General features: G+C 46.4%; 2 protein-coding genes and 1 long non-coding RNA gene across 6 annotated transcripts; all 3 read left to right on the forward strand.

The window, feature by feature from the left end:
- The first annotated feature begins 58,190 nt into the window (after positions 1–58,190).
- GRK3 (G protein-coupled receptor kinase 3) lies at positions 58,191–177,524 on the forward strand. Its single transcript, XM_045534349.1, has 21 exons — positions 58,191–58,470; positions 83,378–83,454; positions 111,386–111,459; positions 122,701–122,802; positions 124,505–124,579; positions 128,352–128,413; positions 132,088–132,139; positions 132,991–133,082; positions 136,042–136,141; positions 144,267–144,345; positions 146,031–146,161; positions 148,356–148,450; positions 152,666–152,773; positions 159,717–159,783; positions 160,668–160,768; positions 164,724–164,790; positions 166,044–166,139; positions 169,489–169,651; positions 172,246–172,382; positions 175,068–175,181; positions 175,992–177,524. The coding sequence occupies exons 1-21, from the start codon at positions 58,358–58,360 to the stop codon at positions 176,151–176,153; spliced, it is 2,067 nt and encodes a 688-aa protein (XP_045390305.1). The 5' UTR covers positions 58,191–58,357; the 3' UTR covers positions 176,154–177,524.
- A 7,970-nt stretch (positions 177,525–185,494) lies between these two features.
- MYO18B (myosin XVIIIB) lies at positions 185,495–430,572 on the forward strand. 4 transcript variants are annotated; one of them, XM_045534350.1, is made up of 44 exons: positions 185,495–185,636; positions 198,344–198,492; positions 200,158–200,316; positions 204,805–206,001; positions 206,513–206,579; positions 207,356–207,468; positions 208,814–208,990; positions 213,050–213,248; positions 215,130–215,272; positions 216,081–216,181; positions 218,990–219,053; positions 228,889–229,033; positions 247,733–247,906; positions 250,910–251,000; positions 253,203–253,395; positions 256,655–256,735; positions 258,786–258,930; positions 265,336–265,495; positions 267,393–267,576; positions 268,360–268,582; positions 271,314–271,423; positions 284,837–284,902; positions 289,875–290,003; positions 291,747–291,890; positions 292,711–292,800; positions 307,525–307,644; positions 307,863–307,971; positions 311,688–311,812; positions 314,831–314,985; positions 321,379–321,502; positions 322,251–322,451; positions 326,391–326,501; positions 329,050–329,154; positions 339,144–339,296; positions 358,902–359,015; positions 360,348–360,464; positions 362,771–362,854; positions 364,263–364,400; positions 366,837–367,022; positions 397,289–397,419; positions 406,603–406,647; positions 408,258–408,416; positions 427,263–428,511; positions 430,362–430,572. In XM_045534350.1, exons 2-43 carry the CDS (start codon positions 198,454–198,456, stop codon positions 428,497–428,499), a joined length of 7,608 nt encoding a protein of 2,535 aa, XP_045390306.1. In that variant the 5' UTR covers positions 185,495–185,636; positions 198,344–198,453; the 3' UTR covers positions 428,500–428,511; positions 430,362–430,572. The 4 variants fall into 4 exon arrangements, with proteins under 4 accessions (XP_045390306.1, XP_045390308.1, XP_045390307.1 ...); XM_045534352.1 differs by having other exon boundaries at positions 408,279–408,416; XM_045534351.1 differs by having other exon boundaries at positions 311,691–311,812.
- A 10,938-nt stretch (positions 430,573–441,510) lies between these two features.
- LOC123625783 lies at positions 441,511–442,767 on the forward strand. The gene is made up of 3 exons (XR_006730653.1): positions 441,511–441,529; positions 442,160–442,213; positions 442,681–442,767. It is a non-coding gene; the product is annotated as an uncharacterized LOC123625783 (long non-coding RNA).
- The last annotated feature ends 133,949 nt before the right edge of the window (positions 442,768–576,716 follow it).

Consider the following 576,716-nt stretch of genomic DNA (forward strand, 5'->3'; position numbering starts at 1 on the left):
TCTCCCCCAGAGAACCGGCACAGTCCCAACAATTTTCCAAGATGAGGGGACCAAAAATACTTGTGGGAAATTGTAGTCGTTAAGAAACATCTGTTCTTGAGCTGCCCAAATCGGGCAGTTCTCAAAGGGATTAAAAACGTATCAGAGGACAGGGATGGCTGAGCGGGGACCGATGCCAACTGCTCGGCGGATTCAGCTGGTTATTTGGGTTCCTCCTCCGAGCTGAGGCCGGGAGAAGAATCCAGACGAAGATGTAATGGGGTAGATTAGAAAGAGCTTCCTACAGCAAGGCACTGTGGGCTGCGTCCAGCTGCAGGGGCAGCTCTCACGCTTACTGCACCTCTACCGTGTGCGGGTGCAGGGTGGGCACTGAGAACCCTGCATGTGAGTTCCAAGGGCTGGGGTGTTGGAAGGCTTTGGCTCTAGGCAAGGACTGAGGGGTGAGAGGCAGTATGGAGAAGTGGTTAAGGACCCGTGGACAGACCTGGGTTTGAATCCTGGCATCAACGCTTGCTCTCTCTGAGGCTTGTATGTGGCCAGTCACCTAAACATGTTGGGCCAGTTCCCTCACCTGCAAAATGGGCATAGTAACATTGCCTACTTGACCTGTCACTGTTGTCCTCTCTGCCTTGCTTTGAAGGACTCTTGCTCCACCCCATGTTGGCACATCCAGACCATGGTGACTGGTTCGGGAATAGACACATGACCTAAGTGAGGCCAATCAGATGTTCTTTCCTTCTCAAAGTGCTACGTTCAGAAGGGCACAAGCCAGGCTTGCTAGTGTCAACCATCATGTGTACCATGTGATGAAATCTTGTCTAAGACCTGGCAGGAGATGACAAAGCCTCATGACCATGACATTAGTTTAAAGGTCCTGGATCCAGCCATTCCTGAAGCAGATTCATAATTTGTCCTGGATGTCTGTATTAGTTCAGGTTCTCCCAAGAATATGTCTGGGCATAGCTTGGAGATATTGCAGGTTCAGTTCTCGACCCCCACAATAAAGCCAGTCACTCAAATTTTTTGGTTTCACAGCCAATATAAAAGTTATGTCTACACTATCCTGTAGTCTATTAAGTGTACAATAGCATTATGTATAAAAGTGTACATATGTTAATTAAAAATACTTTATTGCTACAAAATGCTAACAATCATTTGAGCCTTCCGTGAGCCCTATCTTTTCACTGGTGAAGTGTCTTGCCCTGATGTTGCTGACGGATAAAGGTGCTGGCTGCCGAAGGCTGGGGTGACCGCGGGCATTTCTTAAAACACGACAACAGCGAAGTTCGCCACATCCCTTCACTCCTCCTTTCATGAAAGTTTTCTCTGTCGCTTGTGATGCTGTTTGATAGCATTTTACGCACAGTGGAGCTTCTTTCAAAATTAGAATCCGTCCTCTCAAACCCTGCCACCGCTGTATCAACTGAAGTTTCTGTAATATTCAAAATCCTGTGTTGTTGTTGCAACAGTGTTGGTGGCATCTTCTTCAGGAGTAGATTCCATCCCCACGTTTTCTGCTCGGCCATAAGAAGCAACTTCTCATCGGTTCCAGTTTATCATGAGATTGCAGCAATCCAAAAGCCAGCAGCCTCGAAAAAAGTTAATGTTTCCGTTAGAGCTGGAAGGCAGAAGACCGATGTCCCAGCTCGGAGCCACCAGGCCAGGGTTCCCTCTTACAGCGAAAGACTCAGCCTTTTTGTTCTACTCGGGCCTGTGACTGATTGGATGGGCCCATGCACATGAGGAAAGGCAACCTGTGCTCAGTCCACCGATTCCAATGTTGGTCTCATCCCAAGTCACCCTCATGGACACACCCAGAATAACATCTGACCACATATCTGGGCACCCCGTGGCTCAGTCAAGTTGGCGCATAAAATTAACCATCACGGCATCTGAGTTACATGATCTGATACCTCCCACGTTTGTTTCAAACACATTTGAGTGGATGGAACTTGCTTGCACTCGAGAGTCCTGATTCACAGAAATGCTTATTTCACAGGAAACGGAAACAGTGAGTAAGCTCTTTCATAGCACGGTGCCTGGGACGTAGCAAATGCTCAAAAATAATAATCGCTGAGGTGCGTTGTAGAGAAGTATCACGGGGGCAGGGTTTCCTCATTTTGTTCCCTCTTCTCCCTGCAATCCTTAAGTCAGAAAATGCACGACATTTCTCCTACTTCCACGATGTCACGTCCTCTCTTTGTCAGAGCATGGGCCGGATGATTCTAGGCAGGTGAGACCGACCCTCTATATTCTATGATGCTGGCACAGTTATTGCTAAGCTAAACGGTGAGGAAGCTGGAGGATTCTTCCCCCAGGCTGTGGTCTGGTACATAATCTCCTTTCGGATGTCCAGAGCTGAACATCCCCTCTGCCTTTCTCTTTGCATTTTCTGTAATAAATTCTAATCGTCCCCAGACTAATGGATGCCTGGGGCGCTACAGATCAGAAGCTGTCCTCGGCAAAGCAAAGGGAAGAGCACATTAGGATGTCCTAAACTAGTTATCCCTGCAACATGTCTGTCTGAGCATGGGGCACGGACGGGTTTGGGCGACCAGCGTCCCCCACCCCCCAGAGCTGTTAATCTCTGTCCTCCGCCTTCCTTGTCGCAGCCGAGGGCCCATGTCCAGGCTAAGCCAATCCTAACACCCGTGTTTGTGTCTTCTTAGACCCAGCGATTGGTCCTAAGGTGCACGTGTGATCCCAGCAGAGCCAATCAAAATCCTTCTTTGGGTTCCTATACAGCTGCTGAGAGGAAGAATGAGAGAGAAAGAGAAAGAGAGAGAAGCGACCCTTTTGGATTACAAACCATAGGGACGAGGCTTGGGACTGCCTGTAACCGTCCCTCCTGCCCTGTAGAGAGAGCAACACACAGAAGGAAGAAGAGAGATGCAGAGAGAATTAAATGCCAGCCACATGGCGGGGGTGGGGGGTGGGGGGTGGGTATCACATGAGCTCCTGGATCTAGCTATACCTGAAGGAGGCTAGAATTTCCCTATTTTGCTTACATTCCTTTGAATTGAAACAATGATCTGTGGCTGTTTCTCACTCCTTAAACTCACTTGAAAAATGGTTAAGAAAACTACAGACACGTTTGTGCCAAGGAGTCTCAGCTTGGGCCAGGTTAGGCTGAGCTTCCAGATGCCAAACGGCTGAGATTCCAGCTACCCTTTTATGGTCTGGAAGTCTACTCTGGGGCTCCAAGGTACAGATTTTGGATTGAGAGGATTGGGAGGTGAACCCCAAAGCGTGACTCTCCAAGCCTCAGTTTCCTTCTCTGTCAGCTGTAGGTAACAGTCTCTACCTCCTAGGACAGGAAGAGAGTTAAGTAAGACTGCGGCTGTCGAATGTGCAGCTCGGGGCCTGGCACAGAGGAGAGCCCCCATCAGCAGGAGCTGCCTAGCCTCAGTCTCCAAGGATCTCAGCCTGCTGCTCCCTCTCCTGCCTGACCCAGTTTTTTTTTTTTTTTAATCTAAATTTGGCCATAGGCCCAGGCTCTGGCCTATTTTAGGTACACCTCTTTTTGTTGCAGGAAAAAGAGACCCAGACAAGTTACCTTAAAACAAGCGGTTTATTGTGGGGATGAATGAGGACAGGCGCAGGAGGGGGTAGAGGCAGGGAAACCCTCAGGAATGGGGCTTGTTTTTTTTTTTTTCTCTCTCCTTTAGAAGGAAATCATTCTACTTGTCCTTGCAGAAAGGGTCCCTTCCCAGGCCTGGGTATAAACAACCCCCAGGGAGGTACGGAGAGTATAGTTGTGGAAGGCTAAACCTCCCCTGCATTTGTAGGGAGAAAATGGAATTGTTTTTTTTTTTTTTTGGTGGCTAATAATTTGGGTTCAAGTTTTACCAACTCTCAGGACCACCAGGGCTACTGAAAAAAGAATGTTGGAATGTAGGAGTGTGTGGAGGAACTGTAGTCTCTCATCCAAAGCAGGACACATTGAGGATGACAGAGCCACTGTGAAGAATTACACAGGGATGAGAGACATACACCAAGACGGTCTCCAAAACACGTGGTCACCCTAAGAGTTTGGAGGTCTGGGAAGGAAGGGCTGAGGGAACGGGGGGTCCCAGACTGGAAAGAGGTCTGAGAGTATGGCTGCTGCCCAGGAATTGCCAGGGCCACGAGCCAAGGGCAATGTCTACTCTGTAGGTGGCAGACCTTCAGGTATGGCTTGATCCAGAGGCTCAAAGGATGTCACCAGGACCCTGTTTCTCTGTGTGCTCTTGGAACTTTGCTCCATCTGCAACAAAGGCCCTCGGCAGCCCGCAGATCACCCAGAGGGAGACCCAGGCCCTTCCATGGATCTAAGAACCCCACCCTTGGGTGTCTGAAACCCATAGGAGACCCCTGGACACCAGCAGTTAATGGAGAGAAACCCCCACTCCGATACTTGGAGGGGGGAAGGTGGTTTGAGCATGGGCACCCCGGCCCCAGCCTGGGTCATTGTGGGCACTCTCCCTGGGACACGTGAAGCCCTTGGTATCATATCTGTGTTCTCAGAACTCGGTGCCTGCTAGGAGCTTTCCCTGACTTCCCCCACTTCCTCCAGCTCTCTGCTCCCAGCGCCTGCACCTCTCCCTGACTCTGCCCTTTGTCTTCCTGGCCAACTCCTCGCCCTGACCCTTGACAACGATATCACCCCTTGTCTCAAAGCCTAGCAATCTTGAGATAGCTTTTTTTTTTTTTTTTTTTTTTTTGAGACAGAGTCTCACTTTGTTGCCCGGGCTAGAGTGAGTGCCATGGCATCAGCCTAGCTCACAGCAACCTCAAACTCCTGGGCTTAAGCGATCCTCCTGCCTCAGCCTCCCAAGTAGCTGGAACTACAGGCATGCGCCACCATGCCCGGCTAATTTTTTCTATATAGATTTTTAGTTGTCCAGCTAATTTCTTTCTATTTTTAGTAGAGACGGGGGTCTCGCTCTTGCTCAGGCTGGTCTCGAACTGCTGACCTCGAGCGATCCACCCGCCTCGGCCTCCCAGAGGGCTAGGATTACAGGTGTGAGCCACTGCGCCTGGCTGAGACAGCTTTTTTCACTCCTGAGGAAGGCCCTGGAATGCTCTCACCTGCAGGGGATTTTGGGTCCCTGCATGTGGTGAACAGGTGTGATTCTTCTCATTCAGCTTAATACCTCCCCCTTTTATGTGGCAACAGTGCCCCAGCAGGATGGGGACCCCCTCACTCACATGCATTCTCCCTGCTTTCAAAGAAGCCGTTGCCACCCTCTGGATGCGAGTAGAACAAATCACCTAAGCTAAGCCAGTCAGCACATCCTGTCTCTCTCACCATTGATTGGTCAAGGTATGGTATGGGCCAGTCAGAGTTTGTGCATGGCTTGAGGTCCCTAGAAGAGCCTGGGCTTATTTTCGGAGGCTCTTGGAGGGATGAAGATGGAACGCAGAGCTGCCAACGCCATCTCCGATACGGGATCTACACATGGAACCAACTCCAGGGAAGTCAACCTGAGACGTGGAGAGAGAGAGAGAGAAACGGGATCCCAGAGACATCATTTGAGCTTCTGGATCAAGCCATACCTGAAGGTCTGCCCCTGGGCTCTTCAAACACGAGAGCCAATAAATTCCTTTTTCTTGGGGCAGGTTCTCTGCTACCTGCGATTGATGGTGCTCTAACTGAATATCAGGGCCCACGGCCAAGCGGATGTTCAAACCAACCATAAAGGGATAAACAAATTACACAATTGCTCGCACAAGGTGAGCACTCTGGGCCTCGCCCTCTCACAGTGTGAATTTCCAGGTTCCAGTTAAAGCCATTGACCCATGTCCTCCTATCCACCAACCCATGCTGTCTCACAGAACCCATGCCTGGCAGCATTAGGAAGTAGTTCAAGTTTGGTTCTGAAGCTCCCATGGCCCACCTGACCCCCCTCTGTGCAGCCCCCAGCCCAACAGGTGGGTCTCCAGAGCCCGTTTCATGAATATCTGGGCCCCCTGGATCTCAAGGCGTCCCCGTCTCCCTCTGCTCAAGGTCTCAAATCCCACCGTTGTCTCCAAGGCCCTGCATAATCCAGTCCCTGGCCTCCCTTCACTTGTCCCGAACCACACCCCCCCCCACTCCAGGTGCCAGCCACAGTGGTGGCTTTCTAGATCCTTGACTCCAACAAGCCTTGTCCCACATCAGGGCCTTTGCAGACGCTGGTCCCTCTGCCTGGGATTCCCTTTTCCGTATCTTTCCCTAGTTCTCTTCTTATCATCCTCCAAGCCTCAGACGAAGTGTCCCTTCCCCAGGGAGTCTTGGCAGCCTTTAATCTAGGTCGGGCTGACCTGTTTCACATCTGCGGAGCACCTTGTGCCTTTTCTCCTCTCACCATAGCTCCAGGCTTGCTCCCACCCCAGGGCCTGTCACAGAACCCGGCACACAGCAGGTTCTCAGAATCATCTGGATGAGCGAGCGCAGCAGGCACAAGCCCCACTGGCAGGCAGCGCAGACGGAAACGAAGATCAGGAAAGAGGTGATGACTTGCCCAGGGTCGCACGGCATCTGTGACAGTGTGGGCACCTGAAACCGGGCTCTCATTGGACACCGATGGCTGCCCCTCCCTTTGTCTCTGTTCACATCCCGAAGGTCTGTTCTGCAGCTCTGCGGCTGCCCTGCTCATGCCCACGGAGAGCCCGAGCTGGGGGCAGAGACATGCGCCCAGCAGGAGGTGTGGCTGCCGTGAGGCCTGGCGGAGATGAGCTGGGTTAATGTTTATCCCATTCCCAGATACTTGAGTCATCAGACTAAGAGCAGGTGCAAAGAGAGTGACCGTGTGGCTGAGATCCCATGTGCCACTGTCCCTGACGTTACTACAAAGCCCAGAACAAAGGAGGCAGAAGGCCCCAAATGCAGCAATCTCTCCTCCTCACGGTCTACCTTGACTGGCAAGTACACATGGGCTCTGCCACTTGCCAGCTGTGTGGCCTTAGGCGAGTCTCCCTTATCTGAGTCTCTGCTTGTCCCTCTGTGAAAAACAGGATTATTAATAGTAACAGCCTCATAAGGTAGTAATGATTGGAAGATAACTTGTGCTCATAGCATCGCCTGACCCGGAAAAGTTGCTCAAATTGCATCCCCTGGGCAGTGCCTTAATGTGCCTACCCAAAAAGCAAGTCTTACATTTACTGCTCTGTTTACTTTCCTATTGACTGAACCCCCCCCCTCCCCAGGCTGTAAACTTCATGAGGACAGCTTCCTGGTGAGTTCTGTTCAGCAGTGAATTCTTGCCATAGTGCCAGGCACGTAGAAGGCACTCAGTAAACACTGATTAGATGGATGGATGGATGAGTAGGTGGGTGGGTGGATGGATGGGTGGATAGATGGGTAGATGAATGAGTGGATGGGTGAGTGGGTGGATGGAAGGATGCAAGGATAAATGGATGCATAGATGCATGGATGAATGAGTGGAAGGATGGGTGGATGGATGGATGGATGTGTGGATGGATAAATGGGTGGATGGGTGGAGGGGTAGATGATGGATGAATGGATGGATGGATGGATGGATGGATAGGTGGATGGATGGATGGATAGATGGATGGATGGATGGATAGGTGTATGGATGAATGGATGGATGGATGGATGGATGGATGGTTGGATGGATGGATAGGTGGAAGGATGGATGGATAGATGGATGGATGGATGGTTGGATGGATGGATAGGTGGATGGATGGATGGACAGATGGATGGATGGATGGATAGGTGTATGGATGAATGGATGGATGGATGGATGGATGGATGGATGGTTGGATGGATGGATAGGTGGAAGGATGGATGGATAGATGGATGGATGGATGGTTGGATGGATGGATAGGTGGATGGATGGATGGATAGATGGATGGATAGATGGATGGTTGGATGGATGGATAGGTGGATGGATGGATGGATGGATGGATGGTTGGATGGATGGATAGGTGGATGGTTGGATGGATGGATAGGTGGATGGATGGTTGGATGGATGGATAGGTGGATGGATGGATGGATGGATAGGTAGATGGATGGATGGATGGATGGTTGGATAGTGGGTAGATGAGTCGAGGGGTGGGCAGGTGAATGGGATGGGATGAGTGGATAGATTTGTAGAAGGAATGTGAGCTTTGGTTTCTGAAGACCTAGATCTCAAGCCTTGCCCTCACGCGCACATCTCACATTCTCTTCCCTGTGTCATCTCAGCGTGGGTGGCACAGGTGGCTGTGAGTGTAAGAGAACAATGGGAGAAACATACAACACTCTCCCTATGGGGTTTATTTTTAGTTTCCAGGCTGCAGAGGTCAGAGTGTCAAACAACAAAGAAAAAGCTTTTCTTTTCTCTCTCAAGAAAAGAGTCGGTCACATCTGCGTGGGCAGCAGTCGAGGTGGGTGTCAGTTTGTTTGGTTTCACAGCTATTTGACTCAGAACCCCCTGCCAGCAGGAGCGGATGACCTTTCCTCTGAGCCCCGGGCACCAAGCCAAGCCTCGGAGGGCAGTTCCCTTTGCTCATGAGCTTGGTTAATGTGGCCGTGTCCTGCTGAGATTCGATTCCCACTGACTTCCCTATTGCCACCCGACGTGTGCATACGAGGGCTCTGCAGAACCAAGAGTCACATGGGGCTGGGGAACAAGAGCAGGAGGGGGGTGAAAAAAATGCCAGTCATAACACACCCTGTTCCATTAACTCCTTGTGGTCGGCCCAGATAATAGCCCCCCAAAGACTCTGTCTCTTTGCAAAGTGCATGTGTCGATTTTCCCTTCTCGAATCTGTGACTTGCTTTGACGGGCAGGATGTGCCACAGGCGATGCTGGGTGCTTTCCAAGGCTAGGACGTAGGGGCGTTGCAGTTTCTCTTGCTCTTTTGGAACTTTGAACCCACCGGGCTGCGTAGAAGCTCAGTTTCACCTACGTGGGTGAGAGGCCACATGGAGGAAATCAGAGATGGCCCCGTAGACAGCCAGCACCAAATGCCAGACACCGGCAGGCGGACCCTCTAGCCCAGCCAGCCCTCCGACTGAACGTGGCCGTGTGAACCAGCCCAGACAAAACTGGCAGAGGAACTGCAAAAGCAACCCAAGCAATCGTGAGACACAAGATGATGTTGTCTTAAGGCACATTTCTGGGGTGGTTTGCAATCCAGCAAAGGCTAATGAAGTGCTTCTGTAACAAGTAGCCCCCAAACTCAATGGCTCAAGCAGTGAAGGTTTATTTCTCACTCCCAGTCTTGTGTGGGTGGCGGCTTCTCCTTGTAGTCATTGAGGAACCAATGAGAGTAATTTTGTCTTCTCTTTCTTTTTCTGGTCTATAATGCAGATGTGAGTGCTGGTGCTGCAGCAGCCATCATGGACTATGAGATCAGATGCTAAGAATCATAGAACAGAAAGACATGAGGAACCTGGGTCAGGCACAGTGGCTCATGCCACTAATCCCAGCACTCTGGGAGGCCTAGGCAGGAGAATTGCTTGAGGCCAGGAGTTTGAGACCAGCCTGAGCAACATAATGAGACCCTGTCTCTATAAAAAAAGAAAAAGAAAAATTAGCTGGGCATGGTGGCATTATGCTAAGTGAAAGAATTCAGTTACAAAAGGCGTGTGATTCCATTCATAGTAAATGTCCAGAATAGGCAAATCCATAGAGACAGAAAGTAAATTAATGGTTGCCAGGGGCTGGGCAGAAGGAGAGAATGGTGAGAGACTGCTAATGGGTACAAGGTTTCTTTTCAGGGTTATCAAATGTTCTAAAATTTGATTGTGGTGATGATTGCACAACTTTGCTAGATATATTAAAATATATTGCAAATATTTTAAAAACCATTGAGTTGTACAGTTTAAAAGGATGAATGTTAAGGCATGTGAATTATATCTTTTTTTAATTTTTTTATTATTTAATTTTTTTTTTTTTGAGACAGAGTCTTACTCTGTTGCCTGGGCTAGAGTGCCGTGGTGTCAGCCTTGCTCACAGCAACCTCAGACTCCTGGGCTCAAGCAATCCTCCTGCCTCAGCCTCCCGAGTAGCTGGGACTACAGGCATGTGCCACCATGCCCAGCTAATTTTTCTCTATATATATTTTTAGCTGTCTTTATAATTTTCTTTCTATGTTTAGTAGAGATGGGGTCTCGCTCTTGCTCAGGCTGGAATATCTTAATAAATCTGTTTAACAGAAAATCACCTCCTCAGAGAGGCCTTCCGTGATTCCTCTCTCTGAAGGTGATTCCTTGACGTTCTTTGATTCAGGCCATGATTGATTCTGTCCCTTGTCCCATTCATCACCACTGATCACTGATGATAATTTTGTATACCGATGTGTACACTGTGTGTGTGCACCCATGCGTGTGTGTGGTCCTCAATTCTAGGAGAAGCCTCGACAAGAGCAGAGGCTATGTCTGCCTTGTCAGAGCTGTATCCCCAGCACCTGGTTTAGGGATGGTTGTTGATTGAATATTTGTTGGTTGATCCTGGCGCACTGTAGCTGGAAGGAAACTGGGTGCTCATCCAATCCTTCCTGGTAACAGATGCTGAGGCTAAAGGCTCAGAAGGGCAGGAACCTGCTCGAAGTCTCAGCTTCCAGTGGCTGTTTAGCTACTTTAATTGTATTCTCCCTTAGCTGTGTCTGAAAGATTCAGGAACCACAGCCCAAGTGGAGCGGACAAACTGTTCTGGATTTAGTGGTTAAGTGACAAAGATAAATGAGGCTGGGGGTCCCTGCTGAGTTAATAGAGGCACACTCCGTTCTGTGACAATAGATGATGTGTGGCCTTAATGTCTGTAAATGCCACTCGTGTATCCGCAAGGACCCTGCCGCTACCAAGCTGGTGGCAGATGCTACCGCAGGGAATCGGGGGCTTCGGCCAACTGGGGCCCTGCCGTGGGAGCCGGTCACCGGAGCCCAGTGGCCGGGCCGTGCCCCATCATGGCAAATTGCTCCTCAGCGAGCCAGCTGGCTCCCGGCCTGCGGAACAGGAGGGTCCTTTGTGCCTTGAGGTAATTAATGATGCCATATGGCAAGGAAACACAGCAAGATTTACAGCGGAGTCAGCGACAGATGGCCCCGAGAGAAAAACACAGGTCTGCACAGAGACGTGGAGACGGCAGCGTCCCAGGCCACGGGAGACGGTGTGTGCGTGTGCTGGGAGGGGGTGGAGGGAAAGGACACTTGGCCGAGAGCCCACGATTTGTCACTTCTTTGAGACTGGCAGAAAGCATGCATGCATAGCCTTTCTTCCCCCTGTGGAATTTTTTTAAATTTCCCCACTCCCAGTGTAGGGAAAGGCTCTGGCGTGCAGGGCGTCCGCGTGGGAGGAGAGAGAAATGCCAATCGAGAGATGCAGGCAAGAGTGAGAAAATCCTGGAGGGGACCGAATGCGTGTTCCAGGAGCCCACGGGCTCCCTGCCCTGCGAGCAGCTTCCGGCTCCAGCGCTCGCAGCCTCCTGCGTTCTGCTTTCCCGAGGGATCTGCCCCCGCCGCCACCACTGCGCCCGGCCACATCTCACACGCAGCATATCCAAAGCAGAAGTGTCCCTTCCCTCTGCTCCTCTCATCCCCTCCTCATCCCCTCACTTAATACCCTCTCCCAGGGTGCTGTACAAACCCACCCACAAGGTCTGTCTCCCAGCATCTCCCCCTGGCTCCCACCTACGCCACGCCTGCAGTTTTCTGAACTCAGCATCCTATTTCATGTCTCTGTGCCTTCGCAGATGTTGTTCCTGCCACCTGGAATGCCTTTCCTTGCGCTGCTTGCCCAGAAAATCCTCAATCCTCTCAACTCACAGAGAGCTTCTTCCCAGGCCCCTTTTCTTACATGCTTGAGCAGAGTTAATCCTATTAACCTTTGTGCTGCCACCAAAACTTGGGCGTTGCTCACTCACGGTGCTTACCACTTGCTTTTTTTTTTTTTTTTTTTTTTTGAGACAGAGTCTCACTTTGTTGCCCGAGCTAGAGTGAGTGCCGTGGCGTCAGCCTAGCTCACAGCAACCTCAAACTCCTGGGCTCAAGTGATCCTCCTGCCTCAGCCTCCCCAGTAGCTGGGACTACAGGCATGTGCCACCATGCCCAGCTAATTTTTTTTTTCTATATATATGTTTAGCTGTCCAGATAATTTCTTTCTATTTTTAGTAGAGACGGGGTCTCGCTCTTGCTCAGGCTGGTCTCAAACTCCTGACCTCGAGCGATCCACCCGCCTGGGCCTCCCAGAGGGCTAGGATTACAGGCGTGAGCCACCGCGCCCGGCCACCACTTGCTTTTTACCCACCTGATATCCCCACCAGCTTTGCCGGCTGGGGCTTTTCTTATTATTTCTTATCTCTGAGCATAATGCAATGCACAGTGCATAGTAGGGACCCTTGGGCTTTCGTCCTGCCAGGCTGAGGGTTCTGCCTAACAAGTGCATGCGTGCAAGAAAAAGAGTAGAAGGGGTTCCATCTCTGAGGCCCCAGGTGGGAGTCAAAGGATGAACATGATGGAATTTCTTCATCAGTGTTTGCTGTCCATTGATTCTGTGAGTTGATCCCAATTTGTGGCCTCCCTCTATCCCTACTCTTTGCAGGGAGACTTTGAAGCACCTCCCATTGTGAAATGGAGCTTATTTCCCCACTGTGATTCTGAGTTGATCTTGTGATTCACTTTGAACAGTGGAATGTGGCGGGCATGATGGCACACAAGTCCCAAACCTTCCCATCTTTCTCTCACTCGCTTGGAACCCTGCCCAGCTGCCATGTGAACAAGCCCACGCAGGTTTGCTGGAGGATGGGAGACACGTGGCTCGAGATGCGCTGTCTCAGCTGAAGCCTTTCTAGACCAGCCCGAGCTAGTGGATCTGCAACCCAGGCGTGGCCAATCACATCCCAGAGACACAGAACCATCGGGCAGACCCCAGACTTGTGAGCTGAGTAAATCGTTGTCATTCTGAGTCATTGCTTTTTAGGGGGGGTTCATTATGCAGCAATAACTAACTAATATATTATTCGACATGAGCAGACACATTATGCTGTTACTTGCTAGTGAACCGTGACCCTTGCTTGGAAAGAAGGGCAGAGTGGCACAGTAGGTCTGGGGCTTTTAATTTTCTTTCCGGTGCAATGGCAAGGAGAGAGGGAGAGCAGGAGAACACAAAGCCCCTGTGTTCAAGGTCTTGTTCATCCCACCGTGTTATGCATCTGACGGCTTAGCTAGAACTCGAAGCACCATGTTGTCTGGTGTTTCTCAAACTGTGTTTCACAGGGTGTTAGTTCTAAAGGATATTAGTTGAGGTTACTGGGAGAAGAAAGGAAGATATTTTGGTCAAATAAGTTTGGAAAACACTGGCTTAATGAGAGTGACACAAGCTGTTTGACTGAGTGACTTGTTTGTGACTTTAATACACCCCTTGTGTGTTGGAAGTCTGAAAAGCGGGACTTTAGTGTCCTGAGCATATTTGACATCTTTTTAACCAGAGTTCTATGGGACACACTTTAGGGAGAGCTGAATTGGCATAAGCATCCTTCTGGTGTGCTGTGACATTCTTGAAAAGTGGTCAGCCAGCCTTGACCTAGAGCCGAGACCTGTCTATTTAGACAACTGGTAGGACCTCCATTCTTGTACTACTATTAATAGCTGGGCCCCCAAGCTCACATCCTTTGGTCCTATCAGAACTTGCAAGTATTTAATCTTTTCTTACAAGTATCAGCCTTCCTGGGACCTAAAGATAATTATTGTATCTCCCTGCTCTCCAGGCTTTAACCTTCTCTTCTTTAAGCAAAGCATTTCAACTTTCTCCAACCACATCTCACGAGGTTAGTCACAAGCTCCCTTCATCTACCTAGATGCACTCCTTTATAATTGAGGAGGACCAGAACAAAATTTAGTATTACAAGAATAGCATCATCACCTCCTTCATGCGTACCTTAGACCTCTGTTAATGTGGCCTAAAAAGGCTTTCGGTTTTGTGTTTATGTCAATGCACTCTCGACTTGCATTGAGCTTTCTCTGAATGAAAACCCATTTATTTTACTCATAGGAGCATTTGCAAAATCCATCTTGCACTTGTGCCATTTTTAGGACCTAAGTGTAAAGCTTTATATTTTACCCCATGTAAATGTCACCTTCTAAGATTTGCCTCTTAACTTCTATTTGGATCTTGATTCTGAAACCCATCATGTTTGCAGTCTGTTATAGAACTCTGCCTACAGCACAGCTTAGCATATGACCTTTGTAGTGGATATGTGATATTCCTGCCACCCAGAAACTCTTCTAGTAACAGCACCATGATTTTTCCCTTGTAAATTTCCTTCCCGACTCTCTCAGAAGACTTTCAGGGGGGTTGACTTCACCTCCTTTCCAGGATGGGCATGTGACCACGTTCTGGCCAATCAGAGTGTGGCACGCCCGCATCTCTGATTGGCTTATGGATGGGCATGTGATAAACATCAGTGAGAGCTAATCCCTCATGTTAGCCTGGAGGGACTGGAAAAGGGAAAGAAATGCCTCATTTTCCACCAGGCTTGGTGCAGCAAGGATGAAAACCCGCAGCTGCTGCCAGCTGCCAGGCTGTCACACACAGGGGGCCTGTCTGAGGGCAGAGGCAGCACAGAGCGGGGCTTGGGAGAGGGCGGAAAACAGGGAGACAGCCAGGACTTTATGACATCCCTCGGCCAGCCAGTGCTCAGTGAAGGCAGCGCGACCACCTAGGAGGAGCTTGGAAAGTTGTCAAGTGTTTTTGGCTGTCTCAGAGATGTGGCCTGGCTGGAACTCTTTGCAAACCAGCTTGGCATTTTCTATTAAAGCTGAACACATACACCTACCATGTGATCCAGCAATTCCACTCCCAGGTATATACCCAACAGAAATGCATGCGTGTGTTCACCAAAGATCTGCACAAGAATGTTTGCAGCAGCTTTGTGTGTGTGTGTGTGTGTGTGTGTGTGTATACATATATATATAATAGCCCCCCAAAAGGGAGAGAAGCAAAGCATATGTCCTTCAGTGATAGAACGGGTCATAAAATTGTGGTGTTTTCATACAATTGAATACCAAGCAAAAATAAAAATGAGTGAACAATTGCTTCACATTACAACATGCGTGAACCTCACAAACATAATGTTGAGTGAAAGAAGCCAGCCACAAAAGAGAATATCTGAAAAATTCTAAGCATATAAAAGTCAATAACAAGCAAACCTACCTGTGATGCTGGAAGTCACAACAGAGGTTACTTCCAGTGGGGGAGGGATATGACTACCGAGGACACAGGGAGGCATCTGAGAGGTAGGGCGGGAGAATGTGCCGTCCCTAGTTCTTGGCTCTAGTTACAGGGATGTGAAAATTCAGCGAAGCATCCACTTATGATTTGTGTACCTTTCTGTATGTATATTCGACTTTAACAAGCCTTTGCTTACAAAGGTGATTGGGGACGCATTCAGACATTTCCGAGTGGGACCAGTAATGCCAGGCACACTGCACAATGAACTGTCCTACAGCTCAGGTGACTTGAAAACGCCCCAGCAGACACTGAGTTTGGTGAGACACCAGTTTGCAATTATTTGAGCCAGGAGCTGAATTCCATTTTTTCCCCTTGTTCTAAATCTACACTGAATTTTTTGGAAAGGAAACGCTGGTTCAAATCGAAGGAGGATTGTATTTTATTTCATCCTGAATGTCTGCTGTTTGGAAAACCACATCACCAACAGCCACACCACAGGTGGTGGGTCATGGGCACAGCATACCTGGGTTAGCCTGCATTTGGAACTTTCACGTTCATGGAGGATGAAGCATCTCCTTTTTACTGCCAGTAATCCATTCTTTTTAAAAAGGCATAACTCATATTCAGTAAGGTGCACAAATATTAAGTGTACATCTTGACAGTTTATATATACAAGGGCTGTCCGGAAACTATCCAGCCCATGCAATATGAAAATTACATATTAACAGGGGCTGAATACTTTCCAACCCTTATGTATAGACACCTGCATAACCACCTCCTAGATCAACATACAGAAAATTTCCATTTCTCCAGCAGCAAGTTCCTTCATGCCCCTTCATTTTGGGGGTCAACATACTCACCAAGGCAACTGCCATTCTCAATTCTATCACCATAGATTAGCTTTGCTTGTTCTAGAATTTCAACTAAGTGGAATCCTACAATATGTACTTGTTTGTCGTTGGTTTCCTTCGCTTAACATTATATCTATGAGGTTTCTCCATGTTTGGGGGGTGTAGTGGTAGTTTTTCTTTTGCAATGTTGTACAGTCCTCTAGTGCGTCAATATGTCACAACTCAGTAATCATTCTTAAAAATCAGATGTTCTGTACTAAAATGCCATCCATGATTGAAGTATAGAAGCTTCACCTCCCTTTATGTTCCCTTGCCTTCTCTCATTTATAATTGTCTTGATTATTTCTTCTACATAGTAATACATTTAGAAGTGTTTTAACTTTTGCTTCAATCACTAAACAACTTGGGAAACTTAAAAAGTGAAAGATTTTTTTGTTGACTTCTAGTTTTGCCTAATGTGTTCTTTCTTCCTTCTCAAAGTTCCAAAGTTCCTCCTTTTACTATCTTTTTCTGGTTAGAAAACTTTCTATACTCATTATTTAGGGTGGGTCTTCTGGAAACAAATTTCCTAGTTTCCCTTTGCCTAAGAATGTCTTGATTTCCCCCTCATTCCTGAAGGATATTTTTGCTGAGTATAGGATTCTGGGTTGACAGTTCTTCTCTTTCAGTACTTGAAAAAAACGTCGTGCCTTTTTCTCCTGGCCTCCACAGTTTCTGAAGAGAAATCTGCTGTCATTCGAATTGCTTTTTCCCTGTAGTTAAGTTGCCATTTCCTCTGGCTTCTTTCAAAATTTCTTCTTTGTCTTTAGCTTTCAGATGTTTAATTATCATGTGTCTCTGGTTTGCTCAGCTTCTTGAATTGATATAGTTATGTCTCTTGACAAATTTGGGATGTTTTTAGCCATGATTTCTTTGAATACTTTTCCAGCCTCTCGTTTTTTCCTCCTCTCCCCCAAGACTCTGATGACACAAATGTTAGATTTTTTTTCCTGTAGTCTCATAGGTACCTGAGTCTCCATTTTTTTCATTCTATTTTCTCTCTGTTGTTCTGATTGAGTCATTTCTATTGTGCTATATTCCAGTTCACTGATTTTTTTTCCTCTGTCCCCTCCATTCTGCTGTGGGCTGATCCAGTGAGCTTTGTACTTCAGTTATTGTATTTTTCAGTTCTAAAATTTCCATCCTTTCCTTCTTTACATCTTCTCTCTTTTTTTCTGAGCTGTCTTATTTCTTTGCTGAGGATTTCTGTTTTCTCATTTGTTTCAAGCATGTTTGTAATTGCTTGTTAAAGTATTTTTATGATGGTTTCCTTAAAACCATCATAAGAGAATTCTCACATTTCTGCCATCTTGGTGCTGGCATCTATTAATTGTCTTTTTTCATTCAGTTTGACGTCGTCCTGGTTTGTGGTGTGATAAGTGATTATCTATTTATACCTGGATGATTTCGTATTATGTTATGAGACTCTGGATCTGTTTGAACCTTCTGTTTTAGCTGGCTGTCTCTGACACTGCTCTGGCAGGACAGGTGGACAGGGTGCCTGCCACCTACTCACTGCCAGGAGGTAGAAGACCACATTTCCCATTATTCACGCCCAAGGCGGGGTGGGCTTCTTGTTATTCCTGGGTTGGATCAGGAGCCCAGCTCCCCTTGTGTCTCTGTGGCCTCATTACCCCTGGACAGTGGTGAAAATCCTGCCTCTTTGCTAGACCTCCTCTGACACCCAGCAGGGGTGTTGGGGTACCTCATTCCTGCCTCCTGAAGGTGGAAGTCTACGCTCCCCACTTGGTCTTTGCTAGTGTGGGTGTCACTGGGCCTGCAGGCATTTCTGTGTCTGGATGTGATAGAGCAGTTATTGTCTAAAAGTCTCCTCCCTCGCTAGGTAGCCTCTTTCCTGGGCCTTTGCCTAGAAAGAGCAGGCTTTTGTTGAAGCCTTTTTTGGTCAGCACTCCTTGGTGCTTCTGGACTGCCAGCAACTTCAGCTTCAGCCCTGGGATAGATGAAGCCAAGAGAAACCTCCAAGAACTCACTCAGGACTGTGTTGTTCTTCAAGTCCTGGGGTGTCTAGCTGGTCTTCCTTCTTCTCTCCACCTTTCAACTTCTTCTTATATCTGTTTTACATATAATGTCCAGGGAGGGGTTTTAGTTGTATTTAGTGGGAGGAACAGGGAAAAGTACATCTACTTCACCTTCCCCAAAGCCGAAGTCTTAGTTTCCATTATTTTAAAATAGGAAAATGACAGTGCATTACATTGTTAACTCCAAATCCCCAACCAACTTCCTAAAATGTAATTAACACACAGTCATATTGATATATATAGGTGATAAACTCTTATTTAGGATGTAAAATGCCTAAAACATCACCACAGGATCAACATCATTGTTAGTAAACAGTTGCTTTGGTTCGGTGCCTGCCTGGGGCTGGGCGTGGAAGGAAGGTTGGATTGCAAAGGGGCACAGAGACACGTGGGGGTGATGGCTGTGTTCTTTTGCCAGGGATTCCCCAGATTTATCCATCTGTCAGAACACACTGAATTGCATCCTTTAATTGGATGTGAGTTTTTATATGTAAATTATATTTCAATAAAGGTGACAGAAAAGAAAATAAACAGTGGTTTTGTTCATAGCAACGTGGCTTGTCTTAGAAGCAGTGACAGGAAATCCACATACCTTTTGTTGACATTGGGTGTGCCTTTCAAACCATGATCCCGATGTTTCACCGGTTGCATTTAGACTGTAGCATCAAAGTTGTTCTGCACAGCATTTTGTTTACAATGTTGTACTGAATTTTGAAGATGCAAATATAATTTTTTCCTCTATAAATATCACCATACATAGAGAGATACCCATGTTCCACGATATTTGGGAATGAAAATCCAAGAAGCATTCCCCTGGGAAATGCTAATTAGGAAGATTTTCTGAGGGATATGGTCGTAGGTATGAATATACCTATGTAGCTATTATTCTAATTTGTTAAATATAAAGTAAAACTGTTGACAATATTAAGCTAAATATTGCATCACATCTCTTTAAGATGCAAGCTTTTGATTACATCATTACATCTTCTAGAGTTTTATGTGAACATTCATATGTTGAACTATGTATTTTTATTATAATTCCACTCTGTTTTTCTCCTTTTTATAACAGGACATTATATTAATTTTCTATTAAACTATGTTATAGGTAGATTATATTATCTGTGAACTTCATTTCAGAATTATAAATGAGGCATGAGGAATCATGTGTTATAGACAGATGTTAGGCCTAACAGTGTTGATACCCCCTGATCAAACTAGATCTGATGTACCTGTCCTTAGTTCTTAACTAGGATACTGACCTGAGCCTCTTAGACTGTTTAAAATTTTAAATAAACTCTTCCATTTTATGGGTCAATAAATGATTTTTTTTTTGAGACAGGGTCTCTCTCTGTCACCCAGGCTAGGGTACAGTGGCGTCATCACAGCTCACGGCAACCTCAAACTCCTGGGCTCCAAAGATCCCCCTGCCTCAACCTCCCGAGTAGCCGGGACTACTAGCATGTGCCACCATGCCTGGCTAATTTTTCTATTCTTTTGTAGTGGCAGGGTCTCACTCTTGCTCCAGGCTGGCAGAAGAAAATTTTTAAGCTAATTTGAGTTGGTATTTCTTTCTCAACCGGGTGCATCCTGAGTCATACAATTATATATTATTGTATTATAGATTATTATATTACCATTATACCATTATTGATTGCTTTCTGTTTCCATGAGCTTTCTTCTTTCACAGTCAAGGTTGTGAGTGCTTTGAAAGCAAAAATTGCATTTCCTCCTGTTCATGCCTCTCCCTTAGTGGAGCCAGGAGAGTGGCTGTGGTAAGGATTTGAGTTTATCGATCATCTCTTATGTGTTCAAGGTCTGGGCCACATTCATTTTTAATAACATCTGTTGTGCACCCACCTGAGCCAGGAATGGTGCTAGGTGCTTTGCAGATGTGATCTCCCTGGATACTCACAACAACCCTGCCCTGTACGTATTACTGTCCTGGCCTTGCAGACGTGGGAAGGGAGTTCTGAGGACACACTGGTCCAGCTTGTTCTAGGCAAAGAGCAAAGTCAAGTTCAACCTGGGTCTGTCCAAGCCCACGGCCCATGGTAGGCAGCTAGTGTCTCTCCCTGTTTGGCAAACAGTGCTGAGTACAGTCATCAGGAGGGTGGGCAAGTCATTCCACCTCCCTGAGCCTCGGTTTCTCCAGCATCCTCCAGATGGGGCAGTGACAGTAGCTTTGCCGTGGAGTGGCCGCGAGGAGGATTCGGTGGGATGTGTGTCAATCCCTTTGCACAATGCTTGTGTCTAACAGGCCAGAAATAAATGTTGGTTTCTTCCCTTTTCCTTCCCAGTGGGAACTTTTACTCAACTGTGGTTCAGCAAATGGCCTTGGATGATGTCACTTGTCATTTAGACTGAGGTGTATCGCATCATCCTAAAGTCAAAATCATATTAAAAAAACAAATGAACACTCAAACTATGAGCCTCTCTCCATCAACGTGTGTGACGAAAACCCCTCCTGGGTGCAGCACTGAGGCTTAAATTCTGGTCTCTGTGTGAATGTTGTTTCCTGGTGTTTTTTTTTTTTCTCTCTAAAGTTCTTTAGGTTGTTGCAATCAGACACCAAGGTTCACTTCTAAAATAGTCCATGACAGACCACGGGGGAGAGAAGATCTTGGTCCCTGAGAAGGAAAGGTAATGGCCCCTGGCCACCAGCCACTTGGCTCTGTCCTGGCCTGACTCTGGTCATCAAAAGACACGGTGGCCACTATTCGTCTATAGCTGCCTCTTCCCCGCCCCCTCGCGTGTGATGAAACATGCTGGAATGATCTCAACAATTTTGTGGACCAGCTGGGCATGGTGGCGGGCACTTGTACTCCCAGCTACTTGGGAGGCTGAGGTGGGAGGATCACTCGAGCCCAGGAGTTCAAGACCAGCCTGGACAATACAGTGAGACCCTATCTCAAAAAAAAAAAAATCTCACTGGCAAATTGATGTCTCATAATTATAGTTGTCCACGGAGCGGCCTTATCAGTGTCTTTTCATGGAGAGGGTTGGAGAGAGGTAAATTCTTATTTAAGGAGATTGTTTGCCCCCAGAAAGAATCCCGAAGCCCTGTCATGCATCCAGACCACAAGGGTCAAGCAACTGCCCACTTTGCAACTCTCATGCTGTAAACTGGGTACCTAAAGAAGTGAATAAATATCATCGGACCCTCAGCCTCTCTAAAAGTGGGACTGAGGGATGTGATGATCAGAGGAGAGGCAGGGATCGTGTGTCTCCAGGCCAGCGGGTCCCAGGCCCGGCTGAGTGTCAGACTCCCCTGGGGAGCGTTGAACAATCATTGCCAAGGCTGCACCTGGCTCACTAGGGCGCATGTTTGGGTTGGGCCCGGGCAGCAGGGTTGTCGGTCTCTTTGGGAGATTCCAATGGGCCGTAAAGGTCAAGAACCATTGCCTTTGAATGAGCGGGTGGCTGGGATACTCGTGGAGAATCTTCCTGGCATTTGGAAAAGTCATATGAAAAAACATCACAACCTACCTGGAATCTCGACTCTCTTCTCCCCACCCTAGACCACGTTGGTTTGTCTGGGTACTTATTCAAATATTTGCAAAGTATATATTGAGTGTCCGCTGGACTGCAGGGACCGTGCCAGGCACCAGGGATGCAGCAGGGAGGATTGCAGACAGCACCCCTGAGCGCGTGGATCTGGCCTTGTGGCAAGGGCCAAGATGGAAAGCAATTGGTGTGAATCGACTCTTGTGAAAAAGTGGTGGCGTGGTGCAAGGAGGGATAAGGTAACGGGGGCGGCTCTGTGGCTTGGGTTGAGGGTGTGTGATCGGGGAAGGCTTCTCAGAGACAGAGACTCTAACCTGGATCTGAAAGGTGGAAGGTGGAGGCCAAGGGGTGGGGTGAGGCATTCTGGGCAGAGGAAGCCAGGTTTTAGGTGGTTCTGTCCTCTCCTTCCCCCATCATCTCACCGCTTGAAACTGGCAACCGAGCCATCCTCCCGACACATCCCAATCCCATCTCACAGCCCGTGTGTGTGAACCTTAGCCCACATACTCATCACACATCATCAAGGTCATATCCTACATCCTCAGCTGGAGTGCTGGCATCAGCCCAGCTCATTGAATTCTCCCAGTTGCTGTCCATGGATGCTGTGAACTGTCCTTTTTTTGTGTCTTGGCTTCCTGCATTTCTGACTGTTGTCCTTGAGCCCTGATATCTCCCTACATCTGGTTCTTCTTTTTGGCTTCCCGATCTTATCCATTCAGCCATCCATGTATATTAATATATACATGTATGCACGTATACACACACACAAACTCATTCTCTCTCCTTCTGTCATCCACCAGTCTACTCATGCATCCACCCATGCATGCATCCATCCATTCACCCTCTCATCCATCCATTCCCTCATCCATGTATCCATCCATCCACCCATCCATCCATCCATCCATACAAATATACATACACACATACATACATCTTCCCATCCACCAATCTATCCATCCCCCATCCATCCATCCATACATACATCTTTTCCTTCCTTCTACAAATATTTATTGCAAACTTACAATGTACTAACCCTAAGCCAGAATAAGAACAGGGTCTTGCGGTGCTCTCCTTCAAGCTAGACAAGCTGGTCCCCTCACTGTCCATACCTCCACCCTTCTGTTCACTTGGCCCAGCACCTGGGTCATCCTACACACCCCCTCCGCTTATCTCCTGGCCCCACCCTCTAGACAGGTCCAGTGTAAGTCTGTTGAGCCAAACGCACCTGAGCAAAGTCTTCTGAGTCACTGAAGGTGAGCCTGCAGGAGGATGCACAGACCTTGTCCATGTGTATCCCATGAGCTTAGGTGAGTGTGGCAAGAGACAGGTGTCTAAGGAAGAGCAGAGAGCCCAGGGTCAGGCTGTTACCTTCACTCCGATGGGTCGGAGAAAGGTTTGCAGACGCAAAGACATGAGGGCTGGGGCCTGGGGAGCCAGAGGGCACTCCCCAAATGGACAGGATGCAGTAGTCACTCTGGGCAGAAGGAACAGCATTGCGAAGGCACACAGCCATGCAGCACTGCCTTCTGGGTCAGCGTGCATGCCCACAGAATCGGAGTTTTAGAGGGACAGCCCAGAGACCATGCAGTCCAACCCTCCACTGTATAGATGTGGAAACTAAGGCTCAGAGGAGAGTCGTCACTTATCCAAGGATACACAGGACATTTCTGGAAGGGATGACCTACTACTCCCTTTCCCTCTGCAGAATCCCCTGGGGAAGCTTAGTAAACCTTTAAGGTCCTAGGGTTAGGCCCAGTGGTACTGACTGTATTAGCTCATCAGGACAAGCCTCCAAGCTAAGAACTATTGTTCATTTTACATAAGAGGAAACTGAATCAGAGAGGTTAAGTAACTTGCCCTAGGCTACATAGCAAGGGAGTGGTGGAGCTGGGATTCAAACCCAGCCAAAGGCTCTAGCACCCATATTCTTAACCACTGCACTGTGCTGCCCATCTTACCAGTTCATTTCACTTTTGAGGCATATTGTCCCCATTTTGCAGTGATATTACAGAAGCACAGAGAGGTTAAGCAACTTGCTCAATGCTGCACAGCCAATAAGTGATGGAGCTCGTATTCAAACCCAGACTGTCTGACTGCATTGACAAACCAAAGGTACACCAAAACCCAAAAGGACAAACAGCATAGCCATTGTCAGTGGCCAGGGAGGCCCCAATCCCTTCTAATTCCTCCCAGACTACCCAAGAAATTCCTGCTCCAATCCCAGCGTAGCCCTGGGTTACCGTGTGCAATTTCACGCACCCTTTTTCATTCCCCTCCCCTCACTTCATTAATCACCATTTGAATTCTGCTCTCCTTGAAAGCAGCTGGTCATCTTGGCAATGAAAACTCTTGCCAGCTGGACACGGTTCAAGTTCAGTTGCGTCTCTCTGCCCGGACAGAACCCATTGGTGTTGAAATGCTCGGCCTTTCACAGCCGAGGGGATGAGGCCAGCGCAGGAAAATGGATTGCCAACAGACCGATTTGCTCGGCCTCCGCTCGGGGTAATACATGGGCAGTGACGTAAAACAAACAGCCCTGGCGAGGTCGGTTCACGTCCTGCCGGGGGGACCTTGGGGCTTCTGCCCTGGGTCCTTGGAGCTGGTACTTTGCAACCTACGGGCCAAAAAAAGTAAACTGTGGATTTGCAAGTTCCTAAAAATATTACCCAATGGTCTTGAAAAAAACTAATGTCCTGTGACATGTTAGCGTAATTTTTATGATTGAGGTGTTGAATATAGATTCTGCATATATTTGTTTATACAGAAATCCATCCAGACTGGGGCATAATATTTTTAATTTTCCATGTCTCTGACAAAACACTGGCTGAGTTGCTTTTATTTATTTCGCAGAGGTAGAAATTTCTTTCCACTGGAGAGAGAAATGGGTGAGTTATAAGGAACAAGAGGAAGCGAATCTTATAAAGATGGCTCCTTGTAATTTAATAATTTCTCCTTCCATTTCCTTTCGCTTTGTATCTTGTGATAATTTCAAGTCCAAGGGTTTGAGAATGGGCCCTACGACCATCACTCAGGTCTCCTTTTCAGAACTCCTGTAGTGTATCCAGTCTGGACCCCTTAGAGTTTCAGGCTTAAATTAACACTTGCATTCTAAGAGGCAGGGAGGGACAGTGAAAACTTCTTCAGTTCAAGTCGTGGAACCTGAGGTTCCCCTGGGAAAAAGAGAATTTTAAAGTAGATCTGTGGCTATTAATATTTTTTTTTTCGGGGGGTGGTCCTGGTCTCTTGAGAATTTGCTAGAAGGTATATGTTCTCTCTTTCCAGAAAAGCGGACCCACGATATAAAAACAGACATGCAATATGGGGTATAAAATTTTAGGTGTATTAGCTATTGCTGCAACTGTGCCACATAACAAATCATCCCTAAACTCAATCGCTGACAACAAGCATTTATTTTTCTTGCTCATGCATATATGGGTTGGCTTGGGTGTGTTTCTGTCTGGGATTGTGTGTTCTCTGTGCTTGTGTCTAGGCTTCCCGACAGTTCAACTCTGCTCCGTGTGTCTGATTCCGGAGCCCAGGCTGAAGGGGCAGCTGGTATGTGAGGCATGTTCTTTCTGTGGTGTTGGCAGAAGTTTGAGAGAAGAACCACACTACACCAATGTGGCTCAAGGTTCTATCACACCCATCTGCTCACATTCCATTGGCCAAAGTATGGTCTAGTTCAAAGTCACTGGGGCAGAAAAGACTATACTTCCCCAAAGGGGAGAGAAAAGAGAGAGCGTGTTGAGTGATACTCCAACTTATTATCAGTAGGTCATGAACCCTTCGACGGCTGCCTGAGGAGCACAGTTGAAGAACCGGATTGGAGGCTGAGTCTCATATGGTGGTTCTCAAACCTCGGCAAACATAGACATTATCTAGGGAATCCAGTTTAAAATGCGGATCTGAGACTTTTCTTCTGCAGACATTCTGATTCGGTGGATTTGGGTGGGGCCCAGGAATCTGCATTTGATTTTATGTAAAAAAATATATATATATTTTTGGAGACAGGGTCTTGCTCTGTTGCCCAGGCTGGAGTGCAGTGGCATGATCTTAGCTCGCTGGAGCCTTGAACTCCTGGGCTCAAGCAATCCTCCTGGGTTGGCCTCCCGAAGTGCTGGGACTACAAGCGTGAGCCACCGCTGCATCTGCGTTTTACACAGCCGCTCCCTGGGGTGATTCTGTTGCTACTGGCCCGGGGTCCATACTTAGTCACTGGCTCAGTGGTTCTGAGCTTGTGCTGAGGGCTCAGAGAGAGGAGTTCAAACTTCAGCCCCACCAAGCTTTGACCTTGGTAAGTGGCTTTACTTTGGCGAGCAGTTTTCTCCTCTGGAAAATGGAGATAACCCTCATACCTCTTTTTAGGATGGGGAGGATTCAGAGGTGATGCTGGTAAAACAACTAACAGAGTGCCTGGAACATATTAAACCAATAAATGGTAGTTTGGAGCTGCCTCATCCCATATCATCATCATCCTCATCATCATCACCATCATCATCTTCATTTGGTTTCTTCCAGCTCTGACAGTCTGTGATTCCACACCACCTTAACTGTCCGTTGACTATAAACCTAATTTCCTCAGGCTATTGGCCTCTTTTATTCTTTTCTTGAATGTTCACGGTAGAAAGTGTGCTGCTCATGGCACGGTTCTACATCCAAGTTCAACTTCACCCACCTCGTCAGGCAATGTGTTTTTCATTCCCAACGGCAAGTCAGAGATGATTTCCCCCGCTCAGAGCCAAGTAGGCTGCAAGTTAACGATTCAGAGTGGTTTAAGAGCTGGGAGCAATGGCTGACCCACATTGCAAAGAGCAACAAGGAAAGGAAATTATTTACTCCGAAGCTGGCGGCTGAAACTTCAGTTGTATCTTTGTATCCCTCCCCCTTACTAACCTCTCTCACCCTCCTTCCTTCTCTGTTTCCATATCTCTGTGTACGGAGCTGTGCTGCTTGTTTTTCTGTCCCTCCACGTGTGTTTTTCTCTCTCTTTCTCCTTTCCTTTTCTCCCTTCTCTATACCTTTCTCATTTTCCCGTGTGCCCTGCCCTCCCGATCAGCCTCTGTTCCACCCCCTTCCACATCCCCGGTGTGTCTGATGCCTGATACCAAGTGAATGTCTGGCAAATGCATCAGGGGAAGAATGAGCACATGAAAGAAAAGCCCTCCCGCATCTGCAATCCAGTTTATTTCTTCAAACTCCAGTAGGTTTCGTTGCTGGGCTCCTTCTCCTGGTGAATCAAGTATCGATTAGCTCAATGAACAGCGAGAACATCCCCTTCGATATCAGCCCAGGATCTGAGCCAACCTCTTGCCTTTTAGAAATGCCCAGAATAACTGCCCTGCAGCTTGCTCTTCCTTCACATCTGAAGTTTTCTTGCCCGAGCTAAGTCTTTGATCAAATTATGAACCCCTTTTCTTTTCGTCTGCCCATCTCTCAGGGATGCCACCGCCGACCTCCCGGACCCTGCTAAAGCCCATACGTTCCTTCCTGTCTCTGTTGCTTTCCACTGGTTCCTCGCTGCCGCCTGGATCCTTTGCATCTCCGGTCCAGGGGTCAGCAAACTTTCCGTACAATAGTTCAGGCTTAGTGGGCTACCTCGTCTATCTTGTAACTACTCAATTCTGCAATGTAGCACCAAAGCAGAACATACATGAACGAGTGTGGCTGTGTTTTGTAAATGAAACTTTATTTACAAAAACAGGAAGTGGGCTCCATTTGGCCCACCGGATATAGGTTGCCAATTCCTACTCTAGTCCATAGCATAGTTTAGACTTGAGGTTAAATCCCAGCTCCACCACTTCCTTGCTATGCGACCTTGACCCAACCAATCATATGTAGAACATCAGGTTCATCACCTGCAAGATGGGGTCGGGCAGATTAATGAATGAATGCCTGTAGGTCCTTAACGCGGAGTTCGGCACAGAACTGCTCAGCAAATGCTGCTAAGCACCTAAAATTTGACTCCTATTTATCTGAGCAAACTTTACTGAGCACCTGCTATATGCAGACTCTGCATTCCTTAGCTAGGGTTGGAAGGATTTTCGTGATTACCCAGTGCAGAGGTTGAAAACCAGCAATGTATTCCCAATTTTACCCTCAGAGTTCTTTTTCATTATCAGCTGTGCAACTCGGGGCCAGTTACTGAACATCTCTGTGCCTCAGTTTTCTTATTTGTAAAATGGGGATGGGACTTACATTATAAGGGTGTTATGAGAAACACATGGGCTAATACATGTTCAGGGTGCCTGGAATAATCAGTGTTCAATTGTGTTCACTATTCTTGCTATTGTTTGTATTACATGATCCTCACCAATATTGCCAACAGTTTTCTCTTAGGTGGCACAGGTCCTTCCTGGTTTCCCTAAATTCTCAGTCCAGCTCTCTGAACTCATTTACTTTACCCACCCGGCCTCTGAAAGCACTTGATTTTTCCACTCCTGTTTAAGCCCAACTCCCATATTTTACGGACAGGAAATCTGAGACGCAGCTCAGAGTGAGAGTGACTTAGCTAAACTCCCATAGCGAGTCAAGAACAAGACCCACTTGGAGCCCTCGGATTTACTTTCTTACTGTGTGGTTCACACAGCTCTTCTCAGCCACAAGCCACACACCTTGCAAGCTGAAATCCGCCCCCTCGAATATTTATTTCCACACTTGGTTACCAAGGAGTCAGAGATTGCTTCGCTTTAAAACACTCTAACTCAATGGCTAAGTGCCGCAAATGGGCGTCCAGCCACACTGGCTGGGGGACAATCTGGGTGATATGGATTGCTACCTGTATGTACTTAATTGGGCTCGCTGAGCTTAATGGAATATAATTTAAGGAGTGAGAAGTCCGGCTATAAGGAAAATCTATATTGCTTAATTGCATTCCTAGTAAGGGTCCAGAGAGACATTTCCAGAAAGAGTCTCACTTATTACTAAACCATTTCTGCCACGAAGTCATTGGATGTCTGCCACAGATTAAAAGTCAGTCGTGCATAGAGTGAGAAGGGCATCGTGTGGTCGCAGGAAACCAATAAGCTCACCTTGATTCAATCTTGAATAAGTGGCAGATGCATGGGCTGCCTTAAAATTACAGAGACCATTAAAAAATAAATCACTGTTCTGGGCACTCAATTTATCTCAATAAGGGCATGTTGCTTTTATTCAAACATCTTTGATAATGGACCTCATCATTTGTCTCTGCAGGGTTGCTATCAAAGACTCTCCTTTTGGTGAAGGAGTAAGAGGTAGGTCTTTGGGAGGCAAGCCATTAACGAGCGCCGGGGGCAGTGTGCTTGCAGGAAATTGCATCTGTACCCCCTGAATTCGCTTGTACGAAACCTCTTATCAATAGCAGTGTCCACGATGGGAACCACATGCTTGACCTACGGTCAAAGAGCACGGAAATGCCCTCCGAATGGCTCGTGATACACACATCTAATAGCTTTGCACACTGGTAAATTTATGATGTTTCTGACCTTCAATACCCAAATTAACCTCCCAAAATTGACGCTTGCCACAAGCTCCAACTAATCTGGCTGCGAGTTCATGTAATGCAGACCACTGTGAGGGTGGAATGGAAAAAGCAGAGGCTAATTCTGCATTGAGAGCATGAACTGGAAAATCTTCAGGACGATGGAGAATACCACAGGATTTTTGTTGCACAGAGAAACAATATATGACCCAACATCCCTCTACTCCCAGGTACCTTTCAGGGGTGTGATCCAGCTGTATTTGTGGCTTCTTGACTATATTTGTCTTTCCAAATTCAGAAAGGCAAGTGTGGTGGTGGGAAAAGATCACGGATTTTGGATTTAGCCAATCCTGGGTTGGAACATCAGCCTCATCTAATCACCGGGTGGCATTGGGCACATTACTGAATCTCTTTGAGTCTCACAAAATTTGTCGTGCGGTTGTGAGGACTAGAAGAGATTGTGTACATGAAGTACGTGACATGCATAGGCTAGGTCTTCGATAAACTATGGCCCCTTCCAGTGGTGTGCTGGTAAATGTTTAACAATGGGCTCTCAAGAAAAAAAAACAAAAAACCCAAAAAGCTCTGATTTAGCATTTGCCAATTTCTGTGGTGTAAATACTTTCATTGTGGCCAATTCCAAGCCATTGATGCGATGTCACAGAATCTGGAGTTGGGAAGTGACAAGCACAGGTGGCTCTCAGGGCCTGGCACAGGCCGGCTGCTTTAGCACACACTGCTCCCTCCTTCCTTCTCAGTCTCTCTCTTTCCCCCTCTCAAACCCAAATCCTAAATAGAATCACAGACTCCAAGTCCCTGAGGAAGTCATTTGTGCTCAATACTGTTAGGCAGATGGGGGAGTCTGCTTCCCGGTATAAACCCCAAAGGAATTGAACGCAGGGTCTCAAAGAGATACTCGAACACCAATGTCAACAGCAGCATTTTTCACCATAGCCGAAATGTGGAAACACCCAAGTGTCCAGCAATGAATGGATGAACAAAATGTGGTATCTACATACAACGGAAGACATTCAGCGTTACAAAGGAAGGGGATTCTGACACATGCTACGACATGCGGGAACCTTGAGGACGCAATACCAAGTGAAATAAGCCAATCACACAGAGGCAAATACTGTACGAGTCCACGTATATGAGGGACCTAGAAGCAGCAAATTCATAAAGACAGAAAGTAGAATGGTGGTTGCCAGGGGCTGGGGGAGGAGGGAACTGGGAGTTATTGTGTAATGGGTACAGAGTTTCATGCTTGCAAGATGAAGATTTCTTGAGCTAGGTGGTGCTTATGGTTGTACAATAACGTGAATGTACTAAAACTGCTGAACTGTGCACTTAAACATCGTTAAGATGGCAAATTATATACTATGGGGTTTTTTTTAACCACAATTAAAATAGACAATAAGAGGGGGCAGAGCTCTAAAATGAGAAGGGAGCAAGCAGGTTAAGGACACTAATGCAGCACCAGGGTTTCAAGGGTGGGCCAGACCCCTGCGTTCCTAGCCCAACCCCGTCACTTGCTTGCTGAGCAACCTTGGGCAAGTTGCTCGATCTCTCTAAGCTTCCTCATCTGTAAAGTACAGACAATAATAGTATCTACACCCCAGGGTTGTTGTGGGAATGAAATGACATCATCCCTGAAAAATGCTTAGCACAGAGCCTGGCATATTCATTTTTCATTCAACAAGTATTTATTGAGCTCCTACTATGTGCCAGTGGTATTCCAAATGCTGGAGATGCAACGGTGACCCAAACAGACAGAAGTCCCCGCCTTCATGGAGTTTATACATCCGTGTGCATTAGTGCGGGTTTCCCAGAAAGCAGAACGTGGTGCAGAAGCCTCCAAGCTACTTCTTTACAAGGGGCTGTGCAGTCCCAGGGAAGGCTGAGTGAAGGAACAGAGGAATGACAGGGAAGAAAGGAGAGTCTATCCAAGGACGTGCTGCTAGCCGGACACCTGTTGGCATCAAGAACTGCTGGTTGCCCCTCTTGTGGGACCATCTTCTGTGAGGCTACTGTATTTTCAGACCGTTTAACTGGGAGGAGGAAGGGGGAAGAATTGATGCGTCGACTCCTGACTGGGATGGGTCAGAGATTCACTGCAAAGGGCAATAATGAAAAATCCAAGGTGCTGATGAACGGCTGCTGAGTTAGCTCTGCTGCTCCTGAGGCTTGGTTTGCACCGCGGGGTGGACAAGGGCTGCAGGGCTTTCCCCGTGTGAAGGTGGTCACAGCCCACGCACGGTCCATCAGCCCAGGGTGGCTACAGTGGAACCAGCAGTCAAGTGTCCCGAAGACAACAGAGGCCAGAGGTCCACGGTGGTGCCCAAGAGGTGTCAGATGCAATGTATGTAATGCATGTGCCTATTCCCACACGTGCCCAGGTACACGTTACAATTAAAACTCCGATGTTTCCGGCATCGACAGCCAAGAACACCTTCAGACAAATAGGGTAGGATGATCAGAAAAGAAATTAAGACCTTCACTATCAGAGCCAGAGCCAGAAAAATATTGATAGAACGAAGCTTTCCTTTACAAAATGCAAAGCATGTAAACAATTCCAACACAGGAACACATTCAGGGAGCTTTTTAATCTGCGAGTTTTAGCGAAGAGAAAATATTTTACTTCCAATCGGCCAGCGATGATCTCTGATGACATGACGTGGCCTGAAACTTAATTTTTTGGTTGACGGGTGATCTGAGCTTGTGGCAGATTTTAGCTGGCTCCGGTTCTTCTGGTTTCACACGCCCACACTCGCACGCTCACACACACTCGCACGCTGTCTTAGTCAGCGCGGGCTGCCTAACAAAATATCACAGACTGGGTGGTTTAAATAACAAGAATGTATTTGTCACAGTCTGGAGGCTGAGAAGTCCAAGGTCAAGGTACTGGCAGATCCAGTTCCCTGGTGAGGGCTCTTCCTGGCTTGGGGACAGCCACAGGCTTGCTGTGTCCCATGGGAGAGAGGGAGGGAGGGGGAGGGAGAGACGGAGGGAGGGAGAGACAGAGGGGGAGAGAGAGAGAAAGAGAGATGGGAGAGAGAGGGAGAGAGCATGCGCAGACATGCTTTGGTCTCTTCATCTTCCCGGAAGGACACTGACCCCATCATGGGGCCTTGCTCTCTGTGGCCTCATCTAAACCCAATTACCTCTCCAAGGTTCCCATCTCCAAATGCCATCACATTGGGAGTCGGAGTTTCAACATATGAATTTTGGGGAGAAATATTCAGTCCATAACCCGTGCCCTGTAGTACCCACCTATAAAATAAATACATTGAGTGGTGCACGCCTTCAAGTGGAAGGGGCAGATGCTCTGGGCTCCCAGACCAGGTTCTCGAATGATCCACGCTAGACCTGCCTCCGCGTTGGCCAAGAAGCTGGCACCAAACACAAACTGTCAAGCCCCACCCAGACATGCCACGTTGGAGTCTCTGGGCCTGGGCCCAGGAATCTGCATTTTTAACCAGTCTTTCTCTCCCCGACCTGCCTGCCCAGAGGGTGCTAGTAGCTCCCAAAGCTTGAGAATCGCTGCTCTAAGCCTTTGCGTCCTCTGAAGATTTCTGGAACCCGATGGAGCCCCTTAAATCAGATGTCTCCATAATGACCATGGAAAATAAAGCCATGGGCTGAGTGGGGTGTAGAAAGGGCCTTCTGACAACAGCAGGATTTGGGGCGTGGATTTAACGGACCATGGGGTGAGTGGAGAAAGGAGACTAAAGTAAACCATAATCCTAGGGGGCCAGGATGCTCAAGACTGGATTTCTGTTCGAAAGGATGGGGAGAAGGGGGCATTGCTTCCCTGAAAACTGCAGGTGGTTTTAAACCAGATAAGTGGCTCTCAGCGTCACGCTTGGTGACCACCATCCACTCCCTGCTCTGAATGGTGCTGCCTGTTTGTGAAACAGGGTTGATGCAACTCTTCTGAAAGGAACCCTTTAATAATTTAATATCTATACTATTCATTATTTCTATTAGTAATTCATTATTCATATTTTAATATCTCCAGTGCTACAATGACTTGTTCAACTATGTAGCCCCCATTTCGCTTTTTAAAATTTATTTTTCTAATACCAGTGTTCTGTAAATGCCAACTTCAGAGTCTGGTCTCCCTTAGGCTTAGGTGTTTGTCATTCTGCAAATTCTTGCCAAAGAGAAAATGTGTAGAATTTGAAACACTCAGATTTTGTTCTTTGAACTATGGAAAGTGTCACATTTTGTGGTGGCAGGCTCCATTTGGCTGGGGAGGACGAAGCACGAGCTAAGGCCAATTACTTGTCACCATCATCATCACATTTATGGAACATTTACTGTGCTCCAGGCACTGAGCCAAGCACCTCGCATCACCATAGCATTAGTCCTCATAGCAGCTCTATCAGCAGTGTGCTCATGTTATTCCCATTTTGCAGACGAGAAAACCAAGGCCCAGAAAGGTAAAGTAAATACTCAAGGTCCACCCACAGCCGGTGTGTGGCAGAACCAGTGTACAAAATCAGGCAGCCCAATTCCTGAGTCTGAATTCCTAACTCTTGTGCTACTAACTCTGCCTGACAAAAGGAGCAAAAGATGCAAAGTAAACAACTATACATTGTTAAATGTGTGGACAACACCGAGGTTGGTTATTTCTAAATAATGTTCAAATCCATGAACAGCTTTTTGACAGTGTTTGGAGTGTTTGGAGTGTTTGATAAAATATAACAAACAAAGAAAAGTTGTGGATGCATCCACGCTCCCTGGAGAAGTATCGTTTTGGAGAATCAAAGACCACCCAGAGTGAAAGACACTTTTTACATCCCAAAGGAACATCCCCACTCAGGGAGACATCAATGGCTCTATTAGCAGCATCCATTCACCTGCCCCCAAAGGTGTGATGTTTTGTGATTTTGAGAGTACTGGTTAACACCATGGCAGTCATGTCATATAGGGGATGGTGACTCCATTCCCAGTTCCAGAGGTGAACCTCACCCCAGCTGGCCTAAAGCAATCAGAGAATCCTCCTCTTAAACATGATGGTTTCCGACGTGGGCGCGGGACCCAAGGTGGCTCAATTAGAGTGAAACCTAGAATTTGGTAACGGAGATAAAGGAGATCTCTCTTTTCTTCAGGAAGATGTGACATGTGGAACTGCTCCAGACATTTTGTCACCGTGACCAAAGTGAAACTGAAAACCAGACCGTCGTGTGGAAGAAGGCAGAATTAAGAGAACTGCAGAGAAATGAAGTCAGTACCCTGATCAAGCTGTCCCCGAAACTAGATATTGACTCATTTTTATTGACACAAATCAACAGATTCCTGTTACAGTCCACTTTGTTTTAAGCCAGGGTTCTGTTTCTTGTAACTGAAATCATTCTAGCTGGTACGTTGAGTTTTGTTTTTGCATTTTAAATACAGGTGGGTCCTAACGGGGGTGTGAGGCCACCTTAACGCTGAGGCGGCCCTCAGGCTCAATCGCAAAACACACAAACCAAGGTCTAATCACACTCTGTGTTAATGAGAAATGGGTATTTTACCTAAACTGTTACGGAAACACTGGGGAGAGAATTTACGTAACACATAAAAAAGCAAAAACTTAGGAAGATTCTTCATCACCCATCCCCATAGGACCACTGGGATGACGCCTGTGTCACCTTTCCTTTTCCTCTTATCCCTGAAGCTTCTAACATCTCCTTAGTACGTCTAAGTAACATTTAAGTAACATTTCCACTCTCACCCTCCATCATTGTTTTACTCTATATAAAATGCACAAATAAAAAATAACAATTTAGAAATGGTCCTCTCCTGTCCCTCCAGCCTGTTCCCAACCTCAGCCTGAGGCTCTTCCTAAAGGGTAATTCAGATGCTGAATTTCCTCCATATTGTGTACTGTGTTCTAGAAATACTCAAGGCATATTGTGCTCTTGTGCTCCCCTCTCAGCTTTGCAGCCACTCCTGCAAGGAAAAGGACAAATCATTGCCTCGTTAACACTTGAGCTTTACCAACCTCCAGCTCACTCTCTTGGGGAGTTTGGAGGAGAGAAATCACAGCTCTTTCAGAATGTGATAGACTTACTTTCTGAATGATGTCAAGAATAACACATCTTTTTATAACCATCTAAAACCACCTTGGGATTTTAATTCTTTTAAGTTAGACAACCTCTTCCAGTTCAAACATGTCTTTCTTTAAAGCAGTCAGGAATAAAGAAGCATCTATTGCTTCTCACTGTGCGTCAGGCATCATGCTAGGTGCTAAGAGCCCGAAGGTGAATGAGACACAGGAATTCACATTGTATTAAAAGAAGTGGGCATATAATTTTCTTTTTTTGTGGTGTGTTTGACTGACTTTGATATAAGGGTAATGCTGATCTCATAGAATGAGTTACGAAGTATTCCCTCCTCTTCTATTTTTTAGAAGCGCTTGGGAAAGATTGGTGTTCATTCTTCTCTAAATGTCTGATAGAATTCACCAGTAACTGGGCTTTTCTGGGTTGAGAGATTTTTGATTACTGATTCAATCTCTTACCTTGTTATAGGTCTATTCACATTTTCTATTTCTTCTTGAGTCAGTTATGATAGTTTGGGTGTTTCTAGGAATTTGTCCATTTCATGTAGGTTATATAATTTGTTAGCATTCAATTGTTCACGGGAAGAGATGAGTACATGAACCTTTCCCTGCTATGGAAGATAAATACTAAAATACAGCCTGATAAGAGTGTAACAGGAGCATGAAAAAAGGGAGGCTTAGTCTGGGTTTGGGTGGGGAGAGATGAAAAAGATTCACAGGACAGGTGACACTCATTGAGTGTGGTAAGATGAGTAGGGGTTGGTTAGGTGAAGATGTGGAGGTCAGGCATTTCAGGTAGGGAAAGAGTATGAGCAAAGGCAGAAAGGAATAAAAATTCCAGGCATGTTCTGAGACCATGAGGGGGGAAGAACATAAAAGGGGTTTTGTGGACCAGCTACACATGAGACTGGGGCAAGATTATGAAAGATGTTTATGAAATCCATGATAAAGATTTTGGATTTTGTGCTTTCATCGATGACAAGTCATCAGCAGGACTTTAACTCTATGAGATTTGTGGATTTCAAGGACCATGCTTGGGTGGCTGTACTGAGAGTGGTTAGCGGGGAGGGAGTGATGGCAGGGAAGCCAGGCTGTTGCTGTCACCCAGCATGAAAAATACTGGTGTAGCAATGAGGCCAGGTAGGAAGGAGAGGGAGGCTGTGTCCCTGAGACTCTGAGTGGGAGAGTCAGCGGGGCACACACGACCGGAAGTGATGGAAGAAGGGAGAGGGAGAGAACTCAACGATGAGGTCAAGGCTTCCAGCCTGGGTCGTGCCAGTCCTGCAAGACCATGAGTAAGGTCAACCTCTGATGCTTCCATTTGTGTATCTATGGAAGGAAGTTACAGACATGACTGTGTTCGTGTTGTCACACTTATTATAAAAGCTTTAAGGAAAAAAAATCCCAAAAGGAATAAAGATTTTTCTGAAACGCATTCTTGTTTAAAGGAGGCTGCATGCAAATGGAAAAACCTTGACGTTTAATTGATTTCAGTAATCATAATGACATTGTGTTTTCATCCAGGCTACACAGTGGGGCTTTGAAACTATGGAAAATTGACAGGCCCTCGTTAGGGGGAAAAAATGGTTCCTAGTTTCAGGGATGAATATTTTTTTTTTCTTTTCATAGGAAAAAAAAATACTCCATCATTTCCAACAGTCTGAATGACACTTAGTCTTACTTCTTTTCATTAGTAGATGTAACCTAAGATTTTTCAGATAATAAAAAGAAGTTTGAGAGGTGTGGATGACACATTTAAAAATACTAATATCTGAAAATATCTTGTTTTTTGGATTTGACTCATGAATCATGTGAATTTCTTTTAAAATTATAAAAAGTCAAAACGAAAATGAGAAGCCATTCTTTAAAATCAAAAGCAAAATGGAACAAATGAAGCTGTGTTGGCTCAGCGACTTAACCACACACAAGTGACTTTCAACACAGCAATCTGACTGTATATCCTTAGCAGGAAATACCCTAAAGACAAAAAACTACAAAAACTATTTTAAAAAAAGAAAGAAAAAAAGATTCTCATTAATCATACTATCAGCAATACTATTGATACTGTTATTTCAAAACATAGGGTGTAAACATATTGTTAAATTAATGTGGTTAGCGACCAAAATTTTCAGCATAAGAGAAAAGATATGAAAATACAAAATCAACTAAGTGAATGAAGCCTTGTAACCCTACAATTGATGCAGGATTTCCCTGATCTATTTTTCCTGTTGAAAAGGAACAACAACAATGATGACAGCCATAATGTACAAAGTGTTTGCAATCTGTCACACGGTGTAGGTATGTGATCTCATGCAGATATCTCCACCATCCTATGAGGAAGAAACCATGATGATCACATTTTATAGATGAGGAAGATGAAATTCTGGAAAGTTAAGTTGACTTCCCCAGGCCCACACAACTAATAGCTGTAAGGCAAAGTTGGAATTCAAACCTGGCTTTCCCTGACGTCAAAGTCTACGCTTAAACTTCTTTTTTCATCTTCAAGGGATGGCTCTGGTTCCACTATTTCTTTTAATACACTTTTTATTTGATACTAGATTTAGATTTCAGACAAGTTGTGAAGGTAGTATGGAACATTCTAACATACCACCCGGTTTCCCCTGTTATTAACATTAATTATAAATTGAATTAGTAGGGTAAATTTGCCAGAAGTGATGCACCAATACTGACACATTATTGTAATATTAATGAAAGTCCAAACTACGAAGATTTCATTAATTTTCACTCAATGTCCTTCTTCGGTTCCAGGATCCCACGTTCAAATTACTCCTCCTGCTTCCTTTGGCTTCTCTTGGCTGTGACAATTTCAGACTCTCTTTGTTTTGGATGACCTTGGCTGTCCCCAGGAGCACTGGTCAGGTATTTTGTAGAACTAGCCCTCAACTGGGATTGGGCTCATGTTTTTCTCAAGGTGTGATTTTAGGAGGAGGGGGAACACAAAGATAAAGTGGCATAGTCATTGCATCAAGATTACATAACACAACATGACTTAACCGTGATCACCTGGCTGAGGTAGTGTTCCCAGGTAAAGTTCCTCTTCCTCCCTTCGCCCCGCCCTGCCTGCACCCCCTTGGGAGGGAATTCACTATGCATGGCCCACACTTAGGGAGTGGGGAGTTAAGCTCCACCTCCTTAAGGGTGGAATATATGCACATATTTTTTTTGAATTCTTCTGCATAGGAGACTTACCTATTCTATATTTATTTCACTTATTTATATCAGTATGGACTCATGAATATTTGTTTTATGCTTTGGGTTATAATCCAATACAACTTTATTTTCTTGCTCAAATTGTTCCAGCTTTGGCCTTTGAGAGCTCAAATAAGACAGCATCATTGTGTGTGTGTGTGTGTGTGTGTGTGTGTTGTTCTGTTTGAGCACTTCCTTGCTTTCTGGCACTGCAAAATCCTCCAGGCTCACCTTGCAGATTTCCTACCCCAGTCCTAGAATCAACCATTTCTCAGACATTCCTGGTTCCTTTTCTTGAAGAATGGCATTCAAAACTAAGCTCTGCGTGCTAGGTGCTGGCTCTAGTATTTTTGGTTATGGAAGGTGCCCCCTTTACACCTGGAAGTCAGAAATCTTCTTCCCAATTATTTTCATGTTTTCGGCATGGGGAGCTTTGGTCTGTAGTTCCTCCTTGCTCTCGGTGTCTGAACCTCTTCCAGCTCCATTTATGCCTGTCTTGGCTCCTCTGTGAGCAAAACAGCTCCGTGACTTGCAGGCACGACCGCTTTGTGGCCCTGGGCAGGGGAGGCTGCTTTCTGTCTCAGTCCCAGCACCTTCTGGCTGATGCTTGGTGCTTTGTCAACCGCCTTGTCCTAGGCAGCCCTGGATTCAGGCCATGGGTGGTGAAGTTAACCACGGCTCTGCAAGTCCGTCTCTGGGTCGTGGGCAATCACTCAGGGTATATTATTTTCAGCAAGTCTGGAGTTTTTCTAAACCATTTCTGCCACAAAGTCATTGGATGTCTGCCATAGATTAAAAGTCAGTCATGCATAGAGTGAGAAGGGCATCCGTGTGGTCGCAGGAAACCAATAAGCTCACCTTGATTCAATCTTGAATAAGTGGCAGATGCATGGGCTGCCTTAAAATTACAGAGACCATTAAAAAATAAATCACTGTTCTGAGCACTCAATTTATCTCAATAAGGGCATGTTGCTTTTATTTAAAACATCTCTGATAATGGACCTCATCATTTGTCTCTGCAGGGTTGCTATCAAAGACTCTCCTTTTGGTGAGGGAGTAAGAGGTAGGTCTTTGGGAGGCAAGCCATTAACGAGCGCCGGGGGCAGTGTGCTTGCAGGAAATTGCATCTGTACCCCCTGAATTCGCTTGTACAAAACCTCTTGTCAATAGCAATGTCCACGATGGGAACCACATGCTTGACCTATGGTCAAAGAGCACGGAAATGCCCTCCGAATGACTCGTGATACACACATCTAATAGCTTTGCATACTGGTAAATTTATGATGTTTCTGACCTTCAATACCCAGCATGCACCTGACACTTCAGTGCCTACTCACTGTAGTATCTTCCTACCCCACACAGTCTTCAGTGGAAAATAACCTGGGAAACATAGCATCCTTTGCAAGCTGGAGAAACCAACCCTGCCATGTTGGCTTATTGCTGCATGATCAACAACCGCATTTCAATGGCACAGCAATAGGTGCTCATTCAGCTCATGGTTTTGGGGTCGGTTGCGGTTGGCGGATCTAGGTGGGCTTGGCTGGTTGGCTCTGCTTTCTCACACGTCTGAGGGTTGGCCGTGAAGGCTGAGCAATGTAGGGAGGACTGGCTGGGGTGGCTCTGCTCCATGTATCTCTCATCCCTCCCCTGGTACCAACACACTGGCGTGTTCTTCCAGGGGCAATAACAGAAGCACAAAATGGCAAGTGAAAATGGCAAGGCCTTTTGGGGTCTAGGCTCAGAAGTAGCACTAGTGACCTCTGCCTCATTCTGGTGGCCAAGGCAAGTCACCTGGCCTAGCTCTTGGCATCGAGAAGTGGGGAAATAGACTGCTCAGAGCTTATTCCTGCCCCAGGGCCTTTGCACTTGCTATTAATATTTTCTTTGCCTAGACCACTGTTGTGCTGACTTCTTCTCCTTTGAGCATCTACCCAGACCTCAAGCTCTCCACAGAGAGAGCTTCCCTGACCACCTGACAAAAGGACATCTCCCTCTCTGACAGTCTTTACAAATCCCTCTTTACTTCCGTCACAGCCCTCTCCTGAGCAAACAGCATCTGGTTCATTTAGTCCCTTTGTGTCTCTGTCTCCTGTTAGAATACGAGTTCTCCCAGGGCAGGGCCCTTGCCCATTCTGGTGTCCCCAGTGTCTGTGGCACCTGGCGCAGTGCCTGATGCACAGCTGCACTGAGTAAGAATTGCCAGATCCCTGGGAGCAAACTGAAGGCAGTGGTGCTTTTTGGAGAGGGGAGAGGAATGGAAAGGACCCACGATGTCATGGCAGGGCAGACACTGGGAAGCTATGGGAGGGGAGCGATGTGACAAGGACTAGAGGGTCGGCTGCTGCTTGGGGATTGTCACCAGGTTTATTTTAAAGTATTTCTAAAAGGAAGGAGGGGTGTGTGTGTGCGTGAGTGAGAGAGAGAGAAGGAAACAGAGAGACAAAGAGACAGAGACAAAATAAGGGAAGATTCCTCATCCAAAGAAACACTAGAAGCAACATTAGAAACCTCATCACATGCTTCACTTCATTTCTGCCTAACTGCTGGTATTTCGGGGTCTGTGCTCTTTCCGAGCCTTTATTAGCCACAAGAGCCTCTCCTCCAAGTTGCAATCTGAGAACATCCACTTGGGGGAACAAAAGGACGCTCCGGGCCGTGCAGTTCAGCATTACCATTCCGTTTCACTTCCTTTTTATGAGATGGGAATAAAGATAGTTCCCTTAATTTCAGAAGAAATGAAAATGATTTTTCTTTGGGCTGTTGGGTGACTCCTCCCTTCCCTCCAGGCAATGCTGCTCACTGGGAGCCAGACACCCCCACAGGTTTTGGGAGGACCCTTCTCCATCAAATGTTGTTACTGAATGCAAATCTCAAAGCAGACATTCAAAAGAATGAAGCTCAAGGCAGCTGTATTTATTTATTTATTTTTTTAAAAGCCAGAATATGCAATCAAAACCCAACTTTTCTCTTCCCCATCCCTCATTTTTCTCATTGCTTAGCAGAGAAGGAAAAAAAAATGGAGGTGCTTCTTTTAGGACTTAATTTTCAGAGGGATAATGTCATATTGAGTTGGAGCCTCAGAGAGCTGCTCTGGAAATTGGCGTGCATGCAACAGCCTGTTCTCGATGAGCAGAAAGAAGCGTGAATGTGGAAACGGAGCTGAGATGGCCGTAGTCAGATGGAAACAGAGACTGCAATTTTTCCCCCCTTTTGAACATTTTCCTATCGTAGAGGAACAAACCTCCATGAACCTGGCACCTGGTACTGCGCAGTGAGGCTGTTTAATGCAGCCACTCTCGTCTGCCTTCTCGGTGTAACTTGTCCATCTTTTCTGGTTCATTTGGTTGAGCTGATCCACGTGGTCACTATTTGAGGAGTTCTTAAGTTCTGCTTTTTATGCTCCGTCCTGGATGTGAAAAGAGGTGACAGCCCCATTTCGTCGAGGAGCTGTGGTCCAGAAATAGTAAATATTTGCTCAACAAGTGATTTGTTACCTTTCACACCATGATTAAAGTTTAACTTTCATTGAACAATTGCTCCATCTATATAGGTGAAGATAAATACTTGGGGACATGTGTGACAGCCCTTGCACTGATCCCTTTGGCCCCCCCACTAACCCATTCTGTTCACAGCGGTGTTTTTGAAAACAAAGATACAGTCGTGCCCCAGCGGCTGCTTAACGCATTCAATGGCTCCCTATTGCCCTCGGGATTCAGTATACACTCCCTTTCTAAGCTTTAAGGTCAGACAAGGTCTAGTTCTTCCTTGACATCTCCATTCTGCTGTCTTTTGAGGCTGGGAGGCCAGAAACTGGGTGTGTCTGTGAGGGGTCAGTCGGGGAAGCAGAGCCACATGGTGGTGTGTTGTGGAATAAGAACTACGTTATAGGAATCAGAAGATAGACATTTGTGGGAGGAGCTACCGTCTCTGAATTCACAGCTAAGTGATGGGAGGTGGGCTTGGCATCGCTGCCAGTCAGTAGGGTCACGGGAGACGGTGCAACAGTGCAGGGAAGATCGAGGACAGACGGGAAGCTGACGGCCACTCTGCATCTGACAGCCACTCACAGCTTCTAACAATGGTGACCTTCAGAATGGAAAATCTGCTGTCTCCCTTGGGCCCCCTGGTCTTGCCCAGCTTCACCTGTGGGCAGCTTGAACCCAGAAGCACGCAAGGAAAGGGGGTCTGGGAAGTGTGGCTCCCAGCACAGCACAGCTGGCAGCAGGATAATCCAGCAGAGTGGGATGGCACGTGGAGAACAAGAGAGATGTAGTCTCTGTACACGAGGATCAGGGAGGAAGAGCAGAGAGGTCCAAAGAGGGTATCGGGGCAGGTTGCTGTGTGACGTCACCCCGTCCTCCTCCATCTGCCCGCCGCATCTTCAGTAAAACCCACAGCCCTTGGCCATACGGTTCAAGCTGGCTTTGCTTTTTCCATCTTCCTCCCTCTTTTCCTCCCTTCCCTTCTTCCTTACAGAAGTCCTGAGTCTCATCTGAAGTTGGCACAGGGAAGAACAAAGCCCACAAAAGTGGCCCAAGCACATAGGATTTGATTTGCATTTTATTAAAAGGGGACCTGAGTTTCCAGTGTTGAGAAATCATGATCTAGTCCAGCTCTATTTTTCTTTTTTTACGTTCACTTTGCCTCCTTAGCGTGAATCAAGCAGCACAGAAGTATAAAAAGAAAAAAAGCAAAGATTATGTCTCCCCTGTTCTCTCCTAGTCTCACTGACTCTTCGTTTCATGGTCGAAAAGTGGAAGTCTAAGGAGGTTAAGTGCTTTGCCCCAAATCACACAGCACTCATGTTTTGGCTTTTAAAGGAGCCTATTATGAGTGACCCATCTCTTAAAAGGCTGTGATCTCAAAGCCTGTTCTCTGAAGTGCTTAGCATCTACCCAAGAGGTCCCAGAAAGGCTTCACCTAAAACAATTTGCATTCATCATTGCGGCTGCAATTTCCATTTCTACGTGAGAATGGGCAGAGAGAGGCTACTTCTTAAACTGTCGCAGGCAGGGCTCTCTGCACGGAGTGGCTGTCTTGGTCTGAGCCACCGCGGATCAGGGACTGACCTTTGTTTTAGAAGCTGAATTCTATAGTTCACGTGGGTGAAGTCAGTTTATTAATTTACCTTTGCAGTGACCATTTGCTTGTGGGTACATTATCTGGCTCAGAGACACTCAAAATCTTCGATCATTGTGCATAGTAAGAAGAACATTTCACAAAGCAGCCCAGAAAACACACACACACACACACACACACACACACACACACACACACACACACCTCCACGAAGCAAATGTTTCACTGGACAATGCTTAAACCTTGCTAATGTGTATGATTCACTCTGATGATTTTTATTACACTCTATTTCACTTCACTATTTAAAAACGCTCATTGCATCCGTGTAGATGTATTTCATGACCTACCAATTGGCATCGAGTCCCGGTGTGAAAGGCTTCCTTTCTTGCAATCAAGGGGTCTCAGAAGGAAGCTTAACTTGAATTTAATCATCACGAAGTTGCTTGTTATACCCTGAGTCAGAGTGGCAGAGTGGTTGGAGGGCAAGCTTAGCAACAGTGCGGCAGGTCCGCACGGGTTATTTCTGCTCTACTGTGGGCTTGCTTCTCTAATGACTGCAATGCTCAGTCTGCTGAGGAGTGGTAATTGCTGAGTGTTTACAATGTTCTCAGCAATGGAGAGTAAAAGGGAAAATAAAAGAGGTCTAATACTATAGCAGAAACGAGCAGAGAGATGAGATTGAAGGAAAGCAGTCCTCTGCAAGGTCCCGCCAGAGACAAGTATCATGGAAACCAGCTCGTTGTGACACTGGCTGGCATGGAAGTAGCATGGAAGCAGGTGGAAGGAAACACCTGCCATTCACATTGTTGTGGTTGCAGAAGACGAGGTAGTTTGTACATTGTTGGAAAATGACCAGTAAGAGAGTTTGCGCTAAGAGGGGCTGCTCAGGTTCTAAACACGGGGGCTCAGGCCACCCAATCTACCCAGTGTTATCATCACGAAAGAATGAGAAGAACCAGATGTGCAGACTTCATGGGGCCCCACGTGGAACGCTGGGGCAGGATCTTGCACAGAGGGAAGAGAGAGAGAGCAGAGCAGAGCAACGCATCTGAGAACCCCAGGCAGGACGCAGGGCGTGCATCGCCATCTGCCTCTGATCAAGTTGGTGTAGATAATAGATCTCATAGCTGCACACCCATGTCGCCTCGCTGGTCAACACCACTGTGTGGAAGAGACCCCGGACTGGGAAAAGGTAGATGCCCCCTCTCCTAATGCCCGGGGTAGGACAATCAAGGCAGCCTGTGGCCTGAGAGCCAAGACAGGTTGGGGGTTGGAACGGAGTCTGGACACCCAGTATTTTGTTTTCATTTTCTTATTTAAAAATATATTTTGAGGTGTTACCCAATAAGTGCATAGCTCAATGATATGTATGTACCTATGTAACCACAACTAGCTCAAGATATAAGATATTTTCCAGTCCCAGGAGGCTCACCCCTCCCCCTTGAGGTCAATACCCACCTAAGTAACCACTATTCTGATCGCTCTCCGCACCGACTAGTTTGGCCCGTGTCGCACTTGCCTACAAGTGGTCCCGTACAGTAAGTACCGTTCTGTCTGGCTTCCTTGACAGGACGTCTGGGTGACCTGCCCGTGTCGCTGCACGCCGCGGTGGCTTGGGCTTTTTCACTGCTGTGTAGCATTGAGCTCCGTGAACGTGTCACAATTTCACCCTGCGATTGTTGAAGGATGTCTGGGTGGTCCCTGTTTTGGTTGAGAATAAAACTGCCTTGAACATTCATATACAGGTTTGTGTGTGTGTGCGTGCGTGTGCGTGTGTGTGTGTGTGTGTGTGTGTGTGTGTGTGTGTGTGATTTATGGTCTACATAAGTACTCATCTCTGTAGGATATATATCTGGGAGTTAAAACTCCTTGGCCACATGGCAAACACTTAGCGGACGCTGCCAGATAGTTTTCCAAAATGGTCAAACCGATTTACACTCAGACCAGGGGGGCACGAGAGCTCCCTTTGCTCTGCATCGTAGCCAATGTTGGTTTTATTCGTGTTTTTTATTTTAGCCATTACAGAGCACGGTTCTCTGCATTATGTCAGTAAATCCTTACAACAAATCTATTATTGCTCCTGTGTCTTGAATAAAGAATCAGAGAATATGGAAGGTCAGGCCACTTGTCTAAGCTCCCTCAGCCGCTGCATAGCAGAGATTCAAACTATGCACATAACACTGGGGTCCTGGTCCCCGCTGGGTACCACGTGTCATGTCCCATTCTCACTCTGTCACCAAGCAAGTCAGTGTTGAGGCTGGGGTACTCAAGGACACACTCCTCATGCATCTTACCCTCCTGCACGACCTTATTTCACTAGGTATCACCTTGGATTCTGGGGGTCCAACCTCCACCCTGACTGGATCTTACTTATACTTCCCTGTGCCCTGTGTTGATAGAGCTAATCCTTTATTCAGAGTATAAATTTAAACCAAACTGTATGCATTTCTATCTATCCGTAATACATATGTGCTATGGTTTGACTATATCCCTTCCAAAATTCAGGTGTTGAAATGCAATGGCCAACGTGGTGGTATTAAGAGGTGGAGCCTTTTTGATTAGGTCACGGGGACTCCTCCCCTCATGGATGGGATTAAGGCCCTTATAAAATAGGTCTCTCACGGTCTGGCCTGCCCTCTGCCCTCCGCCATGCCAGGGGAGGACACAGCCTTCCTCCCCTCCGGAGAATGAAGCGTTCGAGGCATCATCTGGGAAGCAGAGAGAAGCCCTCGCTGCACAACTGAACCTGCTAGTGCCTTGATCTTGGACTTTCCAGCCTCCAGAAATGTGAGACAATAAACTCCCATTGTTTATAAATTACCCAGTCTCACATATTCCATTATAGCAGCACAAACAGAATAAAGCTATATATAAAAGTATATGCATATACATTATACTTAAAAAAAAACAAATAGTAACTTATTTGAACCAGTGACTAATGATTTGTTCCCTTCTGTGGAGGTGAGATTTCCAAAGCAGTGGTGGGCAGATTGCAGGGTGGCCCCATGATCCCGCCTCTTGGTGTTCATGTCTTTGAGTGTATTGGTTAAAAGCCCTATGACTGGCTTTTAACCGGTACAATATGCAAATGGGGATGTGTAATACTATAATTCCCATCTTGAGATGCTTTGACGCGTAGGTGGCCATGCTTGGGAGGTCCACATGGCAAAAAGTTGCGTGCAGCTTCTAGGAGTTAAGGCAGCCTCTGGCCAGCAGTCAGCAAGAATCCAAGGCCCTAAATCCAACAGACCACAGGAAACTGAATTTGGGCAGCAGCCACATCCCCCTGGAAGCAGATCCTTCCCCAGTCAAGCCTCACATGAGACCACAACCCCGGCTGACACCAGATTCCAGCAGCCTTGTGAGACCCTCAGGAGAGGACCTTGGTAATTCATATCCAGACTCACGATGCACGGAAACTGCGAGATAATAAATGTGCGCTGTTTTAAGCTGCTAACCGTGTGGCCCTGTTGCTAACACAGCAACAACTAATACAGCAGCCTTGTCTCCGCATGTAGATGCAGAATCTAATTAAGAAATCTGATTTGATCAGCGAACAGAGATAGGAAAAACCCAAGTGCTTTTCCTACTCTCACGCACCACTCAGCACAGCACCTCTGACAGCAGAAGTGGGGGGCGGATTTCTCCCCACCGGCAACCGGTCAATTCTCCAGTGGGCACCAGATGGGTGTCCTCTGATTCAATTCATTCTGACGCTGTCTACCTGCAGAGAGCACCACATTCCACAGGTCGAGAGCTCAGTCCCACAAGGCTGTCCCCCGTTTCAGACGCCAGGCTCAAGTTCGGGCCTCCACAACTTCTGATCTACTGGCTATAAATTGGGATTCCCATGAATCCCCTCCCAAGGTGTGATTAATTTGCCCAAGCAGCTCACAGGACTCACGGAAGAACTCTGACTACATTTACTAGCTTATCATAAGGGATATTACAAAGGGTATAGATGAACAGCCAGTTGCAAGAGATGCACAGGGCGAGGTCTGTAGGAAGGGACGCACAGTCTCCATACTCTCTCTGGGTGTGGCATGCTCCAGGAACCTCCATGCATTCAGCTATCTGGAAGCTCTCTGGACCCAGGGTTTTGGGGATTTTTTTTTTTTATACGGTATCTCACTCTGTTGCCCCAGCTAGAGTGCAGCAGTGTCAGCCTAGCTCACAGCAACCTCAAACTCTTGGGCTCAAGCGATCCTCCTGCCTCAGCCTCCCGAGTAGCTGGGACTACAGGTGTGCACCACCATGCTGAGCTAATTTTTCTATTTTTTGTGTGTGGGGGGTCCCGCTGCTGCCCAGGCTGTTCTCAAACTCCTGACCTCAAGTGATCCTCCCCACTTAGCCTCCCAAAGTGCTGGGATTACAGGTGTGCACCATCACACCCGGCCTTTTTTAAATTATTATTTTTATGGAGGTTTCATTATGTAGCCATGACTGATTACATCATTGGCCATCGGTGGTGAACTCACCCTTCAGCCTCTCTCTTGTCCCTTGATGTTGGTGGGGGAGGTAAAAAATGCCAACCCTTTAATCATGTCTTGGTCTTGGGGGTAACCAACCCCCATCTTAAAGCTATCTAGTGGCCCCCAGGCACCAGTCACCTCATTATACACAAAAGACACTCTTGGGAGTTCTGTGCCAAATGGGATGAAGATCAAATACATGTATGTGTCTGGCCGGGCGCAGTGGCTCACGCCTGTAATCCTAGCACTCTGGGAGGCCGAGGCGGGTGGATCGCTCGAGGTCAGGAGTTTGAGACCAGCCTGAGCAAGAGCGAGACCCCGTCTCTACTAAAAATAGAAAGAAATTATCTGGACAGCTAAAAATATATATAGAAAAAGAATTAGCCGGGCATGGTGGCGCATGCCTGTAGTCCCAGCTACTCGGGAGGCTGAGGCAGGAGGATCGCTTGAGCCCAGGAGTTTGAGGTTGCTGTGAGCAAGGCTGACGCCACGGCACTCACTCTAGCCTGGGCAACAAAGCGAGACTGTGTCTCAAAAAAAAAGAAATATATATATATATATATATATGTATGTGTCTTATTATAATATTTAATATAATTGTGGTTTTTAATAATATAATAAAATATTTAATACAGCATGGTTTATATCATATTATATTGTAAACCACAATATCACATCAGATAACAGACCTTTCCCCGTTATGTGCTGGTGATAGACCACCACACCACTTCTAGATGGGAAAATACTCCCTGGGGAGCTGCCTAAGTTCTGTAACTCTGCGGTCCCCAACCACTGGGCTGTGGCCCAGTACCTGTCTGTGGCTCGTTAGGAAAACAGGGCTGGCTGTGTATGACCACCTCAGCTCCGCCTCCCCCCAACCCCCGGCCTCCCACAGCCCTCCCCCTGACCCTCGTCCGTGGAAAAACAGTCTTCCATGAAATTGATCCCTGGTGCCAGAAACGTTGGGGACCACTGCTATGTAACTCATGACCAGCACATGGGGGTTTGCTGAGCCAAACGTCCCAGACATCTGGATCGTAATCCCAGTCTTGGGAAATCACTTTCTCTCTTGCTTATATGCTGAGTTCTAAGGGTGATCAAAAGAGCCACAAAGACTCCCAAGTGGGTTGTTAGTGGCGGCAACCTTTCTTGAGCAAGGGTTCGGTTGGGGAAGCTTCCTGATCGCGCACTCGCTGTCCACGTGGATGGTGGCTGGGCTGATGCAGTAACGGAGATCAGCTAGTAGAGGGAGAGGTCAGATGCTGTCCAATGCACCCAGGCCCAGGGGGACCCCAGAACCTTTGTCCTTGACCAATCAGCCCAACAAGCTACCACGTGCACGTGGCGTCCATGTGCACAGCACACACTGGCCCCTGCACTTCCCAGGAGGAGAGAAAACAGACATTTCTTTTCAAGGCCTCAAGGGTAGAAACACTCTAGCCTCACGTTGCTGACTGTTCTTGTTTGTTTAGAAAAATTAAGGTCTGGATGGACAGAGCTATCATTTGTTTGCTTCCTCTTACTCCTATTTAAAGCAGTTTAAAGTCCTCCAGAAAAATCCCGCCTCCCCCCACCCCCACACATGCCATTTTTGGGACTGTGTTACAGGGAGGGGAAGGTCATTCTCTAGACAGCAGCTGAGTTCTCTTTGTCAAGGTCGATCGGGTCATGTCAGGTCCCTGCTGCCGAAAGCCCATCCACGGCTTCTCCCTGCTCTCAGGACCAAGACCCAGCTCTTTGGTGTGTCCTCCCCAAGGCCCTGCGGGGTCTGGCCTCTGCCTGGCTCAGGTGTCATTTCATAGGCCACCCCCTTGCTGTCCAGCTATGCTCCTTCCCTGCCACTCAGGGCCTTTGCAAGGCTGTATCATCCGCCTGGCATCTGTTTCCAACTTCTTTCTGTTCATCTTTCAGTTCTCAGCTTAAATGTCACCTCCTCAGAGAAGCCCTCCTGGACCTACACTTGGCCATAAGGTCTCCTGTTATAAGACATCTATATCCTTTTGGCCATAGCACAATTGTAACTATGAAATCCCACTGTTAGAATGTTGTTCTTTGAAGGTGGAGGGTATCTACCTGTCTCTCATTTTCATCCCTGGGCCTCACGTACATTAAGCCCCTAATAAACATTTGCTAAGTAAATGACTGATGGAGTAAAGAAATGTATGAATAAATGAATCAATGGAGATTAATGTAATTGTTTAATCTGAGCCCTTACTTGGCCCCTGGAGGGACTGGGAAGGGACTTTTCCTCATCCTTGGATAATTACCACTTTGCATTTGTGTTTGTGGTCGCTGGAGTGTGACTGCCTCCGGGGGACTGATGTCTGGTCAGGTTTGTTGATGTTGATGGCCCCCACGGAAGTTCGGTAAGGCCGGCAAGACAGAGGGTGACATTTGCTGGTTACAGGGACAGGAAGGAGGGTTTCAGGGCTGGAGCGGTTCCAATCCCCCAATTAAGTCCCAAGAATGTGCTTCTCTGGAGGAGAACATTCTAGACTTGAGAGTGGCCAGGATTCCAGGACTTTTTGTGGTCTCCTGCCAAATTCCATGCTCAGTTCTTTCCGGAAACAATTATGCGCAGTGGGGGCCCTAGGGAGTGCATGTGGGTGTCTCTGGGCCCAGGCACTGGGTCCATCAGGCCAGACTGCCGTGATGCAGACTTCACTCGCTGCAGTCCCACTGAGCCCTTAGAGTGTGCCTTATTATCTCATTTAATCCTCATGATAATCTTTACAATAGTTAATTATCCTCACATTACAAGGGAGACAACAGCGATCCTGAGGATCAGAGAGAAGTCACTTAGCCTAAGATCATACGAGATTCAAATTGAGGCCTTCCTTATTTTAATGTCCATGCTTTTCCAGCCACACCACAACCCCTGAAATCACTCTAACCTAATAAGGTCAGCCTGGATGATTTCTGGGGTTAAAGGGAAAACCTACTGCCCTTGACACATTACACACAAACACACACACACACAAGTCACAATCCTGTTTTATGAAATTCTTTTAAGAAAGACTCCTATTTTATAATAAAGTGTAGGGTTTAAAATTCAGACATTTCTGGGAAAGTTGACCGACTCAACAAATTCACACTAAAGTGTAAATGACCGATAGGGCATCTTTTGAAGAGAGCAGATTTTGATTGAGGGGGATAGGATGAAGGAGAAGAGGGGGCACTTGTGCATGACTAAAGAGGTAAGGGGAGGTGAGAGGAAGAAGAGAGGAAGAGAAAAAATGGCAAAGACAGGAGAAAAGGACCTAGGACATGGAGGAAGACCCCAAAGAGAATCTTTGACAGATGTGCATTATTGCTTAAAAGTGGCTAACTGGCTTCTCTCCCAGAAATGCCAGGGGTGCCATTTGAGCAGAGATATGAATGGTGATAAGCCAAGAAAAGCCCTTGAAGGAGGGTGTTCTAGGTAAAGGGAACAGAAGAACAGAACCCCCGAGGCTGGCATCAACTTGGCCAGTGTGACCTGGGCTTAGTGAGTGGATTTGGGAGCAGCAGGAGGTGACTTAGAGAATTTCGATGAGATTTTTTATTGCACACTTTAACATGTCCTGTGTCATCTTGTTTAATTGAGGAGCCCCATGACTTAGGGTACAAGGACATTCAGAGGACAAGGGTTAGGGGAGCCAGCCCGGGGCTCAGACTGCCTGGGTTCAAATCCTGTGAGTTGTTGCACTTGTTTCACAAGTGACTTGTGATTTTTTTTATGTCTACAATGAGACCAGCCACCTCCATTACAGGCATTTGAAGAAGATCTAATGAGACCGTCACACAAAGCGTTTAACATGATCCTTGGCATACAGTAAATCCTTAATAGGTGTTGCCTATTATTAGTTTTATTTTAAACAGCCAAACTGCTTCTTTGGAAGAGCATTTTAGAGGGGCTGTAAACCTCCTGGGATTGCTTTCTGTGTCTTGGCAGATGAGTGATTTCTTTTTGGTGCCTGCCACATTGTTCATACTCAATAAATATCTGTTGAATGAATGAAAGTGTGAGCTAACATGCCATGAGTCAGGCAGAATTAGAAGCAGAGGATAAAAGTGTGGGTGGAGAAGTTTAAGGATTGTTTGGTGGGTAATAGGGAGCTACTGAAGGTTTTTGAGCAGGGGCAGGGGAGTGTCAGATGGATCGAAGGAGGGAGGGTTGAGAAGCAGGAAAAGGAGTTGGCAAGGTGTGGGTACCTTCCAGGTGAGACTAAAGAGATCTGTTCAGAGGGTTCCAGGGAGAAGGGAAGGGAGGCTTTCCTTCTGTACTCACAGCTGCCTCAGAGGCCTGCAGATCCTCCTGTACCACATATGATGTCTGATCTGCCTACTGCAGCCACCCTCATCTGGGTCCCCTGGCCTGCCACCCTGGGTCCCGCTAAGCTCTCCCTTTCTTCACCTGTTCCCCAAGTCCAACTGGTCCTGTATCCCCAGCAAGAATCCCACAAGAAAGTCCATCTGATTTTGTCACTTCCCTCTTTGAAACCTTCCACTGGCTTCCCACTGCCCCAGGGACAGCTTCAATTCCCCACTGCGGCCCCGGGCGCCACATACTCTAGTCCTGCTGACCTCCCGAACCTGTCCCTCCCCCCTTTCGAACCTGTCCCTCCCCCCTTTCTCTCGTGGCTGCCTATTTGGGACCAGCTAATCTTACCCTTCTCCAATCTGGAACCCTCGGAAGTGAGACCTGCCTGAGCCACTTCCAGGCCCGGGGTTAGCCTAGGCATCTCGGTATAACGCAGGTTCCACTCCCGTAGGGCTGGGGTGGGGCCTAAGATGCCCGCATGTCTCCGGCTTGGGCACCATCTGAGGCTTGTGAGAAACACAGAATCCCACGCCCCGCCCTGGACCTCTGAATCTGAACCCGCACGTCGCCAATTTTGGCACATATGCATCTAGGAGTGATGCTCAAGCACCACATGGAGACCTTTTTGGGGACTTCTGGGGGTGTTCCTGGATCCCAGGCATCGCGGTCTTGTAACCGAGCCTGGCCTGTCTGAATCTATAGCCGTGAGCTCTGTCAGAATGAGACTGGTTTGGGAGCTGTGACTGCTGACCGGGAGAGAAGAAACAGAGCTCGCTGGGAAGGGGACAGATGAGCTCTGAGAATTGGGGGCGATAGATTCACTCAATGCCTGCTCCCCCTGGCCCACGTGGCATGCCCCCAAATCACTCGTGCTTGTAAAGGGTGACATGGAAGATCCATAGGACTTTTCTTAGCAGGCTAGGGGCCGTGGTGGCCTTTCTTGGGTTGGTTTTGACATAGTTTCCCAGCTGAATGGCATGTGTCCTTCCAGAACGGTGGAGGGAAGGCCTCCAGGCTGAGGGCCAGAGATGACTTTGCAATGCAAGAACGTTCTGGCCATTTGCGACTAACATATCCAGAGGTCATCATCTCGCTCCTTGGGAAGATGGCCTTTCCAAGCCCAAGGGAAGGCCAAGGCCTGCCTTGGGCGTCTGAGGGTCCCGGGAGCCCACTTTCCCGTCACCATGGCTGGTCCTGATTTCCTGCCTTTGTTGAGCATGGCTTCTCTCAGTCTTATAGATGTTCCTTTATCTCGGTCCTGGTACTGATCCCAGCCCTGACTCGCCACCTCTCCTGCAACTCGGCGTTAAAGAATCCACAGATACAAGCCGGGTAGTTGCAAGGGTCCCCGGAATGGCACGACACTGCTGCACAGAATGGCAGATTCGAATGGCGCAAAAGACAGAAGAGCAGATCTTTTCCTGAATGCTCTCCGAACCACCCCGCCTCTGGGGGTTTTCGCTGGTCACCCAGTGCCTGAGGCCTGGAGTGCCTGGCCTCAGACCATCTGCTTGCCGTCTCTGTGACTCCTTCCTTCAAGTCCCCTCCAAGTCCCCCTCCTGTTAGGCACAGGGATTGAGCTCTGAACGCCTTCAAGGGCGTAAACCTCCCAGGCTCACCTTTGCACAGCCCGAGCGCACCAGGCTTCTTAGCTACCGGGGAGGCCTCGTGGGTCACAAAAGCAGCACCAAGCACCAGCAGGGACCTTTAGCAGGATGCACCCCTGGAGTGGCACCTGTGGTTTTAAGTAACATTTTTTTTTTCTCCCTGCAGATTATTTTTCAAAAGAAGTCTTACTCTTTGCGGCAATCTACAATCTTTATGCCATCCATTCATTCACTTTGACACACATCTACTGATCACCGTCAGTGTGCTCAGAGTAGATGCTGTGCGGACAAATACAGACACGCTTGTTTCTAGAAACCAGCTAATGGATTGCTCCCCTCACCTGTGGACTGTGGGGTGGTGAGAACTGTCCGTGCCCTAGGTAGCGTCTGATACAGCAGTGTTATTAAGTTACGGTGTTAAGGGGTGTGAGTATCCTTCACCTTGCAAAAGGACTCCCTGTAGGATTAAATAAAGCCAGAGAATTTCAGAATTTGAAGGGACCTCGGGGGACTGGTTCATTCGATCCTCTCATTAGTGAGTGGTAGAAAGCGGGATTTAAAAAGCTTAAGTGACTTGCTTACAGTTCTTCAGCAATGCCAGAGCCAGCAGGTCCCAGCCAGCACTGCTTTTTGTTTGTTTGTTTAGTTTTGTTTTCATTTCCAGTACTGATCTCTTTCCATCAAGCTTTGCATGATGCAGAGATATTGTGATGCCGATGATGATAATGACGCCGATATTTATTGAGGTCTTTCCATGGGTCAGACACTGCTCTAACGGCTTCTTATAGGTGATGGCATTGTTCTGACAGCAATCCCATCAACGCCATTGAGAGAGCGCTGAGGCACAGAGCGATGACACCACTTGTCTAAGGTCACACAGCTCAGAAGGACTGGTATTGAGTTTCCCATCCAGGCCATGTGACGCCCAAGTCCATGCTCTGAACCACAACACTCCACGGCTTCTCATTAGAGTGACCCCCCTGACCAGCTGTCCCCATACACGGGACTGTTATATGTTTCCACGCACGTACTTAAAGGAAGGTACTTCTGTATTGAGCATAAGTTCAGTACTATTTAAACCAAAGCCTGGTATCATACCTTTTGGTAGATCTTTAAAAGTATTGAGTTGCTCTGTGTAGAGCTGCCATTAAAGTTTGTAAAGCTTTGCCGATGAAATTGGCATGGGAAGCAGTTCATCGGATGCATGTGACAACAAACAGAATTGTGTTTGATCTATTATTACAGGTGAAATGGGACAGTGGCCCCGGTGAGCCTGAAATCCCTGCAGAGATGTCACAGGGTGAGATGTTTGGAAATAAGACCATTCCAATGCCAACGTGTGTGGTTTTCTTGAGAAGCAACTATATTCAAGGGACTGCTTACACAAACCAAAGTCTCTCTTAGCAGGAACTGATTTAAATATTGTGATTTTAATGAATGAAGGCCAGGCAGGTTCTGCTGTTCTCAAAACTCTTCCAATTAGAGTCTTGAGTTGATTTCTTTTTCATTTGTGATTGATTAATTTCTCAGAACAACATTCTCCTCCCCACCATCCCCATTGTCCCCAGCTTTCATAGGGCTTCTAGGGGTAAGAAGTCCCAGTGAAGCCCAGAATCTAAAACAAATAAAACCAGACAGTACTCTAGTTAGCTTTTTTCCTTTGAAGCTGTTATTAAAATAAACTCTGGAAAGACTAAAGTTTAATGTACCCATCTCAGCAACATCTCCTCTAATGATGGAGAGTCACAGAAAAGAATGAAAAAAAACGAACATTATGAACCTTGTGGGAACTTTGGAGTCTTATCTATTATCACAAGCAGCGTGAGCCCAAGTCATTTCAATCCTTTGGGGGTGGGGGGGAAACATAATTATTTGCAAGGGAGCATTACTGGCTTAGTACAAACGGTTGCTATTTGTTTTCTCTGCTGGTTGTAATGATTACAGCCTGGCCATGGTGTTTAGCAACAGGATTTAGCAGGTCAGTTATGACAACTTCATCATTGTCATTAACGCCTTTTGTCTGCAGTGAACACAAAAAGCTGTTCGGTATTAAGAGAGTCAAGGCAAAGAAAAAGAGGACTGAGGGAGGGGAGAAAGTGTGACAGCAAAGGAGAAAGCCAGGGAACAGACGTTCACACACTATTAATACCAGAAAAAAAAAATGCCCCCGGGTAATTGAGTCAGCTGACTGAAATGGTGTAGCGGCCCCAGTTAGAGAACCGAATTTTGGACTCCTTGTTCTTTCTGCTAGAAGAGTGATTACTTGTGTTTATAAATGCCAATCGTTTTTTGCCATTTTGGTTCTTAGAAAAGCCCTAGGGAGATGTTATTTTTGGTAAGGGGTCTTCCTGCTTCAAGTGTAATGACCGCGAATAACCAGTTTCAGTATCTTCTCTAGCTGCCAGGGTAAAACGAAGCAAAATAAATAGAGGAAGTGCCCTGACCTTTGTCAAAGAGAGACTGGGTGCCAGGCAAGGTGCATTTTTAGGTGCGTTTTCTCCTCTGTCTTCTCAACAACGCTTGGGGAAATGGCCTCATTAGCACTTGACCTATGAGAACAAGAGAGGTAAAATGCTGCCCTAACATCACCCAGCTCTACCCAGAGCAGGGATTTGAATTCAGGTGTGTCTTGTTCCAAACTTACTACACCGTGCTGCTAAGGGAGGAAAAAAAGAACAAAAAAGTGTTCTTCATTCAAGTCAAAAAGGACCAAGAAAATGTAGGCAGAAGTCAGATCTTATCACGTGGAAGCCCAAGTGATAAAAAGACATATTGAAAGAAACTGTATTAATTAAATCATAAAAATGTATGCTTTTTTTAGGAACTTACTCCTCCTCCGGGGTGACCTTTGACAAGACATTCTGTGTTCCTGTTTTCAGGCAAAAAAAAAAAAAAAAGTGGGTGGAAGATGAAAGTTTGCTATTTGGCGTATGTGTTATCTTTGTCTTGTTAATATATTTTGTGCTTGGTCGACCACTCTGCTTTCTGCTGCCAGACCACGCTCCTTCCACTTGCGTTCCTACTTTTTACACCCCTCTTGTCCTTTTCTGGACAACTTTACCCATATGGTGACTTGGATCTTGAGAAACGTCCAGCAAACTGGCCAGTAGTGGTGGCAGGCACAGCAGGGAAACATTGAGGCAGAGTGGCCCCGCGGGAGACAAGACAAAAGAGGGCAGGGTTCTTTTGATGACAGAATCAAACTGCTTCTGCTACAGCTTTACATGAAACACCCCAAATTTGACCTTAACCACTTCTGGTGGGCCCTGTTAGCCCTGTAAGCTATTGATAGAACATTCATTCAAATTCAAAGTCTAGGCTCAGGGTGCAACGTGATCAATTGGGATGAATTAAAGGAATTTTTTTTGATTAATTAATTTCCAGCTCAGGTCTTCTTAAGACTGCCTGGGTGTTCCTTAACACCACTCCAGCCTGAATGCCACACGGGTTCTGAATGTGGGCTTGTGTGCACCGCTGCAGAAAAATAAGAAGCAACTGAAAGCCCCAGGCAGGGGTGGGGAGTGGGAAGGAGGGACGGAGCCCGAGGATCAGGAAGCTGGAAATTCCCTCCTGCCTGGGCAGTTTGGGCTCCAGCTCTCCCAGTTCCCTAAATCCCACCACGGTGGGTGTGTGCGCTCAGTCCTGCTCCCCAATTGTCTTTCGCATCAGTGGTCAAACCCAAGAGCCACAGCTCTCTAACCAGTTCTGTCCCCTCAACGACCATTTAAACTCCCAAACTCAAACTTCTCACCTGAGTGCAAGCGAGTGGCGACCTTCTTAAGCAGAGAGCCCTTCCAACAGCGCGTTCCCTAGGGGCAGCTCTGTTCCCGGGTGCGGGTGGGGAGCTCTCACCCCGCCTGGCCCTGCTTAGCGGGAGACAAGCAACTTTCTCCAGCGTTTACCCTTCGCTGAGTTCACAGGGGGATGTTCCAGGGCGGCTCGGACCACCAGGCTTCATTATCACCTGCGGGGGCAGGTGGGACACGTGCATTTCTGGGGCCACCCCACACCTCCCGGATGATGCCGATTGCCACTGTCCAGTTGGAGAACTACAGTGTCCAGGGCGCGGAGACCTCCCCGATGCCCCTAGGGTGGTGGGCGTCGTGCCCAGCGCTGCCCTGGGGGAGGTGACGGGCGTGAGAGCGCCTGGATCTCGGGGCGGGAGGTCGGGGCAGCGGGCGAAGAGGAGGAGGAGGAGGAGGAGGAGGAGGCGGAGGAGAGGAAGTCCCTCGTGGCCACCCCGAGGGGAGGGCGGGCCGGCGCCCGCAGGGACTGGGTCAGGAGGCGCGCGGCGGGCCGGGCCCCTGCGCGCGGGCACCGAGGGGCGCCAGGCGTCGGGCGCGCGCTCCCCGCGGACCCTCGCGGGAGGGGCGGGGGCCGTGCGCGTGCGCGGGGCCGCGGGCGGCGCGCGCGGGGGCGGGGCGGGCGCGCTCGGGCGGCGGCGGCGCGCGGGGCGCGGGTGGGGCGCGCGCTCGGGCGGCGGCGGCGCGCGGGAGGGGGGGGCTGCCCCGGGGCGGCCCCCCCACGTCGGGGCGCTGCGGGCGGCGGCGGCGGCGGCGGGAGCGCGTCCCGTCCGGGGCCCGAGGAGCCGCCGCCGCTCGCCAACATGGCGGACCTGGAGGCCGTGCTGGCCGATGTCAGCTACCTGATGGCCATGGAGAAGAGCAAGGCCACCCCGGCCGCCCGCGCCAGCAAGAGGATCGTCCTGCCCGAGCCCAGGTACCGGCTCCCGCCCGCGCCCCCCGCGCCGCCGCCGCCCCCGGGCCGCCAGCGACCCCCTGCGTCCGGGAGGGTCGGGCGCCCGGCTGCGCTGCCCCCGGCCGGTGACCAGCCTCGTCCTTCCGGTCCCTGAAATGGGGGCATCGCAGGGCTGTTGGGGGGACTCGAGGAGAGACGCTCCGAAGTGCCCCGCGCACAGCGAGCGCCCCAGCGAGGGGCTGGGTATGACTTGGTTGGACCAGCTCCATCCCTGTCCCCCTCTCCTCTGCTGTCACTGCCCGTCCTTCCAGCCCGATCCCCGTGGCTCTCCCTGCTCCACTGCTGCGGTCCTCTCCAGCCCCCTCCTTAAGGTCCCCTTCTGCCCCTTGCCTGTCGTTCCCTTGAGCTCCATCCTGCTCCTTCCTTCCCTGGTCCATCCCCTGCTCAGCCCCCTCTGGGCTCTTTGGCTGGGGCGTGCAGGCTTCTTGCCTTTCGTCGCAGGTACTTGAGCTGCTGTTTTCACGGCTTGCCTTCCTGGAAGGTCCATCGGTCCAGGCAGCCTCCTAGCATGTTTTCTCCTCTTGTGCCCCAGGCGGGATTTTGACCCACTCTGTTTTCTTTTTGGTGCTAAGTGTGTCACCTGAGCTGCCTTTCTCAACTTGCAGATCCCCTGGTGGCACTTTATTAAAAGGTTGAAATGGGATTCGCTTAAAAGGGCACATTGAATGGGTGCTTCCAGACTGGCATTGGTTGCTAATTTATCCAAGAAGGACCCCCGTTGAATTGGCCAGGGGCTTGGTGAAGTCCATACCAAGTTGCAGGTTTATTTCAAATGATTTATCATGGATGGACTAGTAAAAACATTTCACTAGTTCGTGTCATTAGCACTACCCCAGAAAAGATTGTTCATCAGGTTAGTAGTGAGTTTCAAATAATGTATCGAAGCATCAGTGTTGGATTTTTCCTCCAAGCTTCTTTCTTGATTAACACCATCGTGAGTTGTACAGCTAATGTGGTTCCTTGAAGCGAAATAGCTCTTGGTGGAATTGATGATAAAAGGAGTAATCTTCTTTATGATGAATTTGAAACCATGCAATTCTGTAAAATCTTGGAATTGAAACCATAACTATTCTCCATTTGAAATCATCGGTCCTTCAGGCATTATACAGCCAAGATTGCTTAAATGTTACCTTGACTTAGAAAAAAAAAATCTTTCTTTTGATGCTAAGTGATCATCAGATTATTTTTTTAAGTTCATTTACAAGCCCTATGATATACAATATATCAGTCCCTTTGAGTTATTTGTTGTGAAAAAGCCATTGTGCAAATGAAGACATGCTTGCTAGATGGTTTTGGTTTGCGTTCCCTCCTTAGCTCATGCCTCTTGTTCGTTTTTGTAGTGTGTGCTGTTGTGACAGACAATGCCAAGTAGTGGAAATCAGGGAAAAGTGCAGACCTTTCTGGAGTGCTGTGAATTTAACACTCTTTTCCCAGAGTTTAACATATCTGAAGCTAATTGAAATCAGTGCTGTTTAAAATTTCTGGCAAATGGGTAACTTACTTAGAGAACAAGAACCCCCAAATCAAACCTAAATTTCATTTGGAAAAAAAAAAAAACAAAACAACTCTGTACATTTCTATACATGTGGTATAAAAATCCTTAATTTTTTTTTCTCTTGCCTTTCCTACTCTCCCCAAAGGGTATGGAGTCCTAAATAAATAGGGTTTCTACATTTAAAATCAATAAATCTCAACTCATGGGCATTTTTTTTTGTATATTTTTTAGTAATATACTATTACTAAAATTAGGAACTTCTGTTCATTATTTTTTCTTGGTGTTGAACTTAATGTGACTTCTGCTTTTTCAGTACCCCTCTTAAGAATATACTCATGTGCTTAGGGTATTCACTTCCTTATATGAATGCCTTTGTTTTTCGGTGGTATTCTTTGGTGATGCTCTCTTTTAAGGCAGAATTAGTGACCATGAGCATGTTTCTTGTATTTTAGAAATGAGAAATATCCACAGGAGAGTAATTTTAGGAAACAGCCCTTTAGTAATTGTTATTCTGTTGCTATTTTTTGAATAGACTCTTGAATTAGGCCATTGTAATCTCTTCCAGAGATTCTAATTTGTTTTGTATTTATCTCAAGGGCTTTGGCTTTAGTTTTGTAATGTAACCATTTACATAGTAACAGTCACTCCTTGTGCTGGGTTAGGATTCTGTTACATTGAGATTATCAGGTAGAAAAACATCTTGCAGAATTTTCTCTATCACTGGATGGCAGTAGCTTACCCGCTTGGTTTGGGGATAGGGGTTTGGGTGGGTTCTAGATCCTGTAAGAAGGTTAATTTCATGTTAAAATGCCTCAGCATAATGACTCCAAAGGCTAGTATGACTTCACTCTGTTGGTAAAGGGATACTATTCAAATGTTTTCTGATAAGAGTTTCTATTTCATCTTCATTATGGGGTGAGCCATATGATCACCAGTTTTTGGTATTCTTGAAGAAGGTGTTTAGATTTGCGCTTTTAGCATCTGCATGAGATGCGTACATTTTAACTTGTCATTGGTCTATCACTAGTTATTTTTGATTTCCAGCTAATTATTTGGAGTCACTATAGTATTCTGTGTGCTTTTTTATTTTAGTTACTTTGCCTTTTTCACAGTTGTAAACAGAAAAGCATCAGAACTAAACAAGGTCTAGCTAATTTAAATGAAACACTAGGTCTGTATTCTCCTGCCCGTTACGGGAGAATCTAAGAAAATGAAACATTCTGCCCAGGGCAGATTTTGCTTTCTCTGAGATGGCAAGAGGCAAACATTTTGTTATGTTGACACATTATTCAATTAATGAACCAGTGAGTGCAAATCCTGTAAAAGCTGACTATTTGTTTGAGTTATATAGTTTACTTTAGTTTGCTGAAATGTTTGTTGAGCAAATGTAGCTGATAATGAGCCTATTGGGAATGGTAACCCATGACCCATGGGCTCACTGTGGAGGCCCAGTTAAAATAGGAGCGTTTAGATGTGTGTGCCAGTTGTTTGACACCATGTTAGAAAATAAGTATTTTTATTTAAGTAGGGTCTATTTCACAAGCAAAAGCCCACAAAGGGTCAACATCTTATGCCCTGGAGTGATTAAGACAGCTTCTGCCATAGGCTCTATTACTGTGTTAACCTTTTTCAAGCAGAATGAAATTCAATTGACTTGAAATGACACAGAGTTGAAAGAAGTTGAGTAACATGAACTTCATCTTTCCCCTGGAGTCTCATTTCTGTTTGTCTGGACATTGACAATTTTGGATCCTCTATTGCAAAGCTTGCCCTTTCAAAATAGTCATACACTGTGATGGAAAGATCTGAAAACAACACTTTAAAAATTCTTTATAACTTTCTAGGAGCACTCTGACCATCTTTCAGGACATTTTTATGGTACCGTTTATTATATTAATTCAGCACATAGTTGTAGAGTCATTTTTATGAGCCAGGCATGGAGATGCTATGATGAACTCTACCACAGCCCTTCCATCAAGGAACTTACAGTCTAGTGTGAAATACACAGAATTGGGTGTTTTAAGTGCGCCTGCTTGAAGATTCTATTTGACCATGGGCAAACAGCATTTGGATGACTTTTATTATTCTATATTCATAGACCATAGAATTAATGTAGAATGTGGAATAATTCATAGAACATGTTTGCTAAGTGTTTTACAATAATTCTTAAATGATTTCCTTTGAAAGAACTATCCAGACATAGTGTACACAGTAACGTAGTTTGTGTCTTTCTATTTGTAAAACCATCACATGTAATTATTGATCTTGAAAAGTGGCACAATTTTCTTCTCTTGTGGAAATGAAGTTTGTTCAGTAATTTCCTAACTCTAATCAATAAGTGATTGGTGGATAACTTCAAATATTCCTCTCTGTTTGGGTTGTAGAGTGTTCGACCTCTTCAGTCTCCTGTCCCCACAGCCTAACTTTGGACTGAAAAGTCAATGTTGAAAGGACGCATAGCCTGTAGGGAGAAAGCATTCTTTGCTATTGATAGGAATATTTCTATGTACGAAACAGTGGCAGTGTTCTTGCTTCTTTTCCACTAAGGTACAAACTCAGAAGGTAATTTGTTTTGACCTCTCAATTATTATTTCATTCTTGGTCAAAGTTAATTTGTGCCAGTGACTTGCAGATACAAGGGCAGGGTGTAGCAGCCAATTCTTGGAAATAAATGTTCCAGTGCAATCAATGTTGGACCTAGAATCTGCTTTGAATTGAGAGCCTCTTAGATCTCTTTGAGGTACAGGCAGCCCTGGCTTTTATAGGCAAGGTGTTCTTAGAGACAGTCTCTTAAAGTGCTGCCCCAGCGCACCGAACTTGGCTTTGCCAAACATCTGTTTGGATGAGGATGGAAACTATCAGAGGAAGGTGTCAAGGCTCTAGGAAGGGAAGAGCAGGTCTTTTTCAGTCCGTGGGTGGCCAGCAGAATAGTGAGATGCAAAGGGGTAGCTAGCAGGACTCCTGGGGTCCCTGTGGCTCTGACAAGGGAATGAGAAGTCTAACCTCTGCGAAGCAATAATATAATAACTGTCGTTAATTGTGAGCTTAGCCTCCGTCAGGCAGTTGGCATAATTAGTTCATTTCTTCCCAGAAATAGTTCTACCAGGTGAGGAGCATTGGCCCCATTTTCCAGAAGGAGCAGACACTCGGGGAAGGTAATGAACTCTGCCCAGGTAATACTTGACAGTGGCCCAGGCAGAAATCAAACCCAAGTTTGCCCCAGCCCAGGGTCTTCCCAGCTTGGGGAACGGCCTCCCCAAAAATGAATAGCAAAAACTCCCTGGCCTCTTATCTCGCAAGGAATGGTCGAAACTGTGATCCTTTTTATTCTGGGGAGAAATCATCTTGAGGACCGTCCCCATCAGCTGCTAGTCCTCAGAGACTGACAGAGAACAGCCTGTCCTCTGGGACCTGCGAAAACGGTAATTATGACTAAGTGAATAAGCAGCTCGCTCCTTATTTCCCAGGAGGAGTGTGAGGGTTAAATGACTGTTCTGTTTAACACAAGACACGCAATCTTGCTGGTGTTAATGAGAAACTGTATAATAGACTGTCTCGCTCCCCCGCGCCCTGTCCGCCCGGCCTCCAAACACGGTTTCTGCCATGTTTTTACTTAGAAAAAGGGGCAGCCTCAGCTGTCCCCTCCCCTGAAATGTTCATTTCTGGGAAAAGAGTAAAAGGGAAAAACAATACTTTTGGCTTTATTTGCAATAAAGATCAGTTTCTCGTTCCAGTAATCTTCTTTAATAAATTCCAGTTAATCATAGAATTACATACATGATTTTAATAAAATTATAATTAAATCTCTGATTTCAGTAAAATCATACTCGCAGACCACTGTAGGTGAAAGTGTGCTCTGTGTGCATGGCTCTTCGTCTCTCCTTGTCCTCTGGACATTGGCAACCGGGAAATGGAAATGATTGATTTGGCAACTTTTACTCTATCATTGTGAAATCATTTGTATGGTTAGTAATTTGCATGCTAATGGGGCTGGATACCCCCCCAATGAGCACCCCCCCAACTGCCTCTGCTTCTCCTCTTTCTCACTTCTTTATTCTTCTGTTTCTATTTTTGGCATTGATTAGAAGTTAGACTCCTCCTGCCCCCCCCCCCCCGGGCCTTTTTTGATTGTTCTATGGGTCTAAAATGCAGAAGAAGTAATAACTTGGCTCTTCATATCCTGTAAATGTTTCTTCTAATTTTGGAAGCCTTCTTTTGGGTCATCTGTGCTTCAGCTGGTGCATAAGCATATTTTAATACTTTCTATGTAGGACGTTACAGAAGGAGCCCACAGAGAATACAGTGAAAATGTGTTTGCAGTTCAGATATTTTATGATTGGTGGTTGGTACAGGGCAGCCTCGACCCCACCTTGGGCCTCCACTTTTGTCTGCTACCCCTTCCTCCTCCCAGGGTCTCAGGAGCAGGAAAGTGTGATTATATGAAAGTAGCCAGCCCAGACCTCCTTCCCTAGTGTGCTGGAAGGTCAGCTGTCATTGCTGGCCCCTCACTTTTCTGTACCACCCCCACTACCTGCCACACTGTAATAAAAGAAGGTTCCAGATTAGGAACCAGGACATGAGGATCTGATTCCACTGGCCACTTGCCACAGGACCTGGTTAGTCACTTGAATTCACTGTGTTCAGTTTCTCCATCTGTAAAATATAACACCTATTCTTTTCTGATCATGAAAGTCCCAGTAAAAATCTCTGTCTCATGAGAATTTTCTATCCATACATTTGTAAATAGCAGAAAACATTAAAAATGACTCATATTGAATTACAGATACAGATAACACAAGAAAAAAAGTTTCGAAGAGATATTAAAAGACATGATTTTTTTTTTTTTTAGTTTACACCGTAGGATTGTTGTTGGGATTATATTAATATATAGTATGAGATGTAAGTAAACCTTAAAAATGTACACAACAGTAGCAGATATAAGGCAGGTTTATAAGGAGACCCTGTGCTATGTACTCTGAGGAAGAGAGAGTAGGTTAGGGAGGTAAGACTTCTGAAAAATGTTGTTGGCCTGGATCAGAGAAGAGCAAACCTTGCTCCTTAGACCCATAAGTAGGTGAGTTGCCCAGATTTCTCAGTGCTCTTCCTCTAGCTGCTTGTTGTGGCACTTGTATGTCTAGAGCCTTTTGCACACGATGCTTCACTCAGTTCCTTTTTTCCCTCCCTCCTTCCCTCCCTTCCTTCTTTCCCTTCTGTTGTCCATCCATCTATCCATCCAGCAGGCCCTGGTATCAGTGCATCAGAGTTCATGAACATGCTGCTTAAATATGTATAACCAGGCAGTTAAGAGAGTCGACTCATTCTTTAGAGGTCTTTGCTTCGGTAAATTGAACCAACAATCCTAATCTAAAAGCAGCTGACTTCGGTGTATTGAGCATAAAGGTGATTCATTCTAGTCTTCCTTAGCCATTAACAGGTTGCATATTGATAACATGGAATTGTAGCATCTCATGTTCGAAAAGATCTTGGAAAGCATCCAATCTCATCATCCATCGGGCGACATCGATGGGTGACTTCCCTCTCTAATATCCAGCCAGGGCATCTTTGATGAGCATCTTTGGAAACTCTTCAGGGTTGGAAAGCTCTCTTGCAAAACATTCTGCGCATTGATCTCTTACTATCCCTTTGTGGTCATGCAAAACAAGTTCAGTTCCTCCCAAATGTGACAGATCTTGGAATGTTTGAAGGCAGCTCCCGTGGCCCGTGGTGACTCTTCTAGGAGGCTGTCCCCAGCTCCTTTAGTCAGTCCTCATTGTCTGCTAAACTGTGTGCCCGGCTCTGTGTAGTGTATGCTCCTCAGCCTGAATATCACCAAGCTGAGTAAGAGTGTCAGCATTTATGAAGACCAAAAAGATATCTGTAAAATTATCATAATTAGTTTCATAATGGTAAAAGTCGTAATGAATTCTATTTCAAGTGTATGGTTGAGTCCCTCTGAAGGTCCATTTTAGGGAGAAATGTTCTGGTTCCCTGAATGCCTTAAAATTCCTTACACCAGTGTGACTAGGGGATGACTGTTTCCGTTAGGATTTGTAAGCTGGGTGTGGGTGACATGTATTGTGACAATAGCTACCATTGCTGAGTGCTAAAGAAATACTCAGCACTGTATACATCTTAGAGAATTATGGGCTAAAATATTTTAGGAAGAAAGTGAGCTTTTAATTATGCTGAAAAAGTCATCTTCTGAGGATGTTAAGGGGGCAGGTTGCATATATTCAAAAACACCAAACCCCATTAGCTAGAGAAGACAGCAAGTTTCTTTAATGTCCACAATAAAACTTTCTTAAATAATATTCTCTTAGTATTTGTGCTCTGTGGGATTCATTAGTACCTTGATCTTTGATCTTTATTATCTAGATAATTATAAGTCTGGTTACATTTTCAGGTTATTTCTTCTCAATTTTCTGTATCTGTATTGCCTTTGATAAGGCTTTAAGTTAAAAATGAACTAAAAGCTACATGGAATGGCATTTACACAGCTGTTAAATATTGCAGACTTTCAGTTTTGCTTTGTGAATGTCTAAGACTATGATGGTATTTTGCATATAACTTTTTAAGAAAAAATATGAGGTGTTTGGTGGGGGTGGGGTGGGGGTGGTCTTTAGTCCACTTAAAGTGGAACTAATCCTAAGGGGTAAGGTCAAGGGACTTTAATGTACATCTTTAGCCTGTTCCTACTTTTTTCAACTAAATTTCTGTTTCTTTTCTTATGATACCCTGTGATAAATCTTGTCATGACAACAGTAAGTATAGAATAGAGTGTTAAGTTTTTGTGCTATCTTTTGTGTTCCATTTTGGACCTGCTTCTTTCTGTTTTGTTTCCAGTGGCAGTGGAGGGTTTTTGTGGACAGGGATTTCTTAGGGTTTAATCATTCAGTTGATTGGCTTTTTTTTATTGTTGTTGTTGTTCCAACGTGGAAAATTAGCTAGTAGCTCTGCATCTCTGTCCTTTAAATAAAAGTGATCTACTTGATACTGGATTGATGTTTTAAATTATTTAAAAAATTCAGGTTACTTGGCCAGGCACAGTGGCTCATGCCTGAAATCTTAGCACTTTGGGAGGCCAAGGCAAAAGGATTGCTTGAGGCCAGGAGTTTGAGACTAGCCTGAGCAACAGAGTGAGACCCCCATCTCTACAAAAAAAAAAAAAAAGAAAAATAGAAAAATTAGCTGGGCATGGTGGCATGCGCCTGTAGTCCCAGCTACCTGGGAGGCCGAAGAAGGAGGATCGCTTGAGCCCAAGAGTTGAGGTTGCTGTGAGCTAGGCTGACGCCACTGCACTCCAGCTGGGGCTGTAGAACGAGATTCTGTCTAAAAAAAAAAAAAAAAAAAATTCAGGTTACTCTACAAGAAAAGCTTATTTTGGTAGAAACTGCTTCCTATGAGATTTGTGTTTTAAGTGGAGCATTTTGGTTCTGACTGTCTTGTGACTATCTGGGGTAGCATATATGATGGCCGAACAGATAGAAAAAGCAAGACAAGTTTGAAGTGCCTCAGTGGTTCTAGCCTGTTAAAACCCTCTTTCCCTGATTCTCAGGAAAAACACTCTAGAACTGGTGTGTAAATTGGGTCAGTATTGAAATGATCTTGATGCGAGGCTGACTTGGCGGGCTTCTCATTTGGCTCTGTATGCGTACTTGTTAACCTGTTACGCCCAGGAATGACTGATGATAATTTAGTTCATGTTGGGGCCATAGACTTGAATTTAGGGTTTTAAAAAACCCCACCAATACTTGTATATAGTGCCTACTATAATAGTTTTACACATATTAACCTTTTTAAGGTTTTACGATTATCCTTTGTAGTAGGTAGAAATTCTAGAAAGAAAAACAAAATTACTCTCGATATGTCCATGTGGAGATGTGGAGAGGTCTATTTTATCGATTTGGGAAAAACTGGCTCCCTCCTTAGACATTAGCATCTTCGCTGTGGTCCAGGCAGGGAGTGGCTCTCAGCCTTGCAGATGCAGAAACAAGATTTTATCGCTATGGTGAGCATCTGTCTGTTGTGCAACTCACGCGACCAGCAAAGTCTGCCCGGCTAATCCATTCTCTTCTTACTCTTATTTTATTTTATTTTTTTTCTTTTCTTTTTGGTGGAGACAGGGTCTCACTCTTGCTCAGGTTGGTCTCGAACTCCTGAGCTCAAGCAATGCTCCCACCTCAGCCTCCCAGAGTGCTGGGATTACAGGCGTGAGCCGCCGAGTGAGGCTCCCACTCCCAAAAGTGCACCAACTCGCTTACATGGTAGATTTGAAAAGCCAAAGTACAGCTAGAATGTCAAGTTCGCTCCTTTACATTAAGCCCTAACTGTCGCAGGAGCCTAGGTGCCCAGCGTCTGTGTGGCTGGAGCTTTCTCCCCTGGGGTTGCCCTCATGGGACACAAAGTGACCATCCGAAGGTGGGGTAGTGAGCACAAGCCCATGGTCGAATGGTTACAGCATCCGACTCTGCAGCTCCAGTAGCTGGGACTGAGCCATCTCTTCGTAGGGGTGGCTTGTACTGGATGTAGAACACTTGAAATCTCTGGCAGTGGGTGGCTTCTGCGACAACTTCTCTTTCCATATTTCCGTGTTTCCTGTTCTAATTGGCTCTCTGTCCTAATTCCAGTCCTCCACTGCATTTGATAATACACCTTTGGCATTTCTCTGCCCTTTGTGTTCTGTATTGGTTTAAAGTTTTTATTCTCAGAGGACAAGCATTTTTCTTCATTGAGAGATTTTTAGAAATGGCTCCATAATACTCATCCTCCTGTTTTAGAAGGAGGAAGTTCAGGTTCAGGGAGAAGTTAATTGCTCAAGGTCATACTGATAACAAGTAACACAGCTGAGCCTCAAACCCAGGTCTTCTGATTCCAAATGTGGTGTACTGTAATAAAAGCTGCAGACGATATTTTGCCAGGTGTTTGGGTAGAGGAACATTGTCAATTTCGGACATTGGTAACACAGTTTGAAAATACGTTGTATTCATTCAATAAAGGTTGTCAACGGCAGGGATCTGAGGTGCCCCAGTGACATAATTTCCCTGGACACTGTGGCTTAATAATAAATATATCAATAATTCCTCAGAAGATGTCATAGATTTCATGTTAAATAATAGGATAATTAATAATGATGGCAGTGTTATGACTTGAGAAAAGCTACATGTCAAGAGTTTTTAATGTCTTCTTACCCCAAATATCTTTTTTTGTGTGTGATTTCAGATGCAACCTTATTTTAAAAAACAGAATTAAAATTCATCTCTATCCTTGTCAATAGATAAATGAGTACTCTGGACTTGAGCATGTGTGTCAGTTGTTCTAGATACATGTTAGTAGTCCATTCTGAATTGTGATAGAAAACTGATGAAACAGGTTGCATATTTAACCTTTACAGAGACAGGTTGTTGAAGTCGCACTGGGATGGAGTTCTGTTTGTCAGGAACACATTAGTGAGTCCGTTTAGACTTGCCTTCATCTGGTTATACATGATGAGCTTTTCCTTGTCAGTAATGCATGGCTCCGGCTCAGTCTTTTGGATTGCTGCAGGGTGTATCAGCGCTGTTACCTTCTTAACCCTGTGTTCATAATCACAAGTGCTATTGCAGTGAATATTCTTACATATGTATCTTTGAGCCTGTGTGTGAGCCTTTCTCTAGGATAGATACCTAGAACTAAGTAAGACTGGGGCATTTTCAGTTTTGCTAGCTGATGACAAATTGTCCTCTGTATTTTAAAAATAAATAGAGCTGCAAAGAACTTTTAAACTTTGTGCAGCAGTCTTACTGTTAGCAGTAATGTTATTGTTAGTTTGAAATTATTTCATATAAACAATTATTTTACATAGACTGTATAGATACAGTTGGGTAAAACAAAAAAGAATGATGTTATTGCTGGTAAGAACCAAGATTTTAATTGTAAATGACGAGATACATGCGTATAAGGTAAGAGTTAGGTAAAAACCCGGTCAGGTTAGATTTGAATTGGAAGGTCATTTGAAATCCATGATTTTTTTTCTTTTCAAACATACGTATTTATCAGCCCCAGCCATTGAAAAGTCCAAGAAACAATTGCAGTCCCATCACCCTGCACAACTGCACCTGACTCCAGATATGGACAGGGCCCGGGCGAGATGAGCCCGGAACCTCTGTTATCTGTTGTATCAGAAAACAAAGGAGCCATCCAAGAGCTGAGCTGGGTACCACGTCTAACGAACTCAGAGGCCAGAAGGAGGGGTTCCCACTGGCAAAGGTGGGACGCTCTGAGCATCAGAAGAATATGACTGCAATTGATTAAAATTCTCTGGACATATACAAACCCATGATGGTCGGCAGAATAATGGCCCCCTGAAATGTCCACATCTTAATTCCCAGAACTATGAATATGTTATGTTACATGGCAAGGGGGTATTAAGGCTGCAGATGAAATTAAGGCAGCTAATTAATGTGCCAAGTGGGTGGTAAAACGATTGTCTTGGATTATCTGGGGGGCCCACTGTTGTTGCCGGGGAGGCAGGAGAGACAGTGTCAGGGTGATTTATTGTGAGAACGAGTTGAGACCAGCCACTACTGGCTCTGAAGATGGGAGGATGGAGGAAGGGGCCGTGGACCAAGGAATGCAGGCAGCCTCTAGACTCTGGAAAAGGCAAGATAATGGTGCTCCCTTGGAACCACCATAAAGGCATGCAGCCCAGCTGACACACTGATCATAGCCCAGTGAGATCCATTTCAGACTTCTGACCTACAGATCTGTAAGATAATAAATTTCCATTGTTTTAAGCCACCACATTTGTGTTCATTTTTTATAGCAGCAATAACAAGCTAACATATTCATGCTATGCAAAAAGAGAGATTCCCCAAGCAAAACATAGCAAAACACCGTATTGATTACCACCGACAGTCAGACTTATTCCCCTGTCTCTGAGAAGCAACAGTTAAGAAGGGAAAGAATTAGGCATTTATCTTGGTTTCCTGTACCAACTACGGTTTAGGGTAATCAGAAGCCGTAGTCAACAGGAGAGATTCTTTACACAAGAATTGCAGCAAATGAACATGGAAGGAAGGGTGGGGTTTTAAAAAACATCAGCATTTTGCAGTTCTGAATGAAAGTAGTGATTTAGGCAAAGATCATCAACCATCAACGTATAACATCACTACATGGAAGGTTGATGGGGAATTTCAAATGGAGAAATCAAACGATCACCAACGGAATTTTCTGCGTGATTTTCCCATCACTAGGCTGAGTAACTATGTGCCCCCTTACGCGAGGTGACGTAAAGTCCCAAGACCACCTGGAAAGTGTCCCTGCCGCTTGGCGGCCTTGGATGTAATCATGTCCTCTGAGCTCACTTTCAGTTCGTAGGGAATACGGACATAGAGGACAAGCTAAATGGCCCCTCGAGGAGGCAAACAGACAAATCCGGAGTGGGGAAGTCCTCCAGGCCTGTTGCCTTGGTTTCCTCAGTAAGTCACTGAAGATAAAAGGTGGGGGTGGGGTGGGGAGAGTGGGGGGGCTCTAGATTACAACAGATTTAAGGGCTTCAACAATCAAATGAGTGTGTGGATCTTGATTAGGTCCTGACTCAAGCCCACCAGCTGTACAAAATCATGGAAATGTGACTCCAGACTGGGTATCGGATCTTCAGGAATTACTGCTATGTCCAGGGTGGCATCAGGAAGTGATCACAGAATGTGTTGTTATGAGGAATATGTCCATAATTTTTAGAAATGTAAACTGAAGTCGTAAGGGTAAAATGACAGGTGGTCTGAGATCAGCTTTAAAATGCTTTAAAAAATGAAGGCAGGGTGTGGTTAGAAGTAGCAGATGTCAGCCCTGATAACTGGTGCTCAGGGGCGGGTGATGGGTTATGGGGCTTAGTATACTGTACTCTTTCTCATAGTTGAAAATTTTTACGGTAATTTTTAAAAACAGTGGAGTAGGTGGCTAGGAGTGAAGACCACAGCTATGTTCCTGCAGGGCTACTGGAAACCTCAGTTGTCCCAATGTCATGTGTGAGAGCACCGGGGACTTCGGATGGACATTCACAGATAAGAAATGTACTGCATCTCAGGCAACTTGCACTGAAGGGAGGAGGATGTATTTTTTGGAAGCTGTGTTAGATGATTCAAAAAGAGGCTTCGTGAAAGTGATTACAGAGATGTGGGTAGAGTTTTAATAAGCTCATTTGCAACCAAAGAGTCCTGACTAATCCGAGTAGAGTGGACTGATTTACAACCTCTTGACCTGAAGACTTGCCATAGAAAAATGAGAAAGAAATGCAAAAAGGCCATTAAAGGGCAAAAGCATAGTAAGAAATGACATTTTAGAAGACTACACCCATTTTCTTCGTGAGTACAAAAGACTTCAATGAACTTCATTCAGATTATGAATATCTATTAAATCATAGCTCTGATGTTTAAACTTAGTAGGAAAAAACTAATAAGCCGTGCTATTTAAGATGATCTATCCTCTCAGCTTACTCACCATATGAGCCTAAGGAAACTTTGCAATGCAATTCTCTCTTATTAAAATTACTTTAACAGCTTTCTATTTTTAAATTACATGAATATTGATTTGTCAAAACATTTCAAAATAATTATTTTAAAATAAGTGTTTCCTAATGTGTTCCTCTAAGACAGGCCTTACTAAGTAATTACCAACAAGATTAGTATGGAGAAAACCAAAATTTTATTGAGAAGCAAAAGAGAATCTGAATATATGGAGAGCCATAACGTATTTCTAGATAGGAAGACTCAATATTGTGAAGATGTCGGTTCTCTTCAAATTGATCTATAAACTCCAGATCAGAATCGAAATGAGAATCCATCCAAATGAGAATTTTAAAGAACCTCACAAGCTGGCAGGAGGCTGGCTTGCTTGAGCCCAGGAATTCGAGGCTTCAGTGAGCTGTAATCACACCACTGCACTCCAGCCTGGGCAACAGAGCAAGACCCTGTTTCTAAGAAAGCAAAACAGGGCATGGTGGCTCACACCTGTAATCCTAGCAGTCTAGGAGGCGGAGGCGAGTGGATCGTTTGAGCTCAGGAGTTTGAGACCAGCCTGAGCAAGAGCAAGACCCCATCTCTACTAAAAAATAAAATAGAAAGAAATTAGCTGGGCAACTAAAAATACATAGAAAAAATTAGCCAGATATGGTGGCGCATGCCTGTAGTCCCAGCTACTCAGGAGGCTAAGGCAGGAGGATTGCTTGAGCCCAGGAGTCTGAGGTTGCTGTGAGCTAGGCTGATGCCATGGCACCCTAGCCCGGGCAACAGAGTGAGACTATCTCAAAAGAAAAAAAAAAAAAGCAAAACACAAAAACAAGCTTATCTTCATTCATCTAGAGGAGAAAATGGGCAAAAATAACCAAAAGACTTTTGAAAAAGTAAAACAATGGAGTTCTGCTCTTCCAAATAAAAAAAAAAACACGTTGCTTTAGTGTTTAAAATAGTGTAAATATTCATATATGCACGTATATGTTAGTACATATGAATTTCGTTTACTTTCATAAAGGTGGCATTTTGAGTTGAGGGGGAAGAGTGGTGTGTGATCGCTGGCTATCAAAGTTATAGTCCATCCACATTGTGCCCAAAGGTAAATCCCAGGTGTTTAATGAGATAAAAATATTAAAAACACAAGAAGGTAAGGGAATGCATTTTTATTACGCTCAATCACAGAGGGGTTTCCTAAGTAACCCCCAAACCCGGAAACCGTGAAGGAGGAGATTAACACAAATGAAAAGTCCTCAAGTGACAAAGGTGTCATATACCAAATCAAACGACAATGGAAAAATTATACTGAATGATCTCCCGTGGATCACATTTTAGTGTGTAAATCCATTTGCTTAGATAGCGCTGGTTTACTGCAATCCCAGCCTGGCTCACATTGTTCTAGGGAAGAAAGGGGTTAGGAGGTCTGGACCGTGTTTGGGTGTTCAGAAACTATGGCAATTTGCATCAAATGAGTTGGCATTTTTGCTAATCGCAATTTCATCTGTCAGTCATTGGGAAGGAAGCGTTTGCCTTTAAAAAGCCATGAAAAGCTGGACGTTAATTTCATGGGTGGTAATTTATGAATTCTTCTCACATAGTTACAAAAATAAGTGAGTCCAAAAGTGGAGGCTATTTGTGGCCTGGCATTTTTTTTATTTTTTTATTTCTGTAGTTGCTGTTGTCCTTTGTCCATTTTGTTTGATTATGTGGTGCAGGCTAACAGGACTTACAAGGTCCTTCCTGAGAGGTCCCCGTGCTTCTCCTCCCTCCACACCTGCCAGTTGTCCTTCAGATTCCGCAGTTCGGCGTATTGAACTGGGTTCTGGCGCCCTGCTGTTGCCCCTGCGGAAGCAGACCTGTCACACTGCACTGGGACTGCCTGTGTCCTCCACTGTCACCCCTTCTGGACACGAGCTCCTTGTAAGGCAGGATTCACTTTATTCAGGGATTCACTTTATTCCTAGAGTAAAGCACAGTGCCATGCTCATGGTAAGAATATTAATAGTACATACCTTTTGAATGAATGAATGGCCAAATGAACACATGAATGGTCTTTTCCTTTCCTTCCCAAAGAATATATGTATTTAATATCCTATATTAGATATAGCTAATATCCAAAATATTTCACTTTTTTCTTTCCTTTTTTGAGACAGAGTCTCACTCCGTTGCCTGGGCCAAAGTGCAGTGGCGTCATCATAGCTCACTGCAGCCTCAAACTCCTGGGCTCAAGCAATCCTCCTGGCTCAGCCTCCTGAGTAGCTAGGACTACAGGCGTGCACCAACCTGCCCTGCTCATTTTTTTAAAAAAAGTTTTGTGGCGATGGGGTCTTGCTATGTTGCTCAGGCTGGCAAAGTATTTAACTCTTTAGAGATAGCTCTGACAAAGATTTGATTCTTCAAGCGGTATGAGATCAAAAATTCTTGAATTCATTTGAATGTGCAAAAAATATTGTGTAGGTTGTAACATTATTTTTAATGCCAAATTTGGACAGATTTGGCATTATAAGTTTTTTAAAAACTATGAAAAATAGTTTTCTCTAAACAGTGTTAGGGTAGCTTATGGGAGAAAAATGCTAGCTGAGAAAAACTAATGATTTATTATTGAATAATGAAATATACAAATATGAAACTAGAATCAGCTGGGGGCAGAGGCAGGAAGGTGGTGAAAGCCTAAAATCTTTGGGAGAACTGCCTCTGAAGACTTGCGTTTGTTTGGAAAAATGGCTTTGAAATCTTTGCAGCTATACGCGGCTTCACTTTTCAGGGTTTGTTACCTGCGGTCAACCGAGGTCTGAAAATATTGAATGGAAAGTTTCAGAAATAAACAATTCATAAGATTTAATTGAGTTTTAAATGCTGTTCTGAATAGGGTGGTGAAATCTCACGCCATCCCTCCTGGGTGCGAATCTACACTGTAGGTGCTACCGGCTCGTGAGTCACTTAGCAGCTGGCTCGGTCATCACAGCAACTGTAACCCTGATTTCACCTAGTGATGGCCCCAAAGTGCAAGGGCAGTGATGCTGGCAGCTCGAATATGCCAGAGGGAAGCTGTAAAGCTCTTCCTTTACGTGAAAAGGTGAGAGTTCTCAATGTGAGGAAAGACCAAAAAAATAAATTAATAAATGAAAGCATGCTGACATTGCTAAAATCTATGGTAAGAGTGCATCTTCTATCCATGGAACTGTGAACGGTATTTGTTATAATTGTTCTATTTCTTATTAGTTCCTGTTGTTAATCTCTTACTGTGCCTAAATTATAAATTAAACTTTATCATGGGTATGTACGTAGAGGAGAAAACAGTGTATATAGGGTTTGGCACTCTCCGAAATTTCGGACTCTACTGGGGGTCTAGGAACAGATCCCAGTGAATGAGGGGCGCGCTGCAGAAGGCCAGATTTGCAGTCTGGTTTTTCTGGTCTCAAATTTCCTTTTTAGACCAAGATGGTTTGAGAAACATAGATAAAAGGAAACTCGGTGCCCTTTCCCTTGAATTGAAAAGCCATCTCTATTCGTTAGAGTATGGCCTGAGCCGGTGTCACAAAGAGACTCAAGACACAGTGGCGCAAAGCCCAGGCCACACCACAGACAAGTTACATCAGCATCTTGGTGGAGGGGGCTAAGCACCAATATTTTAGAATATCTTCCCAGGGGATCCTAGAGTATAGCCAAGCTTGAGAACCACTGGTCTAGAGAAATTCCGAGCTGACCAGGGAGGGACTTAGCTGTGCAAGGCAGGGCCATCCCCGGGCTTGGACGTTGGCTCTGCCACCCCCACTGCAGGGGTTCTGCCCCGCAGCCCAGACAGGTGTTTTGGTTACTGCCGTTTCTCCGTCAGGAGGAGGAAGTGAAGCTCAGCACTTGCCTTTGAGGAAGTGATGGGGAAGTTCTGTAGCACTGGTCACTTCTCTGCAGAGTCCACTGGTGGGGGTTGGGTCATGTGACTATCTAGCTGCAAGAGAGGTTGAGAAATGTGCTATTAATTTGGGTGGCCATCTGCCCGGCTCATTCTTGAGGCAGAACGGCTTCCATTACTGATAGGTAGAAGGATATGGTGGCTACCATGCCATCCATTAATTAAAACTGAATTTATTATCAGTTGTCAGTTACCAACGCTAAACCTCGCCACAGAGTTCAGTTGATCTCACATAAATAATTATGTGCATATGAGAGAGTTACATACACACATGTTCACACCATAGGCTAGATGTAAAGGCTTGGTGGAGGCTTGTAGTTTTTAGTTTATATTAATTTTAAAGTCCCTAACTGCTCTTTCTTTCATTGTCATTTATAAGAGCGTTGAAGAGTGAAAACACTGCTATTGGTTTTTTGTTTTTTGTTTTTCATTTATTTGGGCTCCCTTGATGCAAGCTGTTTAGAGGTGCAGAAAAGCAATTTCAGACAAGGCATATTCCAGTGATGTCAGTTGACACCCTGGTGATGTCATCACACCAAGGTTGTTAAAGGTTAAATAGAAATATCGTTTTGGTAGAGTCCCATTTTCGAGAGTCCCTCTATTCATTAGCTTGCTAGATACACCCTTAATTGTAGAACCAATTCTCGGGTACAAATTTAGTATTAATGAATGAGTCTAATTCATCTTTCCATATTCCTGTGACCGGAATACTTCCAGACCCATGGATCCTTAGCAAATGTTAACTGACTTGACTATGCTTATGTTATATCAGTGTGTGGAATTTATTTAGAAAAGTGGCATTTATTCATTCACTCCTTTGTGGACATTTCACAGGGACATGTTGAGTCCTTTGGGGTGCCGTGGTGTTGAAGGTGGGGGACTGAGTACCAGGGTGACGGCAGATGTCCCTCGGGAGTTCACAAGTGTAGAGGGCGACACAGAGATTCTAATCATTACAGTCCATTATGGGGAACGATATGACAGTGACAGTGACAATGGGAACAGAAGCCAGAGGGAGGGCTGACCTCTGAAGAGTCGAGGATCGGTCCGTAGTGTTGGTGACCCCTGAACTGGATGGATCACAGAGGATGAGTAGGAGGTTTTCATGTGAAAAAAAAAAAAAAAAAAAAAAGAAGGCATTAGAGGGAATGGCGTTTACAGAAGGACGGAGCAATGAAAGAGCCTGTTTCTTTTATGGAAAGTAACAAATCAAGCATGGCTGCAACACTAGAAAGACAACTGCAAGCCCTGGTGCTGCAGCCCCTTCGGAAGTGCCCCCTGCAGCGTGCTAAGGAGTTTAGACCCTGGGCAAAATGAGAGGCCGTTGGAATCTTTTAAATGAGATAATTACATGGTCAGATTTGTATTTTAGGAAAATGACTCTCAGAGACAAGGAACAGGCTGCTGCCCCTCCTACACAAGTGTCTCTGCGTCTGGTCTCTCTCTGCTAATGTTGCCTCGACACAGGCAACACCCCAGCCCTAGAACACAGCTGCTTCTGTATTGTCGCTAATTTTAAAGGATTTTGATAACAAGATGAATGGATTCTGAAATGACTGTTGTAACCAATTTAAAGAGATGGCTTGGATTATGAAATTTTAGTCTCTTTGATTAGGTAAACCAATAATCCCATAGATTTGTTCATCCTTCAAGTGGCGTCTGTTCGAGGATGACTTTTGTATATGACTGTTTTCTTGGGCCAGTGACATTCAAGTATATTTAATGTCACTTTAATATCCAGTTATATGTTGCAAAGAAAAAGGCATTAAAAGCAGAATGTAGATTGTCAAAATACTGTAGGAAAAACACGAAGGAACTTAAATTCACATTTAGCTTACTTGGATTGTGATCTTCTGAATGTAGTTTGTCCTGTGCTGCATTGCTTAATAATATGCAAATTATGTATGAGAGCTTTCTGCCAAAGATCTGGGGAACTGAGGAAACTTGGGAACAGTTGACATTAAACCATAAGAGATACTTTTACAGACTGCCTCAGAATCTATCTGGTGAGGTTTGGTGATTTTAAATCTAGCGGTAAACTTTTTACTGGGCCTTTGGATGGCATAGCTCTATTCTGGGTGCCCGATGAGTAGTTTGTAGAAAATATTTAGCAACTACATATAAAAAAAAGTAGTTTCTTTTGCGGGGAGTTGAATCTTGGTATGACTGCTCGGTCGTCTAATCTTAAAAAGAAATCTGCCTTTTGGGTTTTTTGATGGCCAATAATGGTAACAGCTCTCATTTGCATGCTGGTTACAGTTTAAACAGCACTCTCTCACCATCTTACTTGATCTTCACAACTACCTTGTTATGTGCTACTGGTCTTTTTAGGCAATATATTATGTACTATTTAAAATATTTGTTTAAATTCATTTTATTTTGGACATTAGAATAAAACACAAACCTCATATAGAAGAATATGGAGACTTTTAATAATGGGAGGTATCTAGCTTGTCATACATGCTGTAGTTTCTCTACTGCAGGTGTTGAAGTACAACCTAGTAGGGTTGGCGTATCTCCAACTAGTTGGTATTAAATTAAAAAAAAGTCTATTAGGCCTCCCACCAATATATATATATGGTATATATAGGCCTCATTTTCATGAGGAAGAATGTAAAAGTAGTGATCCTGGAGTCTGGACGCCAAAATTTGATTCTTCAAAGCTTTCTGTAATGAAAATTTCAAACATGTACAGGAGAGAATAACAGTATGAAACTGATGTATTAATAGCTGTCACTCAGCTTCATGAGTTATTAATACATAGCCAGTCTTGTTTCACCTATACCTGCTGTTTCACGTATACCTATATTATTCTGAAATATATCTAGACATGATATATCATTTCATCTATAAATATTTTTGTATGTATTCGTACAAGATAAGGACTCTTTTAAAATACAAAAGTGTCAGCACAATATGTTGCCACTGCTTAAAAAAAAAGGCTTCCTTGATATCATCAAATATTTAATCCATATTCACATTTCTCTAATTTTATAAAAATTTTTTTACTTAAATTTAGTTTCATATAAGGTCCACATATTATGCCTTATTGTTAATTCTTTTGAGTTTTATTTTTTGACCTACATGTTCCTCTGTCATGATTATTTTCCTCTTGGGATTTTTTGTTAAAGAAATTTGGTCATTTGCTGTGTAGTTTCCCACACCCGAGATTTTGCTGATTGCATCCCCATGGAGTAATTTTTTAAAAAAGCAAAGGTTTCTCAGATGTGACACCAAAAACACGATCTGTAAAAGAAAATATTTATATATTGGATTTAATTAAAAATTAGAAGCTGTTGCCCTTCACAGACAGCACTAAGCAAGTGCAAAGATAAATTATAGACTCTGAGAAATATTTGAAAATCACATGTATGACAAATAACTTGTATGCAGAATATGTAAAGAACTTTTACAATTGAATATTAAGACACCATTCCTCAGAACAGGCAAAACATTTGAATAGACATTTCGCCAACAAAGACAGATGAATGGCTAATAAGCACATGAAAAAAATGCTTAGTATCACTACTCATTAGTGAAATGGAAATTAAAACCACAATGAGATGCTACTTCGCATCCACTAGAATGGCTAAAATAAAAGTCAGAAAATGAGTGTGTTCAGGGACATGGAGAAATGAGAATTCTCATTTCTATATTGCTGATGGGAATGTGAAATGGCATAGCCAAAATGGAAAGTAGTTTGGTAGTTTCTTTAAAAAATGCTTTAAAACATATTTTCCATATGATCTAGGTGATTCACTTACATGTATCTACCTACGAGAAATATCTTCACACAGACTTATAGGTGGCTGTTCATAAAAGCATTATTTGTAATAGCTCCATGTAGGAAATAATCCAAATAGAAAAAGTAGACAGAAAATCAGTAAGGGTATAGAAAATCTAAGAAACACCATTAACCAACTTGACCCAACTGACATTTATAGATCAGTCCATTCCAATAGCAGCATATACATTCTGTTTAAGTGCACATAAAATAGTCAACAAGATATATCATTTTCTACACAGTAAAACAAATATCAACCAATCTTAACTGAATCATTCAAAGTATGTTCTCTGACCACCAAGGAATTAAACTAAAATTTAATAACAGAAAGATAATGGGAAATCTCCAAGTATTTATAAATGAAGCAATACAGTTCTAAATACCTCATAGGTCAAGTAAGGGATCTCAAGGGAAATTAGAAAATAATTAGAATTGAATGAAAATGAAAATAGAATGTATCGATATCATCTATGAGATGCAGTTCAATCAAGCCCTAGAGGGAATTTTATGACTTTAAATGGTTACATTAGAAATGTTTAAATTCATTGATCTAAATTCTTAAGTTAGAAAAGAAGCAACCAAGACAAGATAGTATTCATGTAAGGACAGACATATAGATCAATGCAATAGGATGGTCCAAAGATGGACCTATACATATTTAATATTGACTCAAAAAGGAGCCAGGATAACTCAGTGTTTCAACAGGTGGGACTAAAACAGGTGTTATAAGGAAAAAAAAGAACTTTGATACCTACCTTTTACTATACACAAAAATTAACCTGAAATGGATATTGGACTAACTAAGCACAAAAGCTAAAACTTTAACATTTCTAAAGGAAATATAGATTAAAATATTCCTGACCTTGGGATGTGAAAGATTTCTTAGGACAGACTGTTCATCAAAGAAATATCAATGAATTGGAACTCATCAGTTAAATACTTCTGGTCTTAGAAGGATTCCATGAAGGAAAAGAAGAGTCAAAGTGCCAACTGCGAGAAAATATTGTCATCACATAAATCTGATATAGGACTTATTTCCAGGCTAAAAAAAGGAGTTTTACAACTGAGTAATAAGACAAACAACTCGATTAAAATGTAGGCAAAAGATTTGTATGCATACCTCACAAAAGAAGATATGCAAATTCTAACACTCATTTACAAACATGCTCAACATGTTCATTAGGGAAATGCAAACTAAAATACAAATTAAAATAAAATACCACCACACACCCAAGGGAGTGGCTAAAATTTAAAAAGTCTTGCAAGTGTTAACAAGGATGTGGAGCAACTGGAACTATCATACATTGGTGGGAATGTAAAATGGTACAACCACTTTGGAATATAGTTCAGGAGTTTTTCATGTATGTTATAATTTACTTTATGACCAACAATTTCATTTCTTGGTATTTATCCATGAAAAATGAAAACACATGCCCATAAAAGACTAATACATAGATATTTATAGCTCTGTTATTCATAGTAGCTCCAAACTGGATGCACCCAAATGTCTATCCACAGATGGATGGGTAAACAAATTGTGGAATAGTCACACATGGTGTACTGTTTGGCAATAGAAACAAACTAAATTGTTATGCACATAGCAATATGGGTGAAGCTGTCTTATGTCAAGTGAAAAAAGCCAGACACAATAGACAACATATTGTATAATTTTATTTATGTAAAATTCTAGAACTGGGGCATGCAATCTCTGTTAACAAAAGCAGATCAATAGTTACTTGGATTCTAGAATATGGAGGGATTGACTGTAAAGGGGTACTTTTTGGGGTGATAGAAATATTCTATATTTTGATTAGGATAGTAGTTAATGGGTGCATACGTTGGTCAAAAACTCATTTAATGGTACACTTAAAATATGCATTTAGTTACGTATAAGTTATAACTAGTTTGTTTTAAAAAGTAAAAAAAAAACAACAAAATAATGCTAAATTGTTGTTCACTTTCACCATCAGTGGATAATAGTGATTAAATTTTCACTTTTTCCATTTAGATAATCACTTTTCGGGGTTCACTTATTGAATAATCCATCCTTCCCCATTTTTCTGACTTGCTACTTCTATTATATGTCAGAGTTCCGTCTGTGTGTGACTGTTTCCGTGCCATCCCATTTCCTTGTTAGGTTTGTTTATCCTGTCGTAACTATTTTAGCTTCATAATAAGCCCCAGTATCTTTGGTCTCTTTCTTCATAAGTGTTTTGGCTATTCTTGATCTGGTGGTGTATTGTATAAATCCTATTTTTATTTACTTATTTATCTATTTATTTATTTAGAGATAGGGTCTTGCCCTGTCACCCAGACTGGAGTGTAGTGGAATGAACATAGCTCACCGCAGCCTTGAACTGCTGGGCTCAAGCGATCCTCCTGCCTCAGCCTCCCGAGTAGCTGTGATTACAGGAGCGAGCCACCATGTCTGGCTGTTTTGTATAAATGTTAGAAAGAGCTTTTCTGTTTCCATGTTCTATGAAAAACTCTGTTGGGATATTGATGGGAATTATATTGATTTTATAGATAAATATGGGTAAACTTTCAATTTTTACAATATTAAATCTTGCTGTTTGTAACTGTGGTGTATCTTTCCATTTCTTTAAATCTTCTTAATGTCTCTCAGTACAATTTGTAGTTTTCCCCATAAAGTTCTTGCCCATAATTTGGAAGAATAATTTCAAGGTATTTAATGTTTTTTATTTTATTGCAAGTGAAGTCTTCCTTCTTATTATGTTTTCTCATTGCTTATTATAGGTGTAGAAATACAATTTTTTTTGAATATCAATCATGTATCTAGGAAACTTTTACCTTTGTTTTAGAAGGAGGCGTAATGATTGATTAGCAGAATTTGTCGCGTGTGTGGTGCTGTGTGTGGGGGGCATGCGGTGTGTGCATATTTGGGAGAATGTTTATATTGAAGGTCAGTTTTCAAAGTCCTTAATTTATTCTGTAGTCGAGTCTCTACATGTCGGGTTGGCTCCATGTTGCAGCAGGGCACAGTGCCTAACGCTGGTACATTTCCAACTGTTGGTCTAGTCCGCCGTTTCATGTAGTCACAGATGTCGGCAAGAGGATGTCCCTCGTGAAGTTAATATCCTTGAGTCAAGCATCTATAGCTCTTTCATTCTGGGGACAGTTAGTGGCGATGCAGGCTGTATTGTTAAACATGTGTCACTCTTCCCTTTCAGTATCCGGAGCGTGATGCAGAAATATCTTGAAGAGAGAAATGAAATAACCTTTGACAAGATTTTCAATCAGAAAATCGGTAAGTCCTGCTCGCACGTTTTGCGTGCTGTAATTTCGTAGTGAAATTGGGTGATACGACAGCAACATATAAATGCAGCCCCTAATGCTTTATGTCCTTTACAGCCACAGCTGGGAATGAAGGAAGTCTCATGTAATAATGAGGTTCTTAATGACGACTCATATTCCTAGTGAGATATCTTGTGAGTAATCTACTGGGAAACAGACTAGTGTGACTCTGAGTCTTACGGTGGTTTAGGGGGTTGCTGCGATGGAAGGATTGGGTACTTGGTAAGCAAACGCAGCTCTCTCCCCGCTTAATAGCTGATGTGTCCCCACTGCCCTCCTTCAGGACTTGAGCTTGTCTGAGAGCCTCAGCTTCCCAAACTGCCCTTGTGCCTCCCGTGGCCGTGGAGAGCTGGCATGTGCCTTCATAAACGTCACTCCACTCCGTGGTTGGCTATTTCCTTCCAAAGCGGGGGGGGGCTGGACCACTTGATCTCATCAGTTTTCACGGGTCTATGGGTTTTGTGTGCCGTTCTTTCTGGGCAGGACCACATGGATTACTCTTACTCCTGTAGCTCCAGGAATAACAGTGTCCACTCAGCAGGCCACAAGGACCCCCTGGCCCCATCACATGTGTACGTATGGGCCAGGGACCCATCTGTCACTGGCTGAGCCCCAACTCTGGCCACAGCTGGCAGATGTGTTGTTGTGTAGAAGTGATTTGGAGTTACCCAGCAGTTAGTGCCTGAAGAAATTAGAATTGCATAGGAACTGCCTTAGTTTCAAGGCCTGTGAAGACATAGGGTATGATATTGACATCTGCCTTCTGGAAAGCTGGCGGTTTGTTTAGAGGTGACGGTCAGCAGGGTTAGGTAAGAGCTATCCTCCCTCCCTCCCTCCCTCCCTTCCTTCCTTCTCTCCTTCCTCCCCTCCTTCCCTCCCTCCCTCCCTCCCTCTCCTCCCTCTCCTCCCTCTCCTCCCTCCCTCCCTCCCTTCCTTCCTTCCTTCTCTCCTTTCTCCCCTCCCTCTCTCCCTCCCTCCCTTCCATCCTTCCTTCCTTCCTTCCTTCCTTCCATCCATCTTTTCTTTCTTTACTTCTTTGCTCACAAAACAGTTCCCTCCCTCCCTTCCTTCCTTCCTTCTTTCCTTGTCTCCTTCCTCCGCCCCCTCCCTTCCTTCCTTCCTTCCTTCCTTCCTTCCTTCCTTCCTTCCTTCCTTCCTTCCTTCCTTCCTTCCTTCCTTCCTTCCTTCCTTATCTTTTCTTTCTTTACTTCTTTTCTCACAAAACAGTTCCTGCTCTCCAAAAATTCCTTAAATAATATTTTATTCTCAGCCAGTATAGGATTCATTATTTGGTCCGCCAGCCAGCCATGGTGTTAATCTGCCCATCGTGATGAGATAAACGGGTAATCCTCAGGTTTTTACATGAAATCAGCATCGCTGAATGTAGGAAAATAGGAGGCGTCTTTCCTTTCTTTGCGCCTTGTTTGCCTCCCACCGTTACGGCGATGGTTTGCTGGGGAGCTATGTGGCTCAGTTTTTAAATTATTTTATTGCTGGAGAAAATTACTTCATTCAAATTCCAAGAAATTACAGTCCCCTAGAAGTCTATTTGTGGGTGCAGTTGTTTCCGTGGTTATGCACGACTGATAGACCCCTTAGAGACGGAGTGTCCTGCCAGATGGTTCTAGGCTGCTCTCTCATTTGTGGACGAGGAGATGTAGACACGGGGAGGTGAAGTGACTTGTTTCGATTCCCAGTTCTCCTTCTCTGCTCTGATAGTGCTGCAAAGACTGCTGGAAAGGAAAGGGTGGGTGTAAAAGGTAGAGGGTCACCCAGTAAGACCCGGGGAGATTTTTAAAGAAAGAGTTAAGATGTTCTCTTTTATTCAGGTTAAGTAGAAACTGGTGCAAAGTCTATGTGTTTTTGTAAACCACTTCTATTATTTAATAGTTTACAAAAATTAGCCAGTCTATGAAGGCGGTCTTCTGTAGATGGAGCTTTCTTGGTGGCCATGAAGTACAGCGGGGGAAAGGGGACAGGAGTGATTTGGAGAAGCGGATGAGGTGTGGCCCGTAGGTGCTGCAGGAAAAGGTGTGGAAAGCTAACGGCCTTCCCCACGCAGAGCTATCTCACCCTGATCCTCAGGATTTGGTTGGGGAACAGATAACTTAAAAGGATTTGGCTTTCATTTCATTAGTTATGACTGCTTCTCATTATTTTCACGGTGTTTGTGGAACTCCCATCCACATAAATTGCTCTCTTTTGCTTTTGATTTTGTATGAAAACCCAGAAAACAAAACTCTCATGATACCAAGAGAGAGAAACTCCTTACCTTTAGAAGGGAAGGGAAAAAGGAATTATTTATCTATTTGTTTCATAGCGAAAACCTTTTAAATTTATTTTTTCACAGCTTTGTTGAGATATATTTCACATGGCATGAAATCCAGCCATTGAAAGTTAACAGTTGAGTGACTTTTAGTGTATTCACAGAGCTGTGCAACCATCTGCACAGGGTTTTAGAACACAGTTTAGAAAATGTTCTGGAACATTGTCATTACCCCCAAAAGAAACTCTGTACCCATTAGCTGTCACTCCCTGTTCCCCACTCCCCCAGTGCCTGGGAACCACTAATCGAATTTTTTCTCTATGGCTTTGCCAGTGTTGGACATTCCACATAAAGGGAATTGCATACTCAGTGGCCTTTTGGATTTGGCTTCTCTCAGCCCATCTTTAAGGTCCGAATCGGTTGTACCCTGGGTCAGAAATTCATCCCTTATTGTAGTTGAGTAACATTCCATTGCACGCGTAGACTGCATTTTGTTTATCCATTCGCCAGTTGATGGACATTTGGTTTGTTTCTGCTTTTTGGTTACTTTGAATAATGTGCTATGAAGGGAAGGGATTTTTTACCGTGATGTGAGTCAGTGGTTCCCTATGGTTAGTTAAGATGTAGCTGGGAGACTGTGATCAACCTGTCTTCCCCTCCAGCTCTCACTCCCATTTCTGAAATGCATCGATGATTCTTTCTTCCCTTATGTATTTTGTTGTTCCCTCTCCCTTCTGTAACTCCTTTCCTGTCTACCAGCCTGCCAAATACACGTACAGCGCCCCAAACGTGAGTTTTCCATCGTTTGGATTAAAGCCTTACCTAACCCCAGCTCTGGGGGCCTTTGACCCGAGCTCCTGCTGGGCTAACGAAGTAGGGTCAGCCTCCCCGGGCACTGATGGGCTTTGAAACTCATCTCAGTTAAGCTGGTAAAATTAAAAATTGTTTAAATAAATAATTTCTTCTTTCCTCCTCTTAATTTGTGAGCTTGGCGCTGGTCCGGAGAAGCTGAGTTCAAACTTGGAAGGTCATGGTCGCGGGAAAGAACAGCGACTGATGGGAGTGTAGGGAGCGAGCACAAGACACACGTCTGTCATTACGCTTTGGCAGAGCTATCTATTACTACAGCTAACGTGTCTGTGTTTGACCGTCTGGTCCCTCTTGTTTTCTCTGTGACCTTCTCACTTTTGCCTGGTATCAGGGATTGGGGAAGAGTGGAGGGTGGGCCGTGGTTGGAGTACATTTGTCTGACACTCTGGATCGGGTTCCAGCACATTCCTTCCCCTTTGTCGTCTGTTCCATCTGCGCCTCCCGTGACTCCTTGTGTTGGCACCTTGTTCTCTCCACTCGCTGTCCCCGCTTCCCTCTCCCCCTACTGCTTTTCAGTGGCTCTCTTGGTCCTCTTTCACCCTCTGTCCCCTGCCTGTCAACTCCTTTTCTCTCTTCTCGTACCTTACCAAGGTCCCCCCATGCACGGTTAGCACAGGGCTCGGGGACTGCCCTCCAATGTGTGCTGCAGCTAATCTGTAAAAATGTTTTGTGAAATGAAAAAATGTAGATGTCTTTCATTTACTTGGCCTCTGAAGCTTTGCTAACAGGTGATCGGCAGACCTGTTTGCTACACCCCAAAGGGGTGGTTATTTCATTGGTTTTCTTATCTATTAAGTGGGGATGCCAGTAGCACCTGCCCCTAGACTGTTGTGAAAACTCAGCCAGTAATGTACACGGAGCCCTTAACACAACCATCGGTTCTCAGCAGGTGCCCAGTGAATGAAAGCTCTTAAACAAAATTGTTTGTTTAAAAAGTTTTTTTGACATACACAAAAGTAGACTAGAATAATGAACCCCGATACGTGAGTGTGTGTGTGTATACACCCACCTACATTCTGTATTTTTCAACATTTTGCTATACTTGCTTTTTTTATCCCCTTTTTCTGATTGCTGAAATATTTTAAAGTATAATAATTAGCAAACCACTCATAGCATTTCATATGCATCTTTAAAAAATATGAATGGTTTCATATATAACCTCAATATCTTTATCCCAATCTATGAAATTTTTGATTATTCTCAGAATACTCTAATACTAAGTCTTTAGTCACGTTTTTCTGATTAACTTAAAAATGTCCTTTTACTTTTGGTTTGAATTAGGATCCAAATATTGTTCTTGTAATTGGTGATGATATCTCTTTTAATCTAAAACAGCTCCCGTCTTGCCTTCCACACACACACACACACACACACAGTTAATTATTGAAGAAACTGGGCCTGTTGTGTTATAGAATGTTCCACATTCTGGATTTTTCTGTTTGCTTCTAAATGGTGTCATTTAAATTGTACTTCTATTTCCTATATTTCCCGTAAACTGAAAGAAAGCTCTAATCAGATTGAGCTTCAACTTTTTGTGGCAAGAGTGCTTTGTGGTTGGTGCTGTGTACTTCATGGCAGGCACACATGTCACTTGGGGTCTCTGTAGTCACCTCTCTGAAGTGGGCTTGGATGGGCCCAGCTATCAAGTCCCTCCTTCAGCCGGCATCTGCTCTGTGTTTCTTTTTTCCCCCCTACAATCTTTGCCTAAATCAGTTATTTTATTAGGGATTTACAAAATGGTGAGTTTCCTAATTATGCTGTTCCTTCTGCATTTAGTACTTCTACCCATCAATGAGGGATATTCAGTTACCTTTAAATATGGTTCAATAAGAAAGGCAGATGTGGTAGGTATGACCCCTACGACCTTAGCCTTGTGGTGTTACTCCCAAGCATACGGTGGCCAAAAGAGATTTTGCAGATACAATGAAGGTTATTGTCTGGATGGGCTTAATCTACTCCAGTAAGAGCTTTAAAAGCAAGAGTTTGCTGGGGCTAGCAGCAGAGGAGGAAGAAGCTCAAGAAAGAGTCGACACAGTGTTGCAGGCTTTGCAGAGGGAGGGGGGACTGCATGGGGTGGCGTGTGGGTGCTCCCCAGGAGCCGAGGAAACAGCCACCTCAGTCCTACAACCACAAGGAACTGAATTCTGCCCACAACTGGAGTGAGTTTGGAGGCAGATTCCTAACCAGAGCCTCTAGACAAGAAGTCAGGCTGGCTGACACCTTAAATTTGGCCTAAGCAGAGAACTAGCAGAGCCCACCTGGACTTATGTCCTACACAGCTGTGAGATAACATGTGTGTGTGTTGTTTCTAAGCCACTAAGTGTTTGGTGACATGTGACACAGCAATAGAAAATGAATACAGCAGGATAAATGCTTCATTCTTTGTTTGCAATTGCCAATATACAGAATAAGGAGATTAAGTGACAGCCACTTTCATGCTCCTCTTCATCCTTTTATGGATATTATATGTCTTAACGGATATCAATTGATCTCTAGTTTGCTGTCAGTAAAACTTACATATTTAGACATTGACACAGTGTGTTTAGTTTTAAGGAGATACTGGTTATTGAATAGGCAGTAAAATCAATTCATCAGTTATAGTTAAGATTAGTCTGTTCCTATTTTTCTTCTGTAAGATATGCTGAAATTGTAATTTCATCATATGCAAGTGAGGCCCATGGGATTTGATAAATTCCATCCGTCTGTGGACAATCTACTTAGCCTCTCTGTCTGCGTATTCATTCCTATTAAAGGAGCATGTTTCAAATTATAAGGAGACTCTAAAATAGATACTTAATACATGAAGTATGCAAATGTTATTCTCATGTAGAAAGGACATGATGGTTAATGTAATATTGCACCACGTATTGCCATGGAAGGCATTTCATTTTATAGCAGTGACTTCAGAGCTTAATCCAGAGTTGGAATAGTAATCTTTTTGAATTTGGTGTATGACATAATTGACTCACTGTAAGTATATTATTTGATGATTTTATTTCTAGTGTATTTCTAGAGTTGTCCAACAACCACCCTGATCCGATTTGAAGACATTTCCATGCCCCGAAAAGACCCCTCCTGCCCATTTGTAGTCACTCCCTGTTCCCACCCTCAGCCCCAGGCAGCCACTCGTCCGCTTTCTGTCTCTCTGGATTTGCCTTTTCTAGACAGTTCATGAAACTGGAATCATACAGTATGAAGTCTGTAGTCTTCTTCATCTGGCTTCTTTTATTTTGATGTAAGGTTTTTGATGTTCATCCCTGCTTTTGTGTATCAGTACTTCTTTCCCTTTTGTTGCTGACGAGCATTCCATTAAGTGGATGTAGCAAACTTTCTTCATCCATTCACCAGCTGATGGGCATTTGGGTTATCGCCACTTTTTGTCCATGATGAACAATGCTGCTGTGAGCATTTGTGTACTAGTTTTTTGTGGACATATGTTTTTGTTTCTCTTGGGTATATACTCAGGAGCGGAATTGCTGGGTCATATGGTAAATTTATGTTTAACTTTTTAAGAAATTACCAAATTCCTTTCCAAAGTGGCTGTACCATTTGACATTCCCACCATCAATTTATGAGGGTTCCAGGTTTACCATATGGTCATCAATACTTGCTGTTATCTGTCTTTTTGATTATAGCCATTCTAATGAGCATGAAGTGGTATGTATCTAATTGTGGTTTTGATTTGCATTTCTCTAGCAGTTAATGATAATGAACACGTTCATGATAAAGGCATTTGTATATCTTTTTAGTAAAATGTCTGTTTAAATCTTTAGCCCATTTTAAAAATTGCATTGTCTTTATCTATGTTGTACATCATGTGTATGAGTTACAAATATTGTCTTCCAGTTGGTGGCTAGAATCTAATCTCTTTTTCACTTTCTTAATGTTGACTTTTGAATGACAGGAGGTTTTAATTTTGATGAAGTTCAACTTACACATTTTTTTCTTTTATGACTCATACTTTGGTGTCATATCTAAGAATGTTTTGCCTAACAAATTCACAGATTTTTTTTTTCTATTTTTCTTCTAAAAGTTTGATTGTTTTAGCTCTTACATTTAGGTCTCTGGTGATTTTGAGTAAATTTTTGTCTGTGATGTGAAGTCTAAATTTATCCTTTTTTGCGTGTGGATATCCAATTATCTGAAAATCATTTGTTGAAAAGACTTTCCTCACTGGATTGCCTTGGCACTTTGTTAAAAATTAATTAATGGTAAATGTAAGGACTTATTTCTGGGCTCTGGATTTAATTCCATTAATGTGTGTGTCTGTCCTGATGCCAGTACCACACTGTCTTAATTACTGTAGCCTCATGGTAAGTTTTGGAATTGGTAAATAAAAATCTGCTCTCTTTTTTTTCAAAGTTGTCTTTGGCTATTCTGGGTCCTTTGCATTTCCATATGAATTTTTAGCATTTTTCAATTTCTGCAAACCAAATCTTGCTGGGATTTTGATAGGGATTGTGTTGTATTTGTACATCAATTTGAGGAGAATTGCCATTTTAACAGTATTAACTCTTCCAACCCAGGAAAATGAAATGTCTCTACCGTCTTTTTAGGTCTTCTTTAATTTCTCTCAGCAGTGCTTTGTAGTTTTTAGTGTTGAACGTTTAAAATTTATTCCTAAGTATTTTAATCTTTTTTGATGCTATTGTGAATGGAATTGTTTTCTTAATTTCAATTTTGGTTGTTCATTGCTAGTACATGGAAATAGAATGGGTTTTTATATAATGATCTGGTATCCTGTAATCTTCCTGAACTAGTTTATTAGTAAGGGGTGTGTGTGTGTGTGTGTGTGTGTGTGTGTGTGTATTCTTTAGGGTTTTCTACGTATAGGACCCTGTCTGAATGAAAACAGTTTTACTTCTTTCTTTCCATTCTATGCCTTTTATTTCTTTCCAATTTTTACTTTTCACTTTAATTTCTTAAATACTTTTAATGTTGGTCTCAAACATACTGAGCATGATTTTTAAGGAACATTTACCTAGAAAGAATACATAAATCATATTTGACATTTGGGGCCAAGGTGTTAGGAATATACTTGCCATGGCTTTGAAAACAAAGGTATATGTTTCATTATAAAATGAATGTGTTGGTCAAACAGAAATTACTACCTTACAAAGTCCTTTTTTAAAAAGAAAAAATTTCTGAGCAGTCTCCATAGAAATAAAGATGGACACAGATATGTCATAGGTACTTATTCTAAAAACTTGGTAACTTTATAAAACCACAAAAGCACTAAAAATACAACAATAAACCTTGCAGGATTACATTTTTATCAGTTTCAATGAACAAAGTTGCCAATTTATTTTATGATTTATAAAATTATTGCTTGAAGTATTTTGTGCTTTAAAACATAATAGGTAGGTAGTTAAAATCTGAAAACATTTATAACTGTGCAGCTTTGGATTCAAAGGCTAGGGTTAAATTATAGCTCACTGAGCGCTTTTGCATATGGTTGTAGAGAGAGAAATCTTAACCTGGGAACCAGCTTCAACCTCTGTTTTCCCTTTTGTTTCTACCCTTGTTTGGAAGTGTTTGTTTCTGTCACCGTGAAGGGTCTCTCCCCTGACAGAGGTCCCTGATGGAGAGTGACAGAACCAGTTCCCTCCCTGTCTTATCCACAAACCTTTCTCCAGCTCAGAGCAACCACAGCCACAGAGAAGAAAAACTTGGGGTCCATTCAGTTCTGCATCAATGCCTTTGTCGAGACTTTTGGTGAGGGCAAGAGTTAAAGAGCCGTTTAAACTTTCAAACAGCAGAGACAAACACTTGACTAAGCACAGCTAATTGGATTTTCAGTTGAAAAGGCAACAGCTGGCTGCCAATGCTAAGGGGACTCTAGGTAAATTAAGGTCACAGATTCTGCACAGTTTCAACTTGGGTCTCCTGATAAAAATGCTGCCCAGAGAGGAAAGACACTAGCATAGAGGGAAAAGCTGTTGCTTAAAAACCTACCGGCAAGGCAGCTTTTCCAGCTAACTTCATCATCTATGTTGGATTAAACAGTTCTGGGGATCAGGTCCTGGTGTTGGAGTCGGCCCAGGCTGGGAGACACCACATGCCCCTGCAGTGCAGCCTCCACAGCTCTGAAAATTTGGGACATCTGAGAGATTTGGGCTAAAAAGGATAAAAAGAGGATAAAAAGGCTAAACCAGTTCTATGAGAAAATTTGATTGTCTCTTTTTTTTTTTTTGAACCAGGTTATTAGGGCTAGTTTTTCTTTTTAAAATTATCATTCGACTTCTGAGAGCAGCTGTAGTTATCACTTGCCCCCCAAATTTCAAAACTGCATATTACTGGAATAACATAATCCTTTAACATCTACTAATCACTGGAACTGTAGGAACGCTGATACATGAGCGCTGGACTCCTGATCGGCAGGCTGGCATGTCTGTTATCTTTTACATTTTTACCATTTAATTTTCCCCGAGCTCGTCTGATCCTGTGATTGGAATACTATGAGTCTATAATAGGAATTACTATTAACTGAAGACAGCGATGGCTACCTGTGTACTAGAAACTGCACTGAGTGTTTCTGTATATTGGTAAAATAACATGACTAAGTTTGCACAACTCTCAAGTGGCAGAGCCTTGATTGGAAGTAACGTGCTTTTTCTGCCTGTAACCAGGAAAAGTTACCGTGGAAATTAGCATGCATATCAAGTTCCTTTTTTTAAAAAAAAAATAACTTATCAACTGTAGGATTCCTATTCAATCTATAATGATACTGAAATCCAGAATTCTGTGGCAGTGCACAAAGATCTCTCTGTAGCTGGTCTACTTTCTGTGCTTTGCTGAATGAGACATTCACCATCAGATGTGTTTGGAGTGCTTCGCTGGGAAGGGCTCATCAAACAAAAAGGCACTTGAAGAAGACTAAGGCAGTATCAGGCCACAGAAGGCTCCCTTCGCCAACCAGCTCACCCTGCAAAAGATGGGTAGCAAAGCAAGTGTGTGAAACCCACGAACCTTTGGCGTTCTGGTACCGAACAGCTGTTAAGTGTGACTGCCAAGGAGCCCTGGGATTCATGGAAAGGGCTCATGGTCGTTTTTCTGAGGCATGAATTTAAATTGCCAGGCAAATGCGGAGAAGCGACTGTTTCGGCCAGGAGATGAGTCTTGCAAATCTCCCAGCATCTGCAGCTGAACTCAACTTTTGAGCTGCCAGGGTCCACATATTTTAGGAACAAAAGAAAATACATGCAGTAGCAATATTAGCAATGTGGGGTCTTGATCTGTCTTGCTAGAGATACCAAGGGCCTGTGAAGCCTCACCTCTCCTGCAAAAGTTATCCATGAGCTTTTTAAACTGACAGTGGGGGACGATGGGACCATTTTAAGATTTTAAGAACCCTCAGCTGGTTATGAAATTCAAGGTGGCAGTCTATTGTGGTAATATCCCCTGGTTTTAGCTTTTTCGTAAATACCTTTCCGGATGGTTTTATACCTTATTGTTGATTTATTTTACTATTTCTACTTCTAGTCAACGTCAAGACCAGGAAATATAGAGATATGCTATTAGGTGATTATTAGGCTTTGTTTGAAACTTATTGCTAAAACTTTAATCATTTGTTCAATAAATTTAACTATGTGCCACACATCCTGAAATCCACACCTTTATGGAGCTAACGTGCTATCGGGGGGAGACAGACTGACAAATATATACTGTCCACGGGGTGGGGGATGTTATGGAGAAGAGGTGTGCCGAGGAGAAAGGGGGGAGCGATGGTGTGCATGGTGGTTTCAAACAGGGCATTTGGAGAAGGTGCCACCTATAAAGGACAGTTGCAAAGTACTGGGCGACATGGGGGGCTGGGCCCCTTTGGATTTACCCGGGGGTTAGAGTGCCCAGGTGGAGTGTTCAGCAGGGCGAAGGCCTGGAGGCCGGAGCCACATGGTTGAGGGAAAGAAGGAGGCTGGGGGCTTGGGTGGAGTGGGAGTGAGAGGGACTGTGGGGCCCTGGAGGCCCGGGTTAGGGTTTCTGTGCTTAGGGGGGTGAGACAGGACATAGGACAGAGTGAGCACCAGGCTGGTGTGATCTGACAGCTCCAGGATCAGCCTGGCTGTTGGGGAGGCAGGGGCTGGGGAAGCCTCTCGGGAAGCTGGAGGCCGTGAGAGACGATGCTGCCTCCCGACCTGCGGGGTGGAGGTGGTGAGAAGTCATGGGATTCCAGATTTTGAAGCTAGAGCCAATGGGATTTGTAATGAATTGTATTGTGGTACCAAAGGGGGTGGTGGAGGATGGAGTGGGTGGAGTAGCTTGCCTGGGACACCATAGCCTCAGGTTCAGTTTGGACCGCAGGTGAAGGGAAGGTTCAGATAAGAGGTGGAGGCTACAGGGCGATGATTTTGTTTATGCCTTGTGGAATTAAGGTAACTTGATTTGCACAGTGGGCCGCTCAGTGGAGTGTTGTCACACCTCCTTTGCACTCTACTTGATCCTTTCTAAGAGCTTGGCTCTGACTTGGACAGCTTTCTGCTAGCGGATGAATGGGGAGGACTCTTACAGGTATGAGTCAGAGGAGAAATCCCAGCAAAGGCAGGGACAGAGAGTCCGGGAGACTATTTATAACATTGGAACACAGGGAGAGAAACCAGGACAACTTCTTAGAGAAGCAAATATCCTTACCTTGTATGATACACCTACTCTCTAAAGATATGTTTTTTTCAGTTGAAATCATTAATAGTCTTTAGAGTTTTTGCTCTTTAGGAATCCATTTCCTTATCTTATAATCTGTGACTATTTAAGGAGATCGAAATTTGTTTTGTTTTGTGGCTTCTACTTTTAAACCAACAAGTGAGTTCAGAATTGGTGATAGGAAAGACCTTGAAATAGAATGAATAGCTTAATGGGAGCATTGATTTTTGGCCCTTTTTTCCTTTGTTGTTTTTTAGTTTATTGTTTGCAGAATATGCCTGATTTCTTATTCATGAGATACCAACTATATAAGAATCCAGTTGTTATTTATTTTTTCCTTGTTTACTGATACATGTGCTCTGTGCTTGTGTTTTTACTTTTTAGAGCAATTTTATGGACATATTGTATAATATACATACAATAAAATGCATACAAATAAAACTCATTTTAAGAATAGAGTTTGAGTTTTGACAAATGTGTACACCCGTGTACCTACTACCATCCACACAGAGACCATTTTCATCATTAAAGTATATTCAGCTCACCCCAGCCCCAGACAGCCACTGATTTGCTCTCGGTCACCACAGATTACATTTACCTTTTCTAGAACTTCCTATAAATAGAATCAAACAATACCCTTTTGTGTCTGGCTTAGTGTCTGTAATAGTTTTGAAAGTCATCCACATTGTTGCTTGTCCTGGAATTTTGTTTCTTTTATTGCTGAATGATATTCCGTTATATGGACTTAACAGTTCACTTGTTTGTGGGCAGCAGAACTGTTTCCAGTTTGGGGCAATTATAAATAAAGCTGCTATGGACATTTGTACAGAAGTCTTGTAAATGTACACTGTCATTTCTCTTTGGTGAATACTTAGGAGAAGAATTACTGGATCCTCTATGATAGGTGCACATACAGTACCATCATTATGTCTTTTCTAGGAATTGACTCCTTTATCATTGTGAAATGTTCTTCTTTATCTATATTATCTTCTGATAATATATGGCTGACATCTACTTTGTCTCATACTGTCATAATCACCCCAGCTTTCTTGATATTAGTGTTTGCGTGGTACATCTATTCTCCATTCTTTTACTTTTCAAGAGTGTCTGTATTTATGTATTTAAAGCGTGTTTGTTACAGGCAGCATCTGGTTGAGACTAACAATCTCTGCCATTTAATCAGAATGTTTAGACCATTTACAGTTAGTTATCAAATAGTTGGATTTAAGTTTCAAATCCTCCTAATTGTTTTCTATTTGTTCTTTTTTTTTCTTCTTTTTCTGTCTTCTTTTGAATTGAATATATTTTGGTATGTTACGTTGTTGCCATCTCTAGCCTATTAGCTATACCTCTTTTATTTATTTTATTGTTTTGTGTGTCCAGGAAGCTTGGCTTCCCTGAATTCCTGGTGCTGTCACCTCAGCAAGACCACCTTGATCTGCTTGGGTCCCCCTCCTAGCATTTTGGTTCAGAAAGTACCTCCAGGCCAAGAGCTGGCCCAACCCGGGGACCTCCTAGTTTATTTCCCTTCTCTCAGGGACCACAGCCCTTCCATGGAAAGTTACTTTTCTGTCCAGTTTTCTAGTTGTTTATGGTGAGAAATCTCATATGGTAAGAAGTGCCGCTCTTATTAACTGTATGATTCCCTGAAGTGTAATTTTACTTTTGAAATAGAATATTTGGCTCTCGGTGGGAAAATGGGTTCAATATTTGGAACTAGGCCTCCCTGTGAAGTCCTAGACGTCTAGTGCCATTGTTGTAACTTGACAGAGCAGTGCAGAGATGACGGCTGGGTTCCAGGTTACCCATAGCAGCACAGGTACATCTAGGAAGCCTCGAAAAAGGCCATTTCCGTACGGATTGGGTGATGATAGCAGTTATTGAGCCCCTAGTGCTCAGTGCTCTACATACATGTGATCTCATTTAGTCTTCAGAATAGCCCCATGTGTGTGTGCGTGTCTGTGCATGTGTGTGTCACCATTGGCCCCGTTTTACAGGTGAGAAGCCCGGCCGGGCCTCACAGTGAAGGGACGTGTTTAGTGTCTCGCACAGTCATGAGCTGAGCTGCAGTCGGCCACACTCCAAAGCTCATGCTCTTAATCACTCTGCTAGGCTGACTAATTGGACTAATGAAGAAGTTCTTGAAGGGGTCCCTGTGACGGTGCAGGTGGAACGTCTTAGGGGGCAGCAGCAGAGTTCAGGTTCACTAGTGCCGGAGCTCCAGGAGGTGCTTGGTTTCTCCTGGAAGTGGCTACTTGGTGCCAGGACAAAGCTGCATGACCAATGTCCCACGAGAAGCAGCTCCCTCTCCCTGTCTTTCCGTCTTCTCTCCTCCCTTCACCTTTTTCCTTTTAATCTTCTTTTTCTTTCCTCCCCGACCTTCCCAAATAGCAGTAAGAACAGCAGCAGAAGAGAATGAAATAAAAACTGGCCCCAGTTTAATTCACAAAACCACAGAATGTTAGGGCCCACGTGCAACTTCAGATTTTATCTATTCCAGCCCCTGTATGTTGGTGATGAGGACACTAAGGAACATCGGCAGGAAGTGAGTTGACTAAAACCACACCACTTGTTGGACAGCAGGAGCTAGAATTTAGGGTGCACAAACACAGGTGGGTGTAGGGACCTGCTGACTCTGGGGTACTGGGGGTGCCAGGCCGGTTGAAGTGTGAGGAGACTGAGCAGGTGATTACTTAGATCCGTTGTTCAGGGGACGTTTCTTTAAGGGCATGACTTGAGCTGAATCCAGCAGCGCAGCTGTGCCCCCAGAGATGAGGAGGAAGAGAGCATCCTTGGCTGCAGGGGCAGCATGGTGGTTGGCTGGGGCAGGAGAGAGCTCGGTGTGTTTCAGAAGCAGCCAGAGGTGAGGCCAGCAGCACCCATTGGCTGGGGTGGGGGGCAGGGAGCGGGGAGGGGTCAGGAGCCAGGATTTTACCGTCAGTGTGGTGGGAAGCTCTGGTAGGTTTTGACCAGATGGGATTCATTTTAAGGTCATTCCAGCCTCTTTACGGAGAAGGAATTGTCAGGGTCGAGGTGGCAGAGTGGAAACAGGGAGAAGAATGCCGAAGCTCCTGCCCCGTCCAGGAAGGTGCAAACTGTGGCTACTATCAGAGTAAGAGCAGTGGAGGTGCAGGGGTGGCGTGGGTTTGGGATCTGTTCTGTTGGCTGATGAATGCCGGGCAGGGAAAAGACGACTCAAGGAGAACTTGAGTGCCATATTTAGCAGGGCAGGTACTCGCAGAGTTTCTAAAATTTAGGGAAATAAGTACAGTCTGTAAAGTATATTTCCTTATGTTATCTATGACTATAGAAGGAAAGGATCTAGCTAGTGTACTGAGAGATGGAACGACGAGACAAAGTGACACGGTGCTGTGATGGAGCCAAGCATGTTCTCGCCCCCCGCCCACGTGGGGCCTGGCCAGGTCTCAGCCTTCAGCTTGTCTTGCTCCTCTCTGTCCCCTGCATCCTTGTTGCTGCCTAACCCCTCCCACAAGTACCCTCCGCACCTGCGCGAGGCCACGGCTTCGTCTCCAGCCTCAGCGAGCTTCTGTCAGTTCTGTGGTTCATTTCCTAGTGAACGCTCATTAATAGGGTAACATGATGCCCTCGCCTCCACTAGAACAGACCCCAAACCTCACTGCTCACCTCCTCTCCTCACCAGAAAAACCCCAACTAAGAAACCAATGCACATGTGCACACATGCACACGCACATGCATGTACACACATGTGTACATACATGCACAGACATGCACATATGTATACACACACACACACACACATACCTGGCTCCCTTTCCCCCCTTTCTGTTGACCTTATGACACCACTGCCCTCCGTGGAGGATCCAAACTCTGAGGCTTCGTCGACACCGCCCTCCCCTTGCCACTCCTGCCCTGTGGTTTTCGAGCGCCACCCTTCCCACCTGAGCTTGTGCCATCGTGACCCTGACCCAGGTATTTTGGGACCTTCCCAACTAACTATCCTATTTTTATTTTGCTCTTTCTCCAGCCCTTTTCTGTTATGGGGCAGTCTCATCCCAGCGTGCTCTTGTCCTAAGCACCCCTGCAGGGTAGAGGCCACTTGTTACCGTCATTCAAGTCACCAGAGCTGGCCTCCGTCTTCTTTTCCTCACCTTTTAATTCCGGCACTCACCTCCACGGCCGTATCGCACGCTCCTGTCACCTCACACCTGCGCCTGCGTCTGTCCCCCTCCGTGCAACGCCACCTTCTTTGCTATGCTTTTCTCAAAGATCCACCAGTCAAGGATTAGCTTAAAACCCCTATTTCTGACTACAAATAATCTCTTTTTGGATGTTCCTGCTGCACTTATGGTCTTGTGGCATTGACTGGGCATGTACTGCGGAACAGGTAGCATCGCGAGCTGCCCTTTTAACATCGATTCCCTAACTGGACTGCAGATTCTTCGAGATCAAAGCTAATCCCTTGTGCTCTTTTCTCTTTGTGATTCTGAAGTCTCTACTAGTTCAGTATTTTCCACATCAGAGGAATTGACTTTTTTTTTTTTGGTTGACTTTCAGTTTCAGTATGAAACAATTTCAACTGCCATTAGTATAAAACTCTTCTTTGCAGCACCTAGCATAAAGAGTGTGTTTGTTGTATACTATATGGTTACTTTCTTAGTGTGGTGACAGTGTGTGATGTACTAGTCCACCCACGTGTTTTCTCTGTCATCTTCCTGTAGGACTCACAGGTACCTGTGCACTGTTGGGATGGGTGGTAGGGTCATTTCTAGTGTAATGTGTCACTCTTGCCCAGATTCATTTTAATTTTTAATCAACTGAATATAGTAATTTGTCAATTAAATGACAAATTTAACACAGAAACAGAGGGATCCTTTGGGCAGCGGTTTTGAGTAGACAGATCAGGGAATAACAGCTGTGTCACCTGTCCTTTCCTGGTACAGAAAGTGGAAGGGAGTGTTCACCAGCCAAGGCGACCCTGCTTCCCCAGGCGACATCCCCATTCCTGGGTGGTACTGCCTGCTCTTGCTATATGTGTTTACAACTTATGAGAGGACTTTTGAAAATACTTCTGTCATTTAATTGGCAAATTACTTTAGTCAGTTGGTTATAAGTTAAGATGAATGTGGGTGAGATAATTGCAGAAACCATCTCATGGCTGTAGTAAGTAGTCCTTTCATGTTTATTAAATTTCGCATTAAATGTGAAAAGCAGCTCCAACCACGAGTTGCTCGAGGTGGCACAGCACCAGGCTGCGGCGTGTGAAGGTCGGGGCACAGGCAGGGTTGGCAGTGGCAGCCGCACCACCTGGCATCCCGTCATTGTGGTTTTAGTCTTTTGAGTCTTGAAGGCTTTTGATAACATCTTCACATTCTAATAGAAATATTCAGGGGGTGGAGGTAGGCAGGGCCTGTTAGGATATAGGGACTTAGTGTCGACCTAGTACCTGTTTTGGGTGAGGTTAGGGAATGGAATGGAGATGCAGGGGCCATATGGGGATAGGCATCATGGCAGATGAGTGCCTTGGGGCAGATGACGGGGTACCAATTCATGATACAGCCTTTCAGCTTTGCTCAGGGCCTGCTGTGTTTAGGAGAAAGTCTCTAATTTAAAATGCTCAGATCTGGATTCAAGAGCTGAGTTTTTATTTTTATAAAACAATTGCACACTTATATTAAAAACTATTCCCCAGCAGGCTTTTTGGCAGAAAAGCTTTCAGCACACACTGAGTATTGTACAACTGATAAATACCGAGTGCTGGTGTTCTTGAGAACGAGGCCCGCAGCCTGCTGGCTGAAGGCCAACCCTCCCAGCACACCTGAGCCTCCCCTGCGCAATGAAACATACCTCCCACCCTTCCCTGTAGGAGCTTGCTCTGCCCAAATGGAATGCCCAAACCGAGGTCTCACTCTTTCCTCATCTCCAGTGAAATTTCCTGCCTCTGAGCACTTGTCCTTTCTTTCTTTTCTCTGGCTGTCTATAGCCCACGAACCTCTCGGGTCCAGCTGGCATGTCACTTCTTCCTGAAACCACATGTGCCTGTACCATAAGCCATACTGATCTTCCCCTTAGTGAATTTATCAGCTGTTTATGGAGCCGGTGAAGTGCTAGCCATTGTGCCCGGGATTAGAGAAAAATAAGCAAAAACAGACCACTTGCCTCATGTGGTCCATAGACTAGTCAGGGAGACAAATGAGAAAACAGCTGCTACTTACTGAACCAGGAAGAGGCGCAGCCTTACACGATACAGACTGTCTATTCCAAAGTTCACGGTTCATGGAAATGCTAGATTTATTTCCATCAATGCCAGGGATGTGACAAGGAACCAGAAATGGACACACAGGTGCCCTAAATGGGGCCAGAGGGTCCACCCAACCAAACGCCTGAGAGTTGTGGAGCCAGAAGTGTCCTTGAGCGGCAGTGTGGACACGTAAACCCCAATAACGAAAAGCGCTAGAAACTCCAAGCAAAAGACCCATAACCCAGGATAAAAATGGGCAAAGCCTACTGAAAAGTCATTAAAAAGGAAAAACAAATGGAGCTTAAACATAAGAGATTTCACCATTACTCAAAAATAAGAGAAAGGCAAATTAAAGTTGCTCTGAAATATTATCCTTTTAATCTTTCAAACTGACAAAGTCCAAAAGTTAAGTAACACACTTTTGGTGTGGCTGTAAGTTTCAACACAGGCCCTCTTACCGTTGCCAGGGGGAATATAAACAAGTGCTACTCCAGTGGAAGCTAATTCGGCCATGTCTATTAAAATAACACAGTGTGTGTATAACCTTTGACTCAGAAGTTTCACTCTGTGGAACGCTTGCTACAGGTATACTTGGATACGTGAGAAACGATACATGCAGAGGGTTATTTATTGCAGGAGTTTTATAAAAGCAAAATATTTGGAACAACGCAAATGTTCATCATTGGGGAACAAGTTATGTAAATTATGATGTTCCATATGACGGAATGTCATGCAACTGTACAAAGGAATTGAGCAGGTCTTCATGACCGTTTAGAAAGATCTAGTGTTACGGGAAACAGACTTGTGGACAGTGTTTATAGTATGGTGGAAAAGAAGAGTCCATTTTGGTGCCTGCCTTTATATCGCATGAGAAGGCAACACAAGCACCTCTAACAATGAAACCCGAAAACATCCGGGGCCATACACATAGAGTGTCTCCTTTGGTGACAGTGCAGGGCGGGTGTTTCAGGTCAGCACGAGTCTTCCCTCCACGAACTAAGTCCTTTCCATCTTGTGGTGCCGGTGTCCCTTAAGACTTGGAGTCCTCTGCTTCGAGCCAGGAGACACGACAGTGAAGTTGTCACACCGATTTGTTAACAGCCCTGGCCCAGAAGTGACATATACCACTTCCCTGAAAAGAAACAAGAAACTAGTGACAGCAGTTGCCTTGAGAGTAATGGTGGTGGTATGTGACTGGGAAGATTGGGACAGAAGTGAGAGAGAAAATCTTAACATATATTTTAAGCATTTTGGACCCTATTATCCATTCATAAAATGAAAATAAATAGTTGCAATGAGTCACTCCGCCTAGCCTGGGGGTGAGTGAGTGGGCTTTCAAAGTTTCCTGCTTTCTCTAAGACTGGAGTGAAGTCCTGCAGGTAAAGTGGCTGTCAGCCAGGTCAAGTCTGGAGGGGACGGGGCCAAGAGCAATGGAGTAGACAAGTGGATGGCAGAGAATTGCACCCAGGGTGGGTGCTGAGAGAGGAAGAGCCTGTGTGAAGATACAGACGTGGGGTGTATGGTCTACACAGCATGCTGAGGGGCAAGTGCTTGAACCTGGCTGGTGGGCAGGCCAGGTGCGGGGCAGAGCGCGGTGTACGTTGCCGTGCAAGGAAAGGAATCTGGGTCTCATCCGACATTCTCTGCAGCACCCATGAACAGTTTAAAAGCAGAGGACGGCATAGCAGATCACGGGCGGCAGCATGAAGGATGAATTGGAAGGGACAATGACAGGTGTCCGGGAGACAGTGAGGAGGCCGTTGCCATAATCTAAGGAAGTTTAACACTGTTTGAGTTTTAGCAATTCTCCCCTACAGAGCGAATTTGGCACTTAATTCAAGGCAGTTGAGTGTTATCATTTTATGTGTGTCTGTCAGTACCTCCAATCAGATCATAATTGCTTTGAGAACCGCTTCGTTGTACACTTACAGCATCATGCCATAAATACCTATTGGTTGATTCTCTTTTGTTTTCAATAAACTTTTATTGCAATAAAACATACATATAGAAAAGTGCTCAGATCATGATGAGGTCATGCATGGCCTCATGAATTATCACAAAGCAAACACACATGTATTAATTGGTTGGCTCTTATTCTGTTTCTTCCTTGTTAAAATTATGGATAGACCCAGCATGTCCACAACCCCCTCCCACCCCTCACCTCCTTTGTGTCCTGGCCACATATGATCTGTGTACACTTACACACTAATTTCCATAATACCAGTTTTAATAATTGTTCTTAGAGAACTCTTTGGGGAATATAAGTCGGATAGGTCATTTGAATAATATTTCTATTTCATTTTGAATTATTTTAAATCTCTTTAACTGTCAGTGTGTTTACTATCAGATGTGCACAAAGCTGTAATAAATGAAAAAAAATGACCACAATCTGGAAAGAGTATTAGCATGGGGGCACAGCCAGCAATTTTTACTTTTCTGTCATTACATAATAGAATGGTTTCAAAGGCTGAAAGTAATCCAAGTATGGGAAGGGTTTAGATAGAATTTTCTTGCCACTATATTCTCGCCTTTCACTTCCAGCTCCCTTTGTTCCCCTTTGAGTTAAGAGCCAATTGCTTGGAACAGTCCATGAATATTTCTTTGGCCACAGTCATCACCATTTGTGCTTTTGTCTACTGGACTCTTAATATTCAGAGCCCCAAAGCTCTCCATTATCTAAATGAATGATCCCATTAATTAATCCAAGAATATTTTATTGATACTTTGGAAGAACATGTATTTGCTGAATTTTAATTAAGGATAGGATGGATAACTTGGGTTTCAGAAGATCTATTTGCAATATTCCTAAATTATATTTCATTTATAATTGTATCCTTCTGTAAACTTGTAAGTCAAGAAATGAAAGCTCCAGTTTGATAAGTAGAGTTAAATAAAAATAAAAATATTGAAGATTTACCTGAGATAGATGACTATAATGAACTAAATACTCATTTTGATCTATGTTTATTTACTCCTATTGAAAATTGGAAGAAACGAAAGGGAGACATATTCGTTGGGAATATAGGTTAGTAATGCTCAGCCAGGAGGGACATGATATCTTATGGGAGTTTTCAGGTTTTATATCTGTTTGCTTTTTTTTATTTCTGAGTTTGCTTTTCTATTTATCACTTAAGATTTACTTTATTTTCACTTGTAAAGAATATTGTGTATCCTGGACATGTCAAAATACTTGTTTATGGCCGCTACATTAGAAAGAACCTCTGTAATGACTTATTTTAGTTCCATGCCTGTGTGTGTGAGTCATTTTATCTTCCATGCAAACCTGGGGTTTATGAAAACATCTGTAGACATTGAGAACTACGCAGTGATTAGACATTGGCTCCTAGACATTTTCAGATCCCAATTTGTGGCCTACGATAGCCACGATTTGGGAATGTCTTTTGAGCCTTATTCCTGGCTCAGCTGTATCTACCCAATCTTATTTTTCTTTCTTCTTTCAGGGTACTATTTTTGGGGGGAGGTGGGACAAGGGCAGGTTTATTGAGGTATAATTTAACTAAGGGTAAAATTCACCATTTAGATGCACAATTCTATGAGTTTAGACAAATGCATAAAGTGTGTAACCACCATCAAAATCAAGATACAGAGCAGTTCATCACCTGTCAAAGTTTCCTAGTGGCCCTCCCCTTCATAGCCAGCCCCTGGCACCCACTGGCAACCCGGCCCCTGGCAACCACTCATCTGTTTTCTGTTCCTATCGTTTCTCCTTTTCCAGAATGACTTACAAGTGGAATCATTCAGTTTGTAGCCTTTCTTTTCCTTTTTTAGCATAATACTTAGAGCCACGCATGTTGCACGTGTCAGTTGCTAAGTCTCCCATCCTATGGATGCATCACGGTTGTTTGTCCATTCACAAGGTGGAAAACACTGGGTTGTTTCTGGTTTTGGATATTGTATATAAAGCTACTGTAAATATCCGTGTTCAGTTTTTGTGTCATTATAAGAACATACGCTTTCATTTCTCTTGGTAAATACCCAGAAGTGGGATTTTGGAGGTCAAATAAACATATTTTTAACTTTAAAGAAACTGTTTTCCCAAGAGGCTGTATAAATTGCATTCCTACTAGCAGTCTATGAGAGTTTCCAATACTCCACATCTTTACCAGCTTTGGCCTTCCCTCCCCTCCTCTCCCCTCCCCTCCCCCCCTTCCCCCTCTCCTTCCCTCCTCCCCCTTCCTTTCCCCCTTCCTTTCCCCCTTCCTTTCCCCCTTCCTTTTTCCTTTCCTTTCCTTTCCTTTCCTTTCTTTCTTTCTTTTTTTTTGCTATTCTAATAAGTACTAGTGATGTCTGTCTCATTGTGATTTTAATTTGCATTATCCTAATAACTAATGATGTTGGATATCTTTTCGTGTGCTTATTTGATATTTATATATCTTCTTTGTTTGAAAGTTTGTTCAAGTCTTTTGCTCAAAAAATTTTTTTATATTGCATTTTTTGTGTTCTTACTGAGTTTTGAGAGTTCTTCATATATTTTGGATACAAGTCCTTTAGCAGATACATATTTTGAGATATTTTCTCCAAATATGTGGCTTGTCTGCATTTACTTAAGCGTGCCTTTAGAAAAGCAGAAGTTTTAAAGTGTAAAAAAATACAGTTTGTCAGTTTTCACTTTTATAGATCATGTTGGATCTTAGTGATCTTTGCTTAACACAAGGTTGCCAAAATTTTCTTGTATTTTTTTTCCTACAGATTTTATAGTTTGAAGATTTACATATTTACATATTGTGCTATAAAGTCAGTGTTACAGTCCTCATTTCTGTAACTGGTCACGTGGTTGTAGCTGGTATTTGTAACTACCTTCTTCTGCTACCCACTCCGCGTTCGCTTTGCCATCAGCAAGCACCTTTACCTGGTGGGGTGACCCGACCTTCCTGAGGGGTCTGGGCTGTTAGTAATCCTGCCTGCATTGGGTTATGGTTTTCCACTGACGTTAACCACAGGGGATGATAACAGTAAGAGAGACCTGGGTCTCTTGTATCCAGACCCCCTCTTCCTTACCTCCATTGTGGAGTCAAGGTTTAATTTCCCGTTGGTTGTCAGAATCGGTCACTCCAGCCAGCACAAGGATTCCCTTCTTTGCCTGTCGACTCAGAGGCATGCGGAGCCCAAAGCGTTGTCCCTTCTCAGCAGCGGGCGAGAGTTCTGGCTCCCCGGCATCCCTGGTGACGTTTGGTGTTGCCAGCCATTCTGGTGGCTGGGAAGTGGCATCTCAGAGTGGTTTAGTTTACATTTACATGATTACCAGTGATGCTGAGCGGCTTTCATGGGCTTACTGACCATTCATGTCTCTTTCTTTGTGGAGTGTCTAAACTTTGTGAAGTGTTCAGATTTCTTAGTCCTTCTTTCCCTGGGTTGTTTTTCTTTTAAAATTGATTTGAAAGAGTTTTTGTTTGTTTATTTCTTTGGATGTACATATATAAGGCCTTTTTCTGCTTTAGGTTTCATAATATTTTATCCCAGTCTGTGGCTGGTCTGTATTTTGTAACGGTGTCTATGGATGAGCAGAAGTTCTAAATTTTGATAATTTATCATTTTTTTCTTTTCCCTGCCTAACAAATCTTCTGTATAAAGATTTTCTGCGAAGATAGTCTATATATATTCTAGGGGCATTATAATTTTAGCCTTCACATTTAGTTCTATGATAATTCCTAATATAATTCTTTATAAGGTGTGAGGTAACAGTTCTTTCCATTTTTTCCCTACCATTTGGATATTAGTTTTTCCAGTATCATTTGTTAAAAAGACTTAAATTGACCACAATAAATGTGGGCATGCTTCTGGACCCTCTGTTCTGCTCCACTGATTTAGTCTTATGCCAATACCACACTGTATTGATTAATAAGGCTATATCATGAGTCTTGAAATTGGATAGCGTTAGATCCTTGAACTTTGTTCTTCTTTCTCAATATGTTTTGGGTATTCTAGACTTTTTAATATTTCCATATACATTTTAGAATCAGGCTGTCAGTTTCTTTAAAAAAGCCTGTTGGGGTTATGATTGTAATTGCATTGAATCTATAAATCAATTTGGGGAAAATTAACATCTAAGCAAAACTAAGTCTTCCAGTCCATGAGCTAAGTATTTATTTCCATGTATTTAGATCTTCTTTAATTTCTCTCCATAATACTTTATAGTTTTTAGCATAGTGGTCTTGTATGCTACTTACTTATTTATTCCTAAGTATTGATTGTTCATTGATGTTATTGCAAATGGACTTGTTTTTAAATTTTCATTTTAAAATTGTGTGCTATGAGTATAGAAGAATTTCATTGATTCTTATCTAATGACCTTATATCCTGTGGCCTTGCTAAATTTGCTCATATGTTCTAGTGGTTACTTTATAGAATCAGTCAATACTGGTAGGAAGTTTTAGCAGTTATGCAATCTGTTTTCCTTTCCAGAGTTTTAATTCCTTGGCAAAACCTAGGACAAGTATTATTTCTTGCAAGAAATTTTCAGATTTCTCTTCCCCCCTTTTTAATTTTTTAGAAGGTTAAATTTCAGAATTTTTCATAGAAACCACTTACATTTGATATTTCTAAAAAGCTCTTTAATCATTAGTATTTTATCAAAAGCAATACAATTCTTTCTACTAATTTTTGCAAGATATTGTGGTGGCAAATTGGGATAGTTTGCCTTTCCTGGGTGTTACATACACTAAAAAGTTAATCAGTATTCACACGCTTTGCAGTGATTCAAATATAGAAACAAGGTAAACACATTGTACAATTATCTAGAAAGCAGGTGTTAGGTCACTGTTTTTTATTCTTTAAAATCTGGAGCAATCTCAATGATGAAGTGAACTTATTAGGCAAAGTATTTTCTTATTTTTGCTCTTTAGTTTTTGCTCTAATCTGAGTAATACTTCATTTGCTTTTTATGTAATTTGAGGCTGATGAATGTAAATGGCTTTCATCCGGGAACGCAGTGATCTGGGATCCATCCAGAAGGCAAAATGTCTGTCTTCTTGCTGCTCTATTTTAACAGCTCAATTTGAACAGCTGGTGGAAAGTAAAGCTTCAATTTATGTGCAGACATGAGGGAAATACTGTTTTGTTTTCCCTGTAGTATGTTAAACTAATTCCTTGGCCTATTCGGCACATGGACAATGGAAATTGCATTAAAAGAAGTCAGTGAAAACATTTTAAGCTGGGTGTTCTTTCACTCCCTCCTCCCTTCATGCCCACTCTTTCTCTCCTCTTCTGTCCTCCCTTCCCTCCCTCCACCCACGTCTTCCTTCCCTTCCACCTTTCTCCCTTTGTCCTCTCTCCTGAGCTCTACGTCACGGTCAACGTCACGGTCAATGTTCTTATTGCTGCAAATGTAGTAGGGAATAAAACACACGCGCCCTGCTGATTTTTGGTAGCCACAGTGCTGTAGACAGAGCATGGTGTGTGTGTATGGTTGAGAGATGAGAGAGAGAGAGTGTGAGAATGAATGAGAATCGTGGATGTCCTTCCTTAAGGAAAGGGGTATTTGGACCGAGCTGTCAAGTCCAGAGGATCCAGGGAAAGGGTATTGGAGGAAGTGGGGACACAGCTGGAAAGAAGCCAGAGAAGGGAGTGAGGCTGGTGTTTGAGAAGCCACAGTACCGTGTGGCCTAAGTGACGTGAGCTCGAGGTGCAGTGCAAGATGCGGCTGAGGAAAATCTCGACTGGAGTCCAGAGGGCAGGACAGGCCATGGGGAAGAATTCCAGTTGATCCCAAGTGCATTCAAAAGCCAGTGGCCCACGTGTGGGGTTGTTTCATTTTGTCATTTAGACGTCTCAAAAAACATCCCTAGTTTGATCAAAACACCTAAGTTCAAATTCTCATTTTAACTTTCTCTTCTAAAAATAGAAAAAAGAAATACACAAAGCAAAAACTGACAAAACTGAAAAAAGATGAACAAATCTACAAGTGGAGATTCCAGTATTTTTCTGTTGATGATGGATAAGTAGACAGACATTAGTAAGGGTTCAGATGATAGTCTGGAACAACTGTATCGAGCCAGCTTGCTTTAATTGCCTTTTTATTCTTTTAAATGAAAATCTCCACCCTACAAGAGCAGAATACACAATTTTTTTCAAGTGCCATGGAGCATTCGCCTAGATGGACCAAATTTTGGGGAGCCCAAATCAAATTTCAACATATTTAAAAGCCTTAAAATCGTATCACGTGTGTTATCTAACCACATGGGCATGTTCTTTGACCACAACACAGTTAAATAGAAATCAATACCTGAAAAATACCTGGAAAAAGCCCCAAATTTTTGGAAATCAAACTACACATTTCTGAGTGACTCCTGGGTCAAAAAAGAAATGACAAGGGGAATAGGAATCATGTTGAAATGAATGAAAATGGAGACACACCCGTTACTCTTATTTAAAATGCGAATACTAACATGCAGATAGGTAGACGGTCTCCTTCCTTTGCGTTGGCTGCTTGCATTTCCTCCGTCCTCCTGTGCAGGTCCCTGTCACTGCAGTTCCCGCGCAGGAGGAGCTTGGCTGCCCCGGTGAGGTCTGGCCTTGCCTGTTTAATTACTAGTCTCAGTCACGTTCGTCTAGTTTGAATCAGTGGACATTTGCCATTTTCAAAGGTCGTGTTCCTCCCCAGATTCCTGGGGAACTTACGGAGGAGTAACCGACAAGTTCAAAATTCTCATACAAACATTAGTTAAAATCTGGTCAAAGCTTCTTCCTTTCCTCTCGGTCCTCCCTGGGGAATTCTGGTCATCATCGTCCTCCTCCTCCTCTCCCTCCTCCTCCTCTCCCTTTTCCTCCTCCTCCTCCTTCTCCCCCTCCTCCTCCTCCCCCCTCCCCCTTCTCCTCCTCCCCCTCCTCCTCCTCCTCCTCCCCCTCCTCCTCCTCTCCCTCCTCCCCCCCTCCTCCTCCTCCCTACATTTTAGACTTTTTGTGAGTCTTTCTTCAGTTCCCTTCCACGACTTCCTTTAATTGCTTTGACTTTTGGGGGTTTTATAATCAACAAGTATCTCTACCTTCATCCTGGTATCAGCTTGTTTTATTCAACTTCATTTGCTCATCTGGGCTTGACTATGGCAGGCATTAAACTGCGGACTAGGTTTTCAAATGGGGTGGGAGCCTTATAAATCATGAATTCAAATGTGGTAAATATTTTGACGGAGACACGTTGGAAATAAACAAGCGCTTTAACAAATGCTTATTGGCCTCCTGCTGTGTACCAGGCCCAGGCACTGTGAAATCGAATCTATCTCATTAGAGGGAACTTTAGAGCAAAGGCGGCTCTTGAATCCAGTTGGGAAGGTTATGTTAGGAGTTATTGAGGTGTAGGGAAGGGGGTGATAGTCCAGGCGTACGGCATTGATGGTTTAAGGGTGAGGCATGGAGTTGATGACCTGGGAATGGGGAATCTGCCCTGGCGCCAGGTATTGGTGGGGACTTGGAAGTAGTGAGTGAGTAGTGAAGAGAAAGGGCTAGGAAGGTTGTGAGAGTTCTGTCTTTTGGGGGAGTTTAGTCCTGTTTCTAAGGGCATAATATTTATTAGCTCCATGGTGACTCTTACCAACATTTCCATACTACCTGTACCTCTTACTTCTTTGGTTGCTATTTTGCTCACTGTAGTGACGCGTGTGCCAGTGGGGTGACCGCTGGCCCATGCCTTCTTAGGAGGTGGGAGGGGTGTGTGAGTGGAGAAGAAACCCCGAAGCCAGGAGGCAGGTATGTGCTGCTCTTTTACCTGGACTGGTTCCTTCTAGAGTATATTAATAATTAGCTTCTTGAAATCCATTTTTTTTAAAGGTAGGGGAGGAAGAGGTGTACAAATAAACACAATACTTTGAAAACACCGGGTGGGATAAAATTTCAATTTACTGCCCACCCTGAAATTTTTTCATTCTTTTCCTTTAGGTTTCTTGCTATTTAAAGATTTTTGTTTGAATGAAATTAATGAAGCTGTACCTCAGGTGAAGTTTTATGAAGAGGTAAGAAGTAACCGTTTTACTGATGCTTTTATCTCAAAAGCATATTTAAACTGTACTTTGGAAAATATTAAGACTTCTAAATGTCTTATAAGTATTTAGAAATTCATCGAAGGTAATCAGCAGCACAAAATACAGCATCGCGTTTATCAAAGATGCTAACAACGTCTACGGAAAGCTGAGCGTGTGATAAAAATCATACCCTCAAGTGCGTCAGAGTTGCCCTGAAGGACTGAGGGACAGCGGGACTAAAATCCCAGAGAAGGGGGAGTCACTGGGTGGCACGCTGGGGACTGCCAGCCGTTGTGTTTTCTGTGGACGCTGGAGGTGTGCGCTGAGGCAGGGGACGAGTGCTGGGTTTGAAAGGGAAACCAGCCAGGGTTTTCTGGTCACACTGGCATGACAGACTGGAGACTCAGGCACTGAAACACACGATTGATTTTCCCCACAAGGCATTTGGTGCAATCGGAGGTTGCAGTGGGGCCGAAGAGAGCCAGAAGCTTCTAGAAGGCACATTGAAATCTCCCACAGCCTCACAGTGCTAAGGAAACACAGACCCGTGCGGGCAGGAGACGAAAGCCCCGGAAGGCCCGGCCGGTGGCACTGCAGGCCCACAGCCACTCTCCACCCGGGGGCTGCTGGTTCCGGCTGCAGCAGGCGGAGGAGGACCCAGGCTTGGCTGCTTCTGGGAGACGGAAAAGACGGAAGAGGTTTCCGAGGCTGGAGTTAAAAAAAGAAACGAGGCCGGGCGTGGTGGCTCACGCCTGTAATCCCAACACTCTGGGAGGCCGAGGTGGGCGGATTGTTTGAGCTCAGGAGTTGGAGACCAGCCTGAGCAAGAGCGAGACCCCGTCTCTACTAAAAATAGAAAGAAATTATATGGACAGGTAAAAATATACATAGAAACAATTAGCCGGGCATGGTGGCGCATGCCTGTAGTCCCAGCTACCCGGGAGGCTGAGGCAGAAGGATTGCTTAAGCCCAGGAGTTTGAGGTTGCTGTGAGCTAGGCTGACACCACGGCACTCACTCTAGCCTGGGCAACAGAGTGAGACTCTGTCTCCAAAAAAATAAAAATAAAAAAAATAAAAAAAATAAAAGAAACGAGACTGGAGAAAGCCCCAGGGTGCTAGAGAGGTGCATCCTCTCGAGACATGTCAAGTTTGAAGCTGAGCAGGGCTGGAGGCCAAAGAGCTGAGCTGAAGACTTACTTCCTAAGGGCAGGGCTGACTCTGGCGCTGAGGGGACAAAGGTCTCTCGTTGAACTCCATGGAGGGCCAGGCCTCGGAAACAGGGTCGGGGCAGAGGCGGACTGGGCCTGCACAAACAGCAAACACGGCCAGCTCATTCCCTCTTTGGGTGAGGAGCCTCCTCCTCACCTACTTAGCTGAGTGGAGGGAGAGCCCTTTTCTGTCTTTTTCACGGGTAGAAGACGACATCATATAAAGACTCCAGTGTGTTCAGCGTGCAGTAAAGAATCATTAGACACGCTCAGAGGCAAGATGATGGGACTCAAAACAAGGCAGTAGGACCAGACCAGCAGATGGATCAGACGTTGGAATTAGCTTCCAGTTACTTTAAAATAACCATGAATAATATGTTCAAGAAAATAGAGCAAAATATGGACAAGATAGAGGGAGGGAGAGTTAGTTTCAGGATAATTTGAATTTATTATGAAGACTCAAATAGACCTTCTAGAACAGAAAGTACAATATTTGAAATTAGGACTTAATGGTTAGTTTCAGTAGCAGATTGCTTATAATCCAAGACAAAATAGGAAGGTAGGTTGGTAGATAATCTCAGCCTGAAGCACAGAGAAACAAGAATAGAAAAAAGAAATAGGTAGGAGCATTAAAGACATACAGGACATGCTTGAAAGGTCTAATACATGTGGAATTAGAGTCCCAGGAAGAGAAGAGAGAGGATAGGGTCAAAAGCAATATCTGAGGACATAGTATTAAGAATTTTACAAAGTGATGAAAGACATTTATTTACAGTTTCAAAACTTAGACAACCCTAAGCAAAATGAATACAAAGGAAACACATCTTTGCCCATCAGTATAAGACGATGGAAACTTATGACAAAGAAAAAAAAAATCTTGGCCGGGCGCGGTGGCTCACGCCTGTGATCCTAGCACTCTGGGAGGCCGAGGCAGGTGGATTGCTCAAGGTCAGGAGTTCGAGACCAGCCTGAGCAAGAGCGAGACCCTGTCTCTACTAAAAAAAAAAATAGAAAGAAATTATCTGGCCAACTAAAATACATATAGAAAAAATTAGCCGGGCATGGTGGCACATGCCTGTAGTCCCAGCTACCCGGGAGGCTGAGGCAGTAGGATCGCTTAAGCCCAGGAGTCTGAGGTTGCTGTGAGCTAGGCTGACGCCACGGCACTCACTCTAGCCCGGGCAGCAAAGCGAGACTCTGTCTCAAAAAAAAAAAAAAAATCTTAAAAACAGCCAGGGTGAGAGGTGGGGAAGACACATTACTTTTAAAGGAGCAACCATTTGGCTGACTGTGACATCTTAAGAGATATGATAAAAAAAAAAAAGTCAATGAAATGTCTATCTTTAAAGGAGAGAAAGATAAAAACTGCCAACCTAGAATTCCATTCCCAGCAAAAACTTCCTTCAAAAGTGAAAGTGAAATAAAGATAAATTCAGAAAACCAGAAATGAGGGAATTTATCAGTTGTGGACCTGCATGACCAGAAAAACTGAAGGGAGATACCGTAGGCAGGAAGAAAACGATCCGAGATGGAGATGCAGAAAGAATGAAGAGCATCATGAAGGGTAACTGTGTGTGTGAAAGATAAATGAATGTTGACAGTAATGTCATGTTTCTAGAGCTTAGAATGCATGTGGGATTAAAATGTATGTCAATAGCACAAAAAGCAGGAGAGGTGAAAAAAGTTAAAGTATCTTAAGGTTCTAGGATTATTGGGGGGAGTAGCATAAGTCATAGTTTGCACTGGATTGTAACGAGTGAAAAATGCATATTGTAAGAACAGTGTATACAGTCATGCGCTGAATAATGATGCTTTGGTCAACAATGGACCACTACAGGACAGAGCTTCCATAAGATTATAATACTGTCTTTTTACTGTACCTTTTCTATGTTTAGATATACAGACACTAACCATTGTGTTACAGTTGTCTACAGTATTCAGTAACATGCTGTACAGGTTTACAGCGTAGGAGCAACAGGCTACACCATACAGCATAGGTGTGTAGCAGGCGATCCTGTTTAGGTTTGTGTAAATACACTCTATGATGTTCACATAATGACAAAATTGCCTAATGGCATATTTCTCAGAATGTGTTCCCATGAAGTGATGCATGACTATATGTCCAACAAGCTGAAAGAGGGAAAAATTGAATAAAATAATATTTGATTAAGCAACAAAAAGGCAAAAAAGGAACAAAAGGCGGACATAAAATAGGTATGTCAAATTGAAAACAGAGTAAGATAGTAGCTATAAATCTATTTAAATAATTGCACTTACTATAAGTGAACTAAATACTCCAAGTGAAAGACAAAGTTTTTCAGACTGGATAAAGTGCCAAAACTCTACTATATACTGCTTTTAAGAGATATATTTTAAATAGAATGACGGAACAGCATATATAATAGAAACACTAACCAAAGCAAAGCTGGTGTAACTACACTAATATCCGATAAACTACACGGTAATGCCACTTTAAAATAAAGAGAGATATTTCCTAATGATAAAGGGTCAGTCCAACAGAAAAATATCACAACCTGAAATCTGTATGTTGCAAATAACATAACTTCAAACTATATAAAGCAAAAATTGACAAAAATAAATAAGACAAATCTATAATTCTAGTGGAAGATAATAACACACACCCTTCAAGAGCTTACAGAACAGACAAAATATTAGTAGGGATATAGGATATTGGGAGTGCTCCTAGTATATTCTCTGGCCACAATAGAATTAAGCTCAACTTTAATAACAGAGTTAACTAAGAAATTTTTAACTGTCTGGCAATGAATACACATATAAATAATTTATAGGTCGAAGAAGAAATTAAAATAGAAATTTGGAAATACTTTAAATTAAAATATATTTAAGGCTGGGCATGGTGGCTGACGTCTGTAATCCTGGCACTCTGGGAGGCTGAGGTGGGCGGATCGTTTGAGCTCAGGAGTTCGAGACCAGCCTGAGCAAGAGCGAGACCCCATCTCTACTAAAAAAATAGAAAGAAATTAGCTGGACAACTAAAAATATATATATATAAAAATTAGCCAGGCATGATGGCACATGCCTGTAGTCCCAGCTACTCGGGAGGCTGAGGCAGGAGGATCCTTGAGCCCAGGAGTTTGAGGTTGCTGTGAGCTAGGCTGATGCCATGGCACTCTAGCCTGGGCAACAGAGTGAAACTCTGTCTCAAAAAAAAAAAAAAAAAATATATATATATACATATATATATTTTTAAGAAATGATATATGCTATTATTATTAGTGTGATGTATCTGTAGGAGAAAGCATTTTAAATGGTCCAAGGGAAGCACACTAGTAATCTTTATGTACATTTGAAAACTGGGGAATATTCCTTTCTTACTGGTCTATGGTTGTATGTGAAAACTTGGTATTTTTCACACTTTCTTTCAAAAAGTGGTGGTAGCTGCTGCTGCTGCGTTTCTCCCTGAACTTCGGACATTGGTGTTTCTCTCTGTTGGCTTCCTCCCCAGCTCTTCTCTCTGCTCTTCCTGGCACAGGAGGAATCCGATGCCCCTGGAGGACGCTGCAAGCTCCTCTGCAGCCGTCCCTCCTAGGGCTCAAGTGCAGTTCCGTAAATCATTCTAGCCTGTAAACACTGAAGTAAGTCATCAGTAATTCTTCTGCAGTCCCTTGGTTTTGTCGTTCTAGCAGATTCTTCTTTAATTTCTGGTAGTTTTATGACCCCAATCCATAGAAAACCACGCTGTCAGCTCCTTGAATCGTACCCTTTGTACATTGTATTTCCACTTTTCCTGCGTCCCGAAACTTCTAACAGTTAGCCATTTCCTGTGTGTTAAAGCCCTAATGGCTTATCCTGGCATTCATGTATCTCTACTTTACTCACTACCTACCTTTCCCGCTTTGTCTCTCTCTACCTTCCATGTTGGTGAACCTCACTAACCAGCATCCCCCGGACCTACCACGCCTGTTCTTTTTTTTACTGAGTCCTTTTGCCAGCCTAGAATGCTGCCCCTGGGCTTGGCGAAAGCCTGACTTCTGTTTTCCCAAAGTGGAAAATCTCCGCATTTTCTAGCAAATCTGTTTGTGCAGCTGTCGCTGTCCCCTGTGACGGATTATTCCTCTGACTCGTACGCTGTTTGTGCCTGTTGTGCTCAGGCCACACTTGCCTTGTGCTTGCTGCTGACGCGTGTGTAATCAGGGTTTTACCTTGACCGTAACTGGACTCCTCCGCAGAAGGCCTCGCTGGGATCTAGGGCAGCTAGCTGTGCCTCTCCCTTGCAGTGGGACATGGGGCCAAGTCGTTCAGCAAAGCCTGAAGCATCTACCTTGTGTCACACCCTGAGTTTACAGATGCAGAGACACTGTCCCCGTACTGAGAAGCTCACAGTATGGGGACTTAATGTCTGAGCTTCAGTCACCTCACCGATACAGTGAGGTTAGTCATCATCTCGGGCTTACTTGACAGTCTAATTGTGAAGTCCAAACAGGATACTAGGTGAACAGTTACTTTCTAACCTATAATATCTATCCCGTGTTGTTCAGGTATGTAGGAAGGTATGTAACATAGCAGTAAGTTCCAGCTTTAAACTCAGACTGCCCAGGTGTAGATTTAGACTATACTACTTGTTAGCTTTGTAAACCTGGGCAAGCAATTTAACTTCTCTCTCCCTGGGTTTCCTCAGCTAAGAATTAGGGGGATGACAGTACCTGTCTCGTAGGGTGGTTGTGTATGTATGCAACACACTTACAACAGCGCCTAATGTGTAGTTTGCGCTCAATGTGTTGATTTATACACTTCTTGTTCCAGTTATATGTTAGGGCAGCTTATAAACATATGTATATTATACCTAGCTTTAGAAATAAATCATAGAAAGGAGAAAATAAATATAAGACCAGAGGTAAAGTTACTATATAGATTTTTTTTTCACTCATTCAACCAATATGTGTTAAAGGCCAATCTTGTGCAGGCATTGTTTGGATGAACAAAGTCCTTGCTCTCTTTGAACTGACATTCTGTTTGAGAGAAACAGACAAAGAACAAATAATAAGTCAAGAAACAGGAAATGTATCCAGAAGTAATAACTGTTATGCAATGACTCAAAACAGACTCAAAACTCAGTGTGATGTATTGTGACTTGGTGGCCACTTTAGATTGGTGGGTCAAAGACCATCTGAGGAGGTGGCATTTAAACAGAGACTTGAGTGTCAAGGAGGCAAGTCTTTTGAAGATGAGAGCAGAGGGAGGAGGAAGTAATTTTGGGCTGAAGTCACGGCTAAGACAGAGCCCCTAACATGGTGCGAAAGAACTTGGCATGTCTGAGAAACTGAAAGACGACCAGTGTGGCATAGTTGTCTTGGGGTGGGGTGGGGCAGGTATTGTGAGATACGATCAGGTTGAGGAGAGAAATGGGGTTTTGGGGGTGAGAGTAACAAATTTAGATTTTTGTCTAAAGCCCATGGGAAATTTAAAACAGGGAAGTGTCAGCTGTAGTGTTTTATAAATGTCAGTTAGGTCAAAGTGGTTGATGTGATAGGTCTTCTGTGTCTCTATTGATTTTATATCTGGTTGTTCTGGCAATTGCTGATGGAAAGGTATTAAAATCTTCAAATCTGATTGTAGAATGTACAAAGGAATATATACTTTTGTTCTGTCAATTTTCTCCATGTACTTTGAAGCTCTGTTATTAGGTGCATTTACATTTATGAGTGTTATGTCTTTCCGTACAAAATGTCCCTCTTTATCTCTGGTAATATTCTTAGTCTTGAAATCGGCTTCGCTGGATATTAATATAGATATAGCTACTTCAATTTCCTTATGCTTACTATTTTCATGATATATCTTTTTCCATCTTTCTACTATCAACCTCTGTTTTTAGGTATAAATCTTGTTTCTTTTAGACAGATACAAAAGTGTCCTGGCTATTGTTTTCCTCATTCTGACAATTTTTGCTCTTTAGTGGAGTAATTTTAGATATTGTATTTAGCCTTTATATGGTTTGCTGAGTTTCTTGAATCTGTAAATTTATATCTTTCACCAAATCTGGGAAAATTAGGGCCATTATTTTTTAAAGCATTTTTTTTTCCTATTTCAATCTTTCTTTCCTCTCTGGTTATATGCACATTTGATCTTTGGATAGTATCCTGTATATCTCAGATGCCCTGTTCAATTTTTCCCCCAACATTTTTTTCTTTCTCTTCTTCAGATTGGATAATTTCTATGAATCTGTCTTCCAGTTCATTGACTTTTTCTTTTGGCTTGTCTAGTCTGCCATTATGTTGATCCATTGAATGTTTTATTTAAGATGTTCTATGTTTTTTACTTCTAAAATTTCCATTTGGTTCTTTTCATAGTTATTATTTTTCTGCACTATTTCCTACCTTTGTATTCATTACATGAATATTTTCTGTTAATATCCTTTTTGTTATGTCCCGTTATGATAGCTGCTTTAAGATTCTTGTCTGATAGTTCCAGCCTCTGGATCATCTTGGATGGATTTTCACTGATGGTCTGTTTTCTTGCATATGGGTCACATTTTCCTGTTTCTTAATATGCAGAATAATTTTCAACTGTATATTGAATATTATGATTGATATAGTATAGGTACTCTAAACTCTTGTTATGCTCCTCCAAATGATATATATATTTTTTATTTTAGTAGGCAGTTAATTTGGCTCACTCAAACTTTAAGCTCTGTCTTCTCTGAACTGGGTAGCAGCTGAATCTTGTTCAGTTATTTAAGACTTAGCCAGGCTATGAGGGTCTGCCATGCTCATGTGTCATTATTGGGTCTACCAGGACTTTTGACAGAATTTATACATAGAATTTTGGAGCTCCCATTCTATGTCTCTTTATTTTCAGGAATATCCTCTCTTACAGCTTCTGTTTGATGCCTCTTCTCCGCTATCTGTGTGCTTTTGGTCCCTCTCCAGTGCCGATAGGTAGTTGTGTTTTATGTATGTGCAGAATTTATAGCTGTTATCTCAGGAGGATTGTTCTGTTAGGAGGTATTTGGCTCTTACCAGAAGCAGAGCTTGGGTTTGTGATATGTTTTAATGTAAAGCAAACATGATTTGCTGATGAATTGTATGTAGGGGGTGGTGGTGGCAGTGGTATGGGCAAAAGAGTGGAATCAATGATGATTATTCATTTTTTGACTTAAGAAACTGGGAGGATGTTTTTACTTGCTTTTGTGGTAGAGAAGATTGGGGTAGGAGCCTGTTTTGCTGGAGCACAGAGGGCATAGTTGAATATTTAGAATCTGGAGCTCAGGGGTAGAAAGTAAGTTTTAGAGGTCTAGATTCAGTCATCAGAATAGAGTTGGTATTTGAAAGTGCAGGACTGATTAGCTTTGCCTGAGGAGGACATAGCTTAGTGAAAAGGGGTACCCCAGCACCACGCTCTGAAGCAGGTCAAAATTTAGAAGTCAAGCAGAGGAGGAAGAACTACTAAAGGAGACTGAGAAAGAGGAGCTCGTGTGGCAAGCCCCTGGAGAGAGTGGATCACAGAAACCAGAGAAGAAAGTTTTAAAGAAGGCAGGAGTGGACAACTGAGTCGAGTGCCACTGAGAAGACAGAAGAGAGAGCCTTGGATTGCGCAAGGCAGAGACCATTACTGACTTGACTAGACCCTCTCAGTAGAATGGTGGCCGAACAAGCAGTGGGGGAGAAAGCAGAGACCGTGACAGCTGTGGACCAAAATGCTTGCTCTTAGGGGTCAGGTCGTTTAGGTGCATGTTCAGCTATGAGCTGTGTAACTAACTACCACAGCAGAAAGGCACTACAAGCTCAGTGAATGTTTATTACTGATGGCAGTAATTCCCTGTCCTGCGGTAGGCAAGACTTTTCACCTTGAACTTAGACCTTTCCCTGTTCAGGTTACCTGGACAACCGAACTGCCAGAATCAGAGGTGGCATTTGCTATGTATATGGCGCCATAAGGACATCGTGTTTAGAGCTAATTGACGAATAACTACTGTATACATGTTCTTTAATCAGTCTGACTGATGACAGAAAGTGAATTCTGAATACAGCCACAGATACTTTAGGCTATTCCTTTGCCTGGAGTTACCTTTTCTGTTGTTCAAGGTGGAGTTTATAAGGCTCGAGGTAAAGATAGCATTGTGGTTCAGAGTGTCATTCGTTCTGAGAATTGTCTGTATGGTCAGAATTCGACAGTTCATGGAAACTTCCCTAGAATGAACATTTGTTTAAGCAAGTGTCAATTTGCTTTATGTGCTTCCTGGAACGTAGACTTACATTTCATTACACTTGTTTTCAGGGATTCCGTGAAGACTCATTATTCCTTGAGGTTGTTTCCTGCAGAATAGCCAGCTGAGGCAGAAATTTTTGCCTCTGGTTTAGTAACAGTCCACCTTTTTGTCCTAGCATTCTGACATTAACCTTTGGATCTGCCTAAAACAAATCACAACAAAAGGACTCAACCAAGCCAAAACTCTTTTGTTTATTTTCTGAGTCTGCTTTGGATATTGGTGTCTGGCTTCTGTTACTTTGCAGAATTACATTTGCAGATAGATGCTGTATTTGCATCTAGCATGGTGTGTGGACTCTTTAGACTTGTTCTCCTGAGTTGACAGGATGCTTAAGCCCTGGCCCTTGGCTATGCCAACATTGCTGGGTTGATTCTTCACTGAGACCATCTTTTCCTCGTGAATGGAGTATCAGCCTACCCCAGTCTACCGTCTACCTGCTTTTATGGCAGGTTTTATTATCTGTTCGCAGAAGACTCCATTCTAAGCACTGGCAGGAACAGAAATGTGGACTGTAGCCATCACAATGTAACAGTGATGGTCTTTCAGGATAGTAAGATGTTCCAGTGATTTCTCAGTGTGACCCCCCTCGGTGTGACCAGCTGGCCCCCCTATTTCTCATGTGGGACCTCAGTGTTCCACCTACTCATCTCCCCCCCGACCCCCCAGTGGTGACCTTATCTTTATCAGGAATTCTTATAGGATTTGCTGGTTTAGCTTTCAAAACTGTCAAACCTGTACTATAAAGTAAAAAGGTAATTTTTATTTCTATTCAGTTTATATTCTCTTCCATAGAGGTAGTTTCTACCTTTTACTGTTCCAGGATAACATGTGCTCGGGTCTGATGACAGCCGATGCAGTGAGTGGCTAACTGTAGGAAACAGTTTTTCCCCAAAATCAATCATGTATAGCCGTCAGCCATTATATTGAAGCCCTTTGTGACTGTCTTCCTCCCGGCTTCATATCTTACTTATGTTCTCATTCTTTTCTCATCTTTTGGATTAAAAGTATTTCTGCAAATAAATGGGAACAAGTCTCTGATTCAGGACCTTCTGTTACCAGGATAGAGGAATCGGGACCATTTCCACAAAAGGCAAATGTTTCTAAAGCACATTTCATCATCTAGCTTATCTTAACCCGAGGCAGGTTACCTTAGATATACCTAAGCATAGCAAAATATATCATTCGAAGTCACCTTTCTGTTAATACTTGTATAGCGCAGGTGAGATTCCAACCTAAAAAGCCAAATGTTTTCATCTATGGATTAATTCCTTTCTGAAGTATTTATTTGCTTTAGTTGATTTTTAAAAATATCTTTGCAGGAATCCTGGCAATTTATTTTTTTTCTCCTGTTAGTTTTGGAACACTGTACTTGAGTGAGAACAATCCCTATGATAACTCTTAGAACTGAATTACAGCCAAATTGAAATTATTTGTGCTTTGGAGAAGAGAATTGGCAAGGACACATGGTCCACGACTTGTGCATTGTAAGATAATCGTAACCATGGCAGTATTTGTTTCCCAATATTATGTTTCTCCATTTAAGTGATGAGATTCATCCTAGGGAAAAACATCCATGTGTATGTTTCTAGTTGAATTTAAGTGATTCCAACTTCATCATGACAACATTAGAAGTAGTTGTTTCCTGTGGAATTGCCAGGCCAGTAATTTGCTTTATCTCACATGGTAGTGGTTTCTGTCTGGGCTAATAATATCTTTTAATAAGGTAAATTTCTGGGAAGATGTAACCTAACAATGATAACTTTTCAAACATCTAGATAAAAGAATACGAAAAGCTTGACAATGAGGAAGATCGCCTTTGTAGAAGTCGACAGATTTACGATGCCTATATCATGAAGGAGCTGCTTTCCTGTTCCCACGTGAGTATTTCTTCTCATCCGAGTGCTGTAGTGCTGATAAGTACAAGACCATGGTCAGTGTTTCTCAAATGAAAGCAAGATAGCAGACAGACGTTTAAAAATGTGAAAATGCATCTCCAGGACGGAACCCACTTCTTCTGTTTTGTCGTTTGTTTCCTGCTAATACTGACGCAATATCTGTAGCTTCGTGTGTACTTAGCATATTTCCAAAAGCTGATACTTCCATTGCAAAAATTGACAAAATAAAATAGCGAAGTTGGATCAATTGAAGAACAAGCTTAGTCTGAATTCTAGAGTTTCTAAAGAAAATTAAGTTTATTACTTTTATAATAATTTAGCTATACTTTAACAATTAGGCTAATCAAATATTGGGTAAATATAAATCTTAAAAGGTTTCTTTGAATTAGTAATGAGGATTGTAATTATGTTAATTTTGTTCATTAATAGTTAAATAATGGTTGAAATATATATTCTTTTTCTTGTAAATCAGTCTAATTCAGTCACTAGGATACGCTAGATTCCTAGAAAATTGTTCCACCAGGAGTAAGTGGAATAATTAGTAATGAAAATTTACCCGGTGATGTCGCTACATTAGGACCATTTTCCAAAGGAGTGGCCTAACAGTCTGGCCTGCTCTGCCATTACGGTAGCCACTGACCACATGTGGCTATTTAAATTTAAATTAATTGAAATCAAATGAGATTAAAAATTTCATTTCTCAGTTCCTCATGAGCCACATTTCCAGTGTTCAGGAGTCACATGTGGCTAGTGGCTTCTGCGTCAGATGGCACAGGTACACGAGATTCCCATCATCATGATCTGTTTTAGTGCTTCTGTGTTTATTGTGTTGTTTACAATTCTTTCCAACATTTGAATAACTGTGTCTAAAGATGACATCTTCCGAAGCATGCACTGCTTCATTGCTCTTTGGACCCACCTTGCTTGGGGAGGAAAGAATGTCTGAGCTAGAACTAGTCCTTGACACTCTATGCCTTGCTGGGGAGTAATGACCCCTTGGGGAATGCCAGCTGTTCAGTGGGACAGCCTCCGTAAACTTGGTTTTTATGCATTTCGGCAATTAAGAGGGTTTTTAGCCATGTGATGTGACTTTTAAGCCTTTCTTCTTGTTGTGTGTTATTAAAGAAGACAATTTGAAGTTTCGGTGGGGGTGGGGGAGGATACACTTTGTAATTTGTGTCAGTGGAAGCTCCATTCTTTTTGCCCCAGTTCCTGTCTGCTGTGGTTACAGCAAGACTTCCCTTACCCTAGAGCCCTTTGTAACTTGGCTTTGTAAGCCTGGCATTTAATTCTTAGGTGTATTTTCGTGTATTCGATTTCTCTTATAGAATAGAAATTTTACATTTTTGGAACCCCATTATCAACTAATTAAGGAGTGTATATATTTAATCAGGTGATAATAGGATTCTTTACACTGTGTCATCACAGTGTCCTTGAACTCTTGGGAACTACATGTGCAAATCTGGTGCCCCCTAGGTATGGTGTCTAAGAACTGTAGATGCCCAGAGAAACAAGTATTTGCTTGGATTGCCTATAAATATTCAATAGATTTTTAAAGAATGCTTGCTAATATAATTACCATAGGTTGCTGTTTAGTAATTGTTATATCATCTGTTGTGATCTTATATAATATACAGAGGTCTGTTACATTTTGTCATTAAAACATATATTTGATTTTTGAAAGCCTTTCTCAAAGCAAGCTGTAGAACACGTACAAAGTCATCTCTCCAAGAAACAAGTGACATCAACTCTTTTTCAGGTAAGATAAAATTATTTCAAAATAAATATATCTATTTTGCTTCACAGTTGACCTTGGTGACATTTCTTTTTCCATGTGCGAATGTACTAGAGGAATCGATTTGTAAGACGGTATTCTCATCTGGAGCTTTATCTGGAACACCTGAAGTTTAACACGGCTTGTCTTCTCATTGAAATGTGATTTTCTACCAACATGCTCCATAAGGGCTTTCCTGAAAAAGCCCACCAGAGCTTTCTAGTAACATTATGTTCTAGAAATCAATCAAGATAAGATATCAAAGAAGAAAATTTTTTTCCCATTTGACATTCTGATAACTGTAATGAGTAAGGACTTTACAAGATTTATTTTGTATTTTTATTGCCAGGGTGTTGATACTTGCAGTGATTATTCTTTGGACAAAATCAGATTTGTTTTCAAGAATCAAGAGTGAATGGTTGAATGACCTTACAGTCATGACTGAGGAATTGTATTTTACCTTGCCCATTTGTATCTTTATTTTTATTTATTTATTTTTTAAAAATTTTTAATTTTAATTATTATGGGTACTTAATAGCTATATAGACTCCTCGTATCTTGAACACAGTGCAGTCATATAGATTTCAATGACAAGACTTGAAAAACCAAATTCATAACTAATAGGCCTATGTGTTTTCTTTAGATTTAATGCTTTTATCTCCTCCCAAAAGCCTTTTCCATCCTTTCTTTTCCATAGAGGTGACAGTGATTTGCAAGGACAGTCAGATTCTCAAATAGATAATGTACTTTTTACATTTCTATGAATTATAAGGAATATGAAAGAATGGCATTGAGCAATATAAAGATTTTCCTACATGGCAATAATTAATTTATCCTTTTCTTGGATTATCCAGACGCTTACAGTGAGGTAATCTCACTTTTATAGTATTTATTTATGTAAAATGAATGTGATTATTCTACAGAGCAGATACTAATTTGGCTCTTAGAGTACTTGGATAATAACAAATAGGGCGTTACCTTTCTGCCAAAATAATTAGATGGCTTTTTTGTAAAGTGCAGGACCTGTCTGTATAGTCTGGTGGGTTATAAGCTTGGACTCTGAAATCCATTGACCTGAGCTGGGTTTAGATCTCAGAGCCATAGCTGGGGGACCCTGGACAAGCTTCTGCACCTTCTCACCTGTGAAGTGGAGGTGACAGTGGGGTGTCCCTCAAAGGAGGGTCCTGAGGGTTCAGTGAGAAAAATATGCTTGAGTGGCTCCGTGCTGGGTCTGCCTGTCACAGGGGTCCACAAATGCTAGCCACTGTCACAGATTCTGTTCGCATACTCAGAGAGTGCAATGTGAATGTCTGCTTTTTGTTGTCTCTATGATATCTTAGTGTCAGAATTTCAGTTTTCAACTGACTTTGCCATGGCACATAGCCTTGTAGTCAATTGCATTGAACATGGCTAAACTATACCTCGTAACACGTGGGTTTCTCATCTCTGATATTAGCTTTTCCTATAGCATAAATAACACTGAAGAAATTGTTCTAGGTGAGATACAAAAAAACACTAAGATTCTTTGATTTATTTCGAAGTTATTTCTTGAGTATGTCTTTTAAAAACACTTTACTGATTTGTTTTGTTCGCTGAAAAAATGAATGGAAATAGTATTCTCGTAAAATTGATATAGAATGGGTGGTGTTCTTATTTCAAAGGTGAAGAAAATAACTAAGTTCATTGTGTGTCAGTGCAATTCAGTGTAGCATTTATCATCCAAAGATAGTGACAATAGTATAAGTGAAAGTTATAAGTTTGGATGTCCTGTTTATAGAGGCACATTAGCCAGCAAAGTTGGTTGAAGTTTGTAGTGAAACAGAAATGCTCTGAAAGTAAATACAAAATGTTTTTTTATTACACTCATTGTGCTTGCAAGTCGCCTTTAGAAATAAGTAACTGATTAGGTCCATTGGGTGGGGGCTGGGGGGTTGGGTTGGAAGGGGCCCTGGCTGGTGTTTGGGTCCCTAAAACGTGCCAGATCCTGTGCTCAGCATTCAACATTCCTAATCTTATTTGATTCTTATGATGCCCTTGCAAATTAGATATGACTGCCCTCTTTTACAGATTAGGGGAACTGAGGATCAGAGAGGGGAAGTAGTTTGCTGCTGATCCCACTGTTGAACTCTGGGCTTTTGTACTGCTTACCGAGCATGTTCTGTGGTTCCCTGCGCTGCAGAGTGGCACTGTGGCACGTTATATGTAGCCTGAAGAATTCCCAGTGATTTTCATCTTTCACTTTATTAGCAGAAAGTCTGAGCTATTAGATAAAATATGAAAGAAAAATATTATTAAAATAATTAACATAATATTTTTTGTAAATAGAAAATCTGCAATACATAAATGTAGTCTTTTCTTTGTAAAGATCTTTAAACATATGAGCTGTTTTGTCTTCTGAAGTCTTTTGAACCTCTTGGGAGTCGTGGTTGGATCTTTCATACATCCTTGAGGTGTTGTGGAGTTTCAGAGCTGGAAAGAACTTCAGAGAGAGAGTTCAGCTTCTCCTATAGGGGAAGGAGGGAACAAAGTCCACGTGGCTTTAGCAACCAGTCCCCGTGCCCTCCGCAGCACGGGGATAGCCCCTCGAGGTGGCAGAGTTGGGCTCAGCCCCCTTGCTGGCTGTCAGGCCGGCGTGTTTTCTGCTGTGGGAAGTGTGGCTCCCGGAACAGCCGTGGCTGCCTCCCTGCCCGGGTTTGGTCACTGCGGCTTCTGCAGACTTCCCACTCTTGTCACTTGATCAGGACTGTTCCAGGATCTAGTCCTTTTCTATAAATTTTCAGGAGGATCTGTGAAGACCCAGAAAAACGTTACATTTGGGTCAGGCAACAAGTTTAGGGTATCAAGATATTTTCCAAAACTATGTAGTTGACTCTAAGCTCAACTGCAAAATATTGGCACTTCATATTTTTGTAGTTCTTGGTTTAAAGTTCCTCATGCAGAAAAGCGTATGGTATTTATTTGGTATTGTGTAAAGTGGCTTGAAAATTGAAGTAGGTTGTAGGTGTGTTCCATGAAGGGAAGAGCACAGTGTATGTGAGCCAGGAGGTCTCCCTTAGTGTCAGTTTAGCCAGGAACTTGCTCAGAGACCTTGGGAATGCACTTGCCGCCGTCCTATAGCCTCCTTATGTGCACGATGAAGAGTGGGATTAACTCTTCCTCCGTGGTTACCTTTAGCTCTCTGATGCTAAGAGATAGAAAATCAATCAATAAACTAGCTAATTAAAAAACAAATAACTCCATGAATCTATTAGCTTTGAGGCTTTAAAACTCAGTACTAACACACAGCTTTTAATAGTTTACAAGATGTGCTACGTAACTTACAGGGCCTAGAGCCAAATGAAAATCCAGGGTTCCGAGTTCAAACATTATTAAAAATTTCACGATGGTGACAGGAGAGCACTGGAGCCGGCACTGGGCTCTTCTAAGTCACACCTCCATGGAGCTAGCCCTGGTCATTTAAGAAGTGTCTGGGACTTGCCAGGAGCCGTGCCAGGCAAGAGGGATACGGTGGCAAACAGGCCTGACCTGTCCCTCTCTTCATGGAGTCTCGAGGTAGATAACTATGCAGTAAGTAATTGTGGTGACGCATCTGTTAGTGACAATTAGACAAGCACCGAGAACAGCAAGTACGAAGATTAAGACACCCTGGGTGTGTGTAATTGGGAACCTCGCCTAGTCTGAGTCTCACTGGTTTGTATTTTTCGCTTTCATAAGTTCCTATTTATACAATGCGGGATTTCTTTTCTATCCTTTCCAGCCATACATAGAAGAAATTTGTGACAGTCTTCGAGGTGACATTTTTCAAAAATTTCTGGAAAGGTATGAAACTTTATGCATGAATATACAATTTTGTATCATGTAGGCATACCTCATTTACTCAGTAAGTGCTGTCCTTAAAATGCATGTTAATTTATTCATTCAACAGGTATTTCTTGATTATATACTATGTGCCAATCTTTGTGTTAGACTCTTTCCTCAGTGTTTCACATTATAATTTTAGGGTTTGTAGATCTTGTATATCTTAAAATCTCTTTGACCTTCAGGTCTTTAGCTTAATTATGGTCTAAAACTTAAATAGACTAGGGAACCTTAATTTTGGAAAGGTATCTTACTGGGAGACCTGTGCTATAACATAAGCCTGCCTGTACCTCATCTGGCCCATTTGTTTAGATTTTGGAGTCAGATCTCCCAAAATGGGACCAGCCTGACCTTGATTCTCTATGTAGTAGAGAACGTAAGGGCGTAGGCCAGTGTGTGTCTGTGATCACATACATTGTTAACATACCTGATAAATATGTCCCTTTGGGTCACTCACGCTGTAGAGCATGTTTGTCATGTAATATTCTGAAGTTTTCCAATGACACCTATAAAAATGTTCAGCTTCTGGGGGACCCACTGCACTGGTCAATTCTTCAGCGTTTTGAGTATGCCCCTGTGATGACGCACCATCGGAACTGGACTTTTCTAGAACAACATCTGCCTTGACACTGATTGTACTTTCCTCTATCAACTCAGCTAATTTCTAGACAATCGGCATGATGATTGTGTCTCATCGCCGGAGCAGCGCGCAGCTGCCGGGTAATTGCACTTGAAGAACAAACGCCACTTTACTGCAGTTTTCTTCTCCACATATTCACAGAACTAAAGCAATTAAACAAAAAAAAAGTTGTGTTGTGATTCTACTGGAGTTCAAGAGATAATTTTATCCTGGAGTAGAGTCAAATACTTTGGGAAACTAATATTCGTGCAAATGATTGCACTATTCTGAATAGTTGCAGGCGCTGTGCCAAAAAGCAGCAGCATCAATCCCAAGGGGTCGGGTGGTGGCTCAGGGCTGAGCTGCAGCTGAGTCCTGGGTCACCTCCGTTGCCATGGGTTCTGACATCTGACCTTTCCCAGCCCCTGGGGCAGTCTAGCTTTACGTGATCCTTGAGGGAGAGGGGGGAGGTGGGGATGGCAATGAAAAGTGGGGAAGGGGGTCCTCCCTGCATGTTTTGTAACTCGGCATTTTCCCTCACTGTGTTAGTCATTTCATATCGTCACAGGAAATATGAGGGAAGCTGTTTGCACATTAGGCAAGCAAGGTTTCCTGAAGCCGTTATGATTTTACGTAAACAAATTATTTTTAAAGTTGATTTGTTAATTTTTATACCTTTGCAGCTCTTTTTATGTGAATGCATTCTCAAATTAGAAAAAAAACAATCATGTCAGGTTATGAGTTTGCAGTTTTGGTTTTGGAAAGCATGGGCCTTCTGTAAATATGCTCACGTAGCCTTTGACGTCATCGGGATGCAGCACACTAAGGGCCACGTGGTTAACGCAGTTTCTCTGTGGCCACCTTGCAGTAGGATAGCAAAGAGGAAGTTGTGTCAGGGGGCGTGTCTCCCAGCCCTCTGAGACCCAAGCAGGGACAGGGCTAAGTTCTAGGTGGGGCTGAATGTGGAGGAGGAGGGTTTCCCTCCCCTAGTCCAGGCAGTGAACTTCAGCTGCTCAGCAGGACAAAGACTGAGTCAGGAATCAGAGTTAGACACATTTATTCTACCCCACCTTGCTGCGTCCCAACCTCTCGTCTTCTCTGTGAGATCCTTTTAAGTTGTCTGCAAGGGCTCTGGCTCCCAAAGCCCGGTAACTGCCAAGGCTTTTGTCCTCTGTCCCAGTTCCTCTTCTGTCCAGAAGTGCCCCATTCACTCACCAGCTGTGGATTAGGAATAGTGCTCAAGGGACCCCCATGGAGGCCGTACTGCGTCTAGATGCTCAGTCCTGGGGCCATCTGTGCTTCCTAAAGAGGAACTTGTTACAGCAAATCCATACTTAGTGGCAAAACGGGTGGGCACTTCTCGCTTCCTGGTTTGCTAACCCTCCTCAGATGGTGTAAAACGTGTCAGATCTCCATCGCCATCTCTGAACCCCAGAATTTGAGAGAAAAGAGAGTGTGGGCCCAACCCAGCAAAGCAAGCACATTTCAAAGACCAGTCGTGGCTTTATAAATGCAGAGCGCACCTGTGTGGTTTTGCCTTTTGCACGCACCATGCTTTTGAAAACGGTTTGAAATAATTCTCAGAAACTCTCAAAATATACTTTTACCTTACCAACCTCATAGATGTTAGGTGGATCAGTGAAGCACTCTTTAAAAGTCATTTTAGATTATTGAAAAAAGATGCTGAGTAATTACAAAGAATCCTTCTGCTTTTGATTTTCAATTTGATTATTAGCCCCAGAAATATTTGTAAAAGATCTTTGTTTCTAAAAGCCCTCTTAAGTGAAGCCCCCAGAGAATTTTTATATTTGGCTGTCTTAAGGCATTCTATTATAAAGCTGATAAGTCCCTGTAACTTGCACTTCAAAAAAACTAACTCCTTCCCTCCCTCCCTGTCTTTGTTTCTTTTTTTCCTTCTCTCCTTCATTATAAGAATCCCAAATCCTATGTCTGTGTAAGGAATCATGCCACGGGATAAATGAGGTCCACCCATCACTAAGAATGTTCTCTGCTTTTAAGAAGTATTCAATCTAGAATGCATTTCCTTTGAAAATCTTTTTTTAAAATGAACACCTTACAGATATGTTACTCATTAATAAAAAAAAGTAATTAAAATAATGCTTTTATTAAGTAGAAATTGGGTAGATATTTTTCTTCATGGATGACGAAAATACCGGTCAAGCTGTTGAGCGAATTGTGGGAGCGTTGTCAGGGCAGTGTAACTTACCCATCTCGGGATTCTAGCCTGAGGGTTTCTCTTCTACCCTATTGCGCCTTTGGGAAGGAATACAAAATTTTGATTAAGAAGATGCTCTGGAGCCTGTTAGTCTGGGTTCAAATCCAGCTCCGCCCACTTTCTCACTGAGTGACCCAGGCCAAGCCTCTGAATATTGTGATGCCTTGGTTTTCACCACTGTAAAATGGGGATCAAAATAGTGCCTGGTCTTAGAGTTTTTAGGAAGAATAAATGAGTAGGGCCCGGCATATGGTAAGCACTATTTAAGTGTTTGCTACTCTTATAATTTTTTATAAACATTAATTTTTTTATCATTTAGAGCTGTGCTATCCAATAGGGTCATCACCAGCCACATACAGCTATCAAGCAGGTGAAATGTGACTAGTCTAAATTAAAATGTGCTTTAAGTGCAAAAGACACAAGAATTCAAAGATTTTGATTACATGTTGAAATAATAATTTTTTAATGTACTGGGTTACATAAAATATATTATTTAAATGATGTCTGTGGCTTCCGTTATCTTCCTATTGGACTATGCTGGTTCAGATAAAAGTGTTACCATAGCACACGACAATTGAAGGAAAAATGTTGAGCTCTTTCATTTGAATCATAAAATAAAGCCATGGATACTGGTGAATGCTTTGTGAAAAAACGTGTAAGCAAACTTCCTCTAGTTGAGAAGCATTATAAGTAGTGCAATTCTGTTTTATATTATAATGTTCTGTAAATCTAGTTAATTCGATATTTAACTTTTCAGTAATTATTTATATTCTTTTTTAGCGACAAGTTCACTAGATTTTGCCAGTGGAAAAATGTCGAATTAAACATCCATGTGAGTACCATCTTTTTGTTTTTTCTTTCTTTAAATAAAAACTTCCTCTGGCTTAACCTCGTGAGAAAATACTTTGTTCGGGAACAAACTCCCAAAGGGTGCAACTGCCTGAACAGATGTCTCTCCTACAGCTTGTGCACCCAACATTCCCCGCCCGTTCACAATGATAAATCACTGGAGTCTAGCTTCTTTGTAATATTCATAGAAGAATATGGTTAGTAAATGAAAAAGAATGTGCTTATTTATGTAATAAAGGCTATTTTAAGCGGTAATGGACCCTTTAGCGAAAATAGTAGTAAAAATACAAATCTTTTACGTAATATAATTCCCCTATGTCCTTATCTTCTGCTATTCTTGGAAAGTTCCATTTCTCCTTCCTATTATTACATGCAATAATAAAAATTGAGTATAATAATAAAAGTGATGACGTCTTTTACCAGACCAAGGTTTCATCTTCCTTTTTATTGGTGTGAAAATGATAAAAGCGATCTTCCAATACAGGCCACTTGCTAGCATATATCCTTAGCGTTTCATCCCCTTTGGCTTTCAGTGTGGGCAATTCCAGGGCGCAATCGCTGCTTTGCTTCCAGAATGTGCCTGTCTTAGTATAGCCTCTCTTCACTTTCACATCCTCCTTCCACCTAGCCTTGCAACTGGGCAAAAGAATGGACTGGTTTTTTTTTTTTTTTTCCTTAGATTTTACTTGAATGGTATTGTTGGAAGAATCAGTCGTGGAAGGGGGAGATCTGGATGTCACAATTACTTATTTTAATTACTGTCTGTGTTTTGCATGAAAAAAATCCTTATAACGACATAGTTGGAAGTTTTCATTTTGTGTTTTGATTTCACAGCTGACCATGAATGATTTCAGTGTGCACAGGATTATTGGACGAGGAGGATTTGGTGAAGTATATGGTTGCAGGAAAGCAGACACTGGAAAAATGTAAGCTTTCAGTGCTCATCTAGTTTACTGCAATTTTTAAGAAGACTTTATGTTTGCATCAAAAGACAGTCCCTATATAGAAATGTGGAAGCCTATGACCTTGCTTTTGAAGTGATTTACCTCAGAAAGAAATAGTCTGTATTTTGTTAAGCGTGGTGAATGAGAGCTGGAACCTCTCCTTCTTAGGTCTAAACGGGAAGTTAAATGATAACCCCATACTGCGTGTCCACCGTGGCTCAGGGCATGGGCGAGGAGCCCCAGGGATCCAGAGATGAGCAGGAAGTGATTCTTGGCAACCAGGGACATGTTACGTGCAGCCTCCCCATCAGATAGTACCAGAAAGAATTCTTTGCAAAAGAGAGACTTCTTTATTTCAGCAAAGATCCACCTATTATTTAGTAGAAGCAGTTTTGGGTGACAGTTTTTCGGGAGATGTCGATTCCCGAGACTGGTAGCCGGGGTGCCGGAGAGGGGGATGCTCTACTGGTGACCAGTGAGCATGGGCTCCTTCAGTCCCCTCAGTCACTCTCCTTATGGGAGCCAGTGGAGGAAATTAAGCACACCTGAGCCAGGTAGAAGGCTCTACTGGAAAGTGAACAGTAGAATTCTTAAGTGTGGGAATTTTTTTTTTTTTAGCCGAAACAGTTTAAGTGAACATATTTTTGAAAGCACAAGAGAATGGAAGAATATGATTTAATAGACCCAGAACTACAAGTCTGATTAAGTGGCAAACATGTTAGAACAAATTGCTCCATCCTAGCCTACAGGTCATGGCTCAGCCTCTGCTCAGATACTTCCTGGGGTTGGTGCTGATGGCTCTGCCAGGCAGTTCTCCCCGTTCTCAGGAAGGTCCGATAGTTGGCATTTTTTTTGGTATTTGGGGACTGCAATTTACCTAATCACCACTAATTTGTGCCCATCAGTCATCTCCCTGCTTTGGGCCTCCATATGGGGTGAATCTGATGCCTGGCGCTCAGGGGCTTGAAGTCTGGGGTCGTGCTGGGACAGTGTCGCCCAGTGATCTAGAGCCGGGGAGGGTCCTGGTGCCGTGCCAGCTATGTCAGGTTCAGCCTCCACACTCGGTGCCTCGGACAGAGTTGTCCGTGTCGTACTCTGTAACGTAGGTATAATCAAAGTAGCTTGTGGTGAGAATTAAATGAGATCATACTCTGTAAAGCATTTGGAAGGCTACCTATCCTGCAGTAAGCGCCGACAAGTAAGAGTGTGCTAAAACATGGAGGCCTCTACAACACTGGTCTCTTTCTCATGAAAAAGTCCTTTCCCATTCTGTTCGCACGGTGAACTTTTTTATGCAAAATGGTATGCGTGTTGCTTGGTACATTTCATTAAATTTTGTTTGTTTTGCTTCATCATTGCAGCTTGTTGAGGTATTTAGGATGTCTAGGCTGTCACATGAAGTAGAAGTAAATAATATCAATTTATCTCTTTGCACACATTTATTGTTTCACTTACCTCTCAGGAACAGCAAGTTGGTGGCAAATATTCTTCTATTTTATAGACTACGGGTAGACAGTTCTCAGGAGTCACACAGCTAGACAGTGGTCAGGCTGCAGCTCCTAGGAGTCCTCGCTGCTGCTCTTTCCTGTCTTGGGGCTGCCAGGTGCACGTGCACTGGCTCTGTGGCCCATCAGTGAGTCGCCCCTACACCTTCCAGATGGAGCCAAGAATGTACATGCTTACTCGGTGGCCCAGGGCCCGTCTCCGTCATCCACTCTCGTCTGCAATTTAAAGGTTTTACTAAAAACCATCTTGGTACAGAGTGGTGATAGCAATAGTGTGAAGCATTTTGAAAATTGTTTATCATAAAAACAAGATATTTAAAGAACACGTAGCTTCATACGTTCTCAATATTTGATCTCATAATTAAGCAAACTGTCAATTGACTCATTATAAGAACTGGAAAACTGGATAAAAATATCAAATTTGAAGAGTTCTCTCTGTTTTTATACAACTCAAACATGATATGTTGTGATCAATAAGAAATAGGTAGATTTTCTGTGTCCTACAATACTCAAACAACGGTCTATCTTGCATACCTGGGCTATGTAAAGTACTCCATCAACTGGGAATTTGTGTTAATAGTTACACACACAGAATTTTCAGCCCCTGAGACATGTATAAAAACACTTTTGCAAGAATTCCCTTTTAGCTTTCTCCTACTAGGAAAGCTTCCTGTTTTCTTTAATCTGTGCTTATAGAATATGCCGAAAAAATTTTCTATATTTTCTTAGTATGAGTTTGTTCTAAGTTTTCAAAAATCTTAAGTTGTCAATTGGTTCTTCTAAATTAACTTTAATGATAAATAGCAAAATCTTACTGATTCTTTTCATTATTTGAAACATAATAACTTAAATATCAAAATTAAAAGCTCCAACCCAGGCGGTGTAAATGCAATATATGTAACCTAAACGTTTGTACCCCCGTAAATTTTTGAAATCAAAAAAGATTGAGAACAAATCAGTAAAATAACATTTTAGAACATGCTCTTTTGAATGCATGCCTTCCCTTCCCATTTTGTTGATTGTCAATGTTTCAGAGTCTTGAACCCTATACGCTCTTATAAAAACTTGACCACTGGTGAATTCACAATTCCTACCGCTAAATATGATATGAATATCCCCCCATTACCAATATTAATAGGCAGCAGCATTATATAAAAAGTTTATCTCACTGAATTGATTTATATCCATCTACTTTCTACTTTATTTAACTGGAACTTCTATCCATATAATGATAGAAATATCTTAACTATTGCTTGATTTTTTTTTTAATATCACCATGTAAAAGAAAAATATTTCTTGCACAGCACTTGGGTGCCATTTTCTTTCTTTTAAACATTGCCTAAATATTTAGAAGCTTTCCCCAGTATGATGTGTATTGTTTAAATCAGTCTAGATATATCACAGTATGGATTTTTCAACCGTATTTATATTTCTAGGTATGCAATGAAATGCTTGGATAAGAAGAGAATCAAGATGAAACAAGGAGAAACATTAGCCTTAAATGAAAGGATTATGTTGTCTCTTGTCAGTACGGGAGTAAGTAGTCAATTTCCAGCGTTGCTTTTTAAAATTTGTTGTTTGTTTGTTTTATAGCAGGATGATTCATTATTATTTTTTTCTAGCTGATTACAGGCGTGTCCGGGTGGGCTAGAATTTGATATTATCTCTTACTTGATTTTATAAGTTAGAAGGACGCTAGCAGCCTCCATTATGCAATCCACGACTTCTCCTTTACTGCCTGCTGTTTGTCCTTGACTTCCTTCTTTGCAGAATATGGTAGCAGAGATGGCAAAAAATAATTATAGCAGAAAAAAATCACTTGAATATAGTCAAGAATTGACCATATGAGAAGAAAGACTAATCTGGAGAGAAAGAAGAGAAAAGTAGCTACTGCCCTTTAGAAGCAAATAGAGAGGAAGCAACTGGGTTAGTCAAATCTGAATTGTCATTTTGGGGTTGTCCCTGCTTAGTGTTTCATCTGAGGGTGACTTTATCTTCCCCTCAGCACGTACTTCTCTGTTTACTGGCCTTTCCGTTTCCAGCACTGTATTTCTACCTGTTGGACATTCTAAGCTATCATTTTTAGCTCAACATTTATGAAAACAAACTTTTACCCTGCACCTTCGTTCCTTGCAAAATAGCTGCCCATTCTGATTTCTTCTTCTGTTAATGGTGTTAACTGGCATCAAACTCTTGGCCCTTATTTATGTGCACAGATGCCAGTGTGTATGGAGATACGTCCAGGAAAACTTACTCTTCCAGAAACCTGTGCACACGTGTGTGCAGAGTAGGGATGCCAAAGGGCAGGCTCTGGATGGGCGTGCAGTTGCAAAACTCTTAGTGTGTAGCTCACATGTGAATTTAATGTTAAACACCCAAGCCAGGAAGGTGTATATGCAGTGAGAAATGTGGGGGACTTCTAAATATCACACTTGGATTCCAAGGTCATCTCCACCAAAAGGATTTGAAAGACTCAAATTTTAGTGGTTAATCAAAGAATGAATCCATTTCAACGAGTAAGCAAGGAACCTGAGACCCTAAGAGGTAAATTTCCTGGCCAGGACTCCTTTCTTATCGTCCCTTTACAGGCTATGTGTTTTTTATCACCTATATTTATTGTACTATGGTTTATATTATTCTAGCATTAGTTTTAAGTGCTTTTAGAAGGGCTCTTTGCCATTGAAGCAAAGAAATAGCATAAAAATATTTAGCTGAGCTGTAACAAATGGAAACTCTGAAGCCATAAATAATTTCCAATTATGTGCCTCTACCTCTCAGTGTATGGACATTAAGCATTTCAAATAAGAGTCACTCTGTGCGCGTGACCAAGTTTTTAACTGATTGGAACGGAAACTGAGCAGCGTGCACACTGTATTGGAGTCAGCGTGAATGGCATTGGCTTCTAATTTCTATTGGAAATGTCCATGTCTTAAATTTCAATATGGACGTGCTTGCGGGATGAAGATTTCAAGTGGTTATTAAAATATTAATTTTTAATGGGTCATCTCAAAGCCTTGGATAGTTATTCTCAAAGCCTATGGAAAAAATGTTTTGATGTTGGAAAAATCTAAGTACAGTTTTCATGTAGACTTTTTATGCTTATTTGATTCAGGGGAGGGGGAATGTGGTTAAATAGGTATGTAGTTTCACACTGGTGTAACCCTAAGAGAATAAATTAAAAATTGGGGTTATATTGGGGTACTACTCTGAATGAATGTAAAAGAATTATTCATATTTTTCATTCAAGTATCACAACTATATGGCATTTTTAAAAATTTATAATTTGGTTAAGATACATAATTTAACCGCAAGAATCATAGTAAGATTATTTGGGATTGGTTTTGCTAATCAAAGGGTACTTTTTTATAGGGTTTCAGTAATCCTTAGTTTAAACTTACCTCATTAGGTGACACTTTAGATCAGCCTGCATCAGCAGGATTTCCTTTGGCGGGAACTGCATTCATTTGCCATAGTTTTCTTTTTACTGGAAATCTGTTTTAATTTTTTTTTCAATCTCAGATTGAGTATTCCTACCCCCATCCCCCAAAGGGACTGTATGAAGTCCTGATCCTACTTTTCTTCTGTAATTCTCAGATGGTAAAAAGAGAAATATGTATGTTTGAGAACCGGCATGAGTATGTCCACAGCTAGGAAGAATGACCAGCAAGGTCATTCAAGTCATCTAGGTCTGTGGTCCCCAACCCCTGGCTGTGGCCCAATACTGGTCCATGACCTGTTAAGAAACAGGCCTTGTGCCAGGCGTGGTGGCTCACGCCTGTAATCCTAGCACTCTGGGGGGCTGAGGTGGGTAGATCGTTTGAGCTCAGGAGTTCGAAACCAGCCTGAGCAAGAGCAAGACTCCGTCTCTACTAAAAAATAGAAAGAAATTAGCTGGACAACTAAAAATATATGGAAAAAAATTAGCCGGGCATGGTGGCGCATGCCTGTAGTCCCAGCTACTTGGGAAGCTGAGGCAGGAGGATTGCTTGAGCCCAGGAGTTTGAGGTTGCTGTGAGCTAGGCTGACGCCACGGCACTCTAGCCAGGGTGACAGAGCGGGACTCTGCCTCAAAAAAAAAAAAGAAAGAAAGAAACAGGCCATGCATCACCGCCTAAGCTCCGCACCCCCTGTCCCATGACACCCCACCCCACCCCCATCCCTAGTCTGTGGGAAAATTGTCTTCCGTGAAACCAGTCCCTGGTGCCAGAAAGGTTGGGGACTGCTGATCTCGGTCCATTGGAAGTGTTACTCATTCTATGAATCACAGTTGAGTGTCTAGCTTGTGCAAGGCGCCCTGCTACCAGCTGGGGGTCCCAAAACCTGACTTCTGTCCTTGCTGTTATGGAGCTGCATAAAACAGGAAAAAGTGATACTATTCAAATAACTTCAGAAATGCGTAGACAACTGGAACATGTGGCGAGAGCTGTGAAAGCCAGGCACATGGTGCCTGGAAGGCACTTGGAGGTGGAGCTGTGGTCAATGCGTGCTCCCCTGAAGTCATGTGAAGTCATGGTGACCTGGGGAGTTGCCAGCACGTGTCTGGGCCACGGGCACGTGAGGTCTGAGGAATCAGACGAGGGCAGTAGGATCTGTGGCGGTTGGGGGAGTGGAGCAAGGCGAAGCTGCAGAGAGACACACAAAGGCCAGGTTTCCAACAATCTTACAGCAGTTGGAAACAAAATGGTTTTTTTTTTGAGACAAAGTCTCACTCTGTTGCCCGGGCTAGAGTGAGTGCCGTGGTGTCAGCCTAGCTCACAGCAACCTCAGACTCCTGGGCTCAAGTGATCCTACTGCCTCAGGCTCCCGAGTAGCTGGGACTACAGGCATGCGCCACCATGCCCGGCTAATTTTTCTATATATATTTTTAGCTGTCTATGTAGGAAACAAAGTGTTTTAACTAGGAAGATGCCACGATCACTCTTAGGGTTCGAAAAGATCGTGCTGACTGCAGTGTGGGGGATTTTCTTAAGGAAGTATTTCATGGTCCTGTTTTATCAGTTCTTTATAGAATTCCTGAAAAATCCAAGCTATTTTGCCCACTCTTGGTAGGACATCAAAGAAGACGGTTCGTTGCTGGGGAGCTTTACTGAAGGTTCTGCCTCTCAACATCCACTCTTACCCAGCTCTTATTGCCCACTGATTTGTAATCAGGGAGAAGAGCCCCCTCACCATCTTTACCTTTGGAACCGCATCCCACCGTTCACTGAATTGCTGTCTGTCTTTTCACACTGGCCAGTGTTCAGTGCTGTGTCCCGGACTCCATGTGCAAATCGTTGTGCTGTCTGCTGAGCACATTGGGAGATGGGGGACTGCAGTCAGCGACGTCTGTAGAGGTCACCAAATCTGATTCCTTTACCTGCACATTTATTTTACATTGTATCAAACGTAAATGCAGCCGGATATTAGTTAAAGCCATGAAAACAGATTTTATTAGGTAACTGCAGACAGGAGGGGAAACAGCTGAGCTCCATTCTGACTTGTGCAGAGGGGACTAGGTGTTTTAAAGGGAGAATGGGGCGGGGGTGCACTGCAGGGGCTTCAGCAGAGTCAGGGAAATGAAAAACAATAAAATGTGTGAATGGGGGCTCGGTCCAGGTGAGACCCTTCTGGGGTTGCTAACTCGTGCCTACCCAGAGGAGGCCCCTACCCTCCCATGGAGGCTGGGAGACAGCCGTCCTATCTTTGGGTGTTGGCTGGAATAAACGGTAAATTCTTCTGGCACTTGGAGCGGGGTTAGGGTCATCCCAGGAATGCAGTCTTGAGGTGTTAGAAACTATGTTAGCGTTTGGTCAAGTCTTCGTAGGTCAAGTTGAGGCCTAGTCGAAAAGAGGGCTCCGAGGAGCCTGGCTAGAGTTGGGTCAAGGCGGAATCTTGCCTTTGTAAGTAGCATAACACAGCAGGAAGAACTTGGAGAGGGTCAGGAGACTTGGAGTTTGACACTGTCTCAGACAAGTCATTTCCCTTTTGGGGGGGGCCTTAGTTTCCTTGTCTTTAAAATAGAGAAGTGAGGCCGGGCACGGTGGCTCACGCCTGTAATCCTAGCACTCTGGGAGGCCGAGGCGGGAGGATTACTCGAGTTCAGGAGCTCATGACCAGCCTGAGCAACAGCGAGACCCTGTCTCTGCAAAAAATAGAAAAAATAACCAGGCATGGTGGTGTACCTGTAGTTCCAGCGACTTAGGAGGCTGAGGCAGGACGATCTCTTCAGCGTGAGAGTTTGAGGGTACAGTGAGTTATGATGATGCCACTGCACTCTACCCTGGGTGACAGAGTGAGACTCTGTCTCAAAAAAGAAAAAAAGAGAAGTTAGACCAGGTGGGTTTTTTTTTTTTTTTTTTTTTTTTTAGAGCCCTTTCTACCCTGATAGCCTATAGTTATAAATCTAAAATTCACATTCCGTCTTAATAACGTAATCTTTTAAGGAGACTTAAGCCTTTTGCTGTTTTCTCAGGGCTCATGTTCAGAAATCCCGTTTGGAAGGGTCCACCTGTGCGGCCCCCCCGCCGCCCCGGTGACACAGGTGCAGTTGCTGACTCAAGCTGGGAACGAGCCAGGCTTTACCAAGTTCTAGGTTCACCCACTTCTCTGCTCTGCCGATAACTTGCTCATCAGATCAGGAACAAGAGCACGTGGGGAACCCCACTAGGGAAGGAATGTGGTATTTGGAGCAGAACGAGACAGCCGTCTTCAGAGGCTAATGGAAGGTTCTGGTGAAGTACAGATGGGTTCCAAGCAGGCAGTGCCCACTGGAAAGGCCACAGGGTTTTTCACAGGAAAAGGATGGCGCCTGCATTTTACCTATTTAAGGCAAAATAAATCTTGAAATCAGTAAATACTAACACCATCTCAGCAGAACTCTAAGAAAAACTAAATAGCCACAAAATGAATTTTGTAATTCTTTTATGGGAAATTTTTCTTTGAGAGATATATGGAAATTGAGTTCAAGTTCATGAATCTTAAGTATTCATGTATAGGAATGTGTCAACTCAAAATTATATGTTCTTAATAGAGAGGTTTGAACAATGCGAATTCTGTTTACAGATTATTCTGTTGAAATCTGGACATTTTCTTTGGAATTGAATAATTTTCCTCGTCTGTTAAGAAAGTGGATATAGATAGTCTACATCATTTTTAAAAATTTGAATCAGTTTGGTGATAGGTATGCACTGTATGCAAAGAATCTGAATGGATATGGTAGATAAATTAGATCTAAATATTATAGTTCTACTAGATGTAGCCTAGCACTGATGACGTTTCACAAGGGAACCCATGCATGTCTTCAGCACCCAGATCAAGAGACAGAAAGTTACCAGTATTCTAGAAGTCCCCTTGTGCCCCTCTCTGTCACTAGCCCCACACCCAAGCTGACCGCTATCCAGATTTCTAACACCGTAATTCATTAAGAGCTTTGCTAATTCTGTTTGAGCTTTGTATAAATGTGCTCTTCTGTGCCTGCCCTCTGCCACTCAGTGTCACTGGTGAGGTTTTGTCTGTGCTGCTGCACATAGCTCGTCCTTACGGCCACACAGCAGGGATCAGTAAGCTAGGTGTGTCCAGGGACCACATCTAGCCTGTGGCTTTATTTTGTACAGCCCATGAACTGAGAATGTTTTTTTTTTTTTTTAACATTTTTAAAGGATTGTAAAGAAAATAAACAAGGAAGGAGAGATGACAGAAACTGAATGTGGCCTACAAGTCCTCAAATACTTACTCTTTAGCCCTTTGCAGAAAAGGATTGCTGACCCCTGCTCAATAGTATCCTATTGTATAAACACACCGCACTTTATCCATTCTACTGTTGGTAGACATGTGGGTTATTTCCTGGTTGGGGCTATTTCGAACAGTGCTGTTTTGAACACTCTTGTGCAGGTCTCTTGGTGCACATCAGTACAGATTGCTGTAAGGTGTCTACCTCAGAGTGAAATTGCCGGGCAGGTGGTGCTCAGCCTTGGTAGATGCCACCAAGCAGGTTGCTAAAGTGGTCGTACCATTGTGCACTGCCAGCAGCCGTATGTGAAAGTTCCTTGCCTTCCTTATCTTTCTAACACTTCACTTTGTCAGTCTTTTTAATTTTAGGCATTCTCATGGGTTTTGGTGGTAGCATGTTGTAGTTTTAATCTGCGTAGAGACACCTGAGGTTGAGCATCTGTTCATAGGTTTGTGGGCCATTTAGAAATGTCTATTGGAAGTGCCTATTTAAATTTTTTTTTTTTTTTGCTATTTTTCTGTTATGTCGGTTGCCTTTTTATTGATAGGTAAGAGTTCTTTATATATTCTAGATATGAGTCCTTTGTGTATTTATGGATTACAAATATCTTCTCCCATTCTGTGGCTTATCCTTTTACTGTCTTAATGATGTCTTCTGATGAATAGATGTTCTTAATTTTATTTTAGTTCAATATATAAATGTTTTTATTGTTACTGCTTTTTGTGGCCTACAAAATGTTTACTTACCCTAAGATCACGAAGATACTCTCTTTTGTTTTCTCCTAGAAGTTTTATTGTTTTACATTTCACGTTTAGATCTACATCTACTGGAGGGGACTTTAGTATATGGTGTGAGGTAGGGGTCAAGGTTCACATTTTATTGTACAGATATCAGGTGCTCCAGCACCATTAACTGAAAGGGCCATACTTTTCCCATGCCCTGTTGTGTCACCTTTATCACAATCAAATGACCATTTATGTGTGGGTCTGTTTCTGGATTCTCTGTTCTGTTTCATTGGTCTGTTTGTCTGTCCTTGGGCTAATACCATGTTGTCTGAATTGTTGCTTTCTAGTAAGTCTTGATAACTGGCACTATAAGTTTTCCAGCTTTATTTATCTTCAAGAGTATCTCAACTTTTCTTGGCTGTTTACACGTCCATAGAGTTTAGAATCAGCTTCTCAGTTTTCATTTTAATTAAGATCACACGGAATCTATAGATTGATTAGGGGGAAATTGAAATCTTTACAATTGAGTTATTCAATCTCTGACCATGGTATAGTTTTCCACTTTCAAAAGCTCATTTAATTCCATTTGTATTCTCAGTGTTTCAAAACAATAACACAAATAACTTTCCTCCCCTGTGGTATGGTTCTTCCAACTTCAGAAGCAGAGATTGAAATGGATATTTTGGCTAGCCAGAGCCACAATGTTGACCGACAAAAAGACTAGCAAGACCATAATATTATTCTGTAGAATCTAGTCTTTCAAAGAGGATGTAATTAGAATAGATTCATGATTGAATCCAAGTGAGGGAGGACCTTCAAGTTCATCTGCTCCAAGTATTAATGTTGTGTTTCTGCATTTTATCATGTCACCGGATCCATTTTACTATGACTTTTAAAGTTACCATACCGGTGTCTGTGTTCAGTGCATGGGGCAGAGGCATGGATAAAAATCCATAGCATGTTTCGTATATTATAAAATAGCTACAAGAGAGGCTTTTGAAGGCTCTCACCACAAAGAAATGATAAATACATGAGCTGATGGATACAGTAACTACCATGATGGGATCATTCTACAATATAAATATGTATCGAAATATCAAATGGCCCTCCATAAATATGTATGATTACAATATTATAATAAAAAATAAACAAATGAATTAAAAGTCCTAGATATGCTTTCCAGGACAGCTTTTGCTTTCTGCATGAACTTGTTGTTGTTTTACTCTAGGACTGTCCTTTCATTGTTTGCATGACCTACGCCTTCCACACGCCAGACAAACTCTGCTTCATCCTGGACCTGATGAACGGTGAGCCCAGCCCGGGCAGCCCCAGCACCTCACTGGCTGTGCCCGGACGTCACATCTCAGCAAGCGTGAATCTGGGCAGACTGGCAGTCTGGGTCTTTGCAGATAATTAGAGTCCCCCTGAAATTTGAGGAAACCTTTTGCCCTTCGATTTTCCATTAAAATTCATTTTAAAATGTTTACTGCAATTTCTCTCTAGACCTCCCACTCTCTCCCTAGGAAATTGCATTTTCTAGAAAAGATCCTCATAAAATACTTAGAGTGAAACTTGATTTTTCTGGAATGCAGCTGGCCTAGGTCTGTAATTAGCTTATTTCCTGGCCCTCAACTTTTAGGAATGAAATACCTCCTAAGAATACAGGCCAAAGATAGAAATGTATTTAAAAATGCACTTTGAAGGGACTGATTTGGGGCCAAGTACAGACTGGAGCCCAATCTTCTGTTCCTTCTAAATTGATCTTTTAAACAGCAAATGATGACCTTGAGAATTCTGAAAAATATCCAGCTAGAAAAGTAGCTTTCTAAGACTAGAAAGTGGAAACAGAAAGGCATACAATTCAACAACTCAAATGCCTAGTTTTTTTTTTTTGAAGTTCACTTGAAGTTTTATTATGTTTTGAGGGTTTGATTTAAAACCACATCTACCCAAAAATGTGAAGGAATTTCACAGACATAATACTGAGCAAAAGAAGCCAGACGCAGTGGGATATGCTCTATGTGGTTCTATTTATGTGACGTTCAGAACAGGCAAAGCTAATCGATGGGGAGGGAGGGCAAAAGAGTCCCCTTTGCCTGACGGGGGTTGGGGACTGAGGTCCTCTCTGCAAAGGGTGTTGGGGGGGGCCTTTTGGGATGCTCTAAACTCTTTGCATCTTGACCTGGAGGGCATTACACAGGGGTCTCTGTGGGTGGAGAGAGAAGATGCTACTCAAAACAAGGACAATAAAGTTGAACGCACATTAATTTTTATAAACCAATGGAGGCTTTTTCCTGTGAGTTTATAAAAACATTCTGTTACCCCGTTGGCAGCATTCTCTGTCCCTGCAACTTGAGGCCATATGATTATTTCCTTCTTTTCACATTTTATTATGAAAAATTTCAAACCTACAGCAATGCTGAAAGAATTTTGCTAGGGATACCCAAACCCCCACCACCTGGATTTTATCGGTTAAAATTTTACGGTATTTGCTTTACCAAATATCTGTTTATATGATCGGTTTTTTATTTTTTATTTTTTTGTATACTGTTTAACACATTGGCTGCCGTGTGAGTTGTATTTAACTCCAGCTAATTTTGACCTCAGGGTGAAGCAAAACCCTGCAGTTGGTTGGTGAAAATCTTACTTGTTGATGTTCTTATCGTTGCAATTAATATTGACAATTTAATTCTAAAAACATGGTTTGTGTTGCATATAACTCACGCACAGAAAACAATAAACAGTAGTAAATTAGAAAGGATCATTCTGTTTTAATAAAACACCATGGCCCCAAGGAAAAAACAATTTTTTTTTTCTCGTGTGACAGTCAATGTGTTAAAGTGTTTTGCCAAACTATAGAAACCAAAGATAGGTATATAGACAGCAGAAGCATAGTTTACCTTTTTTTACTGTGTCCTGTATAGGATGACAATGATTTTTATTCCCTTTAAATTAACACGCTTTGAATTAAATTCTGAATCTCTGACACCAGGAGGTGACTTGCATTACCACCTCTCGCAGCACGGAGTGTTCTCAGAGAAGGAGATGCGGTTTTACGCCACGGAAATCATCCTGGGGCTGGAACACATGCACAATCGGTTTGTTGTTTACAGAGATTTGAAGGTGAGGACGGTCAACAGACTCACTCCGCATAGTAGATGTTGTGCCAACGGACCCCTGGAAGTCCCTGTCTCTTTCGTACAGCGCTGTCGTCTTCCTCATAGCCCTCATCCCAGCCCCGAGGAAGCCGTTGTCTGTGTGATGTGGGTCTCCCCTAGACCAGGCTCTGCAGGGACGGAATGCAGGGCCGTCCCTGGCATCTTTGCAGCCTCGGTGCCTGCTACGGTGCCTGGGGCAGCACGTGCACTGAGTAATCCATGTTAATTGATTCATTAATGAAAAGCAGGGTAGGAGTTTTTTTGGTGTCACCTATTTTATAATTAATTATATTAATAAATCAATTAATGTTCACTAAGCAACTGATGTTGCCCCAGCTCTGAGTCCAGAGATGAAAACATGAAGCACATTATTTTGTAGGGCTTATAAACTGGTGACCCGAGGCACAGAACGGCTGCATCCCAGCTCCTCCCAGGCAAGGCCCGTCAGTGAGGGGTGCGCTGCTGGTCAGCCGGCGGGATTTCTCTCAAAGGCTACTCTCAAGAGCTTTACGTTGTTTTGGGGGATTGCCTTAAAAATCACAAATAGATTTTTAGATCCCCAAACTATATAACCTCTGACTGCCGTGCCTGGGTTTTTGTTCTCGTCCTCTGCGAAAGCTCATTGGCCTGGAAGGTAACAAAATAGGAGCATTCTGAGTGTTTTCATCGCAGACCACGGTGCCGGGTCCCACACAAAGGAGGGAGTTGGGAGCTTGTGTAATGCGTCCATGGTGTCACTCACCTGGTTGTGATGGCCACCCGCCCGAAGACAGGGATGGAGCTAAAAGAGACCTTGACAAATTATAGAACTGATTGCAGAAATGATTGTATAAACATACAGATAATAATGGGAAGAAAAATGATACGAGTGACAATTTGCCAATAGGATGAGGTGACTCCAAGAGAATGTGTTTCCCTCTTATTTCGAATTCCTTCTTGGAACCCACGGAGTGGCCGACTGAAATGTACACATGATGTTCCTTTCTCTAAGGAGCTAAGATGTCCTCCTTGGCTTTTTGAGGTTACCTTCTGAAATATTATAAAAATCACATTTTATTTTTGAGCACATTAGTTTTTGTACAAAATACTTTGTAAATTTTAAAGCTTTCTGCAAGATTAAAGAATTATTCCCTTAGTTTTCCTTTGAGCATAAAGAAAAAGTGTATTTTTATTGAATCAGAAATCAGACATTGGTTGGCATATGACGTTTTATTTCCTCATGTGAGTATTGCAGAAAAATAAAATATATGCTGGGGGCTCATGAAATGCCATTATAATACATCCTAATTTAAATCTATAACCGGTTTCTAATCGTCTTTATGCTTTATTTTTACTTTCTAAGCTATTTAGTAGGCAGTGGTATTACTTAATTTCTATTCAAACTTAATTCTAGTCATTCATGGTTATTCATGCTTCAATTTTATAATAGCATGCCATTATCTTCGTTTCAAGCAAAAAATAGTTGATCTCCAGCAGAAAAATATTATTAAGACGACTATAATTCAGTGTATGTTAGAGAGAGGAGCTTTGTTTTCCATGGTTATGATGCCTAAATCTAATCTCAATGGGTACATTTCATCAGAGTTGTGGTCAAAATCATGTTTGGCCATTTGGTAAAGGCCCCGTGCTGCTGCTGCACTAATAAACAGCAATGACATTCATCGGGATTAGTGTGGCACTGTGGAGTATTGTGATTTCATAGATCAGTATTTATACATTCTTGAAAGATGCCTTTCTGTTCTGTGCCTCATGGCTTCGTTCTTACAAGTCCATGTGGTTCACGTAAGTGAAAAAGCTGGTGGACTCACTCCCCATTGCCAAGAGGCAAACTCATTCTGGCTACACTGCAGTTCTCGGCATGGGGTACGGGAAATGCTTTTAACTCTGACAAACTGTGGCCTTAACTCTCCCGCCTCACCTGCCTGTATTTCTTTCTCTAATGAGCAGAATCCCCCACCTCTGTCCTTGCCAGATTTCCTGCTGAAGTTAACATGAAAAATATTACTGTCAACCTCATGCCCTTCTTTGGCGTGATAGTGTAAAGCTAGAATTCATGTTTAGGAACAAGCTATGACAAAATACTAAGTCTATACTTTTAGTTCTGGAAGCCCCTGCGGCATCTGGGGGACTCTCGAAGACCATATTCTCTTTCTGTTTAGCCAGCAAATATCCTCTTGGATGAACACGGACACGTAAGAATATCAGATCTGGGTCTCGCCTGTGATTTCTCCAAAAAGAAGCCGCACGCGAGTGTGTAAGTAGCGCATCACCTCTGCTCACTCTCGCCTCTCTGATGCCACTCATTCACTCAGGCAGACACTGGCCTGGCCATTTGTTCCCTCTCTTTCCTCTTTCCAGGGGTGGTTTTTGATAGGGGATAATGCCAGGGCAGGGGAAGATCCAGTGTCACAGGTTGTGTGGGAGGAGGTAAGAGCGGTGTGCTTTCTGTCACTGTCTGTGGGGAGCACGAATTGACCCACGACGTGACTGCACCTGCTCAGGGGCCAGGGCTGTCTAGCAGGAAGAGTCAGGCCTCAGCAAGGAACCCAAATTCATGCTGCTCATGTGACCCTAAGTCAGTCAGTTAACCTGCCTGACCCTCAGTCTCTTCATCTATAAATAGAGGTAGTAGTAAATCCCTGAAAGTTGTCATAGGATAAATGAAAGACCCTGTGCCTAGGAAGGTGCAGAGGCAGCTGCATAGATCTCTCTGAGGGAGGTCCTCGGGGGCCAAGTGTTTCTCCTTCCATCTGCTTGCCCTGCTTTTTAAAAAAGGCTGTTCTTTTTCTTTTCTGTCTTTCTTTCTTTTTTTTTTGGATACGAAATCAGGAATCTCCCCACTTCCACCCCACCCCCTCGCTTTTTAAAACATTAAACAAATCATCCACTTGTAGTTCAGGCTTTCAATACGGGTCATATTGTTAGATTTGGGTGTTGCACCAGTCCTCTAACTGACCACCGGACATAACTCCTGAGACTACAGCCCCAGCCAGCGCTTGACACCTCAGGGGACCCTGAACTGCTTCCGGGGCTGGCTGTGCTTCACCATTGCATGGGGACCCTGGCCCGATGACTTCCCTCTGAACCTGGGGTTGTCAAAAAGATGCAGGACTATCAGACAGCTCTCCCAGGGCCCCGCAGACACAGAATGGAATACGCACAGGTTTTCATTTCTGTTTCTTTGGTATCAGATGATCTGGGTGGAAAATATGAACATGTGTGCAGATTGTGGAAAAGCAGGCAACTTTTACTTTATTTTATCTTTTTAAATGTCTCCTCCTTAGCACTGAGTCTTTTCAAATCACATTTTATTGTACATCTTGAGCTAACATTCATCTCTGTGTTGAATGGTCTTGAAGAAACTCCCAGGAGTCTCATTTCATGCCCTCCATGCAGAAAATAAACTGCAGATCCTTCTCTTTGTGTAACTAGAAGTAAAGTGGTTCTGAATTGCAATACGTTACGAGGGACTGCATTAAATCAAAACTGCCTTTTAAAGCTCTGATCAAACGTTAATAATGAATAGCACCGTTTCTGTAAACATAGTTCTCTTTTTCTACAGAATCTGGGATACTGTGATAAAAGCATTAGCATTTTGCTAGCACTTCCCAGTGATTAGGCCAGAACCTGTGGTTGACTAAGCTTCTCTCAGGGAGTTCTTCAGACATTTTTAAGAGAGTCATTTGAATTTTTAATGCCCCAGCTATTTGGTATGCTAATTTCTTCAATTTAGTATAGTCATAACTAAATATGAATCCAAGAGTTCCTAAGAGTTGATCTTCCAAAGGAATTAACTTCCAGATATGGGGTTATGTATCTCCTAATAGGGTCTAGCCCACTTTTGACTGTAATTCCCGTGTCAACTCTGAACGGTGGCTGTCCCTTTGGAAAGCACGGTGTCTGAAGAGCATCTATACAAGGGTAGGGATAGGAAAGTTGGTTTCCATGTTTAGATTATGATCGGGAGGCCACCACTTTAAAAAGATAAAGGCACAACGAAACACTACATTTTTAAATGAAGGAGGCATTAAGAGTGAAGGCTTTGCAGTCAACAGACCTAGATCTGAATCCCTCTTCCAAGTTGTGTAGGCCTCATTTTCCCCTTCTGTGAAGAGGAGGTAACAATGCTGTGTACCTCACGTGATAGGTGTGAGGGTTGAGTCAACTCATTAACTCGGCAAGACTGTTTAACATTTGCTGTCTGCCAAGTGCTGGTGATGCCACAGTGAGACAGAGCCCATCCCTGACCTCCTGGAACCTGCAGCCCAGAGCAATTTGTCCACTAAATGACCAGCGTACAGGCTGGTAGCTGTGCTGGCAGCATCCGCAGTGTTCCTGGCTAAATATCAGCTGTCCCAAGCACGCATAGCTAACTGCTTTGACTATGTTATCGTCACAGAAATTCCATAAATCACAGGTATTGTTATTCACTTTTTATGGCATGGAAATTGAGGTTCAGAGAAATTAAGTAACTTGAACCAGGTCACACAGCTGGTGCACTGTGGGGCTAGAATCATAATCCAATTCTGCCTGATTCTGGAGCCTGTGCTCTTTACGCCGTATGGATGAACTCCCTGAGGCTTTGAAATGATCTACTTAGGACTAAAGATTTTTGGCCAGCATTTCACCCTGAACTTGGCTTCTCAGATGTTTTCAGAGCTATAGATGTGATTCTTGGACTTCCTCTAGGAGCCAGCCCATCTACAAAGTAGTGTTATAGTTGAGGTTCCTGATTTGAGCTTATACGTACTCCATTTAATGACGGAATCACAAATTACTGTAAACCATGAAAAATCAAAGGGAAGACTTTTGGAGTTGAGCGAATTGTCGGTGACTCATTTGAATCCTAGCTTATTTTATCTAAGAACACAAAGCTGTGTCTCATGTCACGGTGTCTTAAAATGTTCGTGTTCACTCAGTATTAACAGTAGTATAAATTGTTATCAGAATGTTTCAGGAAGCATTGGTAGATGTCGCGTAGGCAGAACCAGAAAACCGCAGTGACAGGCAGTCCAGTGTCCAGCGTTATTTGTGTCCCGTGTAAGCTTGGACAGCCAATCTGCGTTCACTTATTTTATTTATCCTTGTAAATATCTTTCCTGTCCAGAACTGCGATTTGGTCCTGAGAATCGCGGGTTAAGAGGTCACCACAAAAGGCTTTGCAGGCAACACTGACATTGAACCTTCACGGGAAACGGTTCAGACGCCCCGTGTAGAAATCTCTCCTGCTCTCTCACAGTGCGGCCTGAGGACCTTACGCTGTCAAACTTTAAATTCTGGACGGTGGAGGTTTCCGGAGCGCCAGACCTGCCTTGATGGGCCAGTGCCCATTTTCACGGTTTGATAAAACTCCCCAAGGATACCTCTGAGACCCAGAGTACGGGTCCCGATGATGATCCAGGATCGTTTATTTTGAGTAGATTCGTACTGTTTCTGAGCATAAGTTAAAAATGATCACACTAAGAATAGAGATTAAAATCCCCTCCGTGGAGTTCTTCTTTTGTGCCAGCCCATGACATCTGTGCCGTCCTCGCAGCAGCCCTGAGAGGTAGAGGTGTTACCTTATTACCCATTGTGTGGATGAAGAAAATCAAAGAAGGATGAAGAGATGTAGCGTGTATAGATAATGGCTTTTGCGGGGCCCCTTCGAGCTGCCACTTTGAAAGTTCCCCATGAGCTGCCCTGGCTCTTCATGCCGGAACAGGCCTGCCCAGCTCTTTGGGGACAGCTGGAGAGCCCTGGAACGGGAGGGGCTTCAGAGCTGCGGAGGGTGCAGATTGTGTATACATGGTTCTCCACTCACATGGTGTTCTCAACTTCCTGAAAATCATCTTCACACGTGCTTAGTGCTGAGTCCTTTGAATTTCAGCAGCTTTTAAAACGTGATGCATGATTTCTCCATCTTCTACACTTGTGGGCCTGCACTGCCATTTCTTCTCCACCCCCCCGGGATCTGTCACCAATTGCAACCAGGCAGGTGGCCCCCACTCGTAGCACGCATGAGCTCAGGCACTTGGCGCGGGAGGTGGCACCGTGCAGGAGTGGGCGTCCCCAGGCCTTGAGGGCCCACAGCTGCAGTGGGGGTCGCCTGCCATCGTCCCCTCCCTCCTCCCTGTCCCCTGCCTCTCTCCACTCCATACCCCTCTACACGGGCTCTTAAAGGGGCAGAACTTCTCTTCATAGCCGGAATAGGGAGGGACTAATGAGATTCAGGTGTCACCTCCCAGACTACGGAACTCGCGTTTTTCCTACTTATTTCATGTGGTCACTTATTTATTTATGTCCATTCATATACTAGCAGAGGCAGAAAAGATTGTTTCCCCACTGGATGTTCAAGGACTCAAGTTTGCATGGCAGCAAACTGGCCCCTCTCCTGCGTTTGCGGTCGTTGCCACCTTGGGGATGACGCACAGTTGGTGTTGGTAAGGTGGGGCTGCTCTGATAACCACGTGTGCTCTCTCCTCCCTAGTGGCACCCATGGGTACATGGCCCCCGAGGTGCTGCAGAAGGGGACAGCCTACGACAGCAGTGCTGACTGGTTCTCCCTGGGCTGCATGCTCTTCAAGCTTCTGAGAGGGTGAGTGACTGCATCCGTTTGGTGCTATCAGCGAGGCACGTACTGGGATCAGAATGGAGAATATTCAGAAATGACGAGACCCCAGTGTTACCTGAAATCACACGGTGATCTTTAAGCCACACGAGACTCTTTCTGTCTCGTAAGAGTGAAAGCAGCTTTCCCATAAGCTGCCAGATACGAGCTTATGGCTCACTGGTTTTATTCCATATCATGTCAGAATCAGAACACTTTTAAACCTAAAATAAGACTGCTTTGAAATATTTTCATTGCTAAGCCATGTTCTGGGAGTAAGTATTATGTTAAAATGTGGATAACTGAAGAAGATAGGATAGTGGTTTTTTTTTTCCCTAGAAATTAATTACTCATGAGTCTCTTGTGAGCCTAAAGCATTTTGAGGGTTACAAACAAAACAAAGATAAAGGCCCAAAGTAAACCCATTTTAAAAGTTTTCATTTATTGATAAGCATGCTGAAATTAATTTATGTTTTTAAAGCTAATATTATGTTTGACCTTTGTTTTAAACGATGAAAGATGGTGAAATAGAGTGGAAAATATTACGAGAGGACAGCACTGTCAAAATATGTCCTTATGTTGGACACTTAACAATTATGTTAAGGTTTCCATTAATTTTAAGGCCTTTAGCTAACTTTAACAGAGTTTAATTTTTAAAAAGCTTTTTATTGTCCACTCATAAAGATACAAAAAGCACTTGACATTAAAATTTCCTAGTCAAGATTTTCCTTGTAATATTTTCCTATCAACACAGTCCTGATGGTTTGCTAAATTTTGCAAGTTTCCATCAGGAAGTCTAATCAAGCACCTCTGCATCTTCCGATTATATTTAGCACATTCTGAAGAGAGGCTGAGTTCCAGATTCCCCCAAAACCAGGTTCCACGCACCCTCTCTGTTTCCTCAGGACTCTGATAATCCAGTTGTTCTCTGCACACCATATTCACTTGGGATGTAAAATCGTATTATTGCTTAGAAAGTCGGGTTCTGTTACTCCGTAATTGAATTGTTGTACCTTTGGAGCCTGGATGGCCTTAATTCATGTCATCAGACTAGCTGACCTAATTAGAGAGTTTATGCTAAGTAACCGAGAAGGCCATTTCCCCTGCGAGACACGCTGTTCTCCCCAGTGGAGTCACTCGTGTGCAGAGTGAGCGCATGAAGACACCCCAGAGCGCTTGTGTTGGATCTCTGCAGGAGAGAGGGGTGGCGATGCAGAATCCGTACTTACAGAATTCGGAGATGATGAAACTCCCTGCAACAGCTAACCTTTCAGTGTGGAAATCAACAAGTGTAACAGGGAAGTCTGCAAGGCTTTGCATTTAGGGCTCGGCTTACTTCTTTGTTTTGTTGCTCTAGTTGTAAGGATGTCCATGCCTAAAGGCTGGGGAGGTTTTGACGTAACACTGTTTTTATTTTTTAAAAGATGTGGAGGGTTTTGTTGAATTACTAACTCTGTATGATCCAACAGTGTGGTTTGCGGCTACTAAAATGAATTCTGTCTCAGTTGCCATCATTCGTGTTTAGAGTTTCGAACTGGAAGGTATTAATTCCTTTATGAAGCCTTCGAGGGGCCTTGACTGAAGGTTCTGTTCAATGTGGCTCCTTTCGGGAAGCACTTTGGTGGCCGGGAGGACATGCAGACGCTGGTCAGGAGGACGGGGCGGATGGAGGAGTTGAGTCGAGGGTGGTGCAAGAAGAGCCGGAGAGTGTGGCCTGCAGGGAAGGACGGGGAGAGCTGGATATAGAACTTAGGGGAGCCACAGTGGTTGGCCCCAGCTACTGGGAGGCTGTGTTACTGAAGGGATCACGTTCATGCTGTACAGCGCCAGAGGGTTTGGCATTTTAAGGAGAAGAAAATGTCGCAGTTTGATACAAGAATGTCCATTCAAACATTTGAGCTGCCCAATGAAGGAGTGTCCTGCCTCACAAATAGCAAGCTCCCTGTCACTGTCTGGTGGCCATTTATTGAGCCTGAAATAGAAAGAATACTTCCAGTGCATCTAGATAAGATTAGATGAGTCTTCCCCCTAAGATTTATGGTCCTACATCATGCTTTCTAGTACTTGTTCAGTAGTCGTTCACGGACAGGATATAGCACTAAAACCAAAGAGCAGGAAGTATTTTTTGACTTAAGTGATTTAAATTAAACTTGATAAGCATTTACTGAATGCTTGTAATATACATGAGATGGTGCTTGATGCTGTTGGGGAAGGAAGGGAGGGAGGGTGGAGGGAAGGAAGAAGAAAAAGAGAGAGGGAAGGAAGGAGGGAGGGAGGGAGCGAGGGATGGAGGGAGAAGCCACAGTTAGTCCTTAGGGAAAGCCCAGCCCAGGGGAGTGGACAGAGAGGCACACACAGGATCGTGAGCGGGGTGGGCTGTGCCCGCTCACACGGCAGCGATGCTCCAGAGAAGCACACGTGGGAGAACCGTTCTCACTTGGCAGAGCAGGGCTGACTCCACGTTGGCGGTGGTGTGCCGTCTGGGAGTAGGCTTGGAAAGGTAGATGGATGGGATAACAACACAAAGACTAGGGCAGGGAATAGCCCTGTGATCCCTATTTCTCAAGAGGGGAATGGGCGCTGATGGAGAAGGCTGGGAAGCCTGGGTCGGGACCAGGGAGGACCTTGGATGCCGTGCCGTGGAGTTGGGCCTTTATCCTCGAGGCCCCAGAGACTGGACACTTTTAATCAAAGGAGCGATGTGGTTGGGAGTTTTTTCAGTGAGATGGCTCTGGCAGCAGCGTGGAGCATGGGGGCACAGAGGCAGGGGACAGGCCTGGGACCCTGGGTACAGCAGTGCCGAGCTGGACAGGAGCACGTGACACCACAGTGCTGCAGAGTTAGAGGCCATGGGCTCCAGGGATTTTGTGGGGTGGCTGGCTTTTTTGTTTGTTCCTGTTTTTTTTAGGTGCTTGGGTGTGGAAGGATAGGAGTTAAAGATGGTGCCAGTTCAGATTCAAGATAATTGGGGGAATTACAATATCATTGCCAAAATCAGTAATTGTGAAGTTTCAGTGGTTCAGATGAAACTGAGGTTTATGGGAGCCCTTTGAGGAGCAAAGCCCTGTGACCGGGTCAGCAGGAGCAACAGGAGACGGGACCACCCCTAGGAGGCTTCCCTCCTCGGCTGCAAGGAAGGAATAATGCCACCTGTTCTGCTTCCTCACAGAGTTGCACGTGGGAAAACCTCAGAAATGTGTCTGTCAGCGTCCTGTGCATTTGTCATATGCTGTGCAGAAGGGAGCCCTGGCAGGTGTCTTTTCTCAGGCACAGGGGCCTAAGTAACTGAAAGGAGTGGGGCAGGAGGTTAAGTGGGCAGTGGCCAAGCAGGGCCCCCTGGGTGCAGGCTCTGGGGGCAGCCTGTCCCCTCTGCATCCTGGCGCTCTCCTGGGGTGCCCAGCGGGCACTGGGCAATGCCTGGAGACGTTTGTCGTTGTCATAACTTGGGGAGGGGCTGCTGCTGGCATCTAATGGCTAGAGGCCAAGGGTGCTGCCCAGCATCCTGCAATGCACGGGAGAGCCCCCTGGCATCCCGACAAAGAATTGTCCAGCCCCAAATGTCAACAGCGGGGAGGTTGAGAAACTCTGCTCTAGGGCAAGTCCCTCCTCCTCCCCCCACACCTGTGCAGTGAGGTGGAACCAGTGGTCCCCAAGGGTCTCTTTTGCTTTCATTTTCTGTGATTTGATAATCCTTGCACCGACCAACGTGTCCCGCTCTTTCTGCCTAAGCACTTTTCTGCACCCCAAATTTTGTCTTGACGCCCTAGAAGAATAGCGCAGGGCGTTCATCTGGATGGGAGAAAGCTGTCAAGGCTTGAGAAGGTGTTTTCCGTTCCCGGATTCGCAGTGATGAACGGCGCCATTCATACACCACATTTTCTGGGTGCTGGCCACTACTTCCATTTCAGATGACCTTGTTAGATATTTAAGAGCGTCTGTGTATGAGGACATGTCCGTGTTGCAAATCTGTGAAATTGCTGTCATGACCCTCAGTCTGTAGCCTGTTAAGGAAAAGAATTGATGTGACAATAGCCTTGATCTCAAGCTTGTGACCATTTCTTGTCCCTCTGCGGAGGTGTCAGACCTAGCGGGAGAGCCTGGGTGGCGGCCTGGGGTCTTGAGTTTGTTCTATGTACGGAAAAACGGAAAGTTTATAAATATTTTGGCAGCTATTGGCTTAGGTTCAAAACGCATATTTAGTGCAACATGCAATCTTTCTGGTATTCTAAAATTAACTTGCGATGCGAGAGTTTTGAATCTCTTGTAATTACAGACACATTGTCTTTTTCAACTCATTGTCTCCCCGTGAATGTGACATAACTAACGTGGGCCATGCGTGCCCGTTGCCCTGTCATTTATGCTGTCTTAGAACCATGTCCCAGCGCACTGGGGAGACGTGTGCAGCCGTCTCGCTCTCTCTGGGGTTCGGAAAGCTACACTTGACCCCTGCACATGTGAATTCTTTTCCCGCCACTGTCCCCGACGTCGCCAGACTGCCTGTGGTGTTGGAGAGCGTGGCTGTGCCTCGGAGGCCGTCTGCAGGCCGCGGCCACCTCCTGTTTAAGGCAGATGGCGGCAGGGCACAGCTGCGCTGCCCCAGGCTCCGTGGGCCCCACATGCCTCCCTCAGAATGGAGATTATTCCTATTATCGTAAGTTTTCTTTAATATTTTCCAAAATAGAAACCGAGTCCTCTGGCTTTGTTCACAAAGAATAATCAAGAATACATTGGAAACAGATGTGCATCAAGATTTTTTTTAACCGGAGAGACCAAACTGGTCTCAACACCCCAGCACGGAATGACAAGCCTAAGAGCGTTTTCCGATGATTCCTTATGGAGCCGGACACGGGATCGTGGTGTCTATAAGGGAATTTGCAGCAGCAGGCACACGTGCTGGAGGTGTTTTTGGCGCCACCCCCCTCTAACTCCCGTCCCTGCACCAGCCTCCCTGTGGTCTCGTGAAAGACTTTTTATATTTAGCAGAGAGCGCTTGTGTCAGGACACAGCAGGCCTCCTCTGCAAGGTCAAGGCGCAGCCCTTTCCTTCCTGCATCAGACGCAAGGACACGGGGTCGAGCACAGGCGTGGGGTCCTCCGGCTCCGCACACGGGAGCCAAGTCTGACGGATTTGCCAGGACTCAAGGAGAGCTTCACTTAATCATTTTTTAGATGTTAAGGACAAGGCTGGGATGGAGACAGCTAAGTGTCAAGCGGAGAAGCTAAGGTTTTAATAAGATTTAATAAACTTGTGTTCCTTTTCTCTGGAACTGTAAACACATCAGTATTTCTGTGGATTTTGTATAAAAGAATCATATGGGTATATTTTTTGAAATCATAATGTCTTATAAATAACAAATAGATACTGTTTCTTTTTATAGCCTATCTGCTTTTTAAATATAGTAATTATACATTTTATCCTTTGGAAACAAGTTGAAAAGAATATTTCCAATCAAAACCTATTTGAAAGATGCTTGCTGGGTGCTAATTCACCTTTCTGTTTTTTTGTTTTTTTTTTTCAAATTAATGCTTTTAAGAGATGGAAATTACTTTTTATTTCAGTGCATGACATGGAAGAAAATAAGGCGTTAGAGTGCCCTCTCTTGTACAAAAAGAAAATTAAAAGTATTTAAGACAAATGCTCTGAAATGTAATAATCTCTTCAAGAGATGGTTCAGTGCATAACTTAATGAGTTCAGTAGGATGACCAGCTAGTAGCAGTAAGTAGCAGAACAAGGATAAGTGGAATTTTAATTCTTTTTTAGAATCCCGTTGATTCCTATGTTCAACAATCTAATCCATTTCATGGAATTAATATTAAAATATTTTACATAATATCTTGCCTCAGATTATGTTATATATACCTTATAAATAAATGTATAGGATTAGTCGCTTTACTGGCATGTCTTATCATGAGAAAACTCAATTATATCTATCCCTTTGTTAATTTTCAAATAAATAAATAAGACCATGGTATTCTACTTTGCATATTTAGTAAGTATTATTCAATGGTAAGATTTCCTTTAAAAGCCAGCTTCTCCGGAGTTTTAAAAACATGATAACAGAGAGTGAGAATAATTTGTTTTGTATAGTTTACCAAGTAGACATTCGTGTTATAAAGTAAGAGTCATCTTTACCAATTTCACCAGTGGTAACTATATTAGGCAGCTACTGTATACTGTATACTGTATACTGCCACTGTCTTGGCCACTCGCATCGATGTTATTTTAGTTTTTTCCCTTCACCACTTCTGTGAAGGACGTGGCATGATCCCCGTTTTACAGATGAAGAAATTGATCCTGGAGGCTTATGTCTGACTCACAGCCAGTAAACACCCAAGTCAGCACTGGAACCCCGCTTTTCCGGCTGCAGGCTGGGGCCCTGCACAAGGAAAGCATGAGTAAGCACTCAGAGCTCTGCAGGAGCTGCTGGGGCGTGATTAGTTTATCTTGGTTTCCATCAAAGGGATGTATTGCCTAAAATCACTGGTTTCCAGGGGTGAGTCATGTTCACCTTGGTTGTGTCGGGTTGTTGGAGGGGCCAGTGTCTATTGTGCTGAAATAAATGTATAAAAGGTATTGTTAGTTCCAACCCTCGTGTGACAAATGTTACATAAATGACTTTCATTTTTATGATTACCCATTGGCTAATTATATATTTTTTCGAATGATATTTCAATTGGAAAAGCATATTTTAGTGCCACGATTTCATTGACATAAGGGTCAGGCAGTTCAAGTGAAACATAGGAATTGCTCTTCCGGAACCTAGTATGTTTGTTCACTAGTTCTCTGGAAATGAAAATGTTTATGGCTTTTGTATCTCTGTAGTTTTGAATGGACAGTGGCAGGACATAATACTCTACCCAAATATTAGTCAGTGATATGTGCTGAGTTACCAGATGCTGTATTTTAATAGAACATTCTTTATTTCCACAGTCACAGTCCTTTCAGGCAACATAAAACCAAAGATAAGCACGAGATAGACCGAATGACACTCACCGTGGTAAGGGGATTAACAACTTTATTCTTATCTACACCACAATTTTCATGTTTCATTCCTTGAATAATAAAATTACTGTCATATAAATATATAAGATATGATATAAAATATAAAAATAATAAAAATTTGCTTTCTTTTTTTTTTTTTTTTTTTTTGAGACAGAGTCTCACTCTGTTGCCCCGGCTAGAGTGCTGTGGCGTCAGCCTAGCTCACAGCAACCTCAAACTCCTGGGCTCAAGAGATCCTCCTGCCTCGGCCTCCCGAGTAGCTGGGACTACAGACATGTGCCACCATGCCCGGCTAATTTTTTTCTATATATATTTTTAGCTGTCCAAATCATTTCTTTCTATTTTTAGTAGAGATGGGGGGCGGGTCTCACTCTTGCTCAGGCTGGTCTCGAACTCCTGACCTCGAGCGATCCACCCGCCTCGGCCTCCCAGAGTGCTAGGATCACAGGCATAAGCCACCGCGCCCGGCCTAAAATTTGCTTTCTTGAAACAAATAAATGAAGATACAATTTCTAGAAGAATTCCTAAAAGAAAAACTAATTTAAATAGATGCCAAGGTAAAAAATCAAGATTTGCTAATAAACAGTATAAGAAAGAGAAAATTGTGAACCAAACTAAAGAAATCCAATAAAAGGAGAAATTACTGAGATGCAGGAGAATGAGGAGGCCTTCTGGTTCTTCTGATCTGGCCGTAGCCTGTTGATTGATTTTACAACTGATCAGTGACCTTTTTATGTTTCTTTAGAGTAAATATTAATTCATAATGAATCTGCAGTTTTTAATACTGTTCTTATCCAAGAAGCAGCCTTTAAATCTAGCTGGTTGTGAGGGTGCTGTTCCGTGAGTGGGTTTTTGAAATCTTACTCTTCTTTTCACCAGAATGTGGAACTTCCAGAAACCTTCTCTCCCGAACTGAAGTCACTTTTGGAGGGCTTGCTCCAGAGAGACGTCAGTGTGCGGCTGGGCTGTCACGGAGGCGGGTAGGCCATCGCTTCTGCCTTGCGGTGTCTTCACCCTGGTAGTGAAAGAGTTAATTTTAATACTGTATATCAAAAATCACTCCTAGTCCTTAAAATCTTTCACTTTGACTTGAGGGGGAAAAATCACATGGGAGGTGTGTATGTATATATGTGTATATTGTCTTATGTGTTCTGTAATTAAGTAGCTGAAGAAGTCACTAACTTTGCAACTGAGAATTTGACTTTGTAGATGAAAAAACTGAATTCTGATATTTCATAGTTCGTCTGGTTAAGTTTTGTATTTGTAATTATGGCAGTTCAATATTCTGATCAGGTTCTCATATATTTTATTTCATGCATAACTGAGTAGCTGCTATCTTATACATGCTTTCTAATTCTCTTGCCTCCCCCCCAGAAAAAAACCCCAAACAGTGATATCTGGAAACTTATAGAAAAGGGCTTAAAACAGAACTTTCTCCTATTTCTCTCCCTCCCCAGGCTTGCCTCACATACGAAACAACTTTTAACTGTATGGCACATGTATGTATGGCTCATACATATGTGTGTATATATTTTTACAGTAGCATGTATGTATGCATACATATTATACCTATATACAGGTATAATACAGGTAGCTAAATTGTGTATTCAAATGCATATTTCCTTATTTATCAATTTAGAAATCACCTATTCCTGCTGTAACGGATGAAGATTTAGCTCATTCATTATTCTCTGTAGCCCTCCTTCTCCCCCGCCTCTGTTTTTGGTTCCTTTTCTGCTTACCTTTGAATCTTTAAATTATTCACTTGCCCAGTTGTGCCTTTTTCCACCAACTATGAACAGTATCTCTCGAGTCCCTACTTTATACAATGGGGATTTTGACATTCTTGCCTTCCGTTGTCTTCTCTCTCACTAATTTCTGCCATGTTCATTTTTATTTTTACATTGTCAACTTGATACTATTTACTCTCTATTTTGCTCAATCATAATTGATCATAATTGATCTTTGCACTTTGCTTATAGGTTGATTTCAAAAGTTGCAGATGAAATAGTATGAAATAGTATTTACTCTATCGTGGCAACATAAATGCTGTTTGCTGCATAGTTTCTATTTGGCCTGATAATAAATCTTAAGTTTATTTATGTACACACATACATAATATATGTAATATAGTATAATATGATATATAGCTTATAATATGATATATAGCTTAAAAGATAGTATCACAGTTATAGACTTTCATTTGTGCCTGGTTTCTCTTTCCTGGAGGACTCAGCCTGCAGCTCCACGAGGACTGAGGCTGTCTCTATTTCTGCTAATCATTATTGTCCCACTCAACAGTCCCCTTCTTGCTCTCCAGGTCTGACTCTGCCATTCACTCCGTCCCCTGCCCTTTTAGCTAGAGCCTGTCCTCAACTCCGCAGCAAGAAGCTGTGAGAGCTGGAATGTCCTCCTGTTGTCTTCAAACTTGACTGATAGTTAGGCTGGATATCGAATTCTAAATCAGTAATAATTTCCCCCCAGAACCTTGAAGACGCTGCTTTATTGTGGACAAGCGAACAGTCAGTGCTGGTCGCAGAGCTCAGTTATCACTCATGGCAGGCACTTAGAGTCCCTTTTGCTCGAAGACTAATGTTCCCCAGCTTGGAGAACACTCTTAACTTTATTTATTTGACATTTCTTCTCCATTTGTCTTAGAACTCTTATTAGATGGATGTTGGGATTTCTAGATTGGTCCTCTATGCTGCTGGTCTTATGTATTTTCTATGTCTTTGCTTTGATTTCCTTCGTTCCTTCTTTAGTTCGTTCCTTCCTTCCTTCCTTCCTCCCTCCCTCCCGCCCGCCCGCCCTCTGTTGTCCAGGCTGGAGTACAGTGGTGCAAGCATAGCTCACTGCAACCTTGAACTCCTGGGCTTAAATGATCCTCCCACCTCAGCCCCATGAGTAACTAGGACTACAGTTGCACATCACCACATCTGGCTAATTTTTTTTATCTTTTGTAGAGACTGGGTCTCACTGTATTCCCCAGGCTGGTCTTGAACTCCTGCCTGAGCCTCCCAAAATGCTGGAATTACAGGCATGAGCCACTGCACCTGGCCTTTTACTTTCCAGTAGTTTAAATTTCCAACCCTTTCTTTCATTGATATCTTTAAAAAAACTTTAGCAGGTTCAATTTCTTAAAAGTAGAGCATTTCAGGGGTCCCCCTCCATTAGAATAAACACCTAGCTGCAGGTGTTTGGGAATTTGGTATGGGGGAAGGCAGTATGGTGTGTATGGGTGTGCACATGTGTATGTGCATGTGTGTGCACACGTGTATGAATGTGTGCTGGTCAAGGTCAGAGGTTCCACGTGCAATAGCTCTGCCCATTTGCTGTCAGTTGCCGCCCCTCTGTGTGTCCCTGTCATGTCTGCTGATGGCTCTCTCCCCCTCCCTGTGGAGGACTGATATGTCCACGTTCCTCTCCTACCATCTCAGTGATTGCCGGGAAGGATCAAAGTTGCACACTTGTGCTCCATCACTGGCTTGAACCGGAAGCTTCTCTCTGGGGTAATTTTCGTTGCTTGGGCCTAGGCAAGCAAACTCCTTGTTTAGCTTTCCCCATCCAATGTGCAGATGACGATGGGCACAGAATGGAGCAGAACAGGAGAGTCAACTCAGTGTCTCTGCCGGAAATGCAAAGGGGCAGCTCTGACTTGAATTCCATTCCTTCGTCCCGTGAATGTCGGCTGGGCACACCGAGTGCCAGACGCTCCCTAAGTGTCGGGCTGAGCCAGTGCACGACGGAGGCGCGGCCATTCCAGGCTCAGGGGTTCACCAGCGTGGGCTCCGAGGCAGAATCAAGCCTGTCGGGGTCCAGAAGAGCCAGGTCTCCTGGGCGCGGGGCCTGGTTGTGAGTGACAAGGGAAGGCTTAGGAGAATTGAGCAGGGAGTGGTGAGCGCATTTAAGATTGTCTGTGCAGGACGTGGAGTGAGACGGGGCTGCAGACTGTGGCAGGCAGGAGTGGAGGTGGGGGCAGGTGGGAAGTAGTCAGGTCTGACACCAAGCCCGGGGTGGCCGTGGCGCGGGAGGGAAGAGAAGCTTGGGGGACGGTGAGAGAAGCGTCAGGGATGATGCTGGCCTCTAGAGCAGGTGCAGCTCTGAGGGTGCCGCTTCAAACCCTCCAACCTTGTCTGAGTGGGTAGTGAGCAAGCCCTTGGCTGGGGGACCGTCTGGAACACAGGACAAAGGTTGGTGATTGGGACATAGATTTGGGAGTCACGTAAAGGCAAATAAAGTCACTTGACACCCTGGGCTGAGCAAGATGCCCCAGGGGCCCTGAGAGCCAGTCAGGGGCTCTGCGGGCAGAGAGGACTCCGGGGTGTGTTGGGAGCTCCCGCTGCCCGACGTGGGCTTTGCCTCCGAGGATGCAGCTTCTGTTCTGTGTACACGGAGCTTTAATCGTGACCTTCAAGAAAACTAGTTCCATAAATTTACAAAGGAGCTTGGTATGCACTATATTATTAGATTTCTAGTTTGCTTCTAAGTAAATATGTGGTGCTTCAGATTCCTGTCATTTTCCTGTCATACCGTCTATCATGACTTGCAGACATTGGCTGTAAATTTCTGTCACGTGTCAATCTCCCATTTAATGCTTATTTCACTTACGTTCTCATAACTCTGGGATTATTGCGTGTGTGCGTGCATGTGTGTGTACATACATCTGTGAAAACTTCCAGGTCATCTTAAACTGAAATAAACATCCCAAATAAATGATCATATGGGATAATGTCCCTGGGTGTAACCGGAAGCATTTCGAAACATCACAGCGCTTCCTCTGTTGCTTTGAAGGGAGCCTATTTTACTTGCTTTCTTAAAGAACTAGAAATAGTTGTTCCTCTATGTTCTTAATAATAGGAGACAATTTTTGCAAAATATTTCTTCTATCTCCAGATGCACACTTACCATTGTTATGACTCTTTCTTTCCCCTCCAGTGCACAGGAAGTAAAACAGCACACCTTTTTCAAAGGCGTTGACTGGCAGCACGTCTACTTGCAAAAGGTATTCCCTGGCTGTGGTGCTCTGCTCTGGGCACCGCCGTCCCTGTGCTCTCGTGTCTGTCTGTCTGTCTGTCTGTCCCTCTCTCTGTCTCTCCACATACTGCTGGCTTCCCGGCTGTGTCCCACCAGGTCCCCATCCCAGCTTCCTGTGTCCACAGTGCTCTGGTCCCCAAGTGTTACCGCGTGGCCAACTCCCCATGGGGCAACTTCTCCCTCTTCATTTCCCTAGTGTAAAATTTTTTAAGATATCTTCTGTATAAATTAATAAAAGATAAAATGGAGCTGTTATCTAGCTCATTCAGATGTACATTTATTTGAGACTCTTTTTAGTTTTAGCTCATCTTCTTGAATTCTTATCTCAATGTGTGGCCGTATTTTTACACAGATCTATATAAAAATGTACAAGAAACTTCTGTCATAAACATATATATATTTTCTAACCTAGTGCTACATAATTTAAGAATTAGCATGATTTTATATCAGCATAATTCCCTTTTCTTATTTTAAGCTTTATTATATTCACATTGGTACACAAAACGCCACAAATTAATTTTTTTAAAGCTTTATAACGGTTTTTTATTTTTTTTACTCTTATTTCAGCATATTGTGGGGGTACAAAAGTTTAGGTTACGTATATTGCCCTTGCCCCCCCCAGCTGCCCCCCCCCCATGTGCACTGTCTAGGGGATGGACACGTTTGACATTAATTTTTTTTAAATGTTGATTATCAGCTTTGGGCTTGTTTTTGCATGAACTCAAGCTGCAGAGGAATGATGATTTTCTGTAGTGAAGAAAGATGACTCTCTCAGTCCTGCCTAATTAGAGTCTGAGTTCCAGGCCTTGTTCCGTTAGCCTTGACCTTGGGGTGCTTGCAGGTGTGCAGGGCTCTGTCCAGGCCCCTCGCGTGTTCTGGCTCCGGCAGCTCAAAAGCAGTGCCGCCTCCTCCAAGAGAACGCGCCTTCCTAGGCTGAGCTGGAGGGCTATGCAGTCTTGAGACTTTCTTATATTTAAAAATTATTTAAGACTTTGTCATGCATCCTTTTTTCCTTAACTTTGGGCTATGCAAAGCAAAGGCTTACGGGCTGTTCAGTACAAAGGCTCTCGTGTGAAACGTGTAATGTGATTTGTGTAAAGTTTGAACAAAATGCTGCACAGACTGTGCATGTCGACATCTTCCGCTGTGTTCTTTCTCTGGGCTGTTAGGCTGGGATGGGGCCCCAAAGGTCATCTGATAACCGCGCCATGCTTCTTCCAGTACCCGCCACCCCTGATTCCCCCCCGGGGAGAAGTCAACGCTGCTGACGCCTTTGACATAGGCTCATTTGATGAAGAGGATACCAAAGGCATTAAGGTACACATGTGCCAGTCTGTTTCTTTTTTTCGTTCTTTTTCTGAATGCAGAGAATTTCTGTTGGAAATCAGTTAAACATAAGGATTGTTTTAGGATTGGGCTGTTTGTGGAATGTAACTTACAAATGAATATCCACATGTTTGTAAAATGTGTAAGTTAAATGCAATGAAAACTTTCTTTGCACTAATAGTTTTATTTTTGATGAGCTGCAAAATGGTAAAATCCTTATTGCTTTGGGATATCTGTGATTGAAATACAACTTGAATTGTGTACGAAGCAGGAAAAAAACCACTGTGTGGTATCAAACATACTTAGCCTAGTGCAGAAGAGCCAGTCTTCTTAATGCTTCTAAGTCTTTAGCTCTCCCTGTGTTAGGATGAAAAGAGCAAACAGTGTAAATCATTTTGCATTTGTCAATCAGAGGGGGAATAATCACTGTTTTTTTTTATATAATCCTCTGCATTTTTCAAACCTTCGTTCATATCATTATTTCTCCAAGTAGAGACAAGACATAATTAGAGATGTGAGTCATGAGAGAAAATCATCCTCTTTAAGATGCTAAGTCAAAGCTATCACTACCCATCAAGCTGTCATCCTCCCCCACGCTGACGGCTTGCCCCGGGCTCTCCCGACTCCACCCCCCACCTCAGCTGCCTGCATTTATACCCGTCTGATGTGAGGCCCCCTTGTTTTCCCCACCAAGTCGCTTCCCCCTCCAGAAGGCTGCAGCACTGTTAAAACACACGCCTGTCAGGTGTAGATAAAAGAGTGACAAGTAAAATGCAAGGGTCTAGCAGGGGCTCTATCTAACTGGAGGCACCCAGGACTTGCACCAGCTGGGCTGTGGAGACAGACGTGGCTGGAGGAGGACGGGAGGATTGTTGGGGCTGAGAGCAGCTATTGGGAGCAGCATGCGGAGGCTGCGTGCATCAGGGAGCTGGGAGCCGAGCCGCAGCTGGGCAGAGCAGGTGGCACCAGGAGAGGAGGGGCTGAGTCATAAAGGTGATTGGGGTATTCACAGGCCAGCTTCCCAGGAGGTGGAGGTTAGGTGAGGGTGAAGTGCAGAGAGCCCAGGCCACGGGCTATGAGGATTGCTGACTGACGCAGAGACACCTGCTGTGGTCTGGAGCAGCGGCCGTCCTGGGAGCAGCAGCGAGACTGATGCCCAGGCCCGCGCAGCGCCAGGCGCCGTCTGTAGCCTGCACCGTCAGTAGCCGGCAGGTGTCTGAGTACCACTATGCACCAGTGCTTAGGGGAACAATCCACTTACGGTGCTATTTGGAAGGATTACTGCCGTCACAATAGAACCTTGTCGTCTGATGTACTACTCTCCATCAAAGGGTGCTAAAAATAAAACTGCTATTTTATGGGAGCGCCCGAAAATTTTTGATGCTAAAAGAGAGATTCTCACACTTTAGAATTTTGTGAACCAAAATCTGGGCTTTGGAGTGAGAGAGCCTGGGCTCAGATCCGCCACTTCTCAGCTGAGTGCATCTGGGCCATTCCGTCGCCTTTGAGTCCTGGTTTTCTCACCCGTAGAGTGGGTGGCTTCATTGCCTCGCTTTCTCTGAGGACAGACGACGTGACCTGCTGACGCCTGCTGGCGTATGTAGTCAATGCTGGACACACTGGCAGTTTCTACCGTGAGGGTTTGGGTTCTTCCTGAGCATGAGCTGAGAAAGTGCACACTTAGAACAAGAAGTCGTGAGTGGCTGGGACGCAGCCTCGAGCCAGTACCCAGGTCCTGGCCCCATCATGGCCAAGTCTAGCGGGGGTACTGCATTTTAAGAAATCATCTATGCTTTATCCTTAAAAATCAGCCCAGATAATATGTTGTTCTTTAAAACAAAAGAAAAGGTAGGGGGGTGGAGGTGGGGAAGCTCACCTCTTGTAAACACAAATTCTCTTCTTTTTTTTTATTATTCATTTTCAGCAGCCTGGGCTGAGTCATAAAGATCAAGGCTTTCTGAAACTATAGGCGTGGAACAGTTTGTCTGTAAAGCAGACTTGACCGTTTCAGAACAACACCCTGGGAAAGGAGTGTGTTTTGACTGTTGCTGCCTTCTCAGCACCTGTCCCAGCGCCCCAGGGTGCCTGACCATGGTGCTCATGGGGCCTTGGTCTTTAACACCCTATCGCTCACACTCACTTGCACACACATACACACACACACACACACACACACACACACGCCTCCAGTCGCATTCAGAACAACCAAGGACTTCAGCTCTGGGCTTAGATTGGACATCTGAAAAAAACAGAATGGGGGCAAGTGTCTATGAATCAAAGGGCTCTCAAAATCAACACATTATTACACGACATCAGTAAGACTAGCTGGCTAAGGCAGGCCCCAGCTTGGGATGTGAGATGCAATTTCTTCCAGTGTTCCCTTGATTTGCTAAAGGATTGTGGGCGAGGGGCCTTGGACTCCTTGCTCTTTCTTGTCCTTCTAAATACCTTGCCTGTGATGATATCCACCCTCACTTATCCCAGACGGAGGAGTGAGCAAATCCAGTCTCTAAAGAGGTTTGTGCCTCCAGCAAGACAAACGTGTTTCTATCAGAGGCACTGCTAGCATTTGCCATAAAACTGTAGCTGATCCATAAAACCATTTTCTTTTCTAATATTCGAAGTGCAGCTTCACCTAGAGGGCAGAATGAAGAATTTCGAGTAATTGTTTGATAGAAAAATGCCATTGTTAAGTGTAATCTTTATTACAGCAACTCTTAAAGGCTGTGCTGCCTAAACTGTCCATATATCTTGAGCTTTATACTTACACATGTGATTAAGCTGTTAAACTTTAAATAGTTGGAAGGTTCATGAAATTAGTAATAGTAAAGTTCAGCCCAGTTTGCCTTTTGTTTTTCTAACATTTCCGGTTCATCGAGGGGAGGTTAGAAAGCCCTCTCGGCTTCTCCCTTATCATTGTTCTAAAACTGTAAGGATCTGTTTTTCTACTTTTATAAGGAAAATATCCTCACCGTAATTGAAATTTTACTTTGTTGTCAGAATCTTTTCGTCCCTCAAGTGAAACCCTGCCTCTGTTAGTCTTCACTGGTAAAAAGGCCCTGAAGCTAGTGCAGGAGATTGGCCCACGCCTAACCGACCTTGGTCTGAAGGTGAAGTGCAACTCGGTTCTAGGTGTTTGTGGGTCCTGGTTGCTTGACTTGTCATTAGCAGAGGTTTAGGACAACTAATGAACTGTCTCTAAATGACCGTGTGCTGTCATCCAGTTGTCTTCCTGTACAGCATTGGGTATGACCCGGTTACCGTGGATGTGACGCTGCTGACTCTGTTGCCTTCGTCAGTACGTTAAATCCAAAATGTCTTGATTTCTTAAAATAATCAGCTGCTTGATTGCGACCAAGAGCTCTACAAGAACTTCCCTTTGGTAATCTCTGAACGCTGGCAGCAGGAAGTGGCGGAAACGGTTTACGAAGCAGTAAATGCAGACACAGATAAAATCGAGGCCAGGAAGAAGGCTAAAAATAAGCAACTTGGCCACGAAGAAGGTAAAATAGCAAACGTGTCTCAATACGTTTCTAATGCAATGAGTTTTCATCATTTCTTGTAAAGCTGAAAGAGGATTTGGGTCATAAAGCATTTTTCAGTAGAGAAGAAAGCACTACCATAAATCATTTTGGTTTTCTCTGCTCTGGAAGAGTTCAGTATAATATTTCAGTCTTCAGTCAACACGTAAATAAAAGTGTACGGAGACAGCAGTGTTTTCTTGTATGTCCTCTTATCTTGCAGTGTTTCGGGGCTAGTCTGGAAGATTTTTCCTTGAAGATTGAGTATTGCCATACTGGGAACAGGGCTGCTGTCATTGATGTGTGCCCGGTGCCGTCACCCAGGGCACCAGGCTTTGGTTTAATGCTCTGTAATGATTTTTGAACAAAGGGCCTGCATTTTCATTTTCCACTGGGCCCCAAGGTATATGGAGCCAGTCCTGGTGAGGAACTTGGCATGACATGAGAGATAAATATATAAATACATTTATATTACAAACTGCACTAAAGAATTGCCAGACTGTATTTTTATTTAAAAATAATCGAGCACCCTATTTGGATTTCCAAACTAGGAAACTACATCAAGAATTAATCAGTCGTTCTTGATTCACTAAATACTACTGCTCTGGATTTTTCTAAAATTTATGAATTTTGGATTTTTAAATTGTAGTTGATGATTATGGTAAGATATTTCATTTTACCTCTGAGCAAAGACTCTTAGGAGGTTAACTTTGTATAGTAAGAATGACCAGAGACATTTTTACTCTATTTGTAGGTTACTTTGGTGGAGGCGTCTTGGTATACAATTCATTGATTAGTCTTATCTGTCCATTTCCCTGTAGCCTTTAAAGTGTCCTCAGTCATGGATGACTTACCCCATACATGAAAGTTGCCAGAATGCACCAAGGGAGTAGTACTGTGCTTCTTTAAACTGCTCACCTCAATTCTGCAGGGACGTGGCCCTAATTTGTAAACTCTTCAGAGAGGACCAATCCATTGCCCTCACACTGGGCTGTGTTTGCCATAGCAGATTCTACACAGGACATTGTGTTCATGCTAATTTGCTCAAGGGAGAGCTATAATCTCACTATAATTCTGACAAATTGGATGTAAAAAAAAAATATGTGTCTTAATAACCTGTTGAAGTGCATCCTTTTATTTAGACAGAACACCTACCAAATTAATGAACTTATCTTCATGTTAGTAAGTAAATTATATATAACTATGGCTTGGTCAATGATCTCAGAAGTCGCCTTTACAGAAAAGTACAGTCTAAGCTTAGATCTCTGGAAAAAAAAATACAATACAACCTGCCCTCTTTTTCTATGAGTCTGCATCTTTGCATTCAATCAACTACGGATTGAGAATATTTGGGGAAAAAAAAACGATACAAAATAACAATACAACAATAAAAATAATGCAAATTAAAAACAATACAGTGTGATAGCTATTTACATAGCATTTACATTGTATTAGGTATTACAGATAATCTAGAGGTGATTTAAAGTATACGAAAGGATGTGCATAAGTTATATGCAAATACTATGTCATTTTATATTGGGGATTTGAGCAGCTGAGGATTTTGTATCTGTGGTGTGCTGGAACCAAGCCCCATGGGTACTGGAGGGATGACTGTACTCTTACTTTAAAAAGACTTTACAAGTTCAAGTACTATTTTGATTAAAATGGCAACTCCACAAACGTCGCCCCCATCACCACTGACTTCCACCCAGTCCTCTCCCTCTGTTCTGTCCCTGCTTGTCTCCAGACCATGTAATGTGGATTTTGGTTATTTATTTGTGATCCAAATCTCTCACTAGATTGTAAGCTCCCAGAGGAAGGGATTTTTGTCTCTTCTGTTCACTGCTGAATCCAGAATACCTAGAACATGTAAGGCACCTGGGCATCCACGTGATAGTTGTTAGGTGAATGAGTGGGTGAATGAATGATTTGGGCACAGTCACCAAAGCCATTAATGAAGGCTTTAGGATTCACCTTTTTTTAATTGAGACGGTACTTCACCATAAGCATATAAACAGGGCTCAACACGAGTGTGAATTGTCTCTGTATATAACCGTATGTTTGAGGCAGGAACCTAACCTTAAGCTGAGGAATGAACCATTTTTGATCCTTATGTTACCTTAGCTTACTTGGATAAGAAAATCCCACTCTATTATTGTTTGTAAGATAGAAAATAGAATAAAGAGGGACTCTCTATCCCACATAAAAGCAAAGGTATTTTGAGGATAGCTTGAATTTCAATACTCTCGGTTCTCTGATTCTCATTATATATTATGAAAAAGTAGTTTGGAAACTAACTTTTACCTTCTCAAAGGAATAAATAAACATCATGATTTCGGAGGATATTGAGAAGCAACCATTTAATATGTTAGAAGAGAGAAAGCAGAAGAAACCTCTGATCTTTGGATTCCCAGGACACATGTGTTCAAAACTAAAATGATTTCTGTAATGTGTTGCATTTATAGAAACTTGATTTTTCCAAAAAGTATGCCATTCTTTTTTTTCCCGAGAATAATGTCGCTAAGACAAGTTTGTCTCAGAGCCTATTTAACTTACAGTTATTTTACATTCCTCAGATTACGCTCTGGGAAAAGACTGCATCATGCACGGGTACATGTTGAAACTGGGAAACCCATTTCTGACTCAGTGGCAGCGTCGCTATTTTTACCTCTTTCCAAACAGACTTGAATGGAGAGGAGAGGGGGAATCTCGGGTAAGTGCACGGCAGCCTCACCCAGCACGTTGCTCAGTGCATTCGAGGTCAAAGGGTTATTCCACGTTGCTAGCATGTTTTATATTAATAAAACGCCCTCCTAAACTCTGTGTGTCTATTTTAACTTGTATACACAAGATTGTAATGTTGCAACTTTAACTTTTAAACTTCCAAGTCAAGTCCAAGTCGAGGAAGAACTGAGTGATATCTGGAAATAGAATGTGCCATTTGGTGAGGTCCAAAGCTCTGCATCATCAGATGAGTCTGAGGAAGGCTGGTAGATCAAAGAAGAAAAGAAAAACAAAGCTAAAGCTAGCACGCTGGAGTCAGACAGAGGTGTGCAGACCCGCTGCACAGCGTCTCTGGGACTCTGAGCTCATCGCATTGCCTCTCTGGGCTACAGTTTTCTCATCTGTGAAATGAGAGAAACAGAAATCATAGCAGCTACAGTCAGCCCTCCGCATCTGCAGGTTCCACATCCCCAGATTCGACCAACTGCGAATCAAACACATTTGGGGAAAAAACAGTAAAAAATAACAGTACAGCAATAAAAACTACAAATAAAACTAAAATGTAAAAAAAGTAAAAACTAAAAAGTACAAAAAAACACTACAAATAATAAAAATATAAATAAAGTAGTGTAGTATAACAACTATTTGCATAGCGTTTACATCGTATTAGGTATTTTAAGTTTTATAGATATTATAAGTAATCTAGCAATGATTTAAAGTATATGGGAGGATGTCCATAGGAGATGTGCAAACACTATGCCATTTTGTGTCAGGGGCTTGGGCTTCTGTGGATTTCAGGATCCTGGGTGGTCCTAGAACCAATCCCCCACAGATACCAAGGGATGACTGCACTATAATTTTTACATGTTTATCTGAGGCCAAGTGCTACTAAAAAAAAAAAAAAAAACACCTCAATCTGTTTAGTAACCTTTAAGGGTTCAACCCCCATTTTATAAAGAGGACACCAGGACTTAGGAAACGTCTGGTACCCGAGGACACAGCTGGCCAGTTCGGGGCTGAGAGGTGGTTCCGACCCAGCTCTCCCTGTGCTCTCAGTTTCTCCATTAAGCAGCCTCTCCTGGTTGGGTCAAATAAAATGTCATAAGGTGTGATACTTGGTGCAGAGGCGAGGCCACCAAATGGTATTTCTTTGTGTCTCTACCTTGTCGGAAATTTGTAGGTGGATCATACAACAGACAGGAAGATGTAGCTGCTCCTTAAGATTCTTGCGAGAGCTAATGTTTACAAACAAGACAAAATGAAATTTCTGATCCACACTGTACTTTTCAGCAAGCCAGGCAGCATTTATTAAGCCCTTACTGTGTGAGGAGGGGGTCACCATAGAAGGAGCCAGAGTGGTGGAGGGCGTGTCTTCGGCTCTTAGGGAAGGCCTGGTCAGTCACTGCAGATAGGACAATGGTCCCAAGTGTGAAAAACGTAGTTTATGTGTTGGATACATTGGAATCCCACCCATCGGTTCTCCAGTGGTCAGAAGAGCAGAAGGTAGTAGACCTAAATCTTTTATATTTGACTTTGGACTGTATTTTTTAATCCCTGTTGGTGAAGCTGCCATTTAATTAGGAACGATTATGATTGCATATTGCTACTCTCCTTTAAAAATAAACAGGGTCTTCTCACTGTTACTTGTGCCAGAGAAGTCATTTTTTAAAAATTGGAATCTAGGCTCTGAGTTGCAACTAATACGACTCTTTTTGGGGGCCCTGAATTGTAACTCAGGTGCTGGTAAGTATTAAAGCAACTCCCCAAAGCTCAGTCTATTTCCAGATAATGAGCAGGCCTGCGCATATTATGCGTTTATTATGCTATCTACTGGCAAGCCACTGTTGTGCACATTAAAAGGAAATGATCCTACTTTTCAAGATATTTGGAAACTAAAAAAAGTAAAAAAAAAAAAAAAAAAACCAAAAAAAAAAACTTCCTTTGTTTAACATTGGATGTAATAAATTATCTTGGTTTTAAAAGATTCAACATCTAGAGTTCTATTTTGAGAAGCTGCATAATATGCATGAGTGCATTTCTAAGTACAAATTAGGAAAAAGAAAACTGGAGAGTTTATGATGTGATTGTTTTCCATTTAGGATTCCTGGAATATTTATCCAAAAAACATAAAATGGTAAGGAATTCACCGCACTATAGCATTCAGCTTAAGCAATAAGGCTGTAGACCTAGTATGACAATCTTAAGGAGATTGCCTGTATTTATAACATCATTTTGATACTATCAAAATATTGTTAGCTTACAAGCTGGTATCGCCAAGCATTGATTGAGTTGCTGTGTTAAAACTGAACTACAAACCTTTTGCTCACGTAAATCGTACGTAGTGCTTAATTTTTCTCTCACAACTTTATTGATAGAATTTAGACGTGTGTATGATATGAAAGTATACTTGTGACTCATTCAAAATCAATCCTGTGTTGAGGGAACAGCTTTGCTATTTTTCCTGATTGAAATATGTCTTTCTCTGCAGTTTTCTTTGAAATGTTATAATTCAAACTTTTGTCTGTATTCCTTAGAGTACCAGCAAAGAAAGAAAAATACCCCTTTTTCTTTACTCGTTCTAATCTGATAGTTTTGGGTATTATTGCCTATTAATATAACTTAAGAAATCATGAAATACTTTGAAGTAATTTTTAATTTTTATTTTCCTGGTTAGCAAAATTTACTGACAATGGAACAGATTCTCTCTGTGGAAGAAACTCAGATTAAAGACAAAAAATGTATTTTGTTCAGAATAAAAGGAGGGAAGCAATTTGTCTTGCAATGTGAGGTGAGTTTTCATTTTTTCTTAGGTGAAATAACAGTTATATAAATATTCAGCAAAGATGCTGCCTGCTTATAAAACACTTTTCTTCCTCTGTGTTTTATCACTTACAGACTTAATAAGAGAGCCCCAAGATGCAAGGTTTTCAGCAAATTAACAGTGATATTTTAAAAAACAAATATTAAAAAATGGCAGGGGGAAAGTACATGAAGTAATTTCATTACCCTGTCTGGAAACTCTGTCCAATATTTAATGGGGTCTAGAATTTTATTTGTCCTATAACTTTCAAGATATTATCTTTCAGCATGTTTAAGATTGAGGTTTATATATTTAAATAAACATAAGATACCAAAGTGATTCTCCTGTGTGTGTGTGTGTGTGTGTGTGTGTGTGTGTGTCTTAAAGGAGTGTATTCAGAGAGATTAAAAAGATTAAACACATTTTTAATAACTTTATTACTACATTACACACAGGAAGGTCATTTTTAATGTGTCAAAACTGGCCCCCATGTATTATTTTGTCGACTTCAGTTGCTTTAGAAATCAGAGGTCACCTCTAGACAAATTGAAGGCAGCGATTCTCACAGCGGGTCGTGCTGGAATCACCTGAAGGGCTTTCATGTGGCCTTTTCCTTCTCTCTGCAAGAGATTCTGGAGGTGTCAGCACGGCCCACCGGGTGGCAACGCCACTGGGGCAGGCACACAGGGTGCGCTGCCATCGGGGCTTCCAAGGCCATCGGTAATTACTGGAGGGAGCCGCAGCTGTTGGCAGAACAGGTGACCCTGTCACAGCGTCTACCTTTGTGTTTCCATCCAGAGTGACCCGGAGTTTGTGCAGTGGAAGAAGGAGTTGACGGAAACCTTCACGGAGGCCCAGCGGTTACTGCGTCGGGCGCCAAAGTTCCTCAACAAACCTCGCTCCAACACAGTGGAGCTCTCAAAGCCACCCCTCTGCCACAGAAACAGCAACGGCCTCTAGCACCCAGCTGCACGGGAGGTCCCCGAGGGGTCCAGCCGGCGACCTTCAGCCCTTTGAACAGAGCCTCTGGCCAAGCGTGGGGACCCAGCGTCTGACGCGGTGGCCGCCGGGCCCTTCCGTGGTGGCAGCACACGGAGACGCTCCCATCGGGAGTCGGGACCCTTCTGGGACCCGGGGTCAGCCTGGTCCCCTGCCCGGTGGCATCCGCCCACGTGGGAAACTACTGAAGAAACGAAAGTCCTTTTCCTTTGCTAGACGCTTACTTTGGTATCTGTGAACCTAGAACTCGACATGATTCCTACTCACCACTTAAATTTTTATGTCTGATATCCAGCACTTCTTCAACTTTCCCAGGACGGCGTTTAACCGTCGTCAGTGTTGGGTGACAGATGGCCCTAAGCGTTGCCGTGTTTTATCTGGAAACAGCCACTGCTGGTTTTATATCTATCTTTGCTCCATGCTACTGGGGGTGTCTCTTTTGTGCACTTTACGACTGACTTCTGGTGGTCCTGGGGTTAAGGGCTGAAGGTGTTTTCTGAGGAGGTGGCACTCAGGGCCTCCTCCGTGAGTCACCCGGCCTGTGACCTGTCCATCGCGGGGTGCTCACAGCCAGGTGGGAGTGACGGGACCGTGCTCCCAAAGTGCGCGGGGCTACCCGTCCTGGAAGGCATTCGTCCATCGGGCCTGGGGAAGGTTTGCAGGGATTGTGAAGGGGAGGCAGTGGTGGTCTAGATTTCAGGGAGAATAGCAGTCTTCGAAAATCCTCAAGTCTGGCGCGCTCAGCACCTTTTCCGTGCCTGGTGTGCACACACGCTTGTGGGGGAGTCCGGCTCGGGGTCGGGGTCGGGGTGGGGGGTCTCAACAACCTGCAGTCGTGTGTGACAGTCATTCCGGTCCCTTCTGCCTGACCCCAGGAAAATATCAGTAATGGATGTGCAAAAAAAAAAAAAAGGTCTGTTTTACATTTTAGTATAATTTCAAATGAATTTTATTGAAAAAAGAAGGCTGAAGAATGAATGTGTGGCAGCGGGTTCACTGTGTGCATTGGCTTTCTGACTCACCTTGTCACTCGTCTGTCATTAACGAGTACTTTGCACCGGGCTGTCGCGGGACAGAGACGACCTTAGAGTGTAAGGGCTTTTCTGCCTAATCCTAGCAGCATCCCCTGCTGACGTCTGTTTTGCACACTGTCCCCCTGCCCTGCCGGTGCCCCAGATAGATGCTGGGTTATGAGAACCAGTGAAGTCCCCCATGTCATCAGACTACAAAAACAATAATTTTAAAAGTCCACATATTTGTCCTATTCCTGGTGTAGTTTTATTGTATGTCTTTAAATTGACTACTAACAATATAAATAACTTGACATCCTAATTATTTGTATCCTGTCCTTGATATTTTTAGCAGTTCCAAGTCCTTGTTTTTTATATGTGTGTGCTTCGTTCATTGGGAAAGTAGTTTTTAATGAAATTGCATTTTGTGAGTTTGGAAGATCATTTACTGAAAGGATCTATCACTTCATAGGAGTTACTTTGGAAGAGAAATTTTGAGGTTTGTTATCCATCTCAACTACTAGTTGGGGTTTAAATGAATGTACATGTTCTACTATCTGGTATTTCCAGTGTAGCAGGATGAATATACTATTTACATGCATTCCCCTTATTGAAAAGGGAAGAATAGTATTCACATCACACCTGTAATCCTTGCACTCTGGGAGGCTGAGGCAGGAGGATCGCTAGATGTCAGGAGTTGGAGACCAGCCCGAGCAAGAGCGAGACCCCGTCTCTACTAAAAATAGAAAAAATTAACCACATTGTGGTGTGTGCCTGTAGTCCCTGCTACTCGGGAGGCTGAGGCAGGAGGATCGCTTGAGCCCAGGAGTTTGAGGTTGCTGTGAGCTATGGTGACACCACTGCACTCTAGCCTGGGTGACAGAGTAAGACCCTATCTCAAAAAAAAAAAAAGAGAGAGAGAGAGAAAGATAAACACCATCAGAAACAGAGAAGCTGTTGTTCTTAAAGAGTATCTTCCCAGGCTTGGTTAGTTGTAGCGGGGCCTGTCGTACTTACCTTCTAGAACACAAGCTCATAGGCGCTCAGCGCTTGCAGTTGAGGAAGATCTGAGCCTCATCTATCGAGAAGGCTCAATGACTCCGTCAGGGTCTGGGCTTAGCGTCTTGTATCTCGTACCTGGGGTGTTCGCTATGCAGAAGCATTCAGAAAGATTATCAGACTTTCCCGTACTTGCCATAAAATTGAGCCAATCCACATCTCTTTCAAAAATACTGTGTTTTCTCTTGAGATTAAAATAAAGTTCATCTCTCTTTTGGAAAAGAAATATGAATTTTGTCCCAAAAGCCCTTTTGCCTCAAGCTTATTCCAAGTAAACTTTGACCTCTTCTCAACTCCCATTTGATTTATAATGATATGACTGAGAAGTACATCCAGATGTCATTTCTGTAAAGGTGCTTTGTGAGATTAGGACGGGCTGCCTGGGAGGGCAGTGGCAGTATTGGGGTCTGGGCTGATGGGCCTGGCGGGGCCAGTCTGCCAGAACGTCACGATGGGGATGTCTCTGTCACCAGACGAATCACCGCGGTGCCTGTACCTGGTGCCCACGTGTTCCGAGAAGTCGGCTGGGTTAGAAGGCTTGGTGTACTTGACTCTTTTAGGTGGTTTTCAGAGGTTACGTAATTCCTAGACGTTTGCCCTTCTCACATTTGGACCATTAAAAAGGACAAAATTCAGCCCACGTGTTGTCATCATTTTAGATTTCTGTGGTTGGGATAGTTTAACACCGTCAAGGAAAATAATTGAGGTTGATATTATTTTTATAAAATGTTGTTATGCTAAGTCTTGATTTCACGATTCAAAGGAGTCTATAAAGCAAGCCTCAAAATAATAGAATACTTTAAGCTGCTATGAAACATATTATGGACTAGATTAAAAACTTTTGTGAATCCAAGTTTATTCTTCTTAACCTGAAACATTCCCTTTAGTGCGTTTATCCCTTCATATCCTTGGGGCTCACCGATTTTCTTTCTTTGTCGTGTTTAAGTATGATTGTTCAACAAATTTCCCAGTCATCAGTTTACTGGTTCACCGCTAAGGCAGAGTAGTCATGCCGCTGATTGGTCAATTCACTGACATTGCGATTTCAAATTCTGTAGATATGAAAAAAAGCACCAAATGTCTAGCAAGGTGCACCGGGTAAAAGAAGCATGTGCTCAAGAGAGAAAGCGACAATAGCAAGCAGTGCTCCATTTGTGGACAAGCAAGATTTAGCTTGATCTGTGGTTGGAAACATGCCATGCAGATAGCAGAAACAATTGTTTTAAGGCCCCAGCGGCCATTAGAAAATACTGTTTACCAAATGACAATGCGATTTAATTAGATTAAGAAGATGAAATTTTTTTTCTGATGATTTTTTTTTATTTCACTCAGATTTTGTAGCTGGGATAATGAAATATATTTGACTTTTCAACAGAATTGATTTTTCAATAGATGTTTCAGAATTTTGACATTTCAAGAAGAAAACAAAATTCTCCAAGTTTGACTTTTTCTACACGGTGTAAGTCTGAAAAAAATGCTTTAGAAATGCGCTAGTACAAGGTAAGACTTACCTCGTATGATTTAATCACATGTCATTTTTTTTTTCCCCAGTTATGTTCAGGGAAACATTTCTGTGTCTTTCAGAGACATTTGGTGAATTAGTTCCTCCCCACCCTGCGTGAGGGGGTGACTTGTTGTTTGTGCCGGGTGACACTGGGGTCTGTGACAGGTGGTGAGGGGGCGGGTGAGTAGCACAGAGAACAATCATGGTAGAAATGGGGAAAAGGAAGAAAGCAGTTAATTTGGTTAAAACCATTCCCTTTGCACCATAAAGCACCAAGGAAATGACTGAGTTAAAGTTGGTGGGATTTTTTTTTTTTTTCTCTAGAACAGGGGAGAGTCTTTTTCCTTATCATTACAGTAATAGTTACTGTAAGACTTCGTCACTTTATGTTTGAATATGGAGCTGCTGAACTGAGCAAGAGGCCATTTGCTCTCTATCAAGACTGAGACAGCTGTTACTGCGCAGGTCCTCGGGCCCCCTCCTGGGAAGGCACAGGCCCAGCTAAATCAGCATCAGTCATCTGGAAACACCTTTGTCTGCAGCCTCAGGAGGCAGAGAGGTGATGTCTGGGTCACCATGAATGCATTGCCCGGTTGGGGACATTGTTATGAACCCGCTGGAGTTCTAGTAAAACCCCCAGAAGAACAGGCCCCTTGCCGTGCGTGCCATGCCCATTTCTATAGTGAGCTTAATAGTTTAAATTAAAAAAAAAAAATTCTTTTCCTTAAGATCTAACCGATTTTCCCTTCCCATGTAAGGTTTCCTGGCGAGGCTTGAATTAAGTACTTAAATTCATGTTCACGTGAATTTTTTTTTGATCCGGACCATATTTTAAAATTTTTTACTGTTGAACTCTAAAATGATATTCCTTGGTTTTTCTCAAGTCATAATGGACTTTCGATTTTCTTTGTCCTCAAAGACAAAGAGAGCTGTTCTCTTACAGCAGAGTGACAGGGATGTCCCCTGCTGTGGCCTCCCTCAGCCTGTCCCTGACCTGGTTGTGTTAGCATTGACTGATAAATGCAGGACCCTCCCCAAATTTTAAATCGCCTTTATTAAAAACAAACAAAAAACTACAGAAAATGGGTTAATGGCATATGCATTTCATATAAAACATATAGGGGGAAAGCACCTTCATTTTAGAGTTAAATAACTCTAATTCATACAGTAGAGTCTGCTCTACAATATCTAACAATCTCACGATCATCTCTGTACACTGGCGACCATGCTTCCTTTTTTAATTTTGTCCTAAATATGTCTTTGATGTCAGGGTAGAGAATGGAGAAATATTTCCAATTGTGTATGCGTATTACAAAGAACTTGAAATTGTTTCTTAGTTGATTATATTCTATGATGTATATATTATATGTGGTTTATAAGCTAAACACTGGCCATTTTTTTTTAGTTCTGTTAAATTGTATTTTTCTATGTTTTAACTAATTATAATAGATTCGGCTTTTTCTGGGTAACCTAAAAGATCACTGAACTACATATATATATAAAAAAATAAGAGTTCTATTTTAGCACGAAGGCATTTTATATTATTTATTGAATCCATAAGTTTGTTTTCATCAAAAACGTTCCATATCATTTCTGCTCCTTTTTATTTGTATAGTTTGTTATTTAAAGAAATGACAGTCCTTTCTGTTTGTCGTACAATAAAATTGAAATAATTGGCTATAGCAACGTGGGGCAGAATCTTCTTCTCACTGCCATGGACCGTTTTCAACAATCACTTGCCGTCTGGCCTGTGCCGAGAGGCACATACACGTTTTTGTAACATCTGACAGCAAACTTGCTCTGAAATACTGCTTTCATCTACCTCTTCCGAGGCCTCTTGCCTGTTGCAAAGTACCCCAGACGCTGTATTCTGCACTGCCTATAGCATAAAAGAATTTCTGGAAGACATTGCAGTGTAATTCTCTCATGACAGAGATCCGGTTTTAAAGCCACGGCGTCGTCCAGGGGCCGTTGTGAGCTAAGCAGGTAGATAACTCTTCTCTATAGCGATGCGTTAGGATTGGAGGTCCGACCGCAGAACGCCTCTTCGGATGCTTATTGTTCCAAATCCCCTCAACCAGTCTTCCCATTGCTTCACGGTTTGGTGGTTGCACCCGATTTCTCCACTTCTTAAATAGAAGGGCCGTCCTCACCCTTCTTTATAAATAACAAGCCATGTTTAAAAGCCCTGCTTTTAGGAGTAGCATATTGGAATGTGACCATCTCCCCCTTCGCTATCTCAAAACAGTTTGGAAAAGGAAGTCGTCAAGGCAAATGGCCTCATGTAAGGATTGAAAGTTTGCAAGAGGTCTTATTTTTGAACGGCCCCTAGATGGATGTGAAAATAGAAGGAAGACCTCTCCATGAGGGGGTACCTCCTCGCTTGCTGACATTTTCCTCTGCCTGTTTGCGTAGTTGCATAGCCATCCATATAGTGACACACTGACTATGTTCTCGGCAAAGCATACTACCCTTCAAGAGAGAAATCCATTTTCTATTGTGCATTGCTATACTAAGTCAAGCCAGTCAACTAGACATTGTAACCAGAAAAAAATATCATTTGTTTTATCTCTTTTTGTATTTGTTGTGCCAGTGAAGGTTTACGATCCCTTCTCGGTGTACGCTTACTAGTGCACGTTCGAAAACGTATCCCACATGAGACGCTGTTCCACGTCTAAGGTCACCTGCTCTGTGCGTGGCACAGCACTGACGTCAGTCACTGTCACCATCTTTCACAATTATTTTGGAGCAGCTGGGCTGGTTTTCTGTGTTGGTAAATTGCGCATATAAATCTCAATAAACAGGATCTGTGCAAAGATACCTACTTAGTGTGCTGTTCCCCACTCCCTCACCCCCACTGAGAGCCGCATTACTTTATCAGGCCGTTAAGAAATCAGGAGGTGACTCATTGCAAAGAATCCTTACTCTGGGGGAAGTTCATGCACAGGCTGGTTTTATAAAGAGGAAGGGGACTGCCAAAAGCATTTCTGCTGGCATCTCGGATTGCTGGAGCTCAGCCAATTTTACAGTTCCAGGGTTTGGGAGACGAGCTGCTTGTGCCTCCAGGGTGACACGTGCCAAGTCTGCAGTGCCCGGGCAGTGCGCAAACTCAGTGGGTCCATCTTGTCTCGAGTTTGTCTCAAGGCTATGCCATGCTGTCCAGCCCACCTCACCCGCTGTCCCTGCTCCCACGGAGATGTGCTGAGAGCCCCCTCCCCGTGCATGTCACTTTAAACCAGAAATCCAAGGAGGTGGTGGTCCCCAAAGCCGCAGCTGCCTGGGCAGACTGTCTGCTTGTGGATCCACAGGTCAGAGGCAAGCTGGGTATTTCCTGCACTTGAGCTCATACACACACACACGCGCGCGCGCACACACACACACACACACACACACGCACACACACACATAGTGGTCCCCCCTTATCCAAGGGAGACATGTTCCAAGACCCCCAGTGGATGCCTGAAATCACAGATAGCACCAAGCCCTGTATATACTATGTTTTTTTCCTATACATACACAACTATGATAAAGTTTTATTTATAAATTAGGCACAATACAAGATTGACAACAACAATAATAAAACAATTGTGACAATATACTTGTACTGTAATAAAAGTTGATGAATGTGGTCTCTCAATCTCTCTCTCTCTCTCTCTAAGCATCCTATGTGATGTACTCACCTGTTTTTGGACAGTAGTTGACCTCAGGCAACTGAAACCTCAGAAAGTGAAACCGAAGATGGTGGTGGTGGTGGTGGGGGGGTCTATGTATTCCCACGAGGCTGTCTGATGGCAGTGGGGATGAGAAGACCCCAAAATGATAGAGGCCAGGTAACAGTATGTCACCATGAGAAGCAGGTGGCAAGGGGGAGGGGCTTGCAGGAAGGGTGGAGGTGACAATAGAAGGTGATATTCCAAGGGGCACCCCAACCAAGGTCCTCTTGGTTTGTACCATCAAAAAAGTTAAGGATGGAGGGAGACAAGTCAACTGTGCCAATAAAATGTCACAATCCCTTGGCTATTTTGTGGACCCAGAACTCATTGACTGAAGGAGAGGCCAAGTCTCCAGGCGGAAGGGCAGGCAGCCCCACAGCAAAGGTGTAGAATAACGATTCCCCTGGTCTTTGCCCAAAAGGACCTGCAGCCACTGGAATGTTTGGCCTCCCAGTAACAGCACCATGATCGACTCTGTCCGTGACACCATGCTAATTGGTTGGGATAAGCCCAAAGTGACCCATTCTCTGGATGCCTTGGTAGGAATGGCTTTCCTCCCAGCTAGAGAACGCAGCCTGCCGGCTGGGGATAAATGCTCAGCTGGGTGACAAAATCTTGCTTACAAGGCTGTCCTCAATCAAAGTGGGTGGTCAGGGCTATACTTGATTGTCCTGGGTAGCAAAAATCCACCCCCCACGGATACCAGGCAAATAAAGCAAAGACATGCCTTGTTGACTCCCTCGGAATGGACGGACAGTTCTCTTCAAGTCAACAAACCCATGACTGCAGGTCACAGCTTACAGAGAGCCCTCAGCCCTGGGCCCGGAGAATCATTGCTTCATGTCACCACCATTTAAGACCAACAGCCATGGAAAGATAGAAGGGACAATCAAGTCCCAAGAGATGATGTTTCAGGACCTGGCACAAGGTGGGTGCATGTTTCAATGTCAAATGCTCTAGCACAGTATGGAGAACACAGCGCACTGGGACCTCTTGTCCCTCTTGTCTCCAACTTCTTCACCTGGTGCAGCCTAAACGTCCCGTGCCGCTCTCCGCTAGGGCCCCTGGGACTCCTCCTCAATGTCACCTTTATTGTATAGACTGCCGTTTCCAAATCGGGCTTCCCGTAGTGTGAAAGAAAGGAACTTCCCACTGAATGCTAATTCTCAAGGCCCAGACAGAAACCCGTGCTTTGGGAAAAGAAGAACAACGTGTAGGCACGGTTGAGAGTCTTACAGAGGCAGCGTGTCATGCTCCAATGATTGTGGTCTTTGGAACCAGGAAGACTCGGGTTAGCCCCTGACTAGCTGTGTAGACCTGCATGACTTACCTAATCTATTGAACTCCCTACTTTTCTCCTTTCAGATCGTGGACGAAGCGCTTTTTATAGCAATCCGTTCTGTCCGGGGCCAGCACTGCCTGGGTTTGAATCCTGTCTCTCCACACTGCCTCAGGCAAGTTGGTTAGCTCTTACGTGCCTCAGTTTTCCCATCTGTAAAATGGAAGTGGGGCAAAACCCTCATTCCTAGGGCTATAGGGAATGTTAAATGAGTTCATGAAAGCCCCCAGCTTGGTGACTGGCCTGTGATAACTGCCACCTACGATTTAGGCGCATTGACGTGAACTGACTGTTTACCAAGAGGCCCCAGCACCCGTCCAAGTTATTTTCTTGCTGGAATGCAGACAGCCGGCCGGCTCTCTTCTTTGACCCACTCCTGCGGCCTCGGGGTGTGTGCGGGGGCAGAGGTGGGCGTGTGGGTGTGCGGCCCCCGCCCTGGGATGGGGGGTGACGCGTGAGAATGTGCTTGCGTCCGGCGCTGTCCCCTCCCTGCTGCACGCCACCAAATATGTCCATGCTCTCCGCTGCCCGGTCAACGGCCACCCCAGGCTGTCTCCTGGCCAGACCTGGCGCTCACGGGCTAATTTTAGAAATGACTTGTCGACTCAGCTGCTGCCACCACATTGGTCACGTTGGCTCTGAAGGAGGGTGGGGGGAGGACGGGCGGGGAAGGGACGTGTGTGAGCGTGTGCGGAGGGGGCTCCTGACATTTCTCCTTCGCCCCTGCTGTCCCGGCTCGGTGAGGTCCCTTCGCTGCCACCCGGGGGACACCTCTTAGGCTGTCTCGGCTCCTGTGACCCGTGGCCTCTTGCGGAGAAGGTACCGTCGGGCTGGGTTTTACAACGGGCACCTCGCCAGCTGGTGGGCAAGTTGGAATTTTCTGGAATGTGCTTTCGGGGGCCGCGGCGCAGGCCTGTGGTCTCTTGGTCTATTTTGGGCCTTTCTGGGGTTGAGAGGTTCTGAGGCCTCATGGCTTTGTCGCTTGCCCGGGTCGCTCAACTTGGAAAACAAGGGTGTTTCGGAGGGTTTTAAACACATCGCCGGGGCGAGCGACACTTGGAAGGATCCCCCCTGCCAGGACACAGCCACTCGTTTTTAAAAAAACGTGTTTAGAGTCGTGAGTTCACCTCCACCGTGGAATCTTAGCCGGTGGACATCAGGGTTTATATTTTTTCTCAACTACCAGAAATTTCTGCTTAACTGGCTTCCAGTTTATGGTCAGGGAGCCAGACTCCTTCCCTTTCATGTTTCCAATGCTGTTAAGTATGAGCCTTTGTTTTAATGGGTTTTTTTTTTAATTTTTTTTTTTTTATTTCAAATGAAGCATGTGTGAGCGTGGGGGGAAGGGGAATGGTGGTTCATGGCCGGAGGTTTCAATTTCATGCATGGCTTACTCACTCGAGCTCCGTCTGAGAGGAGGGGTTTTCTGTGGTGCACCCCTTAGCAGGCGTTTCTCTGAACGAAGAAGAGCCACAGGCCTCAGTGGCCCCCGTGGCAGGGCAGGGAGGGGGGCTACGCTTTCACACAGAGCCCCCTCCCAGGGGTTGGGGAGACCTCGCCAGCTGCAGGCCAAGGGCTGCCACCTCCCTGCAACTTTCCCACAGAGGAGGCCGGGAGGGAAGAGCCCAGTTTGCCCCCAGTCAGCACCCAGTCGGCTCCAAGGTACCCAGTCTGGCCTTGACCTGCCCGCGTGCAGGGGGGCCTGGAACACTAGGCTGTGGCTCCCGTTCGGTGCACCAGCGCGTGGAGGCTGAGTGTCTCACTGGGGCTCCTAGTGTCCAACAGGATGGCGGTTCTCTTGGGCGCTGTCTTTGCTACTGACCTCAGTTGCGTTCTCCTGTGTCTGGGTGACATGTCCAGTGTGTACTGGGGCAGCAGACAGGAGAGGGACCATGTGGTCTTGGGCTATGAATGAGTTCTAGAAAATAACAACAGAGAGAGGGGGAAGGGGCAGAGAGAGAGAGAGAGAAAGGAGGAGGGGGAGGAGGAGGGGGAGGAGGGGGAGGAAGGAGAGGAGGAGGGGGAGGAAGGAGAGGAGGAGGGGGAGGAAGAGGAGGAGGGGGAGGAAGAGAAGGAGGAGGAGGAGGAGGAAGAGGAGGGGAGGGAATCTCCTGGTCTCCTGGCTTTTGAGGAGCTTCATGCATGTCACCAACCAACAAATATTTGATGCCACCTGCATACAGGCCTGCTCACCTTGAGTAGCCTGGTTTGGGCTCTGCCGACTCTGTGACCTTGGACAAGTCCCCTCCCCATTGGGAGCTGGTTTCTCCTTCTAAAACACGCGGGGGTTGAGCGAGACCATCTCCGAGATCTTTTCCAGGATTCAACATCCAGGGCGGTGTTTTTCCACGTGTGGGTGGTTGACTTCCTGCCCGTCAGACTCACCTGGGCTGGCGGGAGCTTTTAAAATGCAGATTCCTGAGCTCATCCCAGCCCTACTGGGCATTCCTGGGAAAGGGGGCCCAGAAATCCGCAGATTGAAAACCTCACGGTGGCTCTGGGGCCCACCCAAACTGGAGCACAGCGTTTCCACTGGTTCCAGCCAGCAAGACCACAGAGGGCTACTGCTCAACGCTTGTCTTGCCTCAACTCATGGAATCATTTCACAGACGTGGAAAACACGCACAGAGCTTTATAAGGGTCTGATTACTGCAAAGATCCTATTTGGCTGGCGTTGCCCCTGGGGAAGATCGGGCCCTTCTGTGGCATTTTGGGATGAGCACAGAGGACCCCAAAGCTGAAGAGAACCACCTCCAGCTGCCAAAAGACGGAACTCTGGGTGGGAGTCTGCAAGGCCATGGTCAGATGGCCCTGGTTTGCCTAGTCCTTGGCAGACAAAAACAACAGTCTGAATGGCCCTTTTTAAGCAGATGTTTGTTAGTTGCTCTGGTGTATGGCGTATTTTTAATATTTAAACTAAGTGAAATCAAATGATTTGAAACATGGAGGAAGTGGGTTTGAAACCAGTGGTGCTGCCACATCCAGCCCTTTGTTTACAGATGGGACAGCTGAGGCACAGAGAGGGGAAGCAACTTGCTCAGTGACACACAGCTCTGCAGTGACAGTGCTGGGCTTAGGTCAGCCCCCGCCATCAAGGCTGGTACTCAGGGAACCACCTGGAGCTCCCCGTGTTGGAAATCACAAGCCCTGTCTTTACCCCTGCCTCCAAAAGCTTTCCATCATCATCCTCGAAGCCTCGAAGGAAAGGGTTAAATTTCAGCTCTAGTTTCAACGGAGGCAACGAGAATGGGTTTTATTAAACAAACAAGGGCCTTGGACATCAAGGCAGATTTCTCTGTCTCCCCTCCTCCTCTTCCTCTCTCTGTCTCTGTCTCTCTCTGTCTCTCTCTGTCTCTCTCTCTCTCTCTCTCTCACACACACACACACACACACACACCCTCATTCAGTCTGAAGGATCCAAACACACCACCAGCTTCATCTGAATCACCTCCCTCCCAGGGCGTGACTCACCCAGCTTCCTAATGTTCCCTTTCTGCTCTACCTTTCTCTGTGCGTCTCCCTGGTGATTATTTACTTTAAGGAATCGTAGTTTCTGGCAGAGGAGGAAAGATCCCCAAGAACTGGCAAAGCGTGTTCACCAAATCCGTGGCCGGGACTCCTGCTCGGGGTAGCAGGAATTTCAGGGTTCAAGGCCCCAAGGGGAATTCATCTCTGTCCCACAAAAGACTAAGTGCATTTTCAGCTGTTCCTTGGGAACCAGCTGGGGTTTGAGTTTCGATTTCATGGAGGGCAGCTGGTTTAGCTGTTGAGTTGAGGGAGTGACGGTTGCCCAATGGGACTGAATGTCGGATTCGCACTAAACATTCCTGCGAGCTTGGGCGTGAGGTATTAGCCCCATTTTACAGATGAGGAAGTGAGATTTGGAGGCTTAAGTGGCCCAAGGTCGTGCAAGGTGAAATGAAACTGGGAACTCAGTGCCTTTCTGCTAGAGACTGGGAGAGTCAGTCTAATAAACAACCTTGGGTAAGTAATGAATTGTGTAACATTGTTTCACAGGGACGGAGAACCAACCCCGTTCACATTCATTACCTCATTTAATGCACCGATTATCAGGGGAAGGTGATGCTGTCCCAGTTTTGTAGAGGAGGAAATTGGGAATTGGAGAGGTTTAGTGACGTGCTTTTCCTCTTGTTTTCCTGTCAACATGGGTGGCCAAGCTTCTCAGTTCTTTCTCTGTTTCATCTTTGTATTGTTCAAAGCAAAGATTATGTTGCCCTTCTCTTCCCTTAACGTGCCTCCCAATTCGTCGTAATTCTTCTAGAGCAGGGGTCTAGACCAGCATCAGCCTTGGCACTAGTGACATTTTAGGCTGGATAATTCTTTGTCTGTCGTGGGGCTGCCATGGGCTTTGAAGGATGTTCAGCAGCATCCTTGGCCCACTAGATACCTACTGGTAGCAACTCCTCTCCAACCAAAAATGTTTCCAGGATGTTGCCAAAAATGTCCATTGGTGGGCACAATCGCCACTTGGTGACAACCACTGGTCCAGTCCAGTTCTGTCCAATAGAACTTTCTGTGATGATGGAAATCTTCTGTTATTTTTGCTGTCCAATATGGTAGCCACGAGCTACATGCAGCTATTGAGTGCCTGAAATGTGGCTCGTGCAACCAAGAAGCTAAATGTTTAATTTAATTGTATGATATTGAATTTAAATGTAACTAGCCATATGTGCTAGTGGCTACTGTGTTAGACAGCACAGCTCTAGGTAGCAACATGGCGGAGGATAGAAAATTAGCCCTTTGATGGAGCACTCGAACCCTAAAAGCATTCAGGGGAGCCTCCCAGAAAAAGTCTGATCAGCTTCTTGCTTTGCTGTGGCAGGGGAAACACTAGACTGGAAATGGAAAATACTTGGCATAGACGCCACCCCTGACCATTCCCATGCCAATGGCAGACATTGCTAGTCGATCACAGCACACTTTCCTATTGAGTCCAGGCATAGCTCAGGATCATTCTCAAAACAGCTCTCCAGGCAGCCCCAACTACATCTCTTGTGAGAGAAACTTTACTGGCCATCCCTGCACCATGCCACGAGGCCCATCTGTGAGGGCCAATGTCTCATCAGGATGTAAGGGTGGCTGGAGAGGGCAGAACCGATGGGCTGAAGGCACAGAGGTTTTTCTCTCTAATTTCTCTAAGAAACACCCACTGCGTGATTCAGGGATGGAGGTGAGGGTAGAGGAGTCCTGGCTTGTGAGCTGATGACATGAAAAGCATTTGGAGATTCTAATCCGCCTAGGGCTCAATTGGAGTCAACTGGAAACATGGCTGCTGCAAAAGGACATTATATATTAATAGTGATAATGTGAGCAATGGCTCACAGGCCCACGGGTGTCCAGTACTCACACCACCCCATGAAGTGGGCAAGACAGACTGTGCCCTCATTTGACAGATGGCGGAGTTGCAGTCCCAAGAGGTTCCACAGCAGGTATAGCGAGGCCCAGGCTTGGATCTGAGAATACCAGATCCGCCCTCTGAAGGGCAGGAAGCCCACTGCGTTTGCCCTGGCCAAACTCTTGCAGAGGGCTGTTTAGAAAACCCCCAGGGGACAGTGACCATTGTTCTGAAGGATTTGGGAGTTATGCCACCTGAGAAATGGTCGAAGGCTCCAGATGAGAAAATTGGGGGCAGATTCCATAAGTGTCATATGGAGAAGGGGTTAACCTGGTTGTCTGTTGCTCCAGAGGGCAGTACTGGGGCCAGCACATGGCTGTCCCAGTGAAGCAGCTCCCTGAGTAGGAGAAAAAGTGTCAGACCCTAGGGACTGAGAGATGAGGAGTCTGGTTCCACCACTGTTGGAGGCTGTGGGACCATGAAAGAGTCACTTCCCCTACCTGGTCCATGGATTCCAGGATAGAACTGGGTTTTTGGCCTCAGAGGATCTTTTGCAGTTCTGGTTCCAGAGAAGAAAAGCAATTAGTGCTAATCCCATATGTCTTACTTGGTAGTGAGCTCCCCGTCAATGGGCATGACCAAGAGGGAGCTCATTGACTCTCCTTCCAGGAAATTCCTTGTGAAGGGGGCTGGGGCTCTGGGGTCTTCCTACATTTGCATGCCCGTGGCTGTGATGGTGGGGGCATTCCAGGCTGCCCCCTCACCTACTGCTCTTTCTCCATTCTTCATCTCACCACCTCCTCTGCTCTGCTCTTCCTCCTCCCTTTCTCTTCAACTTCTTTTTCCCTCCAGCAACCTTCCTGCCCTTGCTTCTCATTCATTCCCTTCCCCTTTCTCCTCTTCTACGATCATGTGGGTTGTTGTGAGTGTGGCCTGAATCCGCAGCTAGCAGCAGGCTGTGGGCTGCCCTTGCCCTAATCAAGGGAAAGTATCTGCATGCTGGGCAAAGTCCCTTTATTTTCTAAAAAAAATAATTTATTGTATTTTTTTTTTTAGAGATGGGGTCTTGCTATATTGTCCAGGCTGGCCTCAAACTCTTAGGCTCAAGTGATCCTTCCACCTCCACCTCCCAAGTAGCTGGGGTTACAGGTGCACACCACAGTGCCTGGCCACAGTCTTTTTCTGTTACTGCCTGGTTCTTTGGCCACCGAGCCCAAGGCCCGTTTGCCCATCTAGCCTATGGATGGCAAATAGATAGCACTTATGCACCATTTCTTCATTCTATGCCCAGGGAAGACATTAGTAATCAATCAGAGCACTTTTTCCTCCATGCCCAGATAAAGGCTCAGAGTCCTTCCCATCTATCAGAATGGATTGTGAGCTGAACCCTACTTGCCTCCTGGCTACATCGGTCAAGGTCCCGCTAGAAAACAGCGTGGTCCACTGGTATCCTGGAGAGCCTTGTTAATGAAGAGATTCTCCCCAGAGATGTGCGTGGGGTCGAGGGAACCAACAAAGCCTGTTGAGGCCCTCAGGGACCAGCAGTGGTGGGAATTCCTTACTGGCCTTGGGCCTGGTGGGGCACGAGAGAGGAGGGGTGATGACTCAGGATCCGAGTGACAGCTGGAGTCGGTGGGGAGGACCACGCAGAGGGGGCTTTGGCTGTAGACAGAGACTCACAGTCTTTGCTGAAAGTAGGACCCGAGATGAAGGGATCAAGGTAGAGTGGGGACCAGACACTTGGCCTCTAGTTCCTGCTGCGCGCAGGTCACGTGGCCTTCCGTAGGTCACACTCACGGGGAATCCAGATAGCGAGAGAGCCAGGGGAAGGGGGGGCAATCCCCGGCGGTCAGCCCCCGGGCACAGAGCATCTTAGCCCGAGCGGCCCTTGGAGAGATTATGCCACGTGGAGGCCGGAGCCGCAGCCTCCATCCCGTCGTCCAACCCTCTCCCGGGCAGCTCTTCTCCTTCTCTGGGACAAGGTGGCTGGATGGTCAGGGCTCCGGCAGGACACGGGCACCTCACTCCAGCAGAACCATTCGATGAGAGCTCAGGAGAGGGACTAGTTCCCAAAGTGCGGGAAGGGAGCCCTGGAACCGTTAAGGTCGGGGTCAGCAAAGGACAGCCCACGGGCCAAATCCAACTCTCCCCCTGGTTTAAAAAATAAAGTTGTATTGAAGCAGCCACGCCCATTCATTGACACGCTGCGTGTGGCTGCTTTCAGGCTGCAGGGACGGAAGTGAGTAGTTGCGACACAGAGCTATGGCCCTCGATGCCCAGAAGGTTGACTATCTGGCCCTTTACAGGAATAGTCTGCTGACCCCTCCCCTAAGGGACGGTGCAGCACTCGGGGACTTAGCAAGGGTGGGAGCCGTTACTTCCTCTGGGCCTGAAGTGTCAGGGGAGGAAGTAGCAGCCAGAGCAGGAGCAGGGGAGAGTGGGGAGGGTGCCCCGGGTAGAGGGAGGCAGCCCACCCCCGCCGACCAGCGGGGAGAGAGCTGAGACACAGACACCCTCTGATCCCCCGCCATGGGTGCTTCCTATTCATGGAGCCCACCTGGACACTGCAAAACCAGGGAGCCCGCTGGAAGAGTCTACGCAGGTCAGCATCCGCAGGCACGGAGCAACGTAGAAGAGGCGGAGCACGAATCTGAAGGGGGGTGTCGTCAATTCTCTGGGCATCCTCTTTTCCCTGGGTGCCTGGTCTCTGATGTGACCAACCCTCAGAAGGACCAGGTGTCGGCATCTTAGCTCCACGCTGCCCTCCTCCAGGGACCTCCAGGGACCTCCCCCAGGGCCAGCTGGGCAATGCACACCAACACTCACAAGCCAAACTGTGGGCAAGACAGCGTTCGAAAGGAGGATCGAAATGCAAAAGGGACAAGTAGTGACCTAAGTCGTGTGGCCAGTGGAGCAGAGGGCAGGTGATGTGGGTGTTGGGGTGGAGGGGGCAGGAGGCTGTCAGAGTCCTGCGGAGAGACACGGGCGACACCCCAGGCACGGTGTCATGCAGGAGCTGCCCCGGCAGGCACGTGGTAGATGGTGACGTCAGTAAGAGCCAGGAAGGGGAAAGGGACGTGGCTTTTACTGAGAGGCTGCCACACGCCAGGCGCAGAGGCGCTTGATGCTGGGGGACCCATGTGCTGTAGTGCCCGTGAGCACAGCCTCGAAGTCAGACCACCTGGGTCCAAGAACCAGCCCCGCTGCCCACCGGCCAAGTGCAAGGCCATTGCCCTCCCTCTGCCCGAGTGCCCCGAGGTGGCGTTACTCAGAGAAATCTACTTCATAGGGTTGTCGGGAAAAGTAAGTGACGTGATGGGTTCAAATCTCAGCACAGAGCGATGCAGAAATCCCAGTGGTGCTATTATCAGTAGCCTTGATTTTGTTACGTCCCCTTCTTCAAGGCAGGGAGGGCAGAGGGCTCAGAGTGGAGCAGAAGGAACAGGGATTTAGGCACCTCGGATGTCCCCACTCTCTCCCGTGTGACCTTGATCCCATTTGACCTCCCTGCTCATGACTATGACGCACCCGGCACCATGACTAACACCAGACAGATGCGAAGTGAACATCAGACCCCGCTGAACACCAGCCGTCCCCCTGAGTGTACCCTCCTGAGCCAGCTCCCTGGAGTCCCACAGCTTGCCACTGGGACACAGGGCTCTTCTCTTATCATCACTGCTGCAGAACTGAGCATGCGTGTGTGGAGCCAGACACACCTGGGGCAGGTCTCGCCTCGGCCTTCTTGCTGGGTGACCTCAGGCCAGTGCCTTAACCTCTCTGAGTTTCTGTCTGCTCTGTGGGAGTAATGCCAACCACATAGTGCCGCTGTAGGAACAAAACGTGATATGTGATATGGATTTTAATATAATTACATTTCAGGCCCAGCAGGAATGAAAGGGTGCCAAGGGCAGGTTAAGTGTAAAGATCTATCTTGGTGCTTCTCCCTAAATGTCGGTGAGTCACCTCGTGCCGGGTGCTGGCCGGGGTCTCCAGGCCAGTTTTAACCACGGAGTCAAGTGGAAATGGAAATCAGATTGAGGGTAGTTACCAGGGATCAAGTCACCTGGTTAATATATTGCCATCTTCCTGTTGTACAGCTAAGAAAACCGAGGCCCAGGGAGCTCCCTGGATCCCACAGGAGGTGAACTCAGGCCATGACGACACTATGTGTGGATGTCGATGGCACAGAGGGACATCAGAGACCTCTGCCACAGACTTGCTGCTCTGTCCGTCCTCAGCCACACCCCTAGTCACTCACTCACACACTCACTCATTCATTTCACAACCATGTATTGAGAGCTAAGTACGTGCGAGGCTCTGGGACTAACAGATGAAAGTTCTGGCCCTCACAGGGCCACGTTCTGGTCAGGGAGTGGGGTGGGATTGAGAGCTATGCCGCAATTTATATAGGGGGCAAGTGCAGGCTCGTTGAGAAGATGACTCCAAGCAAAGACTTGAAGGAGATGAAGATGTGAGCCATGAAGGAAATGCATTTGACGCAGAGGGAACAGCATGTGCAAAGGCCCTGAGGTCAGGATGTCCCTGGAAGGGTGTATCCAGGAAGTCATTGTCACTGCATGAACTGAAAGAGAATATTTTTAGGGCAGGTGGTCATGAGGGGCCCTAGAGGCTGCCAGAAAGACTCGGGCTTTATTCGGAGACAGGTGACGTCACTGGAGGGCTGGCTGCCACGTCCGGACTAGACATTGTGGAGAAAGCAGAGGAAGACTCAATGGCCCCACAGGGCCACTCAGATCCAGCATGTCTCTGTGGAAAACTGTGACAAGCTGTCCCTGGCCTTGGGGCTTGCCTTTCTTTCCACCAGCCTCCCTCCCCGGGGAGACTTGAAACCTTACACTGTGAATTTGGGGTTTCTAGGGTCTCCTCATGGGCTGAAAACAGCAGCAGATGGGCAGGTGTGTGCGTCAGGCCTGGAAGGCAGAGTGGTGATAAGAACACTTGCTTAAATTAAGGCCTGACAAAGCCTCCCCAGCGGAATTGGCTCCTGGCCCTGGGTCAGTGGGGCTGGCCCGGGGCCTCTGAGGGGCAGGACATCGGGAGCGAGCTCCGTCTGTCGCCCCCTGTGCTGAGGGCCTCTGGGCGGGCTGGCAGCCCCGGGGCTAAGGACAGCCCCGAACGAGGCCAGGATTCCCCCTGGAACCTCGAAGCTGAGGGTGATTCTTGGGAAGCAGCCACTGACCTGGCCGGGCCTGGCCATGGGGGTGGGGACAGCCGCCGGGCAGACACCTCACGTCAGACCTATTCATAACCCGGGCTTCGCGCCTCAGGCGTGGAGCCTGTGGGTCGCTCGGGGGCCCCCTCCTGTGTCACCCAAGGGAAAGTGGGGGGCATCTTTCACCCCCTCCCTCCCCCAGCCCCTCTCCCCGGAGATGGGGGCTCATGCCCAGTGCCCAGCTGCCTGTGCCTTTGCAAGCTGGAGAAGCCACAGTGTGGGGGATTTTTTTTCTTAAGGCAAAGACTTGGCTGTTTGCGCTTGGACATGTTTCCAGGGTCTCCCCTTGGGCAGGTGACCTCATCCGAGCTGAAATGGCCCTTCTTGGATCTCTGGATCTTGAGTTTTCCTCCTTGCAAGGCTGTGGGGGAGTGCTGGGGTCTCGGCCAGGGGTGTGCCGAGGGATGTCTAAGGGCCAGCTTCCTGAATGAAAGCTACAAGTCGCAGTGTCTGCCGATTTCTGTGGTGTAAACGCTCCCGTGGCTGCCACCAGCTACTGACGGGGCGTCGCTGAATGCAGAGCGGGAAAGAGATGTTCACGGCGGGTGCTCGGGGGATGATGAATGCCAGCTCAGTGGGGCGAGGGGGCCCAGGCAGCTCTCTCCTGCTTCCAGGATGTGCAGCTGCCAGCGCTACCTTCTCATGGTCGAGTCCCCGAAGGCAGCTACTTCCAGGCCCACAAGTCCTTATAAATCTCCCGGTCGATGGCTGCTCTGACAGCCAGGGAGCGGGGGAGGCGTCACTCAGAAGGGGTCAGTGAAGGACGCTGCTCAGAGCCCAGGACATTTTGCCCAGGCTGGAGCTGGAAGCGAGAAAAGTCAAAGGAAGAAGAAAACACTTGTTCCTCCGCTCGAGACCACTTCTGCTGAGACCTGGGTGTGTTTCCTCCCACTTGACTTTCTACGTGAAGCGCTTTGTTATTTGTGCATTTCGGGCGGTTGGCGCGTGTGCAGGGCACGCTCTGCCTCCCTCACTTTGCAGGCTGAGACGGGCACCTCCCAGGGCTGCCGCCAGAGCGTCCCAGACAACCCTCCTGCCCCGCAGCGGGCGTGGAAAATGATGTCGCCACTTGGGCAAACAGCCTGGCAGTTTCTTAAAAAATCAGACATAAAGTAAGCACCACATGGACTCACCATCAAATTGGTTTTAGCTGATCAACACCTAAGTGCACATATAGGAATCACACTCATCGGGCGTGGGGCAGATGGGGGCGGGGAGGAGGGGATGGGTGTAGACATACATAATAAGTACGATGTGCACCGTCTGGGGGACGGACACGCTTGAAGCTCTGACTCAGGGGGTGGGGGGCAAGGGCAATACATAATCTGAACATTTGTACCCCCGTAATATGCTGAAATAAAAAAATAAATTAAAAAAAAAAGTTACTATGCAACCCAGCAATTTCACTGGTAGGAATCTACCTAAGAGGAATGAAAACATCTGTGCACCCGAAGACTTACGTGACTGTAGCAGTGTCATTCATAATGATCTCAGAGTGGAAACAATCCAGTGTCCATTAACCAGTGCATGATTTTTTTTTTTTTTTTAAAAAAAAGGTCTATCCCTGCAAGGGAATATTACTCGGCAACAAAAAGGAATGAGGTACTGACACACACAATAACATGCTGAACATCAAAAACATTTTGCAAAGTGAAGAAGCCAGATACAAAAGACTAAATGCCGTAAGATTCCATCTCCATCAAATGTCCAGAAAAGGCCAATCTATAGAGATAGAAAGGGGGGGGTGTTTGCCTGGCGCTGAGGGAGGGAACAGCTAGTGACTGTACGTGGACATAAGAGTCTTTCTGGGGTGATGAGGATGTTCTAAAGTTAGATCGTGGCAACAGTGACACAATTCTGCGAACGGATTAAAAATCATCGAATTGAACACTCTAATGGGTGAGTCTTACTGCACACAAATGACACCTCGATAAGCCTGTTTAAAAACAATGTTTCCTAAACATCCTTTTCAGTGGACTCAAACTGTTACTTCAAATTGGCTGTGCTCTTTTTTTATTTGACATTCTCTCGTTATTGGGACCCCGCGTCTGCTTTTCGGATGCTACAAGCAACACGGCGACGGAATTTTCTGGCTTAGGATTACTTCCTCAAATTTGGTTCCCAGCAGAGGGTTTTCTAGGTCAAAATTATGAAAGTTTGCTAAGCCTCTAGATATGGTGACATGCCATTTCCCCAAAGTGTGGGACCAGCTGCGAGCGGTGGCTTCCCACCCTCCCCTCGTTTGCATGGTCCAACCGTGAAACAAACCACTCCCTCAGAAGAGAAAACCCCGCTATTCCGTGGTGTTAGAAGTCGGAGCAGCGGTTGCTCTTGGGGGAAGAGTGACCAGAAGGGGGCAGGAGGGAGGTTCCATGGCTCCGTTTATTTTTTGAATTGAGATGTGATTCATATACAGTAAAACATTCAGTCTGAATTGTACATCGGGGTGGAATGTTGCATGTGACGCACTTGTGTAATCAACCTCAGATCAAGATACAGGACATCTGCAGCACCCCAGAAAGTTCCCTCATGCCTCTTCCCAGCCAAAAGCCAAGGGCTCCTCGAACCTCCAATACCGTCGATGAGATCTGCCTGTTTTTGAACTTCTTATAAATAAAATTACAATTTTTAAAAATCTTGATCAGGGTGCTAGTTTATATATAGGTGTGTTCTTTTTGTAAGAGCCACTGAACTATACACATATGATTGTGTATTTTTTTTTGACTGTGTGTTATACCCCAATAAAAGTTTAAAGTGTGGGGCCAAGAGAAAAACGATTTTAGGGCACTGCCAGTCCTCGCAGGGTCAGTGACAGCAGTGACACCTGACTGTGGCTGCCACACGGTCTTGGTTGATGGCCTCGGTGGGGGGCGGAGGGCTGTGCCCGTGAGCTAACCTGTCTCTCTCTTCTCCCCCCACCGTGTGTCCGTGCGTCAGTCCCGTGTCCGTCCACCCCATGTGCTGTGTGTGTCCATAAAGCCTCATTCCGTGCTGTCTGCGGGAAGCGCCACCTCGTCTCATCCTCACGGCCCGGGCACGGCCTCAGCATGGCCATCTCGTCTCGCCTCGCCCTGTGGGAGCAGAAGGAAAGTGTCGCTCGGGGCTGGGGCCGCAGCCGCGGGGGCCGACTCGACCCTCGGAAGCCAAGTCAGGGCCCGGGTGCTCCGGCCTGCGCTTGCCCACTTTGCCGTCCTTGTGTCATGCCTAGACCCCTCTTCCATCCTCTCCCAGCCAGCTCGCTCAGCCAGGGCCCCTCCAGCCCAGCTGGGCCTGGTGACCATGCCCTTGACCCCTCCCATCGCCGCCTGTCTTTCCTGCTCCTGGTGGCAGGGGGGAAGTGAGGGCAGACCACTGTCCCATCTAGGTCCTCGTGGTCCCTCCGCTGAGTCGCACGGGAGGAGGAACGTGGGGGCCGAGGCAGCGCTGTTGGCTGCCAGGTTGATGCCGCAGGGGCGGGTTGCTGTGGCCCCTGCCTCCAGTTACCATGGAGAACTGGAACCAGACCCTTCCCCCAACTTACTGCCTTCTCCCCCTTGGTATTTCTTATGAGACACCAAAGCTGCCTCTTTCGAGGGTGCCTGTTACCTCCTCTGCCCCTCGCCCCACCTTGTGCATGTGATTCGATGAGCGGGAGGTGTTACGGGTGGGGTGGGTGGGTGCCCTCGCCCCTCCCAGCCTGAGGGGGGGTGGCGGGGAGGTTAGTGTTGGGAGGGGCAGAGGTCCACCTGCCGCGTGTGCCTGACGACCCCGTCCCACTTACGGAGGGTGGCGTGGATGTGAGAGCAGCCGTGCACGCCCCTGCTTCTCTGCTCCCGGGCAGAGGTCTGCACCCGCCGGCTTCATCCCGTGGCCTCCGCCTTGCCTCCCAGCCTCTCCCCCCTCCCTCCAATTCCCCTGCATCAGCAGGGCTGCAGAGAGCGCGTCTTTACGGGACACGCAGAGCGTACCTTGATTAGGGGGCTATTTTAAGCCAGTGTCGAGCTCTTCCTTATAAAGCACTGGTGACTGGTTTTTTTTTTCTCACGAGCAGTCACAGCGATGCAGGTTAAAGACACACTCCAGTCGGCCACAGCCAGGACTGTGCCTCAGCCTCCAAGGTTGCCGTAGCCAACAAAAGGGTCTCAGCTGCAACCGAAGTCCAGCCAGCTTCAGCCTGGGCCACATTTCTGGGTGTAAAATGCCAGAACCCAGCCTGACTCGTTTAGGACCCAGTGTTAGGGAGCCCCTGGATGCCCAGGTCCTGGTTTAAGGACAATCAGGAAGCCACAGAGGTATGAGTGGGCTGGAGTCACAGGGTTGGATCCTTATACAAATCATGGCTGTAAGTCCTTCCCTATTTAACCACATTAATTAAGTGATTAACCTATTCTATTAACTACAAGCTGAGGTAGGCAGGAGAACGTGGATGCTGCCCTGGGATCCATCTCCTTCTGGAAACTGGACAAGCTGCTTTCAGAGCAGGTCCTCCCAGAGATGGGTCTGTCCCCACGGCCAGGAAGGGAACCAGCGGCCTTGATGGTCCAACTCCATACCACGAGGAGAATCGTCTAGGCAGAAATCAGCTCTCCATCTTCCATGCTGCCCCGCTGAGCCTCGCCTGCTTTGCTGTGGCCTCTCATACCTGGGCTTGGTCATGTGTGTCCTGTCCCTTCTTGGCCCCTCCCAGACTCCCACTGCAATGTTTTTGAAGGGCCACGTGCCCCTGCTGGTTCACTCACTGAGCTCTCTCCTTCCTTGCTTCTGCAAAACAGATTCGGGAAGAGGACAAGAGCCCCCCACCGTCCTCGCCCCCTCCCCTTTTCTCTGTCATCCCAGGGGGCTTCATTAAGCAACTGGTTCGGGAGACTGAGAAAGAAGCCAAGGAGGCAAGACAGAAGAAACAGGCAGCACTTGCCTCTCCGGAACGAGAGGTAAGTGGCTCCCATGAGCCTCCTCTGAGTCACTTGTCTTTGAGTCATTCTGCCTTTGCTCCTGCTGTCCTGGCTTTGAGGAATGTCCTTTCTTTGACTTGATCTATCGAACTCTTACACATCCTTCAAAACCCATCTCAAATAGCACATCTCTGGAAAGTCCTCCCATCGCCCTCCTTCCTCTGATTCCCTCCGCACTCTCTGTGCCTGTCTTAATAGTGGTCGGTGTAGTAATTATTTGATTATATGAGTTATTTGACTAGGCATTCCTTAAGAGCAACAACCGTCTCTCTCATTCAGCTCTGTATCGTGAGCAGCTCTTGTAGTGACTGTTCAACAAATGTTTGTAGAATGAATGAATGAATGAATGATATGAGTTGATGGATTATTGGTGAGGATCCTTTTCCCGCTATTTTTGCGGAAAAGGAAACCTAGATACATTAATTTAAGCAGAAAGGATATTCCACTGGTACTCATGGCATAGTTATACGGGTTGTTAAAATATTGAACACTTCCACAGCAAGTGACAGATGGCCATGATCCCAAGCCCCAGGTGCCCTCCAGCTGCCATGCTCACCCTGGCCCCTCTCCTGAGTCCCTTAGAATGGCCACAATCCAATAACTAAAGGGTCAATGCTTGGCACGGGCGGGAACCTCAGTACCTTCCTCCAGCTGGTGTCCCTTCTCATTGGCGGATGTCCACAAAAAACCCTTTACTCTTCTGAATAGCATTGCCGGATTGAAGCGATAGTTGAACACAATGCAGCCCCTGTGCTTTAAGGACTTGCGCACTTGTCCCTGGTGGTGGCAGTGCTCACTCCCTTCTTTCTTCCACCTCCTTAACCAGGGAACCCAGGCCGGGGGAGCAGGCTGGGAGCCAGCGCAGCCTGGGAGAATCGCTGGGTTAGGCAGAGAGGGCATCGCCTTGGGTCTCTCCAGCGCCCCCTTGGGGCAAGCTGAAGGCTGCACTGGTTGGGCCGAGAGGTCTAGTGGCCTCAGGGCCCGGTGTGAGTTGAGCCCAGTGGCCATCCTGGCTCCTCCCCCTACTTCAGCCTTGGTTGTCCCAGCCAGTCCCACTGACGCCTGCACCTGTCCCACTAACGACTCTGCTGCATCAGAGAAATCCTCCAGCGGCTGCTCAGCAGCTGTTGAAACATCCCAGCCAAGTCTTTACGGGGGAGGGTGACAGGGAGGACAGGCTCTGTCCCAACCCTTCCCTGACCTAAGGCATAAGTGGGGTCCAAAGGGGACCCCAGTAGGCTGTTATCAGGTCACGATGAAATGTTGCCATATGCTGCTCATCTCTAGACGATGCCTGCTTTTCTGTTCATGGGCTCATTTGATGCCCTGTACCTCAATGGGGGTAGATGGCATTCTACCCATTTATCAGAGGTGGAGACTGAGGCCCAGAGAGGTCAAGTGATTGGCCCGAGGTCAGGAGGCCAGACAGAGGCAGAGTTAGGGCAAGAGCTTGTGTGTTCTCTGCTCTTGAGCGCTGCCTGGGGACAGACCGTCTGGTGAGGGAGGTGGCTGGGGTGGTGCCACAGAGGCCCGGCTGGGCAAGGGGTTCCATGAGGCTGTGGGTGATGCCGGCATCATCGTGAACAAGTTAACAGGAAGAGCTGAGTGTAGGAACAAACTGTCACTGCTGGGCCTGGGATGGGGACTCAGGGGCAAGATGCAGGATGGACAGGCTGCAGCCCACAACAGGTGGCCGGAGCATGGGCCAGGATGTTCCCGGGCCTGGAGCAAGGAAGCCTCAGAACATGCTCCTGCGGGGCCACAAGCCCCGGCTGGTTCCTGCCAATTTAATTTTTCTGTCCCGATCAGTAAATACCTCCTTATTCTCTCTCCTCGTCCCAGCACATCCGCTCCATTTGCTCCTCATATAATCTTTGCAATGAGCCTTTGGAATCCATCCCATTTTGCAGGAAAGGAAAACAAGGCTTGGGGGGTGAGCTGATTTTCCTAAGGCCGGGAGAAGCTGGAATACCACTGGAGTAGAGAGCGACCCATCTGGAGTCTCAAGGAGACCTGGGTTCCAGCTCCGGCCCCACAACTTTCCGTGGTCCTGGCTAAATCCCTCCCCCTCTCTTGACCTCACTTTACTCATCTTTAAAATGGATTTGCCAAGAGTTTCCTCTCAGCCCCGGCGATTCTATAAGTGCTATTCCCTCTATCTGCTAGCAAGGGTGGAGGGCTTCGATGGAAGAGAATGGATGGATGGATGAGGAAGAGAATTCATGGGGCTGAGGGGAGGCTGGGGTTGGTTATCTTGTTTGGAACATCTTCATGCCACCGTCTCCTCTGGGGTAGTTGGTTTAAAATAAGGCACTGACTCACTTTTCAAAATGGTGTAGACAGTGGTAAGATTTGCCAAGTGCAATCAATCCCCTTCCAAGGCGACGTCCCACCTGGGCACAGAAGGTCAGACCGCACCACTCGGCCATGAACGCCAGAGCCATGGTTCTCAGCGCTGGTTGCCCATTGGAATCACCCGGGAGCCACAACCCAGACCAACTAAATCAGCCTCTCTGGGAGGAGGGTCAAGGCATCAGTGTTTGTTTTAAAGCTCCCCAGGAGATTCCAGTAAGCTCTAAACAGACAAGTAAAAGCGTGTAATATGCACCAGTTAACGGCACTGGCTTTGGAGTCAGAGAGGCCTGGCTTTATCTTGCAGGTCACCTCATATTTTTGCATCCGCCTCTTACTTGCAGAATGGGGAGAAGTTCAGATATTACCCCACTGGTCCCTATGAGGGTTCAATAGGCTATTGCATGATGGTGATGGAGGGCCCATTGCACGGGATCTAGAAATGAAAGCTGTTATTATATCATCATTATTACAAAGACGGAGATGGAGACCGTGTTATGGGATGGGCCACCTGCAACAGGAGAGACACCAGTGACAGCGAGAATGGAATGCACAACACAGTCATGCCGTGACTGGCATAGACCAGCGCAGGGCTCTGGGGCGTCTTGGGTGTGTGGATCAGTTTCTCACTGAGTCTTCAGGCAAAGATTTGTAGAGGGGTGACATCTGAGCTGGATATAGAAAGAGGAGTGGGACGTGGAGAGAGGACAGGGCACACCCGGCAGCAAGCTAAGCATACGCAAAAGCCTGGAAGCAGGGCAGGGTCGGGGTGGGGGGGGACCCCCAGTGCAGCCAGCACGTGGAAACCAACAGGGACGATGAGTCCTGCGGGGAGGCCAGGCGATCCTCGTTGAGGACGTCGAGTGTCCGATCGTGGTGTTGAAGGATTTTCCTGTAGGCTGCGGTCAGCTACCCAAATCTTCTGATCATGTTCAAAGTGATTGGCAGCCAGTTGAAGGGACACAACCAGTTCAGGGGCTGTGGCAATGGTCCAGGTGAGAGATAGTGGGCCTGGATTTGGGAAAGGAGCCCCAGATGTGAAGCTCTGCGGGGTGGAATTGAGTGCAGGAGGATGGGGGTCCCAGATCCCTGGGCATCCGTGTCTGCGAGGCTGTGTTAGCACCGTCCAAGATGGAAGAACCCAGACGAGGGTGGGTGATGGAGCCGGGCATCAGGGTAGACCTGCCCGCCAGGTCTCCTTCTGCAGGAGCAGAGACAAAGGCAACCTTGTGAGCTCCGCAGGCCACAGCCAGGCTGGTTTGAGGATGCAGGACCGAGCGGGGCTGACATCACCAGGCCGCCAAAGGGCCTGGGAGAGAAGCAGGAGTGGAAACCCCGTGGGCGCGCCGCGATGTCTAGGCCGGGCAAGCGTGGAGCACCGCAGCGCAGAAACCAGAGTGCTCAGCTGGTACCGGCAGCGGGGTAGGGGGACCAGGGCCGCGGTAGTAGCAGCAGCTCCGTTTCTTTCGTCTTCTGTGATTTCCAAAGTGATTTTCCACATCTCAGACCATAAAAGATCAGGACGGGCAGGTAGCATCTGCCTGAACTGAGGGAAAACCGAAGCTCAGAGAGGACAGGGCAGAGGATGCTGTCTACGGTAGCCCAGCTGAAAAGTGTCACAGCCTAGATGAGGACAGAGCCTTTAATGTCAGGCCCCGAGTCCTTTCCTGGCCCCTTCCCAGTCCAGCAGGAGGAATCAAGGCAGAAACAGTAACTATGGCAGCAGCCGCCGTTACTGAGGACGTGCTAGGTGCCGGGCTCAGGGTCTCTGTATTAACACACATCCTCACATCCGCCCTGCAGGACAGGCCTTTGTGATCCTCATTTTACTGATATGGAAACAGAGAGGGAGAGTCATTTAGCTAAGGCCACACAGCTAGGGAGTAGCAGAGCCAGGAGTTGAACTTGGTTCTGTCGGGCTCCCAAATCCACCCTCCTTCCACGCTGCCACTCGGCTTTGAGGCTCCGGGCCAAGGTCAGGGTGTTGGGCTTGGCTTGCTGCCTGGCAGATCTTTGGAAGGACGGACGGCTAAATGAACGGATGAAGGTGTGAGTGAATGGCAAAGCCGTCAGGTCGGCAGGCAGCCGGGCATGGGTGTGGTCTCTCTCTCCCAGACCCCAGAACTTTCCACCGGCCAACCCAACAGCAAGTCCAGCAGTGGCACCAGCTCCGGAAGCCAACAGATTTCCCAGGACACCCAGTCGAGCTCTCCTGGGAGCCCAAACATTCTGGGCAAGGACAGCGGGGGAACGGGCAGCACCAGCCCTGTGACGATGACCGCCACCAATGGGGAGAAGGCCCCGGAGCCGGGCTCCGGGGGGACACCAGCCAAAAAGACCCTGCCCTTCAAGAGGGGTGTGAGGAGGGGTGACGTGCTGCTGATGGTGGCCAAGCTGGACCCGGACTCCGCCAAGCCAGAGCAGAGGACCCCTCCCCCTTGCAAGTCCCCTCCCCCAGCCACGGACCCTGGAGGGGAAAAGAAAGGGGAGACCCCAGGGACTCCTTGTGGCCCCCAGGCCAGCACTGAGCATTTGGCCCCGAAAGCTGAGAAGACCCGGACTGGGGGTGCTGGGGATGCAGAGCAGGGGACCGTGCTACTGACGAAAGCCAGGAAGGGCCAAGGCACAATGGGAAAGGGGGACGGGGCCCCCCAGACCAAAGGGCCCACAGCGGGTGAGCCCCAGGACAAAGACGGGCAGGGGACCAGGCCCCAAGCCCAAGGGCCCAGTGAGGGGGGACGGTCAGGAGCAGCAGAGAAAGAAGGAGGGGACCCCCCAAACAAGGTGGGAAAGGGGACCCTCTCCAAGGATGCAGGGAGTGAAGGGAAGCGTGCTGTGCCCCAAATCCAGGCAAGAAAGTGGGGCGGGTTCCTGGGCAGAAGGAGCAAGTGGGAGGGTCCCCAGAGCCAGCAGGGTAAGGAAGGTGAGCTCCCGAGTAGAGCGGGGGAGAAGGGTGAGCTGCAGGGCGAGGGGAAGGCGAAGGCAGGTGAGCCGGAGGGTGGGAAAGGAAAGGCGGGACAATCCCAGATCCAGTCTGGGGCGGCAGGTGGAGCACGGAGCCCGACAGAGAAGGGCTGTAAGGCCCCGGGGGTGGTGGATGAAACGGGGTTGTCGCCGGCTGGGAAGGAGGGCGGCCCGGAACGCCCAGCGCGGGGAGTCCCGGAGCCCTGTGTGGCGGCGGGCGATGGGGCCGGAGCCTGGCAGGGGACGCCGGAGGGACCCGGGCAGCCGACGCTGGACAAGGACGCAGACGGGCCTGGGACGGCCCTGCAGGAGGAGGGGACAGGAGGCCCGAGCGGAGACTCAGACCAGGTGAGGTGGCTGCAGCCCCGGGAGTGGGGTGGACTGATGGGGCCCTCTGGAGACCGAGGGAGGGGCAAGAGCTGCCCCCAGGGGTGGCCTGGGGTGGGCAGGGGATGGAGAGGGACTTGGAGACGGGTGGCTGGACCAGCGCTTCTTCCTTGACAGGTAAGGGTTTTGAGGCTCCCACTGCCCTGGCCCTGGGGAAGGTCCCCAAAATGCGAGGTGGCCCCTCGTGGCTGACATAGTTGAGCTCGCTTATAATGTCATACACTAGCTTTCACACTTGGGGGGGGCACACAGAGCAGTCTGCCAACAAGGCAGATTCCCGGGGCCCACCTGGGAGGTTCTCATTCAAAACGCAGGGGGTGGGGGGAGGAATCTGCATTTAAATAAGCACCCCGAGCCCCATGCCTCCCAGGACCCAGGAGATTCTGATTTGGGGGTTCCCGTCCCACACACGGGGTGGGCGGAGGGGGAGGGTGGCATCTGCTGGTCTAACTCGGGTGATCTTTGCTCTCAGGCGCCCGAGGACAGGTGGTATGAGGCAGAGCAGGTCTGGCTGGTTCAGAAGGAAGGATTCACTCTTGGTAATTAGGGGCGTTGGCGCCATGGAGGGTCTAAGTGTCGTCTCCTCCTGCACCCCTGCCGCTGCTGCTGGCCATGTTTGCTGGGCTCTGATCACGCCTTGGGGGAAAGGAGCTGGGAGACGAGGGCAGAGACGTGTGGCTTTGGGGACGGGGTGGGAAGGGTGGGGATAGCCGATAGTCATTTCACCCTTGACAGCTGGCCTATCGGGTGCTGTTTTCAAAGGCATATGAGCCTCGATAACTGATTAATTAGCTAAGTCACTGATGCAACAAGCGTGCTTGGTCTCTACGAGTTCTTCAAGGAACTCTGAGTCCAGTGCAGGTGGGCAAATAGAGTTTGTTTTTTTTTTTCCCCATGAGCTCACTTGTGTCGATTAGTTGTGGCTGATGGCTGCACTCTGCTGAGAAGCCATGCAGAGTCCCAGGCAGATCACCGCTGGGAAGAGTGATTAGTGATGTCTGTCCTGGGCACGGGAAGGGGAAATGGCAGTCTGTAGGCCATCACCTGCCATCCCCGGTCTGGGATGAGACGGGTCAGTGCACCTAACCCCACTCTGTGCCGGCACTGTGCTGGCTGGTAAAAGCTCAAGGTGAGTCAGGCTCAGCTTGTCCTTAAAGGGTTTAGGGTTATAATTTAGAATCGTCCATGTGACTAGACCCCAAGGGGAGAAGATGTAGCCCCTTTCTGGCCCGTCCCGAGGCTTCTCTGTAGCTCCCTGGGCTGGCTCAGAGCCTCTCTCCTTCTCTCCCCTCCATTCTCTGGGCGGTCAAACCAGCCACGGTGCTAAAGCCAGATGAGGGAACAGCCGACTTGCCGGCAGGAAGAGTGCGGCTTTGCATCGATGCTGACAAAACCATCACTGAGGTGGATGAGGAGTATGTGCATCGGGTGAGTCCCCTATCCCCCTCTCTGCCTGCTCAATACCCTCCTTCCCCACCCCTGCAAAAGATTTCCTTCTATCTGACTGAACATATCACTTTGGCTTGATGCCCTCGAGGAAGTTATAGGGAAGAACCGCATTGAACCCATTGCTTTACTGGAGGGATATTGTTAGGAGTCATTCACTCTGTCCTGTGGTGTTTCCTTTATGAGGACACATCAAGAGACATGTTTGTCAGATCTTCGCACTGGGAGTTTTTCTGACTGACCCAAGAAAGTGATTGTTTTTCATTTTATGGACGTTGCAAATCATGCTGCAGAGCATGTTTCCTTTTTCACTCTGGCTACCAGGGAACTCAGAACCAAATTTGCTGCTTACCCTTACCCATAGCATAAGTTCCAATGGCCTATATTTTGGGCATCAACCTTTCTTGTAGTTTCGCTTTTTCAATTTTTTTGTGTACATTTTTGTTGTATACCATAAATCCTTTTGAAGACAAGTCAGAGTATAATGATAGAAAACAAGATCTTGTCCTGCCTTTTTCCCACCCTTCATAGCCTATTAATGGAGAAGTTTTCTTCCTTGCTCATCTGCATTCCTCTCGGCTCCTCCTGGGCCCACCCCAGATCCTCCTCTGCCACTGATGTTAGGAGTTTGCAGAGGCTGAACACCCTCAGAAGAAAGGCTGACCCATAAGACAGCTCGAGCTTGACCCAAACCCCAGAACACTGGGCCCAGAAAATGCCCCGAAGCTGGAAAGAACAATAGGAAGCCTCTTAGAATGGATGTCTCAGGCAGCAACTGCAAACATCGCTTGCTTCTCAAAGCGTTTAGGCAGATTTTCAAGGGATGAAAAAATGGTGGGTTATCAGATCAATAATTTGGTCTGGCTGGCGGCCTCCCACCCTCGGCATCACAGAGCAAACCGAGGGCTCCCCGCTAAGGCCCAGGAAAGGAGGAGACAGCGGCAGAATCCTGCCCACTCTGAAGCATCGCCTGTCTTTTCATGGTGTTTGAGACCCAGAAAGTGCTATGAATTTTGCCTAGTCTGCCGTGGGAGCATCTCCCCTCAAGCTGCAGGGAAGGCGGGGCGGGAGGCCCCGAGGGAAGAGGGGGTGCCGCTCAGCTTGCACAAAGGACGAGGAGAAGGGATGGCCCTATTTTATCTGTAGGGTTTCATCACTTCTTCTCCAGAGCCGTGGTGTTCTGTTCTGGGCTTTTGTGCAGCTCCCATGGGACCGGCTCACTCTGTGTGTGTGTGTGTGTGAGTGTGTGTGTGTGTGTGTGTTGGGGGGCACGGTGGCGTGGTTGGGGCCCAGGAGGCCAGAGGAGACTCTGTGTGATGGTTCGCAGGCCAACCCCCCCGAGCTGGACCACGTTGAGGACCTGACTTCTCTCATCAGTATCAACGAATCCAGTGTCCTGAACACGCTTCTGCAGCGCTACCGGGCTCAGCGGCTGCACACCTGCTCGGGGCCGGATCTGATCGTGCTCCAGCCCCACGGGGCCTCGGCACCCTCTGCGGGGAAGGTGAGGTGGGACCGTGGGGGCAAAAGGGGTGGGGGGATCCCTCTGCATCCTGGGGGACAGCAGAACCGCCAGAGCCCCTGGTAAGCCTATGGGCAGCATCCCGCCAAAGATGAGATTCTGGGTCAACGAGGGCATCAAGGGCATCACGGGGCACCAAGGACCATGGGACCCCTCACTCCCCAGAGGGGAAAGATACCTAAGTCACTGCTGGGACGACAGCAGCACTAAAGATAGTGGCAATGAAAGAAAACAGTGAATGAGTACTCACTCTACCAGCCACTGCTTCAAGCCCCTTCATGTATCATCTCAACTAATTCTCGCATCCGCCTGAAAAACGGGGCCTATTACTGGCCCATTTTACAGATGGGAAGAGCTGGCTGACGCCAGCCACTAAACTCTCATGTTGAGCAAACACAGGAGCTGGGATAAAGCCCAGCCCTGTGCCTCACCCCATGCCGGGGGTCCCCAGGAGTCCCGACACCCACATCCGTGGGGAAGCAGACCCTTCCGTTCCGGTTTTTGATTTTTTCCCCCTGGGAAGTGGGGGAATGGCCAATTTTTGTCAGGATGGGCAATCTCGCATCGCCACCTTGTGGAAGGACGGGGCAGCACGGCCGTGTCCGTTGCTCCCGCCGGGGGCGGGGTGTCATGTCCTCTCTCACACGTGGTGATAGTGACGCCGCTTTTGCTCTGAGCGTGGTGGCAGCTACTGGGGACTTCTAGCAGAGCAGGGACATGATCCGACTCAGGTTGTAAAAGGGTCCCCCGGCTGCTGGGTGGAAGACAGATGGGAAGGGGCACAGTGGCGGTGGGGAGGCCTGCAGGTGAGGCAGGTGCGCTGTGCAAGGGCTTGCTGGGAAGGCGCGGGACCCCTAGCACACCTGGTGCCTCGGCAAGGTCGCGATGCTTCCCTGGCCTTGGTTTTCTCATCTGTCCATTGGGGCTGGAAAGCCGCATCTAGTCCTCTGGAGGGAGCAGCATGGGACAAACCCATTGCTAGTCCCCAAACAACGCTAAATCCATTAAAGGGGAGACAGTGGCCCTGTGGCCCCCCAGCCTATGACTTCTCTTCTCTGGAGGGACCCGCCTCCCACTGTCACCTCTTCAGTCGCTCCCCAGGCCTCTCCCAGTGTGGCTGTCCACGGTCAGGGGCCCGGCAGGACTTCAGAAGCTCTGGGTGGGCCAGCGCCCGGCAGGTGCCCTGTCCCCTCCCTGCTGCGAGTGCTTCTGCTCCTGTCCCGCAGCCCCAGGCCCCGGAGCCCCCACATGGCCGCGTGACTCCTCTTGCTCCCTGGAAATCCCTGGAAAGGTTGTTTTCTTAAAGCCGGGTCTGCATCGGCCACCCTGGACGGGGGCGTCAGACCTCAGGCAGAAGTGCCTGCAAGTGTGGATCTGGGCCCCGCCCGACCCGCACCCAAACCCACCGCCCCCTCCTGTCCTTTGGCCGATTCAATCGCTGAGTCCCCAAACAGCCACCAGGTGGCAGCACAGACCCGCAGTGAGGCTGGGACTGGGGCCACCCTGAGAATGGGCTGGGGGGAGTCCCGGCAGCACCGGGAGGGACTGGGGGCTCTGTCACTGGGGATGGCCCAGCTGGGAGTAGGGCGTGTGCCTGCGGTGTGCAGGTCCTGGTGGGTGTGACCTCGTGGGCACAGGTGGGCACACGCTGCATGCAGAGGCCTCCGTAACTGCCAGGTGCATGTGCCCACGAGCACGCAAGGGTCCACATGCACAAAGGCAAAGGCACGTGTGCACGCGTGCACCTGTGTGTGCCCACGGGGACGGGACGTGCAGAATTCTTCCTTCTCCCCTTTAGGCAGCGGGCCTGAGAAGGCTGACAGATGGAGTAGCCCATCCCTTGAACTTGAGTTTTTCCAGAGTCGGGGTGGCTCTAGGGCTCAGGACCCTCTGCCTCGTGCCCGGAAGCTGTGCCCAGCCAGTGCCTGGGCCTGTTCCACCTCATCTGCTTTAGGGCCCCTGTGTTTGGCATCAGGGTAGGGACCCATTACTGCTCCTGAGGTCTTGGAGCAGGAAAAGCCAGCAGTGGATTAGGGGAGGTGCCCCACCCCCAGCTGGAGGTCCGGGCTCGGGGGAGGGCTGTGGTGCCGGGGTTTGTGCCAAGGCACTGGGGAGGCAGGTGGAGCCTGGCGGGACCCAGTGGGCACCCACCGGGCATCCAGGGCTTGGACATCCTCCTCCAGTCAGACCCATTCCTCCTGTTCCTTTGGGTGCCCTTCCACTGACCCCACAGTCACCTCTTGCCCTCGTCCCTTCTCCCTAAAGGCCATCAAGGTCAACACTGACCTCCGTGCTGCCAAATCCAACGTCCCATCTCTGGTCTCTGGACCCTCAGCAGCACTTGTCCCCTCCTCCTAGGAACGCTCCCTTCCTTGGCTCCAGGACTCCGCTCCCCTGGTTTCCCTCCTGCCCCCCAGCCCTCCCTGTTGCCTTCTGTGTGGTCTCCCAGGCCGCTCCCTGTGGGGGTGCCCCGGTCCCCACACTCTTCCTCTCTAGATGCCCACTTCCCTGGTGACCTCACCCGGGCACGCGGCTCTCCAGTGACAACCGTTGGAGAGAACTGAGAGATTTGCTTTGGTGTTCATCTGTCTCTTCCCACAGAAAGCAAGCCCCACCGAGGCAGGAGATTTCTCTCTCTCTCTCTCTCTCTCTTTTTTTAAGGTCAGGTTGATTGCAGTGTAATTTACATACAGTTCAGTTCTCCTTTTCAGTGTACAGTGCTGTGAGCTCCGACAAAGGTGCACCATTGTGTCACCGTCTCCATGAGCAATTACAAGTCAGTTCCAATCACCCCCAAAGTTCTCTGGGCCCCCCTGTGGTCAGCCTGCCACTCAACTTCCACCCTTGGCATCCACTGATCTGGTTTTTGTCCCTTTAGTTTTGCCTTTTCCAAAAAACCATTATATAAATGGAATTGCATGGTATGTAACCTTTTCAAATGGCTTCTTTCTCTGACCACAATGTGGCTGAGATCCACCCATGCACTGGCGTCTATCTGTAGTCTGTTTCTTTCTTTTATTGTATAGATGCACCTGTTTGCTTATTTATTCACAGGGTGACCAGGTGTCCCGGTTTGTCTAGTACTGAAGTGTTTTCTGGGCCATGAGACTTGCCGTGGCTATCCCAGGACAGTTGATCACCCCAGTTCACTAGTCGAAGTACATTTGGGTTGTTTCTGGTTTTCGGTGATCTTGAAAATATATCCAATATAACCAATGACATAGAAGTTTTTTTGTGATCACAGATTTTCATTTCTTTTGGGCAGATACCCGGAGTGGGTTTGTGGAGTCGCATGACGAGCGTGCGTCTCACTGTTCAGGAAACCGCCCAACTGGTTTCCAGAGTGGCTGTATGGTTTAGCATTCCCACTGGCACCGTGTGAGAATTCCAGTTGCTCCACATCTTCACTAGAACTTGGTCGTGACTGTTAAAAAATTTATTTCACCATTGTAATAGGCGTCATGGTATCTGCTTGTGGTTTGCCCATTTTGTGTAATGTGGTGCCCAAAGTGCCGCTACACAGTAGACACAAAAATAATTTTTTTATTGATTCAGGAATGATTGAATGGATGAAGTGGATGGTGTTTCAGGTATCACCGAAGTCTGTTATGGCAGAGACACAGCACACATACCACCAATACCACGTGCCACGCCATGTTTCCATGGCAGACATCACTAATCAATTGCACCATTGTATCTGGCTGCCTCGTTTCAGGCAGATGCTATCCATTCCTTTGAGTAGCCAAGGAGATGGATCTCACGGGCTGGTGCAGCTCTAGTTCAAGCCTCCAACTAGCTAAAGAGGAGACCCAGGCTCAGAAAAGAGTCCTAAGTTGCCCAAGGACTCACAGTGAGCCAGCAGCAGGACTGGACACACAGGCCGGGCTCTTCCCAATAAAATGCTGAGACTTCGACAAGGTTGGAGTAGGATGGGAGGCAGGGACGTGGATTTGGCCCCTAGGCCTGGGGTGGGGCACTGGCTTGGAAGGCTCCCGAGTCGACCGCTGGGTGGGAAGGCTGATGCCTGGGATCTTTCTGCAGGTGCCCAAGGGCCGCCGGGATGGCCTGTCTGCCCACATTGGCTCCCTGGCCCAGCGGGCATACTGGGCGCTGCTGAGCCAACGGACAGACCAGAGCATTGTAGCCCTTGGCCGGAGTGGCGCTGGGAAGACCACCTGTTGTGAGCAGGTCCTGGAGCACCTGGTGGGGATGGCAGGCAGTGTGGAAGGCAGGGTCTCAGGTATGGGGGTCTCCAGGTGGCATGTATGGGGGGGCAGAAATGGGAGTGTTGGAGGGGCGTGCTGGGCTGCCCCTTCCTATATCCATTCAGCTAGCATTCACTGAGCGCCAGCTACATGCAGACCCTGTGCTTGCAACTGGGCAAGGCTGTCCCGAGGTCACTGGACACATTCATTCAAATTAGAATAAACTATTCCTTCTTTTAAGACATTGACAACCATTTGGGAACAATCATGATATACTGACATTGTTAGAACCAGACACTTGACTGCCCTCTAGTGGGCAATCATCCTAGTAAGCACACACATCTTTGATAATGTGAGGTGAATGATGCACCCCTTAGATGTGGTGTCTTGGTGCAGTGCACAACCTGCTGAACTGTACAGAGAGCTCAACAAGTAAAGACAGAAGGGCAGAGCCTATGCTTAGGAGGAACCAAAAACCAGAGGAAAAATTGAGCTGTACGTATGTACCAAACTTAAATGTGCTGCAGAAAGTGCTGGAAGAGCAGGTTTGGGAAGAAGCCAAGGGAACACAGAGGTGTGCACAGGGACTTTCTTGAGGAAGTGATTTGATCCGGGCCTTCAAGAAATAGTGCCAATTAATAATAATAAGTACAATATTAATAATGATCCTAATAAACACTTGCTGAGGACCAATGTGCCAGGCCCTGTTCCAAGCATATGAACTTACTTATTATTTAAAACAGCCCTATAAGGTAGAAATTACTTGAATTTTATAGATTGAGGGCACTGAGATTCAGAGAGGTTAACTAGCTTGCCCAGTGCCACACAGCAAATCCATCCCAGAGCTGAGATTCAAATCCAAGCCGTCTGGTTCCAGAGGTGTGACCACCGGGCCAATGTTGTTAATTTTTGTTTCATTATTGCTCCTCCTGAGGGGTTTTAGGAACATTTTCCCCTAATCATGCCCCCACCATGGAGTTTTAATTCCACAAGTAAACCATATATTTATTTACACAGCGTATATATACCCACGCTGTAAACAAAAGAAAAGTAAAATTTCTTCATCACTACCTCTAAGAATCAGTTTTTGCCCACCTTGGGGGCAATATCCTCCCCACGGAGAATACATGACCTAGGTAATATTGTGTTTCTAATAATAATAAACGTTATAATAACAGCACCATCTTTGGAGCACTTTCTAAGCATTTAGCATCATTCAATGTTTTAGGTTCTATCGTTATCCCCATGTTGCAGACGGGCTATCCGAGGCCCAGGGAGGCTAATTAATTGTCCCTGAGTTGGGTAACTAGCCAAGGGCAGAGCCCGTGTTCCATCTCTCTTAACCACTGGGATACACTGCCTCTCTGCTAGGGTTAGCCCAGCGCTTTACTGAGCACCTACTATATCTCTGGACCACACGAGGAGCCGGGGTTGGCATGAGGAGGGGGCACCGGTCTCTGTGCCCTCAGAATGTAGTTCTCCTGGGAGTGCATGTGTTTGAGGGTGGGAGTCAGGAGAGGCTGGATCCAGGGGCCTGACACAGTGCTTATTCCATAGTAGGGTCCCAGCAAATAGCTGTGGAGGGTCATGGGGCTTTGCAAGTCTGCTTCCCTGAGTGTGGGCTCCAAACGGCGTCACTCTCACTTCCTCCTGGGCTCTGTCAGGCCCGTGAGGCCTTCGGGCAGCCCCCGTCACCCACATTGTGCCTATCTCGGTCCCTTGTAGACTGAGACCCGCGGCACAGGGCCTGCCAGCAGCTGGTGCTCTGTGTGATGCGTACATGAGTTGGGGGGACAGTGGCAGGTTGCCCACAGGGAGCCCGCCTGGAGCAGGGGCCCAGAGCGAGGATGGACCCGTGGTTGGCAGGGGTGGCAGGCCCTGGGCCACGTGTGACGCCTGGCCCCATGTCCCCACAGTGGAGAAGATCCGAGCCACCTTCACCATCCTCCGGGCCTTCGGTTCTGTGTCCACGGGCCACAGCCACCAGGCCACTCGGTTTGCCATGGTGATGTCGCTGGACTTCAGTGCCACAGGCCGGGTCACGGCTGCTCAGCTCCAGGTGAGGCCTCCGGGTGGGCGGGCAAAGAGGTCCCTGGGACTGCCGTGTCCCCAGCCCCTCCAGCTGGGACTCTGGGATGTGTCCGAGGTAGTCACCGACCCCCTGGCCGTGACCGGTCCCCCCCACCCACTGGCTCAGTGTGGCCTGGGACTTCCTCTCCTGGAGCGAGGCAGCCCGTCCGCGCCTCGGGCCATCTCGGGGGTGAAATATTCATGAGTAAATACATAACTCAGCTGCTCATTAGCCAGGTCTTCAGGTCAAACCAAACAGACGCCTGCCGGCCTTGTGTGACAGTCCGTGTGTGACAAACACGTGGCCTGTTTGTTCCCGTCTCCAAACCCCCCCCCGGACCCCTGCCTGGCCCCTCAAACATTCTGTCTGAACAGAAAATAGGATCAGATTATTAGCAGGGCCGTGTGTGCGCGGGGAGCTGGGGTAACACGCAGACTCAAGGAAAACTCCTCAGCGCCACTTAAGTCCCTTTTCTGTCCCGGCCCTGAAATCCTACCGTTAATCACCATGGGGGTCAAAGCGTTAAAGGTTTCTGTTGAAAAAGGGACATGGGGGAGGGCAGCCCCATGTGACATTATTGCCTTTTGATACCTTAATCGCAGCGAGTCGATGGCATCAGTTGGTCTCCTAGGTGGACGCTGAGCCAGTGAGGCGGAGGGCGGGTGACCAGCGAGGTCTGGACCTGAGACGTTGCCTCCAAGGGAGGGTCAGAGCGGGGCACCCCGACGGGCTGCGGGGCACCCGCGTGGGCAGATGCACCCCGAGCACTGACCAGGTGTCCCCTCCTTCCCTGCAGACCATGCTCTTGGAGAAGAGCCGCGTGGCGCGGCAGCCGGAAGGGGAAGGCAACTTCCAGGTTTTCTCCCAGATGCTGGCTGGGCTGGACCTGGATCTCAGGTAAGCGCCGGGGGCGGGCTGAGGGCCGTGTGGACAAAGGGGCTCGGCCCGGGCTTTGTTCGCTTCTGTCCAGAGCTGAGCTGCCCAGGGGTCCAGGGGTTAGGAACGTGGCCCCCAATTCCAGCTGCCTGAGTACATGCTGCTTGTGGGCTGGGTGACCTTGTTCCTGTGTCAGCCACTCTGAACCTCGGTTTCTTCCTCTGTAAAGTGGAAATACCTTGAATAGGCCTTGTAGAATTAAGTGAGATAATTCCCATTCAGCTCTTTATAACGTGTGTGTGTGGGCTGCCTGCCGTAATAGTGGCATGTGAGAGCAGACCCCAAGTCTTCCAGAAGTTTCCAAGCTTTGTGGGAGCCTTGGGTGCCTATGAGGGTGTGCCCACATGGCGTGCCTGAGGATGGACCATGAGCTGGGTGGTCAGACAAGCCTCATTTTGGAGGGCTGCCTGGGAGAGGTGGCCCAGGAGTCATCTCTGCCCTTCCCGAGTGCTACGGGGCATCCCTGGGCATGTGGCTCCCTCTCCCTGAGCCTCGATTTCCTCATTTGTGGGTGAACAGGCAAGGTTCCAGTGAAGCCCCAGGGAGAGGGCAGAGCTGGGCTTCTCACGCGAGGGGTGACAATCTGTGGTTCGTCCCTCCTAAGCTCCCCGTTTTTGTTCCCCTGCCTCCCTCTGTCATCTGAAGGGCAGGCTCGACCTGCCCTGCCCGCACTAAGGCTGGAGGGACAACTGTACTTCTTCCCTTGCTGGCTGTGTGACCTTGAGTTGGTGACTTTACCTCTCTGAGCCTCGCTTTCCTCCTCCATAAAATGGACGAGATTACAGCTTCCTCCGAGTGTTGTGATGAGGGTTAAAAAGTGAACAAGTAGACAATGCTTAGAACAGTGCCTGACCGCAGCGAGGGCTTTGTGTGTGTGTGTTGCTGCTTTTGGAGGATGTGATCCGCCCTGACAGGCCCCCAGGCCTTGCCCACGTGTGTGCTGGAAGGGACTCACTTTGGAGGCAGAGGGATGTGGGTTTGATCCTGGCTTTGCCCCATGTGGGCTTCTCTGAGCCTCAGTTTCCCCTTCTGTAGAATGGGTACAGCAGAGGATGCCAGGCCCAGTCCGGGGGGCTCTCAGTGGTGATGGGTCTAGCCTAGGTGAGTCTGGCATCCTTAGGAGCCAGGCCAAAGCTGCCTCTGGGAGGAAGGGGCTGCCCCAGAGGAGTTTTGGGGATCCCCGGAGAGTAAAGTGCTTGGAGCAACTCAGACCCCGCAGGCAGTCATGGTCATTCATGGGGCCTCTAGTCGTCCCTGAGTTTTCTCTTTTTCTCTACCTCTGCTACGGCCAGGCTGGTCCCTCACTCACATGGAAGCTTCCAAAGGACAAAAGTTGGTTCCCACTTCCACAAAGTTCTCTTTTTTCTCCCAAGCACTCATGTGGCAAACTCCTATTCATCCTTCAAAACCCTACCCCAAATCCCTTTTTGTAGAGGAGCACTGCCTGATTCTTGTACCTCAGTTTCTCTTTTATACCACTTTGGTGCCTGGTGTGTGCTTCTGGTTCAGCACCTGCCATGCTGGGGTGTGCGGGTCTCCCTTCCTCACCAGATTGTCTGAGAGATGTTTGAATCAGGGGCCCCGCGTTCCTCCTTTCTCCCTCCCCAGTACGTAGCATAGAGCTTGGCACCAGGTAGATGCTTCTTATTTATTTGTCAGTTTCAATTTCTAACTAATACGAGCGTGTGGGGGAAACAGAGTGCTCACTCTGTGCCAGGCTGGCCGTGTGAGTTATGCACAATATCTCATCTAATTCTGTGAGGCAAGGAGTAGAATGCCCATTTTACAGGCGAGGAAAAGCGAGCCTCAGAGAAGAGGAATAGCTTGGCTGCCAAGTGGCAGAGCCGGGGTTGGACTCAAAGGCTATCTCATAAGGGTCCTTCAAGGACGCGAGGTGGAGGAGAGAGGCTTGGGGTCTGCAGAGAACTAGGGGAGAGGACACAGCAGGACCCTGAACCACAGAGCTCTGGGGCCCAGTGAGCAAGCTGCACTTTCCAGGAACCATTTGAGTCTGCCTGGGGCTTGGGGGACCCTAGGCTGAGCTCCGTGATGCTTTTGTGAGTGGCGTGTGCTTTGAGAGGGGCAGGGGGCACAGCTGTACCCCCATCCCCACGGCTTGCATTCTCCATGCCTGCAGTAGTGGCAGCCCCTCTGCAGGCCCCACTCTCAAGGAACCTGCAGTTTGAATGCCGGAAGGGGCCCTAAACATCATGTCACTTTCCAAGGTGAAGACTGAGGCCCGGAGAGGGGTGAACGGCAGGACAGCACCAGGGGTCTGGGCTCTGGGGGCCAAAACACCTCAGCCCAACTCCTGGGGGCAGGTTTTCCAGCTGTGAAGTCTTGGGCCAGGTAGTAACTCTCGGTGCCTCTGGTTTGTCATCTCTAAAATGAGAATAATATTTGTACACGTTGAATGGCACCATCACGAGTAATCTTAGAACTTAGCAGACAGCAAGGACTCGTTCATGTTGACTGTTCTAATATTATCCTTTGTGAAGTCCCCTAGCTGATTAGAAGAAGACCTGGGATTAGAACCGGCTCCCCTGGTTTTGCTCCTTAACTCTTCTGGGGTGTCCTGGCTCCTAGGAGGGGCCGAGTAAGGGCAGTGAGTGAGGAGTTTTGGGGAGATTGGAGATATCCCTGGGAAGACCTGGTGGGACCAAGGCCTGGGGCGGCCATGGGGCTGCCTGGGCCATTGCATGAAGTGCCACACTGTGGTGACCACCTGCTCCGCAAGGTCACTGACATGGGTCCCTTTTCTGCTTTCAGGACAGAGCTGTACCTGCATCAGATGGCGGACAGCAGCTCCTTTGGCATGGGCGTGTGGTCCAAGGTAAGGAGGGGGTCTTTCAGGGCTGGGGTCTGAGTCTGCGTCCCTGGGGCCAGGGCAGAGGGTGACGGAGGGATCCCTGGTGTAACCTGTCTCCTTTGGCATGGGGGTCCATGGTCATGTGGGAGACTCAGGGGCTGCCTTTGGTAGGGTCTGGGCTTGTTGGGGAAATGAGATTTATACCGATAAATGGAACTGAGGGGTGATATAGTCGTAGAAGTAGGAGCCCTGGAATCAGATTGCCTGGGTTCAGACTTTGGCTTTGACACTTATTAGATATGTGACCTGAGGCATGGAACTTAACCCCTCTGAACGTCTGTGTCTTCTTCGGTAAAATAATGGTAATAGTAGTATCTGCCTCATGAGGCTGTCACGAGGATTCAGTGACATGATGTGCAGGAAGTGCTTAGCACAGGGCTTGCCCTGAGTCAGTCAATGGGGCACTCTCCGTAAATGCTGTTGGTAGCTGACGTGGGCAGGTACAGTTAGAGACGGTTTCCTGAGGAACGTGGCTTGTGAGTGGGGCTTTGAGGGATGGGTATTCAGTTGCTTAAAAAAGGAAATGATTCAGTTGCTTCATATTTTACTCATTTGTTTCTGTTTTAATGATTGTTTTCTGAGTCCACTTCTTCCTCCCTCTACCACCACCTGTGCCAGGCAGGCCTGTGCCAAATACTAGGATTATGGTCTTCATCTCTGAATTTTCACTCTAGCAGGCAAGGCAAACATGGAAATAAATGCAATCATGTGGGATAAGAATACGCCAAAGGTTGTATGAGATGTTGTGGGCTCCAGAGGATAGTTGAAAGGACTATTTGGCCTCAGTCAGGAAAGGCTTATTAGCCAAGGAGACATTTGACCTGGGTTTTGAAGGATGAATAGGAGTTCAGTAGGTGGAGGAGGTTGGATAATTTCCACCCTGAAGCCTCTTTCCAAACACTCATGTCTGGGAAACAAATGGTGCTGGAAATTGGAAATCCTCATGCAATAATCAGACAAACAAATAAATAAATTTAAACCCATACCTCACACCATATACAAAAATTAACCAAAAAAAAAAAAAACGAAAAACAAAACCGGAGACCTAAATGTGAAACTTAAAACCATAAATATTCTAGAAGAAAACAGGAGAAAAATCTCTGTAACCTTGGGTTGAGCAAAGTTTCTTAGATGGGAAAGGTATCATCAAGAGCACAGTTCATAAGAGAAAAATTTGACTTCATCAAAATTAAGAACTTCTGCTCTTTGAAAGACTCTATTAATATGAAAAGGCAAGCTGGTCTGTGAAAATATCTGCAACTCACATATCTGATAAAGGATTTGCATCTAGAATGTAAAAATTATTCTCAAACTCATAAGTAAGACCACTTGAAAAACAGATGGGCAAAAGATTAAATCTTCATTTCACCAAAAGAGATAAATGCATATCAAATAAAGCACATGAAAATATGTTCAACATAATTAGCCATTAAAGAAATTAAAATAAAACCACAATGAGATACCACTACACAATCACTAGAATGGCTACATTTTAAAAAGATTGATCGTACGAAGTGCTGGTGAGAATTTGGTGTACCAAAATTCTCATATATCACTGGTGGGAATGTGAAATAGCACAACCATTTTGCAAAACGAAACGGTTTCTTAACCCTTGGTCTAGTTTAGCAGTTCCTTAAAAAAGCTAGCCATATACCTTTTATATGACATACCACTCTACTCAGGATATTTAAGCAGAAGAATGAGAGTGGATGTTCATACAAAAATTTTACATGAAAATTCATAGCAGTTTTATTGTAGCCAAAACCCGCAAACCACCCAAAAAGTCTATCAACGGGTGAATGGGTGATATCCATACAATGGAATACTACACAGCAATGAAAAGGAATGAACTTATAATACCCAAGAACGTGGATGGGTCTCAAAAGAGTTATGCTGAGTGACAAATCCGAGATAAGAGTACAACTGTATGATCCCATCTTTGGGACCATGTAAACGTACACTGATCTACGGTAACAGAAGGCAGGTTAATGGTCACCTGGGATTGGGAGAGGACAAGAGGAGGGGAAGAAAGGATTGCAAAAGGGAACTTTTGGGGGTGATGGATATGTTTGTTGTCTTTGTTGTGATGATGCTTTCATGGGTGCATATGTCAAAACTTATCTGATTGTACATTTTAAAGATGAGCGGTTTATCTTTTGCCAATTATACCTTAAGAAAGCTGCTACACACGCACACACACACACACACACACACACATACACACACATTTACACATTGCGGGATATTATCCACAGAGTTTCTGATTCAGTTACTATGGGGCGGGGCCCAAGAACCTGCGTTTCTCACAAGTTCCCAGTGAATGCCAACGCTACTGGTCCAAGGACCCCAGTTTGAGAACAGCCGTAGTGACCTCCGTTTCTGCAGTGGGCGGGGGCCATGTGTGTCTCTCCCATCTTTAAATCCCTGGGGCTAATCTACCCTTCACCTTCTGACCTCATTCACTGGGGGGAGACCCTTCAGTGTGTTCTTTCTTCGTACTCTTTTTCCCCACCGCTGGGGGGCATTAGGTGCCCAGACCTTGACCTTGAAGGCGAAAGATGAGACGTTATCCCAGCGCTGGGTTTGCTCATTCATTTAATGAGTTTTGGCGAAATGTATCCATTTGAATCAGCAGGGCAGTGGTGGTTTGTTTTCCTGTTGTTTTTGAGGAGGAAAAAGGGGCCAAGCTGGGCCCCTGCGAGCTCTCCCCAGCCTGGCCTGTTTGTTAACAGCCCGCATAAAGGAATTGGTCACAGTGTGAAGTCGTGTCAAGGAGGCATTTGAAGTGCTTTTCTTTTTTTCTTGCGTTTCTGTGGGGCAGATTTTTCAGGCCAATTGATTCGCAGGAACCGGTAGGGTGTTGCTTTGTTCTCGCTCTGCTACCTGGCAGGTATCAAGGGAATGTTTTCTCTGTTCTTTGAGAACAGAAATAAAGCCTGCAAACTCACTGGTCTTTGATACAAACTTGGGCTTGTTCCTAGGGTTGGGCTATTCGGGGACAGTCTCACCAAGGGAATCTGGCGGTCAGGAAATGCCCTCCAAGAATGAGGGCCGCTAAGCACGATCGCCCAAGGTTGTCAGATTTAGCAAAAATTATACAGGATGCCTGAGTTAAATTTGAATTTTGGAATTTTGGATAAACATCAGATAATGTTTGGGTGTAAGTATGTCCCAAATGTTGCACAGGCAAGCCTGAAGCGTTGGGGGTGTATCAGGGAAGGGTGCCAGGAGGAGGTGACCAGGAGCTGGTCCTGGAAGAAGAATGAAATTAGACAGATGCAGTGAGGCCAGTATTCTTGCTCTGCCAAATATCGCAGGAGGACATACTTATATAATAAAAAATTATCCATTTTTTTATCTGAAATTCAAATTTCACTGGATGTGGTGCATTTTATTTGGCAACTCTGCAGCCCAGCTTCATCCCTGGCTGAGCTCTCCTCTTCCTCCCCATCCTCCTCCTCCTCCTCCACCTCCTCCTAGCCAGCACCTTTGACTTTGAGGAGTTTTGCTTCTATTTCATCTGTAGCAGTGGGTTCCATCAACTGCTGAAAATTCACACGGAGTCTGACAGAGCCTGGTTCACACCCCAGTACCAGCACTCAAGCTGGGTCGTCTTGAGCAAGTGACATCGTCTCCCTGGGCCTCAATTTCCTCATTTGTAAAACTGGGATAGTAAGAATCCACCTCACCCCCGTATTAAATAAGATACACTGGGGCAGTGCCTGACACTCAGCCCGTGTCAGGTTTATAATAATAATAATAATAATTAGTGTTATCATGGATGGCAGCGTTGGACCAGCTGGGTGGGGCAAGTCCTCGCTGGCCCATGGGGAGGGCTTGTCTTGTTCGCATCAGCAAGGCCCTGCCTGCTCACTCAGGTCCCCATCCCTGCTCCCTGGCAGGACATGCCATGTTTTCTTTTCTTACTGGCTTTATCCCTTTTCTTGCCTAATTTATATTTTTAATGAAGCATCTGTTTTTTAAAACATTAAGTGAATACATACTTCCCGTGGAAAAATCAGAAATAAAAAACAAACAAACAAACAAACAAAAAAACCATAAAGACAAAACAGAACCCAAACACACACACGCTCATGCAAACCAGGAAACAAGCGCTAGTAAGTTTCCCACCCGGAGAAATCCACTGGTAACATTGCCACCAACGTTCTCCCAGCATTTTTCCTGGGAATATTTTACATAGCTCGTCACAAGCTGGACAGCATTAAAACTTTCCTAAACAATCTTTTTAATGACCGTCCTTGGAGGAGTCCTGATTACCCGAACTATTTCTCTGATGTTGTCCATTTATGTGGTTTTAAACCTTTCCGTGGCTCTTAATAACGAGGTGATAAATGTCTTTGCGCATCTGTCTTTGGGCCGGGTTACCCTCTCAGGCTCCCAGGCTCTGTCTAAGGAGATGCCGCCTGTTCTTGTCTTTCCTGCTGTCTCCTTGGTGACAATCCGGGTAGCGGATCACACTGTTTGTTTACCTACAGTCTAAGTTCTGTGGGGCGGGGGTCTTAACGTATCTTGTTCACCGCTGAAAAGACAAGGCCAAGCGCTCAGCCACCTCACAGCAAGTGCTCAACGCGTGTTTGTTGAGTGAATAAATGAATGAGCATGCCCAACTCACCACGACTTTGCTAAAATCATGTCTTTTCGATTTTCTAAGCCTTTGCTCCTGTGATCGGCAGAGATATGTTCATTAAACTTCAGTTTGTGCCCGCTGTGTCATTTCATTAGGTCTTTGGGGTTCTCATATCTTCCTTTGGACCCGCTGCCTGGGTCGCGGGAGCTGGAGTGGTAGCTGGGAATCTCGGAGGACCCAGATAAAGGGATTGGGAAGCTCCAGGCTCCCATCCGTCAGCCAGCCTGGGCCACCGGGGTCCTCAAATCAGGGATGAGCAGCACCGTGGACCCACCTCAGGGGTGGACACACTCTCTCCCACCATCTATGGCTCTTATTTGGGGGACACTCACGGGCGGCTCATTGTCATTCACTCATCAACAGATATTTATTGATCTTGTTAGATGCCGGGTGCTGGCATGCAGAGGTAACTCAGCTGGGTCTCTGTCGTCAAAGGACTCACGTTTGGGAGATGGTCGGGGGGTGCCACGTCCACATCAGCAGATCAGTCCAAGCAGAAGGGACATGTGCCTGATTAGAGGTGTGTGTAGGCTGAGGCCAGGCTGGGAGGGGTAGAGGCGTATCAGGGAAGGCTGCCTGGAGGAAACAACTGTGAGCCAGAACTGAACTGAGAGCGAGTGACACAGGTACAGCGAGGCTGGCATTCCTGCGACACTGGGCACTGGCTGCAAAGGTAGAGGTGGGTGGTCAGCTGCAGCAGGGACCCAGGGCAGAAGTGCTGAGACCCCCAATGTGGCGCTGGCCGGGCGCTCGATGGCTGTCCCCATGCGCCCACTGCCAGTTCCACGTCTTAGTCCCTGCCCCACGCCCTCGCCGCCTGCCACATTTCAGCTTTTAAGTGGAATTTATTTGAAATCTGCTGAGCACCAGGACACATCTGAAATCACAGAGTTTTCCTATTCTTTTCTTCTTCTGTGTAATTTGTTTTTCTGCAACGTAGCCTGGTATTTTTTTTTTAAAGTTCCTGGCAGCCGTGGTCGTCATAATAGTAATAATAATAATAATAATATTCCTTGCCTGCCAGCAGTTTGCTTCTGGCTGTCACATTCCAGGCGCGGGCTGGAGGTGCATTTATTTCTCATGACGCAGTCGTCAGCTGCAGAGGAATAATGTCCAAAGGACAGGATGACAGTCACTCGCTTGTGCCGGGGCTCCGCCGGGAGCTTTGCTTTATTCAGTCCATCCAAGGGCCCCTGGAGGTGAGGGATTGTGATCACATCTGTTTTCCAGAAGTAGCCAGACTCAGAGAGATGCAGTGACTTGCCCAAGGGCACACAGCTTTTAAGTGGCAGAGGCAGAACTGGGACCCAGGTTGGCCTGACTTCACATCTGCTACTTTTGTTCTTCCCACTCTGTCGTCTCCGTCCCGCGTCATGGCTGAAGACCCCGTGCGCTCCAGGGTCTGATCCACTGTGCACCCCTGGGTCACTTAACCTCTCTCGGCCTTAGTTTTTCCACCTGGGGAATGGGTAGAGCGCCACCCAGCTCCTCAGGCGACGCCAAGGATTGGGGCCTCAGTAGAGCGATATTTATGAACTCCACCCCTCCCCAGCTCGGTGGTCTTGGGCAAATAACTTCACCTCTCTGAGCCTCAGTTTCCTCGTCTGTCAGTTGGAGGGACCCCAGCCTGCCTCATAGGGAAAAAGCACTAGTACAACGTAGTAGGTGCTCAATTAATGCTTTCTCTCCTCCCCGCCTAAAGGGACTCTCAGTGCCCGGAAAGGAAGGGAATTGGTGAGATGTTGAGTGAGGGGCAGAACCACTTGGGAACAGGCTGTGGACGGACACCCATCCCGCCCTCCCCACGGTATCCATGAGGTTCACCCGCTTGTGCGGGCACCGATGTGTTATTTCTTTTGCAAGTGACTTGAGTCAGTGTTTGGCATTTTCCTCCCTGAGTTGGCTCCCGGTCCGGGAGGTGGAGGGCTGGGAAAGCCCTGGGCAGGTGGGCTGTAGAGCCCCAGAGGAGCCTACCTGGCCCTGGAGGGGGGATTGGTTTACCTCCCCATGAGTCGCAGTCAGACCCAGGCCTGCCTGAGGCCCCCCAGTGTACTCAGATCCCGGGGAGAGCATGCCCAGGTGTCAGTTCCCTCTTCCAGGGAGGCCTCCAGTAGCATCCGTCAGGGAGCAGCTCGCCGCTGCAAGCCATGGCTCCCCACTGCCCTTCGCTCTGTGAGGGAGGCCTGAACACCTGCCTGTCTTTGGGGTTCTTACACTCAAATGTCCCGCGGTCCCCCAGCCCCCTGCCCTTCTGCTTACAGACCTTTCCTGCTTCCCGGCACCCACTTAGCCTGGCTCATTCTGTTTGCCCTTCCTGAACTGCTTCATATGCCACTTCTTCCAGGAAGCCTCCCATCCTTCCAGTCGGTTCCAGGCCCTTGCCCAGAGTCTCCCCAGCCCCTGGCATGCACTGTGTGTGTCACCATCTGTTTGCACATCTGTCCCCCACAGTGGATTGGGAGCCCATTGGGGGCAGCGCCATGCCTGACTCACCTTCCATGAAGTGCTGGGCATGAACTTGGGCAGCAGCAGGGAAAGGTGTCCCTGGGAGGTGGAACAGCCTAGGCAAAGGCCTGGAGGGAGAGAGGTAGTAGTGAGTAGAAACCATCATTTATTGAGCACCACTGTGTGCCAGCTACCGTGCTGAGTGCTTCACACATGTCAACTCATTTAGTCCTCACGACAGCCCTAGGAGGACAGTAGGATATTATTTCCATTAAAAAAAAAAAAAAGTGAAAACTGAGCTTCTACACAAGGGCAAGAGACTTGTGCAGAGTCATACCGTTGGGACTGCAGAGTCAAGAGTTGTGTCTGACTCCAAATCCAAACCTGGCCTCTCTCAGCATCGCAGGAATCTCCTGGGTACTCTAAACCCAGGCTGTGTTAATATGGAGTGAACATTTTGGATTTTATTTTTTTTCACTCAATTACCTGCAGACTTTGGTTGACCTTGAGACTGATTGCCTCAGAAAGACTCTGGGCATCTTGTGATTTGACTTTTTTTTTTTTTTCCCTCCCACTGATTTTTTTTTTTTAATTGAGGTAGAACATAAAGTGTATAAAGTATACTCATTGTAAGGGTACAATTCAATGATTTGGGCTGTGATTTATCCCATCCATTCGACTGATTTCTGTTTTCACGGTTTTGATCCAAAGAGTGGCTTTTGTCAGGGCACCATGCAGAGGTGTTTGAAGAACAATCGGCTCTCTGCAAGTTTAAGGAACTGCAAACACCTTCCCGATCCTAATCGTTTTGGATCAGAAACATATATATTTGTTGATTCGTGGCTTCTGTTCCAAAAGAGACAATGGAAGGCGGGGAGGGGAGGAAGAGAGGGAAGCAAATGAGCTTCAGCATGAGTTTTCTCATTCTTCTCTTCCCCTGAGCTAAGGGGCGGGGGATGGGGTCCACCTGTAATTGAAAGTCAAATGCTCACAGCTGACGGTGGGAGCGGTAATAAATGCGTGGGCACTGTCCTTTCAGCGTCCTTTTCCTGCTACTTTGAAATCTCATAAATAACCGAGAGTATGTTGGTAAGACGCCTTCCTTCCCTACGTTGGCTCCGGCTGCGGTTGCTAGGTTGAGCTTCCGGTTGCTAGGGATTCTGTGGTCCTGTGGCGGCCCAGAAATATGATGGATCAGTGGAACATGCTTTTGCTATTAACTGACATGTTTCCATAGCAAATCTCTCAATGTCATTGCGTGCTTTGACGTCGCTCCAACTGGTTGATGATCCTTGCAGGTTTCCCAGTTAGACGTGGCTTGAATGGAGGGGACGAGTGGCTTGAACTGGGAGTCAGAAAAGCCTGCTTCCAGTCTTGTATCTGGTGTTAATTTGCTGTGTGACCTTGGGCAAGTGTCTCCCCGTCTCTGGGCGCTGGATGCTACAAAATTCAAGGACCTGCTTTGACAGCCTATAGTTCATCACCCAAGTTCTCTAAGCTGGCCAAGCGCAAATCAGTTTCTCATTATCTGCTGGTGGATTATTGACAAAAGAATGAATCCCCGGGCCCGGCTCACTTCCTCTCTACCCAGCAGGCTTCTGGGCTGAGCCTCCTTGGCCAGATGGTGTGTGCACAGAAGTTTCAGACTAATTTTAATATTCAATCACACATAATTGGGATCATAAATCTTAAAAAAAAAAAACAACAACAACCCTACAACCCGTAAACATCTGATCATGTCATTTTCTCTTGCCTCCTGTTAAAATCCTTGGCAGTTTCCCATTGCTGCCCTGGGGGTGGAAAACTAGCATCATTTCAGTTACTCAGGCAGATCGGTTGGTGGTAGCCGCAAGAGGAGATGTCCCGAAAGGAATCTGGACTCACTGGCTTGCTATGGGATCTTGATTGATTAGTGATGTCTGCCGTGAGTCTAGGAATATCAGTAGGGACACGTACGCGTATTTGCCAATCGTGGCTGGAATGTAAAGCCCATGTCCTTTAATATAACACTTGAGGCCTTTAATATTGGCCCCTGCCAGTTTCTCAAGTTTTACCTTCTCCCCTTCTCTGACCCCCTTCCAAAAATATTAATCAACTGCTTCAATGCATCATCTGTTGTCCCCAATCCCCCTTTGCTCATGTGGTTTCTTAAGGACCCTTGTTACCTTAAATTGGTTAACTCTGCTGATTTATCTTTCACACTTCGATCGCAGTTTGGTCTCATCTGCACTCTTCTCCTTGGCTCCCCTGGGTGGGATGAATTCCCGCTCCCTCCTCTGATACCCCAGAGTTCCCCGTAGACCCGTAGCCCGCCTTCCACTTAGCCTGTTTCACACTCAATGGCTTTTATGTCTCTTCCCACTTGTACCTTGAGAGGGCCTCAAAGTCAAGGTCTGGGTTTTTGCTCATCTTTGCATGCCCAGACCGGAGCCCAGCACGGAGCAGAGCCTCTGCAAATCTGTCCTGAATGAACACACACACAAATGAAACTCACGCTGCATGGCGAAGTCGGATAGGAACGATTCTGATAACTTTCCCAGATGTCTGAGTTTGTTGGTCAACACTCCTCGGCTTCATTGTGGGTAATTTGCTGCAGTAACAGAGCGACCCACAGAGTCTCCTGAGGCCGAGCTTGGCTTCAAGCTGTGGGTTTGCCTGTTCTCCGGGTGATGGCCCCTTTTTCTCTTTCCCCCCCTCCCGTCTCAGCCTGAAGACAAGCAGAAGGCGGCGGCTGCCTTTGCCCAGCTCCGGGGCGCCATGGAGCTGCTGGGCATCACAGAGAGCGAGCAGAGAGCCATTTGGCGGGTGCTGGCAGCCATCTACCACCTCGGCGCGGCGGGGGCCTGCAAAGGTACGTTCTTCCCGCTGGCTCACCTGGGTCGCCAGCTGTCTCCTTTGGCAGGTGCCTGGCGAGGCCCTTCTCCCGGGGAGAGGGGAACAGGGTCAATCTGTCATCTTCCGCGTCTCTGGGGCTGCTCTTCGGGAGGCTGCGGAAGCCGGGCATCACGAGGAGGAAACAGGGCTGGGATTTTCAAACAAACCTTCTAGACCAGGTCTGTCCAAAAGAACTTCCTGCCATAATGGGGGTGTTCTCTAGCTGTGCTGTCCAGCGTGGTGCCCCTAGCTGCAGGTGGCCGTGGGACACTTGGAATGTAGCTGGTGCAACTGCACCAGAGACTCTGCACAAGTCTCTTGCCCTTGCATAGGAATTGCATTTTTCATTGTGTTTGATCCTAACTAATTTGAATTTAAGTAGCCACACGTAGCTAGTGGCTACCGTACTGGGCAGAGCAACTGTAGAATATGCGAGAGAAGAACCCAGAAGGCTCCGGTCGCCAGCTCGGTCAGCTTCTGCAAACTCCAAAGGGGAGTCGTTCCGTGGGTGTCTCTAGGCGAAGCAGAGTTCTTATTTTCAGCATGGGTTTCTCAGCGCGGAGACGGAGTTGCTATCCTTTGATCATATCAACATTAAACAGTCACCCCATAGAAAACTGCAAACGGGGACTGGGAAACTGTTCATTTTTTTTTTGCTTTGTGCCATCTGACTTCAGCTCAGGAATTCAGACAACGTAGCCTCTGTTAAACCTTTTCACAAGAGCCACCCCGATCGCTGAGATGGGTCAACACTGACTCTGTGCCCAGACCTGCGCTGGGTGTGGGTGGGGGGATGTGGGGGGATGGGAGGGGCTGTGCAGGTGCCATACTCCCTCCTTGTGACTTTGCCGTCCTGTTTGGAGAGATGAGACTTCTCAGTCTGAGACCCTCACCCAGCTCTATTAGCTGACAGAGAGGGGGTGCGACTGCATCGTTCAGGAGAGGCGTGAAGGCTCGGCGTTGTTGGTGCGTAGACCTCCGTGGCCTGGGGTTGCGTGGCAGGAGGCCAACGTGTTTTCCTGAACAGAAAACCAAGACTTGGGAGGGCTGCGTGTCATACGCTGCAGGGCGTGGACTCCTGAGCGAGGCAGATTTGGGTTAAACATGAATCTCTCAGGTCCAGTGGCTTCTTTCAGTGGGCTGAGAGTGGATTCAACGTGGGGAATAAACAGAATGAGGATGAGGGGGCTGATGTAGGCTGCGCTCCACCAGAAGCAGACCGGGAGACGAAGACTGGGGACAATTGTGCCTTATGTGGGAGAGGATCCCAGGAGGCAGCAGGAGGGGGATGCGGAAGTGAGATGGGGGAGGGAAGGCAGGTGATGCTGGTGTGCTTAGGAGCAGCTTCCCTGGGCAGTTGAAGCTCAGTCCCACTGGGGACCACTGGGACACTCTGGTTGCCTTACCCGAGAGGCCGGGAAGCTGGGGTATTGATCCAGAGACAAGGGAACCCCCTGGACTGTGGCCGTGCCAGCAGAGAGGTGAAGGTGCCCAGTTAGACGCCTGACTTTCTCCTCCCGGGGCAGAGGGTGGCTGTTCCCGCCGATGTGGACTCAGACACCTAACCCACACATGCGAACGCCTAGGACGATGGAAGAAAAAATCACTTTTATAAATATTTTATTAATACATGATTATGGCAATAATTTCTCCCATCCCTTCCACCCCCCTCCACCCCACCTTGTAAATTATTTTAAGAAGAGCTGCCGTCAGTCTGCCCGGGAGGCCTGCCCGATGATTTACTTACTATATATTCTGCTTTGGAACATTTCATAATAGGTTGCTCTAAAATCAGCTATTAAGAATTTCAAAGTCGTATATAAATGTCTTTGCTTTGTGTCATAACAGATCATTTTGAAATATATTAAGAATCATTTTCATTAATCAAGGTTTTTTTTTTCCTTCATTAAAATGATACTCTCTTCCCAGTGCGCTTGGCTTCCCAACTTATTTTGAGAGCCCTGATCCTATTTTTAAAAACCAAAGACAGTCCCTGTGGGGAGATTTGGGGGGCTTATAACTGGACTCAGGGTTTTTGAACGGTTATAGCAATCACAGTCTGTCGCCGCAATATTGGTTTGGTGTTTGACAATTGCAAAAGCACTGATTTCTCTATTGTGCCTTTTGATCTGATTAGACTCATGTACTCAGCCCGGGAGGGAAAACAGTGCCATTGGCAAGAGTCCCGAGTCGGCCTGCTGGGTGCGAATCCGGCCCCATCTCCCCGAGCCCGGTTCCTCCTCTTGAAATGGGGCTAACGAGGGTCACAGTGACAACCACTTTGGAGGCGTGTTGTGAGGATTAAATGAATCAATGCCCAGAACTGTGGAGCCTGGGACTTGGCTCCTGGTGGAGGGAGGGATTCACAAGTCTTCGCATTCATCCATTTCCATTTTATAGACAAGCAGACAGCGGCACAGAGAAGGTACGTCACTTACCTGGTATCACACAGCCAGTACATTCCAGAGTGAGGTCTGGGCCATTCTCATTTTCCCGGGGCCCCTGTGCTCAGCACTTACAGATCTGACCATGTCACTGCCTCCTTAGAGCAGCCTGGGAGGGACAAGAATGATGCCCATTTTACAAATGAATAAACCGATGCCCACCAGAGAGTTTCCTACATATTCCTCAGGACACACAGCCAAAGCCAGAGATGGTGTCTGGACTTGGGCCTCCCCGAGCTGGGCCCAGCCTCTGGAACCTCCTACCTGCCGGGCACCCTGTGCTGCCGCCGCCTCCGGCAGGACTACGACTCGGTTCAGTTCTGACACTGACCGCCTGCAGCTAGTGCGGACCCCACAGGGGAAGGGCTCGGTCCCCTACGACTGCCCCCATGACAGATGCTGGCTGCAAGCACTGGGCCTCCTATTCTTCCAGCCCACTGGCTCTAAAGTTGGGGCTTCCCACCACCCTGTCCTCCCGTTTGGTAATTCACTGCAGTGACTCCCAGGCCTCAGGAAGGCACTTGACCTACTACTACCGGTTCATTATACAGGACACAAGTCAGGAACAGCCAGATGGGAGAGCCACACCGGGCAAAGTTCAGGGAGCTTCCTGCCCTCTCCCCGAGCCCGAGCGACACCCTCCTGGCACTTTGATGCGTGGGAAGCTCTTGGGACCCCATCATTTAGGGGTTTTATGGAAGTTTCCTGATGCGGAGGCGATTGATTAAGTCACCAGCCAGTGGTGACGAGCTCGATCTCCAGCCCCGTCCTCCTCCCCAGAGGTCGGGGGGTGGGGTCGAAAGCCCCTAGCCCTGTAACTGTGCCATGGTCTTTCTGACGGCCATCCCCCTTCCAGAAGCTACCCAGGGGTCCCCGGCCACCAGTCATCTCAGGAGCATCCCCAAGACACTCTTATGGAGATCCCAAAGGGGTTTTGGAGAAGTGCTGGGAACCGGGGATAAAGGCTGAATATATATTTATCACGGGGGCCAAGCCCTGAGCAACAGTCCCCAGGGCTGTGGCCTCACGGGGGTGTGTGGCATTAATCCCTAGTGTCCTGTGTCAGCCAGACTGGGGAGGGGCGGCCGGCGTGCTGAGGCCGATCCCAGGGCAGCCACCGGGCGGGCAGTTTTCCTTTCCACTGTCGTCCTCGTGCCGCACTCTGGGCACTGCCCCTTCCTCTTTCTCCGCTGGAAACTTTCTTCTCCCTTTTTCCTGCTTTATAAGGGGCTCCCGCCCTTCTTTGGTCTTTAAAGGCCACTGTGCGCATGCAGGGCGGTCCCCGGCTGATGACGGCCAGGCCTCCCGTCACCACGTGGTCCCTGCCCAGGGGGCTTCCGCACCGACATCACACAAGACCCCCCACAGCAACTTCTTGGGACCCTCCTGAGCCTCCTCCTCTGGGGGGGGGTCACATTGCATCCCCCCCGAAGTTCCCATCAGGTCCCCGCTGACCCCTGAGTTCTGCTGCCACCTCCTCCCCTGTCCCTTCGGTTCCTCCGATGCAATGCGGTGTCCTTTCTTGCAGGAGACCTTCCGGCGCCTTCCCTCGGGCAGCCGGCTGGCTGCCTGCAGGGGCTCAGGCTAAGCCTGTCATCAGCCAGGTGCCCTGGGCAGCCCCAGGGTGACAGAGGACACGTCCCCTCGGAATGCGGCAGAGAAAGGGACACGGATGCTTTGGCGTCACCCAGTTCTAGGTTCAAATCTCAGCCTGGCCTTTTACTGGCTGTGCATAACCTGGGTCGAGTTACCTAATTAGCCTGAACTTGATCTGTAAAAGGGAGACACGGCAGCACAGAGCCATCTGGGGCTCGCCCAAGCCCGCCATGCTAATAAGCAAAAGTGGCCCAGACCTGTTCGTAAGGCAGCTTTACCGAGGTGTAATCCACGTGCCATATGGTTCACCCGCTTAGAGCGTGCACTTCCATGGGTTTTAGAATAGTCTCGAATATGTGCAACTATCACCACAGTCAATTTTAGTCAAATCTGGAACATTTTCATCATCTTAAAAAGAAACCCTTCAGCTGTCATCCCCTAAATCCCTCATCCCTAAGCAACGCCCTCCTCTCAGTCTTAAACCACCAGTGAGCTAGTTCTGTCTCTGTGGATTTCCCTGTTCTGGGCATCTTATATGAACGCAATCATACAATATGCGTTCTTTTGTGATTGGCTTTTTTCACTTAGCGTAATGTTTTCAAGGTTCGTCTATGTTGTATCGGTATTTCAATCCTTTGTAGGGCTGAATAATATTCTGTCGTGTGCATGTACCACAGGAAGCTTTTTGGTTGTCCAGTGCAATTTATTTTTGCTCAGCCTGGAGGTCAGGGGGTGGCCCTGCTTTGCCCGGCAGGGTGCAGGCAGGGAGGAGAAGGCAGCTGAACTGGCATGGAGGCTGCCGGGCTCTCCCGGCAGAGGGGGTGCTGTCAGGAGTGTGAGGCCGGGTATGGTGGAGGCCAAGGGCATCGCACATAGACGCCCGGTTGTCTGGTTCAGCTGGAACGTCCGTGCTGCCCGGGCGGCGTGGTGGGCTTGTCTGCTGAAGAGGGGTTGGGCCCTAGTCGGTGCAGGGGACGTGGCTGTGCTGGGCAAGGACATGCTTCGTCACTCAGCTCCTCTGAGCGCTGGAGGGCAGGTGCACCCTCCCGTCCCTCCACAGCCACCTTCAGTGGTGACAGAGCAGGGCAGCCACATTTTAAGGCACACTCTCCAGGCCCGCCCTGTGCTACCACTTAGCACGTGCTGTTCCACTCGCTCCTCTAATCAACTCAGCCCTGTTCTGCCGATGGGGAGATCGAGGCTCTTCCAGGAGAAACTGCTTGCCCAGGGTGCACAGCGAGGCCACCCCCAAGCTCAGACGGAAGCCTACGTCTCTCTGGCTCAAAGGCCACCTTGTTTCATTGTGGCCTGCAAAGGGATGTCCTTCGTGATCAGAAGACAAAGGGTCCCCGTTGGGGCGCTGTCAAATTGGAGCAGGAGAGATCGCCTGCGGGTGTGTTCCTGGGGCCACAGCTGGGAGCCCCAGAGCTCTCTCCAGGGATCCCTGTGTCTTGATGGCCTCACCCAGCTGGACATCGTCTGTGTCCCGGAAGCCCAGGCTTGGTTCCCAGCGGGCTCCTGCTTCCCCTCTTCCCATCCTCCCTGCGCTGAGTTCTCACACACGGCCAGCGGGAAGTCTCAACTCGCACGTTTGATCCGACCACGTCAGCAGGGCTGTCCGTGGCTCCCTGCGTGGGCAGTTCCAGCGCCGTCGGGTCCCTGCCCGCCTCTGCAGTCTCCGTCTGAGTCCCCGCCGCTGTGGCTCATCACAGGGACGTTCCCCATTCCTCTCTCTTGCTGCTCCCCAAGGGCACTGCAGTGCTAGCCTTGTGTCTCTGGCCTCCCCTCTTCCCCTCGCTGGTCCCCATTCGAAAGCCGCTTCCCCCACCACGAGCCTTCGCTGACCCCTGGACGAGGTCTGGTTTTCCTGCTTTGGGTGCTCCGAGCATCACCTGGTCGCCTTATTCATTTCTCACGTGGGGCGATTGGTTATTGGATTAACGTCCGTCTCCCCCGCTGGGCTGAGCGCAGAGCCCCTGTCTGATTCTGCTCATGGTTGCGTGCCCAGGGCCTGGCACAGGGCCTGGCACATAGTACGTGCTCAGTAAATATTTGTCGACTGATACGTCTTCTCAGCAACTCTCGAAGGATGGGGAGATTGCCCTGGAATAGAATCCGGACGAGGGATGTGAGGGGTTTATGCGCCCAATCGTGTTGGCAGGTGAGGGAGAGGGGCCGGGCAGAAGGACAGATGGACAAAGGGCCTTGAGAGGGAGCCATTCTGCTCCCGCGGGTGTCCCTTCCTGCCCCAACCCTCAACCACCCTGCACTGACTGCCCACGTGGCAGAAAGACTTGTCTCAAAAGCTGGGTGCAGCTGGCCTTTGGATCTTAGAGACCTACTCTCGTGGTGGCACGGGGGCTGGGTCCCTTTCCTCCCCTACATAATGTCCACACCTGCTTTCTGTTTCTCTGGTTCGCTGTCACCAATGGGTCCCTTGGGAAGGCGACGGGAGGGGGCTCTGAGGGCCGGCGTCACACCGCAGGCAGAAAACACCAGTGATTTGACATCGCGGTTGGCTTGCTGTTCACTGAGGCCCGTGACTTGGGCCGTCTCCCTGGAGCCATCAGACAACTGTCGATCCAAGCTCGTGTTTCTGCCCTTTGGCAAAAAGTGGCCTGTGGACCAATTAGCTGGTGCCCATGTGTTCTGAATGGCAGCAACTGGATGCTCTCCAGGGCTTGCTGGCTAAGGAGAGAGTGCCACGTTCTATTGGTAATAAACATGTCACAATTTCAAGGACAAAGGGAACCAGACTCCACCCCTGGATGGGGGAGCAGCAAAGTTCTAGGGCATATGGGATGGGAAACATGGGTGTGGCCCTATTTTGCCACAGTGGCCTTGATTAAGTAACTTAAGTCTTTGGTGGCTCAGTTTTCTTGCCCGTAAAATGGGTTTGTTAAGAGTAGTGACTTCACAGGTCTGCTGTGCAGATGAACTGAGGTGCTGTGTGCCAAAACCTTTTTATAGCAGCACAGTGCAGGCGTGTCGGTAAGAGTCAGCCATTGCAGATTATGAAGCTGCTGAAGAGTAAATCAAGGATGAACTCTGTCAGCTCTTTGCAGCAAGAGACAGTTTCTCTGTCCTGGGGTCTCTTTTTTTTTGTATGAGATTAAAATCAGAAACAATACTCTTCCCAGGAATGATCTCCGTTAGCAAAATTCTCTTGGAGTTTCTCAGCAAGGGCTGGGAGGTCACTTTCCATGGATTCTCCCTTTTAATCCTCACAGCAACCTTGACAAGTAAGGAAGGAGTCACCATTTGTGACTCAGGATGCTGAGGCTCAGAGACGTTAGGCAACATTGCCAAAGTCGAACAGCGTCATGTGGTGGGGCCAAGGTTAGAACTTAGTGCCTGTCTGCCTGCAAAGTTCCTGCCTTTCTCCATGACAAGGGTGCATTCTGGGTGCCTGGACCTCTGCCCTGTCTCCTAAGAGCTCCTCAGCTCCATCCAGTCTCCACCCAGTCCTGCATGGGGAAGGCGTCCCACTAAGCAGACAGGGGACAGCTCAGAGTCGAGGCCAAAGGCATGGACCAGGCTGACCTGTGTTCAATCCTGCTTCTCCTGCACGATCTTGGTGGCTCTCTTGACCGCTGAGACTCAGTGTTCTCATCTGTAAAGTGGGGATACTAATACTGCCTACCTCTTAGGGTTCTTGTGAGGTTTACGTTATTTAATTTGAATATTTAAAGCTCTGTCATTGTTAGTATTGTCGTTATTATTATCGTGAGAAATCTGTCCACTATTGGGGCCGTTTTCCCCGGTGATGCTTAGGAGGGGAGGCCGACTTGGGCTGGTCTTTAACCCTCTCCAATCCCCAGGATCCTGTAGCTGTCAGAGCCGATGTGCATTCTCCCCCAGAAAGTCAACCGCCGGTCACTCTGTGGTCCCTCACTCCTGCACAAAAATGGTAGTAATGTTCAGAATCCAAAATGACAACAGGGCCGAGTGACGCCTGCCTTGACAGGGGCACAGCTGTGTTCCGTTTCTCTCTGAAGGCTGGCGGGTGTTTATTTGTCCCTCACTAAATTTGCCAGTCTGCTTGCTGCTGACCCGTGGCTTAATATATGGGGCGGTCGGACCCATATATAACCCAAGGAGGGGCCTCATAATGGGGCGATGAAGGGAGGCTGCTATTCAGCCGGCAACTCACTCCCCGCCTGCCACGGTAAAGATGTCAGTCCGTGAATAGATGGGGCTGTGACTCGGGGAGCCCAGAGGAACCTAATAGAAAGACAATGCCAGTAATGAGAAAGTCCCAGCCCCCTGCCTCCTGCTGGGACGTCCTGGCACCGTCAGCCCGGGCAGCCCGTCCAGGGCTGGGAGGAGGCGACCGGACACTTCCACACTGGGGCAAGACCCTGAGCATAGAAGGCCGGTGACAACAGTGACCGTGATGCTATGCACACAATGCCGTGACCAGACATTCCAGCGCCCCGTGGAGTGCTTTGCCGTTTTTATAGTTTTAAAGCAATCGTATGAGTAATACTTTAATGTCTTTCTATCAAAAATGGAAACAGCACGAAAGAATAAAGGGTGAGAAAGAAAGGCAGGTCCCTGTGCACACCCGGGATTCACTGCTGTCAGAGGTGGCCACGGTGAACGGTTTCAGGCACTTTTTAAAAAATACAGACTTTAATGTTTAGAGCAGTTAGAGGTTTAGAGAAAAATTGGACAGAAAGCACAGAGTTCCCACGTACCTCTTCTCCCCTTGACCACGCCCATCCGCTGTGATTGACACCGTGTGATCACCAGGATCGATAAACTAGTATTTTTTTTTTTTTTTTTGAGACAGAGTCTCACTTTGTTGCCCGGGCTAGAGTGAGTGCCGTGGCGTCAGCCTAGCTCACAGCAACCTCAAACTCCTGGGCTTAAGCGATCCTCCTGCCTCAGCCTCCTGAGTAGCTGGGACTACAGGCATGCGCCACCATGCCCGGCTAATTTTTTCCATATATGTTTTAGTTGGCCAGATAATTTCTTTCTATTTTTAGTAGAGACGGAGTCTCGCTCTTGCTCAGGCTGGTCTCGAACTCCTGACCTAGAGCGATCCTCCCGCCTCGGCCTCCCAGAGTGCTAGGATTACAGGCGTGAGCCACCGCGCCCGGCCAAACTAGTATTAATTAACATCCGCGGTTTACAGCCGGGTCCACTCTTTCTGGTGTGCAGCGCTGTGGACGTTGACAATTGGATGATGGCATGTGTCCACCACTGCAGTGTCATACGGAACAGTCTCTGCCCCAACAGGCTGGATGTTTTTTTTTTTTTCTTGAGCTTTTGATTTGAAATAATTATAGAATCACAGAAAGTGACAAAAATCATATACAGAGTCCCGTGAGCCCTTCCCCCAGCGTCCCCCAGTCGTGGCATCACCCACGGCTGCAGGACACCGGGAAGCTGACGTGGGTGCGTGACTGTCACCAGGCTCCAGCCCTCATCTCCGGGGCTTTGGGACCGACCGTGCAGTTGGCGGCATCTACCCACGTCACGTAGGTGTGGGCGGGGTGCCTGGTTGTGGCTGTTTACACCCGTGGGTTCACATCAGCTCTGTTTCTCTGTCCTTCACTTTGTTCACGTGTCACGTCACGGCTTGTCTTGGGGTCTCTTTTCACCTCGGTTCAGAGCAATGTCCCTAATTCTCTCTGGTGACCACAGAGAATTGCCCAGCGTGGACGAAGCCTCCGTTTGCATAACAGTTCTCCCGTCGATGAGCATTCAGGCAGTTGCTTGCTTTTTTTGATGTTATAAATAATGCCCCACTGAACATCCTTGTGCGCACACGGCGGTGCACGCGAGTGAGCATTTTGGAGCATTTTGGAAGTGGAACTGCTAGGTCAGAGGGTGTGTCCAGTGTTTGTCATTTCCACGAACACGGACCATTTCGCCTTCCTTGCATGTGTATCTGGGTTGTTTGGCTCAAGCCCGTGGGGTGGGTGCTATTGTTACCATTTCTGTTTGTAGGTGGGGACGCTGAGGCTCAGAGAGGTGAAGTCACTAACTCATGGTCACGCAGCTCTAAGTGGCACAGAACTGGGCCCTCTGCCTGCTGTCACTGTCTCGCTGGGGGTCAGAGGAAGGCCTGGCGTTCTCAAATGGACCTGCTGTCTCCACTGTGGGGATGCCACCTCTGTCCCCTCCTCCAAGACGGACGCCGGGCCTGTCCTGTCTTTGCTTCTCTGGGTTCACGTCTGCTTCCTTAGCAGGGGCAGAGCAGCCAGTTCAGGCCCGATCTAGAAGTTTCTCACTGTGGCTCAGCGCTCTGCCCTGCTCCCCTCCAGTTCTGGGGGCTTCTTTCCTCCCTACCCCACCCCGACCGCAGCTGCTTCCTGCTCTGAATGAGACAAGCTTCACCCGTGACAAGGATTTCCGAGCCGAGCACACCTGCCTCCCCTACGTTTGCCCAAGAGTGCGGATCGGCGTTGGCGTCTGGGGCCCGGCTGGCTGGGACAACTTTGCGTGTTTCTTCAAACTCTGTGGATGTTCAGAGGGGTGGAGGCAGGAGGGGCGGGGCAGCTGTGGTCTGGGTTCTAGTGGCTTCCCCATCCATGCAGAGGGCCTTGGACAGGCCGGCTCAGCCTCCCGTGGCCTTGACTTACCCAGGGCTCTGCCGGCGCCCCCAGGGATCTCCCTGCATGGCTGCAAAAGGGGTCGCTCACCCACTCGGCCTGAAGAGCATCCCCTGTAAAGTGGAGAACCCAAGCGCTGGAAAGAGACTCTGACTGCGGCCCGCCCGAGCCCCTCTTTGCACAGGGCAGGGACCAAGGCCCAGAGAGGGGAAGAGACTTGCCCAGGGCCACACAGCGAGGCTGTGGGGGAGGTGGGCTAGAACCCTGGTCACCTGACTCCCGAGCCAGTGCTCTGCTCATCTCGCTCCACCCCTTCCTGGTTCCCTCCCTCCCTCCGTCATCCCACCCTGCTTCTCTCCGCTCCTCCCTTCCTCTTTTCTTCCTCGTCTTTCTCATTTTCCTTCCTCCTTTCCTTCCTACTCATCCTGCCCTTCTCTCCCCTCTCCTCCCTGTCCCCTTCTCTCTCACTCTCCTTCTTTTCCTCCCCTTGGTGCCTACTGGATGGCAGGTCCTTAGCTGCCCTGACACGCCACCCTCACCTTACAGGGCAAAATTTTGACCCAGTCCCGAGAGAGACCCAGACAAGTGCATGATGCTGGGAGGGGCCCCCGGAGTTGAGAGTGGTCTCCCCTCCCCTGCATGCCGGGAGGCGGAGACCCTGGAGCTGGATCTCGAAGACAGGAGCAATTAGGGAGGGTGCTCCAGGCAGAGGGAACTGCGTGAGCAAAGGCACGGTGGCTCGAGTCCCCGTGGAGCAGGTTCAGGGTCTTCTGTTTTGATGCAAAGCCTGGGGCCTCTGTCTTCCTATCCATAAGGTACCAACCCGAGGCCTGCTGCTCTGGTGCTGGGAACCTAAGGGCTCTGATTAAGAGAGGATAGCCACGTGGCCCAGCACCCCAGAGGCCTGTCCCCTCCTGGGTCCCCTCCTGCCCTGGTGTCCTCCTGCGGCTACTGGCCCTGGGTCCTCCGCCCTGCCCCAGCTGGGGGCTTGGCTCCGTGCCTGACAGCTGGTGCAGCCCGGCCTGTTCTGGACCACAGGCAAGGATTTATTCTGCTTTTTCCGAGCATATCAAGCTCATTCATTAAGCTGGAATGGCTGCGTAGGGATGTTAAACAATTATATATAAATATATGTATAGATATATATATATATTTTAAAAAAATGCGTGCTCAGACATGGCAATGTGGAAACACAGAGCTGGCTGGCAGCCAACACCTGGGAGGGTGAGGTGGGAAGGCTGGGGTGCTTGGGGGACCCGGGCTCTGATTGGCTGAGCCACTCACTTGCTGGGTGGCTCTGTGAAAGTTTCCCCCTTTCTTTTGGCCTCTGTGTCTCATAAATAATAACAGCAGCTAACATTTAATCAGTGCCCACCACGTGCCAGGCACTATTCTAAGAGCTTTGGCCATTTCAACAATGTCATGGAGTAGGTGCTATTACCCCATTTACCTCATTCACTCTCCACCAGCACCCCATGGGGTAGCTTCTGTTCATCACTCCCATTCAACAGAAGAAGAGACTGAGGTTCATAGTGTTGACACGACTTCCCCAAGGTCACACGGCTTGAAGCAGTGGAGGTGGGATTTTAACCCAGGCAGTCTGTCTGCGGAACGTTGCCTTTTCTTGCAGCCGCTTCCGCCTTTTAGACTTATCTCTTCTCTACAGGAGGCTTCCTTCTTCACGGGCCTCGGAATTGTAAACCTCAGTGTGAGGAAATGCGAGCCAGATGCACCAGCATTATAAATAAGTCACATAATGTTGAGTAATTCAGCCACAGCACGGCTATTGTTGGAAGGAGAAATAACTTGGTTATTAATAAATGCAGGAGGCCACAGTAATTGATAGCAATTGAACTCATGGTGCGTGGGGAAAAACAGCTATGTTATTTTCTCTCTCTCTCTATTTTTTGTTGTGTTGAGCATAAAGGAAAAAAAAAAACAACGCTGCCTTTGCAGGTGGATTTGAGCATCTCGGAAACTGCAGTTCCATTACTTTCCCTTGCTCCTTCTCTTTCCTTCTTTTTCTCATTCCTCCTTTGTTTGTTTTCTTTGTTCAAATCCCAGCCTGGCTCTTACAGCAGGAGTGACCTTGGACAAGTGACTCAAGTGTGGCAATTTGGCCAGAGTCACCTGGTTAGGTGAGGGCCCTTTCAGTTAAACTGGTATTTTCCTAAACTAGTGTCTCCTAGAACATTAGACCTGCAAAAGACTCTGTAAAAACATTCAGAGGACCAATAATTCTGAACAGAACTTCTCCTTCTTAGAGACTCATAAGATATACTTTAAAGGCTTTGAGAAGTCCTGCAGTTAAGAAACTTGTTTAGCCAGGCATTGACCAAATTGATATGGTACACAGCTCATTTTTCCCGGTGATACCGGTGACCACCCCTCGGAATGAATGCTAGGAGGAGCGCCGTTGGGGGGACTCTGACCCCCAGCTCTGTGGCTGCTCTGCCCGGCTCCACACCCCTTCTGCCACCCAGAGAGTTACTGACTCAGCTCTGCCCCCGGTAGCACATTGGCTGGAACCTGGCGTCACCCCAGACATGCACATGGTTTCTGAGGACTATACAAAGAGGCAGAGAAAGAGCCACAAGCCCAGACATCAGCTGCTTTTTCGAGAGCCTTCCCTTGGCCAACCAAACCTTGCTAAGCGTGGCCATGGTCTCCTCCCCTTAGCGCCTCGCAGCGGGTACAGATGCTGACACGGGGGTTCAAAGCCAAGGCTTTTTTGTGGGGGTGATACCAGGAAGCACCAGGAGAGGAGTGGGGAAGGGATATGGAGAAGGGAGGCGGGAACTGTGGGCCGACCTGCCTTGGGGACCTGTTTCCCCCCAGCAGCCGGGAAAATGGCTGGAGACCAAAACCACACACCGGCTGTCATCTCTGCACCTTCAGCTTTGGGATCATTCTGGGCACAGTCTCCTTGCCTCCAGGTGAGTGGAGACAAAAGCACCTGGATAGAACGTGTGATCCCCTCTGGAGTGGGCCAGGGCAAGGAAGGGTTCATGACCCGCTTCCCCCAAGCCAGGCTGTGCATCTGGCTCAAAGACTGACAGCTGGAATGGCAGGAACGAGGATTACACCCAGATCCTCTTTGGTTCGTCACCCACGTCACTGCCCAGTTGCCTTTCTCCCTGCTGCAGGTGCCAGTGCAGTGTTCTCGACCTTCTTCGGGAAGGCGATAGCCACTGCCTATGTCTGACCAAAGATCAAGGAAGCCATGGGGTTGGACTCTGTGTGCTGGCAGCCTTCGGAGAGCTGGGTGCAGGAGACACATTTTCCTGACAGAGCCCTCCGTGTGTCTACCTGCACCAGCAGGGTGTGTCCCGGCTGCACCTGGACATGTCCCCCTGACGTCAGGCAGGATTCAGAAAGTTCAGCCAGCGTCCGCTTACCACGCCTCTTTTCAGAAATAGCAATGGCCGATTTCCTTCATGACTTCTCCCAGCTTATCAAGGCCGGGAAGGTCACTGCCACTGAGAGCCCTGCTTTAGAGGGTGGTGGGGCAGGAGGAGGGTGGTGGGGCAGGAGGAGGGCAGGACATTACCCACCATCAGCTTCATCACCATCACCAATCACCATCATCACCATCGCCATCACCATCATCATCACCATCACCATCATCACCATCGCCATCACCATCATCATCACCATCACCATCATCACCATCACCATCATCACCATCACCATCATCATCACCACCATCACCATCATCACCATCATTGTCATCATCACCATCACCATCATCACCATCACCATCATCATCATCACCATCATCACCACCATCACCATCACCATCACCATCATCATCATCATCACCATCATCACCACCATCACCATCACCATCATCATCATCATCATCACCATCACCATCATCATCATCATCATCATCATCACCATCATCATCACCATCACCATCATCACCATCATCATCATCATCATCATCATCACCATCATCACCATCACCATCATCACCATCACCATCACCATCACCATCATCATCATCACCATCATCACCATCACCATCATCACCATCACCATCATCATCACCATCACCATCATCACCATCACCATCATCACCATCACCATCATCATCACCATCATCATCACCATCACCATCATCACCATCACCATCATCACCATCACCATCATCACCATCATCATCACCATCACCATCATCATCATCATCATCATCACCATCATCATCACCACCATCACCATCATCATCACCACCATCACCATCATCACCATCATCATCATCATCATCATCATCACCATCATCACCATCACCATCATCACCATCACCATCACCATCACCATCATCATCATCATCATCATCATCACCATCATCATCATCACCATCATCACCATCACCATCATCACCATCACCATCATCATCACCATCACCATCATCACCATCACCATCATCACCATCACCATCATCATCACCATCATCATCACCATCACCATCATCACCATCACCATCATCACCATCACCATCATCACCATCATCATCACCATCACCATCATCATCATCATCATCATCACCATCATCATCACCACCATCACCATCATCATCACCACCATCACCATCATCATCACCACCATCACGGTCACCATCACCATCACCATCACCATCACCATCACCACCATCATCACCATCACCATCACCATCATCACCATCATCTCCTACTGAGTTCACTTTCAGTCCCCATCACAGGAGTAAGAAATTCTCATTTAGTGCTAATAGCCTTTAACGCCTCTTTCTAATACTTGCTAATCTCCCTTTTGAACAAAGAGCGAGCAGACTTTAGGCTCACAGGTAATAGCATTTAATTAGAATCTAATGACATTTTTGTGCTTATATTGCATTTATTTCTACTTTCTATTCGTGACAGGTGATAATGAATTTTCATTTAAGATAGCACAATAACATTTCCTTTTGCAATGTATTTATTTAAGTGAAAAAGGTAAGTGAGTCTCTTGAAAATGAGGGTCACAAGGATATGGCAAATTTCCTAAAGGTAGTATTTGAAGGACTGATTTTGGTGAAGCAATAGTTCTTCCACTTAGTAGCAGTCTGTTTTCTGGTGACTTCTCTGAGTCGGTTTTCTCACCTATAAAATGGAAATGATTATAGTGCTGTCTAGGACTCTTGTGAAGATTACATAAGAATATTAACACAATAAATTACAGTTAATAAGTATTGAGCTTTTTCCATGTGTCGCATCTGGGACTCTAACTCAGGCTCTCTAACTCCAAAAGCCATGGGCTGAACAAAGATGCCATATTGAGTAAAATTATATAATACATTGTAACTGCTATCACCACCATCATCATCATCACCATTATTACCATCATCTCCATCATTATCACCATCACCACCATCACTATCATCACCATCACCATCATAATCATCGTCACCATCACCATCATCATCACCATCACCCCATCACCATCACCATCATCATCATCACCATAATCACAATCATCATCTTCATCAGTTTTGAAAGTGTCAGGACATTTTTTTATTAGCCATGTTCCTTCTCTGAGTCTTAGTTTCATCATCTGTAAAATGGGGATAGTTTACAAAATGAAGATAATACCATGATGCTGTTGTGACAGCCAGTGCGGAGTAATGGGCGTGTAGGAGGACGTCCACAGGCAGTGGCTATTGTGATGCCCTCAGTGGCTGCGGCCAGAGCTCCTCCTCCTTGGTGGTGTTGAAGTCCTGGATAAAGTCCTTTTCCAAATTTCTAATTTTGCCGTAAGACAGACGGATTTTTTAAGATGTCTGTTTGAAGAATTGGGCCCTCACAATCTCTTTCTGAAGGATCAAGTCCTGTTGGTAGCTGTGATTCTTACTTCAAAGGAGGAAATATTTATGGGAAGATAAGAGATGGGAGAAAGTGTTTTTGATTTTAATTTTATTTTTTAAAGTTGGCATATAATGTACATATATAGAGGACACAGTGATGTTTATATATAAATATAAACGTATATATATACACACACATATATAAAATGTGTAGTGATCAGATCAACGTAAATCATGTCCATTGTCTCAAACATTTATCATGCCTTTGTGTTGAGAACATTCAAAATCCTCCTTCTAGCTATTTGAAACTATATAATATATTATTGTTAACTATGGTCATCCTGCAGTGCTGTAGAACACTAGAACTTATTCCTCCTATCTAGCTGTAATTTTGTATCCTTTAATAAATCTCTCCCTATCTCCTCTTTCCCCTGCCCTTCCCAGCCTCTAGTATCCTCTGTTCTACTTTCGACTTCTATGAGATCAATATTTTTTAACTTCCACACAGGAGTGAGAACATGCCGTGTTTAACTTTCTGTTTCTGGCTTATTTCACAGAATGTCCTCCAGTTCCATCTATGTTGCTGTAAATAACAGAACTTCATTCTTTTTTATGGCTGAATACTATTCCGTTGTGTATAGAGATCGGATTTTCTTTATGTTGTATCTGTGTTGGACACCTGCGTCGATTCCATATCCTGGCTACTGTGAATAGCGCTGCAGTAAACGTGAGGGTACAGATGTCTCTTCAAAATACTGATTTCTTTTCCTTTAGATAAATGCCCAGTGGTGACATTGCTGGATTGTATGGAAGTTCTATTTGTAGTTTTTTGGGAATCTCCATACTATTCTTCATAGTGGGCGTGCTGGTTTACATCCCCACCAACAGTTCTCTCTTCTCCGCATCCTCATCAGTATTTGTTACTTTTTGTCTGTTTGATAATAGCCGTCCTAACTGGGGTGCGATGACCCCTCACTATGGTTTTGATTTGCATTTTCCTGATGATTAGTGATGTTGAGCATTTTTTTGTATTTGAAAATGTATTTATTGGCAAAAATGTTTTAAGGATGGCACCGCTATGTGTTTTAATAAGTCATTTATTTTTATTTGGATTACAAAATTAGTGCTCAACCACTGTGGAAAATCTGGAAAATACAGTATCCCCTTACCCGGCTGTGATTCTTAATGGTGACCTTTTTATTATATTTCACAACAGTTTAGACTGATTCACACAGTTGACATCATACTATGGTATAGTTTTCTCATCTGATTTTCATTTAACATTCAACCGTAAGCATCGTCCATGGTGTACAAAGTCTTCGTGGCTAATTTTCAAGGGCCTTATGATAGTCTACAGAGTGGCTGCCTTTGGCTTCTTCATCCCTATCCAGTTCTTCCCTCTACCCCCTTTCATTCCAGCCACACAGGCATGCTTGACATGCTCATTTCTGCCGCAGGGCCTTTGCACTGCCTCCTCCTTCAACCTCTAAAGCACTTTCCTGGTTCTGTCTATGGCCGGCTCCCTCTCATCCTTCATAACCCAGTTCAAATATCACGTCTTCAGAGAGAGCCCACCCTGACCACCATAGGTACCTAACAACTTGCTCGGTCTCTCTTGATCTCATCACCTGGTTTTATTAATTAATACTTTCTCCTCGGTGGCGGGAGGCTTTATAATTTTCTCTCCTGAAATTATCTTTTGGATCTATTTGTTGACCTGTTTATGGTCCCACCCCCTCAATAGACTGTAAGCTCCATGAGGACAGACACCGCTTCTGTCTTGCTCGCTGATTTCCCAGTGGCCGACACTGTGCCTGTCACATAGTGGGAGCTCAGTGAACATGCACTGAAGAAGCAGTGGCCGGTCACACGGTTGGATGTGTGGCTGGGGAGGATGAATAGATAGTGAGGTAGACGGTGGGGAAGGGATGGATAGATAAATGGATACATGGGTAGATAAATCATACTTCTACTAACCATGCCTCAATTCCACATGTAGAGTGCTTCTTCCCCGGAATATTTTTAATTGCTTTGAAAAAGCGAACGATGCAAATGGTGAGGAAGTAGGAGGAACAAGTCTCTGGGGACATCGCCCAGGGCCCAGGCCTGGGCAGTTGTTCAGGCTCCCCACTTTGCTGGGGGGAGTGGCCCGGAGATTGGCAGGACAGCCAGATTCTCCAAGGTCCCCTTGGGCTCCATCTGCCCCATTCCCAGGACCTCATGGCCACACCTCTGCTTTGTCCCTGGCGCAGTGGGCCGGAAGCAGTTCATGCGGTTTGAGTGGGCCAACCGCGCCGCCGAGGCCCTGGGGTGCGAGTACGAGGAGCTGAACACGTCCACCTTCAAGCACCACCTGAGGCAGATCATCCAGCAAGTGACATCTGGGTCGAGCAGACGGGGCCTGGAGGAGGAGGAGACCAGCTCAGGTACCCCACTGCTACCCCTCTGGGTGGGCGGGTCCCCTCTCGGTCAGCCCCTGGGGACACACCGGCATGCTTTCACTCGTTCATCAAGGGTTCATTAAGGGCCTGCTCTAGGCTGGCCTGTGCTAGATGCAGGGGAAGCCGCTGTGGGTGGAAATGGACATGGTTCCTACCCGCGCAGTGCTAACTAATGTTCTACTAGTCACCTCTGTCCAGCGGTCACGGTGGCTGCAGAAACCTGGGAGGGAACCCAGTGCTCTGGAGAGGGGACATCGTGGGCAGGGCCAAGAGATCGACGCATTTCCATTGTATTTCCTGTTTGTTGAGCCTGCGCCATGTTGTGGGAAGATGAACCTTTCTGTTGGAGAAGCAGAACTAAGGCCAGGATGCGGGTGTGGGGTGGGAGAAGAGGATGGAGTGGGCACGCAGTGGGAGGCCAGCTCACGGAGGGACTTGTAAACCAGGGTTTTTATTAGGACTGTGGGAAGCCGTGCTCTGGCTTCAGCTGGGCATGACATGATTTGGCTTTAAGATGCTCAGCCTGGATGAAGGTTGGGGAGTTAGTGGGAGACGGGAGACCCGTTTGGAACCTAGAAAAGCCACCAAGCGGTGGGTGATGGTGGGTGACTGGGAAGAGCTGGTGGAGACGGGGTGAGGTGGACAGATTCAGGGTCTGGTTTATAAGTGGGGGTGAGAGCAGGGGTCCTAAGGGAAACTGGCAGATCAGGGTGGCTTCTGGGGTTTCAGCCTGGGCAGCTGGAGGAATGAGGGTGCTTTGAACTGATGTGAGGAAAAGCGAGGGGACTCCATGCTGCACCTGCAGGAGACCCCCAAGTCTGCAGCCTCAGCTGGGGCTCGAGAGCTTTCCAAGAGCAGCTGTCCTTGAGACAGCAGAGTGTGGGATCAGTGAGCAGGACTGTCTGAGCTGCGGTGTTTGGGGACCATCTCTTGGAGCCCCTGTGGATCCTTGGAGCTGCCTCCACCTTCCAGGGACTTCGGCGTGACGGCTGATGTCACATAGACTCCATCGGCCTCTATGTCTGTTCCAGTGTGAGCTGTGGTTTGCTTGAAAGTGACTTCTCATCTATGACACACACACACACACGTAGGACATATGCACACACATACTACACACATGCACACGCACAGACACGCACAGACATGCACGTGCACGTAGCACACATGTACACACACCACACACAATCACACACTGTCCATGCACAGATACATGCGTAGACACAAGCATGCATATGCACATACATGAACAGACACAAACACACACGTATGCAACAACCTGCGCACCACACACGGGCACGCACGCACTCACCGCTTTGTGAGTCTGAGTTACCTCGCAGGCTGAGGTCTCTAGGGTAGGCGTTCAGCAGGCAGGGGACCTTCCGGCTTTGGAGAGGTGCTGGGAGGCAGTGGGTTGCCTAGCAACAGGCCAGACTGGGGGCGGAGTTAAAGGTGAGGAGGGAAATGCTTTCAGGGCTGCAGCGGCTGCCTGGAATGTGCAAGCAGAACTACATCCACGGGCGCTAGCGTGTGCCAGTTTGGAAGCTGCATCTCCAGTGCTGTGGTTGGAACCAAAACTTAAGGGTCAGGATTTGGGGTCTGACTCTGCCCCTCACTCCTCACTCTGCTTTGTTCCGCGCACCCTCATCGCGGCTGGCTGTTTTAACGGGATGCACATGCGTGCGTGTGTGTGCATGTGTGTGTGTGCATGTGTGTGTGCTTGTGTGCACATGCATGTGTGCTTGTGTGTGTGCATGTGTGTGTGCTTGTGTGTGTGTGTGTGTGTGTGTGTGTTTAAACAAAATTGAGGCCAGGCACGGTGGCTCACGCCTGTAATCCTAGCACTCTGGGAGGCCGAAGCGGGTGGATCGCTCAAGGTCAGGAGTTCGAGACCAGCCTGAGCAAGAGTGAGACCCCGTCTCTACTAAAAATAGAAAGAAATTATCTGGCCAACTAAAAATATATATAGAAAAAATTAGCCGGGCATGGTGGCGCATGCCTGTAGTCCCAGCTACTAGGGAGGCTGAGGCAGTAGGATCGCTTGAGCCCAGGAGTCTGAGGTTGCTGTGAGCTAGGCTGATGCCATGGCACTCACTCTAGCCCGGGCAACAGAGTGAGACTCTGTCTCAAAAAAAAAAAAAAAAAACAACAACAACAAAAAAAAAAACCAAAATTGAGACAACAGTAATTACAGTTTTGTAAGCTTTTACATTCCTGCTACCATCAAAGCTAGGTGCTTTTCCAGTCTCATTTAGTATTCTTCACACCTTTGTCAGGATGTACTGCAAATTATCTAACCCATTTGCTGTTGTTGGACATCCAAGTCATTTTTAAAAAGTGATTTTCACCAACTTACTCAGCCATTAGAAGAACCTATGTCTCCAGAAGTCTTTGTTTCTCTGAATGTTTCTTTAGAACAAATTCCTAGGAGCGAAATTATTAAGTCTCAGTATATGAACATTTTATGGCTTCGAATATAAAATTTCCAAATTTCCCACCAGAAAAAGGGAACAGAAAACATTTATTGAGTGCCTACTACAGGTCAGACACTGGGGATTTATACAGTCCCCATCTTCGGGGCACTCCTGGGCATGTGGGGAGACACAGGTTAATAAAATAACCATGATACTGAAGATCACGCTATGGTTAAGTGCTAACATACCACAGAGAGAGCTGGGAATTGGCCTCACGGTGGTGGTGGTAGTCAAGGAAGGCTTCCATGAGGTGGTGGCATTTGAACTCAGCCCTGAGAGATGCACAAGGAAGCACTTAGGACAGGAGGTAGGGGCAGGTTACACAGGACCCTGCAGACCTGATAAGATATTTGGTCTTTGTCTTAAGAACCTGGGTACGCAATTTCGGCAGTGGAGGGATGTGGCAGGAAAGGGGCAATTTCCCAAGCTGGGTGGCCCCCGAGGCTCTGTAGTGATGTCCTTACGCCCCTGCCAGGGCTCGACCAGGGATTCTGACCTTTGCTCTTTCTGACTCCAGGGCTCAAGATGACAGGCGTGGAGTGTGTGGAGGGCATGGCTGCGGGCCTGTACCAAGAGCTCTTTGGGGCTGTGGTCTCCCTCATCAACAGGTAACAAGGGCCTTTTCCTGGCCACAACGTGGGCCTCTTGCGGGAGCACGGATAAGTTCAAGCACCGGGCAGTTCGGCGGGGTGGTATTTTTTGAGCTGGCGGGAGGGGTTTTGAGGTGGCAGTGCTGGCTTTAAAGTCCACCTTGGCCACTCACTGGCTGTGTGACTTCGGCAAATCAGCTCACCTCTCTGACCTCCCTTTCCACATCTGTAAATAGCTCTATCCCCCCGGGATTGTCGTGAGGATTAAAAGAAATAATGATTTGCAATAAGTCTTCCCAATAGTGATTGCAAAATTACCAGTGACAAAAGCTAATGACTTATGGGCACCTACTAAGGGTCAGGGACTGCACTAATTGTCGAAAGTTCCTTGTATCATTTAATACTCACATGAGCCCATTGTACAGATGGGGAGGGCAAAGCACGGAGCCGGGCAGCTTGGGTGCAAACACAGTTTCACACTCTCATCTTGTACCTCCGAGGGTCCCCGAATAACCCAGCACATTTTTTCTCATCCTTGTATTTTTCTAAATTTTCTTGCGGGGAATGCGGCAGCAACATGGTAGAAGTTTGGAGTGGGCCAGGCTGTGCCTCTGAAGTTCATTTGCGGGGCTGCGGGCACCAGGAGCCCCTTCTTTCCAGCATTATGAGCAATGCACCAAGCCCATCCTCGGAAGCCCTCAGTCCCCAACATTTTTGGCACCAGGGACCATTTTCGTGGAAGACAATTTTTCCTCGGACCAGGGAGTGGGGGTGGGGGGGATGGTTTCAGGATGATTCAAGTGCATTACATTTATTGTGCACTTTATTTCTATTATTGTTACATTGTAATATATAATGAAACAATGACACAACTCGCCATAGGTTGGGGACCCCTGCTCTACGCAGTTTCAGCAGGGCTAATCTGGAGTCCAGGCAGAGGCTTCCCTCCCCCTCAGCGAAAGCAGCAAGCGTAATTAGGCTTCTGAAATCCTGTTAAAGGGAAGAGGCCGGTGCGTAGCAACAGAGCAGTGGGGTTTCTCCAAGTCGTGGCGGACACAGAGTCGACTGTATCACTGCTGAAGTAATTACCATCTGAGACCTCAGACACATTGTCTCGAAACCAAGGGGCTCCTGCGTGCTTAGAGAGGGGAGTACTGGGGGTGGCAAGGGAACGGCTGGCAGAGGAGGCTGCCTGAGCCACTGAATGGGCGGCTGCTTCATAGTTTGGGCTCTTGGAACCCACATCTGTAAAATGGGTATATTCATGTTAGCGGTACCCACCACAGCATTTATGAACACCAAGTAGGAATCTGGCTTTCTGTAGAATTAACTGACTTAATCTTCATGCGTGTCCGTGTGGTAGCTGCTCTTACTGACCCTAGTTTATAGGTAGAAAACCTTGGCAAGTCACAGGGAAGAGCCGAGGTTCAAACCAAAGGCCTTCCGAAGCTGATAGCTGGTTATGCTAATGGTAATAATGGCCGATGACATTTACTGAGCACGGACCACGTGGCAAACTTCACATTCACGGCAGCGGATGCCTTATCATGTCCAACCCTCACAACAGCCCTGTGAGCTTGTAACCATCGCTTTCATGGCCAGGATAGTGGAAGTTCAGAGAGGTTGGGCAACTGTCCCAAGACACACAGCCCCTCTGTTGCAGAGGAAGGGTTGAAGCCCACGTGTGACTGGCTCCAAAGTCTCTTAACTCCTGAATTTTAATATGAATACTCCCTGCTCTGTGCACCCTGACAGATTTATCTGCAGGACCCAAGGAGGTGATAGCTTGAAAGAACTTTGTAGACTGAAGCACTAAACACAATTGTTTTTCTATTTTAATGTGTCACTTGGGAAAGAAAAGGAGGCCCTAGTCTTTGTAGCCAACTTGCTGGGTGATCTTAAGCTTGTCATTTCTCCCCCTTTGGGCCTGTGGAAAAAGCACTTTCTATACTTTGATCCCTCCCATCCTTATTGCAAACCTTGGGATCAGCCTACTCACCTTCAACGTCATTTTAACAGTTGAGAAAACCCGTGCTCAGAGAGGTTAAGCAACTTGCCCAAGGTCACACAGCCTGTAAGTGGTGAGTTTGACTTTGAAACCATATCTTCTGGGTCTCCATGCTGCCTCAGTTTCTCCATCTCTGTGTTGGGGCAGTGGAAGGCTTGGACCAGCGGCTCTCGGATTCCATGGCATCTCGGGCCTCTCTCTTCTCTCCCTAGATCTTTCTCCTCCCACCACCTCTCCATGGCTTCCATCATGGTGGTAGACTCTCCGGGCTTTCAGAACCCCCGGCACCAGGGCAAGGAGCGGGCGGCCACCTTCGAGGAGCTGTGTCACAATTATGTCCACGAGCGCTTGCAGCTGCTGTTCTACCAGCAGACCTTTGTCTCCACGCTGGAACGATACCGAGCGGTACGGCTGGGCTAGAGCGGGGTTGTCACCGGGGCCTGGAGGAGCATGTGACATCAGACAGCAAGGGGTGGGATTCCTGCCCCCCGGAGCCTCCAGCTTCACCTGTCTGCTTCACGGGAAATACACCCCTTACTCAGGGCCCGGCCCCCCGAGACCTCTGCTGCTCCCTCCTCAGCCCAGCCCCCCCCGCGGCCTCCTGAGCCCACAGTCCAGACGCACCAGGGAACGTGGGCTCCCCGAGGCTTTGCTCTCACAGTGGTCCCTTCTTTAAGATGACCTGTTCCTCCCCTCCCATTTCCCCCAAGCTAAGCCTCCTCCAAGAGTCGTTCTGCATCTCCCCCGGCCCTGAAAGCCCCTCCTGCCCTGTGGGTGGGTGGGAGCAGTGGGCTGCCCACCCCTTTGCGGCACAACGGGGTGATTCTTACCAAGTTGAAAAGGCACGAACCCGATAAACCAGCAATTGCTCTTCTAGGAGCACCCGAGAGAAACTGTGTGTATGAACCGGGAATCATGTACCAGCATGTTCTTGCCAGCCCTTCTTTCCTCATTAGCAACAATATTTAAACTTAAACGTAACATTTATAAAGAAAAATACATAAATGCAAAGAAAATGTATACAGCTCAATGAATTTATCCAAATGAGCATTATGTGTGTGTCCATCACCCAGGGGAAAATGAGAACATTCCAGTACCCCATGTGCCCCCCATATCTGCTCCTGCCTTCTTCCCTGAAGGTGACCACTCTGACACCAGCAAGTACTAATGGCAAAATATTAGAAGCGTTTGTATTGTTCATCAATGGAGCGATAGGTATTGAAATTATGGTCGTTTCTTTGGCTGGATCCGAGACAGCAATAGAAATGAAAACACCAACATGAATGAATCTCAAACAAATGACACTGATGAGACCTGCGGTCCGATCCCAACTCTGTGACTTATCGGCTGTGTGGCCTTAGGAAAGTCACTCGCCCTCTCTGACCCTCAATTTCTTTACATGGAAAATAGGGATAATAATACTCTTGTATCTGTTACCATTTGCTACAATAATGTTGCATCATAAACTACCCCCCAAAATAGTGGGTTATTTAAAGAAATAAATAACAGACCTTTGGTTATTGCTCCTAAGTCTCTGGGGAGCCTGGGGAGCTCTGCTGGTCTTGGCTGGGACGGCTCTTGAGCCTGTGGTCGGAAGTAAGTCAAGTGGGTAGCGCTGATGACCTTGGGCTCTCGCGTGTGTCTGGGGGGTCAGCTGGCCGTGGTGCTGAGCGGGTTCCAAGAGGGCAGGCAGAGGTGCGCAGGGCACCTTGAGGCTGAGGCTTGGACCTGGCACAGGATCATTTCTACTGTGTTTGATCAGTCACAGCAAGTCCCAGGCTGAGAACTGATTCAAGGGGTAGGAAAACTGGCTCAGTTTTCCACAGGGAAGCTGCAGGGTAAGTCTGCAAAGAGTGTGGCTGGGGGAAGGGCAGAAAGCTGAGGTTGTTTTTATGATCATTTTTACCACACTCCTTAAAGGGGCTGTTTGGACATTTAATGAATCAGGATAGAAAGTGTGTAGTCTGTATTAAGCATTCAATATGTGCCGGCAGCTATTATAGTTTCCCCCTTAATATTTCACTTATTTCTGATTATCAAAGTAATTCGTGTTATTTATTAAAATACTGAAAGTGCATGTAAATAGAAAGAAGCCCAAAATACAATCTCCTGTAGTCACACCACACAGAAGCAACTGCTGTTATTCTCTGAATTTTTCAATATATTATATTTTCTGCAGATTTCTGATCTTCCTGTAGATGCAGTTTTGTTGTCTGCTGTTTTTCTCATGGTATGGCGTTATTCACATCGCCTCCTTCCACGTGCAAAATCTTAGTAAACATGCTTGTCCATAGTCATGTTTGATTCGATCTTAACTCTGCTGTGGACATCTGGGTGGTTTCCAAGTTCAAGGCATTATAAACAACAGTGTGATGAACATCTCTGTGCACAGCATTGTCCAGACATTTCTGGTTTCTTTTACGTGACAACTATTATCCGTAGTTTACGCTTGTTCCCTCCAGCACTAAGCACCCGTCCCAGTACTCGTTAGGTCCTCAGTAAATATTTAAAAAGTTTGTACTGAATTATCAGTATCTGACAGAGCTCTCAGCATGATTGCTAACGACCACGCATGATGAACAATATCAGGACATTATTGGAATGTCAGTTTACAACCTTTCTTCTACAGAGGCTAAGAAGTGGTGATAAAAAACAAATAACCAACCCCATTGGAAACTGGACCGTCTTAGGTAGACATTTCTCCAAAGAAGAGTTACAAATGCGCGCGAGAAGACGCTCAACCTCACAAAGGATAAGGGAAATGCAAATCAAAACCACACCGAGACACCAGCTCACACTCATTCGGACGTCTACTATCAAAACAAACAAACACCTGGAAAATAACAAGTGCTGGGAGGATGTGGGGGGACTGGAACCGCTGTGCAGTATCGGTGGGAATGTAACATGGTACAGCCACTGTGGAAAACAGGACGACGTGCCTCCAAATATTAAAAATAGAATTTCCATGTGATCTGGCAATTCCGCTTCTGAGCATGTACGCAAGAGAAGTAAAATCAGGAGCTGAAAGAGGTATTTGTGCACCTGTGTACACAGCAGTGTTATTTACAATAGCCGACACGTGGAAGCCACCTAAGTGTGGATTGCAACTGACAGAAGAATGAACAAGCCACCTGAGAGTGATATATACCCACAAGGAAGTATTACTCAGCCTTAAAAGGAAGGGAATTCTGACAAAATGGTACAACGTGGATGAACCTTGAAGACATTATGCTAAGTGAAATGTCAGACACAAAAGGCCAAATAACGCCTGATTTCACTTATGCAATGTACTTAGAATAGTCAGAATCCTAGAGACAGAAGGTAGAATGGTGGTGTCCAGGGGTCGGGCTGGGGGAGCGGGGAAACAGGAGCTACTGCTGCACGGGTACAGAGGTTCGGTTTTGAAAGATGAGTTCAGTTCTGGAGATGGATGGTGGCGACAGTCGCTCAACAATGGGAATGTTGTTAACACCATTGCACTGTACACTTAGCAACGGTTAAAAATGGTAAATGTCATGCTATGTCCATTTTACCATAATTTAACAAAATAATTTGAAAAGGCCAAGGGGTGATGGAAATGTTCACTGCTTTCTTTTCTTCTAGAAGTTTTCTTTTCCATTCAATTCACTGAAGGAGCTAACGTTTAAATGCTGCGGTTTTCCAGGAAGGTGTTCCCGTGCGGTTTGACCTCCCGGAGCCCTCCCCAGGGGCCACCGTGGCTGTCGTGGATCAGAATGCCTCCCAGGTAACGTGGGGCCCAGCCAGCCCAGGGGGCTGTCCGGTGCCACGTGGCCTTCTTACTGAAATGCCAGTGGATTGGAGTCTTTAAATCACTAGTTCTCAGTGCTGTCTGCACCTGGGATTGTTAGAAACACTGATGCCTGGGACCCACCCCCAGACCTCTCTGTGTGGATTGGTCTGGGGTGTGGCCCGGACATTGGCGATGTCAATGTCCCCAGGGTGAGAACCACTGCTCTGTACTGACTCTATGTCAGAATACAGGCTCATGCTTGGGGGCCCATGGTCTGAGCGGAAGGGAGTTTGGGGGCTCTGGCCAGGGCCCTCCAGCCATTGTGGTCTGGAAAGATCAGGGGTCTGGATGAAGATGCTGTGGCCAGGCAGAGACCGGGACCCTTGCGGAGTGAAGAATGGGGGTGATGTTGGCTCCAGGCCCCTGAATCCCCTGGGGGGCAAATAGGCTTTGGTTTGGGGGATACCTGAGCATTTACCCCACTCTCCCTATCCCCAGAACCTACTTTGCTGACCCCAGATCTGCACCTCTGCTCAACCCAGAACTATCCTCGACTATTCCACTTGACCTTTTGTTTTCCCCTTCACGTTTTGGTGGGAAAGTGCTTGGGCTGTGGACCCTGCCAGGCTTGGGTCTAATCTTGGTGACCTTGGGCGCCTCACTTCACCTCTCTGAGCCTCAGTTTTCTTATCTCCAAAATGGGCACGATACTTTCCCTGGGGTTGTTGTGAACGTCAGTGAGGTGTTACTCATCAAATACCTGGCATGGTACCTGGCACATTGGAAGTGTCCCGCAGGTGGCATTTCTCCTGACATTTGACACATTTGACCCTGCGGGCTGCCCCTTTCTTCATTCCTTGTCTCCTGTTGACAGGGGTGGTTTGCAAGCTTTCTCTTAGTCCACAGTGGGCTGCACCTATCATTGCAAAGCTCTCTTGTGCGTGAGCCCTGCCCGCTGTTTGCCATGTGTTTGCTTCTAGTTGGCATCTCTCTGGTGTGTTCCCCTCCCCCACCCCAGGCTTCCTCATCGGTGCCTCTCCTTGGAAGGGGAAGCCCTGAAGCAAGTTGCAGCGGTGTTGCTTGGGAAGGGCGGGGTAGTGCCAGGACTGTCCTGTGGCTGGGAACGGCTACCTTGGAGGATGAGCTGGCTATCCGTTTCAACCCCAATAATTAGAAGAACAAGGTGAAGGGCCAGGATACCTGGGATCCAGTTCCAGCTCTGCCCCTGTGACTCTCCATGAGACCCTGGGTGTGACCCTGAGCCTCCAAGGAGTGTGGATTTCCCAGTTAGGGTGATCAAATGCCAGGTTTGCACAGGACTTTCTTGGCTTTAGCACTGGACGTTTCATGTCCCAGGCACACCAGGACAGTTGGTCACGTGTGTATTACATTTCCTCTATAACCGCTAGGTACCATTTTTGGTTGTGCCAACTCCTTGTGGGCCCCTGGATAAACCCTTTAAAGTCCCCAGGCCTCTCTCTTTCCCATTTGCAAAATTACAGGGTTGACTAGATGCTCTCTGAAGCTCACAGCTAGATTTAAAATTCCATGTCTGTGCTGTTGAGTCAAGTTCACCTTCTTCTCTGAAATGTTCTTTGAATGCTTGTTGTTTTTTCCCCCTAAGATTTTAGTTTGAGAGAAAGACAAAGACTTCTAAGAGGAAGTGATGCAGATGGAATTAATCCTTTCATGTTTGGCTGTGCACAAATAGAGCAGCTGCCTGCGTGTATCTAGAAATGTGTGATTTGCAGAAGGTTTCCCCTCGTGTAATCCTCACCACAGCTTTCTCAGGAAGGTGTGTCCAATCTTCATTTTACACAGGTGGGAACAAGGCTCAGAGAGGTGCAGTGAGTTGCCCAAGGTCACACAGGAGATGAGGACAGAGGCAGGATTCAGACCCCTTGCACCTGAGAGGTGCTTACAGTTTTGTGGCTTCAACACTGGGACCTGGATGCCCCCTGTGCCCTGTCAGTGGGAAGAGAAGCCCAGGACCGGCCTCTGAAGGCCATCAGGGCCCCTCAGTGAACCCTGGGTCTTCTGCCAGGTCCGCTTACCAGCTGGAGGTGCCGAAGATACACAGGGCCTTTTCTGGGTCTTGGACGAGGAGGTCCGGGTAGAGGGGTCCAGTGACAGCACGGTCCTCGAGCGTCTGTCTGCGGCCTTTGAGAAGAAAGGAGCTGGGGCTGAAGGTAAGAGAGCAAGGGTGTGGGTGTGGGGGTGGGGGCTGAGTCCAGCCTGGTTACTGGATCTGTCCTTGTCAGCCACGGGAAAAGGCCCTGACAAGGCCTGCACAGAGGCTCTCAGGGCAGCAATGTACCTACGTGTGCCTGTGTGTGCTTTGAGTCGTTTACAAACACGCTGAGCAGCTACTGTGTGCTGGGTGCTGTTCTATGCAGAGGTGAACCAGCCTGCCGTGGCCCACGTCCTCTGGACAGGCTCGCAGGTAAGCACATGTGGGTACAGTGAGCCTGAGACGGGGCTGTGACGGTGCCATCAGGCAGGTCTAATTTCTCCAGTAGCCAGAGGGAGATGCATGCAGGTAGATCTAGCAGAGAGCTAGCTGCACGATGCAGGACAAGACTGGAAATATCATCTGGGCTCCGACCACAGAGGCCCTTGCTGGCGATGCAAAAACTTTGGCCTTAACCCTGGAACAGCAAGAAGCCACGAGGGACAACAGGCAGTGGGAGGCAGGGTCTGATTCATGTTCTGGAAAGTTCACCAGGCGTAGTGTGCAGACAGGGCAGCAAGGCAGCCGTCCAGGTGAGACAGGAGCTGGCCTGCCCCAGGGAGGGGGCAGCCTCTGGAGGAATTTAGCGGGTCAAGTGCACAGCACTTGGTGATAGTCACATCGGTAGGATGGGCAGTGAGGTGGGAGGTGGAGACAGCAAGCCGGAGCAAGAGATCGTGGGATTTGGCATCCATCAGCCCCAAGTTCAAGTCTGGCTCTTCCTACTTCCCCCTGTGTGATGCTGAACACACCTCTCAGTCTTAGCCGATGTGCTTGTAACATGGGAAGGGAGTCACCCTGGCCCCTCTTTCTCTAGAATTTCTGCTACCATAATTTGGCGAGATAACGTGTGTTCAGAGCTTTGTCACCAGCTGCAGAGTGTTGCAGTTTATTGATGAGGACAAGGATGTTGACAGCATGAAGAATGTGATTGTGTCATTTAAGGGGCTGAAGGAGTGCTGAGTGTATTCCCCGCAGGGCAGCCTGCTCAGGGCCTCATGTCTGTCTCCTGGCAGGATTCTGTCGTGCATCTGGAGGTAAATATTCTTACCCCTGAGTTAAGGAGGAAACTGAGCTCCAGAGAGGTAGAGATGCTTGTCCAAGGTCGCCCAGAGGAGGAGTCTCAGAAGGCAGATTCGAAACAAGGCTGGTCTGGATTTAAAACCCCACCATGAGTTTAAGTCGGCAAATATGCTTTGAGATCTTATCAGCCCCAACTGGCTTTGGCGGCCAGGATGTGGGCTCTTTCATTCATTAGTTTTAATTCTGTTAAAAGTAGAAGGAGGAGCAAGCTCAGTGGTTCATGCCTGTAATCCTAGCACTTTGGAGGCTGAGATGGAAGAATTGCTTGAGATTGGGAGTTCGAGACCAGCTTGGGCAAGAGCAAGATCCTTGTCTCTAAAAAAATTAAATAATTAGCTAGGTGCGGTGGCACATGCATGTAGTCCCGGCTACTCGGGAGGCTGAGGCAGGAGGATCACTTGAGCCCAGGAGTTTGAGGCTGAAGTGAGCTGTGATGATGCCACTGCACTCTAGCCAGGGTGAGAGAGTAAGACTCTGTCTCAAAAAAGAAAACAACAACAAAAAGCCCTCACCAGTATGTATATACTTATATATTAATATTAATCTATTTATCTGTATACCAACAGTCATAAAATATGTGCATATACAAGGGCTGTCCAGAAAATATCCCTCCATGTAATATGTTCTCATTATTTAACAATGGCTGGATACTTTCTGGACAGCCCTTGTATATACAGTCACGTGCTGCCTAATGACATTTCAGTTAATGGTGAACCACATGGTGGTCCCATAAAATTATAATACCATATTTTTACTATACCTTTCCTACGTTCAGAAATCCTTACCATTGTATTACAACTGCCCATAGCATTCAGTGCATTACCATGCTGTGCAGGTTCACAGCCCAGGGGTAATAGGCCACACCACGTAGCCTAGGTGTGTGGTGGGCTGCACCATCTAGGTTTGTGTACATGCACTCTGTGATGGTCACATAACAACAAAATCACTTAAGGACACATTGCTCAGAATGTGTCCCCATCATTAAGCAATGCATGACTGTCTGTGTGTATATGTGTGTATATGCGTGTGTGTGTTTGTGTGTGTGTGTATTTTATGCAGGAAGACGCCTGTGACAGCAAAAGTGCTTGGGTCCAGAAAGTCACAATGTAGCCCTGGACTGTCCTCACCCTGGAGAGGTCCTGGCATTCGACTTGATCTGGGTGATGATTGACTCCCCTCCACCCAGGTGCTAAGATATGACTTATGTCACCCCTTTGCTAGCTGGTGAAGGAGGATGAAGGGGGCAGGAGAGGCAGACACTGTCATTTGTGGAGACCTTCGACTGAGCCAGACCTGAGGGCTTCACTGCACCCCCTACAGGGAGGTACCCAGTCCCTTACCAAAGCCAGGTGGCTTCCCAGGGCCCTGTAGGCGCCAAGCGCAGAGTGAGCGCTAAACCCGATGGCCTCACTCCAAAGGCCGGGCAGACTCGTGACCCCTCTCCAGCCTAGGGTGGCTCCTGTCTGCATGTGTGATGGGCTCAGGAGAGGGGGTTCGGGGAGTGGGCGAGGCAGGAGGTAGGGGTGTGGAGAGCCGGGGCTTCGGACCACAGAGGCCGGAGCTGGCTCCCTGCTCGCTGCTCAGTTGCGCTGGGTGTGACTCCTGGGAATTGACCTCTCTCTGTAAAACGGCCGTCACGGTAAAACCTGTCTCAGGGGGCCGTTGTGAGGACGGCCGATCTGATGTGTGCAAAGAGGCATTTACACCTCCTCCTCCTCCAGCTCTCTGCTTGAAGTCACCCTCCTCAGAGACCGTCTCTGTGCCCTGTCTGAAGCTGTCCTGGGCAGTCCCACTGCCCCATCACAACTCCTTCCCTCTTCCCTTTGGGGCCCTCACCAGGCTCTGTGACGTTGCGGGTGTTTCTTGCCTTTGCTCTATTCTCCCCACGCCCCCGTGAGCTCCCTGAGGGCAGAGGGGCCTCTGTCTGCCCAGGGCCCCTAGCGTGGCAAGGGGACATCTGCATTTTTCCTTCCGATCTCTGGTTCCCATCACGTGATCTGTGTGCTGCTGCTCAAACGCGCCGAGCACGTTCCCCCCTGGGCCCTGGCGTGGTCTGTTCCTTCCTCCACGTTCCAGCATGATGGGGTCTTGGGCTCTCTCTGACCACCTTGTGTAGAATCACACCCACGCGCCCCCCTGCACTCCCGTCTCCCTCCCCTGCTTTCCCCTTCTCCACTGCGGTGGTCACCGGGGCGTGCCCCACACTTGTCCATCGGCCATCTGTCCCCGGGGCACTGCCGGCTCCCTGAGGATGGGGGCTGGACTGTTCACCTCTGCAGAGGTGGCATCCGAACCAGCTGGCACGATTAAACACACCACAAATACTTGCTACGAAATTGATGAATATGTGGAAACTCAATGATCCAGGTTCGGATGAAATGGAATTCTCACATGGAATGTTTTCTGGATCCTGCCGTTTAGGCAGAAGAGACAGAAAGTAGGGTTGGAAGCAGAAGGCATCTTGTAGGGCGAGGCTGGGGAGGGCAGAGGGGGGTTCCGCTAGATTTGTGGTCCCTCTCCTTTTGCTTGAGGCCTGATGGTGCCTGTCCCAGACACCCCTATCAGGACGCTATGAGGATCTCGGTTCCCAAGGGAGAGAATCTGTTACGTCCTTTCCCTGAACTGACTGAGACAGACACATTAATTCAGACATTTTGGTTGGAAAAAAAAAAGTTCTTTTCCTCTAGGGCTTTCTGATTAGCTCTGAGTTAATGAGAACATTCAGTCAACCAGAACACTTGGGGCCTTCTGGCTCACCCAGTGTTCGCTACTATGACCTCTTACCTTTACCTAAGGTACGTTTGCTGAGTGTCCCCACAAGGGCCAGTGGGGCTGGGGTCAGCCCTCAGGGAGCCCAGCCCCAGGGGACATTCAGATGACAGGCATTCACCAACGCAGGTGGTGACCTGCAGGAGCCAAGGGGGGCCCCGGTGTTGGGGCTCAGACTCCCTGAGTAGGTGACGAATGCGGAAGTCATGAAAGAACTATGCCGGGTAAGGCCCTAACCCCAGGAGTTTCCACAGGGCTTCTGAAAGCAAGAGGCTTCATTTGAAATGCTTTGATGAACAAAATTGTGGCGTGAAAACCAACTCTGGGAGAAAGGAGTGAATGAGGGTAACAGGCAGGCCTGGAACCTCGGAGCTGTTTTCCAGGACAGTTCCTGGGAAATGTGGCATCTCCACGCACTGCCAGCACCCTGGACAGAGGCAGGCTTTGGGCCCCGCAGACCTGTGTCCTCATCCTGCTGTGCAACAGTAGCCAAGCTGACTCGTCTCTCTGAGCTTTAATGTCAGCGCCTAGAAACCAGCTCAGAGATGCTCCTGTCACCAGCCAGAGTGGGGACTGAGTGGAGTCACTCGTGGTAGCGTGTCCAGCGGAGAGTGCTAGGAGCTGGGGCTTAACCAACATCCCCATCCTCTATTCTGTCTCCCCCAACGCTGCTGCGTCCTCATTCAGAGCCCAGATCTGTGCCAGCTGCTGACCACTGCGATGCATCAACACAACCCCTGTCCTCTAGTTGCTTCCAGTTCAGTGTAGGGCGGCAGCCGTGTAAACTGACACCTGCAGCATTGTGGGGACATCGGGGACATTTGTGCCACAACCTGCTGTGTGCTTTGTCATCTGGCTCCAAGAGGGACGCTTTTCTCTCCCCTTGGAAGGTGACTCCCTTGAGGGCAGGAGCTGCACACCTGTGAGTGGCTCACGGAGGGCTCTCGGTGCAGCAAAACTTCACTTAACTAGAAGTGTTCTTTGCTGGTGACTTCAACTATCTGGGACACAGAGGCAACTGGTTATTGAGCACAAAGGCCTCTAAGGAGCCAAACAGTTGGCAGAAGCCGTGCCCGTTCCTCCTGCAGGCTCACGGAAGCCTGTAGACTTTCAGACTGTCTTTATTTTGCATGGAGTTCCAAGAAATGCAGGCCCTTTGTTTTCTAGCTTACTGCAAGTTAGAGGCAGCAAATTAGGATTTGGGAGAAGGTCTCAAGACCCTCATGCATGTGGGTGTGTTGACAATAACAGGACAGGAAAGCAAAGCAATGTCATCCAGAACAGACAGAAGGAGCAAAACGATATGATCACTCCAAATGATAATCCGTCTGGGGCCATCCAGTGCAGGGACCACCATCCCAAATGCGTGAACTCAACCTAAGAGCATCATGACAGTTAGAATGATACCATAAATGACCACGCATTCATTCATTCATTCCACAAGCACTTCCGGACTCTGTTCACATCCCAAGCGTGACGGTGAATGCCAGGGATATGGAGGTAAACATGACTCTGGAACATCGGCAAAGGGTTAAAGGCAGTAAAGGGTTAAATGCAGAGTCTTCCAAGAGTATACTGTGCATTTATTTGGTTCATGGTATTAAAGATGATTTTCGGTGGCACATGACTAAATATTTTAAAAATATTTAATCATTATGTATTTACTTCCATGCACATTAGAAGGATTAAGCGCCGTAATGATTAAATGACAACCACTACTGCTTATTGAGTGACCACTCTCTGCCAGGTACTGCGCCAAAATATTTGACACACATTATCTGCTTTAAGCCTGAAGCTGCACTGGGAGGTATGTGTTATTTAATGCACATTTTACAGAGGAGGAAACCGATGTTCAGAGGCTTGCATGGCTTGGTCCCTTTCACACGGTAATGAGTGGTGGGGAACCCAGGTTTTCTCTCTCTCCCAAGATCAAGCCTATTTATTTCGCCTACTCTGTCTCTTGTCACCAAGTGTGTGCCAGAGTCTCCCAAGAGTATGCTGTGCCCATATTTGGTTGATGGTATTCAAGATGACTTTGGGTGGCACACAACCAAATATTTTTAAAATATTTAATCGTTATGTATTTACTTCCATGCATATTAGAAAATAAACATACTTTGCACATCAAACCCACAATATAATGCTTCTTTTCAAATCAATGTACTGTCCTTGTGAAAATGTGAATCCGTTTGAAGAAAACGTCAAGTGAATCACAGCCCAGGTGGTACACGGAGATATATATAGCGCAAAACTCAGGCAGAGTGCGTGTGCTGACGGTGTTTGGGAAAAACAGGTATCCCGGATATAAGAGAGCAAGGAGCAAGGGAATCTGCTTTGGAAATGATGTGCACGGATTCACCAAAGCGGGAGAAATGTGGGTGCCTTCAACCTCTCTAGCTTTAGCTACCTGGAAACGTACTTAAATGGGAAAGGCGTGTTTTGGGGCCGTGACAACTGACTGCAGAGTGTCCTCACCAGACCCCAGCACTCATGCCACCGTGTCTGTTTTCAGGGACGTCTGCCCTGAGGACCTGTGAGCAGCCCCTGCAGTGCGAGGTTTCCCACCAGCTGGGCCAGGACCCTGTGCGCTACGACCTCACCGGCTGGCTGCACAGAGCCAAGCCCAACCTTTCCGCCCTGGAGGCCCCGCAGATCCTGCAGCAGTCGAAAAGGTGAGTCGGGCCAGGGCTGGGGACGGGGCTGGGGACGGGGCTGGGGCATTTGAGGTGCTGCGTTTTCCTCCCCACCTGGGCTACGCAGTCACAGCGACCCAGTGAGGGAGGGCCGGTCCAGGAGTCCCTTCCCTGCATAATGGAACACAAAACCACAACTGGAATTGGAGCAGTGCAATGTCTCCCCAGGGCCTGAGCGAACCCAGCCGAGGAGAAAGGCCGGCCTTCCGGGGAGGTGGAACAGAAGCTAAAAAGCTGCGACTTCTTATTTCGGCGTTTTGCCTTGCATTAAGTGTCTGGGAGATGATGTGACTGGAACAACTTTTATGGACATCCTAGAACTAGGGGGTTGTAAAACTGAAATGACATGTTTTGTAGCATTAAAAAAGGCTCATCTTGTTCCCTGGTGGCTTATCCCAGAAGTGCTGGCACAGGGCCCGCAGCAATCTCTGCTTTCAGTTCATAGGGTTGTTGGAAAAGGCTTGTTTCATGTCTGTGTGTGTGTGTGTGTGTTTCCAAGTTCAATGCCGGGATCCTGCAAGGGCAGAGCTTGGAGACAAGAGTAGAAACTGAGCCTCCCAGGGAGGGGAGGTGCTGGTGTCTTGGGTGGGCAGAAGGGTGAGGAGGGGACATTCACTGACAGCCTACTCAGTGCCTTGTATCAGAAGAAATACTTTAGAAGTATCTTCTTCGCCCTTAAAGCAACAGTGGATCCCCTTAGCCCCATTTTACACATGAGAAAACTGAGGCCCCAGATGGTGAAGTGGCTTGCCTTTGATTACACGGCACGAAAGTGGTAGAGAGCCAGAATACAGCTTGAGTCTAAGTGATCCTTGGAGAATTCTCTGGAAACTGTGGGCAGAGTTGATTGGAAACCCCAAATCCAGGAAGGGTCATGGACACACAACCCCTGAACAGAGATCAAGGCAGGGGACGGGGCAAAGGAAAAGTTAGCGAGAACCAGAGGACTGAATGGGGGGGCCAGGGAACCTGGATTGAGTCCCCGCCCTGCCCTTGTCACCTGAGTGACGGTGGGCAGTCACTTTCCCTCCTCTGGGTTTTTTGCTTCCTCCGCCTTAGAATAAGAGTTGAGCCAGGCTGCAGGATTCAGCGGCTGTGGCACAGCTTTGAAGTCAGGCAAGTGTTCAAATCCCGCTTTTGCCTCCTTCAAGCTGCATGACCTGGGCCTCAGTTTCCTAGTGTGAGAAATGGGAATGATGCCGGCAAGCTCCGATGTCTGATCTAGGAAGGCTTTGGTGCTGTGAAGCGGCAGGAGGCTTGTTAAGGAGCCCGGTTCACAGCAGGCCCAGAGAAGAGGGTGGACCCGCGTGGGTTTCCCAGGCAGACACTGTAGGATCCAGCACCCTTGGCACTGACCTCAGACCCGTGCGTCGCAGGGATGCTAAGGGAAGGCACCCTCTGTGCAGGTGACTTAGGCTGGGCATTTACTTGACATTATTGCAGCTCCAGGAAGTGCCTGTTTGGCCTGCGAGTCATTCATTCTTGCCTGAACCACGCAGCACATACCTGCTACCGTCCAGATCTGTTCTGGGGATGACGAAGACGATTTTGTGCTCTGAGAAAGCGCAGGCTTAGTAGAATCGCTGCAGGTGCATAAGTGACCAGAATATCTGCAGAAGCAGATATGATCCAAAGACAGGGGAGGCAGAGGGCACTTGCAGGGGGCAGAGAGGCATGGAGGAAGGAGCTGGCATTTGTCATGAAGCAAAGCCCCGATGGCGGAGGGAGTGTGAATGAAGGGGAGCAGCTGGGATGCCGGACTCAAGGGGAGGCTTTAGGGGCAGGAGCTAAGGTGGGCTCATTCCCTTCCCCCCCACCCGGGGCGAGCCTTCCCCAAGAGCCTCCTAAAGCCCCTGCCTCCCCTCCCGCCTGCCAGGGAGGAGCTGCGGAGCCTGTTCCAGGCCCGGGCCAAGCTGCCCCCCGTGTGCCGCGCCGTGGCGGGTCTGGAGGGCACCTCCCAGCAGGCGCTGCGGAGGGGCCACGTGGTGAGGAGGACGTTCGCCGGCAGCCTCGCTGCGCTCAAGAGGAAGGCCCCGTGCCCCCAGATCAAGCTGCAGACGGTGAGCAGGTGCCCTTGCCCGCGGAGTGTGGCCTTCGCTGCCACACACCCTCTGCCCCTGGACGACGAGTCCCTGCATCAACCCCACCCTCCCCAGCAAGCCCCAGGCCCCACACTCCACAAAGGACGAAACGGGGGCTCCAAGCAGCAGAGAAACTTGGCTGTCGTCACAGCACTGGGAAGTGGCCGATCCAAGCCTGAGGCCAAAGCCTCGGCTAACTGAGTTGAGAGGCTGGGGGACAAATGCCCTCCTGACTAAGGTGACAGATGTCACAGCCAGACTAGCCCCATCTGCCTTTCTCACCTCTAGGCTGTCCCTGGGGTAAGGCAGCAGAGTCCTGCGTGGATGTGACTATGCTACCTAGACCAGGAACCTGAATCCATTAGCAAATGAGGACGTGTGATTGGTCAGTGGTCAGGCTGAGCCCGGATGAGGAGGGGCCGGGACACGGGAAGGAGACATTCTGAAAAACACTCATAGTGTATTACGCTGGGAGAGCCCTGAGACTAAGTCCTGGGTTCTAGTCCCAGACAGTGGTCTGCGTGACCTGGGGCCACTCGCGTGCCCTCTCTAGGCCTCAGTTTCCCCATCTGTTTCAACAAAGGCCCTTCTTTCTCATGAGCACAAATCAGGAAGGAGGTGGGAGGTCCTTGGTGTAGGACATAGACACCCCCAAAGATGCCCAGGCCAGTCTGAATTCATCTTTGGGGAGTGTGGTGTCCAGACCCCTGTCTGTCTCTCCTTGAGACAGCTGGCCCTGACCTCCTCTCTGCTTGGCCCTAGGACGCGCTGACCGGCATGATCAGACGTTCTCGTCTGCACTTTATCCACTGCCTGGTGCCGCACCCCGTGGTGGAGAGCAGAGGCGGGCAGGGGTCTTCGATGCCACCAGAGCCTGGTGGAGACAAGCCCGGGGCAGGTGGGCTGCTGGCTCCGGACATCCCAGCACTGAGGGTCCAGCTCGCGGGGTCCCATATCCTGGAGGCTCTGCGTCTGCATAGGACAGGTAAGAGACCGCCGGGAGCAGAGCACCTTGGTTCCAACTCCTGGTACGTGCCTGTCTACCGGTGGCAGCCAAGGGACAGACGCCCTTACGACATGCCAGGAGCTTTGCATATAGCATCCCGTTCACTCTTCCTAGCGGTCGCCTGAGAGAGAGGCTGCGATCAGACCTCTTTTATAGAGGAAGCAACTGAAGCTCAGAGAGGTGAAAGCATTTGCTCAAGGTCCCGCTGCCGGGGCACGGAGGGCCTGGATTTTATGCTCTTTGAGTCCAAAGCCCGTGTTATTTCCAGAATGACTCGTGTGCTCCTGAAAGGCTAAGGGCGTGTCTTCCTTTCAACAACAAATGTAAGAGGATCATGGTACTCAAGATGCTCAGTTTGGTTTGGGAGATCACAGTGAGCCCAGGAGATGATAATATGATGTGACAGGGGCTTAGGTCACCCGGGGATGCAGGAGGTACCTGGATGCCTGGAGAATGGAGCTTCCTGCTCTCGCTGGGGAGACGGGGGGAGACCTCCCAGGTGACGTAACATTCTCATCTGGTCTTGAAGCATCAAAAGCGGCTCATCTCTGGGAGGCGGGGGGAGAGGCAACATTGGAGAAGGGGCAGGGAGGCGTAAAGGGGGCTGGGTTTTCAGGGAATAGGGTTTGAAATGAATGGGAAACTGCGAGAGGCGAGGCTGCTGCGCCCACCAGGGCAGGCTGAGTGCCTTTGTTGGGAATTTAGCTTTCACCAGGTCCAGTTGGGGAGATGGTGGGCTGGCAGGGGGGCAGAGGGGCTAATGGAAGGAATGAAGTTTCCACGGCTGTGTTTTAGTGAGCAAGCACACACCCGAGGTTCCCACCATGAGCTTATCTTACAAGTTGAGCTTGATCTCAATCCTTCCCATTCTTTTATGCCTCCCAGCCCCCGAAGGCCACCACGCTGCTCCCCCTCCCTGGCTGTTAGGAATGGCTCAGGCACAGCCATTCTCTCTGCAGAGGATGGGGTGCCTGGTGCAGGTGGGGAGGCTCAGGTGGACGCCCATCTGGTTAATGTCTCCGTGGCCACTAATGCCCCCGCATGTGGTCGCTGCTCTCGTGCCCCCTGACCGAGCTAATGATGGAATGCTGGGAGCCAAGATGAGACCCTCAGTCCCCAGAGCACATCATTGATTTTCCCTCCCACCTGCACAGCCACAGACAGAGACAGACAGATAATGTCACAGGAGAAGAGCGAGATGGTCACAGCCGGCGGCTGGGCCCCCACAGCCGATCGATGCTGGAAGGAAGCAGGGCCTTTTGCAGGGCCCCGGACCCCCGTGGGACTGTTAGAGCCCCTGTGTGCGTGCAGGGTCAGGGCGTCCCCTTCCTTGGGTCATGTGATGCCACTGCAGTGTCTGCCCTGTGTGTTCATTCCCAGCACAGCCCGCAGGAGCTTTCCAGCCCAGTAAAGGGTTGACGTCTCATGGTAGAACTTTCCAATTTTTGCCTCCTAGACCTTCCTTTCCTCTTTTTTTTTTTTTCTTTTTCTATTCTAAGTCACTTCTGTCTCTTTCCCACGCACACGAGATATATTTACATGCATACATAGATATATACATCAAATATTTATGATTTTGAATTCGTGCGTGTCTAATACATAGACACTATACACGTGCGTGCATAATGCATGCCCGCGTGTGCTATGTATCGAGGACCTACTTTGTGCTAGACACTGGGTCGTCACACGCACTAGATGACATTGTTCTCACTGTGCTAAGGCACATAGTAAACACTCATTAAACACTACCTATTGTGTAGCTACTGGATACAGCTCAGACTCTGGACAGGGATGGCTTGGGCTTGACTACGGCCGCCACCTCTCAGCAGCTCTGTGACCCCAGGGAAGTCCCCAGAGCACACTTCCCTTTCCTCTCCTGGAATAGGTTACATCTCTGAGAGTTGTTGCGAGGGTTGGATGAGTTAATAAGGACATAAAGCTTAGACGAATGACAGGGCACAGGAAAGCACGTCACACAGATTGTGACTATAATTGCCATCGGGATTAATCCTTGCAGTGACCACATGAGAATGGATCTTATACTCATCTGACAAGGGAAGAAATTGAATCTCAAAGAGGTGGTGTCATCTGTCCCAGTGGTGGGACGAGGAAGGGCAGAGATGGGATGTGCACCCAGATGAGTCTGACTTAAAAGGAAGGTGCAGGCTTGTAACCGCCCCCCCGGGGGCGGTTCCCCATTTCTGTGCTGTTGATGTCCTTCGAAGCTTGCCCAGCACCCTCCTCTTCCCCAAGGAAGGCTTCCTGAATTAGCCACACACACCCATGATAGCTCTTCCTCCTCGTTTATGACTTTGGCTTGTCGTTTAGTAGTCTTGAAATTGGAGTGAGGTTTTACCAGACCTCCTCTGACCCTGTCACTTGAGGATCTGCAGTGGGAACCAGAGCCTTTGACTGGGATCCTGACATGCACTGGGTCCTCCCAAGAGGCGGATGAGTGTGTAGCTTTTTCAAACTTTCAGTGGAGCATTTTGTAAGATTTCTGTTCTGGGGAACACGTTTGGGGATTGCCGATCAAATCCAGTGTCTTAAATTAGCAAATGCAGAAACTGAGGCCCTGAGAGATGAGTCCACCCGAGAAGTTAGTGGTCAGGCTGGGAGTAGGACCCTGAACTCCTGTCTGGGGGTTTGGGGCGCTGGGCTGAGTCTTCTCGTCCGGACTCCGTGTTCTTCTCCTGCCCCCCCTCCCCAGGCTATGCTGACCACATGGGGCTCGCTCAGTTCCGCCGGCAATTCCAGGTGCTGGACCCTCCACTCCTGAAGAAGCTCATGACAACCTCCGAGGGAATAGATGAGAGGAAGGTATGTGAAGGTGGATGCAAGAGGGGTGAGGGCCCTGGGTGCCCCAACTGAGGTCTGATGGGTTCCCGTTCCGCAAGGGATGGCCCCAGGGGGCATATGGACCAACTGGGATCTGAGATCTGGGCCTTGGGGTCAAGGCTGAGGGTGGCATCAGGTTTTGCATAGGCCCCTGCTCCAGGCTACAGCCCCCAACAATGTCACTTGGGACCCTACCCATCCCAGAATGACCCTTTTGAGCCCTGTATAAGGAAGTGCAGGGAAAGAATAAGAATAGAGTGATGAGAAGTGAGAGTCCCGGCTAAAATGGGCCCTAGCAAGATGAAAAGCCATCATTTCCAAAGGTCGTTCCACTTGGCACCAGCACTTGACACCAGCTCCCCGAGTGTCTCTCAAAAGAGAGCTTCAGGGTCAGCATGTTTGGGAAGTGTGTACACCAGGGCCACATCTTTGAGAATTATAATGCACACCCCCTGCCTCAGGGCCTTTGCACTGGCTGGTCCCTCTGCCTAGAATCCTCTTCTAGTCTTTGCACAGCTGGTGTCATCTTGTTATTCAGATCTCAGCTCAGATGTCACTGTCCAGCACATCTTGTTTTCATGTTTACGTAGCACTTATCCTCATCTGAAATTATGCAGAGCCCCTAGATGTTTTCTGTCTCCTCACATGTGCTCCATACGTTTTTTCCTTGAACGAGTGAATGAGCGAATACACACACCTAACTTTGTATTTTTCCCTATGTGTCTTCTTTCTCCAACTCTCCTGTCGACTTATGGAATCTCCTCTTTACTGCTGGTGCCAAACTCTCGCTAAGTGCTTCTGTTGAGCAGGGCCGCAGGCTTATCCATGATGACAGAGCTTGTTAGAATTTGCAGAGCCCACTTTGTCTTCGCAACAGCCCTGCAAAACAAGAGCTGTTACGCTGTATTCTGCAAATGACAACATGCAGGTTCTTAGAGGTGAAGTGACCCTCCTGAGGCCACACAGCCAGGAATTTGTGGATTTGCCCTTTAATCTCAAATTTCTTGATTCCAGGGGAGGGTGGTCAAAGTCAAACTGACCTGAATTTGACACCCAGTTGGAGCTGCGTGAACCTAAGAAAGTTACTTCCTCTTTCTTCCTCAGTTTGCTCATCTGTAAAGTGGAAACAACAATAATGCCTAGCTCAGTGGGGTGTTCGGAGGATGATACGTAATAGTGTAGTTGGCGTACCTCATGCACAGCCTAGTGCATCATCATCAGCAGCAGCAGCAATATCATCATCATCTTTCAAGTCCAAGGTGATGACAGCCAAGCTGCAGAGACTCTGTATTCACAAACAGGGTGAAACTTCATGTGTCTGTGTGTGCCTGCGACCCGCAGTTAACGAGTCAGAAGGCTAGAAGTAAGCAGAGTCACAGCTCTTAGGTCCCTTCTTGGCTCTTTTCTGCAGGGAACCAGAGCATAGGCCTCTTTCAACAGACAAACCAATGCTTTCTGCAGGGCCCTCCTAACCCGCTGAGGGAGGGGACATCAGACCCAGATGTCTGTGGCACAGGGCTGTCCCTTCTCTGGGTAGTGATCCATTCTGGAAGCCATGAGTTTCTGCCGGGCTTGGTGCCATCAACCACTCTGTACCAGTCTTCATTTGGGATTCCTTATTCCCACTTCCCTAAAACTTGATCTCTATTCAGAGGGTCTGGCATGGAGCCATTGAAGGGGTCTTGGGCTCCCCTGCAGTTGAACACGGTGCGGGAGTGGGGTGCGGGGGAATTTTCAGCGGGGGCAATGGCATATGGAAGCATTTCTATTCTGGACGACTCAGCAGTTCTCTGTTATAGCCAAACCGAAACCACCTCCATATACACGAGAGGCCTCAGAAAATGGAAAATTACTAGTGGAATGGACTTGGTTAGGAATGTTTGCTTCTTCTTATTCTTTTTTTATTTGCTCACAAATTTCATTTGCTGCAGCATAGCATTTTGGCAGCAATGAAAGGAACACCATCCTGCCTCTTATGAAAAAGCTGATAAATATTCATTTGCCAGGCAACATGGGATAGGCCATGAATTAAACATGAACACGTGCTCGGGTGGGCAAACTATCAGCCTCTGTGTGCAAAGCAGTTAAGACCTCAGGATTTAGTAAGACAAGTTTGACAGCTAGAAAAGGTCAATATTGTCATTAGACGCTAGACGGCGGTAGAGGGAATTCATTGCCAGGGTGTAAAATGGGCCTCGGTGAAGTCCCCTGTGTGCCTACCATGTGGGGTCTAAATGTTGGTTTTCATGCCAAGACTATTTCCCGGGGAATTACTCTCATTTTGCAGGGACTTGCTGGATATTTTGTATTCCAGAAACAAAAATAGCGTATGCCTTTTATCACAGATGAGCAAACTCTTATCGCAAAATATCATGCACAGTGTCAAAAGGTCACGGAACCATGACCTGAGACAGTTCTCAAAAGATAAAGCCTTCCCTCTCTGGGAGCCACCCCCATTTCACAGCAGAGACGGCTGAGGCCATGACCACCCGGCCAGGTAGTGGTTGAGTTGGGATTTGAACTCAGGCTCTCGGATTCCTTACATAGGGTTTTTTGTTTTGTTTTTTTAATTGTGGCAAAATACATGTAGCATAAACTTAACCACCTCAACCATGTTTTAAGACTGGTGGTATTAAGTACATTTAGATTCTTGTGCAACCATCACCACCATCCACCTCTGCAACTTTTTTGATCTTGCAAAACTGAAACTCTGTACCCATTGAATAATAACTCCTCAATGACTCCTCCGTCCAAGCCTGAGAAACCATGATTCTACGTTCTGTCTCTATAAATTTGCCCACTCTGGATGCATCATATAAGTGAAATCACATTATATGTGTCCTTTTGTGACTGGCTTATTTCCCTTAGCATAATGTCCTCAAGGTTCAGAATTTCCTTTTCTTTTTAAGACTGAATAATATTTCATTGTGTGTATATTCCTTATTTTATTTGTTCATTCATTGATTCCATGTTTTAGCTTTTGTGAATAATGCTGCTGTGAACATGGGTGTATAAATATGTCTTCAAGTTCCTGCTTTCAATTTTTTTGGGCTTATACCCAGAAGTGGAAGAGCTGAATCATATGGTAATTCTATTTTTGATTTGTCGGGGAATTGCCATAGCATTTTCTATAGTGTCTGCACTGTTTTGCATTCCCATGAATACTGCACATGAATTCCAGTTTCTCCACATCCTTGCCAACACTTGTTATTATTAGTGTTATTTTTTTGATAGTTGCCATCCTAACAGGTGTGAGGTGGCATCTCACTGTGGTTTGGATTTGCATCCGCCTAATGATTCCGGATGTTGAGCATCTTTTCATGCTCACACAGGACTCTCGAATAGAAGCCCCTTGAAGGCAGGCAGAGTGCTTAGGGCAGTTCTGTACAAGATGTGCCATCCATGGATGTTAATTTAAAATAATCATTATTAATTTCATCCAACTTTGACCAAATACCTGCTATTCACCAGAACCTGTGCGAGGCACCATAGATACGAGGGCAAATAGAACACATTCTCGAGGAGAAAGACACCACAACAAACAATTTCCATACAGAACTGGCTTTGGGACACCCCAGGAAATGCCACTAGAATTTTTGATATTTCAAGTGCAGGTGAGGGTGGGGCACTCAGGGAAGACACCTTAGAGCAGGTGATGCTTGAATTGAGCCTTGTGAGACAATTTGGAGGAATTGGGTAAGAGACAGACCTTAGGGCACTGGGTACAGCCCGTGCAAAGATCTGGAGTCACAAAGGTGTACGGACAATTTAGTGTTGAGATGGAGCCTAAAAGATGCCAAGTGACAAGTAAAGGGGCTGAGGAGTTTGGCAGGAGCAAATTCTGCGTTCTTGTTCACTGGGCTAGAGTCTGCACCTTATCAGGTGGTCAGTGATGGTCCACTTGATAAAACCCAGCAGGGGCGTGGCATAGAAGACCTGGTCTCTGTGACTTGGACTGACTTAAACAAAATATGAAAGGAAGCGAAGCCCACTCTGCCCGTTCCATGATGCTCTTCAGTATCAGTGTCCTCGTGCTGATTCTGGCTACTCGGCATACTCCTGTCCACTCCAGACACCCGGGCATTTACACTCAGGCCTCCAAAATGTCCCTGTCTTCCCCCTCTAATCATCTCGAGTCCTAGTCCCCTCTGCTAGGCTGCCCCGTCTGGTTAAGATTATTCCTTAATCTACACCAAAGCCCACGCAGAGTGGCTATAATGGTGGAATCTCAGGCAGGTCCGTGGAGAAGCTCTTTCAGCTCACCTTGGCTACGTCCCAGACTCTAGACCCTTCCTGCCTCCCTTCCCTATTTCTGCCGCGGAGGCAGGTGTAGCCAAGTCTCTCTGATCGATGTGAGGGAACACTTGGGTCCGCCCTCTTCCTCTCAGAGTGTCTACAGAGTTGATTGATTTTAGCCAACACAATCTCTGTCCCTGGGCACTTGATCTGAAGAACATAATTAAGGGCTGTCAATCCATCTTCTCGAAGGCAGCCACTCTTGTTCTGTCGCACACCCTCGTGGACACTCCTGTTTCCTCTAAATTCATGTCAAGAGTCTTTTTCTACTGGGAAGAGGCCCCTAGGAGCCCATGGCCGGGGAGGAAGCTGTCCGCTTTCAGGGTGTTGAACTGTTATTCAGGAGCTCCCGTAAGTTTAGCCCCCTGGAACTGATTCATCATCCTCTTCTTGCTCACCTGACTGTCCCTGTCCCCTTCGAGTCTGCTGTTTTAATCATTTTACATGTTTCCCATTCAATTTTAACCAACCCAATTATATGTGTGTGTGTATTTATTTGTTTTTCATGTAGTTTCTGTCTTGTTCCAGGAACTCTATTTACAGTCCTGAGCATATAGAGTTAAATAACTGACACAGTTTCCACCCTTATGGAGTGAGAAGTCCAGTGGTTAAAGCATGTGGTTTAGGGTCAGACAGACTTGGCTTCAAATTGTGTTTTCTTCCAAATCTCTTTTTGTGAATCCATGCCCTTGACACATGGTAGCTGTAGTGCCTGGCACACAGTAGGTGCTCAACAGATGGAAGCCATTGGACCATGATGTGGGTTTTATGAGGGCAGGTGCTGTATAAACAGCAGCCAAATGGTTCACAGGGTGAGTAACCTATTCCACAGGCACGGATTCTCCACATCACACTGCTTATTGAGGAGTGAGTTGGGGAAGCACTTCCCAGCCATGGCTGTTCATCATTCCTGGGGTCTCTCACTGCCTGTCTGGCATATACAGCCTAACGTGAGATGTCAGCCTCTGTGCTTCTCTGGGGTGCACCCTTCTTGCACATTGAAGAGAAATCTCTTTGCAAAGTTCTAGAAAATAAAGGGACTCTATAAGTGGGAAGCATTATCTATAAGTTGAATTTCTCCCAGGTACATTCTAGGATTCATAATTTGAATCTTCAAGGGTGCAGGTGAAGGGGTGCCATCACCCCACATTGCCAAAGAGGGGTTTATAACCTCTGAGCCTCCACCCGTTACTAGTTTTGTTAAAACGTGACATGTGCCAGTCAGGGTAGGTAAGGATTCTACGTGCATTATCTCAGTAAATTCTCCCTATACTTGGCCAGGATGTAACTGAGATCTGTTGGATTCTCAAACTTGGGCTAAATTTGCCACTGGATTTCTGAGCTTTTATACTTAAGGTGGAGAGATCTTGGGTGTGTTGAGATTCATGTTAGCTGAAGTGTAATATCGACTTACAGTGAAGATAATGATCCATCTATGTTTAATACCTGGGCTGCTTCACTGAATGAATCTTACTGGCTGTGAGTTATGGAAGCGGAATAGCTTAACAGGTTAAAGACACAGACTCTGGAGTCAGGCTTCCTGAGCACATGCCACATCTCGTCTGCCCACAGGCTGTGTGATCTTTGACCAGTTACTTAGCCCTTCTTTATCTTCATTATCTTCATTATCTTAAAACGGTGATAGGATCAAGTGACCTAATTAATTTAAAATATTAACATGGTACCTCACACACATACATTCATAGAGTAAATGGATCAACCCCTTATCACTATAAAATATCTCCCTTTTGTTTCTAATAATGAATTTTTGTTTTAAATTGTATTTTGTTTGATATTAATATAGCCACTCCAGCTATCTTGCATTTACTGTTTACATGATATGTCTTGTTTCATTGCCTCCTCCCCTTTTAACCTATCTTTGAATCTAAACTGTCTCTTGTAGCCAATATGTAGCTGAATCTTTTGTTTCTTAAATCCAGGCTGACAGTCTCTGCCTTTTTATTAAAGTGTCTGATCCATTGATGTGTAATGTGATTTACACCATCATTTTGCTGTCTGTTTTCTTTATGTGCATGTCTTCTTTTATTCCTCTTCTTCACTTCCTTCTTTTGTGCAAACTGTGTATTTTCTAGTGGACCATTTGAATACCACCTTCTAGTGGTTGTTCTAGGGATTACAGTATGCGTTGTAATTCTTAATGCTCTACTTCAGATTAATACCAACTTAATTCTGGTAAAATATAAAATCTTCGCTCTAATATAGCTCCATTTCCTCCTCCCACTTTAGTGATACTATTGTAATACACAGTTGACTCTCTGTATGTATCTGCGAGGTCCACATCTGCAGAGTCAACTAATCACCGATTGAAAATACGAAAAAGAAGTAGATGGTACTGCTGATTAAAAATATTGGGAAAAAAATGAATGGTTGTATATATATAGAGCATTACAGACTTTTTTCTTGTCATTGTTCCTTAACACATTGACTGCCACACTAGAAAAAAAATTATTTCTTTCGGGCCATGGTATTTTATTATGAAAATGAAATAAAAACTTCGAAAACAAAGCAACCCTTTTGAATTTCATGAACAATTTGCTATGTTTTATTGCTTTCTGTGCATGAGTTATATGCAATTAAATTGTCAATATCAATTGTAACAATAAGAACATCAACAAGTAAGATATTCTTGAACTAACTGCAGGGTTTTTCCCAGGGGGCCACCCATCACGTAACATGTATGCTACAGCATGGCGACATGAGTTGCCTGTGCACCACATGGCTCCCAAGGTAAAGAGACGTGTGAGTTCCATATGCTTCAGGAGGCCCCGGGCTCAAAACTAGTGTGAATTAAATACAACCTACATGGCAGTTAATGAGTTAAGCACTACATTACAACAATTATTTATATGGCATTTACATTGTATTAGATATTATAAGTAATCTAGAGATGATTTAAAATATGAAGGAGGATATGCATACGTTATATGCAAATATTATACTATGCCACTTTATATAAGGGGCTTGAGAATCCATAGATTTTGATATCCTTTACGGGGGGCGGTTCTGGAATAAATTCCCTATGAATACCAAGGGGTGATTGTGTATCACACCTATATACATTATAAGCTCAACAACACGGCTTTATATTTTTCTTTTATTTAATGTTACATCTTTTAAAGTAATTAAGGGAAGAAAAGAGAAAAATATATTTATATAGAACTTTATATTTACCTGTGTATTTATATTTTCCTGTACTCTTTAGTTCTTTAAGGATTTGGATTACCTCTCGTATCATTTCTTTCATCCTGAAGGACTTCCTTTAATATAAGTAAGGAAGTAAGGCAGGCCTGATAGCAATAAGTTCTCTCAGTCTTTGTTTGCCTGGGAAAGTCTTTATTTCACCTTTGTTTTTGAAGAATAGTTTTACCAGATATAGAATTTTTGATTGACAGGTTTGTTTTTTCCTTTCAGCACTTTTTTTTTTTTTTGAGACAGAGTCTCTCTCTGTTGCCCTAGCTAGAGTGCAGTGAGGTCATCGTAGTTCACTGCAACCTCGAACTCCCGGGCTCAAGTGATCCTCTTGCCTCAACCTCCCAAGTAGCTGGGACTACAGGCATGCGCCACCATGCCCGGCTAATTTTTCTATCTTTTGTAGAAACGGGGTCTCTCCCAGGCTGGTCTTGAACTTTTCATGTGTAATCCCACTGCATTCTGGACTTCATTAGCTCTGCCAATAATGTTTTCTCCTACATAACTTATTCTTCTCTTTCTCCTTCCAGGATTTTCAAGTTTGACTATGATGAATCTTGGGGTGGTTTCTTTGTGTTTGTTCTATTTCAAATTCATTGTCCTCCTTGGATGCATAAATTAATTTTAGGGAGGGCAAGTTTGGGAAGTTTCTCGCCACCACTTCTCATATTTTTTCTATCCCTTTCTCCTCTCCTTTTGAGACTCTCGTTATGCATGTGTTGGCATGCTTAATGTGGCCATACATGTCTCTGAGGCTCCATTTATTTTTCTTTGTTCCTGTTTCTCTCTATTCTTCAAACTGGGTGACTTCTAACTTCTGTTGATCTATCCTCAAGTTTGCTGTCTCTTTAATCTATCATCTCAGATCAGCTTTTGAGCCCCTTTAGTGAATTTATCATTTCAGTTAATTTATTTTTCAAATGAAAAAAATCATTTGGATCCTTTTTTTTAATCATTTCTATTTCTTTATTGATGTTTTATTGTTCACAAGTCATTATTATTATACAGTATAATAATACAGTGCTTTAATTCATTAAGCACTGTGTACTTCAGTTCTTTGAACATATTTATAATAGCAGCTTTGAAGTCTTTGCTAATTCCAAATTCTGAGCCCATAAAGATAATTTCTACTGACTGCTTTCCCCCACCCTGAGTTTAAAACATAATTCCAGTGTTTTTGCATATCCTGTAATTTTCATTAAAAACTGGACATCTTAGATGATAGAGGATAGCAACTCTAGATTCTGATCTTTTTTTAACCATGTAGTAACTTGTCTTCACTGGAATTATGGAATCTGTCTCCTCCATGGTGTAAGACCACTGATATCTCTGCCCAGTTTTTAAAAATTGCACCACATGTACTCACCAGCAAATTGGTTTCTCTGATCATCACTTAAGTGCACATTTGGGAATAACACCAATTGGGTGTTGGACAGATGTGGGGGGCGGAGGGAGGGGATGGGTGTATACCTACACAATGAGTACGATGCGCACTGTCTGGGGAATGGACACGCTTGAAGCTCTGACTCGGGGTGGGGGGAGTGGGGGGTTATGGGCAACATACATAACCTGAACCTTTGTATCCCTATAATAAGCTGAAATTTAAAAAAATGGAGTTTTTATTTTAAAGCCTGGCTTCCCAGGGGTTGCTGCTGTGTCAGCCTGGCTTAGTGATCAGCAGGGGTGGTTATCAAACCCCTTGAATCTGTGAGGCTTCCACGTTCTTCTGATGAATCTGTGTGTGGGTTGGAAACATGTGTTTCCATATGTTGCAATTGTGCTTCAGCCTTGACATTCAGTTTGGCCCTTTCACTTATTTTCTGCCTGTGCACACAGCCTCATGTTCAGATAGGGGTATGTCGATAGCTAGGGGCCCTCTCTAGTCTCTCCTGTTACTGTGTCCAGTCTTGAGCCAGGAATATACGGGCGTTTATCAAGCCCGTTGTGATTGTCCCATTTCCCATGTCACCTGGTTAAATTTCTGGCTTATCCACGGTCCAGAGTGCGCCTCCATCCGGACAACAACCTCAGGCTTAGCCGTGCCTTTGGCCTTCCTCATTCATTTGTTGCCAAGACCACCATTGTTTCCGACAACTCTCCCGAGTGTGGGGCTTTTCCATGATTTCCTCCATTTAGGTGAGCCCCTTCCGGCAGCAACGCTGCTGCTGGCTTGCCCAGCTTGCCTGGCTCCGGAAGGACCACGACAGTGACAGAGCTGGGGTGGGGTGGGTGGAAGGTAAGCGTGGGAGAGCCCTAATGAAGACAGCCACAGACTCCCACTGTTCCTACCTGTGCTTCCGTAGTTTTTCTTGAATAAATGCTCATCAATTTTCTGTATCCCTTCATTCAATTTCCAGAGTATGGAAGTTGTCGTTTTTGGAAATTTTATTCATTTTTATTATTTTGGGGGGAGAGGGGAGAGGACTCCTTAAGCTCCTTGTTCCACCATTCTGAGAGTATTACTTTTACATGCTGCCTTTATAACCTCATTAAGCCCCCACCACGCCCCTGTAGGACAGACGTGATTAACCCATATTCTACAAAAGGAAACTGAAGACCAGAGAGGAGGAGTGGCTTGCTCAGGGTCACACAGCCAGTGAATGGTGGATCTGAACCGGGTCCCAGCACTGGAGGGTGGAGAAAAGCCTGGGAGCTGATTCCTTGGTTTGGAGTCTCCCTCCATCAGTTCCTACAAATGTGAGCTTTTCCCAGCCATTTCATTGTACTGGGCCTCACTTTCTCTGTCTGTAAAATGGGGATGAAATAGTACCTGCTGCTGAGAATTGGAAACAGAGTGAGTTATTATGTGCAAAGCAGTTAGAACATGGCTCAGACTCAAAAGCCCACTGAAAACTGTTTTCTGGGAGCAAAATGGCCAACATTTGACTCACAAAACAAAAAACATAGAATTTCATGATGAGAGGGATAAGCTTCAATGACCCAGACAATTCCAGTACACGAAAGAGATGATTCCATAAAGACACGGGATGAGGAAAAATTTCTTACAGTCACTTGGGTTCCTGCCTCGTCTTTTTCCACCAAGTGGCTGTTGGACAATGATTACATTATGTTGAACTAAATGAGATAATTGATATTTGCTCTAAACAAATGGCAATTTTATAGGATTCAATCTAATAGTAATATTAACAACAGTGATAGCAATTCAGTGCAAAGTCCTTTTCGTATGTTCTCAGTTAATGCTCTCCACTGTTGCATGGTCCAGGCAGGGAATATTGTCCCCACTTTGCAGGTGAGGAAGAGCATCAGAAGTATAGCTGAACACCTGCATACACCCACCCATGCCTCCATTTGAACTGAAGCTCTCTTATCTGTACAATGAGGTCAACAGAATAGAATATCTGTCTTAGAGCTAGTAGTTTTGGTTACATAGACATCTAAGGGATTCTAAGAAAACATGGAGGTAGAGAAGGATCCTCAGCTATTGTGGTGGTTGAGTGTGTGCTTTGGGAGTGTTTGGGGTATATGCAAGAAATAGAAGCCTTCATCCATGTTCTGCAACCCATTTGCCAGGTTTGGACCAGAACAGAGGTGACTATGAGGGCGGAATATCTCCTAATGTTTATTGAGTATTTACTACATGCTCTTGCTAAAAGCCCTCCATAAGCACAACCTCAAAATCTTTTGAAACAAGTGTTATTTTTGTCCCCGTCTTTCAAGAAGGAGTCTGAGGTTCACAGTAAAGCACTTGCCCAACGTCACACAGTTTATGAATGACAAAACCCAGATCTGAACCCAGGTGGCTCTAACTCCAGATCCTGGTATTTTCCCCCATAAAATCTACCCTAGTTCTTAGGTCTGAAATAGATTTGGAAAAATATCATTGGCCATATATTTCATTATTTTATCCATACATCTCTTTTTAGCCAATTTTTTATTGTGTTTTCTTCTTGTGCAGAGATAAAAGATGTTGTGTTTTGAATATATTGGTTTTATGCATTTTCTTCACCTACAGCTCCCTTGCAACATTTGTGGCTAAAATGCAGTAAGTGAAACCACTGAAATTTTGGAAGGGTATCATGGAATGTTCTTCCCGGAGGTCAGAAGATGAAGCTTCTTTCCAGACTGCAGTTTGGGACTAGACTTTTAATAAGCAATTTTTTTTTTTGGTATCTTAGGAAGTTCTCTGTGATGCCATTGACCTATGGAATTGAAACTCGTCCACTAAATTATTCCAGTCTCATAATACCTTTTGCTTCTCGAGCATTGCAATTACTTTTCTGACAGTTTATTCTGAAAATAGACTTTCTTATTTTCAGCGAATGGAAGAGCAATGAGGGGTGGTGTGAGGGTGGAGTGGGAGGGAAATTGGCAGTCACAAGGGAACCAGACATGACCTGTATTTGTCTGAGGGTGCAAATCCCTGGCAGGGTTGTTTCAACGCCTACGTGACAATTTACAAGAGGAGGATTCCATTAAACGGCTGGTGATGTGGTCTGTGCTGCATCTAGAAATCTCTCTGAGTGTAATTATTTCTCCTACATGGGGCTGCTTTTCCCTCCCATTGGATCTCCCTTGTTTAGGTGTTCCTTCATTCAGCCACCGTATTTGTTGAGCTCCTACTGTATGCACAGAACAGTACTATAGTGCAGTGGAGGGAATCAGAGAGGAGTTAAACACAGGCTCTAGGTCAGGCAAACAAGGTTGATATCCACATCATTTATTTAGCACGTGTGCGTGAGAGTGAGGCAGTCTCTGGCTAGTATGATGAGTGAAGCACAGCGTGCTGGGAAGGCTGTCACAAGGTGACTTAGTGACACAGCACGTGAATTTCTTAGTGCCCTGAGTCCTCTGGAGCCATTCTAGGCAAGTGGAGCAGCTCAAGACATGGTTGTTGCCACATAGCCCGACCTTGATTGGAATCTGCCTCTTGCCCTGTGTGTAGCCTCGGAATCTTGGAAAAAACACCTTTACTTAGGGCATTGTTTTTGCTGTGTGTGTATGTGTGTGTGTGCAGTAAAATATACATAATATAAAATTTACCATCTTAACCACTTTAAGATGTACAGTTCAGTGCATTAAATATTTTCACAATGTGATGTAACTATCACCACCATCCATCTCCATAACTCTTTTTTATCTTGCAAAACTGAAACTCTGTACCCATTAAACAATAACTCTCCATTGCCGCCATCCTCAACCCCTAGCCACCACCATTCTACTTCCTGTCTCTATGAATTTGGCTACTCTAGGTACCTAATAGAAGTGGAAACTTACAGTATTTGTCCTTTTGTGATTGGCTTATTTCACTTAGCATAATGCCTTTAAGGTTCATATAAGTTGTAGTGTCAGAATTTCCTTCCTTTCTAAGGCTGAGTAATATTACGTTGTGTGGGCATACTACATGCGGTTTATCCATCCAACCCTGGGTTGTTTTTGCCCTTTGTCTATTGTGAGTGACGCTGCTATGAACACAAATGTATAAATTCCCCTTTAAGACCCTGTTTTCAATTCTTTTGGAAATATACACATAAGTGGAATAGCTGGATCACATGGTACTTCTCTCTGTCATTTGTTGAGGAACTGCCATACTCTTTTCCATAGAAGCTGCATCCTTGATTTTATAATATTATAATAATATTTCGTACCTTCAGTTTCCTAGTCTGTAAAGTGGGCATAGTAGCATGACGACCAATGTTAAGGTTGCTGAAAGGATGAAACAAATCAGTGTCTGTGATGGTCCCAGTCGAATGGATGGCACACAGTAGGTGCTCAGTACGTGCTCACTGTCTGCACTTGCCAAAGCTCACAGACATGTGGGGTCCTCCTTGCTCCTGGTGCATCAGCTGTTCGGCTAGCTTGACCTTGCCCTTTAGGCGTCTCCTGCCTTCTGCATACCTTCTCCTCCTGACTTCTCTCCTCCCCCCGCAGGCGGTGGAGGAGCTCCTGCAGACCCTGGACCTGGAGAGGAAGGCGGTAGCCATGGGGCACAGCCAAGTGAGTGGAGTTTCTTTCTTACGACATTCTGCCCATCACATCGGGCACCCAGATGTGACCCAATTCTTGTCCTACTTCAACTGTCCATTCTCTCTTTGATCTCCTTTTTCCAAACTAAAAACAAAGCTAGTATTTTCTGCCCTGCCTATCTTAAAAGGTCACGAAGACAAACTGTCATCATACGGATAGAAATAAACAACATTGAGAAATATCGTTGGTTAGAGGTTACATTCCCAGGGACTTCAGGGCTTTCGGAGAATGAACACTCTGGTCCTCAGTAGGAACTTCTGAGCCTCAAAAGGAGCTGCCGTAAAACCTAGGAAGAAACACTCATTCTCACTCAGAGCCTTTTAACTCCTACTTTGCAACCAGCTGTAACACTGCTACAGTCCTAGCTGATTGACAGCGGGAAGTGAAAAGAAAGAAAGGCCTTGAGAAGGCACATGATTATTCAAGTGGAGAAAAATAGCTTTTCCCAAACTGCTGTTGAGCCAAAAGCTCTTCCAAATAATGCTTAAATGTTTGGAGAAGAATCGTCACACTTCCCCAGTAGGCTTGTATAGGCTGCAAGTTTTCAAGAAGGGAAACATGATACCTAGAGCTTCTCAAACTATCTGACCATGGAACCCCCAGCCTTTTGTCTCTGTGGCATGCTCATTACCATTTCCTGGTGCTGGTGTTCCATGGGCTCTAGTTTGGGAAGCGGGGCACAGAGACTTTAAACTCTAGGATCAGGTGGTGGGCAGGGGAAAAGGGACACAGTTTAGAGGTCCAAATTGGAGAGGGAAGAGACAACAGGAGAAATTGCTCTGTCCATCCCCCCACCTAGTTATCTGCTGGTTGATTGATGCCATCCGATAAACCTCTGCCGATTGCCTTCCACCTCCAGGTGCTATGTGAGGTGCTGGGAAGGGTCCTGCTCCCCAGAAGCCCACCGTAGTGGCGTTCTTGGCAATTTGTACTTCATGTGCCATAGTGAGTCCCTGAAAGCAGCCCCTTCCTCGGAGAGCTCACAGCCGTTTACACTGGCTGCACCCCTCAGCTCACCCATGCTAGTATCCCCCGACTGGCCTCTTGGTCCTGGCAAGATGTTGTTACTCTACTGTGGTCCCAACCCGATTTTTCCCGCTAGGAGTTGCAGCACCTGGGCCTTTGCTGACTTTTCAATAGAGAGGATGAACCTGTCAGTCCCTGGGCTCCCACCATGAGCCAGGTACTGTGCTCGGCAACCACACATAGTCTTCTTCTCTGTTCCTGGCAGTCTTCTGCGACACAATAAGTACGATCCTGATTTACCGACGAGGAAGCCGAGACTCTGGGAAATAAGCCTCCTTTCAGATCTTACAGATACCTGAGGGTACAGACTCCACGCAAACCCATATATGTCCAAAGCCCGGGGGCTTTTCTAGACGCTGTGGGTACTCTTGTTCATGCATGGCAATGCAGTCGCGTGTCACTCTATGATGGGGGTATGTTCTGAGAAATTATCATTAGACAATTTCGTTGCGTGAACATCGTGGAGTGCACTTACCCACACCTAGATGGGAGAGCCTACTACACACCTAGGCTACAGGGTCTGGCCTGCCGCTCCACGGCTGCGAACCCGTGCGGCGCAGCACTGTGCTACTGTAGGCAGCTGTAACACAACGGTCAGTATTTTTGTATCTAAACAAATATAGAAAAGGAGTAGTAAAAATATGGTGTTATAATCTCACGGGACTGCTGTCGTGTCTGTGGTCTGTCGTTGACTGAAATGTCCTTCTGTGGCACATGACTGTATATAGCACATTCTTTACACACAGGTCTCGGTGGTCCTAAGTCGGGGGGTTGTTCTTCAGCTCAAGGCGCTTCATCCTTCTAGACCAGCTGTTCTCAAAGTATGGTCCCTGGACCAGCAGCATCACTGTCACCGGAGAGCTTGCTAGAAACATAGATTCTTAGGCTCGCCCCAGACTAGTGAATCAGAAACTCTGGGTGGAGCCCAGGGGTCTGTGTGGTCACACGCCTTCTAGGTGATTCCAATGTACACTCAAGTCTGAGAACCACTGGTCTCGATAATTGCTCAGTCATTGCACGAATGCATAAGTCAGCCCTTAGGATCCTAGCAGCCATTGCAGAGCAAGGGAGAAGACAGGAGAAGGTTGTTACAGTCTTGCAGTGGCAGGAGCAAGAGGTCTGTAAGCCTACACACCAGAGGAATAAACCATTATTGAATAAGGCTTGGTGTTCACTAACAGACTGTTAAGGGCAAATCAAGATCAATGCATCCTTTCAGAAGCCAGGCTGGGGAATAGATTGAGACAATTTAAGGGCAGATACAACACCTTATGCCTTGTAGGATTTGGCCTCAGTTACCCCAGCTGTAAAATGGAGTCACCACTTTCTCCCTCCCAAGATGACTTTAGGAATCAGTAAATGACAGGGGCTGACCGTCACTACTTGCTGAATACGTTTGTCACTGGGGCAAGAAGCTTATCAAATAGGATAACATTTTAATGTTTAAAGAATTAAACTTCTCTAATCTGGGAAATTACTAGGAGGAGAGGAGCTAATTCCTCGGCCTTCCCAGGTACGGGAGCTATCTCGCCATATCAGATTTTTAAAAACCTCGGCCTTCAGAATTTTTAGAGGAAAAACAGGATAATTTCTTGAGTAGTAGTGGCCCCTGTGGATTTTTTAGAGGTGGGGATTTGGCGATGTTACACTCTGTTTGCGTCCGATAAGCAACTGGATCCGTGAAAAGCGAATAATTTAGATTTTTCTTTGTGATTTTTCAGCCCCCGGCGCCTTATCAGGGCTTGTGCTGAGGGCTGTGGCATTTATGAAAAAGGTGTGATTCCGCATGCAGTGGGCCTTCTGATCGGCAATATGCTCTTAAAAGGCAAAAAAAAAAAAAAAAAAAATGAAGATACGATTCTGCAGAGGGCCCTGTGTATGGTGGTTTCCAATTATCTTTTTAATGAAAGCTTCATACTTAATCAATAGTGGTTTTGGCAGCAGCCGCCACCTATTGTAATATACGTACTGGTGCTGTCATCGCTTTGGTCATTGATTTTTTTTTTTTTTATCGCTGCCTTTGAGACTCACTAGCTTGTGAAATTAATAGTCATTACTGAGGCAATCTGATAGGTAATGAGTCAATCACGCCTTTATTTCGATGAGACTAATTGCCTTGGTGGCCGGCCCTGGCTGAGAGGGAGTGTTGCAAAACAGAGTAAGTACCGATTGGTGGTGCTAATTCTTATTTTCCCATCGAGAAAAGGTTTAGTGCCAGATAGGTGGAATAGTCACTATTACCGCAAATCGGTTCAGGGCAATGGAGAATCGATTGAGAGAGACTTTGTTCCACCTGGAATCGAATTGCAATTGAGCCTCCAACTTCTGGTGTTTGTATCATACCGAATGAGAAAAAGAAGCCTCCTGTCGACATTGAGAATACGTGCAGGAGATGAACCCACATTCTGGATTCAAGTCTTAGCCTTGTTAATAACCGGCTATGTGAACTTGAATCAATTACATAACCTACCTGAGCCAATGGATTGCTCATAGGGCTGCTTTGAATATTAAAATGGGACGTAGGAGAAAGGGCTTTGGAAAAGTGTAGATGCCACACAAATGTTAATTACATTCAGTGATAATTGTAGTCTTGCCTGGAGTCAGATAGGGAAAAAGAAATCCTGGTATTGCCACTTGCTAGTGGAGGATCGTGGGCAAATGCCTTTTTTAGACTTAGTTTATCCCTGCCTAAAATAAGAGGATCAACACACCATGTAGGATGCGCATGTAAATCACCTGATCTGCATGTCAAGGGGCGGTTCCGTCCAGTTGCAGAACACAGCAAGTGCCCCCTAAATGTTAGCCACTAATCAATAATGCCACCCGTTAAGATAGATCTCTTCGGTGTCTCCAGAGAAACTGGCACCTTTGGGGTTATAAGCCACCTGTGACAAAGAAACGCACAGGACTGTTTTTAGAACTAAGTAGCATCAGGGCATCAGAGACACGACTGCTTGCCTGGCACGGACTCAAATCCCACCATGCGAGGACGTTTCCTTTGCCTCTGGGAAGGTGAGAAAATGCCACACCGGACTGTAGCGACCCCACCCACCACATTGGCCCCCAAACTTCAGGTTCTTTTGGGAAATCCTTTAGCTCAGACCTCCAGGACTCTCTGCTTTAATCTTTTGCCGACAGTCGGTCCTGGGGTCCTCATTCCCGTTCCCTGCAGTCTATGAGAAGCGGCTCCGTGGGGTGCCGAGGAGGCATTGATCAGAGCTCTGCAGAGAGCATCATCCATGATTGATGAGCTGCGGCCCGGAAATCGCGTCCTCAGAGCTGTTTTCCGCTAGATGCCCGCGCACCTCCGTGGGTGGCACCAACCCAGCCCGGTCCTCTCCAGACCAAGCAGGGCCGCCCTCACTTCCCCCACAGTCGCTGCCCTTCCTTGCAAGGGGGACGGAGGTATTTCTAGGTGGTAGTGTCTATCAGAAAATGCAGATCCCCAGGCCTCGCCCCCAAACCCACGATCCAACCTTTCCTGGGGTGAGTCCTGGGAATCTGCATTTACTATACATCCTGGGTGAGTCTGGTGCACAGAAACGTGTGGGCACATCCGTCCTGGCAGTGGTTGTCAAACCGACGCGCACCTGAGTCCCCTGGGTATCCTGTTAAAATGTGACTTTTGATTCAGCAGGTCTGGAGGGAGGTCTGAGATTCTGCATTTCTACCGGGGTCCCAGGCAGCACTGATGCTGCTCGTGCACGGACCACGCTGAGCCTCCGGGGGCTGGAGGAGGGGAAAGGGGAGCCCTCCGGAGACAAGATGCATTGATCATTTAGACCCTCATTAAGGGGCAGCTGCCGACAAATCTTGTGGGTGGATGCAAGAGACCCAGGGCGTGAGTTGCAAGCACCTCCCGTTCCAGACACCCTGTTTCAGCAAAGGAGTCACCTGTGACCTTCCTTCCTCCCAGGTTTTCCTCAAGGCAGGTGTGGTCTCCAAGCTTGAGAAGCAGCGAGAGAAGCTGGTGTCTCACAGCATCGTTCTCTTCCAGGCGGCTTGCAAGGGCTTTCTGTCTCGCCAGGAATTCAAGAAGCTGAAGGTACTGCATACCGTGCGCTGCAGATCCTGACCCAGTTGGGTCCGGAGTGAGCTAGGGGTCTGCATGTCTCCCACGGTGATGCCAGTGCTGCCAGTCCAAGGACCTAACCTGAGCAGTGAGACTCCTAAGTGACGCTTTGCAAGATGTTATGACTGTTTATGGTTCATTGACACCAAATTATTGAGGATGTTTTTCTTGCACTAGGTATTCATGAGGTTGTCCAAGCCCTCCTGGGCTGATTCATGATTTCAACCTGTCCCATCTCTGGAGGAATTGACTTTCATGGGTCAGCAGACAGGACGTGTACAGGTCCTGGCCACTGAGGTCTCTGGGACCAAAGACCAAGTTGATTTTATGGTCCTGAGCCATGCTGGGTCATCACTTCAGAGATCTCTGGAGACTGAATTTTCTCTCTGTAGCCTGAACGATGGACCACACGGCTCTGGGGACAAATAATGTATATGTTTAAATCCCATCTCTCCCTCTTAGTGGCTGAGTGAAGGTGAGATGGGATAATATGCACTTAATACAGGGCATGGCACATAATAACTGCTCAATAAATCCTAGTTGTTATTACCTTAGTACTGTTATTCTTAATTACTACTACTACTATTAGAATGGAGTCTCATTCCATGTGCCTCTAGTTTATGTGAATTTGTGAACTCAAGTACGTGCACTTGGCAAAAACAGAAAAAGGTGAGAACATAAATAATTAAACTATTGTTGGAAACCCCACTTGCCTTCTGCACTCAATTAGCTTCTGTCTTGGGATGATTTGGAACAGAGGTTAAGAGTCTGGGCTCTACAGCTTGACTGCAAGGGTTCAAGCCTCCTCTGCCACCAAGAAGCTAGATGACACTGGGTATATGACTTTACGTCTCTGCACCTCAGTTTCCACATCTGTAAAATGGAGATGTGGTAATAACACCTACCTTCCTAGGACTGTGGTGAGGACTGAGTTGGAGTTTGCAAGATGCTCAGGGCAGCGCCTGGCATTCAGGAAGCGGCATGCCAGCTGCACAAGCTTGGCTACGGTTATGGGGATGCGAGAAAAGCATCCCTCAGTCGGAGTGGTCCTGGGCCCCACCTGTTGTAAGAATGAACAGGTCGGTGCTTCTCAAAGTGCAGTCCCCAGGGCAGCAGTATTAGCATCCCTGGGATTTGTTGGAAATGCACATTCTCAGGGCCCCACTCCAGACTGACCATATCAGAACCCCTGGGGGTACAGTCCAGCCATCTGTGTTTTAACAAGCCCTCCAGGGGACTGTGGTGCACACTCAAGCTTGAGAAGCATGGAATTAGTGTTTAAATACACTTAAAAAATCTGTACCCTCACTATAAGCTAACAACATAGTCTTGGGCATTTTCTTATGGGCAACTTTGGGGATTTTTCAAGGATAATTTTTGCCTACCGTGGTGACTTTTAAACCTGATCCCTACGTAAGAGGTGACCCTACTGAATAGTATCTTCTCCTTCTCATATTATTATCATTATTGCTATTACTATTGTTAATATTTTGTCATGCAAGAATGAGTTATGGCATAATGCCTGAGGCAGAGAGCCCGGCATACCAAAAGGGCGCCATGAAAGGAAGCTTCTTTCTTTAAAGTTGTCCAGTCCCTTCCACCAGGATATAAACCCACTTCCTCCAGCCCCTCTGCTGCCCTCTGTCTCCTGTCCTTCCTTCCTCCTCGCTCGAGTTGGGAAGGACCCCTCCAGTCCCGGTTCTCTTTCCCCTGCAGATTCGCCGACTGGCTGCCCAGTGCATCCAGAAGAATGTGGCTGTGTTCCTGGCGGTCAAGGACTGGCCGTGGTGGCAGCTCCTGGGTTCCCTCCGGCCCCTCCTGAGCGCCACCATCGGGAATGAGCAGCTCCGAGCCAAGGAGGTCAGTCCACGCAGCAGGAAGGGCCCCAGGTGGCTCCCCTTCCTACCAGCCCCTTCTTGGTGCTTGCATCTGGGACCCACGTCCCCCACCCCTGAAAATTTTTGATCTAAGGATGCTCAACCCAACATCCTCTGATGCCCCCTTCCAGATATTCCTCTGAGATATTCCAAATATACTGAGCCACTGGCAGAAAAGTAACCCTTGGGAAGATGAAGTGCTGAGCACACTCCCCACATGCAGGCATGGCCAGTCTCAGATGGACCAGGGGTCCCCTTCTGCTGACTGGCGCTCAGCCCCTCCTAGCCTGGGCTGGGCTGGATCAGACTTGTGGGCGCAGAGAAGTTGATATTGAGAAATAATGAAAGATAAACTTTTGTAGTAACTTAGCATCTGGGCAGCAACATAAACATGCTGGCCCAATCCATTTCCCAACCACTCTGTTTTAAATTTTATTTTTAATTTGACAAATAATAATTGCATATGTTTATGCAGCACAGTGTGATGTTCTGATATACGTTTATCCTGTGGAATGATTAAACCAGCCTAATTGATAAATCTATCACTTTTCCCCCACACGGACTTACTTTTTTTGCGTGTAGTGAAAACATTTAAAATCTGCTCTTTTAACAATTTTGAAAGATACAAGGCATTATTATTTACAATAATATACAATTTATTATTGTAGTCACCACTCTGTGCAATAGATCACAAAGACTTCTTTTCTCTAACTGAAACTTCGTACACTTTGCTCACTCTTAACACAAGTGGGATGTCCATCTCTGGTCCAGAATGGCTTTTGTTAAAGTGTTTGTTTTTGTAGGAGGAGCTGATGACGCTGAGACAGAAGCTAGAAAAATCAGAGAAGTCACGGAACGAACTCCGGCAGAACGCAGACCTGCTAGAGAGCAAGGTAACGCATCCTTCCTCTTGGGTCCCTGTGTGGGGTCTCTGTTTATGTGAGGTCTGTTGAAGGGAGAGGATGAACAATTAGCGCTGTGCTAATTGTTCTACAATCACCCTCAAAATTACCTGTGCAGTACATGCTGTTATTGTATCCATTCTACAGAGGAGGAAACTGGGATATTAGATATCCTCCTAGGGACACACAACTAGCAAGTGTAGAGCTGAGATTTGAAGCCATGTCCTCTGGCTCCAAAGGGAAGATGTCTTAAATAAGTCACAAAGTACAAATCATAGGGAAAAAGGATAAATTTGGCTATATTAATATAATAAACTATCAAAGCATAAAATGAAGACACACTACATACTTGGAGTTGAAATTTTCAAACTGGCAGAGAGTATCCAGAATATGTAAAGAGCTTCCTCCAATCAATTAGAAGAAGGCAAACATTCCAAAAGAAAAAAAAAATATATATATATAGGCCAAAGGAAAATAAGTCATTTTATAAAAAGGGCACTTGCACTCATATGTGTATTGCAGCACAATTCACAATTGCAAATATATGAAATCAACCTAAGTGCCTATCAACTAATGAGTGGATAAATAAAGTGTGGTAATATATTTGTGTGTATGTGTCTATACACACACACACACACACACACCATGGAATACTAATGAACCACAAAAAAAAAATGAAATAATGTGTTTTGCAGCCACTTGGATGGAACTAGAGGCCATTGTCCTATGTGTGTAGTATCTCAGGAACAGAAAAAAAAATACTACATGCCCTCACTTATAAGTGGGAGCTAAGCAATAGACATACATGGTCATGCAGAGTGGTATAGTGGACATTGGAGACTCTGTAGAGGGGAGGCTGGGAGGGAGGTGAAGGATGAAAAATTACCTATTGGGTACAATGTACACTGTACAGGTGATGAGTACAGTAAAAGTTCTGACTTCACCACTACACAATTCATCCAGGTAACAAAAAATCATTTGTATCCCCTAAATCTATTGAAATAAATAAAAAATAAAAACCCCACAAATGTTCAGGAATTCAAATGGGCAATAAACTCACGAAAAGATGCTCAACCTAACTAGCAATCAGGAAATGCAAATTAACACCTCGATAGGTACCATTTCACACATCAGATTGGAAAAATTGAAAAGTCTGATGTAGCCAAGTGTTGGCAAGATTGTGTAGCCGTGGGAATTCTTATTCACTGCTGATGGGAGGATAAATTGATCTAATCACTCTTGAACAATTTGGCATTTTCTGCCCTGTGGCCAGCAATTCCACTTCTAGGTATACAGGCTAGACAATCTTATCCATGTCGATGTGAAAAGACGACAAGTTCATAGCAACAGAGTTTGTCACGTTGAATGTCAACACTCAAATGAGAACTTATTAATAGGAGAACGGGTGCACACATTTTGTTATATTAAACATTGAGTTATCAAAGGTGGGAGTGAATGAAGAGTCAGGCAGTTATGGCCTGCAGCCCAAATCTTGTTCACCACCTGCTTTTTATAAATAAAGTTTTATCAGAACACAGCCATGCTCATCCATTTATGTGTCGTCTATGGCTGCTTTCATGCTACAATGACAGGGCTGAGTTGCAAACTGAAATTACTCGAATATTTAGTATCTGGATCTTTCTAGAAAAAGTTTCCTGATCCTTAAACTAGAAACAAGTGTATCGACATGGATTGCCCTTGCAAACATAATGCCAAAGGAAAATGATTAAGTCACAGAAGAATACTTAAAATAGTATAGCACATATGTTAATTTTTCAAAATTTCAAAACATTATTGTATATTGATTAGGGCCATATACATACATAGTTATGGTGTAAACATATTTATAAGAATAATAAACAAAATTCAGAGTAGCTGGGACCTGGGGCGAGGAAATGCTCATAAGATTGGAGAAGGTTATGCAGGGTGAGTGTGTGACTGTGGTGCTGAGTTTTCTCTCTTTAGTTGCATGTTGAGTTCATGGGCTGGAGGTCGGGACATGAACCAGACACTTCCTGCCCCAAGAAGGCCACTGCAAATTACAGACAAACTCTTAGACAGAGTCCTGTGCTATAGTGTGATGTGTGGTCAGTGAGCTGTGGATAGACCAAGGAATCGCTATTCAAGGAAAACCTCCTGTTCCATTTAGACTTTCAGGGCTAGAACTAGGGAGAGGTGAGGGAGCCACTTGTCTAGGGCACAAAATTTAAAAGGTCACAAAAAAAACCCTCAGTGAGATAAATAATATTTTAATACAGTATCTTTAATTGTAAATGAATGCACAAAAATCCCTGATTAGCAAAATATCGAAATTTTAAATAAATGCAGGATTCGTGGGCTAGGATTAGGGTGAGGCGAATGAGGCACTATTCTGCACAGTGGGATCCGGTCTTTGCTGAAAATTTTGATATTTTAATCATCATGGTTTTTTGTGTTGAGATTTAAAAAATATTACATTAAAATACTATTTATCTTGATTTCTGAGTACTTTGGCACTCCCTGAAATTTTGCACCCTAAGTGAGTGTTTTCCTTGCTTCATCCTATTCCCAGCTCTTTTTCTTTCCTTTTCTTTCTTTCCTTTTTTTTTTTGAGACAGAGTCTTGCTCTATCGCCTAGGGTAGAGTGCAGTGGCGTCATTGTAGCTCACTGCAACCTCAAACTCCTGGGCTCAAGCCATCCTCTTGCCTCAGCAAGAGCAGCTCAGACTACAAGCACATGCCATCACGCCTGGTTAATTTTTCTATTCTTAGTAGAGACGGGGTCTCGCTCTTGCTCAGGCTGGTCTCAAACTCCTGAGCTCAAGCCATCCTCCCGCTTTGGCCTCCCAGAGTGCTGGGATTACAGATGTGAGCCGCTGTGCCTGGTCCCCAGCTCTGTTTTCCCACGAAGCCCTGGGTACCTCACAGGGTTCTGTTGAAGACCAAATGGAACCCATTTATTCACTTATTCAACAAATATGTATGTATGAACGTCTCCCATGTGGTAGACATTTGATTGGACACTTTGGAAACAGCTAGGGCCACGAGTTAAAGTCCCTGTCCTCACAAGGTTTAGAGGGAGACAGACTTCAAACAAACTAGTTACAGATTGTGACATCTTATGTATATAAAGCAGAGAGAGGTGACAGTAATGGAGGTTGAGTGGGGCCTATTTTGATTCCAGATCCGAATAATTAGATGTAGCCCGTCTATGTGCAGATCTGGGAGAAAGAGTAGAAATGGCAAGTGCAAGGATTCTGAGGCAATGTGGGGTAATATTTGTCAGTCCAGAGCAAAACTAAGGCTTTCTACACCTGCAAGGACCTGGTGTTATTATTACTGATAATCTTGCTTGGTTTGGTTGAAGGACAAAGGTAGCTGTAATTGGATTTATGATAAAGCCAACAGAACATACTCTTCTTCCGAGACAGCCCGAGTTGAGCCTGGCTGGCTCACGTGAGGATGTGGAACAAGGTTTGGGAAGGAGCTATCTCTTTTCCACCCCTTCTTGTTCTCTCTGTGAAACTGTATCTGTTTCACCCATGCCCACTCCTACGGCCAAAATAAAGTGTCAATTGTGGAGTTGGCCATGGAGAAGGAGGGAGCTGGGGCTCCTCATGGGAAAGGTGACATCTGCAAAGAGTGTAAGGACAGGCCAGGCTGAGACACTGCTCCCTGAGTCTGTGCCCTCTTATGCAAAATACTGTTAAGTTGAAATAACTCACAGTGCCTGGCAGTCTCGCTCGTGTCTCTAGGGAGCAAGCTGCCTGACCTCTCTTGCTGAAAGCAGCAAGGAGTGGAGCAGCAGAAATGAAAAATTGCAGAGCTGTGGGTTGGTTGGGAATATCAGGGACTTCCCTGTAGAAATTCCTTCCCACTGAGCTGACATTTGAGGGAGTCGTTAATCACGAGCTGTCAGGTCAGACGGGGCGGGGGGGGGGATTTGCTGCTCATTGGCTGTTGGGACAGACTTGGAGGGAGGAGAAGGACATCTTCAGCATCCCGAGCAACAGCTCATGCGACATGTGGGGAAGGAAGGGAGGGAGCTCAGGCTTCTGCGACCTGAACCAAGCAAACAAGTGTCCGCACCTGCAGAGTATTCTGCCTGGCTCTTTATGTCTTTATATCACATATGATTACAAAAAAATTTATGGGGCCTTGAAAAAAATTAAAGTAAAGTCAAGAGCAAAGCAAAATAAAAGTTGAAGAGTACACAAAGCCAGGGAAAGAGAAAATGGAAATCTACCATTGGCTTCAGACTCCCTCTTGCCTCACAGACTTTGCATGCGCTGTTCCCTCTGCCAGGAACACCTCCCTCCACCCTCTGCGCCTGGTTAATGTCTCTCCACCGCTTTCACTCAGCTTACCTGGTACTTCCTCCAAGAAGACTTCTTTGACACTTGAAGGGTGGGTTAGGGCCCTACTATGTGCTACCTCTAGCCCTGTGTTTTCCCCCAGAGCATTGGTTGACTGTTTTCCAACAGCTTCCTACATGTCTGTATCCCTGCTAAACTGTGAGACCCCTCAGGGCAGAGATGTGTCTTGTTCATCAACTAGCTCCGGCCCCTGGCATGGAATAGACACAGAATGGGTGAACAGATAAAGTTGGGCTGAAAAATCTAATACTGAGCTTCCTAGCAGCCAAAGCTAAGAGGGAAACAAGATATTCCATAGACATGCTGTGCCTACATTGAAAAAAAAAAAAAAACACCTGTTCTTGAGATGAGTAATTTTTTAGGGTATTGAGGTGTTAGGGAAATTTATCCCATGTATCCTTGTAGAAGGGGCACTAAGGGATATAGCAAAATATGACTTCAGCAATATCCACACAGTAAATAAGAGGGTTTCTGTAGGAGTGTTTTTGGTAGCATGATGCTGAACTGCAAGCAAAGAGCATGATGTCAATTTCATAAAAAATAATTCAACTAGAAGTCAAAGTGGTGCTTTCTCTAGGAAGCACACGTAGATGACTGAGTGTTATGATGTCTTTCTTCTCCCCAAATCCCTCTCTCCCTTCCCCCTCCTCTTCTTGTTCCTGTTCCTCCTTCTCCTCCCTCTTCTTCTTCCTCTTTCTCCTCCTTCTTAAACTTTAAATAAGACCGATATACAAATAAGTGCACATGTCATAATTGCGTAGCTCAATGCATTTTCACAAAATAAACACACCGATGTTCTATTGCAACAGATGCCTAGAAGGAGACACAGAACATTCCCGGCTCCCCTACAAGCCCCCCTCTTGCCTCCTTAGTCACTAGCACCCAAGGGACAACCATCAAACCGACTGCTAACACCATAGATATTTTTCCTCCCGTTTTTGAACTTCACCTAAATGCACACAAATGTGTGGACTCACTTGTGTCTGGTTTCATTCATTGGACATTATGTTGGTGACATTCATCTGCTTTGTTGTGGATCATTCATTTTCATGGATGTCTAGTATTCCACTATGTGACTAGACCACTGCTTATTCATTCTACTCTCTAGGGACATTTGGTTGTTTCCAGGTTTATTTATTAATATTTATTTATTAATTTAAAAAATTGAACTGTGATGAATAAACCTGCTATAAATATTCTTGTACATGTCCTTTGGTGCACATGTTATACATATCTGTTAGAAATATGGCTAGGAATGGAATTGCTGGGTTTTATGAAAGTTATTTCTATGTTCAGTTTTAATAGATACTGCTAAACAGTTTGCTAAAGTGTTTGTATTAATTTACACTCCCATGGCAATGGGTGAGAGTTCTAGTTGCTTCATAGCCCTACCAGCCCTTGGTAGTGTCTGTCTTTTCCATGTAGCAATTTTGGTGGGTGTGTGGTAGTACCAAATTGTCTTCTATTGTGTGCTTTTTCACATGTTTTTGGCTATTTGGTTATCCTCTTTGGCAAAGTGGTCTTTCAAGTCTTTTCCCCATTCTATTGTTTTTCTTATTGATGTGTAGCAGTTCTTTATATACTGTGGCTATAAGTTTTATTTTTAGATATATGTATTACAGACATCTCCTACTCTGTGGTTTGCCTTTTTGGATGCAGTCATTTTACATTGTGTTTCCTGAAACTTTGAGTTTCTTCAGGGCTGCCAGAGAGGAAGGAAGAGGTCAAAGGGCTCCAGAACTCTCAAATCTGCATCAGCTGCAGTATCTGCAGTTTTGGATTTCATTCTATATTTTGTCGATTCTCAAATGCACATTTTCCCACCTTTTTGCATCTTTGAAATTGGGTCGTATCTTAACCATCAACAGCATCTTATACTGAACAGTTGAGAGTACTTCCTTTTCTTACATTCTGTAACGGTGCATCTTACAATCAATGTCAGCTCAGATTTGGTAAAATGCAGTATATCGGGGCTCATGTTAGATTTTATTTGAAGAAAAGGCTCTTATTCTCCTCCCCCTAAAAAAAAAACGTTACCACTGGCTTATATTTGTTGCTTTTACACTTTAAAAAAACATCACAGCCACCTGGGGAGTGGTTAACCCTGTAGCTTCTGCATCCAACTCCTGCAGGTTTGATGCAGAAGGGGGGTCTTGGTGGGGAATTGGGGGGTGGTGGTTATTCCACTGGTTCTTTAACAAAGCCCCAGGTGACCCTGCTGCAGGAGGTCATGACACTCTAGAGCAGTGGTTATTATACTTGAAAGTGTGTCAGAATCCCCCATAGGACTTACTAGATGGCAGATTGCTAGACCCCAGCCTTAGAGATTCTGAGTCAGTAGGGCTGGGGTGGCCCTGCAGAGTCTGTATTTCTAACAAGTTCTCTGGTGATGCTGAAACAGTTCATACTGGGACCACACTTTTGAGAAATGTTAGACTAGAGAACAGCTGAAAGGTAGCTCCTCCCTGGTAGGTCTACTTTCTTGGAAGGGAGTTTCTGTTAACAGCTGGGGATCAGACACCCCTTCAGGGACATGTATCATGAAGGCACAACACCGTTCACGGCCTCTGCACCCCCACCCCTTTGTCTCAGTAGAGGAGAAACAATGAATGGAAACCATGTTGAAACACATCGTGTCTCATCAGTGGAAACTCCATTTGACTGGGCTTATTAAAAAGACAACATTATTGCAAAATGATTTAAGTGCTTCATTTGTGAGGGAGCAGAGGAAGAAATGAGGAGAAGATGGCTATAAATATTTTTCAAGCGTGCAAAATCTGCTTTGATGCAAAGTGGGTTTTTTTTTTTTTTTTTATTTTCGTGAGAAGCACACTTCTTCTTGTCCAAAGCACCTATAAAGCTTTGGGAGCACATGGAATATGTGACCGGGGTTGGGGTTGGGGTTGGGGTGTTTTCTTCCCTCTCTGGAATATGTTCCGGGTTTTCTTCAAGACCGTGTTTATGGCAAAGGACTGAGGCCCATGCGCTCTGGATTTCTGGCCTCATTAGCTGAGAGGTTTTGCGTTTCTGATGAGGAATTACAGAGAGAATCCAGGGTACGACCGGGACTGGAGATTTAGGTCAGAAAGTCCATTTGCAAAGTGCTGAGGGAGTTTGGTCACAGTGACCACAAATGTGGCTCAGGGCTCATCTCTAGGAGGGGAAGGCAAGTGACCTTCCAGGGTCACATGGTCAACTGGCCACTGAGCCCAGACCACACCCCAGCTCTCCTGACTCCTAGCTTCATGGTCCTGCCTCGGCGTCGTGGTGCTTCTGCGGGGGACTGGGCTGGTGGCTCCCTGCTCCCCAGGGGAGTAGAGGCAGCCCGGTTTCCTGTCTGACTTAGGACATCAGGGTCTCTTGAGCCTGCACTGCTGGGACCTGTCTAGGAGGGTCTCCTGCCGGCGGACAGCTGCAGAGGTGCTGTGGCCGCAGTGTGGGAGTATTCATAGATGACCACAGTGGGGTTAGCTAACCCCCCTCAGAGGAGGGCACAGCTGGAATATTCTTTCTGACTGTGAGCCTCAGTTTCCCCAAACAGAAAACAGGTCCAGAATCTTTTTTTTTTTTTTTAAGAAGTAAATGCTTTAAAAAGAAAACCATATAAACTCATTCTGAAACCCCAGGAAGCCCTGAAATACAGAAATGCCCTCCTTCACCGTGTCGCAGGAAGCACTGCAGGCTACTTGGGATGCATTCTAGAATTATTAATAACTGGCTGCAGCTTGGCCGGAGTGCACAATTACATCACGCTGACTTCACCTGGAGTGTCATTCTACAGTTTTATTTACACAACCAGTGAAGGGCACGTCCTAGAATACCAGCTTGAATCCTTTTCAGACTTATTAATATAAGAAGCTGGTATTGATAGAGGTGGCCAAGGTCCACATCCAGGTGGTACTGACATCAGGGAAACTTCCAGAACCACTTGCTGCTGCCTAAGAGTGGTTGCCACTGACAAAAGCTGGACGTTACCTGTGTTCGCAGGGGGTATTGGCGTTGCTGCATGTTATCATCGGGGCCTGTCGGAACAATGCAGTATGGAACGAGGCAGCCCACAAATGCAGAATACGTGATTCATGAAACAGAACTAGCAGCTGTTTTTTGTATAGTCGCATTGCCTGCAATGAGCAGTTCATGCGCACGCTTCACAAATGCTTCACATGTTCTGCAAGTTCTGTGGTCCACATTTCTTCATATTCTTCTTGAACCAGTACAACGACCTGACCTTGCATATCTATCTGGTGTGGAGGGGCAGAGGCTCGAGCTGGCTTAGGATCGAGACGGCTGACTTTGTACCTTTATTGCTACGGGATTGTGAGCAAACTCTTCAAGTCTCTTTGCCTTTGTTTCATGGTCAGTAAAATGGTGATGGCAATTGTTACTTCATCTTTAAAAGGCCGTGGGGAGCAGGTGCATATAAAATAGTTATCACTGTGTGTTACATAGCAACCCACGTCACCACTGTTACCTATATATATATATATATATATATATATATATATATATATTTTAATGTTCACCCTCCCACAGTAGACTGAATTCCTCAAAGATAATGACACATCTTAGACATTTCTTTACCCTTCAGTGTCTAGCACAAAGCACTGAATGCAAATTTATGAATTTAATCAATGAATGGTGTCATACTGAATTTAATAACAAAGGTAACATTCAATGAGTGATGCATGTGTGCCAGTTGCTGTAATAAATCCTTTACCTGCATTATCTAATTTTACCTTTAAATCAAACTGTGAGGAAGGTGTTAGTATCCTCAGGTTATAGATGAAGAAACTGAAGCCCAGAGAGGTGATGTGATTTGTCCAATATCACACAGCTGGTGAATAGCAGAGCTGGGACTTGAACCCAGGTCTGGCTGACTCCAGTCTGTGAGAGAGGAGGAACATCCACCGAGTTGGGGAACGGGGTCAGGGAGAGGTTCTCAGGGGAGGAGTCTTGGAGGATGAGCAGGAGCTAGGCAGGTGACAAGGCAGGGGGACATTTCAGGGAGAGGGCACTTTGAGAGCAGAGACAGAGCACGTGATCTGCTCTGGCAGGTACAGTCCTGATGTTTGGAGTGTTGTATGTGTTTTGTGGGGGGGGGGAGTGGTTATGGAGGAGGGTTCAGGCCACCAAGCTGGGCCAGATGGCAGGGCCATGAGAATCATGTTAGATGTTTGGACTCCATCCTGAAGGGAGGGCAGGACCAACGAACATTTGCAAGATGGAATGTGTGGGTACCAGGACCCCAAGAGGTTGTTTCCTCTTTTGGGTAAAGAATTTTGGGGACCCTAGTGGCCCTTGAAGTCCCCTCTAAAGCTCCTGAAAGGCTATAACTTCCCATTCTCCCTGGAGGGACCCTGAGGACAGTTGGTGGTGTGTCACCCCCATATGGCCCGCTCAGAGGCATGACCCTTCTGCCGGCATTCTTACCTGAGTGACCCCATTTCCGCCAACATGCCAGAGGCTGAAGAGCTCTCACGTGTATACATTTCTTTCATACCTTAGTTCATTCAACACATGCTTTGAGTCCCCAAGGGGAGGTCTGGTGAGTGACATTAAGAATGAAGGCTCTGTAGCCACCAGCTGGCTGGTGTCGTTGGGTGAGTGTCTGCACCTTGGTGCCTCAGTTTCCTCATCTGCAGTCGGAAGACAATATCAGTTCCCACCTCCCGGCACTGTGAGGGTTCCGTGGGCGAACCTATGCCTGTGGTGGCGATTGTTATTATGGTGGCTGTCTATTACGATTACTTAGTAGCGTGTGTTGTCCCCAGCTGTGATGCCTCCCAGGAAGGGAGGAAGGCACGGGGTGATGCCTGAACTGATGCCCAGCGTGTGTCTCCGGGGAGTCCCAGAGCCTGAGACTAAGCTGGGGATTTGTTCTGAATTTCCCCCGCTGACTGAGGCAGCTCTGAGGGCAGTGCCATGAGACCGAGGCCATCCGTGGCTTAATCTCCTTGGCAAACAGCGCACAAAGCCAGCTGGTGCTGCAGTTGGGCTGGTTCTTTATTTACTGACTCATTTCCCCTTTTCCTTGCTCAGGCTGCTGGGGACAGGAGTGGGGGCTTCCTTTTCCCTGGGTGTCCACATGGGCTTTCTTTGGCAAAGCCCAGCAAGGGGCGTTGAGGTCCAGCTCGCATCTGGCCTTGTCTGTACCTTGGTGGCTATTTAAGCTCACCTCTCTGAGCTATGGCTTCCCGGTCTGTTCCAGGTGGACAATGGCTCCTGCTTTGCTGGCCTCCGGGGGCCCGGGGTGGGGACGTTGAGTCAGGTGGTGGATGTGAGACGGAAGAGAGCGAGGTGGTTGAGAGCCGGGGGCTGCGAGGCTGGTTGCCCGGGCTGGACCGGCTCTGCCATTTACCATCTCTGAGCCTTAGCAAATCATTCTCCTTCCCGTGCCTCAGTTCCCTGCTCTGTAACAAGGGAATAACAAAAATGCCCTCCCCATGAGGTATGTGATGTGCTTAAACAAGAGGACACGTGCAGAGTAGCTCAGCCATGATCTATCCCCAGCTTTCCGAGAGTCTGAGCTATGTCTCCTACAAGGGGCTATAATGAACAGACTCTTCCTGTGCTAATTGAAATGTGCGGGAGAAGGGAAAGGTCACTGTTTACTGCTGTCTGCAGGTCAGAGGGTTTTGGGGCTCAAGAGCCCTTGAATATAAGAGCTGAGAATAGGGGCAAGCCAAGACCCATGCGTACCTCTGTGGTTTACTGGTCTCTCCAGCTGCAAAGTGGGGTCATTCAGAGCAGGGCCTGGCACACAGTAGGTGCTCATATAGTGCTTGTCAGATCCATAAATAACAAGCAACAGTGACAGCCCTAGCACTTAATGTCCATCAAATCCCAGTTACTCACTGCTCTCCCAAACTGCAAATGGTAGCAATACACGGGACATACTATTTCTCTTAGACTCTCTACAAAATATACAGCAAATTCATTCATTCCTGTCCCCTTCTCTCTAGCAGGCCCTTGGAGTCATTGTCCCTAGGTGGAAAGAATATTTCTGCTGATTTGGCCAAGTGGCAGATCCAGGGAGGTTTGCAAGATAATTTCTAGTTAATTGGTCCTTGACTAATCTGCAAGGACCCTTCTGCGTTTGCAAACCAGGCTCTCCCCGTCATTAGGTTGGTCTTCATTTTGCATTCCCCTAACAACTCCGGGCATGGTGCCCACTCCGGGCCCCACAGTGTGGGAAGGGAGAGGGATTTTTGGGGACGAGGGAAGATCGGTGGCTACTTTTCTCCTTGAAAAGCATCTGTCATTTCCCCAATTTGAAAGGGCTGATTGCCCTTTGGGCTCCAGACTTTGGGTTCTGTGAAACTCAAAATTAATGCATTAAATTAATTTTGTGCTCCCTTTGCTCCGGCTGATTAGCACAAATTAAGTTTCACACTAATTGGCCAAGGTGGAGAGAACACAATCTCAGTGCTTGGAAAGAGTGCTGATTTCAGGGATGGGGGTGGTGGTGGCGGGTAGAGGTGTGATCCGGGGCATTCCTGGACTGCGCTGGTGTGCATTGTGTGACCACTGCAGATCGGCACCGTTCCAGCAAGAATGATTCTGCATGGCCGTACGCAAATATAACCCATCCGAAGTGAAACGTGAGGCCAAAGTTAGGAGGAGAGCCTGACAATTTCCGTGGCAGTAGTTCTTCAATTGCACGATGAAAAGAATCACCCTGGAACATGCTGAAATACAGATTCTGGGATTCTGCCTCAGAGATTCTGCTTTGGGGGAGCTGAGAGTCCAGGAATCTGCATTTTAACAACCATCCCAGGTCATTCAAGGGCTTCCCCAGTGCCCTTTAGAGACAACAGTGTAAGGAGTAGTAAAAGGACGTGCCATCGCCAAACGACCAGGAACACGCCGGCAGAACACCCCCATTCCTTAGCTGATGGCCATGACTTGGACCTGACAGTTCTGGGCTCAAATCTCAGCTCTGCCACTTACTTGCTGTGCGACTTCCCCAAGCCTCCTCTTTTCTCTGCTTCTGTTGAAATCTGCATTTTGGGCTGAGCAGTCACTGATGCGGTCAACAAGGTGGGAAGAGGATGAGCTGGAAGAGGGAAGCGGGTGGGGAGCGTAGAATATACCAAGCAGCCCCAGTTTCTGTAGCACAACTATTTTTTGACTCTTCTGAAAAGATTTTTATTTTGTTTGTTTATTTTTCTCATTTTTTTTTTTCTGATTACAAAGCAGTCAAAAAAAAAAAAAAATCAACAGTACCGAGATGCATCACAGGGAAAATGGAGTCCCCTGTGAGTCCATTCTTCCAGGGGGAAAAAGAAATTGCTACTAGCAGTTTGGAAGTGCTTTGTTCTGGGCAGGCACAAACTAACATGAGATCATGCCAAATATTCTATTCTGCAACTTTGCTTTCTTCCCCCCTTTGGCAATATATTTGGTGATTTTTTCTTAAATGTCAGAACATATAGACTGTGTCTTCCTTCTTCATAGGGCAGCTGGGTAAATTTTGAGACAGCCTGTGAGCTGACGTATCGACGGAGACTAGTTTTGAAGGACAGCTACGTTCCACATTGTAGAGACCATTCAGCTCATGCATGAAAACACCCCATAGTCGCCCCTAAGTACCAGTCATGACACAGAGGGTCGGGTGGGAGAGTGACGCGTTTTGACATCTTCATTCCCAACACTCAAGGCATAGAATGGACGTGCCAGGAGGATATGTGACCTCACTAATCGGATGCATTTTACAGTTCAGGTGACCAAGGCCCCAGAGGGGAAGGGACGTCCCAGGGTCACCTAGCAGTTTAGTTGTTGACCCTGGTCTTGAACCCTGTACCATACCTCTTTAAAAAAAATTCCTGCCTCTTAACTTTAGTCACTGCCTCGTAGTTTTGTGATCCACCTCTCCTCTATGCCAGGTTGTGTCTGAGCCTCTTGGCCACCAACACTTCACGAATATGTTTCTGTCCTTACTCTCTTTGGCGCATCCTCAAGCCCTGAAGGCTGCATTTTGGAACAATCAACCCACAGAAATTCTAACCCATTTGGCTTCTGTGGCTGGTCAGTTAATCAGGAAAAAAAAATCAATGCAAGCGGGAATTCATTTAAAAAATTCTATTTTTAACTTAAAACATGTATGAATTAAATTACTGCATTTCTGATGGAGGAGTGCATCCTTTTGAGTATGATGTTCTAACTCAAGTTCCACTTTTTTCTTTCTTACACCACACTCCTAATACACAACCATATGATTTCCAGTTTTGACTTCTTTAAAACAGATCAAATGGCAAAGCAATCTGAATGCAGAAACGTTAATTTTTTACTTCCAGGTTTTGTTTTTTTTTAAGTTGTTGCACTACATTTCTTTGGCAACATATTTATTTTAAAAGCAACTTACCTTTATTAATTCCTTCCAAAGCATTCAACCTAGTTTTCATGGACACTCTTTATCCAGTCTTATTTTATGGGGTTATGTAATAGCTAGTTGAATAGATCATTACAGTAAAAATGCAACAAGGGGGAAAAAAAAACAGGTTGGGAGCACAGAAAAAATGATCCTGGTTGATTTGCTTGAGTTCTTAACCTGGATGGAACTGGAGACCATTATTCTAAGTGAAGTATCACAAGAATGGAAAAACAAACACCACATGCACTCAAATTGGGACTAATCGATCAACACGTGCACATATGGAAGTAAAACTCAACGGAAATCAAGCAGGTGGGAGGGCGTGGAGGGGATGGGTAAATTCACACCTAACGAGTACAATGCACACTCATAACTTTGACTCAAACTATACAGAAGCAAATTATGGAACCGAAATGTTTGTAACCTTGTAATAGTCTGAAATAATAGTAGGACTCTGGATGTGCATGGCTGTCACCGGGCAGGGGCAGGTGAACCACAGGGGACTGTAGACAGGTGAGGTCTGCCTAAGAGCATTCTGGCATGGTGGGCAGTCACCGGTGTGTTATTCTGGCGTGGTGGGCAGTCCAGTGAGATGGGTAAGAAGATATTCCCCTAAAATGAGCTATTTTTTAAATTGAGCACTTACTATGTGCCAGGCACAGTGCTAAACTTCCTATGGGTCATCACACGTAACCCTCAAATCAATTCTATAAGTTATCTCCCCTGCGTTGACATTGAGAAAACCGAGAATCAGGCAGGACTCCTGCTTGGTTTAGAGTCACACAGCTGCAGAGTGTTGGACCAAGAGTTCCACCACACCAAGACCAGAAAAATTCTGAAGTCTGTGCTCTTAACCACTTGGTTCCACCCAAGGGCTGCTGTTCCGTGATAGCCAAGGCTTTGTCCAAGGGTGGTCCCGTGGAGCGTGTGGGGGGAGACAGGCACCAATGAGTGACCCTTCCTCAACCAACCCATCTCCGCTCCCAGATTGCCGACTTGACCATGGAGCTTGCTGATGAGCGCTTCAAAGGGGATGTGGCCTGCCAGGTGCTAGAGGGTGAGCGGGCAGAGCGGCTCCAGGCCTTCCGGGAGGTCCAGGAGCTCAAGGTGAGTGGTCAAGGGTGGCCGGGAGGAGGTGGGCCTGCCCGCTTGCTCACATCTGTGATCACTGAGCCCAAGCAAGATGCACAGGTTGACTGACTCCCATGCTCAAGGGCCTGGGGAACATTTGAGTCTTCCTAAGGCACCTTGGAGGTGCCATGGGTGAGAAGACCAGCCCAGGCTTCTATCAAGCTCTGGTTTGGACCTTGAGCCCTTTCTTCCAGAGCAAGTATGAGCAAGTCCAGAAAAAATTGGGAGAAGTGGAGAAACAGTTGGAAGAAGCCCAGCAGAAAATTCAGTTGCATGCCTTGGAAAGGAATCCCGCTGGAGGAGGTGAGCAGCCTGGGGCCCTCAGGGCTGGATGCTGGTGGGCAAAGCCGCCTTTTCATTTGATTCCTCGTTCGTAGACACACACTGAGCACTCACTGGGTGCCAGATGCCGCCTGAGGGGCTGGGACTTCGGCAGAGCAAACAGGCACAGCCTCTGTCCTCTTGGGGCTTCCAGTCTAGTGGGAGGCAGACATTAAACAGATAATCCAACAGATCTCAAATGACAAATCGTTAGTGTGTTAGGTGCTGTTTAGTAATAATTCAGAGAATGATTTAAAAAATAGGGATTCTAGGGACAAGGCACTTTTTCATTTATATGCATATTTTTTAAATAAATTTTGAGGAAGGCAGTTTAGTGATAAAGAGTGGAACCTATGAAGTTGCATTTCTGGATTTGAACTTTGACTCTATCTCTTAGGGGACTGGTGGCTTTGGGGAAAGCAGTTGTGTCTTAGTTTCTTGATCTTTCAAGTGGAGATTGTCTCCTATGACCACTAGAGAGTGTTTAGCCATGAGTGTGGCACAGAGTGCTGAATAGCTATGATATTAGCTGATTTATCATTATTATTATGAGAAGTCATGAGATCACTGTCCGTCTTCACAACCACCTGTGGAGCAGAAGCTACTGCTGTCCCCATTTTACAGATGGTGAAGCTGCATCGGGCACTCGGCAGGTATTGAACAGTGAGAAGGTGCGAGGACTCAGGCTCTGCCAGAGATAGACTTGCTCAGTAATGCCAGAAGCTTCTGGGGAGGGTCCCCTTATTATGCAGTTGCCTAGAGACTCATCCCGGCATGGTAGGATGGTGACATCTTTGTCAATTTGCCACTGTGTCTCTTACTCTCCCCAGCCTAACAGAATCAGGTGAGAAGAATGCCCAGCATGTCATGTTTTATAAAATGTTAGCATTGTTCCTTCTGGAGAATGTGTGCCCATTGAAATGTGAGGGACACTCCGAGGAACAGAAGTCAGGGGTCTGTGGAGCAGAGAAAAAGTGCATTTGCTTTTTGCTCCAATGCTCCCACCTTGGCTACCTCCAGGGCAGGTACTCACCAGGGAGGTTTAACAGAGGAGTTTGAGGTTTTCTGATATGGGAGACCCAACCAGGCAGGGTACACTTAGGGGGAGGGGACGTGTCAGCACAGAACCAGCAGCATGGAGCAGTGCAATTTCCCCGAATGTCACCAGCACCAGTTGTGTCTGACTGAGAGTCATGTCTAAATGATGCTCCCCAGTGTGTCTCCTGTGGACAGACGGGGAGTTAATGAGCAGGGGAGATGTGCTTAGCTCGTGGGCACATTAGTCACAATGCTATATGGGCTCTCATCTCCGGATGCTCATTCCAAGAAGCCAACCCACAAATATTTTGTTTTTCATTATGAAAGTAATGCATACTCATTATAGAAACTTTCTAAAATACAGGAAAGTTGAAAGAAGCAATAAAACATTTTAATTATACCACTGCAGTGGTACCACAACCTCCTCTATGGTTCGAGATGGAGTATGAATTATTAAAAAACATTTTTCTTTTATGCATGGATAAATATTTAAAGAGTACCTTTTACGATATGTACCCAGCACCAAGCTGGACACTGTGGGGGTTACAGAAGAATTTTAGTTTGCCCCGCACACAAGGTATTTACAATATAAATGGCGAGATCAGATAAACCCAGGAACAAGGTGATTGGGTAGTGAAAGGCTGAATTACACATACTGAGTAGGAGCGGCACCCGTGGGCAGGGGAGTCGGAGGTGAAGATGAGCTGGGAAGGATGGAGAACAGTTTCCTCACCTGCTCATGGCACTTGCTCTGCAGCTCATTGTGGCATGGAGCACGCAGCTGCAGGAATGCGTTCTGCTGCCTCCTCTTCCTTTTGCAGGCCATGCTGGTTGCTGCCGTGGGGCTTTTTTCCAGTGAAGAGACAGTGTTCTTTTCCCATCATGGCATTATTACCTTGGTGGAAACTTGAACAAGCTTTAACTCTTTCCTATTGATATTATATCATCCTTCTTTTGAGTTGGTTATATGGAAATCTCCACTGGGATCACCTCTTTCAGGAACTTAATCCTACCATCCATCCATCCCTCAATCTACCTATCTACCCTACCATTCATTTATCTATTCATCCATCCATCTATCCATCATCCATGTATCCATACATCCATTCACCCATCTATTCATTCATCCACCCACCCACCTATCCATCTACCCTACCATTCATTTATCTATCCATTTATCAATCCATTTATTCATGCATCCATCCATCCATCCATACATCTATCCATCCATCCACCCACCCACCTATCCATCTACCCTACCATTCATTTATCTATCCATTTATCAGTCCATTTATTCATGCATCCATCCATACATCTATCCATCCATCCACCTACCCACCTATCAATCTACCCTACCATTCATTCATCTATTCATTTATCAATCCATTTATTCATGCATCCATGAGCCCACCTATATGTCCACCCTAACATCCATCCATCCTCCATTCCACCTATCTACCCAAATATTTATCCATTAATCCTCTACCCTACCATCTATCCAACCATTCATCTACCCACTCATCCATCCACCTAGCCAATGAAACTTACCGAGCACTTACTATATGCTAAGCATTATAGTATTAATATGTTCTGAGAACACAGTGATGAACAAAACAAGTTTGTTGTCCTATGAATTTGAGTTCTCTCCTGAATTTCCTTAAGCTTCTTTATGAAAGTCCTGGGAATACTAGGTTGCAGCTATATTTTTACATGTTTGTGTCTCTTCTACTAGATTTATCCTGGAAGGTGGGTGGAAATTGCTTTTTTTCTCATTTCTTTATCCCTTATGCCTGGTACAAGGTGGTGTGCTCGATGAGTGTTTGGATGGATGGAAGGATGGGTGGATGAATGGATGGATGGATGATAGAAGAATAAGTGGTTAGTCTCTATCTTAGGCTGTCTACTTGTGGAATATTTTCCACAGCTCCATTAGCTTAAGGGGCATTATTCTATTATTCAGTTGGTCAAAAGCTAAGACATCATAACTTAAACTAGCCCATTCTATTCAGCCAGTTTTAATCAAACAAGCAAATGATATTTTTTGAGATTTTTTTTTTTATCAAATCAAGGGATCTGATATCCATGTTACCTTATGGAGACACTTTGTGGCCATTGTCTCTATAGCTATATATTTAGTAGCCTCTTGAATTATTGCTATTTTATTTATTTATTAATTCAAGCAACAATGAATGATTACGTACAATGAGGTTGGCCAGTAGGATGATTCCTTTTTTGATTTTATTAGATTCATTAATCAACATGTATGGCAATCTGCTGTGTGTAGGGAATTCTAGTTTTAGAGTATATGAAGGACTCACGGATGACCTAAAACAGCTCCCTTGCCCTTAGGGATTATTAAGTTTCCTTGGAAAAAGAAAGGTATGAGTGCACTTGTAGAGGCAATTGAACAGCATTAGGTAACCAATCTTAGAACACTGAGCAGTCAAGAACTTTAGACAGCTGCACGTAGTCAGGACAGGCTGCCTGGAGGAAGAGTTTTTTAAAAGTTGGACATAAAGCATACTTTCTTAGTCCAAGGTTGAGGTGCAGGAGCTCCAAGAATACTGTAAAATTGCATGCAAAGAGCCAGGAAAGTGAAGGAGAGCCATTTGCACTCCCGCCTTACACTCACCCCGTCTCCCTCACTCTCTCTTAAACAGCAGATGAGTGGCAAATGCGCTTCGACTGTGCCCAGATGGAGAACGAGTTCCTCAGAAAGCGTCTGCAGCAATGCGAGGAGAGGCTGGACTCAGAGCTGACGTGCAGGAAAGAGCTGGAGCAGAAGGTAAGAGGTAGTGGATCCCATGGGCCATAGATGTGTCAGGGAGGGGGCAGGTTCTCACCCCACTATGGGAAATCCTGCCGTTGGCCAGTCCTTGGAGGGAGAAAGACAGCACCAGCCACTTCATGTTCTTCCACCTCCACTGATGGAAATGCTGATCACTGTGGGACGTAGAAAATATTTTTGCTACTCTTGGGTCTTCCATCCAGGGAGAGACTGCTCTGTGTTACAAAGAACGTGAACATCAACTCAGGATATCTGACTTCCAGTTCCAAAATCTCTGCTTGGACCTCCTGGAAATCACTTTAGCTCAGATTGCTCACCTATAACGTGATTATCATATGCTCTTAAAAGAGTCCCATTTTATCTATTCCCACTGCCGCTATCCTAATCTGCTACCTCTGTCTCTCATCCAGACCAAAGCAGCAGCCTCCTAACTGGTCTCCTTGCCCCTGGCCTTTCCCCTCAACCACCTGCCAGACCGCAGCCACGGAATCTTTCAGAGTCACTTTCAGATTGTTCTACGATCAAAAAGCACGCTGACGCTTGTGGTGTATTTTTTCCCTTGTGTGTTTTGTAAATTTTCATTGTGACCTCATCTTCAACAAGCCCCTCTGCTCATACCTCAGTGGCCCCGGGTGTTCTGAATTGTGGAATGTTCCTTGTTTTATGCTTCTTTCATGGTAAATTGTGCGTAGGTGTGTGTGTGTTTAGTTATTTTTTATTGTGAGTTGATCTTCAGCAGGAGAGATTAATTTTTTTTTACTTTTTATCAATTTTAATGAGAGTCCTTTATAACAGGGATGTAGGTGTGTTCCTCTAGAGAAAACAGTTTTGCGCTTCCTTCTGCAGCAACCCCTGAGATAAAGTTAAATTCTCAGTCTCAGATTTTTGCAACGTGTGAAATTGTCAATTGGATCTCTAAACCCACATGAGGCACAGACCTGGTGTTTTGATTTCTTACGGGAATACTTTCTCCCGCACCTAGAGCCAGGGTGGAGGCACCTGGCTTATCACCTTCCAGGCCAGCAGGTGCATCTCTTTGAGAGTCCTGACAGTGCAAGGGTCTTCATCCAACTCCCCACCTTCCATGAGCCCAAGGCCTTGTCTCCTGTCTCTGTTTGGGCATTCAAACACAAGCCTCTATCCTCAGGGATATTTTTGGATCTATCAACTCCTCTTCCCCGTCATCCTGGCTTCCATAATATCAGCAGGTACTATTGTTTTTATTGGCTTTGTGTCCTCTGCAGTTTTCTTATCTCAAGATTTCCTTCTTTTTTGAAAGAGAGGCTAGACGTTACAAATCTCAAGTAATCTTATCTCTACATATTATCATCTTATCTAGTCTTTTTAGATGAATGTAGTGATAGTTTGGCCTCTTTGCCTGTCTTCCGTTGCCTCCAGCTATCTCTAGTCTACATCCTAGCCAGTCTACACTCTAACCAATGGGATGCTAGTAAATGGCTCTATGGGGGGGGGAAAAAAGCCCTGATTTGTAGCACTTGCCAATCCCCACGGTGTAAATATTTCCACCGTGGCCAATTTCAAACTACCATTTTGCTGTCACTGAACACGGCCTTTCGAAGAGACATGTGGCACTGGCTCCTATAAACCGGTACCAGCCATCTCTAGCACACAGCGGACTCCAAACACACTCAGTTGTTTTTTTTTTTTCTCTCCTTCCTAGAATGCCTGATTCCTTCTCACCTCTGGGCCTTTGCATATGCTGTTTCTTCTTCCCGGAACAGTCTTTCTTTCTCTCTCTTGCCTAGATATCTCCAACTATTCTTAAGATCTCAGCTTACGTGTAACTCTTTCCAGAAAGTCTTTGCTGGTGCAGATTATGCTGGGAAATCTGGGAGTTTCCCCAATTTTAAGCTTCACTGTGCTGTATTGTAATTACCTGCTGATTTCTTGGTCTCTCACATTCCATATAAGAGCCGTAGGGGTGGAGGTCATATTTGCTAGAATTATTATGATATCCTCAGTGTGAGAAAAAAGTGTCATGCAGTCACCTGGGAGGTGGGCCAGGGTGGGGTCACATGGGAATTTACAAACAATGGAAGTGGGGTTCAGTATCCTCCACCGCCGGTGGTGATGGTTTGAATGGTCGCCTTTCAGATGGACATTATATTGTCATCCTCGAGAGACATCCTGACGTGTAGGTAAACAGAGAGACAACTGCAGGGAAATAGCCCAGTTCTTTAAAAACACATCCCAAAGTTCGGTCAGTTTCCCTAAGGAAGGGGGATATTCATGCTACATTAAAAAGTAATAACACTGCAACCTTTTCCAAGCAGCAGAATGTAAGAAAACATCCCATTTGCCTTCAAACACTGAATTTAGAATTACAGGCTTCATTAACTCAGAGTTTTGCTTATTTAAAGCAATTCTTTAATGAGGCCATTTCTTCAAAGTGAGTGTGCTGAGTTCTGCTCTTTCCCAGATCTAAACTAGGACGTTTGGGAGGGTGTTTTCCTGCAGGAAGATGCGTGAGGCTTTGCTTTTCCGTTTGCTGAAGGCCGTTCACATTCCCGTGCAATTCAGCCCACCCAAAGTGCCATTTGCTGCTTTGACTTTCAAGGTCTATCCCTTGAGTTTCCTGGTCAGATTTTCTAGGTGTGCCATTTTGGCTGCTTCGTGGGGAATCCTCCCTTATCTCCCTCCGTTATACAAACTGAGAGGGGAACGAGTCATCCAGTGCTCCAGGGGCCATTGAGCTAAGGTCAGGCAGGTAAAGCATCTGTGAGTGTGTTGGCAGGAGCTTTATTGAGGAAAAGTAAGAACAACCCTAAGAGACTGATGGCATTATACCCATTTTACCTCTGAGCAAACCGAGGCTCCAATAAATAGCTTCCTGGAGGTAACACAGGTGGAAAGTTGTCAAGACAGGGTCTCTCCGGCTCCAGGGTCTGCTGTCTTCCCATGACACACCTTGGGAATAGCAGCTCCTCGAAAAGCCAAGTTAAAAGCCTATTCAGCGCCAGCAGAGCCTGGTAATTCATTCTGTTACTCCCACAGCTCGCGGAGCTGCAGAGTGCTTATGAGGGGGCCAAGAAGACGGCTCACCAACTGAAGAGGAAGAGCCACCATCTGACCTGTGACCTGGAGGACACTCGTGTCCTGCTGGAAAACCAGCAAAGCCGCAACCACGAGCTGGAGAAGAAGCAGAAGAAGTGAGTTGTGTCCTGTCCCATCACCCAGGTGCTGGCGTGGGCTGCTGGAGTCTTCCGGGGGCTCCCGGTTCCCCTCCTAAGCCCTGTCACTCTGTCAGTCCTGGTCCCTGGGACCTAACTCCCTCGTTCTGCTCTAATTTTCCTCCCCCTCCCTTCACATCTTATTCTGGTTGGTTTCCCCAAGAATTTGGCAGAAATGGTTATTTTCTCTTGCTCAGCCCCCGCTATGTTCCTCGGGCAACTTTCTTGGTCCTTCTGGGCCTTGACATCCCCACTTGTCAAGTGAAGAGCTTCTTGTGGAGGGTAAAGATAGCCTGGCACCAGTTCAAATCCCAGCTGTGCCTCTTTCTCGTGACCTTGGGCAGGTCTTTCCACCTTTCTCAGCTTGCAATTCCTTGTCCTTGGGCTGGCGGTGAGATCACCCCTTCGTGGTGAGGACTAAATGATATGGCTGGTACATCCAAATGGACTGAATGCTGGTTCCCATCTATGCCAATTGTTACAAATTGGGCAAGAGAATGAGGAGGAGGCCAGAAGATGGAGTCCCTGCCTTTCTTAGGATTTGGACTCTCAGATCATGGGAGCAATTCTGGCAGTGACTGGGCCTTGTGCACCACCAAGATGCCAATCTTGAATCTGCACAGTGGTTCCCATACTTAGTTTCCCATTAGGGGCTGTCACTGCCAGGTGACGGTGGAGCCTGGCTCAGTACCCAGGCCCATGCAATCGTGGGCTTCCTTATGCAAAACCTCAGCATCTGTGATGCCTTTAGCCTGGGACAAATCAGCTGTGTCTAATGTTCTTCAGCTTACTTGGTGGGGGTAAAGGCATGTGGGGGTCCTGTTTTGAGCCAGGCAAGCCCTAAGGGAAATATCATAGAAGGCAAATATGTGGAAAGCAGCCTCTTGTAGAAGACTAAGGATAAAATACAGAAAAAATTCCTAAGTGAGCCAAGATGTGGTTTTGCTGAAGGTGCCTCTTTTCCAAGAAGTAGCAAGCAGAATTACATTTCCCCGGAGGTGGCATAGATTTTGGACTGGACTTGATCTGCATTGAATATTGTTTGTCTCATTTACCCTTCAGCTTTCCTGAGCTGGTCTTTTTCGTCTGAAAAAAATCTTTTGGGGATTGTTAGTATCCCTCCCCCACCCAACATAAGAGAGATTTATTCTCTTGTTATTGATACCTTACTCTGTTTCCTTTTCCACCTCCCCATGGGTGCCCTGGCTAAACCTTACGTTTGCAGCAAGGAAAAGGGTTCAGCTCCACCTGGGTCACTTGTTGTGTGACCTTGCCAAATGACACCACCTCTCTGGGCCAGAGAGCGACTGAAGTCTCAGGTGAGCCCTTGGACTTAACAGGGCACCTGATACCAAACAGTAGCTCTGACACACCCCATCTGTAAAATGAGAGGTGTGGACTCCATCACCCCCCAGGTTTCTCCCAGCTGTGACCCTCATAGTCCCCAGCTGTGGGTTCCACTCCGGTTCTGAGAGACATTTTCTCTGGCGTGAAGGGACCGGCCTCTGGAATTTGTGCAACCAAGAAAATGCCATCTCTCTGTTCTCTCCCTCACCCTCTTGGGCAGAATCCTTCATCCCAGGGACTTACACACCTCTGCATGACGTCCCCTGGGAAGGTACCCATTTCATCATACTTGCATGTCACCCTCTCAAAACTTACCTGTCTTGTGACGCCCTCCATGCTCTTGGCAGAAGCTAATTAATTTGGTTTTTTTTTCTTTTTTTAAAAGTTTATTTATTATTTCAAAATATTATAGAGTAGAAATGTTTTTGGTTATGTGGATCACTTTTGTTATACTTGAGTCAGGGTTACAAGTGTGCCAATCACCCCTGTAGTATTCATTGTACCCATTAGGTAGGTTTTTGCCCATCCCCTCCTCCGCCCTCCCCCTGCTTGATTTTCCTTGCCTCTGTGCACATGTGTGCTCATTGGTTATTTCCAGTTTAATAGTGAGTACATGTGGTGTTTATTTTTCCAATTTTTAGACACTTCACTTAGGATAATGATCTTCAGTTCCATCCAAATTGTTGCAAAAGGCCTTAATTTATACTTCTTCATGGCTGAGTAGTATCCCATAGTATACATATGCCACATTTGGTTAATCCACTCATGAATTGATGGGCACTTGGGTTGATTCCACATCTTTGCAATTGTGAATTGTGCTGCTATAAACATTCGAGAGCAGGTGTCTTTTTGATAAAATCACTTCTCTTCCTTTGGGTAAATACCCAGTAGTGGGATTGCTGGATCAAATGGTAGGTCTACTTTTAGTAGTACTTTGAGGAATCTCCATACTGTTTTCCATAAAGGTTGCACTAATCTGAAGTCCCACCAACAGTGTGTAAGTGTTCCTTTTTCTCTGCATCCATGCTGACATCTATTGTTTTTGAAATTTTTAATAAAAGCCATTCTAACTAAGATAAGGTGATATCTCATTGTGGTTTTAATTTGCATTTTCCTGATGATTAGTGACATTGAGGTTTTTTTTTTCCATGTTTATTGGCCATCTGTCTATCTTCTTTTCAAAAGCTGTTCATGTCTTTTGCACACTTTTTAATGGGGTTGTTTGTTTGTTTCTTGCTGATTTCCTTCAGTTCTTTATAGATTCTTGTTATTAGCCCTTTATTGAATGTACAGCTTGTGAATAATTTTTCACATTCTGTAGATTGTCTGTTTGCTCTGTTGATTATTTCCTTAGCTGTGCAGAAGCTTTTTAATTTAATCAAGTCCCATTTATTTATTTTTTTGTTGCTGTGATTGCCATTGGGATTTTCTTCATAAATTCTTTGCCTAGGCTCATATCTAGAAGAGATTTTTCAACATTTTCTTCTAGAATTCTTATGGTTTCATGCCTTACATTTAAGTCTTTTATCCATCTTGAATTAATTGTGAGTGGTGGGAGATATGGATCTTGTTTCATTCTTCTGCATGTGGCTATCCAATTTTCCTAGCACCATTTATGAATCGGGCTTCTTCTCCCCAGTGCATATTGTTGTCTGCCTTGTCAAAGATCAATTGGCTGTATGTGGTTAGTTTTGTATCTAGGTTCTCTGTTCTATTCCATTGGTCTATGTCTCTATTTTTTTGCCAATACCATGCCATTTTGGTTATTGTAGTCTTATATTATAGTTTGAAGTCTGGTAATGTGATGCCACCAGATTTGTTCATTTTGCTTAAGAGTGCTATGGCTATTCAGGCTCTTTTCTGTTTCCAGATGAAGCATAGAATTATTTTTTCTAGAGCCATGATCTATGATATTGGTATTTTGATGGGGCTTGCATTGGATCTGTACATCTCTTTGGGCAGTATGGACAGTTTAATAATGTTGATTCTACTGATTCTTGAGCATGGTATATTTTTCTATTTGTTTGTTTCATCTGCAATTTCTTTCCTCAGCTCTCTTTACAGAGATTTTTCACCTCCTTGGTTAAGAATATTCTTTGGTATTTTACTTTCTTTGTGGCTATTGTTTGATTTGACTCTCAGCTTGATTGTTATTGGTGTATAGGAATGCTACTGATTTGTGTACATTGATTTTGTAACCTGAGACTTTGCTGAATTTATTTATCAATTCCAGGAATCTCTTGGTGGAATCTTTGGGGTTTTCTAAATATAAGATCATATTATCATCAAAAAGCAATAGTTTGACCTCCTGTTTCCCAATTTGGATGTCCTTTATTTCTTTCTCTTGCCTGATTGCTCTGGCTTGGGCTTCCAGCACTATGTTGAATAGAAGTGGTGACAATGGCACCCTCGTCTTGCTCCAGTTCTTGGTGGGAATGCTTTCAACTGTTCCCCATTCTGTATGATGTTGGCTATGGGTTTGTCACATATGGCTTTTATAATTTTCAGATATGGTCCTTCTATGCCTTGTTTGTTGCAGGTTTTTATCACGAAAGGGTGCTGGATTTTGTCAAATGCTTTCTCTGCATCTATTGAAAGGATCATATGGTCTTTGTTTTTACTTCTGTTTATGTCATAAAAAACATTTCTTGATTTACCTATGTTGAACCATCCCTGGGATGAAGCCATCTTGGTAATGGTGGATTATTTTTTTGATGTGCTGTTGAATTTGGTTTGCTAGTAGATGATTTTTGCATCTATATTCATAAGGATATTGGTTTGTAGTTTTCTTTCTTTGTTGTGTCCTTTCCTGGCTTTTGTGTCAAGGTGAAACTGGCTTCATATGATGAGTTGGGGAGGAGTCCCTCCTTCTCAATGTTATGGAATAATTTCTGCAGTCTGGGTACCATCTCTTCTTTGTAGGTCTGGTAAAATTTGGCTGTGAATCCATCTGGTCCAAGACTTTTTTTTTTGTTGTTATTGTAAGCTTTTTTATTACTATTTCAATCCCATTGCTCATTATTGGTCGGTTCAGGAGTTCTATTTATTCCTGATTGAGTCTTGGGAGAAGCTAACTTTTTAAAATGTTAATTTCAGATAGCAGGCATTACCTTTCCAAGTGGATTTGAATTTTAGTAGGGAACCTAAGCGGGCAGCAGAAGTCTCAGTCTAATGGTGGAAATGCAGGCGGAATGACTATGGTGAGGGAGAAATCTAGAAGTTAGCAACACTTGTTTACATCTCTCCAGGTTTAATCCAATTGTAGATGCAGCTGCCTCCTTAGTTTGCTGGGCCCAGGATGGAGTCATGCCTCCATGCTGACTGAATTCCCTGACCCTACTTTGGCTTCTAAGTTCAGAGTGACCCAGAATGGTTCCATTTAGGGTTGGCTTCATGTTGCTATGGTTACCATGTGGGTCACAAAGCTCAGTTGCAAGGGCTGATGGAACTCTTGGGGTGAGCCCTGTGCTAGGCCCACTTATTCCCACATTTACAAGAAGCTGGACCCCAGGCCTGCTCCTGCTGAGGTGAAAGGTGTGTGCAAGTCTGCTGGCCCCTCAGGCAGTTGGTTGATCCATGTGTGCTAGGAATCGCGGTCTGTAGGGGCCATTCTTTGGCATCAGGTGGCCTGTTAAGTCAATGCCTCCTTTGTAGCGTCAGTCACAGTCTGGCCCCAGCTATCTTACCTCACCTGTTTCAGAGATGAACAGGTAGATGGAGGAGTAGCTGAGACACTAGGGAAGCTGGGCTCAAGCCCACTGCCACCACTCTGGAATGTGGGGCTGAATCACTCCTCCTCTCTGACTCAGTTTTCTCCTCTGTAAATGGATATAATGACATGTTTCTTGCTGTGTTGTTGTAAGGACCAGCTGAACCCCAGCCCAGGGCCTGGAATGTTGGGACTGCTGGATCGTCACCATCGTCAGAACATTTCCATTCAGAGGCAGAGCATAGCACCTCTTGAGTTATGTCACCAGTAGCCAATCAGAAAGGTTCGACAGGAAGCTTGTGTGATCTATGACTGGCTTTCTCAGGAGTCTGAGACTTTGAGTGACCATCTAGTATTAACGGACATTGGATAACCTTATAACAAGGGAGACTTTCTTGTCACCAAAGCTCAGACTCCACGCTCAGTTCTGCCATACCAAGTTCTTAGGAGCAATGGGACTTTCCATTTGAGCCAAGGACAAGTGACTCAAAGTCACACATTACTGAGCCTTGGTGAAGGCTCCTCTGTTGGTTTCCTCATCTGTGATAGGGCCAGAAGGCTGAGACAACCGAGGGGAGTAATATACAGTCAAGAACATGCTTTGCACCCAGTGGTCACCATCATGGAGGGGCAGGAGGGCCCCTAACAAGGCATTTCTTAATTCCCTGGATGCCTAGTAGGACTGTCTAGTGTTCACACTTTCTTCTTGGGAAACAAGTGGGGGCAAGACTGAATGTATAAATGTCCAGCATTTTATCAAAAATTAGCATGCTTTATTCTGGCTTAGGAGAGTATAAACCAGACAATATGACGTACAATATGAAATGTAAAATATCGCTGTTTGTGTATATGTATATATTCATTCATTTGTTCATTGGTCAGTGAATATTGGATGCCAAATCTGGGCTTGGTAGAGTTAAAGGGTCTTGACATACATTGGCAGACGAGATAGGTTAGCTTTTTCTGTATACCTTTTATTGTATAACTGTATATAGTTTTATTCTATTTTAGTTTTTGTCTATGCATGTTTGTCATATTTTTAGTAAGTATCAAGTTTTTTTTGGTGGAAACTTTATATAAACCCTAAAAATTGCTCTGGTATTCCAGATTTTGATACCACATCCACAACTTTACATAAAAGCATTGAGCAAACCCCTCATCTTTTCATTCTCTCTCTCTCAATCTCTCTCTCTTTCTCACTCTCACTTTCTGTCTTGTGGTTCCTGGCAAATGAACCACCTCTCTCCAGCTCCTCCCTGACCCTCCTCAGTTTCCCCCACTGTGGCACTGTGTGACATGTGTCCTGCTTTGGACAGGTTTGACCTGCAGCTGGCCCAGGCCCTGGGGGAGTCCGTGTTTGAGAAGGGGCTCCGCGAGAAAGTGACCCAAGAGAACACCAGCATCCGGTGGGAACTAGGCCAGCTTCAGCAGCAGCTGAAGGTAAGGGGTTGGGGTAGGGGGTGCAGAGCCATCTTCGCTCTCAGCTGTGGGATCTCAGGAAACCCCCCCCACCGCACACCTGCTGCAAATGGTGACCGAGAGAGAACCCGGCACAGGTGTCCTGGTCTGTCAGGCAGCTGGAGTCATGTGTCCCAGCATGTCTTAACAAAGCAAACAGTGGCTGGCAAATTGATAATCGGACCTTCCGAGCTTGATGTCATAATCTTGGCTAGGTTACCAGTGCAGGTTCCAAAGTGTCTACCTGGAGGTGCGAGATGCTCAGCAGAGAGTTAGCTATAGCCTTGTCCGGGAGCAATGCCCTATCTCACGCAGTTTTCAGTGCAGAGGGGTTTTATTAAAATACGACATGGATCCCTCACTCAGCTGCTCCTCACCCTTCTGTGGCACCGATGTGTCAACCCCAGCCTCAGCGGGCAGACAGGGAAGCTTTACCCATGTGCCTACATTTCCCTTACAGACGGGCTGAGCACGTCCTTTATGCGCTCTGAGATCTAACTCTAGGGTCAGTGCTGTTGCTCTACCCCAATCCCATCTCCCGACCCACCCTCCGCCATGCCTGAGAACAGCCCTTGCTGGTGCCCGCAGCGGGTGCTGTGACGGACCATGAGGTTGAGGTGGAGATGGCATGCACCGGAAACTGCAAAGTGTATTCCAGCAGGTTCCAGACATAGTCCCGGGGGAGGAAGAGAGCGTGCTCATGTGACTCCATCCTCTGCCCACTTTGTAGCAAAAAGAGGAGGAAACCTCGCAGCTGAAGCAGGAGGTGAAGATGCTGCAGGACCATAAACAGGAGCTGCTGAAGTCTCCCTCTCTGGGGGAAAATTGTGTCGCTGGCTTGAAGGAGAAGCTTTGGAAGCTGGAAGCTGCTGCCCTTGAGAAACAGAAAATCCAGAACCAGCAGGAAAACACCATCAAGCAGCTGGAACAGGTAGGAAAACCCTGTCCCATGGAGGCTGCAATGCAAAGTGATGTTATTAAAAAACAACAACAACAACAACAACAAGGACACCTCACTTGGCTACTCGTAATCCTTCCATGGCTCCCTATTACCCCAGAGATCCTTTAATCTCCTAAGTCTGACATTAAGATCCTTCATGATCTAGCCCTCTCCTACCATCCCCAGAGACATCTGCCTTGATCACCTTGCAAATAGCCTCTCTGCCATGCCACAGCCACTTTCCTTCCCTTAGTTAGTTTGCTTTTCTTCTTAGTACCTGCCATCGTATTAGATAGTGTTTTTTAAAAAATTGCTCAATGCCTTTCTCCCCCTTTAGGATATAAACTTCATGGAGCCAGGTTTTGTTTGTTGTTGCTGATCTTGCGTTTCACTGTATTTCTGGAGCCTAGAATGAGGCCAGGTACATAGTTAATGCTGAAAATAACTCTTGACCAAATAGCTAACATTTTTTGAGCACTCTCTGTGTACTGGACTCAGCCCTAAGCTCTCCCCACACATTTTCTCATGAATTTCCACAGTAACCTTTTGTGAGGACATATTAATATTATGTCCACTTTACAGATGTGGAAGTTGAGGCTCAGAGGCCTGGAGCACGTGGCAGGGATGGGATTTGGAGCCTGCTTCATTTGACCCCACACTACCTTGAATGCCTGCTACACGCCTGGCATTGTGCACAGCCTCAAGGAAGGTTAGCATGCTAGTCTTTGGCAAAATAACTAAGGGTAGTAAGACAGGGATATCAAATACTCTTGTACCAGCACTCTCCACAAAGCAACAGGTGAACATTTTATTTGTCTATTTGTTTATTTGTAGGCCCACCTCATCCTATAAAGAATTTGAGACAGCTTGCTGGATATATGTGTAATAAAATTTAGAAATTATAAATAAAGCAATCTGAATCAGTAAAACACAAATTAAAATAGATGCTAAGGAGGGGGTGTGGGGACAGTGAATTAATACGCAGATACGCAAAACATATGATATTACACCCTTAATGGTTTTAGCTCTAAAATTCCTGGTGGCCAGAGAGAAAAAGGAAATGTGAGTTACATGCTTTTTTATGATCCCTAGGATAAAAAATATAGCAATATTTCAAGGAGAAGTAGGGCTTTTTCTGATACTTAGCACTAAAGAAATTTCTCATATGGGATTTGGTAAAAGGCGGTTATAAATTTTTAAGTGTTTTTTAAAAGGCTTAGACCCCCTTATGCAAGAAAATCTGACCAGGGGTCATGGGTGTGCAAGGCAGATGAGTTCTGAGCAGCTCTGTTGAAGAGGGAGTGGATGAGCCGGGGTGCCAGCCCTGGCGTTTTGGTTACCCCACCCTATTGGGATAGACCGTCCTGACTGTTAGGACATGGGCATGGTGGGTATGGACCAACAGGGTCTGGAGACTCTTGAATGCTCATTAAGGAGTAGTAAAGAAGACAGAACATGAGAGGATTCCTTGAGTCCAGGAGTTCAAGGCTGCAGTGAGTTATGATCAAGCCACGGCACTCCAGCCTGGGAGACAGAGTGAGACCCTGTCTCTGAAAAACAAAAGCAAAAACGAAAAACACAGAACACCTCCTTTACTTATTCCATCAACTGTATTTATTAAGTACTTCCTCTGTGTCAATACCTCTTCCTGTGACACTGAGCATGCAATAATAAACAAGACAGATACCACCTCTGCCCTACCAAAGTTTATAGTCATTCTGAGCATTACAGGAACATTTAACTTGCAGATCTGGTCATGGGAGCAGGGTTGGGGAAGAGGTCAGGGAAGACTTCCTGGAGGAAGTGACACTTTGCTGAAGCTCAAGGCTAGAAGATGAGTCAGAGTTGGCTGAATGAGAGAGTTTCGGGCAGAGGGAACAGGCTGTGCAAAGGCCCGGAGGCAGGACAGCCATATGACATTTAAGGAGCTGTACTATGGGGTCTTTGAGGCAGCTCATTGTCTCTATGACCTTAGGAAAACTCTTGCTTTCTCTAGACTTCAGTCTCCTCCTCTGCACAATGAAATAAAGAGCCTTGTCAATCCCCTAGCTTCCTGCCAGCCCCAGCTATGAATCTGTGAAGGTTCTTGCAGAAGGTGGAGACCTATCTGTGTAGGTCTTTAAAGGACATGGACGATAGTGCGACATCATGCAGCAACCCAGTGTTCTTAGGTGAGCAAGGTCCTAACAGAGCCAAGAATAAAGCAAGCACTTTTAAAAATTGCCTTAACTCTTTAAGATACCACCGGGGGACCACTCAAGCTGGGAAGCAGAAATGCACTACCATGACCTCAGGGACCCAAAAGCTAATGCAGCTTCCCAAGTTTCCACCTTCAGCTTACCCAGGAGGTGAGACTGACTCAACACTTTTTTCCAACTTCAGCCTCACCCTAACTTCATGCTGCATTGTGCCCTCCTAGATATCCAGTAGATATTTATTGATGATAATATAGCACTTTTTTTCCCAGGGAATTTTATGTTAACTCATATAAGTTTGACATAAATGGTATTGCAGATGTCAAGAATGTCCAAGAAGCCAGCAAAAAATGGAAGAGAAATATTGTATTTACTTGCTCAGGCTCCTTGGTTTGGATTATCTTCTTATAAGCTCTGTCATTTTAAAGAAGGAAAGGAAGGAAGCTGACATTTAAAGTGAGCCTGCTTTCTGCCAGGAACTTAACAAGGGCTCTCATGTTCACTATCCTTTTTGCTCTTAACTACTGTCCGATGTAGCAGGGAATATTATGAACATTTTAAAAGACCACGATTGGTTTTTTTCTCAAGTTAATTTCCATGTTAAACAGAAGTTGTGAAGTTTTGGAAGCTTGGTGAGCGGTGCGGGGGGGAAGTACAGTAAATGGTCATAAGGTTACTGTTTCTACAATGTAACCCGCATATATTACTGGGTTCCAAATACTTCTCTGTGGACCAATAGCATTAAAGGGTATAGATAAATGAAAGCTTTAAAGCATATATAGTTTTAGGCTCTGCACCTTGGAGATTCTGATCCAGTAGATCTAGGGTGAAGCCCTGGAATTTGGATGTTTTAAAAATACATTAGTAATTCTAGTTGCCACAAAACTCGAGAAGCCGGGGCTTGGGCCAATCTATGCTATTACGCAGCTCAGGAAAGTGAAGTCTTGAACGAGAACTGGAACCCACAATTTTCGCCTTCAATTTTAGGACCTTTTCTACAACTTCACACAGTTTAAATGTAATGCACATCTCATTGCATGCTGTGCACACGTGTTTGGAGACTCTAGTTTAAAAAACTCAGCTCCTTCATGGAGCTCTTATTAATAATTACATCAGGCTGCCAGGAAGGGAGAGGATAGTTTTTTCTCTCTGTTTGCAAACTAGTGGGTAAAAAGAAAGTAATATATATGTGTCAGGCACTGTGCTAGGTGTTTCATATGAATCATCTCATTTAATATTCATAGTAGGATTATAAGATGGTTGTTTTCTACAGAGAAAGAGGGAAATGACCCAGAGGCGACATGAATTGCCCAAAGTAATATCTTGGTGAGTTACCTCCCTCTCCAGGTGTTCATATCATCATAAACTTTTGTTTTGTGATTGCTCCACCCATCCACCCAGACACACACACACACACACACACACGGCCAATGGCTGCTCCAGGGATGAGAAATTTGTTTCATCTTAAGAGTTTTGAGAAGAATTCTGAGGCTAAACTCAGTGGGAGAGTGTGATTGATTAGTGAGGCTTGTTCCAACCCCAAGAAGGGATAGAGGTGGTGTTTGGGCTATTTATCTACCATTTCTGACCTTCTGGTGTGCCTAGAGAGAGAACTTGACTCTTATTGATGCATTGCGAAAATGAAAAATGCAATTGGAATGCCAAAGATGACATGGTGGGCGCGGAGAGGTGGAGCCGGTCACCCTCACGCGCTGTCCTTGCTGCCCCCTCCCAGCTACGCCAGCGGTTCGAGCTGGAGATCGAGCGGATGAAGCAGATGCATCAGAAGGACCGTGAGGACCAGGAGGAAGAACTGGAGGACGTCCGTCAGTCCTGCCAGAAGCGGGTATGTGAGCAGTGAGCACAGCTGTGCCCTTGGGGCCGGGCAGGCCCAATCTGAATGTCCTCTTCCTTAGAGTGAGGGGGAGGCCAGGGCCTGGGGTCTGGGGACAGGCTCTTTCTCTAAGCACTTGAGACCTTAGCTCTTGAGATACCTCCAAGGGTGCAGGAGCAGAAGCACCTATCTTGGAACTCCCAGAAGCCTCTGGAACTTTCCAGCATAATCACACCAAGATTGCTACTAAGAGCCCATAATGCCATGTGTGACTGATGCCTTGGGTAAGGGCTTCTAAGTTTCAATAATGGGACCAATCCCTTCTGGCTATTTCCGTTGCAACTGAAATCATTTCTTACATTTTATCCAAGATCTTTGCAGACATTCCAAACAGTGTATAAAAAAAGCAATAAACCCTTGAAATCTTACCACCTAGGAACCATCATTATTTCTATTTTCAATGTTCTTTGACATCGCTCTTTCACTGCGCATACACACATACGTATTTGCAGAGACATCACTCTCATCAAATGAGGTTGTGCTGGTTTGAAGCCTGCTATTTCTACTCAGCAGTTTGCCATGGACTCTTTTCATGTCTGTAAATATGCATCTAGCTTATATGTTTCATGGCTTAACAGTATTACACCCTAAGCATGTTCTCTAATTTATTCAACAAATCCCCTCTCATTGGACATTTAATTTGTTGCTGGTTTTCTGCTATTATAACCAATGCTGAGATAAACAGCTTAATAGATGTATTGACTGATGGGAATGTAAGTTGAATCCTTAAAGTAGGATTGCTAGAAAGCTCTGGGTTAAGCGTCATTTAACAGGTTCCCACACTTATTCTAGCACGACTTTCCCTCCCTCCTCCTCCTCTTCCTTCCATCATACGTGCATACACCACCGTGGGAATATTCTACAGAACACACTCCGGAAAACTTTGCTTTGCTTGTTACATAGTTTTTATTATTTTACATATTTTTCAAAATGAGTTTTAGCTTTTCCAGTCTTCATTCTAAAAACAGGTATGAGCAGAGCGCCTTGTAGTTCTCACTCTTAAAAGGAAGTTTTGAAATGAATTTGCTTTCTATAGAATTGACCATCAATCAGTATTCGTTTTTCCCCCCATGGGTCAGGAGATGAACGCCCACTGTCCCTGCCCATGATCGTTCAGACGAAGGTTGCATGGATTTCTGGTCTATTGCAAGAATGCCTCAAAGTACGGTGTGTGTGCCCTGGACCAGGGCTCTGATGGGTTGGAGATGCAACCCAGACCCTACTGAGGCTTTCCCGTGAACAGATTTATAAAGGGAGAGACTGAAGTCAGAGAAAGGTGTTTTTCTCCTATGACAGACACTGACATCGACTTCACATTCTAGTGACTGTTCTGTTTGGTCTATCTGTCACTGTGGCAGGAAATCAATTGCTAGTGACCTGGGTGGGGAGGCTGGGGCTCTCTCGCATGGCAGAGAGAGCTGGGACCAGGAGACAGGACACTAACTCCTCTGAACAACAACTGATGTAAGCGTATGCATTTCAGCTCCCCTGGGATTTAGTTTGCTCACCTGTGAAATAGGATCCTGAAACATGAGGTAGCAATGAAGGACGGAGGGGATGAGGTAGTATACATGAAAGAGGATGAGGGTGGGTGTCTGCAAAGCACAGCTACAGAAGGGTATTTGCTTGAGTGGGGAATGTCTGTGTTTGCTGGGCAATTGCAGAGAAATCAGAGCCAATTGTGAATTAAATGAGTCGCTCATAGTCAAATGTCTTAGTTCGTTCAGGCTGCCACAGCAGAATACTGTGGACTCTGTGGCTTAAACAACAAACATTTGTTTCTTACTATTCTGGAGGCTGGGATGTCTGAAGTCAAGGCGCTGGCAGATTCCGTGTCTGACGAGGGCTCTTTTCCTGGCTTGTAGACGTCAGCCTCCTTGTTGTATCCTCACGTGGTAGAGGATGAAACAGGGGAAGCGAATTCTCTGGTGTCTCTTCTTATAAGGGCACTAATCCCATCATGGGAGCACCACCCTCATGGCCTCATTTGAACCTAATCACCTCCTTATGGCCTCACCTCCAAATACCATTGCATTGGGAGTTAGGGTTTCAACATATGACTTTTGGAGATACACATGTGATTTTTAACACAAAATAATTTCAAATGCAACTTTTTGTTTTTTTACTGCACCATGGTATATATTTAATAAGGGAGGTGGCTGCATTTTAATATGTTGGTTATAATGTTGTTCAGAGCCTTGAAAATTAGAGTGCCAAGACTTTCAAATATTCAAGCAGTGGCTGTGACTATAAGAGGAAGATGTCTGTTCTGTCGGGGAGCTGGGGGAGGGGCCTAACAGTCAATGGCAAGGGGCCTCCCCATCATTGTCCAGCCCCCAAGCTTTTAGGCTCCCGGGTTCTCCAACAGCGACACTCCCTCCTTTGTGGAATAAAGCCGTGAGCTCCACATCCCTCCTTCCTCCCGAGGGTCCCTGATTTGTGGGATTTGTCCAGACTGGGCTCCTTCACCCTATGTATGCCTCTGCCCTGTGTCCCGTAGCTTCGTCAGCTGGAAATGCAGCTACAGCAAGAGTATGAAGAGAAGCAGATGGTCCTTCACGAGAAGCAGGATTTGGAAGGCTTGATTGGAACCCTCTGTGAACAGGTGAGTGGGAGACATCAGCAGACATCCGGGAGGACACACTGCCCACCTCCAGGCCCTGTTAGAGAGACGGACTCATGGGGAGAGGAGGGGAACCATCCTCTGGTCTTCAGGAAAGGCCAAGGAAGAGGCATTTCAGCTGGCCTACCCACTTGTCCCCAAGTCTCCCCTTCTCCACCAACTCTCTTCCTGCCATGCTCACTGGCTCTTCCAAGAAGACCTTCAGGTGACTGCAAACAGCAGGGCTTTTGGAAGAACCCATGGGAATAAACAGAGAGGGCTCAGCCAGGAGCGATAGGTGAGGTTGTCTTGCCTTCAGCAGCTGTTGGGGTAAGAGTGTAGACAGTCGTTGCTTTAATGGGGTGAGTGTGAATGGCCACTGTGCTCATGGCCGCCCTAGTGAGAATCTGGCTTTTGCTGGAAGCAGCCAGGCTCGGAGTCAGTCAAATGCATCTTTAAGTCCCAGTTGGGCTACTTCTGTGCACAGGGCTTTGAGTGAGCTAGTTAACCACTCTGAGACGCTGGGGAGCAGAGCCTTGGGGAGCTGCTGCCATCACTGTGCACCGGGGCTCTCAAGTGCTGCACTGTGGACATTTGGAACTGGATCATTCTCTGTGGTGGGGCTGTCCTGTGCATTGCAGGATCTGGAACAGCATCCTGGCCTCTACCCCCTAGATGCCAGAAGCACACACCCCAGTATGACAACCAGAAATGTCTACAGACATTGCCAAACGTCCTTTGGGGACAAAATCAGCCTCCCTCCCTACAGAGAACTGCTGCTGTACTAAAGTAGCCAGCAGAGCTCAGAGCCAGCTTCTGATTTCGAGAGTTGCAAGGAATCATTCTTTCATCCCCCCAAATGTTCCGTTCCCTGCCTGTGCCACTACTACGTGAAATCCCAACATTGGAGAGAAAAGCCTGTGGCTTCCACAGTTTCTTTTGAAGTATCACAGGAGTGTATTTTATTGTGTTTGCTTAATGCGGGCTCAGTGTCTGTTGATCAGTAATGGTCTTTGTGTCAATATCCTTTCCCAAGTTCATTTGCTTCATTTACAAAAGAACGGGGGTCCACTTCACATGGTCACCTAGGACAGCCAGGCCATGGACAAAATAGGTGCTCATTATGTGTTTGAAAACCAATGGGTGAATTGAGTGAATTCCGGGGCAGGGCCACCACAGCAATGGGAGGGAGCGTTAGAAGCCAGGGAAGCAACAGGAAAGCTATATAATCTTCCTTCTTCTCTGGGTTTTCTAGTTTCACCAAGCAATTGGGGCCATTGAATTCAGAGCCACTGAGATTGGCTTCCTTTAGCGTCAGTGCAAGAGAGCACAGCCCGGTACCGGATTCTAGAATGATAGTCAGCAATCCCCGGGACAAGGTTGCATTCTGTTCAGCACAGTTCACTTGAGAACACAAAGTTAATGCAATAAAGGTAATGCAATAAAGAGAGAGGCTCTGATAAATGTTGCCAAAATAAATTTTCCATGTAAAGGGAAGGTAAATTTAGATGAATAAAATGCCAGTTTTGTGTTAGCCATCACGCTGGAGCCTTTTTCATCAATTATTGCATTTGATGATTTTAAAATGTTTTTGTTATGACCTTTGCCAAATCTGTAGAGAAGCAGAAAAAATAATGCAATTGATGTTTATGCACCAAGCACCCGGGGTTTGCGTAAATTAACATTTTGCCATATTTGATTCAGCTGTTGTTAAGGAAACAAAACATTTCAAAAAACAGTTGATGTCCTTTCGGTGTGCCTTCTAGGTCCCCCTCTGCTCTTTTTGCCCTCCTCCCACCCCAGAGGAAACCACTACCCTGAGGTTGAAGCGTGTAATTCCCCCGTGTGTACATTTCAACTCTAACCATATACACCACGTGCGATTCTACACTTTTCTTTGTCTCCGTCTGTATTATGTTTTTGAGATTAGTCCATGATAAAGCACGTAGATTTAATTAATTCACTTAGCCGCTACACAGTATTCAATTTTTTTTAAATTCCGTTTTTCTATTGGGGAATATTTAGCTGCTTCCACCCTAAGACACAAACCCGCAGTGCCTATTCTTACATATGTCTCACTGTGCACATGGGCAAGAGTCTCTGCAGAGGGTCTGTGGCTGGAAGAGGAATTGCTGGCTCCTAGGAATGTGCAATTGTGGAATTGTTAAATATGGCCCAAATTGCTCCCCAGCGTGACTGTGGCAGTTTCCACTCTCACCAGCAGAGTCTGAGGTTTTGATTTTCCACATCCCAACGAAGACATGGCACTGTCTAGACATTTTTAAATTTTTCCCTGGGTGTTCAATAGCGCTGAATGTCCCTCATTGCTGGTGAAGTTTTCACGTGTTGATTGTGGATTTTTTTTAAAAATATGAATTAACTGTTCATAGTCTTTTGTTTCTGTTTTTCTCTGTTGATCATCCGTGATCCTTATACAAGATGCTAATCCATTTTTGGTTAAAGATTTTGAAAATATCTCTGACACTATGGATAATCACTTCACTATGTTTATAATGTCCTAGGGTTAATAAAAAGTGTTTTTTAATCACCTGGGTGTGGTGGAGGCGTGTGCCTGTAGTCCCAGCTGTTCTGGAGGCTGAGGCAGGAGGATCACTTGACCTCAGGAGTTTCAACACAAGCCTGAGCAAGAGCGAGACCCCATCTCTACAAAAAATAGAAAAATTAGCTGGACATCGTGGCGTGCAGCTGTAGTCCCAGCTACTCGGGAGGCTGAGGTAGGAGGATCGCTTGAGCTCAGGAGTTTGGAGTTGCTGTGAATTATGATGATGCCACTGCACTCTAGCCTGGGTGACAGAATGAGACCCTGTCTCTAAAATAATTAAATAAATAAATAGTATTAAAAAATACAGTCATATTAATTGATCCTTTTTATGGTTTGTGCTTTTATTTCTTAAGATATCTTTCCTTAACGAGAGTTCATAAAAATATGTCCTATTTCTTAAAAAGTTCTAAAGTATTGCTTTTGACATTTTTAGGTCTTTAATCCATCTAGATTTTATTTGGGTGTATCATGCGAGGTAGGAATCTATTTTCCCTTGATATAGATAAACTTGGTTTTATTTCATGAAGAGTTCTTTCCTACAATTTGCATGTATGCCTGGTGTTTTGTGAGCTCTCCATTCTGGTTCATTGGTTTGTCTATTCTGCATTAAGACTACATGGTCTTAATGGCAGGATTTTGGTAGTTTATAGGATAGCTACCTTGCTTGTCTTTAAACATTGCCTGTTTTCTTGATCCTTTAATCTTCTCATTTAGATCCATAACAAAACCTATTGTGATTTTCATTGGAAACACATTGATTTGTAAGTTAGTCGGGAACAACTGCCTTTTTGTATATTGAACCATTGTATTATTGCATATGTTGACTTTCCCCATTTATTTATGGCTTTCAGTAATATTTTATTAGTTTTATCCATATAAGTCTTGAACTGTTTTGTTAGGTTTACTTTCTGGAAACTTGTAATTTCTACGGCTATTATGCATAGAATATTTTTCTATATTCTATATTTTAATTAGTAGTTATGGCACATGGGAATACTATTGATTATTGTGTGTTGATCTTATATCCAGCAAACTTGCTGAATTCTTATTTTTCATATTTCATCTGTAGGCTCTTTTGGATTTTCTACATTGAGGGTCTTAGAATTTGAAATTAAGAATAGTTTTGCTTCTTGACCATGAATTGGAGCAACAAAGAGATCGCAACAATTTCAAAGAAAAAATGTTACACTTTCTATCTCTTGTTTCTTTTTCTTACTTTATTTCATTGGCTTGGCCTCCAGTATGAGATGGAATGGTAAAGGAGATATTTGACATCCTTTTCTTGTCCCTGACCTTAATAAGAGTGCTTCTAAAGCTTTGGCATATACACATTTGCAGTGTGTGTTTGGTAAGTATAGTCATGCATCATTTAGTGACAGGAATACGTTCTGAGAAAGCAGATTAGGCAATTTTGACATTGTGCAAACACCATAAAGTGAATTTACACAAACCTAGATGGTATAGACTAGTACATATCTAGGCTATATTGTATTGCTTATTGCTCCAGGGCTACAAACCTGTACAGCATGTTACTGTACTGAATACTGTAGGCAATTGTAACACAATGGTAAATATTTATGTATCTAAACATATAAAAGGTACAGTAAAAATACGGTATTGTAATCTTATGGGACTACCATCCTATATATAGTACATCATTGATCAAAATGTTATATGGTGCATAACCATAATAAGGTTCAATCAGCCTTCTTCTATTTGTAGTTTTCTAATATCTTGAAAAGATGTTTTATTGTTCAATATTGTTTATGCTTTTTCTGCAATTGTTGATAATCCTATGACTTATCTCATTAATTTATTAATGTAGTATAGAATGTTTTAGATAGCATAATGTATGCCGACATATTTCTCAGATAAATCTTACTTAGTCATTTTTTTTAAATACACTGCTTTTTTGGATTGCTAACATTTTATTCAAGATTTTTGCAACTGGGCACATAAGTAAGATTGGTTTATAATTTTCTTCCCTTAGACTATCCTTGGCAAATGTTGTATTAACCTCATGAAATGAGTTTGAAGTTATTTCTTAAATAATTTTTATAAAATTTGAGTCAGATGGTTCTTGCAAATTTGATACAATTTGCCTGTAAATCCATTTGGGTCTGGTTTCTTTTAGGGGATAGCATACACATTTGATTGCTGTCTCAAAATTCTGTAATAATAATTGAACACAAATTCAGGTATTATTCTCTTCCTTACTGAGTAAATTTTGGTAACTAATATGTTTCTAGACATTTGTTATTTCATCTGACTTTTGATATAGGTTGGCATAAAAATTCTTATTACGGTGTTTTCTCATGGTTTTTAAAATGCTACTGTATCAGATTATTTTCTTTTTCAATCATATTAATAAAAAAGTCCACTTTTGAGGGTTTTGTTTTTGTTGATCAGTCTTGTTAGAAATTTGTCTGTTAATCCTTTCAAAGAACCAGCTTTTGTTACATTGTTTCCCTGTCTTGTATTTATTAACATCTGCCCTTATCTTTGTTTCTTTTTCCTTCTTCTTTCCATTGGCTTAGTTTATTGTTCATTTTTTAGTTTTTGTATTAAAATTTTTAACTCCCTTTTAGTATTTTTTATTCCATTTAAAATGTTTTTTAAAGTACACTTAAGGTAATGCCTTCACCTTGAATTGCTACTTTAGTACCATCCTTACATGCTGTTTTGTCATATGTTTTGTGCTTTCCTCCTTTAACTTGTAAATTATTTATAAACTGAGTTCCAAGTTTATTAAGATTTGGGATTATCCAGAATAACTTTTTACTGTTAATGTTTAATGTCATTTGGACAGATAACACGGTAGAATGCGTAAAATTTTTTTTCTTTGAAATTGTTGAGATCTGTTTGTTGCCCCAGTTCATGGTCAAGTTTAACAAATTACTGAATGGAAAAGACTGTAGCTGCTTATGAGGAATAGGGTCCTAGACATGGCAAATTGATCAAGCTTGTTAATCTTTTGATTTCAACATTATATGCAAATATAAAAGCATAAACCATAAAGGAAAAGTTTTAAAATATATAATTACATTTTTAAAAATTACCTCCTGTTAACTTTGGCTTTGTCTGCTTGATCTAAGAGAGTCCTGTTATAGTCCTCCTATCATTGTGTTTTTACTGAATTTTGCTAATAATTCTATTATAGTTTCTCCTCGTGTATTTTGTGGTTGTATATTTAGGTGCACCTGAGTTTTGTATTGCCTTATGTCCTTGGCAGATTGTTCCTTTGATTCTGATATAATATCTCTTTTCTCTATCAATGATTTTTGCCTTATTTTATTTTGCTTGATTTCCTTTAGTTAGTTTTCCTGCAAGATCTTTTAAAAAATCTCTTCATTTTTAACCTTTCCGAATGTGTGTATCTCTGTGTGTGTTCACATGCTTCCTTTAAGCATCTGGATTTTTTTTTTTTTTCTGAGACAGAGTCTCACTCTGTCACATAGGCTCGAGTACAGTGGAATCATCATAGTTCACCTCAACCTCAAATTCCTGGGCTCAAGCAATCCTCCTGCCTCAGTCTCCCGAGTAGCTGGGACTACAGGCCCATGCCACCATGCCCGGCTAATTTTTTCTATTTTTAGCAGATATGGGGTCTTCCTGTTGCTCAGGCTGGTCTTGAACTCCTGACCTCAAGTGATCCTCCCACTTTGGCCTCCCAGAGTGCTAGGATTACAGGCATGAGCCACCACGCCTGGCCTACAGCTAGAAATTTTTAATTCAACATTTTAGTCTCTAACTTTTCAGAGGAAAATTTAATTCATTTATGTTTATTATACTACCTAATATATTTGAAACTATTTGTATTATCTTATTTTGTGTTTAGTATTTGTTATTTTCCTTTTATTTTGCCCTTTATTGCTTTCCTACTTTTGGATAGTGTTTTTGATGTTTCCTTTTGTTCTATTGCTGGCTCAGAAGCCACAAACTATGTCTCTATTCTTTTAGCAGTTACTAATACATTTTAAGATGATTACTTAATCATAATTTTTTCTAATATGTTTTAATTTTCACAGCAATGCTGTGGGATAGGTATTATTATTTTCTTCATATAAATGAAATAAGTGACAATCAGAGAGGTAAAGCAAATTGCCCAGGATCGTATAGCCAGTTAGTGCCCTGAATAGATTTTAAATGAGGTCTATATTATTTCAAAGTCTGTAGTTTTTAAAACCTAACACCATTCTGCTTAGAAGGGATAAGGTCCAGTTAGGTAGAACCACACTTTAATAGACTATCTTTTCTTTCATAGTGTCATCAGGCAGCTCAGTTCTGGCATTATTTTGTCATGAAACCTTTGGCAACACACATTCTTTTTCCAAGCCTCAATTTCCCCCCTTTTAAAGTGGCTTGATTATCCCTACCAGCATTTCTAGATCATATTTTAATGATGCTTCGGAGAGTTCTTTGACAGTGGACATTTAACAACTGCCCCAAATAATTTGCCTTTATGATAAATGGTGAACCAACTGAGGTTTGGATATAGTTTCCCACAGCAACACTAAACATCATTTAGATTTATTGGTTAATTATTCACCATCTTTATCCAAGTTTGAATCTTTGTGCTGCAAAATGGGAACTCACAGAATGACATTTATTTCTCATTAACCTAATGAGGGTTTTTTTTTTGCCCTTCTCTCTTACAGCAATTCATTATCAAGGGGAGGATGACTGGTCTGAGATTTTGTTGTGAATTTTGTTTGCAGCGCTCTCTCTCTGAAAAGGAGAGGGTGCCAGCATTTTCAGGGGCTTTCTGGCAGCGAAGATTGTAGAATTGGGGCCATCTCTGCAGCATGGTCAGTGCCAACATCAGGGAACATCTCTGATGCGGGAATGTCTCTGATGCTAACTCACCCCCACAGGAGAATTAGAGGCACTGTAGGATGTGTACAGAGCATAAGCAGACCCAAATACAAGAACCGTGCAATGCCCACTGCTTGTGTGTAGTCATGGTACAAATCTGAGCTCTAGAGTAAGTAAATCTGGGTTTAGCTAGTAGTCATACTGGGTGCTGTGGTGTAGTGGTTAGAGGTTTGCATTCTAATGCTGAGCTGCCTGGGTTCAAATCCTTATATAGCCACTGAGTAGCAATGTGACCTTGGGTGGATCACTTGCCCTCTCTGTGTCACTTTTGTGAGCTACCCCTCCATTTCCCCTTGTCGGTATATACTTAAGAGCCCTGAGTAACTTCTTTCACTCTGTGACCTGCCTCCATTGTGGAGTTTTCTATCCTCAGGTCAACCACCCAGTAGTGCACATACCAGACTGTCCCTCCTCTCTGTCTGTGCTCATGCAGTGCCTTCTACCTGCAATGCCTTTCCTGAAGCTCCCCCGGCTAGGAGTAGCCAGCTTCTACTTCCCTCTTCCACGCCAGCCTGAGCTCGCTGATGCTCCTCCGTGCCTCCAGAGCAAAACATACCTGTCTCATGGTATATTTTACTAAAATTACCTCTTTCCATCCAGAGCAAAACATATCTGTCTCATGGTATATTTTACTAAAATTACCTCTTTCCATCCAGAAAAGCTGGATTCCTACCCCAAGTCTGCCCCTTACTAGTTTGTGCGATCTCAGGCAAATTACGTCGTCTCTGTAAGCTTCAGTTTCATCATCTGTAAAATGGGACTCATCGTACTACACGCCTCGTTGATTCGTCACGATGGCTAAATGTGCTAATCACTGCGAAGTGTTTAGAATAATGTATGACACTTAGAAAGTGTCTGTGAATGTAAGCTATGACTGCATTTATAAAGGCAATAATAATAATGTCTATTTTTAAGAGATTGTCACCGGAGTTAAATGCAATAACATGTGACAAAGAGAACCTGGCACGATGCCCAGCCCTCAGCTCAGTTCAGCAGGTGACAAGAAAGAGAGAGAGAGAGAGAGACCAGCATTTTAAACGTACCAAAGCCATACATCTCAGAAAAAGGGCTATATTCTAAGAACCAGCTCACTTTTCAAATAATTCAAAATCTGCAGTAGAGAAATAGAAATACGAAATCTAGAGGAACTCATTCTAGGTCATCAGATGATACTCATAATCCTTTATGTTTGTAAAGCGCTTGACACCGTACAAAGTGCTTTGTGATCCATTATCACGTCTGATCCTTGTCTTATCTCAACACGAAGGACAGGGATTTTTTTTTTTTTTAGCCTCTCTTTTTATAGACAAGACAACTCAGGTTCAGAGAGGTGGTGTGATTCAGTCAAGTTTACCACCATCAGCAAATGATAAGCCAGGGTTTAAAGCCTAGGTCATCTCATGCTTAACCCCACGGTCTTTCTAGAATATTCTGGGACATTCTGAGCATTCCAAGAAACAGGTAGCATTTGGCACGGAGGTACTGATTTCTAGGTGTGTGGAAACCAAGTTCCAGTGTTGAGGCACCTGCATCCACTTTCTTTAAGACTCATCGTCTGATGTGTGGGGCTGTGTGAAAAGTCCATGGTCTTTTGAAAAGTCCAAGAAGGGGTCGTTAGTTTCTTTCAGGGACTCTAACACACTGTGTTTTAAGTCAGCGCTGTTCCCAGGGGAGATCACAGGCTCTCGGAGTTTCACGTGGGGCCCCATGTAATCCTGTCCCTCCTCTGCTTTGTCTCAGCCTGTATTTTTGGCCACTGCAAGTTGTTAAGAAGTCTAAGGTCACACTCCTGGTGCCCAGTCCAGGATGTGGCTCCTTCAGGACCCACTTGACAACTGTCCCCTCCCAATTCAGGATTCCAGGGGGAGGAATGTGCTCCCCTCTGGGTAAGGTCCCTCTGCAGAAAATGACCTCATCTGCCTGTCCTTAAACTGGCAAAGTGGGACCAGCTTAAGGGACAGAAAAGATTGCTAATTAGATCTTCAAAAGGAACATGGTTCCTATTCACTGAGGTAAAACATGCATGCAGAGAAGCATACCATGTCCCACATGTACAGCTCAACGAATTTCCATAAATTCATAAAAAAGCACAAATTGCAAGTCAATAATATTAATAACCCCCAGACATCCCCATCATGCTCTGTCCAGCCCAGCGCTGTCCTGAGCAGAACTGGACAGAAGCAGATGGACAGGCTCTTACGAGATGAGGTGGGATCATATTGTTGACTTTGGTGCAAAAGATGGGACAGAATGACTCTGGGTCCATACAGGCTGTGACGACAGGATGACAGCAACACCGTTTGTTGTACATTGACTCTGTGTTGGGCACCGGGCTAAGCATGTATGTAATTTTCACAGCAGCCCTGTGTGGTTGGTACCAGTCCCATTTTACAGATGAAGAAACTGAGGTTCAGGGAGGAGAAGGGTCTTGTCCAAGGTCACACAGTGGGGGTGGCTGATGCAGGATTTGAACCCAGGGAGCCTGGTTCCAGAAAACCTAGACCGTGGCCATTGCTTTGTCATCTAAGCTCACAGGCCTTCCTTTGGTTTCCAGATCGGCCATCGGGACTTTGACGTGGAGAAGCGCCTTCGGAGGAACCTGAAGGGGACGCGTGCGCTGCTGGCAGACGTGCAGCTCCTTCTGGGCACCATGGAGGACAGCAAGACGTCGGTCAGCAAGGAGGAGCTGGAGAAAGTGCACAGCCAGGTGGGTGCCGTGGGGCCCCCTCGAGAACCGGACTGGGGAGGATGCTGCAGCCAGGGGAGAACCGCTCTCCCTCCAGGTAGGGGCAGGGCCGTGGCATCGACCTCTGACTCTCACACACCTGCAGAGAGATGGGGACATTGCAGGGCTGGGAGCATTATGTGGCCGTGGCAGGTGAGGAGGAGGAGTCTAAGGAGGCGTCCTGTCCCCTCCTTCAGAGCTGAGGCAGAATGTGTCTGTCTGGAGGGCTTGGAGGGCTGAGTGTGGCACCTGTGTGTGTGTGTTTGGTGACCACCATGGCTGGATGGGAACCACATAGTCATAGTGCCAGTAACACAAAGCTAACTCTTAACAACAGCAACAGTGATGACAAACAATGGCCGTTTGCTTATTAGAATGGTGTCGATCAAGACAGGATGTTGACCACTGACTGCCACTCTCTGGAGCCCTCACCAGGTGCGGGGTCCTCTGTGTCCTCCCTACATGCTGTCTCGTCGTGTTCTCACCACAGCGGAGTGGGGTGAGAATCACAGACTTCATTTCACAGAGGGCTGCGATGACCCACCCAGAGTCGCACAGCTCAAAAGTGGCAGTGCTAGGATTCGAACTCGGGTCTTCAGGGTCCACCATCTCTGGTTGCCCCAGAGGAGGGCAGGAGCGCAGGTCTCAGGATGGGTGGGAGGTGCAGCCAGGACAGGATCTGGGGATCTCTGGGGGTGTGGTGAGTGTGGTTTTTCCAGCCGCAGACTGTGGCCCGGGGCGGCTGGCGTCCAGAGACGTGAGTGGATTCTGCAGGGTGGCTCGAGCCTTGGAGAGAGACGTCCCAGAGCCAGATGATGTAGCAGGGACTCGGGATTTGCTGCCAGTCCCCATAGGGAGCTGAAAACCCCCAGGGGGGCTCCGAGCCCTGCAGGGACGTTGTGCCCATGCGTGTGGTGTTACCCTCTAAGTCAGGCACGTCCCTTACCTGGGCCATTCTTGCTGAGCCCAAGTGCCTTCACCACCTCCCTTTCTTGAAGGGTTGGCATCCCTTCTCCTCCTTCTCTGGTCTTGTGGCATCTGGGCTCAGCTGTGCCACATGGCCGGGGGTGGCTTTATCTTCACGGTATATCCCCAGAAACTCAGACAGGTAGTCTGACTCCCCGGCGACACTGCAAGCTTCCTGAGGGCAGGAACTATGTTTCGTTCATCTCTGCTGATGCTCGCTTAGTCTTTTGCACATATTATGTATTTTTCTGTTGAATTCCATTGGCTTGTGCACCTCATTTATAGATGAGGAGACTGAGGGTCAGAGAGGCCCAAGGTCACACGGCCAGCCAGAGGCTGAGCCAGGCCTGGAACCCACATCACATGACTCCAGACCGAGTCCTCTTCTCTCATCCTTCCGGAGGAGCAGCTCACGATGGTCAGCAGGTCCAAAGGAAGGCAGCGGGAGGCAGCAGAGTATAGCGCCAGGAGTGAGAAACTAGGATTCCAGAGTTTCTGCTTGCTTGCAGTCTCTGCTGTCAGTTTCTCTCTGTAAAACAAAACATTTCAGGTAGAGCTTATTTGCTTAACTAGGTCTTAAACAAAACACAGGAAAAAAAAAAAAGAGAACTAATTTCAGATTTGGTTCGGATCTCACTGACCCAGGGCACCACACTGTATTCAGTTGTCCTGCTTGTCCTGGGTCCTGTGGTCTGGGGCAATTTCCCAGGCCTGTTTCATGACCTTGACAGTTCGAAGGAGAACTGACCAGGTATCCTGTAGAATGTCCCCCAACCTGGGCTTATCTGGTGGTTTGCTCATGATGAGACCAAGTTTATGGGTCTAGGGAAAGAACTCTGCAGAAGTGAAGTGCCTTAAATGAGAATACATTTCAGGGCCTTTCCGTCTTAAAACTTCTACGATTCTTAGTCATCTCCTTTGTCCTGTCATCCTCTTCTGGGGTGACTGATCATCCTGGCCTATCCGGGAATTTCCTGGTTTTAGTGCTGAAAATCCTGTGTCCTGGGTGAGCCAGGGTGGTTGGTCACTCTACGCTCTGCATGGCCATGTCAGAAATCCAGAATCAGGCCGGGTGTGGTGGCTCACGACTGTAATCCCAGCACTTTGGGAAGTCGAGGCAACCGGATCGCTAGAGGCCAGGAGTTCGAGACTAGCCTGGGCAACATAGCAAGACTCCATATCCACAACAAATTTAAACATTAGCTGGGCATGGTGTCATGTTCCTGCCCCAGCTACTTGGGAGGCTGAGGCAGGAGGACCACTTGAGCCCTGGTGTTCAAGGCTACAGTGTGCTGAGATCGTGCCACTGAACTGCAGCCTGGGTCACAGAGTGAGACCTTGTCTCAAAAACAAACAAACAAACAAAAAAAGGCCAGACTCACTGGTGCTTGAATACATCCCCTCACTTAATCCTTGAGGGGAGGCAGTATTGTGCCCATTTTACAGATGGGACAATTTTGTCCAGAGGTGGCAAGTGGTGTGGCCTAGGTAACACAGCAGGTAAGTGGCAGAGCCAGGATCCAAATCCAGAGTTTGTGATTCTAAGGGCAGAATGTGGGGGTTCTTCTGCCCCGCACTGCATCTTCTAGCCTGTTTGGCTGACCAGGTGGGTAGGGAAGCTTGAGCCTGTTGGCTTGCCTCGGGCGGGCAGAGGAGCTGTCCCAGTGCTGGGCCTGAGGCGAGGCACCTGGAGTTCGTGCAGCCCGCTTGGTAGAAGCCCACGTGCCTGCCCACCTTCCATCAAAATGTTCCCGATTCCACAGCCCCAAGCCTCCCCTCCCCCCACAGGTGGGTGTTCTTGAAAAGGAACCCGGGTGGTTTTGTTTCTTTTTTCTTTAGTATTCATGAGCATTCCCCCTCTGCAGGGTTAAAATGTGTGTTCTTGGGAAATAGTGGTATTTAACGAAGGCACTTTGAGCCGAATCAAAGAGCATCATTCTTCTGAAAGTCCTTCTTCCCGGTCTCTGCATCCGGCTCCTATCAAAGGGAATCCACAGCCTTGGCTTTCTGTTGCCGTTGTCATGGAAATCGTTAGAAGGATGGGATCGCGTGGACCAGAGGTCAGGGTACAGTTGCTTTGGCTCCCAGCACACGTGTCCCGGATGCCAGAGTCAGAGCTAATCAAATAAAGCAGCGATGACATTGGGCATTGCCGCATCTCGTCCCTGTTGTATGGTATTTGTCCTTTGCCTGAAGGCTGCGGGGGATTCAGGCAGGGGAAGCAGACAGGAGGGGGAGGGGCGAGGGAGCTAACTGCCTCTGGCTGCATCTTAAGTGCTGGGTGTGGTGCCAACAGTTCCCTTCACTCATTTATTCATGCATCGGGGATTAACATGGCACCTACTGTGCGTCAGGCGACAGGCTAGGTACAAGTACGGGGGTTAGTAAGACAGGTGTGGTACCCACCCTGCTGGAACTTACACTCGATGGAAAAGAAGACAAACAATGACATAAATACGCAAAATCATTCCATACCTTAATTCGGGCGAGAAAGGGAAATAAACAGGGTCCCAGGATAGGGGACCGCAGGGGGGGTCTTGTTTAGCTTGGGAATCAGCTACGCTGCCCTGGGAGAAGGAGGAGCAGGAAGGGACCGGAACGTGCAGGGCCTGGAAGGTTTGGATTTTACTCCAAAGGTGGTGAGGAGGCCCTGGGAGATTCTGAGATTCTGAGCATGACAGAGTCTGATTCACGTTTTGGAGGCTCGTTCTTCTGTGTGCAGAATGGGCAGTGGAGGGAGGGGTGGGCGTCCTTCTTGGAGGCCGATGCACCCCTCTAGGCCAGAGGAAGTGGTCACCTGGGTTAGGGGGTGCTGGTGGAGATGACAAGAAGGGACAAACCTGGAGCCGATTTGGAATTGCCGGGACTTACAGATAAGGCGTGATGACAACAATTAAGTGTGCTATTTCAGATAATCCTCGTCATAGCCTTAGGGGCTGGATATGCCTATCTTTGACCCATTTTACTAATGAGGAGACAGACTCTGAGAGGGTGACTAATGTACCCAGGGGCACACAGCAATGCGTGTCCGGAAGCTGTCAATGCCAACGGTCCTGCACCCTTGCAACTTGGTTTACCCACTTCGGGTCCTAGTAATATTTATTAAGCACTTACTAGGTACCAGGCTTTTTCTTAGTGTCTTGGGGGTCCTGAAATTTGGCTGCACATCAGAGAACTTAAGCACCATTTAAAAGTCACAGGTTTCTAGATCTCACCCCGTAGATACTCTTTTTTAAAATTAAGTTTTGGTTTGTGGACGGAAAAATCCAAATTCTGAAATATATGAAAGAAGTTTATTCTGAGCCAAATTTGAGGACCATGACCCAGAGCCATGCCCAAGAGGGCTTGAGCAAGTGGACTCGCTGTGGCTGGGTCACAGTTTGGTTTTATACATTTCAGAGAGGCAGGAGTTACAGGTAAAGTCATAAATCAATACGTGGGAATTACACACATTGGTTTGGCCTGAAAAGGTGGGACATCTCGAAGGGGGGGGAAGCTTACAGCTGATAGGTGGGTTTGAAGATTCTTTGGCTGACAATTGGCTGAGAGAGTTAGGCTTTCTCTAAAAGACCAGACAGGAAATGCTTAATTTAAGATAAAGGTGCAAGCACTCTAGGAGGTCCAGACAGGAGAATCTCTCAAGTTAAGATAAGGATCTGCTGGGATGCTTGAGTTAAGATGGGGGCTTTCTATCTTTCAGGTGATGCTAATGCTCTACCGGAACCAGGTTGGGAAGTAAACCACACTATATTTGGTTAACAAAAACCTGCTTAGTGGGATTTTACCATTTGTGAGCCTGACTCATCTGGCCTCCTTAGGAAGGAATTTGAGCAAAAGGAAAAAACCAGAGTTCAGTCCTCAGGTTGAAATCCAGAATCTACATTTTTAAATAACCACATCAGGAAATTCTGATGCTGGTCTTAGGACCAGCATTTGGGAACCATCGGCCTCATTTATGAAAAAAACTGACAGAGAGGTTATATTACTGTCACTGATCTTACTTCCCTCTATTTTTAAATTAATTACATTTGAAGTCCAGAGAACTGGATCTGGCACTTGCTAACTCTGTGACCTTCGACAAGTGACATGACCTCCCTGAGCCCTCTTCCTAAAGTGTAGTGTCGTCATCACTTGATGTCCCAGGTGCTCGTGGGGGCCAATAGGGGAGAAGCCAATGAGACCTTCAGAAACTTGAACAGACCCTGTGGCCTTCGTAGGAATGTGTTCGAATGCACCTGTTAGAGAACCGCATTCATTCTGCAAATACTGATATGGTCTCCACTCGGGGATGAATTTGGGGCCAAACTTCAGGGATAAAGAGGAGATGACAAGGTCCCTTCCCTCGAGGGACTCCCAGTTCTAGAAGCAGACTATAAGACGACAGAGTGAGGAACTCTATATTGGAGCAATATTGGGGTTTAGCTAAAGAGGAAGCCTTTAATTTTGCTTTGGGAGGGGAGCTGGTAGCTTTGGCTGTCTCTGTGAAGATAGAAATGAATTGCTGGTTATATAAGACACATGTGAGCTTTCTAAGAAGGAAGCAGCAGAGCATAAAAGGGCAGAAGCACATGGAGACAGAAAGTACATTCGGTTCACTGTGGTGTAGATGGAGTATAAGGTGCCCAGAGGAAAAGGACAGAGAGGATCATGCCTGTAATGGAGGCTGGAGCCAGCTCATGAATGGTGTAATGAACCAGGCTAAGGAGTTGGCACTTTATTCCCAAAGTGATAGGGAGCCATAGAAAGCTATTGAGCAGAGGAGGGCATAGCCAGAAAAGCTTGTAAAAATGGCAGTCCCCAGATAAAGCGTTGAAACCGTGATGTACGGAATATCAGGCGGACCTAGCAACAGGAGAGGGTCCTTTAGTCAGAGCATCTTCTCCCCTTGTGGGCAGGCACCCCATCTGCCCATTGCCCCATATCTACAGAATCATTAGGCTCTTCCCACCCAGTTTCCCTCCACTGGGAGCCTTCGATATATCTCAGTAAACAACTGAGTCATAAGATCCTCCCGATAAACACAGAAGACTCCTGGAGGCCGGGCAGAGGGTTCAAATCCTGCCTCTCCCTCGTACCTAGCTGTAGATCTCAGGCAAGTCACCTGCCTTGCCTGGACTTCATGTTCTCACCTATTAAGTGGGTGTGATAATCTCAGCTAATTGGGCTGGTATAAAGAACACTGGACCATGGATTTGAAAGGAGTCTCTAAATTAAAAATTCTAAGACAATGATTTCAAAATGCAGCACTGCCCGCTGGCTCCCTCGTTCCGCTTACCAATGTCAGCTGTTGGAAGACTGGTTTCTGCACATGATTTTACAAGATCTTGTGGAACCAGGTAGGCAAGACAAGGTGTGGGGCTGATCTAATGACACCTGTTCTTTCAGGGCCAATTTCTAATTAATTCCCGTGGAATGCTTCCACTGGAAACAAACTAATCTGGAGACAGAAGCAATTCCAACAACCAAGATATATAATTGAGATAATCGCTGTGCATAAATAACATCTGTGAGGAGCAGATGCTGGCACCTGGCTCCAAGGAGAAAGTGGGGGATGATGTCTGCTCCAGGGCAGGAGTCGCTTCCTCCTCCCCCCCTCCGCCCCCCCCATTTGATTCATGCCTTTGACCTTTGTCTGCTGCCAAAGGAAATATGTTATTTGCTTTTTGTTAAATAGAGAATGGTTTGCACTGAGCTCTTTAGTTGTTTACTTAATTCATGCTGGGGGCTATATTCCTCCTCTTGCTGAGAACAAAGCTGCCACCAAGCCCCAGTCTTTGTACCCTGCTAAGTACTCTGAAATGCGTCCCTTCCTCTCTCTCCCTGCTCTTGTTACACATCACCTGTCTGTCTGTCTGTCTGTTTATTTCTCTCTCTCAGATTTCTCTCAAGCTGCCCTCTGCTCATGTGCAAGCACTTTTTCTGCCACCTGATCTTTGGAGAGAGAATTTCAAAATTGAAATACAATCTTGGCTCTTTGTGTTAGGATCCATCAGTAGTTTCCCATCATTCTCCGTGTAAACTCCGGGTTTCTTACCTTAACCTACAAGGATGCAAAGTCCAGCTCCTACCCTCTTGTCACCCCTCCGCAGCAGCTGAGAATGGCGTGGCCACACCTGTCCTAAGACTTTCACCTTTGCCCAAGCTGTGCCCTCTGCTGGCTACTTCCCTCAGATCCCTCTTTGTCCTGTAAACACCTGTGTGTCCTTGAACTTGAGTCTGCACATCCTCTCTTGGAGCCCTCTCCGACCCCCAGGGGCTTGGTAAGGGTTCCGCCTCTCTCCTCTCACAATCCGTTGGGTTTACCCCTAAGTTAGTACTTAACGCTCTCTTTTAATTGCCACTTTGATTCCCTCTCTTTCTTTCTAACTCCTTAAAGGCAGGAACTGGACTTATCCAAAGTCACAGAGGTAACAAGAGGTCCTGCTGGGGTTTGAACCCAGGGAGTCTGACTGCAGCACTGGAGGGTGCTACCCTGCACCACCGATGTGCCTCTGTTGGCCCCCTGCTGTCTCCGGGCCCTCAAATCCTTTCTGTTCGCCCTGAGTGCCGCTGCAGGCCCTTCCACCTGGGGACTGTGGCTCAGCCTCCGTGTTCACTCCGGTGGGGCCGTTAGACCTGGTGCACCTTCTGCACGGTGAACCCCACTGGTGGTTAGCGAACAGCCCGCGGCCTCCCATTAGCCCCAGAAGACTGATGACCCTGGATTCATCCCCAGTGCTCTTAATTGGGACATTTGTCACCGTGTGTCACCCATGCCTCCATGAGACGTTGCAAAGAATTAATATGCTCTGGGAAGATGGCCCCGATGGGAGTCTTGTGTGTGAGTGGGCACCTTGGGAACACTTCTCCCCAGCCGGGCACTGCAGAACAGGTGGCTTCCCTGGATGTTTTATTTGAAGAGCACCATTTTTTTTTTTTAAGATTATGTTGGAGTGAATTGATTCAATATTAACATAACCTCTTGTCAGAGGAGATAAAGACTAAATTGTAATTGGTGAAAAACATGGTTATCACCGGCCTGTTTGCCCCACAAATATTGACACTTTCAACGCTGTGATGAATGGCGTGGGGAGAAGCTGCTCTTGTCATAGGCACGAAAGACCATCTTCTCCCCAGAAGGACCTGTTGCTGTTCAGCCATGGAAGGCCAGGCCCTGCAGCAGCCCAGCAGCCCACCAGGGCCCTAATTACCATCTCAACAGTAAGGATATTAATGGTGAACATTGATTGTTTATACGCTGCCAGGCACAACGCCACAGTGTTTGGGGCCAATGTGTAGGAGAGTGGCTGTATACAGCAAGTGCCCAGTGAATGAGTGGGGCCTGACCAGGTGGGCGGTGAGTCTGCATTTCAGGTAGGAAGAGGATGAGGATCTGCATATTGGAAAACTGCCCAAAGAGTTAGGTGGAACTGGAATTTTTAAAAATTATTTTAAAAGAACTTAAAACTTACATAGAAGTTGCAAGACTAGTTCAAAGGGCTCTTATGAATTCTTTACTCAGATCTACATTTTGCCACATTAGTTTATCATTCTCTCTCTAAATGACATTTTCTGAATTATTGGAAAACAAGTTACGTGGTGTCCCTTTATCCTAATCAAAAATCAAAACATTTAATATTGATAAAAATACTTTATTTTCTAATCCAGGGGGCGGCAAACTAGGGTCTCTAGGGCAAATCCAGCCCACTGCCTAGTTTTGTTTGTTTTATTACAGCCTGTGAGCAAAGAATGTTTTTTTTTTTTATGTTTTTATGTGGTTTTTAAACTGGTTATATAAATGTCCACATATACACTTGATTTTGCCTCTTGGCCTGCAAAACCTAAAATACTTGCTATGTTGCCCTTGAAGAAAGAGTTTGCAGATTCCTGATCTTATCTGCTGACTATTCAAATTTCGCCAATTGCCCCATTAATGTCCTTCGTTGCAATTTATCCCCCCAGTTTAGGATCCAACCTGGGATGTAAAACTGCTTGCATTCGGTTTTTATGAAGTCATAGTTCCTCAGTCTTTCTTTGCCTTTTATGATGCTGACATTTTTGGAGAGTTCAGGCCAGTTATATTGTAGAATGTTCCTCGGTCTGAAACCCCATCTTTCTGATTTCAGAGCCATTTGCATTTGTGCATGTCAGAGCTTCCTAGGACATAGGACTTTCAATTTTAAAACCAGAAAATCCCAGGCCAACAGGGATGAGCTAGCTGGTCATCCTAGCGCCAGTGTGTCAAGCACTAAGTCGTCCTGGGGAAGATAAAATCCGCCCCCCAATTCTCCCACCCTCCACCTGGCCTTTCAGTAAGGCCAGTTCTCGAAAGGTACCCCCAGTGATTTAGGAGAGAGGGTGACAAGCCACCTGCCACTTTAAGGCCTTTTGCCTATGGAATTCCCATGTTGCTCATTCGATGAATTCTCACCATCCGCATGTGTCGACCTCGTGTCTTGATTTTTTGCTCCATTTATGGATTTATTGATATTTATTGATTCTCCTGATATTACTTGGTATGATTTATTGAGATTTATTGATATTCCTGAGTGTGCTAGTTGGTTCACTCTTCTTGCTGTTTATGTGACTACCACAATTTATCCACCTTGCCGCTGATGGACATGTGGGTCATGTCTAGATTTGGGTTATCATGAAGAAAGCCACCGTGAACATTTTTGACATGTCATTTGGTGATGGAGACAGAGGGGGGTGCAAATGTATGCATTTCTGTAAGGTGTATACCTACAAGTATGATATCTCTAGATCACAGTACACCTGTTTGTTTGGCTTTAGCAGATACTACCAAATGGTTTTCCAATGTCTCTATAGACATCTACACTGCAGCAACAGAATATTAGGCTTGGCTGGCATCCCATCACTGGGTATTGGGAATCATTTACATTTTAGCCATTTTGGGGGAGTATATTTGGGATTTGACTTTGCATTTCTCTGATGAGTGATGAACTGCATCACCTTTACAAAGTATACTGGCTATTTGGATATCTTCTTTTACCTTCTTTTAAGGAGTATGCTTATTTTTCTGTTGGATTGTGTGTATTTTTCTTAGTGATTTGCGGGATACTTTGGATTTAAACTCTTTGCTAGATGCATCTATTGCAAATATTTTCTCCTAGTTTATGGCTGACATCGCATTTTCTTAGTGGTGTCTTTTTATGAAGAGAAATTATTATTTTTTTTTTTTTAGATTTCTGAGTATTACAGGGGTGCACACATTTTGGTTACATAATTTGCTTTTGTACAGTTTGAGTCAGAGTTATAGCTGTGCCCTTCACCCAGATACTGTGCATTGTACCTGTTAGGTGTGAATTTACCTATCCCCTCCTCCCCCCTCCTCCCCTCCCCACTTGCTTGATTTCCATTAAGTTTTACTTCCATATGTGCACATACGTGTTGATCGATTAGTTCCAATTTAGTATTGAGTATGTGTGGTGTTTGTTTTTCCATTCTTGTAATACTTCATTTAGAAGAATGGTCTCCAGTTCCATCCAGGTTGTTACAAAAGATACTACATCACCATTTTTTATGGCTAAGTAGTACTCCATAATGTACATATACTTTTTATTAATTCACTCATGTCTTGGTGGTCACTTGGGTTGTTTCCACATCTTTGCAATTGTGAATTGTACTGCTGTAAACATTTGAATACAAGTGTCATTTTTAGAACATGTCTTTTTTTTTTCCTTTGGGTAAATACCTAGTAGTGGGATTGCTGGATCAAATAATGGGTCTACTTTTAGTTCTTTGAGGTCTCTCCATACTCCTTTCCACAGAGGTTGTATTAGTCTGCAGTCCCCCCAACAGTGTATAAAAGTTCCTTTCTCTCCACATCCACACCAGCATCTGTTGTTCTGGGACTTCTTGATAAAAGCCATTCTCACTGGGATTAGGTGATATCTCATTGTGGTTTTGATTTGCATTTCCCTGATGATTAGAGATATTGAACATTTTTTCATGCATTTTGGTCATTAGTCTATTGAAGCGAAATTCTTGATTTTGATTTGATCTCATGGACCAATCTTAGATATCTTAGAATCCAATTTTCAGATCAGTAGGTCAGGCGGAAGGTGTTCTGGTTAGCTGGGTATTCTGGTTAAGTGAGAGTGGTGCCGGATGACCAAAAGCCCTATCTCCAGGCCAGGACTCACCATTTACTCCCTCTGTGCCCAGTTTCTGCTAGAATTTGAACTACATTGATGTTTTTCAAGCTTGTGTGTGCAGGGGGGTGGGTGTGTGCACGTGCATGCAGTGGCTGTTTTCTTTTTAGCAAAAAAAAAGTATATATATATATATATATATATGCCCTCATTAAAGGAAAATCTCATCAGAACTCCCTCTGCCCTGACCATTCCCTGGCTGGGACTTCCTCTGCTCCTCCTGAAGTGCCTTCGTTCCGACTGTGAAGAAAGGGACCAGCTATCTGGGGTCTGGAGGACAAGGCTATGGTCGCCGTCCCTCTCCAGGTCATTTCCTCCTACAGGGGAGGGTCCTGCCCACACGTCCTGTCCCTTGTCCTTCCTGTGGACACTGGCCGGTGTCTGGGTCAGAGACCTGCGCTGTGCACAGAGGAGCCTGGGCCACGCCGGGCAGCCGGCTGCTTCCCAAGGGCACGTTCAGGGGACGCGAGGGCTGCACCGTCGGGCTCCCCGGCTGACCCGGGCGGGTGCACTGACGCCGCTGAGCCGACGTCTCTGCCCCGGCCCCTCAGTGCACGTGTGTCAAGTCCCTGCAATGTGGGGACCCAGAGCTGAGCAAGAGCCGGGTTGGCCCCCCAGGAGCCCGATGCCTGGCGAGAAGACAGACGGGGAGGCACACGGACGCTGTGCTGCTTAGGGGAGCGAAGAGGTGCTAGAATATAATAAAAGAAGGGGGTGTGAAAAAGACAGAGGATGGGTGCAGGTAGGGCCTTTTTTGAATATTTTATCCTTTTTTTCTACCTTTTTCTCTCTTTGGAGCATCAGTGTGCTCCAAATCCGTCGTCACCAGAGAGGAAGCCAGGAAGGAAGTTTTTGAAGTCTGTTCAATCATGGAGGACCTGAGCGATCCTTAGATCCTAAAGTCCAAAAAAAAAATTAGTTGGACTCCTGAACCCTAAAAGAAATAGGCTTAAGACAAGTGAAAGAAGACCCGCTGTACTCAGCAGGTGCTGAAGCACGTGCCTCAGAGCTCACAAGAAAAAGCTGTGGATTTAAAAGAGAGCTTAGTTTAGGTCCTAACTCCTTCACCGTTTATTAACTGTGTGTCCTTGACAAGTTCACTAACTTCTCTGAGCCTCAGTTTCCTCATCTGTCAAATGGGAGTGAAAACACCTACTTCGTAGACAGATTATGTGTTATGAACTAACATATACGTGTATCTCAACCGGCTCAGGCTGCCCTAGCAAAATACCATAGACTGAGTAGCTTCAAGAATTGACATTTATTTCGCACAGTTCTGGAGGCTGGAAGTCTGAGATGAGGGTGCCAGCATGCCTGGGTTCTGGCGAGGGTTTTCTTCCTGGTTTGCAGACAGATAGATGCCTTCTTCCTGTGTTCTCACATGGTGGAGAGAGGAAACAAGCTTTCTGGCATCTCTTCCTCCAAGGGCACTAATCCCATCCTGGGGGCCCCACCCGCGTCACCTCATCTAAACCTTATTACCTCCCAAAGCCTCATCTCCAAATACCATCACTTTAGCGGTCAGGGCTTTGACACGTGAATTTCAGGGAGACACACTTCAGTCTGATAGCAACAGGGTGGGCACATAATAGTGAGTAGTTACGATTATTCTACTACTAATAATGAGTATTATTACTCCAAAGAAGATGGAAAAGTACACGTTCAGGAAGAGTTTCGATGCATCCATAAATGATGGTTTCCTAGCAGAATGTCAGGAAAATTATAGGATGTGTAATATATATGCCCACATAGTTTGAGATCAGGGGCACTTAGGGTAGCTACCACACAGTCTTGGGAAGTTTGCCTTTGGGGCCACTGTCGTCAGACTTCTGAACCACACAGACCATTGGGGAACCTGGCCTGACATTTTGAATATGTCGGCATTTAACAGTTCTGTTGCACGTCGGGGCTGTCTCTAGCACGAGCTGTGGGTGATTCCCTTCAGGGAAAACCTTAATGCGGAAGGCTGGTCTTTCCGAGTGCCCTGATGGGATGTCGAGGCCTGGAATGTGCTGAGATTAGCCTGCCAAAGACACCTTCCTGCTTTAATCAGAATGCTTTGCCTGTGACATTTGCAATGCAGGATTTTTAAATCCCCTGAGTTGTTCCAGACGACCCAGAAATCCAGGTTCTAATCACTCTGCTAAAATATCAGAATTTGTCCCCTCCCCACCTCACTCCCCTGTCTAGCCAACTCATCTAGTAGCTTAATAAATCCAAAGCAAACATTTTACCCAGGTATTTAAAGCAGGCAGATGGCTTTGCATAGAAAAGTAATGCTATTCATCGGTTTGTAGTTGACTTATATGTGATGGGAATCTCAATTGCGCTCACACTGAATGAAAAGGAAGAGGGTGTGGGGAGGAGGATCCCTGGGCTGAATGCAGCAGTGGAGACTTGTGTGCAGAGGGGGCCGTGTGGTGGCCCAGGAATGGCGTGGGTTTGGAGTCTCACCGACTCAGACACGAGTTTGACCTTGGACAAGTCACTTCTGTGCCCTGGGCTGCAGTTTTCTCATTTGTCAGGTGATGAGGGCTGATTGCTGCTTGCAGGGCTGTTGTGGGCTTTAGAGATAAGGAATATGGGGTGGCCCAGGCGTGCCCAATACGGCCAGTGTTGAAGAAATCTCCTCCCTGCCTTTCCCCCTCCTTGAGCAATTGGGGACGGGGAATATTTACCCCCCCGCCATGGGTAAGGATCCATGCGCAGAATAGGGAAACAGTAAATCACTGTTATTCCAGCACAGGGTTTTGGATAGAGACACTTTCATCCAACTTTTTAGCAGATTAGCATCAATAAATGCCATCACAATGGTTTTGAGTGTTTACTCTGTGGCCGACACCCTATATTCATTGTCTCTTTTAACTCATTCACTCATCCTATACCTGGGTTCTGGAGACAGCAACTCAGTTCAATTGACTGGAATAGAAAAAGGGAAGTTATTGGCTAAAATATCTGAAAAGTTCTGAGTCTAGGGCTGCTTTCAGGCTTGGCTAGATCTAGGTGCTCCAACCATGTCATCAAGAATGTGTCTCCTGCCACCTCTTAGCTCAGTTCCCTCAATATCAGCTTGTCTTCTTGGGTGGGAAGAAGGTCCCCAGACACCTCAAGCTTTCATTCTGCTTCAGAAAGAGTGGACTTCATTTCCATAGTCTCAGCAAGAATCTTGGTGTCAGCCATGTTATAACCCCGGAACCAACTATTAATGTTATGGCCAACAGGATGTGATGCTCTGATTGGCTAGGCTGGGTCACATGCCCTTCTGTGGGCTTGGAGGGCAGGATCAGCACCATCAGAAATACACAGATGTTTGGGGAGGGACATTTCTCACGGGGAAGGTGGGGCCCTGCTATCAAGAGAAGGGGGAAGTGGACGCTGGACAGGTGCCATACCAGATGTCTCCCGTAGAATAGGTGTGAACCATTTCTTGCCCATTTTGTGGATGGGGAAAACAGAAGCTCAGAGAGACTGAGTAGCCTGCTCAAGGTCATAGGCTCATAGATAGAGGAGTTGGGACTGGAACCCCAGCAGGTGTGGGGAACCTGCGGCCTTAAGGGCACTTATAACCTTCTAGGTCCTTAATTGCAGCATTTTGACTGAATCCAAATTTTACAGCACAAATCCTTTTATTCAAAGGGGTGCAGCAGAGAAAGATGAAGCTTTGCTTGCCTCCTTTAGTGCTTAAAAAAGAACAATCCTGAAATCGGAAGGCTGCAGGTTCCCCACGTCCCCCCTTGTGGGAGGGAACATTGAGATAATGCAACCTCGCCCTCCCTCCCACCCTTCGGTCACAGATGGCGCTCATGTCATCTTGCCCCGGTGGACTCCAGGCTTCAGAGTCCTTCGGCATCCTCCCACAGTGCTCACCGAGTATCTCCAGACCAAAGCTTAGCGACACGTAGTTTAGGCATAGGGGAAGCACGTTCCCTCTTGCAACTGTAGTGTGGGGAGGCCTGGGAGTGGGCATGCACCCATTTACCGGAGGGAAGGGCCCTACCTTAACGGACTGGTAAGGCCTGTACAGATGCCTGCCTTGCAGAACTTGGCAGATCTGGGGAAGGCTGGCTGATTTAATTAGGGAACCACAGACTCAACCTGTGTTGAGCAAGCAAGAGGGAGATGCTTTTTCTAGCTATGGAGGGTGTTTTGGTGCTTTGCAACCACATGATTGTGCCATTATTATACCGATTTTACAAAAAGTAAACATTGGAAGAGAAAGAAAACCATACTGAACTTAAACTACAGTCAGATCAGGGGTGTTGTCCAGCGTGTATTGGGGTCCAGCCACACGCTAGGTCAGGAGAGGGAGGGCAGCCACGGGGTCTTTGTCTCTCTATGAACCTGTCCACCCCATATTACAGAGATCCCGTCTGAACCCAAGAGGACTTGTCTGTGGGGACATGATGGTGACTCGGGGCTGAAAGGTTGGAAGTGTCAGCTGTCATCTCTGGTCCTTGTTGCCACCCTGGCCGCTAGGGCTGGGGGAGCGGACATTAATGACTGTCCCCGAGGAATCGCTTGTCAACTGCTCACCCCTGGTCCGCTCTGCTCTCTGCCTGCTCTGCCCGCGGCTCCGCTGGGGGTGGCATTTTCAAAGCGGTGCTGGGCCGGTGTCACACCGCTGAAGGATCTGATCTCGGTGCTAACGTGACTTGCCACCGACTTCATGAAAACATCAGTCAAACAGCTTCAATATGGAAATAATGTGCAGTGAGTTATTCTTACGCCGGGTCATCCATAATGGAAAATCAGCCCGCGATGGCCTCGTATTTCTTCCCGCTCCCTAAAGTGTAATAAATCGAAACTTTTAAAGCGCAGCGTGAAGACAGCCTGCCCGGTGGAGGCCTTGGGCTGGGAAATTTCTGGCCTTGCCATTCTCTATCCTATTAAAATTTGGACCAGCTTGACCTGTATGCCCCTGGGGTCGGCGACCTCCCTCTACCCATCCCAGCCACACGGAAAGCCTAAAATTCCCCCGTAAGATGGTCAGTGCCGAGGTGCGGCTCGTCCTCACTCTGTGACTTGGCCTGTTGTTTTCGCCTCTGCTTCATTTTCTCCCTCTGTAAAATGGGGTTAAAAAACCCCACGTCTCAGGGTGTTCTAGGGTGAAAGGAGCTCACAGTGACAGCACCGACTACAGCTGTTACCATTCTATGATGTTGTCTCAGTGCCAGGTGCTGTGCTAAGCACTTGGCGTGTTTTCACTCATTTACCCTGCAGAGATCCTGTGATGGAATCATGCCCATTTCACAGAGCAGGAAACTGAGGCACAGCAAGAGCCAGTGACTTACAGGGAAAGGCAGATGTCCTCAGGTCTGGGTCCAGTGCCCAAGCTCTGAACCACGCATACGATGAAATTGGCACTTAATAAGCATCCATAAGGTTGGTTTCCTTCCTCTCTCCTTTGGAATGAACTTGCTCATCTCTGGAAGGCTCCGGGAGTGACGCACGTTTCCTCAGGGAGTGACGGGTTAGTGCTGCCACATTGACTCAAACTCAGTTCTGCAGACCCCAACCTGGTCCATGCCTTCCCGACACTGCTGCTGTCATGGAACCAAACCAGTGAGCTAACTATTTGCTCTGCAACAGAGCTGTTCTTTCGCTTTAATCCATTCAACCCATGCAGTCAGACTTCCCAGTGAGTTGTTTTCCACTGCAGCTCAGAGGTTAGGAGCTTGGGCTGTGGAGTCGGACCAACGGCTATCCACTGACCAGCCATGTGACCATGGGCAAGTCACTTTTCCTGGTATGTCTCTGTTTGCTTGTTTATCAAAGGGTCCTAATGCCAGCACGTTCCTCCTAGAGGCGTGGCAGGGCTTTTATGAAGCAAGACAGAGAAAGCACAGTGCCCTGAAAACAGTCCCCAAGCAACAGTAGCAGGTGCGGCTGCTAATGCCAAAGCCACCAGGGCCAAGATAATCCTATCTCCAGCCCAGTAGGAGCTCAGAAGACCAGCAGCTGTCTTGGTTGACTGCACTCTGTGTTCATCTTTGTCTGGGGATCGGTTGTCCCCTCACTGCCTGCTCCAAGGCAAAAGGGAAAGGAAGAAGCATTTCTGGATCCTGCATCTTAGACCTTCTGTAAAATGGGGATAATAATAGAGCCTCCCTTCTCTGGTGGCTCTGAGGGCCGGTGGGACCGGGCTAATGAGACCCTCGGCTAAAGGAGGAGCTCAGCAGATGGGAACTGTGTCGTCCTGTTCTGCTCTGCCACGTTGTGTCACTCACAATGGCCCTCTCTTGCCTCCTGGCTCCAGGCCGAGCAACTTGGCTTGGCAGCAGGGCCCTGCGTGCGGCCTCCCTCCCCTCCATTAGTTATGTGACATCATCTCCCTTGATGGCCCATCTGCTCCTGGCTGCCCAGACCTGTTGTTCTTTGCACACCCCGTTATCCAGATCCTCCCACCTCTCTTCACTTCCACCCTTTGCACATGGTCGGAGTGTCTCCACCACCCCCTCCCTGGAGGACGAGAGTGGCATCCTCACTGGCCACCCGGTTTCCAATCCGGTCCCACTAAAACTCGTCTTCCGCGCAGCTACCTGAAGGAGACCACGCCCCTCAGCTCCTTAGAAACCACGAATGCCTCCCAGACAGACCGAAATAAAATCTAAGCTTTACAGCCCAGCTCTCGAGCCTCCTAAGGTGACCACCATTCACCTCTTCAGCATCTCCTCTTCCTCTCCTCTCTCCGTACAGCTGTGCCACACTGGTGATGTCTCTGTTCCTCAGTACTGTGTTTGTTCCTGTCCCTGCCTCGGGGCCTTTGCACTTGCTATTGCTTCTGCCCAGAGCACTCTTCCTCCTAAACCTGCACATGGCATCTCCTTGGCGTCTTTTAGGTCTATAGCTTAGACGCTTCTCCTTAGTGAGGCCTCTGACTTCTGCTCAAATGAGGGGCCAGCTTTGCCCTGCCTGCCCTCAGGGCAGCCCTCCCACCCACCTCCCAGCCGTGCCAGGGGCGCTGGAATCGCCTGCAGGAAGATAAGCATGTGCCTGACATCTCCTTTCCTCTGTCAGTTATGCTCTAACAATGCCAATTACCTCCCGTGGTCCTCATCATTTTTCTCAGTGTGTGTCCATCCCTCCCAGTCGCTAAGGGAAATGGGCCACCAAGTCCCTGGGCCCTGTGCTGAGCCCAACTGCAGGAATGCACTGTCCTCAGGGGCTCGGAGAGGGGGTCTTGTGAGTCATGGCCCATCCCTCTCTGAGCCCTGGGCATAGGTGATTTCTAAGAGTGTTTCTGTTCAGAGATTCTGGAGCTCAGAAATCAAGGGGAAGCTCCCAATACCAGAACTTAGGTTTGTGCCTGGATATGGGTTTTTCCAATGGGGCGTATCTACCTTCTGGGGCCACGTACGTGGTAATTGCACAGGTCTTGGTGGACCCACTTTGCCAGGATAGGCGGCCTACTGTGTGCGGGAGGGCAGAAGAATGAGAAAGAAAAGGGTGAGAAAGAGAAGCTTTATTTAAGTCGGAGGCTCTTAGCCTTCAAAAATCTCCTGAAAGCTGTGATCCCAGGAAAATGCTCACAGGCAGAATATTTTGCATACCATTTAAAAGGGGGTTCAGGCCAGGCACAGTGGCTCACGCCTGTGTAATCCCAGCACTTTGGGAGGCCGAAGCGGAAGGATCACTTGCACTCGAGGCCAGGAGTTTGAGACCAGGCTGGGCAATACAGCCAGACCCTGTCTCTATAAACAGTTAAAAAACTAGCTGGGCACTGTGGGGGCTGTAGTCCCAGCTACTCCGGATGGCTTGAGCCCTAGCAATTCAAGGTTACAGTGAGCTGTGATCAGGCCACTGCACTCTAGCTGGGCAACAGAGAAAGTCTCTGTCTCTAAAAATAGGGAGGGGTTCACAGACACTCTTTTAACCCTGAACCCAGGTTAAGAAACTTCTACTTGGCAGCTACTTGACCTACTTGACCTTGGAGGCATCTCTTCCAGGAAGCCTCCCTTGATTGCCATCCTGAGTTCCCACTGTCCTTCCCAGTGGTCCCCTCTTCTCTGAGCTCCTCAGAGCGGTTGTCATTACCTGTCCCTGCATGTCTCCTCTGGGAGGGCAGGGGTCAGCTTGACTGTTCCCTGCATGCCCCGTGCCTGGCACTGAGTGGCCGTCAGCAAGGATTTGCCAGAAGGGACTGGGAAATAGCTTCCGGTACTGCAGCGGGGGTGGCCTAGCCTTATTTCATGGGGCAGTGCCAGCTACATTTTGAGTGGGCGCAGAACCTGGCTGCCTCAAATGCAAATGCATTTGCTTCCCCCCAGGTGTGGGTTGATGAATAGCTGTGAAGACACGAGGGTCGCCTGTAAATTACTCTGCTGCTGAGAGGAGCTGGGGTGGGCTGGAGGGGAAGGACGTTCAAGGAGGCAGCCTCACAAGGAGGTCTCTTCTCTGCTCTCCTTCCCCCCCCTCCCCTCCCCTCCCCTCCTCTCTCTTCTCTTCTCCACCTCCCGGCCTGGTCCAGCTGGAGCAGAGCAAAGCCAAGTGTGAGGAGGCCTTGAAGACCCAGAAGGCGCTCACGGCAGACCTGGAGAGCATGCACAGCGAGCTGGAGAACATGACCCGAAGCAAGAGCCTGGTACCTGTCCCTTCCTGCCTCTGTGGGGACCCGGGCCAGTGCAGGCCTCCGGGAGCTAGCACGGGCCTACTGTGTGTTCAGCATCATGAGAGGGATAAGGGCACTTATTATAAACCTACTGCATGTCACCTTGGAGGTACAAGCATCCATTGTAGGCCTACTGGGTGCTCAGCTCTATGATAGGGACAGGGCACTTATTGTAGACCTACTGGGTGTTTAGCACTCTGAGCGTGCAGGCATCCTGCTGACAGCCGATTGTTCTCAGGTATGAGGGCATATATGAGCCTCAGTTGTGTGCTCCTGCCTGCAACGGTAAGGAAGGAAACCTGCTGTGGACCTAATGTGTGCTCAGTACTGTGAGGGCGCAGCCCATACGAGCCTATTGTTTGCTCAGCATCAAAAGTGGGAACGTAGCTGTTTATTGTGTGGCCACAGCATGCTCACCACTCTGTAGTTCTCAGGTGTCTATTGTAGTCCTACTGTGTGTCATCGCCCTAAGATGGAACCTGGTCTTTATATTTGGGCTACTGCATGTCTATTCCTGTAAGTGGAGACAAGGGCCTGTTTTCATGGATCCACTTAGGCTCACTCCTGTAAGAAGATTCAGCCATTTACAATATTATAGAACTATTGTGTGCTCTCCTGAATATGTAAAATCCCGAAGTTTAGGTATAATTAGAGATTTACAGGCAAATTCTTGCTTAAGAGCTCTGTTTGCCCTTTTGTCCCTTAATTTTTTGCACCAAATTAAGAGGAACTTTCCTACAAGCATTCACATAAGCACACATACATGCACACCTGCACACACATGGGGATGAACATACACATGGATCACCAGACACGCATACAAAATAATGTCCTCGTGGGTACAATACTCATCCAGACTTATCTATCCATCCCCAATATGCATTTGCTGTATATGCCAGGCCTGATGCTTAATGCTGGGGATATATACCTGGGAACAGAACCAAGTCCCTGTCCTCAGGGAGAGTGCAGGGATTTGCATTTATATATATGTCCCATGAACGCTTAAAATGTGCATACTTAGATTCCCAGGTGGCTTACAGAGATATAAATCCATTCACACTTGATTTTAGCCAGAGGCCAAGAAGTGATTAGATATAAATCCATGTAGGTGCACACCCCTGGCATTCACGGTCACATGCGTGCCCAGTACACACACACACAAGCTGTTACACCCACCCCAGGCATTGGCACCCACGGCCACCCTTATACACCCACAGGCAAACCTCCCTTTGCCCTTCATCAGTCCCCTCCTGCCCCCCCCGCACCCTCCCACCTCACCCTGACCATTGGCCTGTCTCCCACCAGGTGGACGAGCAGCTGTACCGGCTGCAGTTCGAGAGAGCAGACCTCCTGAAGCGCATCGACGAGGACCAGGATGATCTGAATGAGCTGATGCAGAAGCACAAGGAACTCATTGCTCAGGTGATGAACCAGCCTTGGCGGAAGAAGCTCGGGTGCTTGGGGCAGACTGAGGAGGGGCTGCTGAGAAGGTGATGTGTGGGTGGACCACTCACTGGTCTTACGATCTTGGAGAGATGAACATCACAGAGACAGACAGGAATTGTAAATTTCAAGTGGCCCTAAGGGAGGAGAATGTCACCTTCAGATGGTGTGTGCACCTCTGGAAGACATCTCCACCATGAAAGATTTTGATTTATCCATACATCCATTTATCCATCCACTTGCCCACCCATCATCCATCTGCTCATCAACCCACCCACTCATCCACCCATCTACCCATCCATCCATCCATCCCATTCAATCATTCATCTATCTGTCCATTCATTTCTTCATTTTTCTGTTTATTCATCCATCCATCCCATTCATTCATTCATCTATCTATCCATTCATTTATTCATTCATCTATTTGTTCATCCATCCATCCATTTTTTTACCCACTTACCCATTTATACACCCATGCACCTATCCAACCATCCACCCTTCTACCTTTATCTATCCGTCATCTATCTATCTGTACCTGTCTATCTATGTAATGGTCACTGAGCACTTGCTATGTGTTAGACACTGTGAGCAACGCAGAGTATACCTTGGTGAGCAAAAGCACATCCATTCCTGCTCTCCTGTACCTCATGGTTTGCTGGGCTGGCCAGACTTTATCACATAGTCACCCAGAGCAGAGGGGAGACTTGCAAACAGAGCCAAGAGTCCAGAAAGGAAATGAACACAATTCTGCAAAGCCTGACCTAGGTTGCAGGTCAGGGAAGGCTTCCCTGAGGAGGTGGCACTTGGATGGCGATCTGAACAAGGAGCGGGAGTTAATTAGATAGGAGTGGGACAGTGGGGGTTGAGGGGTGTGTTCCAGGCAGGGGAACGGCACATGCAAAGGGGCTGTGGTGGTGCATTTGAGAGACTGAGAGGAGACCTGCAAGGGGAATGTGGCATGAGGTGAGATTAGCGAGGCCAGGAGAAAGAGGATCAGATCAGGGTCTTAGAGGCTGTGATGAGTTTGGGTTTTATTTTATGGTTGAAAGGAAGCTTTTTAGGGGCAAGAGCAGTTGCAAATGACCAGCCAGCATATCACCCCAGACCGTCAGCTCCACAGTGGGAGGGCTCGCTTCTGCCTTGTCCAGTGCTGTATCTGGAGCCAAGAAGAGTGACTGGCCTGGAGCAGATGCCCAGTAAATAGCTGTTGAATAAATGAAAGCTGCAGCTGCCCGGGAGAAAGACAACTCCAGCCAGACAGTGGAGTGGAGATGAGGACAGGATGGATGACTCAGGAGACAACAGGGGGCCTGGTGGCAGCACGGACAAAACAGGGGCATCGGGGTGGGGCTGAGGGGTGTGATGAGGACTTCCCAGGATCTGTATAACTGGGAAGAACGGCTCCCCGCAGGAGCAATGAGAGTCTTCCTCACACTGTGCCCCCAGAGGAGATCCGGGGTGAAATGCCTTCCAGGCTCCAAGTGCATCCGACAGAGATTTGACCTGATGGAATTTTTGCTAAACAAAGAATAAGAACAGCAAAAAATAATCAGTGATGTCATCAACATTAGAACAACCACCGCAAAAATAGCCTATGCTATCTTCTGCATTTCTGAATCACTCTTTGTCCAAAATGGAGGTCTATTTGTTCAATTACAAAATCATTATGTGCATATGGCCATTTTAAATAATTTTGACAATAAAGACACGAGAAATAGAAAGTGAGAGGGGTCATCCTACCCCCTGGAATCCCTCTCTTCTGAGATATTCAAGCTCCGTGGTTGGTTCTACTTAAAAAAAATACCTTTACTCTTCAGGTGCTCCATTTAATCTCAGAATGAACCCTAGGTAGAGGGGCTAAGCGGAGACTATGAGCCCATTTTACAGATGGGGAGACAGGGGACAGAGAGGCTCTGTGGCTTGCCAAGGTCAGTGTCCAGGTCTAGAATCTCAGTCACCTGACACTCAGGATAATTCTCTTCCCTTGGAATCTGGTCCTTGTGCCATGGCCGGCCCATTTCTGTCTGGGCTCTCAAGGGTGCGTAAGAAAGTGCTGGACAGTTGACCAAAGCCAGGGGCTTATATAACGGAGTGACTCAGTGAACATTTAGATGAAGGGTGTTGGGGAGGATGTGAGAGGTAACTTTTGGGAGACAGCTATTATCACAGAAGCTCTGAGAGACACAGACAGACATCTGTGGGTTGGGGAAGAAGGGATTTTCAGGGGTGGTTTCCCAGAAAAGCTTGTGGTCTCAGGGTGACTTTTTTTTTTTTTGTCTCACCAGTCTGCTACTGACATTGGGCAGATCCAAGAACTGCAACTGCAGCTGGAGGAAACCAAGAAGGAGAAGCACAAACTTCAAGAACAAGTACGTGCTGAGAGCCATCATGTTGTGGGGGAGGAAGAGAAGGGTTCCCCCTGGGCACTTACACTTGGACTCCTGGAAACTGTCATTCATTCATTCCTTTATTCATTCATTCATTCACATACTTACTAAGCTCTAGTTGTGTGCCAGATGAATTGAGAACAATGCCAGTAGACACACACACACACACACACACACGCACACACACTCACCCCGTCTTGCCTATGTCTGTTCTGCATCCAGACATGCCCCAGGCAATGTGACAGTTCAGTGCAGGATTTTCTCCCCCTTAGGAATGGCTCCAAGGAACAGGGGATGATCTGTGTAAGACAGGATCATGGTCCTTTGTGAAATCTTCCTTTGAAGTCATGATCCCTCCAAACATCCCTGGCTTCCCATCATTCCCCGGGGGGGTTGCTATCATCCATGAAATTCTCAAAGCTCTTCTAGAACTGTTGCATGCGCCTGCCTAAAGTGACTGCCAGAGTGACCTGGTCTCAAGCACATGTATGCGGGCACTGAGTAACAACAGCACCACAGAAATAACAGTGGTGGCCACTTGCTGGGTGCTTGTAACATGCCAGGCACTAATCTCCTTTAATCTTCACAAGAAAAAAGAAGAAACTGAGGCTTGAGGAAGGAAACTGACTTGCCAAACTCATCCAACTGGAAACCCCCTCAATGTGCCTGCATTTTTTGATGCTGTAGCTCGTTGCTCACAGACTAGATTTGCTGTTTCTTTCTTTTTTGTTTTTTATAGCAGGGAAGGAGGGAGGGGGCGCACTGATTATAAGTCCTGTTTTGTTTTTTTGGTTTTTTTTTTTTTTTTTGAGACAGAGTCTCACTTTGTTACCCGGGCTAGAGTGAGTGCCGTGGCATCAGCCTAGCTCACAGCAACCTCAAACTCCTGGGCTTAAGCGATCCTACTGCCTCAGCCTCCCGAGTAGCTGGGACTACAGGCATGAGCCACCATGCCCGGCTAATTTTTTTGTATATATATTTTTAGTTGGCCAGATAATTTCTTTCTATTTTTAGTAGAGACGAGGTCTCACTCTTGCTCAGGCTGGTCTCGAACTCCTGACCTCGAGCGATCCACTCGCCTCGGCCTCCCAGAGCTAGGATTACAGGCGTGAGCCACCGCGCCCGGCCTATAAGTCCTGTTTTGAATTCTGAAGACACAAGAGCATCCCCTCCCAGCACCTGAGACCCAGGAGCAGGGTCTGGTGTGAGGGTCCAATGAGGGTCCTCGGATTGAGACCCGGCAGGTCCTGCTTGTGCAGGCATTTGACGTGCGGCACCTGAGCAGAGAAGGAGGCCGTACGGATGAGCCCCCAGGCTGGGTCCTGCATGGGTCTCTGTCCTGGGACACAAGGCCAACAGGCTGCCAACGGACCTTTCGGTGTGCCCCCAGCTGCAGGTGGCTCAGACGCGCATCGAACATCTGGAGCAGTCCACCGTGGACCGAGCCATTGTCAGCAGGCAGGAGGCGGTCATCTGTGACCTGGAGAACAGGACGGAGTTCCAGAAAGTGCAGATTAAGAGATTTGAGGTACTTAGTGACATGTAAGCACTGCTCAGACCTGGAGCAGTGAGAGCTGTTGTGTAAGCTCCATCCATCCTCCCAGCATCCATCTAGCTACTCATGTGCCTTTATCTGGATACACATGACTCATCCATCTCCCATCTAAACTCCCTCCTCCCTCCTTCCTTTCCTCCCTCCCTCTTTCTACCACCACACCATCCCACAAACCACCCATCCATTCACCTGTCCATCTCCATTTCTCTGTCTCCTTCCATCCATCCCCCCTTCCATGTGTTCTTTTTCCTTCTCCCTTCACTCTTTCTTCTCTTCCTCTCTTCCTTTTTTCTTGAGATCTCGATCCCTTTGCCTGCCCCCCGTTTCATGCACTGATCCAATTCTTCTCATCCCCACCTACCTATACAACCACTTATGTGCTCCACACTCATTTTGAACAGAAATTTATTTGGTACCTAGTGTGTGCTAGGCCCTGTTTTAGGTGCATAGAAGACAGCTGTGTAACATAGATCTGCTTTCTAGAAGCATAGAGCCTTGTAAGAGATGTGGGTAAGAAATGTACACGAATGTCCATAATTTGGAAAGAGGGCTGTGAGGTTCAGAAGACCGACATCCTTTCAAGGCTGGGGAGTCAGGGAGGCTTCCAGGAGGAGGTGGCATTAATGCTGGACCCTGTATTTGCATCACCCTTGAGCTGGGAGCACAGGTGTTTACTTCTTCAGCTCTGCAGGCCAATGGCAAGGGACTTTTACAGAGGACATCACCATTGTCAAAATCCTTTTCTATCAGCTACTCCAGTTGATGTTTGATACAGCCCAATGGGGCAGGAAGGATAGGCCTCATCTAATGAATGAGATGACCTCAGAGAGGTCAAGTGACTTGCTCAAGATAAAGGCAGGCAGTGCCCAGGCTAAGGTAGATTGACACCACGCCTGACTTTCACTCCACCCTGGTTACAGATTCCAATTTCTCTGCAGGCAGCTGGCTTCACCACAGCATGACAGTGCATCCAGATAATGGTAGGCTGCCTTCCTCTTTCTGAAACGTTTTCTCTTGATCCCCCAGGGGCATTTGGTCTCCAGTAAAGCTCCTCTAGATGAAGAACAGACAGAAATTCTTCTTTTCCTTGACCCTCAGTGGTTCTCGGAATTGCTCAAGGGATCTGTCAAGGCATGATTGTCCCTGTAGATCACCATGAAACTTGTGATCTACTATATTTTAAATATTAAATACATAATGTGAGGCTATATCTCATGCTAGTTTTTACTTGATTCTAGCATAGTCAAATGATAGCAAAGTAGAAAAGAAAATTATGACAGAAAAACTTGAAATTGAAAGAGTCTATCTCCAAATTCACTGTCCCACTCTGCCACCATTATCTGAATTTAGTAGAATCCTGGATCCTTGGAGTGGAGAGACGGGGTAGCGCAAGGACATAGTTTGAGAACTACTCTTCCTCTTTATACCCCCTCCAGCTGCTCCTTGAAACTGTTGCTGAACTTCATTTGACAGGCAAAATGGAACTGAATAGTAAAGACTTCCTTTTAGGCTATTATTCAGTGTCTGGTCTGGAGTCTGCTTTTCCTCCTGCCTGTGACTGCAGAAAGGTGGCTCAGAGTCCTTAGCAAGGACCTGAAATATTCATGTGGGCTCCATCTTGTGTCAACACTGGAGTATTTGCCCATCAGGATCGATTGGTTCCAGGCTTGTTGGCCAACTAATGAATTCTGCAGAACGGCCCTTGGGTTTGTTTTCTGCAGCACTTGTGACGCCCAAAGCACTTTTCTCTATTGTTTCACTGTGTCCTCCCGGATCCCTCCCTACCTCCTACTCCCCAGAAAAGGAAAAATGTCATAAAATATTAGGGCTGAGGCTCATGAGAGATCAGCTGATGAAACACTCTCATTTTATAAATCAGGAAACCAAAACCCATGTTGGGGAAAAGGTGTTGCCCCCAGCACAGTTCTCTCTCCACTGCACCCCTCCCCCCAGCAAACCTTGGCATGAAGACAGGATAGAGGCTGCTATAAATATTAATAATTCCCAAGCCTTATCCAGCACGTCTGGGTGCCAGGCACCGAGCTAAGCCTTCAGCATAACAATGCAGTGGAGCCTGACAGCATGCCCGGGACGCAGATACTGTCATCATCCCTGTCTCTGAGAGGTTGCACAACCTGCCCAAGTCACACAGCCGGGAAGAGGTGGGCGGGGGGACCTGAACCCAGAACATCCTCAGTGTGCTACACTGCCTCCTGGAATAGCAGTCATCATTTCCCACGTTTTTACAGTAGATTCTTCATGTTTGTAGCAGACATGAGGATCCTTGTCCCGATTACTTTATGAAAACCCCCAGAGGTTCAGCAAAGGATTTGTTGTCTTCCTGAGGCCTCCTGCTTCGCGGCCCCGGCCTCTAACTGCAGGCGGGCGTGCACCCTCTGCCCCTCCCAGGTCCTGGTGATCCGGCTTCGGGACAGCCTGATCAAGATGGGCGAGGAGCTGTCGCAGGCAGCGGCGTCTGAGTCCCAGCAGCGCGAGAGCAGCCAGTATTACCAGCGGCGCCTGGAGGAGCTGAAGGCGGACATGGCAGAGCTGGCGCGCCGGGAGGAGGAGGCCAGCCGGCGCTGCATGGAGCTGGTGAGTCCCGCGCTGTGCGGGCCCTCGTGCCGGTGAGGGTGGGACGAGGGTCAGGACGACTTCCGGTGCGAGACTCCCGGGCCTGCCTGCTGGGCCTGCGCGGTGTGCCGGAAGCAGGAAGAAACGGAAGTGGGATGGGCTGAGAGACGGCGCTGCTATTGGCTGGAAGCCCTGGGGGCGGGGCCAAAGCGGACCAATGGCATCCACTGCTTGCGGCTGGGCGGCCCCGAGCCTGATTAGGACACCGGACTTTCATTTCCCGCCTCGCAAGTTCAACCCCAAAGCAGAGCAGCCTCGTGCAAAGCGGGGGGGACCAATGTTCATTAACAGCCTGTCTTGCACTGGGTTTTAGCATCTGTAATATCATGTAACCTCACACCAGCCCTGCACAGTCAGACTTACCACTCCCATTTTACAGATGAGGAGACTGAGCCCCTCTTAAAGGAAAGAGGGGAGATAACCAGTCTCAGGTCACATGTAGTGAACGCAGAGCTATTTCTGGGCCATGAACTGCAACAACAAAAACATAAAAATGATGATGCAAGCCACCATGTAGGAAGCATTTGCTGTGTGCCAGGTTCTGAACGAAACATTTCTCGTTTAAATCCTCACCTTAAAACTGGGAGGTAGGTGCTATGATGATGTCCATTATAAAAATGAGGAAACGGAGGCGCAGGGACATCAACCTGACAAATTGAGGCTCAGAGTGGTATGTTCACTTGGCCAAGGTCACATATGAGTAAGAATTTGAACCCAGGACTGTCCAACATTGTAGTCTCTGCTTTTAATCACCAAGCCGTACTTTGCCCCTGGTGTAGTCCAAGAAACTGTTTTAAATTTGTTTCCTGCCTGATGGGATGGTTTCGCCATCATCCGGTGTTTTGTGCTAAGAACAGTTTCCTTCAAGAGTCAGAGGGCATCCGAGAGTGCCTCTCTGCCTTTTCCCCATGGGACAAGATGTCCCCAAGGCTCCAGATTTCTGAATCTGTGACCCAGGGGGCATCTGGCACTCCCTTTGCCTACCACCACACAGCCTTCCTGAAAAAGTCCACCACATGCCAAGGCTTGGCTCAGGGGTCTCTAAATTACAGTCATTTTCTCCTTCCCACCCTGTCCATTCTGGTGCTATGACAGATCTCACCAACTTGTCCTCCCACAGCAAATATATTTCTCAGGCCACTGTTTCCCACCGCCAGTGTTACCCCCATCAGCTTTGCCCTTGACAAGCTGGCTGCTTGGCTCTTTTGTGCAGGGGGAGGTGAGGCACTGCACAGATTCAGAGGTTCCCAAAGTCCAGGGCCCCTGACTGGCAGTTCCTCCACCCCCATGGCACTGGGAGAGAAAAAGGGTCTTTCCTCAGTTGACAGGATAACTTCCTCACTAACCAGCCTTGCTTCTCACGCAGACAAGTTGCCCTCCCGCAAGCTCTGGCTGGGAGGAGAGAACATCCTAGGCTTTCTCTTCTGATGTCTTCTTTAACTGGCCAGACGCTCAGTCATTCCAGTCAGATCAAACAGTGGTTTTCTTCCTCTCTCCCTTGCTCTCTTTTTCTCTGGCTTTCCTCTCTCCCTCCCCTCCTCCCTCTCTCCTTGCCTCTCACTTTCCTCTCCCTGTCCCCATTCCTAGGGCCATAGTCACATCATTAAAGACCCTAAAATACTGAAAAGATTGTAGTGTAGCCCCCACATATGAATAAAAATTAAAAAACCCATAAAACTGTAAAACACAAAGCTTGCATATATGCTGAAATTAGACTTGCATCTTTCTCTGATTTCGATTGCAAGTTTTTGGGTAAGTTTATCAAAGCTGAACTTTCTCTTTATTTCAGAGTGTTTGCAGGGAGAAATATCAGTTTTGTAGGATTGCCATAACAAATTACCACGAACTGGGTGACTTAAAACAGCAGAAATTTATTTTCTCATAATTCTGGGGGCCAGAAGTCTGAAACCAATGTGTCAGCAAGGCCACGCTCCCTCTGAAGGCTCTAGGGGAGAATACTTGTTTGCCTTTTCTGGCTTCTTATGGCTCCAGGCATTCATTGGCTTGTGGCTGCATCACTCCAACCCCTACCTCCATCTTCATGGGGCTCATCTTCTCTGTGTGTGTGTATTTCGAATGTTCCCCTGACTTTTTCTTATAAGGACAACTGAAATTACATTTTTGGCTCACCCTAAATCCAAGTTGATGTCATCTCAAGATCCTTATCTCAGTCTTATCTACAAAGACTGTTTTCCCAAATAAGATCATATTCACAGATTCAAAGTGGACATATCTTTCAGGAGGCCATCCTTCAACCCACTGTGGAAGAGGAGGGTGTTGCTCCTCCTTGGCTGGTGATCTGAAGTCATCCAGCACATCCTGCTGTTTTCTCAGTGAATCTGTGGGACAACAAAGCTCCAAAGGGTTATATCAGGCTAGCAGCCTCTTCCTAGTAGTGGATGTCCCCAAAACTCATCAACCTATTTGACCTCAAGTATGTCCCTTGCCTTTCGGCCCTGGGAAGTTTCCACTGGGAGAAAAGAGGATGTCATACTCTTGTTTATTCATTCAACACATATCGACTCAATACCAGCCATGCCCATGGCACAGGTACAGGCATTGGTAAGGAGGGATGAGGAATCCTGAGGTCCCTGCTGTGTAGACACCTACAGTGTAGACAAAACGGGGCTCAGTGGAAGAGTTAAGTGCTCACTGTCATTTCAAGTCGAGTCTTGTTGCTGAGACCCCTCCTATTGGCGTGGCGTCCTGTACTTGCCCAGGCGTCTCAGGACAGATGATCCTGCCTGTCCATGTCCAAGCCACCAATTTGCCTTTCCCCATCTCATTCCTGTAAGCCAAGGGGCAGCTTCTCTGTGCCATTTGTTCTCTCTAAACTATACCAAAACCCTGAAAGGAAGCCAGAGCTCTGGTTCTTTCGTTTGTGTGGTATGTGTACATTATTTTCACTATGGATCAAGCCCCGTGCTACATGCTTGGGATCTGGTGAGGAACAGGACACATCCTTGACCTCAAGGGGCTCATGCATGGAATGTATAGCTGCATGGGAAAATTTAGCTAAGGCCATGGCTAGTGTATTGCATACAGGTATGGAGTTTCCTCCATAATGAGAGCTCAGAGCTTTCACAGGCAAAACTGGGGTGGTGTGCCATGATGTGAGCGAGTCTTGGAAAGCCAGCTGCCACCAAATCTCTCTCCCACACCCACTGTCACCACCACAAATCCATTTCTTAGGGTGGAACACTGTCTTCTTTATCTTCCATTTTTAAAATTCAAATCTCCCTAGAGACATAGAATGAATTCATGAACTCCACTGTTCAAGTATTCATTTGTTCATTCAATTCATTCATTCATTCAACAAACGTTTATTGCATTGTTCTATGCTCAGGCTCTTTGCAGATTCTGTCTTCTTTAATGCTTAACATCAACCCCAGTGGGTGGAGGATGTGGAGGGCAGGGATGTGAGATTGCCCAAGGCTGCAGGGTCGGGGATGGCAGAGCTGGGATCCTGCGCATCCAACGCCGAAGCTATCACCAGATCCACCCACCCCCCACCCCCGCTGCCCTTTCAACCCAACCTTGCTGAAAAATGGCTCTACTGTGGGAGACCAAAAAAGGATCCAGGGCCCCGGTGAGAAGCAAGAAAGATGTTGATGGATCTCCTGTCCGTGTTCCTTTCCGCCTGTCCCCAGCCTGTACCATTTGTCACTGTTGGTGTTGGTTTAAGGGTTGCGAGTTGTTGCATGTGAATGATTTATACCCCCAGCTGACTCACCGGCACATCCAGATCAGCATCAATTACCCCGCCGATGGAACTTCTCTTCCAGAGAAAAAGAAAAATGAGGTTTTGCCATTAATTTTAGTAAATGTACTATTCCTGGAGACTCCAGGAACCATTATGGAGAAAAGAATATTCTGGCTCTAAATCATTCAAGTCCCTTTGTCACTGGGACGAGGAGACAGCTCATGCGTGGATTTATATTCTGTTGTTTTTCAGTAGCTACGGAGTCCAGGCGAGACCACCTTGGCCCCAGGACAGGGTATCCAAGGGGGTGTCAGGGAAGCTGGAAGTGCTGATGGTGACCGGAAGGCCCGTCCTCCGCCTGCTTTCAGCCACCTGCACCTGTTTAGGAGGCCACACCTGTTGGGTTTCACCCTTCACCGTCTTAGCCTGACTCTACTTTCAACTTTCCTCTGAACAAGCGTCCTTTTCGCAAGTTCTCCAGGTCTCGGAGCTTCTGCTCACTCTTAGTAAAGCTACCCAGTGACCCCAGCGAGATTTCTAGCTATTTAGCAATGACCTGTCTCCCTCTTCGTGTGTATTAATCTCCTAGGGTTACCATAACAAATTGCCAAAAACTGGATGTTTCAAAACAACAGAAATATATTGTCTCCTAGTTCTGGAGGCCAGAAATCAGAATCAAGGTGTCAGCAGGGCCACACTCCTTCTGAAGACTGTCGTGGATCCTCCTTCCTTCCCCTCCTGACTTCTGGTGGCTCCAGGCATTCCTTGGCTTGTGGCTGCATCACTCTAATCTCTGTTTCTGTTCTCGTATGAACTTCTCTTTTCATTCTGTCCCGGTGTGTCTCTCTCCTCTTCTTATAGGGGGACACCAGTCATTGGATTTAGGGCCCACCCTAATCTAGTATGACCTCATCTTAACTATTTCTGCAAAGACCTTATTTCTGAATAAGGTCACGTTCTGAGTTTCCAGGTGGGTATGGATTTGGGGGGAACACTATTTAACCCACTACAGGATGGTTGAAAGAGCCCTGGACTTGAGTCTGATGCCTTAGACAGCTAAGCTGACGTTGCAGAATCTTGATTTCTTCATCTGTAAACCAGAGGGGTGTAACGCAGCCTGTTTTGTTGGATGACTGTGACAATTAAATGAGGTAATGTGTGTATTAATAAGAGTACCAAATGGTGGCACATAGTAGGCACTTAATAGATGGCACTTTGTTTTCTTTCTCCTTCCTTTTCTTGCTCCTCCTCTGACTTTCTCCCAGGACTCAAACTTTGTCATACATCTGCCAGCTCTGCTTCCGCCTCCCTTGCAATGTCTGTGACGGTTGAAGGTGACGATAGTCACAGCAGCTAGTATTTGTTTACCACACGCTGCGTGCTGGGCACTGGCTTAAGTACTTTACACGAGTCCTCTCCTTTTAGCCTCACTATTTGAGATAGTTATCCATATTTTACTGATCAGGAAACTAGGAACCAGAGAGGTGAAACAATTACCCCAAAGTCACTTTCCCCAGAAGTGGCAGAGACAGAATTTGAAGCTGGATTTGACTTGTACTTAGAACATGAATTTTAGATACATGGTATTTACTCATTCAAGTTCATTTAAAAAAATTAATCATACAAATTCATATTGCTTTTGAGTCCGTAATCTAGAGTTTCTCAGCCTTGGCATTATTGGCACCTTGGTCTGATAGTTCTCTGTTGTGGGGTCGGTCCTGCACATGGTAGGATGTTTAGCTGCACCCCTGGCCCCGACCTACTACATGCAAATAGCATCTAGTTATCACAGTCAAAAATGTCTGCAGACATTAACAAATGCCCCCAAGAGGGCAAAGCCACCCTGTTAAGAGCCTCTGGTCTAATCTAATCCTCACAATAACCCTTAAGGTAACACTCATGATAACTCCCCATTTTACAGATGATTAAACAGAGAGGTGCCGTGATGTGCCCAAGGTCACAGGGCCACTGGAGAGGGAGGCATACCAGGAAGGGAGAACACAACTCCCTAGGCTCCCAGGAACAACACAGTAGCCATTCCAGCAAAATCCAATGGTAACCTTTCCAAGACCCCAAGGTGGCTTCACAGCAGAATCTAATTCTGAGCGGAATTGAAAGCCTCGCTGCAGACTGTGTACTTTTAATAATGTTTAAATAAAACATGGGAGCATGGGTGTGATCTCCTCACCGAGCCTGGCTTGTCAGCCGCCCGGGCAAGGTCATAAATAGTTAATAGACAACCACTTATGGCTCTACTTCTGTTAAATCTAGCATCAATTATATATGGCCTGTGAATTATTTATTTGGTGTTACTTTGGGGTATATTTTTCACCTTCAGGGGGGAAAATGAAAAGAATGGGAGGCCTAATGCAGAGGAGGGGGTAGCTGTGAGGTCCTTGTCCCCTTGGTATCAGTCATTTCCCTCCCATCGATGTCACTGAGAGGTGGATTTGGATTGAGAGGATGACACCAGACCACCAGGAAAGGCGATGGGGGTGGTAGTGTGCTGGTAAACGCTTAACAACTGCCTCTCCAGCGTAGGTGAATCCCTGGTTTGTAGTGTCTGCCAATTGCTGTGGTGTAAATCTTCCCATCGGGGCTGATTTCAACCTAACTACACGACGTCACCGAATGCAGAGCTGGGAAGCAATGCAGGGTAGCACACCATTCTGTATCATTTCCACCACACAGAGGCAATAGACACAAACAACTGCAAAAGCACAGGTATAGTAAAATGTTAGTAAAATCGTTAGGAAGTGGTGCATTTTGAGCATGCATTGTTTGTTTTTAATATAATTTATTTAAATTGTAAGCTTACATTGTTTATGTTTTAATAATAGCTCTGTTTGACAACGGGATTTCAGAATTCCTGAAAATTTAACAAGCATCTCTTGCCAACCGGAATGAGCTGCTTTCAATACACCATGGGCCTGGAGTCTCCTGGGGGGTGGGGGGCACGCCCTGGATAGAAGGCTGGCAGTGGAGCAAAAGGAGTGAAAGTTTGGAGTCAGAAAGCTCTTAACCAAATCTCATCGCTCACTCACTGTCTTCTTTTGAGCAAAGTTACTGCGCCATCAGAACTCTGTCCTCTTGAGCAAGGTCTTTTACCTTGTGTGTGAAATGGGTACAGTCCCACCTACCCCAAAAGTCGAAAGCGAGTAAGTCATGCTGTGCTTCTAGAACCTTCTGCCACACAGCTCTCCCCGAAGGCGCGCTGGCTCTGTCATTCCTCTTGTCCACTTTCTTCTGTCTTCTGGCCACATTGGGTAAGGGCCTTAGGAAGCCCAAAGCCAGGTTCTGTTTGGTTTTTGTATTTGATTTAATTTTTGCCTTGCCTTTTCTTTTTTTTTTTTTTTTTCTTTAAATTTTTTTGCCACCCACAGATTGATGTTTCCAAAGGTCAGACTACAGCTCTCTCCTGCTACCTGCCACGTGGCATCCACCAGACCCACAGTGAAGGTGTCCGTTTTAAAAAGCCCTCAGTGTTTTCCTCCTGCAAATGGCTATGAACTTGAGAGCGTAAAGATGAATGACTTTGGCTGGGAGCTGAAGTATTTAAAAAGGCATTCCATATGGAGGGCATTTGTGGCCAGGAGCCAGGTGTAAATAACACGTTTTATGGTTCTCCTGACAGGGAGATGCTCTCCTAATTAAGGCCCCGTTATCCCAGCGTGATCCAAAGTGGCCCGACACGTTTATAAACTCCGTGTTCACAGGCTGCCTTTAAGACCCACTCTTATGGGTCTCCCAATGTGCTCAGAGAGCCGACAGAGGAAACCGAGGGTATTTCTGTCACTGCCCTCCTCCTGGGCATCACGGCCTTCCGTGTGTCTCCCCACAAAGGTTTCTGCACAAAAGAAACTTGGTCCTAGGAGGGACTTACGTGCCACCAGCCCCAGACACGTTTCTGAAACTGAATCTTTCCACGTTGTCTGCATCTCACACGGCCAATGTGCTTGTCTCAATTCAAGAGGTGTTACCATCTAATGAAATGAGGTTTCTTTCTTTCTTTTTTTTTTTTTTGCATCTACCTCTGAGATGAGATATCTTGATAATAAAATCTATTACCGAAAGCCTACCTAGAATAATTGGGTCTATTACTCCCCGACTTGTGGTTTTGTTTCTGCATTGAAAACAGGCTTGCCAGCAATTAATCAGAATTTAAATTTGCTGATACCAATTACAAATAATGCGCCGAGTCTCGAGACGGCAAATAGCGGAGCAGATACTAATCTTGTCCCCTGAGACTCCATCAATTGAACTTTCGTCACTTCAGACTTGCTGGAAATTAGGGTAACTTAACTCCTCAGAGTTAATTACTTAAAAACGAAATGGGGGAGCTATTGATTGAATATGGCAGGTGTACATTAAATTAGTCAAATAAATCCAATTCAAATTGTTTAGATGAGATTACGCTTCCCTTAATTGCATATGAGGGGGGCCTAGGAAGGTTGGTGTTCACAGTAGGAAGTGTGTTCACTGTTACGGGTCGACACCTTCAGCAAACAGTGGTCCCAAGGAAATCCGGGGACCCCCAAGGTCAGACAATATTTTGAATTCATTTCCAGACTATAATTCTGTTTAAAGGGTAATTCCTCTATTTGGTGTTTTTTTATACAGCCCTCCCCCCCCCCCCCCCCCGTGGTTGAGCTTAAACCATGAGAAGAGCAGATTTCAGAACTTGAGGACAGGCCAGGTGCAGTGGCTCATGCCTGTAATTCTAGCACTTTGGGAGGCCAAGGCAGGAGGATCGCTTGAGGTCAGGAGTTTGAGACCAGCCTGAGCAAGAGCAAGACCTCATCTCCACAAAAAATAGAAACAAACAAACAAACAAACAAAAGAAACTTGAGGACAGACCAACAGTGGGAAAGCAAAATGGCTTTATTGGGAGAACTGACCAGTTTGGAATTGGAAGAGTATTTAGTGGGAATAGATGAGTAAACTTGTCTAAGTTAAGTCTCTTTTGTTTGTTAAGTGACAGAAACAAAATTCAAGTTGGCTTAAGCAAAAGGGAATTTATTGGTTCACGCAACGAAAAAGTCTCGTGACCTCTGGTTTCAGACCCAGTGGAGTTCAGGGATGCCAATGATGCCAACAGGCTGAATCCACGGGGCTGTGGTTCACTGGTACCAGTTTAGCAGAGGTGACTGTGCCCATCTCTTCCCAATTCTGTGTTCAATGATGTCACATTGGGAGCGCGGTCAATGTTACCCATTGAGCGAGTATTGATGCCGTGGAAATCGGCCAATGCTACAAATCAGGGCTCCCCTCTCCCAGCTCCAGAGCCAGTTTGAAACATTTACCAGGGCGCCACTGGATGGAGCTCTCTGTTCCCATCTCCTTGGGGTTGGTTGCCACTCTCAGGTAGGCTTTCCCTTTCTCATGGCGACAGAGTCAAGGCTGACAAAAAGCCAGCCTGTCAACCTCAGTAAGAAGAGGGCCTCTTTTACGAAATAACTCAAATGAAGGTCCAGAAATGGAGTCTCATTGATTCTGATGGGCATTAAATGCCCAACCCTAAACCAATCACTGGTGCCTGAAGGGTGCAGTCTCTGATTGGACAGTTCTGGGAGAAATGCCCAGCCCTGAATCCAGGAGTAGAGTCAGGGCCATCCTAACCACATGGATGGAGAGTGGAGGAAGAATAGTTCCCCCAAGGAAAACCGAAATGTTGGTGCCAGTAGAAAAAAACCCACAGAAGCCCACTGCAGAGGCCGTGTCTGTGTGCCTGGACCCTCGCTGAGATCTGTCTGCATGGCCACACGTCCCTTCTCGGCTTTTTTTTCTTGCCTCCTATTTGACTTTTGCCTCCTCTGTTTTCTACCTTTTCTGTTACGCCTGGGGCTAGGACATCCTATAAGTAGGGTGGATCAAAGAAAGGAAAAGGAGATCAGAAGTAGAAAGCCTGATTTTCCTTTCTGTCTTCCCAAGGGAGTGGCTCACATAGTAGCAGAAGCCTTCCTTGGAGCCAGGAGCCTTGAATTTGAGCTCCTTCTGCTTTTAACTGACTAGGTGACCTTGAGCATGCCTCTTCCCTTGCTGGACTCACTATCCCTCTCTGTAAGATGGACCAGATGATCTTTAGAACTCTGCTGAGACCTGGACAAGTTCAGAGCTGGTTGGTCCTGGAGCTGCAAGCTTCGAATGTGTCTCAAAGAGCCAATAGTCCTGGTGACAGCCTCCTCTGGAACAAGCTCATTCCTACACTCCAAGACCTATGCACAGAGTCACGGAATCTCCAACCTGGAGGTACCTAGGCCTCTTCATCCCCACTGATGCATTCTCCAACCTCATACCAATGGAAATTCCACTACTGGTCATGCAACTGCAGGGTTGGGGAAGTCATACCTCCGTGGACACCAATATCCCTGTAGATACCTCTCTCTCTCTCCAGCCCATTCCAGATTGATTCTGTACCTACCCCCCGACATGATTCCACAAGTGTCACCCTATCTCTGCGGAGATGGTTTCAAAGGGCAGAGAGATATCTCTTGCTTCTCTCTCCTGGGCGGTGTCAATCCAGAGCTTGCCAAGTTTTGTTTGTTTGTTTAAAGGTAGCCAAGCCCTGTTTTGAATTCACAGCTGATGCAGCTCTGTGGTAAACAGAGGCAGAGCTCCACATCAGGGCTCGTCTCCCTCCCACCCCGGCCCCTGAGGCAGCAACGCAAAACAGTTTCATAATCCATGATCAAATCTGGCCGATCTCTTGCTTTTTTGTAAATAAAGTTTTATTGAGACATAATCACACACACTTACATATGTCTGTGTCTGCTTTCATGCTACAGTGGCCAAGAGGAGTCTTCATGACATAGACCATTTGGCCCAGAATGTCTAAAATATTTACTATCCAGCCTTTTACAGAGAAAGTTTGTTTACCTTTGCCCTAGAACATTGTTTAGCACATAGTGGGCATGAAGAGTACGTGTTGAGAGAAGAAAGAGCTTGACGGGAAGGAGAAAGAACTGGGAGTAAGGCGAGCGAGATGCAAATCTCAGTTTCACCATGTCCATACTGTGTGACTTTGGTCAAGGCACTCGCCTTCTCTGTGCTATCTCATAAAGTGAGGATAATCATTGCAACTCCTGCACAGCATCGTGGGGAATATTTAATGAGATAATGTGTTTTAAGTGCTTATCACAGTGTCTGGCATAAAGTAAACCCACTGTCATCATTGTTATCCTGACCATCACCATCATCTCTTCATCACCACCATCACCATCATCATCATTACCGCCACCCCCATGAGCATCACCACCACTACCATCATTACCATGTCTACCACCATCCCTGCAGTCATCACCATCATTATCTTCATCACCATCAGCACTACCAGGACCACCACCACCACCACCACCATCACCATCATCATCATCATCATCATCATCACCACAAGAGTGAAACCAAAGTCAGAGAGCACCTCAGAGCCCCTTCGAGAGTAGGCCGACTCTGAGCTTCAGAATGGAGGGATAAGCCTTAGGCCAATGGTTGGATTATTTCCAGTTTGAAAATTCTGGGAATTATGTCCCCAAATGCCGTGTCCCCACTCGGTGACCTTTGGGTTCATAGATGTCTCCTTCTTTGCACTCAGTGTCCTGAGCATCCGCTTCATTGGAATTCTGTCCTCTCCCCAGCTTTGCCTTGGCTGCATTCCAGGTAAATGACTCGGAGCCCATCCTGCCGCCTGTCACCTCTGCCGCCCGCTCCGATAATTAGAATCAACACTTTCATTTCCCTAACAGCATTCTCATCTCCCCCTCACAAAGTTTTCAGATGGAAAAAGAAAGGCAAAAACAAGCTACATCTGTCCTTGTTCAGGCAATTTGCAGCTGTCTGCAGCTGACATCCACCCAGCTGGGTGCAGAGCTAGGTTTCCTGTTTGCTTTTGGTGGGAGATGACGTGGTCGACGCTGTTATTAAAGTTTGGCAGCAGTTTAGAGACAAAGCGTCCTGCTGGAGAGACGCTTATAAACAAACACTCAGGGGGAATCCGTCAGGCTCCTGCCTTTTTGAGCTAACTGCTTGGTGGGTGGGGGAAAAAAATACTGATGTCACTTCTCAACAAACAAAAGGAAAGGAACTTAGGGGGAAAAAAAAAAGATGGTTTTCACTTCTTCCTGAGAGCTTGCTGGAGTTGCACGCAGGTAACAACTAGGTGCACCATTCCCGGGATCAGCAAGTATTTTCTGTAAAGGATCAGGTAGTAGATATTTCAGACTTTGTAGGCCATACCATCTCTGTCACAATTGCTCAAACCTCCCTTGTAACACAAAAGCAGTCACAGATGGTATGTGAATGAAGGAGCATGGTAGTATTCCAATAAAACTTTATTTACAGAATGTCTTTTTTTCCTTTGGGTAGATGCCCAGTAGTGGGATTGCTGGAGCAAATGGCAGTTCCGCTTTTAGCCTTTTGAGGTATCTCCATGTTACTTTCCATAGACGTCGTACTAGTTTGCAGTCCCACCGGCAGTGTATGAGTGTTCCTGTCTCTCCGCATCCACGCCATTTGTTGTTTTGGGACTTTTTGATAAAAACCATTCTCACCGGAATTAAGTGATATCTCATTGTGGTTTTGATTTGCATTTCCCTGATGATTAGAACATGTTGAGCATTTTTTATGTTTCTTGGCCATTAGTCTGTCTTCTTTTCTCTGACTTGGGTGGGGCAAAGGCAATATATATAACCTAAATATCTGTACCCCTGTAACATTCTGAAATAAAATTAATTAAAAAAATATATATATATAAATTTTATTTACAAAAACAGATGGTGGGCCAATGTGGCCTACAGGCTGTAGTTTGCCAAATCTTGCTCTGTTGGAAGGAAAGGTGGAGCAGGGGACAGACAGCAGAGCTAGGTTTAAATCCTGGCTCTAGCTCTTTCAGAACTGGGCAAATCACCTGTCCTCTCTGAGTCTTAGTTTCTTCATCTGTAAAATGGGTCATAAGGTAGTAGGGAGATTAAAGGAGTGTCTTGCACACATTAAGTGGTTAAGAAATTATAACTCTCCTTAATATCGACCCCCTCATTCCTGCTAGAAAGCACAAGAGAGTAAACTCTACTAAAAGAAGGCTGTCTGCTTTTCTGTTGGCCCCAGCTCTAGTGACAGTTGCCGATGCAGATGTGTCTGTAGTCCCTTTGAAAGCAGGTCTGAGTATCCTGAGGATGGTCCTTCTGTTGTGGTTCTACCGGTGCCCCGCCACACCAAGGTGCCTGTTTTGTTTCCATCACAGAGGCAAGCCTCAGGTGGAAAACCCCAAGTACGCAAATTACGATTCTGTGTACGCCCTTCTGTTGTTAGAGTGCCTGGTTTGTGTTGTCGTTTAACGTTGGCCCATCATTAAAGACCGTGTGTCTGCAAGTCAAGGACACTGCAGCGTATCAAATCTAATAATTACGTTTGCATTGGAACACGTGTGATCTTCAGACGGAATTCTAGAGACAATTCAGACTTTTGTGCGATGATGCTAATAGTTAAAATTCACTTAATCAGAGAGGGCAAAAAAGATAATTACTCTTCACAGGAAAAGTGTGAACAGAGCCGTGATTTGTCGTTCTATGGTGTGTGGGTTTGTTTGTTTCTATTACGGCTTTCAGCTGGAGATTGATTTTAAGTTGGGTTACATAGAACATATATTTTCTTGTTATTGTTGTTGCTGTGATTACTGTTTCTAGAACGGCCTATCATGTTTTAAAACAGGACTAAGCATGTTTTATACTTCATGTCATTTAATTCTCCCCAATTCTCTGTGACTTATGACTTTGCTTTTCGAAGTTTATTTGCACACTGGCAGCCTTGGCTGTAGAAATTGCAGAATCTCCGGCCCTGCCCTGCCCCTTTGAGTCCTGACTGGCATTTTAACAAGGCCCTGGGGCGGCAACTGGAGGAGCCCTGATATAGGTATTTCATCAGGACTGTATTACGGGAGAGGAGACTAAGGCTGAGAGAGGTTAAAGACAGGATTTCCTCCCATCTAGATCTTACCCACACAGTCTGCTACACAATGTAGCTTATGGTCCCTGCCTGTGTGTTACTGATTTGGTTGTTTTGCTTCTAGGTCTCTTCCCTCAACCACACTATCGACTTCCTATTGCCAGACATCACTTTCTTCTTGACTCTTCCAGTGTGGGGTCTAAAAGTTAACCACACACCCAGTAGGTGTTCAAATGTTTACTGCTCAATGGTTTCATGATTCCATGAAACATTTGCAAATGCGAAACTGAGAGCTTGCTTTGAAAAAGAGGGTGGTCGTGGCTGTCAGTATCCATCAGTAGGGTTTCCTGAGCATTTCAGGGCTTTGAGTCATCAGAATATAGAACAATAACACCTCTTAGAACCTCAAGACCACAGAAACATTGGATGTAGAAGGACAGAACTCAATGGCTCTTAGTTTGGAGTTCTTTTATTTTTTTTTCCCTTGGAGTGATGGTTTCAGCAGACAGAACAAGTGAAATGCAGATATTCCCCAGATATTTAGATGATTTTCCATCTCACTACAACATACACGAATACCCTAGGATGGTGTTGTCCGGTGTGGTAGCCACCAGCCTTATAGGGCTGTTTATATTTAAATTAATTAAAATGAAAGAAAATTTAAAATTCAGAGCTCCATTGCACTGGCCACATGTCAAATGCTCAGTAGCCACGTGTGGCTGGGGGCCACCGCCTGGGACAGCAGGCATAATCCTTTTGTGTAGAGCCCAGATGCTTCTGCTTCCTTCCTGTCTCATTTGCATATTCCCTCCCAGACTTCTCCCTAGGGTGGAGCTAGCTGGCCACATGCCACTTTATTTCTGATTCCCTTTTTGCTCACATATGGCTTTTCTCATCATCGTATCATTGTCATAAGGAGGGGGACCTATTTCTGGAGCAACCAAGAGTAATACATGCTCAGCTGAGCCTCACTTGGTCCCTCAGCTCCTTTGAGTCAAATCCCAATTGTGTCTTAGGCCACCCCAGTCTTGGGACAGCAAGGATGCAAGCGTTGTCATCTCTCATCTGTATTTCATCCATTTTTTTACAAGGTACCACCAGCCCGCATTTTTTGAAAAATTAATTTACTTGCCTAACCCTTTGATGTCTGCTAATTAACTCTCATACCTTTTCCTCCTCTACTACAATAGCATCTCCTCATTATCAATATGGCTACTCAGCCATTAGACCTGCAGAATTTTAGCCTTTGGGATAAGAACATCCTAGAACTTTGATGTATACAACCTTAGAGCCTTCAAACCAGAAAACCTTAGGATTTATAGAATCCTGAATCATTGGACATGTATAATATTAAAATTTTAAGTTGAACCATATGAATTTACCATTTGTATAGGCCTAAAATTGTTCACTATAGTTGATTGCAGGTGTCTCAACCTAGTAGAAGTACGGAATATTGAAATCCATGCATTATAGGAATTGTTAGCTCCTAATGTTACACAGTGTTAGAACTTTAGGATTTTAGAACAGGGGCCAGTACATTTTTTCTACAAAGGGCTAGATAGTAATATTTTTAGTTTTGTGCACCATAGAGTCTCTGTCTCAACCCCTGAATCTTTAAGGCATGAAATCAGCCATAGGCAATGCATAAATGAAGAGTTGTGCTCCGATAAAATTTTATTTATAAAAATAGGAAGCAGGCCAGGTTTGACCCACGGGCCATAGTTCACCATCCCCGTTTTAGAACGTAAAATAGAAAAGGTCCCACCAACCACTTGGATTTGCACGGGACACTCCTAGACCTGTCTCCAGCCATTCCAAAGGGTTCCATTCAAAGGTAGAACCATTTTAAGGACAGTTTTGCCTGGTTCAGGTCACCGTCCACCCCAGGACAGTGCCTGGCTTCCAGAGAGGAAATGAAGGCAAGAAGGAGCCTTTGGGGGCTGTGGCTGAAGTGGTCCCTGGCAGGGGAGAGAGTCAAAGAACTGTTCATATGTCCCATAGCTAAAGGAAAATGGGGGAGACCCTCGGAATCAAGGCCTGGCTTCCGAAGTGCTGGACAGCGCCCACGAGCCAAGCCCTTGATCAGAAGCGGAAGGTGATCCTGAGCGCCTGGGGGCATAACTGATGGTCCTAACCAGAGCCCAGGGGCCCCCCCCCCCCCGCTGCGAAGTGAGTTTGATGAGGCTGTTCATCCGCGAGGCGGCACAACCGGGCCGTGACCTCGAGATGCGGAGGGGAAAGAGAGAGCGCCCACCGCTTAGCAGTTGTTTTTCTTTCCTGCTGAGTCAATAAATGAATAAATGGAGCATGCGTGGCCAACTGGCTGGTATAATTTTAGACTCCATCAAAAGGAAGATGGCAAAAGTGTATGGAGGGAGCTTCAACATCTTTATGTTCCACCTCTGTGAGCCTGGGTTTCCTAACGACATCGTCCGAGAGGCATCTGAAAGGGGGTAGGGAACTGACGTTTCCCGCGTGTCTACCGTGTGACAGACACTGTGCAAAGCGCTTTTGATGCACCGACTAATTAAATCTGCACTTTCAACCTTAGGAGGGAGGTCATATTTTTATCTCTATTTTACACGTTTAACAAAAGAGGCTTACAAGAGGTGAAGTGATTTGCCCAAGGCCAGATAGCTAGGAAAGATCGGCACCAAGGGATGTGATCAGTCTCTTGGACTCCAAAACCTATGCTCTTAATTGCAAAGCCTGCGTTTCTCAAACATCTCCTTGTAGACAGATCACCTGGGGATATTGTTAAAGATGGAGTTTCTGACTCAGCAGGTCTGGGGCAGGCTCTGAGATTCTGCATGTCCAATCAGCAAACAGGTGACACTGATGCAGTTGGACCAGAGGGCTCATTTAGAGCAGGTGGTACCGTGTCGTATTTTCTGTTTATGCCAGACCCCCTGAAATCATGGAAGGGGGAGGTTTATGTTTTTGTTTTTTTTTTTGAGACAGAGTCTCACTTTGTTTGGGCTAGAGTGAGTGCCGTGGCATCAGCCTAGCTCACAGCAACCTCAAACTCCTGGGCTGAAGTGATCCTACTGCCTCAGCCTCCTGAGTAGCTGGGACTACAGGCATGCGCCACCATGCCCGGCTAATTTTTTTCTCTATATATATTTTTAGTTGTCCAGATAATTTATTTCTATTTTTAGTAGAGACGGTGTCTCGCTCAGGCTGGTCTCGAACTCCTGACCTTGAGCGATCCACCTGCCTCGGCCTCCCAGAGGGCTAGGATTACAGGCATGAACCACTGCGCCCGACAGGTTTATGTTTTTAAGATGAGATCGCACAGCAAGAAGCTGTGTGTCCAGATTCAAATTCACATCTGTCTGAGCCTGTGTCTTTTCTCAAATCAAGTCTACCATCTACCCCGATGCCTTTAGCCTGGCTCTCAGCTGGGGATGATTTTGCCCCCAGAGAACATTGGGTAATATCTGGAGACATTTTTGGCTGGCACAGCTTGAGTGGGAGGTGCTGCTGCTGTCTGGTGGGTAGAGGCCAGGAAAGCTACTGAACATTCTGAACTGTACAGGACAGCTCCCCTAACCTCCCACAACGAAGAATTATCTGCTCCCAAATGTTCACAATGCTGAGAAACCCTGCTTTCTAGCTCAGTGTCTTTTGGTCCAGAAAATAAATACCTACCCAGAACCTCTCTCTCGAGGCCACTGAGTGCCCTTGAGTTAGAAGGGGTTAATGGGCATTTGAACCAATCGCACTAAAAAGTGGCCGTGGATATGTAAGAGCCGTAACTACCCAAAAAAAGTCCATCGTGCAATCAATAGGTGGAACTTTCCACTACTCTGAGATGAAGCCATGGTGTTTGCGGCTCTGTAATATCCTCGGCAGATGGAAACCAAATCAGGTCCAGAAATCATCGTCTTAATCTCGGTCATTACCATGCCTGGCTGCACGCTGTCTATTGGCGTCTTTTGCTGTTTATGTCGTACGGGCTGTTTTCTGTGACAGTAGCTCCCGCTTCTACCCCATTCCTCAGTGAGACAGCATCGACTCCGGTCCCAGCCTGGGGAAAGCTAAGATCTGGCATTGATCACCAACACCAATAGCTCTGTTCCACGTCCTCCCTCATCAATCCTTGGGGGAACGTACCTAGTAGTACAAGACTATTGATGAGAGCTGGTTTGCCTCGGAGGGCTTGTTTCTTCCTGCTTGCTTGAGCTCATTTACGATGTTGCTTTGGCTGGCGGGGAACACTGGCTGGGGCTTCAGTTGTTAGGAGGTGATAGATGTGCCTGAAAAAAGGGGTGCATCTCTGAAGAAGCTGTATGGTAAATAACGATCTCATATACCTTCAGCTCTTCAGCTGCCAAAGCACCTGAAGGTACTGGGCCTCACAACACCCTGCCCTGAAGACGGGGGAGGAATTCCTGCCTAAGGTAGAGTTGAGGGCAGGACTCTAGGAGATGCCCACTGGTCTGGGCAGATGTGGGATCCAATCCCAGGTCTGGAGTTGGATGCGGTTCTCATTCTTGCCTTTGTGCTGTCCCTACCTGGCTGTGCCTACTTGCGTAGCTATTGGGATGTGGTCATTTTAGTCACCGGTGGCCTAGATGGCTTTATTCAAAGGGTGATCTTCCAACTCCTGTGTCCGTAGACTGTGTCTACAGTCCCTGGCCACCTCTCTCCTGGGGTTGTGCTGAACTTACATGGATGCTAACAGGGTTATGGCCTAACATGATCCAGGGGTTGGCACACGGGCAATAGTGATTGTGTCTGACTCTTGGGCATGTTCACATGACTTGTGACCTGACCATGGGGCAGTAGGACATAGGTGGTGTTTTGGTGGGGAGGGGACAGGAGGACTTTGGGGCCCATGCTGGGGCATTAAAGTAGTACAGCCAGCGGGGTTCAGGGCTGAGTGCACCAGATGCCTAAGGGGAGAACCTGAGGATGAGAAAGCATCAAAACAGAGAAGACCCTGAGCTTGCCACATCTCACAAGCTGCCACCCAATAGTTCTGAGAACAGGAAAGAGAGCAGCTGTTTATTCTACGCAATGTGACAAGCACTTTCCACCAGTGACTAGTCCTGTGGCATAGCGAAGCTGTCATCATCCCTACATTGCAGAGGAGAAAGCTGAGGGTCAGGTGGGGGACAAGACTTGCCCAGGGAACACACTGTAAGTGGTGGGGCTGGCTTGCAGGCCCATGTCTGTGTGAATGGCGGGCCCCAGTTGGTAAGACCTGCTGTATTCTGCCTGAGTCATGAGTTTAGAGCTGGAGGAATTTAAAGCTGAAATATTTATGTGGTGACTTCTAAGTTCCAAGTACTGCACTAGGCATTTGGGATACAAGGCTGAGCACAACCCTCTTCGTAATGAGCACAATATAGCAGGAAATTATAAACTGGAAAATAATTACAAGCTGATGGGACATGTGCTTATCCTAGGGGCTTGTACAAATGCTGGGAGTGCAGAAATGAAAGGGTCTAATTCCACCCAAGGGAGCCAGAGAGAGCATGATAGAGGAGGTAACTATGGAATGGGCGTTGAAGGATGAATAGGAGTTCATTTATCAGAGAAGGGGTAATTACAACAGAGAAGAGCATTCCAGGTGGAGGGATGGTAGGAACAAAGGCACAGAGCCATAAAAGAACAGGGGGCATTTGGGTGCAGGGTGTGGGCAGTGGAAAGGAAAGAACCTCTGCAGGTGGGTTGGGAAAGACGGGGAAGGACTTGATATGACAAACCACAAAGCATGGACTGTGGGCAATGGGGAGCCACCGAAGGCTTTCAATCAGGGAATGACATGATCAGATTAAAGAGATTCCCCCTTGGGTGCTTTGTGGAATACGGATTGGAGGGCAGGGTGGATCGAAGGGAGGAACACAGTTTAAGACTACAAGAACCCTTAGGAGATGATGATGATGATGATGAAGATGAAATTTACAAAAAGAGGATCTAGAGCGGAGGAAAGACGCAAGAGGTTGTATTGGTGAGATACTTGAAGCCCAGGGAAGGGACCTGGGCTAAATTATAAATTGTTCCCATGCTGAGCTTATTTGGATGCAAAGCCCAGTGGCCACTTGAGAAGTTTCAGAGTCCGGTTTTCCTATTTCTGCAATCACATGGGCTGGTGGACTGAGAAGAAATATGAGCTGCATTTCCATTTAAATTAAAATAAGACATGTCAAAGGTGGGTTGATAATAACTGGCTGGAACAATGGCCCGCTGATGTGGGAAGTGTAGTGTGGGTATATGCAGCGCAGATAATTCTTGCATTTGAGACTTAATTATGTTGATATAATTATTCCCCTGTCAGGAAAATTGGGTGGCACAGATATGTCATATTTGTGTTTGGGCAGAAAAATGAAATGCCTTTTTTTTTTCCTTTTATCAGAAAGCGATTGGGTGGGTGGCTCTGGGAAGTCGGGAGCAAGGTGTTTGGGGTTCAGCCCAGGTCAGGATGTCTGTGTGCAGCCGGGAGTCTCAGGAAGCCCTTGCTGGGTGTTGACTTTGAGAAGGGTGGAGTCCCATGACAGCCCTTCTTCACCCCTTTCTGCATCAGAGGTCACAGGCTAGAGGGGATTTTTAAGGCTGGGGAAACTACAAGCCCTAAATGGTTACAGCTGTAAAATTTTAAAAATTTTATTTGCAAACCTTGTGACTCAAAGACCCAAGGCAGAATTGCTCACCCTCTCCCACCCCATCTCCATCCCAATGGCCTGGGAGACCCTCAGCCACATTCTCCTTCCATGTGAGGATCCTGAGGGGTCTGTACCCCCCAATCATCCCCATCGACTAGGGGAGACTTAGGACCCCATGAGTAAAGTACAAAGCCCCGTACTCACCACTGAAACCCCAATCCCTGGCACCATTACCGCTCAAGTTGTTGCAGTGATGTTCAGGCCGAAACAGCCCACCTAACGTGGACGAAACAGAGAAAGAGGTGTGCTTTCTATTAATACTAGAGAGAGGACCTAGGTTGGAAACACCCAGGTTCTAGTTATTTCTCTGCCACCATGTGACCAAGCAACCTTGACCAGTTCTACTCTAAGCCTCAGTTTTGGCCCCTGGTGCCTGATATATGTGTCCACAGATGCTTATGAGATATGTGGATGTACGTCCCAATACAGGGCTCTTAGACTTCCTGCAGGCAAGCTCTTTATCCTCAACAGCTCAAATTGCCTCCATGTTAACTTTCCAGAAAGCTACATCAGCCTTCAGGCAACAGCACAGGGCATTTTAAAACAATCAGCTTGAAAAATTAGAAGAGAAAGGAAAGATTGCAAGCAGGTGCCTGTCGCTGCAAGCCCTTCTGCCTCAAGACGGCAGAGAATCCCGGCAGGGAAAACTGGGTGGTGTATACTTCCAGAGTTTTCTGTTTGGCCGCATGGCTAGCTCTATTCTGCCTTTAATATAAAACCATTTTTACCTGAGTGTGTGTCAAGTAGATGTATCTATACACACATGCAGAAATGAACACAGGATAGGAATACACCAACATATTCATTAAGAGTGGTTGTCCCCACGTAACAGACTAAGGGTGATTTTAAGGGGGTTTTATTGACAAATTTTCCAAAATCTCTATAGTGAACCCCATTAGAATCAGAAAACCAAAGCCATCGTGTTCAAAAGAGACAGAAAAGACCATGTGGTGCTTTATTATTTTGCTAGGGCTGTTGTAACAAAGTGGGTGGCTTAAAACAACACAAATGTCTTGTCTCATAATTCTGGAGGCTGGAGGTCCAAAAAATCAAGGTGTCAGCAGGGCCATGCTCCCTTCAAAGGCTCTAGGGAAGAATCAGTTCTGTGCCTGCCTCCTGATCGCTGGTGGTCTGCCAGCAGTCCTTGATGTTCCTTGGTTTATAGATACATCACTCCAGTCCTCAATATTCATGTGACGTTCTCCCTGTGTTCTTCACACACTCTTCCATCTCTGTGGGTCTCTGTGTCCAAATTTCCCTTCTTATAAGGACACCAGTCATACTGGATTAACACCCTTCCTAGTGACTTCATTTTTACTTGCTCACCTCTGTAAAGACCCTTATGTCCAAATACAGTGACACTCTGAGGAACTGGGGATTAGGATTTTGACCTGTCTTTTCCGGGGGCACAATTCAACCCATAAACAGCTGTGTCCCTAGAAATGGGAGGAAGATCAGAGTGGCCACAGGGTCTTCCTTTATGGGTGTGGGAGTCAATGGCCATGGGGTCTAACTGTGAAGCACCTGTAATGTCACCAGGGTGGCCGGCCTCCAAGATGGTCCCCAACGGTCTTTGTCTCTGCCCCTCACAGCCTGTGTTGTCCTCTTGTATACTGTACAGAGTTGATCTGTGTGACCTAGAGATTGTGTCCATGGTCATGGGACATCCCTTCTGAGGCTGGGTTATAAAAGACATTTGGCTACTGCCTTGTTCTCTCGTGGATCTCTCGCTATGGGAAAACCAGCCGCCATGTCATGAGGACACGCAAGCCACTCAGTGGGAGACCCTCGAGGCAGAGAACTGAGGCCTCCAGCCAACAGCCGTGTCAGTGGGCCTGCTCGGGAATCCACCCTCCAGCCCCAGTGAAGCCTTCAGGCAACCATAGTCCCGGCTGGCGTGTTGGTTATGATGTCATGAGAGATCCTGTATTCATTTCCTATTGCTGCTACAGCAAATGACCACAAACACAGTAGCTTAAAACAACAAGGATTTATTCTTTTATAATTCTAGTGGTCAGACATCCAAAATGAGTCATTAGGGATTAAAAATAAAGGTGTCATCAGGGTTGATTCCTTCCGGAGGCCCCATGGGACAATCTGTTCCAGCCTCTTTCAGCTTCCACGGGCCACCAGCATTTCTGGGCTCCTGGCTGCGTCACTCCAATCTCTGCTTCCACCTCCACATTGCTGGTTTCCCCCCTTGGAGACCCCTCCCTTTCTCTTATAAGAACCTTTGTGATTATATTTAGGGCCCAGCTGGATAACCCACCTCAAGGTCCTTAACTTAATCACATCTGTAAGTTGCCCTTTGCATATAAGGTAACATATCACGTGTTCCAGGATTAGGACACGGGCATCTTTGGAAGGCCTGTATTCAGCCTCCCAGGGACTTTGAGACAGAACCAGCCCGACAAGCCCCTCCTGAATTCTCAACCTACAAAATCCACAAGCGCTAATAAATGATATTTGACATCTCGAAACACTAGGTGTTGAAGCAATTTGTTATGCAGCAATGAATAACCGATACAGAAGGGGAATCTGTAATCCAGCACTTGATTCTATAGCCCTTGAAAATCGTAATTCTGAACGTCTTATAACTTCTTTCTCGAAAGACGTACATAGAACATGTGCAACTCTTCTAAGTGAACAGTTTGACGCTGGATGTTTCATGCTCTGTATCCGTTATTCTGCCTGTTCACTCTCAGACCCATTCTCGCCCCTCCTCTGCTCTGCTGTATAATTGCAGAAAAAAGGTTTCCTGTTTCTTGCCTTCTGGAAGGTTTGGCCGATGAAAGACGGTGATGGACAATTAAAGGGAAAAGGAGGAGGGAAGCCAGGATATTTCTCCTTTTCTGGCTCTGCCTTGGAGCACCCCTGGAAGCAGCTGTATTTCCTTCTAATTCTCGGTCCCAAGAGGGACCCCCCTCCTCCTTGAAGCTGGCTTCCCCTGGGCAGCACAATGGAAGTCTCACCTCCCCCTGGACGCCCCAACTTCTCTGCTTTCCTTTCTGGCCCCAGGCTGGCAGTGCCTTCCCACTGTTGCTAATCTCTCCCGGCTCCTCAACTTTTCCATCACCTGTGTAATAAATTCCCTGTATTAAATTCTCTTGGCTGAATGGCCTAGAGTGGTTTCTATTTTCCTGAGGCATTGTGTAAAATCCTTCTAGCTTCAACAAAAAATGGAACAGATTCTTAGACTTCATTTTCTGCAAAATACGGTTGTCCTCACCATACAATACCTGTAGCCTTCTTATTGTCTGAGTCTTAGAAAGAAGGAAATAGGAACAGTTGCTGTATACCAACTACCTGCCACTGTGTTAGGTGTGCCGGTTGCGCTCAGTTTTTCATTACTTCATTTGGTTCCTTCGAACAACCTTATTTTGGGGGAATAATACTGTCATTTGAGCAGATGAAGAACTGAAACAAAGAAAGGGTTTAGTGGCTCTGCAAAATTCACATGGTTGCTCAGGTGCCTCATCTGCTGCTTGTCTGTGGCGTTGTGAGCAGTTTGCATCTTTTCCCCTCCTGCCCCCCAGGGTCCCTTTTTAAGTGCAATTAGCTTCAGCCTCACTCAGTTCCACGGAGCACTCGCCAATTTGCAAGCAGAAATAAACCTCCAGAATCAACCAATTACTGTAACTGTCTTCTTTGAGGATTTGGAAGCCATTTCCGGGGGGATTGGGGTCGTTTAAAGTGTGGCAGAGTTAGGAATTCTGGTTGATGCTGGCAGGTGAAGCATGGGGCAGCACTGGGAGGGAGGAATCGCCCAGTTTAGTGGTTCAGAGAATGGACTCCAGCCTCTGATTGCTTCGGTCTGTGCGATGATTGATTGGACATGCCTGCCCTGGGTGACGAAAAGGATGAGAGGCAACATGTAAGGTTTTTGCTGACCCTTTAGAAATGTGAAGGCCTGGCTTGAATCTGTCTGTCACTTTCTAGCTGTGTGACTTTGGGATCTTTGATGAGTCTCTCTGTGGCCATTATCACATCATAAAAATAGAGTAAAACAATGAATTTGCAGGATAATTATAAAGAAAGGACCTTGTGGAGCGATGACCACATTCTCCCCAGTCCTTATTCCGGCTGGAGGTTGGGCTCTTTTTCAACCTTAAATATGAAAATTTGATGCATACTTTTTAGGTTTTCTAAGGGCCACCTCAACCCTTTCCCAAAATGAGACTGAACGCTGCCTGCAGATGCTCCCCCATTGCCACTGTGGCCTTGGGGCTCTTGCCAGGACACAAGGGACAGGGCTCTTATTTCCCAACCCCCTACCCCAGCCTCATTTCCCCCAGGCAAGTGACCCGCAGACAATTTGAATGAAGCAATAGCAGTTCCTCCTCCCTCACCTCCAGAGATGCGGGCATCCTTGGATGAAGCAGGAACAATGAGAGGCGAAGGAGAGAAGAGCTGGAGTCAGGAGACCTGAGCTTAACTCTAGATCATTTCTGGGTTGCATGTTCCGAGGCAAATGAGTTAACCTCTCTGAGCCTCAGCCTGCTCATCTGTACAATGGGGATAATGAGGCTGCCAGGACTACTACTCAGCACTGAGCAGGTGGGCGGGGTGGGGAGGTTGCTCACTGTAGTGTCAGAGAGAAATAAAATTGGGTATTTTTTAACTTTCCGATGATAAAGGTAATTCATATTCATTACAGAGAATCTGTAGAAGCGTAAAAAGGAAAGTAAAAATCGCCCGATATCTCACCACCCAGAGATAATAACCATTGCTACTGCTTCATTGTAATAATCTCAACTTACTTTTTATGTGTTTCTGTGATACTTGATTCTGAAGGGTTTTATAAAGATTAAGTGAGAAAAGACATTTTGTACATTTAGCAGAGTGCCTGTGCACATGAGAAATACAAGTATTCACTTCTTAAGTAATTTGACAAATATTTATTAAACATTTACTAAATATGCAAAAATACTTGATGTGTTTTCATCACATATTAGCGGTGTTTTGAGATTGTCTGATGTATAGTATAAATGATGTGGTACATGAGAAACTAAACCCCATTTTTTTTTCAAGTTGAAGCAGGAAAGGCTTGCTGATTACACAAATTCTAATAAATATGTACTTAATATTTGTTAAGTAAGCTATGTGTCAGACACTGGGAATATTTGGGTGTGTATTTATACACACACGTGCACACATTCACACATATACATATTTATATCAGCATATGTGTGTGTAATTTTTTTCAGCCCCAGACTCTGTGATGCTAAGTTTCTACTTGTCTTTACTACATCAGAAGAAAATAACAAGACAAATTTTCATCAAGTTTCGAAAGTGTTTTGAGATAGTCTGAGCTACAGTATAAATTGCGTGGCACATGTGAAATTAACTTCTGAGGGGCCTCGGGAGACACCCCAAAATGTTTGAAAGGCAACCTCTGGAGCCGCAGAAATTGACACAGGAGAGCCTTGTTCATTTGCAGACAGGGAAGGGTCCTCTGATGATTGAGATGCGCTGGGCAGAGAAAACAAACAACAAACAACAGTTTTAAATATTAGCCTCTAATTGAACATCACAAGAGGAGATGATTTTAATTGCAGACATTAATTATCATATGAACCACTTCCCCCATGGGCAACTCTATGCGGTATGCTCCAGGGGGCGTAGCTGGGAGTAGCTGGGATCGTGATTGTCTCAAGCGGTGCTGGGGAGGTCAGCAAGTAGCATTTTATGTACATGCCATGTATTATTGTATTTATCTCTGTATGCATGACACAGAATATCTGTATATTACATATGCATCATATATATTAGGTATGCATTAATGAGTGTGTATAATACCCTGTCCTTCCTTCATTCAGCACTAACAGTCATAGAATAACACCATTCCTTCCATCCCCAAGCATATATTGAGTGCCTGCTGTGTTCCAGACACTGGCAATACAGATGAGGGTCCTGCAACCATGCCTAGATCAATGCTGGCACATAGTAGATGCTCAATAAGTGTTTATGAATGAATATATGTATGAATGGATAATACATGAATATATAATACATACTAGGATATTTGGATGTTGAGTGTCTATCACAGTGTGTATATCACTGCATGGTAGTTTCACATTAGTCTGAGCATATGGTATATTTCTTAGTGGGTTTCTGCTATATATACATCTAACTATCTAAATGGTTTTATATCCAATTTCCCCCACCTCCCAAATTCATCTCCATGCTCCAAGTCTCTAAAGAGAGCTAACAACAGAGAAGACCAAGCTCACGTCTGGCCTCAAACACAGCCCCATTTGCATGGAGCAGCCATGAGCCAACCCCGAGCATTATTAGGTGTAATCATTGCTTCCCAGACCAAGTCCTGTTCTGTGGAGAGTGCCAAGAAGGCCAGATGCCCAGGCCTGAGAGGGGGTACCTCGTCTGTGTCCCCTTCTGCTCATACGTCCCCCTCCATGACTCCTGGGGGGTCTCTGGCTGGAGCCTTGTTTTATCTGCCCCAGGCAGGAGGCAGTTTGGGGCTCTGCATCCATTTAGCCTAATGACTTGGTCTCTGCAATCAGCAGACTCCATTTGGTTTTCGAGTTGAAGCAGGAAAGAAAGATTTGCTGATTGCTGATTACACAGACACCACGTTTCTCAGATCCCTCTCCTCGGGGTGTTCCCGCTGAGTGCGATGCACATCCCTGGCAGACGGAGGATGGGATGCAGAGAGCAGGGGCACACGGTGGAGGGTGAGGGGTGGTGGCAAGTCCTTGAACTTGGCTCTTGATCCACGTACTCTCATCTATTGATGGTTTCCTTGTTCTCACCTCTTCTCACTCTGTCTGGCTAACTCACCTCCTACGCTGCCCTTGTTTTCCGTCATGTCTTTTCTCTGCAGGATGGTGAAAAAGCTTTGGAGCCAGAGTCCTACATTCCAATCTCAGTGATGTGGGGATGACTCTGCCCTTTCTGAGGCTCCTCATTGTCCCCTAAGAGTTGAATGACAGCAGTGCCACCATTGGTTAAGGCTGTCCACTCTGCCAAGCTCAGTTACTCCTCACAACAGCCTTATGAAGGAGGGTCTAATATTGCCCCCATTTTACCAATGAGACAACTGAGGGTCAGAGAGGTTAAGTGACTTGCTGAAGGTCACACAGCAGAGCTGGGATTCGAGCCCAGGCAGCCGGGCTCCAGAGCCTACTTTCACTTTCCTGATATTATGGACTTGACTCATTTCAGGGCCCAATTTCCTCCACCCACCTGCTTAGTCCCAGCCCAGACCCACCCACCCTCGAGGCCCAGGGCCTGCCTCTGTGCCTCTCCTCCACCCACCGGGAGGCTCCCTGAGGGTGTAGACTTTAGACCTTTGCTGTTCCTGCAGGACACTGGCATGGGAAAGGTTCATCCAAACGAAACTGGGAGGGGACGTCTGTGCTCTTTCCTCCTGTCTTGGAACCCAGGACCTGGGTGCTCAGCTCAGCTTTGTGATCCCCCAGCCGTGTAACCTTGGACAGGTCATTTTGCTGCTCTGGCCCTCGGTTTCCTTGTCTCTCACATGGGCAGGACATTCTTTCAGCCAATGTGTGTGGGATCCAGTGTCCTTAACACAGACCTCTGACCTGGGGACCTCTGATAGGACCTAAGGCAGAGATCCAGATGTCTCAGCCTCGGCGTCCTACAGAGACACGGGTGCCACGTCTCCTGGGAGAAGGTGGCTGGATCCCAGGGATCATCGTCCTGGCCCGCTAGGAAGGAGCTGAGTGTGGGCAAATGTTCACATAAGCCGCTGGCATTTTGTGCCCCGCCATTTTCAAGGTGCACGTATGAGCTGACATGCTTGGCATCCTGGGGTGAGCACCCCCTCTCTGTCCCTCCGTGTCGTTTATTTCCTCTGACAGCCCGCTGGCCTCCAGCCTGGGGCCCCTGCCTCAGACCGTCTCTCACCTTGTCAGGACCGGGATGGCGATTTCACAGTTGGCAGCTTCGATCAACCGCAATGTACCGCCAGCCACTTTGCACGATGGCTCCCCTCCTCGCGCCCCTTCCCTCTCCCTGCAGCTCGGCATGGCCCCAGGCGGGCTCAGTCCCTCTCTCTCTCTCTCTCTCTCTCTCTCTCAAATCAGAAAAGACTCAAAATTATTTGAAAGGCAGAGACTTACAATAACGTGAGTAGACAAGTGGATCTGCAGAGGAGAGCTGAACGTGTCCCTATAATGGGGAACCACCACGGTCCTCGCCGACTTCCTCCGGGGGCTGCACTCTTAGCCCCAGAAAGATCCCCGGACTGGGAGCTGGGAAGACCAAGGCTCTGCTCCTCCCTTGCCCTGAGCAGCCTCACCAGCCTTAGTGTCCTCATCTACAAAATAAAGAAAAACGACCCCAGGGTCAGAGAAGGGCGATGAGCATAGCGGTCATAGAGCCAGAGAGTTCAACGGGGAGTTAGGAATTGCAGTGATTTCTGACCCAAAAATAAACCTTACATAATTAGAACCGCTTAAAAGAAAAATCCCATCCATAACCACACTTCACACCTACCCATAAATACTCTCAACTCTCCAAGCGTGTGTGTGCATGTGTGTGTGTGTGTGTGTGTGTTATTTGCAAAGACTCAGGCATGATATTCCTCTGCTCTGTTCTGTTTGCTTCACATTGGTTCACAGAAGCTTTCAACGCTGCCGCAATTCTTATTTCTAATGTTAATGTCTGCCTAATAGCATCCAAGTGACACGCTGTGATTTCCCTAACAATTCCCAATTGCTCTGTGATGAGGCAGCTTTCAGCTTCTCCCTGTCGTCAACAGCATCCTCGGATGCAGAGCTGTGCTCTGCCTTTTGATTTAGCCCCTGTAGGATTAATTCCCCAGAAGATGGGATTCTGGGTTTAACCCAGAATTTCAGACTCAGCACTACTGACATTTGGGCCAGGTAATTCTTTGTGGTAGAGGCTGTCCTACACATTGTAGGATGTTGAGCTACACCCTTGGCCTCTATCCACTAGATGCCAGTAGTATTCCCCAAGTTGTGACAACCAAAAATGTCTCCAGACATCACCAAATGTCCCCTGGGGGGGAGCGAAATTACCCTCAGTTGACAGTCATTACATTAAAGGGCAGGGGTGCATGGAATAGGTTGCAAATGCAAGTCAGAGACTTCCCTGAGTCTAGACAAAGTCCAATGAGGGCAGTAGCAGAGAGTACTTGAGCACTGAGAATGAGCACTAAGAGGGAGTCAGATGTACTGAGCTCGAGCTCTGGCACTGCCATGAAGTCTTCACTTCTCAATGCCTCAGTTCCTCATCTGTGAAATGGGAGCAAGAACAGTCACTCACCTGCCAGGCTTGTGAGGTGTAAGTGAAGTCATGAGCATAAAACAGTCAACAGCGCTGGCCACAGACAGCACCTGACAAATGCCTGTTGTCTTTGCCTGTTCTGGTGGGAGCCCCGCAGGGGTTTCCATCTTTGCCTTTGCTGTTGTTGAGAAGAGAAAGGTGGGGCATCTAGGGCACAGACTGAAAAGAACCATTCTTGTTTCTGTCCTCCTCCAACCTCCTGCACCAGATCCATCCCCAGGGGCTCTGCTTCCAAAACCAGCTTCTGTGACCCTTCTTGCTTTATACATACACTTGTCAATCCAAGATGGGCCGGGCACTCCCCGTGTGCCCCAGCATAGTGGTGCAGATTCAGAGCGTGGTCCTAGGGTTGGACACACTGCGTGCGGCACCCCCTGCACGGGTGAGCGAGCTTTGTGTCCCTGGGCCGTGCCCTGGAACATCCATTCCCTCCTCTATAAAACACAGAGCATCTGGCTGAAGGTCTGATAAGCCCATCTGCAGAGAGAGTCCCCCATGGAACACCCGCCACATCATAGGCACTCGCTGAGCACCTGGTGCAGCCCAGAGTGTGTCTCCAGGGAACGTGTGGGTAGGAGGGTGGGGTTCTTGTCCAAGGCCAATGTGTGCCTGTGGTCTGTCCCCAGGAGAAGTACGTGGAGGAGCTCGCGGCAGTGAGGCAGACCCTCCAGACTGACCTGGAGACGTCAATCCGTCGGATTGCTGACCTGCAGGCAGCCTTGGAAGAGGTGGTGTCCAGCGACAGTGACACGGAGAGGTAACCTGCAAGGGACCGGGTGGGGCCGCACCCAGCGCGTGGCTGCACTCTGGGGTGCTCTGCAGGTCTTTAGCCAGGCTGGGGGCCACGTCTGCTGGGAAACCCACAGGCGTTCTGCAGACGGAGGGATCGCTGGCTTGCTTGGGTGAGGGGAGACGGGCACCACTCCTTGGCATTGCTGAAACCGCCGGGCCCAGCTCACCAAGCCTCTGGCAGGGCGCTGTGGCTGGAACCTGGACTCCGGTGTGTGATCTTGGGCAAGTTCACGTCCATTCTTGGTCTAATTCCCTCATCTTAAAGTGGACATCATAATCTTAGGATGAACCTCATGAAATTGCCAAGATTTGACCATTTTTGACCTTCAGACTGGAGGTTTCGTATTTTCAACATACTTCCTACCTCAAGGGCTGTTAGTGAGGGTTAATTGAGTTCACAGATAACTGTCGCTTAGACGGTGCTGGGGGATGTAAGTGTATATAAGTGAAAGCTATGTTTGTACGGAATAATGAGCATTATGTCACAAAGGCAGTGGCTGATTCAAGGATGCAAGGTTGGGCTGGTGATTGGTGAGATCACCCAAGTTTAATGTCAGGGCTTCTCACCTTTCCCAGAAGATATGCTGTTTCCTACCATCTTCACACAAGTCCCAAGCTGCCACAGGCCACAGCTGGGCTGCGGAGCTGGGAGGAGTTGGAGGTGTCCTAGCTGGGCTCATGGGCTCACGCTGTCCAGCCTCTACAGAGGCCAAAGCATCCTGTTCCCAGGAGCTGCCTTTGTAGCCTTGGCTTGTTGCTTCTCTGGGAACCTCAGCCTTGCCATGGCATCTCTGCCCTCATCCCAGCCACTACAGCTAAGCCTGGGCAGCAGGGAAGACGTTTTATTTACATAGCTTTGCAATAAGGAACCTGCAGGTGCTGTTCCCACCCAATGCCTACAAGCTGCCCCCGCACACACCTGAGCGGGCCAGATTGGAAACCAGTTTTTCCTGGTCTTCCTCTCTATGAAGGCTGGTTTGTGCTGCAGCCAGAACAATAAAATGTCAGATCTTAGAGTGTAGCCCTCTCTGTTTCCACACAAGGACCCTGACCTTGGGGAAGTTCAAGGTTGCACAGCAAATCTGCATCGTACACTGAGTTAGAAGCCAGGTCTGCTGAGTTTCCTACCCAGCCCTTTGCCACGCATAGCCCTATTAACAGGTGGGGGCAGGGGGCGGCTGCTGACCCCTGCAAGCTGTGGGTGTGGGACAAGCGAGGGAGCCAGAGAGGGTAACAAGCAGAGGACTGGAGCCCGGGTTTGTTGAATTGCTGAGAAAGAGAGAGGGAGAAGAGCCCAGGAATGGTCCTGCCTTTATGGAACCTGCATCCTGCTGGGTAAATGTGCGTGTCTGTGTGTCCATGAATAAACTGGACAGCTCTTGTTTAGCCAGTGGGAAGAACCAGACATCTGTATTGACTGTATTAGAGTTGACCGTGCCTAGTCAAGGGAAAAAAAAATCTGGAAGGAAAACGCACCAACATTCTAACACTGAGGGAAAGTGTTACGGGTGACAACTTTTTTTCTCCCAGTTTATTTATATTTTATAAAATCTGTGCAATGAACATGCACACACATCTATGGCTATACTAGTGCCCTCTTTAGGAGAATTTGCCCATATTAGTTGTGTACTTTATATGCATCTAATTTTAGAATGTGCATAGTCTTCCTCCCTTGGTGCCGGCCTGGGCTGGTTGTAGCTGCTCACTGAATTGTAACGTCAGACTCTCCAGCAAACATGTTCATGCTCAGCAACAGCAAAATGAAGACCCAGTGGACCCTAAAACACCCTGTTCTTGCCTCTACATAAAGGGCTTCATCTAAAAAATCTTCAGTTAGTGCAAAAGTGTCTTCCATGCACATTCGAAGTATCCCCACCCTTCCTTGCTAATTTGCACAGCTGCCAGACTGCTGGTAAGAGGGCAAATCCTGATGTTGCAGCTGCCTCCTAACTCGTCATTGCATTTAAGGCCCCCCCCACCCCCCGCCACCTCCTCCTCCTGTTTCATTAGTGTTGTGGCAGAACTTACTGTAATTACAAACCCCTTTTGTCACTATTACTTATTTGATGCTTAGACTGGTTTTTTCCATTCATAGAAATAACAGATCTTTCCCATTAGTTATAATGGGAATGAATGGCTGTAGATAGTCATACCTTTGGCCAATGAGCAACATCTTTGAACTATTTTCAATTGCATAGCAAGAAATTGCTTTTCTCATAAACAATGAAAGTTTAAAAAAAAAATAACAACCTTGGAAAGAGGCAGAGGGTCCATGCCTGGAGGTCTGGGTGACAAGCTGGGAAGAAGGTGTGACAGGAAACAAGGAACAGACCTCTCACCCGGAGAATGAGATCCTGGAGGTCAGAGAGGGTCACAGACATCCCTCCAGCCTCTGCTTACAGAGGAGCCTCTCTGGCCTTAAAGGGATCCTGCCCTCACCCTCACCCTCATAGCAAACACCTTTATTTGTCTCTGTGTCAGGTGACAAGACTCATAGTCATCCTCTGTTCTGATCCACCTTTTCTAAGCTCCAGGCTCTAGACACCCAGGAATCCAATCTGAACGCCTGAAGTCTTCCTCCCTGCTGGATCTCCAGTTTGCACACAGCACCTGGCTCGTAGCTGGAAGGGACCTCACCTGCATTTCAGGGTTGCTTTGAGATGTGCAATGGCTACAGACCGCCAGGTCTAAAGAAATGCATCCTGTACCCGGAAAAATCCCAGGCAATGTGTAGGATGATTGCATTGGAAGTAGGGAAAGAATCAGAGAGGACACAGGCTCTGCATTTCAACAAGCCTGATGGCCGATTAGGATCCAGTGGTTGATCCCTGCATGACTATGAGCAACTTATTCAAGCTCTCTAAGCCTCAGTCTCTTCACCTGTAAGATGGGTTAGTAATAAGAAATGAAGAAAAATGACTTTCTAGTGTAGTACACTGCACATAGTAGGGGCTAAACAATTGCCAGTTGCATTCATTCATTCATTTGATGAATTCTTGCTGAGCACCTATTCCATGCCAGACACTGTGTTAGGTGCTTGTGTTATTCCACTTGCTTCTTGTTATCGTTGTGCTCCATCTTACAGATAAAGAGAGGCTGAACAACTTGCCTGAAGGCAGGCAGAAAGAAGTTAACATTCACAACTGTGGCTGGAGCCCAGGTTTGTTGAATTGCTGAGGAATAGAGGGGTAGAAAGGCGCAGGAATGGTCCTGCCTTTAGGGAACCTTCATCCCGATGGGTGTGCACACGTGTGTACATGTGTGTGTGTGTGTGTGTGCATGAATGACGTGAACACACTGATAAATAAAACCCGAGAATACAACCAGAGTTACGAAGGCGGAGGAGGTGGTGCTGCCATGAACAGCAGGCCAGGTGGACATGCCCCTCTGGGAGGAGGCACCGGAGTTGAGACCCGCATGAGAAGAAGAAGCCGGCCCTGGGACAATCAGGAGACAGTGAGTGAGCTCAGAGAGAGGCACGTTCTAGAAAGTGAAAGAAGATCAGTGTCCCCAAGTAAATGAGAGAGAAGCGACTGTCTTTCTCTCTTTTTCTCTTTCTCATTCCCAGCTTCCTCGCCTTCCTCCTTCCCTCTCTCCTACCTTTCTCCTCCCCTGGAAATGACCCACAGAAATGAACTGAGACCCCCAGTTGCTTTAAGTGCCCCAGAGCCCCAGGCAGGACCAGCTACATCATTTGTGGGGTCCAGTGTGAAGTGAAAACGTGGGGCTCCTTGTTCCAGTGTTATTAAAAATTTCAAGATGGTGACAAAAGAGGCTTAAACCAAGCACGAGCCCTTCTGGGCCTGGGTGTCAAGCCCCTGAATCCATCCCTGACCCCAGCGTGGTTCTTGGGGAGCATGTCCTAGTTTTCAGCAGGCCTTGGTCCTAACATGCTGCCTCGCAACTTGAATCTGAGATGGAAACGCAGCATAGATTTCAGTAACATCACAGGAATGTGAAAACTGGGAAGAAATTGCCCACGGAGAAGTCACAACACATTTTCAAAGCATTGGTGTTGTACAAAGCATGTTCTCTGGTTACGGTGCAATTTAATTGCTTTTCAACCATAAAGAGAAGTATACGTGTTGCTAGGTTGTAAATCCACCGTCCAGAGCGGAACCCCCAGCTCCTGACCCGGTACCGGCCTGTGTCCCCCATGAGCTGGCAGCTCCATGTTGCTCTTCTCTCCTCATTATCTCACCACCTGGGACAGGAGGTTTGGATTGGAGCCTGAAGGGTGGGTCTCAGGCACTCCTCCAAACTGAGTTCTCAATTAGGATTCAAACCTGCCCCAACCAGGAGGGAGGGAGATGGAGAGACAGAGAGAGACAGAGAGAGAGGCTGCAGCCGCAGGTGAGGTTCTTTGAGAGACTTGTTCAAATTACAAAAAGTCACATTTCCCCGTGTTGGGAATTGGATCTGAATGTAACAGGCCTTCCAGGCTGGAAGCGTGGCTACGTGCTCGGAAAGCCAGGTGGGCTATGCAGCAGCATTTAAATCTGCGCTCTCCTGCGCGAGAGCCCTGCGTTGGAACTTGGGCTGTGGCGTCAACCTCCTTAGATTAATGGAGAAATGCTTTAAGCTGCTCCCCCAGGCCTGGAGCACGCTCATTACTCATAGAGGGAGGGATATGTCGGCTGACAGACAGCTCCATCTATTCCTGGCCCAGGGGCTGCAGCTGTTCCGTCTGTCACCCTGGCTGGGGGCTGGGGAGGGTTGGGTGGGACGTGGCGAGGTCAACAGATGACCCTTGACTCCTGGGTCAGCTGAAAGTGCATCTGTTAGCTGGCCCAATCCGAGGCGAATGCTCTGGACGAGAGTCCCCTGTTGCCGTGTTGTATAAGTTGGATGTTTTCCAACATACATCCTTTTATAACCTGGCTAAAATTAGGCTGCAGGAGGACACGTAGAAAGATCTGGGTCTAACCAAAGATCGTGGTTGCCATGGAGGGTGTACTTCGGAGTTAATTTATTCAGTGGTGGGCTCAGGCTCTGGCCAGACTGGAAAGTCTCCCGCTACGTAGTAGGACAGTCTTTGGAACTGCCAACAGCTCTTTTCCTACAACACTCGTACCTTCTAGTTTGCCCCTCATGGGTGGTAAGTGTGCCCCAGGCCTAGGAGGATGCCTTAAAGCATTTCTCCATGAACCCAAGAAGGCTGATGCCGCAGCACACGTTACAATGCAGGGCTTTGGTGCAGTGTAGCACCTGTTTAAATGATACTGCACAGGCTTTCTGAGCATGTTTCTAGCCCAAATACTCAACAAATGGGGTTCACAGGGAGTCAGGGCTCCAAGCTACCTTATCTATTCTGGCATTACAGGAAATAATCATAATTGTAATAATAGGTGCCCTTTCTTGAGGACTACCTTTTTGGCGTACATCGTCCTCGTAACAGCTCTCTGAGGTTATCATTCCCATTTGCAGATGAGGAAACTGGGACTTAGAGAAGTCAAGACACTGGCCCCAACCCACACAGTAAGTGATGGAGCCACGGTCTGATTCCAGGCTACCCCATCACCCACACTTCTAATGATCAAGCTCTGCTCTCATGTTGAATATACCCCTGCTTCCTCCTTTCCCTTGTCAAGGTCTCTGCTTTCCGCCCAGTAATTGGCCTGTCATCATGGTGAACTTGTGTCTGTTACTCAGAGATGGGGCCAAACATGAATTTATGTGTTACTGCCCAGGCAGTATTTGCATTTAGTCTGGAGTTGCACGGCAAAGACCCACCCTAAAGGAATACTTCTGAAGACATTTAATTATATTTCTCATCATCAATCCCCTGTTTACAAAATCCTGGCACAAGTCCTTTTTTAGAAAGCCACTTGCACCAAGGTGAGAGAACCACTGACCACATGTCAAGAAATGAGGGTTCCAGGCCGAGCTGTGCCGCCAAATGGATCAGGACCAGGGACAGCTCACCTGCCCTTCCTGGCCTGAGCTTGCCTACTCAACTGATAATCATCTATGGCACTTTCTGTTAGGACAGGAGGTTCAGTAGGGAACAGGCAGACATGGACCTGCCTCATGGAGCTCGTAGCACAGAGGTTCTTTCTTCACATGGTGAAAGGGTCAATGGGTTTCAAACTTCCTCCTTATAATAGAGCTCCCCCCTGCTCTTTTTTTTTTTTTTTTACACCAAAGTGAACTCTTATAGAAAATTCTAGGTTTGGATGGAGTGCAGCCATTCTCTGGTTGGAGTAAGAGAGGAAGGTTTGGAGCTAAGCCCTCCTGCTACGTCTCTCTTCCTGACCCCTTGATAGCCCCCGTGGGGTCTCCCAGAACTTGAGGGCTCCATGTACCACTGTGTACGAACTGCAGGACCTGCCAGGACCAAACACCCTTGACTTGTATAAAGTCAACATGGTGGTGATTTCTACCCGTCTGGTTTAATGCTCCTCAAGGGCAGACAGAACAAAACCCCCTCTGCTTCTGCCTGAACGCCTTTCCTTTCCCCTGCGATTGAGACTTTGTTCCAGACCAGCTCATGGTAAAGGTGTTAGATGCCTTCAGCATTTGCTCATGCAATAAATGTGGGACATACTTTTCGGAAACTCTTCTCAATCCAGCCCCTTTATTTTAAACATACTCTGTTTTGTTGAGGCCTTCCCAAATGGTGGGTAGTGTGTGGTCCAGGCTAGATATCAACCTTGGTCAGGACAGTATTTCATCACAAGTGAACAATTAGATAGACCACCTGGCAGGCCTTGACTTCAGCCTTAGAAGGTCAGCACAAATTCAGCAAAACAAGTTCATGGGCAGAAGCAACGAGTGCACAGGTACTATAAAAACGTAGGATTAAGAAGCATGCATACCTGCATCTTTTCATTTGTCCTCATGGCAGGTTCTTTTCCAGAGTCACAAGCTTAGGAGGGAGTGATAATGATGGCTGATAATCTATTCTTAGAGGATTTTCTCTTTAGCTTCTTCACCATTTTTTTCTTACACATTGATAAAGGGTGTGACGGTTGTTAGCAGTGCAGTGCTGGGTCATGCCTGATGTCTTCTTGTTCAACACGCAAAATGTTGGCCTGGCAAACACAGATCTTCCCATTAATGTGGAAACAGCATGGAGATCAGCTGTTGTAGTGGAATCTGGCTGGAACAGGAAGGCAAACCCCAAATGAAGAGCTTAGCAAAGGGACGGTTTACAAAGGTGTGGGCGTGGCATGGGGGAGCCCCAAAGGATGGGTGGTGCAGCACCCAGGGATAGATAGGGACAGCTAGGAGCAATAACTACCTCTGGGCTGATGAGGGTGCAGTTGCCAGACTAGGGGGTGGGGGAAGAGAGAGAGAGAGAGAGAGAGAGAGAGAGAGAGAGAGCACTGTCTGCCAGGCAGAGTTCTGGCTTTTGGTTGAGGGATGGAGCCAGCCCAAGAAGAGGCAGTAGAGAGCAATCCAGAAATCTGGGACAATGAATACTCCAGCCTCCCACCCTTCCCTCCTTCCCATCAGCTGCCTGCTGGATTCCCTGTTCCTGGACCCAAGGAGAAGCCATGGGGACAGGGAGCCCACTGATGTGGTCCATACAGATCAGCCCTGGGCACATGGCAGGTGGAGAGCTAGAGCCAGCATGGAGGATTGGAGAGAGGATGCCCGGCACAGTTGGACACCACGGAGTGAATGAGTCTCTAGTGCTGGGGAAAAGCCCTTTAGAAGGGGCAGATCTGAACACTGAGGCCACCCAACGGGGCTCATATTCATGGAGTTGATTAGGGTAAATAGTGGGCAAGAGTGACCAGCATGTGCTTTGATTAGTTTTTGGGCTATAAAGACATTCCTGTGTTTGGGGATCAAGTAGAGATTGATGTTTAGTCAAAGAATGTGAGTAAGTATTCAAAACGTAAATAAGCAAGTGTGACTGTCTTCCAGTAAAACTTTGGCATATAAGGAAACATCATCCCACATTCTTGGGATGAGGGATTAGCATGTGGACATCTTTGGGAGCCATTATTCTGCCTCCCACAAGGTCACTTGTAAAAGATGCTTTTATTTCTATTTCAGGATCTTTCTCTTTGAAAGGGCTGATAGCAAATATTTAGCCTTTTGGGGCCACATGGGTTTTGTTGCAACTACTCTACTCTGCTGTTGTAGTGCAAAAGAAGTCAATCTTTATTTATAAAAAAATAGGTGGTTGGCTAGATTTGCCCCGTGGTTATAGTTTACTGACCCCTCTACTATTGGATTTGCCAAGCATTGTCTGAGAACTTCTGATCTGGCCAGCTTAGCCCTGGTGTGGAATGATGACTAAGATGTATTCTTGGCCCAGGAGGGGTGTTGCAGTCTGGTGGGGACAGATGCATGTAAATAGAAGCCCCTGGGGGTGACAGGTCTTTGAGGATGGGGGCCAAGGAACAGCAGGTACATCCCTCAGAGAAAGAAACCAGGTCTTCCAAGAAAGGAATTGCCCAAATTCTAGCAGAGAATAAAGCTGTGAGGTCCCAGTCTGAGGACCCAGGATTAAAATGATGTCTTAGGGACCTGAGATTTGTGGTTTGGCTGTCCGCACCCACACACTGGGAAATTCCACACTGCTCAGGAGTATGAGTCTGGGAGTCAAAGCTGCATGACTTTAGACAAAGGTATCAGGTTGCTTATCTCTAAAATGGAGACACATGGAGTGGGTAGGTGAAATTGTGTGTATAGTGTATTTGTCGAATGAAGGGATGATCTTTAAAGAATAGCTACTGTTGTCATTAGTTTCAGAGTTTCCCACAATGCCCTGGGAAGCTACCCTGCCCTATGTCTGATTTGCTAACACTCACAAAAACATAAGGCAAATGCCTTGCTTGTCAGCAGTAACGATGCTATTAATAATAGCAGCATTAGTTGTACTAAAGCAAGAGTAGCGGTAATGGTTGCTACCATTTAATTAGCACTATCTATTTGCCAGGACCCATGCTGAGATCTTTACAAGGGTTATGTCACTTACTTTGCTCCACAACTCTGGAGGCAGGGCCCCATCATTAGCCACATTTTATGAAGGAGAACAGGAGGCTCAGAGAAAGCAAGTGACTTCCGTAAGAACACGCACTGGCAGAGGTCGCAAGTGGGGCTCCAACCCAAGTCTGTCTAATGTGGACACCATGTTCCCCAGCCCCCGGCAGCACAAGGGTAACAGGTTCTTTCTTGTGCCTCTTTGCAGTGTCCAGACAGCAGTGGATCGTGGCAGTGGTGGCAGAAAAGAGATGTAAGTTAACCCTGAGTGGAACTGAGCAGCTTATAAGGGTGAGCCCTGGTTCTCTGTGTCCAGTTTGCCGAAGGAACACCCACATCTACTTGGAGATTTATCAGCAATTCCCACGAGACCTCTGTCTCTGTGTTTGTAACATAGAGCACTAGGGACATACAACTGAACTGTCCAGCTCCTTTTGAGAGAAGCCTATGGCTTATCATGACACTATCCTCAAACACCTTCCATGACTCCCCATTGCTCCAGAATAGACTTTTCACACTGACATTGGTGTCTTGCCCATGATGACCCTTACCTCTCTCTCCAACTGGGATTCCTACTTTCCATATTGCTTATGCCCTGACTTTTATGACTTTCAAACCTATGTGCACACTGTTCCTTCTACCTAAAATTCTTTTCTCCCATCCCTGCGTGGCCAAGCCCTAACCTTCAAAGAAGATGTAGCTCAACTTCCACTGCTTGATGCCTTCCAGAAGCAAATCAAGGCTCCCTCCCGTTACCCATAGAACCTACCTCCTGTCCCTCTCCATAGCATTAATAATTTCTCCTTTATTTTATGGTTATTTGTATAGATGGAGTCTTGAAGGTGGGGTCAATGTTAAGTTCATATGTACAGTTCACCTTCCCTGATGCCTGGCATACATAGAGTATCCTATAAAAAAACCAAACTGGGCAGGCGCCATGGCTCACACCTATAATCCTAGCACTCTGGGAGGCTGAGGCGGGTGGATTGTTTGAGCTCAGGAGTTCGAGACCAGCCTGAGCAAGAGCAAGATCCCATCTCTACTAAAAATAGAAAGAAATTATATGTATAGCTAAAAATAAATATATAGAAAAAATTAGCCGGGCATGGTGGCACATGCCTGTAGTCCCAGCTACTCGGGAGGCTGAGGCAGGAGGATCACTTGAGCCCAGGAGTTTGAGGTTGCTGTGAGCTAGGCTGACGCCATGGCACTCTAGCCCGGGCAACAGAGTGAGACTCTGTCTCAAAAAAAAAAAGAAATATATATATATATATATATATACACACACACACATGTACTGATATATAAATAGAAATATATGAATACACACACACATATGTATAATGCTGAGTGAGTATGTCCACCAGAAAATAATTACTGAGTATGCACCTGAGCTTCTGCTTCTCTCTCCGTGATGCATTCAGGGAGTAAAGTCCCTGTTTACAAAGTCATTCCAGGTAAGGTAAGAAAGGAGTTAAGACCTTCACACTTGACGTATTCCATGAACATATCATTTGCTATAATATTCAATGCCAAGTTTTACCCCCAAGTTGGAGAGGCGTTTAGACAGTCCCTTACTCCCCAAGGAAGAGTGCAGTGGTTAACCACACGGGCATTGGAATGAAAAAGAACAGGGTTTGCATCCCAGCTTCACCACTGACTAGCTGGGTGATCTTGTCCAAGACCCCAGTTGGCCTCTCCAAATCCTGGTATTCCCATCTGTATAATGGGTTGGCACAGAGCTCCCCCCTCTCAGGGATGGTGAGTGATGTTAAGTGTGTAGAGCACTTGGTGGTACGATGCCTGGCTTATTATGGGGTGGATATCTAATTGCCGTTCCTGTGGCTGTCACTGTGTTGACAGCGCCCTGCATTCTGGTTCCAGGGATAACGTCTCCATGCTCAGCTCCCAGCCCGAGGGCAGTCTGCAGTCCTGGCTGAGCTGTACCCTGTCGCTGGCCACAGACACCATGAGGACCCCGTCTCGACAGTCAGCCTCCAGCGGTCACATCCTCAGCCCCAGGTAAGAGTATCTTTCTGCTGCCGCTGGATTGCCAGCAGCTCGAAGAACCTCAGAATTGGCAGGTTGTCGTGCAAGCCTTTCATTTTCGCTGGCCTGGGCAGCGGACAAGTGTGGTCCTGACAGTTTGAGGTCTGACCTTGCCACTTCCTAGCACTGTGACTTCAGGCAGGTCACTTACTGTCTCTGAGTCTCCACTTCCTCATCTGCAAACATGGAACATAATTGTATTTACTGACCCAAATGGTTAAAGTGATGACGATCTAATACATTGTCCTTCCAAAGCACAATTTTCCAGATGACTTTAAGTAGCACAGGGTGAACATTTTTCAAAAATAATAATAGTTATTATAGTTGCCTTCTATGGAAGGCAAGTCACACTAGTTTTCCGTTTGTGGATAGTAACAAGTTTAAAATGTTCTTTTTAAATATATTCACTTAAGTTTGTTTTTCTTTTTTTCAAGTGGGGAGTCATTATAAAGAAAGTTAGGCTGGAAGATTTCTTATTTGGAGATTTTAGCTTTATTTAATTTTTAGTTTTATGTAATTTCTCTACCAAAGAAGGAGATGAATTCTGTCAGGCCTGAGGCGGGACCCTCACGATCTACAGGATTGCTGGCAATAGGTTGCCCCAACAAACGGGCTTTGGGATGCATCCTTAGTTGCGTGTCTTAAATCCATCTTCCCTCTTGCTTTTTCAGCTTCATGTCTCCGAGCTCACTGGCTTTTCCTTTGCAAGGGCGGTCCTCCTGTAATTAGGAGTTAATGGCCATAAATCAGAAATTATGGATTAAGCAGATGCATAATTAAGATGAAATGCACACTGCATGTGTGATAACAGAAGGACCAATGTGATAAGACGGAAGGGAAAAAACCCGCAGACTAACGGAGCAAACCCAGACAACCCCTTCCTGACTTGGAACGTGTTTGCTCTGAAGCAGGGGTGTTCTCTGCAGGAGGAAGGGGGTGGGAGTTCACACTAACCTTTTGGGCGTATTCGGCAAATGGCACATGTCTGGCGCGTGTCTGCAGACAATCTTAGGCTGAAAGATTTGATGTTGAAAATATCAAACGCAGGCTCCAAGAATGGGGTGCGTCTGGGGAGTTAATGAAAGCAAGATTATCTGATTGCGGCTCTTAATTGAAAAACAAGGGTCTGTATGAAGAAAACATCCTGGCCTCTGCATCCCAAATGATGAGGACCATTTCTCTTCTGATAATTAAGTATCTTTGTGTTTCCTTCAGTCGGAATTATATTAAGGTGCACGAGAAGGGTCCTTAACCTAACAAATGGTGCCCCGAGTTGTGTGGCTCCTGTTTGAATGGAGATCAGCGGTGGTTTCAGTGCATGATCTGAAGTCGGAGCGTGTGGATTGCAATCCTTTATTTGCATATCTGGAGCTGTGTGATTTTGGGCAAGTTGCTTCACTTCTCTGTTGGTGTTTTCTCATGAGCAAATCACAGCTGGTGTCAGGGGTAATGTGTTGATGCACAAGTCGTTCTTTACTCAGAGCCTGGCACCTAGAAATAGCTCAAAAAATTAGCTGCTTTACCTGCATTAGTATCTACGTGATGTCCAGAGGAATCCCAGGAGACAGATGTCATTACCCATGTCTTACAGAAGAGGAATTTGAGACCCGGAGAAGGGGCAGTGATTGATCCATGCCTAGATGGTCTTACCCAAGTTCCTGGAGCTGCCCCTCAGGCAGGGTGGGGCTTCAGCACCCCAGGCGGTCCCCTCCAGGGTCGATCCCTCCTCTCCCTACCCTCTCCCCTTCCAAGTCCTCGGGCATGTACAGCTGCAGTTCAGAGTGGAAGTAGGAAGTAAGGCAGATGCACATTTGTAAGAAGGGACTCCTTGTCTGTCTTGTTCATGTCTGTGTCCCCAGGGCTGGTTCACAGTTGGTGCCCAATAAACGTTTGTTGAGTGAATAACTGACCGGATAGCAACAAAGTTTGAGCAGAAATATTTACTGTATTTAGTCACAACTCAACATTGACTGTGACTCAGAGAGGGTTGGTAATTCATTCAATGTCACATAGTAGGTAAGTGGAAGAACCAGGATTTGAATGTAGGTTTGAATCCCTTTAAAACTTCTCTTTGTTTTTGTCATACTACCATGGCTCTCCGATGTTTATCCAGGGGGTGGAACACTCACCTGGCAAAGTTTACTGGCAAAAATATGACCTGTTTATTAATACTAACACTGCCTAAGGATTATTATTCAACATTTAGCTAGAATATATTTATTGAGTGCCACACCCCATGGCATTATGACCTGAAACTTTTGAAGCCCTTCCTTTGAACATGTCTATAATATGAAAGGTCTAGACATTCTGAGTTGGAAAGGACAGCTGTGATTATCTAGCGCAACTTGCTCATTATATAGATGGGAAAAATTGACATCTGCACAGGGAAATATCACCCAAATTTATAGTAAGGGCTGACCCAGAGCTCGGGTGCCTTGACTTCTACGTTTTTTTTAGTTGCACAAGTCACCTATGACTATTTCCCCTCTTCGAGAACTTAAAATATAACAGAAAGCTGAATTCCCCTGGCCACCACCCTGTTCTTCCTCCCTTCCCAAAGGGACCCCTCAGTTTGGTTTATATCCTTCCACATCTTTCTAAGTTTCATAAATATATATATGTACTTGTAGCAAATACATAGCATATCTGTAGGCTTTTAAAAACAGAAATGGTATGATACTATATTATGTATAATATACTATTCATAAATTCTTTCCCTTAGCAAAATACCTTGGAGATCTTTCCTTACCGGTATGCATAGGTCTATCTCATTTTGTGTAATTCCTGTAAAAGGTGCCGTGCTTTATTTAACTATAGTCTTCTTATCTCACTTTTAAGTGCTTTCTAGATATTTGCCATTAACATACCAGGCTTCAAAAAAACACAGGTCCTTAACCACATGGGTTAATAATTCTCTGGGTCAAAGGGCATTTGCGTTTTAAATTTGAATAGATGTTGCCAGTCCTCCCAGCGTCCTTTCTGCTAGGAGACATCGTATGACAGCAGAGAACAGGACTGCTGTCTCCGTATGACCTGGCACACGGTAAGGCCCAATAAATGAGCCTCTTGGATATTTCCAGTTTGACTGAGAAAGAAGGTCACGCTCAAAACAGAAGAGAGGGAGAAAGCAGTCGTCTGCCAACAAAATAAAAGCATTCCCCGTATTATTTATAAGGGGACGTCAACTCAAGAGAAATACACCTAAAGCGTCATGATTTACAGCCCAGGAATCGCGCCGCTGCGCTGATAAATGCAAGCGCTTCCGGAGACGGAGACACTAAATTACCTTTGCGGCCCCCAGAGAGGGAGTGTGTGGGCTTGGTGGTGGCAGCAGTCACGCTTTGTTCAGGGGTCTCTCTTGGCATCTGGCCACAGGTGGTGCCAGGGCTGTTGGGGGTGGGGGGGGTGCGCTCACCTCGGCCCCTGCCTCGTGCCTGGCCTCCCCTTCCCACCCTCCAGGCCATCGTCCTGCAGAGTAGAGTGTGCAAGTGACCACACTCTCCTGGTTTCCTTCTTGTCCTCACAGTGCACCAGGCCTCCCAAGCACGGTCCGAGCCCCATTTCACTGTAGACCTCACCCCCATGACCAGCAGAGCCCCAGCCGCGGCCACCCGGGCAGCACTGCAGGGTCCCTGTGCTGACAGCCATTGCCGGACACAGCTGTACAGACTGCTGTTGTTGTCTTGCCTTGTCACCGCTCTCATTTTACTGGGCAATTATTCCAAACCATCCTGACTCTCCTTCCGCCCCTCCTCACACCCTCAGGAGGCATCTCAACTCCTCTTTCATCCAAAGCAAAATAAGAAACGGCCTCAACTTCTGCTGTGATATCTCTAAATTCATTTCGATCTGGCCCCGTCTTCCCTCTGGTCTCAGAAGATGAGGTCTGGTCCTGCCCTGTCCGAGGCTAATTCATATCCAAACCTTCTTTCCTCCTAAAACACTCTGGACCGTGCAGGGTCCCCTCTCTCTCCTGTGTCCTCAACTTCCTTCGTGCCAGTTCTTCCCGCACAGATTACAAACACCTTGCGGTCCGCCCCATGCTAACTCCATCCTCGCCCATCACCTTGCTGTCCTATTGAGTTATTACTTTTCCTTCCCTTTAGATCCAAGTTTTTGAAAAGTGCCATCTCTGTGTACCATCATCACTTACATCACAAGTGCACCTCTACTTACTACAGCCCAGAGCCTGTCCCCCCCACTCCACTGCAGCTTTTATCACCATGTCAGCAGCTTCCAAAGAGACAAATCGGGGGGGACATTCTCTAGTCTTTATCTTTTTCTGGGCTTCCCCCTGCGTCGGCTGCTGTTGAACACTTTTTGGAGCTCTCCGCTCACTTAGCCTTGACAGCATTTCTGCACCTTGGTGCTCCTGAAACTTCTTCCTGGTCTCCACCTGCCTACCCGATGCCCCGGATGCTGGGGCTCCAGGATGCTGTTCTCACCTGGCTGTTGCCGATTGCAGTCAGTTCTCCTCTTGTGATTTTGAATCCCCAGGTGACACCCAAGTCTAGATCACCAGCTCTTACGTTCTCCCAAGTTTTAAACTTACATGTCTTATCTAACTGGCTACACTGATCAACAACTGGATGTCTCCCTGATGTTGCAGCTCAGCATATCCGAGAGGAAGCCCATGCCTCCCCATCCACTCTGTGTTCCCAGGGTCACTGGGTGGTTCTGTCATTCACAAAAGCCACCCAAGCTGGAGCCCTTGAGTCATCTTGGGCTATCACCCCTCTCTCTCCTCCCAAATTCAGCTGACCCCTACACCTTGTTTATTCTACCTGCCCTTCTCCCCAGCCACTCCTGACTTCACTCTTCTGTTTTTCCCACTCCCACTGCCAGCGAATTTAAGTCAAGCTGCCATCCCATCGTTTCTCTCCTAGACTCTGGCAAAGACCTCCCAACACCACCCGCCTGTCATCCATCCTCTGCTGTTCTGCCAGGATGAGCCCTCTGAAATAAACGTCTGGTTTCCATGACTTCCCATCACCGATGGCAGAGTGAGCGAGCTACTGCCCACAGGCCAAGTCTGGCCCCTGACCTGGTTTTGTATATAAAGTATTATTGAATCACAGCAATGCCCATTGTTTTTAACATTTTGTCCACGATTGCCTTTGCGCTACAATGGCAGGATTGATTAGTTGCCGCAGAGACCACAGAGCCCACAAAGCCGAAAGTATTTGCCATGGGGCCCTTTACAGAAAAGCTTTGCTGTCCTCTGCCCCACGGGATAGAATTCAAGTGCCTTAGCCTGGCTCACAATGCCCTCCAGGATCCAGCCCTAGGCTATGTCTTGGGTCTCATTTTCCTCCCTTTCTTCTTTGTGATTTGTGCCCCACATGGTATTTAGCTCTTCCTTGCACACTATGTGATCTCCCCCATCTGCTCCTTTGTCCGTGATATTCCAACCAGTTGGATCGTCCTCGCGTGTGTCTTCCCTTGTCTCCTCTTGCTCACCCTGCAGGACTTGGCTCATGCGTCACCTGCCTCAGGAGCCTCCCCTGGCTCCCTGGAGGGTCAGGTGACTGTGCGGTTGTCTCATAGACCCCAAACGTCCCTCTCCCTTAGCACAGGCCATGTCATGTTGATATAATCTACTCAGGTGTCTGTCTCCTTCATGAGGCTGTGAGCCCCTTAAGGACATGAGCCCTGTCTCTGTCCTTCTTAAACCCCAATACCTAGTACAGTGCCTGGCACATAGTAGGTGTTCAGCAAGTCTTCACTGAACAGATAAATGACCAGGGGACAGCACTCAGATGGCTTCTCTCCCAGGCAATTAAAAGGGTGATGTTGATAACAAGCACCAAGGGTGGATTTGCCAGGCTGATTCACTGTCTCCTGTTCCTCGCTGTTGACTTCTTTCTGAGGCAACAAGATGGCGGCCACCAGCTCCAAGCGCATGCCTGCCCCATTCGCAGCTCCACGGTAAAGAGGGTTTCTCTCTTCTCAACAGTTTCTCAAAAATCCCAAGACTGTCACATGTTCGTCATTGAACCAGCATGGATGGTGGCACTGAAAGAGCTTCTCACATTAGTTAGGTCTAAGCCAATGTGCTCACCCATCTCTGGGGTCACTCCCACCAAACCACGGGAATGTTGAGAGGAGAAGGGTTAGGTGTTACCTGAAGCAGGAGAGTGACACTGCGTAGACGAAAACAGTAAGCGTAGCAAAGGTTCTCCACCAGGGGAAGGCTGAGCTATGAGGGTGGACAGGATGGTAGAGACAGAGAATGGAGCCGTGGTGGTGGTGGTGAGGAAACATCTTAGAGTGTTTGGGGTCCCCATGTGGTAACCTTGCAAAATCCAAATAAAATGGACTGTCCTGGTCAGAGATTTTATTTATCCCTAAATTTCAGTGGCCAGTCTATCACAACATAATTAGTGACGCTGTGATTTGAATTTATTACCAAACCCGGTCCTCCACGGTTGCTATTGGACTCGTACCATATTGCAGTGTGAACATGGAGATTATTGTATAAATTATTCTCACTCACATAATCATCGTGATTTTAATTACTGTGTAATCTTTGCTAATTACTGTTGTATGTATCATTTGCTTTGGTGCCGATTTAACACGACTGCTTTTCGTTTGGCTAAAAGATGGCATTGCAACTTTTCCTTTTTCTGCGGAAAATGTGGCTTTCTGTAAATATTTGCAGCCCCAAACGCTTGGCTTGTGGTTTCTCAGTTTAAAAGGAAAATATTTAGATACCACCACCACCCCCATTTGTTTTTATTTGGGATAAGGCTAGATTGAATTAGTAAAAAGGTCTAAATTATAGGGTATTGTTTTAAAAATAAAGTTGTATTACTTTCAAGGAAATGCAATTACTCTACTACAGCAGTGAAGCCAAGGATGGGTCATGTGAGGGCTGCTTAAATGATTAGATAAGACTCGTTTGTAATTAGTTCATTAATTATGTATATGTGAATGGATGGTACTTAGCGTTAAAAACAGCTTGTTCTCAAAGTAGGTTAAGCATCTGATGCTAATCTTATTTCAATAGTACATTTATTTACTGGTCTCTACATTCTTACAGCTACAGCTCAGAATAATTTTAATCCATCCTGAATACACTTAACGAATGGGACTTTCATGAATATGGTTTTATGTCTTCCTAGGACATAATGGTTCTTTTCAGTTTTATCAGTCTTAGTACGATGAGTGCAAAGGATGTTGAAACTGAATGCACAGAAATATTCAGTGCAAACGCATTGACCATGGAACCAAGGTCTGCATAAGTGGGAGCAGGTGAACTTTGGATGTGGACACAGGATTCACCCTTAGGACCCACACCCCTCTCAGATTGGTTTCCATGGAAAGGAAGGTTATTTTCTGTATGGAACTCCAGGTCTTGAATGGTAGGTCTGTGGACCTTTCAGAAAATCTGAGGCTTACCTAAGCGAGCTGCAGGTTTGTATAAAACCGTTTGGATTAATCACTGATGGTTCGGAACATTCTTTTAGAATCTGTGGTTCTCTTGATGGAGCTAATGTTTTATTAAATAAACTTATTATTGCAATATATACACAAAAAAGTGCATCTTGATGAAATTTTCAAAAAAATTAATCATACCTCTGTAATGACTGCCAAAATCAAGACTGCATCATTACTGCGGTGCCCCTAAAAGTTCCTGTTGTCCATTCAAGTCACGACCTCCTCCTTCCTCAAAGATAACCACCACCCTGGCTTCTGACACCATGAGTTAGATATGCCTGTTTTTGAACTTGATGTAATTGGAAGTATCTGGTATATATGGTATATACGCTTTCAAGTCTGGCTTCTTTCTTTCAATATTATATTTGTGGGATCCATTCATGTTGTTGCATGTAGCAGCAGTTCATTTGTTTTCATTGCTCTGTAGTCCCTAACAGCGGTTCCCAACTGGGGACAATGTTGTACACGTGTGCACTTACACACGCGGGGGCACACACACACACAGGGGACAGTTCACAATGTCCGGACACATTTTTGGCTGTCACAACTGGGGGTTACTACTGGCATCTAACAGGAAGAGGTCAAGGATGCTGCCAAATATCCTACAATGCACAGGACAGACCACGTAGAATTATCTGGTCCAAAACGGCAATCATGCCACCATTGAGAAACTCTAGTCTATAATATTTCATTATGTGAGTATAAAATAATTAATTCATTGTATTATTTATAGATATTTAGGTTGTTTCCAATTTCACACTACAATGAATAGCACTACTATGAACAATCTTGTGCACATCTTTCATTGCATGAATATACAGATTTCTGTTGGGAGTGGACTCAGGTGTAGAATTGCTGGGTCACAGATGTATTTTCATCTTTGGTAAATACTATCAAAACAGTTGTTCCAATTTATGTTCCCACCAGCAGGGAATGAATGTTCCAGTTGCTCCACGTCCTTGCCAATACCTGGTTTTTTTTTTTTTTTCAAAAAATGTTACCTATTCTAGTGGGTATAAGTAGTGTCAAATTTTGGTCTTAACTTGTATTTCCCTGGTAAATAAATCTTTTTATGTTCTTATATCTTTATTTGAATACCCTCTTTAGGAAGTGTCTGATAAAGTCTTTTGCCCATTATTTTTTTTTTTTTCCTGTTTGGTTATCCATCTATTTTGTATTAATTTGTAGGAGTTCTTTGTATATTCTACATGCGAGTCCTTTAAAGGGTATGTGGGTATATCCCATTCAGTGGCTTGCCTTTTTCACTCTCTGAAATGCTTTATTTTGATAAACAGAGTTCTTAACTTTAACATAACCTAATTTATAATTTTTCCTTTATGGTTGGTGCTTTTTATATACTGTTGAAGAATTATTTGTCTACTTTCAAGTCATGAAAATATTCCCTTATGCTTTTTTGTAGATGTCATATTGATTTACTTTTTATATCTAGTTATACAATGCAAGAGGAATTGATATTTCTTTATGATGTGAAGGAGGAATTAACTTGCATTGTTTTCCATAAAGATATCCAATTGGCCCAGCACGTATATTTTATAGACATAATATGTTCCACATTGAACGACAATATCATTTTGTCGTAAATCAAAGAATCTTATATGCATAGATATGTTTCTGGACTCTGTTCTATTCCACTTTTTAAATTTTTCCATCCATGAGCTGATACAGTGTTGCCTTAGTTAATGTAGCTTTATACAGCCAGTCTTGATACCTGGGAGTATAATCTCTCTGCATTGACTCTTCTTCAAGATCAACAAATGACTCTCAGGTTAAGTGCCACATCACACTGTGCTCACCTTCAATGTATTTCCCGCTTTCCAGAATTTGGCTCTTTGAGACCTGAGTGCTTTGGTGACTCTCCAATGTCCTTAAATTTGAATTCTTCTTCTCTGGTTTTTCTAAGTGGGGATTTCCTCTGGTGCAAGCTACTCTATCACATCTGGAAGCTGACTGCTGAGCTCAACTTTTACTCCCTTTGCTAAATTAACTTTTTTTTCTTAGTTCCTATGCCTACAAAGACAGAAAGTTTCACTCATATTTCCCCCCAGCTGTAACTTGACGAATCTACCTCCCCCTCTAGAACGTAAGTTTCTTGAAGGCAAGAGTTATTCATTTCTGTGTCGACAACATCTGGTGTCATGACACTCAGTAAATGATTCCAGATGGATGTCAGGAGAGACGAATGGATGAATAATTTCCGTTCACTTAAAACTGCACTTTCATGGGGAACTGAGGGCTCTTATGAATAAGTCTGAGATTTTGTGTGGCTATTGCAATTTTACCATACGCAGGTGAGGCAGTGTCTCTGACGGACAGTGAAAGGATGCATTTAGTTGACTGCAAATATCTTGGATTTAACTAGAGAGTTTAACTCCTCTACATATATAGAAGTATATTCTTTCAAAATATTGTGGAAATTAGATCAGAAGGTAAAAGACTCGGATTTTGGAGCTGGTGCTTCCACCATCTCATCAGAGTGTGTGACGCAGAAGTTCTATTTCCTTCTCTGTTTTTCCAGGTGTGCAGTGAGAGGCTCAAACCAGATGAGGTCCCATCTCCCAGAACCCTCTCAGTTCTGATATTCCAGAAGTTGATAACATCCTGCAGAAATGAAATCAGGCTCTTAGCTTGGCCTTAGGAATACAAGGAACTCACTCTAGATTGTGCACTGGACGTTGGTTTCTAATCTTGTTTTTAAGCCAAGAGAAGTTGCTTTGACTGGCTGATCACAGGGATCCCGGGGTCTGGATTAAGCAGCGCAGGTGAGGCAGGTGGAGCCTTGTGTGCATCCTTCCTGCATTTCCCCAGTCCTGCATCTCTCTATGCCTGCATGCCTTCCTTCTTTCCAGTCCACACACTTTCCTCGGAGCATTCTTGATGCTGAGGATTCGTAGAAGAAGGATGCAGTCTAGTCCAGAAACTAACATTTCTCTTGGGAGATACAGTTAAGGAAATAAACAATCACTGTACGGAGAGGAGCGTAGCAGGCTCTGGGAGTCATAAGAGGCCCCAGCCCCGCCTGGGAGGTGGGTAAAGTCTTCCTAGGGGAGGCTGTAGCTGGGCTGAGCATTGAAGGGTGAGTAAAAATGTCTGTCTGTCTGATTTTGTTTTTAATATAGAGCGATGATTATTCAGAATCACCTGAAAAGTGTCACCTCCTTCCCCTCTTACTTTCTCCACCCTTCTTTCTGTCTTTCTTCTTTTTATTTTTAACAACAGAAGTGTGGGGGTGCCATCAACTATTAGCTTCTGTCTTAATTTGATAATTGCCAGCAATTTCCACATTGGCGTCTTTTCTATCTTTAGTTCCTTCTCTATGTCTATCTGTATCTAAATAGATTTTCTTTCTACTCTTTCCTTTCCTTCTCTCTCTCTCTCTCTCCCCAATATGAAAATAGGTTGAAAACATCATGACACCATGACAGTTCCCCTGAAATAGTTTCACATCTTTCTCCCAAGAAAGACATTTCCTAACTATTGCACCGCTGTCACATCTCAGAAAATTAACAAATCCATAAAATTGTCTGAGATCATGACATTCATATCACCCAACGGTCCTAAAATTGCCTTGAATCAACTGTCTTTTTTAAAAAGAAGGATCCTATTAAGGATACTCATTACATTTGATTATGTTTCTTTAGTCTCTTGAAAAAAATAATAGACTTTATTTTAGAGCCGTGGTAGATTTACAGAGAGATTGAACAGCAAGTACAGAGAGCTCCCATTAACTCTGTGTCCCTTTGCATAGTTTTCCCAATTATTAACATCTTGCATTAATCTGTAGTCTCTTTTAAAACTAGAATGATTCCCTTGCTCGCCCTGGGCAACTCTGTGCAAAAACCGCTGGTCTTAGTAGCTAGTAGCCAGTAAGAATGTTGGAGTGAGGCCAAGGCCAGTTCTGCTGGCCCGGGAGTCCATGGAGGGCAGCTCCCTGATTGGTTTTAAAAAATGTCAAGGACTCAGCACCTGCTTATGCATCAGACAGAAGAGCAAGCAAGCCTTGAGAGTTATCTTGGTTCATAAAACTGCCATATTATGAGGAATATAGAATATTTACAGTGTCTGTTTCCTGACTCTCTTCTCTATACATTCGGGCCAGGAGTGGCCAGGCTTGGCGTGGGTTGCTGCTAATTTCACTAGGTCCCATCAACCCTGCTGCCTTGGCCATCCCACCCGCTGCCACTCCCCTAGCTCCTCTCATCCAGGTGGCCTTCCTGAGCCTCTGTTTCCTTGCCCGTGAAAGTTAGATCTCAATCCTTGCTTGCCATGGGTTTTGCAGATTGAATAAGCTAAGAGTTGGCAGGAGGAATCTTCTGCTCCTTCTTGGATGTCTTTGTTGGCCCATCACCACCATGCACATCCCACTTCTCTTCCAAAGCCTGACTCAACCTACCTCCTCTAGAAAGGCTGTGCACCCCAGGTGCGGGTACTCAGGGCTCTCTCCCTTACCAACCTCCTGCAGCATTGGTAGCCTATGGTTCACAGTTTACCCAGAATTCCTGGCACTGCTGACCTTTCTTGATGGGTTTGTCCAGATTCCACACCTGCAGTGTGGTCCCCAGGAGGGGGAGGCAGCCCGTCTTCTACTGATGTGAGCCCAGCAGAGCACTGCAGAGAGTCACACAGGCCCACGTGAGAGTCTCAGCTCTGCTACCTCCTCAGCAAGCCCATCTGCCTCTCCTGGCCTCAGCTTCCTCTCCTGTAAACTGGGACAATGAAGGGCGATCAAGCAAAGCAGCCAGCAGGCAAAGATCTAGATAGAGTGGGACTCCTTGGTTTAAATCCATTTATTGCATGAGAAATTACCTATCCTTTCTGAGCCTCATTTCTGACATGGGATGATCACAATAGTGTCTACTTTAGAGGATTTTTGTGAAGGTAAAATTGAGTCATGTCCACAAAGCCTGAAGGCACAATACGTGGTAGCTGTTATTACATGGAATTCACCTGCATACCACAGGTGCTAAATAAATGCCTCACGTGCCGTGCATCGTGCACATTCCTGGGCACCATGTCAGCCTTTATTATAGACTAGCAATTGTTATTTTGGACTCAGTTGCCAAATCTTCAGGGCGTCTTAAAAAGACATCTAGTATCCCATCCCAGGCCTCACCAGTATTAAAGAACATCAATATGTTTTTAATTTCCTCTTTAATTTCAGGGTGTGGATGAAGAATGGGTGTGACAACACGCCTCTGGGGATGATTCATGGTGTCATTAAATCTGCATCGAGTTTCCTGTAGCTGCAACCGGCCCAGGCTCTGACCAGACTCAGATCTGGGAATTATATCTTTTTGCTGGGTGATTACATCAAATGCCAGGGAATCCAGCATCTCCTGGGATGCTGACTTGGACTTGATGGGTTTTTGTCGTTGTTGTTGTTCGTTATGTCTCAGTGGATTTTCAAAAATATATATGTGTAGATGTGAGTTTGATGGATTGAGGTTTCCTCTTAGCCTTCTGCCCGGTGGGCACGTTGATGGAGCGGAAGGAGAAAGAATGAGCTTCATATCTGGCCAACGAGGGTTCAAATCCAGACCCTGCCACTTAGCAGGATGACCTTGAGCAAATGGACTGTCACCAGTGAGCCTCAGTTTCCTTATCTGTGAGATGGGGTGATGATACTGATCTCGATGTATACAAAATAAGCACACAGATAGTTGCCTTGTTTATTCTTCAACCAATATTCAGGAAGCACCTGCTACCGAGGTCAGCAGTAGAGGCAAAATGATGGGGGCACATTTGCAAGATAACCTGGCAGGGGGAGGGGTGTGGTCCAAGCAGGACACGCTGTCTGGGTAGCTGGCCTGCTCTGAGGCTGAACCAGCCACTTCAACCTCCGCTTCCCTTTCCTACGCTGCTCAGAAGAGACTCACACAGAGGAATTGTTTATTCTTGAACATCTGCCCTCAATCTGGGATCTTCTCTAGCCCTGAGGGTTGAGGTCATTAAAGAATCAAACAAGTGTTAAGATTTTTGAATACATATTATATTTGTTATTAGTAGTGCTTTGAAACAAATAGGTAACGTATGCAAGTTTAACTGTAGTGTCCTTTGCCTTGCTAGAAATACCGGGAGTAGATGGAGGCAGAACTGGCCAACACTCACGGGCATCATCTCTAATTCCCAACAAGACCCTGTGACCTGGGACGTTGTCCTCCCCACTTTTACAACCGAGCAAGTTCAGGCTCCAAAAAATACCTGGCTCAGAAGAGACAGAGCCAGGGTTTGAACCTAAGCCTGTCTGCTTCTGAAGCTCTTTTTTTATCTTTTTGTTTTTTAGCCTTGAAAGCTAGAAAAAAAGTGGGAATTTCAGTATTTCTGAGTTTTCATATCCTAGTTTACCTAATAATCTTGTATAATTTGAAGTAATCAATACTTAGAGCATTTTCATATAAATGCTCTTATTCATCAATTCACTTAATCAACATTTATTGGAACCTACTATGCGGCAGACACTGGAGCATCACTCATAAATTGCACATATATTTATTGAGCACCTACTATGTGCCAGAGGCCTGGGGATTCACTCATTCATCTGACACATGCTATGGAGAACCTACTATGTACCACGACCCTGTGCTTCCCTCATTCATTCAACACAGATTTACTAAGCACCTACTATGCGCTAGGACACTGTTTGAGGCACTGGTAACAGTGAATAAAGATCCCTGTCCCCATGGAGCGCTCATCTTCACAACACTGCAGGGTTGATCTGGTTTCACCCATTTTACAGCTGAGTAAACTGAGGCCTAAAGAAGTTAGGTGACAATCCCAAGGCCCCATGGCTAGCGAGTTACAGAACCATATAGGTCCCATACAGGAAAGACATTATGTAGATTAGGTGATGTAGGAATTACTATTAACCCTTTGAGTCATATCACAGGCTCTGGAAAAGATTACAGAGAAGGCCGTTCCTGGTTGTGGGGCCAGCTGCCCTGGGGTTGCAACCCCACCCCTGCCACTTCCCAGCTGCGTGTGGTTGCGGAGGTCACCACGCAACCTCTCTGTGACTGGAGGTCGTAATCTCTGCCTCACAGGGCTGCCAGGAGGTCAGGGGCTGTCAGTTTGTCCTCCCCTGGATCCCAGGCATGGTGCCTGGCACACAGTAGGTGCTCAGCCATGGGTAGCCATGGTGGTGATTGACGGTCCCCTTCACTCAATTACAGGACCAGCCCCTGGAAGGTATGCCAGGAGGCTGTTCCTTTTTTGGACTGACTATGGGGCAGGTGGCAGAAGTCCCCAAGGTCTTTCTGGAGCCTCTCCTTAGAGAGTAACAGCAGCCCCCCATTCCTGTGCACACCTGTCTCCCAGGGACTCGCAGAGCATTGCATACATCATCCCTCCCCGGCCCAGGCTCTGGGAGGCAGGCGTCTTGACTATCCGCCATGCATCTGTCACGCAATGCCAGTGGAGTCCCGTCTGAGTCATGCCATCCTGTAAGGACGGCCGGAAGGAAAAGATAAAAGAGTCTTCCTCGGGAGCTTGGATGAAGTCAGGTGTGTTTGGAGTGACCAAAGCTGGGACAGGAAGGGACAGGATCATGCAGCTTCCAACAGCAGAGCTTAGGGTCCTCACCCGGAAGACTACGAGAGGGTGCCTAACTCAGATTAAGATCTGCAGTCTCTACCCAGACAGGCGGGGAGGCGAGGAGCCCTGCATCCCTGAGGGGCGAGGCAGACGGGAACTAGGAGAAGCAGGCGCAGAGCTGTAGGTGGATTTCTGCAAGGCAAAGCCAGGAGGAAGCGCTCAGCCTGGCGTAGGTGGCTTCTTTCTTTCCTTCTTCCCCTCCCCTCCCCGTCTCTCCTCCCTCCTTCCTCCTGCTTCCCCCACCACCTCTCCTCTCCGGTTCCCCAGGAGTCTACACAGCACGGCTTGTGTTTGTTCCTGGTTCAAGCTCATCGGCTGAGACTCCAAAGGCACCAGGCCATTCTGGAAAGGTCGGACTCAGCTCACTCCAATCCTGAGACCTCAGGCCCTTGCCCCCCCCCCCCACTACCCATGGCAGCCGGGCTGAGTCCCAATGGCTTCCACATCTTGCGGAAAGCAATGCTCCTCCTGCACCCTCCCAACCTGGACTCCGGCATTGCCAGCCTGCGACCTCCAGGCCCCGACTTCTGAGCTCTGGCTGCTTCTCCAAGGGCCCAGCCTGGCCTGCTTTTATTTCAAAGTTGAAGAAGCAGGTCCTCAGTTGCCCGCCTGCAGGGCATACGCGGCATCGCCTCTCTCCCTCTTGCCTTTGGCCTCGATCCCCTCCTTCCCCTCCTCTTCATCACCCTCGCCCTGTCCTCTTCCTCACCATCCCCCAACCCATTCTTACTTCCTCTTCTTTCACCGTCTAACCCTCCCTCTCTTCTTCTCCCCTCATCCTCTCTCCACTTCTCTCTTCCCGCCTCTTCTTTGTGTACCTGGATTGAATTCTACATTCACTGCTATGTGCTGGGCTCAGTGCTAACTCAGGAGACGCAGAAGTGACAGTCAGCAGGGTCCTGCCAGTCCAGGCTTGTGGTCTGTGATTCTCCTCCCTCCCCCTTTCATTCCCTTTTTCCTGTGTCCCTGGTGCATCTTCCCTCCTCCTCCTCCTCCTCATCCTGTGACTTCTCTTCCCTCCCTCTCCCCATGCCCTGCCCTGGCATCTGCAGCCACTGGTGGCAATGGGAGCTGGGGTGAGCGGGACAGGACGGCAGAGTCCCAGGAGCCTCAGTGACAGGAGCCTCCACCGCTGCCATCCTCACGTGGCAGGCGACGGATGAGACAGCGCGTCCAAGACACATTCATCACACCCGCCTCCTTTCGGGGCCAGGACAGGACGGAAATGACTTTTGCCAGCTCTGCGGCAGCCCACCGCCCCTGGCAGCTCCAAGCTGCTTATTAAAAAAGAAAAAAAACATACAGGCGTATGTGAGTGCCACCTTGCCGTGTACTAGGGGAGCGATTGCAAAGCAATAATGTTGACAAACACACCTTCAGGGGATCATAAAGGGACCCTCCGTCTCCTCTCCCAGCTCGTGTCCAGCTGCGGGAGCCCACGCTGCTCACAAATGACAAGGTGCAAGGTCACCTGCCCGTTCATTCTTCTGGGACGTCCCTCTTGGAACTTCCACTGAGGCTTTCGTTGAGTCCAGCGCAGGGGTTGGGCTCTGAAGAGTCAGAGACTAGGAGTAGTGACAACAATTACCCTTCATTGTTGATGACTCATGTTTGACAGCCACTCATTATTAGTTACTAATTTTTCACCATAACCCTCTGCCATTATTTGAGTAATTAGGCGCCAGGCACAGTGTCAAGGGCTCTTCTTCCATGCTCCTAACTTCCCCTGAGTTTGGCTCTGTGACCTGGGGGTGGGGGAGAGGAAGGGACACTTCAGGTAAAGGGAACAGCAAGTGCAAACCCGGATCAGGGAGGGCGTGGCCTGTCCCAGGAGACCAGTGTAGCTGGCACAGTGGGGAAGAGGGGAGGGCACCGGGGGAGTCCAACCACGCAGGAGAAGGACGGGATGCTGAGGACAGGGAGAGAGCAGACAGCTCACCTGACCGCCACCTCAATCCCAGGTCCCCTCACCAGCCCCAGACCGTGGGGTCAACTCTCCTCCCCCATCTGACATGGGGAACAGGGAGGGGCAGGGCATCCCAGCCACCTCTGGGTGTCGTCCCGCCAGCCCCGGAGGGGACAGGCTCGTGGGATGGTTGACACTGTGTCCTCAGGAGCTCAGGAAGGCAGCCTCTAGGTGCCTGTCTCCGCCGGTTCTGGCTGCTGTAGCCAAAATACCACAGTCTGGGTGGCTCGGAAACAACAGAAATTTATTTCTCACAGTTCTAGAGGCTGGGAAATCCAAGATCCAGGTCCGGCCATATTCAGTGTCGGGTTCATAGAAGGTCACCTCACTGAGAACTCACGTGGGGGAAGGGGGATGGGAGCCCTCTGGGGTCTCTTATAATAACAGTGCTAATCCCATCCAGGAGGGCTCTGCTCACATGACCTAATCACCTCCCCAAAGGCCTCACCTCCTAACACCATCACATTGGAGATTAAGTTTCCACATATGAATTTTGGGGGGACACAATGTCCAGTCTGTTGCAGTCCTACCCATGTCCCTGGAAAAGACCTTGATCCCCTACCCGATCCATCCCCTCCCGTTCCATCCGGGGCATCACCTCCAGGGGCCTTGGGCTTGGCTTCCTTCCCAGATTCAAAAGCCACTGAAGGCATCGTGGTCAGTCCTTTTTCTCCTAAACTGTGCTGTGTGGTCGTGGGTAGAGGTGGCCGGCAATATCCCGCTGAGTAGGCAAGAAGCCTTCTCCAGAGTCTTGTTGCAGAATCCCATCACCCTCTGTGTCTAGAACTCTCAATCCTGCAATTGTCCTGTTAAGAGCTCGAGCAACAAAGCACTCAGGGGCGTGGGTCTCATGTCTGTATTGCTCTCGGCCTCAGTTCCAGCCCGAGCCCGAGGCTTTGTCTGCAATGCCAGCGCTCTGACATTTGGTACCTCTTTTGCTTTGGTATAAATTATAACTTCGCTGGTGGGCGGGAAGCAGGTAGTTTCTCCTAGACGGAGGACGAATAGATTTTATTTAAGAAAGGAAGGGTTGACGGACTCCGGTCTCTCTCCTTTAAATGAAGCCCTTTATTTTATGGTCTATAATTTTGTCCCATTGCGAGGTTCCTGCTTTTCCGAGGCAAAGTGTTTTGGCGCTGCCACAACAAACTCCCTCTGCATAAAAACCGCGTCTGGTGTAGTCCCAGAATAGCAACCGTCTGTCCGCTTGTGTATAGCCTTGGTTTCAAGTTGGTTTCATGTGAATCTTTCCTCTTGGGGGGGGGGTGGTGGTGGTATCGATTTTACCCTCCTCCCCCAAGAAACCTCACCCCATGAAATAATCCGGATGTTGTAGAACAGCCCTGGGAGACGCACGTGTGGATCATTGGCTCTCAGAGCCCCGCTTGGTGGGACTGTCCTCTGGGCTGGGCCCTAAATAAATAAATAGCCCCTGTGTGCCCCCTTCTCGTCTTGAAGAGGCAAATTACTTATTTCACAGTAGGCTCTGGGATGATGGGTCCTATCCCGTCAGATATGATGCCTCATAAATCTAATTCATCCTTCCTAGCCACAGTTTTAATCTACTCAAATGTACTTAGCTGGGTTTAATTATAGACAGCAATTGCATTTCAGAAAGCAACAAGAAATCATTTACATGGCTTGAATTTGCACATTAAATCATATGGTTCATTTGAGAGTGCGTTAGGGATGGCATTTCCAAAGAAAAATAATATTAGTGCCTGTGCTTAGTGGCTCTCACGCCGATTGCACAAATTGTCTGAATTGTACAATTTCCACCGACTGCATTTTTCTTCTGGGCACAGGATGCACGAAGAGGCCGGGGATGCTGAGACGACCCAGCCGGCGTCGGCGCTGAGCAGAACCCGGGATGTCCGTAGCAAGACCTCGGGGGACACGTCCGTCTCTCCGCACTCGCTCCGCCGGCAAAAGTATTGTCATTTTGGGGACGATGAAGGGTCTGGTGTCAAGAGGAAGCCCACGGAGAGATTAGAGGCTCGGTCTTCTCCCCTGGCTTCTCGGAGTAGAGAAACATCCCCGCTGTCAAGGGAAAAGCTGCCCAGTCCTTCTGCGGCCCTCTCGGAGTTCGTGGAAGGACTCCGGAGAAACAGAGCCCAGAGAGGCCGGGGGTCCACGCTGGGCCTGGAGGACTGGCCCACTCTCCCCATTTACCAGACTACCGGGGCTTCCACGCTAAGGAGGGGCAGAGCCGGCAGCGATGAGGGAGACCTCTCGCTGAGGTTTGGGGCAAAATCACCCCTGGAATTGGAGGGGGCCGCTGGGACATCAGCTGGCCTCCTGCGGACCACCAGTCTGAAATGCATCCCCTCAGATGGCGTCGAGGCCACAGCCCTGCTGCCCGAGAAGCCAAAGACCCGGTTCAGTTCCTGCGAGTCCCTCTTAGAATCCACACCAAGCTTGGGGAGAAAACTGAGCTCCCCGACCAGACCCAGGGACGTGCTCTTGTCACCCACACTGCGTCCTCGGAGGCGATGTCTGGAGTCCTCAGTGGACGAGGCGGGCTGTCCAGACCTCGGGAAGGAGCCACTTGTCTTCCAGAACCGCCAGTTTGCCCACCTGATGGAGGAACCTCTAGGCAGCGACCCGCTCAGTTGGAAGCTCCCCAGCCTCAACTACGAACGCAAGACCAAAGTGGACTTCGATGACTTCCTCCCGGCCATCCGGAAGCCTGACACACCCACGTCCTTGGCCAGGGCGGCCAAAGACAGGCAAGATGGTTCAAAGCGTTCGAGCGTCCACTTTGAGACGGAAGAGGCTGACCGTTCCTATCTCTCGGGGATCAAGACCATCTTGAAAAAGAGCCCAGAGCCCAGGGAGGACCCCGCCCACCTGTCCGACTCATCCTCATCCTCCAGCTCCATCGTGTCCTTCAAAAGTGCCGACAGCATCAAGAGTCGACCGGGAGTCCCACGACCTGCAGGTGACGGTGGGGAGCGCACGTCCCCCGAGCACAGAGAGCCGGGGCCCGGCAGGAAGGAGGATGACGTTGAGAGCATAATGAGGAAGTATCTGCAGAAGTAGGAACCAGCTCAGGTAAAAGCAACAGGCTGGGACCACTCTTCTTGGGGAATGAAAACGAGAGAGTTCACCTGAGTCCGACAGCCTTAAGGAGACCAGGTGCTGTTACTGCCTTTAGTGCCGGGACTGATGTCTCGAGAGACGAGGGTTTAGAGATGTTTTAGCTAAAGTAATGTGCTGATTATCAGAATCCCTCTGCGGTGTTTTTGTTGTTTGAAATGCAGCCTCATCTGAAAGCAAGAGGGTCTTGGGGGATGATGCCAAAGAAGGTGCCAGACTTTTAGAGTTTCCCCATCCTGGTGTCAGCTTCTTAATCCCATTCTGCATGGGGTCGGGGGAGCTGCCATGGCTTTCTGTTCACATAAGGAGGGGAGACCTGTGGTGGGATCACAGAGGCACAAAAGGCCCGCTGGAAGCGGCCTTCGGAATAGCAGAGCCCAATTCTTGCATTTTATAAAGAGAGAAACTGAGGCCCAAGGTTGGGGGTGGAGGGGCCAAGCGCAAAGATCACAGAACAACAGTGTGGAAGAAGCAAATTCTCTCTGCCCTGCCTGCTCTTCCCAGCACTGATCCCGGCATGTCCCGGAATAAAGGTAGGAAGAGGAGTTTGTTGCTAACAATGGCTTATATTGACTGAGCGTATATGTCAGGCAGCCCTTTAATACTCTTCCCAACCCCAAGCGGTGCGTAGTATTATTTATTCCCATTTTACAGGTTGATAAACTGAGGATCAGACAGGTTACGTCACTTGTAACAAAATCACCAAGGCAGAACCGGGATTCAAAACTCTAGAATCCCTGCATTTCTCTCTGGAAGTTTTCCTTACGCACCCTTGTTCCAGCCATCTTCGTGAGTGACATGAGAGCTGCCCGACGGCCCACGGCCTTTGCATTAATAAATCTCCCAGTCGCTGAATCTCAGAATTCGCCGCGGCTCAAGGCTCAGGTGGCCGTGGGATTGCACGTGGCTGCTTGGCAAGCGCCTTGCCGCAGTTCCCCACCCGGGCCACCTTGACCCGAATGAGCCACACGTCCTCCGCTTCCGAAGACCTGCTTCTGCCAGAGCCTCCCTCAGCCCATCAAAAAGCCATTGCCCCTTCGGTGGAGATGGGCTTGGGCTCCGTCAGAGCAAACTAATTTGGCTTTACATGGCCTTCTCTCTGCTCTCAATTACCGAGTAAAGATCTGATATTCATTTACATTATTATACTCCCGGGGAAACAGAAAGCAGTTTCAAAGGCCAACTAAAGGGCACACGTCCGTGAGGGGAACAGCCCTGGGCAGAAGTCATCATGGAACTTCTTGTCTCTACTGCTCTTTTTTTTAAACTCAAGTCCCCGTCCCTCCCCCGGGCAGGGTTCTTCTCTGACGATGCGAGTTTTGAGCTACCTAACACAGCCCCAGCCCCCGCGAGGCAAACGTCTGGGGGGCTTTGGAACCACACAAGCCCCTGAGAGCTCAGTTCTTCCCTGTAGGCAGCTGTGCGACCTTGGGCAAGTGGCGCAGTCTTGCCGAACGTCTGTGCTCAGCTGGAAAACGGGGGTGTTAGTACCAACAACCTGAAGCAACACTGTGGGTTTCGTGAGGATACGAGAGATTTCCAGCACACAGCGTGGCACCCAGTGGAGGCAATGAATGCCAGGCGACCCTGCACAGGGAAATCTCGGAAAATCTGTCCCAACTTTCCCCCCACTTGCTTCCTGTCTGCCGCCTACATCCTGCCCTTCCTCTCTCTGTGTGGCGGAGTCGCTGCAGTAATGCCCCCTGGGAATGCAGAACGCCAGCCCCTCCAGCCCGTTCATTCTCTCCTGCACAACTTACCCGCCCTCTCCCCATTCATCAACTCTGATCTGTGTGTGCTTTCAGCCTCCTGAGATGCGGCTGCCCTTGAAGACTTCTCGGCTCCACAACAGTTTGGAGAGAGACTGACCGGGCCTCCCCCCAGGGCCCTCAGTCCGGATCCAGCCAGCAAGGCCACCCTCAAGAGGCGAGACGGGCCCACAGAGCCAGATCCCATCAGGGCGTTGGGCTCCCAGCCTGCTTGGTCTGAACAAAATAAAGTGTTGGCTCCCTGGCATCTGTGACTCCTCTCTGTGCCACGACCACGCTACCTGGGGCTCTGGAGGGCTGATATAGGCTGTGGCCAGGGGTGGAACAGTTCCAGAGAATGGAACCAACCCAAACCGTTTGTAGTTTGGGGTGTATACAGCTATTTCTCTCGCTATGTGTCTACATGCCATGACCTTCCTCCTCCTCTTCACCTGCCAGTTTCAGCTTAAGTGTTACCTCCTCCAGGAAGTCTTCCCTGCTATATCAAACTGAAATCAATGCTCCTTTCCCATGCTCCCTTAATCCCCACATTGTGCTATCATATTTCCTTCGCCTATTGTCTATATTGTGTGTATGTAAGTGTACGCGAGCATTCAAGAAATTTTGGTGCATGGATGAATGAGCCAGTGAACAAATAAATGAGTCCACACGCCCTGAATGCATGTGACACACAGACGTATTAATACATGCAGCCCTACAGGTGCACACCCACAGTCACATTCAAGAACCTTGAACTTATTCCCCTTTTGCCAAGGTATGTGTGCCCACGTCCACGCTGCCTCCATGTAAATTCCCACTGGCGTCACCTCCCTCTCCCACCCCAAATGTGCCTCCATCCCTAAGACCCCTCTGGTGCAGCCAATCACAGCTTCAACGGATCTGTTTTTTTGGGGGGGGCATGGGGAGTGGGCACACAATTCAACCCATAATGATAGATGAGAGCTCACTCCAAAAAGGAGAGGCCTCAGCTCTGACCATCCTCACCAGAGTCTGCAGGTAGAAGCGGGGAGGGGAGGAGGCCGGGGTGGGAGGTGGAATTCACCGGAGCCCCTCTCTGGAAGACCTCGCCATCTTCCTGCCTCTCTGACGCAGCAGGGCGGTGCAACAGCGGGCTCTGCCGTCTCCGATGCCGGGACACTCTCTCACTTGGCAAATCTGCACCAAATGCCACTTGAGGAGCATCTGCCCTCCGCCTGCCGTTCCCGGGAGGGGCCCTGCTCTCTGCAAAGAGCTGGGACACACGGAGGAAGCAGCTGAGCCCTCTGCAAAGAGTCAGGGCCCTGCCACGGAGGATGCACCCCCCAAAAGCTTGAGTGTGGGGTCGGCGTGGGGAAGACCCACGCTCACGTACCAGGCTCTCCCCAAGGTTCCCGCAGTGGAACCCATGGAGTCTCGGAACCTCAGACAAGCCCCTGTCCTCACTGGGCCTCAGTTTCCCATCTCGGCAATGGGAATGACGGTTACTAGAATCCAATGAGATTTGGGAAAGAAGATGATAAAAAAAAAAACTATGCATTTGTTTGCTAGAGATGCCATCGTAAGATACTGCAGCCTGGTGACCTAAACAGCAGCGTGTCTTTGCCGCTGGTTTGGGATGTGGGAAGTCTGAAATCAAGGTGTTGGTGGGGGTGGTTCCTCCAGAGCCTTGGTGCTTGGCTTGTAGATGGCCAGTGTCCTGCATTGTCCTTGCATGGTCTTCCCGCACCTGCAGGCACCTCTGCTGTCTCCCCGTGTGTCCAAATTTCCTCTTATAAGGACACCAGTTGCACCAGATCAGGGCCCACCCTAATGACTGCATTTTCATCACCTCTTTAAAGATTCTGTCGCCAAATACAGTCACATTTTCAGTCCGGGGGTTAGGACTTCCACCTGTGAATTTTAGAGGGTCACCATTTGGCCCACGATACACATTATGCAAAAGTAGGCAGTGATTTAACTTATTAGTAATGATCACTATTATTCATAGAATGATCAGATAAATACATCCCAAGCTCCCCGCTTGGTCCCCAAACAAAGGCAATTATGGAAGTCAGGAGCGGATTTGCCCGGCCTTCCTGCCATCGGCGTTTCAGGGACATTGTAGGTCCTGGAACCTGTGTGTTCCCATGAGCTGCTCTTCATGTGCCGGTGACAACAGTCACTCAGCCAATATTTGTTGAGTCCCCACACCAAGGGTGCAGAGACGGGTGGGCAGAATCACCCTGCCTTTCCGCCGGCAGACACACAGTAAGCAAGAGAATTAATACACTGTCAGAGAGCGAGAAGGGCTATGAAGAAAAATAAAGATGAAATTATATTCGGAGTTCCCTGTTAAAAATGTATAGGACGTTTATTTTACGAAGTGCGTTTTTGTAAAAGAAGAAAGCCGTCATTATTCTTCCACGGCGTGCAAGTGATGCGCCCAAAAAGGTTAAAGCCAATTGATAACAACAGAGCCTCCCTCGTGCAGCAGTAAACAGAAATCCTGGAGATGCTCATTAAAAGTCAGTTTAATATCCCAGAAGGTGACAGCAGCCCCCCTGCCTTTAAAGTCCCCCCACAACCCCACACAGCCCGGAGCAGAAGATGCTTATGCAACCCATCCTCTATCCTGCAGACTGACCCCAGGAAGGCCACGTGGACCCCAGGCTCACAAGGGCAGTGTGCTCACCCCAGCACCCAGGGTGGTAAGCACCATCCGAGCCTTCGCTGCTACCACTTTGGCTACCTGGGACATCAGAGTGGCCTTGCCCCTAGTCCCTGCCACGCATGCCCCAGATCCAGCATGCCCTGTGTGTGACCTCAGTGAGTTCACTCCTTTCCGGGCTCTCCTTTACTCGTCTGTAAAATGGGTCTAAACTAGCACCAGCATCCTGCGAGGAGTCAGATGCGTATGAAGCCCTCGGCGCAGCGTTTGTCACACAGAGCACAGTAAACGGTGGCCACGTTGTTCTCTGGGCTGGGAAGCTCTGCCGTCTGATGCCCACGCCGGAGGCTCCATCTGCACGGCCGTGCCACGCTATGGCCTCCCTGCTAACGTAACCAAAGTCATGTCAAGGGTGAGGCTGTTAGTGGTCGTGGATCCAGGTGGGTTAAGTGGATCCTCTTGCGTCCATACCCTGAGGCCACTTTTAACAGGGTGCCCAGGTGTTAGAAGGGGCCCTAGGCCACCAGGACTAGAAGAAAGACTCAAGGCCATTTTACAGGGGAGAAAAATGAGTCTCAGAGAGGGAAAGGAGTTTTCCAAAGGCACTCGATGGCAGAGCTGAGTTTAGAACTCAATTAACACTTATTCATTCAACAAACATTTATTGGCCCTCCCACCATGCCATGTCCTGGTCGCAGGCACTGTGGGTAAAGCTGAGAATGGGAGAGGCCGAGGCCCTGGCTTTGTGAAGCTTACGGCTTATTGGAGGAGGCAGAGGATGGACTTGGAAGTATGTGCATTGGCCCACCCTTCCCACCCGGTGCCCCACCAGCAGCCCAGCAGCCACAGGTCCTCCTCCCGTGACGGCATGACATCAGCCCTGTCCAGAGGCCCTCTCCAGGCCAACACAGACCCAGCCCTGTCCCAAGGCCCCTGGCTCTCTGCAGAATTCAGGGACGGGGAGTTGAGGCTCAGCATTCTTCCCCAGTCCCAAAGACTCTAAGTAGAAAGAACAGGAGCGAGGAGACTGTCATTGCCGCAGGAAGAGGCAGATGCCAGAGGATGTTGGATGCAGCCGTAGAAGGCTCTGGCTGTGATGAATGGCCTGGCCAAGCTCCAGCCGCTGTCTTTCAAAGGAGACGGACACTTTAGGCTGGACTTCCACTCCCTGGACCCGGTTGCTTATTTGCCTGTCAATGTGGGCAGCTACCTTTGGAGCACGGTGACAGATGTGAAGTGGCAGTCCCGGTGACAAGGTGAGACAGTGACCCTGCCACCTTTTGTTAGGAACCATCACAGCTCCCAGTCCTTGCGTGTCTGTGAGGAGCCGGGCACTGCGCTCGGTGACATTCAAACATCACTTCTAAGAGGCAGGGGTTGGGGGGCTACTGCCCTATCAGTCACCCCCTGCATTCTACACGTGCAAGGACAAAGGGAAGGTGACTCAAAATGCTCCTGTGTAAACAGCGGCATGCAGGCCCTATTCTGGGCTCAGTGGTAAGACTGTGCTCATGGTGCGTGCTGCCTGCAGCTTGCAGAACTCGATGGAGTGGATGGAACCCTCTTCCCACCTCACATCTCCCGGAGTCTCAAGTTCACGGGCTTCCTGCTCAAGTTTGCTGCAAAGGGGAGAGAGAGAGATAGCTGCATTTACCAAGCCCTAGGCCTTCCCTTGCCCCCACCCCCAGCTTATCCTTGCAGGGCAGGGGCTGCCGGAGAAGGGAGAAGGACACACATTGGGGGATGCAATCCTTTAAAACACAGCGGCCTGGCCCCCGGCAAAGTGAGTTCAGTGACTGCGGCTGACTCTGACCTATTAAATAGCAATTCTTCATCGCTGAGTGAGTGGGGACAGGGGAGCTAACAAGGGCTGAGGCAGAAAGTTAGTGCCTCTCCCCCCCATATCAGGCATTGGTGCTCAGGGAGGACAGACAAGTGGAGCTGGGATTTGAACCCAGAGCTCTGATTCCAAAATACCAGGCATTCTTGGTAATGATCCCATGGGCCGAGCCTGGCAATGCAGATGACACTTTCCTGTAAGGTCGGCTGGTAGAATAGGTCCATGGATCACATAGCTGCACCTTCGCAGACCCCTCTGGCTAAACAAAGCCAGGCCTGCCTGCTCCTTCCGGGGGTCATAGGGCCCAGTCCCTGGGAACGTGCTAGGGTTTACTCCTGCTTTGTCATTTTCTAAGCAGTTTATTACACCTCTCTAAGTCTTGGTTTCTTTTTAAGTAATAAAGGGTAGAAGAAGGCACCCTGAATTTTAGAGCCTGTCTGGCCCACAGAAACACCAAGGCAAGAATTATTACACCCATTTTACAGATGAGGCAACTGAGGCTCAACAAGGCCAAGTGACTGACCCAAGTTAGCACTGAAGAAGCCGGGATCAGAGCTCCTGACTCCTAGTTCAGTGCTCTTCCTACAGTGCCCACCCTCTGACCTCCTTGGAGTCTTGGGGCCTGGTTGTCTGGCTGGGCAGGGAATGTCTAGAAGGATTGCCAGCCCTGGCACAGGCAGGGTGCCCTGTTGGGGCCTCGCACAGTGAACAGCCCTAGCAGGCGTTCCCTCCTGTTGTTTACTCCAACCTCAAGGAAGCTCCCTCGAAAGTGGAGTGGGAATAGGGGATGATTCTTTGGGTTCCCTCCCTATTCTCCCATCTTTGAGGGAACCAATTTCATATCTAATGGCTTGAGTGACTTGTACCAAATTGTCATGGCACGAAAAGCCTCCAGAAGGGTTTAAATGTGTCCTTTCCAAAACCAGGGGTGTACTAGAAATTACTCTTGCGGCTGGTGGTTCGCCAGGTATCTCACTTAGAGGTAGGTGGGCATCACAGCTCCTGTCCTGGACTACTGCATACTGCACCTGTGTGTGGAAGTCCCTGGGCTGGCATTGGAGGGCATGCACGGGGACAGGCAGGGGTGCTCTCTGTGGCTAAGGAGAAGACACTGCTGGCAGGGCCCAGCTGGTATCACTACATTAGTTTTTGCATAAGCAGAAACAGGACCAGAGAAGGAGCATCTATTGCCCAAAGACACACAGTAAGTTTGGAGCAGACCTGAACCTAGTGTTTTCCCTCCGATTCCTGCTGCCTCCTGGAGCTGGAGAGGAATGATCTGAGGATGGTTCAGTCTCTGGGTCGACTGTAAATAGCTAGGGGGCACTAAAGAACCCTGACAGCACCTCCAAGTTCCTATCTCAAAGATTTAGGTCCACATTCTTCCTTCCTCTGCAGCCCGAGCAGTCCAAATTGTGTTCAGTGTAGCAGGAAGCCCACCAGAGGCTGGCTGCATGGCTGGGCAAGCTACATAGCCTCTCCGGGCCTCAGTTTCCTTTTTGTGAGGTCAGCATAATGATGATGGTATTGGATCCATCCCATGCACCCTCTCAGGTTCTCCTGGTCTCATCTAACTCCTGGACCCTTGACTGCCTCCTGAATCATGGCTGTTGCTATGGCAACACACTCCCTACCCATCGCATCCCACCACCTGAAGCCAAAGCCTGGGTCTCCGGCTCCTCCCACCATTTGCAGATTATGAAGGGGATCTTCTGGGGTGCACGTTAGCCATGGGGAGACAGGAGGTTTGAGGGAGCCGGTGGACACACTCTGTTTCCACTCCTTCCGCTGGGCCACACCAGGCAGTTTTCTTCTGCAGCCTAACTGGGGGCAGAACACGTTAGCCACCGGGGCCAGCTTGGTAACGCACGACCGACCTTAGCTCTCATCTTTCCTGTCTCACTTCCCTTCTCCTTCCGTCTCAGGGCCTAGAGATTGAACCTTCCAGTAACATGGGAACATTTAAACTTTGCCTCGGGTTTATTTCTTAGGGAATGTGCATTAAGACCAAGGCTAAGGCAAAGGGTAATGTGAGAATTAAACAAGTGGATGCATGAAAAGGTACTCTGAATCCCTCCCAGCGCTTTGTAAGTGCCCCACAGATGTGAGCTGCTGTAATTATTATTATGGTGCTAACATCATTGTTGTTTCTATAGGTGTTGCCACGCCCAGGATCCTGAGTGATGTGGTCCCCACCTGTTGCCTGCCGCTGTCCCGGACACTGCCCCAACCCCCTCCTGGTCCATCTCCTTTCTGGGTGGCCTCACGTGCTTTTATCTCCCCCTGGAACACTCGTTCATTCACTCATGTACTCGTTCGTACAGCAGGTATTTGTTGAGCGTCCATCCAACAAATCAAACAACCCAGATGCCGTTGCTGGCTTTGGGGGCTTACCCTAGTCTCACCTGCCTTTTCATGTTGCTAATCGCCCTTCTTCCTCCAGGTCTCAGCCTTTCCTGGCTTCCAGGTGGGGCTGGGGGCTCTGCCACAGCCCCCTGCACACCTGTGCGTTATGTCTACAGCACAGCTTGTGGCTCTCTGTTTACCCCGGGCTCTCTCCAGCCAACTGTGAGGTCCCGGACCCAACTCATGGTTGAAATTCGTTCATAAAATACCTACTAGGTGGCAGGAGGTATCTAGCACTGGAGATAAATCAGTGAATAATGATGACAAACATACATGCCCTCGTGGAATTTACATTCTAGCTGGAGTAGGAGCAAATGGCAAACAAGAGAAGTAACTAACTATGCAAGGTATTAGATCGTGAAAAGTGTGGCTGAGGAAAAGCAAAGTAGAAGAGGGGGCTGGGTGGCATTAGGGGTGGTGCGGTGAGCATTTTAGATAGAATGGGAAGGGAGTAGAACCTCCTTGAGAAAGAGACATTTGGGTAAAGATCTGAAGGGAGTGAAGGAACCTGCCATGTCTGTAACTTGGAGAGCATTCTGGGCAGAAGAAGCAGCCAGTGCAAAGGCCCTGAGGCAGGAGCATGAATGACAAATTTGAGCCCCTGCAAGAAAGCCAGTATGGCTGGAGCAGGGTGAGCAAGAGGGTAAGGAATGGAGGACAAGGTCAGAGAGGTGATGCAACCAGGTGGAGTAGGTCCTTGTAGAACTTTGTAAAGATGTTTGTTGGCTTTAACTCAGAGTGAGACAGGAGCCATTTAGGGTGACCAACCATCCCACTTTGCCTAGGACTGAAGGAGTTCCTGGGACTCAGGACTTCTCAGCGCTAAAACGGGAAAAGTTCTGGGCAAACTAGAATGAGGTTGTCCCCCTAGAGCCATTGCAGCATTTGGAGCAGAGCTTTCACCTGATCTGACCTGAGATTTGTAGGGCTTGCTCTGGTTGCTGGGTGGAAAACAGACTCTAAGGGACGAGAAGAGAATTAGGGAGACCAGTTCAGAGGCCATATTGATTCAGCTGAGAGATGAAAGTGGCTCAGACCAGAGTGGTGGCAGTGGAGATATGAGAAGACTAGTGAGCTTTGGAATCAATTTAGAAGGCAGCACAACAGAAAGTTTCAATGGAGAAGAGAGTGCCAGTTCCCTGCGTCAACAGCCTGGCAGGTGACTTCCTGGCAGGGGACACGCCCGGCTTTCCCAGGCGAGGCAAGAGCCAGGTCTTGCCTTCCCTGGGGGATCCTCTGAGCCTCACCACGTCCTAGGGGGGAGGGGCTGAGAAATAACGACGACTTGCACCTTCTGAGTGTGCCCAAGGATGCTGTCATTGTGACCCACCCTGAGGAGGCAGGGACCGAGGAGGAAGTTGAAGCTCAGAGAGTGATGTGCCCCTGGGCACCCAGCAAGTGTCAGAGCTGGAACTGCACCCCGGGTTCACACTCCCGACAAGTGTCAGGCGGGCCTGAGTTCCGGTGCCAACCCCAGCAGAGTGTAACTCATCGGGGACACCTCTGAGCCTCCATTTTCTCAGTTGTGACAAGAGGACAATGATCCCAGCGGGCTGCGTTGTAAGAAATAAAGGAGATGGCGGCGTGTGAGAGCGCTCAGCACAACACCGGCCATGACGCACGGTGGCCCTCAGTAATGTCAGTTTCCCTCTCTTTTCCCTGGACCCATCTCCTGGCCTCGCCTTATAAACCTTTTGCTGAGCAAATTAAAGGATGTTCTTAAGGACTGTTGTTGGTAGCCCAGCGGAACCATTCTGTGCAGTGGAGTGGGGAGTATTTACATCTGCTTTTCTAAAGGCAAATGATTTCGTAGAGATGCTGAATTAGTTCCCAAGCCGCCTTGGGACTGTCTCGTAAATACGTAGCTCTGAGTGGTAGCGGAGCTCGAATTTATCCAGCAAACCAGAACAGGGGCTGCTCCAGGACTGTGTCTCTCCCAGCTACAATTTCTTCCATTCCTTCTCTCTCCCTTTTCAAACGTTCACTCATTCATTGATTCATGAAGTCATTCAACAAGCACTTATTGAGTACCTACTATGTGCACTGTGGGACCAAGAAAAACAAGGTCCTGCCTTCGTGACACTTAGAGACCAGTGACTGTGAGACAAGACCATGGTGCCTCGTGCACACACACACACACAAACACACACACACACACAAATAATGACAATAATAATAACAGTGGCTCATATTTCTTTTTTTTTTTAAATGGAGGTCTACTTTACATACAATGAAATGCACAGATCTAAAGTGCGTTGTTCAATCTATTCATATTTTGATGAATTGCATATCAGGACAGAACATTTTTAATCAGCCCAGAGAGTTCACTCACGGCTCTTCCCAGGCAAATCTTGCCTCCTCTCCCAAGCAACGACTCCTCTGATGTGTATCATCACAGTTTAGTTTTGCCTGTTCTAGAATGTCATACAAATGGGATCATGCAAAATGGGCTTTTTTGGTGTGGACTTCTTTCACTCCACAGAACATTTTCGAGATTCATCGGTGTTGTTGGATGAATCAATAGTTTTGTTGTTTTTCTAAACTGCTGAGTAATATTTCATTGTCCAAATATACAGCAGTCTTTTTGTCTGTTTCCCTGTAGATGAATATTTAGACTGCCTCCAGTTTGGGGTTGTTAGGAAGAGAACTTCTGTGAACATGTGTGTTCAAGGCTTTTTATGGACATTTGTTTTCATTGTTTTTGGATAAATACCTAGTTGTGGCTGGCCGGATCATAGGTACAAAGATGTTAAGCTTCTTGAGAAATCGTCAAACTGTTTTCCAACGTGACTGTGCCATTTTCTGTGCTGACAAGCTGTATAGGGGGTGTCCCGGCTCCTCCACATCCTAACCCACGTTTGGTGGTATTGTTCTTTTAGGTTTAGCCATTCTGGTAAGTGTATAGCAGTATCTTATTGCACTGTTAATTGGCATTTTTCTAACGACTGATAATGTTGGGCACTTTTTCATGTGCCAATTATTGACCATTTGCATATATTCTCACATGAGCTAACTGTTCAAGTCTTTTTTTTTATTGGATTGCTTGTGTTTTTATTATCCAGTTGTAAGAATTCTTTATGTGTTCTGGATGCAAGTTCTTTGTGAGATATATGTTTTGCAATATTTTCTTCCAGTCTGTAGCTTGCCTATTTATATTCTTAAAGATGTATTTTGATGAGCAGGCGTTTTTTATTTTGGGTGAAGCCCAGTGTATTATTTTTTTTTCTTTTATGATTCATGCTTTCTGAGCCATTTCTCTTTTCACTTTTCTTAGAGATGGGATCTCGCTCTGTCACCCAGGCTGGAGGGCAGCGGCATCATCATAGCTCACTGCAGCCTCGAGCACCTGGGCTCAAGGGATCCTCCTGCTTCTGCCTGCTGAGCATCTGGGACCACAGGCGTGGGCCACCACACTGGCTTCTGAACCCTCTCTAAGAAATCTTTGCCTACCCAAAAGGTCATCGAATTATGCTTCTGTCTTTTTCTTCCAGCAGCTTTCTGTTTTAGCTTTTATGTTTACACCTATGATCACTTATAATATACCAGGGACATATCAAGTGCTGAACATGGAGAGTCTTATTTAATTCTCTTTAATAAGCCTGTCAGGGAGATATAAACATTATCCTCATTTTCACACAGGAGTACCCCCATTTAGGTCTCTTACTGAGTTTGATTCTTCTGTCCTCTTCTCTGCTACACAAATACTTGTCTAACATTCATTTTGGAACCAGGCAGAATAAATAAATCTGCATTTGACCAGCACATTGAAAACTCAGAGAGATTCACGGGGGTGTAGGGGAGACAGCAACTGTGCGCAGGAAGGATGTCACAGAGGAAGAGGGCTTGGGATAGCTGCGGGAGGCCAGGTAAGATGCAACTGTTCAAGTATAAGGAGAAAAGGCTTCTAGGGAGAGGCAGTGCATGGGCGAAGGCTCCGGGGCTGGCATGCCTCTCATCAGGATGGGTTGTCCAACGGCAATGGTGTGGCAAATTGTAAGGATGGCCCCAGTAATTCATCTCTTTCTATACCCTTGCTTTGTCATGTGACCTTGGAGTTCCTTCCGTCAAGGCAGGGTACTTCCTTCCCCATGTCATGTTTTTTTAGCCCGTAGAATGAAGCAGAAGATAGACTACGCCAGTCCCAAGCCTAGGTCTCAAGAGGGCTTGCATGTTTCTCCCTGCTCTCTGGCGCCTCTGTCACAGCCATGAGAACACTCCTGGCCTGACCTGCTAGTTCATGAGAGTCCCGTGGAGCACAGCCACCTCACCCCAGCCATCCCAGCCAAGGCCATCCAAGACCAGTGTGTCAGTCGGGCCATCTGGGTAACACAGGTAGGTGGGCCGCAAAGCAGATTCGACACCTGCTGTAGGAAAGGAGAGAGGAAGCAGGAGTAGACAGAGAGCCTCAGGTTGTGATCCATTGCTGACCAAGTCTCAACCAACCCAAAAAAGAGCTCCAGAGCAAATCCCTCCCTGTATTGGAATCTAGCATTGGGCAGAAATGGCCAGGCTCTGGTACCCTGATCTGACCAGTCATCATCTGAGCACTGCACTCCAACTGTGTGCCTTTGGCTTGAAAGCTGGGGCGGGGGGTCCTGAAGACACCAACAGCCGGAGGCTAACAAGTAACTGCATACCTTGCAGCTGAACATAAATCCTTTTCAAAGCAAGATATAAGCAGTGCTCCCCCAAGACTGCCACACATAGAGAGGTGAAAGAGCCCAGCCAAGAACAGCAGAGCAGAGCAGAGCCACCTTGCCCAAAGACCCCAGGCTCATGAGCAACAAGCACCATCATATACCACCGGGGTTCTGTGAATGTTTGTCGTGTGGCATTATCGTGGCAATAGGTAGCTGATACAATGAGTTTACTCTGCTCCCAACTGACCAGCATTTCACTGCTCACTGGGGAGAGATGGAGGCTCTGCTACTGCTACTGATAATCAGTGGTTATCCATTGCAGATGTGCCTGACTCTGCTAGGCAACCCATTCCATTCAATAATGCTCACGACTTCAGTAAGTATCAATTTGTAATGATTTGCACAATTGTGGCACTCTAGCAGCTGCTGGGGGCTGGGAGAGATCAGGGAAATTTTATGCAGCCACTGAAATACATCAACTGTCAAAACCCCTTAGGACACTTGTTAATTATTCACGCCCATCCACTTACACACTTGTGACTTGGGGGCAGGGGGTGAGCACTGTTGGCCTGTCCAACTGGGGGAAATGCTGTAAATAATGGCCTCTAGGGACAGAAGGAACTTTTCACTTCTAACTTGCACTAACTCTCAGAATTATTCTGACGTGGGTCACCATGACAGACATGAAAGGCCCAGAATCGTCCTCAAAGGCTTCTCCCAAGTGTTTCTCACGTAAGCCTTCAATTCCTCTCTCTATAACACCTCCTTTATCCAATCCATCAGAGGGACTTTTGACCCTACCATGAAAATATCCCAAATGGGTCCATTCCTTTCTGTCCCCAGCACTGCCAGCCTTGTGAGAGCCACCAGCATCTCTCGCCTGGAGGCTGTGACCACCTCCCACCGAGATTCTACATTTCCACCTTTGCCCCCGACGGTCCGTCTTCAGCGCAACAGTCGGAATGATCTTGTTCAAGTCAGAGCACGACATCCCTCTCCTCAAAATGTTTCCATGTTTCCCCATCTCACTCCAAGTAAAAACAAAATCTTTACCGTGATTTTTGCTTATCTTTTGCTATGAAACAAACCACCCCAAAACTTAGTGGCTTAAAAATAACAACATGTTATTTTCCACAATTCTGTGGGTTGAGCATGTACTTCTCTTTGCACGGAATGGGCTGGGGTGCTGGGACAGCTGGAAAGTCCAAAATGACCTCCCTGACGCGGCTGGTGGTTCCAGCTGGCTGCTGTCTGGGAGTTCCACTGGGGCCATTTACCCGGGGCCTCAGTGCTCCTCCATGTGGTCCTCTTCACGTGGCTGCTTGGGCTTCCTCTAGGCATTGTTGCTGGGTCCAAGTGCAAGCATTGCAAAATGTGAAAGTGGAGGTTGCATAACTCCAAAGGCCAAGCCTCGGAAATGATACAGCACCATTTCTGCTGCTTGGCACATTTTTATTGTGTCTGTGTGTTGGGGACGGGAGATACTTTAGAAAGACATGACTATTGAGAGGTGTGGTTCAGTGGGAAGTGTGGAAGAGATGTCACCAATGCACCTGACTACCACCACGATCTAGCCTTGTGCTGTCAGTAGCCACTAGTCTTCTATGGCTATGGAGAGCTTACAGTGTGGCTAGTCCAAATTGAGATCTGTTGTATGCATAAAATGCACACCAGATTACAAAGACATAGTATGATAAAATGTAAAATATGTCATTAATAATTATATATATAAAACAATGACATGAAAATACTCTGTTATATTGGGTTAAATATTAATATTATATAATATATTTATGAAATTCATGTTATTATTTCTACTGTTTTGAAAAATCTAAAAATGTAAAAGATATTCTGACTTGCATTCTATTTATATTGCATAGATCTCCTCCAGCCCCATCTACCCCTCTGACATCAAACACCACGTTACTTTCATTGTCCAATGCCTGCTGCACTGGCTGCCAGTCACTTTCCTACCTCTGATCATTTTCCCATGCCGTTCCTTGTGCCTGGAATGCTCTTCCTGTTGAAGTCCACATGGCTGGCTCCTTCTCACCCTTTAGGTCTCAGCTTAAATGTCTCCTTTTAGAGTCTAACGTAGCCTCCCCATGGTTAGACCTCACTCCCTGTTTATTTTCTTTATGGCCTGCAACATAAGTTGTACTGTAGTTATTGGTCTGCTTGTTTTCTGTTTGTTTCACCCACTAGTCAGTAAAACCCACAAGGACAGGAACTCTTTCCTGGTGTGAAGCAGGAGCTCAAATTATAATTGTTCAAAGAATGCCCTGAAAACAGTTGGGGCACATACAAAAGAATCCCCAAACTCCATACCAATGAGGTAAGTGTATAGGGGAGCCCTAGACTGTAATAACAAGTCTTAGATTTACAAGCAATACGATCGTTATTATTATCATTATCATTATTATTGGCTGGGGGGCTTAAAGACCTATGGGGAATTATCAGAGACAGAATCGGGGTGCTGGGCATGGCTCTTGCCACTTGCCTACATGGTCTTTCTCCATCAGCAGAAATGAAAATGGTGTCGAAACTGCCAGACTCCCTCACAGCTAGGATCCATCATTCTATGGCTCCCTATTACCCTGGGGGCAAAAAAAAAAAAAAAACTCTTTTTCATGACCAACAGGACTATAAACACATAAATTAATGCTTAACTGTTAATGTTTCCTTGTTATTTCGTCCCATTATTAAAAAAAAATACCTGAAAAGGAACGTGATAGGGGAATAGCAGACTTCCAGGAGGGGGATTGACTGCCCAGGGGCTGCCCCCCGCTGTCAAACTGCACCCTGCGGGTCTCCAAAGTGACTTGTCTGGCCCCCAGCACATGTTCATCTGAGATGCGATGGCAATGGAAAACAAAAGTCACCTGTCTGAAGATCCAAGGCGCATTTTAAGAACAGCAGAAAGCAGAGAGTGCAGTGAATGAAAGAAGGACAGTAATTTAATTTAAATGCAATTGCCTTGAGTATAGTAAACACGAGGCTCTGATTTTGGAAAGATTGAGTGGAAGAGGATGCACTGTCTGTAACAGACTATTCCAGAGTCACAGGTCTGGTTTGCCATTTATTTAAGCATCGGGAAATATAGTAAATTTATTCAAAATGAGATAATAAGTATGAAAGCATTTTGTAAACTTTAAGGTGCCTGGCAAATAAGAGGCAATGGTTGTTTTGCAAGCATAGTGTGCTCTTGATAAAATAGTACTAAAGGTTTCATACATGCAGAAGTGCGACCATCCTATTCACTGCTGAATCCTCAGCACCGGTCACGGGGAGGCACTAATGCAAGTTTGCTGGATAAATAAGTGACTGAACGAAGAAATAAGTAGTCACTGAGCTGAGGTTCCAGAGGCCTGAGTTTGTGTCCTGACCACACCTCTGTGTGGCCTTGGGCAAATCACTCTACCTCTCTGAGCCTCTGTTTCCTCATCTACAGCTGCAGTACCTGCCCCGAGAATTCAGGGGAGAAATGCATGTTGAGTGCTGGGCAGTGAGGAGGGGCCCTGAGAAGGCCCAACAGCTAATAGGCCCCATTTGTAGGGCCAAAGCTTGGATAAGGTTGGGCAGGAAAATTTCTGGAAAGAGTTACGAGCTTTGTTGATGAGAAAATATTGAACATGACCCTGGAGAGTCATGAAGTTCAAGGGCAGGTATAATTCTGAGAGAGAGGAGACAAAGACGAAAGGTCAGGAGACTGGTCACATATAGGAAGAAAGAGGTTCCAGACTCGCATGATAAACAAGACTCTAAGGGGGATGGGCATGCTTGTAGCTTTGACTCGGGTGGTGCAAAGGCAATTTATGTGACGGAAGCATTTGTACCCCTGTAATATTCTGAAATTAAAAAAAACAAACAAACAAGATTTTAAGACATAGACCAAAACAGCAAAACTACCATTTGTTGAGCAGCTATTATCTTCCACATGCACGCTAGGTATTTCGTGTGCATATTCTCATTTAATTCTCAAAATCATGCAAGATATAGATAATGTGTCTCATTTTACAGTGAGAAAACAGAGGTCTAAGAGGTGAAATGCTTTGGCAACTCACATAGCTAATGAATGAAGAGATGGGATTTGAATTCAAGTCTATCTCCAAGTGAGTGCAATTTTCCTCCTAAAAAAAAAAAAAAAAAACTTTCACTATAAAGTAAAACTTGCCTATGGGAAAAAAAGAAGTACCAAAGACATTCAGTGAAAAATATTTCCTTCCTACCTCCACTGCTGCTCCTATTCCCCAGGGGTAACCATTCTCACTGATTTCTTGTTAATCTTTCCTGATATATTTTTTATGCATGGATAAGGATAAATATAAAAGATGCAAATTTTAAATGCACAAAACAGTTTTAAGACACAAATTGAGCATATTAAGTAAATGTTTCTGTACATTATTTTTTCCACTTAAAAATATTTTTGGAGATTTTTTCTGTTACCGGCACAAAGAGGTCCACCATAATATGCCACCGCATGAATGTACCATCATCTTTTAACCAGCCCCCTGGGTGAACACTTAAATTGTTTCCAGACTTTCACTTCTGCAATGTTGTAATGACTAATCTTGCATATACATCTTTGGATGTATGTTTGAAGTCATTTGTGGAATAAATTCTTAAAGGTAAGTGCTAAATCCAAAGGTGCATTTTTCTTGCTGTTGTCTTAGTAGATCTTGCTGAAGTGCAAAGTCAGTGTGGTTTTCCACTACTCTAAACCTCCCCAGTCTCTGTTGTTGGCTGTGCTATGGGTTGGCTTTTTAGGGGCTAAAGGGCACAGGTTTAGGGTGTAGGATTCCATCCACCTTGGTCGCAGGTTGATTTGAGATGGTGTTGATAATTTCACACATTATCTTTTTGTAGACTAAGAAAGGTCATCCCAGTTTATGGAGCTAGTTACCAGAGACAGAAGTGGCAACTCACCAATTGATTGTTTATAGCACGTCATCCGTTGGCCTATTCCTGTTTTAATGAGAACTCTGGGGCTATTGGATGTATACTCTCACCTCATTCCCTCCTCTCACCTACCAATGCAAATGTTTTCATCATTTGTTCAGTGTCCCCACCATGCACCCCAACCCCTGCCCTGGACAATCACTATGCAGAAAGGAGAATTCTGTGGGGACAGAACCAAGAGATGGGTATAGAGAGATTTATCCCACAGACGCTCAGAAGAGGAAAGAAAGAAGAGGAAAAGTTGGCAGTTTGGTGCTGAGTTTTTAATTAAGAGTTGAGAATTGGTTGGGGGAGTTTAGGAAGGGAAACATTTTTGTGAACTAAAATAAAATCTTAACCCCCTGCCCAGCTGATTGAATGGACCCCCTCTCAGCCAAGGGGACCCCAGAAATACCCTAAAGCTGAGTTGCCAGCCATAAGAAGGGAGGTCAGACAGGCCTTGTCATGCCCCCCTCCCTTCTTGGAGACACCCTTTGTAACTCATAGCCTAAGGCAAGACAAAGCTTAAATCACACCTGTAGGTCATCAGTTTACTTAACAGATCACTTGAGTCTGGGTATATGCCCAGTATATGTCTGGTGGCTTGTCTCTGGTTAACAGACTTCCCTATCTTAATTTTAAAACATTCCAAGCCTTTAGACACAGCTTCATTTCTTTAACCAATAACAAATTAAAGAATCTTTAAACCCACTGATAACCTGCTTTGAGATTTCCTGCCTTTTTGGGCCAAACCAATGTACTCCTTCCATATACTGATTTATGATGTTACATGTAATTCTTGTCTCCTTGAAGTGCATAAAACCAAACTGTAACCCGACCATGGTGAGATCACTTGCTCAAGGCTTCTTGGGCATGGCTCTCTGGGCTGTGGTCACACATGTTCAGCTCAGAATAAATCTCTTTAAATTATTTTGCAGAGTTCGAGTTCTTTTCCATTGACAGTCTTTGAGGCAGCTACTATAAGGAAGAGTAAAAGGAATTGGCAAAGGGGGTTTTAAACATGGTGCTGTGAGTTATAAATTGGATGTCTCTTTGAGAGAGAAAAGTAAATATCAGAATAGTTTTTTGAACTTTTGGCTGCTGGACTGTGTTTCTTTGAATGCCACGCTACTCTAAACCGGACCATGTGGTGTTCCAGGATTTACTTGGGTTACACTATTATCACCATCATCATCATCATCGGTCATCCTCATCACCATTACTACTATTTGTTAAACCCATTTGTATAAAAGATACAGCACTAGATGTTCTACATAATTAAAAAATAAAATAAGTAATATTCCTCTCCCTATTTTACAGGGGAAGAAACCCAGGAAAGTGGTTCAGCATTTTGCCTATGGCCTCATGGCTGGTGCCAGGGCTAGAATTTATACTCATGCATATGCCTATTTCAAAAGCCCATGCTTGAATCCCCATTCATCCTGGTTAGCATCTTATTAGCGTAATCTATGTTAATGCAAGTATGTCCTTAATTTGTTCTCATATGTACTTCTGAGCCCCTTGGGAGTGAACCCAAAATTCATGGTTACCTAAAACTTTCCTGGGGAGTACATCCCTTGGGACAGAATGAAGCATTAGCTTCCCACCATTAACTCCCGGGAATTACATCAAGGATGCCAGACCAGAGTGCATCTCTGCCTAATGGAAACAGCATGTGCAGCAACGTGGAGGCGAGGAAGTCTACCGATGCTCCACAAGGATGCATCCGGGTGCAAAGAGATGAGACCACAGAATTAGATAGGGACTAGCTACAAAGGAACTTATATTGCCAGGCTTTGGGATTCGGTTTTATACTAAAGACATGAGAAGTCTTTGAACCGTTTTGAGTAGATTTCCCTTTTAAGGAAATCACTCCGGCTGCAAAGGAGAGAATGCATTAGAAAGGCTCAACCAAAGGGCTTGGAGGATGTTGGGGACACTTTTGAAAAAGTCTAGGTGAGCAATGGCAGTGGGTGAACTCAGGCAGAGAGGAGGTGATATGCATGGACCTAGAAACTGATTGCACGTGGAAGTTGAGAAGAAGGGAGGATCCCTGGATGCCACTGAGGTTTCTGGTCTGGGTGACTGCTACTTGGCCCAAGTCACTGGCTAGCGTCAGCTCAGAGCAGGGAGTCCCAGGACCATATGTAAATGCTGCAGCCCCAGGAGACAGTTCTGTCATGTCACCAGCTTTCTGGAGGTCCCACTGCAGAACCTGTGCCGTGAACTACACGTCTCACTGTTCCTAACTGCATGGTTGCCTCCTCCTTGTTCCATAATCCTTGCTCTGTGGAAGGAGCCTGGCAGCTCCTCACGAGGACTCAATTAGATTAGCTCGGAGCCCACCCCCTTCTCAAATCCTGTGTGCCCTCCTGGGTTCCCTGCCAGGAAAATCTGCCCAGCCTGCGGAGCCCCATGCCAGGGATGCACCGTCCCCCGTTACTATGATTAATTTGGGTAAACACATGTTGGAGAAGCAACAGAGAGCGAGCTCTCCTCCGTGAACGAGAACGAGCCGTGTCGACACTGGATCCTTCAAGCTTCAGATTTGGAGGCAACTCGCAGGGGGAGCGGGGTAGGGCAGAGTTACAAAATTTCAAAGCAGCAGGGATGCTGTAAGCTCCTTAAGGGGAATCTCCACATCACACTTGCTTCTTCCAAGTAAGCTGAGAGCACCAGATAGGAACGGAGCCTTGTTTTTTCATCTCACGGAGCCCAGAGAAAGAGCAACTCTTTGTTGCGACGGTGTGAGAGAGCGGTCTAGAGCTTTGGCACCAATGTCAAGTGGACTTGGAGACAGAGCCTGGCTCTGCCGCTGGCTGGGGAGGCTTGGTCCAGAGACTTTGCCTCAGAGTCTCATTTTTCTCATTTGTAAAATATAGAGTGATGCCGTTACCTAATGTCTGGGATCTGGAGGTGCTAACGGTGGGCTAACACAGATAACATACATTTAAGCAACACAAACTTTGGAGCGCCAGCTGTGTGCCAGGCAGCATGCTAAACAGTCGTAGCTGAATAAGGCAGGCTGGTCCCCTGTCTTCTTAGAGAGAAACGTCTAGTAGATCTTCACACCTCCCAGGCTTCATTAGTGACTGCCTCCTGGGTGCCAGACTCCTTGCCGGGAGCTCTCTCGTGTGTGATTATCTGTGAGCCTCGACCAAACCCTGAGAGGTAAGCATTCGGTAAAGCCCAGGGTCTTTTCTCTTTAAGACACTAAGTTCATTTAAGGATGGGATTGATGGCATCCTCCATCCCCTGTGTGCCAGGCCCTCGGTTACAGAGGACCCTGGTGTACTGTCATAACCCTTCCTTGATACTCGGAGAGAAACTATCTTATATCACAGGCTTTTAAAAATATAACCTCATTATATTTTGTTTACCAGTGTTGGGGAGAGCCATGTTCTGGCCTAAGCTGGGGATTTTTGTAACCTGGAGCTTTGAAGAGGGACTTGTCTACTCTAATCCTGGGAGAATGTGGTTGCTAAGGAGACCATTGTCATAGTAAATCAGTGAACACTGAGATGCTGATGGCTCTAGTGAAAGGGGACAGACGCTTTCTCATTTGAGGCAGGAAAGCCACTCCCTTTGGATTGGAGGGCATCAAACCACTTTGCAACTCTTTATCTTTCTGGTTTCTCATAAGGCAGGAGAGGAGGCAGGAGGGACGGGAATTATATTTTACCTAATCAAGAAATCTAGGCTCCCAGGGCTTGTGCCCTATACTTAAGAGCAAGTGATTAAACAAAAAAAAGGGAAAAAATAAAGAAAAACAAAATTAGGAGAGCCAACCTAGGAGAGAGTAAACAGCTGGGTTAGTGAACAGCAGGCAGCTGATGAGGGAAGGACTTTAGATGTCAGATTGGCTTGAAGACGCGGAAGACTCCACACTGCTGGAGGAACTAATCCGACGCCTGAGATGAGCTCATTCTGCTTATTTAGGAAAAGCAAAGCATTAATCTGTTTCCTGATTGATAGCAGACTTGGATCATTTTTTTAAGTGCTTATGTATGTATTTCTTGCAATAAAATATTTATGACAGAATTTTAAAGGGAAGATTGATTGACCAGAGGAGTAAACAGTATTCCAATTTATTGGAGTTTTGAGTTCTATATTTAATGAATGTAGATTTATCCAAGGTGTGTCCAAATCTTTAAAACCCTTGGCTGTGGTTGGTTGAGCTATTGTCAGTGTTGAGACTGGGGCTATATAAAGCCAAAATAAGAACCTACCAAAGAATCTGGCTTCTCAACCAGCTGTGGTTCATAGAATCATAAATCTATGGATTATAGGTGCCAAATAGAAACACGATGAAGTTCTTACCCAATCACGTCAATTTGCAGAAGAAAGGGCTGGGAGCTAGAAAGGTTTGATTACCTGCCCAAGGTCAAATAAGCCCTAACTTGAACCCACATATCCTCCCTCCTAGTCCTGTCTACTTTTCACGGTAGCAGACCTGTTGATTTATTTGATGAGTTCAAGTTCTTCATTGAAATTACCCACAGAGTGGCATCACGCGATCTCACCTCAATTTGAGCCACAAGAATCTGGCTTGATCAATAAATTCCTGCCTCACTTTTATTCCTTTCTCTTCCCCATCACGGGACTTAAAAGCGGTCTCTGCCAACAACTACTTCAGGTCCTGCTCAGCGCCTGGCCCCCTGCAATGCCTGTCTTAGCTGATCTCTGCAGAGTTGGAGAGGGTGACGGATGTGTGGGGTGAAGGGAGGTGGACAGCGAGCGACCAGGGAAGACTCTGTGATTTGCAAGGCCCTTTGGTGACATGCATGCGCAAAGGACTAGGAAAGAATGGCGTTTTCAAACTGCATAAATAGAAAACCACTGGGCCTGAGTGCTTGCTGCTCCATAATGAACACGCTTGCCTTTTCCTAGCAACATTTTAAGTCAGTAATTGGCCCGACAGGGGATGTGAACTGTATACACTGAGTCACAGAACAGTACAGAAAATCTCAGAATGGCTTCACCGCCCATCAGGAGAGCCGCTTGTGTGCCAAGCCTTGCAGAGAGGCATTCCTGGCATTTGGAAGAGTGCAGATGTTCAGAATAAGAAAGGGCTTCGAGGGCAACCAGCCTCGGGGTCCCAGGCCTTTTCCACATCAGAAGGCTCTTTGATATGTTCCCCTCCTTCCCTTGGGCCCCATATTCTACAGGATGCAACCAGCAAGCTAAACTGCTTTGATTATCTAAAAAAGGATGTGTTTCCTACAAAATAACCACGCATCTACGTAACTAATGATCACTCAGTTAATATGATGCCTTCTCATCTAAAATAATAATGATATCAATAATAATATGATTAATTGCAGGCCTGCGGGAGCCCAGCTGAGGGATTTGCAAAGCTTGTCTCACTTAATCCTTATTAGAATGCCATGAAATTGTCTTCATTTCACAGTTTAGCAAACTGAGGCACAGAGGAGTTCTGTAACTTGACCAAGTAGGTTGCAAACTCAGGTTTATCGGACCACAAAGTCACTCTTTTTTTTTTTTTTTTTAAGATTTAGCTTCAAAAATATATAGCTTTTAAAAAGTCACTGTTAACCACTACATGCTAAGCCTTTTCATTAGTCTTTTTGAAATACTGACACTTGTTAGGGGAATTCTTGTCAACTTCCTCACAAGCTTTTTCAAGGTTGGAGGCTCCAGGTCAAGTATTTTTGTTTTGGTCTCCACTTTTCCCTCAATCGTTAAGACAGTGGAGGCCCAGAGAGGGTTAGAAACTTGCTCACTATTGATCCAACTAAGTAACAGCAATGCTAATTTTAAATCCTAGTTTTGTTTTTATTTCCAGGTTCTGAGCTCTTTCTTTATATCCCACTCAGCTTCAGCAAGTAATCCTTGAACACCTACCATAGGGAGAGCCGAGAAGTAGCAAGCACGGCATCACTCTCCTAACCTACATCCATGGCAGACATTACTAATCAATCATGGAACTCTTTCCTGCTGCGCCCAGATGTGATTCTAGGCAGGCACTCCCAATCAGCTGGAATTGGCAAGTGGGACAAATCCTATTTATCATTGGCACCATACACAATACTGTTCAAGGTCCTCAAAATGACATAAAACAGATACAAAATGAGTGTCTGCTTTCAAAAATTTTATCCCATTCAGAAAATCATTTCAGTCCAAAGTAAATTTTTTTTTCAAAGTATTAGGGCAGACCAACTTCTAATGCTGATAACTTTTGGAGACAAATGGGCACTATTATGAGTTGATGTCCATGCCCTGCTCACAAGGTCAAGAGAGGCCAGGGTGGGAGTAGGGCTGGGGACCGCCTTGAGGGGACTGAATGTGGTTGCTGGAGGGCCAGTGCATATGAGAAGACATTGACCCAAGAGAAATATGTGAGCGCGTGAAGCCAAGGAGGAGGGAAAGGCAATCTGATGGGGGCAGAGCCAGGATCAATAGCTGAGAGACGAGGTGGTGCCCCCTGGGCTTCATGGACTGCTATAGTTTGGATGTCTGTCCCCCCCAAACCTCACTTTGAAATTTGATCCCCAATGTTGGGGGTGGGGCCCAAATCAGAGGTGTTTGGGTCGTGGGGGACAGATCCCTCATAAATAGCCTGGTGCCCTCGTCACAGTAATGAGTTCTTGCTCTGTTAGTTCCTGCAAGAGCTGGATGTCAAAAAGAGCCTGGCACCCCTCTCTTTTCTCTCTTGCTTCCTCTCTCATCATGTGATCTCTGCACACATGGGCACCTTCTGCCATGCATGGAAGCAGCTCGAAGCCCCAACCAGAACCTGAGCAGATGCTGGCACCATGCTTCTTGCACAGCCTGCAGACCCCTGAGCCAAATACCTCCCCCTTTTTTTTTTTTATAAATTACCCAGCCTCAGGTATTCTCTTATAGCAACACTAAATGGACTAAGCTGGGATTCAAAGATTTTGGAGCATGTAGAAAATATTAATGGCTGCATATATGCAACCCCTCTGGACAAGATAGCTCTTCTCTTGGCTTCCTCACCTCTTTTATGAGTGTTCACGGGAAAAGGGAGGGTTATAGAATTGAGAGAGAAGGGTAATATTATACTGGCCCTTCCAAAACCTTTGGGACTATTTCATTCTCTGAAGTATACTGGGACAAGGACATTTTCTGACTCCTGGGAGTGATGAATGTCATGTGGTCAGCAAATTCTGGAAACATTCTTCCAGCCAAACAAAGCTGTGTCATCTTGGTTGTTATGTCACCTCCTTAAAGGCCGTGGCTCCTGGGATGATGCATCTTGGGAGCATTAGGAAAGGCAGTCAAAAGAACAAAGGTAAGAGGACCCAAACGTGGAGTGACGGAGGTGGAGATGGTAGGAGTTATTAAGACCAGGAGAGCCCAACCCTGGGCTGGGAAGAGAGGGCCTATGAAAATGCCAAAAGGAGTGACTCTATTTCCATTTGGAATTCCAAGAAATGAGGTTTTTAGAGAAGTTTGTCTCTAGACAGGGTAGAAATTCTATTTCAAGGATATGTCAACGTTTAGAACCAGTCCCCTTACACAGGCCAGGGGAGCTCAGGTGGGCATGAGTTGTGTTCTCAGCTTGGGGAAGAAGAGAGCACATCCCTGGGCTAAGCAGCTGCTACACCACTTTCTTCCAATTCCAACTTGAATAGGTTGCCACTGCCTTCCTAACTCCACCCTTAAACCCCAAGAGGGTGTCTTAGAGATTTAGTCTCACAATTCCGCAGACAGTCTTAGTATTAGCCTCTTCAAACCGATGAGAGATCAGCCCTTGACTGGTGGTACATTATGTACAATTCAAAATCAACCCCCTGTTGTTCAAACTTCCCTTGTGCCTGGAGCTCTTGCAAGAAGAAATTACATGCTGTCCTAGAGAAAGTTGGAGAAGGTGTATGGGTCCAGGTTGCAATATGTTAGCACATCCTAAAGACACATGTGGTAACAATGTAGTAGATTGTTATGACTGCCCAAAATAGACTTTGCAAGTCGGAATCCTGGGAGAAACAATTTTATGCATAAAAATATTTTTAAATGGTTATTTTATTAGCCCTGTCATCTGTGCAGTCCAGGATTCCGCTCCTGTTGGGAGAAGCAAAGCATTCACCTCCTAGGTGTCAGGTGCAAAAGGTGATAACTGTCTTTCATACATCCCAGGGTCCCTTAATGAGCTTTCTAGGGCAGGGCTCAGGGAACTACAGCCTGTGGGCCACATCCTGCCCGCTGCTTGTTTTTATACAGTTTCATCAGAACTCGGCAATTTGTTTGTTTATGGTCTGCGGCTGAGTCGTGCTGCATCAGCAGAGTTGAGTAGTTGCAACAGAGACTGAATGCCCACAGAGCCTGAAACATTCACTACCCTGGCCCTTTACAGGAAAATGTTTGCCAGTCCCTGATCTGGGGGATCACCTGGGGAACCACGTAGCCTCATATTTTGAAGCTGGGTTCTGTGCTGGTCCATGACCTCCTGAGCTTTTCCCTGCTCTGCTCTGCAAAGCAGGAAACTGCAAAGGGACTGACTGCCACCAGGGCATTTGAGGCTCCTGGGTCCACTGGCCTCTGTCTGGGTCCAGCAATAGTTGACACCCACAGAAGTCTGAAGAGAGAAAAGGAAGATTACACGTACACACACAGAGACACATATATACACATGCACACACATACAGATATGAACACACATACATAAACACATAACACATACACACATATATGCACACACATACACATATGCATGCATGCACATACATACACATATACACATACAGACATGTGCACACATACATAAACACATACACATGTACACACAGACACATAATACATATATACACATGCACACACATACAGATATGCACATGTACATAAACACATACATGCATACACACATATGCATGCATGCACACACATACACATACAGACATGTGCACACATACATAAACATACATACACATGTACACATATGTGTAATACAGACATATATACACATGCATACACATGCACATAATACACATACATACTCATGTATACATATACATATATATGCATGCATGCACGCACATACATACACATATGTGTATTTACACATGTGTACTCAAACACATACACATATGCACACATGCACACACATACACATATGCACACATAGCACACCCACATACATATACTTTGGTCAGCATCTCCAGTAGCCACCGTGTCCCCTGTGTGGCCCCAGCTCCTGTTGGACTGGCCCACTGCGATGCCAGCTTCTGCTGAGGTACCCCAGCCCCTGGACTCTGGTGGCACTGCACCCCCCACCCCTGCCACCCTTTGAACTTCCAGCCAAGTGGTGGTAGGAACTTCCTGCTATATTACGCTCTGCGATATCCCACCATTGCTATTCAACTTCTCAGCCCTTCTGTCACATAGAAAACCAGTTCCCTGTACCAAATTCCCTACTTTAAATCCATAGGTTTGTTTCTGTTTTCCTGGTTGGATCTCGATGGGTCCAGGTCCTGACCTTGAATCCAAGGCCAGAGCAAGAAAGTCCTGCTAGAATCACCTTTCGGTTTTCCACCATGATGGCACTGTTAGAGTTTTGCTTTGAGTACAGATGGCTCTGTTCTGCCAACTGGGAGGGGAGGGGGCAGACAGCTCCATTAGCTAGGAAATCCTTCTAGGACCACGGGCTTCTCTACCTCATCAGATGAACACCCATCTCCATCCTCCAATAGTGATCTCCTGCCCGCAGCGAGATGAGCCTACAAGAGGGTGGTACTACCCTTTCTCAGCTCCTGGCTCTCTTGGCCGCTCTGGCACACCTGTACGCTGTGCCTCTACTGGCTGAGAAACATCCCCCTTCTGATGCTCTGCTTGTTCTTCAACTGCTCCCACTCCCAGTGCAACTCTGCCCCACTCCAGCCTGTTGGCACAGTGACCCTAACCTCACTCCCACCTCAGACTGTTTGGCCTTTGTGTTCTCAACATTTGAATCTTGACCCTCCCTACCCCATCAGCTTTCCAAGATTTTAAATTCAATCCTGAAAAACAAAACGATCAGTGGTCAAAACATTTTAGAAAATTCTGGTTTCAACAAATTGAAAAGAGGCCTCTTCCCTGCAGGACTTCTCAAAGCCTCTAAAATATGATGCAACCAAGATGGCAGTGGTTCCAAAGCTAATCTGAGCGCAGCACTTCCCTTCTCTGGGTGGATCATCTCACGGGACGCAGGTTCCATGAAGCATTATCTGCGATAAGATGACTCTTTGTTGTCTTTGTCCGTCCAGATTCCATCCTTCCCTAACCCTCTTCTTTGGGTGACAGGATACCTCTCTTGAGTCAGAGACCTTTGACCCCCACCACCACCTCCAACAGCAAGGTTGAAATGTCACCAAGTCCTGTCCATGGTGATTGGCTGAGGATGGGAATGTATCTAAATTGGGCCAACCAGAGTCCTTACGAGGAATTTTCTAACAAAGGTTTCAGGAAAGACTTGTTCTTTCTTCTACTGGGGATGTTGAGTTGCTAGGATATTGGCGGGCCAGGGCGTCAGAGGGCTGTCAGGTAGAGAGAAGCTACTGGAATAGAAGCCCAAGCCAAAAGAGACCGCAGAATTGAAGCTAGGGAGAGAGCAGGACCATGACAATATTCCCAAGGCCCTGGACCCAAGCCAAGTCTGAAGCTGGTGTCATCCCTTTGACTTCCTAATTACATGAGCTAATAAATCACACCACCCCATTTTTAAATTTTATTTTTGCTTAAGCTAGTTTGAGTTCACATTTTGTCTCTCACGAATGAAATATGCCTGGCTAATGGATGGAGAAGTCACAGGCTCCTCTGGCTCAAAGTACGTTCCATGCCACTGCGAGTCAGGCATCCCCTGCTGGCCTGGAATCATCAGAATGCAACCCCCAGCATCAGGGCCTGTGCCTGGAGTTCTGTTCTACCCATTCCAGGTCTCCCAAAGAGAGAAGGCCTTATAGAAGTGGGGGCTTAAACAGGAGCCGACAGATAGAGCAAGGCAAGGGCACAGGGTATCCTCCATCCATAATTCATCTTTCCAAAGCCAGGTCACGTTCTCAACATCCTGGAGCTTCGTCTCATGCAAACCCACTGGCTGGGATCTAAGGGGTCACCCGGCCCTGTGCCTCCCCCTTAGCTATGCCATGATTCCACATTGGCCCTAAATTTTCATCTTCTCCATGTTACACTGTTCCAACACCAGCAATCATTGATTCCAGCTCTGGAATGACTTACTCAGTGCAACTAGAAAACAGCATATGTTGACTTGAATGATGTTCAGATTAATAAATGAGAGACTCCCAAGGCCCTCCAGCTGAGCGGCAGTTTTAATTTGGAAATTACTCATGTGGAATGGCAGAAGTGCCAAGAATACAGGTGTAAACAAGTGGCAGAAATGAGAAGAACCGGATGCGTGAGAACAATGAAAATATCACCTTGCATGCTCAACACCACTCAATGTTGGAAAAGAGCTTCCATAAACAATCTTGTTGATACTCTAACCACCCTCTGAGCAGGCACAGATGATTATTCCCATTTTGCAGAGGAGATCATCGAGGTCGCCAAGAATATGAAGTGACCCAAGGTGCCCAAGGTCATGTAGCCAGAGGGGGACAGTCAGAGCTTGAAGGTGAGATGCTGGCTCAGGTCCAGGTCCCTTTCTGCAGCATCTGATGGGGCTGGCTGGCTGGTTTCCATCTCTGATCAAAATGGGGCTCTATTTCCCATCTTTCCAGCTATCCCAAAGTCCATACCCCAAGGTCCAAAGTTAGTCCCTCATCAGTAAACACCATTTTGCTGGAATGATTGTGTTTTCCTTCCACTACTAATCTTCCCAGTTGCAACCTGTGGAAACTGTGACTCTAGATTTCAGCTCACACCATGAAAGGTTAAAGGCTAAGAATGGTATGATAGCAATTAAGGCCTTTTAATTTCCTGATCATTTATTTCTTGATTTGGTAGCTTAAAGCCTATTACGGCAATTTAAGAAATCAAAAAGTATTTTTTTTTTTTGCTGGGGAGGGTAAAGTTTACCAAAGACAACCCTTAAAACATAGTAGACACAGGTAAGTTTTATCTCTCTTTGCAAATGCAGCCACCTCCATTAAGATGGGCTAATGGTCCCTAATGAGGACAGTAGCTATCGTTTAAGTAATTAATTTTCATTTCTTTAGTGTCTTTCTCCCCAACTCAACCGTAAGCTCCAGGAGAAACTGTGCCTGCCTTGCTTATTATTCTACTCTATATGTCCAGAAGGATCAGAGCACTGAACACGTAGTAGGTGTTTAGATTTGAAAGCAATACAATGATTGAATCCATCCTCCCAGCCGCAGGGCTTGGTTGAGGCGTGAGCAATGACTTAACTTGGTCCAATGAGGGTCAGCCCTGAAACTTTTGCTGAACACTGGGGACAAGAAAACTCTTCTGCCTACTAGTGATTTTAGCTGGACAGGAGCAAACTAGAGCTGTTTGTGAACAATTTAACCAACTTGCCCCTCTCTAGGCATGGAGTTAACACTTTGACTCTAGCAAAGTAGAAGTGAGAAAAAGAGAATGTGGGATGGCAAAACAAACTGGTAATTGTGTGAATGTCTAGATACAGCCACACCTAATGCTTATGCACCTTTGTATACAGCAGCCAATACATCCTTTGTAGTTTTTTTCTTTTTAGAACAAGATCTCGCTCTGCTGCTTAGGCTGGAGTACAGTGGTGTCATGATAGCTCCCTGCAACCTTGAACTCTTGGGCTCAAGTGATCCTCCTGTCTCAGCCTCCCAAGTAGCTGGGACTACAGACATGCACCACCACACCTGGCTAATTTTTTTTTTTTTTTTTAGAGATAGGATTACACTATTGCCCAGGCTGGTCTTGAACTCCTGGCCTCAAGCAATCCTCCCACCTCAGCCTCCCAGAGTGCTAGGATTACAGGTGTGAGCCACCGCGTCTGGTCTGTTTGTTTGTTAAAGCTATTTTGAATTGGGTTTCTGTCTTTTACAACCAGAAGAGTATTGATGACTATATCTAGGATATGTAACATTGAGCGTAGTGTTAAAATGTAACAGGTGATCACTACAAAGTGAATATGGTTACTAATTATTTACTTGATAGCTGTTTGAACACCTGCTCTGCGCCAAGCATGAGGCTGATTGTTACGTGCTGAGAATAACCATGTACTTGAAGACTTAGGTTCCAGCCCTGTGCTTACATGTGATCTTGGCTGTAATTGCCATGCCTATCTGGGCCTCAGTTTCCCTTATCTGTAAGAAGACAGAACTGGAACAGGTCAAACATTGCACATTGGTGGTGGCCGGCTAGATCCAGTCCTTCTTTCTGTGGCTCATTTGTCCTGCACGGTATTTGAAAATTTAGAAAGTGTCATACGAAAATTCAGGTGTCCGGCTTCTGTAGGAAAGTTGCAAGATCAGCCACATCGGGCCCCCATGGCCACATGGCAATGACAAGCGGGTGTTAGGAGGGGCATACAGGCTCTCCGTCTCCCCAGACCCCACTTCCGCCTCTTACCGTATGTCTGTCTGCATGAGCTGCCCCCTTCAGCTCATGATTCAGCCACAAAAGCATTTGAGTTGGAGTTTTCCGGACCATTCTCTCTCAGCTCTCCTATCTTCGGAGATGGAAGAGGGTCAAGGGAAAGAGATTGAACCCAAGAGGGAAAACACCCACCCAGGAAAGCAATCTGTTATTCTGACCTCTCCAGCGCCACTGGTGGGTCCTCGGGCCCAGAGAAACAGCCCCAGCCAGCGGGCAGAGACAAACAAGCCGAGACTGTCTTTCTTTGCTTTTCAGCCAGACAGAGAAAATCCCTCTCCGGGTAAAGCCTCCTCAGCCGGCTTTGATGTCCCTCTTCCCAGCAGCGGCGCCACTTCAGACAAGAGAGGCAGGCAGGGGCAGGGAGCCCAGAACAAAGCAGCGTTTCCTGGGCTGCTAATTATTCTCTTTCTGTGTAAATAATTATCTGGAAGGGGGGAAAAAAAAACCAGTCCACAGCTAAAGAGCTGGAACAGCCAGAGGAAGATGAAAAGAAGTAGGGGATTTGATGTGTCCCCGGGAGCAGTCCTTGAAGGGAAAACGAGTCACAGCAAAGCCCTTCTTCCTTCCTGTGTTTTAAACACCTAGTCTGGGACTTTCAAAGCCCCTGGCACTGGCGCTGTAATTAAATCACAGTTCTGGGGGCTGGCGTGTGGGAGATCCGACCACGTCTGTGTCTGGCTCCTGCTGGACTCGCAGGAGTAGAGGCCGGAAGCCTTAGAAGGGAAGGCCTGGAGTCAATTGAGTTTGAACCTGAACCCACCACTTATTATACATGGAAGTGGGGTCAACTTGCTTATTACAAATGGGATCGGGCACAAGTTGTTTCTTCCCGCAGGAACACGGGCTCTTCTAGGGCCTGTGCAGAGGCTGTTCCTCAACTCTTTGTGTGGTTGGTACATGCACATCCACAGTGGGCACTGCTGTCCCACCAGAGCCCCTCCCATTTACCTCTTCGGTGCACGCCACCCAGCTGCCAGCCACCAGCCCCGCCCCCTGGCTGGAGTGTTCCCCTGGGCACTTGAACCCTGGCTGCTCTTGCACGTGGCACATAGAATCAATGCCTTCTGGGAGCAGCCTGCCACCAGCGACTGATGAGAGTTAGGAGGTGAAGATAGCAGCTCTCTTCTCCCCTAATTGGTACAAGTCTGAGATGCATGTGCTACACCATCTCCTAGAGTTTCCAGACAAGAGGAAACTCTAGTTGCCTGGAGCCATTCCTGGCTCGATAATGCACCTTTTTTTTTTTTTTTAAATATACATTTTTTATTTCAGAATATTGCTGGGGTACAAAATGTTTAGGTTACGTATATTGCCTTTGCCCCACCCGAGTCAGAGCTACAAGCATGTCCATCCCCCAGACGGTGCACACCGCACCCATTAGGTGTGACTATACCTTTTATTGGCTCTTTCCTTTCCCTGTCTCACCTCCTCACTCCTCTGTAAGTGCTTCCCTGGGATCACCTCCTGAATCCACTGCTTTCACTCAAATCCCTGTCTTAGGCTCTGCTTCTGGGGAACTCAAGCTAAGATGGCAGCCTTCAATTCTCAGCTCAAATGTCATTTCCTGGGGGAAGAGCACTCTGACATCCTGGAACTGATCAGGACTTTGAGTCAAATGTGAGCAAGGTCCCCTCTATAGTTTGCTTTTAGCACTAAAGCCATTTGCAAATATATTTTTATAGGTTCCTTTATTTTATTAATGGCTATCTCCTCTGGGCCAAATATAAACTCTAGGAGGGAAAGGACTGTGTCTATTTTGTTTATTGCCTTCTCAGTTCCTGGTATAGAGTCTAGCACATCATAAGTGCTCAATAAAAACGTGGTGAGCCTACGTCTCCTTTTGTATAAAGTAGGGGCCAATAACAATGTCTATTGCATGGGAAGGATATGGGGATTCAATAACGTAATCTATACAAAGTGACTGACGTGTGAATTGACAGTGCCTGGAGCCCAGGCAGTATTCCAAAAGCTAACAGTCTCTGCAGCCTCTGTTTCCCCCTCTCTCAGCCACCACTGATATCATATACAAAATTTAACTGCTCCTAAAATTTTGTGAGCTTGGAATGATTATCCCTGGGTCACAGATGAAGAGAATGAGGCTCTCAGAAAGGTGGAGTAACTTGGAAGGAATGGCCGAGATTCCAAACTGGCTCTGCCTGACGCCCGACACTCCCAGCTCCAGGCTCATCCAAGGGTGAACCCGGATTGAAGGCAGAAGAGGCTGGTGTCCGGGAAGCCCATTAGGAGCAGGCGAAACAGTTCTGGGGAGAAACAAAGGGCTGAACCAAAGAAGACTCTCACGGTCAGAGAAGCAGGATCTGGGTGAGAGGAGGCCGACAGATGCCCAGTGGCAGAGAAGTTTGGTAAATCCTGATCTTTTTGTCCTGGGTGCAAAGGGACGTTTGAGTTTCTCCCTCGAGGCATGGGAGGGACAAATGAATGGTGTTGGAGCCTCCTCGGGCCTAGCAGAGGAAGTGAGTCAAGTCACAGGGGTCACTTTCCCTGTCCCCTCCTCTCCGCCTGACAGTGGGGCATTCATCAGCAGGGCATTCAGACACATCCAGGGAGGACATTCAGAAGAAAGAATGGGAAACAGGACACCCCGAACCGCCCAGCCATCCACAAAAGATTCTTTCCAACCGGGGGTGCGTACACCTGGTGGGCAGGGGAAGAAAACTTTGCATGTGGCTGTTTGGACACTCCCAAGTAACACACCCGAGTAAGCACTACACCTTATCTCACGTCTGTGAACTGGGGAAGCTGAATCCCGAAGAGCCTCTTCCTGAGTCTCTGATCAGCGCCAGATAACTAGAGCCCCTGGCTTTGTGAGGGGCAGGGGGAGGAAGAGCCCCTGGCTTTGTGAGGGGCAGGGGGACTTCCTCCCCCCGTATAAGGATCAAAAGAAAGATGATACTTGGTGTTCAGCCCGATCGATCGTGCGTTGCCCCCAGTGGGACGCATTGACATTGTGCTGTGGCGGCCGGGAGCCCTAGCTGCATGGCGGGGCTGGCTGTCTCCGATGCTCCATCCAGGGAGGCAGGAGAAGGTGACAGGACGGGTCTCAGGAGGAACTGTGGGCCGAGCAGCAAGGGTTACTGATGAAGGTGCAGAATTAATTAGCACAGGCCCCAGGTGAGCCTGGGAGTGAAAATGAAGGTGGTTCGTCCCTCTGTGTTGGAGGAGGCAAGCAGGTCTGCTGTGGACAGGGTTACTGACTCTAACCCTAACCCTGACCCCATTTAAATTTGAATTTGAGATTAAAAAAAAAAAAAGAACAAATAAGTGTTAGCATAAGTATGTCCCATGCAATATTTGGGACATACTTAGACACGAAAAAATTATTCATTTTTCTAAAATTCAAATTTACCTGGACATCTTATATTTTATTTGCTACATCTGGCAATCCTAGCTAGTAACTTGGTGGAAATTTAGTGAAAGCTGAGGATTTGTGGCCTGCAGGCTGAGATGTTTTGGTTTGACCAGGACAGTGCTTCCAAAATAAGGAAATTTCATCTAAAATCCAGATCTTCACCTTCTCTCGAAATCTGATCACACTTTGTTATCAGTCCACCCCCGCTGTCATCCCCCTAATTTGCTCATTTATTGTTGCTTGCCTGGCCCCTGAATTGCTTGAGTTTGAGACCTGTTGGCTCGGCTCAGGGTCCTCAGGGAGAGACCCTGGTTTACCTGCTGCAATGGCGAACCTTCTAGACCGAGAGCCTGAGGTCACGGGGCAGAGAGCAGCTTCATCACGGAGCAGCCCCGTTCTCCCTGTAGGTGCCTTCAGCTGCTCACCTGTGAGACGGAGACAAGTCCTGCCTGCCTCCGTCTGGAATGTGGTGAGGATGGGGTGAAAGCATGACAGGTCTCTGATAAAGAACGTGACCTTGAGCACGGCCTTCGCCAGACCTCCATCCACGGGTCCCCAGCCCTGCAGCCGGCACGATATTTCCGAAACACGTATCCTGCCACGCTTGCTTGCAAGAGTAAATTTGAACTCCCTGGCATGGCACGCAAGGCTCAGCGGTTTGGCCACCCCGTCCCACCCTGTCTAGCCCAACCATTTTCCACTCAGTACTTCAGGCACCGGGCTTCTCTGTTCTTCAGACTCACCCTGTGCTCTCAACCCTGGGTCTTTGGGCACAATCCTCCCTTGCCCGGAATGTGCTCCCCGCCCTTCTCAGTTGCAACGTCAATGCCACCCCTTCCCCATCGCACGCTTTAATGGGATATAGTTGTCACTGCTACATGTCCCACTTCCCTCTTCTTCCCCAGCCAAGACATTTCTCCTGCAGGTTCCGGCTTGGCCCTAAGTGTCAGAAACCAGCCCTGGCTTGTTTGAATCAGAACAAGGACTCATGAGAAGACAGTACCATGTTTCTGGAAGGACTTGGACCCAGAAGGCTTCAGGGACCATAAAAGCAGGGGTTGGAGGATAGTCTCTCTGAGACATTGCCATGGATGACACAGTCCCAACTACTTTCTGTCCCTGGGTGTCTCTGGTCAAAATTCAAATTCTTGGCCAACAGGATGTCATTGGCCAGGCTTGGCCTATACACAAGTGTCTGTGGCCATCTGATTGGCAGTCCCACCACAGAAGTTCTAGGGGGTGTTGGAGAAGAGTTGTGCAAAGACAAGGAAGGGATGCTGTTACCCCGAGAAACAAGGAAGGGGCACAGGTAGGAAAAACTAACAGGTGTCCTGCTTATGTGGTCACTATTTTTGCTTTTCCTTTGTCTCTCTCTCTCACCACCGAGACTGGCCATTCCTTGAGATCAGAGCCTTCTCTTCTCTAGCAGACACACAGCCTCATGGTCCCAGGAGTGGAAGCTTCATAGAGATTTGTAGGATGAGTGTCAGTGCTCTGAAAGGGCGTCTTTGCAGAAAAGATTTAACACAACAGGCCCGAGGTTGTGATCTTTAGGAAGGCCTGTTTGCAAGGCTGCTCCTTGGTTGCTGTCTGGGAACTTGGCTTTCAAAATATTCTTCCCATTCTCTAATCGATAAGGTGGATTCTCGGTGCCCAGGCTGTTTTTATGAACAATTCGATTTATGGTGAACACCTGGTTTTCTCCTGGGTATCTGGAATTTTGGGAGTTGCTAGATAGAGAAATCTATACACGCACTTCCCTCCCAAATGCCCTAAACTCTGGATCTCAAACAGGCTACCCTGAGCGTTACAAATATTACTCATGTGTTACTGCATTTTTGCTACTGGTGGGAGAGGGTATCCTGCATGGTTCCCCATTAGGGGGAAGAGACGTTGGGAATCCTGACCATGGATTTCACCAGATCCCGCCTGTGTCTTTCTCCCTTCCTGAGCTGACTGTGATCCTCATAGTGTCACTTTAGCCATGAGTACAACTACTTATGGATCCCGTTAGGGCTTCTGCAGAATCAGTGAATGTGTGCACCGTTACGGGAACCCCCCACCACGCAGGACCAAACCTTTAAAGCAGGGTCTACTGTGTGCAGGCCCTTTGCAGTGTTGTTGCCTTGGTCTTCTCAACCACCCCATGAGGTTATGTTCTCATTTTAAAGATTAGGACACTGGCCAGGTGTGGTGGTTCACGCCTGTAATCCTAGCACTCTGGGAGGCCAAGGTGGGAGGATCCCTTGAGGTCAGGAGTTCGAGACCAGCCTGAGCAAGAGCCAGACCCCATCTCAACTTAAAATAGAAAAAAATTAGCCGGGCATAGTGGTGCACGCCTGTAACCCCAGCTACTCGGGAGGCTGAGGCGGTAGGATCACTTGAGCCCAGGAGTCTGAGGTTGCTGTGAGCTAGGTTGATGCCATGGCACTCTCTAGCCTGGGTGACAGAGCAAGACTCTGTCTCTGAATAAATAAATAGTAGGGCACTTAGGCTCAAAGAGAGGAAATGGTGTAACCAAGGATGCAAGGCTGGTACCTGCAAGAATGAGTGTATGAACTGAGGTTGTCTGATTCCATCACACTATAGCAGCCTCCCTTGCAGGAAGGAAAGGCTGTCTCTGCCATGCTAACCATCTAGTGACCAGGGCCACCTCACTCTGTGTGCCCAGAAGTCTGGGCTCTTCCTTTGGGGCAAATCAGTGGAATGAGTCAGTGACTCCTCCTTTTGTCAGTAGCAGAGCTAATATTGAAACTTACGTCCATTTGAGTATGGGGCCCCCAAGTTCAGAACCACTGTAATATTTTGGCTGTGTGTGGCCTCTGACATCTCACTCCATTGCTCCAAGCATGCATCACTCTCTTTATGAAAGGGAATTAGCCATCATCTACTTGATTATGAGAAGAGCACAACCAGCCGCTATGAAACACCTAGCAGGAAGCCCCCAAATGCTGGCTCCCTTCTGTTCCCCACCCCAGCCCTTACTCCCTGTGTGAGCCCCGCCATTATCTCCGTCTGTTTCCCCCTCTGTAAAATGAGCGGGTTGGTTCTGATGCTCCCAGAGTCCTTCTGGGGCTGCCAATCCTGTATCAAAGAATGAGCCTTTCTCTCGAGCAGTCTTTTAAAATCCTGCCAGCTCTGATCCTAAGAGGCAGCTCAAACCCACCCTCTTCCCATTTAAGAACAAGGCTGCGTGTAAGTTGCACAAAGACAGTGAGGAGAGCAGCAGGCTCCGGCCTCTCCCAGACGCTGGTCCGGAGAAAGGCAGGCCAGAGGGTTGAAAAATTCTTTGTTTAACTAAGGCAGAGGCAAAGGGAAAAAGGACGGTAGAGCATTTATAGACGGAGTTTTACTGTCTATATTCAGGGTTGTCAATCTAAATTCTTATAGAGCACAGAGGGCAATTTTTATAGAACTTTGTGGACAAGAGCGAAAAGGCCAGGAGCAATAGGGAGTAGTGGAGACTACGGCAAACTGCAGACCCTGTGCTAGCCTGGGAGGGGAAGATTCTCAGCTCTGAATGATTCCTGCCAGGTGGGAATGCAGACACACTGTGGCCAGGTCATCTCTCTCTCTCTCTCTCTCTGTCTCTCTCTTTCTCTCTCTCTCTCTCCTCCCGCCCTCTGTTTTTGAGAAGCCTGAATTTTGAAGTAAAGTATCTCAATTTTTAAGTGTTGTCTTGAGTTTTCTTCTTGAAAACTCCAGTGGAACTCTTTGGGTGTCTGATGTGACCCACAAGCTATTCATTTACAATCTCTAAGCAGCCAAGGCTCATTTGAAGCATCTTTGTCCCTGAATCCTGAAGAATCTGTGACCACGGTTTTCCACGTCCTCCAAGTTGGTCAGTTTCAGAAACATAGGAGGATAATTTTAAAAAAGAACCAGCATCATTTATCTTTTAGCTATTCTCCCAAATCCTGTGTCTCTAAATACCCTCTCCCTTTGTTCATGTGCATCCCTCATCAGTCTAACACCTTTCTGGAAAACTCCTAGTCGGCCTTCAAAACCCAGCTCAAATATCTACTTCTCCGTGAAGCTTTTACTGATCATCACCCTCCCCTCCCAAGGGTCAATTCCCTTCCCCAGCTCTCTTCAGCCACCACTCCACTCTCTGTGTTCACGTCGTGTATTAGTCAGAGCAGGAAACTGAGTACCAGACTCAGGGAAAGTGTGTGCCCAAAGTCACACAGCTTGTGCATGGCAAAAGCACCATTGAGCCAAGCCTCTCAGGTTTGGCCTGGGATACCCTCTGCTCCTACTGAGGCCGTACAGAGTGACCCCAGTTTTCACTGCTGCCAAAGCCTCCAGATTCACACGCTTTCTCTAAGTTTCAAAGGGGGTGAGGAAAAACCTGCTTTGCTTTTCTTCCCTCAATTCCCTACGCGGGCATCCAGTTCCTGAAAGAAAATGGCTGCTGGGTCCTTTCCAGTGTAGCAGCAATGAATGGTCTCCTTGTCGAATCACAGCCACTGACGGCTTCTCTTACACAGAGGGCAATCAGCTCAGGGAAATGTGGGACCTAAGTAAAATGACTCCTTGGGGGAAAGAGGGTGAGGTCCAGGAGAGTCTGTCTGCTTCGATGTTCCCAAATGAAATGTGGAACACACGTGTCTGGTTTCAGCCGTGAATTGTGTTTTTCAGGCGTCCCAGCTTTGGGCTGGTCACCAACACAGATGCCCACAGGATCATCTTGGTGGCTCTGTCCAAAGCAAGGATCACGTGTTCTATGATGGTCCCCTCCTCTCTGGGAGCAGCTGCAGGGGGTTCTGAGAAGGACAACCTCCTTTTAGCACAGAGATTATTCACGGTGCTTCAGAACAGTCGGGAGGGCCTAGAAATCAATTCTTGCCACCTCTTTCCCGATAGGGAAGTGAAGGCTGGGAGGTGGAAGGCAATCGGTATGAGGTCACTCGGCAGGTAAATGGCAGAGCTAGCTGAGATCTGTCCAGCTTTCCACAGCACCTGGAGACTCTCGCTGGCTATTTCTGGATATCTAGTGGGGGATGAAGCAGTCAGATTGCAATAGATTTGGAGGAGCTACACAAAAAATGACAGAGCGCCCACTTAGCAGTTGTGGGCTTCCTCATGACATCCCTTCATGGCCCACGACATGAGAATGAGAATACAGAAGATAAATGTCTTAGCTGAAGCTTGTTGAGTGCTGACTAGATAGCAAGAGCTCTCCTAAATGTTGCATATCCATGGCCTCATTTACTATTTCCAATGGCCCAGTGAGGAGTCATCACCCTTTTACAGATGGGGAAACTGAGGATGATAGTTTAAAAGGCTTACCCAAGGTCACACTGCTGATTGACATGTGGCAAAGGCAAGACAGGACCCTGTTTTCCTGATAGCAGAGCTTATGCTGTTAACTATTTGACTATCTCGCCTTTTGTTCTACAAACATCTAGTGAGGACCACTCTGCACAAGACCCTAAGTTGGATGCTAAAAAGTCCAGGATGAATGAGATACAGACCCTGTCTTCAAGGAGCTCACCTTCATTTGGGAAAGAAAGACGCATCTACAGATAATTACTAAATTATTTGTGATTGGAGGCAAACACGGAGCTATACTCCCTTGGGTTTACTTTTTCAAAGTGCTGATATCGTGTCTACCTATGATTTCATTTGGTCTCACACAGTCCACCAAGGTAGGTGTTATCCTCACTTGGCAGATACAGATGCTGCAGCCCAGGGAGGACAAAAGTCTAGCTCAGCTAATAGACCACGTTGGTGTCATGCCCAAGTCTCCAGCTTCCAGCTCAGATTCTTTCTCCACTAAACCACCAGGAACATCCAAACAGGGTCCTCGTGGCCAGAGTTAGTCCAAAGACTGAGCATTAGCAAAAGCTGCTGCAGAGAGAAACTGCTCTATTTATACCGTTCATCTGTGAATCCTCCTCAGTTCCAGCGAAAAGGACATCTAAGGAGAAAACTCTGAATTCAGCAGAGGTGTGGTGAAGTTTCTGGAAGATCTTATTGTGGTCCTTTGGCTTCATTCTAAGGAGTTAGAACAAAGGGCTTTTGGAGCTTCTCCTAAGGGACTCACTCTTCTCATTACTCAGGTTTTGGCCCAGAAATCCCAACAAATGGAATTTTTGGAGTTGTACTCCTAACGATCTAACCCACGAGTTTGCCGACAGGTTTTGTGATTTTCAGCCTTCCCTTTGTATCTTTCCCCCAGCCCCAGCCCTCCCAAACATATGCCTATTTCCTGAATAATGAAGGAAACCTTACACTCTGCAGCCTTAATCTCACCGCTGTTTCTTGTGAAAATGAGTTTTGACCTTAATTAACTGCTCAGAAACTGGACACACGCTTCCTACTGCGATCAGAGCAAAGAATTAGCCCTGAAGATAAATAAGAAGAGTGTAGGACGGGAGAATGTCTCACGGAATTACAAAGTGAGTAAGGAGGCATTCAGACTCCCCCTGAAGATGCTATTTAATTTGTTGCAAGGCTGATAGCAGTCATGCCAGAATGAACATCGGGGGAATGTTGCTCTGTGACTTAAGCGCTTAATTCTTTCAGAATACCCATCACTGTCCAAGGTTCTGACCAAGCTATTGCAGTGTCCAAACTGTTGACAACTTACAAGGACTTCCACGTTCCAGGTAGGGGCACAGGGCAATGTCCTGGCCTGAGAGTGGGTTTAAGGACTCATGGCTGAAAACATGCAAGAAGATGTGGATTGAAATTGCAAGCCTAGTATTGATTCTGGTTACACTGGGCAACTCTCTCAACCTCTCAGGGCTCTAATATGTCCGCAGAGAAAAACGCCTGTGCTACCCACTCCACGGAGACAGTCAAAAGATGCAATATCATTAAATGTATTACAAAGCCTGGTTTTGTGCCCTGAAAATGTGATGATGATGATGATGATGATGACAATGATGGCATGAAACTTTCAATAATATTGAGGGTTGTGGTGCCTGGCACAATTCTAACTGCTTTACAAGGATGAATTCACTTAATTGTCATAAAATCCCCTTATGTTACCAGGAAATACTATTATGCTCATTTTATAGATAAGGAACCTACAGTGCAGAGAGATTAAATCATTTTCTCTGACTCCCACAGTGAATGGAGTATGTGCCAAACACGTAGTGTGTGGTTATTATTGGGAAGAAAAGGATAGTCATGAACACAGACTTTGAATTCCCTTCTGGGTCCTCAGCTCTGCCCAGAGTGGGGTCCCAGGCTTCTGTCCTCTCAGAAGGGAAGGTCCCTGACTGTCCCTCAGGACTACCCTTTGTACTGGACATAGACATTGCCCTGAAGTAGTAGTCCCATCCTGTCACCTTCATGACAACCACCCCCATCTGACCATGTCCAAACACCTTAGCTTGGCATCCAAGATCACCCACCACCATACTTTTATCTCTCGGTTCTTCCTCGTCCCCCTTAGCTGACATTCAAGCCACCCCACGCTTCTCCCCACTCTCTGAACATGCCATGACTTTCCTGTCGGGAGGGCCCTCCCTTGTCTAACAGGATAACACCTTTCAGCCTTCCAGTCCCATCTTAAACATTTCCTCCTCAGGGGGGCTTCCATGATTTCACTTTCTCCTCTGTGCTGCTAGATCCCTCTGTAGTTCTCGCTGCTATAAAACCTAAGGAATATTTTAACTGTCAGTAGGAATGTCTGTCTCTTCTCCCTACGCTCGGAGCAGTTCCAAAGCCAGGTGTGCCTTATTCATCTCTCCAGCCACAAAATCTTACTCAGGGCTTGCCATTTACATTGTGTGTATGAGAAGGTGAAGGTGACTTCTCCCAGAAGGAAGAGAAGGGAGGCTTTAGAGCCATATCTCTAGGAAAAAAGATCAAAAACAGCACCACAGATTCCAATTTAAAAGGCTGTGCTCAGTAGCTGAAGTCTCAGAACAGAGCAGCAGAAAGACCTGGAGCTTGAAGGTCAGATGGTTCTAGGTTTGACACATTCCTCTGCATGTGCCGGCTGTCATCTGGGAACGACTCTTGTCATCTCTCAGTTTCCTCATCTGGAAAACCAAGAAGATCATATTCTACTTGATGGGATCTCTGTAGAGAGTAAAGGAGAAACTAGAACCAACCCATGTTTCCAATAAGAGAAGAAGGGATATAATGGAATACTACACAGTTATAAAAATAAATAAACTACAGCTACATGCATTAATGTAGATAAATCTCAGAAACTTAATGTTGATCCAAAGAGATAAATCCCATAAAAATCTATAGCATATGTGCCCATGTATATTAAGTTCAAGAACAAGCAGAACTAAATGCTACTTTGAGAGACAGGATAGCAGAGTCATTATGGACTCTGGAGCCAACAATGGGCTCATGAGTGGGCATCCTCTCCTCCTTGCTGAGTGACCCTAGTGAGTTACCCAACCTCTCCATGCCTCAGTTTCTTTACCTATGGACTGTTGAAGACAGTGATGGTCCCTCCCTGAAAGGGTCGTGAGGATCAAAAGAATTAATATATGTAAAATACTTAGAAGAGTGCTTGGCACAGAGTAACGCTATGTAAACATTAGCCCCTGTTATTAATTTTGTCTGTTTTTATTATTGCTTAATGATTATAATAATAATCATTATTATATTAACAATCAATATTATAATAATAATCATTATCATTATTTAGGAACATGTACATGTTGATAAACCTATAAGGAAATGATTGGCATAACATTAAGGGTAGTGGTAGGAGCTTCTACATTATTAATAATGTTCTATTTCATAAGCCAAATGGGGAGCACACAGCTATTCATGCTATTGTTATTCTTTAACTGTGTATCTAGGTTTTCACTCTTCTGTAGGTATGATATATTTCACAATCAAATATTTTAAGGATTAAATGGGATTAATTATGGAAAGGACTAACATTTTTCTCCTCCTCCTCCTGGCTGAAATCTACCTTTTTTTCTGCAGGCCTCCGGATGATGTATCTGCCTTCACAAAAGGAGTTCAACCTTCTGGAGAGGGGCTGATCTGTTCAGCTGCACACCTCATTCATCATCCCCCAAGCAGCGTGTTTTACATTTATCTGCAGATGAAGATAAAAGGGTGGTGTGTTGCCCTCTTTAAGATCGCTAGCAGGATAAGCATGAAGAGGAAGCCTTCCATATTTTACCCTAGGCTTTCCTGCAGTTGCCTTCCTCGGAACTGAAGAAGCTTGGCTTGCTTCTCAAGTGCTAGTTGAGAAGCAAAATGCCCAGGGAATAACAGAAGATCCGAAGCTCCAGAAATGCAACATTTCTAGGTTAGATTTTATCACCCATGACATCATGTTTCCCTGGAGCAGCCCAATGTTCCAGGGATTTGCCTGCAAATCTTGGTGGCTGTTATTCCACCGTGGCTTTTGAGCTCAAAGGTTTATAAAAAAAATAACGATGGCATGAATTTATTAAGCATTTACTATGTACCAAATTCTGGGCCAAGCACTTTATATGCACGGTTCTTGGAATCTTCAAAGAGCCTTATGAAGTACTCACAGTTATCGCCATTTTATGACTCTACAAACAGAGGCACAGAAAGGTGAAGACACTTGCCCAAGGTCACACAATGACTGAGGGACAGAGCCTGGTTTGAATAAACATCTATCTCCTTTATACTCATAACTTCTATAATGCTGGGAGTGGGAGACTCTTTCGATCTCTACTTGACAAATGGGTAAACTGAGTCCCAGTGAGATGAAGTCCCTGGCCAAGTTAGACCCTTCTTCACCTTGCCTTCCTCTTCCATTAGCAAGAAAGAATAGCTTCTTAGGAACATGCACCCAGCTCACACTACGCTCAAAAGAGCAAAAGGGGAAAGATGACTACCTTGCATGTGGAGTTTGGGCAGAATTGCCTTTAAAGTCCTAGACCAGAAGGATGGCATCGGAACCAGAGTAGGAAGGGAAGACATCAGAGAGTGTGAAACTGAGTCAGAAAGGGCAGTGAGTGGGCACAGCATGCAGGTCCAGAAGTGAGAAAAGACACAGGAATTTCTGGGGAAAATTTTATTTGTCAAGAACATGGCTAAGAGGTAGAAGTACTAAAGTAAAAAAGGCAAGGAGAGGTCATGATGGGCTGTTTACAAAAATTCCTGGGACAGATATGTTCCCTTAGCATCCAAGTACTGGGTATCATAAGGTTGTAGTGGGTCCTGTTTGCCCCCCACCCCCATCTTCCCCAGCCACCCATTCATCCATCCATCCTTCCATCCATCCATTCCTTCATCCATTCATCTATCCATCCATCTATCCATCCATCCATCCATCCACTCAGAATATGAGCTCTTTATGAGTAGAAACCTTACCCATTTTGGTCACCACTGTATCCTCAACAACTAAAGAGTGCCCAGATAGTCAATAACTACTTGTCAAATAAATGAATAAACCCCTCCACTGAGCAAATAAATATTTGTTAAATGTCTATCAGCCATCCTGAGAGGAGAGCATGGGTGCACTCTTTGCTGGAGCTTATATTCTTGTGGGAAGAGACAGAAAATAAAGAAAATAGATGGACAAATATACAACATGTCCTTTAAGTGCAATCGATAAAACAGTAGGATTTAGTGTAGTTCCCCCTAAAAGAAGACCCTGAGTGGAAGGTTCAAGTGGAGGTTATTTATTTAGGAGGTAATCCGAGAAATCACCATTAGGGAGAATGGGAAATTGAGACAAGAAAAGGAATAAAGTCAACAGAGGACATGATAATAAGTAGATTTTGCTGGAGAGCCTTTCAGAGACTTTGAAAAACACATTTTATGTTTTCCCACCAAGGGAGCAGGGGAGCTGGAATATTTTCTACTGACTCTTGCCTCTCATGGCAGGGTGTGCTTGTGAGTGCATTAGAGGAGGGAAAGATATTTTATATGATGTAGTCAGAAAAGTTCTCTCTGCTAAGGTGAGATTTGAGAACAGACCACGGGAAGTGAGAGTAATTCACGCAAATGTCCAGGAGAAAAACGTTCTACAAAGCAGGAGGTGCAAGTGCAAAGGCCCTGAGGTGGGATTGTGGCTGGTGTGTCCAAGGAGTTGTAAGGAGGCCATGTGCTGGGTGGAATGAGCAAGGCAGAGGGAGGTAGCAGAGACCGGATCATGGAGGGTCTGTGTAGCTCATTGTAAGAATTTTGGCTCAACTCCAGGTGAGATGAGAGACCACTGGAGAATTCTGAGTGGAGAAGTGAAATGAAATATCTCATTTTGGAAGGATCCTGGGGAAAAAATCTCTAAGGAGTGGCTTCAAGACGGCTGACTAGAAGCACTTTGTGCCCACCTCCTCCACCTAGAAGAACCAAAATAGTGTATAGACAGTCACACTTCAAATACATTATCCAAGAAAGAACACTGGAATTCAACAAAGAAGTGACAGGACACACCGAAAGCCGAGAAGAAGAAAGAGAGGCAGCCCATTTAGCTGAGATCAGCTGGGAGCCAGGAGTGACTGTCCAATGTGGGGAAGGGGTGGGAGAGAGATTTCCAGCGACCCACATCCCCACTGTGGAATCACACAATCTTGACCATTGGAGAACCTCTGGACCCTCCCAATCCCTGAAACTAGCATAGGGGGCTGTCAGGGGACCAGGGGACAGAACTGCTCCAGGGAGGAAGCTCGTGCTTGGTCCCAAACCTTTCTGAGACCTAAGCAGCTACACTTTCAAGCCTAGCTGCTGGCAGACTCCACGCTGTCCTGCAGCCCAGTGGTGCCAGGACAGAGGCATTAGGGAAACTCGGGCTGTCACTGCCGGGATGGCGGCACACGCTGAGAGTGCTCCTGCAGCTGGGGCTGAGAGGCGAGCAGGTGTAGGCTGCAGCTGCGGGTGCGAGGGAGCAAGCACCACGGGGACGGAGACTGTAAGGCAAGCAGGGTGCAAGCTGCCACTGAGACTTGGTCATGAGCTGGGTACTCTGTTGGTGGGACTGTAAACTAGTACGGCCACTATAGAACACATTACGGAGATTTCTGAAAAAAAAAAAAAAAAAAAAAAAAAAAAAAAAAACCAAAAGTAGAATTACCACCCAATCCCCCACCACTGGGTATACACTCAGAGAAAAAGACATCAATGTATCAAAGTGATACCTGCACGGGCATGTTTACTGGAACACTATTCACAACAGCAAAGATACGGAATCAACCTATGTGTCCATCAACAGATGAAACTGGATACAGAAAACGTGGTGTGTGTACACAGTGAAACACAATTTGGCCATAACAAGAATAAAAGCATGTCATTTGCAGGAACATGGGTGGAGCTGGAGGTCATTACCCCAAGTGAAACAAGCCAGGTACAAAAAGACAAATATGGCATGTTCTTACTTATGTGGGAGCTAAACAAAAAACAATTTGATCACATGGAGGTAAAGATTGGAAAGGCAGATAACAGAGACTGTGAAGGTGAGTAGGAGGGGAAAGGGAGGATTAAAGGAAGTGGGTTAAAGGATACAAATATAACACCTAGTTAGATAGAAGGAATAAATCCAGTGTTTGGTAGCAGAGTAGGATGTCCATAGATAACAAAAATGTATCATACTTGGGTGACAGGTGCCCTAAATACCAAGACTTGACCACTACACATTATATACGTATAACAAAATTTCATATGTACCCTGTACATTTGTACAAATTTTTAAAAAGAAGGATGCTCCTGGCTGCTGTGTGCAGAAGGAATGGTGGGAACAGCGAGGGAGGCAAAAAGAACACAGGCAGTCTCCCAGGTTATCCAGGTTAGACATGATGGTAGCTTGGACCAGAATAGCAGCAATGGAGGTTTTAAGAAGGCGTCAGTCTTGCTTATTTGAGAGGTAGGGATTTCCCAAGAGATTATATATGAGTGAGGAAAAGGAAGCAGTTAAATTGACTCCCAGCAGCTGGAAGGGTAGAGTTGCCATTTATGAGATGCTGGAGGTGCAGGTGCAAGGAGGGTGTGGATACCTTATGTTAGATGCCTACTAGACACCCAGGCGGAAGATGCCAAGCAGGACTGTATGCGTTTGGAGCTCAAGGGAGAGACTGAGGCTGCAGATACATGTTTGATATGGGAGTTTTCAGAGCAGACCTTGTAGTTAGTGCTTGGAGACTGGATGAGACCCCGCATGACTGAGAGGAATGCAGAAGAGTCCCCAGCCCTGAGATGTCCCAGCGCATAGAGGACAGCCAATGAGGAGGGGCCAGGGAAGGAGCAGCCAGGTGGGGAGGACAGAGAGCAACAGCAAGCTTGCCCTGGAAGCCAAGCGAAGAAAGCATTTCTAGACAAAGTGAGCAATTGATTATAACAAAAACTACTGATGATTCAAGTCAGATGAACGTAACGATGGCCCATTGGATGTGGCAAAATGAAGATGGCTGGTGATCTTGCCAGCAGTGGTCTCTGTGCAGCCTGATTGGAGTGGACTCAAGGGAGAATCAGAGAAGTCTGGAAAACTCTTTAGAGTAATATGTTTTTCTAAATGGAACAGATGGTGGCTAAAATGGGATATGGGGTCAAGGGGAGCTCCTTGTTATTTTTGTTTGGTTTTGTTAAAAAAGGAGTTGTTGCAGTTTGCTTGCTGGTGGGAATGACCCAGTACCAACAGAAACACTGATGATTTGGGAGTGAACAGGATTAATTACTGGAGTGACGTGGCTTGACTAGGTGCGAGCAGAGGAAGCCAGCACTCCAGTGAAGAGGCTGGAGGCACGAATGAGCATCCGAGGAACAGGGAGGGGCCAGGTGCCTGGGCTCACCTGGGGAAGGTTGGCAGCGTGAGGGTGGCTGAGGCACAGCATACGGGAGATCTTTTCCTGTTTTCTCGGGGGAAAGGAGGAAAGGTGATGAAGCAAGATTGAGGAGGAAGAATGGAAGAGTTGAGGACACAGTTATGAAAGTCATCTTACAGCTGGGTTCATGGGCTTGCAATAGGATAGTGAGGGTTGTGAGAATAAATACGAAGTGAGACCAGTTGACCTTGGCAGGATTTTTCCTCCAGCCATGTGGATTTGTGTAGCCACAGGTGTGGATAAGGCCAGTACCTTGATTTAGTCTGGGTTGAGGTCTCTCTGGGTGAGCGTGAAGGAGGAAGAAGAACAAGAATATTAAGGATGAATGCAAAGGAGTGATTATGACAATGGACGTCTACCTGTCTCCCCCCATATTTCTCTCTCTCTCTCAAACACACACACACACACACACACACTTATACACCTAGACACCTTGAGGGGACATGGTGGTAGGTGTTTGTAACTTTTAGAAATGTGATAGAGCTGTCAGCTACATGACAGCTGCATAATTGTGAAGTGAGCTTCATCCATTTTGATCGGGACGTGACTGCAGCAATTTGTTCTGCATCAGTGTATTATATTTTTTCCCATCAAAGCAGAGAACAGAAACAAAGAAAAACTGTGATTGTCAGAGAAGGAGGAAGTAGGCAGCGACAACCACAAAACTAGAAGTGTGTGGCTGAGACAGTTCTCTTCATTCGCCCAACCCCGTGTGTCTTTAAAACTAAGTGCCACATACTCAAGGAGTCATGAATGATTCTTTTTTCCTCTCACCCAGATGCCCTTGAGTTCCTCCCCTTGCCCTGCAGAGGCATAAATCTCAACAGGGCCAATTTGAGACAAGCAGACTCTCATCAGCTTTTAATTCAGGTACAAGAAAATTGCCGGACGGAGGCAGAGGGCAGGAAGCTAAATTCAGCTGGGAGGTGGGAAGGGTGTGGAGAACAGCCACCAGTACAGGTGGGAGTGTTAAATCTTACTTGGAAGGGCTCCTAATTATGTGATTCAGCTTTTAGATAAAGGATTATTTTTAAGCACAAATAGCTTTTTCTGTAATAGCTGTTCTTTTCCTCAGGCAGAGAGCCAAGGGCAGGGAAGATGTCCCAGTGACCCAGTAGACTTGGAGCCCTGTGTGTTCAGTAAGGCATAGCGGCCCCTAGATTCATGGGTTCATGACTGCCCGGAGCAGGAGACGGGGTGTAGAGGTGAAGGTGGGATGTGGGCAAAGAATTGCTGCTCCTGAGCCCAACTCCAGCCTGTTGCAAATGGCTGCCCAGAGGCCTGAGCAAGAAAGGGTCGAGGCTCAGTGGGAAAGACTGTAGAGATTGATTAGCAATGTCTGCCATGAGCACAGAAATGGAGAGCAATGGCACCTATGCTATGGATCAGCCATTTGTGATCCAGGATGTTTTTGTGGAAAGCATATCAGTCTAGCTAGATGGAAGTGCTGTTCTAAGGCAATAGGGTAGGGGGTCAGTAAACTCTTGCCAAAAGATAAATCCAAATCCTGCCTCCACCACTCTATTTCCCATGTGACCTTGAACAAATAACTACATCTCTTGGAGCTCCTTTTCCCCTCTATCTAAATCATGGGAAGAACAAGCTTACCTCGTTGGTGATTGTGAGAATAAAACTACAGTTAAAGCCCTTGATGCAATGTGAATTTCTATAGGGGCTCAAGGCATTGTTATTATGGTTACAATTATTTCTATTATTAATTTTTGATACAACGTCAACTATGTGCCAAGTATCCTGCTTGGTGCTTTTGTGTGTGTTAACTTGCTTGTTTCTTATAATGGCTCTGAGAGTTAGGTATGGATCATTGTCTCCGTTTTACAGAAGGGGAAACTGAGTTTCACAGAGTGTTGGCAACTCACCCACTGACGCACAGGCAGCAGGGATGGATCCAGGGTGTAACCGAAGCCACTAGACTCTCTAGTCTGTTGCTCTCTTAGTACCACCAGCCTAGGAGCCCAGTTTCCTGGGTCTCAGGCCCAGTTCCTTTGAAAACGTGTGTCTTGAGGCAAGTCACACCCCCACCTGGAACTCAGTCTTCACCTCTTGGAAAGAGATATTAGGCTATTAAGTATGAAATGTCCAATTTCCTTAAGTGCTAAGTTTGATAGTTGATATCTCTGGCATTTCACTTTGACACTTCTTGGTTTTTTGTTTTGTTTTATTGTGAAGGTACATATTCAATCTTTCAAATTCACCTTTTGGCTTGCGATTGTCTTTCAATTTTGTTTTTATTTTTTGAGCAATTTTTGTGAAACCATGGATAAGTCAAAAAATTCGTGTTATTTTTGAATATGAGTTCCATCATGGAACTCGAAATATCATTGACATGTTTGGGAAGGATGTGGCTAATGAACGCACAGTACTTTGATGGTTTGAGAAGTTCCATTCTGGTGATTTTTAATTTTGAAAGTGAGCCATGTGGGTGACCTGAGATCAAGGTGGATAATGATGAACTGAAAGCTGTAATGGAAGTGAATCCATCTCAACCTACGTGTGAATTAGCAGCAAGGTTTGATGTTACTATTCCAATAACATTGGACCATTTGAAACAAAGTGGCAAGGTAAAGGAACCTGGATAGATGGGTTTCTCATAAATTAAATGAGGATCAGAAGAGAAATCATCTCGAAGCTTGCCTTTCTTTGCTGTCACGACATAAAGGTGAACCATTTCTATGGTGTGTTGTTATGTGTGATGAAAAATGGATTCTTTTCGACAATCACAGGCATTCAGCACAATGGTTGGATAAAGATGAAGTGTCGAAACAGTCCAAAACCGCATATTCATCAAAAAAAGCTAATGTCTGTTTGGTGGTCCAGCGCTGGTATTATCCTCTACAGCTTTGTGAAACCTGGTCAATCAATTACAGTGGATGCCCACTGCAGCCAATTGGATGAAATTATGAGGATGCTTGTGATTAAGCAGCTGAGATTGGTCAATAGAGACAGGCCAATCCTCTTGCAAGACAATGCTCAACTATATGTTGCAAAAACAACACTGCTCAAACCGCAGAAGCTGGACTTGGAAACTCTTAGTCATGCACCGTATTCACCAGACCTTGCACCAACTGACTACCATTCCTTCCAGGCTTTGGATCACTTCTTGCAAGGGAAAATACTCAATTCTCAACAAGCTGTGGAAAACGCCTTTCATGATTTCATTGCCAGTTGCTCTCCAGGCTTCTTTGCTGCTGGCATAAACAAGCTACCATTAAGAGGGCTCTGTCGATAGTTTAGGTGTATACTTTGATTAATTGTACTGCTTCTTATTTGAGATATAATAAACTCTTGATTCGAAATCGGACATTTCATATTTAATGAACTGATAGTTGTGATATATACTCTGGGCTTCTAGACTATGCTCTTTAGAATTCCAGGGATTTCAAGAATTTTCTCCAAGCCCAGAATGAGGGCAGATTTGGATCGTCACCTCCACTCAAACCTGAACATCTCTCATTTGCTCTATTGCCCATACCAGAGTTCCAGATATGATTTACTTTGGAAAGGGGTCCTGCTGTTAAAAAGAATTTTGGAAACCATCTGCTTAGGTGATGGTGGTGGTGGCTTATGCGGTATCTATTATATGCCACGCCTTTCACATATGCTATTTACAACCCTCAGTCACGAAACAAGGTAGGCATTATCAATGTTATCCACATTTTTCAGAAACGAAAACTGAGATTCAGAAACATTCAATCCCTCGCTCAAGGTAACCTTGGTAGTTGTAGGAAAGCAGGGATGCTAATTCACATCTCTGATTTGGAAGCCCAGGGTTAAATCTGCAGACTGCTACACCACATCTCTTATTGAAGACAGTATCTAATTAGTATTATTTCATTGTTCTTATGAGAAAAGACATTCCCAGAGAGTAACAGTCCGGATGATGATGGTGAGGTCAGCCGAAGGGTATTTGGATTCCTCAGCTGTAAATCTCCACAGCCGACCAGGGCGGTAACCTATTTTAACAAGCAATGTTCTTATTCTGGGAGAACTAGCTAAACATAGCGAGCATTAGTCTCAACGCACAGCTGAGAAGGGGATTTCGCCAGCCGAGACTGCATGCCCAGAAAACTTTTTTAGTCTTTTGGGAGCATCGCTGGCAAACATAACTTGAAAATCTTTCTCTTTAACGCGCTGCCTCCTGTCAAAGAATAGAATTCTCATGCATATTTCATCCTGTTACTTTTTAATTAAAAGCTATCATATATTTATTTTTCAGATGCTGTAGAGGGAGGGAACGTAAGCATTCATTCAATAAACATTTGCTGTGTCCCTTTGATGTGCCAGCCCTGTAATGGCGTTGGGATGGGCAAAGGTGAGTGCACCACATTCCTCCCCTCAAGGGGGTTACAGTCCAGTGATGGGGGAGGGAACAGATATGCAAATAAGTAAGTACAATCAGAGGTGCCAGATGCTACGATGGGATCTTATCCATTGGAAGGACTTCTAACTGGTGCCCTCTGAGTCAAATTCAACCCATCAGCATATTTTGGGGTTCTCATAAAAATTGAAACTTGCAGCCAAAAATCATCAGGAAGCATCACATAAAAATCTATATTTAAAGTTCCTCAGAAAAAAAATCAGAAGATCTGGCAATACCAGGTCTGGATTCCCACAAGCCAGCCACCAGCTGGAGTTGAGTAGTGGCCACCCCGGCTAGAGGGCTCAAGTCTTCACTTTGCTCCAGTCTCCGCCACTCCCTATTGTCCTGCACCTAGTCTGGTGGACTCATTTATACCGCTTTCCCTGACCTCTGGAAGACTTTATTTTACGTTCCTTGATAGGAGCATAAGACGGAAATACAAAGGAGTCGGTGGTTAATTCTACACGGGAGAGAGTCAGGAATGGCGTCATAGGGGAGTCACCATAAGAATCATTGCCACTGTGGAGCCGCTGGCCTTGGCTGCTGCGTCTCAGATTTTCCCCTGAGCGACACAGCCCGGGCTCTAACTCCAGCCCGCTGTCTTTAGACAGACTGCTGCTTCTCTCTAGACCTCAATTTCCCCATGTTTTATAAAGGTTGGATGCTTTTACAGGTAGGCATTCAAAGAAAAATCGTTGCGGGAAGGAAGGGAAGGAGGGAGGAACTGCTGTATCACCTTAGACTTTTTGTGAGAATCAAACAGGGCATTATGAACGTGCTTGTAAAATTTACAGTAATCTGCACGTGTAAGGTGTTTTAATAACCCTTGTTTTTCTGTGCCTTTTTCAGAAAGGGTGCTGTGGAATCCTAGAACAGTGAGATTCCCTCGGGGGAAGTGACATGCTCATTATCACGTTAAGAGAGACTGACAAAAAGTGTAGGTGCAGATGTCGAATTTTAGTCCGCCATTATTAGAATGAGAGTGGCTTTCTCCAGTGATCCTTCCCTAACCACCCCCATCCTCCCCACCCTTTAGGCTGATTTGGGGTCTCCCCTTGACCCCAGAGCTCCTCACTCCCCCGGGCTTCCCCAACCCAGCATGTATCAGACAGGTTGTCATTCCCTAGACACTAGATTCTGCGAGGCCAGGTCACCTTTGTCTTATCATGTCTGTCTTTCACACCAGCGGTCCCCAAACTTTTTGCCACCAGGAGCTGTTTTCATGAAAGACAAATTTTCTGAAGACTGGTGGCAGCGGTGGGGGGTGGAGGCGGAGCTCAGGCGGTGATGCGAGCGATGGGGAGAGGCTGTGAATACAGGTGAAGCTTCGCTGGCTCTCCCACTGCTCACCTCCTACTGTGCAGCCCCCCAGTTCCTAGAAGACAATTTAATAGAAGACAATTTTTCCACCATGGATCGGGAGGGGGCAGGGGGGTGGTGGAACTCTGTGGCCTGGTCCCTAACAGGCCACGGACCAGTACCAGTCCACAGCCCCGGGGTTGGGGTTTTATACCTCTAAATCCTCAGAGCCTAGCACAGTGCTTGATACATATTAGATTTCCTCTCTCTGTGATACATATTAGATTATCTTACATTAATTTATATATACATATTATATTCTCTAGTTAGAGAATATAATCGATAGATTATGATATATAGAGAGAATCTAATACATATCAAATATATATTAGAAAGACAGATGATAGGTAGGTAGATGGATGAAATCTAATATATATCTAATACATACTCGGATGATAGAGATTATAGATAGAATATAATATATCTACTATGTACTCAGTATCTAATGCATAGATCGATAAGGATAAAAGGAAGTAATAAAGATTAAACCTCTCTCCATGGTTGTGTTGCCACATAAAATTTGAGGATGTGAGATCTTTCTTCGAGCACCCAAATAATTCACGAGTTGAGGGAAAAACAACATCTTCGTGCCAATTACCTGACAGATTGCCGGGTATTTGTCCGACTTGCCTTCTGGGCCTGGTGTTTCGGCGCAGAGACATGGGCAGACGCAGCCTCGCTCTATTCCAAGTAAATTACCTTCTGCCGGGTCGATCACAGTGTTGCAAACATGATGGGATTTTTTTCTTTTGCTTCACAAAGTGTTTCCTCAAAGTTTGCCTTTGATTTGCCTTCTCAGCCTCCCAGCTTCTCCCAGGGTTGTTCCTTTGATAAAAGTGTTCAGTTTTTCTGGTTTCCGTTTTGCTCTGAGCATTGGAAGCCTATAGGGAGGCAGATTTTGCTAGAAATGAGCCGGTGCTTTTCAGCTCATGGGATGTGAATTTCACAGTAGCTCCAGGCTCCTGGCTCTGCAGCCGGCAGCCGAGGGTCTTGCACAGAAACCCAGGACTTCCGGTGGGAAAGGGCAGCAGACGACATCTCCCCATATTCCAGATCAGGAAACTGAGGCCCAGACCGGGGAGGAGCCTTCTCCAGTATTCTGAGATTACATTTCCCTGAGACAAGAGGAACTTTGTATTTTTTCAGTGTTTCTCTTTAGATTTTTCTGTATGCGTGGGTGACAGTGTTTGTTTATTTAGTTGTTCTTTGTTGTTTTTTGTTTGTTTGTAGCCACAATTTTCTCAGCCCTGGCTTGAAGGAGACAGGATAGCATAGGAGTAAAAAGCATGGCCTCTGAAGTCAGATTGCTGGAGTCCAAATCCTGGCTCCATTAACATTCCCACTGTGTGACCTTGGGCAAGTTACTCAACCTCTCTGTGATTTAGTTGCATCATCTGTAAAATCGAAGTAATCACATGATTGCTGTGAGGAGTTAACTGGGTCCATTTGTGTAAAGTACCTGGAACTTAGTAAGCACTATACATGTCCTTGCTACTTTTATTACTCACAAATGCCCTCATTTTTCCTATTTAGTAATACATCCTCTTTTAAGACTGAAGTTGCATGTTAAACATTTTTGCATGAAAAGCCTCTATGTATTTTTAAAATAGAGTTTATATAGTCCTTTATCAGCATGATGGCTACATTTCTTTGTGCAATGTAACACATACTCGCAGACCTACTAAGTGCAAGAATTGCCCTAAGCAGAGGAGTTCCAACAGTGAACAAAACAGACAGAACTCCCACTCACTCGGCTCTTACACATAAGCAAACGATTATGACCCTCATTAGAAAACTTATCATATTCATTTAAAAATATTTCTAGGGAGCTTGCTGTATTCTAGGGAGTGTTCTGGGAGTTTCACAAATAGTAACTCATTTAATCTTCATGACAGCACTATCGATATCATCTCTACTTAACAGAGAAGGAAACTGGGTCACAAAGAGGATAAATAAACACATTGTAAAGATCACCCCATTAATAAATGGCAAAGATACACCGTGTAACCTCATCCCTGGTTTGCTCAGTCCTGGCCACAGGCCTCGGCCTTCCGTTGGATGTCATTAGAGCTGCTGAATTGCTGAGTGATTAACCCATCCTCAGCGTCAGCGTGTTTAGCACGTCAACTTGGTCCTGATCTTCAGCCACGCTGTATCATGCTTACCTCTCACATACTGACTTGGTAAATTACGGGAAAACGTCTTCAGAAAAATCTCTCTGATTGCTCAGACAGGCCCCCATCAGAGAAGAAGAGAGGAGGGCTCAAGACTCCTTGGTCATTCTTCAGGAAGGCTCCTGGGGACATTTAAGGAGGAAGCAAATAGTTAAGTCTTGCAACCCTCTGCTAAGGGGACCTCAGCCAGTTGGAGGTTGGCAGATTGTTCCTCGCTTGGGTTCATCAGTGAAGAAATCCTGACCCCAAGAGAGGCAGGGCACAGTGCAAGGGTTCACAAGCGTAGGAGGCAGGGCTGACAGCCGAAACCATCTTCCGACTCTCTTTCCAATGCTCCTTCCGTAGAGGGTGGAGGGAGGCACGTAGAAAAAGCTGCAGGGGTGGGAAGCAACCAGGGAAACCGTTCCTTAGCTCATCAGTGCTTGTTTGCTTTCCACAGGCCCCTCCTTCCACCCCTCCGAGGGCTCCGCAAGCATCATGCTTTCATGCACTCAGTCATTTATTTATTCAACAAACATGGGTTGAGCTCCTGTCCTCACAGGGGAGACAGATCACCAGAAAACATAGTGAGGGGAGCAGCAGGGCTTCAGCAGCCCGGAGGAGGGGTCCAAGCCAGGCTTGGGGACCAGGAAGGCTTCCTGAGGCCGTGATTCACAGGAGGGATCTTAAAGAACGAAGTGAGGGAAAGCCAGGACCCGCCTGTCCGAAGCGTGCAGCTGAGGGGTGACAGGGCATTTGCAAGGAGCCAAGAGGAACCCAATCTGTCCGGAGCAGAGGGCTGGGGAGGGGCGGGCTGGTGACAGGCACAGCCTTGAGTCGAGCAGGGCAACTCAGGCCCCATGCAGGGGGGCAGCAGCCCAATGTCAGGGCACTGACATAGGAGCTGGGGACCAGGGAGCAATTCCTGCTCTGTCTCTAACTCCCCCTTGCCCTTTGAGACCTAGGTCTCTACATCTGTCAATGGCAGCACTGGACCCCTTTGTGATCTGCAGGCTCCGTTCCCACTCTGGCATTCTAGGTTGAATTTCCCATGCTTGCTTCAAAACCTTCCACAGCCTCCTTCCTTGTCCTTCCTGGATAGCAGAGGCCCAGATTCAAATCCCAACTTTGCCACTGTCTGCCTTAACCTCTCCAAAGCTCAATGTCCGTATCTGCAGGATAGGAATGGTAGCGCTCCCATTGCATGGGATGGTAGTGAGAGCTGACTCTGCTCATGCTGATGAAGGGTTTAGAAGGGGGCTGGCTTCTGACCCCAACTCTGCAAGTGGCAGCTCTTGTACTGTCATCTAGGAAACTTGTCTTGGCCTATCCCACTGCAGAACCCTAGGGAGAGACCAAGACCTCAGAGGGGCTCCGTCTGAGGCCAAGAGACTGCATACGTTGGGGAGAAAGGGAACTAACATTTGAGTTCCTACTGTGTACCAGGCTGTCTCGTTTACCCCTCACGATATCCCTAGAAGAAGGGTCAATTCTTATCCCCAATTTAGAGATGGGGAAAACTGAGGCCCGGAGAAGCAAAGCAACCTGCCCCACAACCATCAGGACAGAGGCTGTTAAGCTTTACCCAGATAGCAAATGTTTCCAGCTTTGAGATCATTACTAATTCTGTAGCAACTACTCAGCCCTTTCATTGCAACACAAAAGCAGCCGCAGATAACACGTAGATGAATGGGCATTACTATGTTCCAGTGAAATTTCATTTACTTTCTTTGGCCCATGGGCCATGCTTTGCCACAGTGCACTACATGCTACTTCCCCTGCAGCTGATTCATAACAGTATCCTTCCCTATTGAGCATTTATCATGCGCTGCACATGGTTCTATGCCCTTGAGCTGCATTTCCTGGTTTTAGCCTTGCATCAGTTCTGACATCATCCCTACATTTGCACATCCTTATTGTCCCCATTTTTGAGATGGAAAGACGGAGGCTCCCGAAAACCTGTGTGTTGCACAAACCGGCACCGCGGGTCGAGCGCTCTATCTGCAAACACCATATGGCCTCCGTACGCATACATCGCCCAGCCAGTGCCAAGGGAAACTGCTGGGGTCACACATATTTCTCTCCTATCACGTGGGCTTTCGCATTTTCCTCCGCGGCAGAACAAAATAAGAAGCAGACGTGTGTTTGCAAAGGTCACAGAATTCAAATAAAGTGTGTGATGCTTCCTTCCCTCCCGCAGAAAGCACAAGAAAATATAGCAAGATGGCATTCGCTTTGCACGCGTTGCCGGGTCAGTTGCGGTGCTGGAGGAAAGCCGGGGACCTGGGGAGGGAGGGGCGCAGAAGGGAACGATAGGCCGCTCCCCCAGAACTGAGGGGTGAGTCCAGGACGGTTCCTGTGCCCGAAAACAAACAGGAAGTGATGGGCGTGGCCACTTCCGGTAACACTGGGGGACGCTTCTTCCTTTTTGGGAAATAAACATGCGCATCAGAGATGAACATATACGTGGCATGGGCCAGGTGACGCCTCTTACCCTCAAATGTCCCCCACATGCTGTCACAGTGCAGACTTCTACCATTACTGCTACCTTCCTAAGGGTAACATAAAGGCTTAGTCCATTGGTAACACAGTCTTGAGAATTAGTTTGGCCTCCAAGCAGAAAAAGCCTTGAACTGGAAGCAGAGAGATGTGACTTTCAAACCCTTGTGTCTTCAGCTATTCTATGAACTCTGCGGCTGAGGGCAAATCGCATTTTCCTCTGCAGATTGTGGAGGTTGAAATAGATCAAAGGTTACAAGCGGTCTGTGAGCCACTTGGAGCCCTGAGATATATTTTGTCTCTGATAATTAATTTTCTTTTCTTTTCTTTTTTTTTTTTTTTTGCAGACAGAGTCTTGCTCTGTCACCCAGGCTGGAGTGCAGTGGCGCGATTATAGCTCACTGTAACCTGAAACTCCTGGGCTTAAGTGATCCTCCCGCCTCAGCCTCTTGAGTAGCTGGGACTACAGGTGCGCACCACCATGCCTGGCTAATTGTTCAAAAATTTTGTAGAGGCAAGGTCTTGCTATGTTGTCCAGGCTAGTTTTGAACTCCTGACTCAAGCGATCCTCCTGCCTCAGCCTCCCAAAGTGCTGGGATTACAGGCATGAGCCACTGTGCCTAGCCTAAAAATTTTTAATTGAGACAATTTTAGGGAAGGTTTGCCCCAGACGCTGTGTTCCCTGATGTATCATGTTTGGCTGCCTCTCTCATTCATGACGACTGCCTGGCCCCAGAGTTATTTGACTTTGATACTGGATTGTAAACATCAGCTCCGGATTCTGGTCCAATGATGAGCTGAAGGCCGAACCCTGGAAGGATGGGACTCTGGCCAAGTAAAGCTGGATGAAGGGGACAGCAAAACATGTCTTCACAAAGCGCTTTCTGTGCAAGGGAGGAGTGTGGAAAATGCCAGGTGTAGTGGCTCACACCTGTAATCCCAACATTTTGGGAGGCCGAGGCAGGAGGATCGCTTGAGTCCAGGAGTTCAAGACCAGCTTGGACAATATAGCAAGACCTCAACTCTACAAAAAATACAAAAATTAACCAGATGTGGTGGCACATACCTGTAGTCCCTGGTACTTGGGAGGTTGAGGCAAGAGGATCGCTTGAGCCCAGAAGTTTGAGGTTGCGGTGAGCTATGATCATGCCACTGCACTCCAGCCCAGGCAGCAGAGTGAGACCCTATCTGTAAAAAAATAAAAAGAAAAATAAAAAAGAAACCAAGAGGCACCAGAGGGATAGACAGAGTGCCATTTCTCCTACAAAAGTCTGATGTCCTCACTTTAATGCCAGGTGTGCACATGATGGAAAGAACCGTGGCGTCTAGCCTAAAGGCCAAGGTTCAAATGCAATTCCAAATGCACAAAGAATGTTTCCTACCCGCCCTGGTCAAAGGAGAGTGCTGTGCCGGGCACACTTGCGGATCCGCAGGCACTCCTGGATCCCAGTTGACTGCAACGTGGCTATTTCATCTAGAAGATTCTTGCTCATGAAGAATTCCATTTCCTGTTTCTGGTGAATTCCAGGCAACAAGGAAGGAGATGCCCAGAGGAATCCATTTCTTGCCAGCTCCCTTGATTTAGTAAGCAATTACCAAGCTGCTACCCACAGGCTGCCCGCCGACCTGCGACCTGCGAGGGAGGAGCTGCCTGGCTCTCCGCCGAGGCTGTTGTTTTCTTCCACTTGGTAAATTCTCTGGGCTTGTTTCTGAGAGGGAGACTCACCCTGAAAGCAAGATGAGAGCCCTGATAAGCAGTTTCCTTTCAGAATCCATCTCGAGACAAAGAGGAGGCCCCCAAGGAAGGAGGGAGCCGGGGAGTGCTGGAAACCGAGGTCACTTGCACCAACTGTGCCCAAAAGGAATGACCTGGAGGCGGCTCATTCAGAGGATGGTGACAGCCATCGGGCCTGCAAGACTGTGCAGGCGAAAAACAGTCACAGGGCACTTCCCTCAGCCGTACGTTATCCTAGTTGATCCAAGTGGCTTTGTTTTTGCTTTTTTATTATCATTATTATTATATTATCATTATCATTTTTCTCCCCATTGAGTTTCATGGCTTATTGTGAGGGGTTTTCCTCTGGAAGAGAACGAGACATAAATTCTCTGAACATTTTCCTCCCTCCGCCTGCAAACACAATGATCCTTTTTCTGAGCAGATTCACTCTTCATGGTTAAGAGGAAAACCAGAGTTTTCCAGGAAATGCAACAAGGTGGGTCCCAAAACCCACAAATAATGAGAAGAATTTCTTACTTCCCTATACCTATTTTTTTTTTTTTTTAACTTTTCAAAGCCTGCTTAGGACCATGATCTCATTGAAGCCTCGTGCCAGCCCCGGGAGGTAGGAAGGACAGACATGTTTCTTCCCTTTTTACAAGTGGGAAGAGGCCCAGAGAGGTTGAGTGAGTTTGACTAAGGTCACACAGCAAGTCCCAGCAGAGCCGGATGTGGATGGGTCTTCCAACCCCTCCTTCGGGCTTGTCCACGGCATCCTGTCCTGCAGGTGGCAGATGGAGGGGTGCTCATTTTCCCATAGATACAGACTGGACACCAAGATGGGGTGCCCCAGCCAGAGGGTGGGGGTGTGAACCTCCACTCTGATGGTGGCCCCTGGGCTGTCCTACCCGGAGGGCCAGGATGGGCAGGGAAAGAGGGCCTTGGGGCGGATGGGGGGAGCTCAGAGATCCGCTGGCACTGAACCTGGGCGTTCACTGAACCTGTCCCCGTCACATGTGTCTCTCCTGCTTTTTCTGTGTCTCCACCTCTTTCTAGTTCTGCTTCTCTCTCCACGCAGCACCCCCCAAACACACGCACCTCTGATGTGACAGTTTTTCTCTTCTTCCCCCAAGTGATACCAAGGAGACAAAGGCAGCTCTTTCTTGCCAAATGGATAGAAACCTTTGATCTCCAAGGTGTTAAATTTTCTACTACCTTGTTCATTTTCAGCGTAAGTTTCACGTCTCTTTGTTCCCTCCGTTTGATAACATAATTGGGGCATTTTCCCAATTCCTTAATCCAGTGGCTCAATTTGGAAACATTCATTCCATTGTCCCCTCTCGGGCCTCCTTTCCCACACTTGGCTCCCCTCCCCCCTCCATTCATTCTGCACCTGCTTCTCATAGTATCCTTACAACTGAAAACCTTCAGGGAAAAAAATAATGATTTGAAATATCTTTGGATTGTTTTATAGCTGTTTGCAACAGGACTACTGCTCTAGGCAAAAAGACTGTCTGCAACCCCTCTTCTTGCCATTCAGGGACAGAGAAATAGGTGAGGAATAGAGAAAAAAATGACTGTACAAATCCTACATTTCGAGTCTTTGTTCCTCGGGTTTCCTATCAAATATTAGCAACTCACCTCAAGGTGAAAAGAAGGAAAATGAGGTCTCAGTCGGAAATAGCAGGTGTCACCAAGCAGTATGTTTCCTGGCTCCTGAATTCAGCTCACCCCACCCAGGGGACTCTCTGCTTAGGACTCGGGCAGAACTGGGTTCAAATCCCAGCTCTGCCACTTAATGGCTGTGTGACCTTGGATACTCATTTTATCTCTCTGAGCTTTGAGTTTCTGTTCCATTTCCCATGGGTTTATTAGAATAGTAATGATAGTCTATTCTCAGTGATAGTATCGTTAGTGATACTGACATGAAACAGCCAGTGGGCGCTAAGCATCCTGGGATAGGATTCTCACTCCAATCCTCACTGCAGTCCAACAGTGTCAGTGTGACGATTATACCCATTGCACGGGTGCAGACACTGAGGGCTAGAGAGGTTCAGACACCTTCCCAAGGTCACATAGCCAGTGTACAGCATGCAGGAACTGACTCTGATACCTGTGTTCTTAACCATACGTGAAAACATCTGGACTCTATCTCTTTCCCTGGTACATACTTGGAATTTCTGTTCCTAAGCATGTACCAGGGAAGGACACCATGAGGAAGGACACCATTAGGAAGAGCGACCGGTCTCAGTCCTTGGCATAGGAACTCTGTGTGTGCCTTCTCCCCAGAGAGCTCTGGAATAAAGGCCACATTAATTAGTAGAATGGTGCTCTTTGGGGCCAAAGTAAAGAGACAATAAAGTAACTCCCAGAGCTGACAAGCGTGGGACCCAAGCCAAGCACTCTGTCCTGACACGGGGAAGATTAATGGCCAGGAAAGTGGTGCAGTGACTATTAGGTCCAGCCTGCTGCTTCTAGAGAGCGGTCAATCTGCAGTGGTTCGAGAGTTGCTGATTGAGCGGGTGTCAGACCTCCCTTCCCTCGTGTCCAGGACGGTCAGCTGTGGTCATGGAAGGCCCATCTGGCCCGGATCAGCAATGCCCACTGTGGAGTGAGGTCCAGAAACCCCATTGCAGTCTTAGCACTGAGGCTGATCCCGGCTACCCAAGGGGAATTCTGAGCGCTTATGTGCCTGCTCCATTGTAACTGACGAGGCTCTTTTCTTGCTCTCAGACTTGCTGGTCTCAGGACTGTTTATACTCTTGAATGATTAAAGACCTTAAAGAGCTTTTGTTACTGTTGGTTATATCAATAACACTTAACATATTAGAAATGAAAACAACAGCACTTTTAAACACATGAATTTATTAATTTATAAATAGCAATAATAAGCAAATAATAAGCACTGTAAGAAACATAGTCCAGGGAAAAATAACTATTATTTTTGCACAACCAAAAAAAATACTGCGAGGAGTGGCATTGCTTTACATTTTTGTGATTCTCTTCAATGGCTAACTGAATAGAATGGCTAGACTCTCCTAGCTCCTTCTATAGTCAGTCTTTTGCGATGTGTTGCTTTGGTTGAAGTCTATGAAGAAAATCTGGTCTCATGCAGACATGTAGTTAGAGAAGGGAGGGCATTAGGGACCCTCTGAAACATCCTTGTGGACTGTCAGGAGTTCTTGTACTACACTTTGAGAATCACTGAATTTAGGGTCAAAATTATTTATGTAGTCATTTATTCAGCAAACAGGTAATTCTGCTTGTATTTTAGGTACTCCAAAAACCATAGAGGTGAATAAACTGTGGTCTTTATTCTCAGTATTTCACTTCCCAGTTGGGAGTACAGACACATAAAACTTGGAAAAGTGGCATCGCTTCTCTGAGCCTCAGTCTCCCCAACTATAGTTGCTCTGTCTCTTAATCACTCTAGCCTTAGGATGATTGACGTGGGGGAGTGTGCCTTGATGGTCTGTATAACTTGATGATGATGATGATGATGATGATGTGATGGTGATGATGATGACAAAGATGATGATGGTGATGATGATGATGGTGATGATAGTGATGATGATGATGATAGTGATGATAGTGATGGTGATGATGATGACAGTGATGACAATGATGGTGATGATGATGGTGGTGGTAATGGTGATGTGATGATGATGATGGCAGTGAATGGTGATGATGGTGATCATGATGATGATGATGGTGATGATTATAGCTGTGATGGTGATGATAGTGATAGTGATGATGATGATGGTGATGCTGATGATGATAGTGGCGATGACGATGGTGACAATAGTGCTGCTGATGGTGATGATAATGATGACGAGGGTGATGGTGACGATGGTGATGACGAGGGTGATGGTGACGATGGTGATGATGATGGTGGACATGCTCACTTGCCAGATCCTGTCCTACTATTACACTGAATCTTTACCAAAGCTCAGTGAGGTAAGTCTGCTCTTCTGTTTATTTTATCAACAGGCACACAGAGAGGTTGAGTAGTTTGCCCAAGGACACACACCAAAGAGCAGAGCTGGGATTCGAACCCAGGCAGTGGAGCTTCAGGCACTCTGTTCTTGGCCGTGACGATGTGTGTACAGTCCCTGGTACCTATAAGCAGCCCCAGGCGGAGAATCGTGTTGGCCATTGTGGTAAAGCTCTGGAGTCTCACTCAGCAACTAAAAATGCCAAGTGCATACTAAATAGGCAAGGCTGGGTTTATTCAGTGTTGTGTTTGTTAAATATTTGATCTGGGAGAATTAAATGGCATCTTCCCTCTAGAGAACCGAGGCTGACAGGCCCCCAAGAAATAAAGCTGATGAAAATAGCCCTAATTGTAATCATACTTGAATGAGTACAGTTTACAAAGCCCTTCCATATATGTTTGCTTAGTTAATCCTCTATTTAAATGATGCTCACCAGTCCTCTCTCAAATCTACCCTCCCTGTTTGTTCCCCACGGCTTCAGTCCTGAGCCAGGATTCATCACTGCTGATCTGGACTTTTTGCTACAGCCCCTCGACCCGCATCCTCTGTCTACCCACTGGTCCATGCCTGGCTCCTACCGCTAACTGTGCATTGCTAATTGTCTGTGCTCAGGTGGTTTCACCTTTATGAGTTTTGGTATCCCCATCTGTAAAATGGGTTAGAGATAACAGGTTATCTTTTCTCACAAGGCTATTCTGATGATGCAGTGGGAGGGACTTTCTGGATTACTGCAGGGGAGGGTAGCAAAGCCGTCCAGGCTCACCTGGCCGCTGGCTCAGGTGTGGCCATAGAACTAAGGATGCTGTTTGTAGGATGCTTTTGCCAGGATTCTCTCCTGATGCCTGAGAACAGGAGAGGCCCAGGTGTCTGTAAGAATTGGCCTAGCAAGGGAATAGCCTACATAGGTTCTATCTGAAAGGACGGCACCAATAAATGGGGCTATAGGACTGCAAGAAAAGAGCCTCTCTTGGGTCTGGCAGGCCCCATGGCTTCAGCATGTAGGTCAGTTCCCACAGAGCATGTGTTGGGGTTGGGATGGGACAAGGTCTTTTGCAGCCAATCCACAGCCCACCTGGGAGCCTGCAGAGGGGTCAGCAGGGTAATCCATGAGAATCACTTACACGGCGCCTGGGACACAGTAAGTGCTTTATAAATGTGGCCTGTTTTTAGCTACAAGAACAGCACAGCGCTGTTCTTTGTCTTCTGCTTGAGGCATCTCCCCATGGTCTCTTTGGGTTGAGAACCCGGGTCATCTCCCTAGCTACAAAAACAACAGTTCGCCAAGGCAAGGGGCCCTGCTGGGCATTTGAAATGACCGATGTGGAACCTGTGTGTGTGTCTGTGTGTGTATGTGTCTCCACACCTGCACAAGCATCCCATCTAGTGAGCCCCACTGCACACACACACATGTGCACACACACGTGCATACACACAGTGCATTTATGTGCATGTGCACACACACCTTCGCACCCACACACAGCCTCCCCCTCCTCCTCACATCCAACCGTCACCGCCAGGTGCTTGTTCCCTCTCTGCCTGACCAGCCTCTGCCCTGTGAGTCCTTCTCCATCCTCCTCACAGCTGTGTCTGCTCCGTCCTCTCTTCTCCTCTCTCCCTTCCAGCTCTTGCCTGTTGCCTCATGAAAATCTCACCTCCTTCCTAAACTCACTGCCCCTTTTCTCTCTAGCATTTCCTTCTCTCCCCATTTCTGAGTCTCCCACTCTCTCCAGCCCCACATGGGGACCTTCAGAACCCCCAGCCCTCTCCGTTGAGGGGAAGTTGCTGCCTCCAGTGAGGTGCAGAGATGCTACCAGCTGGCAGCACCACCATCTCCATAGGCGCTATGTGCTCAGTGGTGGTGAGATCAGAGCCTCCCCTCTGTCCACCACCAGGGACTGTCCCCACACCTGGGCCTCTGGACCTTGAACTTGTGACATCCTCTGCCTAAAACTCCCATTCCCACCCCCACCTCCTCTTTGCTTGTCTAACTCCTCCTCTAACTTCAAGATTCCCCCAGACATCACCTCTTCCAAGATGCCTTCTCCAATCCCTACACTGAGTTAGGTGGCTCCTCTGGACTCCAAGGTCCCTCAGCTTCCCCCATTACAACTCTCAATATACCGAATGCTAATGGCCTGACTGCGATTCCATAAACCACCTTGTTCACCATGATATTGCAGGACCCGGTAGGTAGTAGGCGCCCACTCGATTTTTTTAAATGAATGATGAAAAGCATGCAGTCTTCCTCATGTGAAACGTGATTCGGGTGATGTTCGACGATTTTCTAGAATGCTTCCTCAATCTGCCACCTGCCCCAGAGGCAACCACGCCAGGCTGCTGTCCAGATCAGACTTTGCTGCCTCATAATATGAAAGCACTAAAATGACAGAGGGCACGGCTGAGAACCCACCCATGCTCTTCCTTGTCCAGCCTGGCACTGGGTGAACCCTCTGTTGGTCTGGGCAGGGACTGAGCGAGGGGGCGTGAGCTATTGTCCTCCCTTCTGTCCAGGTGGGAAAGTGTTCTCTTCCAAACATGATATGTGCTGCTGGTCCTTCACTCTCTCGGGATGAGAGTAACCAGGGAAATGGGATCCACAGTATCCTCTCTGCTAGGGGCTTTGGGGAGCCCTCATATGATGGGCTTGTCTCTTATAAACTCCTTTTGGGCCCCTGTGATCAGAGCGCATGGACGGTTTGGTCTTGGGAGGATAATGTTCTGTTGCAGAAGGTGCATGGTTTCTATCTATTGCTCTCCAAACACTGTTTTCTCTAGGGACCTTTGATGAGATATTTTTATATTTGAAGAGCCATGGAAGAACTTGGCAGGTTGTATTTTTCAAGAATGTGTGTGTGTGTGTGTATAAAAATGGTGAATGTGATGCTATGGGACTTCCAAGATGAGGTCCTAAAAGGATACAGTTCCCTCCTGCAGCTACCTTCCACCTCCCTCTCCCCACCTCCTTCTTCCTCTTCCCCACCTCTCTCTCCACTCACTTTTGGAACCCATCCATCATGTTATGAGGAAGCTCAAACCAGCCCATGCTGAGGGACCACGTAGAGAGGACCATGCAGTGAACTGAGGCTGCAACCAAGAGTCAGCATCATCCGCTACACGGCAGGACAAACAGGGCTTCCGATGGTTCCAGCCCCAGCCTCCGGGTCTTGCATTCAGACTCTAGGCATTGTGGAGCAGAGACAAGCCACCCCCATTGGTGTCCTGGTCTGAATTCCTAGCCCCTAGAGTCTGTGAGCATCAAAATGGTTGTTTTATGCCCCTGAGGTCTGGGGTAATTTGTTATGCAGCCATGGTAGCTGAAACAAGACTGAACCTCAAGAATATATGGAGATACAAAGAAATTGTAAATGCACAGAAATTCATCCCAGAGGCCATCTGCCTCCTATTTTCACACAAGCAAGGGCTTTGAAGTCAGAACTCATCAACACGGTGGGAATATCAAAAGGGACCCCCTCCAAGGATCATGATGATTAATACCCACATTGTATAGATGAGGAAACCGAGGCCCAGAGAGACGGCCCATGAAATGATCAAGTAGAGACTCACCCACATCCAGGTGTGTAAAGCATCTGGGATACAATAGACACAATGTAAGTGTCCCTTCCTGGTGAGAATAGCAATAATAGCGAGTATTTAATGAGCATCCATCGAGTACCAGGAGCTTCATCTACATCACTAATGTTACCTTCACTGTGTTTTTTCACGGTAGGCGTTATTGTTCCCATTTCACAGGTGATAAAATAAGTCTCAGGGAGAGGGGAAGTGGCATGCCCATCGTCAGACAGCCGGGAAGTGATGGGGCTGAGTTCAGAACCCAGATCCATCCAGCTGCAGTGGCTTCTCACTATTTGTACTGCTTGTTCCCTCGTTGTCACTCCTGTTGTCCCCATCCCCAGAGCACGCGCAGTGTTTTCAGTGTTAATGCACGCGGAGACACTGAGCTAGAAGAGGGTGTGGCTACTGCCTTCCGAGCCAGATGCCCACACTCAGCCTTTCATCTGATATTTACAACCTGCGCGTCTTTGGGCAGGATGTCACTTCACCTCTTTGAGCCTCAACTTTGTCAGTAAAATGAGATTAAAATACCTTCTTGTTGTGAGTACCAAATAAAATAATGAGAGTAAGGGGCCTAACACAGCCCCCAGTAGATATCAGGCACCCAATCCATGCAAATTTCCTCTTTTAATCCCCATTCAAGCCCACACATCCCCCCCCCCAAGGAGCTTGCAATAATAAAAGGGACAGCGTACAGTGACGGTTGCTTGCCGAGTCCTAGGCACTGTTTAAACTGCTTTACATACGTGGCTTTTAAACCTCTCAGCAACACTGTGATCTTTACAGATGAGGAAACAGAGGCGCAGAGATGTTAAAGTTCTTCTAGCAGTCTCCTGCGGTTGCCGTAAGAAAGTACCCCAAACTGGGTGGCTTGAAACAAAACAAACGTGTTGTCTCCCAGTTCTGGAGGCCAGAAGTCTGAAATGAAGATGTCGGCAGGACCGTGCTCCCTTCGAGGATTCAAGGGAAGGGTCTGTTCCAGGCCCCACCCACCCTCTGGCATTTGGCCGGCAGTCTTGGGCATTCCTTGGCTTGCAGAAAGCATCACCCTGATCTCAGACTTCGTCCTCCCTGTGTGTGTGTCTGTGTCCAAATTTCCCCCTTTTATAAGGACACCAGTCTTATTGGATTATGGGACCACCCTATTGCAGTGGGACAGCACACTAACTAATTAAAATTGCAGCCACCCTTTTTCTAAATAAGGTCATGTTCTGAGAGACTGAGGGTTAGGACTCGAACGTATAAATTTTGGGAGGACACGATTCAACCCATAACAGGAATCTTGTTCAAGATCACAGAGCTAATAAATGGTGGAGCCAGGCTTCAAATCCAGTTAGGCTGTTTCCCCCATCTGTGTGCTTGAAGACGCTGCTAATAATCATCTGACTGCCCCAAAGACAATGGGGCAAAGGGTTCCCCGGGAAGAAGACGTAGCTTTTGAGCCCAGTTGGGCCACCTTGGAAGCTCTCTGGCTCCCCATGGCCAGCCCCGTCACAGTGGTGACTCAGAGGCAGCTTGGGAACACTGGGGGTGGCTCCTCCAACATCTCCGCTCGAGCACAAGAACAGTTCGTTTGCTAAAGTAATTAAAAACATAATCTGTGCTATTAAATTCCTCCTCCATTTTTCTGCCGTACGTGTTCCCCAGCGTGCCAAGTTATATGCCTTCCCTAATCATTGCTGACACGTGGGCTCTGCCCACAGCTCCCTCTTAAACTGCCATCCATTAGAGATGCCGGGGGTTTGAGACAGTTTGTTTTAATGTCAGGATCTACATCTCTGATAATTATATACACACACCCCATTTGCTAGAAATTCACTGCTTGAATAAGAGGCCGGGGTGACAGCTCTGACGCCTCAACTCTCTCATCAGCGGCAGATAGGGGTGCACGCCCAGGGCACGGGTGGTAGTCTCGTCACCGTGGGAGTTCACTCTGAGCTGGCTTTCAGCAGCGTCAATGACAGTCGCCGTGGGGTTCAAACTGGAGGAGTCAGTCCTTGACAGCCCAGACCGGGCAAGGGAAGATGATCCAGCCCACTCACGTTGCCTCTCCCACAATACGTACCTTTTTCACATGTGAGAATAAGAAAATGTGAGATGTGCACTTAGTAGAGGATACTTTGGTTCTTTTCTTAATTGAAAGTATTTATTGATGTGGCCTCTCGTGGGGGTTTGAAAGGAAAAGTATCACTTATTTAAGCAGCCACTATGCATCAAGCTCTACTAGACCATCCATATTGTCTGAATCTTCATAGTGGCCCTGAGATGGTATTTTATCACCATTTCTGGATGGTGAAACCAAAGCACACAGAAGGGAAGGTTCCTAAGCAAGGTAGCTCAGCTGAGTTGAGATTTCAAGACTCCTGCTATGATTTGACCTCATTTTGCCACTTTATATTCTTGATAATGCCTTTCCATGAAACTCCCCTTCTATTAGGCTCTAAAGCAACTCTGTTTCTTGGTTTCATTCATATCTCTCTCATCCTTTCTCCATGTTTCTTTTTCTGCGGTTTTATCATTAAATGTTAGTGCTCTGTGGGGATTTTTTAAGTTCAGCCCCTTCCTCTTCTTAGTACCCAAAACTCTTCCTGTAGGATGCCCCCCAAGCCAGTGGCTTCAACCTTCAGCCACACACTGAGAGGGCTCCCAAGTGCATAGGGCTGGTTGGTGTTTCTTACTTGAGCTATAAACCCACAAATCAAACCGCCTTCTGTACATCTCCACATGGGTGACACATAGTCTCCCTTCAACATACACACATGCCACCTCCAACTGGCTTCTCCTCTACAATCCTCGATTTCGGAACTGGTGTCCCCATGCGATCCATTGCCCATTTCTCTGGATGCCTCCTTCTAACTCCCCATCCGAGACACACATAGGTAATTGGCCCTCAGGTTCTGTATCTGCTCCCTCTTCTCCATAAACGTCTTCTCCCTGAAGAGTTGTAACTGCCTTCCAGTTGCCTCCTTTTTGTCTCCCACTGTGGTGGTTTTAAAATAGATCCATGAATTCTTAATCAATCTTCCCCAACAAAAGTGGAGCCTAATTCTTCTCCCTGTAGGTGTGGACAGGCTCAATTCTAACAAGGAGAATGTGGTGGGAGTGACAATGTGTGACTTCTATGAGTAGGAGGTAAAAGGCATCATTCTTCCTCTCTCCTCCCCTCTACACTCCCCTCTCCTCCCTCCTCCATCCTCCCTCCTCTCTTCTCCTCTTCTTGTTCTTCCTCTCCTTCTCCTCCTCCTCGTTTTCCTTTCTTATATCTCCTCTTCCTCCTCCCTCCTTCTCTTTCTCCCTTTCTCTCTCTCTCTCTTGCACTGGGAAAATCCAGCGGACATGTTGTGAGGACACTCAAGCAGCCGTTTGGTGTGATTCAGGTGACAAGCAACTGAAACCTCCTGCCAACAACCAGCAAGAAACTGAGGCCTCCTACCAACAGCTATGTGAGTGTGCCATCTTGGAACAGGATTCCTCAGCTCCAGTCAAGCTTTCAGATGACTGCAGCCCCAGCCAACATCTTGACTGCAACCATATAAGAGACCCTGAACCAGAATCACCTCATTAAGTTTCTCCTGGATTCTTGACCCACAGAGACTGTGGGCTAATAAATGCTTGTTGTTTTAACCTGCTAAGCGTTGAAGTAATTTGTTCCAATAAATAATGATATATTTATCAATTTATTCTCTACACAGGAGAGAGTAATCTTTCTGAAATTCAATTGTTATCACAATACTCTTCTACCTAAATATCTTCAATTGCTCTCATTGGCCTTGGAATAAAGTATACAATCTTTGACATGGGCTACACAGTACTTTAGAACCTGGCTGCTGCCACCTTTTCCAGGAACTTTATCTCTCTTCTATCCTTTCAAAAAAACATCCTCTGCAACAGATACACCAAAATACAAGATTTTTCCTGAATATGGCATACACCTGCAAACTTCTGTGCCTCTCCCTTTGGTCTGGAATGCCTTTCTCAGTAGAATTCAATCAAATAACTCTTATTCATCTCAAATTTCACCTATTTGGACTCTCTGAAGTCTGGCCTAATGGATAAGTTTAATGATTAATTAATTAATTGGCCAATTATTCACCCATCAAATATTTGGGGGTCCTACTATAGATGAGTGATCTTTCTGGGTTTCTGTGTGTCTTCTAGCACAACTTTTAACACATGCATTGTAATTTTTGGTTGATTTCCCTGTTTTCTCAAATAGACTGTGGCAAATCCATGAGAATAAGAACTGCTTCTGATCTCTCTGAAATAGTTCTGGTTATACAGTTTGGTAGTCGGGGCTCTCCAGAGAAACAGAAAGGCCACATTCCCTCTTTCTCGAGGGAACCTCAGCCTTTCTCTCTCTTAAGGCCTTCAACTAATTGGATAAGGCCCACCAACATTATGGACAGTCATCAACTTTACTCAGTCTACTGACTTAAGGGTTAATCTTATCTCAAATAAAATGCATTCACAGCAACATTTAGACCAGTGTTTACCCAAATATCTGGGTATCATGACCTTGCCAAATTGACACATAAAATTAATCATCACATAGAGCAAAGGCCAATGAATCCTTTCTAAATTTATTAAGAAAGTAAAGGAGTAAATTAAGAAATTAATGAGCAAAGAAATGAGTACATTGGTGGATGGATAGATAGATGAATGGGTGGATATACCCAGTTGAATGAGTGGATGGATGTTGGATAAGTGAGAGGATGTGTGTGTGGATACATGGACATAGAGATGGGTAGTTGAATGGATGGATGAGTGGAAGGGTGGAAAGATGGATGGATGGATGGATAGATGGATAGATGGATGGAGGGATGGAGAAAAGGGTTGATGGATGGATGTGGTGCAGTCCCTAGAGAACATTTTTAAGAAACCAGTGACCTGGTGTAGGAGGAGACATGTCCAGAACTAATGGTGTCATGGCTTAGCCTCCTTGTGAGTCCTGAGGTACAAGGGCCACATTCTGCAACTAGCACAGAAGAAACACCAGGCGAGCAGAGAAGGAGAGTTAGGAAAGGAACCCAGAACGGGTCTGGAAGACTGGAAGGAATCCCACAGATGGAGCTAGAAAGGAAGAGTACTTACTCTAGGCAGAGACTGATGAGGTGCATATACTTCTAACCACTCTGTTCTACAGCTGGGGAAACTGAGACTCAGGTGCAGTGAGGTAAGAGGTAGAATTTGCTTGCCAAGGTCACACAGTAACTAACCACCATGAAGTGGGATTTAGACCCGGGCTTCACAATCCTGACAGTGAATTTCTGTGAGTTACAGATGACTGGAGAGTAGGAAAATAGCCAAATATAAATCTTTTCCCAAGTTTGGGTGGAGGGGGCACTAACCTCCTATGGGGGCCATGGTGTGTGGTTCCGAGTGCCCCACCGTAGCCAGCCTGAAATGAGAAGCAAGCTGAGACTCTGATGTCCCGGGAGAGACGGGAGCAGAGGCTGAGGCAGAGGCTCGTGAGATGGTGTGGCCCGTTCGCTCTGGCACACCGTCCCATAGGGCAACTCTGGTCCCTATCAGACAAGCCGATCAGGTAAGTCAGACCCAGAATCGGGGGCTGGCATAGGATTGGAGGGATGGGGCTCACTGCTACTAATCACCTACTCTGTGCCACGCACTGCAAACAACTCCCATTTATTGAGCCTTCATTGTGTACCTGGTACTGAGCTAAGCCCTTTGTGGGGAAGCATCTATTATAAATATCTCCATTGCACAGATGAGGAAACTGATGATTAAGGAAATATAAGGAACTGAACCAAAGTCACACAGCTTATTAGTGACGGGGGGTGACACTGAGTTCAGCTCTGTCTTCCTCCGGGGCTTGGACACTCCCTCCCCACATCAGAATAGTTAAGCGCCCCAACCCCCAGATGGCGGAAGTCTCATCACCCTCCTCAGTTTACAGAGGAGGAAACTGAGGTTCAGAGAGGTGTTGTCAGTCACAAAAGATCACACAGCAGGAATAGATAGGGATTTAAACACAGGTCTGGCTGAACTTCAAAATGTTTACCTTTACGTTAGTGCAGCTTCAGTTTAGATGCAATAAACCCAGTGGGATGGGAGGAGAGTGGGAAGCGTATGGGAGGTGTAGGCCTCCTTCCATCCTGGACAGAAGCAGGGATGTATCTAGACCAGTGGTTCTCAACTGGGGACAATTTTCCTCCCCAAGGGACATTTGGCAATGTTTGGGGACATTTTTCTTTGTCACAACTGCGATGGGAAAGGGGGAGCTACTGGCATCTAAGGTAGAGGCCATGGAAGCTATGAAACTTCCTTCTATGCGCAAGACAGTCCACCACAACAAAGAATTGTCCAGCCCAAAATTGAGGCTGAGAGCCTTTGAATGAGACCCTGTCTGAGTGGACTGGGGTTTAGGAAGTAGCCGTGTTCTTGGGGTTCCAAACACGGTCGAGTAGGAGGCTATGAGTTGGGGTCCAAGACAGAGGCTATGCTTTGGGTCAGAGAGGAAGAGAGACATTCCCCTCTCCTACCAGCTGTGTGACCTGGGGCACGTGACTGCACCTCCCTGAGCCTCAGCTTCCTCAGCTATAAAACAGAGAAGGTAATACCTACTCCACGGATGGTTGTAAGGCTTTAATGATTTGACACGGTGGTTCTCAAACTAGAGCATGCATCAGCACCCCCTGGAGGGCTTGTTAAAACACAGATTCCTGGGCCCCACTCCCTGAGTTTCTGATTTGGTAGATCTGGTGTCACGTGAAGCCTAAAAATTTGCATTTCTAATAAATTCCCAGGTGATGGTGCTGCTGGTCTAGGGACCACATTCTGAGAACCATAACATTAATGCATGCAAAGAATTGCGCATAATTCCCAGGACATAGTAAGTGCTCAATAAGTAACTGGCTGTTGTCGTCAGCTTTGTTGTCATCATCAACATTGTCATTATCACCACTGCACGATCCTCTGGGCTGAGAACTTTCTGGCAGGGGATTCTGGACGTTGCTGTCAACAGAGATGACAAGAGCCAGGAAGCCCATGGTGAGAGTGAGACTTTATTCTGTCTCCGGCTTGGCGGGAGGGGAGAAAGAGCCAAAAGACCTGCCCAGAATGAGACTTCTGAGCCAATGAGGGTGAGCAGAGGGGCTCAGGAATATGGCGGGGAGTATTCATAACTGGATCCAGCTGTAGGAAAGTTGGCTGAGAGACTTCTACAGTTTTGGGGTTCCCTACAAGGGTTCTGATATCTGGCAGAGCTAACTCTGAATCCTGCCTATGCCTCTTCCTGGCTGTGTGATCCTTGGTGAGCCACTTGCCCTCTCTGTGCCTTAGTATCCTCTGTAAATGGGAATGATGATAACGGTATCTACCTCGGAGGCTTGCTGGTTCAGATCAAATGTGATATTTTCAGAAAGTGCTTAGCATAGTACCTAGAACAGAGTCAGCACTCAAGAACTGAACTCTGTCATTAATCTGCTCTCCTGGTGCACTGAGAATAGAAAAAAATAAGACCCCCTACTTCTCTGAATCCAAGACTCGGTTGGGAAGCCAAAGCTCTGTCTCTGGGTCTGTTTTAATTTCTTTGATTCTTTCCCAAGCAGTTTTTCCTGCCTGTAAGTCCCCCTCAAGGCACCTGCCTCTTTGGGTGAAGAGTTGAATTGTTACCTCCCAGAGCCAATAACATACCTCACCTCTCTGCCGGCAAAGGTAAATATAATTAAAAAGTGATTATAATCTGGGACTACATTCATAAGCTTTGCTAGACCTAATTATACGGCGAGTGCAAGTCTCTGGGGATCAAATCGTTTCTAGATGGAATTTACTGGCACCATCCGTTGCATGCCGGATGGATGCAGGGGTGAGACTTGTCCCACCGGCAGCGCAGCCTGAGTCGTGAGAGGGGGCATTGACCCAGGGCGAGCTCGTGTCCGGGCTCCGACGATGCTTCTAGTCCTGAACTTGTTCGTTTCAGGAGCATTTAGTGAGCATCAGCCACGGATCAGATCTCACTCTCAAGGAGTTCACAGCCTGTTCCAGGAGAGGGGCTCGTCGGCAGAGGCAGAGAGATGAATTTGTGATAGGACGGGGGTTTACCAAAGAGCATACACAGGTGGCAACTAAGCACAAGGAAAGATGCTCAACATCATTCGCCATCAGGGAAATGCAAATTAAAGCCACCATGAGAGACTATTGGACACCTACCGAAATGGCTGAAACAAAAAATAGTGATGACACCAAATGCCCATAATGATGCTGAGAAATCGGGTCACTCACACATTGGTGACGGGAATGTAAAACAGGACAGCCATGCTGGAAGAGAGTTTTGCAATTCGTTATAAAGCTAAGTATGCATATACCCTAAGACCCAACAATTGCACTCTTGGGCATTTATTTCAGAGAAATAGAAATGTGATGTTCACACGAAAACCTGTACATGAACGTTTATAGCGGCTTTATTTGTAATCGCCCCACACTGGAAACAGCCCAGTCACCCCACCATGGGTGAATGGTTGAACAAACTGTGCTACATCCGTACATAGAATACTACTCACCAATAAAAAGGAACAAAATATTGATACCTGCAGCAACTTGGATGAATCTACAGGAAATTATGCTCCGTGGAGGAAAGCCAATTTCAAAAGTCACAGACTGTATGATTCACTTATATATAACGTTCTTGAAATGACAGAATTATAGAAATGAAAAAAATGTGAGTGGTTGCCAGGGCTTAAGGAGGAGGCAGGGGCGAGAGTCGAGAGGGTGTGGCCATAACAGGGCAACAGGAGGGATCCTAAATGAATGGAAGCTGGGATCTAGTCTCAATCATCCCTGCAGCCTCAATGCCTTTGTCTGTAAAATGGGTCCAAGACTAGTTAAGTGGCAAAGTCATGTTGGACATAAAATGAGGGCAAAAGTGTATAAACCTGGCACCTGGCACCTGGCACCTGGCTCCTGCCCAAAGCCAGAGCTGGAGCAGACCTTTCCAGAACCCTCTGCCTGAGAGGTCTACGTGTCTACAACTTTCTACAAAAGCAGCCAGGACCCCCTTGCTACTTTCCCTGATGCCCAAAAGACATAAAACAGATATCCGATTTATAATACCCCCAAAACTCAAATGACAAGGGACAATCAAGTTCTTCCCTCGGGGAGAAACCCTAGCCAGCCTGTTCAGCAGCAATGGCTCGGACACTGAGGGCCGGTCGACTGGGTTTGAATCTTGACTCAACTTCATATTGTCTGTGTCTCCCTGGGCAAGTGACTTCACCTTCCAGAGCCTTGGTTTTCTCATCTATAAAGTAGAGTTGAAATGACTGTACATAAAGTGCCGCATTTACGTGTAATACACAGTAGGTAACTCATAAGTAATAGCTACTCATGTTATTGTTAATTATTGTTATTATTATTTTTATTGTTGAAAGCCAGGAGAGACAGGCAGCCTGCCAGACAGCCTCTGGTCATGCAACAAATGAATGTTACTTTCATGTCCTAGAGAGGAAAAAGCAATTTGCCGTTTCCTCTCCCTCCTGAGTTGATTGCCGTTTCCTTCTGATTAATATTTATGAGGCTGGCTTTGTGCCTTTGCAGGGAAAGGGCCCTGTTTGTTGAGCAGAGGTCTATAAATTTATATGGTAATTACCTTTCCCATCCATTCCAGTACCCCTCCCCCGCCCCCGAAAGAAAAGATAACCGAAACAGAGGGGTCTATGAGTTTTAGTGGACAGGAGACTTTGACCATGGAGAAATCACATATGCAAAACCTCTACAGGGAAGACGCTGAGAAACCAGAAGTTTCCTGGACTCCTGGATGTCAGGGTTAGAGGGTCCTCATTGGTTATGTGGGCTGATCTGCCTGCCTAGCATCCATTTCACCCACTTCTGGCCACATCACCCTGACTTTTCCTGGAAGCCACCACTCTCCAACGCCAGGGAAATTCCAAGATATAGCTGTGATTGGTCAGCTTAGTCCAGCCCCCTTCTCCACTCATTTAAAATGAGTACACGATTCAACCTGGTCCAATCCAAAACAACCTTGGGACTATCTGCATCACAAAGGAGGTGCTGATAAGCTGGGAGGTTGTCAGCGTAGAGGTGCCAGAGCTGCCGGCCCAGGAAGCAAATCAAATCAGAACCTCTGGGAGACAGAAAAAACCAACTCGTGATGCTGACGACATTAGTTGAGTGCTGGATACAGCTGTACCTGAAGGTCTACTCCCTGAACTTTACAGTGGCATGAACCAATAAATGATCAGTTCTTGCTTCTGTCACTTGCAACCAAAAGATATTAAAGTCTACCCCCTCATTTGATAGATAAGGATACTGAAGTCCGTAGAGGGGAAGTGACTTGCCCAAGGTCATAGAGCACGCATGTAGTGGAACCCAGTAGGAATGAAGGAACGTGGGTTCACTTTGATTCTGTATTTTTAAAACACACATTAGATAAAGCTTTAAAAAAAAGACTTCTGGCAGTCAATCACTACGGTTTGGGTATGGTTTATTTGCTCTCACCAAAACTCATGCTGAAATTTGATTCCCAGTGTGGCAGTGTTGGCAGGTGGAGACTAGCGGGAGATGTTTGGGTCATAGGGGCGGATGACTCATGAATGGAAGTGTGGTGCCATTCTCACAGGAGTAAGTGAGCTCTGGCCCTGGCGAGACTGGATTAGCTCTCTCGGGGATGGATCAGTTCCCAAGAGTTACTATAAAGCCAGGATACCCCTCAGGTTCTCTCTTTTTGCACGTGCCCACTTCCCCTTTGAAGGTCATGCCCTTGAACTTCTCAGTCTGCAGAACTATGAACTAAATGTACCTATTTTCTTTACAAATTACTCAGTCTCAGGTGTTCTATTACTGCAACACAAAATGGAGTAAGGCCGGGCGCGGTGGCTCACGCCTGCAATCCTAGCACTCTGGGAGGCCGAGGCAGGTGGATCACTCGAGGTCAGGAGTTCGAGACCAGCCTGAGCAAGAGTGAGACCCCGTCTCTACTAAAAATAGAAAGAAATTATCTGGCCAACTAAACATATATATAGAAAAAATTAGCTGGGCATGGTGGCTCATGCCTGTAGTCCCAGCTACTCGGGAGGCTGAGGCAGGAGGATCACTTGAACCCAGGAGTTTGAGGTTGCTGTGAGCTAGGCTGACGCCACGGCACTCACTCTAGCTGGGCAACAGAGCGAAACTCTGTCTCAAAAAAAAAAAAAAAAATGGAGTAAGACATCAATGTTGGCAGGGTATGAGGAAATAGCACACTCCCCACTAACAAAGCATGCAGATCAGTAAAACTTCCAGGGTGGGGTGGTTGGCAACAGAATTATTAGAAATCATGCTGATATTTAATGTGCAAATAGATTACATTATACCACGGGAACCCTGGATCAATGACTACGACCTCAAAAACATGTGTATCTTCCCACCCAGGAATTCCCCTTGAAGAATTTGTCCTAAGGAAATAATTGAAAAGACCTACAAAGATTTAGGAACAAAGATGTTTATCATCGTGTTGTTTATAATAATGAAATTTGAGGGGAGGGGAAACCTTAATTGGGGAAATGGCAAAATAAGTACCATACATCCATAAAATGGAATACCATGAAATGATTAAAATCATGTTAGGGAAGAATATTTTATTACACAGGAAAAAATCCACAATGTATGAAGTGAAAATGGCGAGTTAGAATCTGATTTGTACCATATGATAGCATACGACCCAAATTAAAGAAGAAAGCACCAATATTTATGTACGTATGCATATGTGAATACAGCATAGAATACAGATAGCAAGAAAATAAGCCAAAGCATTAGCAATGTTTATCTCCGGGTGATATTTATTTGCTTCTTTGTGCTTTTCTGTGGTTTCCAAATATACTACAATGAGCATGTGTTACTTATGTAATCAGACAAAAAAAAATGAAGTTTAATATTTTTTTTAAAAAATGATGCAGGTTTGTTAGAAATAACTGGGCCAGCCAGCGATGGGCACGGGGTACAGCCTCCATCAGCCACTTTGTGGATTCCACAGAGGCTCCAAAATAATTGCCTTGGACATAGAACTGGATTCATAATCTGAATTATTCCAGTAGGAAACTTGGGCTCACAGTTGGGCAGTGCACTCAATGTGCTACTTACAATATCTTAATTCTCTCGATGACCTCCAAGAATAGGCATTATTAGCTTCGTTTTACATGTGAAATAGTTGAGGCTCAGAGAGGGTGAGCATCTTACTCAAGGTCACACAGGGGCAAGCTTGGAATTCAGACCCTACCTATCCGATTCAAGATTCAGCTTGAATCCTGGTTTGACTGAGTCTTTACTGGCTCCCATGGGTAGGAGACCAAAGCTGCAGCTAACGTTCCACTGCAAGGAAATTATCTACATCCCTCGTGATAGGCCTGAGATAGCTACTGCTCCTCTCTGTTTTGGGGGGCGGGGGTCCTGGAGTGACCCCATTTTACAGGGGGGAATCACTGAGGCTGTGTGGGGTGAAGTAAATTGCCTGAGATCGCTCAGCTAGGAAATGGCTCGTAGGTCATCCCTGAAGGCCAGATGCCTTCTGCGGCCCTGGCTGGCCCAGCTCAGCTCAGCTCAGGCTGCAGTAGGAGGAGCGGCCTCTCGCGGGCCTGGGCTTCAGAGATCTGCCGTGTTAATTGCCAGAATCAATTTGTGCTAATCCCCCACAACTCCAAGCCTGCTGAGACCTGTTTGTATGGCCTGCCTGCCTCAAATTGACCACAGGTAATGGAAGTCATTTCTAAAGAGGTCTTTATTGTTATCAACCTCGGCTGTGTTCCGAGCCAGCATCTATTCCTCAAACAAGCAGGATTGAAAGGGCCTTGGAGAAGAAAGCAGAGGAGAAAAATGCAGCAATTCCATTCGATCATGCTGGAAACCCTGTCCCACTTTTGACAAAACAGCTGCTGAGAGAGTTCTTGCAATTGAAGGTCTGACAGTGGACACAGTTTGTGCTGGCTCACCCACGCTCTCTTGCCTAAGTCAGCGTTCATGGGCCCATCATGCGCCTCCCACAATTACTGAGCACCTGCTGTATACCTGGAAGGGTGCTAGGCACTGAGGTTGGGAGAGATGAAAACAACACAGTAGCTGCCGGTGGAGAACTCACAGCCCGGAGAGAGAGGCAGACAGAGCCACCATTCGTTCAGAGAGGGATTCCGTCCTCCATTTATTCGCTCAGGAAATGTTTAATGAGTGGCTCCCCAGTGTCCCCAAACTGTGCTGGGATTGAAGATGTTGCAGGTCAGGTTCTCAGGGAAGCAGGAAGGAGAGCCCCTAAGAGGAACACCTGTAGAAGGGTGGGGAAGGATGCTGCACTGAGCAAAGAGAAACCAGGACCCATGAAACAGACCAGAGCCAGTCTCGGCCATCCCCAGGAGGCGCCTGGACTTAGGAAGTCCCTGTGGCATTGTCCCGAATTTGGCCAAGGTGCCCAGGCTTCGCACCCCACATCCACCAGTCACTGGACGTGGGCCACCCTGGGAAGAGCACGCCCTTGGGCGAGGCAGCTCTCTGCAGCTGGGGCTTCCCTGACAGCCACCTACTAACAGTCCCTGAAGAGGGATCTGGGCCCTGCAGCCCCATGTCCATCACAGGAGAGAGAACAATGAACGAGCAAAACATCAGCCCAGAGCTTCCCTCTGTCTGAGAAAAGCTGTTCTGTGGAACAGGTAACATGAAGCAAGCAGGAAGTGGAAAAACACTCATTCCTTCATTGATCTTGTCAGTGTTGATTAAAGGACTACTATGTGCCACGTCCTGCTAGCTGCTGAGGATGACAGCAATGGCAACAGAAACACAGTTTCTGCCTTCACGGAGACATTAGACAGACAGTTCCATAAAGAATGATTTTGATGTAGTGGTGACAAGAGCTACAACGGAGAATCAAGGCATGAGTTATAATAGAGGTAGCCATACTTCTAACAGTGCACAAGATGTGAAGGCATTATCTATTCGAGGGATTAATGCTGGGGTCGGGGGAGGTGTTCAGGAAAGGCTTCCAAGAGGAGGTGACATTTGAGCTAAGTTTTGAAGGCTGAGTAGGAGTTCATAGGTAGGTGAAAGCAGAAAGAACATTCAAAGGGAAAAATGACTTGTGCAGAGCTGTAGAAGTACAAAGTTATGCCCCCAACTGGATGAAAAGAAGAGTCTGGACCCCTGAACTGAACTTTGGGAGCCCAGTTTCTCCCAAGTGTTGAAGGATAGTAAACGTGGGCTGGAAGTCCCTACTTTAAAGAGATTATGGCAAAGGGCTTGGCCCGGTACTTTCTTAACTGGAGGGCAATGCCCCTCCAATGGCTGCTGCTTTTTCAGCCAGGAGGACAGTAAAGTGGCCTCCGTTACTCATCTCTCCATGGCAGGACAGCGACTGCATGAGCCTGTTTTATGCAAACACTTTTGTAGATGCTCTTGGTAGCCCCTGGGAGAAGGTGAGTCGCTCTTAGCCTGAGTTGCTGTCTCAGCCACGCACCACTAACTCCCTTTACAAAGCTCAATAGAGACTCGAGGACAACATCACTCTCCTTTCCAAGTAAAATGCACACGTAGCCTGCTTCTTTTGGATTAATGAAATCGGGATTCTTTGAGTGGCAACAATTTCTACAAATGCCTTTTTAAGACAGTCCCTTGGCAATAATAATATTAAAAATAGCTACTGTTTAGAGAGGACAGTCTACAAGCCAGGCACATTGTTAAGTGGTTACCCCACATCCTTCTGAATAATCCTTGCAAGCCCTGAGTGGGGACACTATCATTATCTTCTTGTTGCAGAGAAGGAAGAGGAACCTCTTGCAGAGAGCTTGAGTTATTTACTCAAGGTTGCATAGTCAGTAAATTGCCTAGCCAACTCTCACAGTCTGGCTAACACCAAGCCCAAGGCCAAGTTCATGAGCACCATGCGCTATGCCTCCCTCCACCACCGTCAGCTCCTCCTGCCCTTCAGCCTGATATCAATATTTGAAGACTTGGGTTCAGGCCATTTCTCCAGTATTAAGCCAACTGGCAATGGTTTTCTTACCAAAGTAAACTTCCCCCATTATCAAATACATATGCATTATAGAAATATTGTTGCACAAATTAAAGTAGTAACAGTTCCGACACCACAACACAAGAATGGTCAGTGTTTTGATACATTTCCTTCCCGCTTTGTTCTGAATAACATTAGCTGATGTGGATTTGTGTTTCTGTAGCTGAGATTAATTATACACACACACTCAACTGTATCAGAAGCATTGCCCAGTTTGGCATACATATTTTGTAATTATCATTTTTAATAGCTACATAATATTCCATGGAATGAAATGGTGTGGAATTTATTGGCTGTAGTTTTGTACAACACAATTAGTCTGTTGTCCATTTTTTACCTTTTAAAAGTAACGCTGAAGCTAACCTGATGCTATCCATAAAGCTTTTATTTCATATTGAGGATTATTTCATGAAGGTGGGATCTCAAAAGTGCAGTTACCGCAACAAAAGTCATAAACAATTTAAAGAACCTTAGTATCTCACTGCTCCCATTGGTTTCTGCAGGCGTTTGCATTGATACATGTGCCTCTGGCAATAAATAGATCCAACAGTGCACTTTCCCCTTTATTTTATTTTTTTACACAAGTAAAACATGTTCATCATAGAGCAGCAGGGCAAGTTTTTAATAAACCTAAATAGACATTGCTTCCCCAAGGTCACACAATCCATCTTTCTTTTGAGATACTAACAACTTAGTCTGCTCTGTTCTTATGGGGTCTAACTTCCATCACGGGAGAAGGTCACTATAGCAGCACAGAAAACTTAAGGTGATCATTAGCTCTTAGGAGCTCAGCATTGTGAGACAATAATAAGACACTCACGGCACCCACCGAAACAGAAGCCAGCTTTAGAATTTTTCAACAATAGCCTCCTGTCAGTTGATCCCTCTAGAATGTTCCGCTAGCCTGCAGAATTGACTGGTGCAACAGCAATAAACATACAGAGATATTCCAGCCCTCCTGCACGTCAGGTCTCCCTGGGTACCGTGAAGTCCGTGCAAGCAGACCTCCACCATTGAGAGACTCATCTCTGAGCCCCTTGTCCCAGCCCTTGTCCCCTTCCTTGCTTCCAGTTCTGACCTCATGCCTTGTTTCCACTTAATAACCTTCCCCACCTCAGACCACAACCTGGCACGGGTGCCCCATTGGAAACTTGCTCGCAAGAACCACTTACTCGTTGCAGCTGCTGGGCTCTCTCTCCAGCCTCTCTGCCGCCCCTGTGTGCCAGCCCACCATCATACCTCCTGGACTAAGGCAATAACCTCCTAATTACTCTCTCTCTCCCTTTGCTTTTGCCCCCTGCAATCCATTCTGCGGGTGAGCGATCTTTTTAATGAAGCTGGAGTCAGCTCTTTAAAATATGAATCCGGTCTTGATGAATCTGGTTATAACCTTCCAGCAATCTCCCATTGGACTTTGGATGCAGACAGCTACTCTGATCTTCTCTGCCTCTTTGACCTCCCCTCCCCTTGTAATATCTCAATCCTGTTTCAATCTGCCCTACTCACAGACATCTGGCCTCTGCCTGGGGTTTTCTGCATGCTCTTCCCTCTGCCTGGAATGCCCTCCCCTCCCTCTTTGTCTTCTTAACTCCTCCGACTCCTCCAGGTCTCACTTAAGTGTCACCTCCCCAGGGAAGCCTTCCCTGACCGTTTATCAAATAGAATTTGGACACCCCTGTCGTACCTGGTCGGAAATCTCTGCTTTTCCTACATTGCCCTTGTTACAAGTTTTAAACCATGCATTTGGGTAAATTTTTTAAATTGTGGTAAATTACACATTACATAAAATTCACCGTCTTAGCCATTTTTAAATAGATAGTTCAATAGTGTTAAGTATATTCACGTTATTGTGCAACCATCACCACCAGCCATCTCTATTCATCTTGCAAAATTAAAACTCTATGTTCATTAAATGATAACTTCCTGTCCTCCACTGCCCCTAGGCCCGGCAACCACCACTCTACTTTCTGTCCTGGAATCTGACTTCATAGGTACTTCATATAAGCGGGACCATACAGTATTTGTCCTTTTGGGACTGACATTTCGCTTCTTTTGCATTCTCACCAGCAGTACACAAGGGTTCCAGTCTCTCCACAGTCTTGCCAATGCTTGTTATTTATTTTTTTTTGATAGTATCCATCCTCATGGATGTGAGGTGGTATCTCCTTGTAGTTTTTGATTTGCATTTCCCTAATGGGTAGTGATGTTGAGCATCTTTTCATGTGCTTTGCTGATCTTCATTTGAGAAATATCTACTCAAGTCCTTTGCTTAGTTTTTAATTGGGTTTCTTGGCTTTTATTGTTGTTGAGTTGTAGGAATTCTTTCTATGTTCTGGATATTAACCCTTTATCAGATATACAATTTTCAAATATTTTCTCCCATTCCATACGTTGCTGGGTAATTTTTATAGTGTGTTTCTACCCATGGCTGTAAGATTCACAAGGACAGGCAGCCTATCTGTTCCGCTTGGCAATGTATTATAAGCACCTGCAACTGTGCCTGGCACACAAAGGTTCTCAATAAATATTTATTGAATGAAAAAAAATCTGTTTAAAAGGCAGATAGAAAAAACTATTTATTGAACGAATGAATGAATGAATGAAAAACTATTGTTTAGGGACCCCCCTGGCTGAGCTGCCTGTCTGTCCAATGTCATTCTTGGCTTCTGTTCCTGACAAACCTCCTAGTGACTAGAACCCAAGTAGGTTCCTTTAGGCAAATAGCAAGAATGTTACCTTAAGAGTTAAGTTTTTACTTCCACTCCACACCACAGCTTTTCCCTGATGGCTAAAAACCTCTTTTATGGGAAGCTGCAGTCTTTACTGTTGGGTTTTTTTTTTTTTTTTTTCCCCCTGCAACAAATAACATTTCAGTTCACTGCAAAGCCAGAGCATCTCCAGCAACTGTGCCAGGAACAAAACCTTGAGAGAATCAGAGAGAGGAAAAATCAGCTTGGTCAGGCAAAAATAAGCCATGGAATCCCTGAGAAGTTGCCTGGAGCCAGAGTTCTGGCAGGAGAGCCAGGGCCGGGAAGCCGCTGGCAGAGAAGCCAGTGAGATGTTTGATGTGTGTTCAGGGAATGGAAGCTGGGGTGGGTCTTGACTGCAACGACAAGCGTTAGTATTAGATGTGCAGTTCTCCCCGGCCAGACATCGGCTCCATGATGCTGAGAAGAGAGGGATGGGGTGGCTATACCACGTGACGGTGTTTTCCAAGCAGAAACGTCCACACTTCAGGCTGAAGGCAGAACCTCTCAGAGGGAGAAAAGTGCTGCACCTGGGCCAGGAGAGGGCCGACAGGGAGTGGGACCGTGCAGTCCTGTCCTTGGTGAGCAGAGGTTCTGGCGGATGCTCACGTGTGGCAGTCAAAGATACCTGTAAGGAATGCAGTTGAGGACAGGCTCTGGGTACCTGGAGGATGCGGCCCCATCCTCAGCCCCACCTTCAGATCCTCACGTGACCCCCTGGAACCTGTTTGTCCCATCACCTGGAATGCCTCTCTCCTTTGGGCCTGCTGATTCCCCAAAGCCACTGACGCAGGGGTGATTCTGCAAGATGCCTCAAAGGCAGGGATCATGTTTGTGTCGTTCACCCTGCATCCCCAGCACCTAGGGCTGGCCTGGCATGAAATAGGGCTCCCAATAAATACATGATGAATGAATGAGTGAGTCGCTGTCTGACACATAGTAGATGCTCAATGTGCATTTGTGGAATGAAAGGCCCTATCCCTGTGTAACTGCTTACGGCAGCATTTGATGTGTCCTGCAAAACCAAGTCAGAAACGTAACGAGTGAATAAATGAACGGAAAAATCTCCCCTTCCCTTCCCCTTCACTACTGTATCTCCAGTACCTAACCCAGGGCCTGGCAAAGCATAGATGCTCAATAAATGTTTGTCGGCGAATTAATTCTATTAAGGATACAGCAATATGTGCAAGCTACCTCCAGAAATGCAGCCCTTGTCATAGAAATGTAAGTTCATTATTTTTTAACTGCCTAATTTGGCTATAAACGCCCATTAAATAATTATTAATAATTACTAATGCTGAATACTGAGGTTAAGAGATTTTTTAAAAAAAATTTAACCATGTTTTTGCTCTACCACTGGTCCAGGTCTCTTTGAGGTCAATTCTCTCCAACTCGGAAAGGGATGGCCGCAAGCTCTGAGTATCTCCCCTGCCCCCACCTTCTCATGTTATGCTCCGGGATGTAAAAATTCAACAACACGGCATCAGCCTTGCTCTCGGGGATGATGGGCTTCTTGCTGATGTGTGAGAGCCAGGGCAAACCAGAAGCCCTCTCCCCTCTTCCCCACCCCCCACCCCCGGTTCTCACTATCGTGGCCTCAGAGCGAGTGGAGGAGTTTGTCCATCGGGACGACTCTAATGGAGCCCCCGCCCCCTCCATACTCACACTCACACACACATATACCCACACACTCACACTCACAGCCTCACATGTACATGCAAACGCTAACACGCACTGACAAATAGTCTCGTTCACACAGACCCGTGTACACTAACACGCACTCTACCACAAACAAGGCCAGACTCACGTGCACACGCATGCGCACACAGAGCCACACTCACTCTCATACTCCACTCACACACACACTCATATTTGCAGCGACACCCATGTGTACTCTCTTGCTCACGCTTACACTTGCTGTCCTCATACGTGATCACTCGCCCACATGCACCCACGTGCTCACACGCTCACACCTGCTCACAGACTCACGCCTACTCTTACACAGGTGCACAAACGCATAGTCATATGCTGTCATACACAAGCTCACATGCATAAGCTCACACACTTGCATACTCTCGCACACACTCATACTCATTCATAACATACTTATACACACGCTAACACACATTCACACATACTCATACAGACTCATACGTGCACACTCACAAACCCATACATACTCACCCCCCACACACATTCACCTGTGCACACTCAGAAACACACTCTCACACTACCACAAACACATCTCAAACACATACACACTCCGCTGCACACTCAAAGGCAACACACACACTCATGCATACACACACAATTGCTGCTTCTGATGTCCTCATTTGCTACATGCATGGGCAGGCATTGTGTGAGACAAGGGTCAAGCAGCCTAGTTTTGGCTCCTGCCTTCATTCCCAGAAACCCTTCTTGAGTTCCTACTCTGTGCTGGGCACTAGCTACACCCGTGACCTTGGGCAAATCAGTAACCTCAGTGTATCCAATTTTTCTTCCATGAATTGGTGGGTAATTCCCAGATCCAGGACATATTTATAGAGCACCCACTACAGCCCATGCCCTGTGCTAGCTCCTGGGGATACCCAAGCATAACATACAGCCTACCAGACATGAGAACTACATGCCCACATGTATGACTGATATGGACAGAACTGTGTTCCTCCAAAATTCACATGCTGGAGTCTTAACTCCCAGTATCTCAGAATGCGGACTTATTTAGAAACAGAGTCATTTCAAGTCTAATTAGTTAGGCCAAGATGCAGTCATTAGGGTGAGCCCTAATCCAACATGTCTAGTGCCCCTATAAAAAGGGCAAATTTGCATGCAGACACCCACGCAGGGAGAACGTCATGTGAAAATGAAGGCAGAGATCAGGTGATGCTTCTACAAGCCAGGGAACCACCAAGACTGCCAGCAAACCACCAGGTGCTAGAGGAGAGGCATGGAACAGACTCTCCCTCACAGCCCTCAGAAGGAACCAACCCCGCCGACGCCTCGATTTCGGACTTCCAGCCTCCAGAACTTTGGGACAATAAATTTCTGTTGTTTAAGCCTCTCAGTGTAAGGCAGTCCTAGCAAATGAACGCATTAACCAGGAGAAATTCAACCAGGATGTGCTCATTCACTCACCAGGCATTTCCTGAGACTGCTCTATAATTGACCATGAACTTGACCAGGGCAGAGGCTGTCTCTGGTTTACCCATCACAGGATCCCTAACTCAGAGTGCAGGTGCGAGAATTACCACAGATGAACAGACGAACAGAGAGAATGAATGAGAAATTGGCACCAGGGCTCTAGCCGTAATCTGGTACAGTCTTCTCCCCGTGCGGTTGAGATGGAAATGTGATGATGGATGGACAGAAATACCCTCGGGAAAGCAGGATCCTAGCCACGGATATATAAGCGCTCCTGGAAATAAGTCAGACTAGATGCACAGCTTGTGTTTACATGATTCTTTTTTGTATCAGGGAATAGAATCATGTTGGTTTGTGGATTTTATAGCTTACTCCAGATTTATCCATAGCAGCATAATATATTGATATGAAAAACTGTATTTATATTCAAGTCCTGGTACTCCCTCCTTTTGCCTGTCTCTCCAGCAGCAGTGAGGGATGCTGTCAGATCGCCCTCGGGGAAGGGAGCCACAGACACGCACACACAGAAGGAGAATCAAGAATCAAAGTATTGGCTCTGAGTTCTCGGGTGGACTTTCGTGAATCTGTAACAGGAACTATGGTATTGAAGGCCAGGGATTCCAACATGCAAGTAGAAAATATCAAATGTTTGAAAAGAAACACCCCCACCCCGATTGCTGGCTTCCAATATCAAGGACCTGGGGCACACACCACAGTGCGGAAGAACGTATGAGGCGTAACATTCCTTTCTCCACGTCAGAGGGCTGAGCAAGAGACCAGGAGCAGGGGCCCCTGGGAAGGGCCCTGGGGTCCCGATCTTCAGAGAGAAGAAGAGACAGGGGCCATTGTGGCCCCCTGTAAGTTGAGGTGCATCCTGGGGCTCCCAGCTTCCCAGACCACAGGGTTCCTTGGTAACACTGATGTCCAAAGTGGCTCCCAGGCCGTAGAGTAGCCATGAAGGAGCTGTCCAGACCTGATGAAGCCATTCAGCGCTCTCTGGGGTGCAATGAAGCCATTTCCTGATGAGCCCTGTCAGCCGGAACATGTGAGCCTGACAACTGCACGTGTTGGTGCGCTTTAGGCCTTAGCAGGGTGACAGCTGTCACCGAGGCCTGGCAGGACGTCGGCAGGAGGTCCGGCAAGGACAGAAGCCTTCCTTGAACTCAGATGTCACCCAGGGATAAGGAAAGGGGGTGGAGGAGGAGAATTCGGCATCGACCAAGTGATTGCCCAAAAAGACCGAGTTTAACCCAGACGCCACTCAGTTGCCTTGACTTCACAAGATTAACATCTCACGTTCAGGTAGAAAAGTGGCTTATGAGCTGAGCTGAGTTTATTACAAAGAAGAAGAAATCGCGTAGACATCTGTGGCCCAGCTGTGAGTACAGTATCTATCCCTCCTTTCCCGTGGTTTCACTTTCTGTGGTTTCAGTTTTGAGAGATCAAATGGCATCTGAAAATATTAAGATATTTTGAGAGAGAGAGCGTATTCACATAACTTTTATTATAGTATATTTTTACAATTGTTCTATTTTATTATTAGTTATTGTTATTAATCTCTTACTGTGTCTAATTTATAAATTAAAATAATTTATCGTAGTTATGCATGTATGTGTAGGAAATAATATATGTAGGGTCCTATCCACCGTTTCAGGCCACTAGGGGTCTTGGGACATAGTCCCTGGGGATGACGGGACTATGATGCACGTCAGCTGTGGCCAAAGCTGAGATTAGATCTAGCTGCTTGAGAGATACTCCTGGGGTCTTTTGAATTTGTAGTTCTTGTAGGGTAGGCAGATTTAGCAAATAAAAATATAGGATGCCCATCTTTTATCTGGTGACCTTAAGCTCTTGGCACCCCTTACCCCGTGCTCAAGTGGAAGTAATCCGCTCTTTGAGATAGGGTTGGAGTTCTCTTTAGGAATCTTAGTGATGCCCTGATTCGAGATTTCCAAATGCATAGCACACGTATGTTGCCCTTGAACCTACCCCCACCCCTTAGTGACAGACATCACTAATAGATTGCTGAGCCTTACAGTTCTTCTCAGTACAGCACTCCAGACAGCAACTACCAATTCGTTGATGAGAGTTGTCATCCAAGTAGGAATTAATCATCCTCCTTGACTGAATCTGATTTCAGTCTGAAAGAGGAGTCTTAGAGGCCAGAGAGTGGCAGTGCCAAGAATGGTATCCCCACTTAGCACTGGAGCCACAGGATTCTGTGTTGTGGTCCCTTTAGATTTTTTTTTGTGACCAGCATCATGTCCTGTGTGTGCGGGAGAGAGGACACCAAAGATTGGCTCCAGTATCTTCAGAATACCACCTGGGCCAGCCACAGGGGGACAGGTTGCTGCCACATGGGCTGACATTCACCCACAACAGGAATTTGTTTTGAAGCCACCGTCCTGAGTTCAAATCCTAGACCCTGCATTTCCTGGCTGTGTGACCTGGGGTCAGCTACTTTTCTTCTCTGAGCCTCCATTTCTGCATCTATACAATGGGGACTGTCAGTCTTGACCTCGTTGGGTTATTGTAAGGATTCAATGAGATATGAAAAGCCCAGCCCCTGGCACATCGAAAATACTCACAGAATGGTACTTGGTAGCATTCTGGACTCTGCAAGACAATTCTTGTGTCATGAAAATCCTCCATAAACCCTCCATCAGCTGCCCTTTGTACATCTTGCTTCGCTTGCAGCTCTCGGAGGAGGGCATCACATATTGAGCTTTGTTAATGAGTCATTTGTATCTAAGAGCGAGCAAGAAAATCAAATGGTGCTACAGAAAGGACGATTGATATTGGAAGAGACCTGGAATCAAACCCCAGCCAACTCTTTTGGCTCTGGGATATTTTGCAGACAAATTTGCCTATCCAAGCCTCGGTTTTCTCATGTGGACAATAGGCCCAAGGACAGATGCCCCTGGGGGCTCTGGAAAGGCCGGGGAGAGGGTGGGTGCATGCGAGCTGCTCCTCCTGGCACCGTGAGTACAGCTTTCACGCAGCATCGGGTCCTGTGCCAGCAGCACTCTGGCCTGGCACCTGGCCCGTGGCAGGCCAGGCTCCCTCCACAAAAGCAAATGAAGTTTGACTCAGGCTTTCGTTAACGCTCCACTGCGGCTGGCTGGGCCTCCTTCCACTGGGGCTAGCACTGGCGTCGAGGCTGAGCTTGGCTGGGCGCACAGGGTTGCAGGGAAGCCGGCTCTGCCAGGCAGAGGGCGGGAGACTCTAAGTCACACATCACTGCAGTCAGCGATGGATCTAGGCCAGAAGAAGAACAGAGAAGCAGAATCCAGACACAGCTTCCTAGTCTTTTATTTCTGGTCTTCTCACCAAGGCAGAGGATGGATATTATATAAACTGAAAAATGACCTCGATTGCCCTCAACCTTCACCAGCGGAGGAAACTGAGGCACAGAGAGGGGAGCAGCCTGCCCAGGGTTTCACAGCCAAGAAACGGAGGAACTGGGACTTAAATCCAGTTCGCTTGATTCCCAAACCCAAGCAGTTAACCAGCTAATTCGCCTTCTATGAGAAATCTAGAAGGTTTGCCCCAAGAAAAAGATGGAAAGAAAAGTTGATACTAATTAAGCACATACCATGGGTGGGTTGAGCAATGTGTTGGCCCCTTTTCACATTAATCTGTCTACTGCAATCCTGATAGTTTTAATTCTATTTTACTGCTGAAGAAAGTGGGGCTCAGATGTTTAAAGTGGCACATAGAGTGTGGCATTGTTGTGGCTCTGAAGTTAGACCCCTCATTCGGACTCCCCACAAGCCCCGGTGGCAAAGGACTTCCCTTCTCTGATCCAGAGCCCTCCTCTGTAAAATGGGGGTGTCATAAAGACCAAATGATTTGTGAATATAAAGTGCTTAGAACGGTGCTTGGCATATAGAAAGAGCTCTGTAAAGAAAGTGTTTATTTCTGCCTTTGTTGTTGCCATTATTATTATTTAATATTACCCAAGACCAAATTGCAACAAAGTGGTAGGGTTACTTAAAACCAGGTCAGTAGAGTTCAAAAGTAGGTTTAATCATTTCTCCCTTATCCCCATGTCTTGTTACCAGGGACAGTGTTTGTGGATATTTGGACACCACTTCTCAGTCAAATAAATTAAATAATCGATCGATAGATAGATATTGCATATTCCATTTTCTATTTTGCCAAATAAGATATTGTATAAAAATGACTACCATCTTCTACCTCCATCCTTTCATAAAGCAAAGGCACTTTAACACTTTAAAAGTAGGGAAAAAACATAATCACAGGATAGAGGAGAGCCCTTTAACTTAAATAAACGTGGCTTTCTGAACACTCTTTCAACATTATTGTCCATTTCCCCAAAGACCAGTGGAAACCTCATCAGAGGCCAGCCCTGGTTTTCAAGTCAGCATTTTGAAAGCTCTGCCTGTCTTACCCCCAACCAAGGCTTTGTGGGAGGCTGCACAGAGGTTCGGGTGTCAGAACACATTTCTGAAATAATGTGTTTCCAGAAAAGCATCAGTTGATAAATAGCTGGAGAGAAAAATCTTCCCCAGGTGACAGAGCAAATTCAGCGAACCTAAAAGAGGATTTCTTATAACAATAATGTAGTAACGAACTCTGACGAACTCATCTTGCAATTTATAGAGCGTCTTCATGCGGTTTATGCTTCTATAACAGAATACCAGAAACTGGGTAATTTATAATGAACATAAATTTTGTTTGGCTCCCAATTCTGGAGGTCAGTAAGTCCAAGATCGAGGGGCCACATCTGGTAAGGGCCTTCTCGTAGCGTCATCCCATCTCACGGTAGAGGCCATCACGTGGGTGAGAGAGAGGGAAGGGCCACAGACTCATCCTTTATAAGGACCCCACTCCCAAGATAACAGCTCTAATCCCTTCATGGGGGCAGGGCTCTCATGACCTAATCACCTCTTACAGCTCCCAGCTCTCCACACTCTTGCATTGGGGATTATTTCCAACACTGGTACTTTGGGGGTGCATTCAAATCATAGCATGGGGGGTGCATTAAGAAGAAGCCAAGGAACTCCCGATATGAATACAAACATAGGAATAAGCCCATGGGGCTCCAACAGACCTAAGCAAGCATTGTTTTCTTGCAGCATCAGTTGCGCAGAGCAACAAGGGTGGAGGGGACCCTTCTCCATGGTTAAGTCTAGGCAGCACACCTGGTTGGAGGCACAACCAGCCTCCAGAGTAAATGAGAGGTGGGTGGAAGTGGTTCTGAGGGTGGAGCATGCCTCTCTGGCGACTGGGAAGACAAGCCAGGGCTGAATTTCCAATGGGAAATGAAGGAAACCATACCCAACTCACAAAGCTCGGTGTGCATGACAGACCAAAGTGAATTTGAATCCAGTTTTTGCTACCTCTCACATCAGTGTCTTAGTTTCACATCTGTAAAATGGGGGTGGCAATATTTAGTCGAAGCATATGAGATGCCATTTTTGTAGGTCATAGAATAGTTGATAATCAAAGAGACTAATAATAGCAAGTGTTGGTGAGATGTAAAGAACCTGGGACTCTCATACACTGCCGGTGGGGATGTCACATGGTGCAGCCACTTTGGAAAACAGTCTGGAAGATCCTCACAAAGTTAAACACAAACTTACCGTATGACCCAACAGTTCTACTCCTAGGAATCTATCCAAGAGAAGTAAAAGCATTTGTGCACACAAAGACTTGTACACAAATATTCACAGAGCAACAGTACACACAATTGCCAAAAAGTGGAAACAACCTAAATGCCCATTGACTGGTGAATGGATAAACTAAATGTGATACATCCACATCGGTGGACTAGTACTCAGCAATGAAAAGAAATGACCTACTGATACAGGCTGAACCTCAAAAACCTTACGCTAAGTGAAAAAAGCCAGATGCAAAAGACCACATATTATAGGATTACATTTATATGAAATCTCTGGAAAAAGCAAATCTATAGAGTCAGAAGCAGATTAGCGGTTGCCTAGGTGGGAATGGAGGATCAGGCACAAACAGGCAAGACGGATCTTTCGGGAGTGACAGAAATGTTCTAAAACTGGCTTGTGGTGATGGTTGCCCAAGTTTATAAATTTATTAAAAATCACTGAATTGTACATTTAAATGGGTGAATTTATGGTATGTAAATTATACCTCAATAAAACTGTTTTTAAAAGTCAAATATAGGTAATTTTTATAATTCAACCAAACACTTTGCTTATGGGGGATTTGAGGTTTAAATCTATGTAAATACAATTGAATTGCTGTTTGTGACCACAAACATAGACAGGTGTGTTGAATTGGTATAATGTCTCTAATTCTCTGCCCCTGTCTTTACGCACACCCTTGGTGATGTGACTTTGCTGTTCATCCCATCAGGAAATAGAGAATCAGGACTCAGCCATGTGACATGATTTGGCCAATAGCAGGCAGTGGAAGTGATGGCATGCCAGTTCACCCATGTGACTTGATTTGACCAATAGCATGCAGCAGAATTGATGGCATGCCAGTTCACCCATGAGACTTGATTTGACCAATAGCATGCAGCAGAAGTGATGGCATGCCAGTTCTGAGCGTAGGCCTCAAGAGACCTTGCACATTTCCTCTTCTTCTCTTGGAACCCTGCCACCACCATAAGAACAACCCCAGGCTAGCTTACAGGACATGAGAAACACACAGCCCAGCTTATAGCCAGCCTACTGCTGGATATGTGGATGAGGTTGTCCTAGACCAGCCAGCCCCTAGCTGCCTCACCAGAAAATCGCAGATACCAGAGCAGATCCAGCCAAAATCAATCTGAGCCTGTCCCACATCAACAGCACCACCCAGTTAACCTATAGATTCATGAGAAATAATAAACGGTTGTTGTTTTTAAGCCACTAAGCTTTGAGGGATAGTTTGCTATGTGGCAATAGATAGCCGATACAATTAGTTTTCACCACATTTGGAAGGTTTGCTTGGAATGGCCAGGCTTAAAATACAGGTGGTATAATTGAAATCTTCATTGGCAGCATTATGGGTCACTGCAACCAGGAAGGATGTCATATGTCCTAAGACGATGTAGGTGGAGGAAATGGACAAGTGGCCTCAAATAGAAACCCCAAATGAAGGGTCATAAACTGAGCTGCAGGCCTTGACTTCTGATCCGTCTGCTTCTCACACAGACAACTCTTAGAGGCACCTCAAGAGCTTAAGTAAGAATTGATTTATTTGACAGTAGCTAATGGTTCTTCCAAGTAACGCCAGGGAGATCAGTTGGAAGAGGAGGTAAACGAAGAGCATAAAGGAAGCACTCAGTATCTTCATGCAATTTTCAGAGAATAGAGAAGAATACATTCCAGAAGCACCAGGTACATTAGGAGCCTTCGTGAGAGAGGCTGGAGGTTCAGAGGCCAAACTTTCTGACTTCACAGGTTAACAAGGAGGTTGGTACAAACTTCTTCTGTGGCTTTTATGGCTGTGTGAAGGTTCAGGATATCTAGTATCAACTAAGAAATGTATTCACGTGGGTTTGTTTCCAAGACCTGGAATCCTCACTTTTGATATTCCACCACATCAGGGGATTAAGAGAAGATCCTTGTCTAATATCCAGTTGCCTCAGAGAGGGAGACAGTGCTTAGATTTGACTGGTCCTACACTGGGCTGCCAGTAGGAGGGGGCCAGTAATAGGCCTTGTCATTGCAGATAGGTGCTCTGCTCCTTCCCTGTCATGGACTGAAAGATTGTGTCTCTCCCTCAAATTCACACGTTGAAGCCCTAACCCCCAATGTGATGGTATTTGGAGGTGGGGCCTTTGGGAGGTGATTGGGTCATGAGGGTGGATCCCTCATGATAGGATTATAACCTTATAAGAAGATAAGAAGAGACATGAAAATGTGATCTCTCTCTCTTCCCCTCTCTCTCTCACATGCTCTCTCTCTGCCATGTGCGGACACAGCAAGAAGACAGCCATCTGCAAGCCAAGAAGAAGGCTTTCACCAGGAACTGAATCAGCTGGCACCTTGATCTTGGACTTCCAGCCTCCAAGACTGGAAGAAATAAATTTCTGTTGTTTAAGCCACCCAGTCTATGGTATTTTATTACAGCTGTCCCAACAGACTAAGACACTCTCCCTGTCCCATCCTGGGGGAACAAAGAGAAGCAATGAGGTGTTGGCTTTTCTGAGGCCTTGGGAGGAAGATCTCTGTCCTCTGGCTGCAAGAGGAGCATCCTTCTTATTTTCCCTGTGAGCAAGCTGGCTAAAGACAAACCTAAGGGGTTATCAGGAGACAGGCGTATGGAGATTTTATCAACTCCTGTCTCTCACTGGGAATTTTCCATGTCTCTAATCAACATCGCTGTTTATTTTCCTTAGAATCTTAGAGGGAAGTGGATCACTGAGTTACAGGATAGGAAAAGGAATCTTATATGGAATCCATGCCCATACATAGTGGCCAGCCCAGGCTCAGAGGAGTAGACAGGGCTTTGTGAAATCGTGTGAAAAGGGAGCTGGATGAACCTCAGAAGACTTAGTACTGGATTGCCCTTTGCTGAGAACTGGCTGTGTGGCTTTGGGTGAATCACTGAACCTCTCTGAGCCTCAGTTTCCTCATCTGTAATGTGGGGGCCATAAACCTGCCTTCTGCCAAGGGTTGGCAGAAAGAACAAATGAAAGTAAAGCTAGGAGAGCCCTTTGGTACATTGTAAAGAGTGGGCTGTGGGAGATGATGGTCATTACAGCTTCATATCTTCTGCCCAAGAGAAGTGAGCCTTTGTCCCAGGCTTCTGTAAACTGCCCTGTCCCCCACCACTCACTATGACTACCTCCTCAGTTACCCTAAGGATTAGCTCTCCCTGTTGGATCCCTGAAGCATGGCAGCCTCATCCTGGCCTGCACTAATCTTTACTAATCTTCATCTACTGAGCACCTACAACAGGTAAGACCCCAGGAAGATGGAATAAACAGCAAGATGCAGTTTTTATCCTCAGGGAGTTCACAGTCTAACTGAGATGGCAAGACAGGGATAGGTGCTGAATGATTGGCTCTAACCGCTGTGTCCTTAGTGTTTGTCACACTGTATTCTGGTGATGTGGTCCTCTCTAGAGCAGTGGTTCTCAAACTTTACTTTGTAGCCGAAGGGCTTGTTATACACAGATTATGAGTTTCTGTTGAGTAGGTGAAATCTAAGAATTCACATTTCTAACAAGTCCCCAGACAATGCTCATGCCGTTGGTCTACAGACCACACTTTGAGAACCCCTGGTCTGTGCTTGGAGTTTCCGAAGACAGGTGCTGTGTCTCCTTTGTGTCAGGGGTCCTCTTTGTCTAACATGTGTTTTAAATTCTTACTCTTCCTTCAAGACCTCCTCAAATATCTTCTTATCTTAGAAGTCCAAATGGACTCCCTACACAGAGAGGGTAGAGCTCTCTTGTGGATTCCCACAGCACCAAGCACAGTTCTCTATTTTAATGTATTTGTGAAGTTGTCATGTATCCGTTCCTACGTTTGCCCTGCCAGACTGTGAGCTCCTTGAGGACAGAGATTGTATCTAATGATTTTCTAGAATGAGAATGCTGGGAATATGCACAGGTCTAGATGATGGTTTGGATGGATGGACAAATGGACGGATGGATGGATGGATGGACGGACAAATGACTGGATGGGTGGGTAAGCAAATGAATGGGTAGATGGATGAATGGCTATAATACAAAGCAATACATGGGAAGAAGTATGTGTTAATATAGACAACTTGGACCCTTAGACGTCAATGATTGCCTACTGGAGGTGGGGATGGGGTGGATAATGAAAAGCAAAGCAATCTCTTCTGAAGGATGAATCCCCCAATATTTCTACTCTGTGGCATTTACTTTGGGGGCCTTATCTTCCTTGGGCAAAACAGGGAGAAGGGGGTTGGATGAGATGACTCCTAAGAATTTTGAACTGCAATGATTCTATTTCATAAAATGGGAAATAAAAGCCATCACATAGTGTGACTGTGACTGTGAGGGTGAAATGAGCATGGAAATCACTTGGCGAAGTTTCTGGAAAATGGTAAACAGTCAACACATACCAGGTATTTTCTTCTTCATGTGATCGTCATCATTTCATAATGCACCTAGCTCTTTGCCAATCAGAATCCCTTCAATAACTTCACTGGTGGTTTTAAGAAAAACTCTAGTGTCTTAACAAAGTAGATTTTTTCAGAGTAAAGGAAATTACCCAGGGATAAGGAGAGTCATTCCATAATGATAAAAAGGCCAACTCATTAAATGGAGACTATAATGACAAATATGTATATACGTATTGCAAAGCTTCAAAAGAGTGAACCAAAAATTGATACAATTAAAACAAAAATAGACAAATCCATAATTATAATCAGATATTTCAACACCCCATCTCAATAATTGACAGAACAGTAGACATAAAATCAATAAGGCCATAGAGATCTGAAAAACATGACCAAGCAACTCAACCTAATTGACATTGATGGAACACTCTACCTAACTACAGCAGAATACATATTCTTCACATGCATGTGGAATATTTTGTTAGTATAAATCATATTATGGGCCATAAAACAAGCCTCAGTAAATATAAAATGATTCAAATTATACAAAGCACAATCTCTAACCACAATGGAATTAAATTATGAATCAATAACAGATATCTAGAAAATTCCTAATATTTGGAAACTGAAAGCAAATTTCTAAATAGCCAATGGGGCAAAGAAGAAATAGAAAGAAAAATTAAAACCCATTTGAAATAAATTTCAAAATGCAACATAGCAAAATTTGTTGCATGCAGCCACAGCAGTATTGAGAGGAAAATTTATAGCATTAAGTGTTTATATCGGTGAAAGATCTCAAATCAGTGACCTCAGTTTCTACCTTAAGAACCCAAATGACAAGAGAAGAATGTCAAATTAAACCCAAAACAAGCAAAAGAAAGGAAATAATATAGATCAGAGCAGAAACCAGTAAGATAGAAAACAAACAAACAAACAAAAAACCAATAGACTCACTGAAAGCAAAGCTGATTCTTTGTGAAAAATCAATAAAAGTAATAAAACTCTAACCAGAATAATCAGAAAAGAGAGAAGATATAAACTACTAATATCAGGAATGAAAGAGGTAGCATCACTATAGACACTATAGATATTAAAAGGCTAATTAGGGAATATTATGAACAATATTATGTCAATAAATTCCTTGGAAAATGCCACCTTCCAAAGCTTACTTAAGAAGAAAGGGATTGCCTGAATAGCCTTTTATCTATTTAAAACCTTGAATTTGTAAGTAAAAATCCTTCAAACAAAAAAACTCCAGATCCACTAGTGGCTTCACTGGTAAATTCTACAAACCATTTAAGGAAGAAATAATACAATTAAACACAAGTATTTTGAAAAATAGAAGAAGAGGGAACTTTCCAATTCATCCTATGAAGTCAGCATTCCCCTGATACCAAAATCAAAGAGATTGCAAGAAAACTTCTGGTCACTCTTCCTCATAAACATAAACACATCAACTTTTAACATAATTTTAGCAAATCAAATCCAACAATGTATAAAAAGCATAACACCTCATGACTAAGTATAGTGCATCTCAGAAATGCAGAGTTGATTTAAAACGTGAAAATCAATAAATGCAATTTATCATATTAGGAAACTAAAAAATGGAAAACTAAATCATCTTCTCAGTAGATGCAGAAAAAGCATTTAATGAAATTTAGCATCCATTACTGATTTTTTTAAAGGCTCATCAATCCAGATACAGAAATAAACTTCCTCAATGTGATAAAAGGCATCTACGAAAATAAATAAATAAAAACGAAAACAAACAAACAAAACCTATAGCTAACATCACCCTTAATGGTGACAGATGGAATGCTTTCTCCTTTAGGTGGAGAATAAAGCGAGGTTGTCCATTCTCTTTATGTCAGTTCAACATTGTATAGGACGATGAAGCAAAAGAAGAAAAAAAGCACATGCATTGAAAAAGGAGGAAGTAAAACTAACACTGTTTGCAGAGGGCATAATCACCTCCGTAGAAAATTCTGGGGAATCTACAAAGAAGCTACTAGGAGTAATAAGTGCATTTAGCAAGGTCAACACACACCAAAAAAATGAATTGTATTTCTACAAACTAGTAACAAACCTTGGGAAGTCGAAGTGAAATAATCTACCACCACAGCATGAAAAATATGAAATACTTAGTGATAAACTTGACAGGAGATATTCAAGATCTGTACTGTGAGAACTATAAAATATTGCTGAGAGGAAGTAAAGAAGGCATAAATAAATGGAGAGATAAACGGGGTTTATGGGTCAGAACACTTAATATTGTTAAGATGCCTTTGCCCCCAAACATTGATCCACAGATTCAATGCAATTCCAGTCAAAACCTCAGCAGGCCTTGCTGCAGAAATTTACAAGGAGATTATACAATTTACATGGAAAGACAAAGAACTTGGAAGAGCAAAAATAATTTTGAAAATAATAAAGTTGAAGGACCTATACTGCTTGATTTTAAGCTGTGTTATAAGGCTACAGTAATCAAGACAGTATCAGTGTGGTATTGGCATAAAGATAGATATATGGATCAATGGAATAGAACAGAATTGAGAAATAGACCCATATATAAATACGATTAATTGATTTTCAACAAAATAACCAAAACAGCTTAATGGGGAAAGAGCAATCTTCTTATTAAATGATTCTGAAAAAATTTGATAGCCATAGGCAAAGGGAAACAATCCACCATCTACAAAAATTACTCTAAATAGCTCATAAACCCAAATGTAAGATTTAAAATTATAAAATGCCTGGGAGAAAACAGAAGAGAAAAATCTTAGACTCAGCACAGGCTTTTAAAATATGAAGCAAGCACAACTTTAAAAGAAAATGGCAATTTGGTGGACAAGATCAACATTTAAATATTTTGTCCTTTAAGATACACATATGAAAATGAAAAGGCAAACCACGAACTTGAAGAAAATAGTCATGGATCGTTTATCCAACAAGGGTTTTTTTCTCTAGAGTATGTAAAAAACTCTCGCAATATAAAACAATTAAAAATACAAAAAATAAATTAAAATGAGCAAAATAATTGAACATACATTTTACCAAAGAAAATATATGGATGGCAAATTAGCACCTGCAAAGATGTTCAACATCATTAGTCATTAAGGAAATAAAAATTAAAACCACAATGGGATGCCGCCCCACACCCAGTAGAATAGCTTAAATTAGAAAAACTGATTATTTCAAGTGTCAGCAAGGTTGTTAACTGACAGAGACTCACCTACTACCAGTGGAAATGTAAAATGATACAACCACTTTGGATAACTATTCGGTAGTTCCTTAAGTCAATATACACCTGCCATATGATATAACCATTTCACTCCTAGATATTTAAGGGAAATAAAAGCTTATGCCCTCACAAAGACCTGTACATGAATCTTTGTAGCAGCTTTATTTGTAATAGCCAAAAAGACGAACGCCCATCAACAGGCGAGCGGGAAGACAGATGGTGATATATCCACACAATGAACACCACTGGCGTCTTGAGGCTTCTGCTCCTCCATCTAGCGGGTTTTACCAAGTGCTTCCTTTCAGCGCCAGACTGTAGGGGAAGTCTCTCTGCTATCCAAGAATTTCAAATAAAGCACTCTGAGAGTAAATGATGAGATATTTGCAGACCTACTGAGCACCTTGGTGGTCCCTACACCCACAGTCCGTACCTCCACCCTCAGTGAGGGATCCAGTCCTATTTCCATTGTTACGTAGTTTTAAGGAATATATGCTATTCCTTAGGAATATAAGTAAGCATGGATATATCTTCATACTTTTGCAAAATGGAGGAGAACGTGTTCTTTATTTAATTACACACAGGAATTTTGGCTCGGGAAATACGGCCACTGGGCTTGTTATTTCCTACACTACTTTCTCTTGATGTGTCTTTTCATACACTTTGGGTTCTCTGGATCTTGGTACTATCTCCTCCTTTTGTCCCTATTCAGCGTATATATTTCTATATTATAAGATAATGTGGATTCAAAACTTAGCTGTTCCACTTACAAGCTGTGTGACCTTGGGCAGATGACTTAACCTCTCTGTGCCTGAGTTTTTACATTCAATGAATAGGAATGACCAGAGTACTACCCCCTGGAGCTATTGAGCATGCAAAGCTCTTAGCATTGGGCCCACACTAAGTGGTCAACAAATAATTTGCTACTCTTCGTACATTAATCTAGTTTTAGGAAAGGATCTAGCAGTTGGATTCACCTTATCACACTGAGTTTTAATGATCACTCTCATTAGACGATCCCCCAGATAGGAGACTGTATTTTAACATGGCCTCGTTATGGGAAATAGGTTCTAACTGGGATTTCAGGCATGAGCACATTGGGCTGGGGCAGGTATTACTGTCTAGGACCAAACTGTGACCTCACCACAATAGTGTCAGAACTATATGAAAAGCTCATTTAAATCGACATCTCCTAGGGATGGCCTGGGAATCTGCATTTTAACAGATTCCCAGACAATTCTCATTTCCAAGTTTCAGAATCCTTGTCTATGGCATGCATGTCAGAATACAAATTATTTTTTTTCATTATCTTTTGCTATTACATTCTCATATTCCTGTCTCCTCAATTTCTTTTTCTTACTTTTGTGTGTGTTTATATGTAAGGGGAGGATGATGTGCAAAAGAAAAAAAAAAGGCTTAATTACCTGGAAATATTTTTCTTCTTATTTTGTTCTTTTCAGGACTTGTATAGCTGCATGTTTTTTAAATTTTTATACCTTTGCAGTAAGGTATATGTAGAATTTTATATTCTGCATCCAATTAATGTCATACTACATGTATTATTTCATTGTCATCCTTTTTTTTATTTTCGCATGCCTTCTTTTTCTCACCTCTTGCTTCCCCACTCAGGTAACCATTCCATGTGGACAGGTAGGTGCATGCCTGTGTCCACACTCATCCCACTCTACTCAGATATATTAATATATATGTTGCATTTGGGGAACTTAGTATGCTTTTGGTTTCTCTTACTGTGTGTATTTTGTGCACGCTCCAAAATATTTTTTCTGGAAGCTAAATGAATAAATAAAAAGGATGTGGTTGATCTATACCTGTGCTTAAGGCTTCACATAAAATCTCTAGGTGAAGGTTGCTTTACATTAATGAGGATCATATTTACTCTTTTGGTCTCACCTGCAATTACTGGGTGAACTCTGGTCTCCGTAGTTCATTACCACCACCAGTGCCTGTCAATAACCGACAGTGTGCCTGGAATGCCCAAGCACCTGGGATCTCTGGGAGTCTCCACTCTTCTAGCAGAGGGCAGCTGTGGCTTGTGAGGTGGAGGCCTTGGGTCCTGGTCCTCCAGTCTCTCCTTGGGCCTCAGTTTCCCCATCTGTAAAAGATGGCTGTGAAGCTAAAACAGTGTTTCCCTCAGGGTGCCCTATGGGCCATGTGCTCAGAATCACCTGCACACCAGCTAAAATGCAGCTCGCCAGGCCTCACGCTAGACGCAGTGAATCACACTCTGGGCTGGGACCCAGGAGTCTGCATGCTCAGCAAGTCTCACAGGTGGTTCTGATGGAATATTAAAGGCTGGGCACATAGATCTGTGGTTAAACATTCTGTGTGGCTGATCTCCAAACTCCTCTTTGTTCTTTCTCAGGCAGAAAGAACTTTCTTTTTCCTGCATTTGCAGGAACTGCGACGAACTCCAGGGAGGGGACTCTGCTGACACCTGGCTACCTGCCCAGCTGCTTTGTGGCCTCCCACAGGTCATGGGCAGAAGTCAGAGCAACCAGAGCTGGCCTGCCCTACCGTAGCTCAGACCTCAAGAGGCCTCCGATCTACAGAGGGTGCCCTGGGATCTGTCCAGCCTCCTCTTGCAGTCCTGATGGGGACCTTTCTTCTTCCTAGAGCCTGAGATTAAGGCTGAAATCCTAAGTGTCCGGCACATACCAGGAGCCCAGTGCAAGCGTGATGGATGAAAGCAGAATAGTGAGTAAGCAGAGTGCTCTGGGGGGAGACAACATTAGGAGCATGGGGTGGGATATTATATGTGCAAGGCAGATGATGGTGGCCAATAAGTACTTTGGGGGCAAACGTGTATCACTCACTAAATGAAATTCAAAGGCCTGGTGCATAGTAGGTATTTTAAATGCTGCTATAGTAGGTGCACTTGATCTCTGCCCCTGCCTGTCCTCCATATGCCTTCAGCCCTTAATATTTCATTGTGCCGGCCCCCAACGGTTAGCATCTGCATCTCTTTGCCTGAAGGCTCTCTCTACTGCCTGCAAGCGTGGCATCCCAACCCGGGGAATTAGCTCCTGACCTCCAGCAGTCCTGGAACCAAGGACTGACTGAAGTGGGTGTATACATACCCCTGCTCCCTCACCTCCCTGGAGGATCACTCTGAGACCTCCGGGTTAGCTGCTGAGGGACCCCCTGCTAGGGTAACTGTTGAATGGATGAATGACTCAATATTTAAGAAAAAGAGCTGGAGGGCAAAAATACTGTGTGCTTAGAACATACAAAGCCTTTGGGGGAGGCTGCTGAATAAATAGTGTTCAATAAATGGGTGGAGTTCAGAGTGATCCCAACAAGTCTGGTACTTGACTTTCTGCAATGAAAAAAATGCCTTTTAAAAAGTGAACCAATAAGTGAATGAATGATCATTGAGTGGAGTTAAGGGCTGGAAGTCTATGTTCTTGTACACGGTTGCTCAATAAATGCTTTTTATGTGGATAGGAGGAAGAAAGGAAAGACTGAGGAAAGAAAAGGAGAAGGAAGGGAGGGAGGGAGGAAGGGAAGGCGGCATCTCGGAGGGTTGAGGCTGGAAGTGGCCTGGCATTGAGCATTCATTCATGAAGGGGTCTACAGGACCCCACTGCTCTGGTCCCTGCTTAGGCTCCAGGTTCCTTCTGACTCACTCAGTCCCGTTTTCATAACACCCCACACCAGCCTCATTTCAAGTCTTTACAAATGCTGCTTCCTTGGCCAGGTGTGCCTCCTTACACTGAACTAAGCCTCAGCTAAGACTTTGCTTCCTCAGGGAAGCCCTCCCAGAGTGCTCCATCATGCCAGCTGTATATACAACTGTGACAATGTTCATATCACCTGGTATTTCCCACTTACGTGGTTAGTTATATAATGGCTGACTCCTCTCTGTGGAATGAAAACTCCTCTGTGTTCTTGGTGCTCATCATAGCACCTGGCACATAGTAAGTGCTCAATAAATATTTGGGGACTGCTGCAGTGAACAACACAGCCATGACACCTGGTCCAGCTTTAACCTTAGATCCAAGGCTTTCCTGGGAAGGGCCGGGGTTCCAGAAACCTTCGCCCACATGCATGTTCTTCCCACCCCCACAGCCCCCCAAAGCAGCCAAATGGCAAAATGCACCCAAAATCTGGGAAAAAGCCTTTGACAAGTCATCTTAGAATAGTAACAGCTTCTGTCCCAGCCAGCACTGTCACAGGCAGCTTAATTATGGTAATTAGGACCCACATTAAAACATGATTATAACATAAAATTGGAATTAGCCGTAAAACACATCCAAATTTTTCGGTATGCTTATTGATTTTCTTCCCCTGTTAATCAGAGGGTTACAGTAAATTCAGATAGATCTGGTATAATTAAAACTGAGCCTGGAAACACTGGTGAAAACTCTAATTAGCATCTGTCTTTTGTTAAGGACAGCAAGGTGGGGATGTATATTTTTACAGGGAATATAACCAGGGCGTTCGTGTTTCTTTTCTGGATCCCAGGTGGGGCAGGCCACACTGTTCTCATTCATTTTTAAGAGGAATTGAAAATTGTTTTGAAAAAAGATGCCAGTTATGAAGACATCTAAAAAAATGCCTAAACAAGAAATGGTTGGTTTAAAGGAAAACAGATTAGTCAAACCTGGTGATTGGAGGCATGTAGACAAAACACCCAACTGAATTGGTTCTCATTTTGATACAGTGGAGTGGCTTTGAAATCAGGCACCCTTGCATTGAAGTCTTAACCGTGCTGTTTCCTAGCTGTGTGCTCTTGAAAACGTTTCTGTGTTTTGCCTGTCTGAGCCTCAGTTTCCTCATCTGGGATATGGCGATAATGATAGAACAAGCCTCCCTGGACAACTGGGGGAGTTAAGGAGATTACAGATTTTTCAGCCTGTAGTCATTCATTAATAATTAATGAAGTTGCTTTCAACTTCGTCATCATCACCATCATCTTCATCATCATTTACATCATCGTTATTATTTTCATCCAGTAAAGAGAAAACTCTTGCAATGCCTGTCTTGGCTCTGGTGAGCCACCCGGTGTGGTGGAAACACCATGACTTTGAATTCTGGGAGCCCTCCAACCCGTGCCACGCATGAGCTATGCGAACCTCAGACAGGTCATTCTATTTCCCTAAGTCTGTTTCCTCGTTTGTAAAATAAACACAACTTTCAAGAAGATGTCGGGGCTGTCATGGGGGACGTGGATTATGCCTGGCATGGAGCTAGTCATTTAACCAATAATCGACCCCCCATCTCCAATACCCTGTCCTGCCTCCTTGACAGACTGCTTAGGTGGTGGTACATTGCAGGCAAGTATAGACCGGAAAATAAAGAGTCCCCAAGATTCTAATCAGCAGCCTTCATTAAGAGGCATCCTGTTGGCTTTTTGGTGCTGCCCCCTGCGAGGCTGTTGCTCTCCTGTCATGGGCTTAATGGCTGGGGAGCATTTCTGTCATCTGCGTGTGTGGAAAGGGGAAATATTCCACATGTTCCATGCATTTCTCAGCTTCCCCTGTGGCTAGAATGAGTTTGTGATGGCTACTTCCAACCAATAGAGTCTGAGCAGGAACATGGCACTTGCACTTGGAGAGAGTTCAAGAGCAGCAGCCAGAAAGCCACCTGCAGAGATCACAAAACTACGAGATGGAGGTGACATAGATCACCACATCACTGCAGGGAAGACAGCTGCCCCAGAGAGCAGCTGACGTTTGTGAGTGAAAAACAGACCATTGTGGTATGAAGCCACTGAAGTTGTGACGTTTATTTGTTATGACAGCAGCACCTAACCTATACTGATTAAAACCATCAATCTCTGCAATCAGCCCCACTGTTTTTGCTTGTGGCTCTCGCTCTGAAGGCACTAATGGTTGGTGGCTACTGCGATTCCCAGACTGATGGACCTTCTTGCAGAATAGATTTGGCGTAGACTGGGGAGGACCCGGAACTTTGGAATCCAGAGATTTGCCACAACGTTCACGTCCTTTCATGCAACCTGAAGCTGGTCCCTCACAGTTCAGAGGCCTCAGACATCTGACAGGAAGGGACAGGGACAGTCCAAGGCATCAGGGCCTTGATCAGCTCCTCGACAGTCACGTAGCTCCCCACACACACTGGGGTGCCCACTGGAGTTGGTATGTTGAATATCACGGGCATCTGTTGTCTTCCCCAACCAGAACCCACATCCACCTTTATTTTGATAGTTTTGTTTTGAGAACCACCCACTGGATGCAATCTTGGTGGACTTGCCAACCAAAAGTCTCCACCCTCCTCTGCCCAGGAGGTGGGCACAGGACCCAACCTTGGTAGTGATTCATGCCAAGCACAGCCCTTAGAAGGACCGGGGAGGGCCCTGCCTGCCAGATCCTCAGAACTGCTTTGGTGCTGTCCCAGGCCTGTTTCTCCAACTCTTGTTGGGTCTGTGAGATACTCCTATTCTTCTGACAAAGCCCTCCCACCTTTTCTCAGCATTAGCTTCTTTTTACAAAAGAGCCCAAAGTAATACATGGTAATGAAATTCCCCCAACAGCAATGAAGCCCCTACCTTGCACTGGGTGCCTCGCTAGACTCTGTCGCCCTATTATTCTAAGTTTGGAATGCATTTAATGTGTGATGAAAACATAATCATAAACCACGTAAACATAACCCAGAAGATAAGGAAAATGTGGTGTCATTTATTCACTCAACAAACGTGCTGTGAGTGCCAACTGTGGGCAAATGCCCTTCTAGGAGTTGAGGATAAAGCAGTGAACAAACCACAGCCGAATCTCTGCCCTCATGAGTGACGGTCTAGCTGGAAGAGACAAACATAAACAGCACAAATAGGTAAAAATAGAGCATTCGGGGGCTGAGCAGGGCTATGGGGAGCAGAGCAGGACAGGAGGACAGGGAGCCACGGGGCAGGGGCGGCACAAGGAGGAGGTGCAGTGGTCAGGGAAGGCCTCGCTGAGATGGAGCAAACCTGGATCCCGGAGTCGTGTTCTTGTTCTTTCCATTTTGCAGGTGATTTGCCTTATAGGGTTGTTGTGGAAACGGGAAGTGACACTTAGTACGTGTGCGATAAACGTCGGCTGGAAAACAAGAGCACAGCCAAGGAGCCGCCGTTCAGATGCCACGGCAGTGCTGGGGGATGCTGGGGGCACCAGCACTCCCCTTCCAGGCCTGAGACCCCGGGAGCTGCTGCATCGTGGGGGCTTCTGGCAAAGCCCCTCCTCCTTCAGGCCCTGGGAACTGCTGAGGCTATGGCCTCGGAGGGCAGTGTGCAGTCACCAGACCCCCCACCCTGCCCCGGGCTGCTCTGATTAGGGGCCTCCAGCAGGAAGAGGGAGAGAGAGAGAGAAACAGGGCACCAAGAGGCAGGGAAGTGCACAGCCCTAGCCAGAGAGAGGCAGGTGGACCTCCAGGCTCTCTGCAGTGGGGTGGCAGGGTTTGTCCCAGCTGAACAGGGGACAGTTTTCCCAACATCTCCAGTTCCTCCCTGCTGCCCCACCCTGCCCACATTGCAGAAACGGTCAAGAGCGTGAGTTTGGAATACAGGTGGACCTGGATTCAAATCCTGCCTCTGCCATTGCCTGGACATGAGAGCTGGGGCGATCTCACCACTCTCTGAGTCTCAATAATGCCACCTTCGTAGGTTACAGTGAGCATTGCCGTGTGATTCACGGAAGGCACCCGGTCACATGCCGAGCACACAGTGGGCGCTCAGTGAACATCAGATGCTGCTGTTATCTCTCTAACCGGGTTCGGGGATCTTGGCTCAGTTCTGGCTCTGGGTCCCTGGATTTTGCAGTGGACTCAGCCCCCGAGGAGACCCTGGTCCCTGCTCATTCACCCAGAGCCATGTTTAGGACTCTGAATGGGAACCTTGAGTGCAGTGGCTCTCGGTCCTGGCTGCACGTTGGAACTACCTGGGGGACCTTAAAAACACAGATGCCTGGGCCCACTCCCAGAGAGTCTGGTGTCATTAACTTGGGGTGGGACCTGGCCTTCAGAATTTCTAAGGGCTCCCTGGGTGACTCTAAAGTTCAGCCAAAGTTGATAAGCACTACCCAGGGCTCTGCTTTAAATCTCCCATATTTGTTCCCAAAGAATGAGATACATCCAGACAACAGGCCCTTAGGCAGCCTCACAGACCATGATCTTTTGTTCTACTTTGGTCCGCCAAGCATTTGTTGAGCATATACTATGTTCCTGGCACATTGCTACACACTGACTAAGGCACTGTTCCTGCCCCCAAGCAGCTTGGAGTCTGGACAGCCACACAATGAATAAATGCTATGCTCGAGGGGGCCACAGGGCAGGGAGGAAAGGAATCTCACCCAGATGAAGGGATGGGTGGGAAAGAAGGGGGCTGCAGGGTCACACCTAAGCCACAACTTGGCAAAATGAGTAGCAGTTGGCCTGGCAGAGAAGTGAGAGGAAGGACGCTTGGCCCGGGAAGCCTGAACAGCATGAGCAGATGTGGAGACGTGTAAAACATCAAGGGAGGTACGCTATCCACATACCCCAGCACTAACATTATAAAATGAGGACGGGGGTCACCCACAGGCAGGTCTACATGGCAAAGGGACAATGGGCAGGAGAGGAAGACAGATAGTAGAGGCCTTACAGCCGTGCTAAGACCCATGGCCCTCATATTCTGGGCACTGGGGAGCCATGGCAGGTTATAGGTTAAGGGGCAGCCTTTATCCTGACTTCAGGGTGCGGCTGATGTTGGGCGCCAGAGTGGGGGGGCATCTGGAAAAGGAAAAGTCTATGTTTGGCAATTTTCTCCCAAGCAGCAATTTTCTCCCATTCCCTCCCATCACGCAGAAACCTGAAGTTATGCTAAGAACGTCACTGCCATGGAAACGGTAAGAGAAACAAACAACGCACACCCTGCACAAAATCGTACATCCAGGCTGTTTATTTTTCATACTATTACTTTAATAGGTGGGGATGGCAGTGATGGGCCGGGAAACAGCAGGCTTTAATGGCGCCGCTAACGTCGCCTTTTCGTGAAATGACTTGAAACGCTCACAGACATTCAGACGTTGGCACTTAGATCATGTCTCCGGCTGGGAACTCCCGCTGGGTTAGAATCTCACTGCTGGGAAGCATCACCTGTTCCTGGATCTGAAAGGCAGGGTTGCCAAGTGGTTACAGACTCAAGCGGGAGGTCACACAGCCCCGGGTTCGAGTCCTAGATCCGTCACACTGACTGATGGGTGACTGTTGGCAAATGTCATCACCCCTCTGAGCCTCTGTTTATTCACCTGCAAAGTGGACATCCATTCATGCATTCATTCAAAAGCTAACAAGACTTTACTGAAAACCTCCCTTGTGCATTGTGCAAAAAAAGGTCCCTGCCTTAATGGAGCTTAGAATCTAGGGGTAGGACACGGATAATATACCTGTAAACACATAATAAGGAAGGTAATTGTAGATAGTGATACGGGCTAAGGAAAGATGCAAAACCAAGGCTGTCCTCTCTGAGGGGGTGTGGATGAGAAAGAGTCAGTTGTTTATATGATGCATCAGGAGGAAGGATCTACCAGGCAGGGAAACAGGCAAGAGGAAAGGCCCAGGCAAATCTGAGACTGGAAAGTTTGTATCTGGTGCTTCAGAAGGGAGGCAAGAGATAAAGTCAAACAGGGAGGAGGGGCCCGATCAGAAGGGTCCTATCGGCTAGAGTAGGAGTTCAGGTTTTAATAATATTAACCTCATAGGGTGGTTGTGAGGATTAAATGAAATATCAAATGGCAAACTCTAAGCAGCTGCTTAAAAGGGTTAGCTTTTCCTCTCACGGGGATAGCTGTAGTAGAACCCATCGTCTCCTGGGTATGGAAGCTGACACCATAGAATCGCTGAATTTCAAAACTGGGAGATCATTTTTCCTAATTATTCTACTTTTTCACAGGAGTGAATTAAGGATCAGAGAGGGCAAGGGGACTTAGAGAGATCACACAGGAGTTAGTGAGGGAGGCTCTGGGCTTTCCAACTTCCACCCCCTGTCCCTTGGGGTCTTGAACTCCAGCTCAAGCCATGATCTCCCCTCCTGGAAGGAAAAAGTCCCTGGCCTCTGTTCCTGCTGATATTGGGTGGTGCGTCCTTCTGGGGGACAGTGTGAGGTCATGAAAAACCACAGACCTAGTGCTCTTGAGTATGTGACTTCTCCCTGTGAGCCTCAGAGGGTCCACAGACATCGGTCCTCTTCTCCCCTCCCCCTGGCACAGAGGCTGTGTCCTCCTGTGTCCCCCTTGGCTTTCTTTGTCTGGGGCGCTGGGAGAAAGGACAGGGTATTGATTAGCAGAGACTGACCCATCCTGGCATTGTCAATACTCCATACCGAACAGAGTAGTGAGGTTTCAGAGGAGGGCGAAGGGCAGACGAATGTTTCTGGAACTGAACAGAACAGCCCCGCCCTGGTTAACTTTGAGCCAGAAGAGTCACATGAAAAATGGGTTCGATTGGCTGAGTCCCCAGAGGGCTTGGAAGTTTTACTTATCCCGCACCCTTAACACCAGCTGGACTTCCTTCTGGGTCTAGACATACAAAAATACGCTTAATAAGCCCTATGTGAGACGAGCTTTTTCTAGCGTGTGTGCCCTGTTCTTCCTTACAATGTACATGCTATATTACAATTGCTCCCGGTTTTCCGGTACCTCCTACAGGCTGGGCACTCAGTTCGGCCCTGGTCATACATGCCCCTTTTTTATGCCCACAATAACCCTACAAAGTCATTACTAATATTCTTCACCTAGTACAGACAAGGAAACTGAGGTTTAAAAGCTACTCATGTAGGAGGAAGCTTTGCCTGAAAGTCAGGCATGTCTCACTCCCAATAAACCTACTGACCCCAAATGACACAGGAGCCCATGGGGTCCCCAAACGTGGAAGTCTTAGAATATCCCTCAGATTTGTGCACTGTATCTGCTGATACAGTCTGCTCTTTTACGGTCTGAAAAAATGTACGTGTCACAGTTTATAATGCCAACAGAGTATATATAAATATACACAGTATCTTTAATCGATTTTTTTTCTCACCTTTGAGGCCCAAGAACATAACCCTGAGTCAGGGAAATCTCCCATCTCGGTTTGCTTGGGAACTTGATCCAATCCGATATGTCTGTGCTTCTCTTTCAGCCTCCTTCGTGTTCCTGACAGGGCACTGGGTTTCCTTCCTGTCTGGCCAGGCGAGCCTCTGGAGAACGCCCATCCATCTTGCAGGCTCACTTGGTATTCTGTAAACTTTCAGTTGGAAAATAAAGGCATCGTCTCCCTGTCGAATCCCTTGCTGTGCACAGGCATTTCTCAAGAGCCAGGGCCAATAGTACAGACAGACCAGGCATTTCCAAGGAAACCAGAGGAGCATAATTGCTCCTTTCCAGGTATTGTGGTCGCACCGGATGGGGCTGGCTGCATCACAGTTGATCACCCCCGTGTTAGCATCCGGCCAGGGTGACGTGAGTACCGCGGGCTCCCCGCATAAGGCTGCAGGGTTCATCTACAAGTCACAAAAACCAGATTGCAAACAGATAATGGAGACACTAGTTGGATACTCTGCCTTCCCCTAAAAGACCAGGGTGGGTTTTTCCCCCGAGCTGTACTATTGCCAGGACTTTTTTTTTTCCTTTTCTTTATCTCCCTCTCTTTTAAGATGTCTTCTTTTCTATTTCATTTTCATTCCAAGACAAAAGATTTTTTTTTCTTTTGTTTTCCCCTAGGGATTAAAATCTTCCCAACCACCAGATGTTCCTGAGGGGAAAAACCCCGCTGGGTTTGGGTGGGGCGAGGGTGTGAATAATGCTGTGCATCGATGGAGGGGGTAGTCGCTGAGTATAGGCTGTCTGATGAACTCAAAATCAAGCCCCTTATTAACTAGACCAAGAAATGGGATCACAGAAACACGAGGACAACGGCTACCGTTAATTGCTACAACCCTGTTTCGGCCTCAGGACCTTGCACTCGCTGAGTTCTCTCCCAGGAAGGGGCTCTTCTGCAGTCTGCACCTGGCGGCTCCTTCTCACCATTCCCTGTGCTGCTTAAATGTCTCCTATTCTAGGAGCCCATCCCAATCACTCAAAAAGAACTCGCCTCCTTTACTCTCAAATCATCTTGATTTTTCTTCTTCATAGAACTTGGAGCTCCCTTAAATCCTTATTTACTAAACATTTTCCTATCTATCTCTCAGCTGTATAAGGCAAGCACCAGAGAGCAGGAACTTTGTTTTATTCGCTGCTGTATCATCAGTACCTAGAACAGTGCCTGACACATTGTAGGTGCTCCAAAAATATTTGTTGAAAAAATGGATAGATGGATGGATGGACAAATGAACGGAGAGTTTAATATATGCTGTGTGTGCTCTCCTAAGTGCTTTATAATGATTGTGTCACTTAATCGTAAATGACAGCCTTTCATTGAAACAATTTCAGGGAAGTTAAGTCAGTTGTTCAAGATCACACAGCTGTTCGTTGGAGACAAACCATTCAAACAGAGGTCAGATTTCAAAGCCCAGGCTTTTAACCACACTGCTAACCTGCCTCCCCTAGCCTAGAACATTAATCTTGGAAATGATCTGGGCCTTGTGTCGCCAGTCTTCAGTAGACTGCCAGCCCCAGAGAGCCAGAGATGGAGTCTGCTTCATCCACAACACCTAGCACTGACTTTGGCATTTGGTAGCCACTCAACAAATAGGAGATACTCAAACAATATTTGTAGATAAATGGACAGATGGATGGATGAGTGGGTGGGTGAGTGGATGAATAGCTAGGCGTATGGGTAGATGAGTGGAAGGAAGGGAGGGAGGGAGAGAGAGAGGGAGCGAAGAATGTATGGTGGATAGGTGGGTGGGTGGATAATTGAATAGATTAATAGGGAAACAGTCCCAGAGAGGCTGGTAACTCACTTAATATCACATAGCAAGTCAGCAGAGGAGGAATCAGATCTCAGGGCTCCGATCTCACCGTTTACTCTCTCACAACACCAAATATTTGCAAATGAAACTGTGGTTTCCTTACAGTCTAAGTAGTTACGATGATGGTGAGGATTACACCAGTTGTGTGCCAAAAACTGGGCTAAATGCTTTAGTTCACCAGTTCATGGGATCCTATGACCTTATGAAGTAAGTGCTAGCATATCCCCTCATGCCACAAGGATATTATTGTCCACTCGTGCCAATCACTCCACGGTATAAATGCTATTTTTATCCTTACTCCTCAGAAGAGGAAAACAAAGCTCAGAGAGGTTAACTTTCCCTTGCCGTCGTGCAGGGAAGATGTGAGGCCAGGATCTAACCTTTTATCTCCACTGTACTAATTTTAACTGCATAAGAGCTGACATGGCAAAACATAAGGTGAGCAGAATTGTGAGCATCCATCATCTACTCAGCAGAGAAGCTGAGATCTTTCCCCAGGCAGCAGTAGGTAGCAGGAAGTCCACCCTGACCCCAGGACCTAGGCCAGAAGTGCCCTGTGGTAGTAGACAGAGCACAAGCCTGGCCAAAAGGTAGACCAAGTGTATGATATTGAGCAAGTCACTTTGGCTCCCTAAACCTCAGTTTCCACATCTGTAAAATGGGTATCAAAATGGTGATGAAGGGAGATTTTGATCTGTAAGCTGCTGAGGTCCCTTAGAGAATTCTATTCCTATTATGGTATTTCTTGTTACAAAAAAAGAGGGGGGAGAAGGCCTGATATTGCTTCTGGATAATCCCCTTACATTCCCAACATCACAATTTCTGATTACCAGGTCTGTGTCCCGTTCTCTTGGGACTTTTGTGTGTGTGTGTGTGCCATGTTTCAGCCAACAAATGGAATGAGTAATCTCTGCCCATGTGTTCAATGGGTTAACGGTTTATGGTGTCACTTCTTCCATATAAGACACCTGCATGCAAGCAATGATCTTCTAGAAGTGCAATGCACTTACCAAAACGAGTTATCCTAATGCTGGACTTTTAGCCATTGTGACCTACTAATAATGAGGAGGGGTGGAAGCTCCAGGAGACAGCCACCAAATCATAGCACAGAGGCAGCCACCAAATTCCTGGGAAGTAGCACATGAGGGTGAAATGGGTTTTGACTCTGGACTCAGACCTGGCCTTAAATCTGCCAAATCCCAGAGTGACCTCAGCTAGGTTGGGACGCTCCCGAGAAATCAGATACTTATCTGTCACATGGCGATAACCACACCTCGCTGTCAGGATCACTATGGAATTGAAATGGGAAACTGTGCTGGCAAACAGTAGGGGCTCAAGCACAGGAGTCCCCTTGCCTCCGAGTGTGGAGCTGACCTATCCCTTCATTTTTTTTCTCTCACTCATGCTCTCCCGTTCCCTTTCTTCTCCATCCTCCTTGCTTCATTATGTTTCCATTCAACAGGTTTCACTGAGCCCCCGCTGCATGTCTAATGCTGTGCAGACCCTGAGCACATGGTGGCAAGCAAACAAGCAAGGTCAGTCCTTAGAGAGCTGCCAGGCTCGTGCAACAAGGCAGTGGTGTGTGTCATCTTCCCCACGGAGAAATCAGCCCTTCCCTACCCCGTGCCTCAGCCTCCCTCTTTATACAAACCAATTGGCTTTACTGTCAGGAATGAAAACTTCTAACAGCCAAGGTGAGGATTTTATTGGGGGCTCTTTGTCCCCCCAAAGCCTGACGCAGGTCTGGGCCTAGAGTAAGTGGCCTGTAAAAGAACATCGCCTGAATGAATGCATGGGGAGGGTCTTCTGAAACCCTGGGCCAGGGTGCTCCCTCTCCGCTGCTGTCCTCCCCCACTCAGTACTCACCTCCCCCGCCCATTCTCCGTAGGGACTCCCGGCTCCACCACTCTGCTAAAGACATATTCCTCCCCGTTGCCGCCTGCAACCTTCTCTCCATCTGCTCCCTCCGCCTGCTCAGGCTGCAGTGTGTAGATAGTATGGCAAGGTAGGGTGGAGGGGAGGAAGAGCACTTCTAAATTGGGGTGAGCGGCTGGAAAACCGGCTGGGTCTGCCAAGGCTCGCAGTGCAAGGCAGTCAGTCTCAAGGAGTGTGTACAAGCTTGTCCTCCGCCTGCGTCTGTCCACAAGTACCCGCTCGCCTCCCCCAACGACCGTTTCCCCACCGCCTCTATTTGTGGAGAGAAGACAAGTTGCCTGAGAATGGGGCTGGGCAAAGGTGTAGCAGAGGGTGGGCCTTGGAGTCCAGCTCCGGTGACGGAGGGGCACAGCAAGGGCAAGGGGCTGACAGGCCAGGAGGCCTTGCAGCTCCAGTGCCCTGCTGGCAGTGGGGATGTGGGAGATGGCGCTCAGGTTAGCACGGGGATGAATCCTAATTTCGAGCCGTGGTCCGGAGACCCCGCGGTATTAGATGCACAATCTCGTGGCTGTGCGTACCATTCTAGCGAGATGCACGGCTCTCATGAGATCCGCAGAGTTAGAGACTTTCTAGGTTATGGGGACTCACTTTGGAAACACCAGGCGCCGGAGGGCTGGCTGGGGCCCAGCGGGGACCCCGGGGGACCTGGAACTGGGGTGTGTGCGGAAGGCTGGGCCCTGGAGAGCTCCCGGCCGCTCTGCTCGCAGCCTGGGTTTTGAGGCCTCCATGTCACCGTCTGGAAAATGGTCAGGGCGCTCTCCGGCCCCGCCCGGCCGGGCAGCGCTGCCCTGAGCCTCGGCGGGCGCAGGCGGCCGCTCGGCCCGCAGGACGCGCGGGGAATCGGCGTGCAACTTTGCAGGGCAGCCGGGCCGGCGGCGGGGGGGGGAGGGAGGCGGGGGGCACCCGGGGCGCCGCCGCGGCCCCTCCCTCCCCGCGCTCGCTCGCCAGCGGCTCGGCCCCAGCCCCCGCCCTCCTCCCGCTCGCTCCACGCGCGCTCGCTCGCTCGCCGGCTCCTCCTCGCTCGCCCGCCCGCGCCCGGCGCAGCTCGGCCAGAGCCACCGGGGCTGAGCGCGCGTCCGCCCGGGGGGCTCCGGCGGCCGCCCTATAGCCCGCGGCCCCCTCCCTGGCCCCCCGCCTCCTCCTCGTCCCCGCTCGCTGCCTCCCTGCGTGCGCCCCCCGCTCCCGTGCCGTCCGCCCGCCCCGCAGCCCGCGGCTCCGCGCCCCCCGCAGCCACGATGCCCGCGGCCCGGCCGCCCGCCGCGGGACCCGGCGGGCTCTCGCTGCTGCTCCTCGCTTTGCTCCTGGGAAGCCCGGCGGCCGCTCTGGCGCGAGGTAAGCGCCCGGAGGGGCGGGGCGGGCGGGGGGCAAAGTTGCCAGCAGAGCGGGCCGGCTGGGGGTCGCGGCTGACCCGGGCGACTCACGCACCGCGCGCCGGGATGGGGAGCGGAGGCGGCTGCCCGAATTCGGGCTTGGGAACCGCGGCCCCTTGGCCCGAGCAGCCGGGAGGGTGGAGGCGGGGATGCCTCGGCTGCTGGGGGGTCCCTTTCGTTCTCCCCCGGCCGAGGGTCTGCTCCCCTTTGCAGCCCCGGAGGATCTCCTTGGAGTGGGGCTGCCTCCAAACCCCAGATTCTCGGAGCTCTCGCTGCAACCGCACCCGGGGCTGGGTGCCAGATAATTCTCTCCCTCTTGGGGAGAGGACGGGATGGGGGGCAGCTGACCCGCCCTGCAACTGAGGACTAGACTCAAACAGTACGTCTGGGGCTGGGGGCGTCCTGGTGCCGCGCCCTCGCACCCCAGAGCCCCTTGTCTCCTTTGGTTCAAGCTACCCCGGGGGCCCAGGTCTTTTGATTCATCGATCCCAACCGAGCGTCAGGGAACAGGACTTGGGTGTGGCTTTCGAAGGAGACCGGTGGAGGGGGCTCAGGGCTCTCCGAACTTGGCGGGGGCGGGAGGAGAGATGTCAGGTGGCAGTCGGGAACCTGAACGCACTCCGCTGTGCTGTCTGCTCCGACAACCTAGCGTCTCTGATCGCTGTTAGGAAAGGGAGGGAGGGTGCTAGTTTTACCCACCACGTGTTTGCTGGATGGGAACGGGGGGCCAAGTTCAGCGGAGCATGGCAGCTCTTCCTTCCCAGACCTGTAGCCATACTCTCCACCCCGCCGAAGTCCCCCGGGAAAAGTTGTGGCGGGGTAGGGGTGGGGGTCGCGGAGAGAGTGGAGTGCGACGCCTAACTCACCCAAAGCTAGCCCTAAGAGCTGGCAGGGGTCTGTTCAGGCCACTAGGAGACCTAAGAGTCGAGAGGAACGAGGGGAACGGTAGCAGACCACCTGACCTTGCCTCCTCTCCTCCTCGCCTACTCGCAAGGTCCAACTCGGGTCCCCAGGAACGCACCCTTCACGTGCGAAAAAGCAGGCGGCCGCAGGGTCTGCCCAGGCTGCAGACAGCTCGAGGGCGCGCACTCCGCCCATCTGCATCCCCGCCCCCGTCATTCGGACCGTCTTGACCGGAGTTGGGGTCAGGCTGCGTCCCTTCCCGGGCAGTTCTGAACCCCTGGCGCGCACACCTGCTTTCAGCACCAAAGGCCTCGGACAGCTCTTAGCTCCGTTTGCCCCAGGTCTGGGTCGCTTTCCCTTCTACTCTTCCCCGTGGCCTGGAGTGCCCTCCTCAGCACATATCTGGCATTTTATGCCCCGTCCCCTGCTCTTTAAATGTGGAGCTCCGGAGTGCTTAGCAAAGGAAATAATTCATCACCTTTTGTTTAACAAAGCATATCATTAAAGAACCCCCTTTTATGAGGCAATAATATTCACAATTTACACCAGGTTTGGGCAATTTTTCTGGGAAAGATGGGGGAAGAGATTTGGTTTAAATAAATCATTTCCACCACAGCATGGCCTTTCTTAATTAGCTGTCTCTTTCCGTCAATGGCCTGGTGGCCTTGAAGTGAGTCCAGATGCACCCCCCCACACACACACACACGCACACATACACACCCCTTTTGAATCTATGTTGCGACTGACACCCACAAAGAACCCAAAGCTACCCAGCAGCTTACTGGCTTTTTAAAAATGGTCCCACCTCTGAGGACTACACTCTCCAATACACCACTCCGCAGGAAAAATCTCTTAATGTCAGTATTATTGTCATCCAAGATGAGGATTCTTTATCTTGTTTCCGTGGCTGGCTTCAAACACATTGTGGTGGGGAAAGTATGTGTGTGTTTTAATTTTTAAGACACTTCATATTATTTTTCCAACTGCTCGACACTATGGCCAGCCAGCATATATTTTTAATTAACTTCAGGTCACCACCAAATTAAAGTCAACTGATGTACTACTTCAGAAGGCTCATTAATAACCATGTGGTTCTGACTCCAGGTCTCTGAATCACAAGGAGAGAATGAGGGTAGCCAATGGGCATTGCCAAGTCTGATGGTGCATTTGGAAACAATCGAGCATCCACAATAAATTCCATTTTTAACACGGAGCACAATGTTCACTAATGTCGGAGGGAGACCCATTCCCCCAATTCAGTATTGCAAACTCGTCCTTCTGTTTGCTGTGGAGTGAGGGGATTCGTGAATACTTGAAAGGGACTTGTTGCTACATTCTTATGCAGGTCATGTGATTCTCTGGGCCATTTTTGCTGTAAGGCATGAATAAGTATAAAGTATAACTTGTTTTTGAAGAGGCTCCTTATTGTCTAAGATATGCACATGGGGAATAATTGTAACTACGTGCTAAGATTGCAGAGCCGGAGTGTAATTTCTTTTCTTTTTCTCTTGAATTAATAAAGCAAATTCAATATTGCTCAATAAGACTCAGATTTGCAGCTTTTCCCTGTCTCTAATGTGCGCTGCTGTGAGATTCACTTAGAGACTATTTTCATTATGGATTGGCATTCTTTTCCATGGAGTTTGGCTGCCCCTGCCAGGGACCACCTTATCTAAGTTTGAAGGATTCTCCTTGTGTTCATATGGCTCAGTTGGGCATTAAGAAAATGAAGTTACATTCATGTCCATTCCTTTCCACGGTAAAAAGCTGTTTTATGATCAGAGTGGCTCGTTTTCTGATTTTTGCTCACAAGTCCATTCCTCTAAGCTGTTCAAATGGGCTCAGTTTACTGGCCCTCCTATTTTATCCAGACAATTTCTGCAACACGCCCATGGTGCAGGCCTCCACTAGGGGCGCTCAAAGCTATAGTTGGTGACTAAGGGCAGAAGAGAGGTGAATTTTGACCTGCAGAATCCACCGAGTGCATGCAATGCCAAGGGTCAGTAGAGTGGAGCTCTACTCAGCCTGGAGGTGGCCTTGCCATCATCTCTACTCTCCTTCCTCTTTAATAGACTTGGTTCCTGTTTCTCAGAGAGAAGTTACTGGTGACTCTTAACACATGCAGTGAACAAGAGGAAGAAAAAGTAAAAAGAGGCCAGGAGAATGCTCCAAAGAAGGCATCATTGAAATAGAATCCAACTGCCCTTTTTAGTATAAGTTTGTGGTTTCCTTCATGGATCCAAATTGCAAAACCTCCTAGAGGCTGTAGAAAAACTGTTCTGGGGAGTTTGACTGGGCTTTAGATTTATAAGGTCTAGGAAAAGAAGTAAGGCTTTGGAATTAGAGCGACCTGGGTCCGGAGCCCAGCTCCATTGTTTATAAATGTGTAACCTTCAGAAAGACTGTCTTCTCTGAGCCTTTATTTCACCATCTGAGGGATGGAGGCAGGGGGAGGGGGACCGATGGTACCAGCCTGGAAGGATGTTTGCAAAGATTACATAATGCATGTAAAAGCACCTGGCCCGTAGTAGGTGCTCAAGTAATGTAATGTTTACCTCCTTTCCTTCCTTGTTTTCCAAAGAGCAAACTGCTCCTATTATTGTATGCATCAAGAAAACAAATCCCGGAAGTTGGTGTGAAGCAGATGTTGGCATAAATATTAGGATAGTTTTGGCTCAAGTAGAAGGGGTGCAAGAGGGTAGTGAGCAGCACCAGGTACCTGTGTGCTGCCTTTGGCAGGCAAGAATTTTACATTCCCTGGTGCAGGCACTCTTCTTGTCCAAACTCTCATGCTGTGTCTTTTTGAACCTCAATATTGCTGGCAGGAACCAGAGATCGTGGTACTGGAGACGCAGGAGATATAGGACAGCAGGTTAATGAATGGAGAGAAGACATAACAAGAAAATCTCCTGGAAAAAGACATTTGCTCATTCATTCATTCATTCATTCACATTTACGGAGCACTTCTTATGTGTCCTAGTCAGGCTGCCATAACAAAAATACCTTAGATTGGGTGGCCTTAACAACAGAAATTTATTTCTCCTGTTTTAGGAGACTAAGAAGTCCAAGATCAAGGTGCCAACAGATTCAGTGTCTGGTGAGGGCTCTCTTCCCAGTTTGCCTCTGGCCACTTCCTAGCTGCATCCTCATGTGGCCCAGAGGGACAGAGAGCTCCAGTCTCCTCATCTTATAAGGGCACTAATCCCATGATGGGGGCTCCACCTTCATGACTTTATCTAAACCTAATTACTTCCCAAAGGCTCCACCTCCAAATGCCATTACATTGTGGAATTAGGGCTTCAACTTATGAATTTAGGGGGGATACGGACATTCGATCCTTAGCGCTATGCGTGTGGCAGACCCCGTGCGGGATGCTGGAGACACAGAGCCCTGTCATATGATGGGGTCCCTGCTCCAGTAATGGCAGCCTAACGAGAGAGATCTGCAGGTAGACTGCAGGCTCCGGTGCTGTGTGGTACGCACTTCGAAAGGGGGATGTCAGAGAGCCAGGGGACCCCACGGCTGGGTGTGTTTAATTCTCACCAGGGGTGGTCAGTGACAGCTCCCTGGAGGAGGTAGCATCTGAGCTGGCCCTGAAGGGACGTGACAGGTACCGGCAGCCAGAGATTTCTATAGTAGGGTAAGGAAAATCCTGAAGAAGCCTTCACTCTCGGCACACATCACACCCCCGCGGAACTGGAGAGAGGAAACAGAGAAGCGAGTGGGAGCAGGAAGTAGGCAGGTGCACATGCTCACACTCCGAAAAGATTGTCGGACCTGCCTGTCCTTGCTCTGCCCTGAACTTCCCCGGCTCCGCAGATGACAGCTGGAACAAAGGACTGTGAGCCGCGGTGTTCGCTGCTGTCCACTAGAGGTTGTGATGACACTGAGGGAATGGCCTTTTCTGGGAAGGCTGAGAGGCCCAGATGTTAAGTACAGACGGCGGCACACCACCCTGGGTAAACACTGCTCTACTGGATTTGCATATTTGCATAATCTGCTGGCTACTGTAGCTCCTGAGAAGCAGCCCTTCGTTTGTGACTACAGGAAGCGGGGCAGGGGACAGGACTGCTTAGAGAGACACGGGTAAAAGGATGGTGAGTTGGGAGGAGGTCAGAGTACCTGAGTGACATAATTTGCTAGAAGATGGTGGGGACTGTGGCTAAGTCATGAAAACAGCATTTATTGGGTGGTCATTTTGTTCCAAGCCTTCTGATAAGTGTTTTATATGTTATAGATTTGTGCAGAGAGTTCTCACAAAAGCCCCACAAAAGAGCTGCAGTTATTATCTCCATTGTACGGACTGGCGAAATTGAGGCACAGAGAGGTTAAGCAATGTGCCCAGCATCACAGAGCCAAGAATTGGTTTCAGTCTGGCATTAAACCCAGGCCTGGGCCAGAATATCTTAATATCAAGTCCCACTTCTCTTCTGGAATCCTAGCACTCTGGGAGGCCGAGGCAGGAGGATTGCTTGAGGTCTGGAGTTCGAGACCAAGCTTGAGTAAGAGAGAGACCCCCATCTCTACTAAAAATAGAAAAATTAGCTGGGCCTGGTGGCATGTGCCTGTAGTCCCAGCTACTCGGGAGACTGAGACAGGAGGATCACTTGAGCCCAGGAGTTGGAGGTTGCAGTGAGCTATGATGACACCACTGCACTCTACCCAGGGTGACACAGCAAGACTCTGTCTCAAAAAAAAAAAAAGTCCCACTTCCGCCTCTTATATCCTGCATCCCCCAAACCCATGTACAGATTCTGCTGGTACATGGGAAGGGCTGATAAATGTTTACCACATATATGTTGAATGTATACCCAATGCCTAACACAGTCCTTCTGCATGGTAAGCAGTTGAGAAAAGCTGGTCAAATTGAAGTGAGTCACAAAGTGGAACTGGTTATGATTTTATTTGTAAGCAATTAATTCACAATCATTATAGCCAATGAGCACTCAATGTATGTCAGGCACTTCCATTGATTACTTTATCTAATCTTCATAATTTCCCTGCACTTACTTTATAGATGAGGAAACCAAGGCTTGGAAGGGCTGAGCTATGCAGAGGTGAGATTTGAATCCAGGTAGTCTGACTGCTATGCTTGTGAGCTTGACTATTGAACTTGGTGCCTTCCAAGCTGGGTCCTGCTTTATTTTCGAATGAAATGTGTGGGAAAGATGCCTTCACCATCAATGTGCAGATAGTCAGTCTGGGTGAATCCAACACCTAGCTCAGCAAACTCCAAAGACTGACAGAACAGAGAACAATATCAACTAGAGTTATCCCAAGCCCTATAGTTCCCAAGAAGATGAACATAAGGGATTATTCTTCCCAGCCAAAGAAAGGAGAAGAAAGTGAGCAGTCTAGCTGCTTCCTTGTTTGGCACTGACATCCTGCCTGTTTGTCATTTCTCGTGTTCCCAGGTCATCCAACCATTATTGGAGAACTCACATTGTATAAAATCGGTTTCTGTAAGCTCCTAAATTTGGGACCTAAACTCAATCATTTCCTAGCCACAAGCCTCCATTTTTCCATCTGTAAAGTGGATCACTATCACTACCATATTCACAAAGCTTTTCTCTCAGGGCTAGGATGGGACAAGGGAGTCAAGATGCTTTGTACATACCAGGAAATCAAGGCTTAGGGAGGTAGGTGCTGGTGCGGAAGGCTGAAGACCCCATACAACTCTGCTTGTTATGAGAAAATGACAAAATATAACACTGCTATTTGCCCTTGATTGTGGACCAACTCTGTGCCAAGGTTTACCTTGTAGTCACTCTTTTGATCCTCATCCAATCCTATCCAGTGATACCATGAACTGGATTTTACAAATGGGAAAACTGAGTCTTAGTTTAGATATAGGCTCAAGGTCTCCTGGGCAATGCGTGGTACAGTCAGGATTCAAACCCAAGACTGATTCCAAAGCCCAGGCTTGTTCTAGATGCCAGGGTACAGAGTATGGGTATCACACAGCACATGGCAAGCGTGGAAATCAGGGGGTTTTCCTGGACTCCAGGAAGCGGAGATGTTTTCTCAACCAGTGGCAAATGTCAGGAGTCTGTGTCCCACGTTAGCTTGCCAAGAAAGAGAGAGGTTTATCCCAACCTCTTCCATTCTTCCTCTGATGGCTTCTGCGTGAAGCTTCATTCTTGTCGTACTCATGCTATTCCTACAGCCTGGGCTGTCATCATAGAAGAACATATAGCTGGTTATATAGAAAGGACTAGATTAAATTCCCAGATGGCTGATTTAATCACCATGATCTTGAGCTTTTTTTTTTTTATCGCACCCGTTTCAGCCCGATATGAAAGTGAGAGGGTCATATCTACCCAGCAGGACTGTTAAGGCTAGTCAATGTGTGTGCATGTGCCTAGCTCATTGCAAACACTGAAAACAAAATTGCCTTTATTGCTGTGCAATTTTTTTTAGAAAGAAGATCTCACTCTGTCACCCAGGGTGGAGTACAGTGGCACAATCATAGCTCACTGCAGTCTGGAATTCTTGGGCTCACGCGTTCCTCCTGCCTGACCCTCCCAAATAGCTGTGACTATAGGCATGTATCTCCACACCTGGTTAAGCTTTCTATTTTTTGGTAGAGACAAGGTCTTGTTATTATATGTTGCCCAAGTTGGTCTTGAACTCCTGGTCTCAAGCATTCTCTCCTCTCTATGTCAGTTATGAATGAGCCTCTGGTCCCCTTATCACAGTTTCTCCCTCTATTATGGGTAACTCACACGCTGATAGTGCATGGGTTGTCAGTTTGCATCCCTCCCTCCCTCCTAAACAATGAACTCTTAGAAAGCCTCAACTGAATCTTACTAATCCATGTCTCCCGGAGCCTGCCTTTAACCCAGTGTAAGTGCTCAACCCATTTGTAAAATTGCCTTTCATCTTAATCTTAGCTGTGCGGAGGTGGAGTTAGAATCCTGAGATCTGAATTTAATTTCCAACTCTTTCACGTATATCAGTGTGGTCTTAGGCAGCCTGTGTGAGCCTTGGTTCTTTACCTGAAAAATGGGAATAATAATAGCCTCCTACCTCCCAGGAGGGCTGTGAGGAAAATCAGTGAGATAATAGATGTGAAATCACTAAGTAACTCTACAGAAAAGGAGGCAGAGAAAGAAAAATTAAAAGATGAAGAAGGAGAGAAACACACTTTGTAAAGAGAAAAAAAAGAAAAAACCTTTTTGCAAACACGGAACCACAAGACGGTCCTCACTGAGACCGTCTTTCTTTCCAAAGGAAATATTGAGTGTAATTATTCACTCTGTTCCTAGGCTCATTTCAAAATTGAAATCTTCTGGACCCAGCACTGGTTATTGTAGAACTGCCTCCTCTTAGGTCCCTGACAGCTACAAAAACAGCAAATGCCCAGCGGAAAACTGGGAAAGTGTAGCAAAGTGAATAAAAGCCCAGGCTCTACAGTCGGAACAACCTGAGTTTAAATCTGTTGCTTCTTGTTTGGCGCGTGTCCTTGGGCAAGCAAGCCACTGTGTCCCCTTGAGCTGGCACTGGGCCTTGCGTCGGGGTGATGGTCTGCACTCTGCCTACTTCCCAGGGATAATGTGATGTGGGGGGAGAGGTTGGCGTAGATTAGAGCTTCCTGGTGTCTGTATTATTAATCAGATCATAGCAGTTCTTTGGGCTCCCCGGCTGCCTCAGTCCTCTCCCTGATATTTTAATTTTATTGAGGAAAGAGACTAGAAAGAACTTTCTTAAAGTCCCACTGTAAGCGAGTGGCCGAGCCAGGACTCGAACCCCTCACTCCTATCTTCTCCCATTCTAAAGTGACTTCCTCCTTCTTTTAAGAAAAATGAAATCTCTGTTCTCCTTGAATATATGTCGCAAGAGCCAAGAAGGTGTGGCAATGGATGTGTCAAGGGCATCCATCCATTAAAGCAATGGCATCTATTACAGGTGTCAGATATTTGTGTTATGGGACCACGGCAGAGTGACTTCACAGAAGCAGCTTTGGTAGAAGCTGAAATCAAGCCGTAGCTCCCTCCCCTGCTGACTTGGCACCTGGATCTTTGAGGCACTAGGGGATCAGCTTGCGCCTGGGAATGGTGCCATCCAAGCAGATGGCTCGAGTCAAGCAAGCAAGAGTTAACCAAGGAGGCTTTGGGGGTCTGGGGCCCTAGCCAGGTATATTCCTATGCCTCCTTACTCTCACCATGGCTCGTGGAGAGTGGCTGACTGAGAAACCCAGTGGGGACCGGGGTGTGGAGAGCCAGAGAAGGCTTGAATGAGGCATAGATGATACAGTCAGTTCCATCCTGGAGCAAGTTACTAGACACCAGCAATGATTAGGAGCTGGAGGTTAGACTAAGGAAGGCAGACACAGACTAATACGTGGGGTCTGGAGCTTGGGACAAGTCTTAGAGGGATGGCGGAGGGGTAGGTATGAGCCTCTGGGTGATAGTTTCCATGTCTGGTCTCAGCTGTCCCCAGTTTCAGGGTAAGCTTGTGCCCCAGTTTAGCACCATAAACCGGTGAGTTCAGAATGCCGAAATGGAGCATTGGCCCAGGACCAGGAGCCCAGCTGGGCGAAGCAGTGTAACATAATATCGAGCACAGTGTAACATAACACAGAGCACAGACTCTGGAGTCCAAGAGATCTTGGTGGCAACTTAATTGTGTTATCTTAGACAAGTCACTGAACTCTGAGATGATAGGGTGGGTGGGAGTGATGAAGATGATGATGATGCTGAGTTGTTGTTTTTGTGGGTGATGGGGGTGGTGGTTGTCACTCTGAGCTCATTTCTAGATTCTTAGATCACTGCTAGCTTCCCAGAGAGGAAACAGTATCTTCTAATATGATTTTTTTTTGGTTGCATAGTGCTATGGTCTGAATATTTGTGTCCCCCTCCCTGCCAAAATTCATATGTTTAAATCCTAGCCCCCCAGGGGATGGTATTAGCAGATGGAGGTTTGGGGAGGTAATTAGATCACGAGAGTGGATCTTTCATGGATAGGATTAGTGCTCTCATCAAACAGACCTGAATGAGACTCTTTGCACCTTCCACCATGTGAGCTGGACAAAAGAAGGTGCCATCTGTGGGGAACAGGCCCCCACCAGACACAGACTCTGCCAGTGCCTTGGTCTCGGACTTGCCGGTCTCCAGAACAGTGAGAAATAGCATTCCGTTGTTTATAAGCCACTCTGTTTACGGTATTGTGTTATAGAAGCCCACACAGACTAAGACATATGGAACAAAGACTTGCTCAGGATGCCTTGAGAATAAGGAGGTTTGCTGTAAGGATATTGCAAACAGCAAACCAAGGATGTTGCAGGCACTGGCTCCTCTCTCCATTTCACTCTCTCACGGCATCTGGTTCTCTCTGCGCCTCTGTCGGCTCTGGCTCCCTCTCTCCTTCCTGCCTTACTCTGCCCACTCACCGTGGGTCTCCCTCATCACCTCTGCTCACCCATCCGCCATCGTGGCTTCTCCAGCTCAGACCCGCCATGTGCGCTGTCTAATAAGGTAGCCGCTAGCCACGTGTGGCTATGTAAGTGTAAATTAATTAAAATTAAACTGAATTAAACTTTGATTCCTCAGCCCCACTAGCCACATTCCAAGTGCTCAGTAACTATGTGTGGCTGGTGGCTGTCATATTGGACAGCACGGAGAGAGTGCAAATGTCCATCTTCCGAGAAAGTTCTCAGACAGCACAGCTCTAGATCATGGGCATCCAGACAGACACAGCTCTTAACACTCAGCCTCTTCGTATGTCCAAGGGCAGCTTCCTAATATGAATATGGCTTGTTTTGCTCAACCCTTTGCACTGGCAATAGGTTGGTTGTACATGCTTAATCCCGTCATCTGTGGCTGGTGTGGCAAGCATGCCACGTGGCATGCCACGTGCCACTCAGGCCCATTCCTTGGGTAGAGCCGTCACAGCTGATGACATATCACATACTTGCTCTGCTTGCCTCGACAGTTGCTCCTTCAACCCGTCTCATTGCTAGGATGTGGCTGTGGAAAACTTTTGCCAGTGTATACATATTCATCAAGCCGCGGCCTCGCTGATAAACACATCCCAGAGAGCTGGGAAGCATCGTAATGCATTATCACTGTCTGCTGCCTTGTCGCCTCCCCGGCTTGCAAATGAGATCCTTGGGGGTGAGGGGCTGACTCTTAGTATCTCTCTGTTCATAGCTGTTTGGGTGAATGAATGAGGGAATAGATGAATGAATGAATGATAAGCAGTCTTCAGCCGTGACACAAAGTGTTTAGGCACAGAGCAGTGGTCTCCAACCTTTTTGGCAGCAGGGACCGGTTTCAGGGAAGAGTTTTTCCATGGACCATGGGGGTTGGGGGGGCTGTGGCGGAGTTCTGCAGCACAGTCCCTAACAGGCCACGGGCAAGTACTGGCCCACGGCCCAAGGGTTGGGGACCACAGGCACAGAGCACAAAACCATTGCCAATATGTACAATCTTCATGTCATCTGGGTAAACCTGACTTAGAAAAAATTAATTTTAGGCAGGGGTTGGGGGTAGCAGAGGGCAAGAAGAAAGGGCTCCTGATAAACAGGTGTATTTAGGCGTTTAAAGGTGATCCATGCTCTTCGAAAATCAGGCGGAGTGGAAAGTGAGTAGACTCTTCAAAACAGGGTCCTAGGATCCCTCCTCCAACCCATGAAATGTTCATCCGCAGTGATGACAATGCGTTTAGGAGCAATAATAGCGGTCAGCGGGAACACAGGCTGTGCTTTTCCAACACGTGGCCTGGCTTTCATAACCATTTCTCCAAAGCTTTAATATTATGGAAACAGGGGAGGAGGCGTTCAGAACAATGTACTCAGAGTGAGCATTCTGAGAGCGGTGGCCTCGGCACTGGATTAGGACTGAGACAGGCCTGAAGTGGATCCCAACTCTGCCGTTTATGTGTTGTGTGGTGCTGGAGGAAGTCACTTCGTTTCCTCAAGCCTCACTTTCCACCTGCAAAATGAAAATATAATGCTTCTCTTGTCTCTGCTCAGGGTGGATAGAGAGAACGCAATGCATATGGTCGGCTCCCTGCACAATTCCAGGAAGAGCTATGCATACTGTAATATATGTGAATGGTACTCCCTGGGATTAAGCAGTGCACAACGTATGCAGCTGTATGTGGCAACCCTGGACATGGAAGCATGCCAGTAAACTATAAATCAATTTACAAAGGGAGAAGGACAGAGTTCCAAAGACTTGTCATTCTCCAAAGACTTCTGATCAGGACTCTACCTTCTATGCCCCCCCGTTTAAAGCAGGTTTACCAAGGTACAAAGCTAATTAGGGGCCAACCACCTTGGAAATTAATGTAAAACATGTGAAATGAGGCCTAGTTTTCCAGGGCTTTGGGAAGGGAAATTTGCCTAATTTATGGCATAAATTTAAAATGATGTGCTGAGGCTAATTTGCATACTCTTCAATTGCGGTTGAAAACAAAGTTTTTTGTTTGTTTGCTTTTTGTGGTGGTTGTTTTTAAAGAGAGCCTCAGACCCCTCTTATTAATCCCAATGTGTAAAATGAAAATGATAAATAGACCCAAATCGTAGGATTATAGTGAGGAGTCATGAGTTGACCCTGTAAAACTCATAGAATAGTGGCTGGTACACAGTAGGAGCTTAATAACTACAGTAACATATGTAATATATGTAATCATTACCATTAAGTAAGCAATGCATCTAACCTTGCACTTGGTATTATAGAAAATTCCAAAAGATGCAATATCATCGTGTACCCACATGGAGTTATTTTGAGCCCAGAACCTAGAATCTTGCTAGAACTTAGTGGGGGGCCCGGTCATGGGATGCATGACTGCCTTCAACAAATAGCTTATAATCATCATTAATCACTGCCCCAGAGATGCACGTGTCTGAAGCTTTTCTGCCCCCAGACTGAGGTCCTCCAAGGCAAGGATTATGTTTTATTTCTCTCTCAGTCCCCACCTCTCAACACTACATCTCCCGGATAATAGAAACTCCATAAATGCAGACGTGTTGAATGAATGAATGCTGAAGTGTCATCATTCTTAATACCATTCCTGGTATGCAGGAAATGCTTCTTATCAGCGTGCACACTAGTCTGTCTTCCTCACAGACTAGGAGCTCCTCACGTCCATGTCACCAACGTTGGCCTCTGTGCATGGCACATAAGGTAGTCAGCAAGCGCTCACTGGGGGTATGGCCGTGGCCAAGACCTCAGAATTTAGGGTCAGAGAGGCCTGCATCTGAATTCCAGCTTCATCATTTACTGTCTGCATAACCTTGGGCAAGTTATTTGTGCTTTATGGGAATCACATGCACAAGGAAAATAACTGTACCTTTTTCACTGAGTTGCTGCAAGACAGAAAGAAGGAATTTTCCATCAAGAGCTTAGCACAGTGCCTGACACACAAATTAGGTGCTCAGAATAGACACTACTATGAATAAATGAATGAACGACCTTTCCCAGGAGTCTTGATGGAGGAAGAGGGCCTTGGTGTATAATAACCGGCTGGAACAGAATTCACAATTTTACGACCCCCTGCAGATAAAATGTTTCATGGGAATTCAAAGAGGAGCATTGACTTTACAGCAACCACGTCTACAGCCTGCTTCCTAATTTAAGGTGTTTTATTTTCTCGTTTAATAAAATGAGGTTCCAAGCAGAAGGCAGGTCCAGGTGAGTAAATCCGTCACTCACTGGCCAGTGTTTTATGACCAAGGTTTATCTCAGATCAGCTACAAAACCCTGGAGAAGGGATCACGTGGTTGTGGCCTGTCCTGCATGAGCCTTCTTGCCTGCGTGACGTTGGGGCATTTAGCAAAGGGCTTCTGGAGAGCAGCAGCTGTCTCCTCCGTTTGCAAAGAAAGCAGCCCCCTGGCAAGGGAGGGACAAGAGTTCCTGTAATGTAGCAGAATCCCTGCCATGGCTTCATTTACAGAATCACTCCTAATTATCAGCAAAACATTTCAAGGTGACTGTTATAGCCATTCAATTATAGATAAGGAAGCTGAGGCTCACATGGCTAAACAGTGGTGGCGTTAGGATTCATTCGTTCGTTTATTCAAGACCTACTTTCTCTTTATTCAAGACATGCTCCTCTGTACCAGGCACTTGATACGTGCTACAGACACAGAGAGAAACACAACATATCCTTGCCCTCAAAGAACTGAACATCTAACCATTCTTCAAACTCAGGCACGACTCACAAGAGCAAGTACTTTTCTTCTCTCCTGTCCCCACTTCCATGTTGCCCGGGTGACTTCCAGGCAGGGGGCAGCTCTCTCCAAGGGACCAGGGCTGGGAGCCATGAATGCCCAGGGCCGCTACCTATATCCCCAGTTGGTAGCTAAACAAAGCAGTCTGGTTTGGTCTTGCCTACTCTCCTTTCTAGAAGGAAAATTAAAAACCTAGCTGATGCTCTTCAATGGGCCAAATGAATATATCACTTTAAGAGAACCTCCAATAGCCATCCTAGACTTTGCAGAGGCAGAGGAGAACTCCAGCAGGGCCTGCTGAGAGCCACGTTGCTGACTTTAATTATCGCAACAATATGTTGGCATTTCGTTCTCTTGTGGATGTGGGAAAATATATCCTGAGCAGAATTGCAGAGAATTGTATAGATGCAGCTGAGTGTGTGTATATACATAAATAACGTGCACACTATTCCCATAAAGCAAAAACTTGGACAATCAGTTAATGAGGTTTGGCCAAAAAAAAACAATAATAATTCTTTTGGGTCCTGGAATAGTTTTATTCTAAGCAGTAATAAAAATAAATAGTCATTTCTTATGCGTAGCACATGGCAGAGGATACCCATTATTGTATTAGATTGTCACAGATAACGTCGAGGGGCTAGTACTTGGGAAATTAGTCCTATTTTTAAGAAAACTGAGGATCTGAGAGACTCTACCACAGGACAGTTTGTTGGTCTTTGTTTTTCCCGACACTGACATTTTTGAAGAGTATGGACCCGTTATTTTATAGGGTGACCCTCGGTTTGGACATATAGATTTTTGAGTCTTATAGAATGTCAGTGTGCTGTCCCTCCTGGTCTATAACTTGCTTTTCTCCTTCTCTTCCGTGATTGAAACAAGACCCCCAAATTCCTCCCTCCTCCCCAGTGTGCAAGCGTCCAGTACCCAGCAAAAGTGCCCCTGTTCCCCCTTCTGGGGTCCCAACCCAGCTGCCTCCCTGCCTCCCCCCCCCATCACCATCCTCCCGTGGCCCCCGGCTGGCACCCCTGCTATAGTAACGAGCCTGCTCTATTCTTAGTGTTTGTTTATGCATCTGCCTTTCCCACTAGGCCACGGGAAACTCAGGGGCTGATTCACTGATTCAACCCCAAACGGCAAATATTTAATGAACGTCTACTATGTAGGCCCCACTGTCAGGACTGGAACAAAACCCGACAGTGCCAGCCCTCCATGAACGTATACTCCCTGTGGTTTTTCATTCATTCACTGATTCAATACATTCATTCATTTATTCAATAAATAGTCATTAATGTTTTATGTGCTGGGCTGTATCCCCCCCCCGACCCCCAGAAGCATGCTGAGCATTCAATATTTGCATAATGGAGTAGAAAGGGTGGCTCACCCCTGCAATAACAGAGAAAAGGTTAGGCTTGTATATCTGATAGCAAACAAGATTAAGGGTTTCCAAAGAACTTCAAACATTCTAATGGGCACTGTGTACATGAAGGGGTTAAAAAGAGCCAAGGGACTCTGAGAACATCTAGAACCTCAAACAGGATGAGCTGAGTGGCAATGCCTCCCTCACCCTGCCCTCGGAGACACCAGCCACAGCCAGACACCTCAATCTGATATAACGTAACTTCTCGGCATGGACTAGCGGAAAAACCACCCAACGGAGAGTCAGAGACCCAGGTTCTGGGGCTGACACAACTGTTAAAAATGCGCTGTGTGACCTTGGCCCCATCTCTGTCCCTCTCTGGGCCTCAGTTTCTTAATCTAAATTTAGTGGCCTGGGCTGAATCAGTAGTTTCCAAAACGGACTATGAGTTAAAATCACATGGGGAGCTTTTTAAGACCTAGAAGCCCAGGCCTGCACCCCTGCCAACTGACTCGGACCTGTGATCGGACTCCATACACTGCCTCTGGGATTTCTCTGATGCAGCAATAAGTTTTGTCTGGATTATTTGACCTCTAAGCCATGACCTTTTATGATTCCCTCGTTTATGGTAATTATGCTTACCATTTACAAGCCAGGCACACACTGAGCCCTTGAACTTACATGATCTCATTTAAGTCACTTGAGAGTCTAGCAGGGTGGGGACTGATGTCCCCATTTTACAGCAGGAGCCACTGAGGCTTGGAGAGATTAAGTGATTTGCTCAAGGTCACACAGCTAGTCAGACCCGGAGCTGGGGTACACAGCTGTCTCCCCGCAACTTTAAAAGAATCTGTTGCCTCTCTGTGGTATGAATGGGGGTGGGAGTCTGTTCTTAACCCACCACACTCCCTCCCCAGAGGTAGCCCTGGTCTCCTGGCTCCTCTCTTCCCTGAAAATCTAGTTAACTCTTTTAATGAGCCAAACAAATGTGCCCCGTGAAGTGTGTGATCGATCACACCCAGCTTCCCCGTGAACCAAGCGCAGGTTTGCCATGCGCTGGGGACAGCCTCCCTGACATGAATTATTGCTGCCATCAGCCCTCTTTTCTGCTCCTGCAACTTGCAGGGGAGTAGCTGAGCCAGGCACCTGTTGGCACTCAGGATTCAGTTCTCAGCTTGGCCAGGCATAAGTCACCAGAGTTTGGAGCATTTGAGGAAATGACCACAAGTCAGTGAAGCCAGAGTTTCCAGAACTGAGAAGAAGTGGGCAGATGAAGTTAAGGGATGATGGTGTTAAAGAAAAAAGAAATTATTCAATGATGCTTGTAAAAGCACAATAAGGCAGACTTCATTCAGGACCATCGTGATTTGCATAGGGACCACTGCAGTGGGATCTTACAGTTGGGGAGAGAGTTTGGGCTGAACTCTGAACACAGCACGGGCAAGTGGGAATTCGCAGCCCAGGTGCAGGGTTAGGGGGTGGTCAGTGGATAGAAAATTACTAAGAAAAAACTTCAGGGAGAAGGGAGATTTGGGTTAAACCAACCTAACAGGATTCTTGCTGAAGACGGGCCAGGGTGACCAGACATCACCTGGGAGACGGTGGAGGATGAAGAACCTGCTCAGGTATCGAGGGTGCTCAGATAGGGGTGGAAGATTCTGGCTTAACTGACCTCACAGGGCTCTTTGCTGAAAGTGGATTTTACCCTGAAGTGCACAGGGAGCCAAGGAGAAGGTTCGGGAGCCTGACTAACGTTTGGTCAAGCAGAGAATCTTCGTCAGTGGGCGGGGCCGGGTTCTATAAGTCAGGGAGAGCTGCCGGGAGGTGGTGGGAGTGTATTATCAGCTGTGCTTCAAAGCAGGAGAGGGGCCTGTCTGGGTCTGCAAATGCTGTCTATGAAGAGGACCTGGGAGGCACCAACAATGGGAGAGGGATCATTTAGGAGGCCCGTGTAGACAGGATTGGAAGGAGTTAATTCTACCCCTCACTCCGCATCTTGAGACAGGCTCACCCCTTCTTGCCTCCCGGCTAAGGTCGGGGACCATTTGAATCACATTCCACCAAGGCCACCACTCCTGCTGCAGTTTCTCTCCAGTGGGAGGGAGGCAGATTCTCCAAACCAGCTAAAACGTCCAGAAGGTTCCCTTGTCCCTTCAGCTGTGTTTAAAACTTCCGACTCATCTGCAGACTTGCTCTCTTAAACACAGCCAGGTGCTTGGAAAGATCTTTTTTGTTCCTCCCCCATGGTGTCTAGAATACAGAAAAAGCAGCAGAGAGGAGAGGAAAAGAATATAAATTTGGGCAAATGATGATTAAATCCAACCCTCCCCTCCTCCCAAACCCTGATCGGACTGTACAAAAAGGATCTTATATATATTATCACTGGCTCTTGGTTTAATGTAGGCCCGACATTGCTGGGTAAATTAAACGACATTTATAATATAGCTGAACTATAAAAATGTGCTTGGGGCAGAAATTAGATGTACCGAGCCTTTTCCAGCAAAAGACATTTTTACAAATGTATGAGCACCTGAACCAATTTGGAGGCCCTGTCATTTTGATTTAAAGCCAGGGAAGTGGGCCCAATCCCTAAAGAGAAGAAACAATTATCCAGGTGAGAGGAGATTTAAAATTCTGGTCCTCATCACTGACCTGCCTTGGACTCAGAAAGCATCATGCATAGAAAAGGGTTGACCCAGGATTGAGAGCTGAGACTCTTCCTCACTGCATCACCTACAAATCCCATGTAGTTTCTCACATGTCCCCTCTTCCAGGAAGCCTTCCCTGCCCATCTAAGCTCAGTGAGGAACATCTCATTGGAGTACCCATATCCACTTTGCTTTAGCTAACTATTTTTGCATAACAAAACACCCCTACAAGTTAGTGGCTTAAAGTAACAACAATTTATTTATTATCTCACATGGTTCGGTGGTTTGACAGGGCTCAGTTGGGAGATTCTTCTGCTTCTTGTGGTGTTGGACAGAGCCAAAGTCATCGGAGGCTTGATTGTGTTAGGAGGTCCAGGGGGCTCACCCACATGTCTGGCAGCTTGAGCTGCTTGTCCCCCAACCATCTCAGTTGTCCCTCACGTGGTCTGTCTGTGTGACTAGGGCTTCTCCCAGCATGGAAGCTGGGTTCCAAGAAGGAATGTTCCAAGAGCAAAGGTGAAAGCTGAAGCTCTCTTAAGGGCCAGCTTCAGAAGTCACACATAGCATTCTGTTGGTCATAACAAGTCACAAGGCCAGCTTGGGTTCAGGGAAAGGGGAAATAGACACCACCTTTTGGTGGGAAGAGTGGCAGAGACCTGGCAGCCAACTCTAATCCATCTCTCTCTTGCACTAATTCATGATCTAGCACTATTACCACATGGTCAGCAGATACTATGCTACAGGTATTCACCCCTCTAGACTCAGTTGCTGGTTTATGTTTATGTCTCCTGGCATGAAGGAATCCTTGTGTAGTTCATTTCTGGAACAAAGTAGGTTCGTTTGGTTCACATTCAATAGAAAAGCCAAAGCCCTGGGTGTTCATTCCAAGGACAGTCACTCTTAACCCAGGAGATTATTGTGAGTATTACAGAAACTTAAGGGCCCATATTAGCATTTTATAGTAGTAGCAGTCAAAATAATAGCAGTAGTCATAATGATGATTAATGATAGTATTAACAATAATATAATTCCTACTGCTCTAGAACTAATAAATGTAATTCTGCCTTATACGTAGGAAGCATTTGGCCACTTAAAAAATTCCTTTATTTCTATGACCTCTATCCAACAATCTTGTAAAATGCCACAGGAGGACTTTTGTTATAAATCAGGAAACTGAGGCTGAAAAGGGATTAAAAACCTGCCAATAGCCAAGGAAAATGGATATACTTTATCAATGATCTAATATGTGCATTCTACACCAGTGATACTACTATTGCCACCATTTGACAGATGAGGAAACTGAGGCTCAGAGAGGGAAAGTCCTTTACTTGTCAGTTTCATGGCTGGGATCTGCTTCTAGATCAGTCTAACTCATGAGTCAATGCCTCTTTCCACAATGCTACACTTAAACTTCCTCCCAAATTGCCATATTCTAAATTACTTTGTGCTGAGAAAACAGATAATATTAATATAAAAATACAGCTGGCCCTCTGTGTTCGAGGGCTCCACATCTGAGGAGTCAACCAACCGTGGATTGAAAATATTTGAAAAAATTAAAAAATAATACAAATTGAAAAACCAATATACTATCACAACCATTTACATAGCATTTACATAGTATTAGGCGTTATAAGTAATTTAGAGATGATTTAAAGTATATAGGAGGGTATGTGTTGGTTATATGCAAACACACCATTTTATATAAGGGAATTGACATCATAGATGTTGGTATCCGCAGGGGCGCTGAAACCAACCCCCCATGAATACAGGGCAACTGTAGTGTGCAAAATCGGAGTGAGGGATTTGTCTATTGAAAACTTCCACCAGCTTTAGAACACCCTTTGCAACGTGTTTGACCACCTGGAAGCTTTTATTCTTCACCTGCCCTTTGTTCTTGGTGCTGTCCACATAGCTGAGTTTACCAGGAAGTAAATTTCCAGATAAGCAAGTTGTCGTGTGCATAAAGTTACATGAGGTCATTCAGTCCAATTTTCCCAGGGATTAAGTCACTTTGAAGTTGTAAACTAAGCACTTGATGGTAGTAAACATACATATATTTAGCATCCGTGATAAACCACATCAACTGGTATTTTTGGAGGGCAGCATCAAGTACTGAAAGGCAGGATGATGTGGGGTTAAGCACACTGACTTGAAATCAGGCTGAGTTCAAATCCCATCTCTTCCACTTATTACCTATATAATCTCAGGCAAGGTATTTAATCTCTCTGTGTCTCAGTTTGGACTTATTTAGCAGGGATTTAGAATAGTACCATTTCACAGCATGGTAAAGAGGACTAAGTAGGCTACTGTGTGGACTATGTAATCAGCCTTGGTTCATGTGCTCATCTTTGAACAAGTCACCATGGCTGGGACGATGCAGGACCCTGGTTGTCCAGCCCTGGGCTACCCCAGGACTTGAACTGAGAGTGGGATATGGGGACTTCCCAAAGGAAAATCAGAATGCTGTCACCAAGAAAAAGCCACGTAGACATCTAATATGTTAGGAAACCAGGAGTTTCTTTTTTGTTCCCCCCTGCCATGTCTCAATCAATATCTGAAGGACCTAGGAAGGGACTGGGTGTGTGCTAAGAATAAAATGACCCAATTGTGAATGAAGCGGATGTGTTTTTCCCCAGCTCTCCAGCTCACGTCCAGACTCAACATTGCCATTCGACACCCTGCCTTCTGCAGGAGACAGCAAGGAAAATCCCGGGGCTTGGCAAGACAGAGACCTGTCAGTTTAGCAGCAAGTTGTCATCAGTTGTGAAACACTACCCTGTAGATATGTAGGATGCCTGAGAAATAGGCTTGTTCCAGGTCTCTCTAAGAGGCAAACATTTAAGCAACAACCTCCTGTTCAATGAGAATAAAGAAAATGTGCCATCAGCTGAGTCCTTTCTCTTCTCTGAGCTTCAGTTTCTTCATCTGTAAAATGACCAAGTTATACCAGCTGGTCTCTTAGGACAATTCCAGTCCTTGTGTTCAAGGAATTGTGACTAAATTTGAATATCTTTAATGATAGCTTGAAAGTAAGGAGTCAGAGCTCATCAATGAACTCACTGAGGGATGCTGAGCAAGTCACTCCATCCATCCATCTATCCATCTATTCATCTGTCCATCATTTCCTGTCCATCCATCCATCAATCCATCCATCTACCTGTCCATCCATCCATCCATCCATTCATCAATCCATCCATCTACCTGTCCATCTGTCCATCCATCCATCCATCACTTCCTGTCTATTCATTCATCCATCCATCCATCCATTCATCAATCCATCCATCTACCTGTCCATCCATCCATCTATCCATCCATCCATCTATCCATCACTTCCTGTGCATCCATCCATCCATCCATTCATCAGTCCATCCACCTACCTATCCATCCATCCATCCATTCATCTGTCCATCCACCTACCTATCCATCCATCCATCCATTCATCTGTCCATCACTCTTTGTTCATCCATTCATCAATCCATCGATTTCTCTGTCCGTCTGTCCACCTACCTGTTCATCCATCCTTACCTACATCTGTCCATTCATCAAACCAACTTTTCATTTATCTACCTGTTAATGAACCCAACCATTTAACTGCCCACCCATCCATTCTTCCATCTATCCATCAACCCACCCATTCATCAACCCACCCTATGCAAAGCCATTCTAAGACCTTGGCTGGCCCTAAGCCATTTTATTTTGGAGTCCCACACTCACAACATACCGTACAACTTAAAAGCATTTTTATTGTAACATTTTAAAAGACATATTAATGTTTTTGAAATTATATCGTTACCAGTAACTTTCTCAATTTATATTTATCTGTAATTTCTTGAAAATCATCAAGCTTACTCAGGAATTCTCATGAAATGAGACTCTAACTCATCAAGTCTTTTCAAATATAATGAAACTTTTATGAATACTAAATTTAAAAAATATTGAGGTTGACATAATGGTATGTTATGGAGGCATTTAATTTAAGCCTTTATTAATTTTGCTTTTGTAGTTTTCTTTACTATTTTGGAGCCAATATATTGTTTTCAGCTCTCAGACATTTTCATGAGCTCTTAAAAAACGTGTAGGCCTCAGGGCCTAATGGGTAAATGGGCCCATTTTCCAAGTCCTTTAATATCCTTCTGGCATCTCCTGGATCCTAATTAGATGAAGGGAGGGAGATTATGCAAAGGAGCTATTTGGTTGACCCAAGGTAACGGGACAGATGCGTGAAGGAAACACTACCTGAAACTTAAACACCACACCAAGGAGACTTCTTCACAACTACTTTCACCCCTTTAGGCACTCCTGTCCCAAATGGAAACAATAATTCTGGAAAGATGAGAAAAGAAGATAAAGATGGTTTCAAGCGTGCACCATAAATTGCAATGAGTACCTACTCTAGCGGGGAGCATTTTGATTACTTTCTGAAATGCGAAATCCCTGATTTATCTCCTGTGATCACATCAGGAGCATTTCTTTTTCCACATAAAAAGACGTTTCAAGACATGCTGAAAGGTTTAAGATAATGAAGGCAAATTACTCTTAACAACAGCAGGGAATTGTGAGCAGTTTGTGTGTCTTTGAACATGGAAAAATGAGAGAATTCCCCAGGGAGAAAAACTCCCAGTTTGTCACCAGAAAAATCCATGTGAGAAAAACATGGCTCGATGCCTGAGGAATGCATATGAATTGATGCCCTTAGTGAATATTCTCGCGTGTTTCCCTTATTTAAAGATGAAGCATGTACGACGCAGACGCAGAGGGAACGTAACATACCCAAGATCACCAAGCAAGTCTGTACCAAGGCCAAGGGCTCACCCTGGCCTCATGCTCTTCTTCCATCGCATGGCGCACATTGTCCTAAAATAGTGGAAAATGCATGAATGAAAAAGCTATTCTTTTTTACAATTTGCTTTTTTCTACTTGATTAGACATGTTTGAACATTTGGGAAATGTGCAGAGAAAGTTAATTATCCCATCCTCATCCCACCGCACCAAGGAAGCCTCTGTTAACAGCCTGTGCAAATCTTTTCTTTCTTTTGTTACAATTTTGAAAAGCAATTTTCTCTTTATGTTTCTATATGCTTCTTGAATCTCTGTGCTGTTCGGGATTTCCACGGCATTCAATTCTGCTCAATTTCTTATGGCTTGTTTGGGTGAAATTCTTCCAGAAATAATTACCATGCTGGCACTCATGGTGATGCGTGTACAATGCACGCATGTTGGGTGTCTCCCGGGTGTCAGGAACTCTGCTAGTTATTGTGGGAAAGAAGTTAAGCAGGACAGAATCCCCATCCCCCCAAGAGACTCAGAGGCTGGGGAGAGGTTGGGTGCGTAAACAAACAATTTTAACAAAGAGCCAGGTATCTTGTGATAGGGACAAGCCACAGAAGTCCAGGGATGCACTTGGCCCAGGTAAACAGTCAAGGGAGGCTTCCTGGAGGAGGCGATTCCTGCTCGGTCCCAAAGGATAAGTAAAACTTAGAAAAGTAAAGATGAGAGAGAGAAAGGCATTGCAAGCTCAGGGAAGAGCAGGCTCAAAGCTTGGAAGCAAGAACTTTTAGGGGCTGAAAGCAACCTTAGGTGCAACTAGACCATACTCTCACAATTCCTCTGTCACCGATGGGAAAACCAAGGTCATTTTGAGGCTCATGGTGCTATCACTCAGGCGAGCTCATGTGTTGTTCTTTTGGGCTTTTATGGAAGCAAATGATGCTGTCTGGGATGATTATCCTGCAGATCTTTGTTATAATCGGCGCATCCTGAAGCTAAGGAGATGCAGCTTAAATGTGAGCATGGAGTTCTGTTCCCACCCCTGAATTCAGAAGGCCTGACACTGCACCCACTCACTGTTTAGTGAGATTGCACTGCACATCACGTGTTCGTGATCCTCAGTAGCTGTTTCATCCCGGCCAAGCCGACAATATTTGGGAATCTGAGTAGGAATCAACCACTGGGCATAATATGCAATAGGTTCTTAGAAAAGGGTTGGGGGATTACAGGGAAGGGCTGGTCTTGGTGATGAAGGAGGTAGAACATGAGTGTTAAGAGGTTGCACTCTGGGCCAGGCACGGCGGCTGACACCTATAATCCTAGCACTCTGGGAGGCCAAGGTGGGAGGATCCCTTGAAGTCAGGAGTTCAAGACCAGCACTGAGAAAAAGTGAAACCCAATCTCTACCAAAAAAAAAATAGAGAAAATTAGCTGGGTATGGTGGCCCACACCTGTAGTCTCAGCTACTCAGGAGTCTGAGGCAGAAGGATGGCTTGAGCCCAGGTGTTTGAGGTTGCTATGAGCTATGATAATGCCACTGCACTCTACCTGGGATGACAGAGCGAGACCCTAGCTCAAAAAAAAAAAAAACAAGAAGAAGAGCTTACAGTCTGAACCTTTACCTACCTCAGTCTGAATCCCAGCTCCACCACTGACAAATTGTGCAACTTGGAGCCTGAAACTGCATTCCTCTGTCTCCTCGCCTGTCAAATGGGGACAGGAATAGCTCTCACCTGGAGGGACTTTGTGTGGCTACAAATGCACATAAAGGCCGGGCGCAGCGGCACGCACTTGGCATCCCAGTTACTCGGGAGGCTGAGGCAGGAGGATCGCTCAAGCCCAGGAGTTCAAGACCAGCCTGGGCAACATAGGGAGACCCTGACTTAAACAAATAAATAAATAAAAATAAAAATGCAAATACTCATAAAGATCTTGCTCAGCACATCCTAAGTGCCCAACAAATGGTGCAGTTTGCATTATCTTATTTTAATCCAAACCAAGTTCCTTTAAGCCTCCAGAACTGTTTGGGGCCAGCTACATCCACTGACATATTTCTTTTAATAACAGTTTGTGCCGGACACAAAGAGATAGGGAGCTGCTCTGTGCTGCAAAGCCTCCCAGGCACGATCCGGAATGACTCAGCGCGGGGAGTTATTTCGGTTCACCCTTTTTGTCTGCTCTGCTCTGGTTGTTCAGATAACTGGATTTTGCCTGGCTTTGCAAGACCAGCTAGACTGAGCTCACCTGAAGTGCCACCTCCAACTCCCAAGTTATCTTTGACACGCGGCTGCCAAGGAGTGAAATATTCCTTATACGATAAGGCAGAGAGGGGCTGATAAAAGTGTTATAAAACTCTTCACAGTGTTAGGAATTATATAGTGTATAAAAGCTCAGCTTTGAGAGTCAGAGGATGCTTAGTTCCCATTTCAGGCTTGCCAGCGCCTAGGAATGTGACCTCAGTCTTATCAACTCCTCTCTCTGACCCTCAGTTTAGTTATTTCTAAAAAGGGGGCAGAGATGCCTACTTCGTTTGGGATATTATGAAAATGAACTGAGATCATAATCTGTAAAGTATTTGAGACTGTGCTAAGGATGTAGTAGGCACTCAATACATTCTAGCTATTTTATTATGTCATATTCATTCACTTAGCAAAAAGGAGTATCTAAAATTGTCTCTATGCCCCAGGCCCTGGGGTAGATGCCAATAACACAATGGCACAAAAAATAGATGTGATCTCTGCTTTTGTGAAGCTCAGTCTATTAGAGGAGAAAGACAACAAGCAAGTTAGAGTGTGTGTGTGTGTGCGTGTGTGTGTGTACACAAATAGGAATAGGTGCTATGAAGGCAACAACTGGGGTACTGGAACCAGGTGATCAGGGAGGGCTTCCATGAGGTGGTGACCTTTAAGCTAAGATCTGATGGATGAATAAGGGTTCATCAGGCCAAAAGCAAAAGAGACAGCATGTGCAAAGGCCCTGAGGAAGAAATAAGCTTGTCCTGTTGGAGTGGGAACCCAGGCCAGTGTGGCTGGAGCACGGTAGATGAGTGCAAGTGTGATCAGAAGTGAGACGGAAGAGGCAGTCAGGCTCCAGAACACATGCAGCCTCGCAGTTAAGTGTTTGGAGGCAACTTCAGAACAGTGGGAAGGAAGCCATGGAGAGGTGTGAAGCAGAGGAGGGTGTGATGGGTCTGAGCTCCAACTCTGAAAACTCAATTTGACTGCCGAGTGGAGAACAAACGGCAAGGGAAGACTGGGTGGGAAGCTATCAGAGTCATCCCGGTGAGGCAAAGTGGCAGCTTGGACTTGCGAGGAAGCCGTGGGGACAGGGAGAAGTGGCAGGTTCATGGTCTATTCCGAAGTTAAAGTCCACAGGCTTGTTGATAGATAAAATGTGGGGAAAAGGGAGAAAACAGAATCAAGGATGTTTTCCCAATTACAGCTGGAATGACAGGCTGAACCAATACTTTTGCTGGGATGGGAAAGACTTGGGCGATTAAACAAAATCAGCTCTAAGGCTCTTGCAACGCTCACACTGAGTGGAAAGTATCTGTCGTCAGCAGCACAGTGTGTACAGCACAGGGGTGTCTCCTGTGTACTGATGTACCCCAGAGAGGTGCAAGCAGATAGCTTTAGACATAGACACGCCCCCTCCCATAAACACACTCAGCCCCTTTCTGCTCCATCACTTTCCTCCCTCCAAATCAGCAGTCCCCAACCCTTTTGGCACCAGGGACTGTTTTCATGGAAGACAATCTTGCCACGGACCGGGGGGCGGGGGGAGGGGTGGGGGATGGTTCCGGGATGATTCAAGCACATTCTATTTATTGTGCACTTTATGTCTATTATTACATTGTAATATATCGTGAAATAATTACACAACTCACCATAGGTTGGGGACCCCTGCTCCAATATGCCAAGAATGGAAAAACAAGCACCACATGTACTCACCATTAAATTGGTACTAACTGACCCACACTTATGTGCACATATGGTAGTAACGTTCATCAGGTGTCGGGCAGGTGGGAAGGGGGCGGAGGGGATGGGTATATTCACACCTAATGGGTGCAGTGCACACGGATGGGGGATGGGCATGCTTATAGCTCTGCCTCGGGCGGGGAAAAGGCAACTTACGTAACCTAAACATTTGTACTCCCGTAATATTCCGAAATTAAAAAAAAAAAGGAAAAAATGACTTATGACAATCAGAATTACCTCACTATATATTTCTTTTCTTGTTGTTTATTTCTTTCCATTCTATCTTCCCCACTAGAATGCAAGGTTCATAAGCACAGGGCATTGACTATCCTATGCGCTCTGTTGATTCCTAGTGCCTGATCATGGGCCTGGCACATAGTAGGTGCTTCATAAATTCCTGTTGAAAACATATATATTTTTTTTTTCACATGGATACATGTACATTTAACTTCCATTGCTTGCCAGGTGTTCAGTTTCATGTAACTAGAATGGCCCAGTAAATTCTCAGTGGTTGGGGAGGCCCAAGGCTGGTCTTGCTGGGTTGTTCTCCTTCCCGGGGGGCCAGTACTATAATTCTGGTGAGCAGAGAGCCAGGAGGGGTCCTGATGTAGGACAAACGAAAGGCATGAGCTTTCTGTTATGGAAATGAGGTGGTCCTCATCTGTAGCCTTCCAGGAGGACACAACATTGTGGATTGACCGTGGGAAGAGTTAATAACTACTCCCAGCCCAGCCAACTGGGCTCAGTTGCTAAGCAACTGCTTCCCTGGAGTTATATAATATGTAAGAGAAATACCTTGTTTTTTTTTCCCCCTAAATGGAGCATGGGCTTCCTAGGTGACAGAGGCATTTCACCTTGATGTTTCTGATCTCCAGCAGACTTGGGTGACTCAGACTTGACAGTGGCACCTTGGGGTAGCTTTCAAGCTGCCCTGACCAGAGAGAATGCCACCACCCACTAAGGGATGAATTCAGAGAAAGGAGTGAAAGGGCGATCTGTGTGGTTTTCCTTAACTCCCATGGAATTCCCGGGGAACTCTGGTGTGGTCCCGTCTCCCTCCGTGGAGTCTCCAGAGGGCTTCGGTGGCATCGAATCTACCTGAGGATCTGATCAAACTTACAGCTGGATTTGGACAAAAGGAAAAACTACACTAGTCTACCTAGGGTTTCGTGGACTCATGCAATGATCCATCTCCCTGCTCTCTGAGACTACAAATATGTACTGAATATGTGAATAAATGACTCATCCGATAATCGGGGAGTGGCATTAGAGAAGCAGAGAGGTTCAGGGTGAATCACAAGCTTTGAAATCAAACAACTTAATTCAAATCTTGGCTCCCATTGGACAAACTATTTAACCACCCTGGACCTCAGTTTTCTCATCTGTGAAATGGAGGTGATGATGATGATGATGATGATGATGATGATGATGGTGATAAAGCTGGTCCTAAGGGATTTGCAAGGCTGTGGTCAAGATCTAGTGGATAATATATGTGAACATACTTCAAAAGTCCATAAAGCTGTATAAATGTTGATTTTCACTAAAATTATGCAGAGACTGTAAACGTAGAGTCAGGGATCCCTCTGGAAGCTCGTGGTGCAGACAGTAATTACAGGATCCCACATGCGTAGAGAGGCAATGGGAAGAAAACATAAACTAAAAACAGGAAGTGTCTTAATCAGGTCATGCTGCTAGAACAAGATACCACAGACGGGGTGATTCATAAACATTGAAATTTACTTGTCAGAGTACTGGAGGCTCCGACCAGCACGATCAATGTCTGGAGAGGGCTGCTCTCTGCTTCCAATGGCACCTGTTGCGGCCTCCTCCAGAGAGGGCAAAGGCTGTGGCCTCACCTGGCAGAAGGCAGCAAGGCAAAAGGGGCCCAGCCAGTTCCCGCGAGCCCTTTTATAAGGACACTAATCCCATTCATGGGGGCAGAGCCCTCAATCACCTCCCGAAGGCCCCACCTTTTAAGACTATTACACTGGGGTTTAAGTTTCAGAATAAATTTTTGAGGGGACGCAAATGTTCAAGCCACAGCAGGAAGGGACTCAAGGTCATCTGGAAGGTGTGACTGTGAATCTTCGTGCAAAGGTGTGTCTGATTTGCATGATAGGTAAAACAGGAATGGATTTATAGAAAGCCCTCTCACTAGAGTGTTTTAATTTAATCATTCTCAACCACTGAAGACACTAGGAAAGTTTTAAAATGCACAGATGCCCAGACCTCACTCCAGGTCAATGAAGTCAAATTCTCTGCTGGAGGATTCTAAAACATATATATATATGTATATATATATATATTTACTTCCCAGGTAATTCCATCAAATATGTATAGAGTGCTTTGTTACATACCAGGTGCCACGCTAAGGACTTTGCATTCATTATCTTAATTAATCTTCACACGAATCCTGAGAGATGAATAAAATCACCTCCACTTTATAAATAAAGAAAACAGAGGCACAGAGAAGCTATGTAACTTGCCTAAAGCCA

Source organism: Lemur catta, chromosome 21 (assembly GCF_020740605.2).
Source record: "Lemur catta isolate mLemCat1 chromosome 21, mLemCat1.pri, whole genome shotgun sequence".
NCBI classification, from domain to species: Eukaryota; Metazoa; Chordata; class Mammalia; order Primates; family Lemuridae; genus Lemur; species Lemur catta.

Coding starts and splice junctions, on each gene's coding strand:
- GRK3 (XM_045534349.1), top strand. CDS start 58,358: ATGGCGGACCTGGAGGCCGTGCTGGCCGATGTCAGCTACCTGATGGCC. Junction 136,142..144,266: donor TGTCTCTTGTCAGTACGGGA/GTAAGTAGTCAA, acceptor GTTTTACTCTAG/GACTGTCCTTTCATTGTTTG. Junction 166,140..169,488: donor AGGATACCAAAGGCATTAAG/GTACACATGTGC, acceptor TAAAATAATCAG/CTGCTTGATTGCGACCAAGA.
- MYO18B (XM_045534350.1), top strand. CDS start 198,454: ATGGCCATCTCGTCTCGCCTCGCCCTGTGGGAGCAGAAG. Junction 258,931..265,335: donor GAAAGGAGCTGGGGCTGAAG/GTAAGAGAGCAA, acceptor GTCTGTTTTCAG/GGACGTCTGCCCTGAGGACC. Junction 367,023..397,288: donor GCCGGCGCTGCATGGAGCTG/GTGAGTCCCGCG, acceptor GTCTGTCCCCAG/GAGAAGTACGTGGAGGAGCT.